Source organism: Pogona vitticeps, chromosome 4 (assembly GCF_051106095.1).
Source record: "Pogona vitticeps strain Pit_001003342236 chromosome 4, PviZW2.1, whole genome shotgun sequence".
Lineage (NCBI taxonomy): Eukaryota > Metazoa > Chordata > Lepidosauria > Squamata > Agamidae > Pogona > Pogona vitticeps.
In genome coordinates this window covers 10,519,764-11,090,326 of record NC_135786.1, presented here as the reverse complement: position 1 = coordinate 11,090,326, position 570,563 = coordinate 10,519,764, and the positions used below count along the sequence as shown (strand labels likewise).

The following is a 570,563-nucleotide window of genomic DNA, read 5'->3' as shown; positions in this document are numbered from 1 at the left end:
ACTGTGATAGCAGCAACAGAAATGACCAAAAGTGTTGATTGGGGTTCATAGATATATAGGTGCATTCTGGTTTTGCAACATGGTCTACTGGTTATTTGTAGAATGCTGGCAAAGATATTGGCATAAAACGTAAAGACCAGAGACCAGCCCACTCTTCCCCTTTCCTGTATTAGCACAGGACTACAAGTAGGTTCCCCCAGTCCAATACTCATCATGAGTGCTCTTCTTTTTCTGATATATTTTGTAGTTGGGAGCATGTATAATGTGTGGCCCAGTGTGGGGTCGGCCCAGCTATGTTAAGAAAGACGAGTGAAACAAAGCTGGTTCTGTGGGAAGTTCAGATACTGTACAGACATTGTTTAAGCCAAAGAAGCTGTATACTGTAGCATTTGAAATATTACGTTAGAACTGCAGAAAAATTAATGAGCGATTGCAGGAGGGCCATGGGCTAGCAATAGTCATGGCCATTTGCTTTTTCATGGCTAGACATATCCCTTTTTCTGAATGCATTGCTTTTGTTAGAACAAAATAAAACTCGAGCCACCTGCCAAAGAAAATGTGTCCATATTATACTGTTACATGTTCATTAACAAGTTATCCAAGTTTGAGGCTTCCTGTGTTCTGGCCAATGAACAAAAAAGCACTTGAATAAAATAATTTCTGTCCATCATCTTATGTCATGCTTGGCCCTTTTTCCCACCATAAAAATTCCAGAAAGGTCTGATGTAACTTGGTGTAACAACCTGAATACAACTCAATCAGATGCAACATTCTTGTTGCACTGCAGTTTAACCTGGAGTGTAGTGCCCCATTGTGATAAGCTTTTATTGGCCTCTTAAAGGTGTTTCATATATATAAATAGGTAGAGAAGCTGAGGTACTTATCTTTGTCCTACAGCCCAAATTATACAGCTATAGTTTATCAGACTGAAACCACAAAATACTTGTACCTCATTCCTTATTATGGAGGCTGACAGTCACAGAAGCAATTTAGGGTGACACATCCTGTTCTCTAGTGTAATCTACAATATGCAACAGGATTACAGCCACTGCTGAATAAGCAATTTTTTTCTGTAACAGAGTTATACAGATAGATATAAATAACTGAGCCATTTTCATTTGTTACTGGTCGTAGTCATTTATATTTATCCTTTCTATAGATCTTAAAAGGGGTATTAATTACTGTACAGACATTTTATCTATGTAAGCCGCCCCGAGTAGACATTGTCTAGAGGGGCGGGGCAAAAATCTAATAAATACATAAATAAATTTGTCACCAAAAAGTATTTGCTGAAGCATTTCAGACGCACAAGTGTACATATTAAGATGTGTGTGTTGTGTTTAGTCGTTTAGTCGTGTCCGACTCTTCGTGACCCCATGGACCAGAGCACGCCAGGCCCTCCTGTCTTCTACTGCCTCCCGGAGTTGTGTCAGGTTCATGTTGGTTGCTTCGCAGACACTGTCCAGCCATCTCATCCTCGGTCGTCCCCTTCTCCTCTTGCCATCACACTTTCCCAACATCAGGGTCTTTTCCAGGGAGTCTTTTCTTCTCATTAGATGGCCAAAGTACTGGAGCCTCAGCTTCAGGATCTGTCCTTCCAGTGAGCACTCAGGGTTGATTTCCTTTAGAACTGATAGGTTTGTTCTCCTTGCAGTCCAGGGGATTCTCAAGAGCCTCCTCCAGCACCACAATTCAAAGGCATCAATTCTTCGGCGGTCTGCTTTCTTTATGGTCCAGCTCTCACTTCCATACATCACAACAGGAAAAACCATAGCTTTGACTATTCGGACTTTTGTTGGCAAGGTGATGTCTCTGCTTTTCAAGATGCTGTCCAGATTTGTCATCGCTTTCCTCCCAAGAAGAAGGCGCCTTTTAATTTCAGGGCTGCTGTCTCCATCTGCAGTGATCATGGAGCCCAGGAAGATAAAATTTGACACTGCCTCCATATCTTCCCCTTCTATTTCCCAGGAGGTGATGGGACCAGTGGCCATGATCTTAGTTTTTTTGATGTTGAGTTTCAGACCGTTTTTTGCACTCTCCTCTTTCACTCTCATTACATATTAAGATACCTTACCTAAATTTCTACCTTTATACTAGAGAAGAGCATAAGCTGAACCACTATGAGATAATCTTTGATCATTATTTTATTGCATTTGATGTTAGAAAGCCAGTTATATAGTTATTGTCAAAATGTTCACTGAGATAGCAGGTTTATATTTAAATTTCATGCCCAGGTACAGCACTTGGGTATTTTATCATCCTGAAATGTGCAGCAAGAATTTGGCAAACACAGCTTTTATGTGGTTAATTAAGGCAGCGAACATGAGCTAAAGTAGGCCAGGGCTTAACCTCAAAACTGAGCAAAACATAACAAAGCAATAGTGGCTGTAAATAAAACTAGAGCAGAGATGTGTAATAAAGGGAGTCTTCTATGTCAACAAGGTGTCAACCAGAAGTAAAGGAAACAGTTTTGCCCATTATACAAGAGTTGCAATATAATCATGTTGCAGTGAACACTGAAGAATGGAGTCGTACAGTAACAAGGTTTTTTTAAAAAACGCAGGCAGTTTATTGTAGGCCTCTTGAAAAGGTGCACAGAACAGGAGAATGGAATGCCTTCATGTCTATACAGAACTCATGACTGATCTAAAAACTCAATCTTGCCAATGAAATTTCATTCATCATGAAGTTGTTTTCTTTTGTTTCTTCTTCTCATTTTCCTCCTTCTCCTTTTCAATTTCAGCAACATACTTTTCAATTTCATCAGGACTCAAGATCTGTAATACACAGGGGCAAACGTTAAAACGGGGCTGCCCACCAGAGTGCCAAGTTCACCCATGGGCTTTTCTATGGCTCTTCTCTTACAGAAAATCCTAACACCCCAATCCTGAAACCCACTCTTAAGGTTGTATTCTTAAACTGTCAAACTCAGTTTTAAAAGAGAGTAATTCATTATCTAGGTTTTATCTTTTGGAACATAGGTGCTCTGAGAAACATGGAACAGCTGACTATGATATATGAATTGTGACTACCTCCTGAACAGATATAATCTGTCAGTGGATCCAAACTGGCAATCTAAACTTTTAGATTACTATCATATGTTGTGTCTGGAGATGCCCTTCTTGACTAGGGTTTAGGTATTGCATCCAGCATCTTGACTGGTTTAGCACATGAAGATCTTAATCTTGCCAGTTATACAGGTTTCCAATTTGCTTCCAAACAAGGCCAATTCAAAGCCTTTTCTTTACCCAGGGCCCAAGTACCTTAAGAATCATATTCTCCTGTATCAACTGTCACATACCCACTACCACAGATTAAGCAGGTGGAAACAACAGAGAAGCTCTCATCTATAATGTTATATTTTATATATTTTTTATTATATATGTTGGAAGCCTCTCAGAGTAGTCAGTTGACTAGATGGGCGGGGTATAAATGCAATAAATAAATAAATAAACCTCAGTCACTCTAATTGTGAAACTCATTCCCCAGAAGATTCACCTGGCATGCATCTTATAATTTCAGTATCACCTTACACCACTTTAATTTTCTCAGCTATTTTAATGGCATGTATTTGAAAACAGCGTAAGGAGGATCATTTAATTTAAAACTGCAGAAAGAATATCAACACATTACCATTTTATTTATTATTTTTAACTGGGTTACTTGCACATTGCTTTGTTATACTGTAAACCAATATGAGATAAATTCTATAAAGGGGCAGCACACTAATAGGAGCTACTCATACTTCTTGCTATCTGCAGAAATGCTTTCTAATCATTCACAGAGCTGCTGAAATCCTGGCCTCGTCCTTCAGCTGGGAAACGTCAAGCCAAATTGTTTTGGGAATAAAGATGGATGTGAATTGCTGGTCTGGTGGTTTGTGCTTTGGACAAAAAGGCGGTTCTCACCCCCACCTCCTCTGGCAAGCGCCCACTCAGAGGCAGCGCAAGGCTTCCCTGCCTTGCCTTCGCTGGCCACTGCCTCTGAGTGGGTACCGACGGAACGCCTGTTTATCCAAAGGATGAATCAGAGATTTATGCCCATTTCCATTTCAGACAGTTTCTCAAAGAGGACAGTGAACTAGAAAGAGGAACAGAACAAAAAGGTGTGTGTGTACATTTCTTACCTGTGCAGGAAGCTAGAAGGAAACTGGTTGAATTAAGCTTCTCTTGTAGACTGTTCATTTTCTATCTGCACTGCCACTAGATTAGGAAGCCACTAGATTTAAATAGTATCCCACTGTAGTTTGTGGGAACAGACCATAGTTACATAAGTACAAGCTCTAACACAGAAAGCAATATTACTAAATGCCCTTTACCTTAAGAGGTTGGTTTCGTCTCATAACTGCCAGCTCAATATTTTTCCCACCGGATTGCACAACCTTATATTCAGGAAAATAAGAAAAAGTGTTAGAAAAAGGCTTATTTAGAAAAAACTCAACTGACATTTTTCCTCATGAAAGAATTTTGACATCTCAGACTGAGCTGCTGCACACCACTCCTATGTGCAAAGGGCTTCTTCAATCTAGAAAAGATTTACTTCATGGGTGGAACTTCTGTAGAATCCAAATATCTCTCAGAACAGCAGGAAAAAGAGAGAAAGGGGGGCAGCCCTTCTCTCATTTCTCCTTTTCTGAATTGTTTTTCCTTTCTTACATCCATCCCACTGAGATCAACATGAATGAAGAGAACTATGCCTGCTGTACACCCAACTGAAAATGGGGACACCAAAGGGTTGCAAGAAAATATCCATGGCCAAATCTTCTTCTGAGGAAGAAATCCAAATAGTCCTGTGGGCTTTTGGGTGGTCTCCTGCACACCTTTGTAGTGCTTGCACACAAAAACTGCATTTTGAACCAATAATTTAAAACTGGATATTTACTATATTTAGTTCTTATTCATTTTGAATGAAGTTAAACTATAACTTAATTTTTTTAAAATCTTACTGACTGAAATTAAAATACCAGATTTCACCTATCAAATCTATTATAGTATCAGTATTTTAGTCTTAGGAAAAACAAAGTGCATATAAATCTATCAATAACCATCGAGGGTGTTAATAGTTAACAGAATCAAGTTTAAGACAGTAAGAACTCAAAATTCTCAGACTTACTTCAAGAAGGGCTTTGATAACAAGTTTAATGGTAAGATCATCTGTCTCAATGGCTTCATCAGTGTAATTTTTTTCCAAAAATTCACGCACTGACTTTGCTCCTCTGCCAATTGCATTAGCCTGAGATTAAAATAAGGTTCATTTGTATTAGTTTATAAGCCAACTGAAAGTTTATGTACGATAAAGGATACATTGCTTATGCACTTTCATTTTCTTTATATACATTATCCTTAAACCAGAGGAACAAGAGACAACATTGAAAGAAAAGATGAAATCAGATAGTAAAAGTCATAGGTAACCAAAGGGTGGCCCTGGGCCAAATGCAGCCTCAGGCCTTAATAAGGCTTTCCCTCAATCTGCCCCCCCCCCACCAAAAAAATGTATTGCCCACAAAAGAAGGGGGGGGGGAAGAAATGCTTTAACACAGCAAAATACCAAGTTCTATAAAACCAGGACGTGGTGGCGCTGTGAGCTAAACCGCAGAAGCCTGTGCTGCAGGGTCAGAAGACCAAGCAGTCGTAAGATCGAATCCACGTGACGGAGTGAGCGCCCATCGCTTGTCCCAGCTCCCGCCAACCTAGCGGTTCGAAAGCCTGTAAATGCGAGTAGATGAATAGGGACCACCTCGGTGGGAAGGTAACAGCGTTCCGTGTCTAAGTCGCACTGGCCATGTGACCACGGAAGATTGTCTTCGGACAAAAACGCTGGCTCTATGGCTTGGAAACGGGGATGAGCACCGCCCCCCTAGAGTCGAACACGACTGGACAAAAATTGTCAAGGGGAACCTTTACCTTTTTGCCTTTATAAAACCAGGACTGGATTTCTGGCCACTTCCAGTTTTATTTCTTATGCATTTGGTAGTCTGTGCAGCCCCACAAATGAGCCCAAGAGAAGAAAACTTGCTTCTGGACTCACCAAAGGTCTCTATTCCTACTGTAAGTGATTAGATGTATCTAAATGAAGTAAATCCAAAATGCAACAATCTTGCTAGGGCAGACAATGCTTCTTCTTCCACACACCTCTTTAAAAAACCTTTCTAGCCACAGAGGTTTGATTATGACATGATACAAAATCACTGCGTTCTATAATGCTTAAAAAAGACAGTATAGTTCCTTCACCTCTCAAAAGGCTGAAGAAAACAGACATAATATAAACAAGTTCCTCCTTCCCCCAGCATCTGGCAGCCGTAGCTTCAGTTAAAGTAATCTGTGAATTCAGTTTAAGTAACCTCAGCGAGGGAAATTACCTTCTTTCAATCATATATCTAAAGAGAGCTATAAAGAAAACCATGTAAACGATCTGAAGACAATACTTTAGCAGAGTTTAAGTCTCCTACCTGACCTAAATCATAATCAAAGTACTTGAAGTTGCAGCCAGTTAATGATAAAAATTGTAATGTTTTAAATAGAATATCAGATTACCACTTGCCATATGTTTAAACAGGCTAACATAGACAATTAACTAGCAGCATGAAGATTACTGCTTCTATTCAAAGTGTTGTTGTGGACATCAGTGTCATCTGAACGATCACAAATGGTCCAGAATGGGAAACAATGAACAGAAGGTGATTAAGAAAGTAAGGATGGATAAGACTACACAGTTACAAGAGAGACTGGTTACATTGCAAACAGGCTATATGTACGCAAGGAAAATGCTCTTACAGTGGTGCCTCGCACAGCGATCACTCTGTATAGCGATGAAATCGCTTAGCGACAGTTTTTGCGATCGCAAAAGCGATCGCTTTGCGATATTCCCTAGGGGGAAATTTCACTTTGTGATGATCACAGGGAAGCGATCATCGCAAAGCCCCCATTTTCGCACAGCTGATCGGCGGTTTCAAAACGGCCGCTGGGAAAAAAACATGGCCGCCTGCTGTGTTTAGGGAGGGATTCCTCGCATTAGAGGCACTGAAAATGGCGGAGCTGTGGAGGATCTTCGCTCAATGGTGAGTTTTAAGCCCACAGGAACGCATTGAAGGGGTTTCAACGCGTTTCTACTGGCTTTTTAATATCGTATAGCGACATTTTCGTTCTCCAGCGATTTTTGCGGAAGGAATTAACGTCGCTAAGTGAGGCACCACTGTATCACCTTTATTCCAGCCAAACAACACCAATCAACTCACCTTCCATGCATGATATGTGCCAGAAGGGTCAGTCTGATACAGTCGTGGAGTTCCATCAAAATCAAATCCCACAATGAGGGCAGAAATACCAAAAGGTCGGCGACCATTACTTTGGGTATAGCGCTGAGGAGAAACAGAGAAGCTTCATATTATAGCAGAACGGTACACGGTTGAAGTAAATATCTCTGATAAAATAATTTCACAGCTGATAACCTGGACACAGGGCAATTTTTTCTGAATTTGTTCTGTGAGAAACATAAGTCACTATCAGTAAATGCCCTGCAGAGTGATTCCCTGGAGCCATTTTTATATCAATAGTGGGAAAACAGAAAGAGCCAATTTATTTATCTGAAGTCATTCCATCCTATAGCTGTGTCTGACTGAGTCATGAATTTTTACTAAGTGAAACAATGGGATTATAGGAACTTGCCCAGGAATAAGTCTCATTTAACTCAGAGGGACTGACCTATTGGTGAGCAGCCTTGTATAGGACTGCCTAGCCCTATCTTATGAAGTCTGCCTTCTTATGAACAGCTATACTGCAAATTGTTCAGAGATACTAGATGTGTCCCAAAAAATTAATAGTTAAATGCATTAATGCAGCCAAGGATCCTACTGAACGTAGCAGCAGCAGAAAGTAAAAATTGAAGGAGAAACTAGAATTTTGACTTTACATACAATAGGTATTACATTTTCTTATAAAATTTTGGAAAATTTGTTTAAAGACATATTTACTGTACAGAGCTAACACTAAGTAACTAAATGAGAGTTAAAGGAGACAAGTATGTTAAGCTACAGAAATCACGAAGACAACTTGGTCTAGCACTCTTCTGTATTGCTTTTCACAGTCTTTCGGAGAAACATACTATTCATCTACAATTTTGGTAAAATAAGTTGCCTTATATTCTACTTCTTTGGAGTTCATTGATGCATGAAAAAGAAGCTACACAACATTAAACTTTAGTTAACTACCTTTTAACAACAAGAACTATCTTATTCTTTTCTTTTTACATACCTGCTTCAGGCTAGCAATATAACGTGTAATATATTCCACAGTAACAGGATCCTCTACTGTAAGTCTGTGGCTTTGACACTCCACACGTGCTCTGTTTATAACTATTCTAGCATCTGCTGTCAGCCCTGAAAATATTTTTAAAAAACAAAAATGCAGCATTTAACATAATGGGCATGGAAGCACAAAAGGTATTTATTATCCTCCTAGTTAAAAATGACAACTTTCAAGAAAATATTGTTCTACAAGCTCTGAAGCATATATTGGCAAAGTTAAAGTTCCCTGAAGTGCAAAGAGTCAAACTAAAATGTGAACAATTATTTTTCCCCACAGAATACTTAGAATGCAATTAGAAAGGTATGTAAGAATTAAGAACTAAATTTTAACTTCCCCATTTAGATATTCCTCTTTGCATCTATACTCAGCTAAGGTTCATAAATGACTACATGTTTTCCCATATAATGCAATACATTGTATCTGCTTCATAACACATATAAAACAAGTGTGCAAGAAAGAAAAGTGCATCAGTCACTTCATAGGGCAAGCTTCAAAAATTCTAACTCAGCAACAGGGAGATGTCCATTTAATTCTTGGATACCCAAAGTACTGCCCCCAGACTGCATACAGCCCTGGGATGGGATAAGAAATTCCGTTCCCAACACTTTGAAGCCTCCAGAAGCAGTTTTCTGCTTCAGAATAGTGCTGGGAGTCCCCAAGACAAAAAATCAGAACCAGAAATGGCTATTTGGTCTTTTCCTTTTTATGCCCCCCTTTTTTCCAGCCATTTCCTAATGTGACTTGTAACTGACTGGGAGAAAAAGTTTGACTTCCAGGTCCACTAAAGTAGTTCACCTCAGCTCTGAAATCTCTTCCTTCAACCCATAAGAGTCTCATTTATTATAACTTTTTAACCATTCAGTCACTAAATAACTGTTAATTAATAATGGAATGTAAAGGCAAAATATGGCATTGCTTATTTTTTTTCAACATTACAGCACTGTTCCAACAAGTAGTACAGTTTTATCCCAATGCCATTTCTGAAATACCACTTTAGCAGTACCTGCAAATGCCATACAGACATTGTCATCAAGGGCACAGATCTTTCGGACAGTTCTTTCATCCTGAAGTTTTGCCACAGATTTCTTCTCTACACCAAGAACCACAATGTCTTTTCCTCGTACGCCAACCTTTAATATTACACAATTTGTTAGAAGACAATTTTGATTCAAATCCACAGTCCATGTAAATTAAACTCATTTATGACTACCAAAGCATATTTGGTACAGTCCAATTTTTTTTTAATTTGCCTCCCCACCCTATTTAGATGAAAGATGAAATGAGGAATTGACAACCAGTGTGTCACAGCAGTTAAAAAGCGTTGGACTGGAAATTTAGGGAAAGTGGGCTTAAATCTCTGCTTTATTATTATTAATTATTAATTATTATTATTGTTGTTGTTGTTATTAAATAACTTGGAACTTAAATCTCTGCTTGACCATAAAACTCACTAGCTAGGTGGATTAAAACTGATGGTTTTTAAACTTAAAAACAGAATTTTGTAAAGTTTAAATCAGATTTACTTTAATGAAATGCTTTTGGAGGAAAAATCCAAAGATAGTTTTCTATATAAGATACATTATAGTTCAAAGGTTATTCATCATGAAATAGAGCTTAGTTATGCAGCATGAGTTAAATATTCATGTAATATTTACATTTTTTGTAAATTACTTAAATTAATCCAAGTTATCCAAGATGAGATTGCATGCACTTTTTCACTGTAAGATTGTATAAAATAAACAAACTTTAGGAAAAGACCTTAATCCCATTGTTGTTCTGCAAATCTATGTACAAATAATGAACATGTTACTGTAAGACCATGGTATACCCAGGGGGTTGGTTTCAAGCCTCCCCACAGATGCTGAAAAATGTGGATGTAGCGAACGCTATACATTGCACTGTCTGTGTATTCCTCTAATGGCCAGTTCTGGTAAATACACCCTGGAAATATTTATAAATATGCATTTCGGGCGGAGGGTATTTAGTATTTTCAGGCAATGAATAAGTGAATCAGTGGATTCTGATCCTGTGGATAGCAGGGTTCCTACTGTACCTTCAATATTAGGTTTGAAGATTACTTGGAAGATAGTTGCTTTTTAAAAAGATATTTTGTTTAACCACTTCAGTTAATAAGCACTGTTAAAATATGTATGCTAGTAATGGTATTGTTTTATTTAAATAAAACAATTTAAGTGGTTCTCCAAATATAACTGATTAACCTATTAAACTAAAATCAGCTCCGATATGTTTTACTAATCTGACATATAATTCTAAATATGAAATCGTCATCTAGCTGGAAATACTAAAGATTATATCTACCAGCAAGATTGAGTCTTTACATTTAAAAATCATGATTATTGATTTAAATCACGATTTAAATCAACTTGATTTAAATCAAATCCACCCTGCTCACTGGATGACCTTGGTGCTGGTTATATATTTCCAGTCTCACCAATCTCACAAAGGATGCTGCAAAAATAAAGGAGATGCCATGTATGCCACCTTGAGCAAACTGGAGGAAAGGCGGGGTATAAATGCAACATACAAGTGTTAGTTTATTTGGCACAGAATTTGGACATGTAAACCTATAAGCAGCATTACTTTCTATGACATTACGGTTAGTAAATCATATATCAATAAACTGCAGAAAATTGCATATATACTGCCTTATATAGTTTTATGGTGATACAGAAATGTTAAGGTAAGTTTTAAACAGCCTCTCATTTTCTTTTATCTGATCTTTTTGTTTTTGTTTTCCTAGAAATCTTGTGTTTTGTAGAATCCATAGGTATAAACTCAACTGCCAATCCCAACTAGAGTGGAACAACTGAATCAACTGCTAAATATGAAGTCACAGCTGATTTAACTGTATACTCTGTTTCAGAGTAGCATAACACTAAAAACGGAGTCCACAGGAGTGAGACTATTTGCACAAAATATCAACACCATGAACAAAAGGCAACGTTGTTCCCAACTCTGGCAATATATGAGAGGGAATAAATTACAAAGCAATTTGTTAATTTTGTCACCTTAACAAAATTCCAAATGTTTATCAACTGCCAACCATCATGTACACATGAGCAGAATTTTTACTGCTGTTCCAAGTTCAAGATGGAAACTTTAATTGCTCTCAAGGCAAACTATCACTATAAATCAACACTTATCTCCTGGATTTCCTTAAAAGATGTGGAAGCAACCTCTAATAAAAGTAAATTAAAGCAAACATGCATATGTATTTAGGGCTGATGAGAATGCTGTACTTTTGAATTAGTAGCAACATGCATAGTTGCCTTGTTTTTTGATACATATTTTTCTGGAGCTACTAGAGTGTGAAATACTGATTTTACACATTTACTGTGACATAGCTGGGTCTAATAATAATAATACCACCCCCGTGGTAGGTGGCTTGGGTGGCTCTCTCACATTTGGGGGGACCACCTTGGCCGCGAAGAGTGGGGTCTGCAGCCTCGGCATATATTTGGACCCGACGCTCACCATGGAAACTCAGGTGGCGTCGGTAGTCCGCACCGCATTTTTCCATCTTTGGCGGATTGCCCGGCTGCGACCCTATCTTGACATGCACTCACTACCTTGGTGCATGCGCTCGTAATCTCAAGATTAGATCACTGTAACGCGCTCTACGTGGGGCTGCCTTTGAGGCTGACACGGAAACTTCAGGTGGTGCAGAATGCAGCGGCCAGGCTCCTTACAGGAGTGAGAAAATATCAACACATCTCTCCAATGCTGGCCGCATTGCATTGGCTGCCCATCTGTTTCCGTGTCAACTTCAAAGTTTTAATGCTTACTTATAAGGCCCTAAACGGTTTAGGACCTCGATATTTGGCGGAACGCCTCCTCCCACCAAGGTCTACCCGGATCACCCGCACGAGTCAGGAGGTGAGGCTGAGGAGCCTGACGCCGAGAGAGGCCCGGAAGGAGAAGACACGAAACCGTGCCTTCTCGGCGGTGGCTCCTCGCCTCTGGAACAATCTCCCTCCGGTGATTCGCGCGGCCCCCATGCTGGGCACCTTTAAAACCCAATTAAAAACATGGCTGTTTATTCAGGCCTTCCCTCCAGCCAACTCTTGATTTTTTCTTACTTTTCCTTTTTATCTTTACTGCTGTTCTTGCTTGATTATTATGTATTTGTCTATGTTTTATTATTTGATTTTATATTTGGAAGCCGCCTAGAGTGGTCCGGTGGGCCAGATAGGCGGGGTATAAATTAAATAAATAAATAAATAAATAATAGAACAGTTCTACAATTCTTCAGATAAATCACAAAAATCAGCAGGCTCAATTCTTATTCTGATACAACTCAATGCAAGTGCATCTGCTCCGTATACTGGTCTAGAATCTGCCACTTCAGGACAGTATTTGACTTCATCTGTGAGGTGTTTCTAATAAGCTTCAAACACCAAGTCTTCAGCTGTCTCAACTATACCAGTCACTTGTGGGTCAATCGCCACTTCCTAATAAGCAAGCATCTAAGGATTTCCTGGAGAACAAAATTGGGTGCCTATACCATTTTAAGATAACTGGAAAGGTCCAAAACATAGTAGATCTAGACATGCTTTATATCATCTCAGTTCAGTAATATATTTACTGCAACTTAGGTCAGTGATTCCCATGCTTCAGATGGAGTGAGTGACAACCCAAGAGGCTTGCCAGTTTATTTTATTTTTTTTACACCACCTTCCTCCTTGAAATGACCCAAGACAGCTTTTCATTAAGTCTACTTTTAGCTAGTATACTACCCCAATTCTTTCATAACCTCCACCATTAGGTAGGTGTCTTATACTCATAAGAGTTTACAACTCTCATGGCGCAGTGGTTAAAACGCTGTACTGCAGCTAAAACTGTGCTCACGACCTGGGGTTCAAATCCCAGGTAGCCAGCTCAAGGTTGACTCAGCCTTCCATCCTTCCGAGGTCGGTAAAATGAGTACCCAGCTTGCTGGGGGGGGGGGGCAATGTGTAGCCTGTATAATTAAAATTGTAAACCGCCCGGAGAGTGCTTGTAGCGCTATGGGGCGGTATATAAGTCCAATAAATAAATAAATAATAAATAAATAAATAAACAACCTGCAAAATGAACCATCACTCTTTTCCTATACTACATTATTTAGAGAAGCCTTCTATAACAATCCTGCCTGATTTTACATCTAATTTTATGCCTCTGTTCTGCCTTATCTGATAACTGACATTAAGCCTCTTGTAGTATGCTTTATAGGCTCTTGGTTTTATTTATAACTCTATAGTTGCCAGGTTATATTTTATTTTGCTGTAAACTGCCCAAGACATTGTGCATCAGTAATGGGATGGTATATAAACCAGCTAAACTCAGTTCAGTTATATATTTACTGCAGCTTAGGTCAGTGATTCCCATGGAGTGAGTGACAAATATTGCCTGTGCAAGTAAGGTGGTGGGGGAAAAGAAAAGGGCTGAAATGTCCTTAGCCCCAAAACAAAAAAATGTGACCTACAAATGCATTCACATTACATTGCTTCAGAGTATGTGGACTTACATAAAATTTTATTTCTGTACCTCTCCTTCCCTCCCAACAAGCTATCCCCATTTTCTATTTAAACAACATGGGCTAAAAGTGTGAGGGAGGATTTGGGTGTGTATGTGTGTTTCCCCTTGGAAGGGACCATAAATCCGCAGCCTGAACTTAACCTCCAACACCTGCCCCTCTTCTTCTGCCCGGTGGTTCCAAGCCAGTCTGAGGAAGTGAATTTCCTCAGGGAAGCTCACCTATGCATCTATATCAATATACTGTAATATGAGCTTTCCTGGGGACGTCCATTTCCTCAGACTGGCTTAGAACTACAGCCCCATATAGGTGATATAGATACAGAGGTGATATATATAAAGGTTTTTTTAAAAAAAGAAACGCGTTTTTGTCTTATTTATTTAGTTTACTTTTTCTATTTTGCTTTTCCCGACACAGCCAGGGCGAACATCCCGAGCGAAAACCTTAGGCCGCCGCCTCGTTACTTCTACTTCTCCTCCCCGCCCCGCCACTTGTTCTTTTGCCTTCCCAACGGCGGAGACAAATTGGGGGAAGATGGGCAAATTGGATTTGGATCTCAATTTATTTTAAGCGGCGAGGTGTAGCCACGCGGGCCGTTCCCGAAAACCGCCTCCTGGTTGGGATGCAGCTCGTTCACGGTACGCAAAACGGGGAGCCCCCTTCCTTACCTCCCTCCCTCCCACCCACCCACCTACTCGCGGCTGCCCTCCAAGGCCCTCCGTCCCTCAGTTTCGTGGCGCAAAGGCCATTTTCTCCCCTTCCCCTCCCCCCCTCCCAAACAGTCGCCTCAGGGGCTCTTTCTTTACCGCGGTGGAGCCTTTTTTCACGGCCTCCTGGGCGTACTCGACTTGGAAGAGGTGCCCGTCTGGGGAGAAAACGGTGATAGCCCGGTCGTAGCTCATGCCGACGGCCTGACGAGAGAACCCCGCAACGACGCGCCCGGCCTGAAGGGAAGAAAGCACCGGCCGCCCGAGGATTTTTTTTTTTACCCCTTCAAAACAGCACCGTCACTTTCGTTCACCGCGCAGGCGCGTCGCGTCACCCCCACGCGCGCGTGCGCGCAGGCTTCTTCGCGCAACGCCCTTGACGTAGAACTCCGCCGCTTTTACTACACAGGGAAGTTGTGAAAACAAACACAGGCAAGGGAAAAAAAATAAGAAGGCTCTACGTCAAGTACGTACCTGCCGCCACAGGCAACTCCGCCTCCCTGTTTTGCATACACTACACAGCGACGGATGGAATTGGTCGGCTGATAAGGGATGTGGAAAGACAAGGTCATAAGGTACTGATGCGGTGGGGAGGGGCTTGTCCCTCCGCCAGTAGCGCAGGTAAGGTCATTAGGTGGCGTTACGCCTGTGACGTTTGCGCAGTTTTGCCTCCCTCGCTCCTCCCACTCTTTCTCTCTGTGTCTCCCCCGCCCGCTTCTCTCTACCTGCCGCGCCCACGCATTTGGCGTAGCGCAGCCGCCTCTTCTTACGTACTTGGCGCATCAAGATGCTCTTGTGAGAGAGAGTTGCTATTCGCTTGCGACAGGAAACCCAGCAGCAGGGATGCACCATGTGCAACGCGAAGGGGAGGAGGGGAAGGTGGATTTGGAGAGGAAGGAGGGGGGGCGACAGCAACGCAGCTCAGGTGGCTTTGCTGGTTCCCCCACCGCCAGACCTCAGCAGCTGGCTCTCCGCCTTGCCTTGGGAGTAGAAGCGTCCAGGTAAAAGGGGTGCATGGAGGTTCTTGGTGCAATGCCCCAGGCTCCTTGCAAGGCGCAGATTGTACCATCTGCTCAGGCTCCCCTCCTTATGCACTGCGGCGAATGCTGTGCCTTTGCACAGGAATAGCAGCCAGATAATAACAATATTATTACACCCTGGGAACCACTGTATTATTGACAGATCTTTTTAAAAAAATAATAATAACCACGCCACCATGTCGGTTGCCTTTGCTTCTGCTCGTCCAAGAGGCAAAGGGGAGGTCACTCAGCAAACTATCCAGAAGGTAATAGAAAAAATAAATAAAATAAAACGGGGAAGGAGGGAGGGAATAACAGCATGGTATACTATATGCCAGCGGTGTATGCATGTATGTACGTGCGTCTGGGTATGAGGTATATAAATGTTGCGTTTTGGGGGCAAAAGTGTGGCCCGGCTGGCAGGGGCAGGGAAGAGAAGCTTAATTCTACAAGATGCCCCTGCTAAATAGTGAATATGCAAAAGATGTTAAAAGGATGGGCAGCCGGAGAAGGAGGGGAAGGACGAGGTGGAACAAAGCAAAGGTGTTCAGATGATGGCAAAGGAGGAGAGAGAGATTGAGGGGTCACAACAGCTCAGGCAGGCTGTGCAAAAAGAAAAAAAGAAACGGAGACATTTGCTTGCAGGTTATTTCCTTTCCTAGAAATGCTTGCAATGTTTGGCTGCATTGCCAAAATTAAAAAAAAAAAATTTAAAAAGCCAAACTGCAAGCAGGTGGTCTATTTTTGAAAGCATGATCAGCGTGGTGTGTATTTTTTTTGGGGGGGGGGGAGGAGGTGGGTCTTCCTCCGTGCATTTTCCGGATCATTTTTGCAAGCGCTGGAACGTTTGTCGCCTTTTTTTTATTATTAAAAAAAGGAGACGCCACAACGTGCGGCATCAGATGCTTCCCCCTCCCGCCCGACTTCTGTCCTGTTTGCCTCCAGCGTTTGTTCCCCCCCCCCGCGCTATTATTTGGAAAGCAGATGCGTTGCATTCATGCCGAGGGTTGGACGTGGGGTGGGACTCCCTGGACGAGTCGCATTTATTGATGTACATTAAAAAGGCACCTCCGGAGGGGACAATCTTGGAAGCGCTGGTGGCAAGAGAGGTTGGGATTTGGGGGGGGGGGGAAGACGGAGGGGGGAGAGTGGATAGTGGCCCGTCGTAACCTTCCTAAGGCAGGTGTGTCTCCTGGGTGCAAGTTTGAAGCACCGTTTTTCTAAACTGGAGTGGAGAGGAAGATCCCTCCTCCCCGGCTCCCTTTTCACCCGAGGAAGGGTCCGTCAATAACGGGAGAGGTGCGGAGGTGTCAATGCTGAGTAATTGATCTGTTCACGCTTAAACAATAACCCGTGATTTCCAGCGCCTGCCTGCCCCCCCCCCCTTCGCCTTTCTCTCTCTCTGGCTTCTCTGGCTGTGACGATTGCCAGGGAGTTTTTATTATTAAAGTCTCGGGAGAAGAGCTTGAGAAGGGCTCTGGTGGCCTTTTCTCCTTGCGATGGAGATGGTCCAAAGATTGAGAGAGAGAGAGGGCAAGACGTTGTGGCAGAAGGCACAGATCCGGTTATTTTTTCTCTCCCCCTTGCAAAGCTCCGACTGTTTGGGTTTAAAACCCATCCCATGTGCCTAGATCTGGATCTGTGTGTATCTTAAGAAGCCCTTCTCTAGGTCTAGGACAGTGATGGTGAACCTTTTTGAGTCTGAATGCCCAAACTGCGACACAAAATCAACTTTATTTCTTTCAAAGTGCCAATACTACAATTCAAACCTGAATGCTGAGGTTTCAGTTTAGAAAAACCAACTGCTTCTGCCCTGCAAGGGTTAAATGCTTGTGTTCCCCCCCCCCCCCCAATGGGCGGTATTAACAAATAAATACTTTACTTACTGGTCCTCCAAACCCCCATTGGGCTAGACCGGTAATGGTTGCCATTGCACCCCTCTGCTGGACCACTGAACCAGCAGAGGGGAGTGCCAAAATCCGGGATCGGAGGATGGGTATTTCTCTATGGCGACTTATGGCTTGTGTGCCCACAGAGAGGGCTCTGTGTGCCAGCTGTGGCACGCGTGCCATAGGTTCACCATCCCTGGTCTAAGAGAACAACCTAGCCAAAGTGAGGCTTACACATAACATAGAGAGGGAAGGAAAATGTCCAGCAAAGAGGCTTATTTCTGAGTGAACTTAGGGGTACAAATCCTGTTGACTTCCATGTGGGGAAAATGATACTGTGCTAACAACGTGTGTGAGGATTTATATGGTACAAGAGGAGCATTCTCGCTCCAAAGTGGTTTCAGTCTCAGAGACCAAAGCCCATATTTAATTCTCCCACAGAAATCACTGAGAATTTGTTGACCATCTGCTGTATCGTGACAGTTTTTCTTAACAATAATAATAACCATGTGCTGTCAAGGCAGTTCTGACTTATGGAGACTCTTTTTCAGAATTTTCCAGGTAGAGAATGCTCAGAAGTGCTTTGCCGTTCCCTTCTTCTGGAGGTGCCCTAGCACTGTGTCACTTGCCCAAGGCCACACAAGCTGGCTGTACTTACAGGAGGCACAGCGGGGAATCAAACTCCTAACGTCTGGCTCCTTAGTTGGCTGTCTTACAACTTGTACTGGATTATCACAGAGTTTAGTTGCAAAGGTTATGTAGTTGATTGGCACAGTTGTTGTTCCTCTGTGCTGTCAAGTTGCTTTTGATGTATGGTGGCCCTGATTATTATTTTTTTGAAGTAGGTGAGGGGCTTACCACTGCCCCCACGCACCCCTGTGAGTTTTCATGGCAGAGCTGAGATTTGCAATCAGATGGGACAGTAATCGGAAGTGAATTTCACCACTTGAGAATTTGTAATAGTTCTGAAAATTTTGTAGTTTCAATAAGGTGTGTGTAAAAAAGTGCACATTCTGTGCTCTTGTCCATTGTGCATGTAAAGCTGAAAAGAATGTAAGGCTGGTTGGCGTATATCCTTAATACGGAATTTATTGAATTGTGCAGAGTTTAAACAGGGCTTTTAGAGAACAGTTGTGTATTGAGCCCTATGAGGAAAAACTGAAAGAACTGGGCATGTTTAACCTTGAGAAAAGAAGACTAAGGGGAGATAGGATAACATTCTTCAAATACTTGAAAGGTAGTCGTAGAGAGGAAGGGAATATTTGGTCTTGATCATCCCGGAATGCAGGACATGTAATAATGGGCTCAAGTTTCAGAAAGCCAGATTGTGGTTGAATATCGGGAAAATCTTCCTCACTGTCAGAGCAGTTCAACAATGGATCCAGTTACCTTGGGAGTTGATGATCGCTCCAATGCTGGAGGCATTCAAGAGAAAATTGGGCAGCCATCTGTCAGATATAATTTGGTTTGGATTCCTGCACCGAGCAGGGAGTTGGACTTGATGTCCTTATAGACTCCTTCCATCTCAATTATTGTACGAGTCTGTGATCAAGAGGTATACCCTCACTGCAGGTGGAGGCTCTGTTGGTATACCAACAGCAGTTGATAGACCTGATTTTGATCCCATGTCTTATACAACTCTTAGTTGAATTCTAACATAACCTTCCTTCCTGGATCCCACTGCACCCTTAAAAACTAATTTGTGTGGTGAATGCGATTGATATGAGCTTGTTCATACAACCAGAAACTGTTATGTTGGCTAGGACTCTACAGCATGTCTTTTGCATCTTCTGTTAAGAAAAATACCAGGTATAAGTGATGAGAAAAATCTCTGTCAGAGACCTTGGAAAACTGCTGACAGTCAGATCAGACGATAGTAACTTATTTTGAATTGAGAAACAGCAGGCTCTTAAGTTCAAGAAGCTCCTCTCTGTATAAAACATACTCCAGTGTCAGTCTTGCTGGCAGTAGCTTTCTGGGATTCAGACAAGATTTTTTTCCTTGTCCTACATGGAAGTCCTCTCATAGAAATACCAACCACTTCTAATCCTCGAAGGCTTTCACGGCCAGGATCTGATGGCTGTTGTGAGTTTTTCGGGCTCTTTGGCCTTGTTCTGAAGGTTGTTCTTCCTAACGTTTCGCCAGTCTCTGTGGCTGGCATCTTCAGAGGACAGCACTCTGTGCTCTGGTGTAGTTGGCTTTGGGAGTGCAGTATTTATGGCTGTGAGATAGGCTTTTGTCTTTTTCTGTAGATGGGTGATTAGTGTGTCTTGTTGTGGGTGTATTGTTGTGCTAAGGAGAAGAGATTATCTGTCACTGTGGTTGGTGGGTATCATTAGCTGGTCTTTTGTGTGTAGTGATCCCTTGTCACCCAGCCACAAGCACATGGTGTTCAATGCCAGTCCGGATTTCATTGGACCAGCTTAACTGAATGGACTGTGGCCACTCAATAACAGAGGAAAGGGAAATGTTGGAGAAGTGACTAATCAACCCTCACCTTCTTTCATTTTCCTGTTCCCCTTTTTCAATACAGTGGACCCTCTACTTACGGAATTAATCCGTATTGGAATGGTGTCTGCAGGTCGAAAAGTCTGTAGGTCGAGTCTCCATTGACCTACCTGTACAATGCATTGAAAACGGATCAATCCCGTAACTGGCCGTTTTTGTTCCATTTTTGTTCCATTTTTGTTTTTTTCTGGTCTGTAAGTCGATTCTCTGGCTGCAAGTCGAACCTAAATTTTGCAGCCAGAGAAGTCTGTAACTCGAAAAGTCTGTAAGTCAAGCCGTCTGTAAGTCAAGGGACCACTGTAAGTATGGTACTTTTAAGAGCATCCATTGATTTTAGATATAGTTATTGCAAGATAAATAGAAACAGATCTCTTGTTTGTTTGTTTTTCCAACTCACTGCTCACTCTATTTTGTCCCTGAAATATCTGAATGCGAAGTGCACATGGGAAGATTACTTGTGCTGAATCAGACGCTGTCTGGGTTCACCATTTAGTTCAGTCTTGTCGGACTCTGGCTGAGGGCGGCTCCCTGAGGTTCGAAAGCATGAGTCTTTCTCAAAGATGGTTGCATTGAATGTGAGACATTCTGTACACATAGCAGATAGTCTTCCGTGGAGCTACAGAATCCCCCTGTGTGAGGTACACATCACATGTATCACAAGCAATCCCTTAAAGGAAGTGCAGGGAGCCTGTTGTTATTGAAAAGACCTCACTTGGGGTATTTATGGAGGATTAAACTCTTGTGGGGCAACTGGGTCAGAAGCGGGCAGGGTAAACTCTGCCAACCATTTCTTTTTTTCTCTCCTTCCATCTCTGATGTTGTTGTTGTTGTCTTTATTAGAGGTGAGCAGATATGTGCTTTTTGGTTACACCTCCCAAAAGTATCCAGGCCCACAAACAGGACATGAATTCAACAACACCCTCCTCTCCTGCTCTTGTTCTCCAATATGTTTTCCCGAAAATAAGACAGGGTCTTATATTAATTTTTGCTCCGAAAAAAGCATTAGGGCTTATTTTCAGGGCGTGTTTTATTTTTTTATGCACAGCAGTCTACATTTATTCAAATACAGCCATGTCATCTTCTTGTTGCTGCACAATGGTAGAGGGTGGGGTTTCACTTAACTGGGGCTTATTTTCAGGGTAGGGCTTATATTACGAGCATCCTGAAAAATCATACTAGGGCTTATTTTCAGGTTAGGTCTTATTTTCCGAGAAACAGGGTATATGGAGGCATTCTGTCTCCAATACTGTGAAGGTAGTGGCCATCCGTCATTCTGGGATGTAACCACTGTAAGTTCTGTCCTCCCCAGGTGGCCTACATTCTGGTATTATGAGAGGAAGAAAAGTTGTCCCTGTCCATTTCCTCTGCTATGTTCTACAACTTTATACACACTTTTCTCATGTGTGGACAATATTTGTGGTGATTGGGTAACAACTTTGAGAATCTCATTGCTAACAGGGCCCACACAGACCACAGAGTTTTGGAATTCTAGCAGTTGTCAAAACAAACACACACACAAAAACCCCAGATGTTTCCCATCTCTCCTCCAGTGTATCAACCCCTTTCCTCCCTCAGTCAAACACCCTTGAGCCTTGTAGGTTTTCCTCATAAAGAGATTGCTTCAGCCACTTCACTGTTTGGGTTGCCCTTATCTGCATATGTTAAAGCTTCACAGCTTCTTGGTGTTTGGAATTCCTGCAGACAGAGCTGGCCTTATCATGAGCCCATAACCTGTGGTGTTTTAGATTCTGGAGACCTCCAGGTCCCCTTTCTGGCCTGGCCAATGATGAGGGAGATTGGGAGTTGATCAACATCTGGAGGCCCATAAACATTTCCAGCCCTGTTTTGGAAAATTTAATCCAGTCATTAGAGGCAGCAGGTGGGCACAAGCTGTAACCTTGGCCTGTCCTGTGGTCCCAAGATTTCCTACACTCAGGAATAGTGGAAGCCACTCAGCCATGGCCAATATTAAAGTAAAATTCAATTCACCATCCATTTTAGCTTCTGAACATGGATTGGGAGAGGGTTCCCTCCCGTTCTTTGCTGCAGGGCAGGCAGCAAAATGTCTTAGGTTGGCACTGGGTTACAATGGACCTGCAGAACTTGTGCTTTACATTGGAGTTTGAACAGTCTCGGGGAGTGCAGCCATGAATTCTGACGTGGCATTTTATGGGTGGCGTTAAGGATGAAAGGGAATCAATTTATTTAATTGTATTTTACATTCACATTTAACTTTAAGTGCCCTTTTAAAAGTAGGACCAAATGAGAAAGGAAGATGAATGGGGGGGGATATTTAGAGGCTTTTAAAATATTTTTTAAGCGGAAGAAAAAACTTGACTACCTCTAGTGAGAACAGAGCAAGGAGCAGTTTATTTAAATTACAAGAGGGCAGTCTGACTCTGACGTTAAGATTTTAATAACCACATAAGGCAGAGGGGAGGAATCCTTGGTTCCTGATTGCCTGCATAACAGATGATGTGATGCTGCTTTTTAGCAATTTTTATGTTGGTTCTTTCCCTACAGTTCTGAGCAGTTTGGGTCCCTATAATAATTGTGTGCTGCTAAATCCATTCTGATGTACTACAGCAACCCTTTTGGGGGGTTTCTGGTTAAAGAGTACCCAGGAGTGGTTTTACCAGTCCCTTTTTCTGGGGGTACATTTTTTAAGCCTCATATTTTTTAAAAAATTGATTGATTATTTATTTATTTGCTGGCTCATTTTATTTTGGCTTCCGTTGCAGTTTTCCTCTTGCACTGCTCCCTGGAAACAGAGACTCTGACTCCAGAATTTGCCCTAAGGCATAGATCAGTCAGTCATTGCTTTTCATTTGCAGCTAAAAGCCATTTCGCTGGTGTATGGCTGCACAAAATCCTTTTTTTCCTTCATCTTCCTCTGAAGAGAAATGTCTCTCAGGAGGGGAAGAAAGCATTGAGGACGTAGTTCTTGTTTTGATCCTAGCTTCCGTCTAGGCAGTGAAGGAGACCGCAACCTGTATTTCTCTGTCCTTAGCCTGCTAAGTACTGTAGTCTAATCACACCCAAAACCGTTCCTCTCCAAGATGGGCTACAAATGGTGATTCTGTTGTTCTTGTTTCTCTCATGGATACATGTGTACATAATGGCAGAGCTAATTCAGGACATTCCCTCTTTGCTGATTCTCACTGAATCTCGGTGCTAGATATACTAAGCGGACAGCAGAGGAGCATTTCTGAAGCTTGCCCCTAACCCAGACCTTTCTGCATAGAAAACTAGATACTGGAGGAAAGGCTTCTGTCTCCTTGATAACTAATTTTGTTAGATAAGGAATCATTTTCTACAGATCTTCAAAAAGTTGGGGATTCTGGACTACAGATCCCAGAAACATCACAGCCAGCGTCTAAGATATCTGGGAGTTGCAGCTCCCTCCACTCAAAAAATGAATTTTCCAAACTCTGGTTTAACATTGAGGTGCCTTTACACATGTGGCATTCCCCACTTGCATTCTGAAATGGTACAGCCCAAACATTTTTGTCCACTTTGGCGAGAAAGACTCAAGATTGGAGGTTCTCAGAGGTCACTGGAAAATGTAGAGGAAAGGCAATACTTAGTGGACGTGGGTGCCTAGCTAAAGCAAGATTACTGAATCTTTATCCATGTTTGTAATGAAATTTAATGAAAATAATTTGCATATTCAGCATCAATAAATTCTACAGTATTTGTAAACATTATTTCTTTAGTTAATTAGTTATTTTATTCCAGCCTGCCATTCTCCTTCTAAAACTAATTCACGTTTTTCTTTTAGAACTGTGGGTCATACTTCCAACTGCCTTGGGAACGCATTAGGGAAACTTAAATGATTCTTGTGAAAATGTCAGGAAGCTGCTACTCTTCATCCACTAGTGATGTGGTTAAAACATTTTTTGACAGTCAGAATAAAGACATTTGTAATAAAGATGTGATTGTCCCCTTGGAGATGGCGGGAAATTGCATTTAATTGGAAGACCACCTAAAAGTGGTCTGTTGGACATTCACGTTAAAAGCATCTGGAGAACTCATACAAGCCGTTGATTCAGCGAAGAGGCTGGCTAGAAGGTGGTTTTGATGTTGCTTTGACATGTTTTTATTCATTTTCTGAATCAAAAAGAATGAGATAAGCAGCCATTTCCTCTTCATCATCTTGGGAAAAGCAGCTTTAAAAGAATATGAATAAATCACATTCATTATGTGGTTTATTTAATGCACACGATGGGCCGCTTTTCAATGTAGTTTCGTAATGAGTAGCCGGATGAGTTATAATACTGTTTGTATATGCTGGTGTCTTCTAATGATTTACAAGGGGATAATTACTAAAGGTACGTACAGTAAATTAAGTGAAAACATATTCGCGAAGGCTTTCACAGCCAGGATCTAATGGTTGTTTTGGGTTTTCCGGGCTCTTTGGCCGTGTTCTGAAGGTTGTTCTTCCTAACGTTTCGCCAGTCTCTGTGGCCGGCATCTTCAGAGGACAGCAACCATACCAGAGCACAGGTTGCTGTCCTCTGAAGATGCTGACCACAGAGACTGGCGAAACGTTAGGAAGAACAACCTTCAGAACACGGCCAAAGAGCCCGAAAAACCCACAACAACCCTAAGTGAAAACAACTTGAAAGCCATCCTTTGTTAAACTCTAATTATTCCATTCCACCTTAACATCATTTCAATAAAGAAAACTTGGGGTGAGCTATGAAAAGATAAATTTGGGAAAGAAATCTGTTTGATTTGCATTTCTGTGATACGTATTCCATGGCTGCCAAGACTGACTATCTTACTTCTGCAACCATATATTTGCAAGGCTTGCAGTGAACTTCAGAGGGAAACAATACACACAAAACGGCATGTACATTTTAAAGATGTGTAGCCAAAGTGACACATTTTGCTTTAGTCAGTGCAAGAACATGTATTTTAGAAAAATGTGAAGAGTTCAAAGAAATGGATGGAAAAAATATACTTAAATGTACATGTGGGGATAAAAATGTTCCCTAACCAGATGCAGAAATGGGGTGGAAGACATATACGGGTGGAAATTGAGTGTTTCAGCAAGAATGAAACTGATGGATTTACACACTGCTGTGCAAAGTAGGGTTTATTCAGTTCTCAGGTGATCCATTGACTTGGGCAAAGCTACTGGGTTGCAATTTTGCTGTCTTGAACTTCCTTACAGAGGGAAAGGTTTGTCTGTTGGCCCATGTATTGAGGGAGGAGGGTAGCTTTAGGCCCACGATATGAAACTGCCTCATGCTGAACCATCAAACCATTGATCCATTAGTGTTGGCTATTCTTTGTGTACAAAGGCAAAGCTTGGAAAAGTTACTTGGTCACACTAGTGGATGCATTCAGGAAGTAATGGTTTCATTTTTTTCTCCCGGGCTCTGCATCAAATCTGTAGGCAGACAATATTCCCATGATTTAATTCTTATTCATCCTTTCCACTGGAGATGACAAGGACCCGATCTGTGACCTTCTGTATGCAAATTGGGTCCTCTAGCACTGACGTATGGCTCTGTTTTACTGGAGACTCTAAGTGCATCCTTTTACAGTTTGCCACGTAACTGTGTGATTGAACTGATTGCTAATGGATTGGAAGTACTGCTGCTAGACTACAAGTTTACAAGTTAATTATGCAGGATACACATTGCCCCCCCCAGCAAGCTGGGTACTCATTTTACTGACCTCGGAAGGATAGAAGGCTGAGTCAACCTTGAGCCAGCTACGTGGAATTGAACCCCAGGTTGTGAGCACAGTTTTGGCTGCAGTACAGCAGTTTAACCACTGTGCCACGAGGCTCTAGCAGTGGTCCCCAACCTTTTCCCAACCGTTGACCAGTTGGGGGGGGGAGTCCGTGTGCACAAGGGCATGGTGCACTCACGCGCATGTGCAGGGCGCATGCTTGTGGGGGAGACAGGATATCTGTGTCCGCGGCCCGCTCCTGCCTAGGTCATGGACCGGTGCCAGGTTGCAGACCAGGGGTTGAGGACTTCTGATGTATAGGGTTCAATATTATCCATGGTTTTCAGCAAAGGTGCCTGGAACTGATTCCCTGCAGATACAGGTGTGCATCATTACAGAATGCCTAGGACCATTATAGGGCTTTCCTGTGAACTTCCCACCCCACTTTATTTCATTTATTATAAAAATCCCTGAATGGTTAATGGCAGTGCAGTGTGAAATATCAATAAATGCAGTAAAAACAAGATAACAGAACAAATAAAGCAATGAAATATTTTGCTATAATCACTAAGGGTGGCTGGCTCTATAAACAGGGCAGTGCAAACATTCTGCATATTTGGAGAGATCTACACTTTCTTTGCATGCAAGAAGTGTCAGGTTCCATTCCTGACACATATTTTTATTTATTTAATTAATTTCTATGCCACCCACTCTACTCAAAGGTCTCTGGGCGGCTTACAACAATTAAAATTCAATTAAAATACAATAAAAGATAAAATGATTAAAATAGAATTAAAATTGCCATCAGAACCCACAGTTGATGTTATTTCAATTAAAAGCCTTCTGGAACAGGAAGGTTTTGACCTGGCGCTGAAATGTCATCAACGTCAGCGCCAGACGAATTTCAGTCGGGAGGGCAAGCTGCCTAGAGTGGTCAATATGACCAGATAGGTGGGGTATAAATGGAATAAATAAATAAATAAATATAAATTCCATAGTCTGGAGGCAGCTGCCGAAAAGGCCCTTTGTCTACAAGCCATCCCTCTTACCTGCTTGAGGGATGGCTCTTTCAAAAAATCCATCTGTAAAGGATCTCTACAGAAACTGGGGAAACCGTGCCCTTAGAGGACAATGCCTCATTAGGGTGGACAGTCCTCAGTACAAGAATACTGTATTTTTCCGTGTATAAGACTATACTTTTGTCTAAAATTTTTAGACTAAAAATTGAGGGTCATCTTATACATGGAAGTAAGCTGAGGAGAGTACAGAAACAAGCAGAGGGGACAGCAGGGATCACATTGTTCCTGCAGGGCTTTGATCCCTGCTTCCCCCTCCACTTGCTAAGCCTTAGCAAAAGGAAAGCAGGGATCAAAGTGCTGCAGAGTCGCTTTGATCTCTGCTTTCCCCTCTGCTTGCTAAGTCCCATGGGGCTTAACAAAAGAAGGGGGGAAAGAATCAAAGCAATCCCGTGGCTGAATAAGGGGGGAAAAGGATCAAAATGATCCTCCAGTTGCGGGATTGCTTTGATCCCTTTCCTCCTCCTTTTGCTAAGCCCTGTGGGGCTTAGCATGAAGGGAGAAAGCAGGGATCAAAGCAGTCTTGCAGCACTTTGATCCCTTTTCACCTACACTTGTTAAGTCCAACTTAGTTTTCTTAATTTGGGGTTAGAAAAGTGGGGGAGCGTCTTATACATGGGGGCGTCTTATACAGGGAAAATACAGTAGCTTGAAAAGTTCACTTGCATAACAATAATTTTAGAATTGCAGAGCTGGAAGGGACCTTGTGGATCATCCAGTCCAGCCCCTCTCAAGGAGGCACAAATGAACTCCCAACCTGTCACCTAAACCATTGAGGTATCCAGCAGTACATGAGGGAAAGGTATTTCTTCAATAGCATAAATAGCTTGCTTATTATTAAAGCATGAAGACTGCAAAAAAAAAAGATGAGCAAAAATAAACATTCCATGCTAATTTTTGCTCAGTAATATTTTGATTTGTTTTTCGCTTTCATTCCAGATGCTGGATGAAAATCATCATCTAATACAGTGTATTATGGACTATCAAAGCAAGGGGAAAACAGCAGAATGTACTCAGTGAGTAGGATATTTATGTGTGGTGAAATATATTACAGTTTCTGAACATCTTCTGCCAAGTGTGACTGCCCATCGGACCAGGTCCTCACAGACCATGCATCTCCTGATATCAACACCTTGAGAGGTTCGGGAAAACAACAACCAGAAGCTGGGCCTTCTCTGCGGTGCCACTTTCCTTGTGGAATGTGTTGCCAGAGGAGTTACACCAGACTCCCTCCCTCCATGCTTTTAAAAAACAACTGAACCCAGAAGACTTTTCAGGAAGCCTTGGGGGAGGTTCTCCTCAGTTGATTAAATGTGTGGAGGAGGAAAGTGGGATCCTCTTTGGCCCTTCACAGTTTCTTTCCACCTGTCTTTTTTTAAAATTGTATTTTAAAAAAGTATTTTTATGATTTATGCTTTACGTTGTTGTACACCACCCAGAGCAGCAATTTAATAGATGAGCGGTATAAAGATTAAATAAAGTAAATACATTTATGTTTCTTTGCTAATTATCAGCAGATGAAAAGAATTCTGTCAGTGTTGAACTGCAAAGAATAACTAAGGCTTTTAAAAATGGCTGAATTTAAAGTTGACCTATTGAATAACTAAAGTAAATACAGTGGGGCCTCGCAAGATGATGTTAATCCGTTCCGTGGAAATCGCTGTCTTGCGAAATCAAATTTCCCATAGGAATGCACTGAAAATTAATTAATGCGTTCCTGGGGGGGGAAATTTTTAAAAAAAGGAACTTAAGGGGTAGGGAGCTGGGGAAGCACCATGAAAGGACTGGCAGAGGGTCCCCTTGCTGCGATTGCCAGCTTTGGAGGTCCCCCACCAGTCCTCTGATGGTGCACGAAAAACCTCCGAAGTGTTCTGAAGCCAGCACGGGTGATCGTAGAGCGAAAAAGCCCCATTGGAACCATCGTTTGGTTCCAATGGGGAACCAAAAACCCATCGTAAAGCGATTTCATCATCAAGCGGGGTAACCATCTAGTGAGGCACCACTGTACTGCAGCTAGAGTCGCCCATAGGATCAGCTGAATTTAGGAAGGCATTGACTCACCAAAGCTGCCCTAATTTGGTGGTGCTACTCTAGTTGTGACTTGCTACGCCAAGCGACAGGGTTCCCGTTATTGTCTCACAATATAGAATTAAAAAGTCTAATGCCTGTTCCATAATATGCCAGGTACAACCTCTCCTAAATTAAAACTGTCATCACACAGGACTTTTCTTCTTTTTTTAAAAAAGAAACTATTTTAATCCATAAAAATAAATCTGATAAAAAATTTAAGAATATAATTTAAACTTTAAAAAATGGTTTAAAAAACATTCATTTTTTATCTTCCCGGATAATGAACTTGACTAGAAACCTAGGTTTAGAAGGATCGCTTGGAAACCTCAAGAGTTGCTCCTGAGAGTGTAGATGTTCCTGAACGGGAGGGCTAAAATTGGGGGAGATTAGGTAAAAGGCAGCCTCTTGTTGTAGCACCATTAAAGGTTGTAGTCTACTTTTGGTCCTTTTTCCAAGAAAGCAGAGAATAAAAAGACAAAAAGATAGACTGGAGCAATTTAATTCAGAATAGGAGAGGCTATTTCTGGACAAACAAGTACAAGAGAGGGAGAACAATATATACTAGTAGGCATCAGGGATGGGGTGTGTTCAGACATGAGTCTGTGTTTGAAGACAGAGATGTGCCAGATGAATTTCTGTTTTCATCTGTGAAATACTCAGAACAGGAGAATGACATTGCAGGAGAAAGACTATACAGTACTACAAATATGTTCATATGAGTGCCATTGTTTCTTGCTATAGAAAAACAGGAGACTGGTAAATCTGGTTCCTGTTTCTCCACAGGGAGCTAGTATGTTATACTGAATAAAGTGATGGACTAGGACACAGGAGACCTGGGTTCAAATCCCCACTCAGCCATGGGAATTCAATTGGTAGGTTGGAGGCACTACTAAAACCATTCTTTAAATATTTCACATATCTTGAAAACCCTGTTAGCATTGCTATTAAGTTAGATGTGACTTGATGGTATGTAACAACAACTTCTGCATGACACATCAAAGGATCTTGTTGAATTTGCGAAGCAAGACATATTAGACTTGATGATTACAGTCACTCCAAAGAACTGAGGAGGGGAGAACCCTACTCTTCTAAAAGGAAAAAAAATACTTCCAACATGGTTTATTTTTGTCACATCCAAATTATATATTTCTTTTGGTTATAGGTATCAACAAATCTTGCACAGAAATCTGGTTTACTTAGCAACGATAGCAGACTCAAACCAAAATATGCAGTCCCTGCTTCCTGCTGTAAGTACTTGCATGAACAACAAAATCTAGTTCATTTAGAATTGACGGCTGAGATTTACAGAAGCTGGTTACTGTAAGTGAAATCTTTTGATGGATTCTTCACACAAGAAAATTAACAATGCTGAGAACAAAACGGCCAATATTGGCTGGCCTGGAGATAATTTTCTATTGCATATCATCTAGGGTCAATAAGACGGGCATAACAAGTAGTTTATTGTCTTCAAAATATATTTGGTAAAATACTTAATAAAATTCGGTACAATACATAAACAATTTCTGTATTGTTTAATATTGTTTAATTCTGTGGTGTTTGAATAATAATAGTATTTTTCCCCTGTACATTTGCGGAATTACTTTACTGCCTACTTCTTGGGAAACTTAATTCTCTCACAGTACAGTTCCCAGAATCTGCATGACATACTGTGTACTGAAGTCCAAAAAGCTGACTTTTCAGAGCAGGTTGAATTTGGCCATGTGAAAATGTTGTATCTATTCCTGTGAAGATACAGGAAAAATCCCATTTTGACTTTATCAGCACACAAAAGCCACGCACACGGTCTAGTAGTCTGACTGATTTGGTATACGGCAGTTTCTTTTTAGGCTTTCCAGCGTATTGCTGTTTCTTTTCATTAGAAGTTATTTGATCAAAAGGATGATACGCTTGAGATCATTAGTTCAGAAGAAGGCAGGATATTTCTGTATAAAAAAGTATAGCAGAGGGACAGGCCCCTCTCTTGGACGCACATCTTAACGTGACAGAGGGTTTAAATGTGTCAGGGAAACCAAGGGTAATATCTTGAGGGGGCTAGACTTTATTACGAGTCTGGACTCCTAGTGGGGTCACCCAGGCCAGAATGGTCAGAGGTAAGACACCAGACTAAAATGGATCCACCCTCTTTAGGATTAACCATCACATCAGTGATGTGAGAATTGTGGTGCTGGAGGAGACTCTTGAGAGTCCCCTGGACTGCAGAGAGAACAAACATATCCATTTTGAGGGAAATCAACCCTAAGTGCTCACTGGAAGGACAGATCCTGAAGCTGAGGCTCCAATACTTTGGCCATCTCATGAGAAGAAAAGACTCCCTGGAAAAGACCCTGATGTTGGGAAAGTGTGAAGCGAAGAGGAGAAGGGGACGACGGAGGGCGAGATGGTTGGACAGGGTCACCAAAGCGACCAACATGAATTTGACCAAATTCTGGGAGGGGGTAGAAGACAGGAGGGACTGGCGTGCTCTGGTCCATGGGGTCACGAAGAGTCGGACACGATTTTAACAACTGAACAACAACAAATCACACATGTGGATGAGAATGGATAGTTCCAATTGTGATGGGATAGAGAAACTTCTGGATGGCAGGTACTTGGCGGCCGCAGTAGTTGAAGGTGACACAGGCAGAGGATCTGTCATAGAAGGTGAAGTTGCACTCAAACTAATTCTTGAAGAAGGTGGCAGTGGTAAAAAAAAAACTTCTGCATATTTCATGCTTTCAAAACCCTATGATGAGACAATCCAAAATGAAACAAGAAATAGTGCTGAAAGATGAAATTACAAGGTCAGGAGACAGTTAATCAAGTCCAGGGAAGAGCTGAGGATAATTGTGCTGGGCCTAATGAAGCAACTGAATAAAGCTGCATGGCCAAGCTCCAACTTTCTTTCTGTTGTTAATATACCAAAAAATGAAGCTGTCGTGCAGTTTCCCTAGAAGCTTTAGTTCTTTGGGAGGCACCCTTTAGAGAGCCTAAAGGGCAGCAACACTGTGACTTCCGGAGTCACCACTACAGCAGCTTCATTAGTGGTACGTCCACAACAGAAAGCAAGGCAGAGCTAGGCCTTGGTCAAGGTGAGCAAAATGTAGATGTCTAGGTGTGGGTTTGTCAGCTGGAAGTTCCAGAATTCTGACTGAGGCATTCTTGAAGATTTCTGGGAGTTGGAGTCTAAAAAATCAGAATGGCACATTCCGAGTAGTTGCTGCTCTGCAGAGGATGATACATTTGGTTTACAAATAGCATCACAGCAGGATGCTGATTTTTCAAGGCAAGGCAAGTTCGTATTAAAATATTTACCTAGTGTATCCCTTTTTTTGCATTTAAAAACCAAATATTATCTAAAGCATTGTTCTGGCGGTGTTCCCATCTACGAGCAGTAATGGTAAGATCAGTGTGTGTGTCTTCTAATTGACTCACTGCTAATTGAAATAAATTCAAAAGAGCAGAGCTGCCATTGTAGAACATGTTACTGTTTCTTCTTTTCTCATTAGTTCATCTTCCCACATGTTAATGTTTCATAACTATGTGTGTCGTTGTAATGCAGAATGTCTAGGTATCTCCTTTGCTTAACAAAATGCAAGTCTGGATTCCTCCTGGGTTGCTTCGATGAATGAGCCAATTATACATAATATTTCCATAGCCATTGATTTGCCTATGATTGCAAATCCTGATTCATGAGATGACTCAGTATTAAATCATAATAATGGCAGGAGTTCTGCTGGGCCAAACAGCCAAAATGATGCCCTCTTAAGAAACCCCTCTCACTGAATCTTTCCTTTCCTTGTTATCTTGTCTTCAGCCACCGACGCAAAATATGTCCCTAGGCCCGGGAGGAATGAATCAGAGTGCATCCAACCAGTCTCTCCATCCACAGAGCAACCTCAGTGATGCAATCGGGACAGGCCTTCCGCCTTCCTCCCTCATGCAGAGTCAGATTAGCAACGGTGAGCTTTCCATGGTTGCCTGGCAACTGCATCGTGTGAATGCCTGGATGTGCTTCCATAGTGGCCTTTTATGGCTGTTTAACTGGCCTCTTGGGCATGTTGAAAGCCTCAGCGCAGGCTTAAATATGCACAAATCACTTTGCATTTCAGAAGGTTGCTGCTCGTACTTTGCCAAAGTGGGCTTCTTGAAGGAAGCGCTGATAATACGAAAACTGAGACTGGTTCTGTTCAGATCATTAGCCCTACTGAGCACTGATTTCAGCAGCTTGCAGAATGCAGACGAGCGCAGGATGCCAGCATGAACATTCTTGCTTTGCAATCTTATAGGGTACAGTTTCCCACCCTGGGGGGTCACGGCCACCCAAGGGGGATGTAAAGTGTTTTTTGGGGGTCATTGTGGCTATTTTTAGTTTCAATTACACAATGCTGTTTTATTTTAATCCTCTTGGCCTGTAGAGGCAACCTAGAGTTCTTAGTTATTTCTGTACCCCTTTAGGTGGATTTCCCCTTTTTTTGCATGCGCCTCATGCCTACCCCCTTCGAAAAAGCCGATCTCTCTGCTGTGCCACATCCTTCTTTGGAGGACTGATGTCAGCCCTTCAGACCCAAGGGTTAACTCAGCTCCAAGAGGCCGGAATAAGGCAAGCACGCAGTGCATGTCAGGGATGCCGATACCCAAAATGGCGGCAGGATTGAGATGTGGTTCCTGGGGATGTGGTTTCACCTGGAATTCCAGGAATCCTTTACCATTAGCCCTGCTGGCTAGGACATCTCGCTCTGCCTTTCACTCCGCCCGGGTGCAGTGATGGTGGCACAGTGAAGGGAATGGGAACCTGGGTGGGGAGATGCCTTTGGGCCACACCAGAGTTTTGGAGGAGGAAGCCAAGAGGGGCAAAAAGGTGAGAGAGGAGAAGAGCAGCACAGAGGCTTCTGCGGTTTAACCCACAGCACCACGACGTCCCCTCGAATAACAAACTTAGATAAGCTGAAAGGCTAAAACCCAGGGACTTAGTCATGGATATGAAAAGCCTGTGTGAAGAGCTGGGTCTTCAACTGGCGGTTGAAGGATAAAAGGGAAGGGGGCTAACTCTGGTTTCCTTCTTTGCTCTCTGCTTAGGACCCAATCATGTATCTATGCAGCAGTCAGGCCAGAACACCATGCCCACCACTTCCCTCAGCATGACGGTCAGTAGCCATGGAACAGGATCCGGCTACAGCCATACAGTGCCTGCATCACAGAATGTGCCCTTGCAAGGCCAGGGAACAATCGGCAACTATGTCTCACGGACAAATATCAACATGCAGTCTAATCCAGGTATGGCTGGCTTGGCCTGGCCTTTTTGTTATTCTTGAGTAAACCCATTCTTGTACGAAGCAGTGGTTCCCAACCCACATGTGGTTTGACCTGGAATTCCAGGAATTCTTTACCGTTAGCCCTACTGGCTAGGACATCTGGTAGATGATGTCCAAGATCGTCTTGGGATCCAGGTTGAGAACCACTGGTATAAAATGTCAGAGCCAGTGTGTGTTGTAGGATGAGGGCTGGGGAGAGAGACTGTAGATTTAGATTCAGAATAGGACTATTGAAGAAATCTTATATAGCTTTGAGGCTTGCTTACGTTTGTCCTATATTACTTATTTAGTTAGCAGAAATGTCTCTTTTCAAACAAGAGAGCCACTCACTGCTCTCGAGAGCTTTACAGTAGTTAAAAAAATAATAATAATAAGGGGAAAGAACATGGGAGAAACACAGCATTTTGAAGATTGATCGCTGTAAGACATGGTGAACTTTTTATTTCTTAGACTTCATTGTGAGGCTTCAGTTTTTCTCAGGGTTTGTCATTCAGAGAATTTGAAGATATCTGTATGTTACAGTCTCCATGATGCACCAGCAAGCAGCAACGTCGCATTACAATTCTGCACAAGCGGGGACTCAGCACTACCAAGGGCAGTCGTCCATTGCCATGATGAGTCAGAGTAACCAAGGCAACAGCATGATGGGGCAACGGCCGATGGGCCCGTACCGGCCTTCCCAGCAAGGTAAATTTTTTTTAATGGTGAGCAGCATTATAGATGTCTCAGTGCCATTGTTATTATGGAGATGTGTGCTTGGATGTTGTCTGTGGGTATTGAGTAGTGGAATTCAGCTTAGCTTCATAGCTTTTAATTCTTTGGCATCTTCTATTCTCTCTCTCTCCTGCCCACTTCTTCCCACGGCAGTCCTGACTTACTATGTTATAGCTCCAAAATACAAAGCAGCAGGCAGGGAGTTACTTGGTAAAAGTAAAGGTTCCCCTTGACATTTAGTCCAGTCGTGTCCGACTCTGAGGCACAGCGCTCATATCCATTTCCAAACTGTAGAGCCAGCGTTTGTCCAAAGACCGTTTCTGTGGTCACGTGGCCAGTGCGACTTAGACACGGAACGCCGTTACCTTCCCACCGAGGTTGTCCCTATTTATCTACTCGCATTTTTACATGCTTTCGAACTGCTAGGTTGGCAGGAGCTGGGACAAGCGACGGGAGCTCACTCCGTTGTGTGGATTCGATCTTACGACTGCTGGTCTTCTGACCTTGCAGCACAGACGCTTCTGTGGTTTAACCCGCAGCGCCATCACGTTCCTCAGGTAGTTACTTAGCAGCTACCAATTTTCCCATCCTGGAATACGCACAGTGACTTGTAGAACAGCCTTTTGTAAATTGTTGTGGTGGAATTATCTGAAAGCAGGACTCTTCTGTGCTTTTTTAAAAAGTAGTTTACACTTGGAATATAATTCTCAGGAGAATCTACTCTTAAATCGAATTCATGCAGCAGTTGGCTAGGAAGTATGAACTGGATGCTTCTTGCCTTAGGCAGAATGATGGTGTTTAAAAAGCTGTTACTGTCCCTACGGATGCCTACCTGCTGTTCTAAATTCAACAGATATGAAGGCATAGTATGTTTACAGTGATCCTTGATCAAAAAGGAAAATAAATTCTTGCAACACAAGAATGTGTCTGGAGTTTCTCACTGCTCATAGTGAAGTGAGGAGAGCTAATTGCAATATGAAGCTGTCTCTCTGTCTGTGTAATACTTCTGGAGTCAGCTGGCAGTCATTCCATAGCCTTGCCTTTTTTCTATTTCACACTATCTTTGATACTACTAGAGGTCATATATATCTGTCATCATATTCAGGAGCCATGAGTAACCTTGTTTTCCCTGTTCATTACATTTTTAAATACACCAAAGTAGTCTGCCATCACTGCTTCTAATGGAAAGCAATTGTATGATTTAATTGAGCACTATGTGAACAAAGGAACATAGGAAGTGGCCATTGGTCTGTCTAGCTCTATACAGTCAAATTTGATTGGCAACAATCGAGGTAAGATCCTTTCCTGGCCCTTCCTAAAGATCCTTGGTATTAACCAGTGATCACCCATCTAAGCAGTAACCAGTCTCAACTCTCCTTAATTTCCAAAATCACAAGTGTTATCAGGGTATAGTGGTGAAGAAAAACAGTACTTCCATTTTGTCTGTCCTGGATTTACACCAAACTTTTCTCAGTATGGAACCAGCACTTGGAAAATTCACCTTTAAAAACTCCATCCTTAGAATCCTCTTCCAGTGGTTACCAACTTTGGGTAACCCAGGTGTTCTTGGACTGCAACTCCCAAAAGCCTCAGCCAACACAGCTGGTGGTGAAGACTTCTGGGAATTGCAGTCTAAGAACACATGGGTTACCCAAGGTTGGGAACCACTGCTCTAGCCAGCATGGTCTGTGTTCTGTGTGTCTACAAGTAGGGAAGATGGCGAATAAGTTGGCTGTAAGAGGCTCTTTCATCTCACTTGGATGTCACTGTAGACTGACTAAGATACTTTTCTTTCTGTTTTGTAGGTTCTTCTCAGCAGTACATGGGCCAGGAAGAATACTACAGTGAACAGTACAGCCATGGGCAAGGGTCATCAGAGCCCATAAACCAGCAATATTATCCTGATGGTAATTCTGCACCACACTTGGGTAACTTGTTTGCACACGCTGTTGAACCGCAGGAAGCTTCTGGCACTTACGACAGAATTAAAAAAGCAAAGGCCCAATCTTTACACACAGATAGTCCTGAAAACCAGACACATTTAGTTCAGTGTGGGTTTCTTTTTAGCACATTGAAAACTCAAGATCACAGTTATCAGGGATCAAGCTGTGGTGATGGTGGGGGACACAGGACACATAGCTGGATGAGGGAGAAGATTTTGTTAAGTTTTTGGTGAGCTGAGGAAGAGAAGTAGCTTTGGCTATGAAGGCACAAAGCAAGTATCCAGAATGGAGCAAGTAAATGATATTCACATAATATCACATAATTTCAAGAAAGAAATGATGGCCATCAATGTGTGTACCTGCTTCAAAGATATGTATATAAAGGAATTATTAGACACCATAATTGGCATTTCAGTGTGACACACCAGTTTAGTCTGAAGTCCAGATCACAGCATTCCATTGTTTCATCAAGATATACCCTTTGTAGATGTTTTTCTGAAAGCATAAATAGAAAGTTGCTTGGATGTAGAGAGCCGGGGTGATCAGGCAGGGAAAAGAGAGGCTTCCAATCCTCTGCTAGGGTCCCAGTCCAAATGCTTCTCCCGCACTTGCCTTTTTGTTTAAACATGCACATGGAAACAATTACGAAATGTGTAAATAATATTAGATGTTTTATGGCCATCACAGTTACTAACCAAACAGAAAGGAGAAGTGAAACAGGCTGATTCAGAGATGAAAGGCTTAGATGGAGAGAAACGCCTGACCAGTGACTTAAAATTTTGCTTTATAAAAGCTGAGCTAGGTCCATGTAAAGAACTCTTGGCTGCCGGTGGAAACAGAAGCTCCACCCTTTCACTGCCGGCATCCGTGCTGTGAGAACAGATCATATGATATCATTACACCGAGCATTTCCCCACCTTTTCCATGTGGCATCCAGTGAAACAAAAAAGAATTAGGGGCAACTCTCACATAAGGGTCCATACATTTTGTGATAGCTAGTGTAACTGAGGGAAGTAGAGGGCCGGCATAGGATTGTGATTTTCACATCAGCCGCACATTGTTTACTTCAGGTCCTTGCTGGATTCAAATGAGCCATGTGTTTCAGGCCAGGCTGGTCAGGAAGTTATTGCTGATAACAGCTCCTTGGCTTGATTCTGCGGATTTCTCATATTATCCATTATCCTAACACCAACGCAGTACCAGTTTCAGGATTCCCCCAGTGTGGTCAGGGCTTCCATTCATGTGGGCAGAATTCCTTGTGATCATTTGGTATGTCTTGCTGCTGAGGGATGGATTAAGGCAAGGCAAGGAGATGAAGCAATGATGGAAGTTAGATAGAAGTCAAATAAATAAGCAAATACATCCTTTATCCAGGGTGTGTGTAAGGGGGAAACTGCTTTTCAACAGTTTGGTAAAAATCTGCAATTCAGAAAAATCGGAGTTTGAAACTAGTACCTTTTCTTTCAGGTACTGAGATAACAATCTTTTTATCAACATGTCCAGTTCATGTTTGGTTTATGTTTGTTATGTTCACCCTGGAGTTTGCATCCAGTGGAGTTACTGTAATAAATTTTTTTATTATTCTTCAAGGGAGGGTTGCAGTTTCATAAAGAAGGGCTAAGGACCTTTAATAGATGTTTTCATACCTCTACACCAGGCTTGTCCAACCTGCGGCCCGAGGGCCGCATGCGGCCCAGTGCAATTCTTTATTTTTAAAGAAATTCCAAAGTTTCAAGTTACACTGCCGGCGCTTGCGGGCAGAATGTGGCCGGGGCATGTCACAACAGTAGAGGGGGAGAGAGGGAAGGAAGGAAGGAGTGGGAGGGGAGGGGACAGGGGGGCTGCGTGACTGCATTGCGCCATCCCCGTCAATAGGTAGACCCCCTCCCGGCCCATAAAGCTGCTGGAGTCGAAGCTGGCAGCCTCTGCTGTCTGAGATCGCAGCTGCCGATAAGCACGCTTGGAGCGAGGCTGTGGAGAATGGCTAGGGCTGCCCCCCCATGCGGCCCAAAACAAATTTATGTGCGGCCCAAAACAAATTTTCATGTTCTAATGTGGTCCAGGGAAGGTGAAAGGTTGGACACCCCTGCTCTACACGATGGTTTCTACTCCCATGTAATTTCACTTTCATTGTTTTAGTTCTCCATTTCTGATGTATCTTTGTCTCCCCTCATCCTTTTGGCTATTTGAGTATAGGTCACAGTGATTACGCCTACCAGCAATCATCTTACTCTGAACAAAGTTATGACAGATCGTTTGAGGATTCCACACAGCACTACTATGAAGGCGGTAAGGAGAAACATTGTGGAAGCTTTGCTTGCAGACTGTATCACACTGGGTGCGTATGTACGCATATGTGACTGTGCATGTACGTGTACACACGCTTCCACTCTTGCATGCAATGTTTTAAGCAGAGTGAATAGTCAAAGAGCCAAGGTCTGAGGAAATGGACTTGTTGATGAAGGCTCACCTTGAAATATAGCAGTTAGTCCTTAAAGTGCCACAATGTTTTTGTTTTCTTTGTTTTATTTTTCTTTGGCTTGGCCCGATAAACATAATTATTTATATTGATATTTTGTCAAATAAATGCAAGCTACATCTGGGAGCCAGAGTCAAATGAGAGTCTAGCAGATCAGGAAAAAGGGCTGAACCATAATAATCGGTGTCGCAGGAAGTGTCACAGGTAATCCACCCCCTCCCATGATCTGAAATATACAGCATACCAAGTGATACATTCTACAAGATTACTCTTGTCTGTTTCAGCTCTTTATTTGTATCCCACAAAAGAGCTTGGGAAAGTATTGTTTGGGGGCTACAACCTCCAGAATGGTGCAGCCAACATGGCCAATAGGCCAAAAAAACTCAAAATATGGGCATGTTTACACATCTTTTTAAAATATTTTTTAATTCTACCCTGAGAAAACATCATAGCATAGTTACCCGACTCCCTATGAAGCACATCATTAGTAGCATGCAGGAAAAAGAATGAAATATAGGCCTCGAAGAATCAAACTATCAACAAAATAAGAATGTGCAGAGCAGAAAATTAAACACTAATTACAGTGGTGCCTCGCTTTACGTTCGCTCCATTTAACGACGAAATTGCATTACGACGAACTTTTTGCGATCATTTTTGCGATCACTTTAAGATGTTTCCTATGGGGGAGTTTCGCTTTGCAATGATCGGTTCCCTGCTTCGGGAACCGATTCTTCGCAAAACAATTTTCGGACAGCTGATTGGCGGTTTCAAAATGGCCGCCGAGTAAACAAAATGCCCCCCCCCCCGCTGTTTTCTGGGACGGATTCCTCGCTGCACAGGCAGCGAAAATGGCCGCTCTATGGAGGATCTTCGCTGGACGGTGAGTTTCCAGCCCATCGGAATGCATTAAACGGGTTTTAATGCATTTCTATGGGCTTTTTAATTTCGCTTTACGACATTTTCGTTCTACAGCAATTTCGCTGGAACGAATTAACATAATGCGAGGCACCACTGTATCTTATTCGTTTGTAACAGCTATTGCAAAATATCTTTTACTGTTGATCCCAAAAGCTCTTGAAAGGCTTGAGAGTTATCTGGCATAGAACAGACCACAGAGTCAGTTCCAAATAGTCCTGTCTGGGAAGGGGGCTGGACAGCTGGGGATACCACCAGTGAATGTAGTAGCTGCTTCCCAAACCTTTATTAGCAGGTGCAACCTGCGCATGAGCTCTGGAGATGGTCTTACAGTTCTGGTAGGTAAATACAGATAAAAGCAGTCCTTCAGGTAGCCTGGTTCCAAGTTGCATAACTTGAAGTCAGCTGTTTCTGTTGGAAACTTACTAGTAAGGGAGCCTAGGTGAAAAAACACTCATATGCGAAGACTAAAACTGCCAGTCCTATTCAAAAGTCATGCTACCCATTGATATTGATTTATTGATTGATTAATTGGATTTGTATATCATCCATTTGGCTACCAATGCCACTCTGGGCAGTTCGCAGCAAAATAGACAACAGTAACGCCTTAAATAATAACCACAAAAACATAATAATACAGAAAATGAAATAGACATATAATTAAGCTAAAAAAGGCAACTTAAATAAACTTTCCTGAAGTTTATTTTCGAAGGCAATTAAAAGCGTCCACGACTTGTAGGAATCTAAACAGGAAGTTACCAAAGCATGGTGTGAACTTGACCCTATGTGGATCTAGGATTCTGGCTAAGCTAGGAAACAAACCTACTGACTTTTCTCTTTTTAGGAAATTCCCAGTATAGCCAGCAGCAGGCGGGATATCAACAAGGAGCTGCACAACAGCAAACATATTCACAGCAGCAATACCCAAATCAACAAAGTTATCCAGGACAACAACAAGGATATGGTGAGGAAATCTGTACGGTTGTCTTGTGTAAAGTATGCATGACTCTGCACACAACCAATTCAAATTGGATCAGCTTGGGGGAGACTTAAAACTCTTCCTTGCTAGTTTTTTTTAATTTCAGAATCCCCATCTTGTCATGCAGAGGGTATTTAAAAAGAGAGGAAAAATTAATACAAGGGTGCATTGCTCTGGAATCCATAGGCAGGAGGGGATTTTGAAACTAAGACCAAGTGGATATGAGGTTTAAACCTTCTCAGGTTCCTTTGTTTGACAATAAAAATACTGTAATGATCTTAAATTGTATGTAAGTATTTAATGTGGTGCCTTATTTAATCCCTTGCACTCCTAGGTTGACATAATGCATATGTTATTTTAAAGGTTGGAGAGAGATTTTAGACCATCAAAGACCTTCAAGCTCCCTTTCTTAAGCCCCTGACCACCCATTGGTTGTTCATTAGAGAGGAGTCCTAAGGATATGATATATTCATCTTTCAAACCTGGACCAAGGATTTTACTGTTCTCTTCCCAGGTCCTGCCCAGGGAGCTTCATCACAATACTCAAGTTACCAACAGGGACAGGGACAACAGTATGGAAGTTACAGAGCTTCACAAACAGGACCATCCGCACAGCAACAGAGGCCTTATGGCTACGAGCAGGTAAATTAAGGAGGGAGAAAGGCCTTCTTTTCAAAAGCTATATTGTGCAGGGTAGTTTCCCCAGTAAATCTCCTCTCGGGCATTGGCTGCATGGCCGCCCCAGGACAACAAGCTTTGCATTTACGAGGTGAGAGTACATTAGTTCCCCCAGCGAGGCAGATCCCTGAGACCTAAATGCCTGAGCGATCAAACTTGCTAGTTAAGCTTGTGTTTAACCCCAAACACCCAACCACGAAACAAAGGACGCTGGGATGGGGAGGAGAGAAAAGCTTGTGGCATGATGAACAGGACCCCTTTTCAAAACTTACAGAAGTCCTGCTTCCAACAGTGTGTTGCCTGTGTTATCTTGTTCCTTCCCCAGGAATGTTGAGGGGTGTGGGTGGAACGGGAACCAGGTTTTTCTTGGTAGTAGAAAAAGGGACCCAAAATCTGGCTTTGGTTCCAGTTACTGCAGATTTGCTTTTATAGTCATGCATGCTCTGCAGGTATCAACTAACCTTACCTGATGTGTCTTCTACAGTAGGTAAGACCAAATCCAAAGGCAAAGTCCAAAGGCAGTCCAGGGTCAAACAGATGAGAGTTCAGTATTAAGGCAAGAGGATCAGGAAGACTGTAACTCAGCACAGACATTGATCCAGCAACTTTGCCTGTCTAAGACCGACGCTTGTAAGCCTGAGCTTCAACCTTTTTGAGCCCGAGTGCCCAAACACAAAATCAACTTATTTATTTCAAAGTGCCAATACTGCAATTAAAACCCGAATGCTGAGGTTTTAGTTTAGAAAAAAACAACCACTCTTGCACTGCAAGGGTTAAGTGCTTATTTGTTTGTTTTTTTCCTATGGACGAGATAAACAAATATTTACCAGTCCTCCAACCTCCATTGGGCTAGACCGGTAATGGTCGCCATTGCACCCCTCCGCTGGACCACTGCACCAGCAGAGGGGAGTACCAAAATCTGGGATCAGAGGGCGGGTAAGTATTTCTCTATGGTGACTTACGGCTCGTGTGCCCACAGAGAGGGCTCTGTGTGCCAGCTGTGGCACGCGTGCCATAGGTTCGCCAACACTGTTCTAGAGCAGGCTTGTCCAACCTTGGCCCTCCAGATGTTCTTAGACTACAGCTCCCAGAAGCATTCACCACCACCTCTGCTGGCCAGGATTTCTGGGAGTTGAAGTCCAAGAACATCTGGAGGGCCAAGGTTGGACACCACTGTTCTAGAGCCTCATTCAGAGGTTTGGTTCTTTAAGAGAGCATTGCTCACATGAATCCTTCTACTCATCAAGAAACCTGCTGTGCAAGCAGGTACTCTTTCTTAGAGCCACTAGCCTAGCCTGTCGAGACACAGTGGGCCCACTTCTCCCTCTGAGTTCTCACCTTTTGTGGAAGAGGGTGGAATTTGGAGCCTTCTCCTCAATGGCCTTTGATCTTCTAGGGCAGTGGTTCTTAACCTTGGGTTGCTCAGGTGTTTTTGAACTGCAACTCCCAGAAACCTCAGCCAGCACAACTAGTGGTGAAGGCTTCTGGGAGTTGCAGTCCAAAAACACCTGAGTAACCCAAGGTTAAGAACCATTGTTCTAGGGCAGTGGTTCTTAACCTTTGTTACTCGGATGCTTTTGAACTGCAACTCCCAGAAACCCCAGTCAGGACAGCTGGTGGTGAAGGCTTCTGGGAGTTGCAGTCCAAAAACACCTGAGTAACCCAAGGTTAAGAACCATTGTTCTAGGGCAATCTGCTGCTCTCTTCGCCACATGTGCTCTGCTCCTTAATTTGGTTCACAAAGCTCTAGATTGTCTTCCGAAATTCCCCCCCCCTCCATATTGGCATGATACACATGGACAATTCTGACAAGAGAATTTTTCACACATTGCCCAATTACAGATGAAAGCTAACTGCTGTTCTAGGTGGGAGATGGTTTGCAACCACACACACTTGCTTTATCCCAAAATACTTGTTTTCAAGGCAAAGAATGTGGATCAACATCACTTCCATTGTATTGACAGCCCAGTCCTACGTTGTTTAGTCTTTTTTGTTCAATAGAAACGATGAAGAATCTTGTCGCAATTTAAAGATTAAAAGGTTTCATTTGGTTTCTCTGGAATTTACTCCCACCTTACCGTTCCTTGCAATCCCTGTGGAGGAAGCAGGACTCTTAAAGCTAGTTTACAGAAACAACCCTGTCATAAAAACATTGCACTCTTACATCTACAGAAATGGCTGCATGACTTTTTCTTTCTCTGTCATTGTTAACAGGGCCAGTATGGAAACTATCAGCAATAAAAGGACAAGCATCTGTGTCAGATTTGTTTTGATATATATGTCCGTCTTCTGACCCTGGATGTGCGGGCAGTTTTTGATTACTTGTAATACGTTGGTTATCCTTTTAGCACAAAAGGAGCATCTGTACGTGAAACAGTATTCATTTCATGCTGGATATGAAGCAGTGCTCTACTGGTAACAAGGCAATGCTTTAATGGTTTGGTATATTTTGGTGCTGTGTATAGTATTGTATGTTGATACAATGCAGAAGTTCTTCCTTCTCCTTCCCCTGTCCCCTTTTGATGTTTTCAACTAGCTTTAGAGGTCATTTCATCAATGGAATTAGATGCGTTCACACACACGTTCCCTATTTTCTTTTCAAAAACTACAATATACGTCAGATGTGCAACTGAGTTGGTCCTTGTTCTTTGGTCATGCTGGTAGTTCAACAATGGTTTCTAATGTAAAATTCTAACCCAAATACATTACAGATTATTTTATATGCTCTGAAATGCATAGATTTTAATTGGACCATGACCAAAATAGGCTCCGTTTTTTAATATATAATTTATTTGTATTCTAAATCACACATGCTTAAAATATATGAATATATATTTGATTTGCTGACTCCAAGATGCAGCAGTAATTTTGTACAGTGAATCTAGGATTTTCTGCGGAATTTACTCCCATGTAAATGTGCTACATACCTTTCTGCCAGTTATTTATTGTTGCGGTTTTTGCTGAATTAACATGGGAATTGACCCTGTTATGGTAAGATTCTCATAATAGGTCAATACCAAAGAAGCATTCAGCCATGGAAACATGGGAACTTCTTCTAAACTGCTGGAGGGTATTCCATTTCAGTTGTCTGGAAATGTGACGAATTCGGTTAGGATGTGAATAAGAAATATTGAAGCTGGTTAACTGGAAATACTAATTCTTTTTTTGTTCTCTGATCAGAAAGTCCTCTTCCCAAGAGCACATATATAGGAATTATATTTTGTATTTTAGGATATGTTTATTCAAATTGTTGTGGGTTTCAGCCATGTACTTTAAAGAAAGAGTATTTGGAGAAGTCGGCCTGACAAGCCCCACTAATATTATATTGGATATTGCAAGTCAGGATCTTTTTTTTCTCAATCAACTTTCTTCCTTCAAGTTGTAAGTAAGATAACACACACACCAGACATCCTGCCCCATTATTAATTTACCACAGAGTAGAGCATTCCTGCATTGCCCACAGCCACAGTAGTTCCAATGTTCGGGAGGGGGGGGGGAAAAGTCATTTTGCTTTAGCATAAAAGAAAGTTATTGCAAATGCAGATATACAGTCTAATGTCCATGCATAAACAATTCCAGATTTATATTTTGAGGCATATGTGCTTAAGACTGCAGTCTTTAAAGACCTACAGTACTGTCTTCCAGTGCAAACATTTATACCATTTATAGCAAAATGAACAGGGGAAATAATTTAAGCCTTCATAATAGAATCCAGCTAAACCAATGTTGTTTGAAATCCCAATGGGTGCATCTGAAGTGTGTGGAATGCATCCTTGAAATCAGCAGGACTGACTTGAAGGACATAACTATAGATAGAACTGCCTCCTCCGTCTGCTGGAATAAAACCTGCTACTTTGGAAACTCTTCATCTGTTTTACCTGGGCTATGGATAAAACAAACACTAGTATTCAGTCTGTCAGAAGTCAGTATCATTTCATATCCCACTCACAAAATCAATATTAGCTGGAATTACAACCTAGTCTGCTACAGAATAATTACAGAGTGCAGACTAATGAATGTGTGAGTTTCCTAACCACCTAATGAGTTGCCTTTTTGTTTTTCAAGATTTTGCAGCAACTAGTACCCTGTTTCCCTGAAAATAAGCCCTAACCTGAAAATAAGCCCCAGTATGGTTTCTCAGGATGCTCATATTATAAGCCCTACTCCAAAAATAAGCCCTAGTTAAAAACCTAGTTGAAGCCCCATCCTCCACCATTGTGCAGCAACCAGAAGATGACATGACTGTAAAATAAAACATCCCCTGAAAATAAGCCCTAATGTGTTTTTTTGGAGCAAAAATTAATATATGACCCTGTCTTATTTTTGGGAATACACGGTATAATTAGAACTAAACAAAAATAGGTTGCAGACCTCTGCTCCGATAGTTTCTTCCTTGCTATTTTGGCTCAGATAGTTCAACAAAATTTCAAAAATTCTAAGACTGTGGACAGTTTGTTACAGTGGCGGCTAAACTTTTTGGGCCCAAGTGCCCAAACTTTAAAAAAGGAGAAAAAAACAGTGGGCAGTGTGCCGCTGTGGTGGCGGAACTGGAAGTGGCAGTGGAGGGGGGGAATCCCGGGTATGGAGATGCCTCGAGACCCCACTCTGGCTCCATTGCCAGTGCCAGCTACTTCGGATCCTGGCCCGCCGCCTGTTGAAGCACCAGCACCCTGACTACAGCCACCTCCTGAAAATTGGCTGTGGGGGATAAGGGAGTAAGCGATCTGGCAACTTATGGCTTGTGTGCCTGCAGAAAGGGCTCTGTGTGCCAGCTGTGGCACGCGTGCCATGGGTCTGCCATCACTGGTTTATTATATACAACAGACTGGACTCCACCTCCAAGAAATCCGTGGAAGGCCAGGAAGTGCAGACATTGTATTTTAGATGCATTGTTGCTATGGGGAGAAAAGCAGCATATATATAATATAAATACGTTAAAAATAAGTAGAAGTGCACTGAGCTTTTGGTGCAGCTTGCCTTCCTGTGTGAATGCACACGGGGACCTTGCCATAGGGACGGAAGGAAGGAAGGAAGTGCCTCTGCTGTCTCCACCTCTCTGCAAGGCCCTTCACAATTCTTTCTTAGCCTTGTTCATCTGTAACCAAGCGGATCCTACACCTCTACTGGAGAGCTGTCTGCATCTGAGCCAATACATGGCTGGTGACTGGGACTGCCACTTTCAGAAGGCCATACAGCTCTGGGAAGTCATTTTACAGTGGTGCCTCGCTTAACGAGCGCCCTGTTTAACAACGAATCCACAAAGCGATGTGGATTTTGCGATTGCAAAAGCGATCGCATTGCGACGTTTTAAATGGCCAAAAATCTCATTGCGATGATCAGTAAGCGTTTCGCTTACCGGTCTTCGCATTGTGATGTTTTAAAAACAGCTGATCGTCGGTTCCAAAATGGCCGCCTGAAAAAATGGCTGCCCGCAGCATTTTCGCGCAGTTTCCTTGCATACCGGGTGGCGAAAATGGCGGCTGTATGGAGGATTTCCGCATAGCGGTGAGTTTTCCCCTCATAGGAATGCATTAAATGTGTTTTAATGCGTTCATATGGGCTTTTTAGTCCCGCATAGCGACGAATCCGGATAGTGACGATTTTTTCAGAACGGATTATCGTCGCTATGCAGGGCACCACTGTATCTCCTATCCTGCCACAGCTAGCACTGATCACTACTGGAGCAATAATGTAGCTTTCCCACAATTTACCGAGCTCATGGGCATTTCCTGCCTTCCGATGCTGGCTTTCCACTCCTGCATATCCTTTCCCTACTGCACGGGGCCCTAGACATCTCTCAGCTCTGAAAGTAAGCACAGCCCAATGCATAGATGATAAATAAAGGAAGCAAATGTCACTTTAATATTTATTTATATTGTATACATACAAAGGATGATAAGATGCCAACAGTTGGTTATTAAAATATAGTAGACCAACCAAGTTTTTTTCTTTTTAGAATGATTACGGTAAATGTATTTGAATATTGTCCAGAGAATGGTAGCAACAGCGGGTACTGTGCCTGTTTATATGCTGCTGTGGCCAAAGGTACACGGTACTACACATAGTGTGGTGTAACAGATGTGGTTTATGTAGGCTTTGCAGCATTATTTTGCTTATCTCTGGTACAGAAATCTTTTGTACCTTGGTATAGTGGACAGTGTGCAGTTTCTGCACCAAGACCAAGTTTGGTTGGTTGGAGTGAAAGAAGAATGTAGTTTATTTATATTACTTAAGAAATATTTTCATGATATGATTGATTGTTCGGAATTCCAAATGCTTTAAATTTTATGCTGAGGTACCAGTTTCCAAAAACTGAACAGAGATGGGAGTCTACAAATCTCAAAGTTAGATGTTTAAAGAAACAATCCAGAGTTGTTGTTGTTTTTTTTAAAAAAAAAACACCAATTACAACCCAGCTATAGATGAAAATATTGACTGCAGGATAATTTATGAGTCCAAAGGATATAAAGCATTTCAATGGCAGTGTGCCATGGGAGATCTCTCATTGAAAATTTTTATTTAGGGTTTTGTTTAATAAATCAAAACATGGTTTTTGTGGGTTTTTCGGGCTCTTTGGCCATGTTCTGAAGGTTGTTCTTCCTGATGTTTCACCAGTCTCTGTGGCCGGCCCGAAAAGCCCACAACAACCATCAGATCCCGGCCATGAAAGCTTTCGAAAATTCAAAACAGTTGAAGAAAATTGTAAAAAAAAATGTAAAAGGGAGCAATAAGAAATTATCCAACATATCTAGCAGCACTAATAGACAGTCATCAGAAAGTAAAAGCAAAAGAGCCTCCCAAAGAAAGTCAATGTATGTTTGTGTACCTGCTCATTAAATGGAATATTTTTTCCTCTCGTCTTTTTCTTTTTCTTTCCTTTTCCAAAATCACATTCCATCAAGTACATTTAGGGCCCTCATGCCAACATTACTGTGCCATTTAGTATTAAGCATCCTTTTATCTCACTTGCTCAGTTCTCCCTGCATGTGAAGACCACACAACTTGTCTATGAACACAGCAATCACCAGATCTCTCTGGTGAGAGTAGTTGCTGCTACTACTAGGAAGGTAACATCTGAATTTTTTGGACTCCCAACTCCCAAAATTCTCCAAGAATTCTCCCAGCAGAATTCTTTCCAGGTGCTGCAGTTCTTCGGGGGGCGCCTTCTATAGAGGCTAAAGGGCAATGAGACTACCACTCTCGGCTTCCATTTTTGTACGTTAACAACAGGAAGTCGGTCCGAAACAGTCGCGCAGGCTGCCAGATAGGCCCGGCTCCAAATAAGTGAAATAAAGGGGTCTGAAGGTGTCCGCAGGTGTAGAAATAAAAAAATTTAAAAACCCTGAATGGCACTTCCCTTGTTGCTGCATCCCATGGCAGGAATCCAGAAACCCGTTGTGTCCTGTTCCTTGCATAATTAGCCATTCCAATGCCTTTAGCCATTGTTGTATGACAGTTACCTTGCAGGATCGTTCTTCCTACCAAACCAAAACTGGCATTTGCCAGAGCTTGACTTCTATGTGCTGATGCAAGGGAGACTGAAAAAGGGAAGTGGATTGTGGATTGCATTTCCGAGCATCAATGAAACATGAAGAACAAATGCAACCACCTTGATGTTGGAACTAGAATCAGGAACCTACACTGCTTCTTACCAGCTTTGACATTTATAATAATATAATAATAATCTTAGAACTGCAGAGCTATAAGGGGCCCTATGGATCATCAGTCTAGCTCCTACCAAGGAAGCACAGTGGGGAATTGAACTCCGAGTCTCTGACTTTGCAACCAGATAACTAAACCACTGAGTTACATAGCCGTTCCTTGCTTCTTGTGTGGTTTTTAGCAATGTTGAAAACTATTTTTGAACGGTCAAGAGCATTTTAATGGGCAGAATGGCAACATCACATCAATTGGAAATGTCTTACATTAAGAATTTCTTGAATGTTGTATATATACTGTATTTGAAAGAGCGCTTTGGAAATAGTTTGTACATTACTTCCCAATTTATACATGATTTTTAGTGTTAATATTTCTAACTGTTAATAACAAAAATATTTAATGTGTTGTCCATTTTTATGTATGTATTGTTGTGGAAACTAAAAGGTGATGCCAGCATTTTAACTTTTTTTCATTACCTGTATTATATTTTCTGTTTTGTAATACAGAATGTTGAAACATGTTTTTAGGTTAAAATCAATTGATTGTGAAGCCAAGTAATGGTACTTTTTCGTATGATGGAAAGACTTTAAAAGGACTGGTGTAATCATATTTGAAGTCTGTTTTTTTTTTAAAAAAACAACAGCCTGCAAGTTCAATGAAAATTATAAATCATTCACACTCCTTTTATAATCTAAAATATTTCAAGTAAAGGTCATTGCATGAAAAAAAGTGTTAATAGCTAACTGGTCCTATAAACAAAGCACAAAATCCTCCTCTGCCTTATCATTCTATGGAAGTCCCCATCGGTTCTTGAAGGCTATATCAGTAGAGTACAAGCTCTGGCAGATTCTACTAGGGTGGTAAGACTCTGAATCTGTCCCTAAGTGACAGTCGTCCATTAGAGAGGACCAGCATAGCTGTTTGTCACCAGAATGCTGGCCACCAGGTGGTGAATTGGTTTCAACAACTGTGAACTGGAGATGGGCATGAGTCAGAAAAATGGTAATTTATTTTGATTCATGATTCATCAAGATTGATGAATCAAAAATAATACACTTACAATTTTTTTCTGATGAATCAACTTGTTTCTAAACATGTGCCCCCCAGCACCTAGAGATACCAAAATCACAGTGATTTTGACTCTCCTCTGCATTCCTTCCATGTTTGGTGGTTTCAGACATCTATGTTACACATCCACAAAGCGGGTCCCCCTAGGAAAGTGCTCTTTATCAGTTGGCTTGGGGAAACCCAATCTTCACCAAACTAGGAGATATTGTAGAGGAGAGTCATGGGAAGCTTCTCAGTGATTTTGGTGTCTCTAGGTGCCTGGGGAGAACTGCAGCCAGATACCTAAACCACTGAGCTATCCAGCCACCTTAATGGATTTAGTGAGCTTATTGTCTGCCTGTTTCAGAAGTGTTCCTAGGTTCAGAGTTCCCAGGGCTTCCCTGGAATTTGTCACTGAAATTCAGAGATAGAAGTAAATGTCAACAGTATATTAATGATAGCTCTGAACAAGATGGAACCTTGAAGTATCCTCCATGCTAAAGTCTGTGGGGTGGAGCAGGATTCCCCCAAGTGCCAGTTTCTAGGTAGGTCCAGAAAGGAGCAGAGGTAATACACCATTGCTAAATTTTATATCATCATGGCAATCCACAAAAATACTGGAGAAGATAGTACTGTACTGTATATAGAAAGCCATTAAGAGATTGAAGAGAACAGGACTGAAGAGTGCTTCAGGCATAATTTCTTGCTTAGAGTTACACTGCAAGTAGAAAATGCTTTGCCAGATGTGTGCTAACCATAATGTCTTGGAGTACACCTGGATGATGACACAGTGTGAAAACCATACTGTTTGTCTTGTAGATTTCAAAAATAGTAAAATGAAATTTCAATTCAACAGTGACTATGAGATAAAAGTTTGGGGTGCTCTTTCCCATGCCCTTTGTTGAAATTTTCAGTTATCTTTCATCTGCCTCTCCTCTAGCTACAGATCTGCCAAATTTTCAGAGGTTTGTTCTGCTTTTAGGTATCTTCTCTTGAGTCCTTCAGTTGACTTTGCTTTTGTTTCCCTGCCGATTGCTGTTCTGAATTAGTAGCTCATCAGTACCTCAATCCCAGGGCATCATCTGAGGGTACATAATGTATTTGCCATGCAATACAAAGCAGCCTCTGACCTAGTTAGTGTTTTGATGGCACTTACTGTTTTGAGGGACTCTCATGTAGATGTAGGCCACTTCGAGCTATGTGGCAGAAGAAAAGTGGGCTATAAATATCCTAAGTAAATAATTTGCCCATCTTCAGATTGACCATTGACTGGTTTTTGCAGTAATCTAGAATATTGGCAGCAATACCCATCACAACCATTTCAGAAGGTGGCGGTGGGCTACGATGATGGACAACAGTAATGGCTGCTTGTGCTTCACTATCATCTTCTTCCACAATTTAAAGCAAGTGATGGTGCAAGGTCGTATCTGCCTAAATTTATAACCAAATGGAAAGGCTCATTAGGTGTGTATGTAGTTTAGATTGGCTGAAATGGAAGGTGCCATTGGTGTGAGGATTCTGGAGAGTATGCAGGGGTACACAATAACAAAAAGGTACCAGAATAGGGGGAAACTGAAGTATGCATATTTGGGTTTTTTGCATACAGTTCTCAGAATTGACAATATGGCCCTTCTGATGGGGGAATTCTGGGAGTTGTAGTCCAAAAAAACAAATATGCAATAATGGGAAGCCGAAAGCTTCCTAGAGTGAAAAAAGCTGGGGGAGGGACAGTTCAGTTTTGTTTTCCTAAATTTTAATTTCAGCAGACTATGAGATTTCCATAGATAGGCAGGCACTTCTACTCTGGTGTGAAGCAGTTGTCTTTGGGTCATTTAGGCATCATCTAACTTTGGACTAGAATACTTGAAAGACTGCACAATCCATAAATTTCCTATTTGATGTGATTTGGTTAGCATGTTGCTTTTTTAAAAAAAAAACAATGCAGAAGTATTGGTAAATAAAGTTAATAAATAGCTCAGCATTGCTTCTGCTATCAGTATATTTACAATAATTATAATCATATAGGACTCATGTAAAATCAAATGGAAAGGCTAGTCTAATCCAGCCTTCTATCTTCAGTGGCCAATTAAGATTCCTATCGGAAACCTATAAGCAGCCATGAGTACAAAAGCTATGTCTGCTTTAATAGATGATGGAAGTTGTTTATTTTTTTTATTGGAATGATGTAAGTTGTTTATTTTTTATTGGAATATGTGAACAACAGAATGGGCTCTTCAAAAATTATCCATCAGTACAAATAAAATTAGTATGTCAGTTTCAATTACATATTAATTCGCATTCATGATTATGGAACAAAACCGGTGTTGTTTCACTTTAAACACTAGCAATTTTATTACAGCACAGGGCTTTCCAGGCCAACAGCCTGTTTTATCCAATGGTTCTGCTTAGTGACACTACAAACCATCTAGTTTTTCTTGTCAAACCCACACAACTGTTAGCTTTTAACAGACCACACCATCCAGGCAGGGCTTGGAAGCATTTATTTTGTACTACCACTCCCAGAATCCCCTAGCCACCTAGCAGCTGAAGTCCCAAAAAAGAAGCCTCAAGCAAACATAGAAAAAAAAAGGAAGGCAGGCAGAAACGTCGTGGCACCTTAAACACTAATTGCTAATATTTCAGTGTGAGCTTTGGAGGACAAGTCCACTTCAGACATAAAAACAGCCAACTCTGTGGAAGTGGACATATCCATAAAAACTCCCGTTAAAATATCGCAATTAGTCTTTAAGGTGCCACAACATTTTTCGTCTTATTTTTAATTTTTTTTTCTTTTGGTTTTGAAAAAAAAGTACAGTCGTTTCCAAACTCTGAGTGCTACACCACTACCGTAATAACCAACACACCTATTCTCCACAAATATTTACCTCAGGAACTGCCGGTCTCTCTTATAGCCGAAGAGCCCTCCCCTCCGGTCCCTCCCGCGGCCGCCTTGGCCAATCCCAAGGCTGCTATTTCCTTTCCTCCAATCCCATTGGACCCATTCTTAAAAGGAATACCCTCCAGCGACAGCTGCCCATGCGCCGTCCCGAGTCACCACCACCACCGCCGCCGCCTCTGGGCTCCCCTAACCAATTTGCCAGAGCTGCGCCTGCGCAACGGGCCAACGCACGAGAGGAAAAAAAGGGGAACGGTCGGAGACCTCGGCTACTACGTAGTCTCTCTCGGCGGGCGGGCGTGACGTCAGGGCGCGTGCTGGTGACGCTTCGAAGTCGCCCCGGCCTGTTAAAAAATGGCCCCTTTAGAAGGAGGTGTGGGGTGGGTGTGAGGTACTGTGTTGTTTGCAATTGCGTTTCTTTTGCCCGGTTTCCTCCTCCTTCTTCTCCTCGCGCTCCGTAACGGCCTTTCGAGCGGCTTCCACGGTGCCGTTGAAAACGTTAAAAGGAAAGCTAGAAAGATCTAATTCGGAGAAGGGGGATTAAACGAGGAAAGGGGAGCTGAAGCGGTCTTTATTAGACGGAGGGCGGCGAGAGGAGCAGCTGTGGGAAAATAAAAATCAATTAAGTAAAGGTAGGAAGTTGCTGGGAGGCTATTCTGAGGCTATCACCGTCCCCAGGCCAGTGGCCGATCAGTGCCGGGGAAGGAAGGAGCCCTGTGGGACTCACGGACTCGTGGAAAAAGGAGAACGGGAGGGAGAGGAATGTAGTAAATAAAGTCACGAAAATACGGGTGGTGGTAAGTGCTGTTTGTTCTTTTAAGAGTCACTTAAATTTTCTACAGGCTGACGTGGCTGCAGGGCAAGGGAAGGATAAGGCGAAACCGTCGTGTCACCTTAAAGCGTAAGGTGCTTTATTAAAAATATTAAAGGCTGTATTTTGTTAGGTGATGTTACTGTGTAGGCATCCTTCAGTCTCGAGAGATTATGGTAACGTGCTCTGAATAGAGGTCTTGGAACAACGTCTAGTGTGGCTGAGAAGGCCAATTCGAGAGTGACGGTCTCGTCCACAAATCCAATCTGTCCCCTGTCCAGCTCCCTGATTTTGCTGCTTTCAGGATTTCCTCTTTGCCTCGGCCTTGTGGACAAGGGTCTCTTCAAATTGGGAGAGGCTGTGATGCACCGCCTGCCTCCAGGCCGAACGCTTAGAAAATGAAGGTTTCCCCATCTGTTGAGGTCCATTCCTAAGGCCCTCAGATCCCACTTGCTATGTTAAGGTGATGTTAAGTTGCTTTTGATTTGTGGCATCCAAAAGTTCCTACTAATTACAACCCTACTTAGGTCTTGCAGACTCAGTGGTGTGGTTTCCTTTATTGAGTCAGTTCATCTCATGTTAGACTTTCTTCTTTTATTTCTGTCTTCCACTTCCCTTAGCATTATCATATTGTGCTGTGTCCACATTATGATAACTCCATTGTAGTCCTTTTGCCTTCTAGCAAGAATTTGCGCTGCATTTGATCAAACCAAGCCACTTATTTGTCTTTCTGGTGATATGTGTAAAGCATTTTTCCCACACCATGTTTAAAATGAGTAGACTTCTCCCCCCATTACCTTTCTTCATTGTAGAACTTTCACATCTGTCTATACTGAAGAATGCTGTGGAATTTACTATCTCAGCCTTTGACCCATCCTCACTCTTAAGGACTTTTTCTAGTTCCTTCATTGCTGCTCCTCCAAAATTCAGTTTTGCCATTTCTTAGCTGCATTTGGACTGGTGATTGAAAGGAAGTATGGGGCGGGGATTAAATATTTTAATTTCTTTATTGTCAACAGGACCATGGCTTTTTTCTTTTTCATTGAACTGTGGAAAATACCCTGAATAGCTGACAAGAGCACCACCTACAACCAAACGTGGACATTTAGCACTGGCCAACCAAGATTACAACCTGATGAGAACATCTTCCTCTGCCCATTAGGTAATACTGTTACTCTGGCTGCTCATCTAGTGGATAAAATAGATTTCATCCCACATCTTCTGATATGGGGTTTCTTCTATTTTTGTGTGCCCCATCCCCAGCCAAGAAATCATTGTGTTTAAATATAGGATATTATGCAGGGAAGGAAAGTTTGTTGAGTGTGTGGCAATTCTGTTTAGCAGGATAGGGGGAAACATTTCAGTCAACACCAGAGGTGAAATCTGAAACTGCATCTATGACTTGAGTTTGCAGTCCCCATTTTGAAACACAATTTTGACAAACGAAGCTAGCCTGTACATCTGGACATGATTTTTGGAACTGCACCATCCACAGCACTGTGGTGCCAGCCTGATGAAGACTTGCACAGGTCAAAAACTAGTATGTGTTTGTGATTTTTTCATGGCCTAATAAAGATATAAAGATATATCACTTGCCCTTGCCTTTGGATTGTATACACACAGGTTTAAAGTAAGATCCAAATGGAAAACATATTCCTGGTAGTGGGAGGAGACAGGAGGGGGCAATGAGGGAGATTTTTGTTTCCTCTTCTCTTAAAGGTCTGGTCAAGAGCCAATTGAGGAAAAACAAACAAAAATCCCCCTCATTTCCCTCTCCTGACTTGTCTCGCTTCCGTGAAGAATTGTCCCAATTGACTTTTTTTAAAGTGATGCAGCACATATGCACTGCCCTAATACATTTAATTTTTCCCCACTTCTTTGGCCTCTCCACAGATCTGTGGAAGTGTTTAATTTACCAATATCCTTAAGCTCTCTTCTTTAACTAGTTTACAATATTGGTAAACTGATAGTGGGCCAAATAGAATCTCTTGAGTTCCCTATGCCAGTTGGAGTTCCCTCCTAGCAACCCTGTTTAGTCCAAGCCAGCCCACCTCAAAATGAGTGTGTGGATAAGACTTTAGTATATTAGTGCATATATTTTGAAAACAGAATAACAACAAAAACAAAATCTTGTGGCACCTTTAATACTATCAGAATTATTTCATTGTGAGATTTGGGGGGGTTATAATCTACTTTTTAAAATACAACATGAGTCTCAGACTGAATACAGAAGTAAATTTGTCAGTCTTAGAAGTGTTACAAACTTGGCTTCTGTTCATTATATTCTTTTATATTCTTAGACCATGCAGTGTTGTTTCACACTTTACTGAATATCTTTAATTCTTAACTGTTACTTCTTCAGATCATTTTTTTCCTAATCTAAAGTGAAAAAGACTTCCTGGCTTTCATTCATTCATTCATTCAATCAATCAATCAATCAATCAATCAATCAATCAATCAATCAATCATATTTATTTATTTATTTATTTATTTATTTATTTATATCCCGCCTATCTAGTCAATAGACCACTCTAGGCGGCTTGTATACAAACTATTGAAATAGGACAGCCCAGACTCACAGACTTGCAATCTAAAATATTACAGCACAAAAGGGAAAAGTTTGAAGGATGGAAGGGGAAGAAAGCAAATGGTCTTTCACAAAGGCTGGCGAAGTAGCCTTGCTTCAAATCTCATCTCCTCTGCTATTGGAATAGCTGCCTATAGCCATAGTGAAAGAAATAGATTTTTGTGGCAAGGGTGGCCATTCCCACGATCCTTCACTATTGGCTATTTTGGCTGGGAGTGTTGATAGCTCCAGTCTAATAATATGCAGAGAGCCATAGTTCCCTACGCCTGTTTTTAGTTCATCAGTAAGAAGCTGTTCTCAATCCCGCCTCTTTGATGAATGTATATTTATTCTAAATTTGCTTGGAAATGTATTCTTGAATTTGTATTTTTTAAGGAGTATAACACATTTAAGATAAATAAATAAATAAAATATTATTACTCAGCCAGAGAGTATAATAGTGAGACACTTCATGCACATCAGGAAATGGAGTAGTTATGGCTCCCTTTGAAGTCCACACATGCTAAGACATCTGTATTTACCTGAGAGAAAATATGGAACAGCTTTTGCACCTCATACATTTTGATGATTAGTCCAGAGTAGTTTTCATTTAAATTCTGCTCAGGTCATAAAAAAATATTTGTTGATGGTTTGTGAATCTCCCAGTTATTTCTCAACACTAAATTGCTTGTGCTAAATAATATTCAGTAATGTATTCTCAAAGGCTTTCACGGACGGGATCTGATGGTTGTTGTGGATTTTTTGGGCTGTTTGGCCTTGTTCTAAAGGTTGTTCTTTCTGAAGATGCCGGCCACAGAGACTGGCAAAACGTTAGGGAGAACAACCTTCAGTGCATGGCCAAAGAGCCCAAAAAACCCACAACAACAATATTTAATAATGCTCATACAATGAGACAATTAATCTATGTTACCCTTTAAATTGTTGTGCCCAAGAGATTGCATTAGATACAGACAAAAATAAATTAAAATTTGTGCAAACAGCTGCTTCTGATGTTTGGGATCTTCAAGAATGGCACACAACATATCATATGAGACTGCAGGTGGTGTGAAATCAGGAAAAATAGGACTTTTCATATGTGTAAATGGAAGGGGACTTGTAGATGCATTTGCTGTCATTAAGCAGTAGAGTTGGTTGTGTGATAAGCAAATGAAACTGGTATAAAGATGGGAAGCTTCTGCAAGACATCAGCAAGGAGTTCTGGCATTTGGAGTTCTGTTCCCTTCCTGAAAATTCAGGACTAACATTTGTGGAAAGTGATTCAGATATGATGGTAGAAGCAAGAGAAATGGGTAAAATCCTTGGGTGATATGTTTCAACATACACGGCTAGATCTGTTTTCTGCTGATATTTTGGCGAATTAGTCATGTGCTTGTTTCGTATTTTACTTATTCCAGAAATAATCACGTAACACCTATAAGACGATAAGAAGTTGTTGTTTTTTCATAAGCTTTTCTGTGTCTGAGGACACTTCTTCGGATGAATGGAAGATTCGTGTCTCTGGTCAAAATATAACACTAAGCTTTCATAGTCTACTGGTTGATCGTAGTTGCACTTACTTACAGCATATTTGATTATTAAGTGATAACACAGTGCATTAAACTGCCACAGTGCAGTCGTACTTAGCATTTCTTCACTCTTGCAAGTACTAAACCTGCCCCTCTCTAGTGGACCCGAGAATTACAGGTCTCATGGCTACTTCTCTATCTTTATTATTCCATCAGAAAACAATTTTCTTGTCCCACTTGGAGTGACAGAATGTTGATAGTCCAACTTCTGTATTATAGGTGAAAAATATTGTATTATAGAAAATAAGGTAACCATGTAGCTGTTTCACCACTTACCAAAGTCTCATAAGCTGAACCCATATGCCAGTTTGATCTTGTAAGTCTTTTCTCAGTAGAATGACAAGGATTAGTGTTTGAGTGTGAGAGTTATCTTTATTTTATACATAGAATACGAAGCCTGATTTGGAGGGGTCCTGCTGTATCAAAAGCATTTATAAGAACATTATTCGGAGGGTACCGTAGTTCATCAGAAGTACATATACTTGATTTTTGTAGACCTTTTGCCACCATTGCAAATTGGAAGTGGGACTAGCTGTGCATAATCCCCCTCCAACAAAATTTAGATCAATTTTGTTATAACACTATATCTTATATTGCTAATAGTATGTTTTCAGTATGGTGTACTTATCTTTCTTCATCATTTTTTCTCCTTTCTAGACAAATGTTACGAATAACTATCAGAGCTTTATTTGAAAGCCCATGGAGACTGGCAAATTCATATGTAGAGAATTCATTATTTCAAAAGCAAGCTAAAAGCTGGCAGAAGAATTTTAGCACAACCTGCACAAGATGTTCAAAATCTCGACAACTGGGGCGTAAACGGATCATTTCAGAAAAGAAGCTGGTAAAGATTTATTTTAATTTCAAATACAAGAATTCTGGGTTGAAATCACAGTGTTTTTCCAGGTAATAACAAGTTGCTGGTTGCATCCTGCTGCCTTTCTAATTAGTCTCAGCTAGCCACTGCAGCCTCTGCAATGGCTCAAAAATTCATAGGATTTTGACCATTGTGTTTAAAATTGTGATTATTGTTCAGACATACAGGAATCATATGTGAATTATTTATTAAAATTTTAACTTTCAGAATGCGTTAATGAGCTATGTTATGCTGGGAGGTGGTGGCTTGCATCCAGTTAGCTGATGGCTGAACATGAAATAGAATCTCTCTCTTAACATACCAAGTGCAGTGCGTGTTCAGTAGAACATTAAAAGAGGCCTATCCCAGTTCTCACAGTGGCCAGCTAGTTGCCTATGAGGGCCCATAAACAGAACATGAACACAGTATGTTGTAGTAAATGAAAACTTATGGGTCAAGGTTTCTTTTAAAAAGGTTTTATGAAACTTTTGTTTAGACAGGTTGGGACAGAGCCTTAATTAAGGAGGTGTTTATCATCTCCCTCAATCATGGCATCAGTACCACTTTGCAGACTTGATGAGCAAGAAGGGCAAAGATTGAGTGAGCAAATGGTAGTCCTCACTATTTCACTCAATCTCTCTACATCCTTGAGATCCTCAGGCTGAAAATCCACAGGATTTCAAAGCACACAGCAAGCCCTCACAGTGAGCATCTGAGTGCTTTCACACTTCTTCTCTAGTAGCCATGTGAAGCCTTTGGAAAAGCGTCACCATTCTGCTATATACGTAGATGCAATTGTAGCATTTGTAGTGCATTGGAATATTTTTTTGGTCATCAAGTTAAAAATAAAATAAGCCCACCATTGTTGGTTTATGTGCCAAAATTCGGTCTCTTGATTTTTTTTCAGATACTTTAATTAGTGGTTGGTTTGTTAGAGTCCTTGGTATGTAACTAATCGTTGTATATCTTTTCTAATCTTGTTTAAACTGATACTTCTGTGTTGTGTGTGAGTGTGTCCTATAGACAGTAATGTTTAAAACATTGGTTCCTGTCGTACCCCAAGCTTATTACATCTCCTACCTCTTCAACTTGTCACTTGAACTATTAGGCCACAACTCATCAGCATAACCACTATTTTAACATTATTTTCTTTCACAATCTTCACCCGTCACTGCCACCAACCTTGAGTTGCTCCTGCGTGTTGGTTACTACCACTCTTACTCTGACATCTCCCACTGTACCATGTAGTCAATCCTTAGGTAATCAACACTCTTCATCATTGGCTTGAACTAAATTATGTCACTTTTATTGCAGAAACACTTCCAGCAAATGTGGTTTTATTCCTAACCCTAATCTAATTCTTATTCATCATCCCACTCTTTTCAGTTCAGTCTTTCTCTCATCTGCCTCCCTCCCTTCCTCCCTCCCTCTTACCCAGCCAATTCCCTGTTTTTCTCACTACCATTTCATGCTAGACATTCATCCCTATCCATCACATACATTTGTTTTTACTTTACTTAAAAATTATAAGAGATATAATGCCAAAAACTTTGGGAAGTTCTGTTTCAGAGTGGAATTAGCCATGCCAATTGCATGTGATGAAAAAGAAATTCTAAATTTGCATGTCCAGTTCATATTTAGAATGCAGAAGTTATATGGTGGAAAGCCATCTGGTGAATTAAACTTTCTGAATAAAGAAACCTTTGGTCGTATTCTCACCCATCCAGAACTCTCAGCTACACTTATCTCGTACTGATTGGCTGACTAGAGGTGATTTGTGAGGCAGAAAAGCAGTCTCTATTTCAGTATTTGCTGAAAGGTAGAAGACATTGTCTCATACAAGAAAATATGGTTGCATTAATCTTGCCCACAACAGGTGTCCTTTGTTGAACTTTCTGGGGTATGTCCTGGAAAGCATGTTGTTGGCATTAGAATACCTTTCGGCAATAGTAAACACAGGGAATCAAGTACCGAATTTCATACACTCCTTGTCAGTAACTTAGGCCGCACTTGCAGTTTTATCCACTTGGTGATGCTGTGTAAATTTGGAAAAGGCTATATTTCTTAAATGCTGTCACAGTTGAATGCCCAGCTGGTCATCTATATTTTGTTCATCCCCCAAGTCTTTGGTTCTTTTCATTGTCCAAAATGTACACTTTCCTCAGCATTTCTTTTAACTGGTAATGTGAAAAGCTATACACATCCAGCTGCTTGCACTTTTAAAAAGCCAGGCTTTCTTGTTATTGTAAGATTAGGCTATTACCATAAATTGTGTATTGATTTAAATATGTTAATTTTTTTAACAGCACAGAGAATGTAGTAATTATTTTTATATACTATTGTTGGCAGAAGATCTGAAATTGAAGCAAAAACAAATTTAAGTATAAATCATAACTGCCCACCAGTAAGAATGTCATTGGAGTTACTTATGAACTTACTTTCTGTCTTTCAAGAGAGAAAGATATTAGATATTTTCCTAAATGTTGACTGCTCTTTTCAGATGAAGCCAATAATCATTTTGAGACCACTGAAAGGATTGCTCAGTGAGTTAGCAGGGCTCAGTAAAGCGACAGAATAGATGTTTGATTTCTAGGGGAAGAACTAGCCTGTATAGCCTTGGGCAAACTGCAGAATCACAGGTGTCACCAAAAAGTAGGCAATGGGAAACCACTTCTGAGTACCCTATGCCTAGAAAACTCTGAAAAGAGTCAGCGTAAGTCAAGAATTGATGTGCAAACACATGAAACAAAATTGACAACTTTCTTTTTTACTTGGTCTTGCTCTCATAGTTCTTATACTACACATACATTTTCAAACTTCCATCTTTGCTGCATGGCTGTCGTGAGTTCCAGTCAAATGCAGAGAATTCAAGAGCTTATATCAAATGCATTCTGAGGTCATGCACACTGTTCACCTGCCCAAGCTTTTTAGGGTGGGCTGTTGCCCTGAAAGAATTCAGAGTGGCACCTCCCACTCCCTTGCGGTGGAGATAAGTGGAGGATGTTGCACAAGTCTCCTTGAAAGGCAGGTTGTCTAGTGGTGGACAAGTGGCCTCTTAAGAGTGATCAACTCCACTGCCACCACCTCTTGAACAAGCTGGAGAGACAGTTCTTGTTGAACAAGTGCTGGCTGCAGAGTCTAATGCTGGTTGGATTCCTTTAATCAGTAGATTTCCACTTGATTCTCCATCACTTGGTGGTTGTAAATGAACATTTGCTGAAGCAAAATAAAATAATTATTTGGATCTCCTGTCTGCTGGCATGTTTATTTAGAATATCTGGCTTGGTAATGGCTGTGTAGACTGTTAACAACCCTGCAAAATTTCAGACGAAAGTGGTTCGCAGCCTTATCTGGAGATGACAGATTAAACATGATGCTTAGGAATGAGTTGAAGCATTTACCCACATATGAGGAACTTTGGGATGTTAGAAAAAATTTAGAAGATTAGGGGGATAACATTTTGTTATTTCACAGTAATAAACAAGTATTGATTTCCCACACTTTTATCCCCACCCCCTTTATCCAAGCCAAGCCCAAGCTATACCATTAATTACACTTTGAAAATGGATTGCAAAACTATCCCTGGATGCAACAGTACATTGTTAGACCACCTTACCCAGTGGTATTATATGGGAATGGGGATGAGTATTTCCTTGTACCCAGAACACTGGAATGTAGAAGCAGAATTCTAAATGAATTTAAATTTATAGAATTATTGAATTCTAATTTTTTAAAATTATTTTTTGGTATTTTTCTACTTTTCTATCTGTTGCAACCAGAGTCATCTATTACAATATATTCAATTCATTTCATCTTGTCTTATACTGTCTAACATAATATTAATCTAATCTATTCTACTTAAATCGGTGTAGATTTCATCCAGATATAAAGAGGTTCCCATTTATTATTATCCAGTCTATCATTTAGTGTATCTGTCAAAATATCCATTTCTGCTCGTTCCAAAATCTTCTGAATAAATTCCTTCTTTGTTGGCACCTTTGTAGTCTTCCACTTACTGACATACACAGTTCTAGCTGGAATTCAGGTGTAAAGTCAGATAAGTCTTTTTTTTTCCCCCAAGTGTAGCTAGTAATATATTCAATAAGAAGATTTCTGGTGTTAAACCAATTTTAACTCCTAAAATTTTCTCTATCATTTCATGAATCATTTTCCAAAAGTCCTTGGCCCTACTGTACATCCACCACATATGAAAGAAGCTCCCAACTTTCTCTTCACATTTCCAACACTTATTAGATACATTTTTATACATTGTTGTTAACTTCTCTAGTGTTATGTACCATCTGTAAAACATTTTCTATATATTTTCTTTTAGATTTATAGATTTAGTCCTTTTAGTATTGTGTTCCCAATTTTGTGACCAGGAACTTAGTTCAATATTATGACCTACATTTTGAGACCCTTTTTCCATACAATCCTTCACAATTTCATCTTCCATTTTTTGCTCCATCAAAGTATTATATAAACCTTTAATCAATTCTTCCTCTGAGTCCAGCAACCCCTTATCCAAAGGTATCTTGTCTTTCTGAAACCTTGTAGCTTTATCTTTTACATTTCTTGATTTAAACAAGTTTATTGACCACCAATCGAAGATAATACCTTGTTGTGCCAATGCATCTTTGTTCTTTAAATTAAAATCACCATCTAATATCTCAATGTATCTCCTGTTTGTCCCTTGAATTGTTCTTGCCGGTTCAGAGAACACTTCTACCCATAATGGTGTCTTTCTATAATGTTGTGCCTTAACTGTCTTCCAAACCCATAACAGAGCTCTCCTGATCAAATGTACAGTGGGGTCTTGACTTAAGAACGGTTCGAGTTAAGAACATTTTGACTTAAGAACCGCTCTCATAGGAAAATATTGACTTGACTTAAGTACTTAGATTTGAGTTAAGAACTGAAAAAACCCACGTGGAAGGCAGGGAAAGTGCAAAATGTGAACTTTCAGTTAACTGTTGGCCAGTGAAAAGGGTGCCTGTCTGCTTCCTCACTCCTCCCAGCGTTTAGAGAGTGGATTGGGAGTCTTCAGACTGCCTGGTACTGCCTGGACTGTATTTTCCCTGCCTTCCCTGAACCTTTCTTGACCTAAGAAAAAAAAGAAACAAAATATCCCCCTCTAGTGGTCGAAGGCAGAATAGCAGCTTCCCATTAGTTTCTATGGACGGAAAAGAGCAGATACGGATCAAATGGTTTTCAATGCATTCCTATGGGAAATGCAGATTTGACTTGAGAACTTTTTGACTTGAGAACTGCCTTCCAATACGGATTAAGTTCTCAAGTCAAGACCCCACTGTAAATTAAATATTCTGCATTGCTTATCATCTTAGTACCATAGGTAGGCATGCCAGGCTGGCTGAATTACAGTAGTACCTCAACTTGAGAACGTCTCTAGATAAGAACGATTCGAGTCAAGAATGGCTCCATTCGCAAAAAGTTGCTTCGACTTGAGAACAGAGTGTCGACTTATTTATTTTATTTATTTATTTATTCCATTTATACCCCGCCTATCTGGTCATTGCGACCACTCTAGGCAGCTTTTTTGTTAAGAACAAAAAAAGTTCTTAAGTTGAGGTACCACTGTATTGAATTCTAAATGAATTCAATTCTCCAGGGCCAGACAAATTACATCCAAGGATATTAAAGCAACTGTCAGAAGTAATTTCAGAACCATTGGCAATAATATTGCAAAACTGTCCCTGGAGTGCTATTCCTGTCCTCTGAAGATGAGGAAAGAGACTGGCGAAACATTAGGAAGAACAACCTTCAGAACAAGGCCAAAGAGCCTGAAAAAACCCACAACAACTACAGTATTTGAGAATTCTTGGAGAATAGGAGAAGTCCCCACAGACTGGAAGATGGCAAATGTTGTCCCTATCTTCAAAAATGAAAAAAAAAAAAAGACCCAAATAATTATCGCCCAGTCAGCCTGACATGAATTCCCGGAAACATTCTAGAGCAGATCATTAAACAGACAGATTGTTATTACAGTGGTGCCTTAACTTACAAATGTCCCGACTTACAACCATTTTGAGTTATGACCAGCTCCGGCTGCAAAATTTTGCTTCTACTTGTGACCGGCGCTTCGAGTTACGACTGGAAAAAAGGTGGGGCAAAAGGTGGGGAATTCAAATGTACTAACCGTTGGTCGGCAAAGAAGCTGCTTCTTTGTAGCACTTTCGCTCCAACGGTTAGAGAGTGTGTGTTGGAGGAAGCTTCAGACTGCCTGGTGCTGCTTTCTTCTTCTGAGTGAGTACATACAGGGTTTTGCAGTGTGGGTTTGGGCTAGGGGGTGTTATGTTTCTGTGCTGTGATTTTTCTGTGTGTGTTTTGGTGTACAGTATTTGTTTTTTCAGCCCCAGCACATTCGAATGGGGCTTGCTGTGTTGTTTATTTTCGGTTACTTTTTTTTCAACCACAGCACGTTTTGATGGGGCTTGCTGTGTTGTTTATGTTTGGTTGTTGTTGTTTTTTGGCCCCATCATGTTCTGATGGGGCTTGCTGTGTTGTTTATTTTTGGTTTGGATTTTGTTTTTTCAGCCCCAGAACATTCCGCCGAGGCTTGCTGTGTTGTTTACTTTTGGTAATTTTTTTCCAGCCCCAGTGCGTTCCGATGGGGCTTGCATTGTTGTTGTTTTGGTGTTTTTCACCCCCGGCTCTGACACGTTCCAATGGGGCTTGCATTGTTTTTTGGGTTGTTTTTTTTTCAGCCCCAATGCTTCCAGTGGGGCTTGCAGTGGTTCCCCCCCCCAGCTGGAACGAATTAATTGCATTCCTATGTGTTCCAATGGGAAATGATGCTTCGACTTACGACCATATTGAGTTATGTCCATCATTCCGGAACGGATTAAGTTTGTAAGTCGAGGCACCACTGTACATAGAAAGCAATGCTGTCATCACTAAAAGTCAACACGGGTGTCTCTTTATTGGTTGATTGCTCAAAACCATAGGTCATTGCAATATATCAATGACAGCATCAAACATATGTTGCACTATCATATCAAAATTACACTTAGAAAGATTTAGGAATTTGCCCACAAGCAGCATACAAAGTTGAGCCAGAGGAGGGCTGTCACACAAAGTTCTAAGTATGCCTGCAAGGTATTTGCTCCTGGAGTGATCATATAAAACAGTGGTCCTCAACTTTTTTCAGTCCACGGACCGGCTGGGGAAGGTGGGGCACCCCCCACCCTTGTGCACATGTGCAAACGGTGGCACGGCGCTTGTCTGTGTGTGCTTGTGCACATGCGCAAATGGCAGCGAAGTGCTCGTATGGACATGCTGGAGCACACGCGCAGGCATAAATGGGCTGTGCAGGGGTGAGTGCATGTGGGGGTTGGGGCTGGAGGTCTGTCTCGGCAGCCTGGTCCAGCTCAGACCACGGACCGGGGGTTGGGGACCTCTGATATAAAGGACATCTTAACAAATAATGAGAAACATCTTCATTATGCAAAGTCTTTAATCAAAAGGAACATTTTCATATATTCCTACTAATATAGCTGTTGGCATACACTGAAAGTGCAGAACTGTAAACGCTTTCCTTATAGGGGCTGAGGTTAAATTAATAAAGTAGTCCTCCAAACAGAATGATGTTTTATACAAAGGGAACCAACAGGAATAGGAGATTTCTGAGATGGCACGGAGATCTGCCTCTTAGAGTAAAGACATATTTTTCTTTAACCAGATGCTTAGCTCTATTTGAAACAAAGGTAGGAAGGGAGGCTGTGTCAATCCCATAGTTCTGCAAAATGGGTCTAACTAAATTCACCCAGAATTTTCGAGATGAATTCTGAAGCTGTTCTGTGTAACACTTCCTAGGAAGGCGAGAATCATTCATACTGGCCAATTTCAGCCAATACATCGCCAGCGCAATATGAAAATGTCTTTCAATTGGAATCAGTTTTACTTTGACCCTTAGATATGCAGAGGGTGTATTGTGAGGGACAGTTAGAAGAGATCAAGTAAAAGAATTTTGGATCACTTCTCAAAAACAAGTCATGCCAGACTAATCTGATCTCTCTCTTTTTTAATAGAGTTACAGGCTTGTTAGATGAAGGGAACGCTGTGGATGTAGCATATCTTGATTTCAGTAAAGCCTTTGGCAAAGTTCCCCATGATATTCTTGCAAGGAAGCTAGTAAAATGTGGGCTAGACAGTGCTACTGTTTGGTGGATTTGTAATTGGTTGACTCACCGAACCCAAAGGGTGCTCACCAATGGCTTTTCTTCATCCTGGAGAGAGGTAACTAGTGGGGTGCCTCAGGGTTCTGTTCTGGGCCCTGTGCTATTCAACCTCTTTATCAATGACTTGGATGAAGGGATAGATAAGATGCTGATTAAATTCACAGATGATACCAAATTGGGAGGGGTTGCTAATTCCCCAGAGGACAGGATTAAAATTCAAAATGACCTTAACAGATTAGAGTCCTGGGCCAAAACTAACAAAATGAATTTCAACAGGGAGAAATGTAAGGTCCTACACCTGGGCATAAAAAATGACCTGCACAGATATAGGATGGAAGACACCTGGCTAGACAACAGTACCTGTGGAAGGGATCTAGGAGTCTTGGTAGACCACAAACTGAGTCAGCAGTGTGGTGCGGCTGCCAAGAAAGCCAATGCAATTCTTGGTTGCATCAATAGGAGTATAGTGTCTAGATCAAGGGAAGTGATAGTACCACTCTAATATCTGGAGTATTGTGTCCAGTTCTGGGCATCTCAGTTCAAGAAGGATGTTGAAAACGTGGAACATGTCCAGAGAAGGGTGACCAAAACGGTCAAAGGTTAAGCCGTGTCCCGTGAGGAGCAGCTTGGGGAGCTGGGAATGTCTAGCCTTACAAAAAGAAGGTTAAGAGGGGACATGATAGCCACGTTTAAATATTTGAAGGGATGTCATGTTGAAGAAGGGACAGGTTTGTTTTCCAGGGCTCCAGACACTAGGACAAGGAACAATGGTTTCAAACTATAGTACAGGAAAAGAGATTCCACCTGAATCTCAGGAGGAACTTCCTAACAGCCAGAGCTGGTCAGCAGTGGAATAGGCTGCCTCGGAGTGTGGTGGAGTCTCCTTCTTTGGAGGTTTTTAAGCAGAGGGTGGATGGCCATCTATCGGGAGTGCTTTGATGGTGTTCCTGCATGGCAGGGGGTTGGACTTGATGGCCCCTGTGGTCTCTTCCAACTCTCTGATTCTATGAACTAATTTCAAGATCTTGGCAAGGGGCCCAAAATAAGAACTAAGCCTCTATAGCACACCTTTCTTTGTGTGTAGCTGTGATGTTGATGTGTACATTTCCCACACAAAATTACATATAGGTTAGTACCCAAGCTGAAATATGCATGTTTATTATTAGATGGAAAATAATTTACAGTATGTTTAGAATTGATGATTTCTGAAAATGTGTTGCTTTTCTTTTCTAAATAGTCATTCTCCCCATTTCAGGCAAAATGCTCCATAGATTATCGAAAGGTATGTGTGGTAGCAGGCAAAGGAGGCGATGGCATATCCTGTTTTCATAGTGAGCCTAGAAAAGTATTTGGAGGCCCTGACGGTGGAGATGGAGGAAATGGTGGACATATTATTTTGAAAGGTAAAAAGAAAATATGTCTCATGTATGTTCTGTTTTTAAAATACAATTTATTTATTTGTGAAATTATCTGAACTCATTGCTTAACCTTTCTTTATGTGTTTAATGCTGAGGAAAAGAACTGATAAGTTTATGTGCCAGCTTGACTTCTTAAAAGTATCTGCTCCCATGTCTCCTTCTTATTCCCTCCCTAGTGTTAACAATATGTCCTTGCACCCCAGCTCAAAAAAGGAGTGTTTAGATACTTGTGGAATCTGTCTGTCTGTCTGTCTGTCTGTCTGTCTGTCTGTATGTATGTATGTATGTATGTATGCATGCATGTATGTATGTATGTATGTATGTCTTCTTAATAAACAGTCTTTATCTCTATAGAGCTGCTCACATGTTAGGTCACTGTATAGTGACACTTAGGAGTTCTCTCTGCTCAGCCGTGGAAATTCACTGAGGGTGTGGAACTGGTAAAACCACTCCTTAAATATCTCACTTACCTTGAAAGCCCTGTTAGGGTTGCTATAAGTCAGTTTTCAAATTTCTGAATCTAAGATAAACTGCAAGTGCGATCCATTTTTAGGATGCATCATTATGCAGAATATAGAATCGATCTAGACAACAGCTAGAATCAAATTGACATAAATTGTTTGCACTTGCTGCTGCCTTAGAGATACTAGGAGATGGTTATATAAGATATCATCTATCTCTTGCCTTGCTTATTTTCATGGAAGTCAGTAATACCTTTCTTCATGAAGGCAAAAGCTAGCATCATTACTTCTTTTATTATACTTCTAGAATGCACTTCCGAATGCTAAAGGTGAGAGTGGCCTAAAATAACATGGACGAACTTAGCCTCTATAGCACACCTTTCTTTGTGTGTAGCTGTAAGACTAAGTAGGATTAAGTATACTCATTGATATTTAATACTGAAATTACTAGGAGGGGGAAATGCCTTTAAGCTGCATATTGGTTGAACATGTGAGGCAGGAATTCTCTGAAGAAAGAGCTCCTAGAGTCATAATTGTTTGGAATAAACATAGGCAAATTAAGCCTATGTTGTTGAAAAACAGCCCTGACAATTGATTTGTGTTTGGATGAGAAGTAGTTAATTAATGGGAAAAGGAGTAAGTTTCTGGGATTTTCCCTTGTGTGGTGTCACTTTGTGAATGGTAGTGAACACAAGAGGATGTCCTGTAGACCAGTGGTCCCCAACCTTGGGCCTCCAGATGTTCTTGGATTTCAACACCCAGAAATCCTGGCCAGCAGAGGTGGTGGTGAAGGCTTCTGGGAGATGTAGTCCAAGAACATCTGGAGGCTCAGGGTTGGGTGCCACTGCGTAGACCAACTTGACTGCTGCCATTTGTGTTGTCAACATTCATGCTGCCCTTTGCTATGTTAAACCTTTTTCTTGCAGGCAACATGGGCCCAATATTGGGCCAATTTCCTGGTGTTTTGAATCATGGATACATGAAACACAATCCTGAAAGTCAGAATCTAGCTGCACTGTGCACGGGAAGAAGTTATCTGTTATTTTTCACTTCTGTCCTGAGTGACTAAGTACTAGGGTTTGTCAATGCTTGCCTCCTTAGAAGAACTTTTTACAGAAATTCATATCCTATATCTAGTTGATCTAAAATGATTGATTAAAGTTCAAAAGCCCAGACAACTATGAATAAACATTAATATATATAGTGTGGAAATTTTTCCAAAGAAGAATGTAGCATCAGAATATTTTTTACTTCCATATCTGTGAGTAAGGCAAAGACTGCTCTTTTCAGACATACTTTTTCTTCAGTAATTGGCTACTTGATTGTTGTTGTTGTTTAGTTGTTAAGTCGTGCGTGGCTCTTCATGACCCCATGGACGAGAGCACGCCAGGCCCTCCTGTCTTCCACTGCCTCCCAGAATTGGTTCAAATTCATGTTGGTCGCTTCGCTGACACTGTCCGACCATCTCGTCCTCTGTCATCCCCTTCTCCTCTTGCCCTCACACTTTCCCAACATCAGGGTCTTCTCCAGGGAATCTTCTCTTCTCATGAGATGGACAAAGCATTGGAGCCTCAGCTTCAGGATCTGCCCTTCCAGTGAGCACTCAGGGTTGATTTCCTTCAGAACGGATTGGTTTGTTCTCCTTGCAGTCCAGGGGACTGTCAAGAGGCTCCTCCAGCACCACAATTCAAAAGCATCAATTCCTTGGTGGTCAGCCTTCTTTATGGTCCAGCTCTCACTTCCATACATCGCTACTGGAAAAACCATTGTTTTGACTATTCGGACTTTTGTTGGCAAGGTGATGTCTCTGCTTTTTAAGATGCTGTCGAGGTTTGTCATCACTTTCCTCCCAAGAAGCAGGCATCTTTTAATTTTGTGGCTGCTCTCACCATCTGCAGTGATCGTGGAGCCCAAGAAAGTAAAATCTGTCACTGCCTCCATATCTTCCCCTTCTATTTGCCAAGTGGTGATGGGACCAGTGGCCATGATCCTATTTTTTTTAATGTTGAGCTTCAGATCATTTTTTGCGCTCTCCTCTTTCACCCTCATTGAGAGGCTCTTTAATTCGTCCTCACTTTGCCATCAGAGTGGTATCATCTGCATATCGGAGGCTGTTGATATTTCTTCCGGCAGTCTTAATTCCAGCTTGGGATTCATCCAGTGCAGCCTTTCACAAAATGTTTTCTGCATATAAGTTAAATAAGCAGGGGGACAATATACAGCCTTGTTGTACTCCTTTCTCAATTTTGAACCAATCAGTTGTTCCTTATCCAGTTCTGTTGCTTCCTGTCCCACATACAGTGGTGCCCCGCATAGCGACGATAATCTGTGCAGCCAAAATCGTCGCTATACGGATTTGTCGCTATGCGAAATAAAAAAGCCCATAGGAATGCATTAAAACCTGTTTAATGCGTTTCTATGGGCAAAAAACTCACCTTTATGTGAAAATCCTCCATACGGCCACCATTTTCGCTGCCTGGTAAGCGAGGAATCCAGGCGAAAACACAGTGGGCAGTCATATTTTTCATTACCCGGCAGCCATTTTGGAACCGCTGATCAGCTGTTGGGAAATCTTCATTATGCGAAAATCGGTAAGCGAAACAGCTTACCGATCATCGCAAACCGTTTTTTTCCCATTAGAAACATTGCAATGCGATTGCAAAAATGATCGCAAAAAATCCGTCGCTATGCGGATTCGTCGTTAAACGGCATGCCCGTTAAGCGAGGCACCACTGTATAGATTTCTCAGGAGATAGTTAAGGTGATCAGGCACTCCCATTTCTTTAAGGACTTGCCATAGTTTGCTGTGATCCACACAGTCAAAGGCTTTTGCATAGTCAATGAAGCAGAGGTAGATGTTTTTCTGGAACTCTCTGGTTTTTTCCATAATCTATTGTATGTTAGCAGTTTGGTCTCTAGTTCCTCTGCCCCTTCGAAATCCAGCTTGTACTTCTGGGAGTCCTCGGTCCACATACTGCTGAAGCCTGCCTTGGAGGATTTTGAACATGAGTCTTCAGTTTCATCCTCTTCAGCATCAGTGGTTGGTGCATAAGCTTGGATTACTGTGATATTGAAAGGTCTGTCTTGGATTCGTATTGAAATCATCCTGTCGTTTTTGAGACTGTATCTCAGCACAGCTTTTCCCACTCTTTTGTTGACTGTGAGGGCTACTCCATTTCTTCTATGGGATTCTTGTCCACAATAGTAGATATGATAATCGTCTGAATTGAATTCGTCCATTCACGTCCATTTTAGTTCACTGACACCCAGGATATCGATGTTTATTCTTGCCATCTCCTGTTTGATCACATCCAACTTACCAGAGTTCATATATCTTACATTTCCAGTTCCTATGCAGTATTTTTCTTTGCAGCATCAGACTTTACTTTCACTTCCAGGCACATCCACAGCTGAGCGTCCTTTCGGCTTTGATCCAACCACTTCATTATCTCTGGAGCTAATTCCTCCATTCTTCCTCACTAGCATGTTGGACACCTTCCGACCTGAGGGGCTCATCTTCCAGTGTCATATGTTTTAGCCTTTTGTTTCTGTTCATGGAATTTTCTTGGCAAAGATACTGGAGTGGCTTGCCAGTTCCTGCTCCAGGTGGACCGGGTTTAGTCAGAACTCTCCACTATGACCTGTCCGTCTTGGGTGTCCCTGCACGGCATAGCCCATAGCTTCTCTGAACTACTCAAGCCCCTTCGCCACGACAAGGTAGTGATCCATGAATGGGGGCTACTTGATAGGGAGTTGTTAAAGATGGGGCAGCCGTTTTTATTTTTATTATTTTAATATGGTTTGATAATACTAAGTTACCCTGAGCCCTCTTAAAGAGAGAGGCAGGTTATAAATATAAATAAGAGGGTAATAGGGACAATTGACTAAGAGAATATTTAATAACTGAAACAAGACAGAATAAGGGAACAGACTGAAGTATAATGACTGAAGTCATTATTTTGCAATTTCTGCTTGTCTTGAGATTATCATAGAATAGTGAATTTAGAAGTGGTCTGTAAGGCTATCAAGTCCAATCTCCTGCTCGATGCAGGAATACAAATAAAAGGATATCTGCCAGGTGGTTGTCTGTTTCTCTTGAATGCCTCCAGGGTTGGAGCATGCACCACCTCTCGAGATAATTGGCTCCACTGTCTTATTGCTCTAACAGTTAGGAAGTTTTTTCTGATAGTCAGTCAAAATCTGGCTTCCTGTAACTTGAGCCCATTGTTGTGTGTCCTGCACTCTGGGATGATTGAAAACAGATCCTGCCCTTCCTCTGTCTGACAGCCTTTCAAGTATTATATAAGTAGTTTGATTGTCGCAGACATTGTTCTCAAATACATTGAAGTATTCTTAGTAACTTAATAACATTTAGTCACGTGAACAATAGCAGGACTAGCTATCTTCCAATGTTCTCTTGTTGTACTAGCTACTAAGTAGACATAACAAATGCTGGCATTTATTGTGTGTCCACATCTGGAATTCACTCATTTTGTTCACATTGATTCTTATTTTACAGTGGATCAGCATGTGAAGTCCTTAGCTTCAGTTCTCCCGTATTATAAAAGTGGCGACGGAAAAAGAGGAGGGAGCAAAAACTGTTATGGATCCAATGGTAGAACCATCTATGTTACGGTTTGTTCTTAGGTTCCTTATTTGTTAATTTTTTTAAGTGCATACAGGTGTGAGTGACTCCATGTATGAGAGCACATCTCAAGCCTCTGTTTGCATCTGAAATCTAGGCTTCTGTTTTACCCAGGCACGAGCACATTACAAAGCATTAACACGCTTGTTCTTGTTTTGTTTCAAATTCTCTTTGCTTTCAAGGTTCCCATTGGTACTGTGGTTACAGAGGATGGTGAAGTTGTGGCTGAGCTCTACCAGCATGGTGAAGAGTATGTTGCAGCATATGGCGGAGCTGGTGGAAAAGGCAATCGTTTCTTTCTATCCAATGAAAATCGAGCACCAACATTAGCTACTGAGGGAGAGCCAGGACAAAGAAAAATTCTCCATTTGGAGCTCAAGACTATGGCCCATGCAGGGATGGTATGGTTTTTTTTTTTTTTTTTGCTAAGAATTGGTGAAGGAAAAAAACTGAGTTTTAAATTAGGAAAAACCTACATAATCTGGGGCATGGAAGGGATGTTTGTGTGAAAGAAAATATTTATAATTTGAAATGGTGGCTGAAATCCTGTTGCTTTGTGTGGTAAGTTGCAACTAGAGTAGGCCCATTGAATCTGGGCATTTGATGAGTCACCTCTAAATTCTATTGATTCAGATGTCCTACTCTTACTGCAACCTACTATGCTAAATAGCAAGATTTCAACCATTATGTACTTGTTGTTGTTATTAAGCAAGTATGCTGCCTATATATTGCCCCATGGTACTTAAAGCACTCTTTGCATGGTTTACAGTTCAATTATGCAGGGTACACATTGCCCCCCCCCGGCAAGCTGTATGCTCAGTTTACCAATCTTGGAAGGCTGAGTCAACCTCAGGGATTAAACCCAGGTTGTGAGCAGAGTTTTGGCTGCAGTATTGCAGTTTAACCACTGCGATGAGGCAGTTTGTTTAGCTTCTTGAGTCTTACTTGAACATATGGGGTGCAGGGGTATGATCGTGATAGCAATAGCTTGGAAATTTAGATTTGCTTTGCCTAACACTGCAGTCCTTGAATATAGCATAGTAACATAAGGCACCACTTCTCTACATATTATTAGACATATGCAGATTTGTAGCTTTTAATTACAGCTCCCAGAATTCTTCAGCAGGATAGTCTAAAAGTTGTGAAAGTTATAGTCCAGACATACAAACTTGCACACCTCTACGTGAACCCACTGTAAAATACAGAATTAAATATGGATATAAAAACATGTGCTTCTTCACAAACCCCATCTATGTAAAATTGTCTGTTAAAGTGTCATGTTAAGGCTTATTGAGAACCGCTAAATAGTTTTGACAGATACATCTTCTTTGCTAGATAATCTAATTTGGCCTCTTTATTCCAGGTAGGGTTCCCTAACGCTGGGAAGTCGTCACTGTTGCGAGCTATCTCTAATGCAAAACCAGCTGTGGCTTCCTATCCATTCACAACTTTAATTCCTCATATTGGCATTGTTCACTATGAAGACTACGAGCAAGTGGCAGGTGCAGTGTTACCGGCATTAATTACATTAATGACATTAATCCTGCTGCCAAATAGTTTTGATTCATCTATATAGTATGGTCTCTTGAAAGAGTAAAACAAAAACAAAAATACCTTGGTAACCTGAGTACTGTTTCTAAACAATTAAAAGCTGTGCTGTCTTTCTTGTCACCTTGTAGCAGCTGGATATTCCTGGACTTAACAAAACATAAAACATAAAAAGAGAATATCCTTTTGCTTGAACTCAGACTGAAGTAAAACACTTTCTATGGTAGATTAAAATATTTTGGCGAGTGCTTTGCTATGAGCCGGCTGCAAAACACCAGGGGCACATCATCCTGGAGCCAGTCCAGCCCAAGGAAGGCATCTTTCATAGCAACTGTTGTCTAAATTACCTCCCAGGAGAATTTCAGTTTGAACAGGTTCTTGCTGGCCATTGCATAGTCAATACCAAGCTGCTTCATGGTTTATTCTAGTTTATGTACTTTGTATGGTGATTTATGGTATAGTGATGGTATGTATTTGACTTACTATTATATTATGGTCCTAATAAGAACACAAAAAGTTATGATAGATTAGACCGAAATCATATCTAGGCCAGCGTTCTGTTCACATAGTGGCCACCTAGGGAAGGCCATTGTCAAGATGTGAATGCAACTATGCCTTCCATCTGACGTATAGATTCACATTGCCTCTAATACCGAACGTCATACATTCTGTCTAGTAGGCACTGTCGTCTCAAACCATCAGAAATTTATTTGAGCTTCTACAGAGCAGTCCAAATTGGCAACCGTCACTACATCCTATGGCAGTGAATTCTGCTGTTTAAGTATGTTCAGTGATGATGATATTTTGATCTGTTGTACAATGTCTAAAGGAGTAGTTTTATAAAGTATTTAATACATACAGGCCAGAATGCCACTGATGTTCATGTAAGGTTTGCATAATTTGCCATGCCTAATTGTGGCTGATTGATGAGATGCCAGAGAGCACCAAAGTCTCCTTCATTCATGGAACTGCTCAGTGAATTCACACAGAAGGACACATCTGTAATACTGTCGTAGAAAATATTTCTTGTTAGTTTATAAACACTATATTCAGAGTTTTAGCAATGAATGGAAAAGGAATTGTATTGCTCTCTTTCATAGCTGACAAGCTTAGGCTAGTCGCCCAACTCTGCCCCTACCAAGATGAGGACTCCCTCAGGACTTTGGTGCAGGCCCTGGTCATCTCTTAGGATTGACTACTGCAATGCACTCTACGTGGGGCTCCCCTTGAACCTGGTCTGGAAACTTCAACGGGTCTAGAATGCAGCAGCCAGACTGGTGGTTGGTGCAAGTAAATTTGACCACATCACTCCGGTTCTGACCCGCCTCCACTGGTTGCCCGTGGCGTCCTGCATCAGGTTCAAGGTTTTGACACTCACATACAAAGCTCTCCACAGTCTGGGTCCATGTTACTTGTAGGAGCGTCTTTCCTTAATGTCATTTTCCAGACACGTAAGATCATCATGATGTTTTATTATATTTTATGATTTTTTGATATTTGTAAGCCACTCTGAGTAGATGCTGTCTGGGGGGTGGGTGGGTAAAAATCAAATAAATAAATAAATCCCAGTTGACCGTGAGAGAGGGCCATAAATCCTCTACAGGAGGTAGGGCCTTCTTCCAACTTTATGGAACCAGCTTCCAGAGGAGCTCTGCCAGCCCCCTCCCTGTGGACTTTTAGGAAGCAATTAAAAACATTGCTTTTCAGGGAAGTTTTCCACACCGGCCCCAGCTGACCACCCCCTGCCTTTCCCCTCCACTTCTTCCTTCCCCTCTTTTCCTCCATCTGTTCTGGGGATTAGTCAGTGCCCCTGGGTTTTTTTTTATTAGCTTGCATATGCGCTGTATCCATGGATCTTACAATGCAACTTACCTAGCCAAAATATGTTTAGGATATAGTGAAAACTATAGTACCTTTTTATTAAAACTCTTGAGTGAGTCATCCAATTGCGGGCACTGCAACTTTTAAACATATGATCTGGTAACATCCAGTCATATGTTTTGTAGGGGAAGGGGGGTTATTGATTAATTTCATATTGGATCTTTCTCTGATTTTTGCTGATGCCTATGGATTTTTCTTTCCTGTTCTCAGTTTATGTATATCATCAGGCCCATTTGCCAACATAGGCTTTTAAATTATTTGCCTGTTTCCTTGAAGTTAATCACTGGTCCTTGAAAATGAATGCACTGTCTCCTTTGCTGTTACCTTTGATATGTGCCATTCAGTTTCTTCTGACTTAGGTGACCCTATGAATTAGTGACTTCCAAAAAATTCTATTTATCAGTCACCCTATTCAGCTCTTGTAAATTCAAGGTGGTGGCTTCCTTTATTGGAAGCCACCAATCCATATCTTATTTGGTCTTCCTCTTCTCCTGTTGTCTTCAGTCCCCCCCCCCCCCCCCAGCATTATTGTTTTTTTCCAATGAGTCTTACTTGCTCATAAAGTCCTCAAAGTATGATAATCTAAGTTTTGCTTCCAAAGGCAGTTCAGGCTTAATTTACAACTCACTTTACTTGCCTTTTTGGCAGTTCATAGTATCTGTATGGACTGGTGGCGCTGTGGGCTAAACCGCAGAAGCCTGTGCTGCAAGGTCAAAAGACCAAGCAGTCGTAAGATCGAATCCACGTGACGGAGTGAGCGCCCGTCGCTTGTCCCAGCTCCCGCCAACCTAGCAGTTCGAAAGCATGCAAATGCGAGTAGATTAATATGGACCACCTCGTGTCTAAGTCGCACTGGCCATGTGACCACGGAAGATTGTCTTCGGACAAAACGCTGGCTCTATGGCTTGGAAACAGGGATGAGCACCGCCCCCTAGAGTTGAACACGACTGGACAAAAATTGTCAAGGGGAACCTTAGTATCTGTAAAGATCTCCTCTTACTGTGGCTAAAAGACTCATATTGATCTGGCAAGATACATTCTGGATTGAGGGCTTTACAGCTTATACCACTGTATGGCATTTGGAAGACAATTTTGTATACATAAAAAACATTTTATTTTTTTATTAACCTCCCCCCCCGAAGAAAACCTCCCAAAAAAGCTGAAGATACGCAGTAAATATAGAAATATAATGATAATAATAAAAACCTATACATAATTTCAATAAAAGGCTTCAAAATATTTATTTAGATATTTTGAAGCCTTTAATCAAAGTTTTATCATGGCCTCTCCCAATTTCAAGAGACCCTTGTCCAGCAGGCCGAGGCAAAGAGGCAGTCCCGAAAGCAGCAAAATCAGGGAGCTGGACAGGGGACAGACTGTATTTGTCTTCAGTGTGGACGGGACTGTCACTCTCAAATAGGCTTTCTCAGCCACACTAGATGCTGTTCCAAGACCTCTGTTCAGCGCACATTACCATAGTCTCTCAAGACTGAAGGATGCCTAAAATTTCTATATTAGTTGCATATCTTCAGCTCTTTTGGGAGGTTTTCTTTTGTGGGTGTTAGTAAAAAATAAAATGTTTTAAGAAGAGTGAGTATAAAAGATAAGTAAAGGCAGTATTTGTTGACCTCTGCATGTAGGATTTCTCCCTGTTCCTGTTTGCTGACTGCTTTTTCTACTAGAAAGGTGCTGCTTATGGAGTATGCTTGCTTTTGAGATAGTCAAAGTTATATGGCTTTGCTAAAAAAAAACAACAAATCCTTACTGGTTGTGGTTTTGTATTTTTGCCTTCTTTTGTAGTTGCGGATATCCCTGGAATAATAAAAGGAGCCCATCGAAACAGAGGGCTTGGTTTTGGCTTCCTAAGGCACATAGAACACTGCAGCTTTCTTCTATATGTCTTGGATCTTTCAGTGTTGGAGCCATGGACTCAGTTGCAGAACTTGAAATATGAACTGGAACAGTACGAAGAAGGTCTGTCAAAGAGACCTCATGCCATCATTGGAAATAAGTTTGATCTACCACAATCTAAGAGCAATTTACCTCTCCTTAGGGAACAGGTGGAAGAGAGAGTCATCCCATTGTCTGCTCTGACTGGAGAAAACCTGGAGGAATTGTTACTGCATCTGAAAGAATTGTATGATGATTATGTAAAAACAGAAGCACAGAATCATAAGCCTATGAAGTGGTAGTAGCTGGAAACAGAGCTCCTTTTTAGCCAAATTACAATAAAGAGTGGTTGTGGGAGGAAATAGGCGTTTTCTGAATGTATGATTGTCTTGAACTGTTGATCATAAGATTTTCAAATAAATGAATAAATACATTTCTTCCTCCCCAAACTGAAAAACCACATACCAGTGACTCTTTCCTCCTTTCTAACTGGTCAGTAAACACAGAAGGATACTAAGGTAGCTCTTAAATTGATTTCTTTGGATGTAGTGGAGGCCAAAGATGTGGAACCTTAGAGCAGGGCAGTTTCTTCCTCCTAATGCATTTTGTTAATTTGTCCAGACCAGAATTTGGGGGGGGGGGGAAGGTTTGGTTTGGGATTTTTTGGGCCTGGTTGAAAGTCCTCTTATACTTGTTGGGGGAATTCTGGGAGTTGTAATAAATAATAATTGTTTATCCATAATTTGCAAATTTCTTCATTACGAATATCAGAAATTTCTTACACTGTCATTACTATTGGAACAACATACTGTCTAGGAATAAACTACTAATTTTTTTCACCTCCTTTTGACATAATGAAAACCCCACAACGTTTTGAAGCTGTGGTCTAGACTATTCTTGGGAGCCCCATGCGATACTAGAAGCTTGCTTTATTGTTATGGCTTTAATGAGAAAAAAAAGAATGCTGGTTGCTATACTGTTAGTAGGGCAGGAATGTGTGTTGTTTGCTAAAGGAGGCTGTAAGACAAGTGATAAATTAACCAAAACACATGACCCAGTATGCAGTAGAGAATTAAGTTATTTCAGTAGGCTTAATCACGCTTAATTCTGTATTGGATTGTGGCCACTCTCCAGCGCAAGGTCTTAAAGTACAAAGGCAGCCAGTTTTTTGTTAAAGGATTGAAGGGAGGGGGAGAGGACATGGAAAGTCACAGATTTGTTTTAACGTATCTTTCAGAAAAGCTGTAATCCTTTCAGCTGTGGTCCTTGGTTACCCAGTGGAAGAATACAAAATGTGGTGCTGGCAAGGAAGGAATAAAAATATGTATTTTTCTAGCCACTGAAGTGCTTTTTCAGCAACTGCTCTTTTATTTAGCAAACAAAATCATCTTTTGTTTGCTCAACTGCATTTCTTAATGTGGGGAGGGGTGAGAGACTGATGAATCTTTGTTAATGTTCATAGCTAATATTGGCCAGCACAGTTGCCAAAGAATCCATCAGATTGCACAAAGACAAGAAGTGTCATTTCCTTGCCTCCTGTGTCAGGTGTTTGCACAACGCTTGCATTTTCTGTTGTCAGGAACTTCCTGTCAGCCAGTTTCTGATTTCTAGCTGTGTTGAAAAGTGATTGGTAGAGATAAACTATCCGAATGTCAACTCAAACTATGGTACCTTTGCTTCCTGCAAGAGATGAAGAGAATGTGACCTATCTGAGGGGACACACACACACACAAATGCCCATGAGCTGTTAATTCCTTCTCCAGTAAGGAAGTATCTTTGTTCTCACCCTGATGTGCTAGTTTACAACGTGTGAGAAGAAGTATTCAAGCAGCCCTTAAGGAAACTTTATCTCCCATGGTTACCATTTAGAATTTGTCCCAATGCCCATCACAACCTGTGTGTGATTTTCATAAACCTGCCCAACTCCATGTTCCCAATATCTACCCAGGATTATCTGTGACTACTTGTTTGAAATGACATGTTAGAAGCCATGTTCGCTACAATAATATATTTAATCTATTGGTCCCATTCAGATGATAGAGTAAGCTACAGAAACTTGGGAATCCTGGTTTGTTGTATATGAGTATGTGGTAACAGGAATGGCTAAATAAACCATGGAACTTTGGTTTCTGATACGTTTGTCACATCATCCAACCATGGGCACCTTGTGTTCTCTTATGTGCTTCTCTCCCAGAAAATCAGACAAAAATGCCCTAGGTTCTTTTTCTCACGTGCACTCCCAAATTGTTGTGTGAATTGGGACAAGCTCTTAATGGCAAATTATTCCTTGTGAAAGAAACAAGGCATAGAAGAAGATGTCCATTCATGGGCAACAGGATAAATCACAGAGCAAAATTCTGTGGCTTATTTCATCACTCCTGCTGCAAATTGGAACAATGAAACAGAGTGGACCAGCACACTAATCATAACCAATAAACTAGATTTGAGTTAGAATCCAAAGCTAGGATCTGTGGTTTGTCTCATCCAGACTTGCCCACTTCGTTTAATCTTGAATCAAGGCAGGTAGCAATGTTCTTGATCTATAAACATTATTTTGGCAGCAGTCCTAATTCTTTTGAAGGTTGCTGCAGGAGACAACGATAATACAGTGCCACAAGGGAACCAATGTGTAGACTAGAAAATATTTGTTTCTTGGAAATAGCTGGAAATGTTCCTGCTTGTGTCACATATAAGCAGTCTGAGTGTCTTTGAGAGGCCAGCTTATTCTTTGCTGTCTGCTTGAACAGCTCCTTAAGAGAATAAGAAGAAATACTGTTGCTGACGTTATCTACTTTCTTAGGTCAAAACATGCAGTTTTGAGTTTGCAGCAGGGGGTATTGGAAGAGGTGGAGAGTGCTGATGATGTTTTCATTTGTGTTATTATTCTGTTGAAACACAACAGTTAAGGTAAAAAAGAGGAAGGGAGGGTTGGTGGGACTAAAATCAGGTCTTACTTTGACCAAGTTACAAGAATGTTGGTGTTTATGAGTGGGTGTGATGGCAGCTCTCTACCTTGTAAGGTTGACACTTGTTCTAAGTGCCTTGTCTTGTGGATTTTTAAAACTCCTTGGAGACCCTGAGTAGAGTTTGGGAATATTATGGCCTGTGTCAGGTTCAATATTCTCCTTTCTAGCTAGCTCTTCCTGGGCTTTGCCGGATGATTCTGTGCAGACACAATCATGAAAGAAAATAATGACTTCTCAACAACTGCCACAGAGCAGGCCTTCCAATGTTCAGTCGGATTCACTCTGAGGTTTCCGCCATTGTCACTGTAGTCTCTGTTCTGCTCATTTCATCACCACCAGCAACCCAGTAAGCCACAGGACTAGTTTGACTCTGCTTCATGGGAGGGGACACTGAGGAGGAATCATATCAATGCCCCTGACTATTTCCTAATTCCAGACATCAACCAGGGCTTTAACAGAATCACTTGTCAAAGTGACAGGAAACTCCCCAAGAACTGGAGGAAGCCATTTGGATCCATCCACCTCCTGGGGTGGACAATCTTAATTGGTCACTGACCTCTGCAGAGGCTCTGAGTCCCTGTGAATCTGAATCACATGACAACAGAACTACAAAGAGTATCTCCATACCCAAATCACCAACATATACCCCGGCATAGAATATCAGATCTAAAGTGTGCCCTACAGCATGGATGGAGCCATATGCTATTTGGGACAGACTCATTATTGTCATGGAGGACATGAAGTCCTTCAGCACAACATGCCTAAGGGACTCCAGCATCACTCCTGAGACCAGAAAACTGGGGGATCTGACACCTGGTGAGGGGGATGAAATCATAATAGACTACTGCAAGTCCATCTCCCCGTTACCTGCTGCTGCACAGAAAACCTTGGTGAACAAAGCTTAGTGAGATTAACACACACCCAGCCTCATCCGACCAAGTCCCTGTAGTGCAAGCCAGTTTGGTATGCTTATGCAGGATCAAGTCCTGATGAGATTATGTCAGACATAGAATCGGAGGCTGTACACATCCATTGAATTGTGTTCCTAGTTATCTGAATGTCAAAGAGTTTGGGGAACCCTACTCATACCTGGACCACCCAATACCAGGATGTTGCGCCAACTTCCTTGGCACCTCAGCCTGGAGCTAGCCGAAGAACCCAAGGACAAAAAGAAGATCAAAGAGGATCAGCAGCTAAAGCTTCTACATTTACCAACTTCTCCCCTGACTTTTGATCACCTGGCTGGCTCATTATTATTTTGTTTTGTCAGCAGTTCATCTTTTAGCGTATCGACGTCTGGTTCTACATCTTCCAATAATGGGACGTGCCATCCTTCTGTCTTCTCAGGACTTGCTAGTGCACGCGATAGAGCTCCATCAGAACTTGGGAGGCAGAGGGTTGTTTTCCAGGAGAGCTGGCCACAGACATTGCCTACCCACTGGAACTGTCCATGGTATTTAGGAAAACATCTTATTATGACTGTCACTTTAAGAAGCTTCAGTCCTTGCCACCAGTTCATACATAAGTTTGCCGATGAAATAGCCTTATATTTATTAAACAATCATGGTCAGAATCACCAAGGTCAGCACGTGTATACCATCTCCAGCTAGTATAATCATTTCCTGGCTGAACAGCTAAAACAAAGCCTTGAGTTTCGACTAGCCCATATTTTCTACTCTAGCCCATTCTGTTGCTAAAGGAATAGCTGCTTTGTCTGAAATCTGTTGCCATGGTTCAATCAGTTGCAGATCTTCTGTCCCACTGTGGGCATTAACATGCAACTCCTCCTGCGACTTCAAGTGTGATGCTGAGGTATGTGCAGAGTTGCTGCCTCTAGCAAGGTATTTGGTTTGCTATACCTGTAGCAGGAAGAGGAGCCACAGAAACAGTCAGGAGTCCGAGTGTTCAAGCTCCTAGCTTTTCTTCTTCTTTTCCCTTTTCAAGAATGGTTCAGTACATTCATTTTCAAATATGTAATAGGCATTCTTGGGGAGAAATAGTTACTCTATGAGAGCTGCTCTACTCTATGCAGAGAACGTCTGTGACTTCAAAAAAAAATGAAGTTCCTTAAAATGCTTTTTAAATTTACTACATATTGAAACACACCATTACACACCCATACTGCTGCACAAAACTTTGAGAAAGAAAGCAAATGTTGCTGTTCTTCATGACCTCTGCAATATTTATTTGTCAAATAACAGACCTCTAGTCTGAAAGAAGGGGAATGTTCAGATGGATCACTCAGACCTTCTTAGCAGCCAGCAGAGCCAGAGTTATGCCCAACGCATCAGAAGCCATTCACAGTTAGGTATACTAACTATTCCAATCATTCCTGACCTTTAATATAGATCTGACGAAGCATATTATATCTTAACAAGTGGCTGTGGAAGCATCATAACAACCCTTGTTCACCTTTATCTTTATCTTGGAGAGATAAAGAATGTGTCAGGCAGCAGAGTTAGATGGTTAATCTTGATGCCTGATTACTCTTAGTCTATAGGGAGATAATGACAGCCTTGTATGTTTCTGGTGTATTCGCCAAGCAGGGATTTCACAGATGCCCTTGCCTTTTATTATCAATCTCTGTAATGCACAAAGTGTTTTTACCAGAGTGGAAAACCATCCTGTCCTTTCTCTCCTCCATTTTGCTACCATTGTAGACAACAAAGGTGGAAAATGGCAATTACAGGGGAGTAAGAGTATTCCTATCCATTTTTAAGGAAATCAACCCTGACTGCTCACTGGAAGGACAGATCCTGAAGTTGAGGCTCCAATACTTTGGCCATCTCATGAGAAGAGAAGACTAAACAACAACCAACAACAAAGATTATTCCTTTTTGCTCAATTGTTCAGCCAAATATGTTGATCAGGTACCTAGTAATGTGGGAAACAAGTCAGCTGGGGATCATCAGAGAAATTATTCAAGGGCCATTTGAGAAAACAGAAAGGACCCTCAGGGCACAGTAGTTAAACTGCAGTAATATAGTGAAGACTCTGCTCATGATCTGAGTTCAATCCTGAGCTCAGGTAGTCAGCTTGAGCTTGACTCAACCTTCCATCCTTCTGGGGTTGATAAAATGAGTACCCAGCTTGCTCTGTGTGTTTCAGGAAGGGCAATGTGTGGCCTTCATAATTAATTGTAAACCACCCAGAGAGAGTTTTAAGCACTATGGGAGGGAGGTATAAGCAGCAGACTTTGCTTTTACTTTGCTTTACAAGTTACAGAGTTCCTGCTTCATAAGAAAAAAATGCAAACTCATCAGCAAAATCTGTTCTTTTTACAAAACGCCTCATGTTGCACTATTTAAAAATGATTAAAAGAAGAACGCACATAATTATAGGCTCATTAGCCTGTTTTCTATCCTAGGGCAGTTGGTATAGGTATTATCAAAGCTAGAATTAAAAATAGCACATGATGTCCTGACCAACCACTTAAAATAATCTTGAATGAGTCAATTTTTTCAATATGGTGTCCTGTGTATTTCAACTTTCAAAAGGAATATGATGACGTGATTAAAGATAAGGAATTGTGTAAATGGATTGTCAAACTGCACATGATTATGCATACCATGCCAATGTATTAAGAGTCTGTTTGAGACTCAGCATGAGAAGAAAATCTCCTTCAAAGTTTAGTTCCTGAACTATACATCATTTTAATGAATTATGACGTGGCATTTATGAATAATGAATTTCTTTGGGGAAAAAATGTTTAAAATGAATTCATGATCTCATTTTCCAAGGTTTTAATAAAATGATTGGGGATAGATATGGGAGAGCAAGTGACGAAAAGAGAAAGAATATCGTCTGTGTCACTGTCATTGAGCTTTGAAGCCAGCTAAGCTTTGACCATTTTCAGTATCGTAGACGATTCCAAGAGGCAGCAGAAAACAACTGCACAGGAGCTCTGCTACATGGATCAAGTGATGTTCTTCAAGATACTCTTTCCATTGATTCATTGTAATTGCTGCTTTCTAATTTCAGGGATACTGTGAATTCACCTAGGGTTTGAGTCTGGCAAGTTATAGGAGCTGTTCAAAGTTCTGAGCCGTATACTCGGAACAGGTTCAGCAGCTTGGAAAATTCCTGTAAAATGTAAAGTAAAGGCCCTAGTGGGTCCACACCACTTCCAAAATGGTGTCACACAATTTATCACAGAGCTGGGTTGATAAATGGCGTGACAAAATATAAGGCAACTCCTTCATTCCTTCTTAAGGTACAGATATTTGAAGTAGCTGAAGAGTCTTGGGGATGGGAGTGAGAAGTTACATTACAAAGTAACTTCATCACTAGCATTACTTTTTAATAGAGACAGGAACAAACTGTGGTTCAGCTCGGTTGAGCGCGGTGCCCATGTAGGCGTTCTATGAGCAGTACACACTTCCCTCCCCCTCCTCCTTGGGCGGATGCCTACTTAGACAAGGAGGTGGGGCAGGGAAGCCAACACTGCCACTGGTGACTGGGTGGTTATCTGAGGAGGCAGAAGGAGATAAGGGCGCTCTGCCTGAGGAGGTCAGGGAGGGAAGCATGAGGCGCCCACAGAACACCTGGGTGGGCACTGTGCTGAATTGAGCTGAGCTGCTGAAGTGTGAGTTGTGTCCAACTTTGCTTTTTAACTTTTAGGGTAAATGTCACTTTTGACTGTGGTACATTTGCTTCTTTTGTGTTATGAACCATGGAGTTGCGTCCGACTTACAGTGTCCCTAATCGAGTTTTCAAAGTAAGTGAGATATTTAAGGAACCATTTTTACCAGTGCTGCTGCCATCATCTCTGTTTCCACAGTGGAAACAGGAGTGTCTCCACAAATGGAGGTTCAAACCAGGGTCCCATGAGTTCTAGTCCATCACTCTGCCCACTAATCCGCCCTGGGTACCACTCATTCCATTTAACTGGTGTCAAGATCTCCTAGATATTACTTGGTGGCCACGTAGCCTTCAGAGATAACTGAAGTCTTTACTGGGTGATCAAAACTCCTGCTTAAATAAGAAAAGTGACAGTTGTGTTTGAGTTTTCGATAAGCGATACCAATAAAGGACCTCCAGTGAATTACAAGAAGAGGTTTTTGTGCTGTCAAACACCAAACATATCAAAATGCACTGTAATTGAAATAAAGATTTCTGTCCTTCAGCCTGAAGGTTTGTTTCTTCTCACTATGTCAACAGAATAAAATCTATTCCCATCACTCAGTAATTACCATGCTCTTGTATATACACAGCTATTTTACTATTGTGTAGTAATTTTATCAATAATCTACCACTCAAACTAAGACCAACAGATTAGCTGCTTCTACAGTCCGTCTATAGGCAGTAATTAAAGTGGGGGAAGGGAGCAGACCAGGATTTCATAATATGGAAAATGTCTCGTTTTGCAGTTTTAATAACATTTCTCTTCCTTGACATCAGCTATTATTTTCAAAGACTGGAGACCCACTCTCTTATACTGAGATGTTGGATGCAATCCAGACAAAGTTAAGTGTATCTGATAACCATTTCACACATTCCATAGCTGGAAGCCTGGGTTTGTCACACTGGCTGTACAAACAATTTAAAAAAAAATCACATCCAGTCTTCTCTGACTCACAGGTGCATCTGTATAAGATATATTTTGCAGATAGATATAGGCCACATCCCCGTGTTAAATGTTAGTTATGCTTTTAAATAATCTTAAATGCATTCCTTTTTAAAAAGGAACAGGTGATGTGCTAATAAATGGAAATGAAATATTTAACAAGACTATTCAGACCTTATATACTAAGGCCCTCTGGTGCAACATAAGCCATGCAACTTGGATACCAACAATTGCCGTTTTGAGGGAATTAAAAACTACTTAGCCATCACCCTCTAGTTCCAGGATCCCTAGGGAGTCCAATTGTCCTGGAAAAACTTTGGGAGCAGAGGAACATGATAAGACACAATTTGAAGACCTTGTTCTACCACTTGTTAAGAGGCCATTTTGAACTGGACAAATGAAGCTACATCTAACCATTCACACAGTGAGTGCTGTCAAGTTTGATGGTAGCAGTCAACTAAATTCTGCCAGCTCCATGCAGTTTCCTTGTTAGGAAAGGAGGATGTAAGTTCTCTCCCTCCCGTCCTCATAGCTGACTGATACCAGCATCACCTGGATGGATAAGAAGGGTCTTCAACCCAAAGCTCCTTGCTCTGCAACATGTAATCAGTGCTTCCAAGCTCAGATACATTTTTTCCCCTTTCAGAACAATATTTGAAGTGTGTGGCTTCCTGAGGAACATCTGTCTTCTGAGTCTGGAACTTAGTAGCCAATCTGGGCCTATGAAAACAGTGCCATTGATGGCAGAGATCTCTTTTGGAGATCACAGCCGGTGGGAATCTCGTGGCTGTAAGGTAAAATAGGCTCATTCGTGGATCTTCAATTATAAAGACAATGAGACCACAGACTAACTTTTTTGTGCCGTCCTGTTAATCCCAGTGAATCTCTGGTCCAGCTGGGCAGTGGGAGATCATGTTTCCTGGATGATTCACATACTCCTCTGTACACGTCGCATCCTTTTGCGGTGTTCATTTGATGGTAAGCGGCGAAGTTCTTCTTATATCCAAAGGTGCCATACCCCAATCATAGAGTGTGAGCTTGGTATGAAGAAACTCACAAACTGATATCCAATAAAGAATCAGACAGTTTGGGGAAAACTTTAGAAGTATTTTATATATTTCCTGAGCTTGAGGAAATTAACCTTTTTGAACTTCAGTTCCTAGAATCCCCGGCTAACATGACTAGCTGGTCTACTAGCCAGAGTCATGCATGGCTTAGAGTGTTGAAGACTTGAGCTCATATCCCAACACAGAAGTAAAATTCACTGGTGGTCTGGGGCAGGTCACATATTCTCATCCTGACCTACTTCACAGGACTATTCTGAAGGTAAATGTGGAGAGGAAAACAGTGATGCACACCACCTTAAGCTTCTTGTTATGTTCTATTATGTTAACATTTGTTTATTATATTCTCTTTCCCCCCTTAAATGAGGGTGTGCCAGGACCTGGGCCCTTTTCCCTAGGAGACTGAGGTGAGGCTGAAGACCAGGTTTGCCTGCATGAACATTTTGCTGAGGAGTTTGTTTTTGCTGGGATTTCTTTTGTCCCCCGCCCCAACCGCATGGCCGAGGAGGTGGGGCTTTCCCTCCTTAAATGAGTGTGTGCCAGGACCCAAATTCTCTGACTCTCTCTCTGACCCTAATATGGTAAATAGGAAAGCCAATTAGCATTGCATACACCTGGGAGGCAGGAAAGTTTTAAGGGTCGGATCATACTTCCGCACTATTAGAGAGCAGACTGGGTAGGTGGGGCTTGTCAGCCATGGAAGGCAGCCCATCTAGGAGAAGGAAAACTCTGATTCCAAACCTCCACTGCCTTGTGGCTATATCCACTCATGGAAAAGGCTTCAGGAGTTAACCTCGAGGCAAAATCCGGAGCTGGAGTCCCGAAGGCAGCATGTGTCATTCTGCCAACTCCTGCGACATTGCTGGAACCAGTTGTATTGGCTCTTGCCTTTCCATTGGATCATTTCAGCAACATGGAGAGGGGGGATCTGCTGCTTGGGTAACAGCCTATCCGCCATACTACTTTACCCAGGCTTCATGCTTTGGAGAGGACACTTCTCGATACAGAACATGTTGCCATAGTCTCTCGAGACTGAGGATGCCTATGATGATGATTATTATAGCAGTATTGATGCTTGATGCCTCAGTTTATTATATATGCTTGACGTTTTTCTTCTTGTTTACTCTCTTATGTTGTAAACTCCCCAGAGTGGCTTCTGGTTACATAGGTGGTATATGAATGAATGAATGAATGAATGAATGAATGAATGAATGAATGAATGAATACAAATAGGAAGCTACAATGATACAATGTCCAATCCATTATATCTCCATCTAATTGGTATTGTCTGTTCTGACTTAGCAGAAGGTTTCTTAATTCCTGACAAATATTTATTGTCTCCTATCTTTAACTGGAGAGGCCAACCTTGGACCTTCTGCGTGCACAACATGTGCTCTACCACTAAGCTATAGTCTGCAAGCTTACAAGAGCCACCCATGGTTTAGAGGCTAGGTATGTACAAAACATCCATCTACCTTTAAGCACTTCACTGCCACATCCTCCCCCCCACCCTGGGGAGCTGTGTCCTGATTTACAGCAATAAAACTGGGACTTCATCCATACAAAAAAAGAAAAGAAAGAAAAAGAAAAGTATAGTGATTTTCATTGTAGCATATTTAAAAGCAGCAGCACAAACTAAACTTCTTCCCCAAAATAAAGTATTTATTATTACAGCTCACTAGGAAAACAGCAGACAAGTATGCTTAAAACATTAGGCAGTAAGTGGGCAAATGCCCAGTTGCCAAACATAGTGTGGTTGGTTGCTTAGCAAAAGCAGAGCGGGCTCCACGTCGCTCCTTTGGGATTGGCCAAATGGTCAGCATGAAAATGCAGCTACATCAAAAGAAGGATCAGGCTTGAGCAGTGGCTTACATCAAATAGCTAGCTACTTGGCGTACTTCAGTGCATTCGTTAGCACGAGAAGAAAATTTTCTTTCTCTCCAATTGTTGAGATCATTCAGGAGATGCTTTAAGAAGTTTGTTCCTTTAAGCATTTTTCAGAGGCACCTCCTGAAATAATGGAGTTAGAAGGGGCCTATAAGGCCATGGAGTCCAACCCTCTGCTCAGTGCAGTATAGTATATCTAAAAGATGTTGTCCAGTTTTCTCTAGAACACCTCCAACACTGAAGTACTCACTACCTCCCGAGGTAATTGGTTCCATTGTTGTACTGCTCTAACAGTTAAGAAGTTTTTCATGATGTTCAACTAATATCTGGCATCTTGGAACTTAAGCTCATTACTATGTGTCCTGTACTCTAGGATGGATAGAGGGGATGTATAAAGTGGATAGAGGGAAGCTCTTTCCCCTCCCACGCAATACCAGAACCAGGGGACATCCACTCCAATTGAGTGTTGGGAGAGTGAGAACAGACAAAAGAAAGTATTTTTTTTACCCAGCATGTTGTTAGTCTGTGGAACTCCTTGCCATAGGATGTGGTGATGTCATCTGGCGTAGAGACCTTTAAAGGGGGACAGGACAGCTTTCTGGAGAAAAAGTCCATCAGAGGTTACAAGCCACGATGGGATGTATAATCTCCAGGCTTAAAGGGAAGGTGCCTCAAAATGCCAGATGCAGGGGAGGGGTATCAGGAGACAGGGATCTCGTTGTCCCATGTGCTCCCAGAGGCATCTGGTGGAGCCACGTGAAATACAGGACTAGATGGCCCTTGGCCAGATCCAGCAGGGCTCTTTTGATGTTCTTATGATCAAGAATAGATCTTGCCCTTCCTATATATGACAGTCTTCCAAGTGCTTGGAAAGTGTTACCATATCTCCCCTCAGTCTTCTTTTCTCAAAGCTAAACATGTCTAGTTCTTTCAGTCTTTCCTCACAGGGCTTAATTTCCACTTCTCTGACCATCCTTGTTGTCCTCCTCTGAACTTGCTTCAGTGGACATCCTTCTTAAAGTGTGGTGGACACAGTACTCTAGGTAAAGGTAAAGGTTCCCCTTGACATTTAGTCCAGTCCGACTCTAGGAGGTGGTGCTCATCCCCGTCTCCAAGCCGTAGAGCCAGCATTTGTCCATAGGCAGTTTCCATGGTCACGTGGCCAGCATGACTAGACACGGAATGCTGTTACCTTCCCAATGGGGCGGTACCTCCATCACATGGATTCGATCTTTTGACTGCTCATCTTCCGACCTTGCAGCACAGGGGCTTCTGCGGTTTAAACTGCAGCACCACCATGTCCCACATCAAGGTTAATTGATCAGAAAAAGGAAATAAAATTAGTTCTTGGCAAATCCATGTTAGCTTCTCATTTTATGGCATTATTTTCAAGGTGGTTGCAGAATAACTGGTTGATAATCTGCTCTAGAATTTTCCTTGGGATTGACGTCAAACTGACTGGTCTATAGTGCCCAGATTCTTCCTTTTTGCCCTTTTTGAGGTTAAGGACAATGTTAGTACTCCTCCAAACATCTGCCACTTCACCCTATTTTCAATGATTTCAAGAAAATAATAGACAATGGTTCTTCAGCCAGTTCTTTCGATATCCTTGGATGCAGTTCATCTGGCCCTGGAGTCTTGAACTCATTCAAAGTAATAAGGAAATCCTTGACTATTTGTTTATCATTCTCAAGCTGAAATCCTGCCCCCTTCCATATGTACAATTACATTTCCATGGAGGTCATGGACTGCCATTTGAGAAAAGACTGAGCTAAAGCAGGTATTGAGCACTTCTGCCTTTGTCATCTGTTAATCATTTTTTCTATCCCTTTTGAGCAGTTGAGCCACTATTTATTCTTTTTGTGTTTTGTTGCACACACATTTTTGTTACTTTTAGCATCTCTTGCTAATTTCAGCTCATTCTCAGCTTTTCCCTCCCTAATGCCATCCCTGCAAATCTTTGCTATTTGTCTGTATTCTTCCTTTGTTCTTTTTTTTGCTGTCTTCCACCTTTTTTTCTTGTTGAAATTGTTAGTAAAATGATAGAAATAAGAAAGATTGTGTATAAGAGGCATTACTTATATCAACAATGATAGTGTTATGTTTGTAGTTATAAATTTTTTTTGTTGGTTGTACTTTTGTATTTTTGTTATAATGGAATTAAAAGGGAAAAGGGGAATTATTAGTAGTTGTGCCTTTAAAATTCCCCTTTTAAAAAAACTTCCACCCATCTTGGACTCCTTTTCCTCTTAGGATTTCCTTTCATGAGACTGTACTTAACATTGTTCTGAGTTTATTGGAAATGGCTTTCCTAAATTCTAGGATACATTTATGGCTACACTCTACTTTGGTTTCCTTTGAAATAAGAAACTCAACTAGAACATGGTCACTTTCCACCTGCATTCCCCTTACTGTCACTTCTTCCACCAAGTCATCTCTGTTTGTTAGAAACAAGATAGCTCTAGTTTTGTTTCCTCCACTTTTTGTGGGGAAAAAAATGTCAGGCACAAAAGGCAGGAATTTCTTGGAAAGTCCATATTTGGCAAATTTTTCTCCCAACAAATATCAGGATAATTGAAGTCTCCCATTAGTACTACATCATGTTTCTTTGTAATACTTGTAATTAGAGATGGGGTATTTGTATATGAATACCCCCACACAACAAATACCCCCCTCTCTACTTGTAATTTATTTTTCGAACGTTTCATCCACACCTTCTCCTTGATTGAGTGATTGGTCGTGGACTCCAACGATATTTCTTTTGTGTTTTTTTGTCCCAATTATATTAATCCAGATGCTCTCAATGGGTCAACCAATATCCTCCTCTTGTATTTCTGTGCAGGGATGTGTGTTTTTCGCATATACTGCGACTCTACCCCCTTCTTTTCCTTCTGTTCTTTTTGAACAATTTATATCATTCAAGTATTGTATTCCAGTCATAGGAATCATCCCACTAAGTTTCAGATATCAAGTTAAATTTACCCACCTGAGCTAGGATTTCCAGTACTACATGTATGTTTCCCATACTCCTGGCATTCATATAAAGACACGATTGTATAATTTGTACTCTCCTCTCTTTTGTACATTTTTATGAAGAGTATCATTGGGTCCCATGACAGCTGCTTGGTTTGTTTCTCTAATTGTACATAGGCCTTCATCTACATCTCAGCTTGCACCCCCCTCCCTCTTCCAATTCATATCAATGCCCTTCTGATGACCTTCTTCAGGCTGCAACCAAGCACACTCTTCCTAGTCCTTGTGAGGTGCAACCCATCACTTGCCAGCATTCCATCTTCCAGGAAGTGTAGCCTCAAAATCCAATTCCCTCATGGTGGCCCTCCCTTCATAGCCAGTCATTACATTCCCTTTCTACTCCTCTTTTGAGTCCTGGTAGGACGGGTGAGAAGACTGTCTGGGCCCAAAGATCCTTGAGGTTCAAAGTCTGCTATGGTTGCCATCTCTCATGAAACCCACAGATGCAAATGAGGCAGACAAATGTGGGTTTTATGAGAGAGATGGCAAACCTTCCGTCACATCCCTAATCTGCCCTCCAAAGAGACAGTATACCTGGCAGGTTCATGAATCTTCCTGTCATATTTCAGTTTCAGTCCCACTCAATGAGGAGTCTCCTACTACTGCAACCATTCTCCCCTCCGTAGGGTGTGAGTTGGATGACCTTCAGCTTCTCTCATGTCCTCTCAAAGGATCTCCTATATGTCTTCCTCTACATGCTGTTTGTAGAGGGACGTGGTGGCGCTGTGGGCTAAACCGCAGAAGCCTGTGCTGCAGGGTCAGAAGACCAAGCAGTCGTAAGATCGAATCCATGTGACGGAGTGAGCGCCCGTCGCTTGTCCCAGCTCCCGCCAACCTAGCGGTTCGAAAGCATGCAAATGCAAGTAGATAACTAGGGACCACCTCGGTGGGAAGGTAACAGTGTTCCGTGTCTAAGTTGCACTGGCCATGTGACCACGGAAGATTGTCTTCGGACAAAAACGCTGGCTCTATGGCTTGGAAACGGGGATGAGTATCGCCCCCTAGAGTCGAACACGACTGGACAAAAATTGTCAAGGGGAACCTTTACCTTTACCTTTACCTTACATGCTGTTTGCTTGACTCTTCTTCAAAATCTGAAATTTGCAGTTCCACTGATGAAAAGCATCTTCTCCTTCCTTTACTCCTAACTTTGACTCTTTTTCATGGTGCTTTCTCCACTCTGTTTTTTTTTTTTTTTTTTTACTCAGCATCCTCCTTTTCTGCTTTCTCATGTTCTTCTTGCATCTCCAATGCCTCCCCTGGCTGCTGTTGCTTGAGAGTTCTGTCTATGTACTCTTCATCTTTTCTTAAGTATGGCCACTCACTGTTCCCATTCTTTCACTTTTTCTTCCAACAGTGCTACTAATTTGCACTTGCTGCATGCATATACGGCATTGTTCTTAGGCACGGAGACAAACATTGCACATACTTTGTAGATCATTGCCTCTTCCCTCCGTAATCCCTGTTACCTTTTTTTTCTTTCTTCTGTTTGTCTGTGAGTGCCCTTTCCTTTATCTTGTCTGCCTTGAAGCATGCTGGGAAAATCTTTTTTACATATAACTCTATCCTGCAACCAATTGTTTTTGTTTTTCATCTCCTCTTATCGCATCCCTCTGGTGTTATCTGATGCTATGATTCTGAAGATGATTTTCTTCTATATAAATTCAGCATCAACAGCATTATAGAATATTCACAAGTACTCCACCACCTTACTTGTGCGGCTGAGACCAAACTTGTTCTTAACCCTTTGCTCGTTTCGCTGCATGAGAACTTCAATGCGTGAAATGGAATGGTTTAAGTTTAGTTATTCCAACAACCAAGTAGCAAAATCTCATTTTTTCCCTGCCCAGTTTTTGTGCTCTTCTTCTGTGTACTTTACCCAGGTGTAGGTGCAGAGGGTTACTAGGAAGCTATTGTGCCACAGGAGGAAAAAGGCTGGTGATTGCTGGCAAGCTACATAATCATAGCTCATTAGATTAGAATCACAAGATCTTCCTAGGGAAGAAGGATGCCTAAGTAGAGAAGATTCTGCTTCCTCTTAAAAGCTGGGATGTGGGGGAAGCATTTTGCTTGAATGGCAATGTTTAACCCAGCTTTGTTTCAACGTTTGATTGCTCTGAACTATCTGCCCACTCCCTTCTCATGTGATGTGGTATACATTCATTTATTTGTTATATTTACACTCATCTTTCCACTGAAATATTATGCTTAAAGCAGCTAACAGTAACTGCAAATGATACAAAATTATACCTAAAACATAATGACCCTTCAGTTAAAAATACATCCATTACAAGGGCTCAGTAAAAAAAGAAAAAGAAAATGAAGAGCACCCAGGGTTAAACTCAGCTCTGCAACAAATCAGCACAAATGACAAAGCCATATCTAAACATAAGTGCCTTTATCTCCTGTCAGACAATAACTCAGGATCAAGCTGTAAGACACACTTTCGTCTGCTTATAGATGCAGCTGTTGTTGCCCACTCTGCTGAAGACCTCCAACGACTCATGAATCGTTTTAGCAACACTTGCCAAGACTTTGGACTAACAATCAGCCTGAAGAAAACAGAAGTCATGGGCCGGGGCGTGGACTCACCTCCCTCTGTTACCATCTCCACACAAGAATTGGAGGTTGTTCTTGACTTTGTGTACATTGGCGCAACAATCTCTGACACCCTCTCCCTAGATGTTGAGCTGGATAAACGCATTGAGAAAGCAGCTACCATGTTCTCTAGACTCACAAAGAGAGTATGGTTCAATAAGAAGCTGACCGCATATACCAAGATCCAGATTTATAGAGCCTGTGTCCTAAGCACACTCCTGTACTGCGGTGAGTCCTGGACACTTTGTGCATGGCAGGAGAGGAGGCTGAATACGTTCCATATGCGTTGTCTCCAACACATTTTTGGTATCACCTGGCAGGACAAAGTTCCAAATAGAGTAGTCCTAGAATGAGCTGGAATTTTTAGCATTACTGAAACAGCGACGTCTATTTTGGCTGGGCATGTCATGAGAATGGCTGATAGTCGGATTCCAAAGGATCTCCTGTATGGAGAATTAGTGCAGGGAAATCGCCCCCGAGGGACACCACAGCTGCGATACAAGGATATCTGCAAGTGGGATGTGAAGGCTTTAGGAATGGACCTCAACAGATGGGAAACCCTGACATCTGAGCATTCAGCCTGGAGGCAGGCAGTGCATCATGGCCTCTCCCAATTTGAAGAGACCCTTGTCCAGCAGGCCAAGGCAAAGAGGCAGACCCAAAATCAACCAAATCAGGGAGCTGGACACAGGACAGATTGTGTTTGTCTTCAGCGAGGAAGGGACTGTCACTCTCAAATTAGCCTTCTCAGCCACACTAGATGTTGTTCCAAGACCTCCATACAGAGCACGTTACCATAGTCTCTTGAGACTGAAGGATGCCTAATCTAAGATGAGGTGCTATCTCAATTGTTGAAATGCCTGCTAGTCATAGAACCAGCCGTTTTGCACCTGCCCATATGGACTTCAGGATGCTTTGATTTGTGATCGCTCATTGGAATGCAAATGTGGGCTTAATTTGCAAGTCTGATTCTTGAGGCATGGATCTCTAAAGAAATCCCATCATAGTAGGAGACACAGGTTAAGCATAGGAAACACACATTCATTTTTCCTTCAACAGCCAGAGCTTTGGAGCTAGGACTGAGAAGGCCCCCCTTGAAGGTTCCTATCTGACATACCATGTTTTCCTGAAAATAAGACAGGGTCTTATATTAATTTTTGCTCCCAAAACTGCATTAGGACTTATTTTCAGGGAATGTTTTATTTTTTTCATGTGCAACACTCTGAATTTATTCAAATACCATCATCTCCTCTTCTTCTGGCTGCTGCACCCGGGTGGAGGATGGGGTTTCACTTAACTAGGGCTTATTTTCAGATTAGGTCTTATTTTCGGGGAATAGTAATAACACTACTGGTAGACAGAGAAGTGGACCTCCTTTGAGAAACTTGAACGTCCAGGCAGGCTTGTTTGGGAGAATGTGGTCTTACACACAGCCTGATTCCAAAGTCATGTGCGCTTTATCATAGCCAGCACATTGAACCAGGCCCACAGACAAATCAGTAGCTAGTTAAGTTGTTGTAACAAGTCTCAAACTGTTGTAACCGGTCCATCAGTAGTCTGGGCACAGCATTTTGGACCATCTGATGTTCTTGGACAAAAATGATGTCATTCCACAAAGAGCACTTCACATCCTAAATGCCATGTAACTACTACTGTTCTGCTTTTTTTTTTTTTAAAGGCAGACCTTTACTCCATTGTGCAAATTTATCAGCTGAGGACTGCATCCTTAAATGACGACCTTCCTGCAAACACCCCGTGACAACCTTCATGTCACAGACCGAATGTCTGGAAAGTACTTTTATGTCACTTCCCATTTGAAGTTCAGCGTTCTGCATGTAAAGTGCCCAATCTCAGCTGTCAGTCATTAAATAGAGAGAAATCAAGTCTAGACGAAATTATACGCATTGTAAATCAGGCCAATTTCAAGATGACAGAAGCACATTAGTTAAGAAGTAAGAAATAAGAATGCAAGAAAAGACATGCTTGATCAGGCAAAACAATTAAGTGATCCAACTTATCATTCAATTGCCAAGCAAGACATCATTCAGGAGCTTCCTGTTCTTATCACCATTAGCCATTAATCGTATTCAAGTGTTAATATTTGGGAACATCCATCATGGGAGCAGAGCTCCTGCCCCGCCCCATCCTTCCTGTCTCCTGTTTTCTTGCCCTGGGGGGGGGGTGCACATGCCTGAACAGAGGAGCTTCTGCTTTCCATGAAGACTCTTCCCAAGACCTGGAACCCTGGAAATTGTTGAGTTCCAATTCATGTGATGAATCTCTAAAGACAATGGAGACTCTGCTGATCTTCCATGCATTTGGGGCAATGGACACGACATAAAGGGAATATGAGATAGAGTGCTGCCCTGGCCTTGCGGTATACCTAGAGACTCATTAATGCTTGGATATCACTAAGGATAGCTTCGTCTTCCATGGATTTTTCTGATTCCCTTTTGAAGCCTTTAACTTGGTGACCAATCTCACATCTTCTGATTAATGAATTTCACAGGTTGATAGAGGTCCTCTTTGGTCCACACTTCCCAGTCCCAGGTTTATTCCAAACTCTTTTTATACAGTGTGGGGATCTAAATTTGTACAACAAAATCTAATTGTTTGTCTCAACCAGAATAGACCCAGTGAACTGATGAGATTCAGGTAAGTGTTGATGCAACATTCAGCAAATGACCCAACAAGCTTATTTTAGCTACAACTAGATTAAAGCTGTGTTTTTGTTTTAGCTGATAGCCCTCTCTTCAAATGTTACCATGTTAACCAAGATCATTACTTGGCATCTTCACCAGGGATACTGAGTTTGGTGTAGTGCATAGAGTAGTCAATTAGGACTCAGGAGACCTGGGTTTGAATCGCTGCTCAACCATAAAAACGCACTGTGGAGGGATATGGAACTGGTAAAATTACAACTGAAAATATCTCATTTTGCCTTGAAAGCACACAACTAAAGAAGTCTGCAACTCTGAGGAATGGAAAGAGGAAAAGGCTGACCCTCCGGGTTGGAGTATAGATAGCCAGCTTCAGCCTAACATCCTTAGACATGTAGGAATACATCTCCCATTATCCCTACACAGCACGGCCAACCATCAATAGCCCACTGACTAGAGATGGTGGTATTTCTAATCCAGCCCATTTAAATATCACGAGGCTGCCTTAGGGCTGTGATGGTGGGGAAGCAGGCAAGTTGGAATCAACAAAATTAATCAGTAAAAACTGAGAAGTAAACTTGCTCCTGTTTCCCAGTGACCTGAACACTCTGAAATCCAAAGACACTTGCATAATTGACTCTGCCTTTGCTTATAGGTGCTCCATCTTTTTTCCCTCTCGACATGCGGAGGTGTGAATACCTTTATTTTCACCCAGGCACTGGAAGAGTCCACTGCTCTTCCCTTCCTGTGAAGGAAATCACTTTTTTTCTGACTCTCCTGGTACTTTATGAAACTCATTTTATGTACGAGTCCTACAAGTTGTGGAAGAGCGCTTTCTCAACTGTATAGGTTGACTACTTCAAATACGAATCTATGCTCTTGCAAAATTGTAATACTGGCAGTGCCAGAATAATGGTAAAAAGGAAAAGGGAAATGCTAACAAGAAGTACACTGTTCCCATCCTAAATATTTTCTTGGTTTGTTCACTTGAATTCTATAGAAAGCGCAGATTCATACATTACATCCCTTTCTAATTGACTGATTAATTAACTAATTGCAACCTTTTAGAGGGCATGGATTAATTAATTGCATTCATACTACACCTGGGTAACAACAAAATGTGAACATTTCACAAAGAAATATTTTTTAAAAAATACTATAGAGTGTGTGTTGGTTTTGCTTCTGCTGAACATCTTGAGATGCCACCAAATTTGTGAGTCACCTCCTCCTGCCAAATGAGTGGTGCTGTCTTGATCACATAAAGAATAACAGGGAGTGAGTTTGCTATTAGTATATACTATGCAATGACAAACCAGTCAAAATGAATCTATGACGAATGTAAAGGACAGGAGAGAATCAGTACAGATACTACCAGAACCGCCATTCCCAAACCAGCACTCTTCAGATATCTCGGATAACAATTTGCAGCAGCCCACAATGTCTGTAAGTGATGGAAGTTACACTCCAACAGATCGGGACAGGAAGCCTCCCATAATTCTACTGTAAACTTAATCCTGAAGTGCTAGCCTGCTATAGACATGGCCATAGTAGTTGACATCATGGAAGTTGTAGAGCATGTCATCAGATGAAGACTTTTAGGTTTAATATTTTCAGGAGTAGGCATGTTAGTCTGTTGTGGCAAAAACAAACAAACAAACAAAAACAGAGTGCCATGGTACCTAAGGGCTACAAGATTATTTGGCCATGAGCTTTCGAAGGCTTTAGTCCACTTGTGTCTTCAGATTCCATCTGCAGAAATGGGCGTACATCCATGAAATCTTAAACCTGCTGGGCTTTTAAGATGCTGCCAGATTCCTTGTTGGTTTTATTATGTAGTAATGATGAATTCGGCTTGGTTTCTTTTCTTTTTAAAATTAAAATGTATTTTAAAGCCAATGCTATGTTGCTCTGTTGCTTCTTAAATGTGTTTTTAATGCACATACTGCCCAGAGAAGTTGTGCTAGCAGGTGGCTTAGTGGTGGGTAATACCAGGAGGGTATTAAGGGAGATTACTTTTCTTTCTAATATGACCTTTTAGTGGGAGAAAGTTGCTGGATTCTACTAGATACGCCAAACTAACAAACCTCTGCATCCTTTTTGTTTTCCTCCTGTGCACCGAGATGCTTCATCGTCACCCTCAGAACTGCTGTTGTGCTCAGAGACCTGGGACTGTAAGAAATGAGTAGAATTCCTAGAGTTTCTTAGAAGTTTGCGCTTAGTGGGTGCAAACTTCTATTTTATTGTTCCTTCCCTGCATACAGATAGAAGTAATTTTCAGTTCTTCCTTGCAGAACTCCCTTTTGCTTTGCCAGTCTCATGCAAGCCCTGGGAAGGATTACTCAGTTTGTGACCGACCCCCTATTGAGATATTAATTCTAGTGCTATTTGGCTATTATTAAATGGAGTATACATTTGTGAAGGGAGCATTCAGTCTGTATTGGGCTTTGTGGACATAATAAACAAAAAAACAACACATCAAATAAAATCACAATACAGTACAGTATAATAACAGGCCAAAAGCCCAATGAACTTAAACTAAAAAAGAGAGAGGGAAACTAAGAAAAAGACAACATGAAAAACATCAGTGAGACAAGGTGGCAGAACAGATAACTTAAGCGCTGACAGCACCTCTGGGCTCTGATGATGTGATATCCGGGAAAGCCTGTCTGGACAGCCACATTTTCAAATATCTCTAGAAAATTCCCAGTGAAGGGGCCAGATGTATTTCGGAATATGGCTAGAGTATTTTCCAAGAAGGCATGGTGAATGTTCTCAAACATTAAGGGCCTTTATGTATTTTGAAATCTTAGCCTGGGTTAAGGAGTGGATTTGCTAAAAACATTTTAGAGCCACAGGGCCAGAACAGACCAAACTGTGTCCTTCACATGTCCTTCTCAGCTTCCTGTTTTGGGAGGGTCATGGAGCAGTCCTTTGATGTTGATCCAGGCTAGAAGCAGGCAAGGTTTCCTCATCCAGATGTGGCTGAAGCGTTACATCATGCCCAATCCAGTATAGCCAATGCTGAGAGATGTTGGGGGTTGCCCCAAAAACATCTGGCAGGCCTCTCTCAACCCGCTTCTGATCAAGGCATTGGGGCAGCTTTACATGGGAAGGACACATTTTTGTGAGGTGTCCTTGCTCCATGTTGTATTTTGTTTTTATGTTGTTTCTAGGCTCTAAAGATTGCCTTGAAGTGAGTTCAGAAAGAAACAGACCACCAGCGAAGCCAGCGTCCGGTTGTGCTTTTATGCTCCAATGAAAGGCTTCCTGTTAACAGCCTTGCTGCTGCGTTTTGAATGAACAGTCATTTCTGAACCACGGCCAAAGACCAATTTATGCACAGGAGTGTCTGATACTCAAAGCTTCGAAACATTGATGTTTTTTTTTAACTACAGCACCCAGAATGGGCCATAGGCCAAGTGGGCTAGAGGGATTCTGGGAGATGTAGTCCAGCCTAAAGAAGCAGTATCTCTCTGAGCTTTTACAACAATAATTGAATATGGATGTGATTACTGTATGAAAGATAGCACTTATATCTGGCCTCTACAGGGTGTGAGGGGGAAACAAAGCCTTTTTATCTTTCCAAGGACATACAAATCCATTCCTACAATCTTTTCTACTTGCTTTGTTAATCAGCTATTGACGGAATTGTGGCTATTTACTGTTTAAATAAGATGAGTCAATCTTCTCCCTAAATGTGAACAACATCTTGTGCAAGCAGAAGCAAGTGTTATTTCGCATAAGATAATATAATTGCTAAAACAGTGTTTGGGGAGGAGACATCTGCAATATTACAGGAAAAACATCCATGTTTTTGATTATCTTATTCAAAAAAATCATACTGTTTTGTGACCATTCATTTCCTCTTGCTTCCTGTATAATATAAATCAAAAAGTTCAGCCTGACTGCTCAGTTCCTTTGTCCAAGCAGGCTGATCATTTATCACATTTCTTTAAAATGAACTACTAAAATGTCATTTTATTAACTACAGCGACCTTTTATTGGTTTAATTCTTTTTATGAAAAAAAAAATCAATGGTATGCTGCACTCTTTTTTTTATCCCAGCACACCATAGACTTTTCAAAAGAACAGGCTATGACTTTTATTTTTAAAATAACAATTTCTAGATGAAATATTAGGATGGCACTGTGCTTTGTTTTTTTTAAGCCCCCCTCCCCCCCCAAAGTAATCAAGAAAGTTAATTCCTTACATAGAGGTCAGAACAGTATTTTACAATCACAAATATTAATGGGAACCTTATTTTATTTTGCAGTTCTTGGTAGCATTACCAAGTGGGACATTATCCTGCTTAATATAATGTGCTGGGGGAGAACATTATTTTCCCCCATCCTGACCCTCTCCAGAGGTACTGAATTACAACACACATCATCCCCAGCTATCATGACAGTTGGACATGGTGGGCAAGGATCATGGAAATTGTATTGCGACACACATGGAGACCCTAGATTGGAAAACCCAGTTTTCTTTTATGTCAGAATGAAGCAATCCAGCAGTGCTTCTGGAGTGGAAGGATTGGGTAACAAAATGCTGTTTGTTGCCCAGGGAATGCCTGAATAAGGTCCTCACATTCTTTAGGGAAGCTCCTCCTACATCTCATGGCCTGGTATAAATGATGCATCTCTTAGCATCCTTTGATATAATTCCCATCTTGTGCTTGTGATTTGTGGATACAGCTGGGTATTTTATTTTGCAACTAGTCAATGGCCCTGGCTTCACCAGGTTAAAACCCCGTGCACTCCCACTCTCAGCCAAGTTCTCTCTCTCTCTCCCTCCATGCACCATTTTCTTTATTTTGCCCTGGTCTCTTCATCTTGGTAGTACTACTTGGTTGGCATGGCTCCCAAATTAAAGAATGGTATAATTCAAAACCAGCACCCAATGTGGCATAGTGGATAAAGGTGACAGACTAGGACTTGGGAAGATCTGCATTCTGCCTTGGAAACTCACTGAAATGGGCGGGTAGCATGGGGAAAACCACTCCTTAGATATCTCATTTACCCTGAGACTAGGATCAGATGCAACTTGACAGCACATAAAACACACACACACAATTCAAAACATGTAAATTTCTGAACTTTACGCATTGAAATATTGAAAATGATGTTCCACTTGTCTTAGTAGGCGAGGAGAAATTAATTGGGTGTTCTAAAGACAGATAATCCCAAACGTACCTTCTAAACACGACGAGTCAATCTTTGGTGCTGGAGGAGACTCTTGAGAGTCCCCTGGACTGCAAGGAGATCAAACCTATCCATTTTGAAAGAAATCAACCCTGAGTGCTCACTGGAAGGACAGATTCTGAAGTGGAGGCTCCAATACTTTGGCCATCTCAAGAGAAGACTCCCTGGAAAAGACCCTGATGTTGGGAAAGTGTGAAGGCAAGAGGAGAAGGGGATGACAGCGGACGAGATGGATGGACAGTGTCATCGAAGCGACCTACATCAATTTGACCCAACTCCGGGATGCGGTGGAAGATAGGAAGGCCTGGCGTGCTCTGGTCCATGGGGCCACGAAGAGTCAAACACGATTTAATGACTAAACAACAACACCTTCTAAATTTGGTGAAAATCTGTCCAACTGTTTTTCCGTGATGCAGTAACAAAATGGACAGAGAGACAGATGGAAACTTATTGTTGTTTATATAGATGCTGGAAGCTGGTGTCAAAGATACAGCCTGATGGTTGATTCAAGAAGATGGGCCAAACTACTCTTCCACAGAACCTGCTAATTTATTGAATTCACAAGCTTTATTAATTGCCTTTGGTAGAGGCTAGTACCCAAAAGGTGGGCCAGAAAGCAAAACACAGGTGGATGAAGCCAAGGGTTAGAGATAGAGCAGGAAGCAAAGGTGATTATTCATATACATGCATGGAGGAAGGCAGGAAGGGAAGCACACTTTCACACTTAACACACAGCTGGAGGGAAACGCCTGTATGAAGGCTACAGGCTGGCTGGCTGGCTGGCTAGGGATACCCTGAGCTTGAGATGTGGCCAGGCCCATTTTCCCTCATGGGCAAATCTCCCTCGTCTGCCAATGATTTAAGTCAGTTTCCAATTTACAATGAGTTTAGGGTCACAGAAAAGGAATGTTCTGTCAGGGCTTGTAAACATTACCTTTTGGAATTTGAATTCAATTGTAAAAGGTAAAAATTACAGGGCACTTGCAATATTTCACAGACATGAATGGAGTTTTCCTCCAACAGTCTTTGTTGAAGATCACGGTGGGAGTAGCTCGCCATGATTTTTGCCTGTCTGGTGTACATCCTTTTAGGGAAGCAAAAGCATCCACATACATTTTTCAGGAGAAGAGGAAAACTTAAATAATGATACATTAGCAGACATTGCACTTATAATATTCAACACAATACGGTGTGACTATATACAATAAATTAGTCAATAAGTGTAGGCTGAGGCATTCTCCTCCCTCTGCCAACCACACAGAGAAGCACTCATTTCTTTGTAAGCTACTGAGTGTTTTCCGAGGTTGGCTTAATTACCTGGAGAGATAAACTCCAGGATTCTCCTTCCTTCATATACAAAGCCTTCCAGCCAATGCAAACATATTTACGGTATCTCATAACTATATCTACGGGGTGTCCGAACCTTGGATTCCCAAGTGATTTGCAAAGACCTAAAAGAGACATGCTGTTTCAGGCAAATTGCCTTTCGAAAGACTCAAGTAAACATGGCAGAGAGGTCTCTTCTTTCGCCAATGTTTGAAACATCTTGAAGTACCTTTGCAAAGCAGCAAATGATTCACAGTGTATAAATTAATACTTTCATTTTAACTTTTGCAATGCTTGAAAGGTATTTGTAGGAGGAAGCTGCATCCTCTTGAATTTATTATACTCTTGAGTTTTTCCCCCCTTCGTAAACAGGTAATTATTTTTGTCTGCAGTTGATTACGCAGCAAATGTTGTGATGCATACAGAAGGATTTAGGATTTATCTAAATTTGCTGCACTTGGCGAGAGCAGCAGCATGACATTTACTCATGACAATAATTTCTTTTATTTTTATGTTGTTTATTTGTATGCCGCATTTCTCCCAACAAAGGGACCCAAGGCGGCTCACGGCAACAAAATTCTCACAGTTAAAACACAAGTTAATGATTAAAAACAAATTAAACAATATAGTATTTAAAATTAAATTAAAAGATTAAAACATGGAAACATGGAAAAGATTAAAATTATCAGCTAAAATAATTGGAACTAGTAATATCAGGAGGCAGATCTCCAGTTGTCTTGTGTGCTCCCAGAAGCATCTGGAGGGGCCACTGTGAGATACAGGAAGCTGGACTGTATGGGCCCCTGGCCCCTGGCCTGATCCTGCAGGGCTGATGTTCTTATCATTTAGTTAAGATCTTTCTTTCTTTCTTTCTTTCTTTCTTTCTTTCTTTCTTTCTTTCTTTCTTCTTTCTCTCTCTCTCTCTCTCTCTCTTTCTCTCTCTCTCTCTCTCTCTCTCTCTCTCTCTCTCTCTCTCTCTCTTTCTTTCTTTCTTTCTTTCTTTCTTTCTTTCTTTCTTTCTTTCTTTCTTCTTTCTCTCTCTCTCTCTCTCTCTCTTTCTCTCTCTCTCTCTCTCTCTCTCTCTCTCTCTCTCTCTCTCTCTCTCTCTCTCTCTCTCTCTTTCTTTCTTTCTTTCTTTCTTTCTTTCTTTCTTTCTTTCTTTCTTTTGGAGTTCCAGATAAAATTCGACCTGGATACTTTAAAACAAGGTCCTCATATTTCCAAATAAATTTTTTGCAGTAGTTTAAGTTCCCATTAAACACTGATCTTAAATACAATTCCCTGACATCCAGACGTGGTGGCGCTGTGGGCTAAACCACAGAAGCCTGTGCTGCAGGGTCAGAAGACCAAGCAGTCGTAAGATCGAATCCATGCGATGGAGTGAGCGCCTGTTGCTTGTCCCAGCTCCCGCCAACCTAGCGGTTCGAAAGCATGCAAATGCAAGTAGATAAATAGGGACCACCTCGGTGGGAAGGTAAACAGCGTTCCGTGTCTAAATCACACTGGCCATGTGACCACGGTAAGATTGTCTTCGGACAAAACGCTGGCTCTATGGCTTGAAAAGCGGGATGAGCGCCGCCCCCTAGAGTCGGACACGACTGGACAAAAATTGTCAAGGGAAACCTTTACCTTTTACCTTAAATACAATTCCCTGACATCCAGACAATGTTCATCTGACCTTGTTTAGCTTTATTTTTAAAAATGGGTTCCTTCCTACAGTATTTTTCTACCCTTTCAAAACTCTTGTTCCTTCTTCTTCTTCTTCTTCTTCTTCTTCTTCTTCTTCTTCTTCTTCTTCTTCTTCTTCTTCTTCTTCTTCTTCTTCTTCTTCTTCTTCTTCTTCTTCTTCTTCTTCTTCTTCTTCTTCTTCTTCTTCTTCTTTTTGGTATTGCTTTATCCAGGGGAAGATGTTTAGTGCTGTGCTGCTTCACAAGCAGCTTGGCTCTAAAGACAGCCCAAAAGACAGGTGGCTCTTGTGCCCCCCAATTAAAAAGAAAAATGAAGGAAAGCGAGAGAGGAATGGGAAAGGCACCTCGCTGTGCACACACTGAGATGGAACTTGCAAGGGCCATTCTGAGTTGCGTGGCTGCTTGCCTGCTTCTTGTCAAGCTACCGACAAGGGCAAAACTGTGCCTTTTGACAGACGTGTGGCTTCTTGGGAGTGGTGTATGGGTAACGGGATGGGCATGGCTCACTACTGCGACTGTTGTCTCCCTCTCTTTGCTTTTTCTTTGCTTAGGAAATGTTGGTTTTGCCTTAATCACAGCACAACTGTGACCAAGCCAGCTGCCCACAATCTTCAAACAGTGCAATGTGTCTGCAAAAAAGGCCAATGTTATTTTAGATTACATTAACAGATGTATAATCTCAAAATCCCCCCTATTCAGCACCGGTTAGGCCTCAGCTAGAGTATTGAGTCCAGTTCTGGAAACCCCACTTTAAGAAGGATGCCAACAAACTGGAGCAAGTTCAGAGGAGAGCAACAAGGATGATCAGAGGGCTGGAAACCAAGCCCTAGGAGGAAAGACTGAAAGAACCGGGCATGTCTAGCTTTGAGAAAAGAAGATGGAGGGGAGACAGGGTAGCATTTTTCAAATACCTGGAAGGTAGTCAGCCAAAGGAAGGTAAGGTCTGTTTTTGATCATTCAGGACACATAATAATGGGTTCAGGGTACAAGAAGTCAGACTTCAGCTGAATATCAGGAAAAAAACTTATTGTTACAGCAGTACAACAATGGAACCAATTACTTTAGGAGGTGGTGAACGCTCCAACGCTGGAGGCATTCAAGAGAAAATTGGACAATCATCTGTCAGATCTGCCTTGACTTGGATTCTTGCACTGATCGGGGGTTGGACTTGATGACCTTACAGGCTCCTTCCATCTCAATGATTCTATGATTCTATAGAAGCAGTTCTAATGGTACACAACAGTTTGGATACACACTTGAACCTCACAAATGCTCCAGGCAGAAGACAGGTGAGTTTCTGTCGTCTCTGTGATAGCAACCTGCTAGCCACTTGATGCATGTTCAAAGGTTCATGTTTTTGCTAACTCATCATTTTCTTTCCCTATTTTTTTTTAAAGTAGTGCCTAATGAAGACTACACCTTTTTACAAAAACAGGCAAATGGAGATCTAAATTAAATAGTCACATCTCTAGGGATAAGTTCCTATTTAAGTTCATGAAACACAGCCACAAATGACAAGAGGGAAAAAGGGTCAGGAGGAAAAAAAAGAGGTAAATGTACATCCTGGTGCACATCTTTGTTTTGATAAACATTTGGAGGCAAGCCATCCGCTCCACCTCGTGTTTTCTCCATAGACACTAACTATTCAACACAGTGAAAACAGTCCAGTCCTATTTTAAGTGACCAGGCTCCATCCAAGTGAATCCTAGGACATGTCATTTGGTGATGCTCTTTCAGATTAGAGATTTCAAGTGCTTTATTTCACAGGAGCACATGAGGGCTTTCTAGCTCAGAAGCCTGAGTGTGGTTGACAATTATGAACAGAGATGGACACGAACGAGAAAAATGATGAATCGGGCTGGTTCATGGTTTGCGGCTTATCACGAACCATGAACCACCACAAACCCCCAGAAAAAAAAAATTCATGGCTCATTTTTTCCACTACATCCCTGGGAGGTGGAGGAACCTACCTGTCCTCTGCCACCTCTGCCACCCAGCCACCTCTTTCCCACTGCCCCTGTTGTCTCCCTACCTGGTCCTGCTGCCACTGCTTCCTCCTCCACTGCCACTGCCACCGGCTGATAGTCTGGCACATGCACAGAGGAGCCAGCCTGCTGCTTCTGTACATGTGCAGCAATAGCAGGACTGGCTCCGGGAAGGGAGGCTGGGCCTGCTGCCCCTGAGAATGTTGGTGATGGTGGTGGCGGCGGAGGCAGTAGTGGCAGGACCAGGTAGGGAGGCAATGGAGACTGCAGGCGGGCGAGGGGAGGTATGTGAGCATCCCCTGTTGCCAAACAAAGTGAAGCACTGAGGGGGGAAAAGGGTGAGCGCTTCATTCTGTTTCAGCAAAACAGAATCCCCGAACAGTTTTGCGAAATGAACTAAGTACCAGATTTGATTTGTTGGTTTTCCTGGTTTGTGGTTCAGTTCATGCTTATCCCTAACTGGGAACTACATGCCCCAGAATTCTGTAGGATGGAGCCATGCGAAGTGAAACTGGCATCGAGCTGCTATAACTATGTACTGTACTCTGTTCCTGTATACCTGGGAAAGAACATTTCCGTCTATGTAGAAACCGAGCAACTACTAACAGATGCTGTGTCAGCCCTGTTTGCAACAGGGCCAGAACTGAATTGAGGCTAGGAATGCAATCCTTAGGGAAGAAATGGGGAAACCTTGGTCTCCAGACAGATTTCAGCCCCTGAAAGTCCCAGGCAACAGGACCAGTTGAAAGAGATTATTGGAATTGTGGTACAAACCATCTTAGTTCTTTTCCATGATGTTTTCTTCTGGTGCCAGACAACTAGTGATGGGAGACAAGACTTTTTTTTTAAAAAAAAGCAGCATTTTACGAACTGAGGAATCCTTTCCACAAAGATGCTTGTCTGGCACCTAATTTCTTAGGGCGCCAGGTAAAGACCAGCTTGTTCTGCCAAGCTGTTCATTAGGAGGTTATTTTGATTGGCTGCTGTGTTTAGATCTTTCCTGTTCTTTTGTTCCTGCTATTACTAGTGTGCTGGCGATGGATGTTTCTGGTGTTATGCCTGTTTTCTTTTATTGTGATAATAATAATCCTAGAACTGCAGATCTGGAAAGGACCCGATGGATCATGGGGTACAGCCCTGTCAAGGAGGCACTGTGGGGAATTCGAATTTCCAACCTCTGGTTCCGCAGTCTAAACCACTAAGCTATCTGGCAGTTCCAATGTCATTGTAATTCTGTTGTTTAGTTATTAACAGATGATTTTAACTTCTCCTTGATGTCTTTAACCTTTGCTGTAAGCTGCACTGTCAACTGTCCATGTACATACACATCTGTATATGTGTGTCTGCATGTACATGTATACATCCAATAAATATAAATTATTTCCTGTTTGGTACACAGATTCTGCTGTTGCAAAATCAGCTTCTCACTGGCTGGAGTTGAAGTGAAGTGAAAGCATGGAGAACTGATAGTTGCAGAAATGCTTCTGCTCACTGGACTATGGGATGATGCCTTATCTGCCAGGACAAATTATATGCCCATTTGTTCCAGTGTAGCTTATTTTGACTGTGAGAGGTGTACAGGTTTTTAGGTAGACAAGTTTCCACCTCAACTGCTACCTGGTCCTTTTCAGTGGGAATGCAGAAAACTGAACCTCTTTCCACAAGAAAGTGTGTGCTGTGCTTTGGAAAAATAGCTGGATATGCCTGTAATGGTAGCCCAGATAATGAGTCGTTGAATTCCAACTTCCTGCATGCAAACCCAGTGCTACAATCAAATCATTGGGCTAAATCTTGTTGTGTAACTACACAGGTAGAATTCAGTATTGCACCTACTGCAGCTACAATAGCCCCAAGGCAGAAGTGTTATCCACAAAGCGCTTCTGCCAGCTCAGTGAACAAGTGGCACTGCCGGGGATGCACAGCTGATTGTGCAAAGTACTTGTTGGTGGGTGCAATGCCTGGCACATTTACACAGGTGTAATTTTACACTACACCTGCATGAACAAGATTTGACCCATTGTTTGTTATCCAGTTGCAACCTGAAGCCATGATTTGGTGTTGGCTTATGAACTCTTACTTGTGTAAACCATGGTTTGTCACTCTGTCTGGACTCAGAACTATGGCTTGTCCCTGGTTGTTTGCCATGAAACATGAGCTAACAAAGGAAAAATGAAAAAAATAAATAAACCAGCAATGGAGGCAACAATCAACGGTTTGTTGGTTGTCTGCAAGGCAATGGCAAAAACAGTAAACCACATCTCATTAAAAAAATGGCTCAGTGTGATGTGCAAATGCATACGAAGTTTCTTCTCTGATTTCATGCAGGTAAGAAACTCCCCTCTTTTTGAGATGCAGCACTTTCCATAAACGTGGCTTCTGTCACATGTAAATACAAAAATTCGATCATTTGTAATTTTCATCCGTTTTGCCAGATTATTCCAAGCATCCTTTCCACACTGCCTGCTTTGGATTTGTTGCCATGATTATGTTGTTTTCTTCAGAGCTTGGCAATGTTACTGTTTTGTAATACAATTCAATTCTTTAAAAGGCCCTCCAATTTATGATTATCGGTTATTATGCTTTTGTATCCATGATTCAAAATGCCAGGAAATGGCCCATTATTGCTGTAAAATATCATGCTCACGTTGCCAGCAGGAAAAAGAATGTCAAGCTTTAGATAGCAAAGGGCAGCCTGAATGTTGACAACACCTATGGCAGCAACCTAGATGGTCTACACAGGATCCTCTTGTGCTCAGTACCATTCACAAAATGACACCAAGCTAGCGAAATCTCAGAAGCTGATACCTTTTTTCATCAGTTAACCATTTCTCACCCAAACACAAGCAATTGTCAGGGCTTTATTTCACAACTATCTATCCTTGGTTTGCTTGCTTGGTTTTCCTGAATGTAAACCCTCATCCATCTGCTGGAAACAATCAGTTCACCCAACCGCCCCCCCCAAAAAAAAACACTTTAGGGTCTCATTGAACACAAGCTGCTACATTATTATGGGGTGTGGAGTTCATTCACACTAGCCTTCCAGAAATAAAGGCCAACATGAAACTTTCTAGAAGGAACATAGTTTTACAATTAGCAACACAATATTTCAAGCCACTGCTTTTCTCTAGTCCATTTCATCTGTGGTGTAACACTGGATATATGCAACAAAAATTAGCACTTCAGAATGGAGCTTGAGACCATGGAAACTATAAGTACATAAACAATGCTGATTACATTTTGTTCATCCCTCATTAATTCTCAAATGCTCTTTGGTTTATATTCAACTTAAAGCTGGAAAATTTAGCATGTAACTCTACCTACTGTTTGTATTTCAGTAAATAGGCTTTCATAGCTCAGTCTGAGACTAAGCTACTGCTTAAATTTAATGACTCTCTGTGTAAAAGTCTGCAGGGTCCTTCAGATAAAGCTATCATGGTATTTAAAATCAATTTCATGCTGTGTTTTATATTCAGGCACACAACCACAACTCCCTCCCAAAATTTTTAGCTGAAATCTATGTTCCAAAGCCAAATGCAATTTGTGTTTTAAAAATGTTGAGTATCCTTTAGAGAGGAAAGCTGCATCTATATGCTTATGAATGGGCATGATCCATTTCATTGCAATAGGAGACCAGCTGTATAGCTCACTGGTTTAGGTCTCTGGCTGCAGAACCAGAGGTTGGAAGTTTGATTCCCCACTGTGTCTCCTTGAGAGGGGCTAGATTCGATGATCCATAGGGTCCCTTCCAGCTCTGCAGTTCTAAGACGTTAGTGAAATTCCTGTCTAATATTATGGCTCTTATCAGTTCCTTTTTGTTAGCCTACTCAACAACTTTTGAGTGGAATGAACATTTATTTGGAATAAAATTATGAACATCGGTAAGGTAAAGTGGCCTGTGTTGAAGCTGGCTACGAGAGAGCAAACTCTTAGATATGTTAATGTATACACTGGTTTGTGCATTTAAATGCACAAAGTAAAGGCTCTTCCTTATCCGCCTCAGTTACTATTGCTGATTTGCATACTGGACAGAGACTTAGGGGGTGAAGTGCACTGTAACTTCAAAAGGTGCTACAGAAAGTGAGCTGCGGAGTTCAAAGGCACTATGGATGTTTGGGGGAAATCTCAAGTAGGTTTTTGCCCTTGATGTTCCTGCACCCAGGAGGTCCTGGGACTTCAAGGCAGGTGTCCTCATATTTACACTCTGATAGCTGTTGGGTGCCGAAACAGCCAAGTGGAGCATCAGAGGTGAATTCTACTGAGAACAGAGGCCACTGATGGGATAAAACCTGCTTTTCTTCTTGTGCCATTGAATTTCAACTGTGGTTGAATGGTCTCATTATATTCTGGTATTGTCATGGCTAAAGGACAAGAATATTGCAAGACACATCCTACTGTCATGCAAAAATTACCTGCTTTCATTCCACTTTCACCTTGCAGATGACCAAACTATAAAAGGAAAGGATCAGTGATTACTGTACAAAAAAGACCAGTTAACAACACCCATCAATCACAGTGACAGATCATCTCTCCTCCCTTATCACAACAATACACCCACAACAAAAACATGCTGATCACCATAATCACCCAGTCTCCTGAAAAGGACAAAAGCTGATCCCACAGCTACAGTATAGATACTCAACTATCCCACAAAACTCCACCAGAGCACAGAAAGAGTTCTGACTCCTGTCTTCTGAAGATGCCGGCCACAGAGATTGGTGAAATGTTAGGAAGAAAAACCTTAAGAACATGGTGAAACAGCTTGGAAAACCCACAACAACCATCAGATCCCGGCCGTGAAAGTCTTCAAGAATATAAAAGGAAAAGCTGACAGAACTATTACTTGCTGAAGTGGAAAGTGAGTAAATAAAGACCTCTACCCTTTTTCTGATATGTCCTGCCTTTAGGACTCTGTGACCCTGGGGCATATTCCTTTCCTAGAATTGATCTGGGCAATTGTTCTTTATCTCAATAGTAGAAATGGGAGCTTTGTATTCATATTAGATATGAAGCACGGCACCACAGGTGGTGCGTATTCCATTCCTCCAACCCAGCGTTGCTGAGATTCTTCTTCAGTGCACCAATCCAGACAGGAGCCCAGCTGGCCTGGCCCGGCCTCCCCTGGCAGTCAACCACTCTGGTGAGTCCACTTCCGAAGAAGGACTCCAGTGATGTGCGGAGCCGGGTTAGTGGCCCAGCTGACCCAGGGGTGGGTGGGGGAAAGGAATGCCCACATCCTTTGGTACCACAAGGCCATATCTACTGTGAATACAGAATGCTTGTGTCTACTCAGTGGCTTAATCAAGATTCAAATAACTCATGTTTATATTGCTGTGATTCGGACTACGGATCTTTGACCCTATATATCTGAAGACAGTTACAAATATAAGAAACTGTAATGTCCTTGTATAGACACCTAATAAGCACATTTGGTTGGTTGGTTTTCCTGTATGGTAATCTTCATCCACTTGCTGGAAACAATCAGTTTCAGCAACACTGCAAAACACTTTGGGACCCCCTTCAACATAAGCTGCTGCATTAGTATTGGGTTTTTCTAATGAGTTCTCTCACCCTAGCCTTCCACAAGTGAAGGCCAACATCTGAATTGGCTGACATCATAATCAAAACTACAACATAATTTTTCTGCACAGCAGGTATTTATGCAGAACATAAGCTTTTGGGGACATGCAAAGCATGCCAAGAAAGATTGCTATCCTTGCAACATGCACAGATCCCCATCAAGAACACAAACAGTTGAAGGAACTAGCAGAACACTGAATAGAGTGAATAGTGAATAAGGTAATTTCAGTTGAAAGGCAGATCAAGGAATAGGGGAGAAACCTGTGCTGGATAGGGTTGCACTCCCTCTGAAAACAGAGGTACACAGCTTGGGGGAGCTCCTTGATTCATCCCTGAGCCTGGACGCCCAGGTTTTGGTGGTGGCCAGGAGTGTGTTTGCACAATTAAAATTAATGCGCCAGTTGCTCCTGTTCCTAGAGGGAGCTGATCTGGCCACAGTGACACGTGCTTTAGTTACATCCCAAGTGGATTACAGTAATGCAGTCTATGTTGGGTTGCCTATGGAAAGTGTCAGGAAACTTCAGCAGGTCAAAAATGCAGCAGCCAGATTGCTGATTGGGGCTGATCGTAGGGACCACGTCAAGAACCATGTCTCCCCTTATGAGCCTGCTTGGGTGTTAAGATTATCAGGAGATGATCTTAACACCCTAGCCTTTCTCTCAGGCCCACCACCTTCACAGGTATGTTTGGTGGGGTACATGGGAGAGAGCCTCCTCTGTTGCTGCTCCCAGACTTTGGAACTCCTTCCCACAGGAGGCCAGCCGGGCCCCATACTTGCTGTCCTTCTCAACCAGGCAAAGACCTCTCTCTTCAGGCAAGCTTTCCCTTAATGACTGCCTGCCTGAGCAGGGGTATCAAATGAAGTGTTGTGCCTTATTGCTTTGAATGTGTTTTTAGTTTCGCTTTTGCTTACCATTTCTTAGAGTGGTATTTGTTTTATCCTTTTTGGTATTTGTATACTTATTGTATTCATGATGGCATTCACGGCTGGGATCTAAGGGTTATTGTGGGTTTTTTGGGCTCTTTGGCCGTGTTCTGAAGGTTGTTCTTCCTATTATTTCACCAGTCACTCCTCCTTATCACAACAATACACCCACAACAAAAACACACGGATCACCATAATCATCCATCTCCTGAAAAGGACAAAGCTGATTCAACAGCTATAAATACTCAGCTCCCAAACAAACTGCACCAGAGCACAGAGTGCTACTCCTGTCCTCTGAAGATGCCAGCCACAGAGACTGGCAAAATGTTAGGAAGAACAACCTTCAGAACATGGCCAAAGAGCCCGAAAAACCACAACAACCATGTATAAAGGTACAGTAAAGGTTCCCCTTGACATTTTCAGTCCAGTCATGTCTGACTTTAGGGGTGGTGCTCATCCTGTTTTCAAGGTGTAGAGCCAGCGCTTGTTCGAAGACAGATTCTATTGTCACGTGGCCAGCGTGACTAGGGAACGCTGTTTTACCTTCCCACTGACGTGGTACCTATTTATCTACTCGCATTTGCATGCTTTCAAACTGCTAGGTTGGCGAGGAGCTGGGACAAAGCAATGGGAGCTCACTCCGTCACATGGATTTGATCTCACGACTGCTGGTCTTCTGACCTTGCAGCACAGGCTTCTGCAGTTTAGCCCACAGCGCCGCCGCGTCCCCTTAACAACCATGTATACTTATTGGTTTTTAGCTTTAAATATTGCCTTTAATCATGTAAGCCACCTTTGTATACTCATTGTTTTTAGCCTTAATACATGATGTAAGCCACCTTGGGTCCTTTTTAAGGAGAAAGGAGAGCTGAAAATATTTTAAATAACTAACTAAATAAATTAGTTGATGTCTCCGGTTGTAACTTGTAATATATAAAGCAGTTTGGTTATGTGGGGGATAAGACATGTTTATCTGTAGCCAAAATTAAACCGAAAATCGGCCAGAATTAGAAATAACAAGGTGGCTACTCAGATTGACTGAACTTCTAGTATATGCCTGGCTTGCTTCATTTAGAAGCAAAGAAGGGAAATGCTCTGTGTGTATCTTGGCAAATGAAAATATAATCATATCTTCTTGATTTCCAAGGTCATCCTGTGCTGTGCACATTCTCATTAATTAGCCGAGGCAGGTGTGTTAAAACAAAAGCACGCTCTGCATTTGGCCCCTCTTCTTTTGCCTCCTGCTTGAAGCTAATGAAGTCTCCATGGTGTGCTAAAAACAATGGAACAATTTAAGTAATAATGGGTTATCAAAGAGAACAAACTAGGAATCAAGAGGAGAGAAGGGTGCTGGAGTACGGAGGCAAATCCATCGCTCGTCTTCTGCATCAAGACATCTCATTATCAATGATTAGAAAGGAAGCATTCCAGTCATTTGAGAACATGCTGATACTTCAGGGCAAGAGGACTCCGGACCTTCTACTGTGAGCCCTTTTCTCCTTTAATATATTTCCTGGTAGTTGAAACTGTGCTAAGTGTGACAAAAGACTCTTGGGATTTCTGATCTGTTGAATATGGCACTTTTCCTTTTGCAGAAGATAGATGAAAGGTATCTGTCTGGTCAGTGCTAGCCAGTAACAGCCAAGCCTTTTGAAATCTAAAAATCTGGAGGACCTCGACAGGATATAGAATCATATATAGGAGCATCAGAGAATCAGACTGGAGGAATGGGCTATCAAAGTAACTTCTTAAGGGAAGATTTTTTAAAATTAGAAGATCACATTCTAGCAAAATGCAATCCGAATATGCAAATCAGTTACAACAGTGGTTCAATTCCAACATTACACTCAAAGGATTAGCTGAAAACCTTTGCATGTTGACTTATAACTTGATAATAAATTGAGATGTTTTCAGATATTAAAAAGCAAAGGAAACTTCAGAATTCGCTGTTTCAGGTGGTGTCTAATTTTTCAGTATAAATCCCCACCCTGCATTACACTTCTCTTAATGTAGAACCAATTTCTTCATTCCATTAACTAGGAATGCTAAGACTTGGTCTTTTGCCCATTGCTTCCCTGCCACCCTTATGATGTCACCATCTTTATCATGTTTGCTTTTCATGTCCTGCTCCAAGTGTGAGAAGAAGGGGAAAACATAATTTGCAAAGTCTGACCTATAGTCTGACTAAAGGGAAGTACTGAAGAAACAAGTAGAAATCCACAATAGTTATGTTAAGAGGGTTAATGGAGTTAATTTGAACTTATAACTATGAATTCGGAGTAATGACTCCATCAGGATGCTAATGGTAAAATTAAACAGGGATGGGGGGGAGTAAGTACTGCATATACTCGAGTATAAGCCAACCTGAATATAAGCCGAGGCATCCAATTTTGCCACAAAAAACTGGAAAAACTTATTGATTCGAGTATAAGCTGAGAGTGGAAAATGCAGCAGCTACTGGTAAATTTCAGAAATAAAAATAGATACCAATAAAATTACATTAATTGAGGCATCAGTAGGTTAAATGTTTTTGAAGATACTGCCCATCTGAGCTGCGAGACACACTTCACTGCCTGCGGAGGGAGGACTCATACCGGATGCTGCACTTATCCACTGCTCTACTGCTGTGTAACAAGATGGAGGGAGATGGAGGATGGAGGAGGAAGGTGGGAGGAGGAAGGTGGGTACATAGAATATGCAGAAGGAGGAGGATGGGAGTGTCTTGGAAGCAGAAATGCAGTGTACTTAACCCAGGTCATCAGACCACCCACAGAGGCTGCAGGCACCCTTAAATGAGCAGGGGAGCCTGGAGAACACCCACACTGCAAGGGAGAACATGTAATTTTGACACTGGCTTGAGTATAAGTCAAGGGGGTGCAACTAGGCTTATACTCGAGTATATACAGTATATTACAGGATAAAAACAGAATAAAACTAGGGCATGAGTACAGAAGCCCCTAGGGCTGGCTTCTGTGTATACAAATGTGCTGAAGGCCAATTGGAAGTCATGGAACAAGCATATTCATGGCTGGCCAGCTACTGCAAGTGATAGGAAATGAAGATTAGTGTATTTCCTTGAAAGGGGGAGCAGACTAGTAGATCAAACAACAATCTACAGGGAGTTACTTAAAGAAAACCAAGAAAGACCAAGATAATCAACTGCTATTTATTGTCTGCCTCCATTTCACAGCAGGTTAAGTCCTCCCTAAGGGACATTTGGAAATGCCAACTTCTACTACCAACGCGCTGTAGCAACTTCTTGCTAATTCAGGAACATCACTACCACACAGAGCTTTGTTGTCAAGGCAAAAGCCTAGGCTATTTTGTTATCCTCCCAGAATATATATAATTCTTGGGCACAGAGTTGCGGATGGGAAGAAACCAAATCGGAAAGAGATACTTATAAGCGAGAAGGAAGACTTTACAATCAATGCAAATGCAAATCCATTTGCGGGGGAGGGGGAATGAAATGAGCTTCAGAATGAAGAAGACAAAGATGAAAACTGGAAGTCATTGAACAAACGCAGAGTGCTCTGCCCACACAGCCATTATGTTCTGCATTTCTAGCAAGATGCTAGCTGAAGACATTTATTTGTCTAGGTAACTTTCAAGTAGCTGAATCAGAACTTGCAAAAGTTCTTTTTTTCTGGATGATAATCCAAAGGAGATCCCAGCCAACCATGCGAGAAACGAAGTTTAAAAAAAATCAGGGATGCTGGCAAGTCTCAAGTACGAAGTCTCAAGTCTGAGTCCGAGTCTTTGGTCCCACATCCCAAGTTCTGAGTTTGAGTCTCAGTCGAAAAAAAAATTTCTTTTTCCCAGAAAAAAAAGAGAAGGGGTGGGTGAGTTCTGAGTTGCAAATCAGGTTCGAGTAGTTGAAGTGGTGTACTGGTGGGACTTAAGCCTGATTTGACAGCAAGCACCTCAATTTGAGTTCCCATCCCTGTCAAACACTAATCTTTTCATGCTTTGAGATAGGTGGGGAGAAAACATAACATAGTGTCACAGCATAGTCATATCAAACTATTGATCCTTGTTTTCTTCTTCATCTGAGAATATGTGGGAGACTTCCGAATGCTTAGTCTCATATTTTTAAAGCATCCCTTTATTAATAAACTAAAATAGCAGAGAATAAAGTATCCTAAGACTGCTTCCTGAAGAACTAGCTTTCCTCATGCAAGAAACTTTTCATGTAAGGGAAACATTAAAAAAATATGACACCTCTTCCTACTATGAGTTTGAAGGGATACACTGTAGAATTTTATTAGTCACCATCTCTGTCACATTTGTAATGCAGAGATAGTAGGTTCTTATTTGTTTGAACAACTGTTGTGTGAACATCGGATGGCTCCACATTTGATATCTCAAGAAGAGGCTGTAATTCGTCATCCTCAGGGTTTTCTATCAGCCTCAAACTTGTCAGGCATGCACAGGGTTTAAATGCTCAGACCATCTGCATGCAGTTTTTGAAAAGGCTAGTGACAAGCCTTTATGAGTCACTAGACTCTTCCAAAGAGACTTCAAAACTCAGATGTCAAGCTCTGAAATATACAATGGTGCCTCGCAAGACAAATGTAATTTGTTCCGCGAGCAGTGCTGTCTTGCAAAATGTTCGTCTTGCGAAAAGCGGTTTCCTATGGGAACCTCGCAAAACGAAAATAATTCATTCGTCTTGCGAGGTATCGGTCTTGCGAAAACATTAGTTTTGCGAAGCATGGCCATAGAAGAAGCCGTCTTGCGAGGCACCACAGTGATCGCAAAAACCATTCGTCTTGCAGTTTTTTGTACCTCAAGGCATTCGTCTTGCGAGACACTACTGTATTTCATCAGAGCAAAAAGACAATACCTGTATAGAACAATCCATCGATGGCAATTTAGTTCAGTTAGAATTTTATATATTGCCCAAAACTCAACACCTCAGTTCTAGCAGTGGTGTGAACAAAAAAGTGCTGCATTTCACGTGTGGCTTACCTATCTATTAACGATAAGTTTTGAAGACATTATGCAAACAAATTCCAAAGAAGGCAATAAGTGGGGGGGGGGGAACTCAGACTACCTGGAATTCTTTGTTTCAGGAGCTATCCACCCAACAGCTCCTTGGTTTGAAAATGATACCTCCACTGCAGCCTGCCTTTTTCCTAACTCATCTCTAAGAAGCAGATTTGGCACAAACGTCTGCCATGAATTTTTGGGATACTCATTTATAATTTTTCTGCATTGTCCATAACATATAGGTGTGTGGCCTGAAGACGTAGACAGGAGTCACAAAAGCTTGCTGACTGTTTGATTATTATTTTTAGTGCCCTTAAAAATGTATCACAAGCAGCTAAACCCGATTTTACATTCTCCATGCAATATAATTCAGTCATGATAATGCCAACTTTCTCCGTAAAGATTTTTCCCCCTTTTATGCTTGTAGCTGTCAGATCAGAAATGGCCAAACCTAGAAATGCATTAAATGCTTAAATATGCCATCCTGGCATTTTCAAAGAATTTGAAAAATGGCATTACTGCAGAAATTGACCTATAACAAATATGCTATAAGTATTGTCAAGAGACTATGAAGATGGGGGAATCATAATTTCTGTTGTTCTTCTGGAAAGCAGGGTTTGTAGTGCATGCTTAAGGCAAGCTGACTAGGAGAAGGGAGAGAAAATGCCCACTGTTAGTTGGAAGGCTGTGCCTGATCTCTGTGATAATGGAAATGTCAAGGCTGGACTGAGCCCAGCACACATGTCCCTCCTAGATTTTAATCTACACCAGGAAATTCAGGGTAGTGTGACTCAGTGATTCTTATGGGCCTCACTGCTGTGGCAAAATCCAGTATAGAATAGCAGGGGATACCCAGTGTGGTGTAGTGCAGTGGTTCTTAACCTTTGTTACTCGGATGCTTTTGAACTGCAACTCCCAGAAACCCCAGTCAGGACAGCTGGTGGTGAAGGCTTCTGGGAGTTGCAGTCCAAAACTCCTGAGTAAGCCAAGGTTAAGAACCAGTGGTGGAGTGGATACCGTAATGGACTGGTTTGAACCCACTCTCAACCATGGAAACTCATTCAGGGTGCGGAACTGGTAAAGCTGCTCCTTAAATATTTCACTTATCTTGAAAACCTTGTTAGGGTTGCTGTAAGTCTATTCTGACTTCAAGGCACATAACAATATAGAATAACAAACAGTTGTAGAAGAAAGCAGACACATTAACTGAACACAGGTACCCTTTTAGATAGTTAGTTAGGCAACCTTCAGTCTCGAAAGACTATGGTGACGTGCTCTGTATGGGGGACTTGGAACAGCGTCTAGTGTGGCTGAGGAGGCCAATTCGAGAGTGACAATCTCTTCCACACTGAAGACAAGTCCAATCTGTTCCCTGTCCAGCTCCCTGGTTTTGCTGCTTTTGTGACTTCCTCTTTGCCTCGGCCTGCTGGACAAGGGTCTCTTCAAATTGGGAGAGGCTGTGATGCAATGCCTGCCTCCAGGCTGAACGCTCAGATGTCAGGGTTTCCCATCTGTTGAGGTCTATTCCTATGGCCTTCAGATCCCGCTTGCAGATATCCTTGTATTGCAGCTGTGGTCTCCCACAGGTACCCTTTTATTATGTTAATCATGACATAATATCCAACCGTTCCCCATATTGAAACAATCCAGCTTTGGAATACTGCATTTTGAGACATTTCTGAGATTAAACAATTTTTAATTAAAGTGACACTGAGAATCGTTAATAGGATCTAGCGGTCGTGGCAGTAGCTCCCCCACACTGTATTATGCTCCCCGGGGAAATATCTTTATTAATTCACTATTTTCTTAGTTTGATCTTTGTTCCTGTCATATTTACAAACATGTTTGTTATGTGTAAATATAGACATAAGTACCATAGCTGTCTCATTGGATTTCATTTGGTGGGGAAGGGTTTTTTTCTTAAGAAACAAGAATATTCAGCTGGTATCCAGCCTCAAGCACTGTCATGAAAAGCAGTTTCTGCCAAGCTTTGCTTTGCAATGGTGGTTTAACAAAGATGTGTAAATGTCATAGAAGGCCAGGCCTCGTATCTGCCATGGTTACCATTACAATTCCATGCAGATCAACCTTCTCACCTGAAGCCAGAGGTAAACTTATTAATTTTTTTACACCTGAGAAACACTAGGCCTTCTGTCCTCAGGCTGAAACTCTTGAGAAAGGGAACGGGTTTGGGAGAGGATTTGACGGTGGATTTTCACTGCTGAAAGAAAATCTTGCTTTAATCTGAAGATATTAAAGCAGTCAAGTCGATGATAGTTTAAACAGTGACTATAAGAAAGCAATGAATAATTATGCATTGTTAAAAATCTGAACGTCCCCGTTCTCCGGGTGGGCGAATTAAGTTCTTTGCTTATTCAGCATGGAACCTCTGAACGCATCTTTTAACAAACCCATCTGTTCTCTTAGAACATTAATTGCCATAAAATCTTAGGTTCTAATAAAATGGCCCTAACAGCATGCCAGAAAATGTGGATTTTGATTTGTGTTCTGCTTCCACTCCCTCACTGGAAGTGTGATAGCTATATCTGTCTGTGGGAAGCGGGAAGCAGAGTTTTGCTGTGGTGATCTTTCAGTTTCATTTTCACTGATGAGATGAATGGGAATTTCAGTGATGGGGGACTCAAGTCGCGGGATGCTCTGTCAAGTTGGACTAAAGTCAAACTGGTTGACTTGACTCAACTTGAGTATTTTTTTTTCTTGGACTCCACTTGCCACTTGGAACCCTCTGATCCCTTTCTCTTTTTTTCTGCGGAAAGAAAGCTTACTTTTAATAGGGACTTGGAGCTTGGGGCTCAGTACTTGGTATCAAAGACTTGCACTCAGACGTGGGACCTTAAACCAGAGACTTGCCAAAATCCCTGTGGAATTCATAGTCATTTAAAGGGGGGGGGGGGGTTGAACATCCAGGACAGATTCTGGAGTCTCAGGATTCAGTGGTGATTTGCATTGCGTTCAGCTCTGATGTATTTTGAATTGATTTATAGTCACATGGTTTTCATATTGCTGTGCATGTTCACTTGAAAATTATTAGGTAAAAGTTCCCCTTGACATTTAGTCCAGTCACGTCCGACTCTAGGGCGCAGTGCTCATCCCTGTCTCCAAGCCGTAGAGCCAGTGTTTTTCCGAAGACAGTTTCTGTTGTCACGTGGCCAGCATGACTAGGGAATGCCGTTTACCTTCCCACTGAGGTGGTACCTATTTATCTACAGTGGGGTCTTGACTTAAGAACGGCTCGAGTTAAGAACATTTTGACTTAAGAACCACTCTCATAGGAAAATATTGACTTGACTTACATACTTAGATTTGAGTTAAGAACTGAAAAAAACCACATGGGAGGCAGGGAAAGTGCAAAATTTGAACTTTCAGTTAACTGTTGGCCAGTGAAAAGGGTGCCTGTCTGCTTCCTCACTCCTCCCAGCATTTAGAGAGTGGATTGGGAGTCAGTCCTCGGACTGCCTGGTACTGTACTGCCTGGACTGTATTTTCCCTGCCTTCCCTGAACCTTTCTTGACCTAAGAAAAAAAGAAACAAAATATCCCCCTCTAGTGGTCGAAGGCAGAATAGCAGCTTCCCATTAGTTTCTATGGACGGAAAAGAGCAGATACGGATCAAATGGTTCTCGATGCATTCCTATGGGAAATGCAGATTTGACTTGAGAACTTTTTGACTTGAGAACCGCCTTCCAATACGGATTAAGTTCTCAAGTCAAGACCCCACTGTACTTGCATTTACATGCTTTTGAACGGCTAGGTTGGCAGGAGATGGGACAAGCGATGGGAGCTCACTCCATTGCGTGGATTCGATCTTATGACTGCAGGTCTTCTGACCTTGCAGCACACAAAGGCTTGTGCGGTTTGATCCACAGCGCCACCACATTCCTTGAAAATTATTAGTCCAATATAAAGTAGGGGCTTAAAACTGCTTTGGGAAACTACATGTGGAGTTTTCAATCATTTCATGAACCAACATGTTTGCAGGCCATGTTTTCAATTTGTGTCGTATTTTTTGGGTTTTCAGGCATCCTTTGGAATGCTTGCATTTCTTTCTTTTTTAAAGAAAATATTTTTAAAGTGGCATATCACTACAGCGATCCAGTGCTAAAGTTAAAAATTGTTTTTTTAAATTATTTTGAACAGGTGGTAGTATCGCTGTTGTCTGAAATCCTCGAGAATTGGTTCCAGAAGCGTGTTAAATTTAAAAACCCCTGCAGGCCTCTTTAAAAAAAAGCTTGTGCAGTCAAAAAGAAGAAGATGTCTCAGTGCACTGTATATCTAGGATTTTTAAATTTGATTTTAATTATGCAAAATCCCATTTCAACAGTGGTTCTTCCTGTCAGTATAACCACGCCCTCAGACAGAACGCCATAGATAAACATATCGTTATAACTGGGGAAGAGTTTGTATGTTTAAATGAGTAGGTGAGACCTCCTGAATAGTGCAGGAATGAACAAACACTCAGAATTAAAATAACTTTTAAAAAAATGAAAATGGAAATGAGGAACTCTTTAGCCTTCCAGGATTTTGAACTGCATGGCCAAACTACGTACATGGTGATTGATAATGCTGTCTGAGAGGGAAAGCTAAATGTTTCCCAGTACTGTTGATACAAAAAGTTCATAGAATGGCATAAAGATCAAGGAAGAGCTTGTATTTTATTTTATGAAAGACAATGCTTGCTTTTAATTCCATGGTCTCTGACTCACAAGTTAAGACATTTTGGTTCAGGCCTAGTCATGATGGTAGAGTCTGGGTCAGCTATCACCCCAGGCTTAGTGATGCTAGTCGTTTGGATCAGCCTCGCCTCCCATTGATGGCTTCCAAACCAGGCTGCTGACTCAGGCATTGGGTTCTAACATTAAGTACGTGGGAAGAAAAGCTTTTCAACATTTTAGGGAAAGCCAAATAAGAATAGTCCTGGAAGCCCTGTGCATAAAGAGACTACTCCAGTCGTACAGATGGAACTCAAGCTGACTTCCTTTTGAACAAGACCTATCCAGCTCATTGAGGATAGGACTAGTGACTGGAACTCCAGTAATTTTGATTAGGGCCCACCATTTTTGTTTAGCCCAACGTTCATGTCCTGGACAAGCCTACATGTTCTCAATCAGCAGAGGAAGACTGGTTTCCTGGTGGTGCCAGAGGAACTGGGAGGTGATATCACGGCCAAAGAACCCTAGGCCAATGCATAGTTGATAACAGAAACCAGCAGCAACAGATACTGCCATAATTACCATATGGAATAGGAGCTTTTCATTTCCACTAGTTTGTGTCCACAGATGAGGATGCTATGGTGTAAGATTATGAGTATAAGGAGAACTCTGCTAATTCAGATGAAGAGCCTCTTAGTCCAGCATTCAGTTCACGAATTGGCCAACCAAATGTCTATTAAATGCCCACAAACAAGCCTAGTAATAAGTGGCTTATAGACTTGAATTCTGCAGGCAATGGCCAAAATCCAATTGCTTAGCATATTAAGTAAAGTTGTACTTACAGTAGAGCCATTTGAATCAATGGGATGTACAAGAGAAGTTGACACACCAAATCTCCATTGATTCAATGGGCCCACTCTAGTGTGATTTATTTATTTATTTGTCATATTTACAAGCCACCTTTCTCCTGATAAGGAACTCAAGGCAGCTCACGGTGTTAAAAAAGTAGCTTACAGCTTACTACACTTTAATACATTAAACAATGGGATTCCGGCCAATATGAAGACCTTAATGCTCCTCTATGAATTTGTTTAATCCCCTTTGAAAACTGTCCACCATGGTGACCATCATTACATCTTGTTGAATGCCAGTTCCATAGTTTATGGACTGTGAGAGGTACTACACCCTCACCACAATCCTGTTTGTGCAAATTTCTGTGGCAGAAGCTAATTGTGTCATCAGCTGGCACCAGTAAAATATAATTTAAATAGATTAAAAGCCTCCTGTCCCTCCATTTTAGATTCCAAGACTCCATGGGGCTCCCTTTTGCCATAGGGAAGCCTTTGGGAGCCTCAGAGCTGTGGAGGAGTTTTAATCGTCAGAAATCATGGCTAGATTGCTGCTAGCAGACCTGATCAAGCAGCAATTTTTGGCAATTAAATGGTCCCCTCCCCCCACCCCATCCTGAGGTTCCTGAAATTTTCCTCAGAGCAAGAAGGCGCTCTAGATGGAAGCCTTGAGCCACATAAGGAAAACAGCCGAGCTAGAAGGCATTCAAGTGCACAAAATCAGCTTGCAAGAATTTCATCTGATGATCCCAAAATGTCAAGGTAGGTTTTATAAAACAATGAAGTTTGTAAGGGGAAGGGGTGCATTTTCTTTGTTGATGAACAAAATTGAGAATCAGTGAGACTTGTTATGTAGAAAGCACTGCCTTCGCTCTTCCCTGCGAAGCTTTTTTCACTAATCCACCCCCGGGTGTAGAAAATGTTCGTGGCTGTATGTTACATCTGTCAAGAGCGCTGTCTGAAATGTCTGGTGCCACAATCATATTAGGCTTTGCTAAGTCTTGTCACGGATGTTTGTTTCTTTTTAGCTGTCACTGGGAAATGCCACCAGCAAACACATAGAAGCCTTTAAGGGGGCACATATGTACACAAGTATACCCCCCTCACCCACACTGGCTTTGGTATTCAGAGGTTTTTTATGGTGAACTGTAAAAGATACAATAAAACTTGTACCTGAGGTAAGAAGGAGTAAGAGTCCAGGAACAAACATTTTCAGGGAAATATGGCACCCTCCAGAACTGCTAGAAAGCTTCAGGCAAGATATTAAGACTCATGTAGTATCATGTAGTATCATGAACACCTTCCATATGCGTCGCCTCTGACGCATTTATGGTATCACCTGGCAGGACAAAGTTCCAAATAGAGTAGTCCTAGAATGAGCTAGAATTGTAAGCATGTAGACAGTGATGTCTATGTTGGTTTGGGCACGTGGTGAGAATGGCTGATGGTCGGATTCCAAAAGATCTCCTGTATGGAGAATTAGTGCAGGGAAATCGCCCCAGAGGGAGACCACAACTGTGATACAAGGACATCTGCAAGCAGGATCTGAAGGCCTTAGGAATGGACCTCAACAGATGGGAAACCTTGACATCGGAGCGTTCAGCCTGGAGGCAGGCATTGCATCATGGCCTCTCCCAATTTGAAGAGACGCTTGTCCAGCAGGCCGAGGCAAAGAGGAAGTCACGAAAGCAACAAAATCGGGAAGCTGGACGGGGGACACATTGCATTTGTCTTCAGTGTGGAAGGGATTGTCACTCTCGAATTGGCCTCCTCAGCCACACTAGACGCTGTTCCAAGTCCTCTAATTCAGAGCACATTACCATACTCTTTCGAGACTGAAGAATGCCTAACTAGTATCTAGGGCAGCATTTTAGCAACCATAGCACCTTACTAATTCAACCACTGTTAGAAGTTGCAAGAGAAGGAATCTACTAGCTGGACTCTCTAGCTACTGGCCCAAACAGCTGAAACAGTAAGCCACCTATTAGTTCTATTAGGCATGTGGTGCTCACTTTCATTTCCATGACCGAAATGACACCTCCCCCAAACTCCTGTACTAAGTTTGAGTTTGCTGATCAAAATTGTGATCAGGGTCAATAATCCTGGATCATTCTTATAACCAATCCAGACAAACAGCCAGTGTCCCCCTTTGCACTCTTGCAATAACTTTGCCCTTTGGAAAGTAAGATTGGGTTGGTTGGTTGGTTGTTGTTTTGTGTGTGTGTGTGAAACATGGCTTTATTCACTTTAGCGATGGCACATACACTATGTGTCATAGCATGGGCCAGCAGCATGCACAGCTACAATATCTTAAGACTGACATCTATACAATTGTAAGAAGGGTTTATAAACCAAGAAGACCTCTTGGTGAAAAAAAGCAATGGCCCGCTGGGTAGAGATGAAAGATGGCAAACTCATGACGCACAGAATAGATCAGGTGGGGGGTGGCTCTACCAAATTTTCATCCATCTTTTTTCACTGCAGGAGGCAACTGGTTATATCAGACAGTCTGGAAACCAGAGCAGAAACAAAGGCTAAGTATGATAATTCTTATTATCCTGTTCATTTCCCCAACATCATCGAAGCAGTATTGAGGTTCAACAATAATATTTTCAGGTCATTTTCCACTGGAAACAATACTTTTATTGTGATTTACTTTTTAAAAAGAGAATCTAAAATAAATAGATTCTCAAGCACTTTTTATACAGGTTTATCGCTTTGGGAATTTTTTTTTCTCTCTCTCTCTCTCTCCAAAAAGCTAAAACAATGTTGGTTTCCTTGGAGACTGACTTCAGAGACACGGAAGTTCAAGCCAAGCTCTTTATCAGATATCTTTTCTGTAGTTAAAAGCAAATAAGATGTTGTCCTGTCATTAACAGCCTGGCTCAACTCTTCTTGCCAAGTCAAGGCTTTGGTTCCTTTATCCAGTCAATCCATCTCATATCTCGTCTTCCTCCTTTTCTTCTGCCTTCCAGTTTGCCTAGCATTATTCTATTTTTCAGAAAGTGTCATATTTTTGTGGTGTGCTTGAAGTACAAGAGCCTCAGTTTCATCATTGTTGCTTCTACAGACAGTTCAGGTTTCATTTGATCTAGGTCCCACTGGTTTGCTTTCTGGAAAGTCCAAGGTATCCAGAAAGCTCTCCTCCAGCACCATATTTCAAATCACTCAATAAATTACCTGCTGGCTTTCTTCACCATGCCGCACCGCCTGCCTCCAGGCTGAACACTCAGATGTCAAGGTTTCCCATCTGTTGAGGTCCATTCCTAAGGCCTTCAGATCCCGCTTGCAGATGTCCTTGTATCGCAGCTGTGGTCTCCCTCTGGGGTGATTCCCCTGCACTAATTCTCCGTACAGGAGATCTTTTGGAATCCGACCATCACTCATTCTCACAACATGCCCAAGCTAATGTAGATGTCACTATTTCAGTAATGTATACATGCTAAAAATTCCAGCTCGTTTTAGGACTACCCTGTTTGGAACTTTGTCCTGCCAGGTGATACAAAAAATGTGTCAGAGACAACGCATATGGATATCCATACACACATTAAAACTGAGTGTAATGAAAACTCAGTGTGGCTATCTAAAAGGAAAAAAGGAAGAAATTTTGAAAAGGTGTTTCTCCCCTAGGACTCCTCAGCTGGAGTTTCCACTAGAAGTTTTGGCTTTCCCTTGGTCTTTAGCTGTCACTCTCTTTCCACTTTGACACTTCCTCTTTTTGCTGAAATACTGGTTTCATTTTCTCATGACTGGCAACTGACACTGTTCTTTCCCTTCCTCTTTTCTTTTCCAAATTCCACCATTTCTAACCCCCCAAATAGCAGAGAAAACTTTCTAGAGGCATGTAAACCAACCTGACAGCAACTGAAGCATTCTTGCAGCTGATCTCCCTGCTCCACCCTGTTTGGAGACCTTTCACTTAAAATCGATGCACATCTGTAAGTTATGAAAACTGAAAACTGAACCTCTGTATGGAAAGGTAGTCTTCTTCTGACTATTTGATTCTGGGCCTAGAGAGGGGGAAGTTGTTGCCTTCAAGTCTTGTCTGTAAGCTTTCTGAATTCATTTAGATGAGCCCAGGGAGCTTGGCTTGAACCCAGCACAGATCAAAGTAATTGGAAAGTGGCCTTCCTTCCCATCGTCTGTATTCATCTTTCTACCCAGTTAGTATTGGTTAAAAAGCTTATCAGAATGCTGATGCAATATTCATGGCAGGCCATTGGAACCAATGAGACAAGAGTGCTTCACTTTGGAACAGGATCAAGTCCAATTTTTTGTTTGACTCTGTGACCTGTGGGGAAAGGGTGGCATTTCCCACTTCCAAGGCCCAGCATTAAACAAATGAGGAATTAATCAATCAGGTTACATCTCATCCCACTTTGTGGGAGAGCCCCATTGCCCTTTTTATATCGTCCAAGCCTGAAAACCTAGCACACCCATGGACGTCTAGCTCTGAGCGTAACTCATCTACAATTTCTATCTGTCATTCCCCGCTGGAGCATGAGGTGGATGAAGCAGCCTTGGGTCCTTTAAGGAATACAGTCGGCATCCAGGAAAGGTAAAGGTAAAGGTTCCCCTTGACATTTAGTCCAGTCGTGTCCAACTCTAGGGCGCGATGCTCATCCCCATTTCCAAGCCATAGAGCCAGCATCTGTCCGAAGTCAGTTTCTGTGGTCACGTGGCCAGCGCTAATAGACACGGAACACCGTTACCTTCCCACCATGGTGGTACCTATTTATTTACTCGCATTTGTATGCTTTCGAACTGCTAGGTTGGCAGGAGCTGGGACAAGCGACGGGAGCTCACTCCGTTGTGTGGATTTGATCTTATGACTGCTGGTCTTCTGACCCTGCAGCATACAAAGGCTTCTGCGGTTTAACCTGCAGAGCTACTCAAAAGACTTTTTTTTTCGCAAGTCCCCCACTGATTTCAGCCTTTTGCTGAGGCAACATCTTTTTCTAACTCCACTTCCTCAGCACAACAGGAGCTATCCATGGTAAGCACTGCTGGTTACCCAAACTGGTCAAGAGACCAAGCCAACAATGCACTGGCTTGCTTTGACCTCTCCTGACCTGCTATGATTTGATGGACACAATTTGATTTACTGAGAGCTGTTTGACCGACATCATCAAGACATTTTTTGACATGAGTTGCCTCTTCCCTCCTGGGCCCCAAGACGGAAAGGAAAGGAAAGGTTTTTACAAATGGTTTTAATATGATGATGACTAGGAACATTTAGGGATCGACAAGGCAGGGCATTTAAATACAAATTCTAACAGTTCATCTTACTCATTTACAAAGGCATGCAATACGTGTGAATCTAAGAAAATATTTTTATTACATGTTTTACAGATTAGTGGTGGTACAAGAGAAGCTTGCAACGGAGACTGGGCAAACCTGCAAGACAGCAGATCTCTTTACACATTACATTGTTCCAAAAAGGCATAACCCATATGCAATTTGTTACTGGACTAAGCCTTTTTTCCAGGGCCACATACTATATGCATAGGACAGAACATTAGACGCCATGCTGCTGGAAATGTCTTTATCTACCCCGGTCTTGGGGGAAAGCTAGTTTATTACAACAGTGCCTGGATTTCTAGTACAGATCAAGAAAGACAGTTATATTTATGATGACCAAATACTGTAGTTGTGTTTTTTTTAAAAAAAACAAGGTTTAAATGTTTAAGAGTGACAAATGTTCCTCTTCACGTATATATACTTTCATTGATCAAATGAAATAACTCTTAATTCCTTTCAGCAGGCTGTTTGGAGCTCTTTAGACCTGAACACAAAGTATACTCAACAATATCTGTAGTAGTGAATGCCCAGTCTTTCCCTCTGCCATTCATTTCCCATCTTACAGACTACAACTCCCATTAGTCCAGATAGAAGGGTCTGTATCCAGGGATAGTGGGAAATGTAGTCCAAGATACATGAAGGGCCCCTAGTCGGGGAACCGTGCACTGTGCCAAAGCCAGCAAGTAAAATCCATCTATTCTGACATAGCTGCAAATATTCGTACAAATTCACGGTTCCAGTGTAAGAGCACTTTCAAGGCGAATTTATTTGGAGGTTCAGGTGCACTTGCATTGTATTAAATTCAGATCCGTCCTTTCTGCTGAAAACATGGCAAAGCAGCTCGCAGTAAGAACAGGAAATAATTCAAATAGAAACAAACACATTCAAACCATGGGGGGGGGCAGAGTCGCTCTGGAGTGGAGGTTGTGAATACATTATATTCTACCCAGCAGGCTGAAAATTAGAGGAAATGTTGGCCATAGTGCATTGTAGTGACAAAAGTAATAGATAAATAATAAATAAAACTGATTTCAGGCCCCTGATCACCTGTGAGGGTACCTAATGTGACGTAGTGGATAGAGTGGCAGATTATGACTCAAGTTAGTGGGTGCTTCGCTGGACAGGTTGGAGGGCCATTTCCCTGCCCTGAATGGGGTTACACTCCCCCTAAGGGACAGGGTCCAGAGCCTGGGGGTGCTCCTGGACCCCAATCTAACTCTGGAAGCCCAGGTGGACTCGGTGGCCAGGGGCGCCTTCCTTCAGCTGCGGAAATTATACCAGCTATGACCCTACCTGGACGAGCAGAGTCTCATGACAGTTACACACACACTGGTAACATCTCGTATAGATCATTGTAATGCGCTCTAGGTGGGGCTGCCTATGAAGATGGACCGGCAACTGCAACTGATCCAGAATCGAGCTGCGCAGCTGGTGAGTGGTGGGGCCACTAGAGAACACATCAAGCCGATTCTGTTTAAGTTACATTGGTTACCAGTTGCTGCCCGGGGCCCAATTCAAAGTGCTTGTTTTGACATATAAAGCCCTAAACGGCTTGGGCCCTGGATACCTGAAGGACCGCCTCCTTCCATATGAGCCTACCCGGCAGTTAAGATCTAGCCTGGTGGCCCTTTTGAAAGAGCTGTCCCTCAAGGAGGTAAGAGGGATGGCTTGTAGACAAAGGGCCTTTTCGGCAGCTGCCCCCAGACTATGGAATGCCCTCCCGACTGAAATTCGTCTGGCACCGATGCTGATGACATTTTGGCGCCAGGTCAAAACCTTCCTGTTTCAGAAGGCTTTTAATTGAAATAACATCAGCTGTGGGTTCTGATGGCAATTTTAATTGTATTTTAATCAATTTATCTTTTATTGTATTTTAATTGAATTTTAATTGTTGTAAGCTGCCCAGAGACCTTTGGGTAGAGTGGGCGGCATATAAGTTAAATAAATAAATAAATAAATAATAAATAAGAGATCCGGGTTCAAATCTCTGCTCAAGTCATGTACATGTGTGGAATTGGTACAATCACCCCTTAAATTTACCTCACTTAAATTTACCTACACTACAGAGTCACAGTCCCCTTCATGGATTGCTGCCTTGTTGTGGCGAGGGGGCTTGAGTAACTCAGAGAAGCTATGGGCTATGCCGTGCAGGGCCACCCAAGACGGACAGGTCATAGTGGAGAGTTCTGACTAAACGCAATCCACCTGGGGTAGGAACCGGCAATTCCACTCCAGTATCTTTGCCAAGAATGCCCCATGATCAGAAACAAAAGGCTAAAAGATATGACACTGGAAGATGGGACCCTCAGGTCAAAAGGCGTCCAACATGCTACTGAGGAAGAGCGGAGGACAAGTACAAGTAGCTCCAGAGCTGATGAAGTGGATGGGCCAAAGCCGAAAGGACGCTCAGCTGTGGACATGCCTGGAAGTGAAAGGAAAGTCCGATGCTGGAAAGAAGGCAAGAGGAGAAGGGGACGACCGAGGATGAGATGGTTGGACAGTGTCATCGAAGCAACCAACAGGAATTTGACACAACTCCGGGAGGCGGTGGAAGATAGGAGGGCCTGGCGTGCTCTGGTCCATGGGGTCACGAGGAGTCGGACACGACTAAACGACTGAACACACACAGAGTCACAGCACTTTGATCCTGCTTTAACTACCATGGCTCCATCCTACAGAAACCTGGACTTTATAGTTTGAGGAGGTGCTTAGAATTTTGTGTTAGTAAACTCTGAACTACAGCTGAAAATTCTGAGCCCTACCAAACTTCAAATCCCAGCATTTCATAAGATGAAGTGTTCCTACATGTACGCAACATGTAATTATGTAGTGTAGATACATTTTCAAACTTTGCATCATTGTAAGGATGGCCTGCTGGCCAAAATCTTGCTGTTCAAGTGTAAGAACATCCGTAACTTTCAGTCCATTTCTACCTAGCAAAGAAAGAGTCCCCACCTTTGTCTCTGCGGAGGTGGGAGTGCACATTCCAGCTTGCTGCATGTAGTCATGACACCTAGAATTGCAACGAAGATCTTTTATTTGCTGGTTAGGAATGGATTGAAATTTAGAAATGTTCATGTGCTAGGCAACAGGATGTCAGCCCTAGTAATGCCATGAGATTGTTTTAGATGCCAATTGTCTTACAATGGGGTTGCTACCTAGAGAGTAGGAGGTATTGCTTCACTTACTTCAAAAGATGCAAATAAAGCCTGTCATTTTATTCATTCTGCTAAATAAGGCCTTGAATTTCTGCCCCCCTCAAACCCTGTTGATGCTGTGTGAGATGGGGCAGGATAGTGGAAGCACAGAGATATAATAACTTGCATAATATAGAAAGGAGGGGATTTGAAATAATGTATTCACAACCTTCTTTCTTTCTTTCTTTCTTTCTTTCTTTCTTTCTTTCTTTCTTTCTATCTATCTATCTATCTATCTATCTATCTATCTATCTATCTATCTATCTATCTATCTATCTATCTATCTATCTATCTATCTATCTATCTATCTATCTATCTATCTATCTATGTTACCGAAAATCTTTTACACAAGAACATGGTTTTCCCATTATTAGAAATGATGGCTTTGTAAAAATGTCTGTTTTATAAGATACCTGTTTCAGGAACAAATTATCCTTGTTTGATCAAAGTGACTTAGCCAGAGCAAAAATACATCCAGAGTTTCGGGAGCACTTATTAATGTTGACAAACGGGAGCTCTTGTTTTCTCTCCCTCCAAAGACTCGGTGTGACAAATCTGAATTTTTGCTTCTTTACCGTAGATACATAATAAGGAGTCTGCACAACAAGAATGTTAGGCTCACATCAAAAAGTAATAACCATCTTGCTCTTTTCATCCTTCAATCATAATGTGCTTTACAAAGGAAATTACTCTCTACACTTCAGAACAGGACCTTAAAACTCACACACTAGTGCAATATAGCTGCTATAAGCTGGAGCCTTATGATTTAGAGGCTGGACAGCTCAGTGGTTTAGGTATCAGGCTGCAGAGCTGGAAGTTTGAATCCTCGCTGTGTCTCCTCTGAGTTGGGCTCAATCTATGTGGCCTTGGACAAGCTACACAATCCCAGGGTACCCCCCCAGAAGGAGGAAAGGGGAAACCAGTTCTGAGTACTTTCTACCTGGAAAACCCTGAAAAGGGTCACTGTAAATCAGAATTGACTTGACAAACAGGATGATGGTGCTTTAGAGCCCCTGGTTTACATTTTGCCTCTGCTCAGCTGTCAACTCATTTGGCAACTAATCAAGTCACTTAGAGCTGGCCCTAGCGTTAGGCAGAGTAAGGGAACCACCACAGATGTATGTGGGGGGGTTTCTGTTGAAACTTCTTATGAATTTCCATTCCTCTCTGTATGCACCACAAAGCCCTAAATTAGCCTGCCCCCATTCTAGAAATCTAGTGCAAAACAGACAAGGAAATAGATCCTTGTTTCTTGAGTATGCTTTTCAAATATAAGTCTGGAATCTTAAATGACTGTCAGGGGAAAGCAGCAACAAAGTGCCTTACGGGGTGAAGCAGCCAACCTGGAAAGAATTTAATCGCCTCTTTCTTGTGGAATTTGTCATATGAAAAATAGCGTTCAAATGTGACACCCTCATGAGCACTCTGAAGTGGTACAGTTTAGAAGTAACAGAACCAAATGATGGCTATGATGCTTGATTTAGCATTAACAAAATGCTCCTGAAGGTCCCTCTACCTTTCAGAGGTGTTTCCGACATGACATTGTAAAGAGGGATGACTCATCTAAGTCAGTCCATATACTGGATATGTGTATATTGCAAGTGTGTGCATATGATTTGACTGAATAAGGAATATATAAGTTCAAGGGGAGGTAGGTCTTGATTTTATTCTGCGTCAACAACCTTTAGAAAGAATTTAGATGAAGGTCAAATATATATATATATGACTTCATTTCAATTCTTTCTAAAGGTTGTTGATGCAGAATAAAATCAAGACCTACCTCCCCTTGAACTTTATCATCCTTTTGTTCAAATAACACCATTTCCCTCATATGGCCTACTTTTTTCCCAATGGCAAATATGGAAGAGGAGCTGTAGAGAGGCCTGTTCCATTGTTTTATACTGATTGGCATGGAATGGACTATAGAATGAGGCAAGGGAAAGAGGAATTTTAACAAGGTGGAAATTATTCAGGCCAAGATCCTGTTGGGCTTCCACTGAATAGAAAGGCCTCCCAGTATAGTAATGGGGATTCCTGCTCATGCAGTTGTGTTGCTGTTCTGCAAATGGAAGAGGTTGAACTCACAGAAATGGCTACTTGCAAAAGGAAGGGCAGGGAACCTGGAGGAGGGGAGCTGCCTCTGAGTGGGCACCTGTCACAGAAGGTGGTACGGGGAAGCGCTGAGCATCTCTTTGGCCAAAGTACAAACCAACACAAACCATTAATTTAGCAGTTCATGCTAATCTCTACTGCTAATAAGAAGGATGGCTATACCACTGTGCGTGTTCTGTGACATCAAGTCGGAACCAATGTACAGTGACCCTAATAGGGCTTTCAAGGTAAGTGGGCTATTTAAGGAGAGGTTTTACCAGCTCCACTCCCCCAGTGAGTTTCCATGGCTGAGCGGGGATTCGAACCCTCGTTTCTGGAGTCCTAGTCCGTCATTCTGTCCTCTACATCACACTGGGAATCACACCACCAGGTGAAGTGAAATAGCTGCTCTCTCCTGCCAGGTATTGAGCTACGACACCAATACCCTTGCCATTTTTCTTCATCACCCTCCCCCCCCCAATGTGTTATCTGGGAGTGATTGTTTTGCCTATTTTCCAGTGGCTCACGTTAGGGCAACGAAAATATTAAAAACAACCCAGAAATACAATTCAGGCAGATCTTTACGAATGAGCCATCACATGTGCAGTTGGAGCCTGTGTTTATCTTGGAAAGGCCAATCACAAAACAAACCAAGCTAATGGGCAAATGACAGGAGATTTGGAAAGCTGCTGCTGTGACAATCAGGCATGCTCAGAACTTAAGGAATTTCCACTTCTAACCATGACCTCTCTGTAAGATAACAGTTTGGCTAATCACTTTCTTTCAATGAACCACGGGCAGTACTGCTGGAAAAGGGTCTGCCCAAATACTGTAAGTGCTAAGAGGCAGCTAGCTCAGAGGACAGAAGCTAGCAGGAATGGCATGTGTATACATTGTCGTAGACACTTCATGCATTAATCTCAGGAAGCAAAATGTTTTGCACCAACTCTGAACATTCTTTTCCTTTCCTTGGGTTGCATCCAGAATTTGTCATTGTTACAGAAGACCAAATGGAATCAATGGAACTTAAGTTATGCAAGACCAACTTTAAGTCCCCTTGATTTCAATGGATCTCTTTTAAGAACAACCAACACTGGATCCAAGCTCTTGGGAAGAGGCAATACCTGCTTACGATCAGTATCCTGTTGCATTCTATGGGTGTAGAATGGGAATCATTAAGCATTTCCCATGCTTCAGCAAGCTTTCCCTTCCAAACCAAGTCTTGCACTGCTTGTGGGACTGATTACACAGCCACTTCCATGACCAGTTGCCTGACTGGGAATCTGTCGGAGAAGGAGAACACTTATGTGATTTCCCTTGTATCCCAAACAGGATTCTAGCCTGGGTCTGTAGCATAATGAAGAGATTTATGCAGCCTACTTGCCCAAATCCAGCTGAATGTGGTTCTTCATCCTGCTTCCACATTCCCAACTCTTGACAGCTCTACTTTCACCCCTTTCAAAATAAACAAATGGGCAAAACAAGGCTAGAGAGACTGTGTTCTCTACTTTGAAACGGATGAAATGAGCTTACTTCCAACATTTCTGGAGAGAATTGTGAGGCTGAATCTTTAATTTCTTGGGGAACAGTAGTTTCACAAAAGCTCTTCTAAAGCTGTAGTGGCAGAGTGGGTAAAGGATAGGGTTGATGGCAGAATTGACCCACAGAAGCCAGAAGGAGGTCTCATACCAATATTCAGGGATGCAGTGGCCATGGCAAGCAGCTCGGATAATCATGAGTAGGGTGTACGGTGCCCAGCAGAGGCCAAAAATACCTACAATAACTGCCAGAGATTTGGCTACTTTCTTGTCCCTAGAAAGCCGGAAACGCTGGGACATGTTCTGGGAGGCTGTTTTCACCCGTTTCTCTAAAGAGGGAGTAGATGCCGAGTCTTTATAGCACTTTTTGCTGGAAGGTTTCAATTTGTTGTCGGGAGACAAACTATTCCCCATATTAGAGTCCTGGGAATATTTCATATTTGCATTATCTTTAGTGTTTTCTTCTTGGACATCCCATTTTGGATCATCCAGGTTTTCTGAAGGCTCTGTCTGCTCCCACTTGCAGCATTTAACAGAGAGCTTGGGTTCTGGATTCATCTCAGTCTCTTCCATGAAGCTCTGGCTGTGAGTCTCATTAAGCACATCCAAGCGAACTTTGGTGCGTTTCTGGATGTTCAGGTAAATGCTCAAGTTGAAAAAGGTCACACTAATGAAAGGGGTGAAGAACTCAATGGTGGAGGCTGTGATGAGAAAGTACCAGTTGTAGAAAAATTCAGCGTAACATTCCCCGTCGGGTATGATGCTCCCACCGGATATGTATTCCCAGCTGATAATTGCAGGTCCGTAGAGGAGAAAGGCCAAGATCCAAACCATTATCATCTTGAACACTGCTTTTTTGGTATCCCCTTGCTGAGCTCTGTATGAGACCTGAAAAGGGAGAACAAGGGAGTAATTTCATTCCATAGCATCAAAGCACACCAACTGGGAGATCCCAAGAGATGGAAAACTCAAAGATAAGATGTTGATTGTTCAGTCAAATCTATGCTTATTGCCTGGACTGTTCTGTAGCTGTTCTTTGCCACAGCCTGAAAAACACCCTCACTTCTAGATATTTCCAGCAGAGACTTCGTCCATTCTTGGAGAGGGCAAGTGGCCAAAGTGTGGACCACAGACTGCATGCAACTCCCAGCCAGGGAACCATTTGTGACCCTCAACATCCCATGCCCTTGGAGGCTGATGGTGACTCTGATTTCATGGGAGTGGTGAATCTGCTCTGGTTTTTACTCTGAACTTTAGAGCAGCTGTTCAAGGTGCTGAACCCTACCCACCCACCCTGAACAAGTTCTGCACCTTAGATAGCTCCTGTAAAGCTTTGACTAAAACATGGAACAACATCATCACTACTGCCAACCTGAAACTGGAGTCACATGCCTTACATACTGTGCACCTCCACCTCATTTGTCTATTTTTCTGTTTAAATAGCCCGGAAGACCTGGCCACATATTGGGTCTGCAGATGTTCTTGGACTTAAATGCTGAGAAATCCTGGCCAACCACAGCTGGTGGTGAAGGCTTCTGGGAATTTTAGTCCAAAAACATCTGTGGACCCAAGGTTGGGAACACTGCTCTAGAGTGTTGGGGCACAACTGGAGGAAAAAGTATCTCCTTTTGTCCTTCTAAAAGAGAAAAGTACACAGCAGTATATCATTAGTTTTTCTAGTGGTGACAGAGCAGGGAATAAAACATGGTTCCCCCCCCCCATGCCATCTGGGTACATCCAGGCTTATGATGGGGATGGGAAGAGGGGACATATACCTGAGGACAGCATGAGCATAGCTGAACCGTTTCTATTGTGTGTTGCAGAAATCCTAGAATTTCTACAGCATGGGGTTTATTTCAAGAACTCATGTCCTCTCTGTAAAAGCAATTATCCATACCATCACTGGCATTACAGCTAAGTTAATTATATCATTGGTATAAAAAGGCTTTTAGTCTCCTTTGAACTTGCCACGCACCATTTATTAACATCTGCCGTTTTGCAGCTCTTTCAGTAGTTTATTAATTCTTTTGCAGAAATGGATAATTTGATATGATTAGATATACATCATTTATAGACCATTTATTAACATTTGCAATTTTGCTGTTCTTTCAGAATATACACACACATGAATATGAATACATTTCTCTCTTCTTGGAAGCACACCTTAATGTGGCGAGGGTGTTTGTGTCAGAGAATCAGAGAACGATGGTGTCAGGAGGGCTAGGTCCTGACAACATCCAAACAGGGTCAACGAAGGTGGAATTTTCACAGCTCAGACACTAGACTAAGACACCTACGTTAATGAAAAATCGATTTGTTCTGGAGCATGTTATCAAAACAGTTCAAAATATACTGAAAATAAGGTTCTTTCTCTGCTCTAGCAAGTTAACAGGCTATAACCAGAGATCACCAGAACCTGTTTACATGAATGATACATTTAAAAGATGGCCAATGAATAGAGAATTGGGATGATAAAAGAAACGTGGAGATTTGGAGAAAGGTATTCATGTATTTAATTTATTTAAGAGATACATGTGGGATTGCCAACATAAGGTGGCTGTTTTTGGGTACTATGTACCCGGAACTAAGTGGGTGGAGAGCACCATTTGCTGTTCCAACACAGGTAGCAACATATCCTGGGCCAGCTCTGGCAACTGAACATTTTTAATGCCCAGGAACAGTCTCTCTCTTAGGGCAACTGAGGGCTTGACCAGACAAACATTAATCCTGCTATATATCCTCACTTCTTATGGAACTGGTAATCTTGAGGCTTTTTCCATCAACTACATGACACAAGTCTAATAGCATGTAAGCCTAGCCTTTTTCCAAGGTTATTTGCTACATTTTGTTTGGTTGGAAGCGTTTGCTTTTTTTCTCTTTTTTTGTAATGTTTCCACATTCATTGTTATGCCTCAGTTTCTGGCTTATCAGATCTCCCATACTGGTCTTTTGGCAGGGTGGCAGGGGTGAGCGGGTACATGTTCCGATCATGTCTTCAGTGGGACAGGCTTTGATAATGCAACACTACTTACTTCATACCCTTGTCACCTCCTAAAAAAAGAATTTTAATTTTTTAAAAAAGTGCAATGTTTAGTGCTATGTCAGTTAAGCGATGCAGCAGTAATGCAGAAATTGGTGTCTTGTCAATTCAGCACTATGTCACTTTGCAAACAGAACAAAAAGGAGGCTGTCAGGGAAGAGGGTAACGATAAAGACGAAAGTAAGTGTGATGTGTTATGAACAGAAATGAACTTAATTTGACCTTGTGTGGATACCTATCACAACACCTTCCTGGATTAATCAAGCATATCCATTTGATTGGCAGCAATGGTTTCAGCTGGTAGAAAATGCCAAAGTGCAGCACAGAAAGCTTCATATCAACCCAGGACAACTTCCTGTCTAGTCACTCCTTGGCAGGATCTTCTTAGGATACACAGTGGGCATAGAACCATCCATTGTGAGTGTTTTTCCTATTGACCTACTGTCTCATAGCTTGTCCCAGGCTTGGTCTTCACAATAACTATTTATCTCACTTTCTACAGGTTTTGGCATCCAAAGTGTGAGAAAAATCTCTGCTCTCTATTCCAAGAGGAAATAGTCTGCTGATAAGTGACTACTGATTTCTTGCGTTCCATTCCATTGTTTCAAAGCTACAGCTGTCTTAAGGACCTGAAGCTCCCAAAAATGACTCAAATGTGAGTCTTAGTAACATGACAAATTGAGATAATGTGTGTTGATTGCACATACATGTAAATGCAGTTGTACAAAGGCATACTTCCTCCACCCACCTCTTCTAGGAAAATCTAGCTTGAGATATAGCATACAGCTACATTTCTTCTGTATTCTTTAATTTTATTCAAAATAGGATGCTGGAGGAGAGCTTTGTAGATACCATGAACTGCCAGGAAAACAAAGAAACGGTTGCTAGATAAAATGAAGCTTGAATTATCACTAGAAGCTGAAATGACTACACTGAGAGAATTGTATCATCAGAAGACAAGATTCACCGGAAAAGTGGCAGGAAAAGTGGTAATATGAAAAGAGGGTAACAAAATGTGAAATGCATTCACTCTATAATGGGCACCACAGCCTTAAGTTTGCAAGGCCATCGCTGAGCAGTTCAGCGATGGCCTTGCCATGATCTTTGGGAGGTTATTAAGTTCTAGCCTTACCATACAGTGGGGTCTCTACTTAAGAACTTAATCCGTATTGGAAGGTGGTTCTCAAGTGGAAAAGTTCTTATGTAGAATCTGCATTTCCCATAGGAATGCATTGAAAACCATTTAATCCGTATCTGCTCTTTTCCGTCCATAGAAACTAATGGGAAGCTGCTATTCCGCCTTCTTCCACTAGAGGGGGATATTTTTTCTTTTTTTCTTAGGTCAGGGAACAGTGTTAAAAGCACTTCTGATGAAGCTAATTTTGAAGCAATGGACTGAAAACCAATTAATCCGTTCTGGCTGTTTTTTTTATGTAGAGGTGCGTTCGTACATTGAAGCATTAGTTCCCATAGGAACTAATGCAAAGATGGTTAATACGTACTCTACCACTAGGGGGAGAACTTTTTTTTAACCTAAGATGACCTAAGGTTAAAAAAAGAGCAGGAAAGTTTTTTTTTCCTGTTCTTATCTGGATTTTTGTTCTCAAGTAGAAGCAAAATTTAGCAAATGGAGCTGTTCTTAAGTGGAATTGTTCTTAAGTAGGGACGTTCTTAAGTAGAGACCCCACTGTAATCTGGAAGTGACCGCACATAACAAGAGTTTCATTTGCTTCCAGGAGGGTTTGGCATCTTTGCTAGGAAGACAATGCTTGAGGTGGGGGTAGGGATGCTTCTCTTTTCCCTTCTTGAAAGGATTGGAACAAGAACGTCCCACCCTGCAATGCAGCTCAAACATGTAGATTAGACAAATGGAACTCCTGGGCTAAGGTGGTCTTATTTACATGAAGAGTTTCCATTGGCACCAGTAAGAATTCTTTCTCTGAATATTCCAGTGATGCGAGGTGCAATGTTTATTCCAGTTTTCCAGGGAGGCAGGGGAAGGATAAGCTGCTTATCTGCACTTCCCCTTTTGCTACATACACTGGTAATAAATTATAGTAAAGAGAAGATAAGCTGCTACCTGTTGCTTAGTAAGGGAGTGAGGGCTGTTAAAGAGCAACACACTGACAACAAGTGAAACCCACACATTGTATGGAGCCACCCAAAAGTAGAGCGGTATTAAAAACATGAAGTTGCCCCAACGTATGTCAACTTTCAGAGGCTCCAAAGTATTATTTTAAAAATTCCAAAATCTTTAGGGAAGGGGATTTTTTTTTGCATGTTTCTACTTTTCATCTCAAGGTCAGTTCCCAATTTCTCCAGATAGGGTTGGAAAAACTCGGAACTGAAATAAGCTATTGCCAATCAATGTCATCTCTGAGCTGGAGCGGCAGGTAGCCCAAGGCTGTGCTTCAAAAGAAGACAGGTTCCAAATCTGCGCTATTAAACCAGGGGTCTCCAAACTATGGCCCGCAGGCCACATCCAGCCCACCTTGCCTTTTTATCTGGCTCCGTGATTGTTGCAGGCACAGGTCCACAAAACTCGGGTCTGTTCCCTTCAGTGTGGGCAAGTGGGCAGGCAGGACTGCGGGTGCACGAGAGTGTGTGTGTGTGTGTTCCTTCGGCCCTTGAAAATGTGGAAAAGATATGATGTGGCCCTCACACTGAAAAGTTTGGAGACACCCCCCCCCCCCGCCTTAAACTGCAGCTTACTTAGCTTGCCCATAAAGCCGGTACTGCATGAAGACAAACAAGATAAGGCCAATATGTAATCAAGAGCTAGGACTGTAAAACTAGAGTTGACCTTAAAGACATGAACAGTCAGAGGCTTTCAAGAGGTATCACCCCTTCTTTTCTTGGTTCTTATTCATGCCTTTCTTGTACACAAGCACAAGAAGCAGAAACAAAGCAGCAGAGTTTTCCACAGGCTGTACCACTTGTAAGATTTTAATAAATAATATTACAATTATAATTATTACATGCCATCAAGTCAGTTGCAATTTATGGCAAACCTTTCCAATGTTTTATAGATACTGAATACTCCAAAATGTTTACCATTCTCTTCTTCTAGGGTCCCTCTTGTGTAGCTTTCCCAAGGCTACACAAGTTGACGATTTCTCCCAGGCAGCACATTGGGGAATCAAACTCTCAACTTCTGGCTCGGTGGCTAGTGCCCAACCCCTTGAATTAGCCAGTCAGGGAAAGAGCACTCCTTGCCTTGTTTATTATACACTTTCCTTATTCTTCCCTAGCTGGACCATCATCCTCATCAGGATCACAGACATACAAGACTGCAGAGGTGAGGAAATTCTCCACAGCCACCAGGAAATCAACATATAACCCTTTTGGCCAGGCGAAGTAACCTGTATATCGATTTTGCCCAGATCTTTTACTACAGTCTGTTATATCAGCACGAGTAGCAAACAAATACTGACTTGGTCACAAGCTGAAGCTAGCAATTTATGCCAAGGTATATAGTCCTCAGGCAGATTTTACTTTCTTGGGCTCCATGATCACTGCAGATGGTGATAGCAACCATGAAATTAAAAGATGCCTGCTTCTTGGAAGGAGAATGATGACAAACCTAGATAACATCTTAAAAAGCAAAGACATCAACTTGCCGACAAAGGTCCGCATAGTCAAAGCTATGGTTTTTCCAGTACCGATGTATGGAAGTGAGAGCTGGACCATAAAGAAGGCTGACACTGAAGAATTGATGCTTCTGAATTGTGGCGCTGGAGGAGGCTCTTGAGAGTCCCTTGGACTGCAAGGAGAACAAACCTATCCATTCTGAAGGAAATCAACCCTGAGTGCTCACTGGAAGGACAGATCCTGAAACTGAGGCTCCAATGCTTTGGCCATCTCATGAGAAGAGAAGACTCCTTGGAAAAGACCTAGATGTTGGGAAAGTGTGAAGGCAGGAGGAGAAGGGGACGACAGAGGATGAGATGGTTGGACAGTGTCATCAAAGCGACCAACATGAATTTGATCCAACTCAGGGAGGCAGTAGAAGACAGGAGGGCCTGGCTTGCTCTGGTCCATGGGGTCATGAAGAGTCGGACATGACTAAACGTCTAAACAATAACACATGAAGCCACCTCTAAGGCTTCCTGGTTCCTCTTGACCTTGGCAGGTTACAAATGCTTCCGGATCAAGACTCACAAGCAATAGTCTTGCTTTACAGTCTATGGAGGATTTTTTTCTTCCCCCTTTATGCTAGTTGGTGCCATTTGTGCAGAATAAATGCAGATCTTATTGGGGTTTCTGTCCAGACATATTCTTAAAAACCCACTTCTTTCATCTTTGTCTACTAGCTTTCAAAAACCTATCTTCAAAAATAGTTCAACAGTATTTCAAAAACCTTGAAGAAATTCTTTAAAAATTATCTTCTCTACTGGATGGTTGGTTTTTGTTGTTCGCATTTAGTACTGTAGCATTAAATTTGAAAGCTCTCAATAGAAACCCTCGCCAGTGGCCATCTGCTGCTAATTTACTTCAGAAATCAGCTACCTTTAAAAACATTGATTTTATTAATGCTGAGGAAGCTCTTTAAAAATGATCTTATCTGTTGGAATTTTACTGTGCTTGTTTATTTTAGTAGATGATCAGTAATCTGAAAGCTTCTGCTGGGAGCCTGTGGCAGTAGGTATCTATTGTGAGCTCATCTTCAAAATTCAGTACCTTTAAAATCAACTTTTCTTAAATCTCGAGAAAATGTTTAAAAAATTAGAAAACTGCATTTCAGTGTTTGTTCATTTTGTTTTATAGTAGATTAGTGCTAAGGTGATATTTTCCAACTAGTAAAGCTCTTGTCACCTCATCTCTGGCTCTGGTAGAATGTGAAACACACACACGCACATGCACACGAGGTTGTATCTTGTCCTTTCCCCCTGCTGGTACTGATTTGTTCTTACCTGTATTGTATCATCTGGATGGTAAGCTTGCTTTATTCTCCCAGATCCCATTTGTATTCTCCTCCTGTCCCTTCATTATATCACATTTTTGTTCTCACAAGATGATTTCTACAAAATCTACCTCTTCAGAAACTTCAATGGATTTTGTTGTTGCTTTAATTGTATTTTCCCCATTGACTAAAGTGTGTTCAAGTGTATTTTTCTTAGCATTCTTAGCTCTCTTTTCTAAAGGGGTTCATGCATAGTCTGAAACAAACCATACACCTACAGATTATGGAGGTAAGGTATGGTTCGTCCTGCCTGAAAGGTCAGGTATGAAGCAGATTCTTTCAAATCTGTCCCCAACCGAATTATTTTCCGTCCCTCTCTGTGTTTCACCTTCCATTCTACTCAGCTTCCCTTTGGTCTTGCTCTGTCAGTGGGTTTGCTTATTGGTTGTTCAAGTCATATCCAACTTGCAAAGGCCCTATGAATGAATGACCTTCGGCTATTGCTTATAATATAGTGCAAAAGACAAAACCTCCTAATCAAAAAACCATTTCAAAATTCACAGAAGACTTTTGGAGACATCGGTGATACCGCAGCTGAAAAGGCAGGATGTAGATTCAATAAGTAATTTGCTGTCAGGCAAAAATAGTTTTGCATAGTTGATACTCACCGCTCTCGTTACGGAGAGGAATCTGTCATAGCTAATCAGCACGATGTTGAAAACCGAAGTGGTGCACAGCAGATAATCAACCACCAACCACAGCTTGCAAAAGCTTCTTCCAAAGGTCCATCTTCCAGTTAGTACATAGGGTACATACAATGGAATACAAAAGGCACCTGCAAAGAGAAAGCTTGGTTTATGCTTTCAAGGGTTTGTTTGCTCCACTTCAGCAGCATAAAAGAGCACATAAAAGAGGACATCTCACGGCGTTTATCTCACACAAGATAACAAAGACTATCAGTCTCCTGCCTGCTATCCATCAAAAGCTTCACAACCCCATAAATTGCTAGAACACTATCAATGTCAAAAGAGAGGGATCAATCAGGGAATGTTCTCAATTGCTGAAACTGCTGGGGCCTGAGTGGAAGTTAATTTGCATAGCAAGGCAGGGGGCCTTTCGTTGGGCGTAAGAAAAGAAGCATCATTTAACTATTGGGAGCAGGAGATCTGGAAGAAGTAAAAGCAAAGGTTTGGTAAGAAATTTGAAATCTAAGGGAAAATATCACACACGGAACAGCTCAACAGTTGGTGAGACTTTTGGTAGTGTTAAAATAGAGCCTCCGAACCCCCCACCCCACCCCACCTCTGCTAGAAACACACACAAAAACCTGCCTGCAGATGTCTAGTTTCATGGAATTATGAGTGGAAGAAATTGTTGCATTGGAAGAAGTCAAAGATGGATGTGCCCAGTGATCGTCCTCACCAGTCTCCAATGGACTCCGCTTAGACTGAGCTATATAATGTGGTCTGCAGCATGTATCTTTTTCTCAGGGTTGCAAACGAATGGGGCATGATGGAGTTCAAAATAAGCTGACAGCATGTAGAAAGGAATACAGAAAACCATCTTTTATGAAATCGACCAACTCCACAGTCTTTCCACTGGCCGACAACTGCTTTCTAGGGATTCAGATGCTAGTCTTCCCTAGTACCATCTGACAATGGAAGGGATTAAAGCTGGGACTTCTGTGCGTGATGTACCAGATGCCTGAGAATAAGGCAAATGTATTTAAGTTAAAAAACAAACAAACAAACCTTGGGCTTTGCTCACAGGCTATATATAACCTTAGTTCAGATGTAGGCAAAGGCACAGACCCTATATGAAGTCCCACATCTCAAAAGATATATGAAGAACCACATCCCACTCAAAGTCTCAAAGATGCATGGCTTTCAATTTCAAGGCGATCCTCACCCACCCACATCATCCTATGTCTTCTTTTCACCCAAAGAGCAGGCATATATATGTGTATATGTGTATATGTGTCTATATGTATATATGTATATATGTATATGTATGTATGTGTGTATATATACAGACAGACAGACAGACAGACAGACAGACAGACAGACAGATAGATAGATAGATAGATAGATAGATAGATAGATAGATAGATAGATAGATAGATAGATAGATAGATAGATAGATAGATAGATAGATAGATAGATAGATAGAAAGAAAGAAAGAAAGAAAGAAAGAAAGAAAGAAAGAAAGAAAGAAAGAAAGAAAGAATCTGGGAAGTTGACAACAAATAAATCAAATGCAATAATAAAAAGATAAGAGTAAATAATAATAAAAAACTATGAACAGAATGATCAATAAAACAGCATGAAACAAGCACCAAGGGCAGCAGGGATAGTTGGCTGACAGGGCAAATGTGGCAAATCCTTAGAGGATGGCACTGAAAACTGAAAAAAAAAATAGAACAGAATAGAATAGAATAGAATGTTAGGGAAAGATTGTTATCTCAAAAAGAGAAAACGGAGAAGGCTGAAGATACACTCATTCTAAGCCATTGATTGCAAATCAATAGATAATAAGCAACAAAGAGTTAGTGGAGCAGCTAAGGGACAGCTGAACAGACTATGAACATTCCAAGTCATATTTATGAAACGATTGGTACACAGCTGATTGCATCAAACAATCAATCATCAATCACATTGTGATCCAATAAGACATGAAGAGCAAAACATTGTTCTTTGAAATATCCCAATCTTTCTGTCCTTTGATGGAGTCAGACAGGGTTGCTCTGGATTTGTTTGGGTTTTTTTTTCCCCTTCTCCCTCCCTCTTTTAAACATGAATCATGTCAGAGGTACTTTTAAATGATTATTCATTTCATTTATTCAAGATATATGATCTCTTGGCAACTCCAAATAATATTCTAGAGGTTTTACGTATTTATTTATTTATTTTATTTATATCCCGCCTATCTAGTCAGCTCAGGACTACTCTAGGCGGCTATCTCAGCAGGCATTAAGCAGGTATCATCCAATATGACCATATCCTTCAGTGAAGGATATCTAAGATTAGGGACTCCACTCCAGGTAAAGTTTGTCCCAAGTATGAGATTTATCTTACACTTGCTTTAATATCTTTTAGTGTGAGGCAACTAATTTTTCATTTTCCAGGCTTTAAAAGGGTATTTTAAATACATCCCTATGTTTTCTAAATTATAAACTCCTTGAAAAGCATGGATGTTATCTGAATCTTTGCATCCTCTTATGGTGTTTTGTTGAGTTTTAGCTCCATGTGGACATGATACTCAGTATTGTATTATTGTACTTTGGCCAAATTGTGTAAAAAAATCATTCCCCCCACCCCCAGTATGATCTGATCTCATCTGGTTGTTTTTATTACAGTTGTGGTGCTGTTTGGTCTGATTTACTTTTCTTTTCCCTGAGATAATTGCTGTTATGACATATGCATTAAAGAAAATGGACATGCAATATGCATACGTTCCATTGATTTCACTAAGATTTACAGTGCAACTTTATGCATGCTCATTCACAAGCCCGTCCTACTGTATTTAAAGGGTTTTGCTCCAGAATAAATTAGCATAGATTTGGGGCTTTCGTCACACAGTTAAGCAGTTGAAATGGTCTGAAGGCTTCCTCAATGTACCTATATACACCGATAAACTTCAGCTTGTAACTCATACTTAAGAACAAAGAATGTAAGTTTTTGGCTCCAATTTTTAAAGAATACTTGAGGCACAGCTAAGGAGCTGCTGTAGGAACAGATCGAGGAATATATGGTTGAGATGATGTAATTTCTAAATGGTATCCCTAGAGATCTCATGACAACAGAAACTGTTTTCACCTGAAGCAGAGGAGTGTGACAGAGGAGGATCAATTATCGAGCAAATGTTTTCAGGCTTTCATTTCATGCAAGAAACTACGTGTTACTGAATATCTGTAGTATTGAAGACTGCTGCTCTTGGTTAATGTGCACCTCAAGAAAGACAGAAGAACTTTAAAACTGGTATAAAATGCATTACTGATGGTATATAACCCCAAAAGACATTTTAAAAATGGACAGAAGTTATTCAGGTCTCTGTTGGAACGTTTGTATTACCACATGGGGTGGACCTGTTAAAAGACAAAGAAATTCTGGGAAGACATACATTCGAAAAAAGCAAAAAAGGCTCTGAAAGCTGAATATGAAATGATACCAGAGACCATGCTCTTGCAATAACACCAAGCAATTTGGAAAAATCTTCACAAGAACTCTTAAATTATATGTTGACAACAGTGAGGGTAGTGATGGCAACGAAGTGGGAAGTGGAGACATGGCCAGTAACAGAAGACTGGAGAGAGAAAACGCCTGAATGTGCCACAATGGCAAAACTCACAAATTATGGAAACAGGAGATCAGCTAGAGAATTCTAAAAAAGAAAAAGGGAAAACTACTTTGATTATGATAAATAATTAGAATGGGAACAGAAGAAATTTAACATGTATTGTATGTTATGTAGGACGAGTAGAGTTCATTTTTTAAAATGTTCACAATAATTAAAATGCGACATTGCTCAGAATAGTAAGTACAGTTTAAACTTTAAAATAAGTAGGCTGTGTAAACTATGTAAATGGATGGTCAGTTGTCCTTGAGATACTGTACATGGAATGTATAAATAATTTTTTCTGTAGTTTTTTTCTTCCATATTTCCATATATTGAAAAATAAATAAAAGAGATGCATAAGAATCATTTTTGTATAACTTTTTGTCCTTCTTTCCTTCAGAAGAGCCCAGCTGGTGGTTCACATGCAGACAACAGCTCTTCTAGTATGTTGCTTGCTTCCAGGAGCAACTAGTTCTGTGCTTCCAAAAAGTCCACAAGCAGATGGACATTGCATCTTAGCATCATCATATGATAAAGCAATGCATCTGGGACATCATTGCTTAGAAAGATCTTTCTTTGCAATTCATTTAAAAGGCATCCAAAAAGGACAGTCCCTATGGTCCTATACCAAAGAAACTCTAAACGGAATGAAGGCTGTAGCAGTTCACGTAAGTGAAAGCATTCCTTAACCAATTGCTGGATCCAAGCTTATTAAGGCAGAAATCTGAAAGCTTCTCCTAGTTGGTGCATTCCTCAAAGGAATGAATGAGTGTTTCCTGGCCCAATTTAAATGCTTTCCACCTGTTTCCTCTGACACCTTTATAGTGATTGTGCCAAAGAAAAAGAAGAGTACACAGTAACAGCCAACTGCAGTGAGCACAGGCAGCCTTCCTGCAGCCTTCCCCAAATGTCTACTACACCCACATTTCATACCACCTGCAGACTCTACCCACAGAAAAACAATATCTGATTCTGCTACAGCAGAACACAAACCCTTCCAATTAGCAGAGAAGATGTGAAACAGATAACAAACTATAGACAACCACTTAAAAAAAATCACTGTCTCTCTTGAGCACAGGTATTATCTTTAGATTCGAGAACACTTGGGCAATAACAGTAAGGAGAATGTCATAAATAAAGCCACCTTATATAACTCAAAACAGACTTACCAAATTCACAGCGGGGAATTCTATATATCCGAAAGCAGCAAGAAATAAGGTAGCCTTCTCTTCCCCTAACCTTTCCCTTCACCCACTCACTGCTCCCAATTCACTGTGATTGATCAAGACCATGACATATGCTTGACAGACACCAAGAGAGGGAGAAAAGACACAGGATGTGGGGAGACAATGAGAAGGAGAAGCTGCCACAGGCTTACCTTTTGGTCACCTTGGGAGATAGAAAGGAATAAAGATACATAACATTCTCTGGCTTTGCATCTGGAAATCTCTGAGTCAGACCATCCACCCATTTCGATGGTACTTGCACTTTGAACTAGTTTGTAGTGAGCCTCCAGGGTCTCCAGGAGGGATTTAATCCATCCCCCCCCCCCCGTTTAAAATCTCCACTCTCTAGAAGGCAGCAAAGATTCAGGGACAGGCAAAACCGTTTTGCTGCCTGAAGCTAAGCAAAATCCAAACGATCCATTCAAGGCGTCTCATATCCAACAGGAAAGATTGAACCATGTCTGGAAATGAAGGAGAAACCAGCCCAGCTCCTATAGGGCTAGAGGTTCCTTAAATTGGACTCTGCCAATATTATGGCTGCTGCATTTTGCACCAGATGAACATTTTGTATGGGAAGTCCAATGTTATGGCTGTGGCAGGTGTAACTGACTGGACCTGTCTTTTTCCAGAGGACCCAACTAGCACATGGTCTGAAGCTGTGCAAGGGCATTTATAACCACAGCTGTGACCTGAGCATCCAGGAACAACTCTAGATAACAAAATTACCACGTGCTACAAATCCGGTCCTTCAAGCCGAGTATAAACCCCTGCAGAATAACCTGCACACTGAATGCCAAATTAACTTTCCTATTAATCAAAAGCAACTTTGCTTAATATGGATTAACTCTCACTGTGTTCACCCACATGCACTCCATTAGATAAACAGCTGCAAAACAACAACAACTGGAAGACTGAAGCCTGTGTCAGCAAAAGACTATATGATGATTAACCTTTTGCAGATTGGAACACTACTCATATGGATTCAGTAACAAGTATTTTTATAAATAGTCTTCCTAAATTGACTGGCTCTGTCAGGATATTTTTTTCAGGCACCTGCCCGTCATCCTGCGGAATCTCAAGTGAGCAGGAGATTTGGAAAGAAAGAGCAATACCCAAGTAACAATTTTCCTACTGAAAACAGAAAATGGGAAAGATGGTGTATGAAATCCTGTTGCTTTTAACTTATGCTGCATAAGACTAGTTAGGCATCCTTCATTCTCGAAAGCCTATGGTAACGTGCTCTGTATGGAGGATCTGGAACAACATTTGGTGTGGCTGAGGAGGCCAATTCGAGAGTGACCATCCCTTCCACATTGAAGACAAATCCAATCTGTCCCCTGTCCAGCTCCCTGATTTTGCTGCTTTTGTGACTGGACAAGGGTCTCTTCAAAAGATGTGATGCAATGCCTGCCTCCAGGCTGAACGCTCAGATGTCAGGGTTTCCCATATGTTGAGATCCATTCCTAAAGCCTTCAGATACCATTTGCAGATGTCCTTGTATCGCAGCTGTGGTCTCCCTCTGAGGCGATTTCCCTGCACTAATTCTCCATACAGGAGATCCTTTGGAATCTGACCATCAGCCATTCTCATGACATGCCCAAGCCAACATAGACATCACTGTTTCAGTAATGTTAAAAATTCCAACTCGTTCTAGGACTACTCTCTTTAGAACTTTGTCCTGCCAGGTGATACCAAAAATGCATCGGAGGCAACGCATATGGAAGATGTTCAGCTTCCTCTCCTGCCATGCACAAAGGGTCCAGGACTCACTGCAGGACAGAGATGTGCTCAAAACACAGGCTCTATAGACCTGGATCTTGGTATATGCCGTCAGCTTCTTATTGAGCCATACTGTCTTTGTGAGTCTAGAGAACATGGTAGCTGCTTTGCCAATGTGTTTATCCAGCTCAACATCTAGGGAGAGAGTGTCAGAGATTGTTGAGCCAAGATACACAAAGTCATGAACAACCTCCAATTCTTGTATGGAGATGGTAATGGAGAGTGGTGAGTCCATGCCCTGGCCCATGACTTGTGTTTTCTTCAGGCTGATTGTTAGTCCAAATTCTTGGCAGGCCTGATGACCTTATGAACTATGGCAGTTGTTCAGAAATTAAAATTCAAAGGCTCAGAGATTCCCTTGGGATTCCCTTCAATATGGGGAAGACTCCAGGGACCATGAAACAAGGACCTCCTTATGGCCTCTGCACAATGAAAGGGATCTCTAGGGAGCCTCGGGACCTTTGGCAGTGGAGGGATCAGAAATTTTTAATTTCCAAAATCTGTTGTGGCTGGATTGCAGTTGCTGTGTCCAAAGGGATATACTGAGTTACAGTGGTGCCTCACTTTATGATTGCCCTGCATTATGACAAAACCGCTTAACAATGATCTTTTTGCGATCGCAATTGTGATGGCAAAACGATGGTCCGAATGGGGGAATTTAGCTTTGCGATGATCGGTTCCTTGCTTCGGGAACCGATTCTTTGCAAAATGACGTTTTTCGAACAGCTGATCGGCAGTTTCAAAATGTCCACCGGGTGATTAAAATGGCCCCCTGCTGTGCTACACGGGCAGTGAAAATGGCCGCCGTATGGAGGATCTTCGCTGGACAGTGAGTTTTTACCCCATTGGAACGCACTGAACGGGTTTCAATGGCGGGTGTTTTTTTTGCTTTATGTTTTTGCTTAACGGCGATTTTCCTGGAATGGATTATCGTCGTTAAGCAAGGCACCACTGTAGATGAAGGTCTTTGAGAATCACATATTGATCAGTCAGAAGCCATAACGTAGACTTGACATTTTTCAATGCAGTGTATAAATGTTTTTTTAAAGGTCATGATTGCTACAGGAGAAGTAGGAAATGACCATCTTTTATGTTTAAGCTTCTTAAATCATAACAAGGTCAAGGAGGGTGAGATAGGTGGTCTACAACTTGAATCTCTAGCCACTCATTGATTAAACATTTCCATTTCGACATTTAAGTAGGGTAATCTATTGAGAAGACATTAAAGCAAAAGTGTGCTGCTTATATATACTGCCCCACAGTGCTTCAAGCACTCTCTGGGCGGTTTACAAGTTAATTATGCGGGCTACACATTACCCCCCAGCAAGCTGGATACTCATTTTACCGACCTTGGAAGGATACAAGGCTGAGTCAACCTTGAGCCGGCTACCTGGGATTGAACCCCAGGTCATGAGCACAGTTTTGGCTGCAGTACAACGGTTTAACCACTGCGCCACGAGGCTCTTAGTAAACTATCCTCACTTTTATTACTCTCCTGTATTGGACATGAAACTAACCTTGGGAATGGTTTTGAAACTTCAGCCAGTTTAGAATTAGATTTTAGTTAATTTAGATTATTGTTTGGAATCAGCAAGTCAGAATATGTCTTTCCAGCATTTTAAATCCACTTTCACTCGGTTTCTGGGAGCACTTTGAAGTGCTGATTCTGGTCTATGAAGATTTACCAGGCTTGAGGATGAGTGAAGGATCACTTGTGCCCATGTAAACCTGCTCATCAATAATAATTCTCATCTGTGACCCTCATCTGTGTGCTCTTGTCACTGGAGATATGTTCACAGATATACAACGATAATCTTTTTCCTTACCGCTACCCTGAATATACAATAATCTCCCAGGGACTCTAGTCTAGCAATAGTACTTATTTGACTTTTGGGCATTAGATGAAGAAAATTTTTGTGTTGTGCTGCTTCACTGGTGTTTTTATTGCTGTTCTATTGTGGGATGTCTTGTTTTATTGTTATTGTACATTTAGTTCAGCGGTTTATTCATTCTTAGCTACCTTGAAAGCTTTTAATTCTTCCTAACTTTTAGTAAGTGATTGTTTTAATTTATGCCTTGCTGTTTCATTGTAGTATTGATGTTCTATGGCTGTCTCATTGCAGTACTGATATTTTAATTACCGTTTCATGCTCTGTTGTGTGTTTAAGCTGACAGTTTCGGCTTTTGAAATTAATGGGACTTATTTTAACATTGAATCCCATGTCCTATTCATGTCATGTTGTTTGGGTAAAAGCTGGATTTAGTCCTATGTGATTTAGTAATGTCCATGGCCAACTGGAATATCCTTGAAACATGTCTGAAATATATGAGCCTCTCACAGTTACACATGGGGAGAAAAAATGATGCTGGTACTATAAAGAGAAATCCTGTTTTTCTTTCTTTTTTCTGCTTCTATTATATCCCTCCGTTGATTTTTGCAAATAACATGGCAAGAAGCTAGTCCATGTCATACCCTTTCAATAAATATATAATCTTCTTTGGCACATCGCTCAGTTTGACATCAGAAGGGATATCTGCACAGACATTGACTTTGCTTTATCTCTTCTCTCCCAGACCGTCTGGCACAACCAACAACCTGGTTCAGAGGTTTTGCATCAGAAAACTCATTCCACACATATGCTTCGCTGCACAGGAAAGCGTGCTAGTAGTCTTGGCCCTCACTAGGTGAAAACTGAGCTTGGGCAACAGAAATGGGCATTACCAGCAGCCCTTAGACAGCAGTTGCAGACAAAACTACTGGATAGCTCAGTGATTTAGGTATCTGGCTTTGGAGCCAAAGGTTGGGAGTTTGATTCCCCACCATGCCTGCTTCACAGAGGCTTAACTTGATGATCTACAGGGTCCCTTCCAGCTCTGCAATTCTAAAATTATAAAAACAAAATAAAACCATGCCTTGAGGTATATTTAAGGCTAATCGATCTATTCAGTGGGAGTTTTTATGGACTACAATCCACTTCAGACACACAAAGAGAGGAAATATCACTGTCTGATGGAAGGGAGATATTAGTCTTTGTCGACAAAAAAGGAAGGAAAAGAGTAATGCCATTCATCTAAATTTGAAAAATCACCCCAGATATGACTCACAGTATTGGGGCAGCTGTGATAGATATCTGCACAATTTCATTCACTTAATTGCTACTATGTTCATTTTCTGTCTGATTATCATGCCAGTACCCACGCCCACCTACCCTCTCTCCCTCTCTCACACATACACACAGAATTTAAAATGCTGCTATGATTGAGTCGCACCACTGTCACAGCTGGTCAACAGCATTCATCAAATGAACCCACAATGCCAAATGGTGCTTCCTAAATGCAAATTTAGGAAAGCAGCATAACCACACTATCTGCTTTCAAAGCTGGGTGGCCACCTATCAGATCTTAAAAGTGGATAAGAGTGAAGAACTTGTAGGCTTGAAGAGAAATAGAACTGGGCTGGATTGGTCTATGCTTTTCACCCTAAAAACACACACACACCATTACCAACAGGAGGCTAATGACACACATGGTTCTTAAGAAGTATGGCAAACAAAAAAACAAACATACTGCAGATTGAAAAAGAAACAGCCACCAATATGGAAACTTTAACACAATAGTTCCTTTCAGCCTCCTCATGGACCAGTTTAGATCCTGATCCCTCCACTGGGAAGGGGCTGGATCTCCCACAGTTATTTATGGACAATTAACTGTCTGCATACTTTTCATAAATACACACATCTGTATGAGAAGCAATGTGAGCTAGTGGATAGAGCATTACAGTAAGCCTCAAGGGACCTGGGTTCAGATCCCCATTTGGTCTTGGAAAATCACTGAACGAGGTTGACACTGAAAAACCACTCCTTGAGGCAACATGTCTCAGACCATGAAAACCCTATTAGGCTGGCCCCAAGTCAGAAACAACTTGATGCCCCATAATAACAGCTGATTTATATAAGCCCATATATTCTTCCAGAAAGTACAACCTGTTAACACAGGAACAGTGAAGGTAAAATTCTAGGACACAAGAAGATCACCCCACATCTCATTTGATAAGGCATCCTTGTGGGGTCAAATGAGGCTTACTTTTGAGTCAACCTATTGGGGGAGCTTTTACTGAAAACAATGTCCCTGCTGGCTTACATCCAATTCAAGCTATTTGGCTCACATTAGTTGTGAAGTGGGTGGCAGGTGACATGTTTTCTATACCATACTTCCATTATGGAAGGAAAGTGTCCCATTATACAAATCCAGTTTGACCACTATGGGAGCTATCTGTCCTGCCTGTCCACTCTCTTTTGTAATACCAGCATTTCCCTTTCTGCTGCTAGTCATGCCTTTAGCCTTCAAAAATGACTCTCTGGCTCTTAAAAAAGCAGCAGCGAAGGCCCTCGTCTTTCTAAAATTTAGAAGCAATTTCATACACCTTGAATTTCTCACCCCAAGGTTTCAGAAGCAGAACAGCGCCAATTCATCCCTTCTTCTTCCTAAGAAGAGGTGTATAGAAGAAGGCAAAACCACTAAATGCCTTCTTCAAGACGTCCTTCTAAAATGATGCCTTCCCCTCGCCATCTGTCCCTTAACACCGTCTCAAAGTGTGTGCCTGCGTCCGCACTTGTGATCAGAGGATAAAGAGAGGTGAAACCGAGGTGGGGTACTTTACCTACTAGGAAATCGGAGATGGCCAGGTTCAAAAGGAAATAATTGTTCTGTGTCCGCAGGCTGGAGTCCACCACGAATGCCAGCATCACTAGGGCATTGCCGGCGACGGTGGCTACTATTAGTATAGCCATGAGGCTGGCCAAGACGACGGTCCACGGGGTAGAGAACCGGCCCCAGAGCGGATCTCCTCCGGCTGCCTCCTCCTGGCGGCCGGAGACGTTCAGGGGCCAGGCGAACGAGGAGCTGTCCATTTCAGCACCACGCGGCTCAGCCTGAGCTCAGACGGGGAGAGCGAGCAGGGTGGTGCGCACCATCGCTCCCGCGGCCGAGAGCCGGGCGCAAGCGGGCTTGCCGGTGGGCAGGATCGAAGTCAACGATCTCGCGGTTGTAAAGGCAGACAGCCACTCAAGTCAGCTGGCGCCAGCCCCCAAAGTCTCAGCCGCCCCCCCCCCCAAGGTGCCTCGATTCCCTCTCTGCATTTTGCTCCCTTACGCGCTGAGCCATCGACGGGGAGGGCCACCCCCCCAAAATAGATGTTGTTTCTTTCTCTCTCCAGCTCGCTCTCCCGATGAAGCTGTGGGTCCCTTCTCTCTTCTTCTTCTTCTTCTTCTTGGTTGGCTTGTTTGTTGGTTTATTTATTTATTTATGGGGGAGGGAAGTGGAAGAACTGAGGAAAGAAAAGGCAACCGGCTGCGTTTTGGAACGGCTCGTCTTCTGTTCAGCGTCGGAAGAAGCCGGCCAGCCTCCTGGCAAAGCGTGAAGGATCGCCTCCAAGCGTCTGAGCCTTAAAAAGCTTCCAAATCGCAGCCAGAAGCGAGTCAGAGCAGGACACGCGGAGAGCGGCAAGAGGTTCCGTGGAAAGGCTCCCAGCCCGAAAAGTGCCCTTGGCTACCAGACTCCAAAAATCTGGAGCCGCGATTCTGACTTCGCGCCTGCTTCCTGGTTTCTGCTTCTTAAAGACATCGCCCTGTAAACTTTAGATAAGGGTTGCAGTGAAAAGGCAGGAGGGCGCGCCTCACCAGAAGGGACTGTTTGCTTTGGGGGTCATGAGCGTGGGTTGAGCCAGGAATAATCAATGGACACAGGTGTGAAGGGAATCGGCTGTGGGGATGTCTGTGTGGGTGTGCCTACAAGGGTGTGTATGTGTGGGTGAGAGATATTCCTGCTGAAACAAGGAGCCTTGTCTGCTACAAGTCGGGGGGTACAGTGACCTACCCGCTTATATTTATATGGCATTGTAATCTCCAAAGTCCACTGCAAGCTTTCTTGTATTTGACCACGCCATGCCCCTCCTGCAAAACTGGAGTGGAAGCTGAGAAGGAGCAGAAAAATTTTCTTGTCAGGAATGGTTTCAGCATTTGGGACTTCTTAGATAGAGTGGGGGTGGAGAATGAGTAAGCAGGAGGAACATGTTTAAAGGTACATGGAATTATACATGATGTGGAGAAAAGTCCATAGGGAGAATTTCCCACCCTCCTTTCATAGTAGTACAGTTTGGGAGGATCATAGAATCATAGAACAATGAAGTTGGAAGAAGCCTATAAGACTATCAAATCTAACCCTCTGCTCAATATAGGAATGCAAATCAAAGCAGATCTGACAGATGGTTGTCGAATTTTCTCTTGATTGCCTCCAGCATTGGGGTGCTCACCACTTCCTGAGGTAAATTGGTTCTTGTTGTACTGCTCTAACAGTTAAGAAGTTTTTCTTATATTCACCCTAAATCTGTCTTCCGATAGCTTGAGCCCATTATTATGTGTCCCGCACTCTGGGATGGTCAAGAACAGATCCTGCCCCTCCTCTGTATGGCTGTCTTTCAATTATTTGAAAAGTGTTATCGTATCTCTCCCCCCCTCCAAGTCTTCTTTTCTCAAGGCTAAACATGCCCAGTTCTTTCATAGATTGCTCCAAGGAAGATTCAGGACAGCTGAAACAAGGTCCCTTTTCCGACAAAATATAAATGATGGAATTTGTTAACACAAGGTCAGTGACCATTTATTCCACTGGGAAATTTTGAACAGGAATCGTATTCATGAAGGATAAAACTATCAAAGTTTATTGGTCATATCCCGCTGGCCGACTTCCCAGATATGTGGATTTGGACCAATCCCTCAGGAATGTTCTAAAATGCCTAATGGTAATAATTATGATGATGTACTGCCAACTCAATTTCAACTCTTGGTAACACTTGTCAGGGTTTTCTAGGTATAGAGGACTCAGAAGTAGTTTACTATTGCCTGCTTCTGATGGTGATGTGAAACTTGCTACAGGATACCTTCTCTTCTGGGAGTGCAATGGGGAATTGAATACCCAGCCTTTGACTCTGCAACCAGATACCTAATTCACTGCTAATCCAGTTGGCTGTGGCAATTTGTTTGTTTGTTTTGTTGCACCTGGAAAGCCACTATTTAAGGACTGAACATCGAACTGTCTGGGCCTGCAGCAATTTGTCTGTGATTCAAAATGGATGCTTTCGTGGTGTGTACCTAATATTCATGTCTTGCCTTGCTTTGTGTGTTTCATCCAAGTCCTGAAAATCCTGCTCTACATTCTTTCTGATTCCTTTCTAGCAATGGTTTTTAGTTGCAAGGTCAGAAATTGGGATCTGTCTTTCGGAGGCTATGTTTAATGAGTAATGTATAAAGCATGGTTCTTACCTGGATCACATAAAAATGTGTGTCCCCGGCCTCTGAGTTTTACATAATTAACTACTGTATATAAAAGTTTCAGATCAAACATCTGCTAGGACTCAGTGGTGTATTTTCACTGGATCGGACCACCTCCACTAGATTTGGTCAGCCCCCCTAAAATCCTTGGGAAGATGCTGAAAAATCTTCAAAGCATTTTGGGGGGCACTACAGAGGGTTCTTGAGAGTCCCCTGGACTGCAAGGAGAACAAACTTATCCATTCTAAAGGAAATCAACCCTCTGTGCTCACTGGAAGGACAGATCCTGAAGCTGAGGCTCCAATACTTTGGACATCTTATGAGAAGAGAAGAATCCTTGGAAAAGACCTTGATGTTAGGAAAGTGTGAAGGCAGGAGGAGAAGGGGACAACAGAGGATGAGGTGGTTGGACAGTGTCATCAAAGCGACCAATATGAATTTGACCCAACTCCGGGAGGCAGTGGAAGACAGGAGGGCCTGGTGTGCTCTGGTCTGTGGGGTCACGAAGAGTTGGACACGACTAAACAACAACAACAGAGGGCTTCAGGAGGAGGAACAGGAGAAGGAAGCCCCAGTTCTACTGATGCTGGATACTGGAAAAAACCAGTGGGTCTTGGCTATCATTAGGAGTGACATTAATGGATTTTCAGCTTTCTTCCTTTCCTCAGAAAACAGGACTCATTGTGACAGTGATGGATGCTTCAGCTTCGTTGATTTCCCCTTGCCATGAAGGGAAACCCATTACTAGAAATGACAAAGATGGATTCCCAGTTGTCCTTTTATTACTCCCCCCTCCATGAAAACTGAACTTTTACATTCTCATTAAGGAAAAACTGACTAGACATTTGTCACAGATACTTCTTAAGCATCTGCCCTGTAAGCAGGGGGACGATGAAATGTTGATTCTCATTATTGACGTAGATTTAGCAACTGCTAGCCTAATGGGAAGGTTTAACTCCTAGTTGAATCTTGTCTTTGGTACCACCTCTTTGTGACACCGCTAGAGAACCAAACGTAAGGCACTCTGACTATCTGATCTCACTAGTGGAGGATTCAAAAAATATGGTAGATTACTTTTAGGGAAAACAACTCTAGCATGCCCCAGAATATAGAAAAGATTGTGAGGGTTCGATGGGATGATCACGTGACTCTTCCTTTTCTCCAATAACTTCACCAGATGCCATTTACAGTGGTGACGATGGAACATTTCTTTTTGAACTAGCAGATAAACCATTGTCTTGAATTGGAACATAGTGTCTTTCACTTTCCTCCAAAGGGATGGGAAGGGGCTTCCAATCTTCTAAAACAAAGGGGCTGCCAAAACTAGAGTTCTACGGTCCTGGTGGCTCGGCTGGCGACCATTCCTTCATCGTCATTCCCGTCTGTATAGGCAGCAGGGGCACGGATGCATCTCCAAGGAAATCCTCCCACTTGGGACACCTCCCAGGTTCCAGCACCTCCCAGGCTCTCTCCAGTCTGCCTTCTTCATCATCTCCCGCACTTGCCATTTACTCTTCTTTCTTGTTCTACTCTTTCCTCTCTTAATTTCTACCTCCACTCCCTAGCTTCTGCTTCTGGGGGGAATCATAGCCCTTCTCCTATGATCATCCTCTTCCCTAGGCACCTTCAGTCTCTCACACTTCTGGGTCCAAGGATATTGCAACCAGATTCATTCCCAACCTGGAGGTAATGCCCCTCCTCCTTCTATTACTTCTCCTTCCCCAGCTTCTATCTCCTCACTCTCTTTCCTTTCCTGTAGCGTTCTCCATTTATTAGATCTATGGTTCTTGTATTATGTAATGGTTTATGAATATTCATGTTGCTGAGAGGCGGAGTCAAGAGAGATGCTATAAGAGGCGGGGTCAGAGAGTCAGAGGGCAGATTAAGTGAGATGGAGTCAGTAAAAGAAATGTAAGAGAGTCAGGCAGGAGAGAAAGGCCAGACGGTGTAATAGAGTGTGTAGTTTGGGGAAATTCTGAGGAATGATTAGCTACTGAAGATATGAATCAATCTATGTAATCAATAAAACAAGTTTTTATTTAAAAGAACTTGAAGTGTGGACCTGAACTTTTCTGAAGTAAATGATGATTTAGAGATCACTTGGTGGCAGCAAGTGTAAAAGAAGAGAGTGTTTGCCTTTGTGTGCTCTGGGGCTTGAAGGTCAAGCAAGGGGCATGAGGGTAGACACCACACTTTCCTTTCCTGCCTTTTTAAACTGCTCTTCCTTTACTCCCATCCCTCTCAAACTCTGGGACAGTTCCTCCTCTTCTGTCCCCTGGAGGGAATCCTCTGGGGTTTTCTCTGGAGGCATCGGGAGTCCATATTCCCCTCCTTTCTCTGTCTCCTTGGTGGGAATGGTCGGCACTCCAGCGTGTGGTGACCCGACTCACCTTCTGGCTCACAAGGATATAAAATGAATGGTAAATACTTTGGGGAGTTCAACCATAGATGGTCCTGCCTATGAAGCATCTTAGTGACAAGATACAGCAAGATGACTCATTGAACACCTGCTAATTTCGCAATCCCTTCAATTAAAATGGTACGAGAAAAAATCAGTAGGTGCAAGTAAAGTTCTGTCTCATCATCTTTCTGAGTTATTGGCGGAAGTTCAACTCATTGTGAATTCACCCACACCATGCCATGAAACAAAGAAGAACAGAGCCCCCAGAAAACTAAAAATGAACAAGTGAATGAACTGGAATCAATGAAACAAAAGGATTTACTTTCTTGATTCTCAACAGCATCAAGCAGTGCTTTGGAAACAGATGATCCAGCCACCCACATGGTACTGATGGGGAAAATGACATGGAATCAACTTGATTAGCAGTTTTATCTATGGCAGCTCACACCTCATTTAGCTTATCTTTGTAGACACACAAATGCTTCACACTTTGAGAACAGAGCTACTGGGTAGACTGGAGACCATGATTGGGGGCCTGTGACTCACTCAGTTTTACCTCGTGGAGGGAATGCAACAAATATTCTTCTAAGTAGCTTAGTCCAAAAGGTAACAAGGATGAGGCATTATATATCAATAGTGCCTACAAAGGCAACAGAGAGCTCTTAGAACTATCCCAGAGGATATTGCTGCCTATTTACAGTGGACAACAGTTTCTTAAACAGCTTTGAACACGATAGGCCAGAGAACCAGCCAAAGCTCTACAGAAGTGTATACTCCTTGCATTCAAATTCAGTCTCTGGCATCTTCGTTTAAACCATTCAGGCAGCAAGATGGGGAAAAGGCATAACATCAATTCACACATTAGAGGGAATGCATATTTTCCTGCTATTATAATATTCTCTCTCAAAGCATGCAGTTTGTGCAAAATGCTTGAGCAATTAGACCTACAAGTGAAGCCCATGTTTTCCTCCCAATGACAAGGCACAAAACAAAAGCAAGCTAATTTGTAATATGCAGAAAGAGACTTGGATAAACAGATGTTGCTCACTTCTTAAGGGAGCTGTTCTAATAACATGGTCTAAGTTGAGCCAGGGTGAATCAGCTGTTATGGTAAGTGCAGCATTACAGCAGATATTCTGTTTAGAAACATACAGGTTGAGTTCCTGGGATCTTCTGTGATGATAATCCTTGGCAGTAAATAAAAAGCAAAAAATACTCTCCCTCTGCTTGTGAGCTGCTTGGGGTGTAAGGGTACATTTGTAAGTGCAAGTGCTCATCATGAGAGTCTCCATAGTTAGACCTTGCTCAATAAGTAGAAGCTCAAAATGTGCACATCCAATTCAGTGCATATCATCAAACAAGGAACAGGTCTTGGCTAACAGCTCTGCACTGGCATTAATGGTTCTGAGTTGCCCAATCAAGGCCAAATCGTCCCCAAACAGTTCTCATTACAACAAAGGTAGCATAATGCTACTGGAAAAGTCACTTCTTTCCAAGTTACCATGTGTATAAGCTAAGAAGGATCAAGGGAACCTGGGGCACGTATGGTGGCAGATGATATCATGGTCCTTGCCACTCAGAAAGTCCCAGAGTTTACAAGCCCTGGTTCCACTACATCATTGAGCCTAGTTTGAGGCTGCAGTTTCTGGCTAGCCAGAGAGTACACCCAGTAAAAGAAATCCAAAAGCTACCTGAGTTGATATATACAGGGGAAGTGATGAGAGTTCAAGAAGTAGGCAAAGAAATGATCACAGGTTAAAGCCAAAATCAATATATAGTCATGATCTATAAGTCATGACCATAGGGGGCTGAAAATAAAACAGGGAAGAGCCAGAGGTCAGTGAACACTCAGTATTAGATTAGCGTGGGAGACCAATTAGGTGCTGAAGATCAAGCAGAAGAGGGGGAAAAGACAGAGGCAGTAAAATCATTGGTTTCAGCAGCTTGACATTTGTGTTCTGTATTCCCTGAACTGCACCTATTCTGTTCTTTGCTAGAGCTCAGCCATGATTGATGGAGATGATTGCTTTGCCTCATCTTGCTCTAGTGTCCTGCTTTTTCAGCTGTTTATCTTCTCTAGGGCTTGGAGGCCTTTTGTTTTTGGAGCCTCCCTGTTACCCACAGAGGATGAGCTCTCTTTGAGGCCTCTGCCCCACTGTGTCACTGGGAGTCCTGTTGAGACTCAAACCTCTTTTCTTCCCTCAGTGCCACCAGCTGAGATGTCATCCTGGCCTTCTTCCTCCGAGGAAAACTCTGTCAGGCGGGGCAGGAGACAGTTTGAGATGGTATAGTGGGAAAGGGTGCTGTATTGTCCCTCACCACAGCAGCCACACCCTGAAGAAGAGTCTCATGAATGAAAAGAGCTAACTGTATTGACCTCCAGAAGGAGAAGACCTTTCAGAAATGTAATGGGTTTTAACTGCCAATTCAAGAACAAGCCATCTCAAACACTTTGTATTATAAGAGATGAAGCTCACAACAATATATTGCTGCTGAGAAAACCCCACTTCCCATCAATTACTGTTAGGATCTCAGCTTATCCAGGAGAGGACAGAGAAGCCTGGAGATGATGTCACTGAATCTGCTAAATCAAAATCTCCTGATTTTTTAATATTGTGAGTCCCTGCTCCACTACTCTACTCACTTGGATCCTGGACAACTTCTGCCATTCAAAACAAGGAGTACAAGACTAGAGATCTGATGTATAAAGTAACTTTGGCATTTGGAATCATTAACATCTCATCTGTGTACATGTACATTCATTAGCATTACCTCCCAGACCATAACCGCAGTTCCCATTTTTTGTTGCAGAGAGTTATGCAAGTAGCACATTACATTGCATTACACTTTTGTAATGTCTAATTTTGCTCATTCTGGAGGGGTGGGGAATGGCCAGTTTGCTTTGCTTTACAGATGACCAAAGGTGGACTTTCCTTTGGGACAGATTAACAAGAGTCCTGCACAAAGCAACACACAGCCCTATTGTTTCTTCTCCACACAAAAGAGCTGTATCTTCTTTTGACGTGGTGCAACCAAGCATTTCCTGTGCTCAGTCATGATAGGTAACTATGCACAGCAGCAATATCTTTATGAAGTGCAAATTTGGTCAATGGTATTGAATAGCATCCATGATCCATATGCTGGATCAGGGCTTCTGGTGCAGCCTTGTTGACATCCCTTGAGAACCACCAGAAATGATTCATTACCTTTGGTAATGAGGTTAACAGGAAAGAAAGCAAGAATCACAAAATATTAGAATAATGGCTTGCTTTGGACATCACTTGGCTATAGCATTATGATCCCTTGCATCTGTGTATGACCCACAGTGGGCAACCAATCATGGTGACAACACACCTTGATCTAAGACCATCTGAAATGTGATACTTGTCAATGGAATTCGCTCATTCAGTCAGCAGCTCATCATGAGGTGTCAAGTAATCAAAAGCTCAGAAATGTTCCTGCATGTGTGGACCGAGCTGCTATTTTTCAAACCCCATGAATGATGCCTGTTCTATTCCCAAAAGGAAAAAGGAAAAAGCATCAGTATTCACCATAGGACAATTTTTCCTTCTGATTTTTGCTTTTCAGTAGCAAAAGAGTCATTCCAACAGAGGTTGGCTAGTGATGAGAAATGTGCAGATAAGTGTTTTTGAGGTACAAAACCAAGAAGCTTGATGGCAAGCTTGATGGCAGAGGCAGGACCAGAGGAAGGAAGGAAGGAAGGAAGGAAGGAAGGAAGGAAGGAAGGAAGGAAGGAAGGAAGGAAGGAAGGAAGGAAGGGGAGCTGTGGGCTCAAATGTGAATTGTATTATGTTGAGCACTGAACCCCCAAACCAATCCGCAGCTCCTGAGTGATCACTGACTGTGAATTTGACCATAATACAGTCTGCAAAACAAATCTCAGCAAAGCCAAATAGAAGCAATTTGGCTTCCAAGTGCAGTTGCAGTCCGAGATATGACCCCACCACAGCTCAATGGAAACAAACAGGAGACGGAGACTGTGCACAAGCAGACACCAATAAACTGGGTGATTATTTCATTCCATAAAGAAAGACACAGCCTTGAGTTTACAGGAGAGGAGCAGGGCTGCTGAATACTAGACATTTTGGAGGTCATTCATTCATAGGATTGTCAAAAGTAGAAGGCAACTTAACGGGACATAACTATATACAGGCTTAATGATTTGTTGCTTTTTAATTGCAAGACAGCTTGTAGCAGCAGCTGGAGTCACTAGAGTTAAATGGATCTGATTATTGCCATTATGATTTGAAAAGAGGAAGAATGGACACCTACCATCTACTGTAACAGCTGTTGCAGCAGTTACTTATGCCAGCATATCAATTTTTCTTATTTGTTTATGTATTTATTGTTGTGAATCTTCTTCCCATCATGTAGTGAGGGACTACACACATTGGCAATAAAATTGTGCTGAGGAAGGCTTCCAGCATTGCTTTTTTGCTTAAAAGCCAGTGCAGAGATGAGCATGTACACTTCCATTTATTTCAATGGGATCAACTTTATTTAATTCTGTATTGGAAAGTAACTCTATTTGCCTTTTTTCTTTTCATTGAACAAGTAAATGGGACTTTGGAAACTTGGGCAAAATGGAAAAAGAGTTAGTTTAGAGTGGGGGAGAGAAGGGGCTGGGAAAATATGAAGGACACAGACTAACACTTCATTGAGAGAGGAAAACAGACATTTCTGTCACTTTGGTCTTTTTCTGCATCATATAAATATAAGATTAATTGACCTTTTTATCCAAGCTTTCTAATTTCTTAAAAATTCTTAACTAACCTCTAGGAACAGAAAACTGTGATTTTGATTAAATAAACCTATGTGAAGTCCACTGGATCTGCAAAGCTATCCTTCCAGGGAAAAAAATGAAGGATTAACAGCATATGAGAAAGATCAACTCTCTTGCAAGTTGTGTTACAAATTGGACAGTTGGTGTCACTGTCTACTTTTACCACAACAGCACATAGGCAGATGAAATAATTAAAATGTCAAGAGGACAGGAAATCGATGTAAATGAACAGGAAAAACAAAGCTTTCCAGAAGTTCATTATTGCTGGTTAATCAAGGCATTTGAGTAGATGTCAGACATCCCCACCAGTGACAGAAAGGGCTTTATTTTATGAGTTGTATGATTCCAGTATTTCTTAGGCACTTCTTTGGTTTCTTGACTATTATTAGGGTACCCGGTGTGTGGTGTAGTGGATAGAGTGATGGACTAAGACCTTGGTGACCAAGAATCAAGTCCCTACTTGGCCATGGACACTCACTGGGGGAGTGGAGCTGGTAAAACCAGTCCTTAAGTACCCCCTACCTTGAAAGCCGTATTAAAGTTTTTATGAGTTGGTTCTTACTCCACGGTCTCCACCAGAGGGAACTGGGAAATATTCCTTTGTAATTTTCAGACCTTTTGGCAAGGATTGCAAAGTGTTAATAAAGTGAAATTCTTTTTTGAAATATAAGGTTCCAAGTGAAGGCTTAACAAAGAGCTATTTTGCATTTCAATGAATCATCCCAAAAAGATTGAATGCCTTAACCCTGTGCCAGTTTGGTGTGGGACAGCTTTTAAAGGAGAAGGATGGGTCATTTTAAGTAGGGACACAAGTGGATGAGGTCTTTTTTTCTATGCCAAAGAGTTCCATCAGGGTGCCACATACCATAACTATATGCCAGTGTGGACAGGCTCTTCCTTTACCAAAACACTGTAAATAACACTTCAAGAGCTTTAGATCCCCACTGAGCTACACAAATTATTTTTAATCCAAAGTGCTGAGTTCCCACTGACTTCCTACCAATTCCATTCCTGTGGGCCCAAATAATATTTCCATGAATAGCTTGATTGAATACCCCATCTTGTGACTCACACAAAATTTATCTGTTATGCCCCCACAAGCTCAGTTCTCACTCCTTAATATGATTTCTTTGCACAAAACAAATTTTGGCCAAAAAAACTCATATCTTTCCTCCTTCTAAAGGTAACCTTAAGAATACAAATATAATTAGTCATTCCTTCTGAATGAAACTGCTCCTACAACATTTTTTTCAAGAAAGAAAAGACAGAAATCTGGTGTTGTTGTTTTAACTTACTTTTTCAAGAAAAAGTTTTACTCCTGTATCTGAAAGAGGAATCAAGATGTTGTGACAAACCCAGACCTACTGGGATCTGCCACACGTTAACTAAGCTGCCACCAACCATTCCCTATAAGAAGTCACACAGACCAGGGATGGATTTTTAAACAAATAAAAGAACAAGGTTTATTTAAATCACACAGGGAAAAATAAAACGATCAGGTGAATAAGATAAAGTAACGTGGCTTATTCTCACTCATACATACACACAGTTTGGTTCACACAGAACCCTTAACTTGAAGCACAGACCCTGAACCTATCAGTTCTGGCTAACCAACAGACACCTGAACCTATCAGGTTGGTACTCTGACACACAGTAGTACCCTGTCTGACACACAGACTCCCACACCAGCTTCTTCTTCCCAGCTGCTGCTTCTTCACATCCCAGCGTCTCCACTTCACCACACAGGCTTCACATTTATATACAGTACAGCCCCTCCTCCTGATGTCCCGCCTTCCACTCCCCATAGGATGGAACTTTCCCTCCAAACCCATGACAGACAGGTAACATCAGTGCTGTATGTAACACCTCCCCTCTTTATAAGTTGTTTTGTAGGGGGAAAGCTAAGGTGCTTTTTCCCAAAAAAACAACCTGGATAAAACACACAACAACAGTTATACATACCATATCATACTTACTTCTACTTACATTCTAAGTTAACCATAGCAATTAGGCATTTAAACATTTACCATATACATTACATCAATTTACCTTTATTCATACAAACCAAGTTCAAAAAACAGGTACATTTAACTTTTTGTCATCAATATATATACATAGTCCATGTTCTTTCGCCGTCTTCATTCTTCAGGTCTTCTTGACAAGGCGTCAGCAACACAGTTCACTGACCCTCTGACCACCTTCACTTCAAAGTCATAGTCTTGCAGATTTAAAGCCCACCTCATAAGTTTGCTATTGTGGGTTTTCATTGTCTTTAACCATTGCAGTGGTGAATGGTCAGTGCACAGAATAAAATGTCTTCCCCAGATGTAAGGCTTGGCCTTCTGGATCGCGTAGACTATGGCCAGACACTCCTTCTCCACAGTTGCCAAATGTCTCTCACCTTTTTGAAGTTTCCTACTCAGGTAGGACACTGGATGCTGGTCACCATTCTCATCCTCCTGGCACAGAACTGCTCCTACCCCGCTGTTAGACGCATCGGTGTAGACGATGAACTCCCGGTCGAAGTCTGGAGCACGCAGCACTGGATAGTTGATTAACGCCTCCTTCAACCTCTGGAACGCCGCCTCACAGTCGCTGGTCCACGGGATGCGGTCATCAGCCTTCTTCCTCGTCAGATCGGTCAGCGGAGCCGCAATCTCGCTAAACCTCGGGATGAACTTTCTGTAGTAGCCCACCAACCCAAGAAATGATTTGACTTTTTTCTTGGTGTTGGGTCTAGGCCAATCACGAACAGCTTCTATTTTGGCCTCCAGGGGTGTTATCACTCCTCCCCCTACCATGTGACCCAAATATTTTATGTCTGGGCTACCCCGCTGCAGTTTGTTCTCCTTGCAGAGCCTAGGCCAAAGCACTCCCTCCCCTGGATTAAAGTGCCCCTCCCTGGCTTCCTGGTCATCCCCAGCTTTCTTTCTGACCTTTTGAGCTGGCAGGGTCTCTGCTGCTAGCTCTAAGTTTCTCTTTAGGTCCTTCCTTAAAGAGTCTATGTACGTCACAACGTCTTGTGGGTCATCCTGGGTGATCTGCTCCCAATTTTGTTTGATCAAATCAAGGGGCCCTTTCACCCTTCTCCCAAATAAAAGTTCAAATGGACTGAACCCGGTACTGGCTTGTGGCACTGATCGATAAGCAAACAAAAGGGATTGCAGCTTCTGGTCCCAATTGTTTGGATTCTCTGCCAAGTAAGCCCTAATCATGCGCATTAGAGTCCCATTGAACTTCTCAGTTAACCCATTACTTTCAGGATGATAGGCAGTGGTTTCCTTGTGCTTAATTCCACAGATTTGCCATAAGCGTTTCATGAGCTTTGATGTGAACGATGCTCCCAAATCTGTGATTATTTCTGAGGCAAATCCCATCCTGGACATATACCCCACCAAGGCATCTGCCACTGTGTTAGTTTCAATGTTAGTCAAGGGAATGGCTTCAGGGTACCTCGTGGCATGGTCCACAATGGTGAGAATGAACCTGTTCCCCCTCTTTGTGGCCTTGGGCAAAGGTCCCACAATATCCACCCCTATGCATTTGAACGGAGTGTCAATCACAGGCAAAGGGCACAACTTTGCTTTGGTCCTGTCGCGGCTATTCCCCTGCCTTTGACACACATCACATTGTTTACAGAACTCCCTGATCTGCTTCCCTATGTCAGGCCAGTAAAAATTCTGTGTGATTCTCTGCTGTGTTTTGTTCACCCCTAAGTGCGCAGCAAACATGTCAGAGTGCCCCCTTTGTAAGATCATGGGGCGATACTTTTCAGGTACCACTAGCTGACTTCTGATCCCATCTCCCCCTTTTGAGATATTCCTCAGGGTCTCTCTATACAAAATCCCCTTTTTCTCCAGAAATCTCACTGGGGTTTCAGGTGTTAGCTGGGCGTCAGTCACCTGTTCAAAACACTTTTGGAGAGTGGCGTCTGCCTTTTGCTCTTGTCCAAATCTGCTGTCTGTGGTTAAGGTTTCCACCACAGCTTCTGAACTCCCCCCACCTGCTTCCGTCTCTGGCTCATCATTACCCCCCTGAACTGTCCCCGTGGTGGCTTGTGAGCGTGTAATCACTAGCACCCGTTTCACATGTTCAGCCAGGTCATTTCCCACGAGCACGGCTGCTGGCAGAGTCGATGAAATCGCTAGCCGCCAAACTCCCCTCCAGCCTTGAAAGTTCACCGGTACCTCCGCTACTGGCAGGGAGATTACCTGCCCCTCAATCCCTGCCACCTTCATGCTCTCATTTGGGATTACATACTCCCTAGGAATAATATCTGGATGGCACAGGGTCACCTGGGAACAAGTGTCCCGCAGCCCCCTATACTGATGGCCAAGTATTCCTACGTCCACCCCTGCTGTTTCAAACAACTGAGAATCTGTTCTCACGAGCAAGCATCGCTTGACCTCCACCAGAGGACCATTTTCCTCAGCCTGATCAGCAGATGTCACTGTTCCAGATTGAGTCGCCATGGCAACAGGCTCCCTCAGTGACAATGAGCCTTGCTCTTTCTGGACACAGAACACAGCTTTTGGCTTGGTCCCACTCGAATCATGAGGCACATTTCCCTTTATCTGCTTCCATTTCTCACACCCTGAGATTAGATGGCCCTTTCCCTGACAGAAATAACATTTTCTGCTGTACTTGGAGTCTTTCTCCTCTTGTTTTGGTTTTCCCTCCAAAATCTGAGGTCTTGGTTTCATGTCTGAGGGCTTCCCTTCACCCTGGGCCCCTCCCCCTTGCTGGCTTTTCCCTTTTATTCTCAAATCCAGCTCCTTTTGCTTGGCCTCAAACTCAGCCCTGATCTGTAAAATTTCTTCCTCAGCCCTAGCTTTTATCTCTTTTACTTTTTCTTCAGTCTTATCTCTGATTTCTTTTAATTTAATGTCTTTTTGCTGAGTATATTTTTCAAGATCTTGATCACTTTGTCTGACCTGAGCCTCATACTTTTCCTTCTTTGACATTTCTTCAACTGATAAATTGTTAATCCACTTATTTAGGAAATCCAATTCCAATTGTACCATTCTAATTTGGTGTTTCAGTTCCATCTGTTTGATCCTCATGTCCATTCCCCTTTTCTTGGCATCTGCCTCTGCCTGACTGATTTCAGCTCTTTCTTTTCTTCTGATTTCCATTTCCCTCACCCTCAGTTCATGCTGTTGGGCTAGGAGCATTTTTCTGAGTTCTGGGTTCTGCTCTCCTGTGCTGTCACCTTGCACTGAGCCAAATTCATCCTCAGAACCTTGGTCAACCTGGGGGTCTTTCACTTCACCCATTTCTGCCATTTGGCTTCGAGTCAAGGGCATAATCCCCCCTCAGAACAGGCTGCTTTAAAAAGTCAAGCCTCAAAATAAAACGACCACTTTTTTTTTTCCTTTTGCCTCAGAACCAGCTTTCTATAGATTGCTGCTGTTCTTCAGCACTTAACTTGCAACAGTAGCGAGTTTGAGTCTACCCCCCTCTGCTGGGCCTCTCAGCAGGCAGGCTAGATCACTGCTACTACACAGTTTTGCCTCAGCTTTTTTCCCGCCAAAACAGGCTGCCTCAGAGCACCCTAATCTAGTCTCCCCAGTTGGCACGTTCTTCCACTAGTGCACCTCCCCGTGAGGTACACCTAGAAGATTACCTACGCGCCTCAGATTGTCCCTGACTAGACCCCCCTTGCTCTGGGCACACTTGCCAAGGCTTTGCTGGACCACTGGACAACTGGACCAGTCGTATCCCACACGCTGGACACCAATCAATGTGACAAACCCAGACCTACTGGGATCTGCCACACGTTAACTAAGCTGCCACCAACCATTCCCTATAAGAAGTCACACAGACCAGGGATGGATTTTTAAACAAATAAAAGAACAAGGTTTATTTAAATCACACAGGGAAAAATAAAACGATCAGGTGAATAAGATAAAGTAACGTGGCTTATTCTCACTCATACATACACACAGTTTGGTTCACACAGAACCCTTAACTTGAAGCACAGACCCTGAACCTATCAGTTCTGGCTAACCAACAGACACCTGAACCTATCAGGTTGGTACTCTGACACACAGTAGTACCCTGTCTGACACACAGACTCCCACACCAGCTTCTTCTTCCCAGCTGCTGCTTCTTCACATCCCAGCGTCTCCACTTCACCACACAGGCTTCACATTTATATACAGTACAGCCCCTCCTCCTGATGTCCCGCCTTCCACTCCCCATAGGATGGAACTTTCCCTCCAAACCCATGACAGACAGGTAACATCAGTGCTGTATGTAACAGATGTAACAAAGAAAAAAATCTCCAGTCAGGTTGACTATTGTGCAGAAGAGGGAATTTTGGAAGACGGGGGTGGGGGAGCTCATGTAAACATTATTTCTTCTACTTTGTAGAAGAAATTATTTATTTAATTTAATTTAATTTAATTTAATTTAATTTAATTTATATCTGCCTATCTGGTCATTGCAACCACTCCAGGCAGCTTCCAGACAAAATAAAGAGTAACATATACATATAGCAAAATAAAAATTATATTGTAAATATTCTGATGCATGTATCACATCAGAATATTTGTCCAACTAGCTCAGGATTGCCCACCATTGTAGACTATGAATACAGTATTTGGAAGACAGCTAGTATCATACAAGATAGAATCAAGATTCAAAAGGATGTTGACAGTGGATCAAAATTAACAAGAAGTATTCATCAAAGAGGGGAACGTGGTAGCGCTGCTGCCTCTGTGCTGCAAGGTTGGAAGACCAGCAGTTGTAAGATCAAATCCACATGAAGGAGTGAGCTCCTGTTGCTTGTCCCAGCTCCTGCCAACCTAGCAGTTTGAAAGCATGTAAAAATGTGAGTATATTAATAAGTACCATGACGGTAGGAAAGTCATGGCGTTCCATGTCTAGTCGCACTGGCCACACGACCACGGAAACTGTCTTCAGACAAACACTGGCTCTATGGCTTGGAAACAGGGATGAGAACCGTGCCCTAGAGTTGGACATGACTGGACTAAATGTCAAGGGGAACCTTTACCTTTACTTTTATTCATCAAAGACAAGTCTTAGTTCTGCTCCTCTGGACACACCTAGCATGTTTGTAACCTTCTTAGGTGAAAGTCCCCACAATTGAGCAGTATCCTTGGTGACAACTCATGAAAGGAGAATTGAGTGGTACCATTACTTCTCTAGACAGTACATTTCTGTCAATACAACTTAGAACTGCATTAGCTTTTTTCTTTTTTCTCTCTCTTTCTTCTTTCTTCTTTTCTTCCTTTGTTTTTGCCTTATGCTGTAAAGTCACCTTTTATTTGTGGTCAACTAAAATCCCTGGATCCTTTTCACATGTGCAATTACCAAGTCATCTGTCACCTTTCCAGCATTTGTATATCTGCTGTTTCCTGCCAAAATGCAGAAACTTTCATTTTTCTCTGTTGAAACTCATTTTGCTTGTTTGGGCTTTTTTCTCCAATACATTCAGATCATTCTGAATTCTAATTCTTTCTTCTGAAGCATTAGCTGCCCCTTCAAGCTTGGTGTCACCTGCAGATTTGATGAGCATTCCCTCTGCTCTTTCATCCAATCCTGGCAAGTCACTTGCCATTTACCTTCAGATAATGAGCCATTAGGTGAGCACTCTCTGAGTATAGTCCTTCAACCAACTAATCAGTAGTATCATCTAGCTCACATTTTACTTAGCTTGATCACAAGAATATCTTACCATGGAGGACCTTGTCAAAAATCTTGCTCAAATCAAGGTACATCGCATCCACAACATTTCCTTCACTTACTGATTGGTCCTACAGTCTTTCCTTAGTGTCAAAATGGCTGGTCAGTAGTTGCCTGAATCATATTTTCCCTGCATTTTGAGGATGGTTGCCTGCCTCTGGTCTTCAGAAACCTTGCCCAGCTCTCCAAGAATTCACAAGCAGAGGGTCTGAAATTATGGCTGACAGTACACTTGGATGCAGTTCATCAGGTCCTGAAGACTTGAATTCAATTAAAGTAGGTGGGGGTTTTGTGCCACCTTTTTATTACTAGCCTCATCAGTGCTTCTTTTATGCTACCTCTGCTTTGCTGCTGAGCACTGTTTTCCTTTGGGGAGAAGATGGAGGCAAAGTAATTGTCAAACAGTTCTGCTTTCTCTCTGTCATCCGTAGGAATGTTTGTATCCTTTCCAAACACCTGGCCTGCTGTTACCTTTTACTGTCCCTTTGCTCTAAGCATCAGTGAACCACCACCACCCCTTGTTATTTGCAACAATTCCTGCAGAACTGAAATCATCCTAAGCTTTAACCCTCCTGGACCTCCAGCTACAAAGACTGGCTATTTATTTGTATAAGAAGTGTTTTGACACTTCTTCCATTCCCTATACAACCCCCTTGGAAATCTCAGCTATTCTGAAAGCTCTTTATGCACCCATTCCTGTTTCTTTACAGACCACACACGTCTTTTCTGTGTAGGGACCATTTGTGATTGTGCCTTGTGTATCTCATGTTTAAGAAACTGCTCCTTTCTTTAGGCGTTTCTGATCACGGGATCTCACTCCATGTTTTCTTAAACTTGTTGAAAATAGCTTTCTGATCCAGAAGCACACTTCAGTTTTCCTGATGAGACAATGTGTAGAAAAAGTGAGTCTGAAACAGCTGCATCTTTTCCTCTGGCATGGCAACCAGCTTGCACTTAATGCAGGTGTATCTTTCTACATTCTCAGGCAGGGAAACAAGCATAGCAGCTGTAAAGATAGCTTGATGAAGACAATGACATTACCACACACACTCCACCATTAAACCTCCCATTTACTCACTCTGTTCACCAGTTTCTGCTCATGTGCTTCAGGGATTCAGTGCAACTGATACTCCTGGGAGCTTCTAGTCTCTCTCCTAAAAAGACAGTGCTCTTAAAGCACTCACTACTTCTCAGTATTAGCTCCTCTGCCAGCGCCATGTGCTTGGAACAAAGCACAGGGATGGAGTTAAACAAAGAGCTGAAACCAATCTAAACACTTTAGGCAAGCACTCATCCTCGAGCCAAAAGACATGCAACCCTTCACAACCTCTATTTAGTCATAGAGCTCCTCCTTTAAGCTCACAAGTGTCTTTAAAGACCTCCCAAATGCTTGTTTGTGATGTCTGCTCTGGCTTTTAATATTCTAACCTATTTGCCCATCTTGACATAGTCATCTTTCAGAAATCTGCCCCACGTCACTAAGAGATCTCACAACAGATCCAGGAGGCTTCACTTCCTACACTCACCACCATTCTGTGGTCCAAGCTGGCAAGGAGGAAGCCCTAATCTTGCTTGGATACAAGCTATTTCTAGTAATCCTTCGGACACTTACAATTATCTCCTGCCTGGGTTTCCTAATTTCTTCTTTAGGACAGGCAACCTGGTTCCTTCCAGATTTTTTTGCATGATGACTCCCTTAATCCACAATCATTGGTCATGCTGGCTATGATATACAGAGGTTACAAAACAGAATATAAGGGGAACACCAGACTGCTGACAGTGCACTGTCCATCTGATGCAGCCTAAGCATTCAATTTCTCCTTGGCATCCATGGACCATAGATACATGCACTGGAGATAGAAAATGGAAGACTGAGGGTACAATCAAACAGCTGCAAAGATACACATATGATAACATGGAACTGGGTTGCTCTAATTGGTGCAATCTCCTTTAAAGTGACCTTTCTATCTGCCAGGGGATCAGCCCAGCCCAGCCCTCAAAGTAGAAGCCTTACACCTGAACCCCAAAAGGTAGACCATTAGTATAGATTAGGGTTGGAGTGGAGTACATTTCCCCATATATTGTGTGAATGCTGAGAAATAGATCACACCAGACCGTTCCACAGGTACTTGAAATTACCTCTATTTCCCTCTGTGATCGCATACTCTTCAGGGAATGACTACATTGACAAATAATGTGGGAAATGCTCTGGCATTTGAACCATTAGATTCATTTGTTTTTCCCCCATTGATTATGTATGTAATATGTGCCATCAAGTCAATTCTGACTTATGGTGACCCTTTTCAGGGTTTTCTAGGTAGAGAGTACTCAGAAGTGGTTGACCCTTCCCTTCTTCTGGGGGCACCCTGGGGCTGTGCAGCTTTCCCAAGGCCACATAGGCTCATTTTTCTCCCTGGAAGTACAGTGGAAATTAAACTCCCAATCTCTGGCTCAGCAGCCAGATACCTAAACCACTGAGCTACCTGGCCAGCTTTCCATATACATGATGGAAAAATCAATGCAAATCAGCTGGGAATTCTGCCCCCTACCGACCCTGTAGTTTTTTCCTAAGACACTGGAGCTTTTACAGTTTTCGTAATTGAATAAATTTGCACTGGGCCAGGTGGTGTGATCACCTGAACCAATAGGGATGAATGTGTAGCCATTGTATTTGAAGCCATTACACATGGCTGCAGCAACAGTGAGGGAGACAAGTCGGGGGGAACTGGCTACCGTTTGAATCCTCTCCTCCCCACAAAGTATGCCTGGGTCTATCTACTTTCATCTTTCCTTTGCTTTCTTTCTGGTGCTTCCTTCCTTCCCTTTCTTTTATATTAAAGGCTTGCTAATCTAGCAGTAGGACAGGTAGCTGACCCAAGGGGGGGGGGGAGGAGAATAATAACTGACAGAGAAAGGAAGACATTTTCCTTCAGCAAATCTGGATGGCTAAAGCAGAGCTACCTTAACAAGCAGGAAACAAGGCTGACTGAATACTTCCTCTTGTCTCTCTGCTGATTTCTCACTTCCTCTCTCTTTCTTTGCTCACCTAATGTCCTAGCACTATTACAGCAAGCCTTTAAAAGAACAATTAAATCAAAGAAATTGAATGGGAAAGGAAGAGGGAAACAAGCAAATTGAAGCACAAGGCATCGGGAGGAGAAGATTCAAATGGTTAACAAGTTGTAAACAAGGCTGATTTTCTCTCCTCTCTCACCTGTGTGGTGGGCTGAAGCAAACTAACACTGGGAAACTCAACTTCCCAGGTGCAAATTCACAGTGGATCCTTTTGCATTTTTCCCAAAGCGTGGTTGCACTCATAGAAAGGAAATGGGATGACGGGCATCTACCATAGCTCTTCATCTACAGTATTTCATAATGTCAGTATTTCATAATGTTCCACCTGTGTCTCCCTCCCGAATCTTTTCCTAGTAATTTGGTCTGCGGGTGCTCTGGAGCAAGGACTCCTCCTGGCTCTACTATTTGTCTGAGGTGTTTCTCTGCCTCACCATTTCTCAAGGCCACCTCCATGCAATCTGATGATAGCAAGCTAATGTGTGAAAAAGTGGGTGCGTGACCATAATTGGTTCAGCCACTTTGCAAGCTAGAGGAAAAACACAAAAGCCGAGCAAAGGTTGAGGCTAGCTCTTGATGCTTGTGATTATTACGATTTTTTCCAGAAAGTGGTGTCATACTGAGAGAGATTATGATTCATTAACAAGATGCCCCACAAAGGGTAGAGTAAGGCTACATCAAATAATCTGAGGTCAATTTTTCCAGTTTGTTTCTGTTGATCATATTCCCCCATCTTCACTGTGAGCTGGTCCTTCTTACAGGCTGGTAGCAAGCTTTTTCAGCCAATTTTCTCCCCTTCATGGAAATAACTTCCTTCTTTTGAATTATGCAGCATCAAAGCGAGGAAAAGAAGCTTTATAATCATAATATTTGGACTATGGGGCATTATTACAAAGCCAAACCAGAGTCAGGGAAATGCTTCCAATTCAGAGCTTGCATAAATTAGTTTTTTAAGACTACAACTCCCAGAATCCTTCAGTCAGCATGGTGACTGGCTGTTACTGCTAATACCCCTTCTGGTACATACAGTTACCTGCTATTTAACTTTTCTTCTTCCTCATTTGGGATATGGAGTTTAATGTGGTAGTCCCCAAAAATTTTTTAGAGGCAATGCTGGCTGGGAGATTCTGAGAGTGACAGCCCAGTAGAATGTAAGTGTTCAATACCTCACTTTGTATTGTTTTGATAATGGCATTACTGTACATAGGCATATCTGTTTGGGAATACTGTGTTATCATCAAGTGAATGCAGTCTTTCTGGCCCCTCATCGGTGTCTGTCCGTGTGTGTGTGTGTGTGTGTGTGTGTGTGTGTGTTTGCATGTGCCAATGTTTTCACGTGCAGATATTTTATGTATGTTATTATGTTCTAGTATTTTTAATATAGTACTGATGCTTTGGTTTACTGTGTAGGCATGATATTTTGGTTATTATTTTCTCTTATGTTTTAAACTGCTCAGAGTGGCCTTTGGTTAGAAATCAATCAATCAATCAATCAATCAATCAATCAATCAATCAACCAACCAACCAACCAACCAACCAACCAAACAAACAAACAAACAAACAAACAAACAAAAAGCCCTGGGCAGCGTATGCACCACTACCATTAAACTGAGCTAACATTGTGCTCCTGTTTTAAAGATAATTGCTTAAAGGATAGTCCCTTTCAGTGGTGAACCTACATTTTAGGGCCCTGAAGCTTGAACTGCCATGGAGGGGCCCTTCATAACCAGCAATGAGGTCTTCTTCAATGGGGTTGTTCTATGACAGATCACCCCTTTAAAAACAAACAAAGCCTGTGGACTAAAGTCCCTTATGAGGCCTCTCTGGGATTAGGGGCCCTGAATCTTAGCTTCATTCGTTTCATAGTAGATCCACCCCAATCCCTTTTCACCCCCTGAAACCTGGACCACGGACAAACACTTAGGGCACGCTACCCTTCTCTCATTAAAATAAATTTTGAACGACTGCCAGATCACTATTTTTCTGTGTCGGTGGCTCTAAAGAGCTCACAAAGGAATTAGGCTTTGAACCGAACGGAACCAGACCTGTAACGTCAGCCTGAGGAGAGAAGCACCGAGAAGAACACTGCTGTTTTTCTGAAGAACTGAAAATGAGGGTACCTAAAACAAAGCGTAATCAATAAACCTGTTTCTGTTTAAAAGTTCAGTACTGAATGGACTTCAGCCTTTCATAGGAAATATAGGTTGATAAAGAGATCATCTGGTGGCAGCGTGTTAAAGGCCGTGTTGGGATACCTTTGTGAGCTCCGTGTTTGGTGAAACAAACAGGGGCCACGGGGTAAACGCCTCAGTGAGGTACGTGGAAGTTTATGCTAGAGAGTTCACTTGGAATGCATTAGCGATCTCTAGCAGAGAAGTGACTTACCAGGGTTCTTCTGAATGGAGCCACAGCTGCTATGGCAGCATCGAACCGCTACAATGGTGTAATAGAGAGATACTATGCTAATAGCAGCAGTGGATTTTGGTGTAAGCCAGACCATTCTTATTTCAGGCTGTTGCCTGCAGAGCTGCCATGAAGTGGTTACCTGGTATCCCTGGACTAGAATGCCCGTTTTGTTTCTTGGGTCACATTCACCGTTATGATTATTAATAGAACGGGGCAGTCTGATTTCAATATACCAAACATCGAGAAGAAAATAGCTGCTGCATTATTTTAAACTCCTTTTGGCTTCGAGGCAGCCTTGACATTTAAAAGCCTATGTTTGTGTTTCAATAAAAGGTATTAAAGTGGTTTGCTATTTATCAGGCTCAAGAGGGAGAGGGATGGGTGCTAGGAGCCTGATAAGGCAAGCTGCATCCACGAAATAAATGTGCAGCAATGACGGATAGCTCAGCATATTTCCATTATTCAGAAATGGGCTTTTAACTGGGAAAAGAATACAGTGGGTCCGATCTAGATGCAGCCGTGTGTGGCTGGCCTGGCGGAAGTGATGTTCCTCTCACCCCTCCTCCCTACAGTAGCCCCTCCAAAACAAAAAAAAAGTTTACTCTCCTAGAGGGTGAAGGGGATCCTGCTTAATGGGGTTGGCAGGGGTGTCTGGTGGAGGGTTTTCAGGCAGAAAAACGCTTTTGTGAAAGGAAGGCCCTTTGCTAGCAGGACAGAGCCTGTGTGAGATGCTCATTGAAATGAGCTATTTCACACCTCCTGAGAGTCATTCCAGAAGAAAGTGCATCTTGTTTGAGATGTTCACACATTTATGGGGCTTGTGGTACATTGTGCACACATGAAATCACAAACACCTTTTTGAAAAAAAGTGAAGGGCTTTAAGCCCCCATGATGAAAAAGGACTGTGCAATGTACTTATTTATTGATATGCATTGACATGCTTCAGTCGATGGGGTGAAAGTGTGGAAAACTGAATATATTAATGAAAGTGCAGAAGCAACTGCATCTATTTGGAATACCAAATTCTGTGCGCGAAGAAAAATCGAAGGCTTGGAACCTGGAGTAAATGAAAGAAAGAACTGTCATGCAGAGAAATTGAAGAGTGCTGCAGCAAAAATGTGAGTAAATGTTTACCACATTCCACATCAAGCCTTTGCAGATGGCTGGTGGCAACCTGTACAATTATGAGAGCCTGAAAAAGGGTCTTCGTAATCGAATCCTGGAAGTGCTATGATTATGAACAGGTACATTTGAATCTCACATTGCTGTTATGGAGGGAAAGCATTTAAACCAACCTTCTTTAATGAAAAGAAAGTCCAGTTCCTTAGATAATCCAGAACTTACAAAAGTTTTAAAAACCAGAACAGACTGAAACTTTATCCAGTTTGTCTCCTGAATGGTTCATAATGAGAGGAAATATAGGAAACATATAGTGTAAAAGGCCACGGTCCAGCCTCCCTCGGGGGTTTCATTACAGCAGGAATGTCAGGATATACAAACCTCCTCGGTGTCCATAAAATATTTAAAGCACTTCCTGAAGAAATTAAGTAAATTATTCTCTTCAGTAACTCATCTATCTCTTCTGCATATCAAATTTTAATTGTGATTAAATTCCTGCTGCCATTCAAAACCACAGGGCCATATTTAGCCTCTATGAAATGCAGGTATCAGAGGGGGATTTTATTTACAGTGGAATAAATTAGAAAATAATCTGATTTGAAGGTTAATTCATTCTCTTCTGGACTGAATAAACATAATTAAGACTGCAATCCTATACTCAAATCTGTTAGTTGAAGGGTTTTAGGATTCAGAAGAAACCTCATTGAACTAGGGATGTGCCAGTGCAGCACTTTTAAGTTCTCTGGGGCTGTTTGTTTATGGATGAACCTTGCAAACACAATTTCACAAAATGAGTCTCTTATTCACATTTCTACAACAGAAAACATGAGCAACAACAACAACAACATGCTACAGTTTGTGCACCGAAGTCCTTGCCAACCGCACCAATACAGAAGTTGTTTGTAGAATTGCAAAGTTCAAGTGGCCTTTTGAATTCAAACTCAGACAGAAATGCATGCACCACATAGCTGATTTTTTTTTTAAAAAAATTGCTATGATAAATATCTTTCAACTGCTACAGAACTCTTCACTATTTTTACACCTATGGCATGATGTTGGAAGCTGACTTTGCCAGCTTACCTAGCTGGTACCAGGACACTAATGTACAGACTGTACTGAGGCATTGCATCGGTTGACTTGAATATAAACTTACCATTACAGGAGACTCACATCTAAGAAAACTGAGAACTACAAACAATGTAATACAAGAACAAACGTTAAATCACCAATTTAATTTAGACTTCCTTCTCCCTTGACCTCCATGTGGCCGCATATCTTTGACTGAGCATCTAACTTTCATGAAGTTCTCGCATTGGGTCAATACCTTAAGATCTTGCATACTTATCAGATGTCAAATAGATCTAATTGTTAGATTTGTGGTCTTTCAGTACTAAGGGAAGTTTGCTACTTTCTGGCTGCTAATCACTGAAACGTCAGCTAATGGAGGCTTAATATATCTTATGAAGAAAGACTTAGTCCTTACTGTCACAAAGCTATTGAAGAACAAAGGAAAATGGGAAACTTAGCTGTCTCTGTCCTAAAGCCTGCTAAGGGATCACTTTTTAAAAAAACGGCAGAATATGATAAGCAGGATGGGGTCTTTTGCAAGGTTGTCTGATTAAGCCACCTCAGATGACAGAATTCTCTGGGCGGCAAATTGGCTCTTCAGATCTCCAGGGTCAGATAAGCTGCATTCCAAGAGTACTAAAGGAACTTGTGGATGTAATGGCAGAGCCTCTATACAGAATCTTCAAGAGAATAGGTGAGGTCCCTCAAGATGTCATCCCCATCTTCCAAGGGAAGAAAGAAGATCCAGACAACTGTTGACCAATTAGTTTTATGGTGTCCGAATCAAAGAAAGTAATAGTACCAGTGTGTTCTTCACTCGTCAGAGCTCATCAGGAACACTCAGTTCCAGGCAAACATCACAGTTTAAGGAGGACACTGAGTAGGTGGAAGGTATCCAGAGGAAAGCATCCAGGTTGATCAATGATTTGGAAACCAGGTCCTATGGGGAACACTCACCATAGTGGGATTTGCTTAGTTGGAGAAGGGAAGGCTAAGAGGTCCTATGATATTTGCCTTCATATATTTGAAGGACTGTTTCAAGGACCACTGCCTTGTGGCACAGTGGTTACACTGCTGTACTGCAGCCAAAACACAGCTCATGACCTGGGGTTCAATCCCAGGTAGCCGGCTCAAGGTTGACTCAGCCTTCTATCCTTCCAAGGTGGGTAAAATGAGTACCCAGCTTGCTGGGGGTGGGTGGGCAATGTGTAGCCTGCATAATTCACTTGTAAACCACCCAGAGAGTGCTGTAAGCACTATGGTATATAAGCAGCACACTTTGCTTTAGCAAGCAGCTCCAGAGAGTAGGCCTGAAAGTAACAGATTCAAATTACAAGGAAGATTTCGACAAACATTTGGAGGAACATCCTGGTGTTAAGAGCTGTTCAACAGCAGAATGAGCGGCCTCAGAAGGTGATGAACTTGCCTTCATTAGAAGTTTCCAAACAGCAATTGGATCTATGAAGGATGTGAGCTTCCTGGACTGGCAGGGAGTTGAGTGAGATGATGTATCTTCCAACTCTACAATTCTAAGACTCTGTGAGGAACATGTTGCATATTTTAATATGTTTTGCACTCTGTTGTGAAGGCTTTTTGCTTAAAATAAATATGAGGATTCGACATGGGTTCCCTTGAGGTGAAGGCCAAGTTAGGGCTTTGGACTCTGTCTTTCTTGGTCTGGACAGATTTGAGCTCCATCCAATTCTGTTTGTAAGGCTCCCACTGACTTGCGCTAGAAAATCAAAACAGCTATAACTTTTCTTGTTTTGTTCCCCCCACAAAACAACAGACATATTCACAACATTATAGAGTCTGAAGAAGGGAGTGACTCTCACAAATTTCAGACAGCTAGGACCAGGTGTTTTGAGTATCAGACACCAGGAAATTTTATTTTAGAAAAAGATCTGGTGTGATTTATGTCTAGATTTGTGTCCCAGACACAAGATGGATTGTAAATTCGTTTCAGTTTGCTCTAGAACTGAGTCTGTCCATTCCACTTTGTTTTGGGCCTCACCCAAATTGGTCCAAATAGGATGATCCCATCTGGAATCTAGGATTTGTCCAGATCCAATGCATAACCCTGATAATATTGGCTTGAAACAGGCTGTGCCAGAACTGGGAAAGACTAAAAATGCATTTCTAAAAGCAAGCCTTAAAATCATGTGTATGTGAGGTACAGCTATGTCCCTTGCTGCAGAAGCAGTGAAGGCTTCTCACTTTGCATCTGCATCTCTTTAATTCAGAGTAAACACTTCCTGCGTGGGGATTTTCCTGTCTCTTGACTTAATGAAGCCCCTTTCAAAAACCTTTCTCTTGCCAGCTAATGACAGCATGGCGCTCAGCTTTAGATCTGTCTATCTAACAAATAAAGGGGGATAATTATTTCATATGGGGCTTCTGTGCCTCTGCTAATGCATGCTTTTCTATTAGCTATTGCTTTGGGTTATGATCTTTGATTCTTCATCTATTCAGGTTCCCCTTTGAAGTCTGGGACCTGCTGGGCTAAGACTGAGAGGGGGGAAGTGGGGGAAGTAAAGCACATCCAGCAACAGAAAGGGGGGGGGTGCAGAATTATAATGAAAGGGAAGTGGCTGACAAGATTCAGAGAGGCATTTTGGAAATGGAAGCTGACTTCAAGCAAAAGCAGACATGCATTTATTTAGAAACAGTTTGCCCATTCTGAAGATCCACTGTTATATAGTTCGACCAGTCCTTCAATTTCTCTTCCATCCACTAGCGGGTGCCATTGTAAACTACACTTCTCCCATGAATTTCATGGCTTTGGTTATACACAAGGTTTTTAAGAGAAATAAATAAATATTTCAATATCTCAGTATTCAATATATACCATATTTTTCCATCTATCAGACTATACTTTTGTCTAAAATCTTTAGACTAAAAATTGAGGGTCGTCTTATATACAGAAGCTGAGGAGAGAACAAAAACAAGTGGAGGGGGAAGCAGGGATCAAAGCTATCCTGCAGTGCTTTGATCCCTTTCCCCCCACCCATGCTAAGCCCCACTTAGATTCTTAATTTTGGATTAGAAAAGTGTGGGGTGTCTTATACATGGGGGCATCTTATACATGGAAAAATGCGGTATTGTGCTGCTGTTTGTCTCCAGAAAGTGATGTGAGAAAGGTGAGTCTTGGACTTACCCCTGTAGTTGGCAGTAAGGCAGCCCATCCGGGCCTGGTCCAATAGCCAGGTTAGCCTCCTCTTCTGGCATGGTAGCTCCATATGGCCACAGGGGAGAGTGATGAGGCATGTTGTAAAGCACAGAGAGCCTTGTGACGCAATGGTTCGACTGCTGTACTGCAGCCAAAACTGTACTCATGAGCCGGGGTTCAATCCCAGGTAGCCGGCTCAAGGTTCACTCAGCCCTCCATCCTTCTGAGGTCAGTAAAATGAGTACCCAGCTTACTGGCAGGAGAGGCAATGTGTATAATTAAAAAGCAAAGTGTGCTGCTTATATACTGCCTCATAGTGCTTCAAGCACTCTCTGGGCGATTTACAAGTTAATTATGCAGGCTACACATCCCCCCCCCCACCCGTGAGCTGGGTATTCATTTTACCAACCTCGGAAGGATAGAAGGCTGAGTCAATCTTGAACCAGCTACCTGGGATTGAACCCCAGGTTGTGAGCACAGTTTTGGCTGCAGTACAGTGGCTTAACCACTGCGCCAAGAGTGGTTTAAACACTATGGGACAGTATATAAGCAGCACACTTTGCTTTTTGCTTTAGTATAGTAAACTCACTGAACCAAAAAAAAAAAAAAAAGACAAATAGGTACAGCTTATCATTCGAGGTAAAATAATAAAGAAAATAAGTGCAGGACAGAAAAGAATGTATGGCCTGAAGAACCAAGGGGAGTGTTTTGGATTCCACCCGACAACTTTGTTTAGCGTTGCCGCCTCCAAAATCACAGTGGCCATAATAATATCTAGGTTTTGTTTTGTTTGTTTAATATTCCACCTCATTACCGCAAACACCACTCTCGGCAGTTTACAGGTGAAAACAAAAACCCCGCATAACAAAATATATTCAACAGTATGGTGATTCACAAGTATAGGTCTAAAATTCATACAAAAAGAGAATTAAAATTAGCTCCAGAGTCCTTCCCCATTAACTATGCTGGTGAGGGCCTGTACTACTCTACATTAGTGCAGGGAAAGCACCCCAGAGGGAGACCACAGCAGCGATACAAAGAGATCTGCAAGCAGGATCTGAAGGCCTTAGGAATGGATCTCAACAGATGGGAAACCCTGATATCTGAGCGTTCAGCCTGGAGGCAGGCAGTGCAGCATGGCCTCTCCCAATTTGAAGAGACCCTGTCCAGCAGGCCGAGGCAAAGAGGCCGTCCCGAAAGCAGCAAAACCAGGGAGCTGGACAGGAGACAGATTGGATTTGTCTTCAGTGTGGAAGGGATGGTCACTCCCGAATTGGCCTTCTCAGCCACACTAGACACTGTTCCAAGACCTCTAATTCAGAGCACGTTACCATAGTCTCTTGAGACCGAAGGATGCCTACTCTAAGGACCTGTGGGAGCTGCAGTTGGGAAACACAGTACTAATGAACCAAGCAGAGAGAGAAGCCTCAGGCATCATTAGCTGTAGTATTTCTTTAGAAGGAGCTCTCCCTCGTGAGAAACTCCCAGTTGTATGTGAAGTTTCCTGGAGTTTGGAGTAGAGTTTGATGAATATTTTATGCATGCTAATAATCTTTCTTTTCCCTTTTCTCTTTCTGTGCACTTTTTTTTGTTGCTGAAATACTAAATACTAATATTAACCCTTCTCCTGAAAAGGCAGGTTTTAAAAAAGTTTCCTGGTGACACTCTCCTATACCTGTGGGTGGAGAGGCTGGACTGAATATATAAATATGCTGTGTGGTATTTGGTGGGTGGTAGAAGCTGCATATTTCTGAATGAGCCTCTTGACAGATTTTACTGACTTTTCTTTAAAAAATGTGCTTCCGCTTTTTAATCTGCATTGTCTTGTATTGCTTTAATTTATGCAGGACTTCTAGAGAGCCACAGAGCAGAAAATCCGTTTATACATAGTTCTAAATAATAAATGGAAACTAAGTGCAGTTTGTCACACGAGCTATGTTGCAAAATGTAACGTGCTGCACTGCAAACCATGCATTTTGAGTTTTATGCAATGAACATGGTCTTGTTGATGTGAAAGCAATCTGGATAGATGTGTTAAAACATTTATGCTGTGATCTTATACCCTAAGTCAGAGGTGGGCAATACCTATCAGTGATTACCAATGCCCATCACCAAGAGGCTGAAATTTATCTCCTCTTTACTATCCCAGATTAAATATTTGGGGTGGGTGAATGCCTTCTGAGGAACATGGGGAGCAGTTTTCCATGGTTTGATGTTCCCTTGCACCCTTGACACCCCACCCCATTTAATTTTTTTTAAATTGGCCACTAGAGAGCGACAATGAGCTTTTTTCATTCTATTAAAAAAGCTTCTTTTGGGGGGAAAAATTTGTAGGCACAGGAGCAGTTGTAGTCTCCCAAGGTCAAGGTGTTAGCATGTGCAGCCCTCAAAACTCTGGAGACTGCTCACTCCTGTCCTACATAAACTAGCGCTAGGGGACGATTTCTATGACATTGCACACTTTCTCTGCTACCTATACTTGAACCCACAAGCAAGTTGAAACATGTTTGAGAGTATTCAGGCGTTTCTCTCTCAGTTACTCATACACATGTCCAAATCCACTTATAAGTACAAACATAGGCTGCAGACATAGGCTACACTCCTGTACTGCAGTGAGTCCTGGACCCTTTGTGTATAGCCGGAGAGGAAGCTGAACACATTCCATATGCGTTGTCTCTGACGTATTTTTGGTATCACCTGGCAGGACAAAGTCCCAAATAGAGTAGTCCTAGATCGAGTTGGAATTTTTAGCATGTATACATTACTGAAACAGCGATGTTTACGTTGGCTTGGGCATGTCATGAGAATGGCTGATGGTCGGATTCCAAAAGATCTCTTGTATGGAGAATTAGTGCAGGGAAGTCGACCCAGAAGGAGACCACAGCCGTGATACAAGGAGATCTGCAAGCGTGATCTGAAGGCCTTAGGAATGGACCTCAACAGATGGGAAACCTTGACATCTGAGCGTTCAGGCTAGAGGCAGACAGTGCATCGTGGCCTCTCCCAATTTGAAGAGACCCTTGTCCAGCAGGGCGAGGCAAAGAGGCAGTCACAAAAGCAACAAAATCAGGGAGCTGGACAGGGGACAGATTGTATTTGTCTTCAGTGTGGAAGGGATTGTCACTCTCGAATTGACCTTATCAGCCACACTAGACGCTGTTCCAAGTCCTCTATTCAGAGCACATTACCATAGTCTCTCAAGACTTAAGAATGCCTAATCAAGGCTGCAGAAAAACCTGACATGTTATAGAAATCCTTCCCCTCCTTATTAGGGAATACAGGAAATCCAGTGGAATATATAATGGGAGTAACGTCCAAGGAAATATGCCTTGAGCCACAATGTAAGGGAAAATCACATGAATTATGTAAGCTGTTTTATAACACAACTTGGGGGAAATTACTTTTTTAGACTACAGTGCCCAGAATTCCCTAGCAAGAAGATGATGGGATTAGTAGCCCAACATATGTTTTTCCCCTAAGCTCTTGCCTCGTTTTCTGTGTTCCACTCTGCAGTGTGGAGGCTCCCTCTCCTGCCGCCACATGGATATCTCAAGCTTATCACTTACTTTTTCAGACCCTTTTAATTAAAGGCGTTGAGAATTGAATCTGGCCTGTTGGGGTGTGGGGAGGGGCAAAGTAAAAGATGTTTTCTATCCCTGTCTGTGGTTCTTCTCTCACCAACAGTGATACCTGCCTCCATTGTTGCCACAAAACCCTGTAGCACAGAACAATCTGGGTTTTTTTTAATCCTATGAAAATATGTCAGTTATGGTTACTATCTACACCAAACCTGGATGTCAAGACAAAGCAGCCTCCTAGCTACAGTGCTGTGTTGGGCTCAGCCGCCAGGAACAAAAGTCTGCAGTCTGGAGTCCACCTAAGACAAAGCATTCTTATTTTTGTCCTTTCCCATAAGTCTTGCTTCAATCAGGACTGCAGAACATTGCCTATTAGATGGGAACTGCTCCGTCAGATATAATTTCCCCCAAGTCTGTGTCTCTCCTGCTCTCCTTTCCCTTCCTGCCTTGGTCACATGGGATGAAGCATGCCTGGAATTAATATCAGAAGGACCCGTAAACTCAGGTGAACAGTATGCCTGACTGGTGCTGCTGCCACGTGAAGGTCATGCAGGCGTCACAGACGGGATATATGCTTTGGGTTAATCATTCACTTGCTGATATGGAATAAAATAACTTGAATTCTTCACCTTGCAACCCGGCAACTCCAGTGAATGAGTCAGCTGAGGGCCACATTAAAAGCAAACTTCTGATTTTTCCATTTTCATCTCGTTCCCTGCTTTTAAACTGGTATATCATGTTCCCTGTGTAAACATCACAACATATAGTCAAAGTTATTAGGAAAATGCAATTTTGGATGACGTTGCCCTGGAATGTAGGAAGAGGTGTGTGTGTGTGTGTGTGTGTGTGTGTGTGTGTGTGTGTGTGCGTGCGTGCGTGCGTGCGTGCGTGCGTGCGTGCGTGCGTGTGTGTGTGTGTGTGTGTGTGTGTGTGTGTGTGTCTATCTGGCTGGCTTGTTTCTGAAGCTTCATAAACACTGTTTAATTTATTCCAGCTAATGATGTTTTTAACATTATTCAGACTTAACCATATTTTAATATTAATAATTGATTGCACTCTTAAACAAGTTATTTTAGCTGTCATATGCCATTAAAGTATATCTGAAAAATGGCAGTCTAACTTTCTCCTAAATGCCTCCAGCACTGGAGCTCATGGTTTTGAGAAATTTTTGGAGGCGAGATGGAGCCTTTCTAGACAAAACGAGGAATGTACAGTACAGTACTTCAGACTTCAAAACAGGTACTTGCCCGACTTGACTGGTGAAATGAACCATAGAACTGCAGACTGGAAGTGTATCATCAGGTCCAGCCTCCTATGGATCATCAGCCAAGTACATTTCACCAGCTACTTTCACTGGCCTCTTCACTGGCTACCTTTAAGAGACTGTTGAAACTTGGTTATTTATACAGACCTTTGAGAATGTTGACATCAACAGGACACAGAGTACTTACCCTTAGTCAGAGATTCGATCATCCTGATGGCTTTTATTAAATGTTGTTCTTTTTGTGTTGCATTTTAAAGTTCATAATGGTTCTAATTTATAATGTTTAGTGTGTGTTTATTCTTTTCTATTACTTTGATGTTACTTTATTTTAAAGTAGCATTGCTGTCTATTATTCTATTTTCTGCTGTGAACTGCCTAGGGTGGCCTTGGTAGCTAGATGGGCGGTAAACCAATCAGATGAATGAATGAATGAATGAATGAATGAATGAATGAATGAATGAATGAATGAATGAATGAATGAATGAATGAATTATACTGTGTCAGGTGGGAACGGCCCTTTCCTGGAACTCTGCTTTCTTTCTATGCTAGGTACAAAGAGAAGCGGAACACTTTGCCATCCTCAGCATCCTTGGGACTTCTGGCGGCTGATGAGTGCTTCAATGAAAGGCTGATCTCTAGGAATTCAAGCAAAGCAAATGGTTATTAAAAACCATACATGTCTATTTCTGTTTCAGATCTGAATTCTTAAGGAGAGGACACTTTTTGAAACCCACATAGCTTTTCCTAAGTCCTGCTAAACCACGGCAAAATTATTTTGTAAAAAAAAGACTGCTCTCTGAATCCCCTAGCCAGCACAGCCCAAAATGCTCCCATGATGTCTGAGTATTATGAAGTTGCTCTCTGAGTTCTGGGCATGTTACCTACAAAACTCTAAATATAATCTGTAAGAAAGCTGTTGGACCCATCACAGAAGGTAGTAGAATACTGTAATAACATCCATCTCTGCCGTATATAATTTGAAATTCTCGCAATGAGCATATTATATCTGCAATAGTGGCTATCCAAATGCCCTTGAGAACTTGGATTTGTAGACCAGAATCGATTTTCTCCTCATTATCTACAACCAAACATCTGGCAAATTAATTATTTAAACATTTACATGCTACCTTTAGAGATGAAGTAGTTGAATACATTCAACTACTACACTTCCTCTGCCCAGAAGGGTATTCTTTTTGGTGGTATTCAATCTCTTTTTGCATGCTTTCATTCCCACCCACCCTGTATTCTTTATATCAGTGTTCCCCAACCTTGGGCCTCCAGATGTTCTTGAACTACAACTCCCAGAAGCCTTCGCCACCACCTCTGCTGGCCCAGGATTTCTGGGAGTTGAAGTCCAAGAACATCTGGAGGCCCAAAGTTGGGCACCACTGCTTTATGTCATAGTTTCGGTTCTTTGTTCTTTCAAGCTACTGATGCACCATGAACGAGTGACACAGATGTGAAAAGACAGGAGGTTTAACTGGAATTTGGATGAATGAATAACTTGCGTGTGGGTTTATTAGCTAGGATTCTTTTTATGTCTTCTTCCAAGACATGGGAGATTGCAGCGCTTGTTGCTCATGTGGCTACTACTTTGCATGCCATAAAAGCTAATCTTTTCAAACAGTTCATTTTCTTGTCTTCTGTTGGAACATTTTGTTTGGACAATAAAACTTTATAACCTAAAGAGGCTTCTCAGCACATCATGCACCTACGTGTGTATGGTGTGAGTCTGTGTTTCCAGGAAGAGGGCTGCTGGCTTTCCTTTCTGGTACCACCACGCAGCTAATGGACTACTGCTCTGGAGAACCATCTGATTTTGAGAGTTGGCTTCTAACAGTAGGTACGGATGAGCGATGCTTTTGATCCTGACCCAGGATTTATCACTATGTATTCTGTAGGCCACTTCATTACTAAATTGTTTGTTCACCTTTACCCATAGCAAAGGTGAAGATTCCTTGTTTCTCCAAATGTCTTGATTACAGCTCCCATAATCCCTTGGCATTGGCCATATAGGACAGGGCTGATGAGCAATGTAGGGCGAAATGTCTGAATTATTTTTGCTTTGCTTTTTGAGAACATTAACGACTAACAAGTTTAATTTGGTGTATGTTATAGGACACAACCCACCTCTTGACAGAGTTGTAGCATGCCAGGTGGCACTAACGAGTAGAATTTCCCAGATTGATGAGGTCACCAAGCAAAGAGACAGCATTGATAGCAGAAAATTATATTAAATCAAGTTTGTTGCAGGGATACATACATACAGCTTTGTCCTTGTTCAGTCCAATGGTCATTCACAGTAATATTAACAGAGTTTAGGCATAAATCAGTTCAAATTCCTTGTAAATCAGTCCAGCAGTCAGAGTGTTCTTCTCCAATATTCTCTTCACAATGTCACACCACCACAAGAGTGTGTGTGCTGAGGCTGCTGACTTTATTCTTGGCTCAGCCAATCCTAGGTTTTCCTTCACAGCTGATACAAGCATCTTGTATCAACACAGCTGTATAAATTGTTACCTTTACATTCATTCTTAGCATGGATCCTGACAAATACTTACAGTATCTTTCTCTTTACAACTGCTTTATACAAAATTGGATTAACAATTCCTTTCAGGTTTACATCAAACCTGTCACCTCTTTAGATGAGTGTTTAGCCTCTACACATTGAATGATTTTAGTATGTGAAAGCTTATTTCAGATAAAACTTATTGTTTTCAAGATACTACTAGAACTTTTCTTGGTTTTTCCCATAGACTAACACAGATGCCCCCTTGGCCAATTTAAAATTATTTTAAAAATTGTATTCATTTATCATAAATGCACTATACACTGGTTTTTAGTTATATCATATGGATTTAGATTCCCTGTTACAAATCCAACCATCTATTCATTTGTTATTGACCTATTTATTATATATGAAGGCCATAAAGAGTGACTGTTGTTGTTCCCTACATTTCTCCTGCAACTGTCTGAGGGAGATGTATGTGTGTGTGTATGTATATATACTGTAATAACATCCCTTTCTGTTATATATACACTATTGAAGTAGCCCGCTTCTAGTAAAACACAGTCTAATTATTTTAACATGTTTCTAATACACTCATAATCTTAATTTGTGCAATGCTAAGAAAGAAAGAAAGAAAGAAAGAAAGAAAGAAAGAAAGAAAGAAAGAAAGAAAGAAAGAAAGAAAGAAAGAAAGAAAGAAAGAAAGAAAGAAAGAGTCATTGAGTTGGAAGAGATCACTGAGGCCATCTAGTCCAACCCCCCGCCATGTGGGAACATCCATCAAAGCACTTCCAACAGATGGCCATCCAGCCTCTGCTTAAAAACCTCCAAAGATGGAGACCCCACCACCCTCCAAGGCAGCCTATTCCACTGCCAGACAGCTCTGACTGTCAGGAAGTTCTTCTTAATGTTCAGATGGAATCTCTTTTCCTGTAGTTCAAAACCATTGCTCCATGTCCTAGTCTGGAAAACAAACCTGTCCCTTCCTTAACACAACATCGTTTCAAATATTTAAAAATGGCTATCATGTCACCTCTCAACCTTCTTTTTCTAAGGCTAAACATTCCCAACTCCCTAAGATGTTCCTCATAGGACATGGCTTCCAGACCTTTGACCATTTTAGTCACCATCCTCTCGACACGTTCTAGGTCATCAACATCCTTTTTGAATTGAGGTGCCCAGAACAATACTTCAGATGAGGTCAGACCAAAACAGACCAAATAAAGAAAGACAAGTTCCAGTCTCCTAAAGAGGTTTGGATTTTTGCCTTGGCCCAAACATCTTAGTTGTTCACAAGCTGTAACTATTCTTGTTTCATTAATGACCAAAATAAATAAATATTTTTTTTTTAAAAAAAGATTTCAGTTCTATTTTTGATGGCAAGCTAGCAACTCTCAAGTCTGTATCTTTGGTGATTTGTTCATTAGATTTTGGAGCATCTTCCAGGTGTTTCCAACTCCCCCCCCATCAAATCTGCTTACCTCCAGCTGAAGGCTGTCATAATTTTATCAGAAACTCATTACAATATTCTCACAGGAAACAGAAAGTTGGGAACCTTGACAAATATCAGATCTTACTCTGGAAAATAGTAATACTATATACCTTTCCGTTCTCCCTATAGCCCAAACATAATTTCATTCCATAATAACATACTTTGGTGTTACACTACCAGATAGCACAAGGGCAAAGGGGGAAGATACATACAGCATCAAAATTATTTGTTTACCCTTTTTTTATGCACTGGTAGAAGCTGTCTTGTCAAATTGAAATTGCAAAGCTGTCATTTTTGAAACAAACATCACCTACACTGTGTTTGATTTCACCTCTGTATCTATAACATCATCTGTGGCTAATGCATCATGCAGGGTGCCTTCCGCAGAACCAATGCCTCATACTGAGGATATCATACACATACTGAGCAACACACACACACACACACACACACACACACACACACACGCAAAAGAAAGACAAACCGAGAGAACTTCAGATATGTAATAATGAGTTGTATGGGGGGGTACTTTCCAGTTTGTAACATTTTAACAATACAACTTTAGCTCTGACAATAGAGAAATTGAAATAATTATGTCTAAATATAATCCCTATTGAAACTGAAATTAGCGCAGGGAAGGACAATCCTTAGCTTGTGCAACTGGAAGCTGGAGGCTGTGCAATAGTGTGGGTAGAAGGTTACCTTATGCCTGTGCTGCAAGAGGCTCATGGTCATAATGATTCTGGAATTGAGATAAGATATCAAAAACCACAGAACTGAAGACAAACATGACCTCTAGCAATCATAGCAGAAGGAGAGGTTTCAAAGCCTCTGAGTAATAATGTTTCTACATCTGTCTTGAAAGGAAACAGGGAACAAGTGGCCTCTGCTACCTGGGGACGTTTGGGAGTTGTAGACTAAAAACACTTTTATCCACAGGGCATTTGAGGGCATTGGCACCACCACCAAGAAGGCCCTGTTCTTACATTTGCCTTCAGGTGGCCATTGTTGATGGTGGCACACCAGTTGACATGGGAGCAGAAAATCTCTTAGGGGATTGCATCCTTCCAACCTGGACTTTCTGAAATCAGCTGCTAAAGGTGGAGCTAAAATCTGCACATGGGCAAAGCATGATGTTCAGCTGAGAGGAAGTATACTTCTAACCAGGCAAAGGTGGGACAGGCTTCTACTACTGTGTTTCCCTGAAAATAAGAAAGGACAGGGTCTTATATTAATTTTTGCTCTCTCCAAAAATTAGGGCTTCTTTTCAGGGGATGTTTTATTTTTTTCATGTACAACAATTTACAATTGCTCAAATGCAGTCATGTCATCTTCTTCTGGTTGCTGCCCAATGGTGGAGGGTGGGATTTCATTTAACTGGGGCTTATTTTTGGGGTAGGGCTTGCTTGCTTGCTTGCTTGCTTGCTTGCTTATTTGTTTGTTTGTTTGTTTGTTTTTCCCCACGCCATCTGGCAACCAGGCCACTCTGGGCGGCTAACAACAATATCAACAGCAATATTAAAACATGATAAAAATAAATCAATACATTAATACATAACCAAATAGGGTAAATCAAAACAGATGGTAATGAAGGTGGTAAAAACGGGGTGATGGAGAGGATGACAAAAAGGGTCGTAAAGGATGGCATTATGAGCATCCTAAAAAATCATACTAGGGCTTATTTGACTTAGGTTGACTCAGCCTTCTATCCTTCTGAGGTCAGTAAAATGAGTACTGAGCTTGCGGGGGGGGGGGGGAATGTGTAGCCTGCGTAATTAACTTGTAAACTACCCAGAGAGTGCTTGAAGCACTATAGGGTGGTACTTGTATAAGCAGCACACTTTGCTTTTTTATTTTATTTTTTATTTTTGCTTTATTTTCAGATTAGGTCTTATTTTCAGGGAAACAGGGTATTCACACCAAACATGCCCACAGCCTAGAAAACCAGTTTCCAGAATCCCTCCAGTTAACATAATCACTCAAATGGCTGTGTTGGCTAAGACAGCTGGGATACTGTAGTCCATAAAGCAACTTTTCCAACCTCTCCCTGCCTGGATGTTATGAAAACACCTGAAAAGGAAGCTGAATCACTTACATCTTCTGTTGCCCTGTAGGTTTGTACAAGTGACATCTTTCTAATTCAGAAGCTAACCTCGGACTATTACCTTGCATCACTGTTGCATGGAAACAAGCTTTGAGACAGCGCTACTAACTAGCCCTTTCTTGCATGTGTTTATCTCACTGCCAAGCTACCCATAATTCTCCCTCTCCTACCACTACAGCCTCAAAACAGTTTGGAGACCCAGCAGCTGCTTCTACATTTTGAAAAAGAAACTAAATGATTTCTCCTATCACAGATCTATATACAGTATCTGATCTAGCCTGTCCCTCCCATGGCCTTCCTGTTTGGCAACAACGGCCAACATCCTGTTGCTTAGCATTACTCTCGTGATTATAATAAGTCCATTGAATACGTGGAGATCAGGTGAATCAACTCCTCAATCAGCTCCTCAATAAGTTTCATTGATTCAAATAGTCCTACTCTAATCTGTGACTTACTATGCTAAAGTAAATCACAGCGAAAGTAGACCCACTTGAATCAGTAGAATTTGAAGAGGTGTTGATTCACCAAATCCCCACTGATTCGATGGGCCTACTCTAGTGCAATTGACTGTTCTAAGCAACAGGATCTCAATGAGTGTACGCAGGAACAAAATAAACAGTATTCAGGTCTGCCAGACATGTATATAGCTTAAACTTCACAGCTAGCGTCTTCATTGGAAAACCGTTCATGACCGCAACCTCAGTTTTCATCACGCTGGTCTACGTCAGCAGGGGGGGAAAAAACATCACAATATTGATTCTCTGGATTTGGCGTGTCATCCCAAAATATCAAAGGTGTTATAAGTCTGTGATTGCCACCTGGCCGTCTTCCTCCACTGTCAGCCAGACTTAACATGTCTGTATCCCTCCGACAACATGCTTGGAAACCTGCCAGCTTCTCAAGGAAGATCGGCAGAGATGATTAAAGGCTGACGGTGTGCCAGAGAACTTGAAACTACGGTGGCTTTGGCATGTTGAAAAGGGAAAGGAATTTTCGTTTGTTTGTTTTTAATGGGAAATTAGCGGCCATACAAGAAATCTGCTAGAGAAAGCCACGTGTCTACATTGCTAGGGCCAAATATATACCCGTGAAATCTGTGTGAATATTGACTGTGCGAATGTGCCATTTCATTCACTCCACCACATTAAAAAATAAGAAATAGCTACTTTCCCTCCACCCAAGGATGTATTGATATACGGAACACCTCATCTCTGAGAAATACAAAAGACATAAAAGACTGTCAGCAGACATGATTGATTCTTTGGAGGAAAATGGATTGTCCCAAGACCGAGTCATTCTTGTCTTGCAGGCCCGCACCGAATTCCCAGGACAATAAACAAGCAGTTACAATAATTCAGAAACCAGCAAAAACCTTGATTCACAAAAATCCCTATGGGTTGGGCATTCTTCACTCCTGCAGGACAGACAAAAGCATGTATTTCCTGCTGCATATGTAATTTCAAATGTGACATCTGGATGAAAGCAAAATAGCAAGGAACTGACAAAAGGAGAATAAAAGCAAAATTCCTTGGGTACCAGCCGCAGGCATGCAGATCTCTGAGCCTCATCTGCTTAAGCAGCCCTTTTCAGATAGTGGACAATGACGCAGCTTATTAGAATGAAACTTACCATTGTATCAGGTCCATAAATGAGATCGTTCCGAATGTGCCTAGAATTATTATAACCCATAATAATGATGACGAGACACCATTTTGTACATCAGGCAGTGGAATATATTGTAGGAGAAGGTTAGGTTTCTAAATTGTGGATCAAGGTACGAAAACCCTAACCCACAACTCCCATAAGAACTTCATATGTCAGGTCAACCTAGGCTTTGAAAAGCCTCAGAGCCGCCTGCATCTGGCTAGTAAGCTGAACAATACTTCTGTGTATCCTTGGCCCTTACAAGGCACTTACCTTTCTGCAATCTCATATAGGAGGAAGTTGTAGTCAAGTACAGAAATTTTACCCAGCCATTTCTAATATTTCATCATCATTATTACGGTTATTATTTTCATTCCAACCCCTAAGTAAACCATGCAATGACTTTGATCTTCTTCAAGCAAAATTTGATATTGCTACTGAATGGGAAATTAGGATCTATTTTTTACTTGCGTATGTCTGTTTTAAATTGTATTATGATTCTCATTTATTTTTCTCTATGACAACCTGCTAACCCCTTCTTTGCTTTTTTATAGCAACAGCCATATAACATCAAAGGGCCTGAAACCTACCATAAGAATGGATGGAAAATTGAATTCAGGGTGGTGCTGATTCCTTCCAGCTGAAGCTAAAACATGTCCCTACGCAAGGTGGCTACCAGGTTGCAGGGTACTGGTGGAAGTTTTGAAGCACCATCAAGTCAATTCTGGCTTTTCAAGGTTTTCTGGGTAGAGAATACTCAGAAGTGGTTCACCATTCACTTCTTCTGGGGGTGTTCTGCAGCTGGGGAGTTTGCCCATGCAAGCTGGCTGTACTTTGCAGCAGGTGTAGTGAGGAATCGAACTCCCAACCAATACCTAAACCACTGAGCAATCCAGAAAGCCGGCAGAAGTCTTAGGGAATTACTATGTTTCTCCAGCTCTTCTGATTGAGGTGGCAATTCACAGGATAAATAGCTAAGCACTGGGCAAGCAATGTTTGGTTTTTGTGAGTGAGGTGGATTTAAAAGCTGAGCAGAGCACCCATTCAATTTCTTCTAGACAGCTCCAGGCCTGCTGGATGAACCCAAGGGTGTTTGTATGCTAGCTCAACATCAGTGCCTCAAAATGGCAGAAGCAAGGGTAAGACACTGGCCAGAAAGCCAGTATACAACCAACAGGTCCCAGAGCTTCTGCAACAAGAAGGCCAGAAAGCCAGCGAATAGATGCACTTTGTGCCTCTTGGGCCATATGGAGCAAAGGAGGGAGGGAGGCAGTGGAGCTCCAGCACTGCAGCTTCTGAGCCTTCTTGTTGCAGAAGTGCTGGTACCTGTTGGTTGTATATGGCCTAGGATTAGGAACTCTCCATGGGATGGTGGTGAGGTTTCCTCAAGCCCTATTTGCCAGACTGTAGGGCAGAGGAAAACATCTGCATGCGTTAGGTGTGTTGCATGGCAAGGTTGTGTCAGATGTGTGTCCTACCAATTTTGATTTGAGATTATAATATTATCTGTTAGTTCTTACCTCGTTTCTGGGCTCATTTATTCCCATCTGCACAGTCAATCTGCCCAAATATATTCCCACCCACCCCTCTCAATGTGTGTCTGTCCTGTCTCAGTGACAAAGGTTCTCCCTCAGTTTTGGCACTGAACTAAACCCTATCCCCATGTTTCCAGGAATGTAGAAAAGGAAAAGAAGGACAGGGGGCTGCTCCGCCCCCCATAATTTAAATGCCAAGTACAAACGTCCACATAGTCAAAGCTATGGTTTTTCCAGTAGCGATGTATGGAAGTGAGAGCTGGACCATAAAGAAGGCTGACTGCCAAAGAATTGATGCTTTTGAATTGTGGTGCTGGAGGAGACTTTTGAGAGTCCCCTGGACTGCAAGGAGAACAAACCTATCCATTTTGAAGGAAATCAACCCTGAGTGCTCACTGGAAGGACAGATCCTGAAGCTAAGGCTCCAGTACTTTGGCCATCTCATGAGAAGAGAAGACTCCCTGGAAAAGACCCTGATGTTGGGAAAGTGTGAGGGCAAGAGGAGAAGGGGATGACACAGGATATAGTTGGACCATGTCATCGAAGCTACCAACATGACTTTGACCCAACTTTGGGAGGCAGTGGAAGACAGGAGGGACTGGCGTGCTCTTAACGACTAAACAACAAAAAGATGGAAAACTTGAGTAAACAAAGCAATCCATAGCAGCAGAGGGATTCTCCATGGAAGCCTTGAGAGCAGGCTTAAAATGAGGAATGAGTAAAGGGCGATTCCGAGTCCTACTTTAGGGAAGATATTCTCCTCTTTCAAGGTGTGCCTGGCTGAGCCTCATTTTATGATTTTAAAAACCCATGAGAAAGAGGAGGAGGTGCTTTGAAGTTGCCCATCAACCCTCAGCCATATGGGTCACTTAGTGGACGTTTCTCCACTATGGTGCAAAATTATTCTATTTCTACCTAAAATGTATTTATTTTTTTCTAAATTTATATCTTTGTGTATTTATTAGAATCTGACTCCCTCGCCTCAATAACTGACTTCTTTCTTCATTTTTAAAAAATGCCCTTTCTCTTTTTGACCACCCACAAGTAGCTATATCAGCTGTTCAGATGATTAGGATATCTCAAGCTGTAAGCAAAACACTGATAAAAAGAGTCTTACTGCTAATAACTGCTCTTAGAAAGGGAGTAACACCCCTAGGATAAGATTACCAAATCAGCAGCATCTTGTTCTCTGAACTTTCTTGGTCAAAATCTGAACCGGGGTGGGGGTAGGGGTGGAGATGCCCTTGTGATGTAACAAACTGGCTGTACGATGGATGTGAGAATATGGAGACACAACGATTAATTGATTTTAAAGGTCAATGAATTAGGGCAATGAAGGCTTTGCCTTTCAAAGTCCAGTGGGAAAAATTTTCAGGGTGAAGGCTACTATACTTAATTAGAAGGTAGTGCAATTTTTTTTTGCCACATGCCATCGGCCCCCCTCCTTTGTGTGGCAACTTTATGGATGAGTGATCTCCAAAATGTTCTTTAATTAAGAGCTCCACCCAGATCTTGCAAACTAAGGCACTGTCTTCTCCAATTGAGTCAATCATGTTAAGTCTTCCTCTTTTCCTACTGCCTTCCACTTTTCCTAGCACTATTGTCTTTTCCAGTGACTCTTGTCTTCTCATGATGTCTCTGATGTATAAAAGCCTCAATTCAATCATTTTTACTTATAGAGAGAATTCAGCATTACTTTGATCTAGCACCCACTTGTTTGTCCTTTTGGCAATCCTTAGGACCTGTAAAGTTCTCCTTCCACACTACATTTCAGATAGATCAGGTTTGTGTGTGAGCGTATCAGTTTTGTAATTTTCTGACTGAATTGTCATATTCCAGTCACTTATCTTACGTACTGTACTTAAATGTTTAAACAGCCCACTTCTTGATTTATTGTTTCATGCTAACCTTGATATTATTCATATTCCATTTTTTGCTTATGTTTGTCATGAAGGCCCAGGCTTTCCTTTTCCTTCTGTGCACATTAACAACTGGGTGGTTAAGCTTTCATCCTGTTGCTTCATTAGCAACAAAGCTATTTATACTTCTCATTTGTCTTTCCCCAGAAGGTGATTTCCTAATCTTGGGATCTTCCAACATTATTCAATGTTGGAAGATCTTGGGATCTTCCAACATTGTTAGCCGCCTAGAGTGGTCCTGACCTGACCAGATAGGCGGTAAATAAATAAATAAATAAATAAATAAATAAATAAATAAATAAATAAATAAATAAATAAATAAATAATCTATTTTTGTTTGTTTTGGGTTGTCTCATCATAGGGTTTTAGATTTGTAAAATATTCAGAAGCAGCTTATTGTTGCCTTTTTTGTGCAATACTAACAGGAATTGCAATCCAAAAACATGTGTGCTACCCAATGATGAGAATCACTGTTCTTGTTTAGTCGTTTAGTCATGTCTGACTCTTCGTGACCCCATGGACCAGAGCACGCCAGGCCCTCCTGTCTTCCCAGACCCTCCTGTCTTCATCAATGTTCTAGAACCACACATATAGCTGCATTTCAGTTTACAAATACTGTTATGAGGAAAGGGCTCTTATGGTAATATAGATCCCTGAAATATTAAGCAGTGTGCCAGTTGTTATTGTCCCAGGTATTTACATTCAAAGAAAACAACACTAACTTTGAGCATGTATGGAGTGCCCCTTACACACACAATAGGCTCTCCCAGCCAAGTCCATGGGAAATCAGGCTTCAGGAGTATCAAATAGCTACTATCCTTGGAATATATGTCAGAGGAGCTTACAGAACAGCTTAGGGTTAGTAGCTCTCGTTATTCAATTAAGCCCTCAACGCAGTTAATTTAACACCATTTCATATCAGAGTGTCCTAGCAGAAAAACATTCAAAGACTGTATTTTAGATTTCAAAAAAACAGGCTGTGCTTAATGCGAAGAAAGTAGTCTAGCATTAACATTGAGTAAAGCTATTGCCAAGTGTCTAAAAACTGTGTCCCAAAAGTAAATGCCCAAATCTGTGGTGATGAGTTTTATTTTTAAAAGGATGGTGCTTAATGCAATGTGAAATACAGTTCTTCCTCACTGACAAAGTTCACAGAACAACTTCCAAGAACGAATAAAACACATCCACAAAACCTAAGAATTCTATGTCTGAATGGATGAGAATTGTTCTGCTTTCTCCAAGTTTATACATTTTCTTTAACACTCTTTCCCTTTTCCTTCTGTCATCGTTTCAACTTTACATGGTGTTCCAGCTCTGGTCATCTTGGACCTGTTTCTCATACGCCAAGAACATGGCCCCTCTCTATCTTTTTATCTTTCTCCAAGAAAGCTTTGTATACCTCTGTTCTTTATTCCTTAAAGCCATCCTTGAAGCGGTAAGTGGAGTGACAGGATATGCAATGTACAGATCTGCCAATGAAGTTTTCTGAACATGTTCCACTCAACCCCTGCATTCAAAGAACTTTTGCCTGAGGAGTTTTTATCTTTGAATGCATCAAACACATTATATCACATGGTTCTGTCCCCTAGTTTTGGTCCTGAAATCTTAGGGTATGGGGTATTGCTAACAGGGGGACCCTAGAAGGGAATGACGCCATTTTGAAGAAGAAGCTATACAAGGAGCATTTGAATCTGTATCTGCTTTTCAAACAGTGGGACAATCCTGTATCTATTCAGCTCCATGTCTCTTTAAAATCAGATCTTGCTCTGTGTGCCACAGTTTTAATAAACAGCAAAGAGCATAGCGTTGCCCTAAACTCTAATAGAGGGATGTGGTGGTGCCATGGGCTAAACTGCGGAAGCCTCTGTGCTGCAGGGTCAGAAGACCAGCCGTCATAAGATCAAATCCACACGAGGGAGGGAGCTCCCGTCGCTTTGTCCCAGCTCCTGCCAACCTAGCAGTTCGAAAGCATGTAAAAGCATGTAGATAAATAGGCACCACCTTGGTGGGAAGGTAAACAGCATTCCCTAGTCATGCTGGCCATGTGACAACAGAAACTGTCTTTGGACAAACGCTGGCTCTATGGCTTGGAAACGGGGATGAGCACCACCCCCTAGAGTCAGACACGACTGGATTGAAAATGTCAAGGGGAACCTTTACCTTTTACCTTTAAACTCTAATAGAGTTTTGTCTTGTTTTGCTGGCATAAGCTTATGCTATATAAAAATTGCTAGCTTTTTAAGGAGCCAATAGATATTTGCATTTTTTATTATATGTATTTTTTGCTGCGATAAACTAACCCTTCTCCCTAACACTAATCAAGTGCCATCAAGCCAGTTCTAACTTATGTGACCTTTTTCAAGGTTTTCCATGTAGAGAATACTCAGAAGCTATTTATCATTCCCTTCTTCTGGCGGTGCCCTGGAGCCGTGCCGTTTGCCGCAAGGCCACACAGGCTGGCTCTTTTCCTGAGAGGCACAGCGGGGAAACAGTCTCCCAAACTCTGACTCCGCAGCTAGATACCTAAACCACTGAATAACTCAAGCTGTATACATCTCTGTGTTGTGCTCGTTCCAATATATAATTCTGCCTCCTGGTGTTTTCCTAGTAATTCTGTGCTTTTATAAACTGAATGTATTATATGTTGTGATGTTTTTGTTTATAAGTCTTGTTTCCTTTCCTTTTTTTTTTGCTTCCTGCCTCTTTTTTTCCTTTCTTCTTTTTTTGACAAAATGAAAGTGGCATATAAAATAAACCCTCTTTAGTTGTGTCACCTTACCAAGGGTTGTTTTTGTGTGTGTAAAGCCCACACACAAGCCAAAAGCTCTCCTCTTCCGAACTGCAAAGGAATGGAAGAGGGTGCACAGCTAACCACTCTGTCTGTGTCGACAGTGCTGGATTTTGGAACAACTGGAGAGAATGTCTTGAGTTCTGGCTCATGCGTAGAACCGACATGCAAGCAAGAATTTTTCGTCTTCATACCTATTCCTGCTCATGTGGTAAAAGGGAGCAGGGAGACCTACCTGCTTCTCCCTGCCTGTGTTGAGAATTCTGGGTGATGGAACAAGGTGGTAATCTTAACAAATAAAATAACTAAGGTATAATGGAAGACAGGATGGTGTTGGCATGGGACAAATGAACTCAGAAAATGAACTAAGAAAATGTCCTAATTCTGTCGGCCACTGCAGGGAAGCAGTGATGTAGCAGTAAATTGAGAAGGGGGACACATTGGTGGAGATGATGGGAAGCAGTTTAATGTATTTGGAGGAAGGGTGCTAAATGGGGAAGGCTGGCAAAATGCAGCAGAAACCTTGAACTGACCGCTTGCTCTTCTTTTTCTACCAAGCTAAATGTCCGGCCAAATGAACCTGTCCATCAAGGTTTCTTTTCCCCTAACTGCCCAAACTTCTTTCTTTCCTCTCCCCTGCTTGTTTTCCTCACTTATTTAGTTCCTGAATTCCTGGAGCACAAAGAATGCAGAAAAGCCAGAATATATGGAGGCTTTTGTTTGGGGAATCATCACACTTCTTCAGCCTGAGGCTGTTTTCAGAAGTATTGCCGGAATATTGTTTTGCATTTCCTCTATCTGTCCACTGGGTACTTCCCTCAGATAGAAGGCAGAATTTTTAGCAATGACTCCTTTGCTATCTATCCCAGATTAGCCGCGTTTATATGCATAACAGAGAGATTCAAAGAGACTATGGGTCTCACATGACAACACTCTGAAACTTATTTATTATGGGAGACAAATATGAATATTCCATCTCTCTTTGGGACACGCTTTGTTGTTTTCTCTCAGGAAGCATAAAGTCTTGGGCCAGCTGATATGGAGAAGGAAGCCCTTATGCAATTTCAGCAAGCTAGATTTTTAAATAAATTTTCCCTTCTCTCCCCCTTAGCACAACAATACACCCACAACAATACACACTAATCACCCATCTACAGGAAAAGACAAAAGCCTATCTCACAGCCATAAATACTGCACTCCCAAGCCAACTTCACCAGAGTACAGGTTGTTATCCTCTGAAGATGCCGGCCACAGAGACTGGCGAAACATCAGGAAGAACAACCTTCAGAACACGGCCAAAGAGCCCGAAAAACCCAGAACAACCATTTTTCCCTTCTTATTTCTTTTTGTAATATTTTTGCACCGGTAGCTAGCCTGCTGTCAACCTGGTGGCTTCAGAATTGAAAACCCAGATACAGAGAAACATAATATCTGTACACTTGTCACAGCAGGTTCTTGCTGTTGGATGGTCAAGCAATCTAGATGTAAATTTCTAAAGGGGAGGACCTTCAGCACACAAACTAACTTGTTTACCTGGTTGTTTACATACTGACCAATTAGAGGGAGTTTGTTTTTGTGGGGCTAGGGTAGCTCCACCTCTGTTTCCGGCCCTCCTGGCCATGAGGTGATTGACCTCCATTGTTGGCCCCCATTCCTGCACACGCTCTTCACCTGGAAAGATGTAAGAACTCCATGCTGGCCCACTGAGCCTGGAGATCCCTCCAGCCACGTGGGGCCAAAGCAGAAGAACATTGTTTTGCTATTCTTCTCTTTCTGTATCTGCCTGAAACCTTCTGAATGCTTATCTAAGTGAGTAGAATATAGATTTCTTTCTTTTATACAAAAAGGCCTCCTGAGTGTTATTTTAAGTGCTAGTGTTTGGTGAAGGGCAGGTATTAAAAGGGGAACTTCTAGCTAATTCTGCCCAAACCGGCTGGCACTTCTTGCTGTGCATTTTACTGGAATTCTCACACGAGTTTTCAGTACAAACAAAACTCTCTATCCAACACTTGCCTGTCCTTCCAGCTTCTATTTCTTGCATGCCTATGTAAATCAAATGCTATGGAAGCTGTCAGTGATACACTGCCTACCACGCTCAACAAACCTTTTCATGCTTAACAAATCACCTTGGAAAGAAGCAAAGATACATTCATTCATTCATTCATGGGGCGGAGGTAGGGTTAGTTTGTTTTCTTTTTATATTTTTATATGGTTTTAATAACATTTTGAAAGCCTCCCAGAGTAGCAGCATGTTCACTAAATGGGTGGGGTGTAAATCTAAATAAATGAACAATAAATAAAATTATGTTTTCAAATATCATCTTTTAAAAATGCAATTGTGTTGTAAACCTAAACACATTAGAGGCGAGCAACATCTGGAGCCTGGGCTCCATGAAAAGGATCATTTGCTTGGTTGGTTGGTTCTGCTTTTAAAAAAGCTTTATTTGCGCTCTTGGAAGTTTCTAAGAGTGGCAGTGTTTGCGCTGTGGACCCTGAGCAGATCCACAAAGACCCTCCAAGACACACACACAAAACTTAAAATGTCTGTGTGACATTCACCATCATAGCCCCTGCTTGTCTCCCCAAACACATAGCTCACGAAGGTAAATCAAAACCTCTCTTCACATGCTGCCACCAGTTGATCTCTTTATCAACGTACTTTACTTAGAAAAGATGAAGGTCCATTCAGTACCGACTTTTTAATAGAACAGGTTTATTGCCTACAGATGGTTTCTAGGATAATTCATAAGCATATTCTTTCAGTTTCACTAAGCATCAATATTAATCTTCTGTATTAAGTATCACAGGTTACTAATCAATACTCAGACTAATCACTCCTCAGATTCCCCAAACTATCTCTCTTTCTCTCTGATTCCAGACTCTGAATCTGACTCTCTGAACTGACTTCAACTCCCCCGCTCAGGCTCTGGCTTTTAACATATCTCTCAGCCCCGCCTCTTAACCACATTAACATATACCATGAATAATTCATAACTTATTACCTAACAAAGGGTGAACGCTACAGTCTATTCTTTTCCTTCCTTCCTTCCTTCCTTCCTTCCTTCCTTCCTTCCTTCCTTCCTTCCAACAGCCATTTGAGGGAATTGGTGGGGTCCACAGTGGAATCTGGAGGCTGAAGTTTGACCCCAACCCAATAAAGTTGCCCATCCCTGCTAAAATTCTACTGTTTAGTGTACTGATTGAATTTACTATGCTAAAGAGCCGGCCCCGTTTGAATGTATGTATATGTGTATACTGTATATGTATACACCTTATATGCATATGTATATGTGTGAGTATATACACACATATACATATACATATACATATACATATACAAAGGGTGTTGTCAGCAACATGTCTTAGGGTGGTTAATGATTATGATCATTTAAAAAAACCCAAAAGCCACTGTTGCAAATGAATATAATTTCTATAATGGGTGATCTTGCGATATATAGCGCACGTTGTAAATATGCTGATCAGCAAAATGGTGCTGGATTCCAGATCAGTCATTGTTGCATCCAGCTTTTTTGGGGGGATCTGAGGGGCAAATTTTGGCAGAGAGGGGAGCAAAAGCAGAGCTCAGAAATTGCCAACAGAGAGGCCTGCTGGTTCCTGTCCAATCACAATGTTTAGAATAACTTAGTAATTTAACATCCCAAACTGAGTGGTCCACCTAAATTTGCTGGAAGGTACAATCTTGTCCTGGATTATTTAAAATTTCCTGAAGTCATAAATGAGTATCGTTTTACCTCTAGTTGCAATCATCACCACCACCACCACCACCATCATGTGCTATCAAATCAATTACAACTTTCCAAGGTTTTCTAGGCATTGAGAGTACTCAGAGGTGGTTTAGCATTCCCTTCTTTTGGGGCTGCCCTGAGATTGTGCAGCTTGCCCACAAGCTGGCCCTAAGGAGAAGGGGCACAGTGTGGAATCGGACTCTCAATCCTGGCTCCATACCTTAACCACTGAGCTATCCATCACAATAGGAACGGCTCTCCTTTTTTGAGCTAATCCAGAAGCAAAGAGTGAAGTGCTTTGGTGCAAGAAACAGCAGTAGATGCGGTCCTGTTTCCCCATGATCTATTCCTGCATGAATGTCTTTGGGTGGAAACCTTAGGGTCTTTTTAAAGGAATTCCTGTTTCTCTTAGTTCCAAATTATGCCTTGGGGCAAAAAAAAAGGGGGGCCTTCCTTCTTTTTGAATTCTTGGTCCAGACACGAGCTTGGAAAAACTACCTCTTTGGAACATGACTTCCAGAATCCTCCACCCTGCATGGCCACTAGCCTGCTTATCCACACCTATTCATGTTGTGACGCTATAGCTTTGAAGGAACTAAAAAAGAAAGAACCCAACTTTATGATGGGTGTTGCCTCCCCACCAGGAGACTTTCGTTCCTTAGCATAAGAGGCAGGGTAAAGGTGTAACAAATGTATCTGCACTTCTTGTGATAACTATGCTGTGATTTCTTGAAAGGTGGGGCAGAAATACCTACCCTTGGTCACTGGAAAAGCCCGTCTAATGAACCATGGGAATGTTGTTCAAAGGGTGCAGCTTCGTCTTAGCCTAGATCTCGGTTGTGACTGTAACAGTTTCTGATTGCCCCACCACCGTAGGTCCAATGGGGGCAACTGCCAAAAGAGATCCATCCTCTCCTAATGCTGTCCCTTTTTAAGTTAAGTGATCAAGTTTCCTTCTTTTCCTGATGAGTTGATTCTCAGTCTTTTAAACTTTCTGATCACCAGATACACTCATGGCAGCTAACCTGGCTCCTAATGGCTTAATTAATGCATCTAAATGTCCCACTCCTTCCTGGAATCCTTTCTTCGCTCTTGACAACCATTCTGCCATCTAATAACTTGTTTCCGCTCACGTTCTAAAAGTAACTCACACAGACAAAAATAAGGCTGAACTTGTGAGACAGCGCTGGGAATAGTAATTAGGGCGCTCCCTGTTCCCTTTTCGTTTGGTCTCCAAACTCCTGTACATTCTGACCAACAAAGTAAAGACAAATCAGGGAATCCGACATGAAAACTAAATGAAGTTTGGAGATAGCTTATGCGCTTTGCCAGACGGGCTACGGCAACTGGAGAAAGAAGAGGTGAGCCTACAGTTCTGGAGGCAAGAACACTAGATGCACAATCTAAACATGCTTAATAATACTGTAATCATTTGCCATCAAGACAGTGACGACTTATGGCAACCCTTTGCAGGATTTTCTAAGTAGAAAGTTCTCCGAAGTGGTTTATCGTTCCCTTCTTCTGGGGGTACCCTGGGACTGTGCAGCTTTCCCAAGGCCACCCAGGCTGGCTGTATTCGCAGGAGACACAGTGGGGAATTGAACCCCTAACCTCTGCCTCCACAGCCAGATACCTAAAGCCCTGAGCTATACAGCTAGCTGTAAACATGCTTAAGGACCTCAAAAGCATAATGAGAAAAATAGGAACATTTCATTCTCACATTATACTTTGGGGATGGCCAAGCTAATGACCAAAACCCTTTTGTGCAATTATACTGGCATTTTAAAAAAATAACTTTTAGAGGTGAATTGCATCAAAAGAAATAGCTGAAGACATTGGATGAAATCCTGTTGTTTGGCGTAATGACTTGCAACTAGAGTAGAACCACTAAAGCAGTGGAACGTATGGAAGAGTTGATTCTTGAAATTCCCACTGATTCAATGAGCCTGCTCTAGTCATGACTTACTAGCACTAAGCAACAGGATTCTAGCCACTGACTGTTACATAATGAATCTTGCAGCTCACACACAACAGGGAATGCCTATGGTGATTTCTCAACTTAAGGCTATTCGCCTCCAAATGTTATGCCAGTTGCCTTAAGCCAGTACAACCAGACATGCAGATTTTTGGCTTTGTCTTTGAAATCCCTCCAGAGCAAAAAGGCATGGTATGAAACATTGCAATAAATCAAATTATTTTATTTATTTATTGGATTTCTATCCCGCCCATCTGGACCAAAGGTCTACTCCGGGCGGGATAGAAATTAATAACAGTGACAACTATCATGAGTGATAGATACATGGAGGCACTATAGTATTGTTGTTGTTAAGTCCTGTCAAATGACCTCTGACTTATGGCAACCCTATGAATGAGCAATCTCCAGAACATCCTGTCCTTAGTAGCCCTGGTCAGCTCTTGTAGACTCAAGCCTGTGGCTTCCTTTAGGGAGTCGGTCCATCTCATATTTGGTTTTCCTCTTTTCCTGCTGCCTTCAACTTTTCCCAGCATTATTGTCTTTTCCAGAGAATCCCGCTTTCTTATGATGTGTTTCGTTTCGTTTCGTTTAGTCGTTTAGTTGTGTCTGACTCTTCGTGACCCCATGGATCAGAGCACGCCAGGCCCTCCTATCTTCTACTGCCTCCCGTAGTTGTGTCAAATTCATGTTGGTTGCTTTGCAGACACTGTCCAGCCATCTCATCCTCGGTCGTCCCCTTCTCCTCTTGCCTTCACACTTTCCCAACATCAGGGTCTTTTCCAGGGAGTCTTCTCTTCTCATGAGATGGCCAAAGGATTGGAGCCTCAGCTTCAGGATCTGTCCTTCCAGTGAGCACTCAGGGTTGATTTCCTTCAGAATGGATAGGTTTTTTCTCCTTGCAGTCCAGGGGACTCTCAAGAGTCTCCTCCAGCACCACTATTCAAAGGCATCAATTCTTTGGCGGTCTGCTTTCTTTATGGTCCAGCTCTCACTTCCATACATCACGACAGGAAAAACCATAGCTTTGACTATTCGGACTTTTGTTGGCAAGGTGATGTCTCTGCTTTTTAAGATGCTGTCCAGATTTGTCATCGCTTTCCTCCCAAGAAGCAGGCGTCTTTTAATTTCGTGGCTGCTGTCTCCATCTGCAATGATCATGGAGCCCAGGCAGCCTTAATTTCAACTTTTTTTTTTTGCCTCCCGAGATTTGCTCTAGGATACACTTTTTCATCTTTCTGGCAGTCCAGAATATTGACAGAGCTCACCTCCAGCACCAAATTTCAAATAAATCTTTTTTTCCCCTATTAGCTTCCTGTGGATGATCTTGGTCTTGGTCTCCAATCACACATCCTTTCACTTGATCTTTTCTAATTCCTTCATTGGAATTAGAAATTCCTTCAGAGGGACTTTTCTGGGGTGGGAGAAATGCCAACATTTCCAGTATTAACCAATCATTCCTTCCCGCCTCTGAATTCAAAGAGTGTTCTGCCCTTCTGCTGAGTGTTCTTTTCCCTCTCTTTAGTCTCTTGGAAACAGCGTTATTTTTGTCTCTACTGTTGACCTGCTCACAACTATAATTAATGAAACATTTTTATTCTTTCTCCTACAAATGGCTCAGAGTAAGTTCTTGAGACTTTAAGTGTCATTTAAAGAGAAAAGGGCGAGCCATTGGGGGAACTTGCAACTATTCTTTTCTTGTCACTCCCACCATCCCAACTCTTATATCAGGATTAACATGTGAAACACACAAAAGTACTTAGTAAGTGGTAAGGTTCTGGATTTAGGACTTGTGTCTGGCCTCTGCAATCTAAAATCACTCCAATACAAGCAAAGATTCTATGAATTTTATTTAAAAAGAAGAAGAAATAAAGAAAAAAACAAAAGAGTACAAAGTAAAATGCAAAATTTTGGGAAAACAACACACAAATATTTTCCAGGCATTGGATTTAAACACGAAATGCCATATACTTAGAAAAATAACAACTCTCAAGCTCTATCCTACCTGGATACCTTACTGTTGAATGCTTCTACCCTAAAATCAAGCCTTTGAGCCTGAATGCTGAAACCTCGGCCCAGAACACTGGAGGCATTCAAGAGAAAACTGACTACCCTGTGTCAGATCGACTTTGATTTGGATTCTAGCACCGAGCAGGGGGTTGGACTCAATGACCTCATAGGCCCTTCCCAACTCAACTATTCTATGATTCTTTCAGCAGGGAGAGTGTGTGAAGCCAGTTCCTTGCTGTCTTGTTCAGCTCAGCTTCCTTTCTCCTTGTCAATTCCTTTCTTTTAGATGGTAAACTGCTTCAGGCTACAAGTTTGCTACTGCCTGAGAGCCTAATCCATTTCCTTCCTTTCTTCTTACAAAGACAGGTAATTAATCATTCTACTGGATACCTTTTCTCCCTCTTTGTTTATGCTGATTACCTTCCCCTCTTTGTTTATGCTGATTACCTCCCCCCCCCCGAAACTGAGGTCTAGTCTGCATATCAAAGATTCCCAGGAAGGTATCTGGGCTCCCAAACCTGAAGGCAAATCCTAATCAAAGTTGGGTTTTCACCTCCCTCTGCCCTTCACTCATGCCAAACACCTTGAGAGTCAAACACCAAATCAATAATCATTCAAAGTTCCTGTTCTCATATCCTAGTTTCTTGACAGTTGCATGTAAACAATATCCAGAAGGCACATACATTCCCCGTTCTTGGTTCAGACTTAACCTTCACCTCTCAGCAACCCTTCAGGTTACAAATCTGGATGTCAGCACACTGGAGAGTTGGTTGCATTGTCTCCAGCCTCAGCCACACCAGATGAGTGTTTCATTCAGCCTAATGGTAGCTGGAAGGATAGAGACCTCCACCTGTAACGGGAGGGGAGTCACCTGACTTCTGCTGCTTCTCATGGGGTGGTCTCAACCTACCCATTGCGTTCTGTCCTGAAACAATTCTGCAAGAGTAAAATCCACACCTTGGCAAGGGTATGCAAGTGCTGATAAGAATAACAACTACAAGAAATACTATTTCATTTTTCTTGAAAGCCTTCTCAGGGGGACACAGAACTGAGGAGAATCATGATGGCTCCATCATCTTGGATTTGAAAGCACTCTGCTTGAAATACTAAAAAGGCAAGCTGAGATTCTACAGATAACACCACTCAACAAAAAGTACAGCAGGAGGCGCAAAGGTTAGAAAACCAAAGTAAAACAAATCCCTCCTCCATCCTTGCCCTTAAATTATTACTAAAGAATCCTCACAGTCTTGCTGTTTTTAAAAGTATGTAACTCTAAGGAATGTATCTGTTTTTTTAGCATGAGAACTTTTTTTTCAGGAGAGAAGAAAGGTGTATATTGTATGGGGAAAGTGCCACTAATGCGAGCTTTCCCATTTGGGCATCTCTCTGCTGTGTTTGACTCCCATTATCCCTTATCAGCAGAGAGAAGTTGGCTGGAAAGCTGGGCTTTGTAGTTCAAAACATCTGAATGGCACCATAATGGGGGTTACTGTTTTAATTGGATTTATCCAGATCCCTATAGATGCAGCACTCTTAAGCAGAAGAATCCACCCCCCCCAGCATTTAATAATCTTAGAATAGCAAAGCAGGAAGGGAACCTATGGATCATCAAGTCTAGCCCAGGTCAAGGAGGCACAGTGGGGAATCGAACGCCTAACCTCTATCTTCGCAGCCAGATGCTTAAACCACTGAGTTATCTGGTGGTTCTATTGACTTCCTACTTCCTTGGCTCCTGTCAAACCATTACAGGGAATCAAAGGTCTCCTGTAAGCCTTTATCCAACCCTCTTCTTTCCACTTCACTAGGTAAGATTAGATTTTTAATTTTTTTTAATGTCTTGATTGAGCCTAGAGGCTAGGTTGGGTCAGAGCATGTACATTCAGCTCTCTCTAAGGCAGCCACTGACACATCACCAAAACGAGGGTAATAATTTGAATGTTTAAAATGTAAGTTAATGTATAGATATGGAAGCAATTCTTTTTTATGATTTAAATTGAATTGTAATACATTTCACCCAAGTTAGAAAGCCTAGTGAACTGTATACCAGCAACAACTGACTCTCTGAGCTAATTGTGAATATGGACAGTTTCAAGGCCCCTAACCTCTCTCTTACCGTTTGTTATCTTTAAGTCAAACTTGGATTGAACAGGCCAGAGGAGATGTTCAAAAAGGGGGTTATTCTCCATCAGCCCTTCAGATGGACAGGTGGATGTCCTAAATCTCTGTTGTTAGCCTGTTTAAAAGGCATAGCAAGATTCACACTTGCTGGCGAGGTCTCCTCAGGCAAGTTCTAGAGTAGACAGGCTTTTGGGCTGAAGCAGTGGTGCTGGAAGACTGGAAGAATGAGTTGTCTTGAGGTTTGCTCCCTCACCACTTTGGATTAGTGAAGCCTTTATCAAGACTTCTTACTCTGGCACTTTGAATGTGCAAGGAATTCATGGGCAGACTCCCTTTCTCCCTCTAGCATCTAATACGGACAGAGTTCCTCTTACTATTGGTTTGGAGGCCTGTCCAGACTGGGAAATTTGGTGTGGTTTGGTGTGAGCTTATTATTATGATGATGAGCAAAATGACATCCTCAGTGTCATTTTGTTGAAAGTACCCATCCGCGAAGGGAACAAGCCAATGAATATTTAGTATAAAACCAGTGTTTCATTCAACATTTCATTCTGTTTCCATGTGTCTGATGAGGTGGATATGTCCACGAAAGCTCGCATTAAAATATAATAGTCCTTAAGGTGCCACATGTTTTTGTCTTTTTCTCTTTTGCTGTATTTTGCCTGATACGTTTGCACAGACTAACACAATTACCTCTTCCAAAAGAACTACAGTGCTGCCTCGCTTAATGACGATAATCCATTCCAGGAAAATCGCCGTTAAGCAAAAACATCGTAAAGTGAAATTAAAAACCCCATTGAAACACACTGAAACCCGTTCAACGTATTCCAATGGGGTAAAAACTCACCGTCCAGTGAAGATCCTCCATACGGCGCTGCCTGTATGGCGAGGAATCCGTCCCTAGGCACAGCTGGGAGCCACTTTAAGCACCCAGTGGTCATTTTGAAAACCCGACAATCAGCTGTTTTTGATAGTCGTAAAGCGAAAATTGGTTCCCGAAGCAGGGAACCAATCATCACTAAGCAAAATTCCCCCATTTAGACCATCGTTTTGCAATCGCAAAAAGATGTCGTAAAGCAGATTCATCATAATGCGGGGCAATCGTTAAGCGAGGCACCACTGTATTTTGCATCTCAATGAATTCTGCCAAAAATACTGCATGCCCTAGTCTTGTGCCAGTTTGGTGTGGGACAGGTCTTAAAGAGGAAAGATGGATGAAACACAAGTGGGCAAGGTCTTTACTTCATGCCAAAGAGTGCCATCAGAGTTTCATATCCCATAACTATATGCCAATGCAGATAGACTCATTATTGTGATTCGATATAAAATTGCAAAGTTTATCATCTTTGCAGTCTTATTGAAAAAAAAATTAGCCCCATAGGGCCAAGAGGATGGACATTACATAAGCAGAGATGGATACAAATCACTGGTTTGGTGATTTGTGGCAGTTGAACAGGTGTCCTGCAGTTCAGCACCCTGTCCGCTCTGGCAGATGCCCACTTAGAGGCAGCGCCCAGAGGAAGCATGGCAGGGAAGCCTGGGTGCTGCTTCCCAGTTGGCACCTCCTGAAAGGGGTGGGGCACTGAATTGTGTAACATCTGTTCAGCCATTGACCAAACTGGCTGTTCATGTTCATCGCTATATATAATCATTCCAGCTGTGGAATATTTTTCTAAACAAGCTCCTCCTGGTGCCTGTTTTACAATCCTTTAGACACCAGGCAAAATGAGATTCTCAGTCATTCAAACATTTTAAATTGATGTTAAAGATTTCACTTACACCTAATTGTTCTTAATTGTATTACAATATTATTGATTATACACTGCCTTGAAATATGATAACAGGTGGTATATACAGTATTATATGGTTTCAACTAGGAACATAAATTTAGTAACCGTAAAGTAAGCTTTAATAAGTATTCTAAAATAGCTTTTCTGGATTATGCGTCAATTCACTAACCCACTTTGAGTTCTGCTTTTAAAAATACAGAAATATGGGGAGCTCTATATTAATTGCTGGGGTTTTCACTGTGTAGTAAATTTCAAGAGATGTCTGTCTGTCACTTTGAATGTGCTTCTAGGAGTCCATTGCTAATTTACTGGGGCGAACCATTAATATTCTCAACCTGAAGTCCAAGGATTCTAATTGACTGCAAATCCGAAACTCTGGCTTCTACATTTGGCGAGAACAACTTGCCAAGGAAAAGCTAATGCCAGGCATTTAAATTCATGCACACAGAGTGATGGAGTAACTAAAGAAAAACAGGCCAAAATTCTTAGGGAAACTGGAAATTAGGGATGTTTCATGCTAGTAACATGAGAAACTAGAAAGCAACATTCTGTCTCAGTTATTCGTTTCTGAATACTTTTCTTGTTCTGTTAAAATAAATTTAAAACACAGTGGGAGGCCTAATGTGTCTCGGAGAGACTACAGGGAGGAAGAATAATGCAAAGACAGGAAGCGCATAAGACAAAGGTATGCATCCACAATATTCACAGACTTTTGCAGACATGGCATAACAATTTCTCTAACACAAATATTTCTAAATGCAGTATATGCTTAAAACTCAGGCATTCAACGGATAAAAATTAATAATCCCATAGTGAGACAGCAATTGCTGGGCTTTGCCTGAGAGTCCCACTTTAAATGCAGAGGCAGGCAGGATACTCAAAACCTCACAAATGCAGTTTATGAACCAGTTTTTCTGTGAATGGTGATACATCCACAGTTTCACAGGAATGTCATAATTCTTTCTCATAGGCAGAAAAAGGGTACTTTAAGCGCATGGCACGACACCTCCAAAAAACACCTATTGAGTGCTTAGAAGCTTCAAGTTGGCCTAAAGAGTCTTGAAAACATCTATATGGAGCACATAATTCTGGCCCATTTTAAAATTCATGTTAATTAAGTGTTCTTTTCTCAGGTCAGTTGAAAGTGCTGAAGGTTTGAAATTACTTACGTTCTTTATCAACAGTATATGCAATGCAAGGAGTATCGGTCAAATCCTTCACTCTAAGGCCAGGAGCCTTGACTTTGTTTGTATATGGTTACTGCACATTCCATAGGCACTTCTGTCTGCATTTTTTTTCCAATATACATATTTGATACATCGTATTCTCCATGCATTTTTAAAAGCAGTTTCCCAAATGTCATGGGCTGGATTCAACTGTTCGCTAGAAAAGGTTCATTGGCCGAAATCCTCTTACCTAGTTATGCTGGCGCAACACAACAGCGTATGTAATTATCAGAGGTTAAGGAACCCAAATTAAGAAATCACCACAGACATTATCAGTTGCATGTGGAGTGGGATAATTCAGTGTGCAACTGATAATATCTATGGAGATTTCTGAACTTGAAGCAGACCGCCTCCAAAAGTTATGCTATTTGCATAGCTGCACAAGACTGTTTTGGCTGCTGCGTCAGTGAAAGTTATATAAGTGCTGACCTTACAAGTCTCATTCAGTTAATGGATCTATTATGATTAGGACTAACAAGGGGATTTAGTCTTGTGTGTTATCTACAAAGTCTTTTTTGGAAGGGATACCTTCCTCTAGCATATATCCTTTTGTACACAATCATTGATTGGAGAAATGCACAGTGAAATTCAGAAAAACACAACTCTCATAGCATAACTGCATTTCAGTTCAATACTGGTTCAGGAAGTGACAGTTGGGCTAATCCAGATTTAAAAGGGATCACAACAGGTTTTGTCTCATGTTGGACCATGACCCTCACCTTCCATTCTCCAAGAAGTGTGAAAGTAGCACCATTCATATTGAAAGATACCATGCCACACGTATGCCATTGTCTGTTATAACTAGTGAACCATAGATGGGCCGCTGGCTTGCTCAGCCATTATTTGAGGCAAATATCTCAGTATGTGAGCAGATGCTGAATGCTGTCAGTTCAACCAGAAAAAGGTCTTTGAAAGCCCTTCATTTTGCAAATGGAGTTGGCTTGGGTTTACAGATAATACCCCCTCCAAACCAGATGGAGTGCATGTGTGTTTCAAAATCCAAACACTGATTCTGGCAGATATCCATCAGATCTGGAACACTGCTAACTGTTTGGGACATGCCAACTTATTATGCGAATAATGAAACTGAAACCATGAGCAGTGTGGAGGTGGAAATACGAGATTCAAAAAGTGATTCCTCCCGTCTGTTCTTCCCCAGATCTTGGAAAAGTTGCCATTTTGGACTACAACTCACAGCATCCAGCTAAGAAAGGGACCCTAAGAACTGTGGTTAAGAAAGGTAACATTCACAAACTCTGATCTTCTACTTGTGCATCCATGTGTACCCAATGGAACGTGCTGTACAGAGCTGAGAATCCTCTGGAGCCAGTTTTCAGGTGGTGGCATGGCCATAACAGAAGACGAGCATCGAAGGAGATTCCACCATGCCAGCAATGCAGTACCAGTGAGGAATCGGCAACGTTGGACTTAGAACAATGGGACAGTCATGAGCTTCGTGCTGACAATTCCTTTTATAATTCTACTAAGAATTTTTTTTGGCAGTGAGAGCATTTTTATCTGCACAGAGTCCAAGCTGAACTTAGTTACCTCTTAAAGTTCCAGCGGGAACTCATTAAATCATTCATAATTTAGAGATGCCAACTGCATTGACCTCAGTTAATTTTTCGAATTTCAAAGTGGCTAGCCTGTTTAACCCTTCTGCACTGAGATAAGCAAACAGCCCTGTGTCAGCTATGGGTTGTTTTCTGACTGCAATAAAAATTACCATAAATTTAAACCCTATATTCAAAGAAGCATTTGTGTGTACATGATCAACTGTACCCCTCCCAAGCACTCAGTCGGAAAACACAGGATAAAATCAAAGAGAAATAAAATGCTATTACGTGTCATTAGTTGCTTTTGTTTTATGGCAACCTTAGGAATTAATTATTTTCAAAAGGTTGTCTATTAACAGCCCTGCTCAGATATTACAAACTGAAGGCCACGGACCTTTATTGAATCAATCCATCTCATGCTAGCTCTTTCTCTTCTCCCACTGTCTTTCACTTTTCCTGGTGTTAGCATCTCTTCATGCAAAGCCCGCCTTATGATATGGTCAAAGTACAATAATCTCAGTTTAGTAATTTTAGCTTCTAGTGAGACCTCAAGGCTTGATCTCATGTAGAATCTAATTAATGTGTCTTTCTGGCAGTCCGTGTTATCAGTCTCCTCTAATACCACACTCCAAATGAATTAATGCACACTCTCTTGACCACAAGCCCCACTGAATTCCATGGGGGTTCTCCTTCGAACAAATATGTACAAATTTGCACAGATGGACTGTAATTTCATGAACACCTTTTTTTTTTAAAAAATGAGTGAACATGGAGAAAGAACTTATATAGGTCTCTTCCGGCACCGCATTTTGAATGAATGTGGGTTTTTTTTTCCATCAGCTTTCTTCATTGACCAGCTTTCACACTTTGTAAGTAGTAACAAGGAATTAATAATACAGTTCACTTCAGCCTTAGGATAACATAACATAAAATGTTGATAGAATGGATTGTGCAACATTTCATGACCTCAATGAATTTGAAAGGCTCCATCAGCATGATATAAATTCTCACTTCCCCAGAAAGAGGCTGGTGTATGATAACCACAGCAGGCCACTTCTGCTTTGTGGTTTGTTGAAAAATGGGATTTGATTTAATTTTTTAAAAATAGAGTACATTGCCTCCCCTCTCAGATGCATACCTTAGTTGAGGGGGCTTCAGCATGTCAGGGAAGCTGAGAGCAATTCTGTCATAAGACTAGACTTGGTTAGGGTTCTAGACTGCTAGTAGGTATGACCAGAGCAGACTGGTAAAAACTGAGACACCAGACTAAGATGTGTCCATCCTCTTCTGGAATTAACAGCAGTATCAGAAATTGATAAGTTTCAGTGCTGGTGATAGCAGAGAAGTCTTTGAAGGACAGCTACTCAGCAGCAGTAGTGGCAGGTGACACTAGTGAATGACTTTTTGTGGGAAATGGCAATGACACTCAAGCTAACTCTTGTTAGTACTGTGCAGAAAAGAGCAATGGTAAACAACTGCTGAATACTTTATAGCCTAAAAACGCTACAATGAAACAGCCCAAAATGAAACAAGAAATGGTGTGGGAGGGAAAAAAGCTAATAATATACTGTATACAAATAGTTCTAGGGATACGTATGAATAGCAATGGAGCAACTAGATTTAAAGTCAAAAGTATGTGCATGGAGGCAGAAGGTATCTTCAGTGCATACAAACGGAACTGGAATGCGAGAAGTTACAAAACTGTAAAACAAGACGTGGATCTTAACACTGTAATACTTGAGATGTAGTATGGACTAGAGTGAACTGAAACAAGATTTCAGGGAGACTAAATCCCATTGTTTAACTATGTGCCATGTAATAACTACTTTCTTTTATTCCTCTGAACCCCACCACCACTCAGTTTCCTTGGATGAGCCCTGCCCAGGTCTGAATACTGTAAGTCGAGTACCATCAAGCTACATCCATACTGGCTCACCTAGTGCCATCACAGAAGGCAAAACGCTTGCCCCCTCCAATCATAAATATTTCATGTCATGTACACACCGTATTTTTCCACTTATAACACGCCCGCATTTATAAGACACCCACACACACACTTTTCTAACGCAAAATTAAGAAAACTTAGCTTTGAGTACTCAGCCTCTGGGCTCAGAACATTGGATATTAGGAGTCCCTGTTGAATTTGAGCCTACAGGCTCCAATGAGGTGTGTTCCAATTAGATTGTTCAGCATCAGACATCAGTTCCATAAGGCTCGTGATTGGAGGAAGCTAAGCCTTGTGACTGAAGGAAGCCTGTTTACAGACAGACAAGGTATGTGCCGTTTTGTTCTATCCTCAGCTATCTCCGCTTACTTCCGTATAAAAGGCACCCCTCAATTTTTAGTGTAACGATTTTAGGAAAATGTAGTGTCTCATACTGTATATGGAAAAACACAGGTTTCAACTCTGCAGGATGAAAAAAGCTCCAATTTGGAATCTTTCTTCACAGGGGCATTGCTTTGAGGCCCCTGATCATTTCACTTGCCCTTTTCTGCACCTTTCCCAGATCTACCATATCCTTTTTGAGGTGTGCTAACCAGAACAGCACACAATGTTCTGAGTTTGCACACAGATATATTTATAAAGGAGGTCATTACAATGTCACCAGTTTTCTTCTGTTGACCTTCACCATGGACTCTTACTGCTTTCACAGTAGTTGAAGCACTGACACTTGGTCAACATTTTCATCTAGCCGCTCACCACAGGCCTGAAATGCGCTGCTTGATCAGTCTCTTTTTTTAATTCCTTACATGCACACACACACACACACACACACACATGACTTCACTTCTTTATTTTACATTTTTCCCCTCTTGAATTTTTCCTGGATCACTACTGCATATTCCTGCAAAAGCTTCAGGAACCTGTTCCTTGGAATAAGCAGCTATATGTCTTGCCTTCTCTGTTTTTAGGCCAAAAACTGCTGAATGTAGAGAACTTCAATTAGAAATCTGGTTGCAGATTAGGGGCAAATATCGTGTTTTATAAAGGACTAACTGTGGCTAATTTTGTATGACTATAATGTCATCTAATACTTTAATGCAAGTTATTCGACTTTGCACTTTTCATTTCATCTACCGCATGCTACTATGTTAGAAATGCATTGATTTCCCTTTGATTTCTTTTATATTGTGCCTTCATTTCATGGACCTGATTCCATTTATCTGCTGTGAATGAAACCAATTAATGGCACCTTTGAACTGCCTCAGAATATCTCTGGTTACACCTTTGGCCCACAGGGGCAAATAAAGGACCTAATTTCCAATGACCAGCTCAGACCTCTGAAGAAGAGGGGTTTTTTTATTTGCCATTCCCAAAACATATAATGACATTTGTTCATACTGAATCATACTAGATTATAATGCCCATTCATCTCATGTTGACATTAAACAGCTTTATGACAGTGCCAGTTAAAGGAAGCAATCCTGCACATGAAATTCTCACTTGGTGTAGTTGCAAAGCAGAAGACCGGGGGTGCTAGTAATAGAAGAGAGTTGATGTGGAGGCACTGGCTTTCCCCTCCCTTGGGAGTAAAGGAAGGCTGCATGAATTAGGCTTGATATTGATTTGTCTGTGTGAGTTGGGCTTACAGCCACCAGGGCATCATCTTTCCTGAAAACTCAGGGGAATGGGATGTTGCTGTGCTTGCAGTCTTATTCAGTGTGGTTACTGCCATTGGTACTGTTTAAAAAGCAATGGAGACATTTGAACAGTGAAACTCTGTGGCTGAGGTATTTACCAGCTTTGTATGCTTTTTTTAAATTACTGTATTTAAATCAAAATTTGGTTCCATCTGAAGTAGACACATTGAAATTAATGGGACTGGTTCACCAACACGCATGCAAATTCCACTGCTTCTCTGTAGCTGGCCTCAGATGGGATACAGGCCTCATGAAATTCATGCTGGTGACCTTGGGCCATTCTATTTCTCAGTTTAGCCTACTCAGCAGGGGTGGTGTGAGAATAAAATGGGGAGACTCACAAAGCCTACCATGACCTCACCGGATAAAAGCCTTGGTATAAACGTTACTAATGCATTACCAATGGTGATGAGTTCAGTAGGGCAAAGAGTTATTTGCTCAGAAGTCCGTTTTGTAGATCTTAATGGTTGTCAGGGGCTGCACATGCTTATTTGCAAACAAACTACAATGAAAATATGACTAACTTCTGAGTAAACATGAATAATAACTGTATGCCATCAAGTCATTTCCAACTTATGACAACCCTTTTCATTGATTTATGGCAATCCTCTTCAGCAGCGACCAGGGAACTTTTTTACCTTTTACCCCCCCCCAAAAAAAATCATATACGCTGACATTACCCCCTTGATTTGAAAGGAAGGAAATCGTACATTATTTGAATTCAAAATCTTATTGAATCTATTCATATTTACTTTGAAAGCTTCAACTTACTTGAAAACTTCAGATTTTGGAGAAATGATGTTGCTTCATCTTGGATATGAGAGCATCAATATTGGGGCTCTGCTCATCCTCATTAACCCCAGGATTTTCATTTTTACCCTATTTGGGGTAATTTACCCGTTCCCTGACCACTGCTCTTCAGGGTCTTCCAGGTAGAGAATACACATAAGTGGTTTATCATTCTCTTCTCCTGGGAGCACCCTTGGATTATGCAGCTTGCCCAAGGCCACCCAGGCTGGCTTTCTTCAGAGGAGGCACAGTGAGGAATTGAATCCCAACCAGATACCTAAACCACTCAGCTATCTGGCCAGCTAACCATAGGTAGGGCATACTAAGTGACACCAACCCATGCAAGATCTGAAACACACAGCTTGCAATGTATATATTGTATGAAGCTGTGTTTTTAATAGACTAATCTACTTATGCATATAGAAATACAGTATTTAAAAAAATCAATGCCACAACTTTTATTCTTGGTGCTGACCTCCAAGGTTAAAATGCAGATAGTTCAGTCATTTCAGTTCGTAGTGAAAGCTCTGGCTTGATCGAGAACCCACCTGTTTGCTTTCTGACAGGTCATGACACCTGTAAAGCTGTCCTCCAAGACCACAATCGTAAGGAATCAGCGCACATATACGTAGATCTAAGCCCACTTCAGTTGTGTAGGGCTCCTCCTTCTCAAGCAAACAAGGGTGCCTTTCCCTAGATGGGCCATGATTTTGATGAAACAAAGTCTTCCAAAGTATATACATCGAGCTATTGAACCATGTTATGATAGGGATTAGTTAAAAAAAACACAACAACACGCAAATTAGTAAGCAGAGTTAGGCGACACCATTCTTGGAAAGAAAGGGGGAAAAAAACACCGCCACCTTCCGAAACCAACAGAATTCTTCATCAAGCTCTTTGTTTTACAACATAAAAAAATAAACTGCCAATGCGGAAAAACTGAAAAGTTTGTGGAATGGGATAAGCCACCACCCCGCCCAAAGGGCTCTTCGAGCAAACAAGGGAGGACACGAGTTATGACACCACATCCCCGGCGCCGCCTCCTCACGACCTCCACCCCACGAACCTCCCACGCGATTCGGATACACCCCAGCAGGCACGCGACCGCCTACTTCAAGAGTTCCATGGCCACGCCCCCCTGGGGACACCCTATTGGTCCAAACCTTTTCGCCCGTATCGGTTCAGTGGGTGGGGCAAGAGAGGTGGGCGTGGCCGGGAGCCAGCGCTCTCCGACGGCCGCTGTCCTGCGGCAACCCATACCCATCATTGCCATGAGGCCACGCCCCTCTGCTCGCGGCCCATTGGTCAGGGGAGAGGAGGAACGAGGCGACCAGGCTGACTGGAAGAGAGCGAGCCCGTCCTGGTGGAAGGAAGGGAGGGGGGTGCCTCTCTTTCGTCACCACGCGCCACGCCTCACGATTGGACGGTTCGGCTTGTCTATCGGAGGAGAGAAGAAGGGGTAGGTGGGTGGGGAGACGACGACGACGACGACGGAGGGGGGTCTCACTTCCGCCTTGGTGTCAGCGGGTCTCGTTCGGGGCTTCGCGGCCGGGACGCGCACGCGCACACGCACCGCGGGAGGGCTGAGGCGAGCCGGCTGACAGGTAACCAACCACAAACGGCGCGTAACCGTCGTCCTTGCTTTTGTCTCTCCCCCCCTCCTCCTTTCCCCTCACCCCACAAACAGCCACCCCTCAGCCGGCGCGCCTGGCACTGAGGGGAAGGGAAACAAACGCAGCCCGGAGCCTAGGGAGGGAGGGAGCAGGCGGGATAACCGCCTCCCGGCCTGCCGCGGAGGGGGAGACCCAGAGTTGCGCCTACTTCCCTCCCCCCCCAACCTAGACCTGAGGGGAATTGGGTAGAGGCGTTGCTCCCCCACCCCACCCCAGAGAGCTTTTCTGAACTGAGGGACGGCGATGGCGACGAGCCCCCCCCCCACAGACAAGTTTCGGTTGTCAGGGCGATGGGGAGCCCCGGGCCGGTTCGGTTCTGCGTTCTTCTCCCTTCAGGCCGTCGCTCCGGCGGATGCCTGTCGTGCAAAATGCCCCCCCCCCTTCTTGGTGTGTGTGTGTGTGTGTGTGTGTGTGTGTGTGTGTGTGTGTCTTTCTCCTCGACAGAGTTCAGACCATTCCCCTTTCCCGCCTGAGGATGGGCTTTAGTCCCTGTAACTCTCGCAGAATGGGGTGGGCTTATAGGGCTGGCAAGGGGGGGGAGAGAGTGTAAGGCAGCTTTCCTATATGCCAGATAGTCTTTCCTTCCCACTGCCTCCCTTTCCCAGAAGTAAATTCCTATGAAAGGACCTTGAGGGGGGGTAGAGCATGGAGGCGAGAAAGTGTAGATCTGTGGTTATATGTAGATATACGGCTGCCTTTTACTTCAGTAGATACGTGGCCTGTCTGTAGGGGGAAAGCATAGGAATAATAATTGCATAGGAATTGCTGGCTCCATCCTGAGCCTCAGTTGTGTGGGTCTCATTTCTACGTTTCCTGTTTCAGTTGTTCTCACATCACACTTGCCTGTGGGTTGGTAGAAACTGTAGAAGGGCCAACTTTGTCAGTTTTGTCTTTTTCTTAGTCTGGAACATGCGCATGTGGCCCTAAAAACAGATTGATCTACCTGCGGACATTATATGGTGGCTTCTGGCATTATCTGTGTATGGTCTCCAATATTGCCTGTGGACAGGTGTGTTTAGTGCTTGGAGGTGCCTCCCTTGCTGTCTTTACATGGCTGATCACTTCTCCAGCGTATGAAAAGGTATAGCTTGAGGTGCCAGTAACAATACAATACCTCCTTCCTTTGACGAGAACTATCTACTTCAGGTATACCTTATAGTACAGCAGGGGAAAATATCCCCAAGACTCCTATAGGGAATAAGGAATAATAGGACCTCCTGCCCTTTTTCCTGGACTTATTCAACTTACAGGAGGAATATGTAACTATCTCTTTCTATGCATCATGATATAGTGTGGAGGGGAGTTCCCTTATCTCATTTGCTTTCATAGAGACTGTAGTTCAAGAGGAGAAACTGTGTTGGTCTTGCTTGGGAATAGAAAGTCACATATAGCTGGTGGTCTTTTGCTTGTGTGTATATCTGATCATCTCTGCAGCAACTGTAGCTCTGACATGATCAAGGCCAGTGGTTCTTAACCTTTGTTACTCGGATGTTTTTGAATTGCAACTCCCAGAAACCCCAGGCAGCACAGTTGGTGGTGAAGGCTTCTGGGAGTTGCAGTCCAAAACTCCTGAGTAACCCAAGGTTAAGAACCAGTGATCAAGGCAACCATTTTTCATCTACACCTCTGGATAACAAGTTTCAAACCAGCATGCCAGCAGCTGAGGGCATTTAAAATATACAAATAATATAATCATGTGCCATCTAGACAACTCTGACTTACAGAAACCCTTTTCAGGGCCTTCCAGTAGAAAATACTCTGAAGTGATTTACCATTCACTTCTTCTGGGGGTGGCCTGGGACTGTGCAGGTTGCCCCAGACAACCTAGGCTGGCTCGACTCACAAGAGATACAGTGGGAAATTGAATTCTTAACCATTGGTTCTGCAGTTAGATACCTAAACTATTCAGCAGTCTGGTCAATGAAGGTATTTACTACCTAATAATAATTGTTGATGGAACATAGATTACTCGACTTGCTGTTTCCTTATTCTAGGAGCAAACTGGGACTGTATAGCTTGCCCAAGGCTATACAGGTTGGCTCTTTTCCTAGGAGACTGAGTAAGGAATAAAACTTCCAATTTCTGGCTCTGCAGTCAAATACCTCACTCACTGAGCTATCCAGCCAGCAATTACTACTTATAACAGTCATAGTTATGTGCTGTCAAATCAACTCTTACTTATGGTAATCCATTCCAGGATTTTCCAGGTATGGAGTACTCAGAAGTGATTTAACATTCCATTCTTCTGGGAGTGCTGTGTGTAGCTTACCCAATCTTGTACAAATCAACTCTTCTTGGGAGACTCAAGACTTATCCATCCTTGGTTACACAGGCCAGGATGGTAAAATCAATGACTTTTTAAAAATCAAGTTGATTTAAATCATGATTTAAATTAAATGATTTTTAAAATTTAAATTATCAAAACAATCCAATTTTTAGTATTTAAATTCTGCTACAGGTACATACCGTATTGCTGCAGTGAAATGGGCTATGATGCCTCATGCTCCCTTCTCGACCCCAAATTGTGGGTAAAACTCTGCAGATAAGGTATGAAGAAGTATTACTTCCTCAGGTCTCTTTCACTCCTGAGGGTGGATCTGACACTGCTTCCTCTTTTCCCTGCCCCCCCCCCCCCAGCAAGGCAGCCTTTATATCTGCCATATGCCAAGGGCAAAGTAACTCCTCCCACTCTCTTACAAGTCACCCTCCAGTCCTTGAGATGACCACATAGGCCTCCATTTGTATTCTGCTTTCTGGGGAGTGACATGTGGAGTGTCCTTCCTCTGCTTCTTGCATAGGAGACTCTGGTAGGCTCATTGGGAGGCTGTGTGGTTTCCGTGAATTGTGGGTTGGAGCATGACAGACTGCCAGTAGGGGCATCCATTTCCCTGTCCTCCTCCTACTGGATCACTGCTGTTGCAAAGTGTGAATGGACCTCCTAGCCTTCGTGGTGCAGTGAAGAGACATGGATTCCATAGCAAGTAACTATTCTGCACCTTATTTCTGCTGCTTCTGTACAGAGAATTGGTCTAAAGTTATACCTGTACATATAACTACATGTTATAGACTTCTTTTATGTGTGTGATGAGAGTACCTGAGAAAAAAGGTTACCATGTAGGGTTCAAATCACAGATTGGCCATCGCTCTGCATCGGTACTTCTGTACAAATAGTGTCTTGAGCATAGTAATGACTACCACATCATGACCTGACTTTTAATGCTAAACAAATGGTTTAGCACTATTCAAATGTGCTTTGAGCCCATTTGTTTTCCCCCCTCCTCCTCTGGATTATTTTATCACTTAATCATAGTTCAGATTTATGCTTGAACCCTAAACTGTAGTTAACTATGGTTTATTGAAATTTTATTTATTTATTTATTTTATTTATATCCCGCCTATCTAGTCAATAGACCACTCTAGGCGGCTCACAACAGGGGTACAACAGTGACTAAAAACAAATTTACAAAGAAGAAAACTTTCAACCATAAAATTATAAACTAAGAAAAAGAAAAAAGGAAAATCAGGATTAGCTAAGGGGGGGGGGTGGGGGGAAGGCCTGCCGAAACATCATTGTCTTTAATTGCTTTTTAAAAATACCCAGCGAGGGGGCCGCGCGAATGTCCGGGGGAAGGTTGTTCCAGAGGCGAGGAGCCACCGCCGAGAAGGCCCGATTTCTTGTCTTCTCCTTCCGGGCCTCCCTCGGCGTTAGGCTCCTCAACCTCACCTCCTGGCTTGCGCGAGTGACACGGGTAGAACTTGGTGGTAGAAGGCGTTCCGCCAAATATCGAGGCCCTAAACCGTTTAGGGCTTTGTACGTGAGCATCAACACCTTGAAGTCGATGCGGAATCGGATGGGCAGCCAGTGCAATGCGGCCAGAGTGGGTGAGATATGTTGGAATTTTTTCACCCCACTAAGGAGTCTGGCCGCCGCGTTCTGCACCACCTGAAGTTTCCGCAGCAGCCTCAAAGGTAGCCCCACGTAGAGCGCATTACAGTAGTCTAATCTTGAGATTACGAGCGCGTGCACCAAAGTGGTGAGCGCCCCAACATCAAGATAGGGCCGCAGCTGGGCCACCCGCCTGAGATGGTAAAAGGCGGTTCGGACCACCGACGTCACCTGGAATTCCATAGTGAGCGCCGGGTCAAGATGGATTCCCAAGCTGCGGACCCCATCCTTAGCGGGAAGGGTCACCCCCCCAAAAGAGAGGGAGTTTCCCAAGTTCCCGACTGTGGGGGCACCCACCCTTAGTACCTCCGTCTTGTCCGGGTTCAGCCTCAGCCCGTTCTCCTGCATCCATTGCAGTACGGTCCCCAGGCAGCGCTGAAGGGACAGAACGGCTTCTCCTGCGGTAGGTGGAAAGGAGATGTAGAGCTGAGTATCATCGGCATACTGATGACACCGGGCTCCACACCCCCTGATGACCCCACCCAGCGGCCTCATATAGATGTTAAACAGCATTGGGGAGATGATCGACCCCTGTGGGACCCCACAATTGAGATTCCACGGGGCCGAGACGCTCTCCCCAAGCTGCACTCTCTGGGGGCGGTCCTCCAAGAAGGAACGGAGCCAAGCCAATGCGAGGCCACCAATTCCCAACTCGGAGAGCCTCCCCAGGAGGATACCGTGGTCAATGGTATCAAAGGCCGCTGAGATGTCGAGGAGGACCAGCAGGGACACTTTGCCCCTGTCAGCCTCCCTCAGTAGGTCATCACACAGGGCGACCAATGCCGTTTCTGTGCCATGGCGCGGCCTGAAGCCCGACTGAAATGGATCCAGGGCATCTGTTTCATCCAGGTGCGCTTGAAGCTGAAAGAATTTTTCATACAGTATAATTAATTTCGCTTTTTTCATCAAAGTAAAGGTAAAGTAAAGGTTCCCCTTAACATTTAGTCCTGTCATATCCGACTCTAGGGGGGAGTGCTCATCCCTGTTTCCAAGCAGTAGAGCCGGCATTTGTCCTTGGACAGTTTCCGTGGTCACATGTCTTGATGGTGTCTACTCGCATTTACATGCTTTTGAACTGCTAGGTTGGCAGGAGCTGGGACAAGCGATGGAAGCTCACTCCATCACATGTATTCAATCTTACGATTACTGGTCTTCCAACCTTGCTGCACAGAGGCTTCTGCGGTTTAACCCACAGCTCCACCACATCCCTTTTTTCATCAAACAGTGACTTAGTAATGGTTTGCCGAGGCAGGATGCTAAATTATTGTTTAAACAAACTGAATGGAAAACTGGTGGTCTTGCATCTTTAGCTGGGGCTTGTTAAAAACAACATTTTTTTTTTTACAAAATCACATACATACATACAAAAACAATGTTATGTTTGAATAGCTCTGTTCACGTGTCACCATAAATTTTGGTTTAGCACAATTAAGAATGAGCTACAAGCTTAGTGCTTCCATGCTTCCCTCATTCCTCCTTTTGTTTGGCCAGGAAGAGGAAGTCAGAAGTGTTTGTTTTTATTAACCAGAGTTTAACTTTTTTGCAATATGGATCTATGAATAGTATTAATTATGGTTCATTTAAATAAACTTTAGGAATCATGGTTTGAAATTGCACAATGAGTGGAAAAATTGCAAATCTAAGGCTTTCAATTGTCTGCTCTTACTATACTGTAGTTGTAATGTTGGTCAGTGAGTGTATGTGGATGAATGAGTCTAAAACATAAATGAGAAGCTTAGGAAAAGAGACAGTACAATTGGTTAATCCTATAGGAAATGGAAAATATTGGATTTTACGATTCAGTGTGAATTATAAAACTCATTAACCTAACTGAGAGTGCTTAAGTCCTGTCTGAAAGTTAATATGCCCCAGTTGCCTCTTAATTCTATAAAAAAGTTTCTATGGCAGTACAGTAATATGAAATTCTCATGTACCTGGATAGTTGAACATGTATAACATTTTAATAGCTCATTTGGGGCTTGGTGTATGATGAAAGGAAGCTTGTGTACAAATAGTGTATTAGTTTTCACTGCTAAATCTTTCTTCCCAAAGGGAAGGAGGTTTGTGGGTTTTTTGGCAAGTGCACTCAGTTATTTCTTTGTAAACTCATCCTCTGTATCAAGAAGCCTGCTGCTTTAGACATGCAAAAACTAAACAGAAGAATGTCGCACAACCTTGAGGAAGGTGTGTGTAATTTTGCATGTCTACATATTGTGTATGTGGTTGTGTTGTTAAGCTGCTTCCACCTTTTAAGACCCTATGATTTAAAGATCTCCAAAAAGTCCTTATGACAAACAGCTCACCTTTTGCAAACTTAAGGCCATGGTTTTCTTTATTGAGTCACCTCATCTCTTATTTGGTCTTTCAGTTTTTCTGCTGACTTCAACCTTTCCCAGCATTATTGCCTTTTCCAGTGAGTCTTCTCTTCTTATGATGTGCCCAAAGTACAATAGCTTCAGTTTATTCATTTTGGTTTATAGTGGCTTGATTTGGTTTAGAACATATATATATCTTTTTTGACAGTCCATGATATTTACAAAATCTCCTCCAAAACCATATTTCCTTCATAAATCTCCTCCAACACCATATGAATCAGTTTTTTCCCTACCAGCTTTCTTTACTACCCAGCTTTCACATCAGCACATAAATTAAGAATGCCATATTGTATGTAATCTTCTCCTTCTTCTCAAATGACACTTCTTTGTGCTTGAGGATTTTTTCTAATTTCTTCAAAGATGCTCATCCAAGCTTCCTTCTGATTTCTTGGTTGTAATAGCCATTTGGGATGATGATTGAATCAAGGTACAGAAAATATTTAACAATTAATTTTTTCACTGTCAACATTATAAAGTTATGTTCTTCTGTAGTTGTATTTTTCTCTTCTTAGTATTCACCTGTAGCCCTGCTTTTATACTTTCTTTATTCATGTTCACCAGAAATTATTTCAAGTCATTGGTGCTGTCTGCCTGTAATGTTGTGTTAGTTGCATATGTTGATTGTCTTCTAATATTTTTCACTCCTCCTTCCTTTGAATCTAGTCCAGATTTCCATATGATATGTACTACATACAGATTGAACAGCTAAGAAAATAAAATATATTTTTGTCTAACTTCTTTCTTTATGGGAAACCATTCATTTTCTCTGTATTTTGTTCTAACATAAGCTCCTTGTCCCGAGTACGCATTGGGACAAGCAAATGTCAAGATACGCCAATTTCTTTTACAACAAATCAGAACTTTTTAAAGATCTGTATAGTCAGAACCTTTGATGTAATCTATAAAGCACAGAGTTACTTTCTTTTTAAATTCTTTAGTATGTTTCGGTAACCCATGCATATTTGCCATATGGGCCAGAAACCTGCTTAAACAGCTGTCAAGACCAATAACATCATCAGCCATGGATTTTAATGTTTTAATTTTAAAGTTTAAAAGCTTCCTATCTCCTCCCACCCAGGTTCTGAGAGGCTTTGTAGGGATCCCTTTCGACGTGGGGAAACCTTTGGAATTCTTGGGAAGGTGGGAGCTTAGGTAGCTGTCTCAGGGACTGGGATCGACTTTGCACTGATTATTGTAGCAGTTCTCTTTGTATCCAAGTGTCAGTATCTGAAAGGTTTCATTTAGGATTCTGGCCTTATTCTATCAACTGCTTCTTGATTATCTTTAAAAAATATAAAGAGTTTCATCAGTCATGCATCTAGGCTTTCCTTTTCTTCTGAGTGTAAGAATTGTCTTTCAGCATTCTTCCTTGATAATACAGTATATCTAGTTTCATTACACACTTAATTAATTTTTCTGGTTCACAGTCAGTTGATTTTAGTAACGCAGATCTGTTCTTTGTGTGGACTTTATAAGAAAGTCCACACAAAGAAGTGTTTTTTAAATGATATTTTAGCACTATGATTCTTCTTTTGTTCTTATTTAGCTTTAGCTTGATTTTTAAATATTAATTCATGCTCAGTGCCGCAATCAGCTTCTGTCTTGTTTTGGCAGAGTGAGTACAGCTTTTGCATCTGCTGCTTCCAATTATGTAGTCTGTTTGATTTCTGTTTTGACCATCTAGTGATGTCTGTGAGTACCTGCTTCTGTTCAGTTTCCTGAGGCATGTATTTGCAATAAATAGATTGGCCGCTTCACAGACTTTTATGAGTTGTTCTCCAGCTTTGTTTTGGATTCTTAGGTAAGACTGTCCAACAATGTTTGTTTCTCCTTTATTTCCTGCTTTTGTGTTCCAGTTGTTTGTGATTATTAGGACATCCTATTTTGGATGAGACACCATTGGGCATAGTATATAAAAGTGTTCAACTAGAGATATTATCAAGGAAGTTTTCAGGATTTTTAGTCCAATATACTGTAATTTGGTGGGGATTGAATTGGCAAAGGTTGTTCTAAACCAGAAGTGAATGGCCTGTCAAAGCTTATAGCGTGACGTCTGCCATTCTTTAAATGCAAGATATGAGACGAGTATATGTGTATGTTCTCTGAAAGTGCGTAGATAAATGAAATTTCAGGAACTGGATTTTAAGTTGAGTCAGAAAAAAAAGATGCTCAGTGTTTTCTCAGACTAGCAAGTGGGCTGAAGGGAGGTGGGATGCCTTGTGTGCCTGGACCTTAGCCAGGCTTTAGACATGTAACTCATAGTCTTTTTTGTCATTGCTTAGAGGGAAGTGTAATTCGTGAGTATAATTTTTATGAGCCCAGTGACTTCATCTGAAGTGTCTAGGAAGTTGAAGAGGAAATGCAGAGATTATAAGAAGCATAGTATATTTAGCAGGCTAAAAAATTGCTATGATTCTTTTTCTTGATCCTTCTCTCCCAGAGGCTGTATGTTATCATGGCTATTCTAATTTGAGCAGCAGCTCTAAATACAGTGGACCCTCTACTTACGGAATTAATCCGTATTGGAACGGTGGCTGCAGGTCGAAAAGTCTGTAGGTCGAGTCTCCATTGGCCTACAATGCATTGAAAACCGATTAATCCCGTAACCAGCCGTTTTTGTTCCATTTTTGTTCCATTTTGGTTTTTTCCTAGTCTGTAGGTCGATTCTCTGGCTGTAAGTCAAACCTAAATTTTGCGTCCAGAGAAGTCTGTAACTCGAAAAGTAAGTTGAGTCGTCTGTAAGTCGAGGGTCCACTGTAGTTATATTGTGTTGCACTTAAACCAGTTTCTAATCTTTTGAAAATGTGTTTGATTTCTTGGTCTTTATTCCCTTGCCTTGGTATTTCTTTATCATTCACCCTTTTAATTCAGATTCTTAATATCTTATGATAAATCAACATTTCAGATACTTCGATCTTTTTAACAGTATCCTGTGTCAAAGTCCATGATTCCATGCCATATGTTAAAACAAAGGATTCCCAGAATGTGATTAAGTTCGATAAACTAGGTACAAGTTGTTAAATATATTTTAATTGTACTTTAATTGTTTTATCTTTTTACTAGTATTTTAATTGTTGTAAGCATCCCAGATTATTTATTTAATTTATATGCCGCCCACACTACCTTTGGGTAGTGTGGGTGACATATACGTTAAATAAATAAATAAATAAAATAGAGTGATGGACCAGTTTATCCACGAAGCTGTTTCTTATCAGACACTTCCTAGTTAAAACAAGCCAGCTGCATAAGGTAGTGTAATACAGTACAGTAGAGTCCACTTCTATTATGTGCATAGTGTTGAATGATTACTACTTCTTTAACCTACACTTAACCTTTACAGCACTTATTTTCAAGCCCTGAGGCAAACTAGTAGGTGCCAGATTAGGTTTAAGCTTTCCAGTTGCAGGCAGATTAATATTTACTCAGGGTCTCTCTTTACAGGCAAATCATGTGGGCAAAGGCTGTAATTTATGGCAATCTGCCCAACATTCCAGTTACATAAAAATAAATTTAAAAAAACCCTTGTTAATGGACCCTATTCTACACTATTAACATGAGAAGATCATCTGAGGGCCCTGGAAATAAATTAATTTGCTAGGCGTTGAATATAGTTCAGGCTAAGTGTGACTCCTCTTACATTCTCTTTGCATAATGGTTTTTAAATATGTATAGTATTTATTTGCTGGAATTAATCTTATTTAGGCATTTCTTGCTCTTTCATAAACTGTTTTGAGGGCTGCTATGAATTTCTTAAATGAATTTGAACAGCAAAGTTCTCTTTATGGTACATACACATGCTGACAAATTTTAGTGAAACATCTGTCCATAGCATGATGATGTTAGGTTTATAAATACCTGGACTATCATTGAGAATTGAGAGTCCCCTGGACTGCAAGGAGAACAAACCTATCAATTCTAAAGAAAATCAACCCTGAGTGCTCACTGGAAGGACAGATCCTGAAGCTGAGGCTCCAGTACTTTGGCCATCTCATGAGAAGAGAAGACTCCCTGGAAAAGGCCCTGATGTTAGGAAAGTGTGAAGGCAGGAGGAGAAGGGGACGACAGAGGATGAGATGGTTGGACAGTGTCATCAAAGCTACCAACATGAATTTGACCCAACTCTGGGAGGCAGTGGAAGACAGGAGGGCCTGGCGTGCTCTGGTCCATGGGGTCATGAAGAGTCGGACACGACTAAACGACTAAACGATGACGGACTATCATTATATTATCTGAAGTTGTACATACTGCAGTGTAAGTTTTTAATGGCCGTTCTGTTTAGTCTTTTTCAGATTAAAAACATATTCAGGGAATTCTGTAGTGTAATTTTTAAACTATGAAACTTATCATAGCAGAAATAGAAATAGCAGGTATCATAAAATGACTAGCTCATTCTTGGATAGCATTTTAAAAGATAAATAATAATTAATTGTATTAAAACACCAAACAATAAGAGTATATTGGGCTTCGTGTCAGATTTATGTGCATAATTTAAAATATGACCTGAACCAGTCACATAGAAATTTTTTCTTTCTTTTTAGATTTTCTTTGTTCGGTAAAGCAGAATGGGCAGAGTGACATAATTACAACATTTAAAATATTAAGCTACTCTGGATCAAGTATGCATACTGGTGAAGTTCCAAACCCTTTGTCATCTTACCCTTTTCCTAAAATTGTGCAGATCGAATGAAAAAGGGGGAGGAACTGAAGGCATGACAATTCTCTGAATAATTAGAGTTCCATAACCAAGAAAGCGAACCATGGAAGCTTAAGTGACAGTGATGAATGGTGGTGCTCATTGTGACCAGTAGGGTATAATAATAATGATGGTGATGAATAGTAGTAGTAGTGGTGGTGGTGGTGCACTGGTCATTATGCATAAAATATAACTTGCTAGCCTCCAAAAACCCATGGGAACATCAGTTATGACTTATGGAGATAAAAGCTTGAATGTCTGATGGGAAAATGCAATCCTTCCCAGCCAAAACAGAGCTTTCTGAGGTGGCCTTCCACTACTGGGACAGAAGTCTGATCTTGGAAAGGTATTGAAAGAGAATGGCAAACACTGAGAGGGGGTTAGGACAAAGTTTCCTTCCAGCTGTGCCTCAACTCAGATAGGAATGTAGCACAGCTAGTCAAGTAAATTCCTTCTAATCCCTTAGAAAAGCAGGAATTTTTTTTGCAAGCCTACAGTGGGGTGGGGAAAGATGTGGCCTTCCAGATGTTGCTGAATTATAGCTCCCATTGTATCTCACCATTGCCTCTATTGTTTATGGGCCAATAGGGCAGCCAAACAACTTCTGGAGAGCCATGTACACTTGTTGCAAATATTTGAAAAGGTCTGCAGGAATGAAGAAGGCAATAAATAACTCTGTTTTTACTTCTAGCATATAAGTAAAAGCCTAGCAGTGTTTCATTGAAGACTCTTGTGTAAGAGTATTCCCTTATGCAGCCCTCATCTCTTTAGAAAGAGTTCTAGATGTCTGTTATCGCGACACAAATATAAGCCAGACTCCTCTGGTTCAGACAAAACAGGGAAATCCCTCTTAATGCAAACCAGGATTTTTGCACAGAAAGTGGTATGTAAATGGAAAGGATAAGAACTATCCTGCCACAATACATTCTTGGCAACATGAAGCCTAGCTTATAAAGCTTAAAATGTTTATCTTAGCCAGGTCAGTAACAACATCTCATCTATAGGGGGATATATGAGTGGCCCATAACAAAAAGCAACTTTAAGCACAGTTTTTAATTGTTGATTTATTGTTCATCCCACTAATTTAAGTGATGGAAAGGTAAGCACAAATTCAACTTCCCCCAAAGTGAAGGAGACTTACATGCTTAACTTTGGCTGGAAAGTGTCCATTCTGTCTGAACCCAATAAAATTTAAGATTTCCATTTGTAGTTTAACAGGCTTCCAGGGACAAAGGGTAGTAAATTTACTCACTCAGTGTATTTTCAACAGCTACTTGACAAGCTTCATTCTATTCGAGTTAGTTGCAGCTATGTGGCAGATTATGTTTCCACTGACAAATTAATGCCACAGATACAGGCTTTAATCTCTCCTACTTTATGTGTGGGTTTTTTTCCTCTCTGAGACCTGTTGTGAGCCTTCACGAAGTAAATCAGTAGATTAGCATGTGTGCTGAGTTTGTAAACACTACCCTAACATTCTTCAGGGTCTTAAAAAAACCAGATGGTGCGTTGATGGTCCAGTGTTGTTTGGTATTATCTGATATGTGATTTTGTCTAAATAATGTATTTTTATCTTCCTGGCAATTGACTGTTTTACTAGTTTGTTGTTTGTTATTGCCTGTACAGTGGTGCTCCGCATAGCGACGATAATCCGTTCCAGAAAAATTGTCGCTATCCGAATTCGTCACTATGCGAAATAAAAAAGCCCATAGGAATGCATTAAAACCCATTTAATGTGTTCCTATGGGCAAAAACTCATCTTTAAGCGAAAATCCTCCATACGGCCATTTTCGTTGCCCGGTAAGCAAGGGATGGGCGTGAAAACACAGCGGGCGGCCATTTTTTTCCGGCGGCTATTTTGGAACTGCCGATCAGCTGTTTTTAAAACATTGCTATGCGAAAATTGGTAAGCGAAATAGCTTACCGATCGTCGCAAAGCGATTTTTTGCCATTAAATTGCTATGCAGGTTCATCGTTAAATGGGGCACTCGTTAAGCGAGGCACCACTGTATTCTTGCAGCTCTTACGGTATTTGTTTTTGTTTTTTTCATTTAACCTCTTCATCTTCAAGGAGTTTATCAAAATTCTAACTGTGAAGGAAGAACTTTATTACAGCAACCAGCATATATTACTTTAGTGGAATCAAAATGTTGCATTCTTGTTAATAATATCCACACTGTTTGAATAGATGTGGAAGACCTCTTAAGTCACTGGTTTGCTGAGTGATCTACGTACAGAGTGCATCTCACCTTCTGTTCCATTGTTGTAAAAAGTTTGCGTAAAGTCTGTATCCTCTTCTCAAAAACAGCCAAAATGGTTCAATTATTTTTAAACAAAGAATAAACCATAAAATATTAAAAACTATTTCTGTATCATGAAGACAGACAGCACAATGCCTGTGGAAGGCCTGTATTTTTTTTTTATTTTTTTATTTTTTTTATTTTTTTGCTATCATTTCTGTCAAGAATTCTGTAGTTCCAGAGATGTTGAATAGAATTCGGTGTCTTGCATTTTATGGCTCCCAGTGGACAAAATATCTGAAACAAGGATGTAACAAAAGGGGGAGATTTGTATTGGCAGAAATTCCTTAGCATCAGTGTAGCCATCAGTTATTGTTCATGATTATGTGCTGTCAATGTGCTTCCAATTTAAGATAATCCTAATAGAGGTTTTTAGATATGTGAAATTTTCAAGGGGTAGTTACTACATGTCATCAAGTCACCTCCGATTTGTGGCAGCCCTATGAATGAGTGATCTCCAAAATATCCTGTCTTCAACAGCTCTGCTCAGCTTTTGCAAACTCAAGGCGGTGTCATTCTTTATGGAGCCAGTCTATTTTTTATTTTGTCTTCCTCTCTTCCTACTATCTTCAACTTTTTCCAGCAGCCTTCTTGTCTTAAGTCATTACCAAGTGAGAAATCTTTCCATAGTTTGCCACTTCAGTCAATTACACTATTTAGACTGATAACTGAAATTATTCACAGCCTGATAGCCTACTATGTTACTAACAAACCATTGTCACTGAGTCCATTATATCTATACCCATAGTCATGGGGATACCTGTATAAATGTGACAGTCATACAGTCTCACTCTTATGTCTGAGGAAGTGGATATGAGCCACAAAAGTTCACATTGAAATACTGCAGTTAGTCTTTAAGGCACCAGTGTTTTTGTTTCTTTTGTTGTTGTTTTTCTGTTGTCATTTTGCTTGTTATGCTTCCACAGACAAATGTAACTACTTTGAAAACTACAAGAAGCGGGGATTAGAATCCTGTTGCCCTGAATCTTAGTCTTATGTGCTGTCCACTACCAAACAATGTTTTCATTTGATGTTTAGAACTGGAAAATCAATAAGGAACAGATTTAACAGTTTTTGCATGATTTAGCAATCTCTAACTAGGTCTTACAATTTTTGCAAATCTAATACTGCACTTAATCCCTGTAAATATACACTTGCTGCTTTGGAATGTACTGAATAATAAAACAAATAGTTGATTGCTAGGCTCATATTTGTTTTTAAAGGTGGGGAAAGAGGTTTGCAAAAAATAAGGATCATGTACAACATGTAGAGCAAGAATTAGAATCTGGAAGATGGAAATTGTAAGAACTGTACTTAAAACTGTACTTAAAAAAAGAACACTACAGAATGGTGGGAAAAACCCCCAATTACTGTGTGTTTCCTTATCTGAGCATAGCAACATATATCAAGTATGAAAAGAAATGCAGATAGCTCAGTAGTCCAAAAAATTACCTGATGGCTTGAGCAAACTAGTCAACCTGAAACCTAACCAAAGGGCTTTTGAATGATACCCATTGGGAGTATGTGACAAGAAACCCACAGAAGGAAAGGCTCCAGTGGGTAACAGTAATCTTTCCTTTTTTGCTGCAGCAGTTCCTCTTTTTCTTCACACAAGTCATCTTGCGAGATTTTTAAGGGCAAATGCAAGGGCATAAACAGATGTTCTCTGTCCCAGTGCCACAACTCTTGGGAAATATTAATGATGAGTGTACTTTCTGTTGAGTTGGTTAAGTGTGAGGTGTTTTGCCATAGCAAAGTATCTGGAATTTTGTCCAAAGCTCCTAGCTTTAATATGTGAAAAGTACAATGGTGCCTCGCTTAGCGACGTTAATTCGTTTCGCAAAAATCGCTGCAGAACGAAAACGTCACTATGCGATATTAAAAAGCCCATAGAAACGCATTGAAACCCCTTCAGTGCGTTACTATGGGCTTAAAACTCACAGTTCAGCGAAGATCCTCCATGGCGCCGCCATTTTCGGTGCCTCTAAAGTGAGGAACCCGTCTCTAAACACAGCGGGCGGCCATGTTTTTTCCCGGTGGCCATTTTGAAACCGCCGATCAGCTGTGTGAAAATGGGGGCTTTGCGATGATCGCTTCCCTGTGATCATCACAAAGCGAAAATACCCCATAGAGAACATTGCTTAGCAATCGCTTTTGCGATCGCAAAAACAGCGTCGCTTAGCGATTTCGTCGCTAAACGGAGCGATCACTAAGCGAGGTACCACTGTAATTGAATTCAGTGTTACTTTAGTCTATTTTAGGTGGATGTTCTTAAGGTCGTAAGCAATCTAATGAGTACTCTCTGTCTTATTATTTATTTCAGTATCACTTGAACCCAAAAGCATTTGAAATGTCACTTTGAGGCCTGTTCTTTAGTTTTTATCTCTTTGTCATAAGTCTAACGACAGCTTCTCACACCTTCAAATTGTCTTTGACAATCTCTTGACTAAGACTCTTTTACCTTCATATTGGAAAGTAAAGTTTGTCCCCTGACATATCTGTCCTTAAGTCCAGGCACTATTGTATTTGAATGACACAGTTTTGTTGCAGTTGTCTTTAGTATATGTACACAGCTGTACACATCAACTTCAATTTAAATATTTTCATTACCTTCTTGTAGCAAATGTAGGAATTTGTATTTTGAAATGGGTTATTTGTATTGTTCAGACGTCTAGGACATCTTGCTATTTATAACATAAATAAACTGCTTCAGCTTTATTACACCCATGGAGTATTCTTTAGGGATTATAAAAGCAGAAAGGAAAATATTTTTAATGAATTTAAAGGCTTTATAAGCCTTGTTTTTGTCCAAGCCCTAAAATTCATGGACAAGAAAAATTGTATGCTGTTCTCCCCCTATCCGATTGGTTCAGATCGTTGATCAGGATGTTTCTCCACTGTTAAAGTTTAGTTATTAATTGTTTTATATTGCTGATTTTTTTTGGCAATTACTATCTGGTTTTGTTAAAGTTTCTTTTTGTTAAAGTTTGTTAAAGTTTCTTTTTGTCCTGTTGCACGAGAAGCAGCTAAAATAAGTGCCCTTATAGCTTACTTTAAAATCTTACCTTACACACAAGGGTGGGTGGCAATATACTGTATCTCCTGAACAGTATTTTGCTGAGCCTATTGCCATCTTCTTTGCATAAGCTGCGGAATTGTTTTCCATTTTTATACAAGGCTTAGATCATAGTCTTCTTTCAGTAATAGGTTCAGTTCTGGGGGTGGAAAGACTATTAACCACCAATGTGGCTTTCAGTAGGATTAGTGACCAAAGTCCCATTATGCAACTGCACACATGCAACCTGACGTTGTGTGTGTAGTAATTATGCTAGAATTGAAGGCAGAAGTGCTATCCCTGAAGCACTTCTGCCAGTGTATATGCAGTCAGTCATGCTGAGTGAGGACGCAACAGATTGCACAGTTCCATAGCACAGTTCCTTGACACTGGGTATAGTTCCTGGCACATATATGCTGACCTAACTTTATATTATTTTACTTGAGCATGTTGGGGGGGGCATGAACAGGATGCTGGGCAATATTTCTATGGTGTGCTTACTGGCATTTACATCTGTCTTTGTCAGCTGTTCTATCAGTGACCCTGCATTCATTATGAAATAACAGGTGAGCCAGGACCATCAGTTCAACAACTAGACAAAGGACAGATTTTTGCTCATTGTATGACACAGCTGACTCCTAAAGTGATTTATAGGAAGAATGCCTATGTAGACACCCAGTTTTATTTTTAATCTCTTCATCTGATGGCAGCTTAAAATGAAACAGCATCTACTTAGCATGTGTGCTGTTTTCACCCAAATAGTGGCTAGCATCCTGTTCTTGGTAGAGTGTAGTGCCTTAGTGGACAGATACTGTAAAACACTCTAAATGCTGCTGATCTCTAGCTTGAAGTTATGCAAGTCAGAAGTCACCCAATTGCTTTAAAAATGCAAGCGGTTGTTGGACCATCACTCCCCACACCTCTGTGTAAACAAGGAAGGAGGAACTGCATGCAAAACTATTCTACAAACCATTTACAATCAACAGGATAATAGCAACTGTTTCAGCAACTCATGTGCAAAACTGCTGTTTCAGAAGCAGAGATGATTAGAAAACTCTTTGGGACTTGCATGAAGACAGGTGGGAGGAAACTCAAAAAAATTGGGAAGATAAAGATGTGTGCAAGCAGTGCAGCTGTGTAGTTTGCATTGGTTATAAGCACTGGTGATAATTTCTGTCTTGTTCAGAAGCACTTTATGTTTTTTTCTGTGCTTATGCTGGACTGTCTGATCCTGCATTTCACATTTGGTTGCCTGTAAATGCAGAAGCACAGTGGGGTGCCTGATTTTTGGTTTGAACAGCTACAGTGCAGTTGTGCACTTTGTGTTTAAGGAAACTTAACAGATTTGGAAAACATTGGGATGAAGTTTCCTTAGTCATCACTGAAACACTTCTTGAGGAGATAACTGTAGTTTAAAATGAAGGATCTTTCTTTTTCAGTGGTTATAGTGGAAGAACAGGGAGAGGTGTATCTTGTATACTGAGAACACTTTATGGGAATGTTAGGTCAGGGTTTTAAAAGGAATAGTTGAAGGACATTTCTTTACTTTGGCAGGTCCACTAAGTAAGGAGTCTGTTGAAGCCTAATGTCAAACTGGAAGATTTTGTATAAAGAAGAGCTCAGTATGTTCCAGGCTTCCATTCAAAAAGGGTGTGAAACTCTTGGTACTGTTTCAAATAATCATGCTCTGAAAAGAAGGAACACAGTTCTGAAGCATGTTACTTTAAGGATATTAATTGACCTATAAGATTGCTATAAAATCTTCTAATTAGAATTCCTGGTTCTGCATTTATTCTGTCTGCAAACATTAGCGCCATTATGTCTAGTAGCAAAATTATGGCTGATATTTATGCTTGATTCTTAAGTTCTTGTGTTCCAGTTATCTCACCAACATCTAGTTTAATTGAAACTTGAAAACTATTCTGTGTTGTGAAAATCATAGTATATCTGCAAATAAAGGATCAGAAATTACAATGGATAGAGCACAATTTCTTCCTCGTGGATGTTAGCAATGGTTGTTTTCTATGTTCCAGGCAAATACTCTTGGTTTGGACAAAAACAGCAACAGTTTTTGTAGCCCTTCCAAGGACTAACAAATTGAGGACGGTGTTAGCTTTCATGAACCAGCATCCATTTCATCAGATACAACAGCTATTTATCCTAAGTTGACTATTATGAATATATGTGATCCTATGTGTGGGCGGAGAACTGTGTGATAGTGAAATGCAAGAAGTACACTGATAATTACACTGAAACTTAGGTGTGTGTAAACTTTTTAGTGGCCATTGGCAAACAATGCTGGTAGAAACATTAACATTGTACTATCCAAAAGAGGGGAGTCTTGAGCTGTTTTAAAAATCAGCAACTTATTTAGCATAATGTTTTGTGGGTGTTGCTAATGGGAGTAGTTGATAAATGGTATATCACATTGGCATAAATCAGAAAGACCTGTGGGGTCCCTCAGGATTCTGTTTTGTCTCCTGTGTTATTTAACTTTTACATGAAACTTCTGGGAGAAATTATCCAGAATTTTGAGATTCAGTGTCACCATTATGAGGATGACACCGAACTCTACCTCTCCTTGCCACCTAAATCCAAGGAAGCTGTTTCAGTTCCTTATCGGTGTTTAGTATCAATAGTAGACTGAATGAGGGTGAATATACTGAAAATTAATCCAGACAACACAGAGATGCTTCTGGTCAGTCGAAAGGCCGATCAAAGAATAGAGATGCAGCCTGTACTGAATGGGGTTATACTCCTGAAAAAAACAGGTGCACAGCTTGGGGGTGCTCCTGGATTCCTCCCTGAGCCTGGATGCCAAAGTCTCAGCGGTGGCCCAGAGTGCATTTGCACAATTAAAACTACTATCTGTTTCTGGAAATATCTGATTTGGCCACTGTCATACACGCCCTAGTTATTTTCTGGCTGAATTACTGTAACACACTCTATGTGGGGCTGCTGATGGAAAGTGTCATGAAACCAACAGGTCCAAAATGCAGCAGCCAGATTGTTGACTGGGGCTGCTTACAGGGATCACATAGCCCCCCTATTATAGCAGCTCTTCTAGCTGCTGATCAGTTTTCAGACACAGTTCAAAGTGCTGATTTTAACCTTAAAAGCTGTAAATGACCTTGGTCCAACCTATCTCAAACCTCTTATCTCCCATTATGAGCCGGCTTGTGTGTTAAGATAATCAAGACAGGCCTTTCTCTAGGTCCCACCACCTTTACAGGTGATGCCGATGGGGACACAGGGCCTTCTCTGTTTCTTCTCCCGGGCTCTGGAACTCCCTCTCACAGGAAACCAGATGGGACCCATCTATAGTGTCCTTTCTCAAGAAGCAAAGAGCTTTCTCTTCAGGCATGCCTTCCCTCATAGCTACCTATGAGTGATATCTAGATAGATTGTTACGCCTTACTGCTTCGAGTGGGTACTACTTTTGTTTTCCATTTTTGTGTTTTTCATTTCTCATAGTGCCATTTGTGTATGTGTTTTCTTTTTATTATTTGTATACTTATTATTTGTATACTTAGTTTTAATATTGCCTTTTAATTATATAAGCTGTCTCTTTATACTCATTGTTTTTATCTTAAAAATTTGTTCTTCAATTCTGTAAGCTGCCTTGGGTCCTTTTCAAGGAGAAAGGTGGGGTAAAATATTTTAAATATATAAAAATAAATAAATTATAAACTGAGTAATTATTATATCATAGTATATTATTAAAGTGAGCTAGATATTTTTTTTAAATTGCTTAATGTTGTTTTTGTAATCGTTTGACAGAAATGAAATATTTCACTTTGAATTATCCCAGATACATAGAAGCTTAACTACCCATTTTTCTGTCTGCCCAAACAGATTATCTGGAAGGATTTTGCTTCTTATGAAAAATGTCTATAACATCAAGAGCAGCTATGCATTAGAGAAAAGAAACCTCCTGCTATATAAAATAAATTACAGTTTGAAGGATGAATAGTGAAGAGGAATTTTATGATGCCGTAACAGGTGAGTAGGCATGGTGTACCTTATGTTGAATTCCTAAGCTGTTTTTCACAGGGCTGCTTCAAACATTATTAATTTTTATCAAGGAGTCACATAACACATTGAATCAAGCATATGGTGATGGTGCAACTTGCCTGTCTAAGTGTAGATATGTTTACCAAGACTTTTAGTATGTTACTAAATAAAAGAGACTGGATATTGTACTTTTGATACCCAGTGTGTTGTAATGGATAGAGTAATAGATGAGGATTCAGGAGGCTTGAGTTCAAATCCCCTCTTGGCGATAGACAATGACAGACATGGTGTGTGCAACGAGTTAAAATCACACCTTAAATATTCTGCTTACCTTGAAAGCCCTGTTAGGGTCACTGTAAGTCAGTTCCGATTTGATGGCATATAAAAACATAATTATACACTATTCCTTTAATAAAGAAGAATGAGAGAAAGGTATTACTATGCTTAGGAAAAAAAAGTTTATATTGCGTATGTGTTTACTTCTAGAAAAATAGAAGTTGTTAAGTATTGGAAGGGTTTTGGTGCTGTTAGGATGATATAATCTCTGATAGTCACAAATAGTTTCAACCTGTGCTATACACTTTTGAAATATGAATTTTACACCCTGTGACAGTGCTAGGTAATGCCTGCCCTAAGTGGTAGTGTTTGGGTCTGTCTTGCCTCACTACTGCTGCATTTCTTTCCTCCAAACCACGGTGATCATTCCTCTGTAAGAATATGTCTGTAAATAAGAGTATAATTTTTTTAGGTGTCTTGTATTTGTATCTGTTCAGGACTATTCAGGGTATTTCTGAAAATACCCAGTATGGTACAATGGTTTTTTTTAATGCACTAGGGCTCAGGAGCACTGACTTCAAATCCCCACTGTGCCATAGAAACGCATGGGGATTAATGCAGAACTAGCAAAACCTATCTTTAAATATTTGCTTTGAAAGACATATTGGGGTCACTGTAATTCTATTCTGACTTAATGGCACACAACAAAGTATTGTTATTATACTTAAAGAAAGTATAATTACTCGATAAACAGAGGGAGTGCTGTAGACATAGTATATCTTGACTTCAGCAAACCTTTTGACAAAGTTCCCCATGATATTCTTATTAGCAAGTTAACTAGGTATGGGTTGGATAGAGCAACTGTTGGGTAGATACACAGTTGGCTACAGACTCATACTCACAGGGTGATGATTAATGGCTCCTTCTCAATCCGAGAGGAGGTAGCAAGTGGAGTATCCAAGGGCTCAGTCCTGGGCTCAGTGCTATTCACTATTTTTATTAATGACCTGGATCAGGGGATACAGGAAATGCTAATCAAAATTTTGGATGACAGAAAATTGGGTGGAATAGCTAACACCCTGGAAAACAGAAACAAAATGCAAAATGATCTACCTAAGATTGAGCCCTGGGTGAAAAACAACAGAAAGGAATTCAACAGGGATAAGTGCAAAGTACTACACCTAGGAAAAAGAAACCAAACACACAGTTACAAGATGGGGGATACCTGTCTCAACAATACTATGAGCATGAAGGATCTTGGAGTCATCATAGATCACAAGTTGAAAATGTGCCAACAAGATGGTGATTACAAAAAAAGGCAAATGCTATTTTATGCTGCATTAACAACAGTATAGCCTCCAACTTCCTTGACACACTAGTCCTCTATTCAGCATTGGTTAGGCCTCACCTTGAGTATTGTGTCCAGTTCTGAGGAGAGCAGCAAGGATGATCAGGGGACTGGAAACCAAGACTTATGAGAAAAGACTGAAAGAACTGTTCACTTTTAGCCTTGAGAAAAGAAAACTGAGGGGAGATGTAACACTTTAAAACAGGGGTTTTAAACTCAATTTACTTGGGGGCCACTAGAGGCTGAGTCTGGCTGAGGCTGGGCCACATCAGATTTTCCGCCAAGCGGAGCAAGAGCCCGAGGAAGCCGCCCAGGAGTTTCCTTAGCCGACAGACAGGTGGGCCGTCTGGCAGGCTGCAGTTCTGGATGGAGGGTGCAAGGGGTGCTGTCTTGGGAGAGAGCCGGCAAGCGAGGCAAGGCTTTTTTTTTTTACTCTTGACAGCAGAGGACATGTGGGCCCTTCGGGGGGCAGGCAAGGCGAGGGCCACAAACTATCATCTGGGGGGCCGCAAATGGCCGCCGGGCCGCATGTTTAAGACCCCTGCTTTAAAATGCTTGAAAGGCTGTTGTACAGAAGATGGGCAGGATCTGTTCTTGATCATCCCAGAGTGCAGGGCACGCAACAGTGGGCTCAAGTTACAGGAAACCAAATTTTGGTTGAATATCAGGAAAAAACGACCTGGTTGTAGAGCAGTACAGCAGTACAACCAATTACCTTGAGAGGTGGTGAGTGCTCCAACAGTGGAGGTGTTCAAGAGAAATTTAGACAGTCACTTGGCAGGTATCCTTTGATTTGGATTCCTTCAGTGAGTAGGGGTTGGACATCATGGCCTTATAGGCCCTTCTAACTTCATGATTCTATGAAATTCATACTATCTGTAGACTTAAAAAACAAACAAAAACAACAAAATAAAAATCCAGTTAATAAAAAAGTGTAATGTTTAATAACCCCAGAAATCAGAATGTTGGCAGTCAGTCTGGAAAACTGGTCCTTCTCATATAGATGATGCCTAAGTATGTTTTAATGTCTGATGTTTAGCTGAAAGACTTTAACCATTGTGGAACAGCCCTTACCTGCCCCATTACACAAGGATTTCTTTCTGCCAGTGATAATCAGTTCTATACTTGAGCCATAGGGGCACTGCAACTTACTGGTGCTGGTTACTTCAATCTTTTTTTTTACCCTTACAACACTCCTTCAGAGTTTCTCACTTTAAAGAGGCAATAGTGATTAATTTGAGAAATAGAAAAAACTCCACCACATCTTTTTTTTAAATTCATTTTTCATTGGGTAAGGAAAGATCATCCCCTTAACGGATTGCTGCCTTGTTGTTGCGGAGGGGCTTGAGTAATTCAGAGAAGCTACGGCTATGTCGTGCAGGGACACCCAAGACAGAAAGTAATAGTGGAGAGTTCTGACTCAACGCGATCCACCTGGAGCAGGAACTGGCAAGCCACTCCAGGATCTTTGCCAAGAAAACTCCATGGACAGAAACAAAAGGCTAAAAGATATGACACTGGAAGATGGGCCCCTCAGGTCAGAAGGCGTCCAACATGTTACTGAGGAAGACCGGAAGACAAGTACAAGTAGCTCCAGAGCTAATGAAGTGGTTGGGCCAAAGCTGAAAGGACGCTCAGCAGCGGATATGCCTGGAAATGAAAGGAAAGTCTGATGCTGCAAAAAAAAAAAAAAAAATACTGCATAGGAATCTGGAATGTAAGATCTATGACCAGCTACAAAGACCAGCTAACGACACCCATCAATCACAGTGACAGATAATCTCTCCTCCTTATCACAGCAGTACACCCACAACAAAGACACACTGATCACCATAATCACCCATCTCCTGAAAAGGACAAAAGCTGATCCAACAGCTATGAATACTTAACTCCCAAACAAACTACACCAGAGCACAGAGTGCTACTCCTATCCTCTGAAGATGCAGGCCACAGAGACTGGCGAATCGTTAGGAAGAACAACCTTCAGAACATGGCCAAAGAGCCTGATAAACCCTCAAGAACCAGTAGAAGGTCATTTCAGTAATCACTTGCCCTTTAAAGGGTGTCCTAGTCTGTTCCATCTTTTGTCTTTTTGGTGCCATACAAACCCTTTAAAAAGATATTTAGGCCTGTTAAATGTATGTTGTGGATCAGAGTATTGTTCCATTTGTGGCTTTTTTTATCTGTTTCCTCCGTTTAAGTTATCTGAATTGATATGTGTTTTAGTTGCATTTTTTGCAATATGATTTACGGTGTGAGAAATTTATTTTATGGAGTGGTATGTATCATGCAGTAGCTGGATGTGTGTTGCATTGCAAGCAACACATTGCAGATAGAAAGGATAAAAAGCATATACACTTAGCTGTACATTTCAGTGCATACCAGTTGGAGGTCTTTGACTAAGTCATAAGCTCTATGGACACCTGCCTCTCTTCACATATTTTCTTCTTTGGATTAGGGAGTATGGGATGCTGTGCCACAGCTTGCAAACAAAATGTGGTAGGGAACACTGGTCTATCTGTTCCTGAAATAGGGGAACTGTGCTCTTTATTTCATGTTGAGTGAGAGTTTGAGTGTGAAATTATGCTCTGAAGACATATATTAATTTTTCCTGAGTCTTCAAGGTTGGTTCCTTTTTTCTGTCTTTTATGAAAATTAGTATTTAAGTTTATATTTCAATATGGAGCGTAGGATTGTGCTCTGAAAGTGTACCATCTATCATTCCTGTTAGTCAAGTAAGCAACAAGGTTATAAAATGAAGAGCCCTGCAGAATAAGGCCAAGGGCCCATCTAGTCCAGCTTCCTGTATCTTACAGTGGCCCACCAGATGCCTCTGGGAGCACATGAGACAACTAAATACCTATATCCTGATATCCCTGTCCTGCATCTGGCCTTTTGAGGTCCCTTCCTTTTAAGACTAGAGATTATACATCCCCATCATGCCTTGTAACCTGCAATGGACTTTTTCTCCAGAAATCTGTCCAATCCCCTTTTGAAGGCATCTAGGCCAGGTGCCATCACCACATCCTGTGGTAAAGAGTTCCACAGACTATCAACATGCTGGAGAAAGAAATATTTTCTTTTGTCTGTTCTCACTCTCCCAACACTCCATTGGGGTGGATGTCCCCTGGTTCTGGTATTGCATGAGAGGGAAAAGAGCTGCCCTCCATCCACTTTATCCATCCCCTGCATCATTTTATATGTCTCATTCATGTTCCCCCTCAGGTGCCTTTACTCTAGACTAAAGAGTCCCAAACACTATAGCCTTTCCTCGCATAAGGGAGGTACCCCAGCCCAGTCATCATTTTAGTCACTCTCTTCCGCACCTCTTCCAGTTTTACAATGTCTTTTTTGAGGTGCGGCGACCAGAACTGTACACAATACTCCAGGTATGGCCTTACCAGCATTTTGTACGATGGCATTATAATGTTGGCTGTTGTTTTTCTCCAATCCCCCTTTTTAATGATCCCTAGCCTGGAACTGGCCTTCTTCACTGCCGCTGCACACTAGGCTGACACTTCCATCGAGCTGTCCACCAGCACATCAAGATATCTTTCCTTATCCACCATGGACAGCTCAGAACCCATTAGCTGATAACTAAAGTTTTGATTTTTTTGCTCCAGTGTGCATTACCTTACATTTTCTTCAAACACATTTTCCATTTTGCCACACATTCTCCCAGTTTGGAGAGAGCCTTCTGGAGCTTTTCACAATCCCTTCTGGTCTTCACCACCCAGTGAAAGCTGAAGGTCCAAGTAGGCCACTAGTTGCTTTGTGTGCTAAAAGAAATAGGAAGTGATAATAAACATTTAATGCCTTTACATTTAAGTTCTTGTTCATCTACCTCATGTGATTGAAAAGGCGTAATACACAAGTGTGACACAGAAAATGAATTCAGCTTCCAGTGAGGAAGGTTGGTGTGGCAACAATGAAGCAGTTCTGTAGCACTTTAAACAATGAGGGCTGAAATGAATTGTTAGATGTAACTAGAGTAGAACCATTTAATTAATGGGACTTATATGAGAGTTGACTTAACAAGTACCAGTCATTCAGGGGCATCTAGAATTAGCTGTATAAATTTATTATGTCATAAAAATTTCTTGAGTATTATCCACCTCATCAGATGGATAAAGTATTTTTGTCAGTTGGGCAGATGCAAGTCCACATTTATAGTCACATTAAAACATTGAAAACATAATTGTATTGTAAAGAGGCACAGAGTTCTAAAATCTGTAGAAACATGCCTCAGTCATTGGAAACATATACAGAAATGCACACATTTGGGGCAAAAAAAAATATGTAGTTTAGTGTAGTAAGGAAAAAAAATCTTGTACAGAATGACAATGGGGCAAGCTTTGATGTAGAAGTCAAATAATATCAGCAAGCTTGAGTTTTACAGATTGCAACATTTCTTTACAAAATTTCCTTGGCAATGCCTATATGGGGATGGCATTTACCTGTCACACGAACAAAAGCTTCTGTATCAGGGCGGTGTACATCCAGGCAGGGAGGCACCCAGAAGTGCTAATATATGGAACAAATGCCATGCTTGAGTTTCTAGGTGGAGAGCAGTTCCTCCTGTTCAGATTATTGACCTGATAATATATATCCCCTAGCTAACCGGTTGGAGATAACGCTCAGGAATCTGAAAGTAATCTTCTAACTCACTAAACATTTCAGGTCAGGAGTCTCCCTCTTGTGTGCTTGTTACATGAAACAACCATGCTAACATCTTTCATTTTCATCTGTAAACTTCAACAGTTTTTTTCCTGGCTTATTAACAAGCCATGGATATAAAACTAAAAATGACTTTTGTAGATTTTTTGTGTTTTGTAGAGTGATACAGTGCCAAGAAGCTTTTAGAAATACTTAAATGTCTTCATTTTTTTCTTATTTACTTAATTTAATTATTTCAGTACTTCCTTGCTTTTGCGTATGCTTAGTTCATATCTTTCTTTCTGCCTGCTAGTTGAACCATCTTAGCTGATGCCAGGCTCTGCTTTGAGAATTCTTATATAAACTCCTCAGGTGTTCATGAAGTGTCTGTGGTGATGGTCCTCATGCAATTTATAGTTTGCAGTCAAAAGATAAATATGTATTTGTTTATATCCATCAGCTAATCCTATTCTTTCAAACTATCAGGTCATTCCCCCCCCCCTCCATATATAAGACATGCACTTTCAGAAGAACATTTCAGTATATAACAGATGCAATTTTAAAAAAATGTTGCTTTATGTAAAAAGTAGCTGATAAGCATGTGTAAAGTAGACTGAGTGGGCTATGATCATCTAGAACGTGAAACCATGTTTTAAGCATAGTCATTTCTCTCTCCCTCCCTGGCCAAACATACTCCCTTCAGAGTCCACTGTAACTCTACATTTTCACCATAGTTTCCAAGGTGAAGGGAATAATTCTAGATGATGGAGACCCTTTTTTTTGAGAAGTCATAGGAAGGTGACAGTATTTTTTTGCAATGATGGCAAATGATAAACAGTACATTTTTATATGCTGTATATGTTTGCCTGCATGGTGCCAAAATATTTTGTCTTCATACTCTTTTTTAATGATGTCCTTTATTCCGTATAAATTTTTGTTGTACCTCTGAGGATTTCCCTCCCAGTGCTTGTAGGCTTTAAAATGCATTGGATGTGATACCGAGGCTCAAACACTCATACGTAAATTGCCCAAGTGTTTTGTGGTGGTGTGTGCTGTGCATGCATATTATGTTTAGAAACCACTAAAATGTTTTATCCAATGGAAAAAATTGTGCGGTCTTTATGCATCCATACTAGTGGATCTGTCCCTGTGCATAGCTATCCCTCTTGGATCCTTGAATTCGAGAGCTTTTGACTGGCTTCTTTAGAGAGTATGCTCCAGCATCTTTTCCATCCTCTTATGGGTTTCAGATTGCACCATTCTCATTTTACTGCAACTACTCAAAAGGGGAGGATGGTGGGTTGTGTGTATAGTAATCTATTATGCTTGATTTGAGAGAATTGAGAGTTTTCACACGTGTAAAAAGGTGGTTGAACCTCTCTATGAAAGCTCCTTGGTATTAAATTATTTACACAACTGTCCATAGTGTGAGTACAACAACAGAATGGGAGTTCACCTATTGTTTTCTAACAGTATACATATAACTGGTACCCTAAAGGTGTTTTGTCATTGTTTTCTACAATTTTTTTTAAATCTTGGCTTACCGTTAAGAATAGAACAGCACTAAAAGAGGCAAAAATATATGTCTCAATGGGAGTGAACATAAAAAGTATCCATTTGTAATATAAAAATGGGTTATTTAATACTATTGATTGGGCTTTTGTAGCATTGTAGTAAATAAGCTGAAAGAATCAGCTATGTGCTTTAACTCTTGAATGCAGTTTTTTGCAAACTACATTCAAGATCAATGCAGTTTCATATTGCAATCCTACATGTAGTAGAGGTATGTACTGTACTTGAGGTTTTAAGGTCACTCTTGAGGGCCCAGTTACAAGAGGAATTATGACATTTTGGAAAAGTATTCTGAATTATAGGAACAGCTTAGGGGTGGCATTTGGAAAGCAAGAGTGATATGAAGAAGCCAAACAAATGGGATCATTTTGGCTTACAGAAATTAGTGGGCTACTTAGATTGTCTTGCATCTTAATTTGAATTGGTGCTAGAGAACTGTTGACTCTTAACCAATAAAAGAAATACAGTAGTTTGATTGGGAAACTGATCTAGATGGTGTATTAAAAATAAAATGTCATGAGAGCTGGAGTGCCACAGTTGCTTTGGAAATTTATGAAAGCTTCCTCATGACAATTTTTGTTAAAATAGAAATGGAGACAGTGTTTTCAAATTGTAAAATTCAGAAGGTATATTTATTTATTTTATATATCTATAATATTTTTATCCTGCCTTTCTTCTTGGAAAGGACCTAAGGCAACTTACAAAAATGAAAGAGAGTATTTAAAGTTGAAAACAAGGAGTATATAACATAATTAAAGGACAATATTTAAAACTATGAACAATGAAAAAGGAGGCATCTTACATCATTAACAAGAAATATTAAAGCAAAGATCAATAAGTGTGTGTGTGATTCTGAGTAATGGAAAACACAGGTAGTACTAAAATCCACTCAAAGCAGTAATGCATAACAAATGATCTAAAAATCACAGGTGGTTACTGAGGGAATGCCTTACCTGTAGAAAAAGGTTTTCACCTGCTTGTGGAAGGACAGCAAAGATGGGGGCAGTCTGGCCTCCTGTGGGAGGGAGTTCCAAAGTCCAGCTGCCGCAACAGAGAAGCCTCTCTCTTATGTTCCCATCAGATGCAGCTGTGAAGATAGTGGGACTGAGAGAAAGGCCTCTCCTCATGATCTTAACACTCAAGCTAGCTCATAATGGGAGATATTATCTTTGAGATAGATTAGACCTAGGCCATTTACGGCTTTATAGGTTAAAACCAGCACTTTGAAACTGATCAGCAGCCAGAGGCTGCTGTAGCGGGGTGCTAGTGCTGGTTATGTGATCCCTGTAAGCAACCTCAGTCAGCAATCTGACTGCTCCATTTTGAACCCATTGAAGTTTCCTAACACTTTTCATCAGCAGCCTCCCATAGAGTATGTTACAGTAATGCAGCCAAGAAGTAACTAGGGCATGTATGACAGTGGCCAGATCAGATCTCTCAAGAAACTGATGTAGCTGGTGCACTAGTTTTAATTCTGCAAATGCATTCTTGGCCCGTGCTGAGACTTGGGCATCCAGGTTCAAGGAGGAATCCAGGAGCACCCCCAAACTGCATGCCTGTTTTTTCAGGGGGAGTGTAATCCCATCCAGTACCGGCTGCATCCCTATTCCTTGATCTGCCTTTTGACTGACCAGGAGCACCTCTGTCTTGTCTGTCTTAAGTTTCATTTTTTCACTCTTATCCATTATAGATACCAAGCACTGATTTAGACCTGAAGTAGATTCCTTGGATTTAGGTGGCAAGGAGAGGTAGAGTTGGATGTCATTGGTATAGTGGTGACACCAAACCCCCAAAACTCCAGATGATCTCTCCCAGTGGTTTCATGTAGATGTCAAATAACATAGGAGACAAAACAGAACCCAGGAATACTCTACAAGTCAGTGGCTAGGATTTTGAAGTTCTGTCCTCCAGAAAGGACTGGAGCCTGACCATTTGAAAAAGCTCAGCTAGGCAATTCCGTGCAGATGCAATAATGGCAGAGAGGAATGACTGCTGCTACCACTGCCATGGAATAGGCCCTCCAATGGGCCCTACCTCCTCTTTGATCAGATTCACTATGAGTTTTCTGCTATTGTCACTCAAATCTACGGCCGACTTGTTTCATCTCCATCAGCTCCCTGGTCAACCAGGGGGCCAGTTTTGCTCTACTTTGAAGGAGGAGATGTTTAGGATTAATCATGTTGATGGCTTTTGTCATTTCCGCATTCCGGAGATTAACCAGGGATTTAACAGAGTCACCTGTCAATGTGGCAGGAAACTCATCAAGGGCAACCACAAAACCATCTGGATCCATCAACCTTCTGAAGCAGATGTTCTTAGTCCGACACCTGCTTCTGCAATGACTATCTGTTCCAGTAAGTCCAAAATGCACCAGATAGTGGTATGCCCATGGCAATGGAATTACAGGAAGTTGTACTGAAGACCAGGTCTGAAGTGTGGCCTGCGACATGGGTAGGGGCAGATACCATTTGGGATAGCCCATGGTCGTTATGGAGGTCATTAAGTCTTGGAACACCCCTGACAGAGCTGCCTCAATGTGGATGTTAAAGTCCCCCAGCATGACAAGCCGAGGGGACTCCAACACTACCCCTGATACCAGCTTAGTTAGCACTGGAAGAGAGGGGTTTTTTTCTTTACCAAGGAGTAGGCAGTGAACCAAGAAAATACCTATTTTGTCCCATGCTCCTGCTTTCAGAAGCATACATTCAAACCCAGGGAACTGAGGAATGTGACATCAGGTGAGAGGGATGGAATCACAATACACCACAGCTACTCTACCTCCTCACCCCCCTGGTCTTCCCTGCTGTTGCACAGAGACCCCTGGTGAACATAGTAAAGGTAAAGGTTCCCCTTGACCTTTGGTCCAGTCATGTCCGACTCTAGGGCGCAGTGTTCATCTCCGTTTCCAAGCCGTAGAGCCTGTGTTTTGGCCGTAGACAGTTTGCGTGGTCACGTGGCCATTTTTAGAATCTCTTAGTACATATTGTCAAAACCTTTTAAGTAAAGAGTTAAAACCAGTGAGTTATCAATTACCAGGATAAAATGATGAAGAGAGCAATGTATGCTGACTTGAGTTTGTGGAAAGAAGGTTGGGATATAAATATAAAAAATATGCAAAATTTGTTTGGTAAAGAAGGCAAAATGAGGTAATATTTCAAAAGTAATGCAAAAAACTGAGAATAAAGTTTTATACCATTCTCTTACCACTTCCAAGTTCCTTCCTCCTGAGAACAATGCAGTGAGTAACTGAGTTCAGTCAGGGTACTTTTAAAATATTATATCAAGCAATAACAGTAAATTATTTTTCAAATATTACTATGAATAACAAGAGAGATATGTGTTATAAACAACTCTCCAAGGTGTGGTATTGGCCTCTTTATATGCAAGAAGAGACAGTTTGTCTCAACCCTGTTTTTGACTGACACTCTGTTTACTTTTAATTATTTGCATTTTTCCTCATATGATGGGAAGGAAGACTCCTTGGCTTACTCATTCTGCATTCTACCTGTTTTACATTTTAATTAGCTGTCTGCTTGTTTGCAAAACATGTAATCTTTTGTCTGTGGAAAATTGTTAGCATCTACTGGTAAGTGACCTGAGGAAAACACAGTTTGTGAAGGGATTCATCTCTCAATTCTGGTAGTTTTATATGGTTTTCTCCTCACTTCCCATGCTCTAAACTTTCTTGATTAGTTTTCAGTGATGTAGTGTTCTTTCCCATTGATTATTACCTGGCATGTAAAAACAAATGACTAATATGTAAAGGGGCGGTTTCATACCTTTTATACTCTGACACAGACTGTACTTGCTCTCTTCAATTTCAAAGAGGTGAAGCTTACTCAATGAGGTTTGGTTTTACTTAGCAGGATGTGGAAGAAGAAGAAGGCTTCTAAAAACAAGCTTGCTAGTAAGTTTTGGTTATGGTAAAGTCTATATTACTTATGTTTTGTTGGTGGTAAAGTCTGTATTTTCTTAAAAGCAATTATATTCTTTTGGATTATGACTTTGGCTAAGATTACAATTGTCTACTTGTTTACATTGGTCCTAGGAGGAAGCCTCATTAAACTCAGTGGTACATATTTCCATGCATGTGTATTAAAATTGGTTTGCAAAGTATTCAGGAGTTAAAGGTACTGTAGTATTGTTTTAGGGATGGGTGGTAAGACTTCTCAAGAAACAAAACTTCCTCTAGTTCCCCACCCATAATGAAACAAGCAAACAAAATATGCTTCATTGTTGTTTTGTTGTTGTTCTCTTGAATACAGTTGGATCTCTAGGGTAATGTTTTTTCTATGTCTTACATACTTATACCTCCCTCCACAGCGTATCCTAATCTTTCCTACCTAGGCCCAGCCCTGCATTTAGAATTGTGAACACTGATCAGCATTTTCAAAATTATGTATTCAGATTGTCCAAACTGGCATCAGGAAACCTTAAAAAAAAGGAAACAATATGGAAAAGTGGAATCTCTAATCATGAATGTCATATAATTTAACTAGTTGTGTCTCTTTGGGACTGAAGTGTGTCTATGTGCCCATATTCATATGCCCACAAAGGGGGATAAATGGATTCTTCTCTGAATAATGTTATTTCCAGCACCTACGTTTTAGCTATATGAGATTACCCAGTCTTTCTCGTTACACTCTTATTTAATTTAATTTCATGTTTAACAATTCAGAATAATTCGTTTAAGAACTAGAAGCTGCAGCAAAGTACAAAATTCTTTGAAAATTTGTGGCTTGCCAGATTAACTTTGGTTAAAAAATGACTGTTTTGGCTGAAATACTTATTGGTATCTGGAGTCTGGTGTGATTGGAAAGAAGACCCCACAATGTGAACTTTAAGTGAAAAAAAGAGTATTCTTATGATTTCTGTAATACTGTACTTTAGTTCTTAGTTTTTTTCCTTTTTGAATTGATTGTTGAAGATTTGCTACTCTTGTTTACAGCATGATGGCTACATTGTACACTGCCTCTCACATTGACATATACTAAAAGTAGCTCTTCTGTTTAATCACCTAGGCTTCCCATGAATGCAAGCTATGAATGTTGCCAAATTAGGTGTTGTGACACCATGGGATCTGATTATCATAGGGTAATTACACTTACGGGAATGTTCTGGTGCAGCAGTGTGGATTAGTGAGTGGCATCATCCTTTTTGCTTTCCTGAAGAAGAAATTAAAAAAAAAACAGGACCACACTGCTTGTTACATCTAGTTTGGAAAATGACGTATAGGATATATGTTTTATTCTCTTGATTATTGTTTTAAGCTTTCTCTCCAGACAGTAATGATATCTTTATGAAGATTTCTGGGGGAGCATAATGAGGCTTGTGTGTGTATTAAGTGCTGTCAAGTCAGAACTGATTTACAGTGACCCTTATAGGGATTTGAAGGAAAGTGAGATGTTTCAGGAGATGTTCCACCCCTTTGCTGAAATGATTTCTATGGGTGATAGGGGATTTGAACCCAGGTCTAGTCTGTCAGTCAGTTCACTACACACTACAGGGGTGCTTAGCATGCTGTACAGTAGGGTCCCCATATTCACAGAGCATTGGTTCAACAATCTCTCACAGATGCCTGAAACTGCAGATACAGAGTAGCTCTATATACAACATACAAGGGGGTGGAATCAAAGCTGCGGGGGAGCGCCCTTGCGTGTTGCAGATAGCAGTGGTCCCCAACCTTTCCTGAGTCGCGAATGGGTTGGGCTTGGGGACCTGCACGGAGGGGCGGTTCCCTGGTGCTCGTGGATGTGTGCACTCACGAAGAGGTGGAGCATACTTCTGGAGGGGAGGGGTACACTTACAGGTGGGAGGGGCACCCGTGCGGGTGGCGGGCCATGCGGGTGGGTGGGTGGAAGATCTGTCTCTGCAGCCCAGTCCTGCCATGGCCATGGACTGGCACTGGGCCACGGACTGGGGGTTGGGGACCCCAGTATATAGGGCTGCAATAAACCATAGATAAGCAAAACTGTGGATACTGATCCTGTGGATATGAGGGTCTTACTGTAACAGATAGTGAGTTGGATTTGAATCAGACAGACTGAACTTCATGTTCTAATTTTATACATAAATGACGAGGAAGTGGAGAGAGTTGGTAGTTTTAAATTTCTGGGCACTTATATCTCAGAGGACCTCTCATGGAATATAAATGCCAACATGCTAGTGAAGAAGGCACAGAAGGGGCTGTATTTCCTGAGAAATTTTATGTGTGTGCATGTGTCTGGTCTCTGGGTGTCTGTGAATTTCATTGTATGGGTATACTGTGTATATACTTACAATGTCAATGAATGAATGAATGAATGAATGAATGAATGAATGAATGAATGAATGAATAAATAAATAAATAAATAAATAAATAAATAAATAAATAAATAAATAAGTCACAAAAGGCATTAGCCTATAAATGGCACTCAGCCCCTGTTACCTCACAGTTTACAGTGGGATGAGGACAATTCTTAAGGGGTGTGTGTTCTGTGACTTTTGGAGAAAAGCTTGGTTGAAACTATAACATTGACTCTTGTGATTTCAAAATAGATTTTTCTTGTCAGTGATTACAGCTTTGTTGGTTTAAATCCATGGATCATTTAACTCAGTGATCTTGTCTGGTTTTATCTTCTTTTTCTAAAGAGTTTAGCCATGCGTGGGCATGAGAGTTGTCCCATTTACCTTCACCGTAATGTTGTGAGGTAGTTCAGTGAGCAGGCACATGCATGCATGATGCACTGTGAGAGAGAGGGAAAGAGAGGGAGTAGTTAAAGGAACCCAGCTGACATCATTGCTTGAGCCAGCATTTGAACCCAAGTTCTGTCCAACACTCTGTCCACTATTGTATATTGGCTTCTGTGTTTTATATCCTGGTCCTTTAAGGGTCCAGACAGCACCAGTTGTTAGAAAGGATATGCAAGTAGCTATTTGAGTGGTTTACTTTTTAAATTGTATTTTTATTGAAGGGTAGGATACAGAAATGTGGCAATATGTGATGTCAGTATCTGAATTACAGTGGTGCATCACATAACAATTTTAATTGGTTCCCAAAAAAAAGTTATGTGAAACATCGTTATGCGAAACACCATTTTCCATAGGAATGCATTGGAAACTAGTTAATCCATTCCAATAGGCACGGATTGCCGTCCTTAAGCGAAAAAACCCATAGGAAACATCGTTAAACGATACAATGTTTCCTCCATTGGAATGTATTGAAGCTGACTCAATACATTTCAATGGCTTTGCGAAGTCAAATTTTGCAAATTTAAGTGTGTCATAAAAGGGTCAAAAATGGTTTTAAATGCTTGGATTAGCTTCTGCACCCTCTAAAACGGATGCAAAAGTTAATTTGGCTTTGATCTGACTTTTCGTTAATTAATGGTGAATTTTTCCCCCCAACTTTTGACAGCTGTCAAAATCTGACAGCTCCATTATTTCCTATGGGGGAAGAAAAAGTTCACAAAAAATTAATGAAGACTCAGCAACTGTTCTAAATGCTTGGATTCGTTAGAGGACCCCCTAAGTCGTGTGCAAACCTGATTTGGCTTTGATCTGAACTTTCGTTAATTTATGGTGAATTGTTTTCTCCCCCATAGGAAAGCATGGAGCTGTCAGATTTTGACAGGTCCATTGGTTCCTATGGGCCGAAAAAAAAATTCACCATAAATTAACGAAAAGTCAGATCAAAGCCAAATCAGGTTTGCACATGACTTAGGGGGTCCTCTAACAAATCCAAGCATTTAGAACCGTTTTTGACCCTTCTAAGACACTTTTTTAATTGAAAAAAGAAACATCGTTAAGTGAAGCAGGGGACCTAAAATCGCATTCGTTATGCGAAGCATGGTCCCAAACTTCGCTAAGCGAAAATCACCCATAGGAAACATCGTTATACGGTGCATATTATTTTCTAAAAAAACACATCATTATGCGAATTCATCACTAAACGAGGCAATCGTTAAGCGAGGCACCACTGTATTTGATACTTGTTTTAACTAATGTTCTCGTATGGCTATTTTCTCTTGTCAGTGCTATCCTTCCTTAACTTTGGAGCATGTATAACATGCACTGGACTAAGTCCAGAATCCCATGGGTTGTTTATGCTTAATCCCACAATTTTCATGCAAATTGACAATGCCTGCTGCTACTTCCTGTACACCATAAAAACCATTGGAGAAATCTTGGGAGTGGGTGTTTTTGGCACCATGCATGGCCAGAGGGGAAGAACATTCCTGTTCTGTTGGCCTTGTGTACTGAAGTAGTCTAGTAGCTCTTCATCTTATTTTCCTTCTTCAGTCTATAACGATATAAAAATGAATATACAAGGAAACATTGCAAATGTCTTTTGTGGCACAGGTGATCTTTATATGATGGAGGGTGCTGGCCATGTACTTGTGAGGAATACAATCTGTCTCCCAAAAACCTGATTTTGCTGGTTTTGGATCTGCCTCTTTGCCTGAGCCTGCTGGACAAGGGTCTCTTCAAATTGGGAGAGGCCATGCTGCACTGCCTGCCTCCAGGCTGAACACTCAGATGTCAAGGTTTCCCATCTGTTGAAGTCCATTCCTAAGGCCTTCAGATCCCGCTTGCAAATATCCTTGTATCACAGCTGTGGTCTCCCTCTGGTGTGCTTTCCTTGCACTAATTCTCCATACAGGAGACCTTTTGGAATCCGACCACTAGCCATTCTCATGACATGCCCAAGCCAATGTAAAAGTTGCTGTTTCAGTAATGTGTACATGCTAAAAATTCCAGTTCATTCTAGGACTACTCTATTTGGAACTTTGTCCTGCCAGGTGATACCAAAAATGTGTCAGAGCCAATACATATGGAACATGTTCATCTTCCTCTCCTGCCATGCACAAAAGGTCCAGGACTCACTGCAGTACAGAAGTGTGCTCAGGACACAGGCTCTATAGACCTGGATCTTGGTATATGCTATTACTGTATTTTTTGCACCATAAGACTCACTTTTTTCCCACAAAACAGGGGGGTGGAAAGTCTGTGCGTCTTATGGAGTGAAGAAAACAGATTATATTTTCCTGTTTTCTTCTCCTAAAAAATCGGTGCGTCTTATGGAAAGGTGCGTCTTATGGAGCGAAAAATACGGTAGTTTCTTATTAGTCCATACTCTCTTTGTGAGTCTAAAGAACATGGTAGCTGCTTTGCCAATGTGTTTATCCAGCTTGATATCTAGAGAGACGGTGTCAGAGATGGTAGAGCCAAGGTACACAAAGTCATGAACAACCTCGAATTCTTGTGTGGAGATGGTAATAGAGGGAGGTGAGTCCACACCCTGGCCCATGACTTGTGTTTTCTTCAGGCTGATTGTTAGTCCAAAGTCTTGGAAGGCCTTGCTTTTTTATATACCGAGGATGACATAGGGACATGGTGAAGAAACAGTGGGGAAAATCTTGTTTGGGTAATTTTGCAGTACTTGACCCAGGTTTAATTAAAAGGTTCTGATCTCCTCCTCCTTTTTAGGTTTTGCTGTAAGGAACCCTTTGGGAGCCTTGAGATGAAGGAAGGAAACATTTAATAGAAAAAAGTCATGGACAGATCATTGATGATCCTGCCAGCAGTGATCCCGCTGCATTTTTTTTTTAGTTTTAAAGACTCTCCACCCTCTAGTCCTGAGGCTCCCAGAGGGTTCCCCAAAGCAAATTGGCACCTTATGGAACCTTAGCACAGATTTTGCTGTATATTTACTACATTTCTGAGAAAGTATCTGTCTTACATTACAGTATTTACTTTCTTTTGAAAGTAATATATGAGTTAGTGAAATATCTTTCCTGTTTACTAAATGGTGCCCTTATTGGGCAGATGTAGTAGAGCACATGAAGTTAGAATTGGGCCCAAATCAATCAGACATAGCATAAATGTGGATGTGTTTTCCTTTGTGCTTCTGGAGAATGAGAAGTACTTTTAGAGAAACAGACTATTAATACTTACCAGCTGCTTTTCTCTCTTCTTCCCTCTTAAAACTGTGAGCATTATACAAACATTCATCATCTATTAAACCCAAACAAATGACCTATTATTGTGTTTATTGCAATCAAACAGGTATTGTCGGCTCCTCCCGCTTGATCCTGCTTAAATGGCTACTGGCCATTTCATTTGCAGAGTCTTTTTGCCTTTGGAAGTTGCTGATATTTTTAATGGATAGCTCTTAGGTTTGGGTGGGCATTTAGCTGACAGTAAATAATGACCTCAATCATTTCTTCATGGCAGTTTCCCACTGTGTTTCTCAAGAAAATGTTAATCTTCTGAGTGTATTTTTGCTGCCTTAATGGCTGTTGTTGGTGGGGTAAAAAGCAGGGCTAACTCCCTTTAAGTAGGCTCCATAATTATAGAGCATATTATAGTAATGTAGCCTGGACATAACAAGTGTTGCTATGGCTGGCTCACAGATGCTAAACCAGCAAAGTATTTATGGCAGTCAACACACTTTTGCTCCATATAACTCTATGTAGCCTAGGAACATTCTTGAGAATGTGTGCCTAACTGGAGAGGAGGAATCTGTTCCTATCAAGAGAGCTAATCTGGGAGGTGGAATGGGGCAACATTGTGCTTTGTGTGTAGTGTGTACTTCGGCAACACACCTGTGTATTTTGTCTACATACACACATACCTTGAGCCTCAGCAGCATATTTTGTGACATTTTAAAGTCAACAGACTATGTGTGGGGGAAAATCTTTACAAACTGGAATGTGACACTATTGACACAAAACACAAGAGGCATCATGAACTTCAGCAAACGCTTATGTCGCTTGAGGGCTACTAAGGATAGAAGTGTAAAAACAGGTAAAGAATGTGGGGGTGGGAGGGATGAAGATATAAAGAGGGGTGTGTGACAAGATGGATCAAATAACATGGGGGCACAATAAAAAAGTAGTCTCCAGACAGGCAGCTTGAAAATACTATGCTGGTCGTTTTCGCTCTTGTCTCCACATTGTCTTTTATAAAATTTGGTTCCCCATGGTGGTGGCTTTCAGTGGGGAAAGAGCAGGCAGTAGCTGTGTTGTACATGCTGTGCGCTCTCTTGTGGATACATCATGATTGGTGATGCACAGGCAGGAAGAAAGAGATCGGGCAAAATATTTGTAGCCAGAGCTTCTACTTCCAGTTGCCTCTCAACAGTCACCACCATTTTTCTTCAAGCTCCTTGTCTGGAGATCCACTGATGCCACTGCTGCAGATAAATGAGACTTGCTGGCCTGGTTTGGCAAGGAGAAGGAACCACTCATGTGTCAGAAAGGAGTCATCAAGTAGAGGAGTGCGGTCGCAGCAGGAAGGGGTGCTGCTGCTGCTGCTGCTGCTTAAAGCAAGGATTTGTTTATTTATTTTATTATATTAGATTTATACCCTGTCCATCTAGACTGGGTCTACTCTGGATGGACATGGCGCGGCAAGTGGCCACATGAACATGAATAAGGACTGTATTGCGAAGGCTTTCATGGCCGGGATCTAATGGTTGTTGTGGGTTTTTCGGGCTCTTTGGCTGTGTTCTGAAGGTTGTTCTTCCTGACGTTTCGCCAGTCTCTGTGGCCAGCATCTTCAGAGGACTAGTGGCAGGAATCTGCAAAAGCAAGAAAATGGAGAAGTGAGGAAGAGGGCTGAGCGAGTGAAGGGGCATTTTATCCTTGTGTCTGCTACTTCAGGTGCTATACCTACTCTTGCTTGAAAGGAGTAAACAGTAAGGGAAGTAGAAGGTAAGAAAGTGTTTTGGGGCCAGAGGGGAGGCCTTTTGTAAATAGAAAGGCTCCCAGTGATAGGAGAGTGGCTGTGACTGGCATTGATTTTGATTAAATTTAGAGAAAAGACCCTTTTGGCCCTAGTGTCTCTACTGTATTGAGATAACACTGATCTCTCTTTTGGCTTTTATAACATTACCAAGGTAACACAGATAAACTACTTGGAGTGCTCTAAAATATGGGGCATTATTGCAAGAAAATTTTAGGCTAGCCTCTGCAGTGTTGCACATACCTGTAATCACATAAAAAGACTTCTGTATCAACCATACTATATTCAGAATAAATTATATTTTCATTGATTTTTTTGAGAGAAGAAAAACTATTTCTTCTTTAAAATAAATGTTAATAGGTTTTCATGTTTTTCATTTTAAATTGCAAATTTAAAAATGAAGGATTGAAATTAATGGTAAAGACTAAGTGGATGGACATGAGGGAAGCCTGGTACTACAGGGTTTGGGAACTGGTGTCCTAGAATGTGCTCAGAAATTTTATTGGGTCCAGAACACTGCAGTCAGATGGTTAATTGGGGCTGGTTACAAGGATCACATAATCCCCCTATTACAGCAGCTTCATTAAAATTCAACGTACTGGTTTTAACCTGTAAAGCCCTACCCTTGGGTCCAAGCTATGAAAGCAGTGAAAAATGGCTATATCCATCTCAGCCTCATCAGCTTTTCAAACTCCAGAACTCCAGGTTCTGTAAGATAATGGACATTTCCACAATGAAAATTGAAGTATTTCCTATTCTAATATATTGGTTTACTTATGCAAGGAGAGGATCTCTTTAAGAACAGGAAGTAGTCCAGCAGAACATTTGAGTTTGTCCTTAGTGCTAGATAGTGAAATAGAGTAGTGAATCTACAATTGGTGGATTAATTTTACTCACTCTCACACACATGCATACATACCCTGTTTCCCTGAAAATAAGACAGGATCTTATATTAATTTTTGCTCCAAAAATGCATTAGGGGATTATTTTCATGGGATGTTTTATTTTTGTCATGTACAACCATCTACATTTATTCAGATACAGTCATGTCATTTTCTGGTTGCTGCCCAATTGTGGAGGGCAGGGTTTCACTTAACTAGGACTTATTTTTGGAGTAGGATTTATATTACGAGCATCCTGAAAAATCATACTTGGGCTTATTTTCAGGTTAGGTCTTATTTTAGAGGAAACAGGGTACTTCTTCCAGTATTAATCAGTTACAAAAGATAACTTGTTTGCTTGTTTTGTTACTCTACAGGCTTTGATTCTGATAATTCTTCAGGGGAATTTTCAGAAGCAGTTCACAAAGTTGATGTTGATGCCCACCATAGTCACACGACAGGAAGACATGAAGGAGATGGGCCAGTGCAACAGAATGGAATCAAGAAACACAGGTATTCTCCAGAACACACTGGATGGCAATGCTTGGTCTTGAACACTGTTATGCTATTATACTTCAATTAACGGAATTGCAGCTAAGGATTGTGATACATGGTGAAGGTGTATGTTATCTTGTTTCTAGCCAAAGAAAACCAATTGTTGTTTTAGGATGCTAACTGAGACAACTGAGTAGGTACTGCGTACAAAATATAAACTTTGCGAAAAGAACTCAAAGCAGAATACTCTGACCAAAAAAAAAAAAGGAGAGAGAGAGAGAGAGAGAGTGTCAAGCAGACAGTGTTCATTTTAAAGTTTATGTAAGAGGACTAGGAAGAGGCGGACACTATGGATAAGTGGTAGTAGGATATCATCTAATGGTTTGAAAAGGCAAAATGGAAGCTTGGATGGTTAATAGAACTGACGCACCTGCCTGTAAACAGTTGTTACTTCCTGTAAGCAGTGAAATGATTGCCTGATTTCAAAATTGACAAGTCAAAAGTTTCCTTAGTTAGATAATTGCTTCTTAGCTTCAGTTCAAGAAGGAGAAATAATAGCAGTTTTGCAATAGGTAGTTTTTATATTTGTATTTGATCTTTATCTGCATGAGTCAAGAAATTTTGTTTTGGGATGGGCAGTGACCATTGCAGATGAATGCCTTCACAGACAGGTCAAAACATGTAGTAGTTCCCTGTTTCCCCCAAAATGAAACCTAACCTGAAAATAAGCCCTAGTATGATTTTTCAGGATGCTCGTAATATAAGCCCTACCCCCAAAATAAGCCCCAGTGAAGTGAAACCCCACCCTCCACCACTGTGTAGGATTGTGCAGCAACCAGAAGATGACATGACTGTGTTTGATTAAATGTAGATTGTTGTACATGAAAAAAATAAATAAAACATCCCCTGAAAATAAGCTCTAATGCATTTTTTGGAGCAAAAATTAATATAAGACCCTGTTTTATTTTCGGGGAAACACGGTAGTAGTATTAATCTGTTGATTTGTCCTTCCTACAGAACGTCATTACCTGCCCCAATGTTTAGTAGAAGTGATTTCAGTGTCTGGAGTATCTTAAAAAAATGTATTGGACTGGTAAGTTACTGTCACATACATACAGCTGTGGATTGCTGTAAAACTTTGTTATTTGTAATTCTTTCCCAATGCCATGTTGCATTGTGAAGTGGGAAAAATCTGGTTTGCAGCTGAAAATTATAAATGTAAGAATATTATTAAGGTCCAAATTAACTCTGCAAATTTTGAAGCTGCTAATCCTGGTTTAATAAGCTGGACTAACAAACTGTTCAGTATTTGTGTGAATGATATCCAGTATTATATCAGAACTATCTATATTGACACAGCTGCTCCCTGTCATTCCATTTTTATTTCAGTTAAAATAAGACACATCTGTAATGTGTTCCAGGTCTGTTGGAGTTAACAGAAATTTTTAGCGAATAATGCACTTCTGCTGCAGAATGCATCTTTACACAAATTGAACCTGTTATTTGGCAGTTTGTTATTTCCTTTATTCTTAATGTTGCAGATGGTCATACAGTACTTTCAGCGGGCCCTTCACTTTAGAATTTTGTTAATCAATCCATACTGAGGTGTGTTAGATGACTAGTGCTGATCTTTTTCCTCCTCTTGTTCACATTCCTTTTGAAAAGTTGTTGCTTTAATCCTTTCCTACAGTGATTTGTTGGTGTGGTGTTACCTGTTAAATAAAGAGCAGAAATCCTTATTTGATCTGAGCTTGCACATTCTATTATTTTATATGGTTCTAGTTATAATTTCATTCCTTAAACATTCCAGTCTCTCAATTTGGATCAATTGCCATGAATTGTAGGATATGTGAATCTATATCACAGCATAGAAACCTGGGGCAGGGGGCAAGCTAAAAAGTTCACTTTTGGGCTATAAAATAATGTTGCTGCCACTTTCCGGGTGAAATCACATTTGTATACTCTTGCCATTACTGCACATGATAAGAACCTTCAGCTCTTACCTAATACAGGAAGGAGTCTTCACATTTCAGTTCTCTTAGGTTGTTCAAGAATAATCCTGCATGCAGTGTGGTAAGATGGGGGTGATCTGTGGTTGAGTCTTTACTGCTGTTGAGTCCTGCTGACTCACATCAGAGGGAATACAGTACATCTGTGGAGGGAAGAGAGGTGATTTCTTTCTCATTTAACAAAACTGCCCCTCCCATTGAAACCAGGGAAGGAGAATGAACTACCTTAGGATTTTAGAGCTGGTTAGGTTTTGGACTTAACTAGCCAGTATTTTTGGTAATGAAGGGCTTTGAACCTTTGTGGACGCACTTGTCTCCCTTAACAAACAACTGTAAAATTTTATTATCTTCATTTTTTAGGAATGAATCTCGTTTGGAAAATATGGGTTTCTTGTGACAATGCAGAGCTGTTAAATAATTTTTACTCCACCTTTACAGCACCTTTAAGACTTAGCACTATGATGGACTCAGGCTGTCAGACATATCTAATAAATGGGATTGCAAACAAAGCACATTTATGCCAGATAAATTTATTAGTCTTTAAGGTTCCAAGATAATTTTTACATGGTTATACTGATGCAGTTATCCTGCTGGAAATCATTTTTGTTTATTTGTTTTTCTTTCTGGTATTTCAGAGTCCATCATATTATGGCATGCCCACTGAAATAAAAAAACCCTTAAGTCTCTACTTGGCTTATATAGATAAATTTATTTTGGGATCTTGGTCAATAGCATACGAAAAAATGCAATATTACTTCAAAATGCTTTTCTTCCAGTCTACCTTCCCAAACTCTAATGAAGGCAACTTTATCTTATAGGTCATGTCCCATGTTCAGGGTAACCATTTTGTCTTCATTAGAGAAAAATATTTTTTATGATTATTAGAAATGCATATTCATGCTACTGATAATCAGTGCAGAATTAATTCTAGATCTGCTGCCACTAGCCCTTTTACATAGCAGAATTGCACTTTTCATGGATCAGAGTATAACCCGTCACATTTCATCTAAGACAGAAATCCATAACTTTTTTTATATGATAACTGTGCACACCTAGTAGCCTGCATCTCTGGAAATTATCTGTAGCTCTTGGGTAGATTTTATTTGATTTGTGGAGTCATATACCATGCATATTATACAGTAAATTATAGTAGACATGATTTTACTTATCTTCCCTGTTTCTCTGATGGTTAGGTGGGATGATTTTTATCCTGTCATTTAATTCCATCATCTGCTATTTGTGTACATTCTTGTAGTTGGGTAAGCCTTGCTTTTTCATTCAGTCTTTTTTTTTTCTGTTTAGGAGCTGTCAAAGATTACTATGCCCATTGCCTTCAATGAACCCCTGAGCTTCCTTCAGCGGATAACAGAATATATGGAACACACATACCTCATTAATAAAGCATGCTGTCATTCAGATCCTTTAGAAAGAATGCAGGTAATTTTTTTCCATTTTCTTCCCTGTGGTTTGATGTTAATTGTAGTAATATGGCTACTTGGCTACATAAAAATGTGTGAATGTATATGACGTTAAGAATGCTCTGAAATGTATACCTCCTACTTGTTTATTCATCACTAGTGTTTAGAAATCAGTACAAGACACTGGTGTAATGGACATGCAACAATGGACTCAAGTTATAGGAAGCCAGATTTCGGTTGAATATCAGGAAAAACATCCTAACTATTAGAGCAGTACAGCAGTGGAATCAATTACCTTGAGAGGTGGTGAGTGCTCCAGCACTGGAGGCATTCAAGACAAATTTAGACAACCTGGCAGATGTCCTTTAATTTGGATTCCTGGACAGAGCAGGGGGGTGGAACTGATGGGCTTATAGACCCCTTCCAACTTCATTATTCTATGATTAAAAGGAGGTATTACATCTATGCCCTTCTTTCTACGCGCACTTTAACATGGTGAAGAAGTTTAAGTGTGTCAGTGAAGCTGAAAGCCTAAGTCATGAGGAGGACTAAGATGTGTCCATCATCTTCAAGGGTAATGGATGCATCAGCAGAAGAGAATGGAGTGTTCCAATAGTGGTGGGGGGTGACAGCTACTAGGTAACAACTGTAACTGAAAGTGGCACTGGTGGAGGAGGCAACAGTAATGACACTCAAGCTAACTTTTGTTAGTACAGTGCAGAATGTGACAATGTAAACTATTACGAAGTTTTCCTTACTATGAAAGCTATGATTAAACAGTCCAAAATGAATCAAGAGATAGTGCTGGAAGAGAATGACAAAAGATGAAAAACAAGATCTCTCTTCCCAAAGGAACAAAGAATCAAAAGGGAAATTTAGGCCTAGATTAGGAATGCTGAAAGTAGTGAAGCACGCTCATCTGACCAGGAAAAAAAATAAAGAGAAGGTGGAAATAGTATACTGAAGACTTGTGCAGAAGAGATAGAAGGAATACAGGCTCCTTTTATGATGAAGAACTTGCAGTTGTAGAAAGTGAAGTGCAAGCTGCTCTGAAAGCACTGGATAAACCACCAAGAGTAGATGGGATGCTGATAGAATTATTTCAAGCCTTAGAAATGGTATCTATTAGAATCCTAATGAGTATATGCCAACAAATATGGAAAGCAAAACAATGGCCCACTGACTAGAGAAGTTCCCAAGAAAAGGGATGCCAAGGAGTGCAGATATTTTAGGACCTTTGCTCTAAATTCCCATACAAACAAAATGATGCTCAAGGTGTTGCAACAAAGACTTTTACCTTATATGGAGCAAGTAATTCCTGATGTCAAGGCTGGATTCTAAAATGAGGCACTTGAAGTCATTTTGCAAATACCTGCTCTTTAATGGAGCACAGCAAAGAATTTTAGAAAAAGATTAGGCATGGTAAATATTAAATGGTAGCTGAGCTGTAACTCTGCTACACAGAGCAATCTAACTTTCCAAGTCAAGCCTGAACTATCTCTGTAGGTAAAAATGACAAAACAGGCTGTCATACTTTAGGTACCTCATGAGAAGGCAAGACTTCTGGAAAAGACAATGTTGGGAAAAGTTGAAGATAGCAGGAAAAGAGGAAGACCAAATACAAGACGAATTGACTAACTAAAGGAAGCCACAGGCTTGAATTTACAAGAGCTGAGTAGTGCTGTTGAGGACTGGCCATTTTGGAGATAGCTCATTCATAGGGTAGCCATAATTGGAGGTGACTTTACAGTGTGTAACAGCAAGAAGAAATTTCATCTAGGTGATTCTACAGAGAATAAGCAAGTAGAACAGCTTTTCAATATCTATCCATTCTTGCTATGTTTGTCCTGAAACACCTTTTTTCTGTTTAATTAAATGACAATATAATGGGATCCAGAGATAACTTTCGTAAATTTAAAATCCCTGGAGGAATGTACTACCTTAAAACTGTGTTAGATTATTTAATGTGAAGTCATAAATGGTTACAGCCATGAGATTCACATAAATACAGGATTCATAGGGAGTTCGGGAAAAAAGGCGTTCCCATTAGCAACTTGTAAAATGGGCTTAGGAAATCTTTCCTCATGCTTTCAGAATTGTGGCCTAAATTGAGACTGATTACAACATATGAAAATAAGCAGCAAAGTAATTGCCATTTGGAGAGTCTCAATTTTTCAGGAAGACCCCCTACTCCTATTTATCTTACAGGCTGTTGCTGCTTTTGCCGTTTCTGCTGTAGCCTCTCAATGGGAGAGAACTGGCAAACCATTTAACCCTCTCCTTGGAGAAACATATGAATTAATCAGGTGAGAACAGCCATTATGGGAGCAGGGTTTTTTTTTTTTTTTTTGCTTTGTTCTGTTTTCATTTTGGTGTGCACTCAGTCCCACTGACTGGATAGAATGTGTTTGTCAAGTACCTACATTATTTGCTAATCTATTCTACTTCAATTATTAGTCAGATTGCTCTGTGATCAGTAGCTGAAATCCAGTAGTAAGTTGCAACTGTCCTAGGGCCATTGAATCAGAGGAACCTATGAAGGAGTTGATTCACCAAATCCCCATTGATTCAATGGGTCCGCTCTAGTTGTAACTCACTACCGGATTTCAGCATGTATGTAATATGTTGACAAGCCATGAGTCTGCTCATAACATTTGAATCTTAAAGGATGTTCATAAATGGACTGTCAGGGATATACCATAATCATTCTCTTTGCTTTCTTTTAGTGCATTTCTGTATAGGCTTTGGGCATGAGGGATTTTGCAGCCCAACGCCCTGTAGGCCACATGTGTGCACTCAGCTTTAACACTGGTGTGACTGGATGTAGTGAAACAGTAAAAAAATTCCTTACAAAATGAATAGTTGTTATGTTCTTTGTGTGTGTGTGTGTGTGTGTGTGTGTGTGTGTGTGTGTGTGTTAGCATCTTGGTGTTTGGATTTTACAAACCATAATGTCTGAATTGCTGAGTGTAAGTTATCCTCTGGACATGCTTATAGTCATGTCAGTGACACCATATAAATTGGTGGTCAAGTAATTAACAACAATGCTTAAGTACTCTTTTAAATTGATCTTGCATTCACAGTGCTCAAAGAGGCCCAGTGATATGGGGTGGGGACATTTCTTTTCAACTGTTGCAAGGTGGGAGGGCATTTGGGAAGATACATCAGTATATATCGCAGCTGCTTTTTGTCTCTGTGTGACTCTCATTTATCCTATTCATAATGTTTCTTATTTCTAGGGAGGATTTAGGTTTTAGGTTTATTTCTGAACAGGTCAGTCACCATCCACCTGTCAGTGCATTTTATTCAGAAGGCTTAAACCAGGATTTTATTTTTCACGGATCAATTTATCCTAAACTGAAGTTCTGGGGGAAGAGTGTGGAAGCAGAGCCTCGGGGAACAATAACGTTGGAACTCTTAAAGTAAGTGTACTTTTATTTTCTTAGTTATATTTTGTGTTAAAGCTGTTTCAAAAAACAAGGCATTGTGATTCTATTTATCTGGATTGTGTGTGACTATGAACAGTTGATCTTGCATAACTCAGACTTTTTTAGGTGGAGGAAGAGATTAGATATCAAGCATATGCACACAAATGATAGCATATGAATATTTCTTGGTATTTGGAAGTTTGCCATGATCATGTGTCTATAATATTTGAGCCTCCTCTCCTGCCTTAGGCATTTGACATTCACTGGTTCATAAAGTGAATTATTGTGTCTGTTGAGATGTTTTGGGGTATGTGTGTTTATGTTTATAAATCTCTGAAATACTTTGGGCAACATGCAGTTTTTCCAATCTTGGATTTGCATCATTGGCATAGGTTTTGCAAAGCTGTTCTAGCTGCTTATTCTTTCTAGAACTACCTAGGTATAATTTGTTGATGGTGGTATACACTGAAAAGTTGCAATATGTGGCAGATTACTGGTAGGTAAAAAGTTCCTTTTCTGTTCTAGGATGCATGTGATTTGCAAGCAGTGATATAAAATTGTGCATATCCTGAAATCAAAAAAGTAACCGTTTAATTAATGGCACTCTGCTGCAGTTGGTGATTTCACTCTTATTGCCAGGCAGAGCTATACAGTAGTTTGATTTCTTACATACCAGTAATAAAAGGTATAAACAATTAAGTTGGGAGGTTTTTAGGCTACAGAAAAATAATAAACATCTGGGGTACTTGATAAAAATAGAAAGCAGAATTCAGGAATGATATTTCGTAAAATAACTAGGCCAAAATAGATAATATAAATTAGCAAGAGCATGACATAAAAACACCTGAATCAGTTCTTTGGTACAATGTAATTTAAATAACCTTTGTGCAAATCTAAGAACATAAGCCTGTGGGGAAGACTGAAATTACGAAGGATGGCTAATGGGATCATGTGGTATCAATGAGAGTATTTTACAGAATCATGAAAGGATTGAAAAATGTTCTCCTTGGAACACAGAGAGAACATTTTCTCCTTGAAAATGTGGAGTCATTCAGTGAGAGGAGTAGACAGCAGCAGCAGAAATAGAGAACCAGTGCGGTGGAGTGGGTGACTGGGAATCAGGAGCCCTGGTTTCAAATTCCCACTTGGACATTAAGTTGCTGGGAGGTGGCAATTGTAAACCACTCCTTAAACATCTCATGTGACTTGATAGTACATAACAGGAACAGATAGAAAAGATAGGACTATTCCACACAACACACAATTATCTGAAGATTTTTCTTCTTTTCAAGTTCTGGGTGGCTTTAAAAGGTCAACTACATGCAGTGGTCGTATTCAGAAGCAGCATAGGAATGCTGTTGCTATCTTGCCTTGTATGTATTTCCAGAAGCCTCTGGTTCACAAGGTATAAGATACTAAGCCAGTGGGACTCTCTTTATGTTCCAAATCTGAACTTCAGATATGATTATCCTTTGTACCACACAGTTTCTGACATGCAAAATCCTACTTGAAATAATCAATCCTGTACCTGAACCACTGCAAGCCTGTACACATTTTTTCCGAAATGGGTCCTGTTGAATTCAGTATGTCTAACTTCCAGCTAAGTCTGTATAGCGTTAAAAAAACAACAGCCTGAAAAGGCTTTGAAGGCCATATTCCAACATCAAAAGTGACTGAATCTCTTAAAAGGGCAATGTATAGTATATAATGTATTTCTTATTTTTCTTGAGGATTGGTGAACATCTACTACAAAAAAGCCAGATCTTCCACATAGCAGCTTTCTATGCCATTGAAACAAGTTGTGTTTTGTGTACCTTCTATTGTTCTCTGTAGCAGCTTTTGTTAGAAAGATTTGTGGTAGTAGTGCCAGTCAGTAGGTGTAAAATTCTAGATGCAAGCATAAAGATTATGTTCCCTTTTGAGTAAAAGAGAAAAGTTTTGTTTTGATACTGCAGCATGATAGGTAATTAATGCTCTATCTTCCATTCCATCCATTTGTGTCTGCATACATGCCTGTGTTTATGTGTGTATACATGCTCAGAATCATAATTTGTAATTTAAAAAATAACAATTCCCTCTTTTATGTGTGTTTTGCATATGGTATTTGTTTAAATATAAGCATGTGTTTAAATCTGAGTGTGTTTAATATAAGCATGCTGACAAACGATATTGGTCTAAATCAGTGAAAACAGGAGTCAAGTTGTTAGCAGCTTGACCGTTTTAGAAGCATTTTCCTTTGTCAATAAGAATGCACACTACCTACAAAAGCATATAAGAGTAGTGTACTCACCCATCAAGATCATAACAATCTACTTCTATTTAGGACAGTTGGGGCCAAAGCATGGAAACATGGATAAAAAGCGGTGTTTACCAGGATCCAAAGATCTAGGTTCTCCCATCCCAGGTTTCAACTCCTCCTCCCAGTGTTGATAAAATATAAACTGAATTGTAGATCCGGCCTGCTTATTTTTATGGAAACTATAGTAACTTCCCTGTATTAACTTACTAAGACTTGGAGGGTTTGGATATATAGTCAAGAGGCAGGGACAGCTAAGAGACAAATTACTGTGATAAACAAAGATGTTTTGTAGTATTCTCTTCAGGCTGGGTGTTTTGAGGTGTTATTAATATTATTTATTAAAATATTTTTATTCTGTTCTACATCCAAAGATCTCAAGGTTGACCTCAGCTTAGTTGAGAAAAACAACATCAAAAGAATGCCAAAATAATTCAAACTATGTAATGCAACATAAACTATTTAAAACTTAATCAAAACTTGCAACCCCAACAAGCAAGAACCAAGCCATGATTGCTGGCCTCCAGAAGAGAACAGCCTTAATTGTGTTCTGGGACAGTGTATTGAGTTCAGAATGGTAATATAAAACCTTTGCTTGAATGTGTGGGAGGTGATCAATGTTATAATTTTGTGGTCAGGCCCAAATTAACTTGTTTACACCATAGTAACTATGGTACACAGTAACTATGTCACTGACTATGCTTTGACTACACATTGTCTCAAATGCTACTTGTTTTGTGGAGTTTTTCCTGTACAGTGGTGCTTCGCTTAGTGATCGCTCCGTTTAGCAACAAAATCGCTTAGCAACGCTGTTTTAGCGATCGCAAAAGCAATTGCTTTGCGATGTTCTCTATGGGGTATTTTCGCTTTGCGATGATCGCAGGGAAGCGATCATCGCAAAGCCCCCATTTTCGCACAGCTGATCGGCGGATTCAAAATGGCCGTCGGGAAAAAACATGGCCGCCTGCTGTGTTTAGGGATGGATTCCTCGCTTTAGAAGCACCGAAAATGGCGGCGCTATGGAGGATCTTAGCTCAACTGTGAATTTTAAGCCCATAGGAACGCATTGAAGGGGTTTCAGTGCATTTCTATGGGCTTTTTAATATCGCATAGCGACATTTTCATTCTGCAGCGATTTTTGCGGAATGAATTAACGTCGCTAAGCGAGGCACCACTGTACGTGCATTTCAAATCTTGGTTATGAAAATCAAGTGGCTTGAGATTTTAAATGGGGGAATAGTGAATGAGGAAAGGGTTAAGCATCATCCTCTCTGCCACATATTCTCTCTTGATCAATCCCACTTAAAATCCTTTTCTGTTGACTTAATGGCTTTCTTACATGAATTCGTTATGTGTATTTGAATGGGTTCTGGTTCAGTTTGTTGCTAGATCACCACTATTTGGATGGAAAACTTTGTAGGTCTTCAATTAAAGGATTGCATTTTTAGATGTGGATTACAATTAAAATATTTCAGCCACTTTTGTGGTGATGTGTTGGCAGGAATGTAGGTCTATGGAGATGCTTTTAAATATTCAGTAGAAGCACAGACATCTGTTCATTTAATCCAGCCATCTTTTGGTGTGAGCAGTTACCAGTTACTTCATTTTTACATTAATACATAACTTCAGGTCTACCTCCTTTCTTTTACTCAATTCACTGTTAGGCTCTCATCTGTTCAAAATATTTGTTGTTGTTTAGTCATTAAGCCGTGTCCAACTCTTTGTGACCTCATGGACCAGAGCACGCCAGGCCCTCCTGTCTTCCAATGCCTCCCGGAGTTGAGTCAAATTCATGTTGGTTGCTTTCATGACACTGTCCAACCATGTCATCCTCTGTCGTCCCCTTCTCCTCTTGTCTTCACACTTTCCCAACATCAGGGTCTTTTCCAGGGAGTCTTCTCTTCTCATGAAGATAGTGGATCCTCAGCTTCAGGATCTGTCCTTTCAGTGAGCAATATTCAGAATATTACATAATAACTAAGGGTGAATACTGCTGAGCATTCCGTGAATGTGGAATGTGGAAGATGGCCTTAGAAAAATTAGACTTCAGTTAATTTCAGAATTTTTATTTAGCTTCAATTTTATTTCCCCTGGCATCTGATTAGATTTCTCTTTTTCCTCCCAACAGGCATAATGAAGCTTACACATGGACTAATCCTACTTGCTGTGTACATAATATAATTATTGGAAAACTATGGATAGAACAATACGGAACAGTAGAAATTATAAACCACAGGTAACTTCAGTTTAAGTTATTCTGTGTTTTCTAAAAATTGGAAGTGGAAAGTGTTCCTTTTTGATAATGCAAGAGACCATGTAATCACTGTAGTGTCAGGTATTTTTGTGTTCAATGTTTTGTAATTAGCGAATGACTTGGGTAGATGCTAGTTTCTCTGTGCTTTACTGGAAATTTTCTTGACAGTTTTCCCCTTGCAAGATGCAGAGTTTTCTCTGTCACATATATGGATTTTGAGCCTGTTTAAAAAGTTAATTTCAAAACCTGAAGAGCAGTCAAGTGGAAGCAGCTCTTGCACCCCAGTGCACACTCTCCCACTGTTCTCAGTCAGCTTCTTTTCATGTGCTGCACTCATGATACTGCTTATAAACCTTTGTGCTTTCCCTTCAGAGAAACTTGCTGAACATTGTTTCCTTATCTTTTATCCCAGGTTGGGGTTTTTTCTTGTGTGTGTGGGGGGGGGTGGGGTTTGCTTTTTTGATGATGGTGGTTTGGGGGGGGTGTATTTTTTGCTTGGGGGGGTAACATTACTTCTGGCCCTTCAGTGGTTTCGTTTTTGGCCTACTTATTTTGTCTCAGAGCATATGACACTTGGTGGCTCTATTCTGCAAAATAATAATAATAATAATAATAATAATAATAATAATAATAATAATAATAATAATAATAATAATAATAATAATAATAATAATAATAATAATAATAATAATAATAATAATAATAATAATAATAATAATAATAATAATAATAAAAAGGGTACCAAGCTACAGTATTCCCTTCTGAGGGACTTTCCTGTCCCCTCTTGTGTTTGGAAGAAGCACACAAAGTTGAAACAGACAGATGTTGCTAAATGTTTACTAAGTGGGCAGAGGATGTTGCCTGGATGGTCATCTGTGCTTTTAGACAATCAACCCTCCACCCCCACTGTGGTACTAACTCTCCTTGACAGATGCTTAGCTGGATCTTGTTCTGGCTACTTCTGAGGGACCGGTGTGGCTTAAAAGGAACTGAGCAAGAATTACAGGAACACACTCTAGGAGCATGTTCCCACCTTGATTACTCAGTGCTAGAAGGTTCCAAATGATACCTTGAGGTCTTCATGCAGATGCAGACCCTATATGTATGAATGCACAGATGGCCACTCAAAGAACCAGGGTTGTAATAAGTAAACTGTCTTTTTTTGCTTCCAAAAGACTTGTGCAGATTTGACACACAAACTTTACAAGGACATCTGCACATAGGTCTGTCTCTCAATTTAGCATCTTTTGTAACAAACCTTCTAACTCAGTGGTCCTCAACGTTGGGCCTCCAGATGTTCTTGGACTTCAACTCCCAGAGATCCTGACCAGCAGAAATGGTGAAGGCTTCTGGGAGTTGTAGTCCAAGAACATCGGGAGGCCCAAGGTTGGGGACCACTGTTCTAACTGCTTTTTGAGTTTGGAATTGAAATACTGTATCTGTCCATATGAAGTGATTTATCCATATGAAGTGCCCCCTTTTAAAATACTGTAGCCATAATTTGGAAAACATTTCTAGCTGCGTGGACAGTGGATACACATGTATATTTTCACCCTGTCGTTTTTATTTTTCTAAAGCAGTACAATATATCTCAGACGATTACTGAATGACTGTGATGATCACAGCACTAGAAATAACACATTTGTTTGTATCTAAATCTAGCACCGGGGTACTGGCTTTTCTAATGTGTTGACCTGACTTTTTCTTCTGCAGTACTGGAGATAAATGTATCCTTAATTTTAAACCATGTGGGCTTTTTGGTAAAGAGCTTCACAGAATAGAAGGCTACATTCAGGACAAAAAGTAAGTCATGCGTATATACTTTTTCAATAGTTATGCTCCACTATGCTTCTTTCATTTGAGGAGCCATTAACAGCTCATGTATACAGATATACCTATCTATCATGTTTTCCCTGTTGTGTAGCAAGCTTTCTTTCTTTCTCTCCACCTTTATCTCTTTTTCTGTAATAACACAGATGCAGCACTGATGAAAAGTAGAATCGTAATTTTCTTTTTCTTTTTGAAACAAAGGACTCTCAGGAGCAAGACATTGGGACATTGGTTAAAATCCTGTTGTGTAAATTGATACTGGCAAAACTCAAACTGAGTGTTGGAAATACTTAATTAAAATTAATGGAAAACTTCCTATTCCCACCCCAAATTTTCAGTTTCCAGAGCTCCCTAGTGCTCCTTTTTGCCATGGAGAAAGCCTTTGAGAGCAGTGGTACGTGGATTGGGGAGCACTTAATTGTAATAACAAAATTAACATCTAGATTACCACTATGGAGATGATGGACTGCTGCAAGCAATCCAGTGGTGATTTATTGTGTTTAGGCTGCCTCCCCACCCCCATCCCAGAGCTCCCCCCCCCCGGGCAAAAAGGAGCCCTCGGGAGCCTCAGAACCTGAAAGGGGGTGATAGGAAGCTTTCTGTTAGTTTAAATCAAATGTTTCTGGAGCCAAGTGTAGGTTGTACCAGTATAAATTTATGCCAGTCAGATTTTGCCCATTGTGTTTGAAGATGAATAATCAATTCACTTTTCTTTTTCAAAAGCCTGCCCATTATTTTTCTGTTTGAAACTTTGCTGCAGGTTGGGGATGGGCATTGACATTGTGACTCATTGGCTCCTAGTGGAAATGAAGAAGAATAGCTGCTTGCTTCTAAGCTTGATTTCTGTGGGGAGCTTGGACCTCTGACCCAAAAGGGGTCAGTATGTACCCACGCATGACCCCCACACAGATCATGTGCAGCTCCTGCGTTTTAGCTGGCATTGTGGCAGGCTTTTCATCCCTTCAGATTTTGTTATGGGACTATAAAACAGATCATTCACATCACTACCTTAAGTGAATATTTTATATTTGTTGCTAAAATTCTGGGTGTAAAATAAATACAAGATTATATTAGAAAGCTGCATTGCTCCTTTTTTTTCTGTTCTGAAATACCAGAAGTTACCAGGCCTAAGTCAACACAGAACCCTTATTTTCCAGGCCTTTATTTTTTAGTCATATTCATGGTGGAAAATGGAAAGTAGAGTAGCAAACATTTTTGAAGAGACATTTCCTGCTTTTTCACTTTAAGCACTTATGTTCTGACAATTAGTTCGTTTGTTGTTCTAAATGCAAGAACTGAACCTTTCTAACGGGACTGCAAACTAATCTTAAAGGGAAACAACGTTTTGAACTCTGTTACTTTATAGAGTTTATTTTACTTCCTGTGTGACCCACATACAGACATTTACCATGTCCTGATGTTAAATGTTTTCCCCACTCCTTGTCCGTGTTATCTAATGGTAGGAAAGCAAAAAATGTGCCATGTGATGTTGTTGGTACAGAACGTGAGTGATCTTTTTTGTCATAGGGTGAATTCAAGATAGTGTCATTTTCTCTGGCAGTCTTTGTTGAGAATAAAATAACGTTTGCTTCTGAGTGAACTAAATTCAGTCTAGGTTTTGGTTAAACTTAGATATGTACAGAGCCAGAATTTTTTTACTGTCGATTCTTTAAAAAAAACAGTAAGAAGAAACTTGCCGTGATCTATGGCAAATGGACAGAATGTCTGTGGTGCATTGATCCCTCCACTTATGAAAATTACAAGAAGAATGAGCGGAGAGGCGGTGACCAGAAGAAACCAAAGCCGGTAATCTTTATGTTGAACTAGCAGGAGGAAAAGCTGTGGCCTTCCATGTAAAGCAAGATGCTTCTCTGTAAATGAAACATCAGCAAGAACCAAATTCTTGCAGTGCAACCTGGAAATGTGTTTGATTGCCTTTTTGACAAGGATCAAAACTATCAAACTTTTGTGCTCAGTGAACCTCTAGGGTGGTGTCCAATACTGTTTTTCCATATATGGAAGGCAATTTGAGTGAGCAGAAGCTTTCTATTAGTAGATGAGCAACGAAAAGCATTTTTGTTGATTTTGCTCCTTCCTTCTGCAACCCCCCTGTGCCACTACTTCCAGTTTTCCCTAGATACCTGGGAGGATCTTCATAGCAGTATTGGGGGAGGCAAGAGAAGGGGGGATTTGCAAAAACAAAAGTCACATTCTTCTTTGCATTCAAGAAAGAGTCTTCTGACTCAAAGATGCTTCCATGGGGGGGGGGGGAGAAGCAGCATTGGATAGAACCCCACTGACTTCAGTGGGAGGTGTAGAAATTCAATATTTTCTGAAATGAGCACTGGGCAAAAGCTAATATTCAAGATTGATTCGCATCTTGTCTTCAGATATATAAGGTGGGGTAAGATGTGCTGGGTATATTTTTTACCAGTAAACCTGTAAATTGAGCCTGTGCTGTTAAGCGCATACGTTTCCTGTTCAAACTTTTAATAGAGCCTTTAATGGAGTCCCCCTGTGAAGAATCGAAATATCTCATTTTCCTCCCACTTGTTCTGTTCTCTGCTGATCACAAATCTCCAAGCACCAAGATATCATTTTTTAATGTTCCAAAAAAATCAAATCGTCTTTCTTTCTTAATGAGTTTGTGTTTTGGGAGATGTCAGCTTAATCCGATATTTCCTGAGAATGTATTTTCTTCTTACCAGATTGGTTTTTTTAAAAAAACTTGGTTTAAGTTGCTCTCCATGGTATTATGGCAGAAAATGGAGAAAATATTTTAAATAAATATTTAAACATTATTTAACCATCAAAGCTCAATAATAAAAGTTTTAAAACTTTGTCACTCAAAATATAAAGTAGTAAGCAGTTGCAACTTCATCTGCCACATGCATCCTACTTACTAGTGTTGATTGTTTCACTAATTAGGAGCATCTGATGTATCATTAGCCCACTGCCCTCCTACTTCTTGCCTGAAAATAGATTTTATACCAGTGTAGACTCCCAGCCAGTGTTATTAGCAATAGTATAATGAGAATGTAAGTCCAGAGGACAGGAACTAGCAGTGAAAATACTGCAGATGCCACAAGGGTACACTGGTGAGCAGGGAGCGGGAATTCTTAACTCTTTATGTGAATTCTTTGCAGGGACATTGTATTGATATTTTGAATGCAGTGAAATAAAGCGTAAAAGAGAAATAGATTATGAATGAAGAAAAAATAACTGGCAGGATTGTTTGTGAAAACGAGACATGAAAGTAATGAGACAACTGCCAACAAACCATGATTTGTTGTAATGTAGATGAGTTCAGGTGTTTCAAACTGCAGGATAGCTCAGTGATTTAGGCATGGGAATTTGATTCCTCACTATGCCTCCTTGATAAGGTCTGGACTCGATGATCCCAAGAGTCCCTTCCGGCTCTGCAGTTCTAAGATTAAGATTCTAAAATCAAGATTTCCCCCCTGCCCTTCTTCCTCTTGCATGGCCAGCTCCAGAGAACCCTGCTTCTTCTTCATGGTCTCTGTGAATTCACACTAATGGGTTAATCTGCGCTTGCGTGGAGCAACCTCAGAACTTTCTAGCTTGAGCACATGGTACTGGGACCTCCCCACACATTGGCTATAACTTTTACCCCCCCCCCCCCGGCACTGAGTGCCTCAGTTCTTTTTCGACTGCTGCTGTTGCAGCTTCATTTGGAATTTCGTGTGCTCAATCAATCAGTCAGTCTTACGTTTCCCTCTCTTCCTTGGACCTCCCTGGCTTGATTCCAGACTGTTGACCTTGCTTTGCAGCTGAGTTACCTGCAAAAAGAGAAAGAAATTGATTAATTGTCGTGTTGCTTACTTTGAGTTTATGGCCTCGCCGGGCCTCTTCAAGAGGTGCGAAGTCTGCTCAGACTAAATTTCCCTCCCCTATGGACATTCCCATTGTTTATTTTGCCTTGGGGAAGAACATCAGGCAGCCGTGTGCACCTTTTAGAAAAACTTTACAAAGCCGGCTATGAAGTTGAGGTTCCAATGCCTTAAATCATTTCTTTGGGAGAAATCCCTTTCACCACCTCAAACTGCCTCTATGGATTCCCCAAAATCTTTGCAACCGTCTCTGGCAGCTTCACCTGAGGTTGCAGCCCAGAAGGCATTGAAAATGGCGGCCAAACCAAAATCGTCCTCGAGGTTGACAGCCGCAGCGTCAACACTGTTGCAATCTTTGACATCAAGTTTGAAGAAGAAGAAAGCCCCTAAGCCTGCTGAAGCTGTAGAAGTCTCAATACCGAGGCCGGAGATATCCCAGCGACATTGGGCAAGCCCCAGTGTACCCTCGGGGGAAGAGGATGTATCCTTGCAGCTGCTGCTGCCATCCCCTTCTGTCAGTGATATTCCTGACTGGCATAACACCTCTTTGGAGGTTGTTGAATTGGCACAGGCCAGCCCGCGTTCTTTGTTGGGCTCATTGACACAGCAGCCTGCAGCCTCGCCTCCGCCACCGGCTCTGACTGAGGTTCCTCATAAGAGAACCCATAAATCCCGACACCTGGAGCCTCCTGAGCAACCGGACCCATATAGCCGGCAGTCGGATCCGAGGGGGTACCCTGCTCGTTGAGGCCAATGGCATTACCTTGACTACCCGCCAGCGTACAGAGTGGAGGACTTTGAATGGGACCTGCCTTTTCATCCAGGACCCTGTCGATATGACCCTTACCCTTGGTATCGACACCTCGAACCCTATGCTCAGCCCTTCTTCGTGGCTCTGCCTCAGTGGTGCGAAATTGCACCCGAGGCTTAAGAAGGCTATATTCCTCCGCCTCCTCCTCCTCAACCTCACAGGCACCTGCTGCTGACCTCTGCTACCATTGGAGGTGCCAAGCATTCTCAGCTGGCGTCTGACCCAAAGGTGGGCCATGCAGCCGGACCCGAGGCAAGCTTGGCTCGAGCCCGAGCTGGAGAAGACATGTCCCCAGCTCCACTAGAGGAGGCACCTTATTCCCCTTCTAACGATCGGGACTCTGATTCACAGGTGTCAGAGGGAGAGGAGGACTCACTAGCTAATATTCCTACTCCTGTGTCGGACATGGCAGACAACCATCCTCCGTTGCCATTAGAGGATTACTCCTCCTACTCCCACCTCATACACTGAATAGCAAAGGTCCTCGAGCTTGATGTTGAGGTACCTGCAGTTAAGAAAACAGATAAGGTTTATGAAGACATGACTCAGGAACAGACTCCTCCAGTATGCCTCGGATTCATCCTGTCCCTCTCTGAACTCATGAGAGAGTCATGGCTTAAACCTTCCACTTCCTATCAGATTCCGAGGAGGATCAAGGATCTGTATAAAGTGTATGGGGCTGATACGGATTGCCTCTTAAAGCACCCTCTTCCGAATTCCTTTGTTGTTGACAGCACACAAAACAGGGCTGGAATTGTTCTGCTACTTCTCCTTCTGACAAAGAAGGATGCAAATTGAATGTCCTAGGCTGCAGGATGTACTCTCTAACCTCTTTTGTCCTCAGGGTGGCCAACTATTCTGCTGCCATGGGCGCTTACCACCGCCATTTGTGGAATTTGGCACTGCCTATTCTGGAAGCGGCTCCTGAGGATGTTAGAGCCCAGGACCTGTTATATCATCAGGAGGCCATGGGACTCGCAAGACATGAGCACATTGCCACCTGCCACACTTTAGAAGCAGCTTCCAAGCAGTTGGCCACTGCCATCTCTCTACGCTGTCATGCTTGGCTGAACTCTGCTGGCATTTCAGAAGATGCCAGGGCATGGATAGAGGACCTGCCATTTGATGGAGCAAGACTTTTCAATGAAAAGACCTATGAAATACTTGACAACCTTCTCAAGCTCCGGAAGACGGCACAGTCGTACTTCGGGCAGCAGCCTGGTCCAAGAGGCGTCTGGAGGCATTCTTACCAACCTAGGGGGTATCAAGATCGTCAGAGGCCTCCAACCTGCACCTCCTAGGCAAGTGGGCAGGCAGCGCCCCCGCAAGCAAAACCACCGACAAGACTGCAAAAACAAGCAGCCTCTTTAATGCTTACAACTTCTCTATTGTTGGCCCCTCAGTCCGTTTGGCCCCTTTCTTGCACTCCTGGTATTCCATCACATCTGATCCTTGGGTGTTATTTATCATAGCCACTGGCTATGCTATAGAATTTGATACTCTCCCCATCACAGGCTATTTCAAGTCCACCCACCCCCCCCCCCCCCCCCCGTTTTGGAAGATGAAATTCAGGCCCTGCTGGAGAAAGATGCTATTATTCCTGATGTTTCTGTAGGTTTCTGTTCAGGGTATTTTACCATCCCCAAGAAGGATGGAGGCCTCCATCCGATTCTTGATCTTCGCAGCCTGAACTCTTTCATTACTCCTCGTAGATTTCGTATGGTTTCCCTGGATTCTGTTATCCACATGTTAACGTCACGGGGATTAGTTCATGGTGAGTGGCCTCAAGGATGCTTAATTCCGCATTAGCATCAGGTCAGAACATCGGCGTTTTCTGAGGTTCTCAGTAGGAGGTAGAACCTATGAGTTTAAAGCCCTCCCCTTTGGTTTGTCCACTACATCCAGGGTATTCACTAAGTGTCTAGCTCCGGTGGTGGATCACTTACATCTCTTGGGAGTCACAATTTACTCATATTTGGATGAGTGGCTCCTAATAGCTGAGTCCCAGTCACAAGCTCGTAGACACATGAACTTAACACTTTCCCTCTTGTCAACATTAGGACTGAGAATCAACATAGAGAAGTCCACTTTGCACCCTACCCAATGTTTGAATTATATAGAAGCTACTTTGAATGCTTCCTTGGTTTGAGCCTTTCTCCCCAAAAATAGAATTTTGAAGATGCAGTCTGTATTATGCTCCTTCTCCTCAGGTGCATGGATCCCTGCCCTCAAGATCCAGCGACTCTTGGGGTTGATGGCATCCACCACAGCTGTGGTGCAACATGCACGGCTGAAGATGCGGTCTCTTCAGGCCTGGTTCCTCTCACTCTTCTCAATGACTCACAACCACCAACTGCTGCAGGTTACGCCAGAGCTTGCTGCGCAGCTCGATTGGTGGAGACTCCTTTCCAATTTGCTGGTATGAAGACCTTTTGGCCTCTTGACTCCTATGGTCCAGGTCACTGCGGATGCCAGCTCGACAGGCTGGGGCACTCATCTCAGCTGCCACACAGTTCGCGGCCACTGGTCTTCAATGGAGGTTGGCCTTCGTATCAACGAACTGGAGCTCCTGGTGATTGCCAAGGCATTTTGAGCCTTTGAGCCCTTGCTCTATAGTCGTGTAATCCAAGTGGCGTCAGACAATACCACAGCAGTTTGTTTTATAAACAAACAGGGTGGCACTCACTCATTACACCTTCTGTTTCACATCATCGACCTCTGGGAATGGTGCTTTGTCTTGTCCGGCACATATACCCAGTGGCTGTGCATGTAGCAGGCAAAGGGAATTCCTTTGCAGACCATCTGAGCAGGCTACAATCCTGCTCCTACGAATGGGCTCTAGATGATGCAACCTTTTGCCACCTCTGCTGCCAATGGGGAACTCCAGAAGTAGATGTTTTTGCATCCCAAGCCAAAAGAAATGTACCAGGTATTGCTCACGAGCCGGCGTCGGCCACCGGTCCTTAAGGGAAGCATTTCTGATGCAATGGTCATCTGGCCTCCTTTACATGTTTCTACCCATTCCTCTTAGCAGTAACCTCAGCGTGGAGGGCTGGAGAACTAGCTGTGTTGAGGGCAGACTCTCCATTCCTGCAGTTTCACCCAGACAAGGTGACTCTGCATCCAGACCTTACCTTTCTCCCCAGGGTTTCATGATCTTTCCACTTGAATCAACCAATTGTCCTTTCTACTTTCTTTTCCTCACCATTCGAAAGGGTTCTGCACTCCCTTGATGTCAAACGAGCTCTCTCATATTATATTCACTGCACAGCCACTTTCCATACAGCACAACAACTCCTTGTCACCTTTGCTGGCCCTCTATAGGAGCACCAGCTTCCTATCGAGATGATTGTCCAGACCATCTGCTTTGCCTATGATTTAGCTAAGATTCCTCTTCCAGGCCCAGTCAGAACTCTACAAGAGCTGTATCGTCCTCAATGGCCTTTCTCTGCGGGGTAGGCATTGCAGGCATCTGCCGAGCTGCCACAAGGGCCACTCCATCTACCTTTGTCTCCTGTTACCACCTAGATATCTGGGCCAAGGCTGACACTGCAGTGGGTTGAGCTGTCCTGGCTTCTGCACTTTTGTGATGTCCCTCCTCCGGGTAAGTGTGTTTGCTAGTCACCCATTAGTGTGCATTCACAGAGACCATGAAGAAGAAAAAGAGGTTACCTACCTGTAACTCTGGTTCTTTGAATGGTCATCTGTGAATTCACACTCCCCTCCCTTCCTTCCCACTGTCTGTCACATGTGCCATTGCATGCTGGCCAGCAGCGGTCGGTTCCATGGAACTGAGGCACTCTGTACCGGAGGCTGAGTTATAGCTAGCATGGGGGAAGTCCCGGCACCATGTGCTCAAGCTAGAAAGTTCCAAGGCTGCTCCACACAAGGGCAGATTAACCCATTAGCGTGAACTCACAGATGACCACTCAAAGAACTAGACTTACAGGTAGGTAACCTTTTTTTCTTCAAGCCAAGAAATCATGATGTTATTTTGGCTTGCAATGCTGGTTAGCAGTGATTGTTTCTTTGCTCGGATTTCACTGGCAATTTTGGTTAAGAATTTATGGTATAAGTCTTATCTGCTTGGAGTGCAAAAACTAGAAGAAAACAGGGAGAGAATGGACCTTTTGCATTCACAATTTGTTTACACTGCAGCAAAGAGTGACTTATTATAGTGACCCTACTAAATCTGATCTGTATGGAATCCTGATAGGTGTTGATTGGGGTTGGAAAAGTTGAACCTGACATTCTTCTTATTTATCATAAGCAATAATGTCTTTGTTTTAAGAATGATGATGCTGAAAATGATGAAGCTGATGATATGCCAGAGATTCAAGAGACAGTGCAAGTTGTACCTGGCAGTAAGCTACTGTGGAGGATAAGTGCCAGACCACCAAATTCATCTCAGGTAAATTGCTCAGGACTTGGTATGTTAGGGACAGGGTTGCATTAATGGAACAGGATTTAAAAGATACAGTGGGGTCTTGACTTGAGAACTTAATCCGTATTGGAAGGTGGTTCTCAAGTCAAAAAGTCTGTAGATCAAGTCTCCATTGACCTACAGTGCATTGAAAACCGATTAATCCCGTAACAGGCCGTTTTTGTTCCATTTTGGTTTTTTTCTGGTCTGTAAGTCAAATCTCAGTCTGCAAGTCAAACCTAAATTTTGCGGCCAAAGAAGTCTGTAACTCAAAAAGTCTGTAAGTCAAGCCGTCTGTAAGTCAAGGGTCCACTGTACACAAATATGAAGAGACATTAGAAAATAACTGTGATGCTGTTTTAAAATGAAGTGTGTGGGTTAGGGTTTAACTTCTCTTGACTCTGCAACATTTTAAATTGATGAAGAGCCGGAGGACATGCAATCCATTAGGAGAGCCACAGAGGCCCATTCTTGCCCTAAGGAGCTGGGAATCACTGAGCAAAAGGAGACTCACCTTCAAACTGCAATTAATAGATTTGCCCTATAATTTTCTCCACATATCTCTACTGTTTTAATTTAAAATAATCAAAACTCAAAACATCATGATAAACAACTGACAGTCTTGTTGATCAATCATGCCTCTGTAAATTGCAGTGGCTTGTGATAAATGTATCTTGCTATTGCTAGCTGAGGTGAACTGTTTTTAGTAGCTATCAGCAAAGATGGACTGTAAAGACATGTGGATCAATCCATCTGAATATTCTGTTTAGCCGTCTGCATTGTCTCCTCAGTTGCCTGATTGTAATAAGGGTTAGTAATAGCATCGCTGAAGTTACAGAAATAATATAAATTCTGCTGTTGTCAATTTGGTTATTAGTCATCAGGTTTTGTGAAGTGTCATTGTGAAAAGCTTCTTCATTTACACAACAATGCTGTGGCTGTAGCAGACAGGCAAAGAATGTATCAGAGTATGTATCAAGAATACTTAATAGCAACAAGTGGTGTTGATTTCTATACTTAAGAGTGTCTCTTAGTTTCTTCTCAAATCTTTCATGTGAGGCAGTGGTTATTAAAGATTCATTGTACAACAGACTTTTTTTCCTGCAGTACAGAGACTGGTCATTTATGTTGTTCCCATTATTGGGCCATCCTACTGTCTGCTTTTGAAATGATTTTTATATCTTTGTATAAATATCATATTTCTTTTCTCAATGTAGCTTGATAGTGTAGTCTCTGGTAAGAGAGCCATATTAAGTTCTGTTGGCTGTATTTAGCAAAATACTTCCTAGTGATGGCTTCAAGATTCCTCAAGCTGTTAGAATACACTGGTGCCCATGTTAAGATTTCTTCAAGTTGTCTGGGTCACATGGAGTTGTGGAAGCTTCAGTGTAACTCTTCACTATCTACTCTTAAGTTATCGGCACAATCTGAGTTGTGGGATTTTGTGGTAAGGTATTATCCTTAGATAATAGGTTTGAATCTCATTCTTATCAGATGATGTTGATAGGTGGGAAGAAACATCAATAATGTAAGATATGCAGATGATACTGTAGTCCTGGCAGAAAGCAGTCAAATTGCTTACAATTTATGGCAATCCTATGAGTTAGTGACCTAGAAAAGGTCCTGTCATTAACTTTTCTGCTCAGGTCTTGCAAATTCATGTCTGTAGCTTCTCTATTGAGTCAGTCCATCTCATATTCAGCCTTCCTCTGTTCCTGCTCCCTTAAATCTTCTCTAGCATTATTGTCTATTCTGTGATGTGCTCAAAGTATGATAGCCACAGGTATAGTCCTTGATTTTATCTAGCATACATTCACTTGTCTTTCAGGTGTCTATAAAGATCTCCTTTAACACCACATTTTGAATGAACTGGATTTTTTCCCCCTGTCAGCTTTCTTCATTGTCCAGCTTTCACATCCACAAGTAGTTTTTTGGAATAATACCATTATATAACATTGGCCTTGGTCTCTAGGGATGTATCCTGACTCATAAGGATTTCTTCTGGCTCTTTCATAGCTGCTCTTCCAAGGCTCAGTCTTCTTCTGTTTCTTTTGCTCTCATTGGATTGATGATTGAACTGAGGTGTAGCAAATCTTGTGTAATTAGTTCAATGTCTTCTTTGTCAGCATTAAAGTTGAACGACTTTTCTGTACATAAACCAAGGAAGAAAATCTTAAGAATGCTGATGATTAGTTTCCTCCCTCCCTTTTTATTATTATTTCATGGAGCACAATGTCTTTTCACCAGTCCTACTTTAAGAGCCTTAGGGCCTAAAAATAAATGTCATGCCACATTAAAATCCTAAATTTATTTTAGTTTTTTTCATAAACAATACATAATAATCCAAAAACATAATACTTACCAACTCACCAAAATACAAACCCTGAGGAACAAAAGAGAGTTGAAGGCCACACTTTGAGAAGAGATGCTACTGCTACTATCATAAACAAGAGCTTCAGGAAGTGTCTATAACGGAAGGTCCCCCCATTCTTGAAATCTCAAAAAACAGACCCAGAGAGTATCTCCAAAGTAAAATTCAGTGTTAGGTGTTTACAGTTCATTAAAGAACAGGAAGGAATTAAGCAAACTCTTTCTGCCCTTTCAGAGCTGAAGTTTTTCACCTAAAAATCTGGTCCACTTCTTTTTTCAGAAAGACTCTGTTTTTGCTATTATATCCTGTTTGCCTGAAAAAAGACCTAACCTGTAAATAAGCCCTAGTATGATTTTTCAGGATGCTCATAATATAAGCTCTACCCCCAAAATAAGCCCCAGTGAAGTAAAAACCCACCCTCCACCCTTGTGTAGCAACCAGAAGATGGCATTACTGTATTTGAATAAATCTAGATTGTTATACATGACAAAAAGAAAACATCCCCTGAAAATAAGCCCTTATGCTTTTTTGGAGCAAAAAATAATATAAGATCCTGTCTTATTTTCGGGGAAACATGGTATACCCACCATTACTGTTTATGCACTTTTGGAAACACTTGCTATTTCGTTTTGTTATGTTTGTTTTGGTCTTAACTATAATCCTGTTTTTGTACTTTCTTTTTTGGCCTTTCTCAGTAGCTTAAATTCATTGCTGTTTTCTGCCATACCTCTTTCAGATAAGATTTTGAAATTCCACAGGTTGATCAGTATAACCACAATAGTACTCCAAGGAAAATGGGCTTCCAATTCAGTACTCACTAATGGCATCAACAGTATACTACAACCGCCAAATGCCCTATTCTTTAATACGTTTGCATTGAACTCTTGTTGCTGGACAAACACTTGTAATGTTTTGGGGCAGTCCGCATCTTCAGCTTGCAGGCTGAAAGAGCATCTCCTTTTGCTGTAGTCTGTTTCTTGAATGATGGACATGTCCTTCTAGCTGAAAAGTAATTTGTGAAACTGAGGAGCCATTTCATTTTGCTCCTGTCCTGCCTCTGCAGGTCATGGTCTGTGTTTTGCTAGTGTCTTATTGCCTTGTCATTTCTGTATAGACTTGTGCTTAAATTCTATCTCAAAGGTGTTCTTTTATTTATTGGCAAATTCAGTGTTCAGCCAGTTCATACAGGTCTGAAACAAATGACTCAGTGATTTCTGCAGGCAGCGTAGCTCTTTCATAAAAACAGGCTCTTTTCAAAATGGAATGCATTTTTCTGAATTTAGTATATCAGCTTTGGCGAAATTGTTTCAGTCATGTTTTCAGCACGGAGAAATGATGCATGAATGTTGATGGTTTCTTTGCCTACAGTATATACTAGTGAACTTGAACAATTGATTTCTCCCCTTTATACACCTTTATGACTATGTGAAAGCAAGTTAACTTCCTTATGTTCAGACTGAAGCACAATGTTATTAATACTGAAGACTTCTGATACTGGAAATGCTGCCTTTTTTTGTCTGTATATTTCATTTAGAGATAGATAGATAGATAGATAGATAGATAGATAGATAGATAGATAGATAGATAGATTGATTGATTGATTGATTGATTGATTGATTGATTGATTGATTGATTGATTGATTGATTGATTGATTGATTGATTGATTGATTGATTTCAAAGTGAAATTGGTTATGGTGAGCTTAAGATTTGACTGGATACTTTCCCTTTGAATTTCTTTCCATGAAGCAGAACGGCATGGCGGTGGACATGGCGTGAAAAGTTTCTAGAACAAAAGGGTATATAATGCCCTTTCCCTTGGCACCACTTTTTGTAATTCAACTGTTGTAAGCTGCTTTGGGTCTGTTGAGGAGTAACATGGGGTAAAAATTAATTAACTAAGTAAGTAATTAATTAAAGAAGTAATTAATGAATTGCTTCTTTAATTAATTAATTTTTAGCAGCCCCACAATCTGCTTTAAGGATTACACAATCAGCTTTAATTAATTACATTAATTCTGCTCCTTAAAGCAGCTGTGTGGGGCTGCTAAGGAATAGAAAAGCACGCTCTGGTTAGTCAGTGTGTATATCTACACTGTTATTAAAATCTTTACAGTCAACCTGAGATACCTCTTACACAAAAGGCAAGGAAACTGCACTCTCTAAGCCTTGTACAAATGGGTAATGCCACAGTAATTGTTACCGTAAACTAACCATGTCGTCGTATTTTTGTTTTTACCTAAGATGTACAATTTCACTAGTTTTGCTGTCACTCTCAACGAACTAGAAAAGGGCATGGAAGAAGGGTTGGCTCCCACGGACTGTCGGCTGCGACCAGACATCCGACACATGGAAAATGGGGAGATAGGTACGTACGTGTGAGTGGGTAGAAATATGCAGGTGTCTCTGCGGGGTAGAAATCTTCAGCAATTTTATTCTGCATTTTGTTAATTTAATTTCTTCTCAGGACAGAGTCTGATCCCTTAGGCTTAGGACATGAAAAAGAGGTTTTTTGAAGGATGGAGGATAGAATGGCTTTTTGAAGAAATATCTCCCCCATAGGCTATTTTCCCCATAACATACCTGTTTTTCATATTTTAAATATTAAATAACCACTGTAGTATTAAATATTAGAATAAATAAGCACTTCAATGATATGTTGGCTTAATGTCAGTTGGTTTCAACTGGCTCTGTCTAGGGATTGGTGTGGTTGTTTCTCTCTGATTAGCTCTCCTAGACCTGTCTTTGTAATTTGGAGGCTATGCTGCCATCTTCCATTTTGGTGCAGTTGCTTTGAATGGGCAACTATCAGTGGACCATAGGGATGTCCCTCATCAAGGTTTGTATAGGCAGATTCCCCATAATGATTGAGTTTGCTTCCCTGGATAAATTGCTAGAATCTGAGCCTGATTATCTTTCAGTGGCCAAAGTTAATATGGAAGTTTGAAAGGATGGAGATTTATTTAGGATTGTAATCTCACTATCTGTTATTTTTAGATCTATGTTTGCCTTTATTCTTTTGATTCTGAAGTGTTTAGAACTGACTAAACATCTGGGGGGAAAAGTTGTGCATTATGAATATGTGTTAAGCTTGTTCTGAAAATGATCTGGACTTTGTTTCTCTACCTTCTGTTCCTTTTGTACTTATTCTCCTTATTTTGTGAAGTAATCAATCCCTATTGAAATGTCTGTTAGATCTGGCTAGCAAAGAAAAAGAAAGACTAGAAGAGAAGCAGAGAGCTGCCCGTAAGGAACGAGCAAAAGATGAAACTGAATGGAAGACAAGGTAACTAACAGGAGTGGGGCATAAGATTGACTGTGTTCACAAGGTGAATGGAGTAGTAGCCAAGTAGCAGGTCAACGTCTGTTCTTACTTGGGTTTTTTAATTGCCATGTTTTGATACTTTCACACAGACATTTGTGCCTTTTAATTAACAGTAGGAAGGAGAGAGCAAATTAGTGTACGTTAAAACGGTCTGAAGCTCAACATCAAACAGACTAAGATCATGGCCACTGATCCCATCACCTCCTGGGAAATAGAAGGGGAAGATATGGAGGCAGTGACAGATTTTACTTTCTTGGGCTCCATGATCACTGCAGATGGAGACAGCAGCCATGAAATTAAAAGACGCTTGCTTCTTGGGAGGAAAGCAATGACAAACGTTGACAGCATCCTAAAAAGCAGAGACATCACCTTGCCAACGAAAGTCCGCATAGTCAAAGCTATAGTTTTTCCTGTAGTGATGTATTGAAGTGAGAGCTGGACTATAAAGAAAGCTGACCGCCGAAGAATTGGTGCTTTTGAATTGTGGTGTTGGAGGAGGCTCTTGAGAGTCCCCTGGACTGCAAGGAGAACTAACCTATCAATTCTAAAGGAAATCAACCCTGAGTGCTCACTGGAAGGACAGATCCTGAAGCTGAGGCTCCAATACTTTGGCCATTTCATGAGAAGAGAAGACTCCTTGGAAAAGACCTTGATGTTAGGAAAGGGTGAAGGCAAGAGGAGAAGGGGACAACAGAGGATGAGATGGTTGGACAATGTCATCGAAGCTACCAGAATGAATTTGACAGAACTCTGGGAGGCAGTGGAAGATAGGAGGGCCTGGCGTGCTCTGGTCCATGGGGTCACGAAGAGTTGGACACGACTAAACGACGACAAGCAATAATTTAGTAAATGAATGTTTAATTAAACTACTGTGGACAGTGCTAGTTGCCCTGTTGACATAGTGGGCTGTGTTGTACAGGAGGGTGTGGGTCCTCTAGAGCACTGGTTCTTAATCTTGGGTTACTCAGGAGTTTTGGACTGCAACTCCCAGAAGCCTTCACCACCAACCGTGCTGGCTGGGGTTTCTGGGAGTTGCAGTTCAAAAACATCCGAGTAACAAAGGTTAAGAACCACTGCTCTAGAGTTAAGGGAGTGCAATGTCTCAGCGGTAGAACGCATGCTTCTTTGCAAAATATTCCAGGTCTATTCTCCAACATTTATAGGTAAAAATGGGATACACCCATATGATCTCTGGAGTTACTGCCCGTTTGCGCTGAGTGAAAGAGACCACTAGTCTAATTTTATATCAGGCAGCTTCCTGTGTTTTGATAATATCAAAGTACTTCATGTGCAGGGCCAGTAGTGGTAGCACAGCTGTCATACATAGTGATAGAGCTTATCATTTTATCACATAATCCAAACCATGTATCCCTGGACTGCTTCAAGCCCAAAAGATCCATTAAGAAGTCTCTGAAAAAAATTCTGGATTAGTGGTATGGGGCTATAGCACAAGATTCCACGTTCTTTAATTCCCCTTTCAATGTATATCACTATCAGAATTCATTTCTCCAAACCTTTGAAGATTAGTACTGTTCTTCTTTACTGCTGTGTCTAACAGCATTTCTTCTTTCCTTTTTCACAGATGGTTTTATCAGGGCACTAATCCATATACTGGGACTGCTGACTGGTTGTATTCTGGAGGATACTTTGATAGAAACTTCTTTGACTGTCCAGATATATACTGAAATCTTGAACCCAGCTGCGTCTTCATCCAGGATCCAGCGATACTCGGCCGTTATCATGACTTGAGAGCACCCCTTTCTTAAGAAATGTTTCAGTGAAAATTGTCAGCCACTGATTAAGGATTTGTCATTTAATTTTGATTGCCAAAATATTTAAGTGCTGCTGTTTGTTTACCTGAAGGAAGAAATGGAGAGTATCATGTTTCAGAGGAAAAGCAGCTTGCATGATTCTATTTGCTGCCCCTGTTTGTCATTCTACATTTTATCTTTGGGCCAGAATTAACATGCTGTGGCCAGTGGGGAGGCAGATCCTTTATAAAATGTGAGATAAGAACCAAATCATTTCTTATATTTCAGTGGTAAAGGATACAATTTATGTATTCTGCGCTTGGAATAAGAATGATGGATCGGTACGACAGAAGCTGGTAGCTATTGGAGAGGTATCTAATGAGAGGCGTAGTGACAGGCATTCTTGTGAGCCTTCTAAATAGTCTATAATTTTAAAAGATTCACAACTGTAGCAGGTAGCATTCGGCTTAACTTTCAAAAGCTTTTACTGTATTTTGGCTCAATCTTTGGCCACTGTGATTATCAGTTAAATGAAGTACTTGTGATACTTTTAAAAAACAGTTATGTTGAGTGTTGGGCATAGCTTCCAGATGTTGATAACTAAACCCCATCTGTATGAAGTTTTCAGAATGTTTTGTTTTTTACACAGAGGAGGCTTTGGAGATACTAGTAGCATCCTGGGTTTTGTGAGTGTATCATGTTAGAAACCATGCATTTTTTATTATGGTCAGACACATCTTTGTCTCTAGTACTGCTTTTGGCAGGCTGACTTTATTAAGGATTTCCAGGCTTATTCACAAACATGCACACTCTTCTTTTTTTAGATTTAATATATCTGCAAAAGGTTTATGTTTATTTTAGATTTTTTATTGCATGTTCTGAAGCATTCACCGCATCACAATGGACAGTACATCCTTAAAAAGCAGTTTTCCCCAGTACCCTTTTGTTAAAGCTGAGCAATATAATGGAAATTTTCATTGAATTTCTAGCAGCTATATTTTTCTTCAGAGTTGATTTGTTTTGTTTTTTAATTTAAAAATGTGAAAGCTCTATGCTCCTTGAGTTGAAAGTGTTTTCCTTTTTTATTTCACATTTCTAGAAGAAAAGTGAATATTACTTACATACGATATGTATGGGCTTTAAAACGTTGGGCTGGTAATTTTGACTTTTTTTAAAAAAAATGTTTCCAGAAATGATTACATTTGTATTTTAGTTTACTTAATTTACTCTGCCACTAAATTTATAGTAATTTGAAGAGGACACTTAAGTAGTTGTGTATTTGATTATAATCTCTTTATTGTGCGGAGTTATACCAGTGTGAGCATTCTTCATTTATTGCATTATATTTAAAGGAGGAGTAGGGAGAACATACTGTTAGACTTAGATTTGCATCACCCCTCACTGTTAGCCTTGAAGGCTAGGGTTGATGGAAGTTGTAGTCCAACAGAAGTTTGTCACCATGTTTTAAAGTACTCAGTTTCTTTGATATTCACATTGCTTTTGAAGTTTTTTATTTGCAGACATTAATCTGAGGCTTGGATGCCTAAAATCTCTCTAAAGAGGAAAAGCATCATAGATGTGAATTTCAAAAAATAACTGTTCGCTTATATAGGGATTTAAGAAGAGCATCTGCGAGGCAGAAAAATTGAACTAGCATATTTAATCACATTTCATTAAGCTGTCCAACACAGAGGTTACCCTGAAAACATTCAAGGCAATAAAGTACATTACTACTTCTGACTAGTTTACCTTGTTTTTAGCACTTAACTTCATGTTGTTTTTTGGGTATAATCTGCCAATTATGACAAACTTCTTCGTTTATTTTAATGGATTTTCAGAGCGCCTGGTGAATGGCTTCTCTTCAGGCCAGCTGATCGTATAGCTGCTCACTGTTTTGTATCTAATGCCTGAAATTCTGTTTGTAGAGCTACACTGGGGGAAGTTGATGATGTCATTAGCTGTGGTGATTTTTCAGAAATAATTTTTTTTTTTATCCCACTGCCTGAAAGTTCCATCGGATCACTTCTGTTGTGGGAAAGCTATTAGGAACTGCGAGAAGGGGAGGCACTTTTAGTTTCTCAAAATCAACACTGTCAGTAAAATCCTTCCATCTGCAGCATGCAGCTTAAGTTATGGAACAGAATTTAAATATTAGACTCTTTCCTCTTGTAGCATATCAATATCCAGATTCCTAATATTGTCAGCCAGTGTGTATGAAGAATTAATATATTTTTCATATATTAAAATATGTTTTATCAAGCACTTAATTTGCTTCACAGAGCAGTACATTTTATGTTCTGTCTCTCTTTTCCCTGTTCAAGAGTTTGTGGGCAGTCGGTGGCCCACAATGAATTGGGCTCCACCTTCTGCATCAGTAAAAAGACTTCTAGATCCATCCTGTCCCAAGTGTTATGTTGTTATACCTGCAGGTCTCAGAATCAAAATATCGATGATTAAAGATAAGCCCTAACTTGTGTAGAATAGACTTCAAATCCCAACTACAGAAACCTGTGTGTAGAGACTTGTTTGTGTCTTGACATTTACTTCACCTGTCAGATGGAGGCACCTATATCCCTCTGTCAGTAGGCGCATGGTACAGCAAGATTCTGAGCCAAAATCTGTATTGAAAATCTCACTTATCCTCTTTGGCTATACAACTAAATGGAGACATTTTCCACGAATACTTAGAATGAATTGAAGATTTTGAATTTCAGAATAAGCATAGTTGGCCTGACCATTAAAAAAAGTTTACAGGGATATCTCATCCTAATTGCACCATGAGATCAAAATGGCATCTACTACTCTCTGAAGTGTTACATTATTTAAAGTCTGTGCTTTACTTTTATTTATGGTGTATTTAGTTTGGTTTCAAAGGAATATTGTTTTCCATCATGTTTTTTTCTGTGTGGTCTGTCCACGTTCTGTCAGTCATGCCTACACGTTCAGTTATCCCTCTTTCCCAGACATGTACCTTGTTAATGTCTTGGTTGCCAGATGATTCTTATATAAGTCTGTTGAAAACATGACATGCAGTAAAGCCACTGGAGTTGTCACCAAGCCTGAGGGAAATTGTGGGAGGTGTAGTTTAGGTACTGCTTCTCTGTAAATGATGAACTGTCCTAAAAATATTATTTAAAAAGTACAACTTACTCTCCCATATTTAGATCTTTAATTTCTAATCAGTCTCACTGATACATCCGAATAGATTAATGTCGAAATGTACACTAATAATCACTGAAGCCCTTAAAACCTTTTATCTACAATGCTTTTTTAATTTGAAACATTTTTACCTGTTTGGTTTATATTATGCCTCCACTTGTTATTCATGCTACCTTCATAATTAAAACACTGCCTTACAAAGTTGATAATTTAACACCTCCCTGTGGGGGGGGGGGGAAAGCACTTTTAAAATTAATCATGTTACATATAAAGGTAACTTAACTGAATATATTTTTAAAACATGGAGAATAGTTACTTGTTTTCTTGGCTGTTTATGTTCGTTTCTGCCTACTTTGATTGGTTGATTTCAATTAAGACTTGCACACACGAGTCCCAAGCGAGGGGGGTTGCTGGGTAAGTACTCAAAGATTGTCATCTGCATATGGTAGTCTGTTGAAAAGTAGGTATCCCCCGTCCTGCTTTAGTGTTGGGGAGAACTGCACACATACGTTCCTGCTACCTGTGAGGAGCTGATTGTGACATTGAAATAAACATGGGAGCTGTCTTGTAGCCATAAGTGTTGATGTGAACATAAGGCCGAGCTTTGGTTGGGGGTGTTGGTGTTTTCTGTGCCAGTGGGTAACAGCCTTCAGGACAGATGAAACATTATCTCTAAGCAGTGGCTAGAAGTAGGCCAGACAAGCAACACTAGAGTAGACCAGATCTGACTTAGCATGATTGCAACAAGCAATTAACCTGCAATAAATCCAGCAGTGAATTCTGTAAAAATGTAATGTGTACATACAACTTTGATAATCTTCACTCAATCACTTTTTTTCTTTTTCAACATGCAATAGAACTGACTACTGTGTTGATCTTTTATTGATTCTGCCAGTGTGGCGGATTTACGGAACACTACTGTTACACAGAATCCTCTGGCAGGATGACAGCATCTGTTTAAACAAGAGAAAAAGTGAAATGTTAATTACAGTATTTGCTTTATCTTTATTGCTCCTGAAAATTAAATGGAAAACCATGAAAAGTGCATCTTCCTGTTGAACTGAGTTGGGCAAAACTTTACTTGCTGCAATGTATGTAAATACAATTTGGGTTGTCATGCACCTTGCCTGCAATTTGGAATGGATTATTCAGCACAGAGCTGTCTTGACTTGCAGTGTATTTGCTGATCTTTTGTTCAGAGACTAGAATGCAAATTTTGGTTAAGTTAAAATCTCCCCATAATTACAACCTAGATATACTTTAAATTTGGTAATTATAAATTAATGAATAAAATATATGATACTGCAGACATTTTTCATTAGATTTCCAGTATATATATTTTGCTCCCCAAAATTCATTCACAGTTTTAGAAAGGGTGGTCACATCATTAACTGTAACATTCATGTAGCTTGTGGTTTTGACTTTTTTTATTTTTTAGTGTTATAATCATCCAAACAGTCCAGGTGCCTGGTGTGATCTTTAATCTTGTTCACTGTACTCTGTAATTTAATGTTGCAAATAAAACAATGTTCCTGATTATGTAGTGTTTTAATTCTTATGTTAATTTGATAATGTACTGTAATATTGCCTCTCAAAATTAAGTATGTGGTTTGGGGTTAACTGTAAAATAAAGCAATATTTAAATTTATGTAAAAGTAATGATTTAACACAGAAATTGATTTTTAGTATGATTTTTATAGCATGGAAAAGAGTAAACTATATATATATATATATATACACACACACACAGACACACACACCAGTCTCCAGTTTTCCAGTCTACTCTCTGCTGCTAGCGACTATTGCTATTCTGTTTTGCCTTACTTATGTTGCCATACCCCTGTTAATAATTTACGTACACTGCACAATCCATCTGGAATTTTTTTGGTCCAAAACTTATTTAGAATGAACAGGGGGTTGCATGACAGCATCATACTGATCTGGTTGTGCAATCTGTATGCGTGTGAATCTCCAGCTTACTTGAATGAGGCTTGTACTGGATGGTAATACCTGGCAGGCGGTACCCACTGTGGTTTTTGCCTTACCCATGTTGCATGAGAATGTTGGAGGATAATAATAATAATGAAAATAAAAAGGCTTTAGTGAAATGGATTTATTTTTATAATATTTAATAACAGTCAATACCCATCTATATTAACTATTCAAAATCATATTACCTTTTTAGAGGAGTCTGTACAGGTTTGTGGACTTAAAATGTTAAAACTATAAAAGTGAATAAAGGATGTTTTGGAGAAGACATGTGGTTTGTTCCCTTGCTTGCTCATCTGAATTGTTTTTCAGTAAACCACATTCAACAAATACGACTGTCCTCTGGAGACTTTCTGTAAAATTCCAGCTGATAGAGATACCTTTAGCCAAACTGAAAGACTGCCCATTACCGAGTGATTCTGTTGTTTAGTCATTAAGTTAGGTTCGACTCTTCGTGACCCCATGGAACCAGAGCATACCAAGCCCTCCTGTCTTCAACTGCCTCTCAGAGTTGGGTCAAATTCATGTTGGTCGCTTCAGTGACACTGTCCATCCATCTCGTCCTTTGTCGTCCCCTTCTCCTCTTGCCTTCACACTTCCCCAACATCAGGGTCTTTTCCAGGGAGTGAGCACTCAGGATTGATTTCCTTCAGAATGGATAGGTTTGTTCTTGCAGTCCGGGGGGACTCGCAAGAGTCTCCTCCAGCACCACAATTCAAAAGCATCAATTCTTCAACAGTCAGCCTTCTTTATAGTCCAGCTCTCACTTCCATACATCAATACAGGAAAAACCATAGCTTTGACTATGCAGACTTTTGTTGGCAAGGTGATGTCTCTGCTTTTTAAGATGTCTAGGTTTGTCATCGCTTTCCTCCAAAGAAGTAGGCGTCTTTTAATTCCATGGCTGCTGTCACCATCTGCAATGATCATGGAGCCCAAGAAAGTAAAATCTGTCACTGCCTCCATACCTTCCCTTTCTATTTGCCAAGAGGTGATGGGACCAGTGGTCATGATCTTAGTTTTTTTGATGTTGACCTTCAGACCATTTTTGGCACTCCTGTATTTCACCCTCATAAAGAGGTTCTTTAATTCCTCTTCACTTTCTGCCGTCAGAGTGTTATCATCTGCATATTGGAGGTTGTTGATATTTCTTCCGGCAATCTTAATTCTGGCTTGGGATTCATCCAGTCCGGCCTTTCGCGTGATGTATTCTGCATATAAGTTAAATAGGGAGACAATATACAGCCTTGTCGTACTCCTTTCCCAATGTTGAACCAATCAGTTGTTCCATATCCAGTTCTAACTGTTGCTTCCCGTCCCACATATAGATTTCTCAGGAGATGGATAAGGTGGTCAGACACTCCCATTTCTTTAAGAGCTTGCCATAGTTTGCTGTGGTCCACACAGTCAAAGGCTTTTGCATAGTCAATGAAGCAGAAGCAGATGTTTTTCTGGAACTCTTTGGCTTTCTCCATAATCCAGCACATGTTAGCAATTTGGTCTCTAGTTCCTCTGCCCCTTTGAAATCCAGCTTGTACTTCTGGGAGTTCTCGGTCCACATACTGCTGAAGCCTACCTTGGAGGATTTTGAGCATAACCTTGCTAGCTTGTGAAATGAGTGCAATGTGAAGCCAAATGGACCAAGCACCCCTCTGGGCCTGCTCGGGCCAACCTTTCGAAAAGCACATACAGTATCCGAACACCGTTTCTGCCTTCATTTCTTCCTCAATCCTAGTTGTGCCTCTTGTGGCAGAGAGTCCAGGTCCAGCTTCTCCTTCTAAAATGAAGAAATTGCCAAAGAGGTAGCCCTCTTGCAACCGTCTTCTGGCACCTTGAAAGACAAGCTAAAGAGCACCAGCTTTTTGTGAAATGGAGCTCACTTTTTAAAAGACGGGCTGCAGTAAAAAAAACAAAGACAAAACCCCATTGCGCCAAAGCTAGCTTGTTAACCTTGGAGATGCCACAAGGCTGAAATGGTAACACTGTGTCTTGGCCTGAGATGGTGGTGATAAGGATCCCTTTCCCTAAGTGTACAGTGGGGTCTCTACTTAAGAACGTCCCTACTTAAGAACAATTCTACTTAAGAACAGCTCCGTTTGCTAAATTTTGCTTCTACTTGAGAACAGAAATCCTAGATAAGAACAGGAAAAAAAACCTTTCCTGCTCTTTTTTTAACCTTAGGTCATCTTAGGTTAAAAAAAATTCTCCCCCTAGTGGTAGAGTACGTATTAACCAGCTTTGCATTAGTTCCTATGGGAACTAATGCTTCAATGTACGAACGCACCTCTACATAACAAAAAAACAGCCAGAACGGATTAATTGGTTTTCAGTCCATTGCTTCAAAATTAGCTTCGTCAGAAGTGCTTTTAACACTGTTCCCTGACCTAAGAAAAAAAGAAAAAATATCCCCCTCTAGTGGAAGAAGGCGGAATAGCAGCTTCCCATTAGTTTCTATGGACGGAAAAGAGCAGATACGGATTAAATGGTTTTCAATGCATTCCTATGGGAAATGCAGATTCGACCTGAGAACTTTTCCACTTGAGAACCGCCTTCCAATACGGATTAAGTTCTTAAGTAGAGACCCCACTGTAAAAGCTCGCTGCAAAGTTAGTGGAGGGATTTGCGTGTGGCTGTCCTCTGGAGTAGAGTTCTGTTGGGGGGGGCAACCACTTCAAGATGCTGCCATGGACCTGAAGATAACCATCTGAGGTGGTTGTGGAAATAAAATTTAGAAGGGAAGATAAGAGATTATTGATACCATCTGATATGGAGCAGGGGGAGGAGGGGGGAATAAATACATAAGCCACCGGAAAACTGCCCTGTACAAGAAATGGCATTTATTTAATTTATATGCCACCTTCCTCCCTCCCTGAATGGGGATCCACGAGGTTTACAAGGCCATTTAAAATAGAAGCTTAAAAGACACTTAAATGATAAACATCAAAATAGAATATCCAGACACAAGTCTCCCCCCCAAAAAAATAGGGGCACTTCAAAGACTGCTATATTTCAAGAGAAGCTTTCGTGATAAATCCACTTCGTCAACTATTAAAAATAAAATCATCAGTCCAACGCTCATCACTTAGCTACAAGCGACTACTGCAATTCCCATGATCCTTCACCACCAGGTGTGAAAGTCAGGGTTTCTGGGAGTTGTAGTCCAAGAGCAGCCGGGTGACCCAAGATTGGCAACCACGGCACTAGATGGAGGAGGAGAGAGGCACCCCAGGAAGCAGCTGTCTTAACTGCCAGCTCGTTTCTCGGGTTTCATAAAATAGCGCGTAAGTTTCCCGACTGCGCAGAACGCTGCCTCTCTCGCTGCGAGAATGACTGAGCCGCGCTCTCTTTTTTTCTGCTCAACTCCCATGGGCCGCCGCTAGAGGTCGCGCCTTCCCCGCCCGGCCTCTTCCCCCCGGCGGCCGACATGACACAGCACTATAGGCGGGGCGGAAGCGCCTCGCTGGGCCGCGCGGTGCACCCTGGGCGCTCTGTGAGAGGCGCTGCCGACCAATCCAGGCCCAGGAGGAGGCACCCCCTCAACCAATAGGAAAGAGCAGCTCGGTCGACGAGGGCGGGTTTCCGCTCGGACCAGGAGAGGCCCTCCGAGGGAAGCGGAAGGAAGCGCCGTCGCCTTTGGAGGGTTTGGGGGGGAAGCCGAGTCGGGGGCGACGCGGGGCCGACTCAGGTGGGGCAGGTAATGGTAGGGTTGGCTGGGGAGGGGGGGTTAACCTGTGGCGGTGGTAACGGGGGTGGGGGCTTTCCTGAGGTGAACGAGGGGGCTCGGAGCGCAAGCTCGCAGCGGGGGGGGGGGGCGTCGGCGTGTCTCCAGAGGAGGCGGGGGAGGCCCCTGGGCCACGGCTGGAGGAGGAGAAGCGGCGGCTACCTGGGGGTGAGGGTGAGGGTAGGAGTGGGAGGGAGGGAGGGAGGGAGGGGGGGTTGCCGTCGTTTCTGAAGCCTCTTCTCCCTCTTCCCCCTTCCCTTCCGCCCCCCCCCGCCCGCCATAAAATGGGATTTCGTAAAGCGTCCACCAGGAGAAAAGAGGGTTGAACGGAACATGCCCTGCGGGGCTGGCTTTCTGCTTGCAAGGGATTAGTTCCTCTGTGAATGCCTTTCCTCCCCCCCCCCCAAAAAAAAGATGGGAGTTGGGATGAAAGTGTTTCCTATCCAGAATTCTGTTGTTTCTGTGACTCAGGAAGGGCTCTGCAAGAGCGCCCTTTTTGTTCTTGGGGGCGAGACCGCCCTGTCCTTTATTTATTTATTTATTCTATTTGTACACCGCCTATTTGGCCAATACGGCCACTCTAGGCGGCTTCCAGACAGGTAAAAATACAATGACATATACATAAAACAAAAAAATAAAAATATACAGGAATAGACATTAAACAATGAACAATAAGCAATAAACAATATTTCCCTCCTGTTAACCCCCCCCTTCTCCGGCCGCCTTCTCTCCAGCGGCTGAGGATGCTCAGTCCTCCTTGGGTGGATGGTTGGGTTCTCTTAGAACCCTTCTGGGGTGGGATGCTGAGTTCTCCGTATCTTGCTTTGCTCCCTCAAGCCTGTTGGTGCATTTGTCTATTTCGCTTTTGCTTAATGAAGGCCTGAGGATTGGTGGAGGCCGATGCTTCATACAAAGGAGTCATAGAAAAAAAACCCAGTTTTCTTATAACCTGTGATTGGAAAGGGTGCGTTTAACTTTCCACCTCAGTCTGCTGCCTGGGTGAATCAAACTACATCTGTGTTGCTTTTGGAGTAGCTTCCTTTCTGTCTTTGTATTTCAGTCATCTGTACCCTATTCCATGTGGTGGACAGAACCTGTTGCTAAGAGGAAGTCAAAGGCTTGCTCTGAGTATTTGATGTCCATTTTGTGTCGTGATAATCTCAGTGGGTTAGGAGAGGAGTGCCTTTCATATAGTCACCCTGGGGAGTTCATAGAGAGATAACATTTGAGCAGGGGGCTTCCTAATAACTCTAGTTCTGGCTGAGTAACACATTTGGGAGGCATCATCATATAGTAGCAAAACTGTTGGCCTTGAATGGACATTTGAATCCTTCCCCCCCCCCCCCCCCGTTGAAAAATATGCATGATGAAATTGGGAACACTGTTTTTTCCCATTTCTCAAGTCAGGCATAAATAAAGCTCTAGATGCATAAACATTGATCATGAACCATTATCTCTTTCCAGGATGTCTTCTGGTGCTTTATTTCCAAGCCTGGTGCCAGGCTCTCGGGGCTCATCTAGCAAATACTTGGTAGAATTCCGTGCAGGAAAGATGTCTTTGAAAGGCAGCACGGTGACACCAGACAAAAGGAAAGGTCTTGTATACATCCAGCAAACAGATGATTCCCTCATCCATTTCTGTTGGAAAGACAGGACTTCTGGGAATGTGGAGGATGTAAGTGGAATGCACCTGTTTTTTTAAACTGTATATCTGTAGATTTAAAACTGCCTTGCACAAAATCTTGTGTGAATTTGTGTCGAGGAGAGTTCTGGACTGGTAAAGAGTCATTCCTTTCTCTTCCTGTCTACTCCCGACAAGGCGTCATATTGGTGTGGAATTTGCACATCTTGCCAAAGGGAAATGTTTTAATATGCTTGAAACATGTATGTACCTTGCAAACCCCCTTCTAGGAGCCTCTGAGATACTTAACTATAGTTTGTTTGAGAAGGAGGCTATTGATCACTATTCATTAAAATCTAAACAGTATTTCTACTTCTTTTAGCCAAACATTGTAATTTTGCCTGCATTTCAGGACTTAATTATTTTTCCTGATGACTGTGAATTTAAGAGGGTGCCTCAGTGTACTACTGGCCGTGTATATGTGCTGAAGTTCAAGGCGGGATCCAAGAGACTCTTCTTCTGGATGCAGGTTTGTAATGACAGCAGTCTCAATGGCCTACTCATTTCTCTTCTGTTAGCATAGGATTGGGCAGCTTTGGTGTGCCTGGGAGCCAAATGTTTACCTCCCCCCCCCAAGTACTCTTGATGGGCTGCACCAAACTCAGAAATAGCAGGATATTAAATTAAAAATAAAATATGGAAGTAGCTGGATAGAAACCTCTTGATTTGGGTTTGTGGAGAAGAGAGAGTAGGGTTTGGGGGGGTAGTTGTTTGAATGTGGAATTGGAGCAGAATTGCCCCTTGATTTGCTGTATAATACAAGGAGTTTGCGTGGAACACTTGAGGTGCTATGGATTAGACTGCAGTAGTTTATTCTTTTAGGAACCCAAGACTGAGAAAGATGAAGAGCACTGTCGTAAGGTGAATGAGTACCTTAACAATCCACCAATGCCTGGAGCTCTCGGTGGTAGTGGAAGTGGAGGTCATGAACTCTCTGCCCTCGGAGGTATGCAAGTTTTCCAGAATTCCCTACTGCATAAATTTTAGAGCACATTGAGCCAATTCTGGTTTTGATTTATGTATCCCCTTTTTGTGTACAAAATCTTTGGAGGTGGATAATTAGAAAAGATGGCAAGAGCAAAAGAAGATCAAGCATGATATGGATTGAATGAATAAAGGAGGCTACAGTTGTGATGTGGTGGTGCTGTGGGTTAAACCGCAGGAGCCTCTGTGCTGCAAGGTCAGAAGACCAGCAGTCGTAAGATCGAATCAACGTGATGGAGTGAGCCCCCGTCGCTTGGCCCAGCTCCTGCCAACCTAGCGATTCGAAAGCATGCAGATGCGAGTAGATAAATGGGTACCACCACAGTGAGAAGGTTCCGTGTCTAGTCACGCTGGCCACGTGACCATGGAAACTGTCTAGGGACAAATGCTGCCTCTATGGTTTGGAGACGGAGGAGCATCGCCCCCTAGAGTTGGACACAACTGGACTTAATATCAAGGGGAACCTTTACCTTACAGTTGTGAAATTGCAAGAAATGAGCAGAGTTTGTTACTAACCAGACCTGTTTGAGGTTACTAATTCTTAAGGTTGTGTTAAGTCAGAAGTGATTTTATGGCACATCACCAACAAGAGCCACAAGACGCCTCACAGAATCAGTTTAAATGGCATGGTTTTCTTTTCTTACTTGGAGTGCTGTTAAGAATTGTGAATACTACTTTTTTGTTTCTTTTTTAGGTGAAGGTGGCTTGCAGAGCCTTCTAGGAAATATGAGCCACAATCAGCTCATGCAGTTGATTGGACCAACTGGCTTAGGAGGACTTGGTAAATAACTTTCACAACTTTATGCCAAAATAGTATTTGTCTTGATTAGGACCTCTAACCTCAGCCACAGGCTGGCTTGGGTCTTAGAAGGTGACATAACTGTTGCTTTACTGGTGGTAAATAATGCATTCACCTTCCTGGCCTGCTCTCTAAGAATCCTCTGTTGGTGTTTTGCTGGCAGAGCTGAAAAACAAGAGCATGTTGGGGACCTGTGTAGTGATGCAGCATCCTAAACCATTTGGCTTACCTAGCATGCTATGATGATTGATTGATTTGAAATATTTTTACCCCACCTTTCTCCTTGAAAAGGACCCAAGGCAGCTTACAACAAGGGAAGACAATATTTAAAGTTGAAACCAATGAATATAAAAAGGTGAACAAGGAGTACAGAGACATCTTACATCATTAACAAACAATGTTAAGGCAAAGATATACAAATATATATTGCCACTCTGAAAAATGGAGAAGACAAAAATGGAAAACACAAGTAGTACTAAAAATCCACTAGCAGTAATATGTAGTAATCTATCTAAAACACACAGACAGGTAGCTGGTTACTGAGGGAAGACTTCCTTCAAGAGAAAGGTCTTTGCCTGCTTGTGGAAGGATAGCAAAGACGGGGCCAATCTGGCCTCTTGTGGGAGGGAGTTCCAAAGTCTGGGAACAGCCACAGAGAAGGCCCTCTCAAACATGCCTGCGAAGGTAGTGAAACCAAGAGAAAGGCCTCTCCTTAATACCTGAGCTGGTTCATAAAGGGAGATACATTCTTTGAGATAGCTTAGATTCAGGCCTTTTAGGGCTTTGTAGGCTAAAACCAGCCCTTGCAAAGGCTCAGAAAGGCTCAGGACCTCTTGACATGGTGTTTTGTTTGTTTGTTTATGCATAAGAGATTTTACTTTAAGTACAAGAGAGGGAGGACACAGAAAGAGTGGTGTTAAGGAAAGATGTATGGGAGGAAAGTGATCCGGGGGAAGAAAAGATGTTTAGAGTGCTGGAAAAACAGCAGCTAAAACCTCCTGCCTGGGTCCTCAAAGCTCCATCCCCCTTGCCTTTTTCAACGCAGCCGCGAGGCCACAAAGAAAAGTGTTCCGGGGGAAAGAAAAGGTGTTTAGAGTGCTGGAAAAGGAGGGGAAATCACGCTGCTGCCTGAGTTCCCCCCCCCCGCTCCTCCACGCGTACACCCTTTTACCCTTGATGGCGCCTCAAATGCAAGGTGTGTCTTATAGTCAAGTGTGTCTTATGGAGTGAAAAATACGGTAACAAAATCATGAAGTGATTGAGCTGGGCATCTCACTCTCCAGGATTTGAGGAAGGACTATAAACCCAAAGTAGCTTAAATGAGCCTTTGGGAAAAAAAACCCCAATCTCTGAACAGATGCTACTCTTTTTCCATGTGTGTGAAAGGTGGGCTTGGTGCCCTGACAGGTCCAGGTCTGGCGAGTCTGCTTGGAAGTGGAGGGCCGGCAACAAGTAGCTCTTCGTCAAGGTAAGAGGATTCTTGGATCACAACAGTCTTTTTCTTCAGTACATAAAATGGGTGTACTTTCAGAACATGCCTCTACCCCTACTGAAATATTTCATCGCTACCTGTTGCTTCTTGTTATATATTGATTGTAATGTTTTAATGTTCTTTTGCCACTTGAATAAGAGACCTCTTGGCTACACAATTGGTGATTTTTATCTGCGCTTGATCTCAGTTTTCTCTTCTTGTGATGCCTTAAATACTACTGTAGGTCTCTGGAATGGACTCACTGGAGAGCAACTGCAGGAGTAGCAAAGCCATAGGCATAATACTTTGGCTTATTTGAAGTGATCTAAATGCTCCACGCTGTTATTTCAACAGTCCCTGTAGCTGTAAACGAAGCCAGTATTATCCTCATATTGTTGATTGAGAGTATGTGTGTCAAGGATGAAAATAGCCTGGATATCTCCCATAGAAGAAGGTAGTCTGACTTTATGTCGTATAGTAGGTTTAGGATTGGAGTGAAAATAGGATCCAAACTGGGGCAGAGTATGTTGTTATGACTTTTCTGGGCAGTAGCATTGTTTAACTTGTATGCAACTGTCTGTTTAATACTTTGCTCTCTTTTTTCTCTCTCGAGGAAGAACTAAAATTGTACCTTATATTTGATGTATTATCAGTTGTAATGCTTGTGACTGCAATAAAACTGCCTATTTCCACATTTGCATTACAAACTGAGGAAGGAAGGACCCTGTTCCATTTAGAAGAATGAGTTGAATTGCCCAGAACTTCTCTGGTGCTCATGGGAAAAGACTTAGCCAGTGCTCTAGACTGGATTTTATTTGGTTGTTTAAGCTGATACCCCTCCTTCCCCCCCCAGCTCCAAACCAAACATCATGTTTGCAGGTGTTAATGGTGTGATTTTTTCCCCCTAGCTCCCGCAGCCAGTCTGCAGCCGTGACACCGTCTTCCAGTACTTCCTCCACACGGGTAACGCCGGCGGCTCCTACGGCTCCCGCAGCTGCCTCTGCCACCAGTCCGAGTCCCGCTCCAAGCTCAGGAAACGGGACCAGCACAGCAACAAGCCCTACCCAGCCCATCCAACTGAGTGACCTCCAAACGATCTTAGCAACTATGAACGTGCCAGCCGGAGCAGGAGGGCAGCAAGGTAAAAGGCTGGCTGGCAGAGAGATGGTCCCCTCCCGCCACAATGCACGTTGCCTGTTGTTTCTGTATCACTGCCGTCGTGTAGCGTCAGAATAAATGAGATCACTGTGGGTAGGGGGCGAGTACAGGAATCTAGGGTTTAATTAATGATATATAAGACACAGTAAGAGATAATTATTATGGTGCCAGTGTGTGTAGTGGATAATGATGATCCTAGGTGGGACGCAGGGAGACCTCTATTCAAATCCCTGCTTGCCCATGGAAACTCAGGGTGGAACTGGTAAAGCCACTCCTTAAAAATGTCACATACCTTGGAAAAACCCCACCGTATGTTGGATGGGACTTGACAGCACACAACATACACATACACTTAATGACATACACTGATCAAAAAATTAAGGTCTGCTTAAGGTCTGGCTGTAAAATCTCAGATTTTTAATCTCGGTGTAGATTTTTAGGTGCAGCTTGATTATGCCTGGGTGACACCTGAGAGCTGCTAAGGGCCACCTGTAGCAACTTTTATTGCTTCTGCTTTGGGAGGATAATCGTATTGTATTTTTTCTCAGTTGACTTATCCAGCGTACTGACCCCTGAAATTATGGCACCTATTCTGGCAAATACAGAGGTTCAAGAGCGTCTGCTGCCTTACCTCCCTTCAGGGGAATCTCTACCACAGACAGCAGAGGAGATCCAGAACACACTGACCTCTCCACAGTTCCAGCAGGTAACCACTCTGAACATTGCGGGGGAGACACCTGATCAGACCAGGATGAGCTCTTTGGTTGACTAACGGTAGAGGAAATTGGCCAAAGCATAGCCAGGAGAGATCTTAAAACTTTGGCAAACTTGGGCGGGCATGGGGCTGCCAGTGGAGAAAGCTGTATGAAACAGCCTCAAGGGCCAGCTGCCTGTTTTTCCATGTCTTGCATATTGAGTTAAAAAATGGAAGTGAAGGAGCTACTGAAGTCTGATCTGTGGCTTACCCTTTACTCCTTAGAGAGTGTCAAAGCCAATGGTTATTGATGAATCTGTCTTAGAAAAACTAAATTGTGATTAGTTGTGAGGCCACAATGTTGCCTCAATGACCAGCCCAATTTATTTGAGTCTGGTAGTTTTCATTTTGCCAGTTGACTGTCAGTAGAGACAGCTGAGTGATTGAATGTAGAATGTGAACATGTAAGCAGGGGGGAGGTCAGAAGTCAACTAGATTGGGACCCTACTCTGTACCATAAGATAGTTCGAGTGAGGAAAACAGTGGATCTCATTGAATTGTATGCCTAATTTATAGCTTGATGGGAGTTGCAGTTTGTCATTCAGAAGGCCTGCTTTAGATCATCTTCACTAGATTTTCTAAGGAACAGTATTCCAACAGCTCGGCCAGAAAGGATCAACTGCAATCTGATGCTTCTCTGAATTAAAAAGGAACCCTACGAGAATATAAACTGGCTCTTCTTTGTGTCTCTAGGCCCTGAGCATGTTCAGCGCTGCCTTGGCCTCTGGGCAATTGGGGCCTTTAATGAGTCAGTTTGGCTTACCAGCTGAGGCAGTGGATGCAGCAAACAAAGGTGGTAAGTTGCTTTGTTTTCCTTTGTGGAACTCCATCTGGTGGGAGGCACGAAGTAGCCACTTAGTTTAGCAATGGTATTTGATATTTTGTGGATTTTTGGGGAACCCATGTCTCCTTAATTTGAAGGCTGATCTGATGACAGGGATCAAGGTTAAAGTTGGCTACTACAGTCTAACACCTTTTGTCTCAGCAAAGACTGAATGACTGAATAATCCCAATGGTGTCTAGTGAAGGCAGTGGGGTCTTCTGCAGCTTGAGTATGTACAGATCTCTGGATTGTTTTGCCCGTTCACATTTGCTAGAGTGGTACAGTGGGGTCTTGACTTGAGAACTCAATCCGTATTGGAAGGCGGTTCTCAAGTCAAAAAGTCTGTAAGTCAAGTCTCCATTGACCTACAGTGCATTGAAAACCGATTAATCACGTAACAGACTGTTTTTGTTCCATTTTGGTTTTTTTCTGGTCTGTAAGTCAAATCTCAGTCTGCAAGTCAAACCTAAATTTTGCGGCCAGAGAAGTCTATAACTCAAAAAGTCTGTAAATCAAGCCGTCTGTAAGTCAAGGGTCCACTGTACTTGGTTGTTCAGTATCTTTAGTTTGCTTCTTAAGTGGTAGCCACACTGAAACCTAAATATTTGTTCAACAGCCCATCCTCTTACTGCACGCTCTTTTCCATTGCCAAAGTACTAACTTAATGTCTCCTTGGTTTCAGATGTAGAGGCCTTTGCTAAAGCAATGCAAAACAATGTCAAATCTGACCAAAAGGAAGGAGACTCAAAGGACAAGAAGGATGAAGAGGAAGACATGAGCCTAGATTAGGTTTCTTAACTCTTGTCTTATGGATACTCCTAGATATTAAACTTTAAGATAAGCAGGATTATTAGCTAACTTCATGTTTTGAATCTACAAGTAAAGGATCTCGCTGCCAAACATTTGGGTATACTGCGTCCCCCCCCCCCCCACTTACTGCAGTGTCAAGCACATGTTTGTCCTCAGCCTTAAAAGATACTTCTCTTTGGAAATGGTGGGCTTACCTTACTAAAGCCGTAGCAACTACAATTGCACTGCTATCCTTACAGTTAATTCACAACCATTACTATATTGTGGTCCTCCAAGATATTTGTTGACCGATAATGAACATTGGCCCTAGGTAGTGTAGCAAATTGGGGATTATGTAGCTGCAGGGAAAATGTTTTGGAATTGCCCCCTTATGTTGTTGGGCTATTCAGGGTCTTTTGTTTTTTCTTAGAAAACATGTTAACAAAAAAGACAGATGAAACAACCTATGTCGAGAACTATTTGGAATGAAATACTTGTGGTGTCCAAAGTCTTAGCTGTATATGAAGAGACATGCAGTTTATTTCTGCCACACAGACACCTCCATTACGTTTTGTAATAATTTCATTAATGGTAAACACTAAAGAGATTTATTAATTGGTTACATGTTTAGGGGAGAAAAGTGAACCTGCAATTACTTTTTTGGGAGGAGAAAAAACACCGCCACCTTGCTTTGATTCTTAGATTCTGAGTAGTATCTCTAAGAACTTAGTTTGATTTAGCCTTCATAATCTTTCTGCCCTGTATAATGTGTATTAATGATGGATGTCTATCAACAGTCAGCAATCTTTTCATGTTGAGATAGGAAACTCTCCATAAAATATTATGGAGGTGGGTATGCATATGGTGGAGGGGTAATGTATTTCTCAGGCATGAAACAAAAAAAAAAACTGCTCTGTACATGTTTTACAAAGTATAGACCATAAAAATTTATTTGAATTAAAAGTATGTACCAGTGATTTACAGAGATCATGCCTTAAGAGTACAGCTTCAAAACAGTTAATTACATTTGCAGAAATAGAAACCAAGACTTGTTAAACCCATTTTACAATATGTACCCCAGCATTAAAACAACCAATATACTGATAAGTTATAAAGTCTGTTTCAGAACCAGTATCTTGTCCCAAGTGAAGATATATATATATATTTATATATATATATACACACACAAAAAAAATATAAGGACATCTCTTAAGTGCACAAGTTGCCCATATACTGCTCCCTGTTCATGGGTAATTAATAAGCACCTTGGAAGTTTAAAGGGGAATGTAGTAAATTCTATAAGTTGGGAAAAAAAGGTTTCATTGGACTTCAGACATTAAGGCTGCCATCGTAGTGCATAAGGTGGTGAGACAGGAAGGACATCAGCATTTTATTTATGCATCTTTTCTCCATAATGAAGTTGAAAGCAGCTCTTACTAAGCTGATGGTGAAGGGGAGTTTTTATTTGGAACCACCACACATTTACAGAAGACCTCGTTTCTACAGGATCTACATGCTTTGAAACATTGGTGGCCCATTTTTTTCATAATTTCAGCATACAAAACACTACCCTGGCCTCCCTGTTCTGCTTCAAGCTGTTTGGAAATAACACACTGATAGGGTTGAATACTTTGTTCCTCTCCCTTGATCGTTTCAGTTTGGCGATGCAGTTCTTTTAAGACAGACTGATGACTACTCGTTATAATCTCATTTGTGAGAGAGCACCTTATACTTTGGCCCTTTTGATAAATACTCATATATTATGCACATCCCTTTCCCTATTGAAGATGCCGTCTGATATGGGGGGGGGGAGGAATATGCACATATATTACAGATCAGTTAAAAATCTGAAGATGACAGAGCCTTACCCCATCCCCTTGGCCGCACTGACTGCTGGTACTGAGCACTGACTGTGTTTCCAGGCAGCAAGGAAAAGACAGAAATCCGCTTTTCACTTGTGAAGAGCAACGCCTCTTTCTGTAGTCCTGGCTTATCCAAACTGCCTACAGAAATGGGCAGCCATGGAGCCCCACTGAGCCCCTGACAGTCCCAGCTTGCCTCAGGTAGACCGGAGTCCGGTTTATAACCAGGTTCTTCATACAGCCAGTATAAGAGGAGAAATGAGCCATATGCTGTGGTGCTGCAAGGCCAAAGCTGGTGAATTCTGCAGAATAGAAGGAGGGGGGAGAGAAGGTACACCATGGTGACTTTTTTGCTACCCCATTCTCTGTATCATAGCAGTTGCCTTCAATTCCAGGCAAGGGTTCAGGTTCTGAGGAAATCAAAGTTCAATCCTACCCTGTACATGATTCAACCTGCGTCCAGCCAAGCCTTCACTGGTCCTCTTTGTGCCAAAGCCTGGCTTCTACCAGTGAAAGTGGGTGCAAGCAGCAGAGGCAACACAGGAATAAAAGTCAGGAGAGGTGTTCCCTTTGGCTCTCCACATGCCATGTCCTACAGCCCCATCAGGCTCAGCCAGGATGGCTTGGGTTCTGGGAGTTGGTAGTTCAAAACATCTAGACCCCAGAGCTAGTATCCGGTTGCTTAAATGCAGGGGCAGAAGGGAAACTGTGGTCTCCCTGCTCCAGCAGGCTCCCTGTTGTGTGATTGTTCCTGCCCTGGTTGCAGAGTCACAGAAGGGAGAGAGTGCTGGAGCAGAGGGAGCTGCTTAAAGGATTTTCCTTCTCCATTTTTAGGCAACAGGATACCCGGACTATGCTTAGTAAAAACATGGTTCACATTAATCTGTGGAAGTGGCACAACAGCCCAGTTAAGTGGACATTTAATAAAGTTTGCCACAATATGATTGGCAGCCAGGATCCATCCCCCTCCAAATGTTCCTGATGCCAATTTACTCACCTGGCATTCCACCGAGGTAGAAGTTTTCTGTGATGGCAGCATTGTTGTTGGCTTGGTTGGGTCCCACAGTGTAATTCCCCTCTGTGTCCACATCCAACTGGATCACATTGCCACCTTTCATAACTTGGAAAGAAAGCAGAAGTGTTGATCTCAACACCAGGCATGCTGAGAAGCCATCCGTTCGGCAGTGTCTGCTGAGTAATTTGTTGAGTGGCTGAACAGGTGTTTCATGCTTCAGAGCCTGGTCTCCACCAGCAGATGCCCACTCAGGCACTGCGTGGGCACCAGTCAAGCAGAGGCAGGACTCTGAAGCACCACACATCTGTTTGGCAACTAAACAAACCAGCATAAACTCCTGAACTGGCAGTTCATGCCTATCCCTACTTCTCAAGACATAAACCTCTGCAACTGCTAGTAAACCCTTGCTAAGATGAGAATAAACTACCTTTTAAACAATATTGGCTATGCATCATATAATCCTTGCTGTGTTTAGCCAAAATGCAAAGTGCCTGTTGAAACAGGTGTTCCAGCCACTTAAGACAACCATTGCATGCATGTTAGTCCAACTCAACATGCCTCAATGCTCTGCCCAGAAATCGAATCCATCTACCTGTTGTAGACATTGCTGTTGTGAAGGAGCAAGGGTGGCTGTGTTCATTTTATTGTGAAAGAAATGTGGTTCGTCTCTACCAAGCAGCTGCATTATCATCCTTACATTTTTACTGACAAAAGACCTTTCGGAACCATTTACCATCTCCCCGCACTTGTGAAAGCAAAGCCCTGGAAGAGTTCCGGCAGTCCGTTTTCATTTAATGCCCACAGCTATTTGATGATGAGAAGAAAGGTTTGATAGCAAAGGCAGCACCCGTTGGAACTCAAAATGAGGTTTCTCGCCCGCTTAAGTGGATGCATTTTGTAACAAAGTCTATGATCAGGTATCTTGTTAGGTGATGGGCATATGTGGAAAGAACATAAAGAGCTGAGAATATTGCTTTGGGAAGGCCTTACAACAATATGTATTCCAGAAAAGGGCAGCAAAAATGAACAGCCTCTGAAGAGTAGCTTACCTGCTATTGTGTGCCACTGGCCATCACAGAGTGAAGGTTGGGCCACGGAGGTGAAGAACTCCCCAGCACCAGTGTTTGCAATCACAGTGACCTAATACAGCAGTAGGAAAATTAAGAGAACTTCCATCATGATGGCAAGAGAAAAGGGCAGTGCTGAAAATTCCTGAGACAGGGCTTAGCTAAACGGGCACTTTCCATACCTGGAGACTCCTAAGAGGCCTCGGTGACAAGGCTGGTAGTCGTGAATAAGTTCTAAGAAAAGGTGGGATGTGTACCATTGCTGATCTGCTCTCTGCAGTGTACTGCAGGAGAGGGCAAAGGGCTACATCCAAGCCCAAGAAGCCGAACTCGGGAAGGAAGGGAAGGCTCCCCATCACACGAAATGAAAGGGGACGTTTCAACGTAACACTTTGCTTTTCCTCTCCAGTCTCTGAGGAATGCTGGGAGGGGGGAGAGAGGGAAGCCTTTCTACCTCCCAGCCATGTCCACCCAAACCGCCATTTCATCACCATTACCCCTTGCCAAAGAATGGTGTCTGTACCCTGAAACCTCATGTGGGTTGTGGGAGAAAAGCATTGGGATCTCTCCAGCTGGGGGCCTTGGGACTGCATACATATGTCCTTACTGTTGGGTCAGTCAAGGGAATGAACAAGAGTGAATTTTCATTTTCTCTTCGCTTTCTCAGAGATTGGACTTAGTTACCTGCATGGGTTACTAGAAAGCACTACCTGATGTGCCATATACATATATTTACGGTTTACCTTTGTGCTGTCTGAATACAGCCTGAGGTATTTTGTTCGTTTTGTGCCGATGTGAAATATCAGGCCAGAGGCGCTCCGCGGACGGATTTCCAGCGTCAGCTCAAAGTCTTCTCCGACAGCCACATACCTGTCTAGAAGTGGAAAAAGCAAGGCTGTCAGAGCAGAAAGGAAAGCGTGATCATTCCTGCCTTGCAGAGAAAGTGTGTGAGAAAGAGGCCGGCGAAGCAAGGGTTTTCCTGAGAAGACAAAGACGACCCAGATCGTACCTAGAGTCACATATCCTCCTTCAGCTGAGAAAAAGACACCACTTTCCAAAGGATCTGTGTAACACGGAGTGACGCCAAACACGCGGGCTGGAGATACCAGAGGCTTCCTGTCAAGTTTCAAGTGCCTGAGGCAGCCCTTAAAGCTAGCAGCAGACGCATCCTGTAGAAAATAAAAACAGAGTTTTTGAAGGGGGCCTCAGCCCTGGAGAACCTGAACATTCTCGCTGCTTCAACCACGGCCTGGCCCCATGGAAGTCTGGATGTCATCCCTCAGGGCTTGTCACCGCCTCGCAAAACAGCTGCTTATAAGACCCCGAGACAGCATACTTTCCATGCATTATTTCAGACACTCCCCTGAAGTAAAATGACTTTTATGAGTGAATATGTGCCTTCTCGCCACCTACATATGACCTGTGCATTGGTCCCAATTTCCACAAGGCTTCTACTCTTATTTGAAGTGGACAGGATCACGAGAACCGAACTGACAGATGTAAAACGGCGGGACGTGTATTACATATGGGTGGTGGAGAACGCATGCACGGATCCATCGGCTGCACGAAGAAGTCCAATTCCGAAGAGCCTCAGTGAGCTCTCTAACAGAGCAAGGAGCGACAGCCCCTGGATTCGCAGAATACCGCTGTGTCCTGTGTTACCTAGTCTCACTGACAAAACAGCTTAATCTTTTAGAAGGCAAATTCTTGGGCCGTGTACGCGGGATGCTTACTGGTATATGAGCTTTGGCCTTCTCCATAGGGGCTCCGCCCACATAAAAGACGCTGGGGATCCAAAAGTCTCCAGCTGTTAGCAGTGACTTCTCCTGAGCTTTCAGTCCATCAGTGACAAGCTGAACTCTGCTTCTGTCCCTGCTGAAGAAGATCTATGAATTGCAAGAGATAAGTATCAGAATCACATGGTTCATACCATCATAACCTCTTAGACATAGAATTCATCTGCTGAATGCCTTCTTTTCCAGCTTGGTACCCTCCTGTTGTGCAGACTAGCATATTGATCATTTCCTGCCAGCACAACAGCCCTTGGCAATGCTGGCTGAAGGGATGACTAGTGTCGTAGTCCAACACAGCCGGAGGAATGCCAGGTGGTGCAGCATGGTTTAATATTTTGCTTTCTTGCAGACTAAAAAGAACAAATAGATTGACAGCCTCTGTCACAGGCCTGCTAGCCAGCCCCCCCCCTTCTGCTTCCCCATCCTTACTGTGTGCCACTTTCCATCGTGGTACTTGTCTTTGGTCCTCAGTCTCAGTTTCTGTCCACTGGTGTCAGCCAAAAGCACCAAGCGGCCATTGGAGATAAAAAGAGAGAAGAAGGAACCCAGGGCGTCATCAGCCATATAGAACAAGAGGCCACTGGAGGAGTTCAGTTTGATATCCATTGAGAAATGGAAGCTGGAAAAGAAGAAAGTCGGATGTCATCAATACATTCAGAAATGCAGAACAGAACTGACGATAAGAGTTTTGGCTATGGATAAAATGTGTGCTCCAGGGATCCATACAGCACTCGGGGGGGGGGGGGGAAGAAAGTCAAAGTGAAATCAATGATTTCACTAAGCTGCTGATTTCTCCAATTCTTTTATATCAAACAGGGTTGCAGTTAGTTGCAGTTTTTGCATTGTTAAAAGGGCTTTTTATTGTTAAGCTCATGAGGCTCTTGGTTAACAAAACAAAAATGTAGTTTTTTTGTTTTTTGTTTTTACATTTCAGCACCTCATCAATTCAGTAGGTTTACTACAGCCAAACACTGATGTTTGCAATCTCGAGACATGGGAGTCTTTATCAGGACTAACCCACCCACCCCAGCAGTTGCATCTGTGAAGCCAGATGTCTCTGAAATGTCCCAGTTTCGTATTCTGAAATGTATAGTAAAGCAATGAAGAGTTTCTCAACCAGCAGCAAGCAGGAATATCACGCCTGCATTTTACCTTTCTTGGAACGTTACTGGAATGTCATCAAATTCTAAGTGGCTTATTGTGGATCCGCCAAACTGGAAGGCATCCTTAATGGCTTTGGGGTATTTGGTTAGGTGGCAATTCGCATCCTTCAGCATTTTCCTGCTTGGCATCTGTGAGGAGAAAATGAGAAATATCTCTCCCATATCTGATTTGGTTTCAGACTCAAGAAAACAGCCCTGGCTTCCATAAACTGACCCTTAACAGCTGTAGAATCCTGACCAGACGTTGGGTTCAAGATTCAGAAAGAAAATACTGCAAGTAGGGGACATCACAAATAGCTGGAAACAAGCTCCCCAGCGTGAACAGAAGCAGGTTGGGACTGGAGATGTCACTGTTGTGCATCTCCCAGCCTATGACAGTGGCACTCTGTTCCAGAGGTCACTGCAGTTTTCAGAAAAAGTCTGTACTACTTTCTAGAATCCTAAACATCAAGACAGATCTAGAACTAAGACTGTCAAAGAACTCTCTCATGCATGAACACAGTGCATGCTTAGCAGCCAGAAAACAGTTCTTTGCCCAGTACACATATCTGTATTGGCCCCATCTTTGAATGAAAGAGAGAACAGTCAAGGAAGGATCCATAGATTAGCATTGCTTGTGCAACAGGCCCATTAAACAGAGAGGGAAACCTCCTCTGAATTTCTAGCGTATGTCTGTGTAATAGCTCAACACAAGAAACAGCGACACACTGGACTGCTACCTTCACTGAAACCGCTATGCCTACACTCTAATTTCCTCATGAAGCCAAAGGCAAAATCCTTCAAGGGGACAAACAATGGCTGGGATGAATTTCATTACCTTGGGTTTCCACCTGCCCTTCTCTGATGCCCTCATCTGCCGCGGCTGCTGGTCTCTGGGACAGTTCATGGTCACATTGAAACTCTCTGCGCTCTGCTGCAGGTCTACAACCATCTGTGGCTCGGATTTCCTGTCGCAGAAAAGGAAAAATACTCAACAGCTGTTCAGCCAGGATCACTGCCAGGTGGCAGCTGTTAGGAAGCCAGCAGAAACCTTTTGAATATAGTAGCCAAACTAGAGACACAGTAACTCTCAAATCCTCACGGGTCATTTGTCCTTGTAATGGCTCAACAACAACCACATTCTACTTATTATTGCATTAAACCTCCCACCTTCTAATGATCTTTAAAAAGGACACTGAAGGCCCTGTTTACTGATAAAATTACTCCTGTTCGGTGCTGCCAACTGAGATGTTACAATTTACAAACCAGTGGGCTATTGCCCACATGGATACTCAGTTAATTCCCAGTACAGCCCCTTTTTGCACCCTGAACCTCAATGTTAATTTGAACAATAATGAAAGCTATGTAGAAGAGCCAAGATTTTGGATCTAGGGCCACATGTGTGTGAGGGATTGGCTGACAACAAGAACGGTTATCATCTTTGCAAGACCATTAATCCCCAAAAGCTACTGTGCATAAGATGTTGAGCTGGTTGAAACGCAGAGATCATGCTGTCTGCTTGGCTACAAAAACAAAGAACTGCATTAAAAGAACTGAATGCCAAAAAATACACCCCAATGTGCATTAAGTTCCACCTAAAACATTTATGCAGTAGCTGAATGCAGGGCACAAATGTCTAAGGCTCCTAGTGGCAAATGGGTGGCAGAGGGAGAAAGAACTGCTTCTGTGTCACTAATTCATTAACAAGAATGAATTTAGGCAAGCTGCCCTTTGAAACCATAACTAAACCAAGAACACAGTGGAACATATTCTAAATGGGCAGACAAGATGGGCAGGACGAAGATGGAGAGAAAAGAAGACATGTTCTTAGTCCTCTTGATTAGAAGAGGTAAGATCCAAGAGGGGAGACACACCTCCTGACGAAGACATTCCCGATGCATCCTGTGAGGTTGCCGACGGTATGGGCCGCAGGCAGGCCACCCAAATGGAAGACGGCCGCCTCATCTTGTCGCTTCTGCCTCCTCTGGCGATCAGAACCTGGTCTCGTTTCCTGAAGCTGGTCGTCTATGTAAAGCCGAACCCTGCAAAGGAAATCCGTTTCGTTTCAAGGCGACAGACCCCTTTGTGCCACTGCCTTCTATAGCATGCTGGGCAAGGAAAGGGAACCTGCTACTAAACAGGCATCACAAGAGATGGCTCCAAAACATACCCTGTGGAATCGCTGTAGAGGGCAACATAGTGGCTGGAATCATCTGCATACGTGTTCTTTGTGGTGATTTCCGTCGAGAAGACATTAACAGCCACTTTCCCATTCTGCAAAGAAACTTGGCAGGTCCCTTCCTAGGTAGAGAGAGAGAGAGAGGGTAGATTCTGCCATAAATGGGAACGTGGCTACTGTAGATAAAAACTGAGCAATTCATTAAGAGGATTCCAGGTGGGGGTCGTAGAAGTGACTGTCTTTACCCTTTGGAGGATAAAACAACACAAGGGCAGAGAAAACAGACTTCGTAGCCAATAGGGCCTCAGAAAGGGCCAGTCAAGCCACCTGAAATTGCATCATGTCCAAAAGGTAACAGAAAACCTTTTGGAAGAGAGTCAATATGGAGGAAGGAGAAGGTGGGAATCTTCAGCAACATCTGAGGCTCTTTTAACCCTACTGGTTTTGCCTGTGGGAGGGAGGAACTGCTAGGAATTGTCCCTCACATTTATGTCCGCGAGTCATTCGGGAGAGCTGGTGGACCGTATGCTAATTCTGCACGAGCGGCATACCTCTGTAGCATGGTGGTACATCAAGCCACGGGTCTGGCTTGTGCGGAAGCTGAAACCAGTGTAAAAATCTTGCAGAGATGGCACATTCCTCAATGACAGAGTCAAGTATCCATGCCCATGAAGCTTAACTGAGCGAGCCACCTGCCAAGAGACAGAGGGAGACTTATACTACAGAAGTGCCTTGCTGCTAGAATGACAGAAGTGGGAGGTTAAAGAAGAAATGGCACATTATCTGGCAATCACATGGCTCTTGTGGGATATTACTATAAGGTATAAGATAATGGGGATGGTTGTCCTCTTGGCAGCATCCTTGAAGCAAAAAAAGAGGAGAAACCACAGAATCCAGAGTGAATGTAAGACATGGAAAAAGGCTAGACAATCTTTAAGAGTGTGCATCGCACTACGCGCTATAGGAAAAACATATAGACCCATTTGATCCTAAATGCTAGCACTAACAGTGAGCCACTATTGATGGCAAAAACATCACCACCTAGTTTTGTACTGGTAAATCTGGAAGTACAGGTGCTAATATCCTAATCATCTCCACAGTCAGTGCCCCTTGCACAAGGAGAGTCCAAAAACCCAAGCAGCGAGATTGGTCCATGTCAAAAGTCAGAGTACGTGTGTGTTTTTAAGTTAATGGCTCTTAACTGTTCATTCAAAGCTAATCTACCCTCAAATGCTTTCCCATTGCAACAGGGACAAACGTGCAATACACTGTTCCTAGGAAAATCCATTCCTCTGCAAGGTGCAGCTAATCTCAGAGGCAGTAGGGAAGGGTGAGAAGGTGTGGTGGATAATTTCATCGTTCCTGCTTTGCAGGAGGTTCTGGGGCTTCGACCCTGCATGTCCTTGCTATAGGCACACCACTGCTCACCATTACTGCTACATTCCCTTTGATAACTAAATACACCACCTCAGACATGCCTCCTTGGAAGAACAAATTCCTGCAGTGATACACCACCAGCAGCAATTGTTTGCTTATTTCTTTAACATGGCAAGGAATTTTCCAGCTGAACGCCCATGCCCCTTCGCTGCCGTACTTCCATATGTCTGTTCCATCAACACACATAATCTGCACAGCTGTAACCTGTGAGATTATGTTCTTTATAATCTCAATCCCCCAGAAAGTTCCCTTGTGGAAGCTGCTGTGTTTCGAGGAACTCTCATTTGCCTTAGAGGGGACTCTGACGGAAGTATGTTCAAGACTCCTGATCTATCAACAGCAGTACATTTCTTCCTCTCTTGCAGTGGGGCAGCTCTGTCTCTTGCACCATCCAGCGGTTGGGGGGGTCCCTTGAAGACTGAGGATTGGTGTATGGATATGGACTGGACAGGACAATCTTTTCTAATGTAAAATTTCCAGATCAGAGCTCACACACCTTTCCAATACACCTGACACTCAAGGACTCATCCTCCACCCGCTGCCACCCTTAGATAACCTTAAATGGAGGGCAAAATACTGAATTTAGTTCTCTTCTCTCCATACGGACATTATCAGATGTATCACTACCTCCTGCCATTCCCTTCCTCCTGCCATAGCAGTGCAGTGTCCCAAGCGCAATATCCCAAAAAGCATAGATCAACCAGATCATAAAAAAGGAGGGTGTCATGTCCATCACAAATTCCCCTAGCACATCTAGCTGAGTGTGGCTGGATGTTTAGGATGATCAAGCAAGGTAGTTCTTATGTGTTCTATAAATGGCCTCAAAGGTACTTACCAGGAGGTCCAAAGTACACCCGTAACTCACTCCTGTCGTATTCATACGTTTTAAGTCAACGTATTTGCCAAGAGCCTTCAACCCCTTCATGCAGCCCCGGATAGACCCACCTTTGGGGAATATTTTCTTCAAGCTGAAAAACACATAGGATTGAAAATGTGGGCTAGGCAGAGAAGGGAAGTCTGGTTTCTTGAAAGGGAATCTGTAGGACGGCTGCTTTGAGTGAAGATGTGGGGAAGAAGGAAAATGATATAATGGTGTAAGCTGCCTTGGGTCCTTTTAATGTAAATATTTAATGTAAATATTTTACATAAATAAAATAATAATAAGGGGGGGGGAGCTCCTGAAGGTGACACACATTTACACAGCTCTTACAACTGTGAACATTGAATTGCAGAATACTCTATAATATTATATAGGTTAAAATCCCAACCAGATCATGTGTTTAAAGACCCATATACTCCTGCTTCATTAGAATAATTTTTTAAAATTACTAAATTGCCAGTTCTGGTCCTAACTCTTCAAGGCCTGCTTAGGCATGTTTTGCAGTGTGGGCCATCCGCATCCATCACAATGGGTCGTTACAAGAACTCCATAATAGTACACATTGGTGTCTAATTTTTCCTGTTTTACATTTCCTTTCTATTTCTTCTCTGCCCATCCTGCCCCTTTGGGTGCAGCGTCTTTTAAAAATAGTATATCTGAAGATAGGGATTGCCGAAGTTTCCTCCACTGTAAGTTCTTCCACTCGGTCACCAAACACTGGCCAAATTTCTGCCACGGTCAATCAATGAACTGGCTTTACTGCCCAGTTAAGGCCATAAGAAATAAATGCAGTTGCTCAGAGAAGAGGGTCTAACCTTAGGGGTCTGAGACATGCCTCGTCGCCAGAAATGGGAAAGGCATCTGTTCTTAGACTAAGGCTCCCACAGTCCCACAGGCAGTCCCACATGACGGCTGCATTGGCCGTGGACTTTTGGAAGCTGTAACCCAAAATTAGCAACACTTCCCATCTGGCCCTCACCACCTCTCCTGCAAGTCCTCTCGAATTAAAAAAGATCCCACTCCCTGTTAGGCAGATGAGAGAGCACCTCAATGTTCCAAGAAAACAATCCGGCCTGCTTTCGTATGCCTGTGAATCTAGGGAACAAGCTGAAGCACGACTTTATGTTAAATAAGTGAACTAGACCAGTGGTTCTTAACCTTGGGTTACTCAGGTGTTTTTGAACTGCAGCTCCCAGAAACCCTAGGCAGCACAGCTGGTGGTGAAGGCTTCTGGGAGTTGCAGTCCAAAAACACCTGAGTAACCCAAGGTTAAGAACCACTGAACTAGACCACATTTTGAAAGAAACAAATGCATCATAGGAATGAATACTAAAAGAGGCACAGTTCCTTGATACTTCTGCAGTGGGGCACATCATGAAAGCCGTCTGGATTTTAAAAATATCTCTACTGAACATGCGCAGCAAACGGTGTGTCAGCGTCAGTGCATCCATGTCTGAGGCTAGCAGTATTTAGAGAGGTTTAGTATTCCTAAGGAAGCGCAGTAGAAACCAAAGGAAATGGAATTCTGCCCTGGACAAAGAGGCTTACCTTTCAGGGAGAAGAGACACCGGCACCCCGCCAAGGTAATACGAGGCAGCGTTTTGTAAGCTATTTTCCTGCTCTACCATGAAGATGGTTGATTGTTCGAGACGCACCAAAACACGATCCTTGGAACCCATTTTGAGGAGAAATATTTGGATCTAGAATCAGATCAAAATGAGAACCATGGATACGGTCCTTGGAATCAAGAGGCATTTGCTCCCAAAGGAGAGATAAAATTCAAGAGTCATGTAGAATTTACAAGGCACCATCCTCAAGAAAGCCTCCCAAGCCATGTGCCGCACACTCCTTTCTCCTACAGTCCCATCAGAAGTGGGGGGCTGGGGAGGGAGAGAGAAATTTCTGCAATCCAAGCTCGGAGAACACAGCTGTATGTCAAGGGGTGGTGGGGAAATCATTCACAGTCACTCCAGGAGAATGCATAGGAAGCGGGGAGAGATCCCTCCTCTCTGCATGAAGGGCAAATGGGAAGCATATCACTAGCCCTTTACTTGTGTTGCAACATCACAGACCCTAGGCAGATCTTGCCCTCCTTCCCAGCCCAGCCAACCCAGTGCAGGGGTCTGTTTTCTGTCATTACCGCTTTATTTGTAGTGCTGCTGACTATCAGTGTAGCAGGATCCTTAGAGGGTTGTGCAGCCTTAAGGCCTCCATCGAAGTCATAGTACAGCACCAACTTTCCTTCTTGGACAGCTAAACACAGCAGCTGCTTCTGTGGGCGAAAGAGGACAAGATCCTTTTTAGTCTACCAACCCTGAATACGAGACGTCCTTTGCCTCCATTCTCACCTTCTAAGAAGTGGAAGCTTTAGATGGTTGGAAGAGAAAAAGAGAAAACAATGAGGAAGAATATGCAAAGTTCACCCAAGCAAGCAGTGATGTCCGGATTAACCAATGCATTGAGTTACAGAGTAAGGTTCCATGTAAACAGGGGCTCCGTCCTGCCATTATTCCAGACATTTCCAACATACTGTAAAGAAGAGGATCATACCTGTTGCTATGCCAGTTGCTTCCTCTGATCTATATATCACATAGCCTTTTCAGGAGCCATATCCACTTCCGTTCTCATGTACTTTTAACAGCACTCACAACAAGGACAAGATTTATAGCTACAGTGTGCCAGAAGCAAAGTAAGCACCAATTCTGAGCGACACTTGCCTGATACTTTAGGAAGAAAATAATTCCATTGTACGACACCAATCGCATTTCTTGTTCAAAGCGCTTGATTGAGCCAATCTGGCTCTCAAGTGTAATTTCGGCATATCCAGTCCCATCAAAATAGGAGCCATCTGTCAGCCAAGGATCACCTGTCGATTTTGACCTAACAGAAAAGTGAAGTTAAGAAGCTGGCAATGAGCATGCAGAGTCTAGTCAGCTGAACTCTTGAAATGTAGAAATCAGGCTTTCCAGAAATTCTTGCCCTAATTATTGAATGAAGAAATTCCCCTCCCCCCAAAAAAGAAAAGATTAGATTAGAAAAGAAAGATTAGCCCATTTGCCTGATCAGCCTCCCAGACCCTACATGATTTGTAGAGAAGCAGATATTTGGAAATCAGTACAACAGTTCCTCACAATGTTTTGGCAGGAACAAGGCAGGATATGATTACATTAGCTACGACTTCCAACAGGGAAGAAATTCATGTAAGGAGCATTTGAGGAGGGTCGGGATACACTATGACAGAAATAAATGATGAAAAATCTCCACATTTCTACGGTATCATGCAAATGATAACTTTGTAATGTATTTCATAATGTTTCTACAGCTCAACAACTTAAAGAAAAAATGGAAAAGGTATTACTGCTACAGGCTTTTAAAGAATGTTTCTGTGGTGCAATCAAAAAAGCTTGAGCGCAAGCTCAGTAAATTCTCACTACATTCCTAGAATAAATAGAGAGGTTACTTACCTGTAACGATGGTTCTTCAAGTGGTACTCTGTGAATCCACACAAATGGGTTAAACTACACCTGTGCAGGACTCTTCGGAATATTCTAGAGTTTAAATAACTGATCAATAGAACGTTTCCCCATGTTGCGCATGCCCCGCCCGCCTGTGGTACCTCCGTTCCAAACATCTGCCGCTGTCATAACTCTGAAAGTACAAAGCTCTAGACAACCCGTGATGGACAGCGGGGAGGCCGGGCGGGATGTGTGGATTCACAGAGTACCACTTGAAGAACCATGGTTACAGGTAAGTAACCTCTCTTTCTTCTTTGTGGTCTCTGCAACTCCCAGAAACCTTCACCACCAACTGTGCTGGCTGGGGTTTCTGGGAGCTGCAGTTCAAAAACATCCGAGTAACAAAGGTTAAGAACCACTGGTGTAGACTAAGTAGCTGATGGACAAATTTCAGAGACTTCAATGCCACGAAGCCAGGCAGTAGAGATAGCCACAGATCTAGTGGAACGAGCCATCAATATATCTGGTGGAGCATTGCCAACCAGCTCATAGGCTAAAGCTATGGCAGAAACTATCCATCTAGAAACTGTCTGAGAAGAGACTGGATAACCTTTTTGAGGACCGTGGGAGCAAACAGTGTAGGAGATTTGCAGAAGTCCTTAGCTCTAGAAATGTAAACGGCCAAAGCCAACAAACATCAAGGGAATGGAGCATGCGCTCAACATTGGAAGACGGGTTAGGAAACAACACTGCGAGGATGTTTGACATGAAAACTGGAAATCACCTTTGGGAGAAATGACACATCAGGATATAAGACAACCTTGTTGGGGTGAAATTGTATATATGGTGTATCAGACAGCAGTGAGTCAACTCACTTGCTCTCCGAGCAGACACAACTGCCACAAGAAACAAAGTCTTAAGAGAAAGAAGTTTTAGAGGAGTAGAAGCCATAGGTTTGAACGGTGGGCATGTAAGAACCTGCAAAACAGTCTGAAGAGACCACTGAGGGTATGGAGGCCGTACTGGTGGACGAATGTTATGCAGACCCTGAAGAAACCTCTTCACAGTTGGGTGCGAGAATAAGCGGGAAGCGCCTGAACCCACTGGCTGATAAGAAACAATGGCTGATATATAAACCTTCAGTGTAGAATGCACCAGCCCTCGATCAAACAAATAACACAGGAAAGCGAGAAGAGCATCTAACAAAGCTGGAACAGCCAAAAAAAAAAAAAAAAAACCCAACTCTGGACGCAGCAAACTTGGTAGAAACAGGCCACTTATAAGAATATAACAGTTTGGTTGAAGGCTTCCTAGTCCTGTTCAACACTTCTTTTATACTGTGAGATGGAGCGACTCGATGTCAGGGTGACAGACGTTGCCCCCGTCCTGAGTTAGGCAGAATGGTTGAGGAGGCAATCTCAGGAAATCGGATGCGATGGTCTTGAGGGTGGTAAACCATGGCTGCTGAGGACACAATGGAGCCATCAGGAATGGCATTGGCTCTCAACTGGCGGATCCTGAAAATCGTCCGTAGAACGAGCGGAATGTTATTTAAGCCCTAGAAGATTCTGAAGAGTCCTGTGCAGGTGCATTTTTAACCCATTTGTGTGCATTCACAGAGACCACAATGAAGAACTAGTTGCATGTTTTCAGGTGCCTGATCCAGATATTTCTGCCTCTGCCTTTTCACGTCTAGAAGCCCCTGCCACTTATTCTACCTATCTCATTTCACTGTAATCCAGTAAGGTTTCTAAGCCAACATCTGGCAAAATGAAAAAGGATTAGCAGCTGGAGGAGCCACTGTCACTCAGCTCACCTTGTACAAGGCCTCTCCGCAGCAGTGTCCAGGTGGAAAGTGCTCTGGAAATTATACAGACTCACCACCTCTTCATTAAGCGAATCCATCTCTATGCATCCCCGGTAGTTAGGATAGCGCAGGGGTGTAGGAGGCTGTTAAAAGAAAATAATAGGGCATCTTAGTTCCATGACTGGAAGGGGCAGTCACTGTGTACAGTGATGCCTCACAAGACGAATGCCTCACACAATGAAAAACTCGCAAGATGAAAGCATTTTGCGATTTTTTTTGGTGACTCGCAAGACCAATTTTTCTATGGCCATGCTTCACAAGATGAAATTTTTTGCAATACGACACGACTCGCAGAACGAATTAATTTCATCTTGCGAGGCATCACTGTATTTCAACTTTCTAGATTAGCCTTCCTTCTTAGCCTGGCAGAAAGTAGCTGCGACTCAGCTGCATGAACTTTATAAGGAGTTGCTTCCTACTCCTGTGACTTAACCTTGCCTGATGCTCCAACCCCACCCCATTTTTCCGTCCAGCCTTGTCCATCCGCTTGGAGCACTGCTCTCTGGTTACAGTTCTCCACACCAGGCTTCCTGAAATATGAATTTCTCTGGAAGCCCACCACACAAAGGGGGGGCGGGCAGCTTACTTGCTTCCTTATGCCATACAGATTAGAGCCATGCTATGCGTTATGTTAGGCGATACGGATCTTTGCATATAAGTAAACAGAAACTGACAGCCTCCAGTAGAATCCCCCCCCAGGAGGCTCACTTTCTAAACAAGGATTTCAAAACACAACTATTGAAATGTTCAGTAGAGACAGCCTAGGCTCATGTTAAAATTGTTATGTACCTATGAAGCATTCCTCGTTTGTGATTTTAAAAGGTTATATTGGGGGGTGGGGGATCTGGCCTGCCTAACCCCAACCACAATCCTGCTGCATCCAGGTGTCGTTCCCAAGTCATCTGCAATCAGCGTGCCCAAGGCCATCTCACCGTGAAGCCAGAGGGGTAGCCGCCCACATAGAAGACCACGTTGTGAGGCTTAAAATTGAAAAGCCCATGCTCTCCTGTAGCAACACTATCTCCTTTTGTTTCATGCAAGGTTTGCTTTTCCACGGTGACGGACATGTGTCCATATTGCAAGATCCTACAGGCAACAAAGAGAAAGGATGGATTACACCCTATAAAGAAGGGAGGCCCAGTCGTTTCACGATTACAGTCAGACAGAGGCCAAATTCAACCTGCAACTTGACCCGAATACAGTCGTGGCGAGAATCCAACAAGCAACTTCACACCCTTTAAGGAATAGTAATTTTGAAGGTGCTCCCCTCTTTTTTTCTTTCTTTCCATACCTGTTAATGCTGATTGCTGCAAACTGTTCTCCAATCTCTTCATCAACAGTTAAATATGTTGGCTCCTCAGGCCCTAGTTTATAGATCCACTGCACTTTGCGGTCTTTCAAAACAATGCCCATGTAGTCGCCGGCAGCCTGCGTAGATACACCGAACACAAGTACACATTGATGGGGAGTTTCAAACATCTTTCCCGAGGCCATAATTTTTTATTCTGAAGACAGCTATGGAATTCTGTGCTAAGTAGAGCATGCTATCTGCCTTAGGGATGTCTACATAATAGGACCACCACAATAACATTTCCAGGGTAGCTCTGTGCTGCTATTGCCTGTTTTTGTTTTTAGCATTTATTATGGCACAATATTTTTCTAATAATAATCTTCCACAGAACACTGGCAGAACACCATTACCAAGGCTATACTGAATAGCGCAACATTAGCGTGATAAAACAATGTGGTAAGACTACATTCCCTCACCGTGATGGTTTTACAGATGGCAACTGTAGACTAGAAGGTGAGGGAAAGGGGGTTGGACTTGGTGGCCTTTATAGGCCCTTTCCAACTTCACTATCTTATGATTCTATGAAAGCTGTGGTATGCTTTCCCCAGCACCTACAATATTCCTCCCATAAGAAGATAGGTACGTACGTCTTTGTGTCCCAGATACAAGACAAAGCGCCCCATGTCATCTCCATTTTGACGTTTCTGTCTTACTCTGGGCTCCGGGTTCTGGATATAGAATTTGAGGGAGGTGTAGGCAGCCAGATCTTTGAGATTGCTGGGAGTCCGGACTTGCACACCTGAAGTCCCATTGAACTTCACAGGAACTTTTATCTAGGGGTCAAGAAACCAAACCAAGAGAGACTGACATATCACCCGTGGCTCTTTAAAATCCATCCCCAATACAACACAACCTTGCCTTTGGAAAAGGAGTAGCGAAAGGCAGACTCCAACATAAAGGCAAGAGTCATCCTTATTCTCTCTTTATCCAGCCTCCCTATAAACACCTTCACGGAACACCTCCTCAGATACATGTTCCCAATGTGCCATTTTGAAAGGTATGAAGCTTCCTCTAGTAGGTCAGTGCTCAGGGAGTCTGCTGTAACCTAACCTTTATTGGTTTTTTAAATTATTAGCAAGCTCAAACATGTTTATGAGTAATCTGGCCTTGCTCACCAGATTTTTTCTAATCATGTTCAAACCCACCCATAAGCGAAAACATACGTTACAGGGAAAAAAATAACCTGTCATGGAAATCCTACCCCTTACTCATAACTTTCTGTATGGTTGCTTTGAAGTACTCAAGTACTGGGTAAAAGGTGAAAAGCTGCTGCTCAGACTAGGTGGTTTCTGATCCAACAGTGGATCTGTGCACAAGCAAACATACGTTGCAGGAAAAAAAATAATCTGTCATGGAAATCCTACCCCCTTACTCATAACTTTCTGTATGGTTGCTTTCAAGTACTCAAGTACTGGGTAAAAGGTGAGAAGCTGCTGCTCAGACTAGGTGGTTTCTGATCCAACAGTGGATCTGGGCACAATCAAATTTCTCCTCCTGAAGATTCATATGGTTGACATGGAACATGATGAAAAGGCTTGCTTTTGAGTCCTTCACTAACTAGCTGAGCCCCATACTGGTCAGTTGCTGCTCTTTACTCTCTGCATTCATACCTTACTGACAGCACTGCGGGCCAACGATATTAGCTGGCGCACCCGCAGAATATTGTCCGAAACAGTGGCGTTGTGACTCCTCCTGTTCTCCAGACTGCTGAGCTTTCCCAGAAGCAGTGGGAGGGTGCTTTCAAGGTTTGATACTGGAGGGCAGAAATTCATCATGGGAGAGGAGAAGAAAAAAGACAAGTTACCAGAAAGGTACATTGTTAACTATAGAAAAGACAAGTAGAGATCAAAGGAGGAGATGAATTCCAGGAAAAACATCAACAGCCAAAAGGTATGAATATCATGCTGCCAGGTGTCTTTCAAATGCCCTCGCTCACCAGGCAGTGTGAACTGGCTGCCTCAGGCTGGGTAAGGCAAGGGGTTGAAATCTGCTCCACTGTCTTTCCAACATCAGCCTCTGAAAGCGTTTCATACCTCAGAAGAGGGTTTTTATAACAACACAAGGATCATATTCGAAGAAATCCCAAGGGGGTGGCATGTAGCAATAACCCCTTTGCTCTTCTGCGCATCTCGAGTTTCTCATACTGGCCCTCCTTGACAAAGAAGCGCAGAGCCGCAGAAACAGGTTAAAAGGGACTTCTATTGGAGCTTACCTGTTCGCAAAGGTTATGACTTTCCCCCTGAGAAATGCTTTATACACCTGACCATGGGAGCAACGTACTGTACCTGTGTTCTTGGCATCTTGAACAGCTTGATTCACATCTTCACTTTCGAGATCTCCGTATTGTTTTTTCCACTCATCCAGATTTTTTTTCATGTCGCTCAGTCGTCCTTCCATCCTGACCACGGTCGCGTTGGCCTCTGCAGCTGCATCTTTGGCTTTTTGGATTGCCTCTGCTGTACCATCTCACAAAAGTAAGGAAGCACGTGGTAAACAGAAACATAGAAGACAACAAAAGCAAAGACAACAAAAGCAAGGCACTGTGAAATGCATGGCCATGACCTATTCCCCGCCCCCCCCGCAAATCCACAGACTTTAGGAATTAAATTCAACTAAGAAGAGCAAATATATGAATTGAGAAATATCCTACGGAAATTTAGAAGAAAATGTTGCTCCAGAAGAGAATGCATGAAGTCGTCCCTGTAATGCAAACTTGCACGGGCGCTACAATCATCATTCAACTATCACCCTGGAAGAATTTCATGCATTACCAAACTTGTGTCAAAAGGACACAGACAAAGGGTCTTGACTCAAAGCAGTGTTTATGCACGTGGTAGTGAAGCTTACATGGAGTTCTTGCAAATGATTCATTACTTTCAGTCTACAACCCTCTCATATTTCCCCACGACTCCTTCATGAGAGATCAGTTAAGTGAGGAAAGATGCAACAGCTGCTAGGATGCTTCTGTCTGGAGGCATCCATGGATTGGCTGACATGGACGTAACAATCGGTGTTAACAATGAAAGAGGCCACAGTGGGCTAGATGATCCAGAATGTCAGGGCAACATTCCAGAGAGGTGTTCCTTTCTAGAATGTGCAAAGGAAGTGTAATTTGGACATACCTTGGACCTTGTCCAATGTGCTCTTCACCGACTGTAGTTGGTTTACAAGCCGGTCTTTCTTTTGTTGGATGCCAGCCAGTCGGTTCTTGGCTGCCTGCAGTGCTGCCTTGATTTCTTGGGAGTGAAATACGCAAGATACAGGGTTACATATGGATAAAACCGGATTACCAGAATAAAATCTCCATCATCATATTGTGGAAGAGGTCTGGTGCTGGGAATATTCAATAATGGACTAAGAGACACAGAGATCCTGTCCTACAACCCCTTATGAAGATGTGCCAATCTCACCCCACTTCTCTCCCACATTTCTCCTTAGCCACGAGGGAAAGCAAAGCAAAGTGTGCCCCTGTGTCTATACACAGGCCACCCCCAAGGCTGTTTTTGTGGCCCTCGTCTCCTGAAATCCTCCCCTGGCAAAAACCAGCCTGTGATCTCCTGGGATCCTCCAGGAGCTGTGATTCACTTTTTAGATAAGTTATGGAAGCCAGCACCTCACCCACACCAATTCTGACATTTTTTAAAAAATGGCTGTTTTTGAAAAATGGAAGTGGAAGTGGACAGTGTTATTGTTTTGGGGTTTTGCTGGTTTTGGCCATCCGTCCTCTTCCCAGGGGATCCCATAGGGAGAAAAGTGGCCCTCAAACTTATTAAAGTTTGCCACGGAAACAGGTTGAAAGGGACTTCCATTAGAGCTGACATGTTCACAAAGAGGAATGTCCTTTCAGAGCAGAGAAAATGGGAGTCTATTGACGTAGCATCGTTCCTGGGGGTGTGTGGAAGTGGAAACTGAAGAACTTGATAATGCAGAAAGTGTGTGAACAGGATTGTGTGAGTCCCCTCAGGGAATTTCCTTTGCAAGGTTTATGTTGGTCAGTAGAGAGTGCTGTTGGTCTCTTTCTTACCTCCGCTGAGCTTCTTCTGTTCCTTCTTCACAGCTTCTTCTAAGGCAATGCTCTTGTTCTTCATCTCTTCTGACCTGGTTCCAAGATCATCCAGGATGACATTCTGAAAACACAGAAGAGACCTTGCCCACTAAGTGTCCCATCTTGAATCCCATATGGCTTACATCTGGGTTCCAAACTTTGAGAGTCATCTCCTGACTTCTCTCTCTTCCTATCTCCACCTTCTCTATTTCCACACCCATTTCGCAGAGCGGCCAGGGTCCCCACCTTCTAGAGCTACATTCGCGTAAATAAACTCTAGCCAATGTTGCTAAACCTTAACTGAATCCAAGTGTGCCAAATGTAAAGGATCGGCTGGACCAAATTTGAAGGGGCAAATGCAATTTCCTTCACAGTCAATCCATCCTGGTTGGGTCAGGTGTATTCAAAGGGTTCCAAGTAGGTGGGAGGGCAGATGAAGCCAGGCGTGTGATAGCGGCTACCATCGCCACATTAGCAAGGGACTATCACCTGTTGTGTCCTTTCTCTTTTTATCTTCCAGGCTAGTTCTTGTAATGAGAACGACCTGTCTGCAAGACAACTGGGGGGAAGTAGGCAAAGCACATGGATAGGAAGCCAGTTTTCCCTGACTGCCACAACAAATATGTGATAAACGTTCAACCATGGTTAAGCATTAAAACTGGGATAGAGAAGTCAATATCCAGAGATGAGAAATATTACTTTTTGGGACCACAGCTTCCAGAAATCTTAAACCAGCCATGACGAATAATCTCCCCCTTGCTCTGGCAGCACGGCACTCCCAGAATGGCAGCTATAGTAGCTCCAGCCCCAGTTTTAAATGACTGCTATGGGGGGAAAGGACTGATACCATCAAAGCTTCGCTGGCAGCACGATGAGCTTCATTGGCTGCGCTTTCTGCACTCTTGACCGCCTCGATTATGCTGGCATAGGCGTTGGAGGCATTGATGGCTCGCTGAATAAATCCATCTTGATTCGTGCCATGGATGATGCTGTTTTCAGAAGACAGAGAGATAAACAGAAGAGACGTTTGCCAGGAGCCCCGCTGCGGCCCAGCTGCCAAGTGAAAGCTGAAGAGAATTCATGAGGCACGGTGTCTTGGGAGCCTTTCACCGGTTTTAACCAGAGGGCAGCTTGTTGAAGAGCCTGTCAGGTTTCTCACACCAGGAAGCCATCATCAAAATGGCAAGCTGAGGAGGTTCCTACGTATCATTACCAATCTCTTAGCTTGCTGTGCCTTTGGAGAATGAACAGCTTGGACGCTGGGAATGGATACAGAAGGAGGTTCTGAAATCTCCCATGGAGATGTTTTCAGATCTTCTAAGTTGGCACCTCAACAAAGATTGCAAAAGAACATAGCCCTGAAATACAGAACCTAGAAACTACTATGATCATCTGTTTCATCTCTCTGTGGCTTTTATTATTATTATCCAGCTTTTTAAGAAGAAAAAAATACCCTTATCTTTCCAGAGTGCTCAGATGATTTATTCCAAACATCCACAGAGGTTCACTGATTCACAGAAGCCACGAAGAAGAACAGGGACTGGTAAACCAGTTCTGAATACTTTATATCTAGAAAACCCTGGAAAGGGTCACTATAGGTCAGAATTGTTTTGACAGCACATAATTACAGTCCCCATCCCTACCGCATGGGGTAGCTACAGAAGCAGTCAGAGTTGCACCTCCCAATGCAAATTAGAATTAGAAACATCTAGGCCAACCCTATAGCTGGGCATGGATCCTCTGGCTCAGACTTGCAGTTCATGACTGAGATGTCACAACTCTTGGCCTGTGCAGTGCTTTCTTATAAGAAAAAAAAGGACTCTGTACACTGAAAAATGAGGGTGCAGCATTGAGTCCAAGAAGCTGAGCATCTACTGGATACAGAAATGCAAGATTCTCGCACTAACAATTCTATTTTTCCCTATCACTTTTAATGTTTACATGAAACTGGATTCACAAGAGCAACTGAATGCATACGTCCTGTACCCACCCCTTTGTCTTCCACATCAAAAACTGTTCCAAGAGATCCAGGAAAATGCAAACTCAGTTATTTTCTGGATTGCCTTTTGTTTTTAAAGACTATGCGCATAAAGCCAAACTGTTTTTAGACAAGGGCATGATGCTGTATTCTCATAAAATGCAATGGAAATCTTGATAATCCGAACAAGGTTCTGCAAGCTCTGTATTACCAACAGAATCCCGGGACTCAAGCCCCAGCCTTGGCCAGCAGAAAGAGAGCTCAAGGCACAGGAACAAAACAGGGATAATCACCTGGACAGATTTCTTGCCAGTTCATCTAGGAGCCTGGCGTGCTCTTCAGCCTCCTCCACGACGGGGATCTTGCTGCTGGCCAGAGCATACTCCTTTGCCTTCTCTGACAGAGGGTATCTGGCTCCGTCCAGCTGGGCTGCTAACTTCTCTGATTCCTGCAAGACACAGCAGGGAATATTGGGCAGCATTCACCAGCCCTGCTTCTTTGGTCCCCCACCCCCTGGCTGCAGATAATAATCTCAGCAAGACGGGTAAGGGGGGAAAGTATCCAAACACCTGAGGTCTTAATACAATAATCACAACCATCATTCAAACCGATGTACTGTTGTAGTCATCACGAGGGCATTGTCAGAAAATAATTCTGTATCTATGTTTTCTTGTTCCCTCCTGTCCCCCAAAGCATTGTTTTATCTTTTGAAAAGTGTTCTCCGTGTAACATCTAACAACCAATTGAAGATACACATTGCACACACTTACTGTCTGTTTGATATCTAGAAAGCTCAGATGCAAACACAAAAAACACTTTACTGAACTTTAAGCAGCATGCTTTGCTTTGAACTCTGTTTGAACTGAAGGATTGCTTAAGAAGGCGTAAGGTTGCACAGGATTTTACTACCTGTGTATTAAGTCACACTCCAAGGGGGGAGGAATGCAGTAGTTAAGAACAGTTGGCTCAGATTGCCAAGATGAACAACATCACTAGAGATGGGGGTATTCGTATACGAATATCCTCGCACAGGTAGAAATAACAATTTCAACACTGCCGCCAGCTCTACAGAGCCCTCCTACTGCGCTGTTCTCCCCAATGGATTAGCCACTCTCCATCCTAGCAGAGAGGCTTGTCATCCTGCCTCCTGCCAGGACTGGGTAATAGATTGTGGACAATGGCGCCAATGGCAGTGGTGAAACTGTGAGTGGAAACCCTCGTTATGTCCACCTATATGGGGATATTTGTATTCGTATACGAATACCCCCATCTCTAAACATCACCTTGGAGCTAGAAGTCTGCTTTTCGGCCAGGTCACATTTTTACCCAGCCTCTCTTTCTTTACACACTGTTCATGTGATAATTGCTGCTAAACCCTGGTTCCCACCATACAAGTGGCACCTCCTAGACTTACATGCGTCACCACCCCTCCATCACCAAACACCTGGATCCTTCCGAAATCATGGGAAACTTTAGTTTTATATCACTTACCTCTTTGGCATTTTCTATTATCTGCAAAAAATCTGAGACTTGGGCTAGAGAGTCCTCCGCCATTTGCAAGGTGTTCTGGATCACTTCGTATTGTTCCTGCAGCTCCTTCCTTTTTTGCTGTTAGATATCAAATAGCCATAACATGAACTTAGGCAGCACAACCTAACAATCTATCATCTTGCACTTCTCAACATTCATCATCATTTCCATCAAGTAATCACCCTGTGGTTTCTGGCTGCAGGACCAGACCAGCCTTCAGATATATTTTATTAATCCTGTATTTTAAACTGACATGTGATCTAGGTCACCTTTCCTCGAATGTGACACTCTGCCACAGCACCCGTAAGGCTCTCGCTGTGCCCCAATCCACAGGTGTTCCTCTGGACTTCCTCACCCAAGTAAGCAGTGATCCTTCTGTATGAGAGGCACTTGGCTTGCATCCAGAGCAAGGTGGTGGTCACCTTAGATCTCCAAGCTGCACTGCCCAAAGCCATCAGACTGTTCACTACTTGATCCTGGAGAGTTTAGCCAGGGGAGCAGGTCTATGCCCTGTTCCTCTTCTAAGCCATAGGAACAGCAGGGAGATGTGTTGTGAAAAAAAAGGTATCTGCTTGAATGCAAGAGGAAAAAAGATCATAGACTGCATTATTGGCGATGATGGAGCTGTGTGCTGCTTATATACCATCCCATAGTGCTTAAAAGTACTCTCTGGGTGGTTTACAATTTAAATATGCAGGCTGCACATTGCCCGCCCACTCAACAAGATGGGTACTCAATTTACCAAACCTGGAAGGATGGAAGGCTGAGTGAACCTCGAGCTGGCTACCTGGGATTGAACCCTGGGTCATGAGCAGAATTTTGGGTGCAGTACTGCAGTTTAACCACTGTGCTTAACCCATCTGCATTTGAAGCTGCAGCACTGATTGGAAGATGTTGGATTGATGGGTAGATCTGGCCTGAGGGCTGCTAGACAGCCACCAAACATGAGGCAGTGAGAACAGGCATGGCAACATGTCTTGAATATAGTCTACATGCCAGACATGCTGTGCCTACAGTCAAAACATGAGAACAGTTTAGCTGCTGAATGACACAGAATTCCCTCTAGCACAGCAGCGCAAGCTCTCCTCTTGTACCTGGGTTTCTTCCAGGTGATTACGATTTAGGCTGTTGAGGTCCTCTGCCTGACGGGTCTTATTCACAGCTTCGTTCATGGCATCCCTCAGGTCCATCAGCTCCGAACTGTACTGATCCAACTGATCGTTGATCTGATTCACAAGCTCTTGATTGGACTCCAATTTGCTGTAAAGTTCCATCTTCACACGGTCCAGCACTAGCAGAATGACAGTACAGTACAGGATATTTACTGATCAGAGGCACAAGTAATCTGTGCCGGTGTGTTCAGGATCTGCAACTCTTATGCTACTGGAAGCCGAGCGAACGACAGAGTAGGCACCTGACACTGACCTTTTGGAATGAGAAACCCACCCATCTTGAACCAGAGGCTACCTTCTGTTTCACTTACGCAGCAGGGGAAAAAGAAAGACATAACCAGGCCAGTTGCTGTGTAATTTCTAGTCATAGCAAAAACAAGGAAGTGTATTGTGGCACCTTAAAAATTAACAAGTTTTATCTGGCATAATCTTCCAGCCCACTTCTTCAGACAAGGAACACACAGTTTTTGAAATGTGATTTAAGAACACGGTTAATTCATTATTACTTCTCCTCTTCCTTTCATTATAGGAAAGTGGGTCATGGTTTAGTGGGGAATGCACCAGTGTTCTCATTAGGACATTTTTCTCTGCTTCCAACATCAACCTAATTAAGCTAAAATGTGTCAAAAGCCTCAGCAACATGAGTGCTGCACCTTGAATACCTCCAAACAGTAAGAATGCATATATGTATTAACAAGATCGAAGACTTGCCCCAATATTGGGCATGCCCACAAGAAATCAGAATGCTGGTGCCGTAGTTTTTTGTTGATATTGATAAAGATTGGCGGCCATAAATTTGAAGGAAAAACTGTAATTGCAAAGTGGGAACTGTAATCTGAGAAAATTATAACCAGTTCTGAGTCATTCTCGGCCAGTGTTTAAACATTTTATTTTTCTGGACTACATCTCCAAGAATCGTCACCCACCCATATGTGGGGCAAAAGAAACAAACCTTTGATCTTGGCATAGACAAGATAGAAATCTTAACAGATAAGGGGACTACAGGTGGTTCTGCCTCACTCCAGAACACCAGGTTGCGCGAAGCCTAGTGGCCAAAATCTGTTGAAGAAAAACGTCCTTGGCAAGGTACACTTCCACTTCTCTGCCCATTTACTCCTCGTCTCCTACCTCTCTTTTACTCACATTTCTGAGCTTCATTGTGCTCTTCAACAGCCGTTGCTCTTTGGAAACTGAAATCCATGGCCTTCATATGCCTTAGCATTGCATCTACCTCGGCCATCTTCTGCCGGAACTCCTCTGTGGAGGTGGCACTAGCATTTGCAGCAACAAAGGTGTCCATCTGGCACACAAGATCTATACAAAAAGACACACAATTTTTCTTTTCTCATATCCCTGTGCTCAACCGTTTCCCCAGTGCTGTTTAACATCTATGGAAGGCCACTGGGAGAGGCCATTGGGGGATTTGAAGCTTTGGGTCATCCATATGTAGATGATACCCAGTGCTCTCTCTCTCTCTCTCTCTCTCTCTCTTTGGCTACTGGTCTGCTTCTTTGCTAGGTTCAAGTTTCTGGTTCTAACATATAAAGACATAAACGCTTTGCAACCTCATTAATTGTTTGAACATCTTCCATCTAGTTCAGCTGCCCGTCTGACCTGGTCCTCGCAGACCTCACGCCTGCAGGTGTTGACACTTTTGAGAAGCCCAGAAAATGTCAACTAGAAACTAGGCTTTCCTAGCAGTAGTGCCCCACTTGCAGAAATGCTCTCCTGCAGGAGTTAAGAGCAGGTGCCCTCCCTCTGCTTCTTTAAAAAACTTCTAAAAACTGAGCTGTTAAGGGAAGCTTTTGTGGAGATTCTCCCCAATTAATTGGGACAGCAGAAGAAGGAGGAGAGGAATATTGCATTGTATGCTCTGAAATCTTTATTTTGCCACCATCTTGCCTATTTGTGGGATAGTCTAGCACTTTAGAGGGATTTCATAATTATTTTTCTTTGCTTTGCTGTATACCGCCCAGAGTAGCAATTTGCTGGATGGGAAGTATATAAACTGAATAAGAAATAAAATAAACAATAAATTCTAGTCTTTGGTGTTTTCTTCCCAAGGGAAGACGACTTCAAAGCCACAGATTGAGATCTCACCATTAATTTTGTTCCAAATTTTAGTGATTTCCTGAACAAGATTCTCAGCGTGCTGGTAGCTCTCTTCTGTGCTATTAGTTATATGGTCAGCTTTTCTGTGGGTCATTGTTGCCTAAAATACACAAAAGATTGTTATTTTAGTGGACATGTAAAGAGACCCAAGGCGTTGGGTAGTTTTCAAGGAGACCAGGGAGCTAACTGCAGGTCTTAGTATCCTCCGCTAAAAAGCAATGGACATTTATAAGTTTGAGACGCTTCTTTTCTGAATGACACAACTGAACTGGCTCAAGGAAGAGCATGGAGAAACGCTACCTTGTGCTGAAGGGCATTCAAATCCTGAATAAAGTCTGTGTTCTCTTCTTCTAGCTCGCCAGCCTGTTCCCTGGCCCTATTTATGGATCTCTGATATTCACGCATGTGGTTCTGAAAAAAAGGAAAAAAAAGTGAGATGCAATGCCTAGATGCCCAATATTCTAGAGCAGTGGTTCTTAACATGGGCGATAATGCCCCCCAGGGGGCGATTTCATTCTTCAGGGGGGCAGTAGAACGAAAAGGGGCGGTGTGGGGGCGCTGGAGCAGAAGGGGGGCAGTAGGGGGGCGCTGGAGCAAGCCAAACCTGTTAAGATGGCTGCAGCCTTTTTACAGTGTGGATGAATATATATTTTCCTCCTATCTTAATTTAGTTTCAGAGTTTTTGTCTTGAAATTTTTAGTTCCTGCATTGCGGTTTGTTTTTATGCCCTTTTTATATTTCTTTTTGCATCTTAAAATTCGCTTTCAACTAAATCATTAAATGTTACTTTTTGGGAGCATTTCATTTTCTTGGAATTGAATTTTGTTTTCAGCGGTCATTGGATTTAAGTGTCTTAAATAAATAAATAAATAAATAAATAAATAAATAAATAAATAAATAAATAAATAAATAAATAAATAAATAAATAAATAAATAAATAAACAAACAAACAAACAAACAAATAAATAAATAAGATATCATCACCATGGGGAGGGGGGCGATCATAATTTCTTCAATGGCTCAAGGGGGCGTTTCTTTCAAAAAGGTTAAGAACCACTGTTCTAGAGAAAAGCTAGAAGAATGTGTTGGACAGTTCCACGTACTGTGATGGCTTGCATAGAACCATTGATGCTATGAAGACGGGCCCATGCTATGGAAGTGGCATTGAGACTTGTCAACTGGTGCCTGAGTGCAGGAAAGGAGCTTTCAATCTTCTGAAGATCTTCCAGCAGAAGCAAGACACAGCTGTCACAAGCTGTTTGTGAGATACAAAAGTGAGTCCTTAAGTAACATCTATAAAGAAGCCACCAGTCTATTCTAGACTGAAGTCAGGGAGAATTATAACCAAAAGAGAATTCTATTTCAGCTACCCCAAATAGTCAAGGAGGACCATAATATAATTATACCATGAAAGCTAACCTTGACCTACATATATTTCCCAATCATTTTATCTCAAGGGTCAAACAAGAATCTAGGTTATTCAGAACAGTGGAAACATACAGTGATCAATAATAATCATGGGCTTAACCAAACATACAGTTCAAGACATTGGTCCAGCATGATGATGAGGACGAGGATGATGCTATTGATGTGTATGATTCAAGCAGATTTGCAACTGTCAATAATCATAGCAAGGTACCAGCATTTCTACTATTTGTTAGATATTGCCCAAAATCTGGTTGGGTGGGTTCTGCCAGCACAACAGGAATTATGTCATTGTCAAGCAACAGACTGCCACCAATTAAAAACATCCTTTTTCAGTTTCATGAGTCATGTGACTTTATTTCATTAGATGCAAGACGGGTGCACCACAAAGCTGAAAACAAAGTCTTTAATCAGCAACAACCTGCCACTTACTATGATTTCATCTTGCTGTGCAGGTGAAGCTGAGGTACAACAAGGTTTTAGCCATTATTAAAATGATCTCTACTTTCCTGCTCGAAAAACTATCCCAAAGAAAAATCTGACCAAAGCTAAATTTAGATGAATATCAATCAATCAATCAATCAATCAATCAATCAATCAATCAATCAATCAATCAATCAATCAGTGAATCAGTCAATCTATCTATCTATCTATCTATCTATCTATCTATCTATCTATCTATCTATCTATCTATCTATCTATCTATCTATCTATCTATCTATCTATCTATCTATCTATCTATCTATCTATCTATTATGGTGGGAGGCAATGAAGAGATGGGACTATTACAAGAGCAGTAAAATCTTCATTGGATGTGTGAATGTGGCAAGAGATGAGAGGAAGGAATTTGGAATAGGGGACGGAAGGGACTAAAGAAAAAGACTAACTAACCTTCACATCTCATGTTGTCCGGGCCATCAACCACGGGGATCTCATGCTTCTTTATACAGGTGTCACACTGCTTCCCCGTCAGGCCATTAGAGCAAGCACATTCTCCAGTCCGCGGGTTACAGGAACCTCCTTTGCACTGACATTCTGTCAAAGAAACAGTGCTGAAATCCTGTTGCACGGCTCAGCATCCATAACTTGAAGTCACACAAGCAACAGGGAAAATTGCACTGAAGCAGAAGCGATACTCACAAAGGAGTTCCACAGGCTTGTTGTATGACTGCCATGCCATCAATTGTGCAATCAATCATTTCTCAGCAGCCTCAACAAATTGCCGAATCAATCTCTATTGGTTCGCCTTCTGACAAGGACGGAATCCCCTCTCATCATCCCTGCTCCCAATCACCAGAATGGGATGACAGAGTCGATCAATTAACATATTCTCCTCCCAGTCCTCCACACTCTGTTCTTTCGAGCAACCCTTTGTAGTTAAGCAACAGTGAAGTTACTGTCATCTCATTCCGGTGACTGGGAGCAGGACTGATGAAAGGGAATTCCGTCGTTGTCAGAAGGTGAACCAACAGAGACTGATTTGGCAGTTTGTTGAGGCTGCTGAGAAATGACTGCAGCTCTAGAACCGAAGAGGCTTCTGTGGACATTTGACGTTTAGTGGAGGGCTTTGATATCAAGGATATTGGTATTGAGTGCTTCGATTTATGGGATTTTGAAGTTTTAGATGAAGTGGATGGAGCGTCGGAGTGGGATGGTGTGGCCGATGGATGTTGTTCGGAGGCTTCAGAAAGAACCTTTTCCATTGCTTTGGTTTGTGAGGTGGCCTTACAAGGAGGTCGGGCCATTTTGGTTGGTTGAAGGGATTGTTCCCAAAGATGGAGTTTTAATGTGGATAAACGAGAATGGAGGAATCCACACTTGAAGTTCTTACAATGCTGGCAGGACGACGTCTGACGCGCCTCTCCCAAGCAAAAAAGACACCTGGCGTGGCCATCGGAGAGTGGTATTTTGTTATCACAGACCACGCAGTGTTTAAAGGGGCCCAAAGGGGCCATGAATAGGAGAAAATAATTTGAGGAGAAAAAACGATGATTGGGGGTGGGGTGCTGTGGCTGGAGGTCGAGCAAAATAGAAAAGAAAAAAATCTCTGATGATAATGAATTTGATCTAAAAGTTTAAAGCAAAAAAGATTGATAACAGGAAGGAATTAAGAATAAATTCATTTTCTCTTTTACTGACAGAAGCAGAACTATGAGGCTCTCAACACGGCAGTTGAAAGAAACTGAAAGGGGAGCCTTGGCGCCAAGGTACTTATACGGGTGGGGAGGGGACTTATTCTAATGTGTGTTTTGCTATCACAAAACTTTCCGATGAGGCTCCACGCGGGCATGGATCACCCAGGGTGTGATTCACAGAGGCCACGAAGAAGAACCAGGACAGTCCTATTCCACTCTAAAGTTACTCTAAAGATCCACATGCACTCTTGAATTCTTAGACAGCGAAGTTATTATCATGAGTGGACTATTTATCTTTATGTGAAAAAAAGAATCTCTTGATTTTGGTTCACAGGGTCATTCCAGGAATACAGAACCGTGGTCACATGGCCGGCATGACTAGACACAGAATGCCACCACCTTCGCACCGAGATGGTAGCTATTTATCTATTTGCATTTTTACATGCTTTCGAACTGCTAGGTTGGCAGGAGCTGGGCCAAGCGACAGGAGCTCACTCCGTTGTGTGGATTCAATCTTACAATGGCTGGTCTTCCAACCTTGCAGTGCAGGCGCTGTGGTTTAACCCACAGAACGTCCCATTCTGGACTGAAAAAAGGAGAACTCTTTCCCTCCCCCATTCAGATTTTTCCTTCTGACCTCAGAAACAAGGGGCTCACTTTTCCACTAGTGGGGGATTAAGAGCACTTCAAAAGAACTCACTTGAGCAGCCATTGGTACTGAGCCCCCAATAGCCGGGGCTGCATTGCTGGCAACGAGAGCCACCCACGCCGGGACTGCAATTACAGTGGCCATTCTGAGCATGGCAATCTCGGCTCACAGCTCCAACATCACAGTCACATCTCTGGCAACCTGAGCATGTTTCATAGCCATAGTGCCCTTCCTGAAAGGGGAAAAGACGCACAGTTAGCTGCCATTTCATAAGTGGAAGGCACAGCAGTATTTGCTTCTTCAGAATTTGCTTTTGTCATGATCTTTGGTTGCAACGGGTTTTGGCGGTAGTCTGAACAAAACGGGTATGTTCACGAGAATGAACATTACCACAGAGATGTTCTGATAATCTTAGTTCAAGGACCCCTATGAGCTTATCCTGTGGCAGCCAGATATCCCAAGTCGTTCCTATTTTTACCACTAACCACATATAAACATTTAATAGTTAGATTCAATGGGTACATACACACACAACCTTCAACAAGCATTCACTACACATCCATCCACTGACAGTTGTATTACATTTCCCTGAGAACAAATGGGACTGCTAAAGTGTTGTGGGGGAGAAGGACAAGTACACCAAGAACAAGATGCTGAGTGCTGCCATTAACACTCAGAAGCAGAAGCAAACTCTGCTCATATATAAACTTCCTCCACCATGATCTATAAAGAGCTAGAAAGCAATTTGCTGGCTAGCTGTGACTGTTGAACAACTGAACATTGCCTCTTGATACCCCTGAATTTCTATTCATCCTGTGAATGTGGTTAGAAATGACCTCTATGTTTACTAGCCTATACTTCTGCAGGCACACAAGCAGTGTAGATGTGCAGACGACAGCTACATGTCTTAACACTCGTATGACTGCCTCAATCTCGAGCAAGCACTCCCCCCCCCCTCAAAAAAACATGATGTTTGTCACAGAGGGAGCTTCCGCGGCTTAGGGAGAGTCCAGCTCATTTTACCTCACAGCGGTCACAATGCCGACCTGTCACTCCAGGTTTACAGTGACACTGGCCAGTCCTGGGATCGCATGACTCAGTCCCACAGGACAGACAGCTGCATTCTACAATTCAAAAAAAAGGAATAAGTATAAGAAGTGACAAGATTAAAATGTTGGAGATTATTCTCGTAGACAGAAGCTCTGAAAAGGAGCATGTCTGGCCTCTAAGAATGTCTTGCATTTCATCCTTAAAGCAAAGATGTATATTTCACATGGACTTCATCAACACCCAATCTACAAGGTTGGAGGTGTAGGGAGGGATGGAGGACAGGAAGGCTTTTGCCCTCTTCCAGCTACGACACAGCAGAAGCCAAGTCATAAAGGCTCTAGGAACAATTTTTTTAAATCTCAGCTGGCCATGATTACAGCTTTAAGAGTGCCTGAGCTTGCTTTTCGCTTACACCTTCTCCATCTTTTTTCCCCTTGCTTACTGTGTATTTCGGCTCTCAGTGTGTGCTCAGACAGTACAATACTACTTATCTTTACGAGTCCTCCTGGGAGGTTTTGTTGTTTTTTTTTTTTTTGTCAAAAAAGCAGGCCAAATAAGTTGCAGAAAGGCAAATCACTTGGGACCCTTTGGTCACATGGAGAGAGACAACAAATACGGATTGTTGCACCGATCAGTCAGTGAAACAAAAGAAAAAAAAATAAGAATTTATGGGAGACTGATTGGCATATAGTATAGCATCCCTGTGTAGAGCTGTCGTATCCAAAACAAGACCCAAGTGTCCACTCTCCAGTAGAAAATGAACAGAAAGAAGAAAAAGAATAACAACAATGGTGTCTTGTTATGAGATGTGGGTTTAGAAGTTATCCCCATTTTCCATGCTTCTATATGTGGAAGTACTTTCGTCTACAATTTATCTCTGGAATTCATGTACAGTGGTGCCTCGCTTAACGATTAGCTCATTAAACCACAAATCCACTTTATGATGAGGTTTTTTCGATCGCAATAGCGATCACAAAACGATCTTTGGTAAGGGAAATTTCGCTTGATGATTATTCTAAAACAGCTGATCTGTGGCTCTAAAATGGCCGCCCGCTGTGCAAAATGGCTCCCCGCCGTGCTTTAGGACGGATTCCTCGCTTTACAGGCACCGAAAAGGGTCGCCCCTATGGAGGATCTTCACTGGACGCTGAGGTATTTAGCCCATTGGAACACATTGAACCGGTTTTCAATGCATTTCAATGGGCTTTTTCATTTCGCTTAATGAGGATTTCGCTTAACAGCGATTTCAATGGAACGAATTATCCTCGTCAAGCGGGGTACTACTGTATGTCTCCTGCCCTGTAGCTAGTTTCTCAACCTAGGGCACACTTACCAGTGCAGTTCTTTGCCACCACTGCATCACCATAAAACCCGGGAGCACACAATTCACACCGGGGCCCTGCTGTATTGTACATGCATCCTGTGCAGAATCCTGTCAGCGAGTCACAGTCACTGAAGAGCATATTAGGATCAGCATTTCCACTGCAGTCACAAGGCCGGCAGAAACTACCAATCACGAGCGGATTTCCATAATATCCCGGAGCACACCTTTGGAAGAAAAATGTACCATTTTGGAAAGCTATAGCAGAGTCATCTGCCCTCCCAATTCTTCCCTCCCTCGATGACTCCCAACAGGTAGTTAGGGATGACTGGATCAGTTAATGGGGAAATGATAGCCCCCTCCTCATCCTGTTCTCCTGTCTTTCTTGCACGATACTGACTAAATTGTTTCAGCCAAAGAAAGCTAGAGGCCCAGTTGTTATTTACCGTTCACATGAAATTCCAGCATAACCGGGTTTGCAGAGGCATTGAACTGTTGAGCCTTTATGGACACATCCCATGGCAAAGCTGAGGAGAAAATGGCAGGAAGAAAAGGAAAAAAAATTAATGGTTGTTGTGGGTTTTTCGGGCTCTTTGGCCATGTTCTGAAGGTTATTCTTCCTAACGTTTCGCCCGTCTCTGTGGCTGGCATCTTCAGAGGACAGCACTCTGTGCTCTGGTGTAGTTGGCTTGGCAGTTCTACATAAAAACTACCTTCAGAACACGGTCAAAGAGCCCGAAAAAACCCACAACAACCATTAGATCCTGGCTGTGAAAGCCTTCGTGAATACAAAAACTTTTTAATGTTTCTTGAGAAGAAATTAATATGAATCATGCACTGTCAAGTCAATTCTGAATTAAGCCAACTCCTTCCAGGGTTCCTAAAGGTAAAGGTAAAGGTTCCCCTTGACAATTTTTGGTCCAGTCGTGTTTGACTCTAGAGGGCGGTGCTTATCCCCGTTTCCAAGCCATAGAGCCAGGGTTTGTCCGAAGACAATCTTCCGTGGTCACATGGCCAGTGCGACTTAGACACGGAATGCTGTTACCTTCCCACCGAAGTGGTCCCTATTGATCTACTTGCATTTACATGCTTTCAAACCGCTAGGTTGGCGGGAGCTGGAACAAGCGATGGGAGCTCACTCCGTCATGTGGATTCGATCTTACGACTGCTTGGTCTTCTGACCCTGCAGCACAGAGGCTTCTGCAGTTTAGCCCGCAGCACCACCATGTCCCTTCCAGGGTTCCTAGGTACGGAATACTCAGAAGCAATTTGCCATTCCCTTTTTCTAGGGGTGCCCTGAAACTGTGCAGGTTGCCTCTTCTGCTGAGACACACAGTGGGAAACAGAACTAGGGCACACTGGTTCCACAGCCAGATAGCTAATTTACTGAGCTATCCAGTCAGCACAGGAAAACGTTAGCAAGATAATCGCTATAATACTAATGGGATCAACAAAGAGACTGGATCTGTATCCCTGTGGATCCCTTTCAAACAATAAATTAAGTGGCATAACTATGAACCGCCAATATAGCCTTCCCAGCACACAGAAGCAGTTGGCTCACTTTGAAGGAAAAACCCAACAACAACTTCACAGAAGAGGCTCACTTGTTTGATGCAACTGAAAGAGGACACGGACATCCCACGCACTGCCGATGTCCTTCGAACGAGGAGTTCCCCACAAAACCACCCTTACATTTCTCACAGTGGTCCCCTTCTGTGTTGTGCTGGCAGTTCTACATGAAAAAAGAAAGAAAACTCGCTTAGCACTTTCAGCAGCTGTTTCCATCATGACCTTTATGAGAACATCTGGCTGTACCTTTAGAGTTCAACTAGACCCTGGGTCCTCAGGGTTCAAGAAGCTTTTTCAACATTGACATGAAGCTGTAGAGTCAATAAAGCCTATGCAGAAAATGTCTGGCAATGGACAGAGAGGCTTGCTTTTCTTTTTTGAAGACAGGAAAGATGGGAGGATGTCAACCATATGGAAAGGTGGAAGAAGTTCGAGTCTACATTATTTCAAAAGCCCCAAGTCATGCAGCAATCCAGTAAGAAAACAGCATCCATGGAAGCATCCATTCTGTCCAGTCGAACCAAAGCTTCCCGCCCAATGAGTTCAACCTCCTCCTCCATCAGCATTACTAAGGAGGCTTATTTTTTGAGCAAGTCTTGAAGATCTAATGATTTTCTGAAGCTCCTCTATGCTATTTAGTCTTTCAGTTATTCTTCATTATCTTGGCATTAGTAAATAAATGCACATGCAGTGCTCAGTAACAAAAAGCACCTATGTAGATTACGTAGATTACTGTATGTGCCTCGTGAATGAATGCACATAAACAAAGAGAACCAGCAGTCCCTTTCCCTCCCTCCAATTCTTTTCCTGTGTCTTTCCTGAACTTGTGGAGTCCAACTCTAAAACTGACTCAAAGTAATAAGCAAAGATGTACAGATAAATTCCCAACATTGGAATTTGTTTGCTAACTAAAGGATTGCTGATTCTTTAATGGTAAAAGTGGAAATGAAGTCTGCAGTGTACTTCAGCATCCAAGCAAATTTAGGACTATGAAGGAACTGGAAGAGGAACATTTTATGCAACTGGAGTATGAGAAGCATACTTGTTTACTTACAATGCATATTCCGGACCCTGGGAGGCACTGATCCGAGTGACCATTGCAATTACATGGAACACATTTTCCTAGGAACAGACCTTTGGTGTCCCTGTAATAGCCTGGAGCACATTCCTAATTGCAAAGAAAAAAAATTAGTCACTGGACGAATATTTGTGGCAAAGATACTAGTGAATCCCTTAAGGGTTTTCCGTTGAACTCCCCAACTCAGTGACTGCCTGAAATCTTTTGAAAAAGTTTTCTTGTTTGGCTCACTGTGAAGAGTAGCTGCCATTTTTCCTTGACTGTGTCACTGGAAAAAAAAACTTGGAATGTTTGCTATGATAATTGTAAATGACAAGTTTTTCCTTTTAAAAGCAAACCACATACAGTAATATGTGCAAAGGTATACTGGTGCAAAAGATTGCAACCACCCATAGTCCTTAGCAGGGCAACAATTTATTTATTTATTTATTTGATTTTTACCCCGCCTATCTGGACTATTCGTCCACTCTAGGCAGCTAAGGTGAAGTCCTATAAATCTGTTTGGTTCACACCAAACTGAGTCTTTCCACTAAACATATACAGAATTGGACCATAAATATTTGCATAGTTAGCACTTGGTTCACTGTATGCTTAATATATTTTGAAGCTCATTAGGAAGCTGCAAATTATGGGAAGAGAGACAGGATCTTATCATATTGTTCTTAACAATACTGTTTTCAGCCCTGTTCCTAACAATCCCTAACATGGAGTTCGCTTTTTTCAAAATGCCTCACACAGAGTTGATGCATTCATAAGAGTACTATCTGTACACATGACCCAATTATGAAAGCCAGCACAGTGGTGAGAGTGCTGGACTAGGACTCAGGAGTTGTTGTTGTATAGTCGTTAAGTCGTGTCCGACTCTTTGTGACCCCACGGACCAGAGCACGCCAGGCCCTCCTGTCTTCCACTGCCTCCCGGAATTGGGTCAAATTCATGTTGGTCGCTTTGATGACACCGTCCAACCAACCACCTTTTTAGCACTCTGTGCAATCCGTGAAGGGCCTCCCTCAGGAGACCTGAGTACAAATTCCCACTTGGATAGGAAAGCTGACTTGGGGACCTCAGCCCACGTTGGCCCCCCAGAATTGTTGTGAAGATTAAAGTGGGGAAGAAGTGACTCATGTGCATCACCTCAGATGACAGACAGGATATGAATGTAGACACATAGATACATGTAACAAATGACTATGTGAAAACGACGACATTTGGATGACATCCTGCAGCTCAGAGCTTGGAAAAGCTATCTCTTCTACTTTTTCAGACTACCACTCCGAGATTCCCAGCAGCCATGGTGGCCGGGGGGATTCAGTCAAAAACGTGACATCTCTGGCCTCTTGTCCACCTGTGCAGCATTAGCAAAGTGTGACTGCTTTGTGGATATCCAGGTAGAGTCAATTTTCTCACCTGGCAGGAATCTCCCTTATAATTGGCTGGACACATGCAGAGCTCCACATTACTGGCCCGAAGGCCTCCACCCATTTCAGTTGCTCTCTCCAGTGTCGCTCGATGAAGGGACACAGATGAAGAAATCTGGGAGAAGAGAGCACGGATCTGCAGCTGCTCCAAATTAGCCAGAACCATCATAAGCTCTTCCCTGGAGACAGGGTTGTGTGTTTCAGTGTGCCTGAAGTTATCCTAGGGGGAAAAAAGAGAGCTGCGTTGCAACATGAACAGACCTGTGGAACTATGAACTTGATTACACCAAGAAAATTTTGCATTGAAGCCTTAGGTTACAACTGAGCTATATAACACTAGATAACAATCTGTTTAAGGCATGTCCCTATCATACTTTACCTTGCATTTAATAGAAATTCTAGTTCAAAAATAGTGTCACCTAAGCTTATAAACATATGGGCTTCATTATGAGCTGCAATTAACACAGGAACCATAGCTGCCATGTCTCAAACCAACATTGAGAAAGCAGTTTTACCAATTTCGGTTCAACAGCAACTGTGCAAAGTCTAAATCAGGATTCCCCATCCATGCACCTTCCAGACATTTCAGATTCCGAATCTGATCAACCTCAGATGGCAGTGCCAAATGTTAAAGCAGTGGTTCTTAACCTTTGTTACTTGGATGTTTTTGAACTGCAACTCCCAGAAACCCCAGCCAGCACAGTTGGTGGTGAAGGCTTCTGGGAGTTGCAGTCCAAAACTCCTGTGTAACCCAAGGTTAAGAACCAGTGTATTAGAGCACTATAGTCCAAAACATTTGAAAGATACTAGGTTGTAGAAGGCAGGTCAAAATGCCCAGTGCTGCTGAAGGGTGAAGCGGAGAGGTCCTCCCTGTCTGAGAGCTGTTTTCACCATACATCAGCTTGAGCAGAACATGGCCTTACATGCCATAGCTGGCATCACTTGTAAGACAAAACAGGTAACGGTGACCCATGAAGATAGTTCAAGATAGTAAGTCCTTCATAAATGCCAGGATACATACTTTGCTTTTATGAGGAACAATAACTACTTATTGCTGCTGCTGAAACACAAGCAATTCCTTGAAGAAAAGGGTCTAGATAGGTCCACAGACTCTCTCCTTCTGGTAAACAGTTCATAAAACTCTTTTCATGCAACGTCATTTGGATGGCTAATACTGATTAGGCACACAATCCGTGCTGACGCAGACATTTGCTTCCAAAACCGTTGATCAGTCTAGGACAATGTGTTTGTTGCTCAGTTCTTCATGACCAACCATTTAGGGACATGCAAACCCTTCAAAATACTGAGTTTGCTTATGATTCAAAGCTTAACACTTCCCTGCAGACACGGGAAATGTCGCAGAAAATGGCCTTTGAAAACACTTAGCTGGTTTCCTGTCATGGATTTTCTGATAGCAACTAGCCCAGGGGGTCACTTTCTGACGTCTCCAACAAGCCTCTCCTGAAAAACTGTTATCCAATAAAATATTAATATTCTACATTAAAATACCAAAGTTAGTCTTTAAGGCACTATGTGTTTTTGTCTTCCGTTTCGTTTCTTTGAATTTTGCCTGATATGGACTGCAAATGTTTGTCTAAAAAGGGCCATCATCCTACTCCTGGGGCTGCAATACACCTTCAGGTTAAACTCAAACATGTTTCCGGATTCAAAAGCAAATACCCCATAAACAAAATTCCCAGCTGCAATCATCCACCAACCCACAACAACCAAAGATGTTTTTCAGGAGACTTCGATGTTCTAGAGGCCTAACCACCTCCGTGGTGTTGTCAATCAAAACTGACCTCCAAAAGTTGGAGCTGCCCTTCATGGACTTCCCCAGGTACAGGATAGGAGCCCTCCAGAAACATAATGCTCATTTGGTTTCCCTAGGAAAGAGCAGATGACAGAGACGGGACTGAATGGAAGCACAGTGTGATGAAATTCCATTTAGCCTTAAATAAAGAAGGGCAATTTGAACAGTACCTTAAGAATGACATCAGGTCGGGATTCCAAGGGTATGAACACATCACCCCTTCGGGTGTCCGAGTGCAATCCATAGCGCAAGAAGCCACCATAGGTAGAAACCTACAATTGGAACCAGACCATGACCGTTTATACTTAGGAAGTTGAATATGTATCCCCAACAACCCAGAATCAAGTCTCCAGACCAAAATTAATTTCAATTTAGAATTATCTCTACAAAACATTGCAATTCCTAAAAAGTGGATTATTCAGGATGGCTTAAATGGTTTAGTTTATATCTGCTGTTCTTCAGATTTCAGTGTGGTTAAACTCAAAGTCAAAAAGAATTACAGGTAGCTAAACAAACTGTCTCCACTTCCCAGGTACATTTTCAAAACTAAGATGAAAAGAACATTCCTCAGATTGGTTCTTATTTTTCATCCTTCCAAAAACAACAACAAATGTTTGGGGCACAGTGCATATATCTCCCAGTTCTGCTCCTATCATGTGTTTCTGCTGTCAAAGGGTCTAACTCTTAATAGGACACAGAATAGAACTCCATCTGAAGCACTCTTCGAAGTGCCCCACTGAATTTCAGCAGTAGGTTGCACTATTACAAGGGGTGGAGGCAAATTAAACATGTGATTTCCTGGTTGCAACAGAACATAACAGAACAAAACATTTTCTTTAACAGCTTGTACTCCTTTACTGCCAGGATTCAGCAGCAAAAAAATTTTAAATGGTTTTCGTGATTTGCCACCTACGTTTGGCAGCAAACTTCTACAATGCATTTGGAGCAAGTAAAATGCTTGCTTTAACTTCCCTCTACACATACATTGTTGCAGAATTTTGCTATGTGTCTGCAGCAGCTGCTAGGGAGATAAAACTCAGCATCTAACTGGCCAGAGTTGTCCATTTCTGGATGGACAGGTGGGGAAGAGTTATATGTTTTGCTTTTGTTTTTCTGTTTAATATGAACATACTATTTTTATGATGGAACAATTAGTAGGAAAACAAAGTTTGTGAATGCATACCCAGTTGTTTCTAAAAACTCCAAGTTTTGTGTGTGTATATCTTTGAGAGAGAGAGAATCTGTTAAATCATCAATTCTCTCAGATTTGGATGTAGTTTACAATCTGCTCTAAATTTCTGAAAACTCCAAAAGACTTCAGAGTAATGCCCACTCATATGGACTCTCCTATATGTAAAGCTCTCTGAAAATCTACTGAAACACAGTAGTGTTCTGAAACATACATGCTTCAGAACTAAATATTCTGGAGTTTCCAGTGTTTTGTATCAGCAATTTGTAGACAACACACAGAAGTGTCAGGTATCTCCCCAGACTGTCTGCAAAATGGCTGGAGTTTATAATCACATGTCAAATATGGAACAGCAAACCCCCCAAAACTAGAACAGTTAAAATATATGATACTAAGCATTCTAAATCAGGTCTCAGAAATGTATAAGGATCCTACTGGCTCCAACCAATTTCATTGTCACTTACCTGGTCTCCAAGGTATGAGCTGGGAGCATGCCAGTAGAGTTCCTGGAAAGCCTCGGGAAAATTCCGGAGATCAGCACGAACAAGCTCATCTTCCAAGCTGACGAAGATGGGAGTTTCCTGGCGCTCTCCACTCAGCAAAGTCCACCCACCCATGTCTATGAACTAGAACACAAATTAAGAAATGCCTCTGAAATCTTGCAGATGCAAATATAGACATGTAAGACTAGCCAGATTTCTTGAAAGCCTTTTAGGAAGCTATGGTAAATCATGGCTATAAGGCTCATCTCTCTGCCAATATTAATACTGGGCCCAGTTATTTACAATACGTGCAATGGGATGGCATATGTCTCTAATAGAGCATAACAGGCTGGTGTTAAGGAGTTGGCAAAATATACGAAGTGAGTAGATTGTTCAGTAAAATATGCAAGATCCCAGTCACCAGGTTTAGTCCATTCAGATTATGCTTTTCTTGCTCTATGACTGAGGTGGTTTAATCCTTGTGGATAAACTGGGATTCAAAAGCATTTCTATGGAAATAGGTCCATCTGAAAACCATGGTATTTAGTATGGCATAAAGCACGATGGACATCTGGGCTGTAGGAGTACCTGCCATGCTCAGTCCCATCTCATATAGCACATGGCACCCTTGCGGAAGTGATCCTCTCAGGCTTCCTTAAGAGTGATCTGTCCCTTCCCCACCATTCAATATTGCACTAAATGAGAAGGAAGATATTACCTGAGAGGGAATGCAGCTTACAGCAGAAAAAAAGTAATCTGCAACAGTATTAAAGTGGACAGGAACTGTATCTCTGGTTAGATCTTTGATATTTCAATTCTCTTTTAGATCCACAGTTGTGGCATATTCCACAGAGGATGCACTCCAACTTTTGCAAATAGTACGCCACTAAATACCAGCGGCTGAGAGGCAAGAGAAGTGCTGCCTCTTGGGTCCTGCTGATCAGCCTCCCTAAAGGATCTCGTCCAGTGATGGAAACAAGATGCTAGATTAGCCACTGATTAAATGGCAAATTGTTGGCGTCCAGTGGGTAGAGACAAGGTCACCATCCCACTACCCACCCCCTGGAAGTAATTTGCATCCTCTGCCACCGCCACTATACCTCTCTGAACAAAGCCCATTATATTTATTTAGGAAGCTAAGCGGGCTTTGGCTTGGCCGGTAAATGAATAGGAGAACATCAGGGACTTCCAGAAAGGGCAAGGAAGGAATTTTGTTTTAGATGCCTGAGAGCTATTGCCGGAGTTTACATACAAGGCCGAGCTAGATGGAACAATGGTCTGACTCAGCAAAAGGCAACTTCTTAAATTCCTGCTACAACTGCCATTCCCAAAGCCTCAACTCATGCATTCACCTCCACACGGTACTTCTCAGCGCTGTGACAGCGATCTGTCGCTCCAAAGCAGAAACATTTAGTGCAGCCTTTTGGATTGCTGGCATCCAGAGAGAAGGTCCCCAGGTGGCACTGGTCACATCTTGGACCTTCCACATTTTCCTATAATTTAAAACAGATAAAAAGAAGTGTTCATCTTTCTTCACTTGCCTACTGAGTGGAAGAGAAAAGAGGGGAAAAAACAGATGGTGAAATTTGTTGGGTGTTTTTATACCAAGGAGTTCAAGATGGTCATTTTGGATGGCCTCAAGTATATATGGGTAAAAACTGTACTATGCTGCAGTGTATTGTTACTGAGAAGCTTAACAATGAAAGCTTTTAGGTATGTATTTTGTTGGCTTTACTCGGGCACCTTCTCCAATACATTTTAATATTCCAGAAGAACTGTATGAGTAAAGGACATACAGCAGTTGAGGTCAAAATGATTCTACCAGTGCTATGCAAACTGCTAGTATCTGATATATTGATGTTTCACAACCTGTGTATCCATAATATACTGAAATATACTTAAAATTAATAGGAATAACACTAACAAGTATGCAAACATGGGGCTCTAAATATAAGCATCTTTCTGACTCTCAAGACATCATTCCTTGCCAAGCAAGCCATAAGCGTAACTTAAATTGATAAACTGAAAGTCGGAAGTGTTCGGAACTCCAAACAGATCAGCGGATTAAAGAGCTACCAACTATCCTTTGTGGTTTCTTTGATTCCAGCAACCTCTACAAACCTCTACCTCTTCGGCATATGTAATACTTAATTAGCTAACCAAAGTTCAATCAAGATAGATAGGGAAGATGTCTGCCTGCCTCTGAAGCTAGGTCACTGAAACATTCTTCTTTTATAGGGTAGAGGAACGGGATACAAATGAGAACATGGATAAATCCAAATTCATTGTCTCCTTTGTATCCCATGCCTGCACTCTATAAAGATCCTCAAATTCAATCCCTCTATGAGGAAAATGATCCATGGGGAAGGATCCACACAAAAGCAGTTTGATTCAGGCAGGTTTTCTGCATATTAGTTCATGTGCTGCTGAAGAGATTAACCCAGTGTGCTCTGGCTAGATCTTTTATTGTTGTACTTTCCATTATGCATTTAAGTGGTGCCTCGCTTAACGAGCGCACCGTTTAACGACGAACCCGCATAGTGACGTGTTTTTTGCGATCGCTAATGCGATCGCATTGCAATGTTTAGATAGGCTAAACATCGCATTGCAATGATCGGTAAGTGTTTCGCTTAGCGATCTTCGCATTGCGATGTTTAGAAAACAGCTGATCGGCGTTTCCAAAATGGCCACCAGGTGCAGAAAATGGCTGCCCGCAGCATTTTCGCGCCCTGCCCTCGCTTACTGGGCAGCGAAAATGGCGGCTGGATGGGGGAATCTTCGCTTACCGGTGAGTTTTTCCCCAATAGGAACGCATTAAACTCCGTCCCTATGAGTTCCCCCCCTGCGCATAGCGACGAATCCGGATAGCGACGTTAATCCTGGAACGGATTAACGTCGCTATGTGGGGCACCACTGTATTTGCTTTCCCATCATGGTTTAATCACGATTTCGTTCTTAATGTATACTTTGCAATAGTTAGCTGCCATTAATACCATTTTTGGTAGAAAAGAAGAAAGTAGATTTAATGAAGGTATTTGTGCTTCTTTGACAGGGACTGGACTTACTGATCCATAGGCTCCCATCCAGGTCTACAGTTCTAAGATTAAGATTGATTGATTGATTAAGCACAGTGCATGAAAGAAAGAAAGAAAGAAAGAAAGAAAGAAAGAAAGAAAGAAAGAAAGAAAGAAAGACATCCTTTCATGTTTATAATCAGCATTTTTTTTCTTTTTCCCCCCAGTGGAAAAGTCTTCTTCTTTATCATAGGGAGATGGAATTAGGAGATGCTATGAACAGAACGTGGAATTTTTCTTGCTGTATGAATCAGGTACAATCAATCCACATTGCCCTGAAATGTTTCTTTGCTTTCTAAGGTCTTTCCTGCTCTGCAGAATTTTACAAGTCAAGTTTGCACAGCATTGTCTTAGAAGGCTTTTACTACCATTATATCAGATGGTGTCACCATTGAGTTGCTGTTGAACTAAAGTCAAAACCAAGGTTCAGAGTGATACCTTATCTGAAAATAAAAAGACTGAAGGTTTGTTTTTCCAATGCTGCTCTCAAGCACAGGTCAGTGTGGATTTACCTGTTTGCAAAGCTTCCCTGCAAACATGACCCAGCCTTCAGTTGTGTCTTGGGCTTGAATTTCCATCCTCACAATAACTGTTATAATTTTGCCCAAGATTCTGGGATCAAGGCAAATCACATTCCATGACCAAGAATTTTACTTCAATACTTTTTTTTGTTACTTTGCTATGCAGAGAGAGCCATTTTCTAGCATTAAGTCCTTCAGTGGAGTTCCACTATTCAATTTCAGTTCATTGCTACCAGTCAGTAAAACACGAGACATGCTGCCTAATGGACTACCCCATTATCTCAGAGAATAACCAAGTAGTGACATGACATCACAACTGCAAATAATTTTATGCCTTTTGATACTACAGTAGGGTCTTGACTTGAGAACTTAATCCATATTGGAAGGTAGTTCTCAAGTCAAAAAGTCTGTAAGTCAAGTCTCCATTGACCTACAGTGCATTGAAAACCGATTAATCCCGTAACAGGCCGTTTTTGTTCCATTTTGGTTTTTTTCTGGTCTGTAAGTCAATTCTCAGGCTGCAAGTCAAACCTAAATTTTGCGGCCAGAGAAGTCTGTAACTCAAAAAGTCTGTAAGTCAAGCCGTGTAAGTCAAGGGTCCACTGTTCTGGGTATTGAAAACATCACAATTCTTTAATAAATTCCTAAGCAGACTGACCTTACAGTGGCACTGTCCAGTAACCGGATCACAGACACTCGGCTTGGTCCCTGCCTGGTGGCAGTCACACTTCCTGCAGTCTGGGTATCCGTAATAGCCTGGTGCGCAAAGATCACACTGACGTCCTATTATGTTGGGCTTGCACCTGGAAGAGACAAGTTTCATGGGTTTCCTTCCATGTCAGCTTCTAACTCATGTTGAATTAACACAACTGAATGGAAGTGCCGTATTTGGCAGCTTTACGAAACTCATAATAAAGCAATGATGATGACATCTCCAACAGACAAAATAAAAAGCAACTTTGACACTTAAGAGCCACACCTCAAAATTCCTGAATCTGAACAAGAAGTAGCAATATTAAAAATGTATCCAAACGAAACTAAACTAGATGCAGACAAGACGGAGCTGCTGCTGGTGAGCAGAAAGTCAGATTCGGGAACTGGGATTCAACCTGTTCTAGAAGGGGTTGAACTCCACCTGAAAGATCAAGTTTGCAGTCTGGGAGAGATACTTGACTCAGTACTGTTGCTGGAACCCAAAAGGTAGCAGTGGCAAGGTGTACCTTTGCACAGCATCTTTCCTGAGTTGACCTCAGCGTCTGCTACTGACAGGTATAATGCATCAAAAACTGGATGCTCCATGCAGCTACTATAAATAAGCTGCCCTTGCAAATATACAACAATGAAGAATACAAGTCCTTTACATATAGAATAGAAAGGTTTTCATTTTAATGCATGCCTAGTGTGTCCTATTAGTGCCCTGTTTAAGGTAATGCATTGCAAACTATATTATTTTTTTTAAACCTTCAATATTTGTATTATTTGTATTATTTTATCCCTACTAAAACAGCTAGTAGAGATAAAATAAAACAAAGTGTATCCAGAATTTGGTGAAGTTCTAGGGGAAGCACAGAACCTTGGTAAGGTTTTGCATCTCTAGAAGCAACCACAGGTTTATTTGCTCTCTAAAAAGATGACAAGGGTTCTCAATTAAAAAAAAAATAAGGAAAGAAGTGCAGCAGCCAGTAAGTACAAGCAGATGCAGAACACACACATTTGAAATGAAGAACTATGCTGAATGAGGAGGCAACACACTATTTTTCAGATGAACAGAATCAAGGGACAGCCAAGTAGGTAAGGAAATCTACTTTTTGCAAAATAAAATATACAAATTATGCTCAGAGCTCAGCCAACTAGGGTGCTCAGAGGCATCAGAACATAACTACTATGTTCTGTGGTTAATACTATATGAATCATTGACAATCATACTGTTGTTTTTGGTTGGCAAAAGAATTACAGTCTTGGTACAGCCCAGCGCACCATCAATGATATATAAACTCATGTTCTTTAAAAACTAGGACAATCTGTTGCAGAATTACGCAGAGAAAGGAGAGAACAACATGTGGTCTTGCTCAGAGTCTACACTCTCATTTAACATTTACTTTGGTGGTGATTACTGGAGTTCCCCAACCACTGGGTTTCACTTGACAAAGCGTAATACCACGAAGAGGTACAGAGATGCTGCTTATCTGGTTGCCATGGCCAGTATTACCCACCTGCACTGTCCACTGTCTGCATTACAACCTGGCTCCAGCTGATCTTGGATCCCAGGACTGGAACAATTGCAGTCCTCACAGCCGACCAGCGGGTGGCAGCCAAAGGTCTGGGGCTCACAGACTGTACACTCCGGTTTAATGGTGCGCGGTGGACAGATGCACTGCCCGGTCAGTTCATCACACAGGCGTATTCCACAGCCACAGGCTGCAAGGAAAACAAGGGAGTGTGAAGCACTAGGAGAAGACAGAGTGACCAGCACACAAGCAAGGTGCATGGACTCTTGTGTGTGCGTGTGAGCTCCAACCAGTAAATTTAAGTTTCAAAAAAAAAAGGTTAAGGAAATAATAGCTGCTCTGCTGAATTCCTCTTCTCGCTGTACAAAAGTCAGTGAAGAAAAGATTAGCGGAGTATTCCTTCATTTGGGACTTCTAAATGTAAGAAGCATCTTGCTCCTCAGACTGTCTAAAAATGAGGTGGGGTGTCAGTTCTGGTACGAGCAACTAGAAAAAAACAGCCTGGTATACTGCCGATTAAAGGAAGGAATGTGGCGAGACTACATTCTTACATAGGTAGACCACTGACAGCTGATTTATGAGTTGTTCTTGTTCCAAAATCTGTAATGTTCACAAATGCAATGCACAAAAGCGGCAATTGAATCACTGTACATTTTGGGGGGGAAATCAGGATAAGACCATATGGTCCTCAGCACAATAGAAATGAAGGAACAGGTGATACCTTTATTGGACCATTATGAAAATAAAACAAAAAAAGCACATTTTTTGGTGATAATTCATTTTTCTCAGGCTGTGCAGCAAGTTCTCGTGGGTTGTTCAAAAATTATATGCTTTTATCGAATTCCCAAAGTCTCATGGCCAATGTAGAGGCCAGGTGTAACTTCTTAGATGGAAACACTTGCACTGTGTGTGTAGGTTTCAAACTCCTCCTTAGCCAGTATTTTTGAATTTATCACCCATTTCTTAAACAAAGAGAAACCAAACACGCTGAACCCCCCTCATTTCCTCCTTCTACCTTCTTTTGAAACACAAAGACTTTCTATTTGGCTAGGGAAACAAGGTGACCCAGACACATGGCAAGCCTCCATTAGAGTTGGGATTAAAACTCTTTTTAAAAAAACTTAAACCATTAGGAACAGCCACTTATAGCCAAACTGAAGCCAAATCAATAGTTTTACTTGGTGGATGCTTTTCTTAGCATGCAGTATATGGCCTCTACATTGCTCATGATGCTTTGGGGCTTTAATAAAAACATGTAATTTTGGAACTACCTACAAGAACTAGGTGCACCGCCTGAGGATGATGAATTATCAAAAGCTCACTTTATTTTTTTTTTGTTTTATTTTCTTACTGGTACAAAAAAGGTATCACCTGTTCCTGTGTTTGTATTGCAAATTTTGGGATAATGTTTTCATTCCATATGAGAGGTTTACAATGAATTCTCCTGTATGAAGAATCATTTAAGAAAGTGTGGTGGAATTCACATGCCATGTAAGTATGCACAGACAGCATACTGTTTTAGCTACATTTTTTCCCTTGAGAAGTTCACATTAATCTGTACTATCTTCCATGAATATAATTCTAAACATTACGGTGCTGGAAAAAGTATCATCTTCAAAATCAGTTTTTAGAATGCTTCTGAAAAAGTATGTCAACAAAAATCATAACTCAGTATAATGCTTTCTTCTCATTTCAGCAATCGTACAAATCCAAAGATATGTGAGGAGGGAAATCTAAAAAAATCCCCTAATGAGGCATGCAAATCCCATTGTGTTAGACCATGCAGATCAGCCTTGACTGACATAGCTTCCCTCCCACCCCACAGAAATAAAGACTCACGTCTACAGTTGGGGAAACCCCAGTATCCAGTGGCACAACGGGAGCAGTCTCGCCCAATGACATTTGATTTGCAAGCACACTGGCCACCAAACGGCTCACACTGGCTTCGGATGGCACCTGCCTCGTGGCAGTGGCAAGGTTTGGCTCCATTGTTGTAAAAAAGAGAGATCGAGATGGCAGAGTCCTGGCAGAACTTGGACGATGTTACAGGGCTGCAGAGAGATGGGCAAAGATTTGCATGGGGTCTCACGGGAGTAGACTGTAGATTTCATTGATAAATTAAAATACACAGTCTATCCGACTTTGCAATTTCTTTGCACAGTTAGAAAGCTAGAAGCAGGGAGAAATGAAGTCTGAGAGTCTGAGAGCAATAAGAAGTTAGTTTACCCTGATTACGCAACAATAGTCATAATTTTCATCTAGGCAGCCAAGTTCTACACCTAGAGAATACACAGAATTGCCGAAACAAAGGATGGCTGAAAAAACTGGAAATTAAGGACAGGCATTACTTAAGAAAGTAAAGGAACTTTATAAAGGAGTTTTAAAATGCAACTGCATTGAACATGCTAGACAATTTAGTTTCAGATCAACACTCAGAACTGCTACTAATATTTTGGTTAAATAAAATTCCAGATGTATCAAACTCCACAGAGAACAAGAAAGATATTAGGTTCCCTTGTTTAAGGGATTGCATTTTGAATCTCACTTGATATAGAAGCCATTGACTCCACAGGTGCTGATGAAATCATAAGATTTGTCCAAGGGCTCCTCTGAAAGGTAGCTAGAGCCGTAACTGTCTTCAGGAACGACAAGGACATAATCCTGCAATTAGGCAAACAAATTCAAACGGTAAATAAATGCTCCCTTACAACTTTGCCACCTGGGTAAAAGCAATAACGATTTCCAATAAAAAAATTTCTGACTGTATCTAGAGATTAGCAATTTACTGCACTGTTTACAATTGGAGGGAAAGGTAAGCATCTGACAAAAATGTAAGCATAGGGAGGCATCAGACACATACATGCAACACGCCACATTGGATACCAGCAACAGAGGTACTGGGCACCACACATCAAAGGGCAGCAACAAGTAGTAGTGTCGTTTGCAGCACCACCTCAGAACAGATGAGGACAACATGGATTTTCCTCCATAGATTCAAACTTGTTTGGCTGGGTGAGCACTTAAAATATTTTTCAAATGAGTTCAGTAAAGTAATAATATTCAGTAATAGTAATAATTCTTTTAGACCAGATGGACAGGGTATAAATCAAACAAACAAACAAACAAACAAATAAAATGTTTAAAGGCCAAGAAACGTATTTTTTACTTTCATTTATTTTTACTTTTAAGAACTTTGGTATTAGAGTTTTATTCTCTGCCTTTTGATTGTGCCTTTTAAGGCTATAAGATCCTATATTTGTGGACTGAATATGATTTAAGTTCTTGTCTGTAACTGTGATAGCTAAAGGGTTTTTTTTCTTAAATTCTGCCTGCAGCTTTTCACAACTTGCAAGAATGGATTCCTGTTCTAAGTATTTACACCTACAGTTTTTCACAGCTGTAAGACTAATTTCTATCTAGCTGAACTGGACCTGTAACTTTTCTTAAAGTTACCGGTTTTCAACAACATTGCTTGGAATTATTCCAGCACTGAAACTCAAATGAACTTTTATTTGATTGGAAGTTGTTACCTGTTTTCCTACTAGAATGAACCCTTTCAGGGATAAATGGCAGCTACTATGAACACATGCTTCTGATTTTTCCTAGAGGTCTCTAAAGATCTATAGGGCTCTTAGGAGAGGCATCAGACTTTCTGACTTGACACCGGGATTATTCAATTTTCCATTTATGAGCCCCACTAACTGTCCATGCCAGTATGGTTTTTGTATGTAACGAAGAAGCTTGTGCTCCCCATTTCTTTCAATTATTCATACCATGCTATTCTGTGTCTTGCAAAGTACAATGATTAGATGGAACCAAGACTTGGTCTAGGGATGAGCAATCAGCAACACTTTAGCCATATATGGCCCCCAGGCTGTTCTCCTGAAAAATAGGTTAGGCATATGCCAGAGTGATGTGTCTCCCAGGATCCCACTCATTGTAGAGGAACAGGGATTAGGACAAAAGGAAGGCAGAGGAAGAGGAAGAGAAAGAGGGTGTTGTCATGCTTCTTTATACATCTTGTCCTATCCACTTGCTAGCTTCAACTTTCCCCCGTGAGCACATGAAAAATGCCCCTCATCAATATACGTAGAAAGGTTGAACAGCCATGCTTGCCTGCCTTCCATTTGCAAGGCAATTCCAACTTCACCTACAAAACAGAATGCTGCAAAGTGTCCTGAAGTTTTGTTAGAAGAGGAAAGGGCTTAATAACTCCCTGAATGGTTGTCAGAAAGATTTACATTCTACTTAGCATACAAACTGCGGAGAATATATTTGAATTTTTTTTATTATTAGTCGCTACAGTTAATCCTCAAATATGTAACAAGAGATTTTTAAGACAGGAACATACCAACCAAAGATGTCGGTCCTCTGGTACACGAATGATCACACTCAGATCATTGTCTGTAACATCCAGGACAATCTGGTTCTCTGCAACCACGAGACTCCGGCAGCCATATCCGTGTGGGCAGAAAGTAGCATTAGCTTGTCCTAAAAATCCAGAAGGTACAGGCCAACTTTTAAGCTTATATTGTTTCACTTTCATATATTATCCACATTTCCCTATGGCAGCAGTCACTTCTTGCAATCTTTATATTCAACAGGAAACTTAACAAAAACCAGCAGAACTAATGTCATCTATCTATGCAGCTGTCTCCAAGCCACTAAGGCTTATGCCACACTAAACCCGATCCATCTTTAAGATTCCAACCAAAACTTTGTTCAGTCCTCAAGACTCTTTTGTGTATGCTTTCTGTGCTGCAGACAGTGTAGGAAATGTTCCTCTTCTGTCGGGCTATTTCAAGATACAGTGGGGTCTCGACTTACGAACTTAATCCGTATTGGAAGGCGGTTCGTGGGTCGAAAAGTTCGTAGGACGACTCTGCATTTCCCATAGGAATGCATTGAAAACCATTTAATCCGTATCTGCTCTTTTCCGTCCATAGAAACTAATGGGAAACTAATGGGAAACGCCTTCTGCCACTAGATGGGGATTTTTTTTTTTCCTTAGGTCAAGAAAAGTTCAGGAAAGGATGGGGGAGGCAGGGAACAGTTTTAAAAGCACTTTTGAAATCTTTTTTTTTTCAACGAAGCCAATTTTAAAGCATGTTTTAAAACATGTTGTGCTGATTTTTTCAGCACAAAGACACACAGGCAAGCTTTTTAGGTGCTGAGCAAGCCTCCCCAAGCCTCTTCAAAGCCAGCCGATCAGCTGTTAGGCGGGGAGAGGAGGGGGCAGGAGCAGAGAAAAGCACAGAATGGCTGCCAGGCTCCCTGCTGGGTGTCGGCTTTTAGCTGTTTGCTGCTCTTTTTCCTGCAGTTTGGGGGCTACCAAGGCCTGGTAAGTGACTCTTTTATTTATTTCTAAGTTTCTGACCCTTTTTCCCCCTCCAGAAGCCTCTAAGGGGAAGGAGGGGGCACTTTTTCCCTGTTCGTAACTCGAGGGAAGTTCGTATGTCGAGTCCTTCTTTCCCTATCGGGCAGGTTCGTAAGTCGAAAAGTTCGTATGTAGAACTGTTTGTAAGTCAAGACCCCGCTGTACAATTCAGTTCATTCTTAAAAACTATTTAACCACCCGATAAAAGAGCTCTGTCACAAATCTGATGTCCACTTACCTTGCCAAATCCGTCCACCATTGATCAACACTTCCACAGGGAATGTTGGGTGACTGGGCTGGTAGCAGTGCAGAATAAAGGCATAGCGTCCTAGACTCTGGATGTACCCATTTAATATAATGGCAGTCTAAAAACAAAACACAAGGGGCATAATCCAAATATTACTCTTTATTTTGTTATTTGGGCCAGCACCTTCTGTTCCTCTGGCTCAGGATGGGGTCTGGAGCTTCCCAGACTGGGAATACCTACCTGGGGTGCTTTTAGCAGAGTAAGCTCTGCAGAAGAATCTAACAAAGTTGGAGGCCGTAGTGATGATGGGTGCGGGATCCCTGCTGGGGGGACACTAAAGGCATGAATCAGGGGGAAGCCTGGAGCGAGTGGCAGGATTTGCCCTTCTTCAAGGACAATTGACTGTGAAACCTTCTGATACCTTGACGGGACACAGGAACTACTGTTGGGAAAAAAATGCTAAGTTTATTTCCTTTTAATGTTATTATATTAAAACATAAACCAAACCAAAACCATTTGTACATTGCATCACAATAATTAATTCTCTTAAAAATATTACTTCGCCCGTGCAACCTTTACCCTTGGGCTAGGGTCACTTTTGATATTCTTACATTTCATTCCACCCCATTTTTCTCCAGAAACATATTGATTCTTCTCTTGGCATATACCCTTCCCTTTCTTAAACACATATTCCAGAAATAAATTCCATATATATTTTTAAAAGCCATTGCTTTTTGATAAGCCTCTTCTTAATTTCATTTCACAAGTCAGTTTATCATTCATTGCCATAGCCCACATTTCTCTGTACCATTCCTCAATATTAATTTTGTTCTCATTCTTCTTATTCTTTGCAAATAATAACTTTGCTGCTGTAAACATTATAAGAATTGTTGTTGTGGGGTTTTTTGGGGGCTCTTTGGCCATGTTCTGAAGGTTATTCATGGGAAAGAATTCATCTTTGAATTGATTGCATTGATTTTATTAGAGCTGCATCTGCCAGCTCTTTAGCATCCATTAATAATCAGAATGTCTCCTATCTCCCATTGTCGGAATCCTTCTTCTTCTATGCAACAGTACAACATTTCAGCTCTCATAGCCCGGGGAAAATTCTGGGGAGAAGACCGATAGTCGTGTGAAAAAGAAAATACACCCTCTTTGAAGTTCTATGGTTTTACCTATTGGGACATAAGAAAAACCACCTGGTCCTTAGTAGGTCTGAAAATGAGGTAAACACAACCTCAGATGAACAACAACACATGACATACTACACCGTGTCAAAATGGAGAAGTCATGTGTGGGAAAACTGAGTATACTTTGTGAGTTAATAGCTTGTAGAATCACATTTAGCAGCAACAACTTAATCATTTTCTTTATGACTTTATCAGTCTCTGACAATAGTGTTGGAGGAATTTCGGCCCACTCCATATACATTGACTGCATATGGAAGAGCAGGAGTTTATAAAGGCAAGAAAATGATCTGAAACTTTGAACCATTTCTCTGTGAGGAAAGGTTTCAACACTTGGGACTTCTTAGATTGGGTGGGGGTGGGGAGTGCATAAAGCAGGAGGAACATGTCTAAATATACAGTCTATGAAATTTATGCATGATGTGAAGAAATGTCCACAGGGAGAATTTTACCACCCTCCTTTCACAGTAATAGAATTTGGGCGGATCATAGAATCATAGCATAATGGAGCTGGAAGGGGCTTGTAAGGCCATCAAGGCCAACCTCCTGCTCAGTGCAGGAATCCAAATCAAAGCAGATCTGACAGATGATTGTCCAGTTTTCCCTTTAATGCCTCCAGTGTTGGAGAACTCATCACCTCCCAAAGTAACTGGTTCCATTGTTGTACTGCTCTAACAGTTAAGATGTTTTCCCTGATATTCCCAAAATCTAGCTTCCTGTAACTTGAGCCCATTGTTACATCTTCTGCCCTCTAGGATGATAAATAATAGGATCCTCCCCCTCCCCTGAATGACTACTTCCAAGTATTTGAAAAGTGCTAACATATCCCCCCACAGTCTTCTTTTTTCAAGGCTAAAAATGTCCAGTTCTTTCAGTGTTTTCAATGGATTTACCTGTTCGGTGAGAATATTCCATGGGTGCTAATGCAATGTACCTTTGGCTCCACAAATTCCATAGTGAACTGTTCATAAGGGATTAGATATACTTTGTACTAAAAGTAAAGAGGAAGGAAAGAAGTGAAAATCACTGTTGTTTTTCCCTAGTAGGAAAATCTAAACCAGTACAAATATTTTTTGTAAAACTTTTTTAAAAATGTGCTTTGCTGATCTGTTGATCACAATAAAGATCTCTCTCCTTTTAAATCCTTTAGACCAGATTATAACTCTCATTTGAAATTTATGCTCTAAACGTCAGAGGCGCGGACAAAAGCTACACTGTATCCCTGCAATAGGTGTTAAAGTGCTTATACAAAAATGATACTTGCATTAGCAATTGGTCAATATTAGCTTGCCCCTGTGGATATTAGTGGCAAATATTAGCAAGCTTCAGAGACCTTTGCCTTTATTTTCAATTAATCAGACACAGGCCAACTAAGAAGCCAGGTTTGCCTTTTCATAATATATGTATTTCTAATGAACGTTCTAGTAAAGGATTAATTGCCAATGAGGTGTTGTTGTTTTTTAATTAAATTCAGCATTTAGTTGTTTCCTTGAAACTAAAGCTACATAAATTTGATGCAAACTAGAATATGAGCTAAACTATAGTATAGTGTTTCCCAAGATGGGGGTCGTGACCTCCCAAGGGGTCACAAAGTGTTTTCTCAGGGGTTACAAGTGACTTTATATATGTGTCCTAGCCCTTGTTAAACCATTTCTTCCTTGACCCTTCACAGCAGGATATTAAAGTTAGTGTGTATGTGTATGTATAAGAAACATGCCCTTTGGAGAGGAGAGAGAAGCCTCTACTTTCTGAGAAGGGATTACTTTACACCAATTAAAAATGCCTTATGCAAATGTGGGGGAGGGTGTTGGAGGTTACTTGAATATTATAAAAGGGGGTCGTGACCTGAAAAAGGTTGGGAACCACTGCTGTAGTAGAAGAGAGAAACCAACTCCCTTCTAAGTAAGGAAAGTGTGGGAAGAATAAGTGGAAGTAGGAGCAATGGGAAAGAACGTTTCAAGTATGTTGATTTCTCCAGTGCAGAAGTCATTTTTCACGGTGACTGCTTTCAGGGAGCAAAGGAAAACTTTTTCTACTATTGGACTTAGGTTGGAAGTCAAGAATCCATTTCACATCTCATCTTAGTTCCTTGCATCAAATTCGGGGTCCAAAGTTCTGTCTCTAAACATAGCTCTCCCTCTACCATGGAATATTTACGCTCCTTGGACACACTCTGCTTCAAAGGCTTACCAGGAAGAAATGGGCCCGATCGGCAGTGAATCGAATCGTAGCATCTGTGCCCAATTCAAAAGCTGCCAAGCGATTTACTGAGTCTAAGGCTATCCCACGACAAAGGAAACTGCAAGACAAAAGCGTTGGTCAAGCTCAAGGATGTCGTTAATTCTGCCAAATAAGTTTTTTTCCCTTCCCTTTGTGGCTCTAATATGGTGCCCTTATAACCTTTTGAATCACGTTTGTGAGTAATGGCAGGGGATGCTTCCTAAGGATATCCCGGGGACTCGTTTCCTATTGTTAAGGTCAGAGTCTGAACACAAGATTTGCAGAAAGACGTTCCCAGACAATGTCATCCATCTGTCACTTATAAACACTGTCTGGCTGTTTAAGTTGGGCACCAGAACTCAGGATGTTCACACTATTTTCATCTCAGCCATGCCCTGTTCTGAGGATGCAGTCTCTTGGCCTGAATTTCTGGCACTGACATGTACTGTACTGAGAATCCAAATAGTTCCTGCCCGTCACCCGACTGCAGTAAATCCTAACACAGTCTTACCCACTGAGTGGAAAAAGTGCATTAAACACATACGAATTCACCGCTTCTCCGGGCCAACAAAAGTGATACCATATAGAGACCTTCTAGTCTGATTGCTGAGATCACTGTCGTGCTGAGAATTACTAAGATTTCTAAGATTTATTTCCCCCCACAGAGCCTCCAGCAGAAACCATAAGAAGAATGCTGTGGCCCTAATCTCTCCCACTCTTTTGATATGCCTGTTTTGAAGCAGAAAATAGGTCAGTAATGCCCGACAGATCCTATTTTTAGTTGTACCGTAACTGAGAAAGTTTAAGCAGTTATTCTCAGTTTAGGAAGGGCTACTACAAATTCATAAACTTACACCTAAAATATAAAGAGAAAAAGGAAATGGCAGAAAGGATGTTTTCACAGACTGTGCAATATATAAAGAATGGGATACATTCCACTTTTAGGTACCCATTTTCTCATTTCTTATACCTGGAAACATACCTGTACTTGCAAGTGTATAAACCAAGAGTGCCCTGCTGAACCGCAAGCTGTGGTGAGTTCACTGCTACATGGATTGTCTGCGGAGCATCTTCATTGGCATATCCCACCAGAACTATGTATCTCCCTGGCTGAGATACAGCAACCCGCAGCTGTACTTCGATCTACACACAGGAAAATGCAGGGTTAACAATATAAACACCACTAAACTGGTCTCAGAATTTGTCTTATTTTAAAAAACAGCAGATGTAAAGGGGATTGTACCAGCAACTCCTCCCTTCATTCTCCATCATTGAGTGACTTGTTTTCTCGATCAGGAGAGATAGGAAAGCTCAACAGACAGCCAACTGCACAGGTACAGTAGATGTGCTTGCACATAGCACCTTTAATCTGTGTGTCTGCAGAAGGACTATGCCCAGGTCTAGATGTCTAGACATTTTCTTTGAAACACAATCTATAGGAGGTCATACACCAGTTACTTCTTTACATGGTATCTTCCTCCAGGTACTGTACATCTTTTTCAAAGACTTTTGGTGGGGGAAGAGCCACAGAAGACATGAAAATTTAACTGAAATGCATGTAACTTTTGCATCAAAAATAATGTCCAGAAGCAGAATGGACATTAATTTCCAGCTCAAAAATGTTTGCTGACTTTGAATCCAGGGCAATGTGAATGTTTCCATGTAATCCACTCCAAAGATACTGATGTGGAAGGTAAAGATGTGTCTGAATCAGTGGAACGGTAGAATCCTATATTTATTTATTTATTTATTTATTTATTTGATTTATATGCCGCCCACTCTACCCAAAGGTCTCTGGGCGGCTCACAACAACCAAAATTCAATGCAGTAAAACAAAATGATTAAAATACAGTTAAAATACAATTAAAATACAATTAAAAAATACAATTAAAATTGCCATCATTAAGACCCACAGTTAATGTTATTTCAATTAAAAGCCTTCTGGAACAGGAAGGTTTTGACCTGGCGCCGAAATATCATCAGTGTCGGCGCCAGGCGAATTTCAGTTGGGAGGGCGTTCCATAGTCTGGGGGCAGCTGCCGAGAAGGCCCTTTGTCTACAAGCCATCCCTCTTACCTCCTTGAGGGATGGCTCTTTCAAAAGGGCCCCCTGTATAGATCTTAACTGCCGGGTAGGCTCATATGGAAGGAGGCGGTCCTTCAAGTATCCAGGGCCCAAGCCGTTTAGGGCTTTATATGTCAAAACAAGCACTTTGAATTGGGCCCGGACAGCAACTGGTAACCAGTGTAAATTATACAGAATCGGCTTGATGTGCTCTCTGGCGGCCCCACCACTCACCAGCCGCGCAGCTCGATTCTGGACCAGTTGCAGTCGCCGGACCGTCTTCAAAGGCAGCCCCACGTAGAGCGCATTGCAATAATCAATACGAGATGTTACCAGTGCATGTGTAACTGTCATGAGACTCCGCTCGTCCAGGTAGGGCCGTAGCTGGTATAATTTCCGCAGCTGGATGAAGGCGCCCCTGGCCACCGAGTCCACCTGGGCTTCCAGTGTTAGACTGGGGTCCAGGAGCACCCCCAAGCTGCGGACCCTGTCCCTTAGGGGGAGTGTAACCCCATTCAGGACAGGGAAGTGGCCCTCCAACCTGTCCGGCGAAGCACCCACTAACAGCACTTCCGTCTTGTCTGGATTGAGTTTCAATTTATTAACCCTCATCCAGTCCATTATCAGGTCCAGACACGAGTTCAGCACAGAAACCGCCTCACCTGGATTGGTGGAAAACGAGAGGTAGAGCTGAGTGTCGTCAGCATATTGCTGACTCCTCAGCCCAAACCTCCTGATGACCTCTCCCAGCGGTTTCATGTAGATGTTAAACAGCATGGGGGACAGTATCGAGCCCTGAGGAACCCCATGACATAAATGCCATGGGGCAGAGCAACTGTCCCCCAGCACCACCCTCTGGATACGGTCAGCTAGGAAGGAGCGGAACCACCGTAAAACAGTGCCCCCAACTCCTAACCCAGCCAGCCTATCCAGAAGGACACCATGGTCGATGGTGTCGAAAGCCGCTGAGAGGTCCAGGAGTATCTACAGGGTCACACTCCCCCTGTCTCTCTCCCGGCAAAGGTCATCATACAGGGCGACCAAGGCTGTCTCTGTACCAAAACCCGGCCTGAAACCCGATTGAAATGGATCCAGAAAATCCGTTTCATCCAGCAGCGCCTGGAGTTGCCCGGCCACAACCCGCTCCAACACCTTGCCCAAATAAGGGAGGTTCGCCACTGGTCGGTAGTTGACCACCAGCCTTGGGTCCAGGTTAGGCTTTTTAAGGAGTGGTCGAATTACCGCCTCTTTCAAGGCGGTAGGGACCACTCCCTCTCTCAGAGAGGCGTTCACGGCCTCCTGGACCCAAGTGCGAACCCCCCTGGCAGATCTTCCAATTAGCCAAGATGGGCAAGGGTCGAGCGGCGTGGTAGTAGAACGGACAGATCCAAGCACCCTGTCCACATCCTCGGGTCTCAACAATTGAAACTCATCCATTAAAGTTTGACCTAAGCACGGCACACTGGACACATCTTCCGATTTTGCAGTAACAGTGGAGTCCAGCCCACTGCGAATCTGAGTGATTTTTTCCTCAAAATGAATAGCAAACTCATCACAGCGAGCTGATGAGCAGTCCGGGACCTCCACCGGGTTTCCTGGTTGAAGAAGATCCCGGACCACCCGAAACAGCTCTGCTGGACGACATTCTGAGGAAGCAATACGGCTGGAGAAATATTGCCGTTTCGCCAGCCGTATTGCCACGAAATAGGCCCGATAATGGGCTCTAAGTCGTGTTCGATCGGATTCCCAGCGGGACTTCCTCCACCTGCGCTCTAGCCGTCTCCCCTCTTGCTTCATCGCCCGCAGTTCAGAAGTATACCAGGGAGCTGTCTGGGCTCGGCGAGCAGGGAGAGGGCGCTTAGGCGCAATCGTGTCAACCGCCCGGGTCATCTCTCTATTCCATAGGGTGACCTGAGCTTCGACAGGAGCGCCAACCATATCAGACGGATACTCCCCCAGAGCATTCAGGAAACCATCCGGATCCATTAGTCTCTGGGGGCGGATCATCTTAATCGATCCCCCACCCTTGCAGAGGGAAGAAGAAGCTAATAGACTGAATTTGACCAGGAAGTGGTCTGACCATGACAATGGGGTCACGACCAGCCCCTCCACATCCAAACCACCACCTTCCAGTCCCGTTGTGAAAACCAGGTCCAAGGTGTGGCCCTTCTCATGTGTCGGGCCGATGACACATTGAGACAGCCCCATGGTTGTCATGGCGGCCATGAAGTCCTGAGCTGCCCCAGTCAAGGCAGCCTCAGCATGGATGTTGAGGTCCCCCAGCACCAGCAGCCTGGGAGTCCTCAACACCAGGTCCGAGACTGCCTCCGTCAGCTCAGGTAGGGAGACTGTTGGTACGCAGCAGGGTGGGCGGTACACCAACAGAATCCCTAACCTGTCTCGCGAGCCCAACACACAATACAGGCCCTCGAGACCTCCTCTCAAAGGGACAGGAAGCCTGGTCAAGGAGATAGAACTCCTACAGACTATAGCAACTCCCCCTCCCCGACCCTCCGAGCGACCCTGGTGCTGGACTGAGTACCCAGGCGGACACAGCTGGGAGAGGGGGACACCACCTTCCTCTCCCACCCAGGTCTCAGTAATGCACACCAGGTCAGCCCCCTCATCCAGAATTACATCATGGATGAGGGCAGTTTTGTTTTGTACTGACCTGGCGTTCATCAACAGCACCGTGTGGCTCGAGGGTTTGCTGATATGGTTGCCTGATACCATCTGGTTGGAGGTAGGACTAGAAGAGGGGATAGATGTAAGATATCTAACCTCTCTTCTCCTACGCGGGCATGTTCTACCCCCACCGCCATTCCTTCCCCTACCCATCACCACCTCAATGGCTGCCCCCTCCAACGCCCTCCCCCCTTCCTGTTCCATCAGGTCCACTGTGGGTCTCTATGCAACTCAATGATAGTTAAAAACAAACAAAACAAACCCACACACCCTTCTAATGCCCCTTCTCCCCTCCCAGCCAGATGGCTGGTGTTGCAGAAGGGGTGGGGTAGCCCAAAGCAGCAGCAGCAGCAGGGTCCCGGTCCTGAAGGGTAGGGGAGTGCAGGCCAGAAATACTCCCAGGCACTGTCTCTCACCCAGTGCCTGGGGACGGCAGATGTTACCAGCAACTCCCCCAACGACAGGAACGTTGCTCTCAGAGGGCCCTGGCACCGGCTTCTTGCTTTTATAGCTTCCCTCCCCTCCCAGCCAGGTGGCTGGTGTTGAGGAAGGGGTGGGGTTGCCCAAAGCAGCACCAGCAGCAGCAGCAGCAGCAGGGTCCCGGTCCTGAAGGGTAGGGGAGTGCAGGCCAGAAATACTCCCAGGCACTGTCTCTCACCCAGTGCCTGGGGACGGCAGATGTTACCAGCAGCTCCCCCAACGACAGGAACGTTGCTCTCAGAGGGCCCTGGCACCGGCTTCTTACTTTTATAGCTTCCCTCCCCTCCCAGCCAGGTGGCTGGTGTTGAGGAAGGGGTGGGGTTGCCCAAAGCAGCACCAGCAGCAGCAGCAGCAGCAGCAGGGTCCCGGTCCTGAAGGGTAGGGGAGTGCAGGCCAGAAATACTCCCAGGCACTGTCTCTCACCCAGTGCCTGGGGACGGCAGATGTTACCAGCAGCTCCCCCAACGACAGGAACGTTGCTCTCATTCAGAAGTTAAGTCCCACTGAGTTCTACAGGGCTTATGTCACAGAAAGTGTACAGGGCTGGAGCCCATCTCCCTATGCCTCTGGCCTCAACCTACAATCCAAAAAAATACAGCATTTGGGCTTATGTGCCAACTGTTTCCTTGTTTCCTGAACAAGACTCAGGGGAGACTATGATGCTGAAGACAAAGGCATCACTGCCCTCTGCTCAGTCTCAGGGGATAAGATGAGCCCTTCTGGATCACAGCAAATTGGATTCATCTAGTCCAGTATCCTTTTTCCCACAATAACCAACAAGATACCTCCAGAAACCCAACCAGCAGGATATGAACAGGGCATGGAGAGAACACAGTTGGGAGCCTAGTCACTGACTATTCAGGGCCATAAAACAGATGAATTTGGTCATCACATCTGGCCAAGATGGCTAACAGCCTTTGATAGACCTGTCCAATTAAGACACCTTCCCGAACAGATCGCTGCTTAGACCAATGGGAAGGGATCATGAGAGGAAAAGGAATTTGTCCCACATCGGGAAAGAGTGTGCTGTCACATTGTGAGACTACTATAGCTAAAACCTTCAGCTGAGACTTGGAAGGAACTGAAACTACTTACGTCACTGCCACTACACAACACCATCTCAGGATATGAAAGGGAAATCTGCTCCTTAGCACAGGGTCTTGGTAAGCTGTTGTCCAGCTTGCACAAAGCATCTTTTCCTGATCCAGAAGGGAATTGATCCACAGGCACGTATGCATACAGGAGGCAGCTAAAAAGGAGAGGAACAACTTTTTTCTCCCTCCACAAGTATACTTGGTAGAAATAAAGAACTGCATTCTCTCTGAAAGCCTTTACACACTAGAATGGGATGGGGGATTTGGCAGGGAAGGGGGTTGAGGACAACACCTCATTGGGGCTAATTTCTTGGGTGTCACGTTGAAGCGGTGTAAGGGGCTGCCACCAGCAGTGAGCATGCTAAGAATCAAGAGAGGATGAAGCCACTCCTGTTTCTTACTGTCTGCCACTTCTTCTCTCTCTTCTTCCAATACCCTTTCCCACCCTCTGATAATTTGGAGGGGAAGTGGCTAAATACAACACATTTTCTGATTAAGTAAAGGGGTGGACATTAAAAACCAGAACAGGGGGGCAGCCAAAGAGATACACTGGCGAGACCCTCTTTTATCCTTTCCCAAAGCCAATAAGAGATGGTTTGGTACAGCAGATAAGAGTGATGGGCTAGTATTCAAGAAACCTGGGTTCAAATCTGTACTTGGCTATGGAAACTCACTAGGGGGTGGCAATAGTAAAGCACTCTTTGAACATCTCACATACCTCAAAAACCCTATTAGGGTTAACATAGTTTGGAGGTGACTTGAAAGCACATAACAATGACAAAAATCTCAGAGCTACTAGGGAAATTGTGAGTGCCTCCACTTGACATACAACAAAAAGGTTGTAATCCTGCACATGGTTAAGCTTCTTGAATCCCACTAAAATCACAGTATTCAAGTAATCATGGATTGGAGCCATTATGTGTACTATATTGACCCCACAAAAGCTCATAGTCTGCAGAGAAGTTGTGGGGTCAGTTTAATTCCAGATATTCTCCGTTTATCCTTTGGACAACCCCATGTTGCTCTACCCACCCATTATTTGGTGCTGTCAATCAAAATCATGAATTTCCTGTTTCCAACACACTCTTGATTCTGTATGAATTATCTTGCCAAGAAGCACAAATCAACTGTCACTGCCCATTTTACAGCGATCCAGACAGGCGGCATTACTACTTCTAGCTGTCCTCGATCACAGAGATGAAGCAGCTAGGACAGGTTCCCAATGTTGGATAACCCAGGTGTTCTTGGACTGCAACTCCCAGAAACCCCAGTCGGCACAGCTGGTGGTGAAGGCTTCTGGGAATTGCAGTCTGAGAACACTTCAGTTACTCAAAGTTAGGAACAATTGAGCTAGAAAGCTCTGCAATTCATTATTTCTGAAATTCAATAGTGGAAGCCACAATGATGACCAACAGAAGCTGGTACGCTACACCCCTCATATTTTAGGTCGGCATGCTTTATCATTTAAGTACAAGGGCAGTACTTCTATGGTAAAGATGTGAATGTAAACCTTACTTTTGATTGGCTTGTTCAGCAGTTGGACTATAGGTACAAGGATCTGAGACTTTTAGCTGCAATATAGGAGCCTCATAGTATGAGCTGGGCAGCAGAACGAGGTAATCCTGGAATGAAGAAAGGGGGGGGGGAGAGATTAGCTTATCTCAGTTTTATTCTGAGTAAAGCCAGGGAAAGTGCAGCAACCATCCTTACCAGAAGAACATCCTCAGCTTCAATTATGAATGACCACATATGAGGGCTCAGCACAAATGGCTCACCAAACCTATTCTGAGGAACAGTCACAAAAGCTGGCTCTTTTGTTGGCGCAAATACAATTTGCTTAGTCTGTTCTGTGCCTAAAAGACAAAGAAAAGAAAAAGAAAGAAAATCAGCTTTCAGGCTGAAGTTTTGAAGTTGTGCTGGATTTCAAGCTTGTATATCTGACAGGAAGTCACAAAAGCCAAATGGAGGGCCAGATCCAATGCAATTCTCTATGGTTATAGCCACACAAAGCAGAAACATGTGTGTGGTATGCCGCATCATCAGTTTTGGAGCATTCACTGTTGGCTTTCAGAATCTGTCTCGCTCTCTGTTGACTTCTCCCATTTTTCACATCCTTGGGATTCCACCAGCAAATCACAGCCCCAATATGTGATAGCCAAGTGGACTCAGCCAGCTTCACAAACACAACAAACCTTTGCCAAACAAAGCATGGGTATTTCCTTTTATGATATGAATAAATCATCACCAAATCAAATCCTTGTAACCAGTCTTTTCTATACACCAACAAACAGATTAGTTTAGGCATCCTTCAGTCTCGAGAGACTATGGTATCGTGCTCTGTGTGGAGGTCTTGGAACAGCGTCTAGTGTGGCTGAGAAGGCCAATTTGAGAGTGACCATCCCTTCCACACTGAGTACTCTTGTGCCTCAACATTTTGGTGGTCCATGAGGGACACTGATGGAGCAAGCATCCCAGCTTCACTGGCTCTATGCACCTCAATAAGCAGTTTCAGTAACTGATTAACCATGATCAATCTGAACTACAGAATGAACAATAGGTCCCACAATTTGGCACTCCAATGCTGGATTTTAGCACTGCTGCTGACAAAAGCTGCATACTCCCCCCCCCCCCGCATCTACAGTTTAGAGCAGGGGTGTCCAACCTTTCACCTTCCGTGGGCCACATTAGAAGACAAAAATTTAGTTTGGGCCGCACATACATTTGGTTTGGGCCGCATGGGGGGGCAGCCTTAGCCGTCCTCCGCAGCCCCGCTCCATGCGCGCTTACCGGCAGCTGCGATCTCAGACAGCAGAGGCTGCCAGCTTGACTCCAGCGGCTTTATGGGGCCAGGAGGGGGTCCACCTATTGATGGGGATGGCACAATGCAGTCACGCAGCCCCCCTGTCCCCTCCCCTCCCCTCCCACTCCTTCCTTCCTTCCCTCTCTCCACCTCTACTGTTGTGACATGCCCCGGCCACATTCCGGCCGCAAGCGCTGGCAGTGTAACTTGAAACTTTGGAATTTCTTTAAAAATAAAAAATTGCACTGGGCCGCATTACGAGCTGACCTGGGCCGCATGCGGCCCTCGGGCCGCAGGTTGGACAAGCCTGGTTTAGAGGAACCGCTGTGTAAATTTTCCAGACACCATACCAGCTTCCATTCTGAATCAACAAAGCTGCAAATCTGCACCAGTGGAGAAAGCAATTACACTGCCAACAAAGGAACGTGCAATTCATAAGAGAAAAGGACATTTCTTCCTGGAGGAAAGGTTTCTACTGCCAAAGATTAAAGCTCAAAGGGTATTTGCATTTTGTTCTGGTGTCAGTATGAATCCATATCCTTAAGTGAGCTGATGAAACAGATGTGTCATATTTTATGCAAGACACAATTCTGGCCTATTTTCATGTATTGTCCATTTGCAAATAAACAATTGTTTGTGGCTAAAACTACGTAGGACTAAAACTATACAACACTTTTACCAGCTATGGAAGGAAGAAAGAAATTCCTTCCTAACTTCTCTGGAAAGAAAAGCACAGGATTAAAACAATGTGCTCCTTGCATTTCAGGCATCCACTTGCATCAGATAGTATTTGCAATGTTGCTTTTTAAAATATCTTATTCAAAGATATTAGAGACATAGAACATTATAATGACACACCACCTCTTGAAAATGCACTTCCAAGAAATAACTAGAAATAGTTTCAAGAAAAATGTAATTTTGTCTTGTAAAATTACAACATAACTCAAAATCAAAAAGTAACAAGATAAAACTACACAGAAACAACATAACTTTCACATCTTTTGGCCAAAACATCCCATGGAAGTGGCATCATCCCCATTACAACCGCCACATCACTCCAAATCCATTTCTAAATAACTTCCCATATACAGTTGTGCCTCGCTTAGCGATTGCCTCGTTTAACAATGTATTCGCTTAGCGATGAGGTTTTTGGAGCGACTTTGCACTCCGTTTAGCGATGTTCCCTATGGGGAAATTTCGCATAGCAATGTTCGGGACCTTGCCTCGCTTAGCGATGACAGTTTAGGTCCCCTGTTTCGCTTAGCGATGTTCCATTTTCGCTAATTTAAAAATGTCTTAAAATGTTCAAAAACTGTTTTAAATGCTTGGGACTGTTAGTGCACCTTGTAAAACCAGCTGTCAAACCTACAGTTCAATGCATTCCAATGGGGGAGAAAAAAATTCACCAAAAATTAACGAAGAGTCAAAACAAAGCCAAATTAAGTTTGCAAATGTTTTACAAGGTGCACTAACGGTCCCAAGCATTTAAAACAGTTTTTGAACATTTTAAGACACTTTAAAAATAGCAAAAACGGACATCGCAAAACCATTGGAATGCACTGAATAGGCTTCAATGCATTCCAATGGGGGAAACATTGTTTTGCTTAGCAATGTTTCCTATGCGATTTTGCTTAAGGACAGTAATCTGTTCCCATTGGAACGGATTAACCAGTTTTCAATGCATTCCTATGGGAAGTGGTGTTTCGCTTAGCAATGTTTTCCCATAGCGATGTTTTTTGGGGAACCAATTAACATTGTTAAGCGAGGCACCACTGTATACCAGTAGAGCCTTAACTGGAAGCTTTTCCACCCACCCCATCTCCTAGCAAACAGAAGTAAAAAATATATATTCTACATATACATACAATAAATGCTTGCTGAAATAAGTAGAAATGGTTTGCGGAGGATTAAACATTCAAGTGATTTGCAGAGACTTACCGTATTTTTCACTCCATAAGACACACTTCCCCCCCCAAAAAAAAAGTGTGGGGGGGAAGTGTTTGCGTCTTATGGGGCCAATACTGTTAAAAATGGTGCAATATGTGGACATATGCGGCTGGGCTCTATATTCATTAGTAGTGCTGGCACTACAGGGCATCCGTAGCAGCCCTATAGGACCAGCGCCGCATACTGGACAGCCGGATCACATGACCAACCAGACACCGGGGGAAGCAGAGAGAGAGAGGAGAGCGCCGTGGAGGAAGGGAGAAGACTCGTCCAGGTACCATAAGTAACAGATAACATAATACAGAGGAATTCCTGGCTGGTGACATTAAGGGGCAAATATTTATTTATTTATTTATTTATTTATTTATTTATTTATTTATTTATTTATTTATTTATTTATTTATTTATTTATTTATTTATTTATTTATTTATCTATTTATTTATTTATATGCCGCCCACACTACCCGAAGGTCTCTGGGCGGCTTACAACATTTAAAATATAATAAAAAGGCAAAATAAAAGGGCAAAATAATTAAAATGCAATTAAAAATATATATTCTAAAAATTGCCATGAGACCCACAGCTGATATTATTTCAATTAAAAGCCTTTTGGAACAGGAAGGTTTTGACCTGGCACTGAAATGTCATCAGCGTCGGCGCCAGACAAATCTCAGTCGGGAGGGCATTCCATAGTCTGACATATGGATGGCAGTATCAATTAAGAGGCACAATATGGATGACAATATGTGCATCTTATGGTCAGGTGCGTCTTATAGAGCGTAAAATATGGTAATTAGCAGGAAAGGGAAGAATAGAAAGAAATCAGAGCATTAACTAGTCTTTCTGATACGCCCATAAAAGCTAAAGACCATTTTCTTACAGTACAATTCTATCCACATTCATCCAGAATCTCCTTGATTTTAATGAAGCTTTCTCCTTATCATTGTCACAGGACTGTCTGCATTGCACCTGAATTGCATTACAGAGCAGCCTAAGCTGTAGAACAAAATACAACCAGTTGTCTTCAGGGAACAGTTCAATGGTGGAAGGGATGGGAATACTGAGCTTCTTACCTCTCCTCCGTGGCTGAGAAGCTGTGATTTTGCCATATGCAGTTGCATCTCCTGAATTAATATATCTGATGATGACATGGAAGAGATAAAGTTCCTCTTCTCTCACAGGCACTGTGACTTTGACTTTGTTCTGCAAAAGGGGAAAAAAAAACACATTGGGTGCCTATCACTGCAGGGAAGAAGGCTCTAAGCCTGTTACCTGCCCTGCCTTTCTATCTATCTGTCAGCCTATCTAGACATCTTCCCCTTTGCAACTGCCAGTGTTCTCCAGGGCAAACTTTTGGAGGAGATATAACATCTATTTTACATGGGTGGCAGTGGCTTTTGGAGAGGGAGAAGGAAATGCTCTCTTGCAGAAAAGCGAAGTCTGGGGCCTTTATGGATTGATTTTGGAAGGGGGTTAGTCTAGAAGTGAAAAATGCACTTACAGTTGCCACAAACATTAAACTTTCCTTCCTCAAGGACTGAGACCCTCCCTTCCACATTTGCAGGCCCCCGGCTGATGTAGCGGAAGACGAGGCGGAACAGGTCAGGGGAGGTCACACTGAGGGTCACCACTACCTTGGGCTGGTGGGAGAGAAAGGGGAGAGAAGCAGAGCACACCTTAAATAACCTCCACCATCACCTGCCACCAGCCACCAGCTCAAGCACAGCACCCCCAGATTCCTGCTTCCCAAAAGCAGCATGCCAAAAGCAGACAAGGAATCAAGCCAGCCCCATCATCCTGGTACAGAACGGCTGAGGAGCTTGGAAGGGTACCTTAGAAATACTGTACCTTCACCTAGGTCATCTAAGCTAGCCTCACCAAAAAGCCGCCATATGCAGTCAAGTTCCACAGGGAAAGGAAATAAAGATGCCAAGAGAAGGAAGTGATGCAGAACCTGGCTAAAATCCTGTATTTTGCTCTGGGTACCAGCCACATTTTGTATAAAATAAGTTTGTCAGTCTCTACTGTTGAGGATTATAGGGGACCACCAGGTTCAAAGACAGTATGCTTCTCCATACCAACTGTCAGACAGCTGTTGCTTCTTACCCTGCTTGCAGGCTTCCCAGAGTTATCTGGATAAAAATGTGGGGGAAAGAGCAAAATGGGCTAGGTCTGGTCCATCAGGGCTCTTCTTACTCCTAGTAAAGGTTGCTTTCAAAATTGCAAGTTAGAATCAGAGGTGGAAAAGTTTGCTGTTGTAGATTAAAGATCTCATAACCCCACAGTCAGCATGGCCTGTGGCCATAATGACTTCAGAATTCCTGAAGCTGGAATCCACAGATAACTTTTCCAAGTTCTGATTGGAACTGAGGATGTGCTGGAGGAGTATGTGTTATGATATCAGTGAGTGAAATATCTTAAACAAAAAAACTGCTTCAAGATAGATTTGGAAAGGATTCATTTCTAAAGGAAGCTCTACTTTTTCTGGAAGCACATAGACACAGAATTCCTTCAACCTCAATGATTATCAACACAGAAGAGACCTCTGGAACCACACTTTTCTTAACATTCTTGAACGTAGTTCTGCTTTGAAAAGAGCCAGACCACTCAGTGATATTTAATCGTAGATAAATATTCAAACAACAGGAACAAATAAAGGTTGATCATTAGAAATTATGGGCACCTATGAATCCAAAATTTAGTTTGCTTTAAAATACACAAACATTTCTACTTATTTCTTGATTTTAAAAATGGTATGCTTTGGGGATTAATCAGTCGCCTAAGCTGATTAGAAAATGCAGGTGCATGGAATGGAATTTGTCCATACCGATGTACTGGCATTCAAAATCTATGCAAATCAAGTTACCACAGGGAAACAAAATAGAGACTAATCATTGTGTTCCAGTTCAAGCTACATTCATAAATCATCTCCTCCTGAAAGCAGGCAAAGACCTTTCTCTACAGGTGAACTTTCTTCCAGGATTGCCCACATGAGTGACTGGCCACATGACTGGCTACGTGAGTAACTTTTAGATGGATTGCTATGCATTGCTGCTCTGACCAGGTCTTTAGTGCTGTTTGTATTTACCATCTCTCACGAGTGGTACTTGTTGGTTCCTTTTTAGTTTTTGCATTGATGTAGCTTCAATACTGCCTTTTAATGAAGTAAGCTGCCACTTTAAACTCACTGTACTTAGCTTTAAATATTGTCTTTCAAGGGTGTAAGCCACCTTCGGTCTTTTTTAAGGAGAAAGGCGCGGTAAAAATTTTATAAATAAATGAATAAATAACCTCCCTGCCTCTTAGAAAGTTGCTGGTTTCACCAACAGAGAAACAGAAAGGCCCTGCCTTCTGAAGTTCATTTGTATCTTTAAAACTGGAATGGACACTTGTTTTGGGTCTCCAGATATTAAGCATTAAGAGTTGAAAAACAGTAGCAGCTCAGAGAGCTTAAAAGAATTCTGCTAACCATAACCCCTCCAAATCTACAGAGAATAAGGACAGTTAGGGTCTTAGACACTCTTGCAACCACTGCACTGGCCAACAATAACCAAGCAAAGAAAACCTTTACTTTAAGAAACCTTTCATGCTGAACAAAAGCCATACAGCAGAACTCCCACAGAACTGCACGGACCACACACACACATACTTTCTCTCTCTCTCTAGTCTCTTCAGACTTCGGAGAGGAAATCTATCTACAGGGAATAAGCACAGCAGATGCTACAAGCTCAGTCCACTTATTCAGCCACATGAGGTCATGCTCAAAATAAGCTAGCCCCTTCAAACAGACAAAAGAGCAACTAATGGCACATGCTGCACAGAAAAGTTTGAGCCTTTTCCCCCCTCTTCTTTTTGAGGATCAGGGAGATGTTATGTAGAGTTGCAAGAGGGAGAGAGGAAGTAGGTGAATATCCGCTTAGGAGACCTGTTTGCATTGTTTTCATTTCTTTTAAAAATAACCCTGACAATTTATTACCTAGCTCCTGCCTAGCTACTCTTTCTTAGATGAATGCGGTGTACAATAAAGAAGAGATTCCAGGTCTGGTACCTTATCTCTCACTCAGCTGTTCTTTTCCTCACCCTAGAGAACACATTCGCACAAAGAGGTGGCTGCTGTAGACAAATATATACCCAACTGTAGTAGAGGCACTGTTTGGCTTTTTTTACTTTGGGAAAGCTTCTTATGGTGAAAATGCGTAGGAGAGCCTTCACTTTCAAAGCCACTTCACTGTTAAATGTTTTCAACACAAAGAGTACGTCAATGTGGATGAAAACACAAAAATGCATCTAGTACATATGAGGAAGTGCTGCAGCGGACTGTAGTACCAGCCTCAGCACTTGCAGCAATATAATAATGTTACGATTGTTACGTGTAATAATCTATACATGAGGTTTATTGTTTTTGATAAATGGAAGTGTTGTGCTAGTAAGAAATTCGTAGAAAGACCTACCTGAATGGAAGACATCTGTGCATATCCTCTCCAGCTGAAATTCTCAAATTCCAAAGGATTGTAGCCAAAGCGAACAGGTCTCCCATCCAGCGTAGTACCCTCTTCCAGCTCATACTTTAAGTGATGAAGGTCAGGGATATAATGATCTCTTGCTGGCCTACAGACAAAAAAGTGAAACACACATGTATCAGCTTTTGTGCACACTGCAAACAAGTGTAGTAGCAAAGTTAGCTTGATCATATTTATGCTCAGCTACGTAAAAGGAACCTCTTTCTAGCAGGTATTCCAAATACTCATCATCATGATCTGTTTACCTTCCTGCTAAGAAAACTTCTGTTCCCTATCCAGAACAATTAAACAAATGATAAAGAGCGCTGCAAGCTTTACTTCAAATGTCTACTTTTCAGGCAAAATTTGAAAAATCTTGAAAGGACCAGTGAAGGGAAAAGAACTTGATAGAGATAGCTTCCTATTCTTGTTTGTCCTGAGTACAGTATCTAAGTTAGAGAGGCAAATTTACAGCTGAACAGAAATGTCCTTCCCAAATCAGCTCACTCAATGAATGAGGGATATATTAACAATGACCTCTCTTAAAAAAATAATCAAGAAGTTCAGGGGCCTTATCATCTTTGTTCCCTCAGAATGTTTCAGAAGTGTGCTACAACGTGCTAAAGGGGGAGGAGAACAGGATAAGCAGGCAGAGGAAATCTGTTGCCTCATAAAATACTGCTGAAATACTAGAACATGGGGGGAAACATCAAAATCACTGAAATGCTAGTGGCCCTATAAGAAAACCACCACCCACCCACCCTTTGTGAAGACACTATCTCAATAATTTGGTCACTTTTTGAGGAGTTCATCCCTTCTAAATTCTCTTTAGAGAATATTCATTTAAATACGCTACACAGCCCCTATTATCGAGGCTATTAAATCTTTTTAGCTGCAATAATGAAGCCATTTTTCATGACTGCATTTAATCATTTTTTTAAAAAAATCTATAGCAGATTTTGCCACACATTATACCTATTTTCAATGCTAATCTGGGCTCACTTTTAATGAAGAGTGGAAACTGGAGGTTGAGTCTTATTTTAAATCCTCTTTAATAATGATCCTTAGCTAAAATTAATCATAGTTAAAGCAGACTATCAAGACAATTACTGTATAATTAGAGCCAGATATGGAAAGCAGGGAAGATTTATAAACCAGGGAGGAAACAATCTCATGGTATCCTTACTTTTAAGAGAGGAAACAATCCCAACACATTCTTACTTTGAACAGGATAAACAGATGGGAAGTGTGTCCTTCATTAAGTTAGTTAGTTAGTTAGTTAGTTAGTTAGTTAGTTAGTTAGTTAGTTAGTTAGTTAGTTAGTTAGTTAGGCATCCTTCAGTCTCGAAAGACTATGGTGTCGTGCTCTGTATGGAGGACTTGGAACAGCATCTAGTGTGGCTGAAGAGGCCAATTCGAGAGTGGCAATCTCTTCCATATATATATATATATATATATATATATATATATATATATATATATATATATATATATATATATGGAAGAGATTGCTACTCTCGAATATATATATATATTCCTTCATGGATTGCTGCCTTGTCGTGGCGAAGGGGCTTGAGTAACTCAGAGGAGCTATGGGCTATGCCGTGCAGGGACACCCAAGACGGACAGGACATAGTGGAGAGTTCCGACTAAACGCAATCCACCTGGAGTAAGAAATGGCAAGCCACTCCATTATCTTTGCCAAGAACGCCCCATGATCAGAAACAAAAGCTAAAAGATATGACGCTGGAAGATGGGCCCCTCAGGTCGGAAGGCGTCCAACATGCTACTGAGGAAGAGTGGAGGACAAGTACAAGTAGCTCCAGAGCTAATGAAGTGGTTGGGCCAAAGCCGAAAGGACGCTCAACTGTGGACGTGCCTGGAAGTGAAAGAAAAGTCCAATGCTGTAAAGAAAAATACTGCATAGGAACCTGGAATGTAAGATCTATGAACCTTGGGAAGCTGGAGGTGGTCAAACAGGAGATGGCAAAAATAAACATCGACATCCTGGGCATCAGTGAACTAAAATGGACAGGAATGGGCGAATTCAGCTTAGATGATTATCATATCTACTACTGTGGGCAAGAATCCCGTAGAAGGAATGGAGTAGCCCTCATAGTCAACAAAAGAGTGGGAAAAGCTGTAATGGGATACAATCTCAAAAATGATAGAATGATGTCAATACGAATCCAAGGCAGACCATTCAACATCACAATAATCCAAGTTTATGCACCAACCAGCATTGCTGAGGAGACTGAAATTGAACAATTCTATGAAGATTTACAACACCTTCTACAACTGACACCAAAGAAAGATGTTCTTCTCATTCTAGGGGACTGGAATGCTAAAGCAGGGAGCCAAGAGATAAAAGGAACAACAGGGAAGTTTGGCCTTGGAGTTCAGAACGAAGCAGGACGAGAGGCTAATAGAGTTTTGTCAAGAGAATAAGATGGTCATCACAAACACTCTTTTCCAACAACACAAGAGGTGACTCTATACATGGAAATCACCAGATGGGCAATATCGAAATCAGATTGATTATATTCTCTGCAGCCAAAGATGGAGAAGCTCTATACAGTCAGCAAAAACAAGACCTGGAGCTGACTGCGGTTCTGATCATCAGCTTCTCATAGCAAAATTCAAGCGTAGACTGAAGAGAGTAGGAAAAACCACTGGGCCACTCAGGTATAATCTAAACCAAATCCCTTATGAATACACAGTGGAAGTAAAGAACAGATTTAAGGAACTAGACTTGGTGGACAGAGTGCCTGAACAACTTTGGATAGAGGCTTGTAACATTGTACAGGAGGCAGCAACGAAAACCATCCCAAAGAAAAGGAAATGCAAGAAAGCAAAGTGGCTGTCCAACGAGGCCTTAGAAATAGCAGAGAGGAGAAGGGAAGCAAAATGCAAGGGAGATAGGGAAAGTTACAGAAAATTGAATGCAGACTTCCAAAGAATAGCAAGGAGAGACAAGAGGGCCTTCTTAAATGAACAATGCAAAGAAATAGAGGAAAATAACAGAAAAGGAAAGACCAGAGATCTGTTCAGGAAAATTGGAGATATTAGAGGAACATTTTGCGCAAAGATGAACATGATAAAAGACAAAAATGGGAGGGACCTAACAGAAGCAGAAGACGTCAAGAAGAGGTGGCAAGAATACACAGAGGAATTATATCAGAAAGATTTGGATCTCCCGGACAACCCAGGCAATGTAGTTGCTGACCTTGAGCCAGACATCCTGGAGAGTGAAGTCAAGTGGGCCTTAGAAAGCCTGGCTAACAACAAGGCCAGTGGAGGTGCTGGCATTCCAGTTGAACTATTTAAAATCTTAAAAGATGATGCTGTTAAGGTGCTACATTCAATATGCCAGCAAGTTTGGAAAACTCAACAGTGGCCAGAGGATTGGAAAAGATCAGTCTACATCCCAATCCCAAAGAAAGGCAGTGCCAAAGAATGCTCCAACTACCGTACAATTGCACTCATTTCAGATGATACCACTCTGATGGCAGAAAGTGAGGAGGAATTAAAGAACCTTGTAATGAGAGTGAAAGAGGAGAGTGCAAAAAACGGTCTGAAACTCAACATCAAAAAAACTAAGATCATGGCCACTGGTCCCATCACCTCCTGGGAAATAGAAGGGGAAGATATGGAGGCAGTGTCAAATTTTATCTTCCTGGGCTCCATGATCACTGCAGATGGAGACAGCAGCCCTGAAATTAAAAGACACCTTCTTCTTGGGAGGAAAGCAATGACAAATCTTGACAGCATCTTGAAAAGCAGAGACATCACCTTGCCAACAAAAGTCCGAATAGTCAAAGCTATGGTTTTTCCTGTCGTGATGTATGGAAGTGAGAGCTGGACCATAAAGAAAGCAGACCGCCGAAGAATTGATGCCTTTGAATTGTGGTGCTGGAGGAGGCTCTTGAGAATCCCCTGGACTGCAAGGAGAACAAACCTATCAGTTCTAAAGGAAATCAACCCTGAGTGCTCACTGGAAGGACAGATCCTGAAGCTGAGGCTCCAGTACTTTGGCCATCTCATGAGAAGAAAAGAGTCCTTGGAAAAAATCTTGATGTTAGGAAGGTGTGATGGCAAGAGGAGAAGGGGACGACCAAGGATGAGATGGCTGGACAGTGTCTGCGAAGCAACCAACATGAACCTGACACAACTCCGGGAGGCAGTAGAAGACAGGACGACCTGGCGTGCTCTGGTCCATGGGGTCACGAAGAGTCGGACACGACTAAAGGACTAAACACACACACACACACACACACACACACACACACACACACACACACACCTATATATATATATATATATAGTTAGTTAGGCATCCTTCAGTCTCGAAAGACTATGGTGTCGTGCTCTGTATCGAGGACTTGGAACAGCATCTAGTGTGGCTGAAGAGGCCAATTCGAGAGTGGCAATCTCTTCCACACTAAAGACAAATCCAATCTGTCCCCTGTCCAGCTCCCTGGTTTTGCTTCTTTTGTGACTTCCTCTTTGCCTCGGCCTGCTGGACAAGGGTCTCTTCAAATTGGGAGAGGCCGTGAAGCACTGCCTGCCTCCAGGCTGAATGGTCAGATGTCAGGGTTTCCCATCTGTTGAGGTCTATTCCTAAGGCCTTCAGATCCCGCTTGCAGATATCCTTGTATCGCAGCTGTGGTCTCCTTCTGTGGCGATTTCCCTGCACTAATTCTCCATACAGGAGATCCTTTGGAATCCGACCATCAGCCATTCTCACGACGTGCCCAAGCCAACGTAGACGTCACTGTTTCAGTAATGTATACATGCTGAATATTCCAGCTCATTCTAGGACTACTCTGTTTGGAACTTTGTCCTGCCAGGTGATGCCAAAAATCCGTCGGAGGCAACGCATATGGAAGGTGTTCAGCTTCCTCTCCTGACGTGCACAAAGGGTCCAGGACTCACTGCAGTACAGGAGTGTGCTCAGGACACAGGCTCTATAGACCTGGATCTTGGTATGTGTCGTCAGCTTCTTATTGAGCCATACTCTCTTTGTGAGTCTAGAGAACATGGTAGCTGCTTTGCCAATGCGTTTATCCAGCTTGACATCCAGGGAGAGGGTGTCAGAGATGGTTGAGCCAAGGTACACAAAGTCATGAACAACCTCCAATTCTTGTGTGGAGATAGTAATAGAAGGAGTTGAGTCCACGCCCTGGCCCATGACTTGTGTTTTCTTCAGGCTGATTGTTTGTCCAAAGTCCTGACAGGCCTTACTGAAACGATTCATGAGTTGTTGGAGGTCTTCAGCAGAGTGAGCAACAATGGCTGCATCATCTGCAGAGAGGAAGTCCCGCATGCATTTCAGTTGGACTTTGGTCTTTGCTCTCAATCTAGAGAGATTAAAGAGCTTTCCGTCTGATCTAGTCCGGAGATAGACACCTTCTGTTGCAGTTCCAAAGGCATGCCTCATAGATAGATAGATAGATAGATAGATAGATAGATAGATAGATAGATAGATAGATAGATAGATAGATAGATAGATAGATAGATAGATAGATAGATAGATAGATATAGATATATAGATATAGATATAGATATATGGAGTCCAGCTATTCCTCATGATATGGGTGCCATGAAGTGTTTGTAAGGATGTGAGGGTCCTCTTTGCACAAACGCAGAGTGTACCCTATTTCCCCGAAAATAAGACCTAACCTGAAAATAAGCCCTAGTATTATTTTTCAGGATGCTCGTAATATAAGCCCTACTCCAAAACAAAAATAAGCCCCAGTGAAGTGAAACCCTGCCCTCCATCATTGTGCAGCAACCAGAAGAAGATGACATGACTGTATTTGAATAAATGTAGATTGTTGTACATGAAATAAAATTAAAACATCCCCTGAATATAAGCCCTAATGTGCTTTTGGAGCAAAAATCTATATAGGACCCTGTCTTATTTTCGGGGAAACACGATATGCAGGGTAGACGTTGGTCTAGATGGGCGGGGCTTAAATTTAATAAATAAATAAATAAATAAATAAATAAATAAATAAATAAATAAATAAATAAATAAATAAACAAAACAAAACAAAACATGCATTCTCAGGAGTGAAGGGGGCTTTTCCACAACCCCTTATTTTACCTATCCCCAATGAAAGCACTACCCATTTATCTGGAAGAAAGTCAAAAGGTGGTCTCAGCCACTGAATGAAGGTAGCTTCTGCCTGCATATCTCCATTATAAGTTCATTTTCTTCCTTCCACTGGTGAACTGCAGAAAATTGACAACTTCTTTTATTGGAATTATCATTCTGTTAAAGAAATACGTTCTTTGGTTTGACATGAATCTACTGCTAATCAAGCCCCAATCTGTACCATTGAGACATGAGGATAAAGTGAGTCGGGAATTTTGTCTTAACTGTTCTCTGTATGTTGTTCACAATTTTGCAACCTGTAACATGACATATTTTTTTAAAAAAACTAAATCTCCATACATGCAGAATTACATACACAAGTAAATAACAAATCTACAGCATTCAAAATCTTCCCCCTCAGACTTTTGTCAAGGTTGTTCCCCAAACACCCCCTTCACATTCTCCATCCAACTTTTTGTACACTGAAAGTCAGAGTCAGATTTGGTATGTTTACATCCCTGAATGTAACATGGCGTCACGGCTGTTGCCTGCTACTTACTGAGTGCAGGTGAGGCCTTGCGTGTTCAGTCTGCAGTGACAGGATCCTGTCTTCTCTTCACACACAGGCCCAATCGACCCACCGATGTCACAGTGGCATCCTGCAGGCAGGAAGCACATGTTTACATTCCAGAGTTGAAAACGGGCCCCAAATAGCATTCATCAAAGCCTGGCACTGAAGGGATTGGCAGTAGCTTGGCATCCTATTTTTATTCTGTTGTATTTGCTTTCATATAGGGTTGCGGCCCTGCCCAAATCCGTTTCCATCATCTTCCAGTTCTATTCCAGAAACCGTGCCTGCTGTTTCCCACTTGCTACTAAACAAAGACCTGTGCAAACAGCCCAAAGGATACAGCCTTGTATAGTTAATAAAAATAGGCAGCAGTGGATGTTCTTGGTCTTTTGCGTACCACAAACATACAGATGAAGGACAACAATCCACTGAAGGCTATATCTAGCCAATTTTAGTACACTTTGTTCTGTACCCTCCTACCGTGCTCTTCTGTGATCTGAACTCTTTGTCCAGAATGAAGTTCCTCATTAAGCAGCTACCATGTTCAATGCAATGTCTCTTAGCAAGGACATAAGGATCAACACATCTTACATAGTTACTTATCTGGACTTTCCCTTTTATCTCATCCCTTTCACCTTTTTCTAAAATTGCTTTTTAAAACCTCCACTTATTCGTACATCAGACTTATCACTGAATCATAGAATAATGGAGCTGATAAGGCCACTGTGTCCAACACCTTGCTCAATGCAGGAATCAAACAAGTCTTCTTAAACAGAGATTTGATTTCCATGTTTATTTCTTTGATCTGACAAGGCATTTGACTTCTTTACTTCATCGTTCTTTAAAAAGTACTCTCCAAGACCACCCTCCTAATTCAAATTCTGCATAAGCTAAGGTGGTTTCAAAAGAGGGGGGATAGAATTACATAATTTCAGTGCACAAATCTAGCAATGATTGGAAGGGAAAGGAAAAAAGTATGTCTAAGCTCAACCGAAATGTAAAGAATCATCTGGTTTTCCTGGGCAGAAGTCAGATAGTCAGATAAAGTAACCCTTAGTGTCCCTTCTAGTTCCTCAATTTTATGAATCTATAATGCAAAAAACAACAACAATGATTTCAGCTTTGCTACATTTGAAATCATAAGTGAAATCATTAAGAATCCTTACAGAGCCTTATGTACGTCTCTTTTTCTACTCTATATGGGGAAACAATCCCACAGCTCTCATCATAAAAATTCCAAAGTCCTCATATTTGCAACTGAACTTGCACTAACAAAGGGTTATTATTCCCCAGCTCTGACTAACAGCAATGATGATTTACATTCCCCACCTAATAACTGGCACTATCACCTCGTAGAGAACAAAAATTGGACGTACCTTGACAGCCAAAATAATTCCCACTCTCCATGTTATAGTATCCTTCTTTGCATGTTGAACAAAACTGGCCACAGGTGTTTGCCTTGCAGAAACAGTGCCCATCGTCCTACGAGATACCAACCGTGCAGTTAACTGGTGGAATCTGGTCAGTAATAACCAAGCCAACTGCCATGACTGGATTCATTTACTGATTTATTTATGCACATAAAGCACAAGAAGAAGACACAGACTATAAACTACAGAGGAAGTTGGTTTATCCTATAAAAATATGTCAAGCACTGAAATCTCTGTTCATGCATCCAAAGGGGTTATCTGAAATTTCTGTTCTACCCCTGATCTTGACAGATGCATCTGAAAACATAAGGTTACTTACTCAAATCCCAAAACGTCCATGGAGAAATAAAACGGTGCCAGAATAATATTAATGCATCCAAAATGTTGCTTCTTATTTGATGTCTTTTTCCGAAACACGCTTGGCAAAGTATCAGGAAGCAACAGGGACATGTTACACCTGATTTTAAACAGACTACTCCAGCTGGGAGGGTGCTACTCAAGGTAAACAGGTATGAAGGTCCAGGCAGAAGATGACAGTAGATTTCTCACATCAGGAAACTTACCTGCTGGCATTCAGCGACACCTGCAATGGTTCCCATGGTGTCACACTGGCAGCCTGAGGGAAACAGAACGCACCAGTCAATGGCTCAGTCTGATCAGCTAATAACTTAAATGTCTAGGTTAGCCTGCTGCCTAGATTAAGTTTCTGGAAGGATGGGTGAAGGTGACAGGCACAAAGAGAAGCCATAGTCAAGGGTGTAAATTCCTCCTCTTCTCTGCAGGTACGAATAGGACATTCTACTGCATTTTGTCTGCACTGCACGGGTATTAAAAGGAACTCAGAAAAAAAAATACTTTCTTGGACTACAAGTTCTAAAGCTCCTCAGCCAAAGAAGTAACTTTATCAAGCTCTGGTTTCAAGACACAGGGAGCTGGTCTACACTGTAAAATGTCATTTTTAGCTATGGAACTGAATACAGTTGGTAGCCCCTGGAAACATAGAAACAGATCAATTTCATCCCTGCTCCTTAAGATAGAAACTGGGGTGTCTTACATCCAGAGCATATACCCCTTAATGAGATGATTCAGTTTTTGGTTCTGTTTAATTTTAAAGCTCTCTAAGGAAACAACCATGCTGTTTGTCCGTGACCAATACCAAACCCCTATGGGGTTGTTCTTTTTCTGCAATTTATCATATTTTTCCGTGTATAAGACACCACCATGTATAAGACATCCCCACTTTTCTAATCCAAAATTAAGAAATCTAAGTAGGGCTTCGCAAGTGTAGGGGGAAAGGGATCAAAGCGCTGCAGGATCGGTTTGATCTCTGTTTTCCTCTCCAATTATTTTTGTTCTTTCCTCAGCTTACTTCCATGTTTAAGACAGCCCTCAATTTTTTGTCTAAAGATTTTAGACAAAAGTATAGTCTTATACACGGAAAGATTTAGATGGATGAAGAGAAGAAATGGATGCCACTTTCTCCTTAGTTATTAGGAGAATGCTCAGGGGTAAAGGTATTTTGTGGCTTCTGGAAGAATTACAGGGAACCTTTCTTACTCATGCATCCAAAGGGGTTATCTGGAGTCATATTCCAGTAGAGTGGTTTGCATCGATCACAAGCTTCACCTTCTACATATGCCCGACATTCGCAGGAACCCTAAGAAGAAGAAAAATGCAGCCAGGAGAAGGAGCCATAAGTGTATGTACCAAAGAAGCCAAGAAACTAAAAGGTCAAGCAGAATCGAAGGCAACTGGAACACATGAAGCTGCCTTAAATCAGATCAGATTTATTCTTACTGTCTGTTGCTTCAATGATCAACAGTTATCTAAGGTCTCAGGCACAGGCATGCGTGGACTACCCATAGTGTGATTCACAGAGGCCACAAAGAAGAGCAATGTAGAACACTTACGCAAAAGAGGGGTGTGTTCTAGCCCTAGCCCCCCAGTCATCACTTCTATTGTCCTGCTGCACATGCAGGGTGACAAGACAGATGATGAACAGCCTCTGCTACCAGCAGGGGCTCCTTCTGTGAGCCAGCAACCTGGAAAATCAGGACCCCATTCATATGGAGAATATCCACTGATTTTCTCTCTCTTTCTCTCTCTCTCTCCAGTTCTGTAACCCTAAATGTGTAAGAGTGTAATAATTCCAGGGATCAAGGGGCCACAGTGAGAGTGTTTCCCTGTCCGTGAGAGTGTTCAATACAGTTTCTAACACCTGAACACCACTGTTCTGCGATAGGCAAGAATCAAGAAAAAAAGTCAACAGCTCTAGAACATACTCACCATTGACAGAGAAGGATCTTCACTTGCAAGTCCGGCAGGGTTACAAGAACCCACTGGAAAAGAAAGGTACATATAAGCGCGTGTGCGCACTCTGCAACATACATGCACAAAAAATAGGTGTTTTAACTTCTACTATATGTTTACTAAAATGGTTAATATATTATAAAAACTGGACTATAATAAAAACACTCCAAAGCAGTACCTAAAATAGAGAAGCAAAATCTGCTGCTGTTGTTTTCTTATTTATTCGTTAAGTCATGTCCGACTCTTCGTGACCCCATGGACCAGAGCACGCCAGGCCCTCCTGTCTTCCACTGCGTCCCGGAGTTGGGTCAAAGTCATATTAGTCGCTTCGATGACACTGTCCAACCATCTCATCCTCTGTCATCCCCTTCTCCTTTTGCCCTCATACTTTCTCAGCATTAAAGTCTTTTCCAGGGAGTCCTCTCTTCTCATAAGATGGCCAAAGTATTGGAGCCTCAGCTTCAGGATCTGTCCTTCCAGTGAGCACTCAGGGTTGATTTCTTTCAAAATGGATAGGTTTGTTCTCTTTGCAGTCCAGGGGATTCTCAAAGAGTCGCCTTCAGCACCACAATTCAAAAGCATCAGTTCTTTGATGGTCAGCCCTCTTTATGATCCAGCTCTCACTTCCATACATAGCTACTGGAAAAACCATAGCTTTGACTATGCATAGCTTTGTTACTAAGGTGATGTCTCTGCTTTTTAAGATGCTGTCTAGGTTTGTCATAGCTTTCCTCCCGAGAAGCAGGCGTCTTTTAATCTTGTGGCTGCTGTCACCATCTGCAGTGATCATGGAGCCCAGGAAAGTAAAATCTGTTACTGCCTCCATATCTTCCCCTTCTATTTCCCAGGAGGTGATGGGACCAGTGGCCATGATCTTAGTTTTTTTTATGTTGAGCTAGACCATTTTTTGCGCTCTGCTCTTTCACCCTCATTAAGAGGTTCTTTAATTCCTCCTCACTTTCTGTCATCAGAGTTGTATCATCTGCATATCGGAGGTTGTTGATATTTCTTCCAGCAATGTTAATTACGGCTTGGGATTCCTCCAGTCCTGCCTTTCTCATGATATATTCTGCGAATAAGTTAAATAAGTAGGGAGACCTTGTCGTTCTCCTTTTCCAATTTTGAACCAATCAGTTGTTCCATATCCAGTTCTAACTGTTGCTTCCTGTCCCACATATAGATTTCTCAGGAGATGGATAAGGTGGTCAGACACTCCCATTTCTTTAAGGACCTGCCATAGTTTGCTGTGGTCCACACAGTCAAAGGCTTCTGCATAGTCAATGAAGCAGGAGTAGATGTTTTTCTGCAACTTTCTGGCTTTCTCCATAATCCAGCACATGTTAGCAACTTGGTCTCTTGTTCCTCTGCCCCTTTGAAATCCAGCTTGTACTTCTGAGAGTTCTCGGTCCACATACTGCTGAAGCCTACCTTGGCGGATTTTGAGCATAACCTTGCTAGCGTGGGAAATGAGTGCAATTGTACGGTAGTTAGAGCATTCTTTGGCACTGCCCTTCTTTGGGCTTGGGATGTAGACTGATCTTTTCCAGTCCTCTGGCCACTGCTGAGTTTTCCAAACTTGCTGGCATATCGAGTGTAGTACCTTAACAGCATCATCTTTTAAGATTTTAAATAGTTCAACTGGAATGTCATCACCTGCACTGGCCTTGTTGTTAGCCATGCTTTCTAAGGCCCACTTGACTTCACTCTTCTGGTATAATTCCTCTGTGTATTCTTGCCACCTCTTCTTGATGTCTTCTGCTTCTGTGAGGTCCCTACCATTTTTGTCCTTTATCATGTCCATCTTTGCACAAATGTTCCTTTAACAGCTCCAATTTCTTGAACAGATCTCTGGTTTCCCCCTTTCTTTTCTTTTCCTCTATTTCTTTGCACTGTTCATTTAAGAAGGCCCTCCTGTCTCTCCTCACTATTCTTCAGATGTCTGCATTCAGTTTTCTGTAACTTTCCCTATCTCCCTTGCATTTTGCTTCCCTTCTCCTCTCTGCTATTTCTAAGGCCTCATTGGACAGCCACTTTGCTTTCTTGCATTTCCTTTTCTTTGGGATGGTTTTTGTTGCTGCCTCCTGTACAATGTTACGAGCCTCCCTCCATAGTTCTTCAGGCACTCTGCCCACCAAATCTAGTTCCTTAAATTTGTTCTTCACTTCCACTGTGTATTCATAATGGATTTGGTTTAGATTATACCTGAGTGGCCCAGTGGTTTTTCCTACTTTCTTCAGTTTAAGCTCGAGTTTTGCTGTAAGAAGCTGATGATCAGAGAGACAATCAGCTCCAGGTCTTGTTTTTGCAGACTGTATACAGCTTCTCCATGTTTGGCTGCAGAGAACATAATCAATCTGATTTTGGTATTGCCCATCTGGTGATGTCCACGTGTATAGTTGCCTCTTGTGTTATTGGAAAAGTGTTTGTGATCACAGCTTGTTCTCTTGACAAAACTCTATTAGCCTTTGTACTGCTTTGTTTTGAACTCCAAGGCCACAACCTGTTGTTCCTTTTATCTCTTGTCTCCCTACTTTCCCCTCTAATGAGAAGAACACCTTTCTTTGGTGTCAGTTCTAGAAGGTGTTGTGAGTCAATTTCAGCTTCTTCAGCATTGGTGGTTGGTGCATAAACTTGGATTACCGTGATGTTGAAAGGTATGCCTAGGATTCGTATTGAAATCATTCTATCATTTTCGAGATTGTATTCCCACTTTTTTGTTGACTATGAGGGTTAATCCATTTCTTCTACAGGATTCTTGCCCATAATAGTAAATATGATAATTGTCTGAATTGAATTCACCCATTCCCGTCCATTTTAGTTCACTGGCGCCCAGGATGTTAATGTTGATTCTTGCCATCTCCTGTTTGACCACATCCAGATTCCCAAGGTTCACAGATCTTACATTCCAGGTTCCTATGCAGTATTTTTCTTTGCAGCATTGGACTTTCCTTTCACTTCCAGGCATGTCCACAGCTGAGCGTCCTTTCCGCTTTGGCCCAACCACTTCATTAGCTCTGGAGCTACCTGTCCTTGTTCTCCGCTCTTCCTCAGGAGCATGTTGGACACCTTCTGACCTGAGGGGCTCATCTTCCAGCATCATATATTTTAGCTTTTTGTTTCTGTCCATGGGGTTTTCTTGGAGTGGCTTGCAAGTTCCAGCTCCAGGTGAATTACGTTTAGTCAGAACTCTCCACTATGACCTGTGCATCTTGGGTGTCCCTGCATGGCATAGCCCATAGCTTCTCTGAATTACTCAAGCCCCTTCGCCACAACAAGGCAGCAATCCATGAAGGAGAAAATCTGCTCTACTCTAAGTCGTTTGGTGATGAACTCTATTAAATGTCAGTGTTATTTTGTGATATTTCATTTCTATACTATTCACTGCTATCTAATGACTTAAAACCAGCCACTCGTATTCCTCATCATGCATCAATTCAAGCAACTGGTCCAGGACAAAGATCACAACTGGCAATTCCTTAACTACTGATGATTTGCCGCTGTGATTTATATTGTTCCATTTATGCCAGAACATGTAAGCAATAGGATTCTTGCCATTACTAGCATACTTAAAAAAAAATCAATGGTGCTCCCTGATGTACTGGGCAATGAGATTGACTGACCAGTAGATCTAGAGTTCAGACTTGTATGATGCAGTATGCTGTACACATGGAATACGCTGAGCTACCTTCACACTGTGGGAACCCATAAGCCCCAGGAACACAGGTATCACAACGCAGTCCCATTATTCTGGGATGACAGGTGCACTGTCCAGTCTCTTGATCACAGGTGGCATGCAAAGAGCCTTCCATGGAACAGTGACAAGCTGAAGACAATATAAAAAGACAAGCCAGGCAGTATTATTATACAACTTAAGATACCTGAGCAGGAACATAGCAAAAACTATAGTTAGTAGGCATCATCATAGAATAGCCTGCTCTTCACGACACAAGGAAAACTCACTTATAAGATGGCGCCTGCTGCAACACCAATATACATTATCTAAAAATAAGAGACGTGTGCCTTTTTCTTTTCAAGAAAAAAACATTTTATGCATACAAAACCATTCAGTTAAGAATCCAATTGAAATTGGAAAAAGTAGAAGATTTTCATTGGTGATCCCTGAATACTAAAAACCTAGAAAATGCACACCTAAAGCAGCCGTTTTGTCCAGCTTGGTGCTGGTTTTTAATTCCATTGACTGCTTTTATTCCTGATCTTCTATATGCTATTACATGCACATCTCAATCTGTTTCAGATAAGTATTAAGTTTTTATTAGCTCCCATGGGTGCTTGCTGAAGGGGAATGCACAGGTCAGGTTAATTATATTAAACAAATAGAAAGGGAACCAACAAGGTATATGACCCAAAATCTCCTGGAGAGAGATTTAAAATGTCATTTAAAAGCAAAGAAATAAAGCACAGGCTGAAATCCCATTAGGTGGAGTCCGCCTATGCAAAACAAATGACATGATTGGCAGAGGAAGATTGCCGTTGATTAAAAACTCCCATTTATGATTTTACTTTGTTGCATGATGTATGAACAGAGTCTAGTCTGAAGTTGCAGTGAGCCTATAATCAGTAGAATGCTGTTGTCAATAACGGTATTCATGCTGCGCAGGTGTAGCTACACAACAGCATTTCAGTCACGAATCCATTTCTGCCCCTCTAGTTTTTCTTTTGCCATGTCACAGAAAGAACTGTTCATAATTTCTTGGCAGAACAAATCGATTCTGAATAAACCAGCAAACTAAGCATTCCATTTTTCTTTTGCATGCATTACTGGGGTGGGAAACCCACAAACCTTTCTCAACCCCACTTGGACCTTCTGTTCATTCAGAAAAAAAATAAACTGTCCAGGTAAAGCAAACTGCATCTAACAACAGCTATCCTTCTTTTAAAACAAAGCACAAGAAGTACTGTAAAACAAAAAGTAAACTTTTGTTCCATTTCGATTTGGAAATGGTGTCACTCATGATAAGTCCTAGGGAGTCAAAGAGTCTTCCATGGATTTCCAGAGTTTGAAGTCTAAAGGAGATATGTAAGGATTTTATCTTTTCAAGTTTTTCATGATTTCTATTATGCAGTCATCTGTGTAATAGATAGCCTGAACCCAATGAGCCGATATAACAATAGGTATTGTGTGCATATTCATGCTTTGCTAAGCACGCTGGCAAGCTAACAATGGTTTTAAACTAGCAACAATTTCATTCTAATGCCATTGCAACTGAAAAGGAAATGTTTGATTGTTTTATTACTCTCGACTAAATTTATTACCTTTAAAACCCTCTTACGATTATACTATTATCTCAGTACATGCATCTATTATGCCCCACATTCCCCCCCACCCCCGGATGTTCATTAATGAGGAAGAAGAAAATGGCATTGCAACTTTCTACCACCTGGCTAGTTTGATCTAACTTCCAACCTTTTCAAAAACAGCACAAAACAAGATCAAGCCAATATCACTAGAAGCTGATGCTAAGCCAGTTGGCCACAGCCCAGATCTTCCACATGAAGCAATTTTTAGAAAGAATAAAGAGCAAGTGTTGGAAGGCATCCTTTAAGTGAGTCCAGAGACACCACATCCTGCCTATATTTTCTGAACAATGAATGACAATATCTAACCAGGAAACATTAGTGAATGCCAGTGTTTTTGAGTTGTATGCCATCTTGAAGGCAGCGAAGATGACTGATAATGTTTTTAGAACTGAACCTTAGATTCATAATGGCATAACCATCACTCCTCTATTATACACTTAATGAATGACAACTGCATTTTGGATTGTTTTGGAAATATCATTAAACAACGGCTTGCTTAACTCACACCGCTGAACTGCTGGTACAGCTTGTTAAGACAAATGGTGAATTTTTAACATACGCTCCTGCTGAATTACATAAAACCAAAGGCCAATGCTCCTCAATAGTCAGATGCATCAAATAAATATTTACAACTCTAAAACAATAGAGTGAGAATCCTGTTTGGGATTGTGGAGTGTAACATTATGCCAGTGTAGTGCTTGGTGCAACCTCTGACTTGCCATTACACAAGCTGGTGATCACCCTATTAGAATGAAAAAGGTTTTATGCTTGTACAAGAAGGTAGCTGATACTGAGCCCTCGTCATTGCTTTTCCTATGTGACTCCTCAAGAAGCTCAAACAAGGAAGCAGATACTTACAACTCAGAATTCTGGAGGGGCCAGAACAATAAGAAGCAAATGAACTCAATGATTCTCATTTCACAAAGTAACAATGTGCAAAACTTTGAAATCTAAAACAAATGCCTTCTCTAACACTAGAATACAAGCAGCATTTGAAAGATGTCTCACCTGTGCAGGTAGGAAATCCATAGAAACCTAAGGCACACTGGTTGCATGTACGGCCCATGTAGTTCGGGTGGCAACGGCACTGACCAACAGGACTACAGTCGTTGTCCAAAGAACCCCGGGGATCACAAGAACAAGCTGCCAGGAGAGCCACACAAAGAAGGTGTGAGAAGAAGCAGATAACAAGGTCACAAAGATTTGAGTCTAGAAAAGTGCATCTTTCATTGCAGATGAACACTGTGAAAATTACAGTCACAAACTCCTAATTGTTAGCTGAATATTTCCTCCTGGGGAAATGATTCCACCTTCTGGAACAGATCTCTACAGCCATGTTCACATACACAGCTGGCCAGCATTCATAAACATGTGTACCTTTTAGTGCTAGACAACAGTTGGCATTAAGTCCTAGGGAAGAAAAGCTTTTAGAGAATTCAACGGGTCATACTAGCCCTTTGCATTCTTAAATGGCAAGCAATACGCTGACAGAATGCCCTCAGAAATTCTCGGCTAGCTTTCCTGGAGCTGAAGAGAAAAACACGTGCGGGAAGTGTATTACCCAGGATGGATGATCACCAGAAGGCACAGAGGAAGAAGAACTATGTTGTAACTCTAATAGGTCCAGTGGATTCATTTCTAAGTTTTTCTCCATCTCCATCTACTTTCTCAATGGCAACAATTTGACTACACATTTTATTAGTTTATTGCACTACCTGTAATAAACAGCACAAATGAGGGTGAAAGAATAATCTCATGTCTTTGGCCCAGATCTTTCCCGGATAGAACAAAGGCAGGAAGAATCTTTGCCTTAGGCCTTTATTTGGAAAGAGACACCTTTTCCTCAGAACTATCAATCCGGATCTGTGAAATTAATGGCAGAAGTTGCTTCTTCCCTACTAGACCATTCATAAACTGGCATACCTTGGCAATGAGGGTAGGAATGATATCCAAAGCTGCACTGGTCACAATGAAGCCCATTATATTCAGGCCTGCAGTAGCATCTCCCGGAGGCATCGCAACCTTCTGGCAATGTCCCAATGGCACTGCAGCCACAAACTACAAAGGAAAGGACATGCCAGCTTCAGAACACTGAGAAAGAAAAGATGGGATTCAGTGTGCCTATGATGGTTGTCCGAAGAAGCGACTTGGATGAGCAGCAAAACGTTTCAACTTAATAAGAAAGAAGTCCAGCTGCCTTGACTCAGCTTCCAGATACTGAGGAATATGAGACAGGAGCACTGTAGAAAAAAGATGGGGAATCGCAAAAGCAAAGCAAAACGTGCTGCTTATATACTGCCCCATAGCGCTTCAAGCACTCTGGGTGGTTTACAAGTTAATTATGCAGGCTACACATTGCCCGCCCCCCCGCCCAGCAAGCTGGGTACTCATTTTACCAACCTCAGAAGGATAGAAGGCTGAGTCAACCTTGAGCCGGCTACCTGGGATTGAACCCCAGGTCGCGAGCACAGTTTTGGCTGCAGTACAGCGGTTTAACCACTGCGCCATGAGGCTCTTCCACTGTCCACCCCTCTCCACATTTCCCTCTGTAATGATGATCTCCAGAAATGTGAGAGAGTTCAGAAAACAGGGAGTCATAAAACACAGATGTACGAATGCCACAGCACTCATTCTCCTACATCTGAGAACTCACGCTGGCATAGTGGGTAATTGAAGTAGCCAGGGGCACACCGATCACACACAAAGCCTTCAAATCCGGCACGACAAAGACATTGGCCCGTCTCACTGTCACAAGTGCCTTCATAGAAACCGGGGCCTGAACACTGGCAAGCTGCAGTGAGAAGGAAAGGAGTCACATCGTTACTTCACTACATTGTGCTGTTCGTGCCCCTGTAACAGTATAAAGATCTGTCCCATGCATCATTAGACATATCTAATTCGAGATTAAGACTGCAGTTCTATACCCTCTAAAATGCTGGAAAGCCCCAGTGAACTCAGAAGAACTTGTTTCTCATTACACAAACACAGGCTTCCTCTAGGAGGTTAGCTCAGTTATTTTCTTGACCAGCTAGAGCATGTTTGAGGGAAACTTTATTATGAGATTCTCATGGATTCCTCTGTGGGCCTTGATGACACACTGAGCTGGAATCTGGCCCACAGGCAAGCAATTTCCCATCCTTGTCTCATGGGAGTGCTTCAGGATGCTTGATAAAGGGCATCTTGGCTTGGCGCACCCCGTTCAAATTACATGAACCTACATGTGGTTCATCAATGGAACTATGTAATGGTTTTCCAGCTCCACCTGCTCCTTACAAGTCACACTAACATGCCTTCATCCAGCATCAGAAATGAGATCTGTTGAACTGAAAGATGACCTATAGCAGTATTTTCAGAACCTTCTATCTGTGGGGAACCTTATTCGCATGAGTGCATCTCGCAAGGATGTGGGAGCTAGGAAGTGTACATGCTTAGAGGATTTTAATGTACCTTCTACTGTGCCCAGGCCAGTCACATATAAACTAAGCATGCTCAGGAACTGACTTTCCTGGAGTTGTATGTCACTGGTCATGACCAACAGTGGCGGATGTACCTTTTGTCCACCCGTACTGTCCTCTCATTGGATAACCCACACATGAATCTTAGCACGCAGTGAGAAAGCCTCCTTTTACTGAATTTGAAAATCATAATTAAGCAACATTCATTTCTTTCTGATAGACCTGTACATATATATGCAGTAGCCAGAATCGCTTATAGTAGCACAGTATATTCAGAGCACAGGGCACAGAGCCCTGAATATACCGTGGGGAATACTGCCTATGGCTCATAGCATAAGAAAACAATTTCCAATTACAGACACAGAGAGCTACAACCACAGACACCTGGAAATATAAGGATGACTTGAGGTATTCATTATTTATGGGGAACTCCCATCAGAGGTAATCAGGGTATTTATTTTGTCTTTACTTGTTCATATAAATGTACCAGGGTATGATAAAACAGAGACACAATCAGGGGGAAGAAGGATTTAAAAGAAAATGTATGCTGGTATCCTGTATCTCCCTCAGCACCCATTATGCCTGGAATTCCATTTAAACATGCACACTAGGCCACTTTTCCATCTTCTTCCTATTATACCTCAAAACCCAGTTTTTCTTAACCCAACCTTATTGTCTCAGCTGCCCAGAGCGAGGCTGTAAGTTTTGTGGTTTAGCTTCATTTACTCACGCTGGCAATTTGGCCCATAGTATCCCGGCACACACTGATCACACTGGGGGCCTTGGAAGTTCGGATGACACAAACACATCCCAGTCTGAGCATCTTTCCGGCACGCATTCCCTCTTGTCCCAGCAACATAGCAGTCACAGTCTGAAAAATTGAGAAACAGAAAAGAGAGCAAGGAGGGTTCAAGTTGACAGGGCAGAGGTCAAGGAACCCAGCCGTCCAGTTAGGTACAACTGCAATTATTATAAATAGTTGACCATAAAGACAAAAGCATCACAATTTCAATATAAAGTCAAAAGCTTACTTATTATTTGCCCAGCAGGAAGGATTTGTGCTCCAGTATCATTATCCGAGAACTCTGGTACTGCTAGAATGATGGGAAAAGACAATACAAGCATTAATTTTATGGCCAGAAGAAAAGCGTTAACCTGAAACTAAACAGACCCTGCTGGATTCCAATACATATTTTTTGTTTCGATTCAAAAATCAAGCCTCTAAAGTCCATCTTTATTCCAAACTCATTTTTAAAACATGAATTGAAAGATGTGGAGATGTAGATTGCAAGCACACAAATACTTCAAATAATCCACAAGAAAGGGGAGAAGCGAGGCACTCAAATATGTTTCACCGCCAACACTAGGGTGGCTGAAATTAAGGCATGTGGGAACTAACATTGCTTGGCTCTCACATGCCCCTGTTGACCGACTCATGCCGATGTCAGCAATACGTACGGTAGCAATGTGGGAAGTCCACGTAGCCATCTGCACAAGCATCACAGTGCTCCCCTGTGTATTTTGGCTTGCAGTAACAGCGGCCAGTGAAGTCCTCGCAGGTGCCATCGGTGAAATCCGACTCACAATTGCAACCTAGAAGGAAGGAGATCATTATAAGCCTCAGGCCTCAGCCCATGTCCAAGGAAAGCAACTTTGGGAGCACAGCATACTTTTCTGGTCGAACTGCCAAGTCAACAGCTGCTTCTCATTTCATTTTTCAAAAACTCACAATCATTACAATATAAACTGATAGACTCAATTGGATCAGAATACAATACGGAAGTTTCAGATGAGAAATGGAGAAGTTATCTCAACACACATAAGAAGCATGCGGTGGCTGTTTTAATTCTTTCAGGAATAGCCATCGTGCTCATGGGACCTTCAGCTATTGAAGATTAGGTAATCTGCGTGGCTGCCCCTTGAAGAGGAAGCTGAAATGCCCTCAAGAGCACAGAAAAACCATACAAAATACAAAATGCATGAGACAGCATACTCACGATAGCAAATGTATGGTGAATCTAATGGATGATCTGGAGACTTATAATATCCCGGACTGCATCTCTCGCAGTTGACGCCTGCTGTATGATGCTGCAAAACAATCAATCTATTAGCTACTCTATTAATTTGAGGGACTGTAATTTTACATGAACAAGAAATTAAAGGGAAGCAGTACATACAAGATGTAATCCTACACCTATTTACCTGGATATAAGTACAACTGTACCCAAGGGGTCTTACCCATTGTGCTGTAATTTTATGCTGCAATTTTGAAACAGCTGTACCAAAGCCTAATTTAGAAGATATTTATTTCATAAGCAGATAGATCCTGCTCTTTTTTAAAAACTTATTTCATAGTTAAAAAAATAAACTGGAGATATAAATTACTTTGTCACTCTACACTACCTGGCTTAATTTAACCAGAGAATGCAACAAAACACTTAATGACAGTGCTCTTCTGTTCTTTAGAGTTATTTTGAACATTAACCAGGATTAACAGGAACATACCTTATGCCAAATATAGCAAGCAAGTGGCCTTCAACTGGCCCAAGTTTAGTACTGTGAACATGAGTAGCAGTGAATTGTCCAGTGTTTCGGACAGAGGACTGTCCAGCTGTACTTGGAAATGCCGCAGACTGAACCTTTGATCTTCTGCATATAAAATATGCAGAAGATCCCATACTTCTGTTCTTCACAGAGAGTTAAAACCATCACAGTTGAATATTAAAAATATGTACAGTGGTGCCTCGCTTAACGTTTGCTTCGTTTAACGTTTTTTTCGCTTAACGTTTATTTTTTCAGAGGCAGATTGTGCTTCGTATAACGTTTTTCCCTATGGGCGATTTTCGCATAGCGTTTTTGGGACCATGCTTCGCTTAACGTTTTTTGTTTTAGGTCCCCTGCTTCGCTTAACTTTTTTTTGTTTTCAGTTTAAAAAGTGTCTTAGAAGGGTCCAAAACGGTTCTAAATGCTTGGATTCGTTAGAGGACCCCTTAAGTCATGTGCAAACCTGATTTGGCTTTGATCTGATGTTTCGTTAATTTTTTGTGAATTTTTGTTTTTTGGCCCATAGGAACCAATGGACCTGTCAAAATCTGACAGCTCCATGCTTTCCTATGGGGGAGAAAACAATTTACAAAAAATTAACGAAAGTTCAGATCAAAGCCAAATCAGGTTTGCACACAACTTAGGGGGTCCTCTAACGAACCCAAGAATTTAGAACAGTTGCTGAGTCTTCATTAATTTTTTGTGAATTTTTTCTTCCCCCATAGGAATTAATGGAGCTGTCAGATTTTGACAGCTGTCAAAAGTTGGGGGGAAAAAATTCACCATTAATTAACGAAAAGTCAAATCAAAGCCAAATTAACTTTTGCATCCATTTTAGAGGGTGCAGAAGCTAATCCAAGCATTTAAAACCATTTTTGACCCTTTTATGACACACTTAATTTTGCAAAAATTGACTTCGCAAAGCCATTGAAACGTATTGAGTCAGCTGCAATACATTCCAATGGAGGATACATTGTATCGTTTAACGATGTTTCCTATGGGTTTTTTCACTTAAGGACGGCAATCCGTGCCTATTGGAACGGATTAACCGGTTTCCAATGCATCTCTATGGGAAATGGTGTTTCGCATAAAGTTTTTTTCGCATAAGGTTTTTTTTTTTTTGGAACCAATTAAAAACGTTATGCGAGACACCACTGTATTATATATAATGGGAACCCCAAGACAACTGTGGCTTCCTGAAGTGTATTAACACAGTGCTGGAGTCACCATGACAGGACATATTGCTTACTTGGCAATATATCCCAATGAGTTCAACGGGCTTACTTCTATGTAACTACGCACAAGATTTCAGTTGAACATTCAACATTGGGTGAATGCAGGAAGAGCATGTTGTCAGGCATGCTGAAAAGCATGATAGAAAATGAATGAATGAATGAATGAATGAATGAATGAATGAATGAATGAATGAATGAATGAATGAATGATTGAATGAATAGACAACTCTCATTATCCCTGATCATTTTGGTTGGTGCTGGTGGGAGCTAAACTGCAGAGGTTCAGGTTGGAGAAAGCCACCTTAGGATATGATCTGGTGATGTATGATAAGAGTTCAAACACTGTTTTTTAAAGGGACTTAATTTTTTCACTCCAGAATTTACACTGGCCGTGCGTGTGACAAAGCAAGAGACAACATTTTGGTTTTGCCATACTCCTTGCCACAGTCTTACCTGACAGTCAATGCACACACCTCCTCCTTCGAACTGGCCATTAGTATTTTTGCTGGCTTTGTGGCGGTCAACCTCTGGGTCATAATAGCAATCATAGGCATGACCATTGCAATTACAAGCTGAAAATGCAAAAAGAAAAAAAGGATGAGCTAGAACTGGTGAAATGTCAGATTTATACATACTCCCTACTGCAATAGCAGAAATAATTCTTGGGTTATAATGACACTTTGTCTATCTATGGAAGATCTGTGGTATAACTGTATATTGGAAAAGTCCATATGCAGACTAATGACACAATGCTGATTAATTGCTCAAATTTTCCAGTACTGTATTGCCATCTTCCGAATAAGACTAAATATGGGGCATTTTGTTGGCCATCCGACTTAATCCAGAAACAGCAAATACAGTTGTGCCTCGCTTTACAATTGCCCCGCATTACGACAAAACTGCATTACGATGACCTAAATGGGTTTTTTTCGCTTTGCGATGATCGGTTCCCAGCTGATCGGTGGTTTCAAAATGACCGCTGGGTAAACAAAATGGCTCCCCGCTGTTTTCTGGGACTGATTCCTCGCAAGACAGGCAGCGAAAACGGCTGCCCTATGGAGGATCTTCTCTGGACGGTGAGTTTTTAGCCCATTGGAACGCATTGAAGATGTTTCAATGCGTTTCAATGGGTTTATCCCCGCTTTATGATGTTTTCACTTAACGACGATTTTCCTGGAACGGATTATTGCCGTTAAGCGAGGCACCACTGTAATAGGAATCAGAAACCTCTAGACTGTGTGAGATACAAGTAGCACTGAGCCTAACTGCAAAAACTGAAGGAATCTCACCACTTGGCTCTCCCTATTTTAAAATTGTTCATTTAACAAGTAACAATAATTAAGATATCCTTTCACTTTACCGCACAATTATTTAATAGCCCAGCACAGAATGAAAAACTGCATCTGCTGGCTGTATCAGATATATCACTAGCTCGAAGACAGCAGGTTATGCTTAAATTCATATCTGGAAGCTTCTCCATTTCCAGCAAAAGTTAATGAAGCTTGACAGTGTCAGATTTCTGCGCCCTCTGAACCCTAAACAGGAGCAAAACACAGATCAGCACCAGCAATCAGGTAAATCAAGTGCTTTCATTTCTGGTTTTGCTGTTCTCTGGTTTATATGTAAATAACTGAAAAAAGGGAAGCAAGGGTAGGGGAAGCAGGGGTCAAGGAATCAACCAGGTCCATTTTTCTGTTATAAAACGTACGTTCACATTCGTTGGCGCTGTCAGTAGTGGCTGGTTTCCATGGTACTTGGTTGAAACCTGGGCAACAATGATCACATGACCCTCCACAGGTGTTGTGTTGACAGTCACACTGTAGTCTGGTAAGTAAAAGAGAAGCAAAATAACTTGACCCAGGAGTAGATCACCAAAATGGTCAAACAATGGGTAGAAAGATAGGTAAACAACTTGAGATTCCACTGGTGAGAAACCCTTTCCAGCCATATCTTATGACTTGCCACTGCCCTAATACTTTGGATTAAGCGAGCATATCGTACTGGATTAAATCCTGCTCCTTAGTTTAGTAATCTGCAATTTAAATAGGTCCACTGAATCAGTGAGGATTTGATGAGTCAGCCACTCCTTAAGTCCCTACTGATTCAATGGGCCTACTCTAATTGCAACTTACTATGCTAAGAAACAGGATTTCAGCCACAATGCTTGAAAATATATGAGATAGCTCCCTATAGCAACAAGCCTACAGCTCCATGTTGACCAGGAAGGCATCAAAATGAAGTCACCCAGGGACTGCATAAGGATTTTGAGCATTTCCAGACATTGCTCAAGCAGGCGGGGAAATGTGTGGAAAAGTAGGGCAAAATGAGCAGACAGGAAGGCCAGCCAGGCTGGCAGACCAATCCATCCATCCAACATTTGCCCAGCTGCAAAGACTTCTCACAACATGATGAACAACGTTCAGTGCAATACATTAGAAAAGGTTATAAGCCCTTGCAGTGGAGTTACAACTCTGAAATAGTTGGGGAAGTGTAATGTCTGCTGTGTCAAATCAGCATCCATCTATCCCGGAAAGCACTCAACGTCAAGGCTAGCAAAGCAACCTGTTAAGCAAGGCAACTTGTACAACTTCTATGGAGGCTGCTCTTGTTAGCTGCCACCACCACCACCGGTTTGCCTTCCCCATCAACTGTTTAGAAAGAGAAGTGAAATTAATGTTTCTAGTCTTAATTATGGTGGCATCCCAACTTGCCAACTATTAATTTTGAGAATAATCATCACAAATGTATTTTATAAATGACAAGCAAGAAATATAAGTCTTTAAATTGTAATTGCATTTCCCTCTGCTAGCTGTAAAGTACTATATATCAAAGAATCCTGCTGTAATTACAATAACTGCAGAAGAAGAGAATGACTTTTTTCCCAATATAGGCATGTATAGAAAAGTTTTAATGGGATTTACACTGAAACGACTGGAGAGGGCTAGTAAATGAATCGTCTTCTATGGAAGCATAACTTTCTAGACTTTTGGATGGCAGCTGTGAGGAAGCAAGCTTACAAGGTAATAAACTATGTACACATAATTAAGGTATGATTTCTGTAGGGTTCCACTCCCCCCAGAGAAAAGATGAAGAGTACTGGTATATATATTTGTGAAGGCTTTCACAGCTGGGATCTAATGATTGTTGTGGGTTTTTTAGGCTCTTTGGTCATGTTCTGAAGGTTGTTCTTCCTAACGTTTTGCCATTGTTATCCTCTAAGATGCCGGCCACAGAGACTGGTGAAACGTCAGGAAGAACAACCTTCAGAACATAGCCAAAGAGCCCGAAAACCCCACAACAACCAGTACTGGTATACTTTTACATCAAAATGTTGATAAAAGTAAGGCATGTTTGCAGAACAGCTCTAGAGAATCCATTTTCCCCCACTTCTGCTTGTCATTCTGCAGTTGTCTGCTCTTAAAAAAGAAGCTATTCTAAATGTAACTCTGTTCTTCTTCACCGAACAGTGTCTGACAATACCAGGCACAACTCATCAGATTTTTCTCCCATACAAGTCCCGCTGAAATAAATGGAAGCTGCACAAAAGGGCTATATCACTGCATAAATCCCATTAATTTCACAGGAAAGCTGCAGGAGAAATTCAGTGTTGGATACACCCTATCCCTCTGATTTTCATTCGATGAGGCATGTACAGACTGCAGAACAAGTTCTGGAGATGCCAGACAAGAATCAGAATCCTGTCCTGCCCGATGCTTTTTTCAAAAAAAATGACATCATGCCAAAAACTTCCATTCCACTATTCCACCATACCCACCCAGTGCTTGTTAGGTCAGGCTGACAGATAATATTATTATGTTTCTAGGTTTTATCTGTGCAATTACTCATTTTCCTCTCCAGGCGAGCCTCACCCTCCTATGCCACACACCCACAGTGTTCTCTCATTCAAAACACAGGGCTTAAAAATAGATACATTCGCTAAAAGCCATCACAAACAGTCAAGGAGTTGTGGCGTGCAGTCTGCTTTAGATCCACACCCGTTCTCTCTGCAATGAGCACCTAGGTTTGCATGCAAAACCAGCCGCTAGGCTACTGGGACAGACAAGAGATAGTTTAATGCTTAGAATCATTTCCTAGCCATCATCAGTGGCAACTGCCAGTGATAAGAGTTCAGCTCATCGCTGGGCCTCAAGAGCGACCAGATCTCTTCCTCCTGCCCTACTAGTGCAAGAAGCTAGTCCTCAACCTTGTTTTGCTCAGAGCCTGATTCTGAAAACGAGACTCTACTCATCAAGCAGAGATTCCAAAGATCCTAGCAATTACCAGCCATAGGTTGCTACCAGGTAGCAGCGAAAGGGGTGGCAGACTAACATTGGCAAAGCTCTCCTCCCCAGTGTATAGAGGGTCTGCTGCTCAGTCCACACTTGCCGTTCACTCACTTAGTCGTGTCCGACTCTTCGTGACCCCATGAACCAGAGCACGCCAGGCCTTCCTATCCTCCACTGCCTCCCGTAGTTGTGTCAAATTCATGTTGGTCGCTTTGGTGACACTGTCGAGCCATCTCAACCTCTGTCGTCCCCTTCTCCTCTTGCCTTCACACTTTCCCAACATCAGGGTCTTTTCCAGGGAGTCTTCTCTTCTCATGAGATGGCCAAAAGATTGGAGCCTCAGCTTCAGGATCTGTCCTTCCAGTGAGCACTCGGGGTTGATTTCCTTTAGAATGGATAGGTTTGTTCTCCTTGCAGTGCAGGGGATTCTCCAGAGTCTCCTCCAGCACCACAATTCAAAGGCATCAATTCTTCGGCAGTCTGCTTTCTTTATGGTCCAGCTCTCACTTCCATACATCACTACAGGAAAAACCATAGCTTTGACTATGTGGACCTTTGCCAGCAAGGTGATATCTCTGCTTTTTAAGATGCTGTCTAGGTTTGTCATCGCTTTCCTCCCAAGAAGCAGGCGTCTTTTAATCTTGTGGCTGCTGTCACCATCTGCAGTGATCATGGAGCCCAAGAAAGTAAAATCTGTCACTACCTCCATATCTTCCCCTTCTGTTCGCCAGGAGGGGATGGGACCAGTAGCCATGAACTTCATTTTTGTTGTTGTTGTTGTTTTGTTCCTTGCAGATACTGCAGTACTGAACAGAAAAGCTGTGGGAGTGGGAAAGGGGTTATATCCCTGGGTGCAGTCCTCAGAATACTATATGTCTGTATGTTGTTTTGTCAAAATTTAGCAACTGGAACAGAGGGAATGGCCAAGATTTTTACAGCAAGAGGAACTAAAAAAAACCACAGAAAGCAACACAGAACAAAACAGAGAGCTACAATACCACCCTCTGTTCCCCCTTTCCACTGCAGACTCACACCAAACCATTTCTAACATCCTGTACTAGACCCTTGAGATATATTTTGACCGGCACATCCCATTGTAGCCAAAAAGTGGAATATAAATATAATACACAAACATAAACAGGTCGAGACAACAATCATGGCTAAATGAATCTTCTTGGTACCACTCAGAACCAATTAGTTATTTAGCTGGCCTATACACTTGCATATAATTATTCAATAAAGAGACTATAGAATATCTGTGGATACCAATTGTTCCCAAGAGGTCAGACAAAAGAACGTGTTGAGCCTTAAACTGCAAAGGAAATAGACCAATGAAAAATACACTTGAGCCTAATAAGACAGAAAACAGAAGATCATATGGACTGCCTTGCCAAATCAGACTGGACAAGAACAGCATTCTGTTTCAAACATCAGCAGCCCAGATGCTTCTGAATCTTCCACACAGGATGCAAAAGTCACATTATAACGGCTTTCCATCACAGCTAATGGAACATGAAAAAATGATTGGAGTTTCCCTGTACTGAAAAAAAAGGAAAAAGAAAAAGAAAAAAGGTATGTATTCCGGTTTTGAATGCCTAGCGTAGAAGGTAACAAATGCACTTTGTGAAATTGTATTGTATAATGGAGACACACACTATATATGTTGCTCTTGCAAAATATGAAAAAAAATTCTTACACAGAATCACTTTCCTGGACACACAGTCCTCATTTAGATACCATTTACACAACATTTTTCAGGGGGAACAGTCAGAATAAAATGGAACAAGGGGCCCTTCCGCTCTCAGCTGTAGCACAGGGGAGGAGTAAACAGGGGAACACAGCCCTGGGACCTTTGTCTCAGAATAGGAGCGACAATGTCCTCCACCAACGTTAGCTGACAGACACTGATTACTCTGACAGCATGAAAGGACCGTGAGGCTTTGAAGCGTTGCTACTGTTTATAATAATTTCAAAGAATTAGGAAAACAGATGGTAAAAAGGCTACATCCTTCTTCCTTTTCTTTTTTTGAAGGCACTTCAGGTTGTTGTTCCATACTGTCAAGTTGCTTTCGACATATAGAGACCCTATGAATGAAGGATCTCCAGAACATCCTGTCCTCAACAGCCCTGCTCAGCTCTTATAAGCTCAAGGCGGTGGCTTCCTCCTTTACAGAGTCAACCCGTCTAATGCTTTTCTTATTTTCCTGCTGGTTTCATCTTTTCCCACTGGCTTTTCCAGTGGATCTTGTCTTCTCATGATGTAGTCAAAGCACAAGAGCCTCAGTTGCTTTCTTTTCTTTTCTCTCCAGAAAGAGTTCAGGCTTGATTGGATCTAGGACCACCTATTCATTTTTCTGGTGGTCCACAGTATACGCAAAGTTCTCCTCCAGCACTGTATTTCCAATGAATTGATCTCCCCCTGTTGGCTTCTTTCACTCTCTACATAGTAATCAGGAACACAATACTGTGGATGTTTGGTCTCCAGTGACACATCCTTGGTTTCCAGGGACACAAGCTAGTACTTGGTAATCTTTTCCAGTTCCTTCTTAGCTGCCCCTTCCAAAATTCAGTCTCCTGATTTCTGACTGCAGTCTCCACTTGGATTGATGACTGAACCAAGATATACAAAATCTTTCACCATTTCACTTTCAGTTTCTTCTCAACTTCCAAGCTATGCACTTCTTTGGTAGTCATGATTTTTATCTTCTCAATGTTCAACTGCAGTCCTACTTTTGTGCCTTCTTTTTTCACCTTTATCAGAAGCCACTTCAGGTCGTTGCTGCCTTCTGCCAGCAATGGGGTGTCATCTGCATATCTTAAATTACTGATGTTTTTTTCCACCTACTTCATAACAGCAGCTTAAATGGTAGCTCTTCTTTGCAAGATTTTTTAGAACATCTAGTGAAAACCAAAAGGTTGAATTTCATCAAGGCTCAGTGTGTCTTATAAAGTGAACCATTTTTTTGCCAATAGTTCAATAGATCTTACAACCAGATTCATCTCTGAGTCTGGATACCCAGGTTTCAATGGTGGCCAGGAGTGCATTTGCACAATCAAAACATATGTGCCATCTGCACCCATTCCTGGAGAGGTCTGATCTGGCAACAGTAACACGACTTAGTCACATCCTGGCAGGATTACAGTAATGCTCTCTATGTGCAGCTGCCTATGGAAAGTGTTTGGAAACTTTAGTGGGTCCAAAACACAGCAACCAGATTGCTGACTGGGGCTGGTTACAGGAATCACATAATGCCTGATGAAATCTGTTACACTTAAGAAGGCATGCCAAGACTCCCTAGTATTGACAGAGTGAAGTTTCACTGGAGAACAGTGAACAGAAACTTACTGGCTTCCCCTATATTATCAATTACCTTTACAAGCTTGCTTAGAATAAAAGGACCAGGGTCCAGCAGCAGTGCATGTCTTTCAAGAATACAAAACCAGGTTTAATCATTGTTGTGTATAGCTAAAAGCACCAGATGAGTGGCAGGTACCATAAAGAAGGCTGACCGCCAAATAATTGATGCTTTTGAATTGTGGTGCTGGAGGAAGTATGGTAAGTCAGAGCTGACCCGAAGTCAGTGAGATGCAGCCTTCAAGATGTTGCAACTCCTGGCATTCCACACCACTGACTGACATGGTATAAGGCAGCTTTTAACATACCTACAACCCACCCACATGTCTGTATTGTCTTTCTTTAGCACAAAAACCTGAAGTCTGGAAGCTCAGATAACTGTTCAGTTTACTGCACTGGCGTAAACGGCCAAAACATTCCACCCATTACTGCAGCTGTACAATACCTAATATGTCCAGTGTTCCATATAACAAATCACCAATGTCCTTCTCAACAATGTTTACATAGTCCATTGATAAAATATATACACCGTACTGGGCAAAAGCAGACACTCAAGTTTGCATCATTCCACTCAGGAGAGCTCTGCGTTGCAGCTGCTACTAACAGAAATGATTCAAAAGGTTCAGTTCCATAATCCTTTCAGAAAGTCTGACAAATAGACCTAGAACGGCTACAAAGCACTCTGAGGATCCAGATGGTCCTGAGACGAGAGCCTTCTGCGGGCTTTATATATTGATTTCCACAAACACTTAATCTCTTCTCCTATTTTGCCTAGAAATGTTTTAGAACTCAGTCCCAGTTCAGGACGTGGGCAGGCTATTGGAGCATGAATTAGTTCTTCTGGATTTCATTTAATGACTTTGGAGAAAGAAACGTAAGGACAGCAAGTTCACTACACTTCGCCTAAGTGAAATTAACAGTGCAACCCTAATTTAAAGATGTACTGGGCTACTAAAGATTAGGAATAGGCAGCTGAAGTCTCTTCAACTGGCAGAAATACTCTCATGCTGACAGAACCCTCTTCTGCTGGCCAATGTTAAAGATGTGCCACCATAGAGATCTGCCAGCAGAATTATTTTTGTCAGGAGGCAAACCTCGGGGTGTCTTTCCAGTTCTACAATTCTACAATGCTATTATCTTTGCCAGATAGTATTTCACTCTTAACCTTGTCTCAATACAGTACGAAAAATGTCTGGTCCAAGACTTGTTCCAGTTAAAATCTTTTCCTCAAAAGAAAAACAAACAAATAACTAAAAACACCATGCCTTGACTGTCTGATATTCACTAAATCACTAAAACAAGCTCAGTTGACAACCAGCACTTGTGGCATCCAGGAGAGAAAGTAAAAAAAAAAAAACCACACACACATACTGGAATGCTGTTACGTATTCTGCCCAAGCAAAGATAAGGAAATATAATGAAGGAAGCTGTCTAGAGGAAATGGTTTATGCAACTAGGTCATAACAGACAATCTACATGGGACTTTCCAAACCTCCTAATCTTCATTCTAAATAAACAGTTGCCTTTCTAATCCAATCTATCCCTTATGACGAGAAATTCCTTTCTTGGATTCTTGATCAGGCCAAATAAGTGGGAGACTAATATCAAAACCTGTGGAGAAAGGCATAAGGCAATCTGTGTGTTCTTTGGTTCTGAGATGCCTATTTATACATCCATGGATCATTTTATTAACTATAGACACAGTGCCCCCTAACTGGAAAAATAAAACAAGGACAGATATTTATAAATAGAATGAAACATACAGAGAGTGTTAGATCATGCACTATGGCATTAAGAGAAGGGAAATGTGTACAGATTAGTGACAAATCTCCTTGTGTTAATTGTATTTTTCAGATATAGCGGAAGTATAAATGATTAACTATTCTTTGGATAGCATCCTGACTCCTGTATTCTTTAATGAAGAAATATCAAACTCAGTGGTGCAGTAGACTGCCTCAGAGGGTCACCCTTCCTTGGAGATTTTTAAAGAGAAGTTATATGGCATGCTTCAGGAGTGGATTTCATGATTTGGTAGGAGGAGAAGTTAATAACACAGGGAATCCCTTCCAGTTCTATGAATGAATGAATTTGCTTATTTGCTTGCTTGCTTACAAAACTCAATGGCTAGAATCTTGCTGGTTGCTGTGTACCAATTTCTATTTCAAAACTTACCTGAGTTTTAAACAGGCAGTCCACAGCCTCATTCAGAGACATAGAATCATAACTAGAGATGGGTGTATTCGTATATAAATATGAATACCTTCCACAGGTGGAAACAACGAGGGTCTGGCCCCTTGGGTCAGAAAGTCCCCTCACCATTCCGCCCCACCCTGTGGGGGGGATATTGGTACATATACAAATACAAATACCCCCAACTCTAGTCTTAGCTGCTGATGTTAAATTGGGAGCACACAGAGACATGTCTAACATAGTGAAGTTGCTGTGCTGCCAGTTTATATGCCTATCTCTTAAACGAGATGGCTAGAACTCAACGGTACCCTGGTCCAGCTGCAAGAAGAGGTTCCAACTTTTACCAGATAAATTGCTGGTACACCGCCATGGCAAATGAGCAATCATAGAAATACCCAAAGTAGCAAAAGAAGTAAAGTGATGCACAACCAAGTGTAACCTATCACCCACCACGCCGACAGATAAACAGCATGCATTCCCTTTGGCTTTAGTTTCAATCACTTCCACAATGATGATGTTTGCAACGGAATGATGAAACTGAAACTCTACATTATCCTCTTGCACTCTGTCTAAGTCTTCTGTTTCGACAGAATTGAGAGCCATAGTGGATGGCTTAAGCTATGACTATTTAACTTGATGAGATATAGCTGGCAATAAAGGCTGCTAAACTGCATCAAGGACATGGTCTGCACCCTATGAAAAACAGGGTCCAGAACTGGTGGTGGCAGCTTTTCAACATGAAGTTGAAAATAATTTTACATTCATATAACTTGATCATTGTAGGATCTAATATAATCTGAAGGAAATTTAAAGTGGGCAGTCAGAATCTATGTAGGAGAAGAAAGGAGCTAGGAAAGAGAAACATGCAATCCCATTATCAGCTCCATCTTAAGAAAGTGGAGACATTGCAGCTGTGTTTTCTTTCAGGTTTAGTAAAGGAAAGAATCTACGATGCCCAATTTTACACAAATATCCAGAAGACACAGAGACGCAAAGCCTCATCTTGAATTTAGAGGCTTACCCTGGGAATACCAGACTCTAAAAGCAAAAGCATTTTTTAAAGGTGGCTTTTAATCAAAATCTGACCTATGACAACATTCTTTCCCAAAAAAAGAGAAACCACCAATGAATGTCTCAAACTCTCCTATTCCAAATGATGTTTAGTCTGATATAAACCAAATAAATGGCTTTGCAACTCCTCTGACTAAACATCTTGAGATCTGAAGGATTAGGACTTCATGGAAGGAACTGCTGTGCTCTTCACTGTACAGGCACAAAAAGTAACAACTGAGCAGATGCCCAGTAGCAGAAAGGAGAGCAAAACTGGTGTTTCTGGGGAAAGAATAAGGGGATAGGATACCAACAACAGCTAAAAATGCAGATGAGTACCGAAAAAAAAAATCAGCCCCTACCCTACAGTCTCCAAAGACAAGCAATACAGCAATTTTTCCCATTCTTGTTATCTCCCTACAAATTTTAGGGATCAGAGAGATGAGTGGTCTCTTACGGAAGGGCCTAAAAAAAAAACAGACATGACAAATCCAGGGACTGAAATCAAGATGATCTCCTCAAGAAGAAAGTACTGGCTCTGATTCAGCTTAATCACAAGCTTAAAAGTTTTGTGAGATGAGGTTATTATGAGAGTTAAAAATATCTAAGGAAAACATTCTCTAGTGCTCTTAGGCAATGTGTTTTATGTTCTACCTACGTACCAGCACCGTACAAGTCTATGCAAACATTGCAACAGTTGGAGACATCAACAGCACAATCCTAGACATGTCAGCTCAGAGATCTCAGTACTTCCAGGTTAATGTGTTTGGGACTGAAGCCCTAAGGCTGACATGTCTGAAACAACATTTGAAAATAAGCAGGCATCTCATCGTTTTTTTCTATTTTACAAAGAAATTAGATGCTGATAGAAGGTCATAGCAATGAAAGAGGACAAAGATATAAGAGCTAATGGTGTATAATACACTAGTTATAGTAATATGACACTGAGTCAATGTAGATGTTTGCCAAGGAATGCTGTTTAACACAGAGAAATATTTAATCTTCAAATGCCAATCAACCACAAGCTCTGGTGAATATACGTCTAGCAACATTTAACATAGTGTTCATGTAACCAATAACTACTTTTGCTTTGAATGTTCAACTTGACCACCTAAACTTCATTTAGCCTCAGAATCATGGTTTTCATACATCAGAAAGAATCACCTCTGAACTGTAGCAGGATTCTTGTTTTATGAGCCACTGAAAGGCTGACAGTATTTTTATATTTATATATAGTAGCTCAAAACTGGCTTTAACGTGGCCATAGGAACCTAACTGATCACTATTCTAAGTGCCTTCTGTATAGTACGTGACTTGGCCATTATAATTCACTTCCTTTGGTTTAAATCTTAATTGAGTGCCAGATGAGTCCCTGTATTTAGTCCAACTTTTTGTGGCAGACTACAGTCTGGGTCAAATATTCCCAAACTGGTGCATAAACAGTAGCCATTATTTCTAAAACCAGTCTATCTAGATAACATTAATCTTACCTGTAAGGGTCTGATGGGTCCTTGGAATCACAAACGTCAGCATGACCATGGCATACACATCGTCCTCCAATGCTGATATCTTTGATGCTGTAGTAATACTAGAAGATCACAAAATGGCTTGTTTTCATCCATTGGCACCACAAAAAGACAACATATTTTCCCCTTACAAAGGAATAAGTGCAGGGCACAAACATTCAACTTCGTTCAAAGAAATGGCTTCACCATTACATGCAACAGGATCCTTCTGATTTGTCCTGAATGAAAGCCTTCCCCAGCTGGTTGCCTTCCAGATGTTTTGCATTTTGTTTCCATGTGCCCTTCAATATTTGCCATTTTCAGTAGGACTGAGGAACCTGCAGTCTAAAACATCTAGAGGGAATCAGGTTGGGAAAGGCGGTTCTATAAAAATTATCTTTCAGAAGGAATACTATGCCCTTAAGAATAGATCATTGTCAGCAACTGCCAAGACCAGCGGTGATACAGGATGCATGAAGATCCAGAAGATTACAGCGATATATTAACTGTCATCATAATGCTCAGCTGAATCAATGGAACTTACAGATGAATTGAAACTCCAAATCCCCATTGATTCAATGGGCCTACTGTAATGCAGTTTCATGCATGAATCAACAGGATTTCAGCTCCTGAATCCTGAGAAGTCTTACACAGACTATAAAACACCAACTATTCAAAACTCTCCATCTTTCCCCACAAATACCACTTCAAAAGCCCATATTTCAACTCAACATTTTTATGGAAATTTCCAGTAACTAACTAGGAACAGAAAACTGTCATTACAAGATACAGTAATTCTCTTTTTCTCTATCATTCCTCTCCAAGAGTTTTCAAAATCAGTTTCTCCCTCCTCACTCTGATCAGATTCACTGTTATTCAAGATATTATTATTATTTATTAAATTTGTAGCCCGCCCATTTAGTCAACTGACTACTCTGGGCGGCTAACAACATATAAAATAAACCATTTAAAATATAGATGAAGCATAGATATTGGTAGACAGCTCTCCAGAATAATGTTTTTTGATTTGAATGGAAGATTGATGCCAAAGTCCAACACAGATCTCTCCAGAGAGATGGAGGGAGGTCATCAGTTTGTGTCCGACGTGGGGGGGGGGAAGTGAAACATTATTTTAATGCCCACCCGTGAAAGGTGGGTCCCACCTCAGAATTATCAGACAGTGGTGGGCTACTGAGGGAAACTACACCGGCCTTTAGTCTCATCCAGCAGGCCTCTTCTTATGCCATGGGAGGCAACAAGAACAATTCAGGGCTGTCGGTTTGCATTAAGGAAACAAAGCTCTCCTAATGGCCATAGACTTCGATAAAAACTGAGTGGGAGATACCACATATGCATAGAAACAGGCAAGAGTTTTAATCTGAGAAACACATTTCTGATAACATGAACACGCACTAAACCATGAAAATCCTACATTAGTCTCCAGAACAGGCAAATCTGGAAGTATATCACTTCCAGATGCATACAGAATCTAATGTGCAGCTCTTAACTCTGTATTTTACTCCATATGTCTGAAGAAGTCGACTTGTCCATGAATATTTACATTAAAATATAACAATCTTTAAGATGCCACAACGTTTTTTTCTCTCCCCCCCCCACCTTTGGGTCTTAAGACCTTTTAAGCAATCTTAGCTGCTCTTTTTTTTTTACCCCCCCCCCCGTTTACAGCTTTTGATCTGTCAAGTATTACCAGAAGAGGAATTTGATGTTTTGTTGTTGTTTTTACTAAAGTGCTTTAAGCGCTATAGGGCGGTATATAACCAGCACGCTTTTATATTTAGTGTTGTAAATTGAGGGGGAGGACATAATGTCAAAAAGAATTATATTCTTCTTTTCTATGACCTGGAGTGTTGCACAGAATTAATCTGCACAAACCATTAAAAACATAGGAGAAAAAGAAACACTTGCATATTAATTTCACACCAGAGCCAAAACTTCTTGGTGATCCGACAAATGTTTGCAATACAGTCTTGTCATGTCAAAGTGACCAGATACGGGGGCGGGGGCGGGGATCTCATCAACAGCCAAATTTACGTATTTATTCATCTCTCAAGTGTTTCCAGAAGCTGTTGCTTCCATGCAAGGGGTTAGACAGTAGGTCAAGAGAAGTATAGAAGCATCTCACCCTTCTGGTTACAGTAGGATCTCGTAATGCCTTTCCCATCAGATGCCCCAGCAAGGTGTTGGTCCGCAGGAATCTCAATCGAATGTTGGTCGCTTTGGTGAAATTCCTCAGGAGAGGAGAGTAAGAGAAATTCATAGCCCCTGGACGTCCGTTCACCAAAGAGACAACTATCTGCATGGGGTGTGTGTGTGTGGAAGGAAACAAACAAAAATTTAGATCCACATTTCTTTTTCTGGAGAGATGGCTCTCTGTAACACTGCATCAATTAAATTCTCACCTCCCTATTTGAACTTCTTTCTGTTTCTATATTCATGGCACCGATAAATTTTTTTGTCATTTCATCTTGCCACAAATTAGGTCACAACTGTTCCTGTTTTACAGATTAGGGATTCAGAGTGAAATTCCTATTTGCAAGACCTCAATTGTTCCCTGTAAATCGTGCTTTCATATACAGTACCATCAATTCTCATTCTGGTTTTTCCACACAAATACGAAATAATAATGTAAAAAATTACCAGTAACAGCTTCACATTAATGAATGAATGGAGGTAATATTTACAATAGGCTGCATGTAAATGAAATAAGTTAAAATCTATTTTTTTAACTTTTAATCTTTATTGTGTTTAAAAAAGAAATTATAAAAATAAGAAAATAATTATCACAATATTAGCACATAACTAAAATAACTTTATATTATCTCTTTTGCAAAACAGTAAGTCTTTAACATTTTTACTTTCTTATTTTCCACCAAATATTTATTTTCTTTGCAACCTTAATAATAGCTTTCTTAATTCTTATTTTATATCCATATTAACAATATGCTTTACTTTGTTTTTACTTCTGTTGAGAGCAGTTCTGCTTGCTTCTAATTTAAGCCTAAATCACTTGGTACAGGTTTGGAATCTTTCTTCCATTTCTCTTTAAGAATTCCCCCCATTGAGATTTGTGCTCCGTCCTACTCTTTCCTTTCAATGTTAGTTTGTCCATCAATATCAGTTCCTCTAATTTTATTAAACAATCCTCCACCTAAGGTTCCTCCTTGTCTTTCCATTGTTTTGCCACTTGAATTCTGGCTGTGCCTAATATGTATAAACAAATTTTTGTCTCTTGTCTTGAGTTTAGCTTTACCATATTGAACAAATCGGTTAAAATCTTAATGAAATCAATTGAAGAAATTGGTCCTGATGTATACGTCCAATTATTTTAACAGGAACTAAATTTAACTAACTTACTCTGGATCCATCCCAACATGTCTCCCAAAACTCACAAATTAATTTCCACATCAAGTTTCAGTGCTGAAAGTTTAATGTAAATAATGCTCAATGTACAATATTCAGCTTCTTCATGTACAGATTGTTCTGTTTTCAGAAGCAGAAGGAAAAAGACACATGGGTGTTCCTCAGGTGCTATTTTTAAACTCATTTTCTGTTTTGTACAAGCAAAAGGCCTGTTTGTTTGTTTGTTTACCTCCCATCTGCCAGCCAAGGCCACTTAGGGCAGTTTACAACAACCAAACAGAAACAATAAAATAATAACTTAAAACACTGTTTTATGAATGCCAAACTAGAAATGATTATTTGAAACATCTGGGAGTTAAAAGTAATGTTTCAACATATCATTTCTTTTTACCATATTACAGTTCTCCTCACACAACAATTGCAAAGTAGAGCAAATGAAAAAAAAAACCCAACGAAAAGAGGTGTGGCTGAACAGAAGAAATAAATTAATTTTTTTTATTTATTTCCTTACATTCACAGACGTTGCTTTGCTCCATAAAGTTTCTGCCTACACCAAACATCTGCTTTGAGAACAAGCATGCCTATGATTAAATAAACTCTTTAACACCCCATAACAAACTTTTAACAATCCCAGCAGAGTTCACAAGCTGGAACCGCAGCACTATCTGCACAGCTGGAACTATTCTGCAACCATGACACAAGACTACAGCAGTATTTAGCAACAGCACACACCAGAGTGTCCAGGCACAGCATATTATCAGCTCTGGATAGCTTTGTTTAAAAGGTAAAGTTTAGTGGGCTTGAAAAGGACAAGAACTCACTTATCTCCTTTGAGAAAAGATTTCACTGGAGACTCTGCTTTCTGTTTCCATGATTCTACTGTACAAGAATGGAATCTGATATATAAAATTAGGAATCCAAAGAACATCCGAAGATGTTCAAATTTAAAAGCAGTCCCTGATATTTATGGATATACACTACTGTTTGAAAAGACTTGGCCAAAGTTTGAAAAAAGGCTTAGAAACCAAAGGCTGGTTAGAGCAACATTTACAGATGCACTGTACACTTCCAACACTGAATGTACCATATTATTCCGTGTATAAGATGTCCCCCACTTTTCTAACCCAAAATTAAGAAATCTAAGTGGGGCTTAGCAAGTGGAGGGGAAAGCAGGCATCAAAGCCCTGCAGGATCACTTTAATCCCTGCATTCCCCTCCACTTATTTTTGTTCTCTCCTTAGCTTACTTCTGTGTATAAGACAACCCTCAATTTTTAGTCTTAAGATTTTAGACAAAAGTATAGTCTTATACATGGAAAAATATGGTACCATCCAAGACTTCATGACTTTTGCCCTACTCACCTTCTGTCTCTCTTCACTCTCCACTGCCTTTTAGTCTTTACTCCAGTAATTCTCCTAATAACCCTGGAAGACCATTCATTTTTATTCTTATTGCATAACTCCCATTTTATAGATGCAGAATGGCTTTCCAAGATTGCCAAGTTACCCCATAGAATTGGAATCTGCACATTCACAACGTATCCTCAGAAACAAAATTAGTATGAAATGTATGTGAAAATCCCAGTGGAATTCTTCATATCTAAAGACATCATAATGCAAACCGGTGTCAGCTACATAGATAATTTTAGATACACAACCATGTGAATTTCGTTGTATGGTATACTGTGTATATGCTTACAATGACAATAAATTATATTATATTAAATTATATTATATGATCAGGCCAATAAACAAATAAATCAGCTCACCTCTCCGTTTTCCAAGGGCACAATACGGGAGTATTCAGTGGTGCAAATGGCATCATCATCTTTGGTAATCCGTTCCACAGTCTTTAAGCCAAATTTCTCTATGCAATCTCTCTTGGATGCTACCGAATACAGAAAGTAAGAGATGTAAAAGATCCACATTGCAGAAGTGTAGGTATTGTCCCAAACCTAATGATAAAATGGCTGGAATCCTGTTTTTCTAGGTGTAATACAATGTTGCATAAATGTGCTGGCTATAATTTCTCCCAGAAGTTACAGAATTTGATTCTGTGACTGGCTACACAATTCCCATTGAGACTGTTTGTACAATGAATCTGCAGAAGCACTACTATCTTCAAGGCTGAAACTAAGAAAGAGGGCCTTCTTGAAGTCAAATAATGAGTTCATGGGGCAGAAAAGGAGGGATCAATGAAATTTCCTCATTTTGAGCTCAGAAATGATGTCTAAAATAAATGACAGAAACAAGATTAGAACACACAGACTCAAAGCATACATATAAAACATCTGGACCTTATATAGATACAGGATTCTGATGTGTGTTTTTTAAAAAATGGTAATTCATAGGAATTAGATGTGACAATGCCTACTTATGAAATAGCCGTTACTTGGAACTCTGAAAAAAATGTGCACCTGCACTGCTCAAGCAGGGGAAGCTTCAAGCTCTGTACAGCTTGAAGAATGCAGACCTCACACAGATCTGACACTGGAAACCTAACCCATTCTTCACAGGCCTGAGTCTAGAAGCAGCTGCAGGCAGAACTTAACTTTGACTCCTGCCAAGAATAAATGGCCATGGCAGAGAACAAAACAGTGGCTGAAATCCTGTTGGTTAGTGTAACAAGTCACGCTAGAGAAGGCCTGCTGAATCAGGCCATGGAAGATACATCTGCAACTTAGACTATCCTTACAGAACAGCTTAGGAGAACCCCCAATGGAAGCAGCTGGCATACCTTCACAATGGAAGCCGTATGCAGACACTATACAACCTAGCCATATGAAGCTACTAAGAGGGAAGCACCTAGCCCCACATCCTCTGTCATTACATTCTTCATCATTTCAGTGCTGGGTCCAAAGAAGTTTCTACATGTGATCAAGAACCCTAGAACATCTGGGTCTTTGCTTGCCTATAGAGCCTACATGCAAGGAGGATCCTTCTCATCAAACTCTGGGCAGGAACCATGGAGAATGGATGCAATGATAGAGAGGTAAGGGATAGGTGATCCTTTCTAATAGAGATCGGCATGAACTGGTTCATCCCAGTTTGTAAAGGTGGCAGCACAGATGCTGCTGCTCTCATCCCTGCCTCCTCTAGCTCAAACCATCACTCACCAGACCCAATTTGCTTGTTTCTTTCCACTTCCTCAGCTACTCTCCCAGTCCCGAGCAAGAGCATAGACTTCTCTGCCCAGTCCTTTTGTCTGAGTGGAAGATCAGCCAAGAGGGTGAGACAGAGAAGCCTGAGCTGCTGCCAGAACTGGAAGATCAGTTGAGATGATGATGGAAGCTAGCATGCTGGGCCTAAGTGGCTGTTTGAGCCTGAAGAGGCAGGGAGGGCAGCAGCAACACCTGTGCTGCCATCTTTACAAACTGGGACGAACAGGGACAAACCGGTTTGTGCCCATCTCTATGTGTATAATCATGTTTACACTAGTACCCTGTTTCCTCGAAAATAAGACCTAACATGAAAATAAGCCCTAGTATGATTTTTCAGGATGCTCGTAATATAAGCCCTACCCCAAAAATAAGCCCTAGTTAAGTGAAACCCCGCCATCCACCACTGTGCAGCAACCATAAGATGACATGACTATATTTGAATCAATGTAGATGGTTGTACATGAAAAAAATAAAACATCCCCTAAAAATAAGCCCTACTGCATTTTCTGGAGCAAAAATGAATATAAGACCCTAAGTATACTGATGAGGGATGCTGAGATATCGGACATTTCCACAGACATGCACTAATGTTACTAAGTGTGGCATTAATTGTGCGTAAACAATTAAAGTATATTTTAAAACATATATTTTGGCTAGACAGTAGGGCTGTTAATTGTGATCTCTGAAGCCATCGCCTCAGGCAAACAGGATATATATGTAAATATCAATTCCTGAAGCTGCTGTTAGTCCTGTGAAAGAAACTTCCATGGGGAGTGGGCCTGCGCTGAGCCTACAACTGGGAAAATGATCAGACCCATGTTTTGCTGACCCAGTCTTGCACTACCACTGCTAGATACTGAAGTGCCTCTTCAATGTCACTCTTAAACAAGTTAACAGTGTGCCCTGCTGAATGCTGGGGTCTCCACAGAGTGGGTGCCATGGTGGGTAAGACTGATGGGCTGAACAGAGGGACTCCTCCCCTGCATCCTCTCCCCTTAGCCACTGGGATATGCACCCAAACCTCTGTCCAGGGACTCTGTATATACGTCCAGGGTGACACAAAAGATACGAGTCAAGCTATTTTTTTGCCTCACCCCACTCCTTGCTGTCTGGGGTGGGGGGCAAGAATGGACAGCCTGCTGAAGACACAAGAAGCAACTCTCTCACAAAGGTACATCTCTTTTATGTGGAACTAAGTCCTTCAACTGTGCCAGTGTCCTGGAGTAGTATACATTTTTTTCTGCCTCTTGCCAAAACCTTCTCATGTATGCTATATTGAAGGCTCCCACATTTCATACTGAAGGAAGTTCTCATAACTGAAAAGAAGCAGGAATAGCTTCACTCATCATCAGCAGAATGATGGGTGGCGAGGAAGTCCTCCTCTGCATTCAGAGAGCTCATGAAAAAAGGAAACCAATCTGGGGCAGGTGATAGGTGTCTTTGCTCAACCCAAACTTCTACCCAATTATTTTCAATATTTCCTTTTTGGTTTTTTAAACTCCTTATGTGTTCTAAAATAAAAAGGCATTTTTCACTGGATGAATGTTTGCCAGATATACAGATGAATGTTTGCCAGATATACATCTTTGGTATACTGCAATTTATGTTTTTGAGTTTATATATCATAACGTCAAAGGGTTTGGAGGCCAGACTTTGCACCTAATTGTCCAGTGGCTCACATTCATAATTTTAGCACAAAAAAACCTACTAAGCCAGTTTTTACTCCTGAATGTGAAATGAAGCTGCCAATTGCAGAACAATTAGATAGCTAGAATGTATAAATGTCTCTATAGTTCTGACAAATAGTTCCGTTCCTAGCATGATTTTGATTTCAAGCTTCAACAAAGAATCCAGACTACAGCTCCAGACTGTGAACCATTGTACTGAACTCCCTTCCCACAAATTGCTGCCAGCCAAACATCTACTCTCCACCTGCTTTCCTCCTGCTTTAAACCTAGCTAGCTCTTTGATAATTAACATGTGCATCAACATAAAAGCCCTGATGTTATTGGAATAATTTACATGCAACGTGGGGGCAGAGACATGATACAGACCTCCTAAGAACCTAACAAGTCACTGTCCTTTAAAACCTCCAATTTAAGAAGTAATGCAAAAAGATGTGTATATGTGTGTTTAGAAATAATTTCTAAAATACACATTTTGAAATTACAAAATGTACATCCTGCGTACCTTCAAACTCCAACTATGTATCCTGCACTGGTAAACGGTAGCATTGACAGTGGCTAACAATATGAAGCTATAAATCAGGAAAACAGATTCAGATCTGTTTTATGGACATTTAGTATTTCAAGAGATATGAAAAATACCAGCAGCCCTAATTATTTTTTTATTTATTTATTTATTTATTTATTTATTTATTTATTTATTTATTCATTCATTCATTCATTCATTCATTCATACATACATACATACATACATACATACATACATACATACATACATACATACATACATACATACATACATACATACATACCCCGCCCATCTGGCCTAAGAGACACACACCATATACTTTACATTTCACGAGGAGAAGCCTCTTGTGCCATATGCAACAACTCTCCAAACACAAAGGACCACCAGCAAACTGATCATGAGTGACACCAAAATGCAAAATTGGCAGAAAAGTACAAGCTGGGAAGGTTTGATGCATAAATCAAAAGTATGTTTCTCTTAGTGCTGCTACTGAGAGTTGGGGGGTGCCACTTTAGAGAGGTGCACTAGATTCTGGGAGGGTAATTCGCTACAAAAATACATTGCTGTAAACTCCAGATCTTTCTGAATAATCCTTGGCACAGGTTCAGAATCCCAATGTGTGTTGCATAGAAAGCGCAAGTACAGTGGGGTCTCTACTTAAGAACATCCCTACTTAAGAACAATCCAACTTAAGAACAGCTCCATTTGCTAAATTTTGCTTCTACTTGAGAACAGAAATCCAAGATAAGAACAGGAAAAAAACCTTTCCTGCTCTTTTTTTAACCTTAGGTGATCTTAGGTTAAAAAAAAATTCTCCCCCTAGTGGTAGAGTACATATTAACCAGCTTTGCATTAGTTCCTATGGGAACTAATGCTTCAATGTACGAACGCACCTCTACATAACAAAAAAACAGCCAGAACGGATTAATTGGTTTTCAGTCCATTCCTATGGGAAATTTTGCTTCAACTTAAGAACGTTTCAACTTAAGAACACCATTCCAAAACGGATTAAGTTCTTAAGTAGAGGTTCCACTGTAGTTTCTATGGACGGAAAAGAGCAGATACGGATTAAATGGTTTTCAATGCATTCCTATGGGAAATGCAGATTCAACATAAGAACTTTTCAACTTGAGAACCACCTTCCAATACGGATTAAGTTCTTAAGTAGAGACCCCACTGTACTTCAGATACATTTAAGGCCGATCTTGACTATTCTTGTCAACCTTACACTCAGTACTTCTCATTTTTCAATGGGAAAAACACCTGAATTTTTTTTTTAATCTGTTATTATTTGAAGAGGGAAAAAAATCTTCCAAGAGGAAGAGGCTTCCCATTCTTCCCTATATGAAAGTAATCATAGTGCCAACAGATACACTTTGTCAAAGAAATGAGGGTTGGTAGCACACCCAAGGGGAAAAATTCATGGTATAGTCTTTCCAGAAACTCTTTTGCCATGTTTTTCTGTTTAAAAGATCATCAAAAAAACTTAAGCCACATCTTCTACCAATTACTGATCTTGCTCCCCAGAGAAGGCAAAGCTTAAAATGTCTGGAATAACTTTGGTTTATCTCTACATGCTTTGTATGATTGATCTGTAGAACAAGCTGGTGCTTCTTGGTAGTGAAAGGAGCAGACTTTTCTATAGAATCCAGCAGGCAACTTCGAATTGAGAAATAAATTCTCTTGTCAAATTCTGTTCATTTTCCATTTCCAGGAAACTAGAACAAGAGACAGACCTAAATGTCTTGTCCGCAGCTCCTAATCGCTAGGCTGCAGGAAATAGCAACTTGCATCCTGTCACAAGGCAAGAGGGCTCCACAAACAATGACAAAATGAGACTTCACAGAATGTTCACATCTTCTTCCCATGTTCTGGAATATATTGATCTAGTAAGGTTCTCGCCAAAATGGCTGTGGGACTGCCAAGAAATAATTCAACTCAGCTCAGTGCCACAGTGGCCAAAGACGAGGGAATTCCGAAACCAGCAGTTCTTTCGGCATGAGGTTAGTAAAGGGGAAAAATTAGAATAGACAAAAAGGCTGAGTAAAGTTACCTTTTTGGACTACAGTCCTCAGAATTCCCTTGCTGCCATGGCCTCAGCCATCATAGCCCCTGAACCAGCAAACAATTGAGCATGCTATGCTAAATAAGAAAGCCCCTTCTTGTTCAAAAGGTGGTTCAAAACCCACCACCCAACTGCAAAAAGTGCTTTTTAACATGTTAGCTGTTTCTGCAGTGTGACTAATGCGTCTATAATCTTTAGACACAAGGGTGTATATGACACACAGGGCTATTAATCTCTCCTTCAGACCCAAGTCCCACAAACAACTTTGAAGCCTTGTTTTCATCAGAGTAAGAATTGACATTAATGTGGTTTCTGCTTGCCCTGGGAAATCATGCTTGCAACAAGCTAAGCGAGAGACAAAGACTGGAGCACAGACACTGCCAAATCCACAAGGGCTCACAAAGACAGCCATAGTGCTTGCCATCACGAGTATTCTTCCCTGACAAATCTGGAGCAGTGGCAGGAGAGGACTTCATACCACACTTCTAAGCACCTTTAAAGCACAGTACAACTTTGGGGGGTTATTTCCATCCTTCCTCCTGAGCTCAGTTCAGTGAAAGAGGATAGGCAATTGGCTCTCTACTGGCCCAGTGATTAGAGGTGTTCCTGAAGTTCCCTGGATGTGGGTCAGAGTCATAGCAGTCACAAATGCTGCCTTGCAATCGAGGATAGCCAAAAAGTGCACAATGCTTCCTTTGCAATCGGGTACAGAGTTACTGCAAAGCACTGGACACGGGACAAATATTGATCCATTTTAGATGTAATCAGACTTTCTGTCTAGAAATTCCCTCAAACTTCACTCTACAAAGTTTCTGGGTAAATGAAACTTTCCAATAAACATTTAGAATGACGCATGAGAAAAGTAAGACAGGACGGAGACAACAGGACTCCAACTGCAAAGACATCTGAGAGGACAGACTGCAAATTGCTCTGATCTTTTACCATAAATGTACGGGAAAATTCCTGGGTGCTTATCATTTTAGAACTAACCAATAAAGTAACTTGCTAAAGCAAATACATAAAACCCCTCACATTCAGATCATGGCAATTTAAATAAATAGGTGAGCAATTAAATGCACTGGAATGTTAAGGGTGAAAATGTAACTGCCTCTAGGTACATGAGGTTACACACATTCCAGCCAGGACATAAACATAAGAGACCTTCTGGCTTATAGTCATGATTCACCCAGAGGTGCTTCTTCTTACTATCAACAGCCACCCATTATGACTAGAAATGAACCCAAGATGGAAATCAATAAGGTTTACCAACATCCCAGAATACTCAGGGTTGTTCACTCTAGCAATATGACAGGGATTGGTCTTTGGATATGTATGTTCTGATGTCAAGTCCCTTCCACTTTTCTCTCATACTTACAGGCAAAGTACTGCCATGGCTGATATGTCAATCCAAAATCTGTTGACCGTTCAAGCACCCACAGATCTGGACGAGGAGAATTCGCAAACTTGATCCAAACGTACGCTACATGGAACAACTGTAAGAAAAACAAAAACGAAACGAATCAATGAGGCAACAGCAGAATATTGTCAAGCAAAAGCCTCTTCTGCAAAAATGGATGTTTTATACACATAGGCAGCTCTCTGGATATGTGAAGACACTCTGCTCATGGCAGCGGTCCAGTAATAGTAAGAAATAGAGATGGAGATATTTGTATTCATAAAGAAATACGAATACCCCTATCCCAGCTGCAACTAATGCACGTCTGGTGTCCTGGCACCACCAGTGTCCGGCTCTTCCTGCCAATTGCAGAAGTAGCTCCTCTGTCTTGCTGATCTGCTGGCCACGCAGCGGCCATGTGGGGAGACTTGTGCTCCTGCCCCCCCTGCCTGGAGTAGCCAGCTGAGCTAGGAGACGGATGAGCTACTTCCGCAATTGGTGGGAGGAGTGGGACGCCAGCGGTGTTGGGATGCGTGAGCGGATGGACTGGTTCTGAGGGCCAGACCCACATTAGCAGCAGCTGGGATGGGGATATTTGTATTTGTTTACGAATACGAATATCCCCATCTCTAGTAAGGAATCAAAAGTTATATTGTATAAATCCTTGTTCTATCTTCTTTTCCCATACCCTGTAGAATACGAATATCCCCACCTCTAGTAAGGAATCAAAAGTTATATTGTATAAATCCTTGTTCTATCTTCTTTTCCCATACCCTGTAGAATACGAATATCCCCACCTCTAGTAAGGAATCAAAAGTTATATTGTATAAATCCTTGTTCTATCTTCTTTTCCCATACCCTGTATCCCAAACATTTTGCTAGATTTGATTGCTATAAATTTGCTGTTCTTGCTCTAACTGTTAGAGCAGTATGACAGTGGAACCAGTTACCTCGGGGTTTGGTTAGTGCTCCAACACTGTAGGCATTCAAGAGAAAACTTAGATAATCACCTGGCAGATACGCTTTGATTGTATTCCTGCATCGAGCAGGGGGTTGGACTTGTAGGCCCCTCCCAACTTCACTTTTCTATGATTCTATGATTGCCTTTACACACAATTCTACTTGCTGCCTTAAATAAGCAATCCTTATGCACAACTAAACTGGCTACTGGAAAAGGTAGGTCAGGAACATATAGGGACCAAAGGTTGGGAACCACTGCTCTGGAACACTGGAGAATTTTAGTAGATGATTCTTTGCTTTCAGATACACATCCAAATTTATATGAAGCTATATTCCTTTTCCGGTTTCACTGAAAATTTGTGGTCTAACAGCTACTCCTGAAACAAACCATTGCTCACGCAGTTAATTCTGTAATAAGCCTGTCCCATGGAAAGGAAGGAGTCTATTCCATAAAATATACACTCATCCAGTTTCATAGATGATAGTAACAAGTAGCTTCTGATAAGACCTCTTGAGCATTCAGCTTGAGCTGCTCCCAATTAGTTCAAATACTGATTTATGCAACCATGTTCTGGCAAGCCCGAAATAAATGTACAGCTTGAAAATGTCAGCACTAGGGGAAAAACAAACTCAGCAACAGAATTTCCCTTCATGACCAGGCATCAGCTCTTTCCAAAAATGATCACTTTATCATCCTGCCAAAAAGTGATATTTAAAGGGAGAAAAAAATATTTTAGCGGTAAGAAAGCTTGAAGATCAACATTCACAGGAAATTTGGTGCTTAACAAGAGTGTCTGTTTACAAGCATTCAAATCAAGGAACTAGGCTATCCATAACATGCTTGGCTAGACATGCTTGAGGACTGTGACCCCAGAGGAAGAGAAATGACCAAATTTGTATTTTATTTTTGATTTATAGTTTTACTTGTTCCTGGGGTGAACGAAGTAAACTATGATCTATGCAGATCTCAATTTCCTGACTACAATTAAAAAACTACAATTCTTCCCCAAACTCAGTTTGTCCCCACCTTCTTTCCTCCTCATGCAAATTGTTCCCACCTTCTTCCCTCCTCATCCATACTTCTAAATTGTGCAACGCTCTGATACGAATAACGAAAGAAAGCACACAGATGGTGATTTGCAGAATGTGCATGACCTCTACATAAATAAAGAAAAATGAGAACTATAAATTTGCTGTTCTTTCCAAACAAAGCAGTACAGCTTCTTTGGTCCTTTCAAACAACTGCTAGCCCTAGCATACATATCTAGGATGATGTGGTGGTGGTCACTGCCAGGTATTCTATCAAAAGATGCACCAACAAAAAGTTAAATCTTTCTCTCGGCCTCCTGTTGAAACATTTCTTCAGCAAATCAGCCACAAAGGTCTAAAGTGTTAGTCTAGTTCCAGTCTCCAACTCAGCGTGTTGGTGTTGTTTTGTACATCATCAAACTTCTTCCTTCTTTTGACAACAAGACTAATATAAACTATCGCCTTATGAAAACAAAGGAGGGAGACAACAGTATTGATTAGCCTCATTTACGTTATTATTAGATGAAAATTACAGACTACATTCTACTGTCAGCTGTTTTCCCACAGGATTTAGTTCTCTCTGGTTTACACTTGCTTCTTGGCAACAAAATGGTTGGTAAATACCAGCCTACTAAATTATGCATTCTCTTGCTTTATAAATTCTTCCACGAAATAGATTTACTCTTTGGGGAATAACTTAATATCCCTGCTAGAATGCTGCATGGCTTCTGGAGTGATGGGGTTCACCAGCAATTTTTTTGGATTCCCACAAAATTCACTGACCTAAGAGGACATTATGTACAACTTGGCATGCAATAGTATCCAAGGCTTTGTACAGGGTGGTCTTTCTTGGTAACAATTACACAGCAATACCATGCCAAAAGACAAAGGCATTTCCTCAAGGTCATTTTATACGGATTAGTTATCGCTCAACATGCATTAACCACTTCTTAGTTGATACAACCAGAGCATTGGAAAGAGTGATAGAAAGTTGGTTTTCTCCCCCACTACTTTCCCAACACTGTTCAAAGGCTTGAATGGTGATTCTAATTAGAAATGCAAGAACGGTCCAGAATATAAGCAGAATTCTTATTGTTAGAATAATAGAAAAGTGAAGTTGGAATGGGCCTACGAGGCTATCTAGTCCAACCCCGTGTTCAAAGCAGGAATACAATCGAAGCAGATCTGTCAGGTGATTATCTAAGTTTTTCTTGAATGCCTCCAGTGTTGGAGCACTCAACAACTCTCAAGATCACTGGCTCCACTATCCTATCTCCCCTCAATCTTATTTCTGAAGGATAAACATGACAAGTTCTTTGAGTCTCTCCTCACAAGGTTTGGCTTCCAGCCCCCTGATCATCCTTGTCACCCTCCTCTGAACCTGTTCCAATTTGTTAGCATCCTTCTTGACGTGTGGTGACTAGAACTGGACACAGTACTCGAGGCGAGGCCTAAACAGTGCTGAATAGCACCCTACGGGATTTGGAAACTATGCTTCTATTAATGCAGCCTAAAACAGCATAAGGATGTGGTGGCGCTGCGGGCTAAACCGCAGAAGCCTGTGCTGCAGGGTCAGAAGACCAAGCAGTCGTAAGATCGAATCCACACGACGGAGTGAGCGCCTGTCGCTTGTCCCAGCTCCCGCCAACCTAGCAGTTCGAAAGCATGCAAATGCAAGTAGATAAATAGGGACCACCTCGGTGGGAAGGTAACAGCGTTCCGTGTCTAAGTCGCACTGGCCATGTGACCACGGAAGATTGTCTTCGGACAAATGCTGGCTCTATGGCTTGGAAACGGGGATGAGCACCGCCCCCTCATATTTAGCTTGTGATCTATGACAATTCCAAGATCCTTCTTGCTCGTAGTTTTGCTGAGGCAAGTATCGCCCATCTTGTAACTCTGCATTTGGTTTCTTTTTCCGAGGTGCAGTCTTTTGTACTTATCCCTGTTGAATTTCATTCTGTTGCTTTTGGCCCAGTGCTCCATCCTATCAAGGTCATTTTGAATTTTGTTTCTGTCTTCTAGGTATTAGCTATTCTGCCCAATTTGGTATCATCTGCAAATCTGACAAGCATTCCCTGCACTCCCTCATCCAAGTCATTAATAAAAATATTGAAGAGCACCAGGCCCAGGTTAGAGAAGGACCCGTTAATCATCACTCTCTGAGTACGATTCTGTAGCCAATTACGTATCCACCTGACACTTGATTTATCCATCCCACACCTAAATTTGCTAATCAGGATCACGTGGGGCACTTTGTCAAAAGCTTTGCTGAAGTCAAGATATACTACATCTACAGCATTCCCTCTGTCTATCAGGGAGGTGACCTGATCATAAAATGAGATCAAATTAGTTTGGCAGGATTTGTTCTTGACAAATCTGTGTTGGCTTCTAGTTATTACTGCATTGTTTCTAGATGCATGCACAATGACTGCTTTATGATCTGGTCTAGAATTTTGCCTGGGATCAACGTCAGGCTAACTGGCCTGTATTTCCCAGGTTCCTCTTTTTTGCCCTTTTTGAAGATAGGGACAACATTGGCCGTCCTCCAGTTCTCTGGCACCTCACCCATTTCCCATGATTTAAAAAAAAAATGAATAGTGGCTCTGAGTTCTTCAGCCAGCTCCTTCAGTACTCTCAGATAGAGTTCATCCGGCCCTGCAGACTTGAACTCGTTCAAGGTGGTAAGGTATTCCTTGATTATTTTTTATTTATCTCCAGCTGCAATCCTGCCCCCTCCACTTACATTTCCAATTTGTTTGGAAGTTCACAGTCTATTTTATGGGAAAAGACTGAACTAAAATAGGAATTGACCACCTCTGCCTTTTCTTTGTCTTCTGTTATCATTTTTCCATCTCCATTGTGGAGCTGTGCCACTATGTCTTTTGTTTGTCTTTTGCTACTCACATACCTGAATAATGCTTTTTTATTGCTTTTAGTGTCCCTAGATAACCTCAGCACATTCTCAGCTTTTGCCCTCCTAATGCCATTCCTACATTTCCTTGCTACTTGTCTATACTTGTCCTTGGTGGCCTGGCCATCTTTCCACTTCCTGTACTTTTGTTTTGTTTTGTTTTTAGGTCCGCCCTGAGCTTTTTGTAAAACCACACTGGCGTTTATTGCCACCTCCCCTCTTTCTTTCTTGCTGGAATTGTTTGTAGTTGTGTCTTTAGAATCCCTTTCTTTTAGAAGCTCCCACCCTTCTTGGACTCCTTTTCTTGTTAGGATCTCCTGCCATGGGACCTTACTTATCCTTGTTCTGAGATTATTAAAATTGGCTTTTTAAAAAATCCATCAGAAGTGAGTGGCTACACTCTGCTTTCGTTTCCTTTGAAATAAAGAATTCTAGAAGGCCATGGTCACTCTCGCCTATAGTTCCCCTTGCTGCCACTTCCCCCACTTAGTAATCTCTATTGGTCAGAATCAAGTCAAGTATAGCAAATCCTCTAGTTTCTTTCTTCACTTCTTGTAGGAGAAAATTATCAGCCACACAAGCCAGGAATTTCTTGAAAAGGCCATAATTCGCAGAATTTGCCTCCCAACATATATCTGGATAACTGAAATCTCTCATCACTACTATGTAGTGTATCTTTGAAACCCCTGAAATTTGTTTTTGAGTGGAAATTAAGCACATACAGGCTGCAATATAAGCAACACTAACCTTGTTATCAGTTCTAAATGTACATAAAATGCAGTATACAGTAGTGCCTCGCTAGACAGTTACCCCGCATGACAGTTTTTTCCCTAGACATTGGCTTTTTGCTATCGTTATAGCGACTCACAAAACAGTGATTCCTATGGGGGAATTTCGCTGGACAATGTTTGGTCCCTGCTTCACAAACCGATTTTCGCTAGACGACAATTTTGACAGCTCCCTCCGCGCTCGCAAACAGGTGTTTTCAGGACCTAAGCTTCGCAAGACAACGATTTAAACAGCTGATTGGCAGTTTGCAAAGCGGCTTTCCTATGGCCGATCTTCGCTAGACAACGACGATTCTTCCCCATTGGAATGCATTAAACAGGTTTCAATGCATTCCAATGGGGAAATGATTTTCGCTAGACAATGATTTCGCTAAACAGTGATTTCAGTGGAACGGATTATCATCATCTAGCGAGGCACCACTGTATATAAATTACATAAAACACAGTATTTACAACCCTTTTGCCATGTCCATGTGTACATTTCCTTATGTTCAATAAAACTGGAAGCACGAAATGCCTTAGGTTTTGTTAGAGCAAGATGGGGAAGCTGACAGACGCTAGTAGTATCTCAGTGCCAGAGAATGTGATTTGCATGCACAAGGTCTCAGGCACGTTCTATTTCTTGCACGTATACTTAATAGTATTAGTTAATGAAACACTGGTCAGCCAGAGACGCTGTCCACCTACTGCCAGTCTAGACTTCGGTTAGATGAACCCATGGACTGACTCAGTACCTAGATCCTCTTTTTCATCATTTCACTTCATCCTCATCAACCTAACCTTCTTCTGCTTGCTTCACATGGGTCGTTCTGTCACTATCTGCATTTCTTTTTTTTCAAAAAAAGTAGCCCCTTTATTGTTTTTTTTCCCCAATCTGATGGGCACTCTGCTGCAGCTGATAGCAGCAAGAGGACAATAGAGAGAGAAGATTACGTTACGTGAAATAAATTCTGAATCCTTCATGTCCTGCAGAAGGCACAGGGAAGGCGAACAAACCCAGGATGCCTGCTATCAAGTGAGCAGATGCTGAGAAAATTCACAGGGTTACGGAGTCTTTGTACAGTCAGTCTAAAAATAAAAAGCATTGGCAAAAAATGAGTTCTTACATGCCAGATTTAGGCTATTCCTGTTTTCTGTCCAACCACTAATATAGTAAGTAAGAAACTGCTGTTTTGTTTTGCTTTCTCCCCTCTCCTGAAAACTTTATTTAGCTCATGTTTTCATTCAAATAAATGCAATTTTCTATATCCCTAGAGATTCAGCTAAATATTTTCTCAACAAGGGAGGAAAAGGGGCAAGATAGCTGATCCTCTGTACAGAATATATCAAAACCGAACATCAAATTCAGCTAGAATCCAAAATGGAGCCATACAAACATCTAACTGTTTCGGTTCTGGTTCTGGTCAGTTTCCCATTCCAAATTACTCTTTCCTGAGATATTTTCCCAGCTAGAGGACAAAAGAAGGCAAAAGGCTACATTGAGCCGGGGGGGGGGGGAGCTTGAGAAAGGGTTAAGAAGTCTCTACTACAGCATTCCTCAATTCTTGACTGTTGTTTCGGGTGGCTTCATTTCTTCAAAACAGCAATGGTACTGAACAACATGAATCTCACAGAGATGGGATGGTACTGTGTCACCAAAATACTGATGAGAAGTTGAGCTTCACCTTCTCATCACCATTTTGGTGACACAGCAGCATCCCATCGTACAGAATTTCTGAAAGGGATACTGAAGTAATTCACATGAAGGATGTGGACATTCCAAACTGCAAACACCGCTATCATCATCATCACCATCTTGATAGTATTGATGACAACAATATATGGAAATGTGCATTGGCAGATTATCCTATAGAAAAATAGATAAGACACCACTCCATCTTATAGAGTGCACAAAGTTACAGAGAGTCTTCTTTTAAATGCATCTGCAGGAAAACACATCTTTTGCCATAAAAGAGAACTTTGTTTCCTCTCATGTGCTGCCTTGCAGTCATATTTTCTCAGATAACAAATCCATGGTGGCCAGGAGGGTATTCTGGGGCTGCAGATATTTCAGACCTCCCTTTAAATGGGTCAAGAGGGAGGACTCTAGATCAGGGGTCCCCAACCCCTGGTCTGCGGCCCGGTGCTGGTCCATGAGCTTCCTTGAACTGGGCCGTGGATATGGGTCTCCGCCCCCCCCCCCCCGCACGCATGCACGATGGGCATGTCACGCTTGCGGGTCCATGAGTCACTCTTGCAGGCATGCACACAAGCGTGACATACCCCTCTGCAAGTGTGACACGGCCACCCTGTGAGAGCAACACGCCCACTTGTGAGTGTGACATGCCCACCTGTGACTGCGAGGGTGCCCCGCCCAACCGCCCGCCCGCCCATAGAGCCCGCACTCCCCCAACTGGTCCGCGGTCCGAAAAGGCTGGGGACCGCTGTTCTAGATGGAGAAGGCAGATTGTTGGTGAGGACCTCCTCTTTGTTTGCAGCAGTAGAAACTCCCACCACCATCACCCCACAGCCACCAGTGCTATCATGACAGTCAAGAGAAAGAAGCGGCAGGCTGGAGCACTTTGTTCAAGTGAAGTTGGAAGGTCCCTGGGGCTTAAAGCCATTTCGTTGTCCTGGCACATGCAAGGGCATGAAACCATCTTTGGAAGTGGTACAGTAAATCTAAATTTCCATTCCAAAGAAGGTGACTACAGACAAAATTTTAATAAAAACATACAAGAAAAAGCGGTGGGGGGGGAAGCAATTTCTTCCAGTCAATCTGACAGGATATAACAAGTGGAGGGGTCCTCTGACATGAATCCCTCCTTTCAGCAACTTATGATTGTCCTTTATTTCTTGGGAAGGTTATTTCGATTTTACAGCTATCACTACTTTCTTGTATTTTCTTTTGCATTTGCAGTTTCTTCTAAAAAATCCTTTTCTAGATAGATATCTATGATGTGTTGATTTCATTATCATTGCCTTTCAGATTATATATATAAAAAATAACTTTGAAACATCTTAGAAACCAATTCCTGCCAAAAACGCTTCCAGACTACTGTTACATGGCTCGGCACAAATAATGTACTAGATTCAGATTTTCCATAATCTAATCCATTCAAACGTCTTATAAAATAACCAACAAATAAATGACAAATAAACAAAGTGTCAAAAACCTTCATAGCACGAGAGTAATAGACTTAAAAGAAAGAAATCACAAAAGATATGACAGCAAAGAAGACAGAATGGTCCCTTTTGGCATGTCAGTTACCACTCTATGAAAAAGAATTATTTGAAAAGATTTTCTTCCAGGCCCTTATTTAGTTGACATCAACAATGGAGTATTTGTACATGTAGTGCTGCTGGTGATAAATTTTATAGGGTTCATGCTTCCACTTTGGACAGCGAAACACTAAAACAAAGCTTCATCAATCAAAACATTTTGTTATTAGAAACAATGTTCAGTAGTAGCTTTCTTGTGTATAGACAAAAGTTTCTATCCCTGACATTAGAATTAATGCCTTGCCGGAAGAAAGATCAATTCCGGGGTAAACGTTGAACAACTTTGTTAGCTCATCTCAGAATCCCCGACCTCTGCCTTGCTTCGGACTGTTTTTCTTTTACTCCGTTTCTGGAATAATGATCATATTAAAACCTACTTACTGTTTCTCAATAAATGTGGCATTTTAAGAGTATGTGGCTACAATTAAGGCATCATATCTATTAGTCAATTACAGCCCTTCCTAGAGAGAAAAAAGCCACTGCAAGTCAATTCACTAAAAAGCAATTATCCCTATACTTTAAAACTCTTTAGCTTTCCACTCTGCTAAAAGAAAATTTACAGTCACTCTGTAAATGAACTTCTGTAAAACCTGTATGCAGAAAACCTCAGAACGCTAAGATTTAATGTAGAAGTAATCCACCACACAGAATACCTTTCTCGGTGCCTCATTTCTCCCACTGGCACATGCAGACACACCCCACCAGTACCAGGCCTACATTCCTGAGAAGGTGAACTAGTTCGTATCTTTCTGCAGTAGGTTAATTATGGAGGAATCTTGCTCCCTAGACCCCAATATGTCCAAAAATTCAGGGATAAAGCAAAAATGAGTCAGGATTTTAAAAACTGGAGGCAGTCTGATGATTGAGAACCATGCAACAAAACATTTCGTTTAACAGAAAGCAAAACACAACTATTCGCCCATATTTACACATGCACAACGCTGTAATGAATGCCAACATCTGTATAAGAGAGACATCTTCTTCAGTTTTCCTGAACTGATTATACCCTCCATACTGATATAAAACAACAATGTCCTAGGTGTCCAAACACCTAGACTCCGTGCAGGAGTAGCTAAAAGAATTTTACAAGAGTGGGCAATGGGAACATTGTCTCCTGGTTACTGATCCTACAGGGATGCAACCAGTAGTTGCATCTGGCAGATAAACGATGACAGTGGGAGAAAATATTAATTGGTGAGGCATATATGTAAGGAAGGGTCAATTTTTAAAAGGATAAAGAATCAAGACTAAATCAAAAGAGGGGAGAAATTGCTATAGGAAATAATGTGCAACACAATTTTCCTAAACAACATGTAATGGAATTTTCACTATAATCTGATGTTGGTTTTAGAAAAGAGTTACAAGCTGATTTGAGCGATAAAAAATGCAAACAGAAATTAAAATAAAACAGCCAGGAGGCAGGAAAATACAGCATACTGTATCCAGAAAAATCACATCCCAAGGACGGTGGGCATCATCAGTTCACACATAGGCTCTAAACAGCAGCAAATAACTGCATCCAGCAAAAAACTCTTGTCGTTCTTATGTGCCATCAAATCCTGCCCAGCTCTTGTATACTCAAGGCTGTAGTTCTTGATATCTTACAATTTTGGAAAGGAGGTTCGTAATAAAAACATTGTTCAATGGGGTCCCGTGGGTATGGGGTACACAGTAGAATTTAGTGTATTATAAGCACTATTATTTATATTATTTGTATTATTGTATTTTTTGTTTTTGCAATTTTTTTGTTTTTAAAATTTTAAAAAAAACCCTCAAGGCTGTAGTTCCTTTAGAGACTCAGTACATCTCGTATTTGGTTTTCTTATATTCCTGTTGTCTTTCTTCTTTTTCTCGTTCGTTACTGTTGTTTGCAGCAAATCCTGGCTTCTTATGATGTTCCCCAAGTATGACAGCCTCAGTTTCACCATTTTTGAATCCAGAGATAGTTTCTTGACTGTCTAGGTTCCAAATCAACACCATCCCACTATTTAGCATGCAACTCAGCAGGGGCAGATTGGTGTCATCCATGCTCAGCTGGCAGAGCCTGGATGGCCATTCAGTGATTCTATGCAAATAGGAATGTATCCTAGGTAACATTAGGAGAGTGTTTGATATTCAACTACTCTATCAGCTGACTGTTGAACAGAGGGAGGTGTTGTGCATCAAGCAGCCTGTGGCAAGGCAGCCTTCATTCAGGACTCTGTTCCCAGGTGAAAAATCCTTGCAGCAAAGACAGAAGTGTATTTTCGAAGGCTTTCACAGCCCGGATCTAATGGTTGTTGTGGGTTTTTCGGACTCTTTGGCCGTGTTCTGAACTTTGTTCTTCCTAACGTTTCGCCAGTCTCTGTGGCCGGCATCTTCAGAGGACTGGAGTAGTAACTCAGAGTAGGAACTCAGACTGGAGTAGGAACTCAGTCCACAGAGCATGGACAGAGTTCCTACTCCAGCCCTCTGAAGATGCCGGCCACAGAGACTGGCGAAACGTCAGGAAGAACAACCTTCAGAACACAGCCAAAGAGCCCAAAAAACCCACAACAACCAAAGACAGAAGTCTTGCCACTACAACAACAGAACAAAGCTACCGTTTCAATATTTAGTTTTCCAGAGACTGACTGAAATTACACTACTACGCACTTCCTAGATCAGTATATAATTCGATTAGGAAGAGAATCCACATTACAGTTCCAGAAGATGGGCATGAATGGCCAGTAAGCATCTCATGAAGCTAAAGAGTACATCTGATAACACACTTTAAAGACGTGGATGGGCCAATTTGTTTTTAAATTAATGGGTGGCCATTTTATTTTACAAATCGAATTTTGTGCTTTTGTTATTTCAAATGTCCTGCACTGCTGTTTCAGTTAACTGTATTTTACTTTAGTTTTAAAAAATGTACATGTCAACTAATTTTTTGGAAGCTTTGCCTTTAAAGGTAGTATAAAATAATTTAAATCATGCAATAAAACATAGCAATGAATACCTACAAGGGAAAATAGTAGAATTACCATCTAAGCTGCTCTAACCTTTCCAAAAAGTCAAGTGTGGGTTTTTATATTAAAAGTAAATAAATTCATTTCAACATCTTTCTAGTCTTTTACACAGCAGATTTCATCTTACAAGTTGAACATTACAGTTCTTAACTTTGTCCTGCAACAGCCACACAAGGGAGAACATACTTCTTCTTCATTTTAAAGGCCAGGGAACTCACTGCGGTGGATCCACAGCTAAATGCAACTAAAAGGTTTTCAAAATGCATGCACTTCTGACACCTTCTTGCATTTCAACCTGCCTCTGCCATGAATCATACATTTTGTTGTGACCCCTTGGACTAACAACTTATTTCCCTGATGTCCTACAACCTGACATGGACCAATGTCTACAAGCAAAGGCCAAACAGAGTTTTTTTTCCCCACTGAACAGCAGTCACACAAAACAAATGGGAAGTTTTACCACCTTTCTATCAATGTAATTATCTTTTGCAAGAAATAAGAATTTGTGTGGCCAGTATGACAAAATCCCTCAGGCTTTCTCCACAAAAGACTAAATTTTTTTATAAAACAGAACCCTCTGTGAAGGGAAGGGGAGAAATGGACATGTTCCTTGCATAATTACATTGCAAACTACCCAAAGAGTACTATGGCACTCTGAGGCAGTCCATAAGTTGAAACAATAATACTGTAATATATTGAAAATACTGCTGAGACATCAAAATGAAATGTCAAGGCACCAGAACAGAGTAACAGCTATATTCCACACCCCTGTGTCATAAAGCAGAAGTGGGTGGACATTATTTATTTATTTAACTTATATGCCGCCCACTCTACCCAAAGGTTTCTGGGCAGCTTACAACATTAATGTGTCACAACCCTTCTATTTGAAGCTAACACCGGACATCTGATGTGGTAGGTGCCTATCTTCCCAGAAATTAGCTAATGGTTTCTTCAGCATGCTACAACAAGTGACCTATTAGCATGTTTTACTGATGAAATAACTCTCTGGGCTGAGGAGCAAAGCTGTATTAATACAGATTTTACAGCCTGAGTGAGTATAGAATTTGGCACCTTGAGCATCTCAGTTGTCACTTAAAATTGCAAAACTGCAAAGCAAAACAGATCCCAATATTTAGTCTTCCAAAGCAAAGGATGACATAAACAGTCCTTTCCCTGGCCCAGGACAGAACTCCAGCTCTTCACAGTACTCTAAAAATTGACACACAAACCTCTACCTATCTACAGTACTACTAATAGGCATCCTTCAGTCTCGAGAGACTATGGTAACGTGCTCTGAACAGAGGTCTTGGAACAATGTTTAGTGTGGCTGAGAAGGCCAATTTGACAGTGATGTTCCCTTCCACACTGAAGACAAATACAATCTGTTCCCTGTCCAGCTCCCTGGTTTTACTCATTTCGGGACTGCCTCTTTGCCTCGTCCTGCTGAACAAGGTCTTCCTCTGGGGCCTTTCCCTGCACTAATTCTCCATACAGGAGAACTTTTGGAATCCGACCATCAGCCATTCTCATGACATGCCCAAGCTAATGTAAACGTCACTGTTTCAGTAATGTGTACATGCTAAAAATTCCAGTTCATTCTAGGACTACTCTATTTGGAACTTTGTCCTGCCAGGTGCTACCAAAAATGCATTGGAGGCAACGCATATGAAATATGTTCAGCTTCCTCTCCTGCCATGCACAAAGGGCCCAGGACTCACTGCAGGACAGGAGTGTGCTCAGGACACAGGCTCTATAGACCTGGATCTTGGTATATGCCATTAGCGTCTTATTAAGCCATACTCTCTTTGTGAGTCTAGCTGCTGTGCCAATGCATTTATCCAGCTCAATATCTAGGGAGAGAGTGTCGGAGATTGTTTAGTCAAGGTACACGAAATCATGAACAACCTCCAATTCTTGTGTAGAGATGGTAATAGAGGGAGGTGAGTCCATGCCCTGGCCCATGACTTGTGTTTTCTTCAGGCTGATTGATAATCCAGTCTTGGCAGGCCTTACTAAAATGATTCATAAGTTATAAGAGGTCTTCTTCTACTATAGCTGAAAATATATAATTACATATGCCAAAGAAAAAATGGAGGTGATATTAACATATGAGAACTGCGAACAAATATTCTACAGGTATCACTTTTGTGGCAAAGAGGTGCAGTGACAAGAGATGAAGCAGTCACTTTTCTGCCTGCCAGGCAGTATCAGAGATCAAACAGCTTGCCCTGAATCCAAAAATTTTTTTCTTGCACTGGTGAGCCATTTTGTCGATCTTTAATGACATACAAATTAATTGCAGCTTCCAATAAAGACAGTCAACTACACATCAGTGAAGACTAAGTTAGAATTATTATCCCTGAGGGTAGATAACAGTGGTCTTAAGAATACAGTACTCAGTTATCCATAAAATCTAACAGCAGGAGACTTTTTACAGCCAAAGTTTGTAACTGTGTAAAAGAATCAGTCTAAACATCTGTGGTTTTACTCACTCCAAATAACAGAAATGTTAAAATTGCTTCCCTTTTGTTCACACAGTTCTGTTCATGCAGCCTTTATAAAAAACAAAAGCCTTTGTACAGAAGGGAAGGGGAGAAATGGACATGTCCCTTGCATAACTGACTCTAAACATTACTATATTTTCACATTTGTATTATGCTGGAATTGTCTACCAAGCTCCGTCATACTTTGTAGACCCCTTGGTTATATGTGATCATGGGCACGATCTGTAGAAGCTTGTGGTAGCTGGGAGGATTAGGAAAAGGGGTGGGGGTGGAGGAACTACTGGCAAGGTTGCTTCTTACATTATGACACCCAGAGCAGGACGACTCACAAAGGCATAATTCAATTGTTGTTGCTGTTTAGTCGTGTCCGACTCTTCGTGACCCCATGGACCAGAGCACACCAGGCCCCTCTGTCTTCCACTGCCTCCCGGAGTTGGGTGAAATTCATGTTGGTTGCTTCAATGACCCTGTCTAGCCGTCTCACTCTCTGTCGCCCCCTTCTCTTGCCTTCACACTTTCCCCACATCAGGGTCTTTTCCAGGGAGTCTTCTCTTCTCATGAGATGGCCAAAGTATTGGAGCCTCAGCTTCAGGATCTGTCCTTCTAGTGAGCCCTCAGGGTTGATTTCCTTCAGAATGGATAGATTTGTTCTCCTTGCAGTCCAGGGGACTCTCAAGAGCCTCCTCCAGCACCAGAATTCAAAAGCGTCAATTCTACCAATTGTTTGTGTATCTGAACAGGAAAATGAGTTCAGTTTAAAAATCTAAGGAGGCAGTTATGGCAACTCTCTACTCGATAGATTTCTGTTTGGAGAAGCCTTCCGTACAAAAAGTACTTTTTGGTTGCTAATGGCCATCTTTAAGGTGCCTTCAGCCTTACTGGGAGTGCACAGCCCTACCTCTTTTCCTTTCCTTACATCCCCTTCACAGACACTTAACAGCTGCCTTACGCCTGTTGCAATCATCTTTTAGGTTCAAAACAGCAGCTGTAGCAACAGTTTCTTGCCCAGAATATAATTAAATGCCAAAGATAATGACTCGCTGTGATAACTGTGCTGCAGTTCTGCATGAGGAATTTCAACCTCTGACCTTTCACTGAGAGATGTCATATTGCTTCAACCCTTAAAAAAAACTATTCCAAGGAATCAAGAGGTCTGTTTGCAGTTAACATATCCCAGAATACTTTCTTGCAGAAAATTCTGCCGTCGGCAGCATCTTTTTTGGTCATCTCTGGAATGTGCTTGGGAAAGAATGAAACTTAGCAGAGAAGGAATTACGCTTTGACATGTCTATGCCTACAGTACATACTGGCAGGCAGAATCCACAGCTATGACTCCTCCTGACTCTAGAACTGACCCAAAGAGGAGCAGGGAAATATCCACATGCTTTGCTTTGACAGTTCGTATAGTAATTAAGGAGCAGAAAGAATAGAGGGAAAGAGATGCTCAATTTTATCATGAAGGAAGAAAGTAAAATAGATGTAAACTACCCATCAGCACCTCTCTGCTGGCAATATTCTCGCCAGCGTGTTTGGAGAGCCACCAAAGGAAACGCTGTGAGCATTCAGGCAGGCAAATTAGAGAGCTGAACTAGGTATCTGGTCTTGGGCTTACTACAGGTAAGGGAAGAAATAAATAGCAAACAAACATAAATAAATCTGCATTTAAAGCCAACAAAGAGGATATGCACTGCTTTAACCGTCAATATTCCATAGTTGCATTCAGAGTAAGCCCTGGAGTTCTGTGAGTTTTCCCTAAAGATCTTCCCCAGTTGGAAGTGAGTATTGTCAATGCAGAATACTTTGCAAAGCATGATGTGTGATTGTTTCTTTTACAAATTTACCATAGGATAGGCCGGGGTCAACATGTGACCTACCCAAGGGCATTCCTGGCTCCCTCTGCCGAAAAAATAACCTCTATGAAGTTTAGGGAGCAGTTCTGCCAGGTTTAGAGAGTTGTTCTGCACCTATGGCAGAAAAACTGTGAGGTTCCCCTTGCTTTTCCTTCCTTCCTTCTTTTTTTATTTTTTATGTCATTAGATGGTGCAAGGGGACTTCTTCACTTAATACCTTTTTTGTAAGACAAAATCAGGGCTAGGGGCACAGGAGCTTGTATAGCTCACCAAGGTCCAAGGATGAGCATGTTTGACTCCCAAAACTCTGAAGATGGTTTATCCCAACATAGCCCAGCTCTGCAACCTCATGGAAAATATGCATCACTTGGCATATTGAGCCAAAGCACATGGACAGGACTGCAGCATTCCCACAGTGAAATGAAAAAGAGGGCAATGGGAGTTTCGTATTTATTCCTTCATCGTGCGGTCAAATGCTGTAAGCAACAAACATATAAATATACAGAAGTGCCTCATTCTAAGTAAGACCATGAGGCCATCTGACTCCATTGGGTCTATTCTCAACCAGAAGCCTTTCCAGGCTACTACTAAACGTCAATGATCCTACACCACAGGTCCTCCTGTCATGCATACCACCATGCACTAAGGTTCTCCACAAGGCTGAAATAGTTCCAAAATGAAGGAAATGGGTGAGAAAAGAGGCCTATAACCCAAATTAAACATTGAGGCTTTCTGTACATCAATCGTACAAAGGCAGCAGATCTTTAGTGCACACCTGACCACCAGTATTACCACCTTTTCTGAACAAAAGCTGCAGCTTTAAAACTTGTATACATGCTACTTTTGATACAACACTGCACAGCTCTTGCATTCATTAATGAAGATTAGCTCATCTTGCCTTTCTTTCCCTGTATTTCAGAAACAAATTTCAATTCAGTACAAAACAATTCATAACCAGAAAAGTTTTTTTTAAATATCCCCAAGCTACACAAACAATTTTTACGGTCAGCAGCCCTTGTGAATTTGCATGAAGAGCTGTGCCTTTGCATAATATCAAGTGTTATCAGCTTATTACTTCTATAAATAAACACAAAGGGAAACAAAGCAATGAAAATAACATTGTAAACAGAGAGAGAGAGAGAGAGAGAGCTCTTCTCGTTCAAACAAAAAACATATGCTTGCCTATTGCTATTTAAGCATTCTACCCAACCATAACTGAACTGGAAGCTGGAATAATGTATTGTTTCCGACTATTTTCCAACATACTTCACCTTTGCAGCTATCAGAGATTGACTACGCCAGCTTGCATCTGGAACTTTCCACATTTACTAGTTCATCAGGCAATATATCTGACTTCCATTAGATGACACATCAAAATATTTTTTCCTAAATTTTCAACAATGTTTAGATCAATTTGCAACTTCTACAGAAGATTAAGTGTATCCAATAACTGCTATTTTCTTTGTCACCAAAGCCTTCTAAATGTAATAATACATAAAACATACGTTAAAAAGGCTTAGAAGACCTGATGTTCAAAGAAAAAGAATGTGGAGGGTGGCCCCATGGGTATCACATAGGTATGCCTAATATTATTCTCTGGATCTTAGCCTGGATGGAAGACACTCCATCTTGAGACTCACTTATTTTGCAAGTGATAATCAGTTCTTGTCCTAAAAAAGACTCTGGCTAGAACAGCTGATGAAAATATAGAGCGCAAAGATAGAAAAACCATGTTTGGCTTGGAATTTTATTATTAATTATCACTGTGTAAGAGTCCAGTGAGGTTATTACACTGGCAGAGCAAATCAACATTCTACAAGACAATTCTAAAATGGGGCACCCCAAACAAAAGAATTATCATTTTGAAATTGGACTTTGGATCAGTACCAAATCTCACACAACTGTAGCAGACAGTCTGCTTTTGCTCTGTGCCAACTTCGGAGATGTTTGGGCAAAGGTTATTGAGTTACAATTTCTAAAAATTAAAACTGTTTTCTTCCCCCATGCAAAAACAATCAATCTTTAAACATCCCCAGGTTTAAAGCAGATAAAAAAAATGAAAATATCAATCTGGTTTATTCGGAAAGAAAATGATTGGTCCCACCCCTTTTTTATTTGGAAGGAATTCAGGCTGTAGAGGCTGAAATACTGATCCTCAAAAAAGGCATTTCAAAAGGGAAAAATGATCATTTTGTAAGTATGGAAGAGGTTTACTAGCAAGAGCATTGCAAAGTAGATACATTGTTACAGTGTTATGCTGGCAATGAAAGCCATGGAGGCAAATTAAAAGACAAATTTTCTTTAAAGAGTAACAACAACAACAACAAAAACCCAGCTGGCTTACTTTAAAGAGAGCAACAGAAGGACAGCCTTCCAGAAAGTGAGACATTTTGCCATATATCTCCAAGGAATTAGCACACTATTTTGTTAGGCATATTAAAAGTATTTCTGCATTACAAAAGGACAGAGCAGTTGTGTTTTTACCAGCCCTGAATGCTTTCAGTAAATATTCTCTCAGGATTTCTGAGACCAAGCTTCTGACACAAGTCTTCAGAAGGGAAATCAGCAGCAAGTCTGGGGCAATCTGAATTTTTGATCCTGACAGTCAGGACCCAATGAGCTGACTCGCAGGAGAACATTTAAACCCCTTCCTGGTCAAACTGGCATTACAAAAGGATTCTGTGTCTGGCTGTAAAAATATTTTAGAATATATAAATAAGAACAGAGAACCAATATTCACATTTGTTGAAAAACAGCTCTGACAATTGGTTAAATGATTTTTTTTAAAAAATTAGCTTTTGGGATTTTCCCTTATGTGATGTTACTTTCTAAATGGTCGTGAGCAAAGGAGGATATCCTATAGACCATCTTGACCACTAGCATTCAGTCAGTGTGCTAACATTCAGACTGCTCTTTGCTCTGTAAAAGGTGACATCCTTTTTCCTGCAGGCAATGCAAACACGACATTGTGTAATATTGGGATATTTTCTGGTGTCTGAACAGCGGACACAGATGCACAATATCCCACATTCACAAACAAGAGGTTTTTTTTTTTTTAAGATATGAATTTAACATTTGCACTAGTTAGCCTGGGCCTACCTAATCTTTGGAGCAAGCTTCTGTGGTTTTGAGCTCAAACCACAAGAAACACATTTGCAGAAAAATCAAATGCTGTGTTTGGCTAGGAAATACACACAGAGCGACCTCCCACTCTAGTACAAGAAACACTAAAAAAAAAAAAAAACCACATTTGATTTCCCCTTGGAAACTCTGCACACCAAGGTTCATAACAGTTGCTGTTTTCCTCCTGTCTTACATTCCAGAGCCCTTCATTGGCTCTCATGCAGCCAAAGGTTAGAAATTTTACTTTTTTGGACTACAACTACCAACATTCTAGGAACTACAAATCAAAAAGGTAAACTCTCCAAGTGTCAGGTGCAACTATGGATGGGAGTGCAAGCATTGCTTGAATAGTAAAACCATCTTATTCCACCCTTATTATGCGAAGTTTGGGCCTAGTTATTATAAAAAGACTTCACAAGTGTTATTCAATTCTCGAAAGAGCCATATAAGATAAAACAGCATTATTATTCACTTGCCTTAGACTTCCTAGAAATGGTTGTTGTGGGTTTTTCGGGCTTCTTGGCCGTGTTCTGAAGGTGGTTTTTCCTAACGTTTCACCAGTCTCTGTGGCCGGCATCTTCAAAGGACAGCAAACTGTGCTCTGGTGTAGTTTGGCTAGGGCGTGGAATATTTATGGCTTTGAGATGGGATGATTAGTGTGTATTATTGTGGGTGTATTGTTTTCTGTGGATGGGTGATTAGTGTGTTTTGTTGTGGGTGTATTGTTGTGATAAGGAGATTATCTGTCACTGTGGTTGATGGTAGTGATCCCCTTGACCTTGTGGTTGGGTAGAGTTTGTGACCTTTTGCATGCTGTATTTTTGAGAGCTGGGAGCCAAGTTTTGTTGAGTTTCAAACTTTCCTCTTTTTTGTTGTTTTTCCTGGAGCTTGTGGATTTCAATGGCTTCCCTGTGCAGTCTGACATAATGATTGCTGGTGTTGTCCAGTATTTCAGTATTTTGAAATAGAATTTCATGTCCAGTTTGTTTTAGGGCATGTTCAGCTACTGCAGATTTTTCTGGTTGTTTTAGTCTGCAGTGTCTCTCATGTTCTTTGATTCTGGTATGGATGCTTCGTTTTGTGGTTCCAATGTATACCTGGCCACAACTGCAAGGTATCCGGTATACTCCTGCAGTGGAGTATACCGGATAACTTTCCTAGAAAGTTAATGACAAAGTGGTATTCAAATCAGGGAACCACCTGATCAGTAACTCAGTTTTACAGCCACTATGTCGTACAACTGTAATCCTATACAGTACTAATTTTAGATAGGCTTAAGTCTAACTGTGGATATCTAACATGGTGCAGTGGGTAGAGTAATGGACCAAAACTCAGGAGAACTAGATGTGAATATTTACAGAGCCATAGAAACTCACAGGAGAATGGCACTAGTAACACCCCTCCATAAACATCTCACTAATCTTGAAAACCCTATTAGAGTTGCTATACACGGTTCTAACTTGACAGCACATGACAGACATACACACACAGGTTCATCTATATTCTGTAAGACTAACTTCTGAGGATCTGCCCACACAAGGTTGTGTAATACACTGTTGGGCTACAAACGTTCCAGCACTACCAGGTTTGTTGACATCAGACAAGAGGAATTTGAGGGTTAAATAGAGAGCAAGCAAGGTCAGTGTGTTAGACAATTGTGAGATTACTTTTGAAAAATGCACTGAGCAGAATCTCAATTTCGGTTTAATCAATATATATTACCTAGAAATTGGCAAGTTACAGCCAGTCACTGGACATGAACACTCATTTCCCAGGTTAAGAATCCTCTTTCAGGATGTAAAACCTGTCTTAACAAATTAAGGTAAAGTTAAACTGAAGTGCACGGCGGAAGATGGATGGCTCCTTTTTCTTTGAAGAAAAGGACGTTAGACATCACAAGACAGATTAGCAGGATGGGAATGCAGAAGCAAAAGAGGCTTAAAAGAGAGGCCTTGTGACTAACAGAAAAGGTTAGAGGAAAAATACAGAGGGATTCAATTACGCACACTGATGTTCAGAAAGAAAAAATAAAAAGTCTCCTAGCTCTTCAAAGGTAAAGGTAAAGGTTCCCCTTGACAATTTTTGTCCAGTCGTGTCCGACTTTAGGGGGCGGTGCTCATCCCGCTCTTCAAGCCATAGAGCCAGCGTTTGTCCGAAGACAATCTTTCCGTGATCACATGGACAGTGTGATTTAGACACGGAATGCTGTTTACCTTCCCACCGAAGTGGTCCCTAGTTATCTACTCGCATTTGCATGCTTTTGAACCGCTAGGCTGGCGGGAGCTGGGACAGGCGACGGGCGCTCACTCCATCGCGTGGATACGATCTTACGACTGCTTGGTCTTCTGACCCTGCAGCACAGGCTTCTGCGGTTTAGCCCACAGCGCCACCACGTCCCTTAGCTCTTCAAAGTGGCATCCCCATTGTTTCAGGTTTTGAAGGGACAAAACAAAACAAAATGCGAGTTAAATCAGAGATCTTTTGCGGTTAGCTCTTCAAAGTCAACCACAAAAGATCTCTGATTTAACTCGCATTTTTGGTTTGTTTTGTCCCTTTAAAACCTGAAACAATGGGGATGCCACCATACTAGGTCAATTCTCAGCTGTTCTTAACAATGTGAAAAGTCTCTAACAAAAAAACAGCTTCACACATCACACACTGCTTTCAGTCCACACTCCTGGCAGTCCCGGGTACACTGAGAGAAGCTAGAAAGGTAACAAAGAGGATTTGGGCTCTCTCAGGAATAGCCCTCACTTTGTCGGACAAACTGCTAGTTGAGCTGCTCCAGCCAGCTCCGTCGATCCCAATATTCAAGAAATTACTCAAGACAGATTTATATAAGGCAGCCTTTAAGAACATCATGCCCTCAAATTATGCTAATTTTAACATTTGAACTTTAGGTTTTTGGAAGATTACCACACTCGGGACAGTTATAGTGCCCTTTGATTATGCACTTATGTAATTATGGGGATGAAGTGGGTGGTGTTTGTGGGGTTTTGCTTGTTTGTATATTGCCCAGAGTAGTGTGAACTCACTAATCAGGCAGTATATAAATAACATAAATAAATAAATACATTACAAAATTCTTTCTGGTATCACTCCCGGTTCTACTTCCTTGTAACTGGGACCCCTTAAAGATACACCATCAGGAACTCCTTCTCCATGAGCCTCATAATAGGCCAGACAGACTTCCCTCTTAACTGGTCCAATCATCCTCCTAACAGTAGGTTCTTGGTCTTATCTGGATTCAGTTTATTGGCCCTCATCCAGTCCATTATCATAGAACTTAGAATCATCTTATAACTACAAAGCTGGAAGGGAACCTATGGATCATCATGTCCTGGCCCTGTTATGGAGGCATAATGGGAAATCAAACTCCCAACCTCTGGCTCTACGGTCAGATACCTAAACCACTGAGCTACCCAACAGTTAGGCAGCGCTCAAGGACCTGTACAACATCCCCTGCAGATAAAGCAAGGGAGAGAGAGAGAGAGAGAACTGTGGTCATCAGTATACTGATGACAGTGAACCCCAAATTGCCATATGACATCTCCCTGCAGCTTTAGGCAGATGTTAAAAAGCATTAGAGAGATGGCCGACCCCAATAGGACCCCATAGCAGAGGTTCCAACAAGTAGGGACAGCATTTCCAAGCTGTACCATCTGGGACTGGCCATAAAAGAATGACCAGAATCAGCGGAGGATGGAGCCCCCAATCTCTAAATGGCATAGGCTTCCCAGAATTGTCCCATGATTACAGTCCCATGATTGACTGTATCAAAGGCTGCAGAAAGATCCAGGGGGACCAATAGGGTTACACTCCCCATCTGTCTATCTTAGACCATCTTACAAGGTGACCAGTGCTATTTCAGTACCATGCCACAGCCTAAACCATGACTGAAGTGGATCCAGGTGAAGCTGACATCGGTTCCTAACACTTGGAAAGCACACACTTCATGTGTAAAAAGACTCCAGATTCAAACTCTGGAATCTCTAAGCAAAAACATCAGGTGACACTGGATGGGAAAAAGCTTCTAGATCAGCCTTCCCTAGCCCAGCACCCTCCACATACAGTGGTGCCTCGCTTAACGACAATAATCCGCTCCAGGAAAATCACAGTTAAGCGAAAACATCATAAAGCGAAACTGAAAACCCCACTGAAACGCACTGAAACCCGTTCAATGCGTTCCAATGGGGTAAAAAAACGTCCAGCGAAGATCCTCCATATGGTGACCATTTTCGCTGCCTGTATAGCGAGGAATCCATCCCTAAACAAAGCGGGGAGCCATTTTAATTACCCAGTGGCCATTTTGAAACCGCCGATCAGCTGTTAGAAAAACATCGTTTTGCGAAGAATCGGTTCCCGAAGCAGGGAACTGATAATCACAAAGTGAAATTCCCCCATTTAGACCATCATTTTGCGATCACAGTTGCAAGCGCAAAAAGATCGTCGTGAAGCGGATTCGTCGTAATGCAGGCTAATCGTAAAGTGAGGCACCACTGTATTGTAACCTAAAACCCCATGAAACGGAAGCACCATAATTATGGTCAAGACTGATGGACACTGTAGTTAAAAACATCTGGAGAAAACAGAGCTGGTGAAGATGGGCTAGTTTGAGTTAACCTAATGGAATTTTCAAATATTTCAGTTTAACAAACAACAAAAAAAAGATCTTGTGGCATATTTATTTAGTATTAGCTTTCTCAGAATGTCTCCCCTGCTAGTATGGAGCAACTTTCTGCCTCATGAAAACTTCCTACATTCTGGAACTTCTTCCATTTGATTCTTTCTTATAATGTTGTAAGTACAATACCCCACAGGATTCTTTCTTCAACCTGAGTGCAATTAACAGAGCAGTACAATTAGCTGTTGGGTTCTGTAAACAATGAAATCAAAAAGATACTAAACCTGACCCCTTCTCTGCAAACAAAATTGCACTACAAGCACTGCCTTAAATCTGCAAAACCCAGCTTAAAAACGTGGATTTTAAAAGGAAGTTAGTGTAACGGGGATTTTAAAAGGAAGTCCGTGTTATCAGTACAAGCTGGAACTCTCCTTGAACTCTGAAAGCTGGCAGCTTGTATACTTCAGAAAACATGGCCTACCGCAACCTGTGTAGCTCCCACAACTTCATAGTATCCACTGATACATCCCTCTTATCTTTAGAGCCTTCCTGTCTCAAACACTGCACAGGGCTACTCAACCACTTCTGAACAATGTTTATGTGTATAAAACCTCCACTGTTCATAAAGGAGGCAAGACCAAGTTCTCCTAAAGATTTAGAAGGAAATATTGAGTTTAGGAGCAATCTCTACCCAAACTCCCTAGTGAGACAGTTAAGATCCTGCTAGTCCTCATGCATATTTGTGCTTAAGGAACCAATTTATCGTCTGTAGGGGGTGATGATTAATATCCCACAAAAAAAAGAAACACTGGGTCACAGCAGTTACTTCCAACATTTGTTAGATAACGATGGCTTCCGCAGAGCACAAATTGGACACAGAGAGCAGAGGGAGGAAGAACAGAAGAAGCCATGCAGCTCCTTTGGCTACTGTGGTTATATCTGTCTTCTCTATTGAAAGCACCCAGAAGGGAAAGAAAATTTTATTTATCATTACATTTATACTGTTTTTCCCCCCTAACAAGCTCAAGATGGCACAGACAGTGTTTCCCCATTATTTTCTCACCACCGCAAACTGTGAGGTAGATTAGCCTGAGAGATAGTAACTGGCTCGCAGTCATCTTATGGCTTGAGGGACTTGAATTTCTGTGGTGCATTCTAACCATTGACACTAAACTAGCATAAAAGGACAAACACCCCCTTAGAGCACAAGCCACCCAGGCTGTAAAAAAACAACAACACTTGACACAATGAGAAGAGGGAAGGTCTATCCCCTTCACTCATGGTGGGGAAAAAAGAATCAGACCTTGAGAGTATATTCCTCCAGAAACCCATACCCTCATCCCAAACACACTGTTGACAGCAAGGATGTGGGCTGAGTCCAGCCTGGCCATTAAAAAGGCACCACGAGATAGTTTTTGAGAACCCACAAAACACCAGAAAACAAACCTCCAACCCCCATTGTCATCCCAATTTCCATCCTCACTTTTTCACTACCAAAAGAATAACTACCAAGAGATATGAACCCTTGAGAGTTTGCTTCCTCCCTTCTTTTCTTTCTTGAACTCCAAATAGAGAGAGGATCCAGACATTTACAATTCTAGTAGCTATAAAAGCAGTTTTCAGATTAATGAGGAAGGATCTTTGAATGCTTCAGAGTTCTGGGCATACCATGGTATTTTCTCTTCCCAGCAACACTCATGATCCGTGGAGAATCTAAGTTTTATTTGCCTCCCCCCCCTCCTCCCACAACTACTTATTTCATTTTCTTCATTAATATTTACACCCCACCTCTCTTCCAAGCAGCTCAGATCTTTTCCCATTTTTATGCTCATGCCAACACCGTACGATAGGCTGGAAGACTGTGACTCCTCCCAATGATTCACAGAGTGGACCTTTGGTCTAGATGGGCGGGATAGAAATCCAATAAATAAATAAATAAACTACTGAGCTGACTAGAGATTTGAATCTGAGTCTCACCACACTAAAACATACCATGTGAACCCACTTATGCACAAAACAGTACAGGGCGCAGATCTTGGTAAATGATTTGAACCAAAAATTGGGGGATGTGGGGAAGCATGAACTGTTCGCTAGTTGCCTAAGAATAAGAAAAAAAATCAGTTCCTTGGTTCCTTTCCCTCAGCCATTACATAACATGTCACAAAACATGGACACTTTCCTGCCTCTGTTTTAAAATTAAACTTTCTTACATATGAACAGAGGAGAGGACTATCCAACTGTTAATTCAGAATCCCTATCATGTTAAAAGACAATAATGTTGGGAAAAGTTGAAGGCAGCAGGAAAAGAGGAAGACCAAATAAGAGATGTATTGATGCTCTAAAGCAGTGGTTCTTAACCTTGGGTTACTCAGGTGTTTTTGAACTGCAACTCCCAGAAACCCCAGACAGCACAGCTGGTGGTGAAGGCTCCTGGGAGTTGCAGTCCAAAAACACCTGAATAACCCAAGGTTAAGAACCACTGCTCGAAAGGAACCACAGGGTTGAGTTTGCAAGAGCTGAGCAGGACTGTTGAGGACAGGACATTGTAGTGATCGCTCATTCATGGAGATGACTTGACAGTACAGAAGAAGAAGAAGAAGAAGAAGAAGAAGAAGAAGAAGAAGAAGAAGAAGAAGAAGAAGAAGAAGAAGAAGAAGAAGAAGAAGAAGAAGAAGAAGAAGAAGAAGAAGAAGAAGAAGAAGAAGAAGAAGAAAAAGAAAAAGAAAAAGAAAAAGAAAAAGAAAAAGAAAAAGAAGAAGAAGAAGAAGAAGAAGAAGAAGAAGAAGAACAACAACAACAACAACAACAACAACAACAACAACAATATGCTAAGAGAAGATGCTGTAGAAGAAACTCTGGACAACAGAAGCCACCTGGACCATGCCCCAGACATAGATGCTCCCTCATCTCACATGCTCAAATTCCTCCCTTGACCTCATGGCTAGCACAATATCCAAACCAGGCAACTCACAGCTACCAAAATTCAGCATTGTCTAGCAAAATTACAAGCTATAATTTGAATTGCATTTCCAGATTTGATTTGACAAAAAATGATACTGTATAACATAGGTTTTATAGGAACCATTGTTAACCTAATGTCACGGTATTATTGTTCATAATTTTGAAATCTCATCTTTTAATTATGCTAACCACTGTTGTATACTCATTGTTTTCAACTTTAGATATTGCCTTTCATTGTTGTAAGTCACCTTGGGTCCTTTTCAAGGAGAAAGGCAGAGTATAAATGAATGAATGAATGAATGAACGAACGAACGGTAAACCGATGCCACAGCATAAACAGGGAATTGAGAAAACTGTTGCATACCGGAGTAAGTGGAAAGCAGAAGAAGAGAACGTGCAAGCTGCAATGTATAGCCCTGGCATGTGAATCCCGACATAAGAAAAGGGCATGGAAACACAAGCAGCAAGGAAAGCCCACAAAGTAGGAGCTAAGTCCTTGGAATTCAAAGGCTGATTCAGGACTATTGTATGCGGCTTCCTTATTAATATTCAACTCTGTGCAAATGACACTACACAGGGGAATGTGTCCAGCTTTTCCTGGGGTCTTTGACTCTATCCTAGAGACATAGGCAATCCGTAAATGATGAGTCACAGCTGGTGATTCACTCTCCAGCAATGAGCCTATCTCCAGAGATCTCTGGTATGACAGGAAGGGAAAACATATGCGACACGGCAGATTCTAGAGCAAAGCGAAGTTGATGAACTTTAAGGATACTGCAAACTATGGTGAAAAAAAACAACCATCTGCATTGTTTCAAACATCCTTCTCTGCAAAACTCTCCTACGTTGGCCTGGTTCTCTTCTCTTGAGATCCTTTACGTCAGAAGGTTTCAGGGAAGAGACCAGAAATAAATCACCTCTTAGGGCATCCAGCCAAACACAACTCAGTAAAGAAAATTCAAGAATTTGTTCTGGATATAAGCTTTCCCTGAGACCAAATTAATAAGTCCCGTTAGAATTCTAAAATTTCTGAAGAGCTACTGTGCTCTACAACTGTTTACTCATTACAGAAAGAAGTACACAGAAGGAAAAGAAAGGATTAAGTGGAACTGTAGCCAAACATAATGTTAAGGAAAGCCAGTAACTAATTAGTCATCTCCAAAAGATTTCAATCTGAGGACTGGGGATCAGAAACACAGTGTGGGCTATTCAAGTACCTTGGTTCCTTTACAACAGCATTCAAAGCAACTCTAAGGTCACCATGGCCACTGGACATTTTTCTAGAGATTGTAGGAGTTCCAACTGCTGAATGGCCATCAAGGAAGACTTTACAAGACAAAATCCTGTTCCCACAGTACTCAAGAGAAAATAATTCTCCACACCAACGGATTATAATGATCCCAGTGCAGCGTCTAAAAATCTCATATTCTTGGTTGAGCATCACCCTTTTAAGCAAATAGTAATATTTTTTTCCCAAAAGGAATAATGAAGGGGGAAAAAAACAACCACACTCTTTTCTGAACTGTGCTAACCAAAGTGGTTGAAAGATATATCAGGAGTTGTAAGTGTGCTTCCACCCCCACCCTCAGGCCTCCTGGGAGAGAGGCAAGCAAAGATCATACATAGTATGTGGTGTGGCTATATAGTCCGAGGATGCTACCTGGAGGAGAAACTGGTAAATCACGTTTGAGGTCTTTATCACTGGAAACCCATGGGACGTTGGCCATAAATTACAACAGACTTAATGGCACATAATATAATGGTATAACTCCCTGATACACGTACTTCTAGATATCATGAACAAAGTGATGTGGACAGAGATTCTTTTTCTTCTATTCTTGAAAAGGACTTTTTTTCTCTACAAATCCCAATGGCATTGTTTATAGGAATCAGAACTATTCTTGGAGAAAAAGGAAGGCAGCTGATGTTTTGATGGCCTGAAAGGATATTTTGGGGATACAGGATAAGATGAGGCCCTAAAACCGTGTGCAGGAGAATGGGAACGCAGGGAGATAGGTGCTGGCTTTCTCAAGACAGGTTTAGTTTGGCACTGTAATTGTGTCAATCGGGTAATTAGTTTTTTGGGGTCTGCAACCCAGGTTTTCACCAAGTGGTTGAGAGTCTCAGAACTGAAAAGTCCATCCACGTGAAAAGGAAGATCCTCAGACTGGGAATATGGGTCCTCTGTAGATGTAGGCATCCTTCAGTCTCGAGAGACTATGGTATCATGCCCTGTATGGAGGACTTGGAACAGTGTCTAGTGTGGCTGAGAAGGCCAATTCGAGAGTGACAATCCCTTCCACACTGAAGACAAATACAGTCTGTTCCCTGTCCAGCTCCCTGATTTTGCTGCTTTCGTGACTTACTCTTTGCCTCAGCCTGCTGGACAAGGATCTCTTCAAATTGGGAGAGGCCATGATGCAACACTTGCCTCCAGGCTGAACACTCAGATGTCAGAGTTTCCCATCTGTTGAGGTCTATTCCTAAGGCCTTCAGATCCCGCTTGCAGATATCCTTGTATCGCAGCTGGGGTCTCCCTCTGGGGCGATTTCGCTGCACTAATTCTCCATACAGGAGATCCTTTGGAATCCGACCATCAGCCATTCTCACGATGTGCCCAAGCCAACGTAGACGTTGCTGTTTCAGTAATGTATGCATGCTGAAAATTCCAGCTCATTCTAGGACTACTCTATTTGGAACTTTGTCCTGCCAGGTGATACCAAAAATCCTGTATATAACCACACATCCCAGTGGAGAGCTACAGCTCCGAACATAACTTTGGAGGCACAATACGCCATGTGCCTTCGCAGAATTATCTGATACCCTGCCAGGTGGTAGGATTCTGTTTGGAACAGAATGATAATATTCTTGTGGTCTTTGGGTAAGTATGGAAGAAACACTTGATTTTGCCCCTATAAAAATTGCCACAGACACCTAGTAATTGCTGGTATACACACAGTTAATTTGAATAAATAAAAGTTTCTGTTCAAACTAGATAATTTCTGGCCTTCCTTGTTGATGTGGGAGAAATGAGAATGCAATGCCTCACAAGAGACAGAGGGCTGGGAAGAACAAGAGAGATGCTTCTAGGAATGGATGGCAAAGGCAGACACTGGAGTCTTCTTACATATCTCGCCCTCCGATATTGATCCAACATGTAACGACATCTTCCAATGCTAACAGTAGAGGATCTTGTGACACGGAAATTAACAGCAGCCAAAAAGCATCTGATCCTAAAAGTGTGCTTACACCAATGTCAAAGCTAATGAAAGGACTTGAAGCAGGTCCGTTCCAGTGGTAATAAGGTACAGTGGGACCACCATATCCGTGGCTTTAGTTATTTGCTGTCTGAAAATATCAAATTAAAAAAAACACCCACAGAAACATGTTTCCAAAGTGTATTATCAGAACTGGCCACTAAATGGAACTAAATAGTATATATTGTTGTTGTTGAATATACTGTATAGGGTTTGCATCACCACTGTTTTTGACATCCATGGCAGGTGGGGCTTGGAACCAATCCTGCACAGAGACTACAGTCCTACTATATCTAGAGGTGCAGAGATCACTTAAGGTGTAAGAGAGGGTTTTGGCACTTATGCCCCTTCTTTGCCTTTTTCTTCTTAATGCAATGCCCCCCTTGTCCGCTGTTGGAGCAAAAAGTTTAGAGAAAGATTTCTTAGGCTTGGGCAAATTCAATGCACTAACAGGGGAAGAAGGGAAAAAAAACATTGTCTCCTGGAATGCAGGACTTAGTTGAGGTCAAAAACTGGGTCTTGGGATGAATGAGATTTTAGCTAAGTCTGTCTTGACAGAGCCATCAGATAGGAGGACACTAAGGAATCAATGGCACTGAAAAAGGAGGTAGGATGGTATCTGGATTAACAGTTGACAAAATGGAAGAACCTGTATTGAGATCCCGAGAAACTGTACGTTCTTCTTCAGTGGATTTGATTTAAATCAAATTTATTTTTTGTTTAAAAATATCTGATTTTTCACAATTTAAATTTTCAAAATCAATTTTTAAAGTTACATTGTGATTTAAATCATGATTTCATTTCTTTAGAAACTATTTATTTTATCCACTCTGTGTCTTTGCAGATTCCCAGTGGCAATATGTAACAGCTGGTTCAATGCAGCCTCAACAGCAGCTTTCTTTTTCCCCAAAGAAAAAGGACCACTGTAGAGAGTTTGAGCCCTTGCTCGGTGAACCTCTTTCAGATCAAAGAAGATAGACAAAGGTTGATTTTGCCTAAGCAAAAATGGTACCAAAATGGTACCCACTCAGAGGAATTTCTGGAGTGCTTTAGAACAGTGGTCCCCAACCTTGGGCCTCCAGATGTTCTTGGACTTCAACTCCCAGAAATCCTAGCCAGCAGAGGTGGTGGTGAAGGCTTCTGGGAGTTGTACTCCAAGAACATCTGGAGGCCCAACGTTGAGGACCACTGCTCTAAGGGATCTATCTCCCCCTGCCTGCATATGATACATCTGCCATGTTTCGGCTAAAGCCTGTGGCACAAGGAATAATACATCTGCAAAAAACAAAACAAAAAAAAATTATCTGTATGATACACAAATTATAAACCAACCAACCTAACACTGTATTAGCAAAAGAAGCTTCATGAAGTGCATTCCAGGACATGTCACTCTGGCAGCAAACAAAATGGAACTGAGGCGTTGGTGCTGAAGCATGCTTAGGCATGCATGCATGCACGCATGCATACTAGGCGTGTGGTGACAAGGTTCTAGCCAAGGGTTACTTGATTCTAGAGCAGTGATTCCCAATCTTGGGCCTCCAGATGTTCTTAGACTACAACTCCCAGAAGCATTCACCACCACCTCTGCTGGCCAGGATTTCTAGGAGTAGAAGTCCAAGAACATCTGGAGGCCCAAGGTTGGGGACCACTGTTCTAAAGCACTCCAGAAATTCCTCTGAGTGGGTACAAACCCCATGCATGAGGCATGGTGACCACAAAGATGAACAAAACTATTGCCTCTATAAAAGAGAAAGCCAAGATTCTATCGATGCTACATATCGCACTCCACACTGGGTTTTGAACTTGCATGCGGGTGCAGTCACAGAATCATGTAATACACCCAACTCTGGTTAAGACTTGCAAAATGTCTGTCAAAACTGCAAAGAGTCTCCCCAACCCATAAAATATGTTCGTCACAGCACAATACTTTTAGGGGGATAATAAATGACACATTATCTACTTATCTACATTTAAATTATTGCTGAAGAACCCTACAATATTTATGACAACCTCATCTGACTGGCAAAATGTATCTGTGGTGGATGTAAGAAAAGCCACATTTTACATGATAAACAGATAGATGTTGACTGCAAACTTTGGCCAAAGGAAACATCACTCAATAAGAAGGTACAAACCTCTGGGGAAACCTATTAGGGGCAAACAGGGGAGACGAGACAGATAGTGTTATGTTCTATTGCAAGGAACAAGCAAAACTGAAGATCACACCAATGGCGCTATTTCCATTTGATTCTGGCAGATCAACTCTAGAAGAAATGAAAAGGCTGCTTGATACAATAAAACTCACAGCTCTTACACTTTGGATATTTCATACGATTTCTGACAACTCTTGTTGTTGTTTAGTCGTTAAGTCGTGTCGGACTCTTCGTGACCCCATGGACCAGAGCACGCCAGGCCCTCCTGTCTTCCACTGCCTGCCGGAGTTGGGTCAAATTCGTTTATGTGACAACTCTTAAGAGTCACATAAATAATTAATCGTATGTGCCGTACAGTCAGTGCTGACTTACAGGGTTCTCTAGGCACAGAATACTCAGAAGTGATGATATCACCCGTAGCAATATCTACCCTCCATCCTGCTTGGTCATAGAGACATCCAGGGCTCTTCCCTGTGCATTCCAGCCTTTCTGGTTACTTCTCCCCTTGCTCCTGATAAAAGCTCTCCACAGAATCTCCCTCTCCCACACAGGTCACTGACAGTCATGAGAGCGGTATGCATTCTTCATGATTCTGTGCTCAAGTGCAGCCGAGGAGCCTTAAGGAGAAGTGAAGCCTTTAAATTTACGTTCTCTTCCCTGTAAGCCCTCATGGGGGGGGGGGGGCAGGGGTGATCAGCAGAGAGTGATGAATGAGGTAACTCAGATGCAGCTTTTCTGCTCTAAGACTCAAGGGATACCGGGCAGATTGGCCCTCTCTGGGAGGGAGAATGCCCAGCCTTACAAACTAATACAATATTTCTGTCCTCACTGTAAAAGCATTGCAAAAGGTCCTCGAAACAATTTTCTAACCTGCAGCCTCCTGTCTAGTTATGTATTTTTATTGCATGCTAGTTTATCCAAATGGCCTAGGATAGCAGAAAAGTTATAAACCTTTGGGAGGTGAGCACACATTTGTGTAAAAAGAACATACACATTTGAAATGAATTGTTCCAGCATCCTCTGTCATCCAGGCAAATACCAGAACATACTTAACAATTGCTGTGCTTTTACCGGAGTGTCATGGTATAGATTAAGCTTTTCAGGAGGGAAACATCATGCGAACATGAAGAAACTGAATAACTTTAAAAGAACTATTCTGAGTGCATGCATATACTGAGGGGTGGTGCTGTTGATCATGTTTTTTGCAACTTGAGGTTAGCTCCTTTACGAGACAGAAAAAAAGAGCTGGTGTTAGGAAGGAAGATTCACAGCCTGTTCTTTTCTCAAAAGAGCTGGTGATTGCAAAAGAAAAGATCCTGGACACTTGAACAATGAAAACTAGGAAGTTGATATCATCCACTCCTCTTGCTCACAGAGTTGTGCATTTATGCTAATATCTGCTTCTATACCTAGACACAAATCCTCTTAGGTCACACTCTGAAGTGGTGAATGTACTATTCCTGAGATGGGGGGAAAGTTAGAAAAGGTAGACGGATCAGAACAGCTGCTTTGATTTGGTTTTTCTCCTTTAACCATGCCATTGTTCAGTGTGCAAAGCACTGGACACTAAACTGCTGCTAGTGTTGTGATTTAAGCTCCCCAAGAGTTCAGCAAGTTCTTTAGACAAGCAATTTTGGCTCCCATCCCATCTTTCATACTGAATAGGGAATAGGAAGTTGGTTTCCGATTATGGAGCATGAGCTACCAGGCCTAACAATAACCTTCCCATGGCCACCTCTCAAAGGAACATATGCTGCTGCAAGATCACTTACAGCTCTTTCGACCCAATCTACTCCAAGGGTTACTGTGAGGACAAAAGACATACACTGTGATACACCCCAAATCCTTGGGAAGCAGTAATAAAGCATTAATTTCCCAACTTTTTGATTTCTTTATATCTACTGAATAAAGTTAGTTTTCCATTTGTTTGTTTAATTTTTATACTGCCCATATGGCCAAGAGCCTCTCAGCCCTTAGTACAATCTACAGGGCTTGAAAAATGCACCCGTCCACTCGTCTGTGATGAGTGAAAAATGCTGCTAGACGAGTCACAGCTCCCTCCCTGCCTGCCTCCTTCCCCTCCACCTCTCTCTCTCTCTCTCTCTCTCTCTAATCCTGTAGTCCTTCCCTCCCCCTCCCATTGCAAAAGGAAAACTGCCCTCTTCTTGTGAGAAGAGAGTTTGAGCAGCCCATAGAGATATAGCTCTGCAGGAGAAGGTAGAGTAGTCCCATGCTGGAGAATATGGAGATTCCCTGCTCCCAATTTCAACTGAACCAGTACACATCCTGGGGTGGAAGGGAACCGTGGCTCCTTAAGAGGCCGGGCACTTTTGCTTTCAGTTTTATTTTTGCCGGAGACATTCAAAAGAAAGGCATTCAAAATACAAGCTTCATGACCCCACAGGCACGCAGGTAATAAAGCAACCCAAGTCTGAGGGTATAAATCAGTGATTCCCAATCCCAATAAATTGCAAGGCTACAGTCCGGTCATGGTGACTGGTGAAATTTTTGACTGACTGGTGAGAAATTCTTAATTTATTCAAGCCCTGACAATCTTGTAATTTCACACACAAATTATATTGCTAGGTTCCAGTTATAAACACTTCAGCTGTTTGTATGTTTTCGAAAATATGTGAACATATGAAACTGTGTTGTTTCACTCTGCTTAGTTCGATATTCAGACTAGCAGGAACTCTTCAAAGGTTTCTGACAAGTCCCTTCTCCAGCCCTATCTGGCTATGTAAGGGACTGAACTGAGAACCTCTACATGCAAAGCATGATCTTCTGCAGTCAGTGTGGTGCAGCGGATAGAGTGATATACTACAACTCAAGAAACCTGAGTTCAAATCCCTACTTGGCCATAGAAATTCACTATGGGGGTAGCACTGCTTAAACCTCTCCTTAAATATCTCATACAGTATATTGAAAATTCTGCTTGGAATGCCATAAGCAACTAGCTGGTACATAATGGCTGAAATCCAGTCATAAGTCAAAGCTAAAGTATGCCCACTGATTCAGTGAGGGTTTGGTGAATCAACTCCTCTGTCCCTTCCAGTGATTCAAATGGGCCTACTCTAATTGTGACTCATGACTGGATTTCAGCCAACACAAAGTAAAGAACTGCAATAGAATTTTCCATAATTTTCCTTTTTTAAACTCTAATAACACTATCATTCCTGAATCTACTGAATGGATACAGAAAGAGAATGCTACACCCTATCCTTCTAGAAGATAATAAATACTACATATGGATACATTTCTCAGCTGAGAAACAATGTGATATAATGGGTAGAATGGTGAACTTAAGACTCTGGAGACCAAACTTGAAAATCTCTCTTGGTCATAGAAACCCATTTGAGAATGATAAGGGTAAGCCGTTCCTTGAACCTTTCCCTGAAAACCATATTAGGGTCACCATAACCCAGAAGCAACTTGACAACACATAACAACAACAAAAACGCAGCACCTTTTGAAGCAAAAGTATTCACAACATTCTCATCAACATCTCTGAGGAAGAAATCAAATGAGCATGAAATCCATGGCTGGGTTCAAACAAAGTCATGCATATTAAACCTTTTTGGTTCTCTAGGTGTAGCTCATAAACATTCTCTACCTCAGCAATTCTAATTCTGCACCAAGATCTCAACTCTGCAGTCTCTATAAATTCTCCAAAAGTAACTTGATTTCTTGATCACCTATCCTTCCAGTAGCATAAAGTTACACAGCGTTAGCTGCAGCAGTTTTTCAGGAATTAAAAGCTTCTGATTCTCCTCCATCAAAATTTCTGAGGTTCTATTAGGATTCTTTTTGTCCTGGGGAAACTGCCAAAGGCTGAAGAAAAGGTGAGTCTGTACAGTGGTACCTCAACTTATGAACTTAATCCGAACTGGAACAGCATTCATAAGTCGAAATGTTCGTAAGTCGAAGCACCATTTCCCCTCGAAATGCATGGGAACGGGATTAATCCGTTCCAGCATTTCAAAAAAAAGAGCAAAAAATAAAAATGCAAATAAAAATAAACAGAGCAAGTCCCATGCTGGGACTGCAAACCCCCCCCAAAAAAAACCTCCAAAACAAAACACAGAAACATAACCCTCACAGTCCAAACCCACCCTCCAAAACTCACACAGAACAGTTTTTTAAAAAGGACTTAATAGTCCGAAGCCTCCTGGAGCTCTGCTGCTTCCGCCGCAGCCGGGAGTGAGCAGCCAAGCGCCCGGCCAACTCAAGCCTCCTGGCACTGGGTGACTGCTGCCTCCGATCACGGCGGCGTGGGACCCCCCAGGAGGTCTCCGAAGGCAGCGAGGAAGCACTCAGGACTTCCCCACCACCGTCGGAGACCTCATGGCAGCAGAAAAGGGCAGAAAATTTAAAACTGCTCCTTTGCCACCGCAATCGGACCTCCAGGAGGTCTCCGATGGCGGTAGGGAAATCCTGGGAGCTTCCCCGCCACCATCAGAGACTTCCTGGGGGTCCCTTTTCCTAACCACTGCCTCTTCACCACCAACAGTTTGAATTGAATGAAAAAAAGGCAGGGGAAATTTGAATTTCCTGCCCTTTTCCCCTGCCTTTTTTGTTGTTCGAAGATTGAGGCTCCGCTCACAAGTCGAAGTAGATTTTTGCGAACGCAGCCATTCGTAAGTCGAATTGTTTGCAAGTAGGGACGTTCGTAAGTCTAGGTCCCACTGTAACTCCCAAAGGTAGCTCCCACTGAGATGATTTTATTATCTATGACAATTTTCAAAAATTAAAAACTCCCAACTCTCCCCATTCCATGGTCCCAACAGTTTTCCCAAGATGAAAAGGATCCCAAGTGAACCTCAGAACCTTCAAATGGTAAACTGGAAACATTCAATTCCCAAAAATAAACCAGCCATGGCTGATGATATCATCAGCTTTATACAATGTAAATTTACAATATTAGATTTCATCCATTATCTGCAAGAATATCAAAGTGGAAAGAACAAGTGAAGTTTGGACTCTGAACCTAGATATTAATGTGACAACATATTCTGAGTAGATGGGATCTATCCAGAAATCTTTACAGCCTTGAGCAGAATATATTGCACCCTTAACATGCACTTCCTGATGTCTAACTGCTTATGGATTTTCTGCTATCTAAATGTGCGTCTTTAGTGCCCTTTATAGCAGTCCACCAGCAGCTGAAGTTATTACAGTGGTGCCTCGCTTGACGACAATAATCACTGTTAAGCGATATCATTGTGAAGCGGAAAAAAACCCATTGAAATGCATTGAAAACCGGTACAATGTGTTCCAATGGGGGAAATACCTGCTTGTTTTGCGAAGATCCTCCATAGGGCAGCCATTTTGCGATGCCTGTAAAGCGAAGAATCGGTCCTGAAAACAGCGGGGAGCCATTTTGCGACCCACCGATCAGCTGTTTTCAATAATCGTCCAGTGAAAAAACGGTTCCCGAAGCAGGGAACCAATTGTCATAAAACGAAAAAACCTCATTGAATCATCATTTTGCCAAAAAAGGCATCGTTAAGCAATTTCAGTGTCAAGTGGGGTAATTGTCAAGCAGGGCACCACTGTATTTTCTCTTCCAAAACCATACACTCTGTTCTGTTAGACATAAGATGCCTCAAGATCTAAGTAATTTTTCACTCCTATTCAGGTTTTTGCAATCCAAAATTACATCAGCCCTTTTTGCAAGAGCATGACATCACTGGCACGTTTAGGATATAAGAATCCTGAAGGAATACCAGATCACTACACAATGGACCAAGTCCATTTCAGCAGGAAGACATTATGCGACAATAACAAATTTGGTTTAATTTACATTATATGTGTGTTTTGTGCAGCTATATATTTTGAAGCAATTATTTAGCTTTGCAGAACTTTACGTGCAAGTTTATTTGCTAGAGACAACTTTTTCTGACTGAGGAAGGATGGCTGGGTCATATGGAGAGACAGGGATCACTTTATGCAGCTAATATACAGTTTCCAAATGCATGACAGTCAACTCAGTTCAACAGTATATTTAGTAGCTAAGAGCATGAGCTGGGGGAAAAACCTTAGCTCCAATATCTGGCTCAATCATGAAGTCATGAGGTGGCCTCAGGCAATTTGTTCTCTGTGGATCACCACCCATGAAAAATATGAAGGTACAGCTAGCATCAACATGATTTTCTTTATGGCATCAGGTCAAAACCTGCTTGGATACCCAGCCATTTTAAAATAATTTATTTTAATGATTTATTTCCATTTTGGTAGAATGGGTCTATTTTGTGGGTGGGGGATTGTGGGAGTGAGTGAAAGTTCAAAAAGTAATTTTTCTAAGCTCTGAGTTTCTGAATGTCAGGCCAAATTAGTTTATGCAATATAGTAACCCCCATCAACCATCCATTTTCTATTGCCTAATATTTTACAAAGGCTTTTTACACTTCCCATAAGAAATTATCCCCATCCTCATTTGATCAATGTGTAGAAAGGCAGCCAACTGGTTCAGAGATGCTCACAATGACTATTTATAAACACAGGACTTGGCCAGGCTAGAAATCCCTCATCTTACAGTACCAGAAATACTTCTGCTTTAATATATATATTAAAGGGCCAAATCATTTTTTTATATATGTTCTTAAATTAAGTGACAGCTTTGTACTCATTACAGAGAGAATTAGCCACAGTTTGCTTTTTACGGCGCTGTATGTTATTTCAGCTAATTACAGGAAATATCTAAGCAAGAGGCCAAGCAGAGTGCAGGATCTGCAAGGAAGACTGCCGACAGCTCTTAGCCCAACCCTGACTTTAGTCCTACACTGTGAAAAAAATAGATTATTTTCATAAGGCAATTAAGTGTGTCAACTGAAGTCTTCCCTTCACCGTGAGTAATTAGTGTGAGGCACTCTGAACTCATAAGGGACCGTGGGGAGTGGAAAGGGTTAAGCCTTCTTCTCCCCAAACCACACAAAAAATTATTTGGCCCAGGCCTAGGTCTGCTCATTATTTTTTTTTTAATAAATAAATTAGCCAGGCAGTGTCAACCCAAACAATATGACACAAGTTACGCATAGTTTGAATCTAAAAAGTTCTTTTCCAGTGGCTACCCAAAAACGTACACAGTAATGTGGATAAGGGGCTAGGGAGGCTGTTGCAACAGAGAAGAGAGAAGTAGATCTTGATTCCTCTGGAGATGAACTTGTTTGTTTGCAGTTACTTTGATCCCATGATGCTCAACAGCTTGGCAGACAAGAGATAGGAGATGGTGAAAAATGCACTGGGAACCATTAATTGTATAGCACTGTTAAGACTAAGAAGATACCAACTTCATCAATGAGTAGAGGGAAGACTACCAAGAGGCTCATATAAATTATTCTGAATTTTCAAAATGAACAGCCAAAATCATGATCATCTAATGCACTGGTTCTTAACCTTTGTTACTCGGATGCTTTTGAACTGCAACTCCCAGAAACCCCAGCCAGCACAGTTGGTGGTGAAGGCTTCTGGGAGTTGCAGTCCAAAACTCCTGAATAACTCAAGGTTAAGAACCAGTGATCTAATTCACCAACAAATATGACCCAGGATTTTTCAAAAACCTTAGAAAGTATTAAACATATGACTGAAACAAAACAAAAAACAAAAAATAATCTGTCAAAGTAGAATCTGCTTTGGAAATGAGGGGGGAGACACAAGAGGCACAACAAATCATTTTCTATAATATATGATAAAACATGTTTTTAATACTCCAACCTATACAGAGAGATCTATGAAATTCCCAGATTCAGGCCTAAATCCCTTGTTGGCGTACCAGCGCCACAAAAAATCCTCCCCTTTCTCTCCCTCCAGAAGGTCTTGGAGCTGCCTCCCAAATGACTCCAGTCCTATGGAGCAGTTTAGGAACACATAAGAAGTTGTCACAACAACGCCACAGGACTCTCTCAAGTCTGCCAGGATCCCACGGCTTCATCTGAATAAATCCTGCACTACCTCCTGTTCTCTCCGTGACGATGATCAGGTTGTGCGTGATTGAAAAGATGCCTGCCTAAGGCCTCCAAGAGTTCTGCCAATCAAGGACTGCCACTACTAGATTAGACGGGTAACTTTTCTGCCCTGGCAAAAGGTATTTGGTTATGTCTATTGGTGTTCCTTTGTTACTCCAGGGCTTGCTATTCTCCTTCTTATCTCTAACACAAGCAGAGATACGAGCGACAGCAAGATTCACCGCTATATTCTCAACCCAACTTCTTCACAACTGTGACAAGTCGTGACTATAAAATTCAACGTCCCATTCTAATTATCCCCCCACAATAAGTATATATAAGGTGGTGTTAGGCAAATACCCCCTGCTCCCCCCCCCCAAAAAAAACACTAATTAAGGCAAAACATGCTGGTTTTCAGGTTGTGCATCTGACCTACTTTTAAACTGAGAGAGTTCCTTTTCCAGACACATTCTAATCCCAAACGCACGGAGATGGGACTGTCTATACCATCATTCCTGTGCAGCTGTCATCCCTTGTCTGTAACTTTATACGCATGTTCTTCTGCTCATATCCTGTCCAGCCGCACAGGCTGTACTGAACAGCACAGATACACTACAGCATGTACACGGGGAAATCTGAATCACTGAGTGTAGGACTGAGGAGAGGGGGCAAGTCTTTAACAAAAGAAGGCAAGAAAGAGCATTTAAACTTTTCTTGCCATTTGCAGTAGCAAACCATTCCTGGGAGACTTACCTTTTAGAATACAAGTCCCCCACCCACCCCCCAACCAGCAAAGCCGGCTTGTGAATTCTGGAAATTATAGTAAAATAACCACTCTTCCTGGTAGGGATGTAGTTAACGTTCAAGCTGATCAAGCTGATCCAGAATGCCCTAAAACCTGACCTGCTCCTCTCTCAGGGGAATGTATTACCTTTCTAGATAAGGGGGGGGGGGGGAGACTGCCGTCCTAGGGTCTGTTATGGATATATAGTGTGTGCTTTGTGGATTAGTAAAGGCACCAACAGCTGGCTTGCACCCACAACAGAGAAACCTGCGACCACCGACCACCCCGGTACTGCAATTCACACCTCACCCTATGACCTGCCTTGGCAAGCCCAACTGCCAGGCATTCCAGAGAGTTAACTCTATCATTAAAGTAGGCTGGAGAGACCACTTCACAGCTTAAACTGGGCTAGCCTGGGAATCTGTGCAGAAACAAGCACGAGATATTTCTTTGGGTCAGTACTGTTTCACATGTTCAGTGCAGAAGGAAGGACTGCACCATACTGTGTTTCCCATAATATAAGACAGCGTCTTATATTAATATTTGCTCAAAAACAACAACAACAACAAAAACAACAACAAAAATGCATTGGGGTTTATTTTCAGGGGATTTTTTTTTTCATGTACAACCATCTAGATTTATTCAAATACAGTCATGTCATCTTTTTCTAGTTGCTGCACAAGGGTGGAGGCTGGAGTTTCCCTTAGGTAAAGGTAAAAGTTCCCCTAGACATTTAGTCCGGTCATGTCCGACTCTAGGGGGTGGTGCTCATTTCTGTTTCCAAGCCGTGGAGCTGGCGTTTGTCCATAGACCATTTCTGTGGTCACGTGGCCAGTGTGACTAGACACAGAATGCCGTGACCTTCCCACCGAAGTGGTACCTATTTATCTACTTGCATTTTTGCATGCTTTCAAACAGCTAGGTTGGCAGGAGCTGGGACAAGCGACGGGAGCCCACTCCGCCGTGTGGATTCAATCTCACAATGGCTGGTCTTCTGACCTTGCAGCCCAGAGGCTTCTGCGGTTTAACCCGCAGCGCCACCACGTCCCTGGGGTTCCCCTTAACTGGGGCTTATTTTTGGGCTAGGGCTTATATGACGAGCATCCTGAAAAATCCTATTAGATGTTTTTTTTTCTGGTTAGGTCTTATTTTCAGGGAAACAGGGTACATACATACCTCTCTCTACATTTTAAACATTGGTAAGTAAATAAATAATATAACAGCAAAACAAGTCCTGGAGCATCCTAAAAGACTGACAAGGTTTGTCTGGCATAAATATTCAGGGACTTTGGCCCAGATGCAATCGGACTTCTTGTTCTTTAATGTACTACAAGATTATTTGCCAATTTGGCCACAATAGATTAACACAGATACATGCCTAGAAATTATCTGCTCGTGCCCCCTTTTGTACAAAAAGTGTTCTCAATGAGGTTGAGCCTGCCAGTGCACTGTGCCACAGGTGTTCAGGACCCTCCACTGCTTCCTTGGATGATTTAATGCTCTGCTACTATCTGGTCTCTTGCAGATGGGCAACGGACAACAAGAAGATGGCACTAGAATATATGGATAGTTCTGATGCTCTTTTTTTTCCGGGATGGTTGCAATTTTTTAATAGGATGCAACACCTGAGGCAAGAATTTGAGTGGAAGAATGGTGTGGAGAGTAGAAAAGGCTTCTGAGACATTTCCTTTGCATTCTTTTCTGCTATCAGTCATTTATGGCCCCAGTACAACTTTTATCCTTTGTGGGGATAAAATCTACAGGTGTCTGAACCTTTTTCTAGTGAGGATAAAAGCACGTGGGGAGCTGTTTTTATCAGAAGGGTGAAAGGCTACAAAGCCCTTCCCCAACCCTGCTCACAATTTCTTATTCTATCTGCACCCCTTACAACAAAATACTTTCCGGAAGAAAGAGTCCCTGATTTAAAAAAAAAAAAAAAGAACTACATACGGGGCATAATTCTAGCCTAAGAAGAGTGACGTGTTAGGTTCCATTTTTTTCTCTCATCCATTCAGTCTGTTGCAACAGAACAGGCCACCTCAACAAACAATCTTTAAGGGCAGAGATTCCTTGCCTCCAGTGGGACAATGAGTGTTTTTCTGCCCTGAAAGTTGCTTCTACAACTTTCACACAAAAATTTCAGTGCCAGACTACAGTTTCTTTTCTCACACACAGGAAAACGAGTAGAAAGAGAAATCGGTTTCGCCATTTGTGCTGCAGTTCTCCCTGTTAATGTGACTATATGACATAAACCTACTCATGAACAAACTCAATCACATTCCATGAGCATTTGGTACATTTTATGTGACCAGCAGAGCTGAGGTGTTTTTTGCTCCCACTGTTGCATTCCTGATTGCCTATATTGGTAGTTTAAACCAGGGGTCCCCAACCCCTGGTCTGTGACCCGGTGCCAGTCCGTGGCTTGAGCTGGACCGGGCCGCCGAGACAGACCTCCTGCTCCCACCCCCCGCATGCACTCAGCTGGTCTGCGGATTGAAAAAGTCTGGGAACCGTTGCTTTAAACCAGTCATTCGCAATCTTGGGTAAACCAGGTATTCCTGAACTCCAGTTCCCAGAAGCCTTCACCACCAGCTGTGTGGGGCATGGTTTCTGGGGTTTGCAGTCCAAGAACACCTGGGTTACCCAAAGTTGGGAACCACTGCTTTAGACAAATGGGAGAGGGGTATGACCTACCTGCCGTGAGGCTGACATATTCAGTGAGGCAGGCTGTGATGGTGCAGTATTATTTCCTTGAATTTCATACCACTAGGGTTGATAGTCCTTACGTATTTAAAGAAGAATTTTTAAAACATGTAACACAAATTTCCTAGTTTAGCACACGAGATTATCGGCCAGGGCTGCTCAAAGGATGTTCAATGGCACGGCACGGCCTTTTGGGCTCCAGATCTTCTTCCTTCAATATTGGCTCTGACTATGACAAAAATATTTAAGGCATGAAAAAAAGGAAAAGGAAATTCTTCGGAGTGAAGACAGAGGATGGTGGTTTTGTTTCCTCTCTCAGTCTGTTAGGAAGATGTGACAGTCTCAGAAAGTGATTCTCTTGCCAACAATAAGCCATAAAACTCACTGGGAAGCAGCAATAGTAGGGGGCAAGAAGGGGATGGAGAAGTTCATCAGGAGAGGGGGGGTGCACAGTGGTGGAGGTAGGATGATTTCACAGAAGGAGTCTTAAAATACATTTCTTGTGGATGGAGAAATGGCTAGAGGCAACCACCAGACATTTTGTTGGTTTTTACAAGACAGCACCTGGTCAGACATAGTAAGCCAGAGAAAATATCTAGGTGATAAACTGAAACAATTCCTTCACGGCTCATGGAAATCGGCTGAGAGGAGCAGCAATTCCATGTTGCCCATGCTAGGTGGAGGAGGAGTTCTGTCAACCAGGACATTTATAGCAAATATATTGATGCACAATGAAGAGAAATAATGCCATAGTAATTCAGAAAGTCCATGCCATGTCCTGTCATTCCAGTGCCATGCCACTTTGTAAACTAAACAAAAAAGTGGAAGGCTGATGGGGAACAAGGCAGGGATAATGGAAGAAAAGACAACATTAACTACAGGGAGAAATGTACAAGTTTCAGGCTGCAGTATACAAAACTTCACATCACCCTACAACAGCCTCCTATCTACTCACTCCCACATAATAGGATCCCATTTGGAGATATCCTTGTATCGCAGCTGAGGTCTTCCTCTGGGGCGATTCCCCTGCACTAATTCTCCATATAGGAGATCTTTTGGAATCCAACCGTCAGCCATTCTCACGACATGCCCGACCCAAAGTAGACATCACTGTTTCAGTAACGTATTCATGCTAAAAAATTCCAGCTCGTTCCAGGACTCTATTTGGAACTTTGTCCTGCCAGGTGATACCAAAAATGCGTCAGAGAAAGCGCATATGGAACATATTCATGCACAAAGGGTCCAGGACTCACTATAGTACAGGGGTGTGCTCAGGACACAGGCTCTATAGACCTGGATCTTGGTATGTGCCATCAACTTTGTATTAAGCCATACTCTCTTATACCATATGTATTTATACATAACCCTTTGGTGGTGTGGGTCATGACATTGAAACAAATATGTGTATCCTTTAAGGTGCCATAATATCATCGTTGTTGTTGTTGTTATCTTCTTAGAACTCCAGAGCTAGAAGGGACCCTATGGATCATCAACTCCAGCCCCTATTAAGGAGGCACAGTAGGGAATCCAACTCCCAACCTCTGGCTCCACAGTCGGATATCTAAGCCACTGAGCTATTTTGTCTTCTCCCCTCTTCCCTCCAATTATGCCTAATCTTTCTAGGTAGACAATTAATATTCCTTTTTTATATATAGACTGTGAGTTAAGGCTGAACTATGAGCAACTTGCTGGCAGGTTCTTTGCACCTTTACCCTCAGCGGCTAAGATAGAATTGATTCAGATTCAAATAAAAAATCACTACCCCTTTTCAAACATTTTATTTTTGACGGTACTAGCCGTATGTTCATATTGTTTTTACTACTGTCATTAGCTGCCTGGGATCAATCTGAAATATTTGGAAATGTTTGTGTTTTTGTGTGTGTGTGTGTGTGTGTGTGTGTGTGTGTGTGTGTGTGTGTGTGCGCGCGCGTGCGTGCGTGTGTGCGTGCGTGCGTGCGTGCGTGCGTGATTTCACTACAAAACTCCTTTACCAGACTGTAGCTCAGCTCTACATGTAGACACCTGCAAGGGATAGGGGATAATCTGTTAAGCAGGTGTATTCTATGAGACCGAGAGCAGCTCCTACATTCCTTTTGTCCAAGCAGGTGAAACTTCCCAGAAATTTGTCAAGAACAGCTCCCTAACTATGGCATCCAAAGTCCTCCTCCTTCATTCCCAACAAATGAGTTTACATTCCCACTGCCAGTCTTAAGAAATCTAGTTGTAAAAATTATAGCATCTCTTTGCCCCTGCTGCCAAAGGAGCAGAACTCAAGTTCTGTTGTGCTATGAACCAAAGAAGGCAGAGAACAGCTTCAGAATTGCCTTACCACCATAGCATAGGCATCCTTCAGTCTCAAGAGACTATGGTAACATGCTCTGAATCGAGGAGTGTCCTCTCCAGAGCATGAAGCCCGGGTAAGGTAATATGGAGGATAGGCTGTTACCCAAGCAGCAGATCCCCCCTCTCCACATTGCTGAAATGATCCAATGGAAAGGCAAGAGCCAATACAACTGGTTCCAGCGATGTCGCAGGAGTTGGCAGAACGACACATGCTGCCTTAGGGACTCCAGCTCCGGATTTTGCCTCGAGGTTAACTCCTGAAGCCTTTTCCATGAATGGATATAGCCACAAGGCAGTGGAGGTTTGAAATCGGAGTTTTCCTTCTCCTAGATGGGCTGCCTTCCATGGCTGACGAGCCCCACCTACCCGGCCTGCTCTTTAATAGTGTAAAAGTATGATCTGATCCTTAAAACTTTCCTAACTCCCCGGCTTATGCAAATCTAATTGGCTTTCCTATTTACCATATTAAGGCCAGATACAAAATTTGAGAATTTCACGCGCCGTTAGGTGCGTGGTCCTGGGAAACGCTCTTATAAAGCAGGAAGTCCCACCCCTAGGCCCCACCCCCAGGCCATGTGCTGAGGAGACAAAAGGAAATCCCAGGAAAAAAAATCAATATGATATAGGGTAACAGCATTGTTCTCCTTGGCTCTTTGAAGAAATGCCTCTGTAGTTAGGCACTGGGTGGTCCTTAGTTGACTTTTAATTGGTTTGCTGAAAGATGCAGCAAAAGGAAAGTGAAACACCTTCATAAATTGAGTAAATGTGATACTGTTCAAGGGCTACCTGCCTGTCAATGGCACACAACACAGCTTTTGGTATGATGTAATGGGTCTCATCTTCTGTTCTCCTGTTAAATTCTATCCAGAGAAACACCCGATAAGCAAGTTAGTGCACATCTATTTGAGATTATTATAGAACTTTGCAAGGCCTGGATGCTGTCCAATCTCCAGTAGGAGAGGAAGGAAAAGACAGGTCATAGCGCTCGTCCTTTTTGGCCAAAAAGAATGGAAAAGAGTTTGGACTTCCAGCAGAAGCAAGAGTCTGGGGAGTGAGAGTGATTATAGCCATATCCATTTCAACAACAGCCCCTCCAGAATACTGATACATGCTACTACTCAATTGTTAATCCAGACTGGACAACATGTGCGCAAATGTGGAGAACTGGTTGTAAGATAGTTTCTCAATCCATAACCAAACTAATGTTGACAAGAAAACTAAGCTGAACTTCCCCATGCAATTCTGCTCCATGCCAGAGTCCTCTTCTGCGGCTAGCCAATATGCTCCAAAGATAACAACGAATAGAATTTTTGAGTGGTCCTTATGTCTGTTGAGAAAGGTGGACTGTTCTGCACAACAGCAGGCCTAGGGTATTCTAATGAACAGGAACTGAATCGTGGGGCCTCGGAACAAACAGGACTCCCATACCAGACACTCAAAAACATTCTGTTTAAAATATGCAAAAGATAAGGCGGGCATGGCAGTTCTACGTAGCACAATGCAGGCACGAAGAGCATGAGAAAGCAAGGTGGACACACTCAGCTGGCCTTCTATTTAAGATGTCAAAAATATGCTCTTTGAACATTCACACCTTCTGAAGGGGAATTATTATAGCCTAATAATTTGCTCCACCATCACCCTGAAAATATGGGTTCAAGTTGAAGCTATTTCTCATCTAACTGCTGTCTTCCAAGAGACATAAAGCAAAAGTCTTTTGTCAACCCATAATTAGCAGACCAAGCAAGCGGTCACCATGGTCATATAAATAAAAGGATGGACTTGGTGCTTAACCCTGATGCACAAGCACTTGCTTCTGGAGAGATCGGGATCCAAATGTACAGTCGTTTTCTCTCCTTTTTCAAGGGCTGGGGAAAGGCAGGCTGGCACCGTCCTAGTCAATGACTGCTTGACAAGCCACAAAATCACAGCAGAAACTGTGACTGAAATTTTTTAAAAATCATCTGCACAATATGTATGGCTTTAAAGAGCACTTAATAAACCCTTTGACTTTTTTTGCCCATATGAACACATTAATTAGATTTCAATGCATTCCTATGGGAAAATGCATTTCACAAGACGAATTTTTCGCAAGACAACATTAACTGCGGAACGAATTAAATTCGTCTTGCGAGGCACCACTGTAAATGAATTATAATGTGCTATAATTAAATTATAAACCTCTCACAGAGTGTTTTAAGCACTATGGAGTGTATATAAGCAGCACACTTTGCTTTTTCGTGACAAGCAATGGAAGAAGATTCTAGCCTTGAACTGGGAATCAGGAGATCAAGACTTTAGACCCACTGGAGACAGAATTCATGCAGTTACCTTGGGTGATTGAACCTATTTCACAGGGTTGCTGCAAAAATAAAGCAGCGATATAAATGTAACAAAAAATGTCCACAACATCTCACACTCCACAAAGTGCATCTAGCAGGTAGAATACATTCACCCACAGATTTGCCCTTCTCCTGAACATCTTCTGTGCAGTTACCAGTAATATTTGCTGTTCACATCTACAGTACAACTGAAACTTACACCAAGCTAACAGAATGGCTCTTGGGCTCCAGCCCCTAGGATTAAACCAGATAAGGGAGATTCCTTCAGGAAGAACAAAGCCGGGGCCTGAAGGAAAGGTGTGGCATCTAGAAGGAGGAAGGGGAGGGAAATGTGTCATTTAATGGAGAGTGGATGGGGGAAGCAATGGCTGAGTTCACTTCCTTATCAACCCTCTAATCTGGTAAACTAGGTGGTGATCGGAATTTCAAAAGCTGCTTGCTGAACAAATAATGGAAGTGCCTCTTTGTGAGCTGATTAGCTCCAGGGAAGCGGGTGGGGAGATGGTCTACATTTCACATGTGAGAGTGTATGTGTTTGTGGAAAAGTTCCAACATCTGAACTATTGATGCAAAGATGATGGCAGTTCAAGAATGTATGACTGGAAGTGAGATACTTGCATAATATTACCCAGAGAATTTGTCCATGTTCCCTTTGGTGCTGCTGTTAGAGATGGTATATTTTTTAAAATGCAACTATTTGCAGGCAGATCTTGCATTTTAGTTTTATGTCTGAAGTTTGCCCATGAAGATTGCTATGTTAAAGACCGCCAGGATGCAAATCCACTTGCAGTAATCATCTTCACCTTCCCAAGGTGACTAGCAACTTAAGTCTGAATCGGTCTGTTTCTCCTGGCAAAAAATAATTTTCACACAGATTTCTCCAAACGGACAGCTGTGTTGGTCTCCAGGCTGTCACAACAATAAGAACAGAGCCTTGTAGCATGTTAAAGACCACAACGTGTTATCTGGCGTAAGCTTTCATGGATTATAAATCACTTTCTACAAATGCATGGTGGTTGTAAATGCATTTAAAGACATGGCCTACAGTCTGCAAAAGATCACGCCAAATGAAACTTTTAAGTCTTCATGATATTACAAAATTTTACATTTTGAAGTTCATTTTCGCAATGCCTCTCATCCAATATGAACATAAAAAGAATTTCTTCCTACAATGCTTTTCCACTGTTAAAACAATACTTCACATGCTTGCCCAATCCACCCTTCCTGCTTGATCACACCCCAAATTTATACACATACCTTCGTAGATGAGTTCAACTCACACCCAACTTGTAGATATTGCTGCAAGGAAGCTATTCATGTGCCTGCATCCCAATGCGCAAGCACAGAATTGGCATGTGGGGAGGCCAAAATCCAACCATGACTTATTTAAAATCAATTAAGGAAATCTATGTGAATATTTGTTGCTGTTGAACGAATTTTCTGTGACCCAAATGGAAAAGGTTTTGCTAAAGGAGACATCAATCACTGGCATTGCATGTAACAAATGAGAAGAATTTGTAATTAGGCATTTTCGTTGCTATTCTTGACAGAATGTGATGCCAGTAATTGTAGAATTAACTGTGCCCTTAAAGGTCTCTATGCTTTTCAACACTATTCATGTCCTTCACTACTGCAAGCAAGCAAATCACGTGTGTATTTTGGATTGTTTCTATGGTGAGCTGAAGCAAACGTCTTGCTCAAATTTTAACAAAAGCTCTGAAAAAGGCTCCTTGTTCCATTGCCAGGATCCCTGGGTGTGCATGTACACTTTATAGAAGTTCATTAAAGTACATTTATTTCTGAGCAGAACAGTAGTTGTTAGAGAAGGAATCACTACCTATCTTAGCCTGCCTTGAGAAGCGTTCAGGTAAAAGCACCATCACTATACAACGAATAATAAAGATGTCCATGCTAGCTGAGGGATTCTGTTAGGTGTAGTTGAAAAATAACTTTTCCAGACTCTGAACTGGCTTACAATATATTTTGAATAATGCTGTTTCCAGTCTAAGAGCAGGTTTCCAGATGTAGATAGTCTATATGGCCCAAATAAATGATTCCCTTTTATTAAATGTTATGTCTGCTCTTTAGCAAAGGTTCCCTAAATTGTGGCCTCAGAAAAAAAATTTACACATTGTACCATCATACAACATCTTTTAACAAAAAAGATGACAACCCAACAACATAGTTTACCATTAAAAACAAACACAGAAAAATATATAAAATATTTTAAACCAGAAACACAGACAGTTCTTCTTCTCACCAGAAGCGAATAAAAATGTGTCTACTGCAGAAATGAGATGCTTTGGCGGACATTCTGTTTGTACTGTAGCATAAGTCAAATTGGAAATTTCTGTCAATTCCTCCCTGGTAAGCAAAGCACTCATTGCCACAATTCTTGGGAGTGTGCATGCACCAAAGCCACAATGCCCAGCACTCCCACGAATCACTGCAAGGACACTTTGTCTACCGGGGAGGGACAGGTGGAAAGTTACACTTTGGCTTATGCTATGAGCAGGATTTCAGCCACTGCTGAGTTGTTTTTCTTTATGAAAATCTCATGGAATTTTACCAGGAGGATAAATACCATTTTCTCTTACTTGTAACCCTCTCATGTTTTTCTAGTACTTCTTTTATCTTTTTCTTATCAGAAAAAAAATCAGTTGAAGTGGGACAGACAGCAATGAAAATTCTCACCTCATGGATCAATTTTGTTCTCCATTTATCGGAGTCTTGTTGTCTTTTGAAAAATGGTTTGTTTGCTTGCTTGTTGAGAATTTTGTCCTTCCCTCTGAGATTTTTTCTTTGCTTCCCACCCCATAGAAATGTTCTTGCACATGCACACGTGCGCACACATGCGCACGCACACAAACACACATGCAAAATTGCTACTATTGCAAACTTGTTAGGGCAGAACTACATGAAATTAGAATTCTCATAGCTCTACCACAGAGCAGCTTAAACTCTTTACAGAGATCCTGCTCTACTTTCTTCCTGCTCCTGCCTTGAAGAATAACGACTGAGTTATTCTCACAGATCAAAAGCAGCAAAAAATGAAATAAAAAATAAAGTAATGTTGACACCATCTATTATACCAGGCTGCTCCTCAAGATTTGAAAAGCACCTGAGCCATAACTCATAATTAAGTCTATTGCTCCGACTAGTACACCGAGTTTGAAGCAGGGACAAAAGCAAACAAATGTTCGCAGTATGTTTTGAGAAGAATTTCAAACCCAGGTTGGCTAGCAATGCACCCAGTTACACAAAAGCCTGAGAGGCCAAACTGGAGCCGGGCCAGGGCCTGACTTCCCACTGAGCCTGGGTGGGTGCAGCTTTTGTGAGGGACTGAAGGAGGATTTAGCTGCAGCTTCAGCAAACAGTTTGTAACAACAACAGTGAAGCAATGAGGAGGCCGGAGCAGCAGTCTGTGTTTGCAGTGCTCGAGTCTGCGTTTACAATTGCAGAAAATATGCAAAGTCTTTGAAAGAGCAAGATCTTTCTCTTTATGAAGAAAACTCAATATTGTTACATGGTCAGCTGAAACCTCTGGCACAAGGCTAACCGTATTGGCAGCATTGAAGAAAACTCTGTGCCAGCAAACAAACCACACTGTGTACCTAAGAAATCCCAATTTCATACGTTGAATAATTATAGAATATGCATATTTCTGACTATATTTAAGGAAACACCTTGGGCTTTTAGTTCTGTACAGAGCACCTCCTTCTCATTACTCATAACAATCTCTGTAGTTTGTTGTCTGGCCACTTTGTGGCACACCAAACGTCACCAGTCTAAATAGTTAGGGGAAAAACATTAGAAAGTGATCATCACTGTGGATGTAACATATTGCAACTCTCTTTCACCAAAATACTGAGCCCATGCTTTACCAGGTGACTCTGTCCCATGGCAAATCTGAACAATATGTGATCCATGAAACTTAAAATAATGGCTTGGTTATGTACTGTGGCCTACAACATCTTGGTTCTGAGTTCCTATGAAGGTAGCAAGGAGCACATTTCTGGTGGGTTGCCATACAAGGAACCATTCTATTGTATCCAGCCTGAAGCTGAGCAGACCTATATTGCACTTGTCTAAACACCTCATTGTTGTTGTTTAGTCGTTAGGTCATTTCCGACTCTTCGTGACCCCATGGGCCTTCCTGTCTTCCACTGCCTCCCGGAGTTGAGTCAAATTCATGTTGGTTGCCTTGATGACCCTGTCCGACCACCTCGTCCTCTGTCATCCCCTCCTTCTCTTGCCTTCACTCTTTCCCAACATCAGGGTCTTTTCCAGGGAGTCTTCTCTTCTCATGAGATGGCCAACGTATTGGATCTTAAACACCTCATAACGGAGTATTAAAGAACTATGTTTCGGGACGGATACGTTTGATACAACTAGCTCAGAGTTATGGGATTTTTTCAAAAATTACATTTTCAGCTTTCCTTTAGACTAGAACATAGGTTCTTAACCGGGGGACCCCAAACCCCAGAGGGGCCACAATGTCCTCACGGGGGGGGGTGTCCATGAAGGCTCTGAGCAATATGTGATCCACAAAACTTAAAATAATGGCTCGGTTATGTACCAAGTAGACTTTGTCTAAAAGGGTGGGATAGAAATCTAATCTAATCAATCAATCAATCAATCAATCAATCAAACAAACAAACAAACAAACAAACAAATAAATAAATACTGTGGCCTACAACATCTTGATTCTGAGTTCCTATGAAGGTAGCAAGGAGCACATTTCTGGTGGGTTGCCATACAAGGAACCATTCTGTTGTATCCAGCCTGAAGCTGAGCAGACCTATCTTGCACTTGTCTAAACACCTCATTGTTGTTGTTTAGTTGTTAAGTCGTGTCTGACTCTTCGTGACCCCATGGACCAGAGCACGCCAGGCCCTCCTGTCTTCCACTGCCTCCCAGAGTTGGGTCAAATTCATGTTGGTCGCTTCAATGATACTGCCCAACCATCTCGTCCTCTGTCATCCCCTTCTCCTCCTGCCTTCACACTTTCCCAACATCAAGGTCTTTTCCAGGGAGTCTTCTCTTCTCATGAGATTGCCAAAGTATTGGAGCTTAAACACCTCATAACGGAGTATTAAAGAATTATGTTTCAGAACGGATACGTTTGATACAACTAGCTCAGAGTTACAGGGACTTTTCAAAAATTACATTTTCAGCTTTCCTTTAGAGCATAGGTTCTTAACCGGGGGACCCCAAACCCCAAAGGGGCCACAATGTCCTCACAGGGGGGTCCATGAAGGCTCTGTCCCTGAGACTGTTTCATAAGAAACTTTAAATAAATATTTGATGCGCTTTAGAGTTTAAAATCTTGAGTTAAATCTTGGTGATCTGTGGTAACAAAAGATATTTAAAGGCGGTCTATGGTAAAGAAAAGGTTAAGAACTGCTGCTTCAGAGTTTTAAAATCCAGAAAAGGGCAGAAGGGAAAAGAACAGCCTTACCCTCTCAGGATTCTGTGGCTGAATGTTGAGGAGTAAATACTTGAACTATGTTTCAGAATTGATAAGTTTGATATAACTAGCTCAGAGTTACAGGGTCTTTTCAAAAATTAAATTATTAATTATGCCTCAGTATTAAATTGCTATTTGATCTTAAGCATAGCCAACTGGCTCATTAAAAGCCTTGGTTTACGATGTAGAGTCTAAAGCTCTACATTAGTAAACAGGCTTTTCCAGTTTGTTTTACATACATCTATATTTTGAAGGGGGAAGGAGCCCCATCGAGACCTGGAGGCATGAGGAACCCAATCTCCTCTTTGCTGCTGAAGACGGTTCAAAAGACAAGGGTAGTTGAGCTTGGAAAAGGATGGGTATTTTGACTGAATTGTGAAGGTACAAAATTAGGGATATCCTGGGAGTCATGTGGAAAGTTGCCTGAGGAAAGACCTCCAAGGGGAACAGCAGTGTTTCCAACATTAGAAGAGAAAAAGAGCAGGAGACGGAGAAAAGAACAGTATAGAAAGATAGCAATTTGCATTCTAATTAGGCAGAACATGCTATCTGTAAAAATCCTTTGGAATAAACTCCCTCCTGAGATCCGTATGGCCCCTTCGCTGGGCATTTTCAAAAGCCAGTTGAAAAGCTGGCTGTTTAAGCAGACCTTCCCTCCAGCCACTATTTGATTTTTTTTCTAAAAATTTTTTTCCATCTTGAACAATTGATTACCAATGCTGTATATTGTTGTTATATTTTAAATTGTTTTATTTTTATGTGTTGTTAGCCGCCCAGAGTGGTCAATTGACTAGGTGGGCGGGATATAAATAAATAAATAAATAAATAAATAAATAAATAAATAAATAAATAAATAAATAAATAAACAAACAAACAAACAAACAAACAAACAAACAAACAAACAAACAAACAAACAAATAGTAGATGGTACATTCACAAGCATCTTGCAAAAGCCTACTCTTCCCAGATAGAAGAATTTCATAATAATTCATATGGCATGTTTGCCCCACACTCCGTACTCTTTCCGGCTTCAGTGTGCAGTATAACACATGCCATGTAGAATTACGAGAATTCAGAAACTGGAAACCGTTTCATCCTGGGACCCCCATTTTCTCTTTCAAAAGAAGGGAGCAGTACAGTCCTTGCCACTGACAACTAATCCTAAAAAGAGGAGCCAAAATCCAAGTTAACAGATTATGCCACAATGGTTTCTGTGGAAAAGCTCTTCTTGAACTGTCTCAACTGTGGGTGGCTATTAGGAAACTAAATAGGCGCTGTAAGGAGCAAGACAAATGATTCTTTTCTATAGAGAACACGGGTTTATTGCAATCACTAAGGGAAACGACATTAAACTGAACCCTGGAGGGGAAAAAAACGAGCTTCTTTTTTCTTCTTCTGAAAGTTGCTGACAAACACCACCTTTATTTCATCTAAATTGCACTACTTCTGTCTGTGTTCGAGATGTTGCATCTGTCTCTTTAGTATGAGAAAAGAGAGATACCTAAACAGTAACTGAAGTCATCTAAAACAGAAATAAGACCACAACAGAAGGCTACATTTATTCTGGGATTTTTTTAAAATCTCAGTTGTACAGCATGTATAAATAATTACATATTGCCTATTTTTATTATTTTGGATAATGTATTGTTCCTACTATTCTGCACAATTTATTCTGGTTTTATTCATCATGGAGGTGCTATTATGGGGCAGAGCTAAGCAAAAACACTGAAATGTCACACCTGGCCATTTATTCAACTTCTGTTTCTTCTGGCATTTTAGCTAAAAGTGTGTTGTTTCTATTCCACCCCATAGTGCTTAAAGCACTCTCTGGGCAGTTTAGTTATGCAGGCTACGCATTGCCTCTCCATGGCTTTCAGAAGGATGGAAGGCTGACTGAACCTCAGCTGGCTACCAGGTCATGAGCAGAGTTTTACCTGCAGTACGGCAGTTTAACCATAAGGGGCAATATGCATAGCTGCACGACCATAAGGACTAAATAATATCTTCAGTTTTATACTGAAAACTAAAATCAATATTTAGCGCCTCCCTCAGTGGACCTTCATTCTGTTTTTCTACAGAATAACAGCACACACAGAGAGCTTTCACTATTTTCCCCTTTGAATGACAAAGTATTTGAAACCATTTGGTGCCTCAGATCTTTTATTATTATTTTTATTACTTGGCTGTTGGCAACCTACTCAAGATATAATGTACTGCCAGAATCATGCTCCCAGTCTATGCATGGACTATCAAATGACTGCATCTCCAGGATAATCCACACCCAGCAATCCCTCCCCTCCCATCTGTGCCTTCCCCATTAATACTGCTTAACTGCAAGCAAGCTCTAGCATGAACACCCTTTTGTAGTCTCTTTCCAAGACCCCCAAGCGTTTCTTTTCATGCAGCTTACCATGTAATGCTGACATCACAAAAACAGTTCTGTGGTGGTTTGGCCTGGATTCACCTTCACATGAGACAATGTCAGAGGGCTGGAAAAGAGCCAGCTGTTGGATATTCCTTAGAACACACCTACCTCTGTGCTAAAAGAGTATCATAGTTCTCTGACTGTGGTGTATTTCCTCATATTATTATCTTCCAGCAAGATTATTTGGCTTAATTCTGATATAATTTCCCTTGTCTCTTTATTTTATGTTTTTATTATTCTATTATTACACTGTTCCATTCTGTCCTGTTCTATGATTGTATTCCATTTTGTTTGTTCTGTTGCATTTTACATTGTAAACTGCTCAGAACAGTGCTGTGGCACTACTGGGACAGTATATAAATGAAACGAGCAAGGGAGCAAGCGAGCAATTTCTTAGGATTCGGCAGTCGTATTAATCTTTCTCTCATTTCCTTCTGTGAAACAACAGATAAAGGTTCGCCTTGCCATTTAGTCCAGTCGTGCCCAACTCTAGGGCGTGGTGCTCATCCCCGTTTCCAAGCCATAGAGCCAGCGTTTGTCTGAAGACAGTTTCCGTTGTCATGTGGCTAGTGCGGCTATACACGGAACGCTGTTTACCTTCCCACCGAGGTGGTCCCTATTTATCTACTCGCATTTACATGCTTTCAAACTGCTAGGTTGGCAGGAGCTGGGACAAGTGATGGGAGCTCGCTCCATCGTGTGGATTCGATCTTACGACTGCTGGTCTTCTGACCCTGCAGCACAGAGGCTTTTGCGGTTTAACCCACAGTGCCACCACATCCCTATGTGAAACAACAACACAAGAAACTAATGTTCTTCAGGAAGAAACCCACACTGGCACACGTGTCCCCTAAGAAGGAGCAAAACAACTTTTTATCTGCCCACCAGCTACATGGCATATGGTGGCATGAAGTCCAACCTGCTAGAAAACAACACCCTGAAATGTATGTGCCAAGAGAAGAATAACAGCTCTGAAGAAGCTTCATCATACCTTGCTGAAATCCTTCCCTTTCAAGTTAAATAATAAACAACAAATGTATATTAAAAGACAAAATAACCTTATGCTACCCACGTGTGGAACTCCAGTTACCTCTAATCTTTGTCTCATTTGGTGCACCATAATGAAAAGTTAGAAACACATGAAAAGTCTTCTGCAGCCACACCTTCCTCTTCCACAGTACAGCATTCTGCTGCTCACGACTGGGCTACAAATATCACATTCTCCCTCTCCAGCTGGATCACAGCCATTGTTTCATTGCCTTCTGATAAGTGAGCAGCTTGCTACTGCAAAGTATGTTCACTGGAGGATTTCCAGAATTATGTCACAAGAACCCAAATTATCATAAGGCCCAATTTGTTTCTTGCTTAGTAAAAGGGTTAATAGTGACCTGTGAACATGACTGCAAAAGATGAATCAGTTATTTTATTCTAAACTGAGTTTTTGGATCCTTGCAAGGATTTAAAATCTTTTGACACAGAGGAAGGGACAGCTGGCCACCAGGAAAGGATGCATAGTCCTCTTGGACACAAAAGCTTACCATCTCTAGAGACGTTGTCCAACATCTGTTATTCTGAAGCTTTCAATCTGATTTTTTTTTAATTAAGAAAAGATTCTGTGGCAACCCTGTGTAGAACTACTGAAAATAGACCCAACTAAATATATGCAACATAAAGAAGCCCATTCAACTTGTGCCAAAATTAAATGTTTAATATCTATTTAAAATGAAGTTATGAAGAGATATATCAGGAAAAAAAATTGTTAGGATACCCAATTGATAGTTTCTCAACTATTTTTCTCTGTTTTTACCAGTATTGCCAAACACCAGGCTACTGTATCTTCCAGGTCATAACATGACCTCTCTCTCATTGCTTCCTCCACATGAACAGCTTTCGAATCAGAACAGTCCTATTTAGTTGTTACCCATCCAACTTTTATCAGTGTAATTAGAGAGAAGCAACTCCTCCTTCCGTCTCTGTTGCCATTTTCTTTACATGGAAAGCAACTTGCCTGAAGACTTGACGAAGAGAAACTCCTGCTCATGTGAAATCCCTACAGACAACTAAGAATCTTGGACAATCAGATTTCATGTTGGCATGTAGAGCCAACATGAGAGCAGGAGTCTCTACTCTTGACACCTCACTCTGATGTTTTAGGATGTATTAATAGAAGTATAGTTTCCAAATCCTGCAAGGTGCTATTCAGCATTGGTTAGGCCTCACCTTGAGTACTGTGTCCACTTCTGGACACCACACATCAAGAAGGATGCTAACAAATTGGAACAAGTTCAGAGGAGGGTGACAAGGATGATCAGGGGGCTGGAAGCCAAACCTTGTGAGGAGAGACTCAAAGAATTTGTCATGTTTATCCTTGAGAAAAGAAGATTGAGGGGAGATAGGAGAGCACTTTTCAAATATTTGAAAGGCTGTCATACAGAGGAGGGGCAAGATCTGTTCTCGATCACCCCAGAGTGCAGGAAGCCGAATTTCAGTTGAATATCAGGAAAAATTTCCTAACTGTTAAGGGTCGTACAACAGTGGAACCAGTGACCTTGAGAGTTGATGAGTGCTCCAACACTGGAGGCATTCAAGAAAAACTAAGATAATCACCTGGCGGATCTGCTTTGATTGTATTCCTGCCTTGAGCAGGGGGTTGGACTAGATGGCCTTGTAGGCCCCTTCCAACTTTACTTTTCTATGATTCTATGCTTTCGGAGATAATACACAAAGGGATGCAGCTAAGCTAGAACAATTACAACATCCTCCCTACTCAAGATAATCTCACACAGCACCTTCCCATTCAATTATACTGCTTCTTGACCTCCTCTGCCAGACAACTGTAAACTTCCAGCCATCACAGCCATTTGATACATGATTTAAGTCTATTATATAAATTACTCAACCTGGGTGGCCAGACCCTTTAGATTTCTTTATTTACCCCCACACACACACCTCTGTTTTCCTTTTTTCAAGGTTGTCATTCATTTATCAGGAATTTCAATACTTTTTTTTTTTTGCTTCTTTATTTGTGGGTTTTAATGCTACTCAAGACAGATGGGCCGGCAATAGCAAAGGGCATGAATAAAAGGGACAGCTTGTTAAATGGGAATAATAGCAGCCTCATTCACTGACTGGCTGTGAGGGTGAACGACACAAGGGTTCCCAAGCAGTCCGCACATTGAAAACTGTTATGGAAAGATTTAATAATAATTTTAAATTTGACAACAGGATAATTCTGCAGGAAAAAAACCTCCGCAAAACTGAAGGGGAAATCTAAAGCCAGGATAGGTGACACCAGAATCCTGATGGAGTTACAGGGTAAAGGAGGGCAATTAAACCAGCACCATGTGTTTTACAGACCGCTTGTTGTGCATAAAATGCAAAGATGGCTGGGGTAACTGCCCTTCCACAGTAAACGCCAACACAGTTCCGGCCTTCATTTGTTTCCATTGGTCCCAACATAAAAAGTGCGAAGGACCACACCTATCCATTTGCTCTGGACTCTAGACCAGTAGTTCTTAACCTTTGTTACTCGGATGTTTTTGAACTGCAACTCCCAGAAACCCCAGCCAGCACAGTTGGTGGTGAAGGCTTCTGGGAGTTGCAGTCCAAAACTCCTGAGTAACCCAAGGTTAAGAACCAGTGCTCTAGACCATAAGAAATATTAATAAGTATTGTGATGACAAGTGGTGACAACCGTGATAAGTTGTCACCGTGATTGGTTACACTGGCAGGTAACTAACCAAACTAGGATGTAATCTTCTATAATTCTTCCAAGCACTGATATTATTAATAAATGTCTTCCAGCTCCTTCTCCAACATGACCTCCGGCTCCTTGCAATGAACATATTGTTTCAAGAGTTCCAGAAGACAAGACCAGTTCTAGTGTGAAGGGAAAAAAAACAGACCATATGAACGTAGCGCTATTTCACTCATTACCTATTTGTCTCTACATTCAAATCAAAATTCTGATTTGAATGTTCTATATTTGAAAAACTTAGGGTGTGACATTGGTTAGGGAGCAGACTATCTGAAGGACTTCCACTGCTTTCTATACAAATCTGCTTGATCGATGCCTGGAGCTCTGATGACTGGCTCTGCCCCTAATCATGTGAAATGGAGCACACAGGAATATGGAACCGGGCTTCTTTTAAACTACCATAGTTCAGCCATGGGACACACCTTCTAGAATGGCTTCTCTGTCCATCTAGTTGCTGGTCTTCTTTTGGCAAGCAGCAGACACAGTGCTTTCAAGAAAAGGTGGGGGGAAATAACTGATTTGCTGCTTTTAAATGCCTTGAGACTTGTCTGATAGACAGGTGGAGTGAAATACAGTAATACACACAACTAAATGTATCAAATAATGGTTGGAATTATCTTCCACAATTCTGTGAATGTAGCAGCAATGATATCATCAGTGTCCACAAATCACCAACAATTAAAGGCTTTCCTTGGTTACTTCGAGCTGCATGAGATTCCACTGGATTATGTATGCACCACAAATTGCTTTTAATTAGCGGTAATTTGCCATTGGTGTTGACATAACCCTTGCTACCTACGAGGACGTGAGCAACAGGATTTTGGCCAATCTATCTCATTATAGGGAAAGATAGAGGTTGTCATAGGTGTAGTAGAACTCAAATAATGGAAAAACGACAGACCTTGTCAATTAGCTACAACAAATTTATGCAAATCGTATATAAATACCAACAGGATTCTACCCATTGTTTCAGAAGCACTGCCCTTCCCAAGTACTCCAACAATTTTAAAAGACTATGTCCTATCAAAGAAGATTTTGTATGTTCTTTTTTTCTTTCATCATAGTACTCATGTATGGCCTCTTATAACCTAATTTCAACTGATATTCCTTTAAGCTGCAAAAGTACAGTAATTCCTTTCCACCAGAAGAGCTTGACCCAAAGTGAAGAATTATCTGGGGGTCTCCCTCCCTTCCACAAGATTTAACCCAAAATGAAGAAATCAATTAACTGGGTTATTCTTGAAATACTAGAGGATAGGATTAGTGACTGACACTCCTACAGCATTCAGTCTTTTTCCAGAGAATTTGGTGTGCAAATCTTATAAGCAAAAAACACACTCTGCAGTCATTCAAAATTTCAATACCTAGTCTGCATTGCAAGCAGAATTCTAACACATCAGTTTTACTGGAGAAAAAGAACATAAGGAGGCTACCATGCCTCTAGCCACAGACTAAGTTTTGATATATACATTATATATATAGCATTTAACAATTGCTATAAACTGTTGTTGTTGTTGTTGTTGTTGTTGTTGTTGTATACCAACTTGTGGAATTCAATGAATGAATGACCTCCAAAATGTCCTATCATTAACAGCCCTGCTCAGTAATTGTAAATTCAGACAAGTTGCCTTTATGGAATCAATCCATTACATATTTGGTCTTCTTCTTTTTCTGCTGCCTTCAAGTCTTTCTAGCATTATAATCTTTTCCAGCAAGTCTTATCTTCTCAGGGTGCTCCCAAAGTATGAGAGCCACCATTTCACATGGTTTCATCATCCTAGAGCTCAGGCTTGATTTTATCTAGGATCTAACTATTTGTCTCTCTGCTTGTCCATGGTATCTGCAAAGCTCTTCTTCAGCGCTATACTTCAAATGATTCAATTTGGGGTTTTTTTGTCTGCTTTCTTTACTGTCTAGCTTTAACATCCATACGTAGTAATCAGAAATACAATACTGAGGATGATCTTGACTTTGGCTTCCATAACACATTTGTCAATTATAGAAAGCTATACTGTAACTCAGAACTTGGGTCTTCTACTCTTTTTTGTTTATTTTTATCTCTACAATTCCATATCTGGTTAAGAGAGCTGGCTGGGGAATTCTGAGAGCTGTAATTCAGAAGACAACTTTTCCCATGCTCGGCTGGAACGTATCAGAAACCGATCGGAATGATATAGCAAGTTTATAGCCAAGCCTTCTGGGATACAATAACACTTTAAATGCTGCACTGTCATGATCATACTTTTGAGATGAATGTCCAACGCTCTGCATTCCAAAGAGAGAAACTGCTTACATTGCATACTGCCTCCTCTGCTTGTTCTATTCAACAAGAGACTGGAAGCCCCAGTTCCCACTAGCAGTTTTGCTTGCCAGATTCAATGTACATTTCAGGCATAGAACAGCTCTCTCCCATCTTCAGGTCCCCATTTAAGAAAGCTGCCCTTCTCCCCTCATAGACTAGAGCCTTGTTTAAATATTTAACTAAGGAGTTTTGAAATGAAGCTGCCTGCTTCAAAATGAAAAGGGAATTCCTAAGCAAGCTATATTCCTAAATTTCAGATTGGACTCAAACACCTACAATGACAGATCACAGAACTGTGAAAAGCACCTTAAAATCATCCCTTTTAATATGCTGCTCACTTTCAAGAAGAAAACGCTATCCAGTCTTCTCTCTTGGGAGAACCTTTTTCAGATAGAAGGATTCTCAACAGAACAAGCCCTAAACTGGCCAAGCACACAGGAATGTTGTAATGTGGTGATCAGTTGTAACGTTTACAGGTTAAATATGAATGTGTAAGCATCTTCACCTGGTGTGTAGAAATATTGGACAAAACTCTGTTGCGAGGTGCTATCTGCAAAGCACTTCCACCAACACTTTGTGCAATCGTTCATACTAGGGATGTACAACTAATTGAACAGCACAATTCCTTGTTGCCAAGCATAATGCTCGGCACATTTTCTCCAGTGTAACTTTATGTTATGTTAGCATGAATAAGATTTTGCCCAATTTCCTTCTCTTTTCTTAAATAATTAGCTACCTTTTGTGCTGCAGCAAACATGATGAAACGGCTTTTAATACCCTGAAAGGCTAACACATTTTATTTAGTATTTCCCGTCCCCCTGCAAATACACTTGTGGGGCAGGTTTACCTACACTACAGTGGCCAGAATTTTCTCTAGTTCACTGGTTCCCAACCTTTTCCAAACCATGGACCAGCTGGGGGGGCGGGGGTCCATGGAGGGGCAGGGCACCCCCACACTTGTGAGTGGGTGGAGCGCACTCGCAGATGGGCAGGGTGCACACTCGCGCATGCATGGGTGGGCGGGGTGTGCTTATGGTTGAGGGGGAGCACGTTCGTGTATGCGTGGGTGGCCAGGGTGTGTTTGCGGGTGGACAGGGCACACTTGTGTGCATGCGTGGATGGGCAGGGCACACTCGTGAGTGGGCAGGCTGCATGCTCACATGCACGGGTGGGCAGGGCGTGCATGCGGGTGAATCGTGGGTGCATGTGGGCGGACTGCGTGCAGGGGGGAGGAGATCTGTCTCCATGGACCAGTCTTGCCAAGGCCACAGCCCGGTACCGGGCTCTAGTTTACACTGGCAGAAGTACAATGGTGCATGTAGGAGCAAATTGCCACTAGTTAACAAGTCACTGCTTGTATCCCTTGCCATGTACCAGTCACATGAGCTGGTGTACAAAGAAGGGTCCAAATAGCAACTTATTAACTAGGGCCAATTTGCTGCTGCAAATTACACCACTAAACTTATGCCAGTGTTAAGTTAACAAACAGATTCTGACCAGAGTAATTTATATATTTTCTGGTTGTTCTGGGTTTTTCGGGCTCTTCGGCCGTATATTTTCTATTTGACGTATATATACATTATATATCAGAGATACCATTTTAACCTAAAAATTAAAAATCATAATCAGCCCAGCAGGTTACGTGAAACATAAGGTAATTTTTATAGCTGTTGTACATTTATTTGGTAGTTTCATGCTGTGTTGTTTTGTTGTTCTTGATTTGCAGTTTTATGTACCATTGCACAATATAAATCCTTTGTCTAAATCCAATAGTTATACTCAACATACCTGCTGATCACTCTGTTTAATTTACTGATTTAAATATTGATTTTAAAAATATTTTCTTGGCAATGATTTCACAATTCACTCTATGTTATACTTAAAACACCAAGCAAACTTCAAATGAAGAATAAGACCGTGCTCTACTAACCTGCATTATACAATAGGTTTGAATGAACCACTGTCAATTCACTCTGCACCATAGCCACATTATCAAAATGAAGAAATGTTAACGGACACCAAATACTTTTCACATTAAAATGATTTCACTTGGACTTCACAAGCCATCACAAACTCTGGTCCCTGAAAGTTTGAGTTAACATTCAACCACAGGATATCAGCAATTCTCTTAAAAACCCTTGAAATGACTATTCAAACTGAAGTTATTTGCTTTCTTTTGTATTTGAGTGGAGTGTCACCTTTCAGATTCTTCAGTCTGTCTGTACAAAAGATCCTGAAAGCTCAAATGTATGGCAGCCTCACCAACAAAAGCAGGACCAATATTGACTTTGTGTCTTCAACTCTTTGAGATCGTATCAACAGCAAGGCTCCAAACCCAGCCTATCGGGTAATTCACTAGCCATTAAATACTGATGAATGTCAGTTAAATACACGGAACATGTTTTGATAGCCCTCTAGGAATAGTACCCTTGGGGCCAGCTTATACAAATAGGTTGATCAAGGAGAAAAAGCTTGATTTAGACCATATATTGCTTCCTATTGCAAGGAGAATGCTCCCATCACAATCCGTCTCCCCAATTTACAATTTTTCTAAAAGCATGCATTTTTTTCTGATGCCGAGGAAGTAAAACATGCCGCTTGTCCTCCCCCCCCAAGTGACACAATGCAGTGATATCATAGAATATAGTTCGATTTATATAGATTTTGGCAGGCAGTGCATCACGGCCTCTCCCAATTTGAAGAGACCCTTGACCAGCAGGCCGAGGCAAATAGGCAGTCCCGGAAGCAGCAAAATCAGGGAGCTGGACAGGGGACAGATTGTATTTGTCTTCAGTGTGGAAGGGATTGTCACTCTCGAATTGGCCTTTTCAGCCACACTAGACGCTATTCCAAGTCCTCGATACAGAGCATGTTATCATAGTCTCTCGAGTCTGAAGGATGCCTAAGAATATAGATTTTTGACTGGTTGAATAGTTCAGTGGTTTAGGTTACTGGCTGCCGAGCCAGAGACTGGGAGTTTGATTCCCCACTGTGCCTTCTGTGAGTAGAGCCAGCCTCTGTGGCCTTGGGCAAACAACACAGTCTCAAGGCACCCCCAAAAGAAGGGAATGGTCAGGAGTCTCTACCTGGAAAGGGATGCCATAATTGACATGGTAGCACATGAGGATGATACAGACTTTCATTGTTCAGCACATTACAGGGCAACATACAGTGAGTGTGCAGTAATACCAGTTCATGCTCACAATACATTCCTAGAACATAGTGTGGCAACCGAAACGGTGGTAAACAGAATCTTTCTAACATTATACTTCATTGGATAGGTGAAAATACAAATGAAAAACTGAGTGGATTTCAAGTATGTAACGTCAGAGAAGGAGGAGGAAGAAGAAGAGCAGGAGGGAAAACGTGAAAGGAGGAATGTTGAGTTATATGTAACATTAAAAAGTAGGCAAAAATGAAAGAGAGAGAAAAGGAACTGCAGCTGTCCTATGTACCCAATGCCTCTGCCACCTTAACGGAATGGGAAGGGGCCAGTAAGTGAGGAGAGGTTGCAGAAGAATTCTCCACCAACCAACCAATTGCTTGCATACATGTGTGGATAGCATATGTGTTTCTGTCTGGAACAATGCATGTGAAACAGAGCTGGGGTGGGGAAAATAGAGGGAGAGAAGAGAATGGAGAAAAAGAGATGGGCAGTTTACCCCAACCAAAGAATTGGCTGATTGCCTCTTGAGAGGATGGAGAAAAATGTACCCTGACGAAACACTGCTAAACATGGCAGCGTTAAGCAGGGTATTACTGCATGTAGCAAAAGACAGGTAAAGGTTTTCCACTGTGTCTTCTAATTTACTAAAAACTGAATGACCACAGAAGCACTCTCTTGTTTCTTAGCACCTGTCAAAAGAAAAACCAAGGAATAATTATATAAACCCAAGCACACTGTCTACAGTTACCTGCCCAAGATCTAAAGTAACGTTGACTTCGTTGAATTCCAGCCTACGAGAAAGAGGGGGACTCTGCCACCAGCGCTCAGTGCCATCTATAGCATTGGTGATGGGATGGGCTTTGTTGCTGATTGCTGATGAACAAATGTCACAGTATTGTCCCTGTAGAGAAGAACATATAAAGAAAAGGTTAGAAACAAGAGATGACCACACTTATTTATTCATGAATAAAACCAATTCACTCCCAGGCTCTCCAGCAAACTATCCCTTACAGCCCAAAATCCTCATATTAAAGAACAACATGCTGCTTGTATGCATCATCAACCATTGATCACACAATAACAGCTTTCTCTCCAACTCTTTTCATGGGGTCTTGTCCCAAAATAACTCCTCCCACACTCACACAGAGGCCCTCAAATGTCTAGACCTCTTTTTGGTTCAGCAATTGCAAATAACACAAATATTGCTCCTTATCGAGTTCCATATCTAGAAATGAAGAAAGGCGACATTCCTTCTTCCGGCTGCAGTGCCATTATCGCTCTGAGGAAAAAAAATCTAAGACAAACTAATTGCCTACAACTGGAATAAAGGAGCCAAATCAAGACAGTGATTAAGTTTTTTCTGGGGCATTTTAGTTAATGGCTCAGCACAACCATATATATATGAATATAAAAGAAATATTACAGAATGGGCTGTATTAAATATCATGCTATCAACGTTCAGGTTTATATATAAGGAGCCAAAGCAAGACAGTGATTAAGTTTCTTCTGGGGCATTTTAGTTAATGGCTCAGCACAACCATATATATGTGAATATAAAAGAGATATTACAGAATGGGCTGTATTAAATATCCTGCTATCAATACCAAGCCAAACATATTTTATTTAACAATGAAAGGGACATGAACATTGCAATTAGCTTGTGCTATATTTATTTGTGTATTTTACATGTTTTTAGAAAGGAAAACACTAGGTCACAAGTACTATCTCAGCAGGAGTATAATGTGCTAACAGGGCTGTTGGCCTTCTGCTCCAGCCATAGACTGGATCAGTGCCTCCATTTTGACCTGCTGTTAGTTGCTATGGCAACCACACCACTAGAGAGCAGGCCAAACTGCCAATGTTTGAAGGCCCCCTTGGCACTTTGGTAAATGAAACGAAACCAAGTGTTAAATGGAAACAAAAACAAAAACACAAAAAAACATTCACAGACTACCCAAAGTTATCTCTGCTCCAATAATGCCATCTTAAACCCCTCTCTCTCTCTCTCTCTCTCTCTCACTCTCACTCACTCACACACACACACACACACACACACACACACACCTTTCTATCCCAAAGAACTCCCAACATCCTATTTTCAAATTTGTCTCCGGACCAATGAATAAAATATATAGTTTCTTAAGACTGCACACACCCCAATGTGGTTCATATTACAAAGATTACAATTTTTTTGTTTTCAAACTACATGTATGTTATATGGGAAATGATGGGAGTTGTAGTGCAAAAACACAAATGTGCACACTTTTAGTTTATATCGTCTTAACAGAAGAAGAAACCTTTTTCTACTTCCTTAAAGTACAGTCTTCAGAAAGAGAACCACCTGAGACAGCAGCCACTGACACCAACATCTGCATCTATTTAGGTGGACCAAATTCGTTGCCCACCTGAAAAGAAACAGAGAACCCCCTATGATCTTCTGCGGAGCCTTGGAGAAGGAAGACATGGCATCCAATTTTGCAATGTTAGATGTCTGGAACATATCTCCCTTTTAATTAACTTGCCCAGAGACAGGGTATGTCAGTCAGAGGAGTATACGGTGAAGGGCTAGAACCAGCTGGAATATTTCCTGGCTATGTCATCAGGGGTGAGAGATTGTTACTCTGGATGAATTTTATCTGGGTGCCACCACTGCCCACCTCTCACAGAAGAAGAAGAAGAAGAAGAAGAAGAAGAAGAAGAAGAAGAAGAAGAAGAAGAAGAAGAAGAAGAAGAAGAAGAAGAAGAAGAAGAAGAAGAAGAAGAAGAAGAAGAAGAAGAAGAAGAAGAAGAAGAAGAAGAAGAAGAAGAAGAAGAAGAAGAAGAAGAAGAAGAAGAAGAAGAAGAAGAAGAAGAAGAAGAAGAAGAAGAAGAAGAAGAAGAAGAAGAAGAAGAAGAAGAAGAAGAAGAAGAAGAAGAAGAAGAAGAAGAAGAAGAAGAAGAAGAAACAGAATCAGCTGCAAAACTTCCATTTACATATTTTCTCATAATGGGATGCTCTGGGCTTCACGGGCTTTGAGAACAAGCACCCATTTTTGGGACTCTGCTGCCCATCGGATGGCTCAGGCGAGGGGGAATCAATGAGGTTCATTCCAAAAAAGAACTGGACAAATCAGAACCAACCCTTTCAGAAGAAATCTACCACTTAATACTAACTGCTGTCAAGTGTGATTAGCCACACTGGGAAACAAGACATTGGCTTAAAACCCAATTGCTCCCAATGTTTTTATTGGGGCAAGGGAGACTTCCTAGGCTTGTAACAACTATAGTGGAGTACGGCAAAATTATCCCCATTGACCCTAACGGGTGTTAAGGACCTTTTCGAGTGAATACATAGGCATTTTTTTCTGCACCATCCACAAATGGTGGCTGAAAGCTTGCATTTGTTTGCTGTTTTTTATGGTCTAGTGGAGGTATTGGGGTACCCAGTATGGACAGAGTAATGGAATAGAACTCAGAGGGTTCTATTCGCCAATTCTGCCATGGAAACTCACTGGGAGGTAAGTGGAACTAGTAAAACCACTCCTTAAATACTCTGAAAAACCTACTTGTGTCACTGTAAATAAGTTCTGACTTGACACCATATAGCAATGCTTCTTTTTTTGTTGTTTATTTATGTATTTATATTATTTTATATGCTGCCTTTCTCCCCACAGGAGACCCAAGGCAGTTCACTACAATTAAAATACAAGTTTGAAATACTATACAAAACTATATATTTAAAAAAATAAATAAACATTGGTCAAGATTAAATAGAGGTATCACCTAACCCTGCCTTTGGAGTACAAATTCAATGGCACATAACAATCGCAACCACATTGGTGTTGTTGTTTAGTCGTTAAGTCGTGTCTGGCTCTTTGAGACCCCCTGGACCAGAGCATGCCACGTCTTCCTGTCTTCCACTGCCTCCCAGAGTTGGGTCAAAGTCATATTGGTTGCTTCGATGACAATGTCCAACCATCTCATCTTCTGTTGTCCCCTTCTCCTCTTGCCTTCATATTTTCCTAACATCAGGGTCTTTTCCAGGGGGTCTCCTCTTCTCATGAGATGGCTAAAGTATTGGAGCCTCAGCTTCAAGATCTGTCCTTCCAGTGAGCACTCAGGCTTGATTTCCTTCAGAATGGATAGGTTTGATCTCCTTGCAATCCAGGGGACTCTCCAGAGTCTCCTCCAGCACCACAATTCAAAAGCATCAATTCTTCAACAGTCAGTCTTCGTTATGGTCCAGCTCCCACTTCCATACATCATTACTGGAAAAACCATAACTTTGACTATGCGGACCTTTGTCGGCAAGATGCTGTCTCTGCTTTTAAAGGTTTGTCATCACTTTCCTCCCAAGAAGCAGGCGTCTTTTAATTTCGTGGCCGCTGTCACCATCTGCAGTGATCATGGAGCCCACAAAAGTAAACTCTGTCACTGCCTCCATATCTTCCCCTTCTATTTGACAGGAGGTGATGGGACCAGCATTAGAAAATGTTACTTCTACTAGTTTTCTCCCAACAATGAGCATTTTAGGATACAAAGAGCATTTTAGGATACAGTAGTAATGTATAGTCTTGAATAAGGAAAATAAAGTTCAACAATCTGGTAGACAAATAGCTAAATCTTGTTTACAGAACGCCTGAAAAGACAAACCCCTCAACCCTGTAGATCTAAGGAAACTGAAATAAAAAACTGAGGAGGGGAGAGATTGAATTACAACAACAAGATTTTCTCAGGAAAGAGATGGGGGACTATTGAAATGGTAATGGAAGACAAAGAAGATACAAAAAGGTTTAAAGAATTTAATACCTCTGCTATCAGCACAAACAGAGATAAGCAAGCATGTTTGAATGGGAGACCTTCCTTTCAAGGAATTACAAATCTAATCCTTTCTCTCATTTGAATCAAAGGGACTCTTAGAAGTCTTTGAAGAGTGCAACATAAACCTGTGAAGAAGCAAGAGACAGATGCAAGGAAACTGGCAAAGAAAATGCCAGCATTTTTTGCTTTACCAGGAGAGTCCATTACACCCAAATTCCCCTAGTCATACAACTCTATTTTATACAAGAGATCACGGAGTAGCAATAACTGAAGACATTCCAAAAGAATTATTCAAGTCCTTGCAATGAGGCAAATATTATTTAGAAGCAATTTTCCAAATCACAATTGATAACAGCTAAGAGACAGCAGTATAGAATAAAAATGACTGATTTCCCATCTCACAAAGGGTAGACATTAGGAAATCCTAATTCAAAACAAAACTTCATTATGTTATCCAGTAGCATAGTGATAGCAGTGATATTATGCTATCACTATGCTATCCAAAGAGAACAACTCTATCCATTTTGAAGGAAATCAACCATGAGTGCTCACTGGAAGGACATATCCTGAAGCTGAGGCTCCGATACTTTGGCCATCTTATGAGAACAGAAGACTCCCTGGAAAAGACCCTGATGTTAGGAAAGTGTGAAGGCAGGAGGAGAAGGGGTCAACAGAGGACGAGATGGTTGGACAGTGTCATTGAAGCAACCAACATGAATTTGACCCAACTCCGGGAGGCAGTAGACATCTATCTATGTAAGCCACCCCGAGTAGACAGTGTCTAGAGGGGTGGGGTAAAAATCTAATAAATAAATAAAATAAACTCCAGGAGGCAGTAGAAGACAGGGCAGCCTGGCGTGCTCTTAAAGAGTCCACTTAACATGACTTAATGACTAAACAACAACAACAATGCTATCCAGTACCATTCTGCACTTTGCATAGCATACAAAGTTCTTCCAGTTACTAGCTTTCTCTAGTCTTATGCTTTCACGTGTGATCGGCTTATTGTGACAAGAACAAGCTAACTTCCCCATCAGCCACTGCAATTGTGCTGATCACTGGTGCCTCAGAAATTAAAGCAGGAACTTTGAAGGCATCACAACATGAGAAAAACAAGACTATACCAAAATGAGGGCCAACAGTTTGCACTGAATGTTTTTTAAAGTATTGCTAAAGCAAGGTGCTTTTGAAAATGCAGGCAGTAAATCACTAATGGATGGATGGATGGATGGATGGATGGATGGATGGATGGATGGATGGATGGATGGATGGATGGATGGATGGATGGATGGATGGATGGATGGATGGATGGATGGATGGATGGATGGATGGATGGATGGATGGATGCATCTCTATGTCATTGCACTTCCCATGATCAGCTACACATTTGCTACTACATCTTCAGCATAAAGTTACAATATTTCTTACCAAAATCCATTTTGAACTTAAAAAGTATTATTGTACGTTATCTCCTTCTGATGCTCAGTATGGTGCACTGGACAGAGTGACAGGCTAGTACTCAAGAAATCTGGGTTCATATCCCTGCTCAGCTCTGGAAATTCATGGGTAGGTATGTGTGGCAGCAGTGGTGAAACTACTCCTTAAATATCTAACTCTATTAAGGTTGCTATAACTCCAATGTGACTTCACAGCATGTGGAACACAGACATACAACCTCCTTCTAACACATTCTGGAAATCATGCTTAATTCTTCCCCTGAAATTCAAGAGAAACACTTTCTTGAACTGGGCCCTCAGTTTTTCTCTGAGCAATCAATAGACAAGATATAGCCAAACCAAAAATAAATCAACACAAAAATAATTTGCCACCTTTTTCAGGATCCACTTCCTCAGACATTGTGACAGTATAATATCTCCAGATCTTTGAAATACTAAATTTTTGGACTACAACTCCCAGAATCCCCCGGCCATCTAGGGACTTCTGGGAGATGTAGTACAAAAAGGAACATTCCCAAGTATTGGTAGTTCTGCATGGGCCTCTATTGGTAGACAGCCCTAGATACACCCCCATAAAGTTCCCCTTGACATTTTCAGTTCAGTCGTGTCTGACTCTAGGGGCGGTGCTCATCCCATTTTTTCAAGCCATAGAGCCAGCGTTTGTCCGAAGACAGTTTCCATTGTCACTTGGCCAGCGTGACTAGGAAAATCGTTTTACGTTCCCACCGTGGTGGTACCTATTTTTCTACTCACATTTGCATGCTTTGGAACTGCTAGGTTGGCGAGGAGCTGGGACAAAGCGACGGGAGCTCACTCTGTCACGTGGATTTGATCTTACAACTGCTGGTCTTCTGACCCTGCAGCACAGGCTTCTGCAGTTTAGCCCGCAGCACCACCACATCCCTGCATATATCCTCAATTTACCCCCATATATCTCCCCAATTTAACACTGAAAGTCATGATTACAAGTATGGGAAGCCAGAAAAGGCAGTGATCAGGAGAAAAGTAAAACAGGGGATGGAGGAGAGGAGATGCTTCTGGAAAGTAGTCTATCTATAAGTACATTCTCCAAACAAAAAGTGCCTAGCAATTTAGAGTTTTTTACCTGATGGCGCCAACTAATTCAAAAGGATTGCTTAACCTTGCACTTAAATCGTTATCAAAACTTGTATTAAGGCAAATCCTTTTATTAAGCCAATTTAAAGATTGCAAAATACTGTGCAAGCTCTAATTGTACTAAAAATAAAGTAAATATTCAGGGGGTTACTGAAAAGTACCAAGTATACAAAAATGAAGCAAATAAGCTTTTCATCTCAACCTCTCAAAGTGTGAAGAGCTTCAGTGCTGCATCTCTAAAAAGGTCTGTGCTGCATCTCTTGCTGTAATTCAAAGAGAAAATTTGCAGGCTTACAATCAATATGAAACTGACTGGCTGATTGCCATTTTCAAACTCATGTAAAAACAGCTATCTCAGCCTGTAATTTTAGGTAGAGACTAACTCTTGTAGGGCCCCATCTACAAAGTCTTGTGGTCTTTGGCTGTGTTTTGTTAGAGAATAATATATGAACTGGCGAAAAATTAGAGCAAACTCAATTCGTAAAACATGAAGAGCTCTAAAACAAAGTTCACTACTGGTATTTCAGATTACTGAAACTGAACATTTCTCTTTTTCTTTTGCTCAGTACCCTGACTCTCCAAAAATAAGACCTAACCTGAAAATAAGCCCTAGTATGATTTTTCAGGATGCTCGTAATATAAGGTAAAGGTTAAAGGTAAAGGTTCCCCTTGACAATTTTTGTCAAGTCGTGTTCGACTCTAGGGGGCGGTGCTCATCCCCATTTCCAAGCCATAGAGCCAGCGTTTTGTCCGAAGACAATCTTCCGTGGTCACATGGCCAGTGCGACTTAGACACGGAACGCTGTTACCTTCCCACCGAGGTGGTCCCTATTTATCTACTTGCATTTGCATGCTTTCGAACCGCTAGGTTGGCGGGAGCTGGGACAAGCGATGGGCGCTCACTCCGTCGCGTGGATTCGATCTTACGACTGCTTGGTCTTCTGGCCCTGCAGCATAGGTTTCTGCGGTTTAGCCCACAGCGCTACCACGTCCCTGCTCGTAATATAAGCCCTACCCCAAAAATAAGCCCCAGCTAAGTGAAACCCCGCCCTTCTGCAGCAACCAAAAAAATGACATGACTGTATTTGAATAATGTAGATTGTTATGCATGAAAAAATAAAACATCAGCTGAAAATAAGCTCTAGCATGTTTTGGAGCAGCAAAAAATTAATATAAGACTTTATCTTATTTTCGGGGAAAATACGGTACCTCCAGGACCAATGGTGTTGAAATCCCTAAAGAAAATGAGCTTAGAACAGTGATCTTTCAAGAATATGTCTCTCCTCTTGCTTAGCCCCCTCCCCCTTTCAGGTACTACTTCCTGTTATGGGAAAGTACCAGATACTGAAGGGTTTAAGCAGAGACAAACCAGCCAACAAAGTAAGTTTCAGATCAAAGAGGCATCAGTATCAAAGCCATACAGAAGATCGGAAAGTAGGAAAACAGCGTCAAACTACAGTCTATAAAGCCAAAGTTCTTTCACTGGATGTCACTAATAGGTTCCCAAAAAAGTTGACATAAAACAAGACATGGCTGTGAAACAGACCTCATGAGAGAGGTATAAAAAGTTTTTAAGCAAATGTGACTCCTTTCCTTAAGCCTCTTGAGCAACACCGATGTGGCCAACTATAAACTGGATAATCTGACAAGGCAGCATCACTTCAAAAACAGATTGGTGGCATAACATGTACAGCATAACTTTTGGCAGAAAATTGTTTCAAGTTACAAAGTCAGAGTAAACAGTACTTGTTACCCATTGACTTGCATAACTCAGTACACAACAGATAATGTCTACACTGACTTTGTAACCTCTAAAGTCTGTGCTATTTGAGTTAAATTTGTTGGCATAACTAGTAGGATTTGGGCCACAGGTAAACATCTGTTGTGTTACAGAGACCACGTTCAAATGCAAATATAATAATGATCTGTTAAATAGTGCTGAGGCAATGTATTAGTGTAAGCTGCTTGACTACTTTTGCTGAAAATAGATGCATCTAAATGAATCACACACCTTCCTCCCACAGTTTGCTTATCTGTATATCTGGGTGAGAAAAGTCACTTTGCTGGGTTCAAACTTCATAATAAACACGCCATGGACAGAAAACATATCCACCAAAATTCGAGTAGGGATTTGTTAATCACCCGAAAGAACAGACTGTAAATTATGCCGTTTGCCTTCTGCAGGCATAACAACACAACAGGATTTTGACCACTGACAGCCAATTCAAAAACTATGATTGCATTGACACATAGCTTGGGAAGGTGGGTCCATTCACACAGCCCATTCAGTGACAGATATACTCTTCTGTACACGAAAAAGTTGGGCTGCCCTTTGTTGGTCACCAACAAGACCAGGTAACATTTCAAATCCATGGCATACCGGTAATTGGTGTTTTAATCTCCAATTCAAAATATGTTATATTCAGTGTGTAACACTGCTGATGAAGAGCAAAGGGAAATCTTTCCTTGTTTTTGTCCACCTCTCCCTCATTATGTTAATTGAGGAGGACTGGCAATAAAGCAACAGACATCTCACAAAACAGAACTGCAGCATTGAGGTTGGACATTAATCTGCTACAAATCAAACCATGCAGCAAAAATGGAAGAACTGGGCAGTCAGCAAGCTCCTGTCACTGTGCCACAGTCACTCACTGTGAGCAGGCTTAGTGTCTCATACCAGAGCATGAGGTACATACAATATTGCTCTTAATTGTGCAAGATTTTATCAGTAGGTGAAGGCTGCTGTACAAAAGGCATACACCAACGCAGTCTATCCAAACTCCAAAACTGAGGGATTGGCAGAAGAGAAGCCACTTAAAACAACTACCAATGTAGACCTGAAGCTTTGACTATGTCCTCCAACCACCACTGCCCAACTATTCATTCATTCATTCATTCATTCATTCATTCATTCATTCATTCATTCATTCATTCATTCATTCATTCATAGTTACAACTTAACATTTACTACAGTGTGGGCACCCACTGGGAAGGACATTTTACTGTCTGATGCAAGAGATGGAGAGCAAAAAGCTTGTCTACTTAGCAGTGAGTCAATAGGACCTAGTCTAGTTAATTGGATATAGCTGGCTGGACAGCTGGAGTTAGGTATCTGGCTGCTGAGCCAGAGGTTGGGAATTTGATTCCCACTGTGCCTGCAGGGAGAAAAATGAGCCTGTGTGGCCTTGGGCAAACTGTACAGCCCTAGAGCACCTCCAGAAGAAGGGAAGGGTCAACCACTTCTGAGTACTCTCTACCTAGAAAACCCTGAAAAGGATTGTCATGTCAGAATTGACTTGATGGCTTATGATGATGAATTGTATATAAGACTGCAGCCTTCCGCAGCAAATATTCTAAAAGGCAAATGCACGTTGCAACAGCTGAACATAGTACTGTAATCCTAATAATCTGGAATGGGCAGAAAAGGGTTCAGAAGACAAGGCAGTATTGAGATTCTCTTTCATTCTCCATGGGGAGGAACAAACATATTACGCTAAAAAGTGTAATATGTTCATTGGTCCTCAGGATCCGCATTCTGAACCAACAGTTCATACAAATATGATTTTAGATAACCTTGCTGTTTCAAACAGGGGGCATATTCTACATTAGCCTCTGAAGCAACACGGGTATGAAGCAACTATTAAATGAGGATTCGAAGCCAATAATCCCATGGCAAAACAAATAACAATTCCCCCCAATTAAATATGCCACACTTAACTTTTTATTTGTGGCTTCCAAGTGCATTTGAGTGTGAATGTACAGAAAAGGATACAGCGCTCTGTAACGTTCCCCACAGAAAGGCCTCCAGGTGAACTGGCATTTTAAGTTCTTCCTAACCCAGCAGAAACCACGGTGGTTCCTGCTGCTTTGGTTTGTCTTAGGCTTTCATCTCACACTGGGGGAGGTTTCCGATCCCATTTGTTTCCCAGCTACTCTGGTTTGCCTTCCCAGGATTTACAAAGGGCCTGGGATTCAGGGAAATGAAAGCTCATTCGGTCTTCTCAGTCCCGTTCCCACCCACCCCCTTCGCAAATCCTTTCTTGCAACAGGTTCCCCCTCCATCCCAGATGTCCACAGTTGTTAAGCACTTTGCCAAGCAGAAGTCACTCCAAACAGCAGTACGCTTTTACCATCCACATTCCTAGGAAATTCTTGGCCTCGGGTACTTGTGGCGTCTCAGCCAGGCTCCAGTTTAAGCAGGCAACATTTACTTTGACATAAGCCTGTAATAATTGTTTATCCTTAACACACCCTTCTCTCCCACCCACATTCCTTCAAATAATTTAAGGACACCTTCATCCCTATATTCTCCACATTCAACACATTCCCCTTGGGGTTGGAAGATAAAAACACTTTTTCCTCAAGTACTGAACACGGTGTGTCAGACGTCCCGCATGGTGTGCATGCTTAGCTTGCCTATTGCCTCCATTCAAGGGTTTAGCTAGTTTTTGTTCAGTTTTTTTTTAAATCACCAGATTTGCTTGTTTAATTGTGGCAAATGAAAGTAACATATACATATGCTACAAGGCAGGATTATTATCTTCAGGTTTCTTAGCAATATTTACTGTCTATCTCTTAAATAATAATAACCAGGTGCCATTATGTCAATTATGACTTATGGCAACCCATAAGTCCCCAATGGGGAATTGAACCCCCAACCTCTGGCTCCACAACTAAGTACCTAAACCACTGGGATAGCCAGCCAGCCTGTTACATGTTATTTACTTGTTCACAGCCCATTCCTCTAATGAGCTTAAGACAGCCTACACAGCCCTCCTCTTCTCAGCAGATGGGGGAGGGAGATCCTTGACTAGCTGAAGATCATTCAGTGAATTTTATGGCCAAATGAGGGTTTGAACACAACGTTCCTGAGTCCTAATACAACACTCTAACCACTACTATGTCACACCAGCTCACATATTTTAGACTGAGTTTGAAATGCTTTAGAAGTATACTCAATCTAAAGCTTGCGGTATATATGCTTGGAGGCCCTGTCTGTCTGATTTTAAACTATCCAACCCTTGCACTGGGCAAATCCTGCCATGTTCTTCAAGCATCCATGTACAGCTTACATTGTAAGCAATGCAATCCAAACATTACAAATATGAACCTGGATATCTGCAGCTTCCTTTATATCAAGCACAAACTTATTACACAGCCTGAAGCCAAGCCACTGTGCCTTAGTCACCATGGATAATACAGACATAAGCACACCACTCTGTCCTACAGAGTTACTGTAAGAAAGCCAATACGAAACACTCCAAGCACTTAGAGAAAGCAGTATATAAATGCTAAATATTAAGCAATAGTTGGCTGGATAGCTCAGTGGTTTAGGTATCGGGCTGTGGGTCCAGAGGTTGAGATTCAATTCCCCACCATTTCTCTTGCAAGTACAGCCAACCTGTGTGGCCTTGGGCAAGCTGCACAGTCCCAGGATGCCCCCCAAAGAAGGGAACAGTAAACCACTTCGGAGTATTCTGTACTTGGAAAACTCTGAAAAGGATTGCCATAAGTTAGAATTGACTTGGCAGCACACAATTATTATTATTATTATTATTATTATTATTATTATTATTATTATTATTATTATTATTATTATTATTATTATTATTATTATTATTATTATTATCATTATCATTATCATTATCATTATCATTATCATTATTATTATTATTATTATTATTATTATTATTATTAAAGAAGTACTTTGAATGGGCCAATTTGGGTTTTTTCCCAACCCAACATCTCTTCTTTTATGTCCCAAAAACATACGTAATGGGATTATTTCGCAGACCTAACAAACGAGACAATCACTTGAGCAAAGTTAAATATCAGTTCCACAACTTTAAAGCAGAGAAGTTAAGCACATGTTTACATAGGGTTTTTTTTTCCTCCCTGAAATCAATGGAGACAATACTGTCTTGTATTCTTGAGAAATATTTCACTTTGGCTGGGTAGCAACCTTTATTTTTGGCAGATAGACATAAACTCGGTTTGATAAGAGAAAATCCAACCTGCACTTGTTAAAGTAGCAGTGCGAGTACACACACCGCAGTCAAACACATTTAGCGCAGCAGCGCCAGTTTTGCTTTCAAGTCTGTGTCTGCTGTAGTGAACAATGAAGGCAGTCAACTCTTCACTCACCACAAATGACTGCCTAAGCCAGTTTTTTTTTTGTACAATCCCGCCAAATTCCAAATGAATAGCTAATCTTTTCATTCCCTTTATTGCTCTAGATTTATAATCCGGTATGCAAGCAAGGTGGGTTCTCCTCACCCACCCACCACCCCACCCCCATCTGGCAGTGAAGTTCAGACAGCAGGTTTCACAATAGCCTTGTCTGTACTCATCCAATGTGTATTGAGAGACAGATAACCATGTCTCTCTTCTTAAAACAGGAGGGTGACACTGCCATTTGACACCAGTTATTTTATTTTTTTAAAAAAAAAACAGCCTGGAGAACATTACTTTTGGAGGATGATGAATTCCAAGATGGCTGGGGATTCTGGGAACTGCAGTCCCAAAAGGTAACATGTTCAGATGGGGGGGGGGGGATCAGCTAAATTCATTGGTCAAAAGGGAAGCAATGGGGCATTGCGCTCAGGAGACGCACACGCCTGGGTGGGCAAAAAAGGTGTGACCACAGATGTGCTCACTTCCCTCTCAAGAGATCTAGTGTGTCTGTTGCACAAACAGAAAATGAAATTTGAAGATAACTGGAGAATGGGGTTATAAAGGGGGGAGGTGGAGAATTCAGCCCATCTAGGAACTCACACTGGTGAAGAAGAAAAAGATCTCAGATCTAGAGCAATTGCTTTTGATTCAAGATAACACCTCCCCCCGCCCAATGTTGTAACACACCAGTTGTATGTCTGTGTTAACTCTGAAGCTGGTCCCCCTATGATCGACAGATAATTGACCAGATAGGCGGGATATAAATAAATAAATAAATAAATAAATAAATAAATAAATAAATAAATAAATAAATAAATAAATAAATAAATAATTTGGTTTACCCCCACAAAAAATGCACATGATTACAGTATAGCAAATGCAAAACTCACATATCACTCTGACCTATGAATTATTTGCAGAAACAACGTTCTGAGTCGAAGACCGCTTTTATCGAATCGTGGTTTTTTTTGGGGGGGGGGAGGATCACACAAATAAGGCAAACGTTCGCACTCTCCGAAAACTCTTCACCAGGCTGAGAAGTTATAAAAGTTGGGGTTCGAGCAGAAAGTCCGAATGTTGGGCGACCCGGATTACAGCCTCCCTCTTAGCAAGCCCGACGTGAACCTGCGCGCTCTGGGAGGGGGGGGGGGTGTCAGCCTGGCATGTTTTCTCTGGCAAACAAACACGCGGATGATGAGGAATAAAAGGAGAGCCTCCAGAGACGGGGATCGGGTGCGCGATCGCCTTTCCCCCCCCCCCAGAACTTCAGAGGGCAAAGATACCTGGATGGTCTGGTTGGGCTCGCCTCCTGCCACCGGCCCCCCCACCAGCTTGCAATACAAATCCTCCACCGGCCTGGGGTTCCGGGATCCCGGCTCTTCCTCGCCGCAGGTCGCCGTGGCCGAGATCCGGGTGCCTTCGGCCAGGTTGAAGTAAGGCGGGTGCAAGCTGTGGCCGTTCACGTCCGCGTGGAAAGAGACGGGTCGCCCTTCCGAGCCAGAGGGCACGGCGGCCGCCACCGCCACCGCCACCGCCGCCAGCAGCAGCGCCAGCAGCGCCCGGCCCCAAGGGTGGCCGCTCGCCATGGCCAAGAAGGATGCTTTCGCCAAGAAGGGAAATTAAGAAGAAAAAAGATGGGGGGGGGGCAGAGAAAGTCCAAGATGGGAGGAAAGGAAACAAGGATCGATGGGTCCAGGGGGGGTTGCTAGGGCTTCCCCCGTGCATTCATGGCCGAGGAGTCAAAAGCAGGAGGGGGAAAAAAAGTTAAAAAGCGGGGCTCCCCACCGAGGAGAAAGCGCCAAGGCGCACCAGAAAGTTTCGCCCGGGCGAGGAGCAAAAACCAGGCGCTCTAATCAAGTGATGAGAGATCAACCTGCGCCGGGTGGATCGCCGCCTCTTTCCCCCCCACTCACAACCCCACCTCCGCCCCCCGTCGCCGCCCCCGCCGATCCCGCGTGCGGCCGCTTGGCAAGTTTGGAAAAAGTTTTTTTTTCCTCTCTCTCTCTCTCTTCTGCAGCGGCGGCCCCCAAGGAGGGCGGGCGATGGGGAGCGGTTGCAAAGGGGGGGAGGGAGGAGTGGCCGCGGCGGGGATTATTCATGCTCTGATGCTGGCCATTGTGTCGGCCGCCCTTCGTGCCGGGCTCGCGTCCCGGGTTAACCCGTTCGCACACCGCCGCCGGTGAGAAGGGGCGGAGCGTCGTGGGAAACCGCTGCGTCGGGGGAGAGGAAAAGAAAGGCGGGGGGGGGAAGGAAGGAAGGAAGGAAACACACACACACACACACACACACACACACACACACACACACACACACGGCGCAAAGGCGTGCACAGAACCATACACACACACAGGCGCAAAAGCGCGCACAAAGCCACACACACACACACACTGGCGCAAAGGTGCGCACAGAACCACACATACACAAAAACACACATACACACAAACGGCGCAAAAACGCGCACAGAGCCACACACACACACACACTGGCGCAAAGGTGCGCGCAGAGCCGGCCTTCTGGAGTGGATAAGAAGAAAAAAAACGTGTGTGCAGTTTTGCGACCGCGAAAAAAAAAGTGTATTAAAATTGCCCCGTTCCACCTTTCTGCCGCGATCCTGCGCGCGTGTAAAAAAGAGGGAGCTCCGCTAAAGTCTGTGGGACGCAGCGCCAGGCTTAGGATCGGGTTGAGGCGCGCTGCCTGGGAAGTAAAGTGTTCCCTTGCCTAGCAAGCATCTTAAGCACTAGTCCTAATTAGAGTTGATCTATGGATGCAGCGGGGTGTACACACGCGTTGATTTAGCACGGAGGAATTGGTTCAATGGGCCAACGCTTCCTTGCGGGTAGCAATAGGATACTAGGCTTCGAAGCCTTTAAAAACTCCCTTACTTTTCTAGGCGGTGAGCATAGGACAGGGTTGTAAGGCTGTCTAAAGTTTTGTAACATGCCGGTAATTGGGAGAGTAAACTCCATTCAATTCAATGGATTGATCTTTGAGGAAAGGGTCCGGATGTAGCGCTTCTTGTGCGTCTCTGAATGTTCTGTGAGAAATAAAAAACAGAGAGTTGCCTTTGAAACAAAGGAACAGGTAATCCAGCCAAAATACACAAAAAGTAACGCAAGTATCATCCATGTGTCTAAAAAAGATTCTTAGAGCTTAATCCTATCCAAGTTTATTTGGAAGGAAGTCCCTTTTTATTCTGAATTTCTTTCCAAATATGGCTTTCATAAGAACACCTTAGAGACTTGCTACCCCACTAAATTCAAAGGAACTGCTTTCTAGATAAACATACATAGCCCTTGAGAATGCTGGTTTTTTTTTTCAAACACAACCACTGGAATTCCCCTGCCACTGGTCATGCTGAGAGGGGATTTAGAAATTGTAGCTCAAAGAAATACTAGTATTTCCAGGATCTGAGCATGCATACAATTGTGATGTCTGTGTGTATGTTTTATCTCGAGAAACAGACAGAAACTGCTCATCACCAGCAGAATTTCTTTGCAATCAAGGTTGCTATTCAGACATTATGGCTAAGTCATAGCAGGAATTCAGAGCACAGCCCTTTATGGTGCCAAAGACACTGGAGTCATCGAGAATGGAAGGCCATCTTCACATCTCAATCACATCTTTATTTATTTATTTATTTATTTATGAGAGAAATGACCATAACCAAGCTGATCTACAGACATGCCAAAAGCTAGACCACTGATTGTAGTCTGAAGATGTGTGCATGGCTAGTTACATGTCATACAGTTATTCCCAAATGCTTCCCTGCACTTAATTCCTTCTTCAGGCATTCAGAACTAGGTAGGATACTCACAGGCAGCATTCTAGTCCCATCCTTACCATTGTCACCTTATGCTGATGGAGGGAGAGGGCTCTGAAGATGCCAAGTCACTGCTATCCATGCAGATTCTCTGTGGGAATCAGTACCTGAGGTAGGAGGGTGGCAGCAGTGATGAGAGAGGAGATGGGGCTGATATAGCCCCCTCTGCTTATGCTCATTCTACCTGGTTTAGAACACCTGAATAAAGTTTCTTTCAATGACTGAAATCCAGTAGTTGCAACAAGAGGGGGCTTATTGAGTCAGTAGGGGTTTGGTGAATCAACTCTTCTATAGGTTCCAGTGATTCAATGGGCCTACTCTATTCAAGACTCACTCCTGGATTTCAGACATTGTACGTAAAGAAACAAATTTGGGATAACCAGCACTTATTTGCAGGAGACTGCTTTTATGATTTTTGCTCTCATTGTAGTAAATTATCAGTGCAATAGCAGTAAACAGTTCTAGCAGTTCGATATCACTGAAATTGGTGTAGCTGCATGTGGGATTTTCAGTTTGGTAGGGCACTTTGAATTTGCTCCTGAGGTTTATGGGCCACATATTCATAAACATAAAATAATGATTAGAGGGGATGGTATAAATCCTCTTTCAATACTCATTAACTGGCAGAACAAACAAGGTTGCTGCTTGTCATCCTATTTGCTCAGACCATTAACTACTTTACTGAGAGAAGACAAATCCAGTACAGTAGTTCAGGTTAATGGACAAAGATGCGTACTAAAATTATTTACAGATGACATGGCAGTCTCAATTTCTAATCCTAGGACTTTAAAGAACCTCATTGACTATGAGGCAGCAATAGGTCTAACAATTAAGTTCTACAAGAGTCAAAACAAAACACGACCACCTGACAACTAAAACTTGATATTTTGTTTACAACACACTGTGTTTTGTACTTCGACAATGAAAATGCTTTTAAAAGTACAGCCTGAACCTAGTTGTTTTCAAATCAATCTACCATTTCTCAAGCTCTGGCAGAATAAGATCAATGAATTATAAACAATCTTGACATATGAATTAATGTCTTGCTTGGGATCTGTAAATGTAAAGCTCAAAATTATCAAAAGTAACAGATGAATGGAAGCAAAAAGAGGTATTGTAACCTTATAGTGCTATCTTTTGGGAAATATAAATCCATTTATGTAGGTTTTTATATTATTACTAGACTAGCAGATATGTCTGGTAGGAATTTCCTAAGATAGCAAGAATAGTCAAAATATAAATGTTTATCAACCTTTTCCCCCTTAACCCAGGAAAATAAGTGGATGCGAAATCTATGGGGTTTTATATTATGGCTGCACATTCACTAGCTTTCTATCATCATAAAACCTGCATGAACAAATAAGGAATGTTTACAGTAAGAAGAAAAGGAAAATTCTTAAAAGTTATAAATATGTGGAGATAACACACACACACACACACACACACACACACACACACACAAGCAACAAGGCATTCAACACATCATCACAACTCCACACCGCTTTGAGCATCAGACATCTAAGAACAACAATTAACATGAATTTTCCTCCATAGATTTTAACTGGTTTGGCTGGATGAGAATATTAGTTAATCATTTTTCTGTGTGATCGTCAAAGAAGAAGAAGAAATAAGAGCAGGTTTCTTCATATGCTACTTAGCAGATGATATAAGAAACACTGGGTATTTCACCAGATAATCTGGTGTATTGCTTCACCAAACTTGAAGCCTGCTTGAAAAGTCTCTATACTACTGAAATATCCTGCCTTGAAGGACATCAAGAGCTTTATGAAACTGTCACAGCCTCCAGCCTCCAGCTATTCCTCTGCTGACCCCAAGCTGCTTGAGATTGTATTGACATGACATCCTGACTTTCAAGTGGAGTTTTTCATGAACTTCAGGATAGCTCAGCAAGAACCCCTGGTTTCATATGGCAAAGAAGCATTCAACCACAGCGACGGAGCCCATTCAATTAGGAGTGACTTCCTGGAGTGCTTTCAAAACTTCATTTAACTTCTGCCACTTTGGAGAGTGTTTTCTTTTCAAGCTTAGAATGAAATCATAAAAGCAAGTTTTGTATTCAGAGGCAGCGGTTCTTAATTCAAGGCCAAAACCCTTTCAACCACATTAAATGTGGACAGTTCTGTTTAAGTCCAAGTTAGAAGATAAAGGCAGGAAGTTCTCAAAATGTGACAGAGCCAGCTGCCTGAAGACAAGATGTTGAGTTTTCTGTAATGTAATAGATATACTTCCGGTCTCATGCCCTCCAACTGTACTTATTTAATAGGCAGAACCCCTCCCCCCACCCCCCAGGTATTTTATTTCTGGCATGTACTGAAATTTAAAACAGGAATATATCTCTAAATAGTTCTTACTGACTGATCACAATTGGAAGTATTTTATTTGACAAAGCCAACACTGGCATATACTAAACTCTGACATTCTAGAACTCTCAACAACATTTTAAAAGCTATGAATATGTGTGCATGTTGTTATTTTTTGAAGACTGCTGTTATTACATTTAAGCACAAAAAAAGCTCCTAGGAAATGTATATCCTAAAACAAAAATGTTGAACATAAAACAAGTGTAGCTATTTTATTCTCTCAGAAGAAGTAGAAGTTATGTAATGCCAGTGAATGTTTTTGTAATTTTGATTCAGTGTGTCTGGTATTTTTTAATAAGAATAATAATATCTCGCTTATGGATGAAACATACTTCATCAACATCACGGCTTTGTGAACAAGATCAAGACATTTCACACAGTATTATAAGCAGTTACAAATTCCAGAAATAACATCAACAGAGGTATAAAAATTGCAGTATTAGGAACAGGATCTATACTATGGTGATATTATTTAACATATAACAACACCAACAAATCTAAAAATTTAACATATACTTTGGTTTTTTGTTAAAACTTGTATCTATTGTATAATACCAATCAGCGCTTTTATAATTTTGATGTACTGTGCCTGGTATTATTGAATAATTATTGCCGTCAAGTCAATTCTGACTTATAGCAACCCTTCCCAGTGTTTTCTAGGTGGAGACTAGAAAGAAGTGGTTTACCATTTCCTTCTTTCGAGGGGCATCCTTAGACTGTGTAGCTTGTTCAAGGCCACAAAGGCTAGCTTTTCTTCCTAGAGGAACAGAGAGGAATCAAAGTCTCAGCCTCTGACTCTGCAGCCACATACCTAAACCACTGAGCTATCCAGCCAACCACATGATATATAGCCAGGGATATACAAATTCTCATGCAGTGTGCAAGGCAGTTTGGCATTAAATTCAGTGTTATTCAGTGAAGAACCTATATCTGACAGCTACATGACTAGCATTCTTGTATCTTCTCCTTTTTTTTCCTCAAATGAACCATCAGGAGATAGAGAAACCTAATTTTAAAAAATTATTACATTCATTAGTTTTCAGTGTCTTTAAGGCAAGTTTCTAGATCTCATGATGCCTTGAAAACAAACAGGAATACGGGCCAAAATTATGTTGCTAATCCTTTGATTAGACTCATTGACTCAGTGGGATTTGTATATTACCAGTCAACAGCTTATCCAGTAGTCTAGATGAGCATCAGGATACAGGCTCTTGGCCATATATGTAATGTGAGAAATGTAATAATCAGATACCGGGTTCTTCAGTATTTCTAGCTCATCTTTCCCACATGGGTAGAAGATGCTGAATATGTTTATCAGGCAAATGAACTGCCCTTTGGCTATATCATGTACTTGAATCAATGGTGATGTCCCATTTTTAGGGCTACAAACTTACACAGGGCAGTCTTGGGCCTGTGCCACCAGCCCTCCTCACAGCTGTGCATGTCAGTTTTGAATGACTGCATCCAGCTGTACCTATACTAGGAGGAAATGCTCCCTTGAACTCAGCAGACACACTGCACCTTTGGTAATATGTGCACCATCTACTGAGTGACAACTGTCACAACTCAGAGCAATTGTTGCACTCTCTATTTGCACCAATATTTGCAGAGAGTCCAGAGAACTAGATGATTCTGAGCTATGCTGTTCTTGTATACGGGATATTTTAATGTAAACCTTCTGGTCTGTTAGCCCTGTTTGCTGTTTCCTATGGACTTACAAAACCCCATTCAATTGTCCCCTGATTGCCAAATTAGACATGATGACTAAGGATGTCACGTCTTTTTTCCACAAATAAGAAGCACTCAGAGGGGGGCTGGCGGGTTAGACTACAAGTCTGAGAATCTCCCAACCAGTCTCAGAAGGCTGGCTGAGGAATTCTTCTTCTAGTAAAAATAAAATAAAATAAACCAAAACCAAACCGATACACAACCCAACAAAGCAAACCAAAAACCTACCATTCCCATCTCTTTTAAAATTCTCCAACTTAAAACAAAAAGCAAAGCGTAACAGGCTGGATCTAAAGAAAGCAAGCCCGGGAAGGCTGCTTAACTCTTTAGCCCCTTCCTGTCCTTTTCTTCCGCTCAACTTCTCCATCTCAAAGCAATTTTTTCCTTCTGTGGCAGGGGAACATAATGGGAGCCTTCACTCTTCTCAGCAGGTGGGAAAACAGCTTAGAGGTAGTTGCAGACCTCAGTTCAGAAATGATAGGGAAGGAAAAAGTTCAAGAGCCTATCTCCCTCTCTTCTTGCCTACACCTCTCATTTCCCCTCATGCCTGACTGAGATCTCAAATATATCCTTCTCTGTTCAACAAAAACTCTTCCCTGTTCAACAACAAAAATCGAACACACCTACCGTGTTTCCCCCAAAATAAGACAGGGTATTATATTAATTTTTGCTCCAGAAAATGCAGTAGGGATTATTTCCAGGGGATGTTTTGTTTTTTTCATGTACAACAATCTACATTTATTCAAATACAGTCACACCTTCTTCTTCTGGTTGCTGCACAAGGGTTGAGGGTGGGGTTTCACTTAACTGGGGCTTATTTTGGGGGTAGGGCTTATATTACGAGCCTCTTGAAAAATCATACTAGGGCTTATTTTCAGGTTAGGCCTTATTTTGGGGAAAACGGTAGTTTGTATTCGGGAGGCAGAGAACAAGGAGGCACAGGGCTTCATCTGACTCTTAGAATTTGCAACATATAGTTTCTGGCTATACATCGAGCACAAACAGTGAGTGGTGGGTATTGCACGTTTGCTTTGTTACCTTTTGTTTTCGTTTCGGGATCCACAAAGCATGAAGCAGTGCTTCAAACATAAGTTCGAATGCTACCTTGTGTGTGTAGCTCTTGTACATCTCCATCTAGATCAGTGGTTCTTAACCTTTGTTACTCGGATGCTTTTGAACTGCAACTCCCAGAAACCCCAGTCAGGATAGCTGGTGGTGAAGGCTTCTGGGAGTTGCAGTCCAAAACTCCTGAGTAACCCAAGGTTAAGAACCAGTGATCTAGATGATCTCCAAAGGCTCAGCATGACAGCTCTATGAATTGCTGGCCATTCTCTGTCCTAGCTAGGATGGATAGAAATCAAGGTCTGAACATCTGGAGGGCACCAAATTTTTTTTGGAGGCGGGAGGCTAGCTTCACTGGGGAGGGGAGAATTAGATCTTTTTTAAACAGGGCAGGGCAACTGAAGCTTTGCCCAGGGGCACCAAAATGTAGAGGGTACCAAAATCTAGAGTGTTTTTTTTTTAAAAACAACTTTTTAGTTTTATTATTACACATTTAACATTAAAAAACCAAAATTAAATTGAACTTACGAAATAAAAAAGAAAAATCAGAGCAAAAAAAAAGGATAAATGCAGGAATATACTCACTATAAACCAGCATTATAAAATTACAAATATAGTTTCACTGCATAGATCTTATATTACGCATGTAAACCAGTACAGGACTTCCAGAAGTCCAGGTAAGCGTCCTTGTGAAATTATATGATTCTCGTTCAAATTAAACTAGTGCTCACAAGTCCTCCAACCATTGTGTAGGGCAGTGGTTCCCAACCTTGGGTAACCGAGGTGTTCTTGGACTGCAACACCCAGAAACCCTGACCAGCATGGCTGGTGGTGAAGGTTTCTGGGAAATGCAGTCCAAGAACACCTGGATTAACCAAGGTTGGGAACAACTGGTGTAGTGGAGGAGGGATGTTTATCCCTCCAGACTTGGAATATGAATCAATATCTAGAGTTGAATCTACTGGTGAATGTTAGGAAAAATAAATGGCAGTACTTCCCAGTTCTGTTCACCCGCCCGCATTCTTTTTTGAAGGCATAAACTTTCCGCTGATTTTTGTTTTTGTTTTGTTTTCTGGATGCGGGATTATCACATTCTACTTTTTCTTGCTGGAGGCTCAGACCTTTTGCTCAGAATAGAATAGGTAGAAGGCAGTACTCCTTACCCCAGGTGTCAAAATAGCTAATTACACCTCCGATTTTAGTGGGCATTGTTGCCCTTTGCTTGTCACATCTCTGTTGTATCAGGTTAATGCACAGCAGAGAGGGACTAAAATATAATAATTAACACGCTCCCTCAGATTGTATTTGGTTCAAGCAAGAAAGCAATGACATTTAAACATAAAATTAGCAACAAAACAGGAAATGGATTAGTTAAAAACTTCCAAAGGAAGAATACAAAAAACTGAGTCCTTAAGATTGTTTTAATTCCCCCTGGTCATAACCTAGTGACACATAATTAATGTTCTCTCCAAAATCTAGAATTTTTTTGTAAACTATTTAAATCTGAAGTAAGCACTAAAATCAAACAAGCTTATAAAACTTATAGGAGCAAATGAGCCAAAGAAATACATACGATACATTCTAGTCCTGCCAATGGCCTGTATCTGACTTATAATTGCTTCAGAAATGAAAGGTATGGTTGCAAAAAGTTCATACGAAAGCGGAACTTAGTTTTAACGTGTTCTATCAAAAATGTGAGAACCTGCCTTGATAGGGCTGTCCGTTTAGTCCCAGCATAATGTATTCTGATTCGCCACGCCTCTCTGGGGTCTCCCACAGGGTTTCCTCCCCATCACCACCTGTCTCAAGGGTTGGCAACTTCAGAATGTCAAGAGAGCTAATTTTCAAATCACAGGATCTACTAGGGGCCTTGGCAGCCCCCGCCCCGGGAACAAAAAGTATAGAAAATCAAAACCAAATGTTGTCAGGAGTCTATCTCCGGTTTTATTTTTCTGGCTGAGGGGATTCAGGGGGCCTGGACCTCATTTTATTTCAAAGCTACTCTCCTTTTGGGGGGGGGGGTCTTAAGGGGTGGAAACGTGCAATTTACTTGCAGATTTTTTTTAAAATGGAGGGGACTTCCAGGAGCTACAGAAAGATCCTGGATCTCACACTTCACCTTCTTCTAATCTAACCGATCCTTTCAACTGCAGATTCTAGAGTTCCAGTGAAAGAGCTTTTTCATACAAAACATACACTCTACCCCAGGAGTGCATCAAGTGTAGGATTACAAGTCCATTCCCCACCATTGGGTATGTTATCTAGAGCGGATGACGAATCCTAAATGTTTAAGAAATATCTATGAAGATCAAAGTTTCACGTGATACCAAGGAAACCAAATATTTTTTTTCCAGTGAAGTCGAAGAAAATTGCAGTGTTTTCAGTACAGAAATTCAAACTTTTTTTTTTGACATTAGCAAATAGGCTATTGATTTCCATGAGAGAATGTTCCTTGCCATCTTGCAACTTGTAGGCTCAGTCTTGGAACATCGATAGTAACTAAGGACAGTAGTAAACAAGATCGTAAGGATTGGTAAACAATAATGCATTTTTTTTTACATTCAACATGGATAGTCTTTTGATATCCCTCATGTAGACATATGGAAAATATCCAGCCATGCTTAAAGTGTTTAACTTTTTTTTAAAAGAAAATATGAATAGTAGTCTGCTCGATACAGGACATCTTTCACAATGAGTCCAACAATTCTTTGCTTTGAGCACTTGAACAATCTTGGTTGATTGAAGGAAGACATGCCTCCACTTCTGCCACTTGACAATCTATATGCACCTCTATCCCTATAAGTTGCTCAAAATTACTAAAAGTAAATTTGTTAAAAAGGGTCCATCTATACATATAGAAAACAACGTATGCTCACACCTTCAGTGGGATCTGAATATCTTTGCTGGGTTGTCTAGATCCAGAATTAGACATCCTTAGAGTAAGTCCACTGAAATCAGTAGAAGTTATTCATGATTCACTAAATTTTTAAGCAGCAGCTCCAAGCTGCTATTGACTCTAGTTCAGCTGAACGTCATATGAAGATAACTTTTATATTGGACAAAATCCTGTTGTGCAGTTGCACAAATAATGTAACTTTTAGACGTGGCCTGCCATAAGTTAAAAAAAATTATATACACGTTATCTATTGCATGATTCAGTATCCAACAGATAAGGCGATTGGAGATTACTTAGGTCAATATGCATCTCAATGTTACACTGTTTGTATAACTGGGCAACAGGATTTCAGCCACTGAGTGGAAACATTGCTCTGTTCTGCCCAGTATTTTTTTTTTCATTTGATGCTCTGTGCCTGTCTGAAGTTTCAAGCAAGGGTCGTTCCGCAAATTATTTCAAACTGGGATACTTAAGGACGAACATGGGATCTTGTGTGTACAAAGAATCAACTCAGATACGGTACGGAACTTTGGCCACCCACAGTGAACTTAAGTGCATAGTTGACATGGAGTTGCTTTATGTTCTTTTGATTATTTTCCAGCCTATACTATTTAAGTCTCACCAAATCTTTTGATCAAGAACCTCTCTGTATACCGCTCATGTTTCCGCAGTGCACATGTATTTGACAGCACCACCTGGCTGCCTTCACACAGCATTTGCTACTATCTGGCTTTAGCCATCTCACCATTAGTTTAAAACATTTCCCTCCACGAGTTAATTTAATAGCCACACATGGGCTGTTAAATCACCAGGATTTGTTTCTGCTAAAGGAAACGAATGAAAGTCTTGGAAGAGAAATCATTAACTCACTTTGGCAGGTCCAAGTTGTTTTTCAAGACCTGACAAGAATGAAAGGGGGGAGGATGTAATGGGTAATATACAGAGAATGCCCCCAAGTCTTAAAGAAACAGAACAGGTAGCTTTAAATTTTATGAAATGATCTTTTGTTGCTGTTGGTGAATATCTCCCATCTTCAAATTTTACTTTCCCTGTGTGTTTAGTCGTTTAGTCGTGTCCGACTCTTCGTGACCCCATGGACCAGAGCACGCCAGGCCCTCCTGTCTTCTACTGCCTCCCGGAGTTGGGTCAGGTTCATGTTGGTTGCTTCGCAGACACTGTCCAGCCATCTCATCCTCGGTCGTCCCCTTCTCCTCTTGCCATCACACCTTCCTAACATCAAGGTTTTTGCCAAGGACTCTTTTCTTCTCATGAGATGGCCAAAGTACTGGAGCCTCAGCTTCAGGATCTGTCCTTCCAGTGAGCACTCAGGGTTGATTTCCTTTAGAATTGATAGGTTTGTTCTCTTTGCAGTCCAGGGGATTCTCAAGAGCCTCCTCCAGCACCACAATTCAAAGGCATCAATTCTTCGGCGGTCTGCTTTCTTTATGGTCCAGCTCTCACTTCCATACATCACGACAGGAAAAACCATAGCTTTGACTATTCGGACTTTTGTTGGCAAGGTGATGTCTCTGCTTTTCAAGATGCTGTCAAGATTTGTCATCGCTTTCCTCCCAAGAAGAAGGCGCCTTTTAATTTCAGGGCTGCTGTCTCCATCTGCAGTGATCATGGAGCCCAGGAAGATAAAATTTGACACTGCCTCCATATCTTCCCCTTCTATTTCCCAGGAGGTGATGGGACCAGTGGCCATGATCTTAGTTTTTTTGATGTTGAGTTTCAGACCATTTTTTGCACTCTCCTCTTTCACTCTCATTACAAGGTTCTTTAATTCCTCCTCACTTTCTGCCATCAGAGTGGTATCATCTGCATATCGGAGGTTGTTGATATTTCTTCCGGCAATCTTAATTCCGGCTTGGGTTTCTTCCAGTCCAGCCTTCCGCATGATGTATTCTGCATATAAGTTAAATAAGCTGGGGGACAATATACAGCCTTGCCGTACTCCTTTCCCAATTTTGAACCACTCAGTTGTTCCATGACCAGTCCTAACTGTTGCTTCCTGTCCCACATATAGGTTTCTCAGGAGACAGATAAAGTGGTCAGGCACTCCCATTTCTTTAAGAACTTGCCATAGTTTGTTGTGGTCCACACAGTCAAAGGCTTTCGCATAGTCAATGAAGCAGAAGTAGATATTTTTCTGGAACTCTCTGGCTTTCTCCATAATCCAGCGCAAGTTAGCAATTTGGTCTCGAGTTCCTCTGCCTCTTCGGAATCCAGCTTGTACTTCTGGGAGTTCTCGGTCCACATACTGCTGAAGCCTACCTTGCAGGATTTTGAGCATAACCTTGCTAGCGTGCGAAATGAGTGCAATTGTTCGGTAGTTGGAGCATTCTTTGGCACTGCCTTTCTTTGGGATTGGGATGTAGACTGATCTTTTCCAATCCTCTGGCCACTGTTGGGTTTTCCAAACTTGCTGGCATATTGAATGTAGCACCTTAACAGCATCATCTTTCAAGATTTTAAATAGTTCAACTGGGATGCCATCACCTCCACTGGCCTTGTTGTTAGCCAGGCTTTCTAAGGCCCACTTGACTTCGCTCTCCAGGATGTCTGGCTCAAGGTCAGCAACTACATTGTCTGGGTTGTCCGGGATATCCAAATCTTTCTGATATAATTCCTCTGTGTATTCTTGCCACCTCTTCTTGACGTCTTCTGCTTCTGTTAGGTCCCTCCCATTTTTGTCTTTTATCATGTTCATCTTTGCGCAAAATGTTCCTCTAATATCTCCAATTTTCCTGAACAGCTCTCTGGTCTTTCCTTTTCTGTTATCTTCCTCTATTTCTTTGCATTGTTCATTTAAGAAGGCCCTCTTGTCTCTCCTTGCTATTCTTTGGAAGTCTGCATTCAATTTTCTGTAACTTTCCCTATCTCCCTTGCATTTTGTTTCCCTTCTCCTCTCTGCTATTTCTAAGGCCTCGTTGGACAGCCACTTGGCTTCCTTGCATTTCCTTTTCTTTGGGATGGTTTTCGTTGCTGCCTCCTGGACAATGTTACGAGCCTCTATCCAAAGTTCTTCAGGCACTCTGTCCACCAAATCTAGTTCCTTAAATCTGTTCTTTACTTCCACTGTGTATTCATAAGGGATTTGGTTTAGATTATACCTGAGTGGCCCAGTGGTTTTTCCTACTCTCTTCAGTCTAAGCTTGAATTTTGCTATGAGAAGCTGATGATGAAGCTTTCCCTCATTTCGTAGAATTAATCACAGTTTAGACAGTACCTTGATACTATATTTTATAACCCTAACAATGGCTTTCTGTTAAATGAGAATTTAAGGCCAAGGTTTGAAATAAGTTCCCAAACAATGGGAAGAGAACAGAACAGAACTTGAAAACTTTCATTACCTGGAAACCCCTAGCAGGCTGGAGGATTCAGGGAGCTGTGATGCAATCAGTCCATCAGTTTCCAAGGGAGGACAGTGAGCATTAACTAGAAGTGTCTCAGTTTCTATATTTGGTCTACAACTACCATAACAATGCTTTCTGGGAAATTCTGGGAGTTAAAGATGAAAAACACAGATCTTAACACCACTTGTGTTAATTGCAAAAGTCTCAGAACCTTTGTGGTACAATGGTTAGTGTTTCAGCCTACCACTCTGGTGACCCGGGTTCAAATCCCCATTTGACCATGAAATTCACTGATTGACCTGGGGCCATTCATGGTCGCTCAACCTCATCTAACCTGACAAGGTTCTGATGAAGATAAAGTGGGAAGTCATGAACCTTTCCTTGAGCCCACTTCAGTAAAGGTGAAATACACATGCAATAAACAAACAAACAAACAAACAAACAAACAAACAAATAAATAATCTATATAGACACAAGGATTACCTCCCTTTCACATTACACATTGTGCATCCAGACTGCTGTGTATATGTCAGAGCCGCTATACATACATGCTTATTTTATTTGCAATCCACCCTTCTTTCAATGCATTTGGACAGACTTAGTTCAGAGTCTAGATTTACTCTTTTCCTCATTGTAACAACTCTGAGATAGGCTGAATGAATTAGCACAGGTATAGGATTCCAATAACTTACCTTCTGTTTATAGGTCACCTTGCTTCCCAAATTGGGAAAAGGAAGCTGCCTTCGAAACTGGTGTGAAAAGCTGCCATTGGGAGCACTCGATTGTGAGTTTTTCATAAATAAAAACAGGCTTTTATCAGTTTAAAGCTAATTTGTGTGATAGATATTGGTTTTAGAATTTAGTTTCTCCCCCCACCCCCGAAAACTTAATTGCACTTATTTCTAATTTAAACTTTTTACAAATTCAATTTTTAGGTAAAAGGGGGCTGTAGGAGGGTAAAAGAGATGTAAGAAGGCACAAACATTTCTCAAAAATTGAAAAAGGACCTGATGCTGAAAGGTTTGGGGAACCCACTAATCTAGAAGAAAACCTAGAAAGATATCATTGTTTAATTCAGCTGTGACATCTTCAACTTCCTGATGGGTGTGCCGATTGAAGAATTTAAGAAGTCAACTTTTATTCATTCACAAACTTTGCCACTTTGAAAGTCTGGTCCTCTTTTATGATTTTTAAACCTAAACTTCATTTCCAAAATCCCAATCAAATGGGAAGTCCCCATTATGCCTCCTTAGAAAATTCAATTAACTTTTAATGTTACACCGTACCTTTCTGTGTAATCAAATTACTTCAAGGTCCACACAAAGCCAGAACAGGTGTTTCTTTCATTCATGTTGTCTGTCTACCTGGCAAAAGCCCAAATAGGGTTATTTTAAGCTTATGCTGTACACAACACATGGACATGTATCTTGAGGCAGTCCTGAAGCTGGTTCATTACAAAGCTGAACACAATTTTACTTTATTTTCCTTGTATCTGATGCAAACAGCTGCTTTCTAACTCTTAACTAAGTCACTGTCTGCATTTATGCCATATAGGTTATGACAAGTGCTAGTAATAAACCTAATGCAAAGCATATGAGCATTTCAGTAGAGCAGACATTATACAGAAAGCTTAGAAAGATACAAATTTACCTGTAGCTTCTGTCACCTCTAAATTGAACCAGCTGTAGCGAATACCCTGGAAGACAGAAACAAAATTCAAAATGATCTAGATATGCTTGAGCACTGGGCTGAAAACAACAGAATGAGATCCAACAAGGATAAATGCAAAATACTGCAAAGAAACCGAATGCAATGTCACAAGATGGGGGATCCCTGACTCAGCATTACTACAAGCGAGAAGGATCTTGGAATTGTTGTAGATCACAAGCTGAATATGAGCCAACAGGGTGATGTGGCTACAAAAAAGGCAAATGCTATGTTAGGCTGCATTAATAGAAGTATAGTCTTCAAATCCAGCAAGGTCCTAGTTCCCTCTATTCGGAACCAGTTCGGATACACACTAATGGGTGACTGGCAAGCTGACTAACCACGAGGAGGGACATCATGAAAATGTAGAAGCCAGGACAGCTCGACCTATTGCAGTCTGAGCCTTGGGCTGGACATCCAGGCGGTAAAGCGAGGTGAGGATAGAGTGGTGCATGTGGCAGTGTGGCAGACATCTGTGATGTCCATTCCACAGAGAAAGGCTGTTGAGGATGCAGTGAGGTCTCACTGATTTTGGAAGAGGAGTCTGTGCCAAATCATAGGGAAGACGGATGGTCCGGACTATCCATCTAGAGATGGTCTGAGAGGAAGCTGGTGCTCTGAAGGCGGAGCCAACAAAGGTGCCAAAAAGATGTTGTGAGGCACAAAAAGTGGTCATGCGATGCACATGATATGACAGAGCACGCTTCACGTCTAGAGCGTGCAGAGCTCTCTCAAGCAGTGAAGATGGTGTGGGAAAGAAAACAGGAAGGACAGCTGGCTGGTTCAAATGGAAGGCAGAAAATACCTTAGGCAAGAAGGTAAGGTCTGGCCGCAACGTTACCTTGCAGAAAGGAGGATCCGCTCTTAGTGTAGCCAGTCCTCCAGCCCTGCAAGCTAGGGTTACCGCCAGGAGAAAGGCAGTTTTGAGGTTTAGCAAGTGGAGCGATCCTCAGTCGAGCATGCTGTCCCACAGCTGTGGTAGATGCCATCAGCCCTAGGAGTCGCTGGACTTATAGGACAGGGAACCACACGCCTGAAGAAAAGGAGAATAACAAATCATGCATTTTCACAGACTTGTTGTCAGGGAAAAGAAAGCCTGCTTGAAGAAAGCATCCAAGGTCACATTGATACAATTAAGTAAATATTACACATTCGAATCTAGTAATTAGAACAAATGGCACACCATGAATACAAACATAGTAATAGTAAGTACTCGGTTTCCCCAAAAGTAAGACCTAACCTGAAAATAAGCCCTAGTATGTTTTTTCAGGATGCTCGTAATATAAGCCCTACCCCCAAAATAAGCCCCAGTTAAGTGAAACCCCACCCTCAACCCTTGTGCAGCAACCAGAAGAAGGTGACATGACTGTATTTGAAAAAATGTAGACTGTTATACATGAAAAAAAAATAGAACAGCCCCTGAAAATAAGCCCTAATGCTTTTTCTGGAGCAAAAATCTATAAGACCCTGTCTTATTTTTGGGGAAACATGGTATTAATATTAATACTAATCCACAAACACCAGCAGAGCTTCAACCACAAAAAAAAGTCTAAAACTCTACAAAGCCTGGCTCCCAGCACTGAAAACTACAGCCTGAAAAAGGTCAATGAGCTCTACGCAACCACAAGGACCAGTGCACACAAAAGACCAGCTATCGACACCCATCAATCACAGTGACAGATCATCTCTCCCCTCCTTATCACAACAATACACCCATAACAAAAATACCCTGATCACCATAATCACCCAGTCTCCTGAAAAGGACAAAAAAACCCTTATCCCTCAACTACAAACACTCAACTATCCCACACACTACACAAGAACACAGACAGAGTTCTAACTCCTGTCCTCTGAAGATGCCAGCCACAGAGACAGGTGAAACGTTAGGAAGAAAAGCCTTCAGAACACAGCCAAATAGCCCGAAAAACCTACAACAACCAATTAATACCAATACTTCTAACATTAAATGGCAGGTGTTATGACCTTATTTCTCATAAAAGTACAGGCAGTTTTATTGCTTGTAATAAGTTGCATCCAAGCTCCATAATGTAAAGATGCTAATAAAAAAACAAATTAATAACCAGTCTTGTGAAAACAAAACAAAACAAAAAATTACAGCCATAATTTTGTTCAAGCAGTTCTTAATGTCAAGCATTGTTTGCTTTTATAAACCAAGCCTGGAAATAAATTAAGATAAATGGTGTTCTGTAAATGAAAGGGGGGGGGGAGCTTGGATTACATGCTGCTTTTTCTCCACCTGCTTTTCTCTCCCCTGAATATGTTTTCTCAGATAAAATGGAGCAATTACATGTCTGAAGTATGACAGCTGTTGAAAGAATTTCCTCGACACAATGTGTTTTTCTTAAAATATTTGAAATGAACATTTTTTCCCCATTCAGCTCAACATTTATTGTTTTATTAAACAAGGGGCCAGCAAGTAAGACATCACAATGGCAAAACAGTGCAATGAATTATGGTTCAACAATGCTTTCTATCATCACAGTTGTGTTAAATACTTGGCTAAGCCAAAATTCAGATTCAGGAGAATGTGGTTTACATGGTAAAATGTGTCTGAAGATCTGGATTGCAGCTGATGAAAACTCACACTGAAATATATTTGTTTGTATCAAAGGTGACACAATAATTCTGTTTTTATGTCTCTTATTGCACAAACACAGCTCACTCTCTACTAGAAGAAATCATGGCATATTTGTTTATATTTATTTATTAGATTTATATACCGTCCATCTAGAACGTGTCTAGTCTGGGCAGTTTACATATAATAGAAAAATAAACTAAGATAAAATTCAAATTAGTCCAAGGTGGGAAAGGAAGAAAAGAAGAAAAAGAAGAGAGAGAGAAAGAGAGAGAGAAAAGAAAAAGGAGATATAGGCTAGGTAATGGCTGTAGGGAAGGCCTGCCTGTATAGCCATGTCTTCAGGTTAGTCTTGAAGGCTCTCAGCGAGGGAGCCAGGTGGATCTCTACAGGTAAGTTGTTCCAGAGGCGAGGGGCCACTGCCGAGAAGACCCGATTTCTAGTTTTTCCCCACTGGGCCTCTCTTGGCATTAGGCCCCTCAGCTGCCCAGCCTGACTGGAGCGGGTAATATGTGTAGAACTGGGCAGAAGAAGGTGCTCTGCCAGGTATCGAGGTCCTAAACTGTTACAGGCTTTATATGTAATAGTTAGCACTTGAAATCAATGCGGAAGCGAATAGGTAGCCAGCATAAGGCGGCCAAGGTGGGGGAGATATGATGAAATCTTTTCACCCCTGTTAATAGCCTGGCCGTCGTGTTTTGGACCATCTGTAGCTTCTGCAGCAATCTCAAAGGAAGCCCCATGTAGAGAGCGTTACAGCAGTCTATTCTTGAGACTAAGAATGCATGGACCAGTGTGGGGACTGCCCCCGTGTCCAGATAGGGATGCAGCTGGGCGGTCCGCCAAATGTGTAAGTGGGCAGACCGAACCACGGATGCTACCTGGGTCTCCATGGTAAGTGCCGGGTCAAGATGGACCCCCAGACTGTGAACAGAATTCTTTGTGGTGAAAGTTGCCCCCCCAAATAGAAAGAGGTCCCCAAACCACTGACATAGGAGCCACCCACCCGCAGGACCTCTGTCTTGTCAGAGTTCAACCTTAGTCCATTGGACTGCATCCATTGCAGGATGGCCTCCAGGCAGCGCCCTAGAGACAAAACAGCATCCGCTGTTGTTGGAAAAAAGGAGTTGTAGAGCTGAGTATCATCAGCATATGAAGTTCCACATCCCTGGATGACCCCCCCCCTCCTCGTATAGATGTTAAACAGCATTGGGGAGATGATCAAACCCTGCGGGATCCCACAACTGAGGGACCACGGGGCCGATACATTCTCCCCAAGCTGAACTCCCTGGGGACGGCCCTCCAAAAAGGACCAGAGCCAAGCGAGAGCAAGGCCACTGATCCCCAACTCAGAGAGCCTCCCCAGGAGGATACCGTGGTCGATGGTATCAAAGGCGGCTGAGATATCAAGGAGGACGAGCAAGGCCATTTTGCCCCCGTCAGCCTCCCCAAGTAGGTCATCCAGCAAGGCAACCAATTTCATTTCTGTGCCGTGGAGCAGCCTGAAGCCCAAGTGAAATGGATCCAGGACATTGGTTTCATCCAAGAGAGCCTGAATGAAGCTGAGGAGGCATATCGAAGTATTTATAGATCTCAGATGGAATTTAATCCAAACATGTTACTTAGGGAGGGCTTACACCTATACTTGTTCTCTCTAGGCTTACGTATACGGTTATACCTGGCTGTTCAGAAGCTCCATGGAATTATCTTCGGAATCATAGAATGTTTGATTTGGAAGGGGCCTATGAGGCCTTCAAGTCCAACCTCCTGCTCAAGGCAGGAATCCAAATCAAAGCAGATCTGAAAGATCAAAGTTTCTCTTGACTGCTTTCAGTGTTGTTCACCACCTCCCAAGGTACAGTAATTGGTTAAATTATTGTACTGCTCTAACAGTTAGGAAGTTTTTCTTGATATTCAGCCTAAATCTGGCTGGAGCTCATTATAATGTACACAGGTAGACCAGAGGTCCCTCTTCTCCTGCACTACAGGCCCCTTCAGGCACATTTCGTGTTTAGGTCTAAGAAAGGACACCCTGTGGACCTCTGTGGAGGGACTCCAGCAAATCCCAGGAGAGACCCATTTGTACTGCACACCAAAAAGGGTGAACACCAGCAACTTGTAAGGTTTTGAGGCACACAGATTGACCTCAAGCACATATGTTCAAATGAATTATGATGAGAGCAGTGCAGAGCTGTGCAAAGACCACACAAGGAAAATCAGATAAATGGAGCTTTGGTAAACAAAGTTAGGAAGAATTGGGTGGAGGTTGGGGAGGAGGCTGCATTCCATAGTAATTCCATAAAATGCAAAGAAAACATCAACAGGATAACACAGAGCATTAACGCTATGATGTTGATCCTCCCCATATTAACATCCCAGCCAGCTTATTTTTCTCCTTGCTTCAGAATGTTGTAATTTGCTTAAAACCTCTGGAAATGGGCAGGGTAAGTTGATAACCCATTAATTAAGTAATTTAGTACCATAGACAGCTGAAGGGGAAATATTTGCTGCCAGCTATGTGATGGCAGTATCTTATCACCTCTCATCAGCTCCATGGCTCAAAGCTGGTCTCCGATAGCATCTCCAGCCAGCTTGAAAATACACATTTCATACTTTTATGTTCATTAGGAAACCAGGATCGAAAGGCAGCTCTTTGTCAATCGTATAAGCAACAGTAAACCCAGGTTTGCTGTGTAATGTGTAAATTGTTCTGATTAGGTTGGGAGTTCGATTTTGCACTGTGCCTCCTCGAGAGGTACTGGACTTGATGACCTGCTATAGGGTCCCTTCCAACTCTGCAGTTCTAAGATTACATCTAGTCTAGTATTTGATATCATGAGCATAATGAACCCTAGTCAGTCATAAAGAATGTTATGAATTGCAGTTGGACAACATCTGGAGGGCTGCACTTTCGTTCAAAATACTGGAATAAGGTGGGCTATATAAGTGTGAAAATAAGTGGAAGGACTGTTGGCTGGGAAGTATCTGCACTCACACTTTCCTCTATGAGGTGAGGTGAGTCACTACCACCTCAGCTTTTTATCTGTAAAATGGGAAAAAAATAAGGACTTACCTTTGAACAGTGGGGACATGGTGGCATTGCGGGTTAAACCGCAGAAGCCTCTGTGCTGCAAGGCCAGAAGACCAGCAGTCGTAAGATTGAATCCATGCGATGGAGTGAGTTCCCGTCGCTTGTCCCAGCTCCTGCTAACCTAGCCATTCGAAAGCATGTAAAAATGCAAGTAGATAAATAGGTACCACCTTGGTGGGAAGGGTTCCGTGTCTAGTCACGCTGGCCACGTGACCACGGAAACTGCCTGCACACATCCACCTCTGGAGAGCAGAAAATGGAGGAGAGAGAAAACACAGCTAACAATGGAAGCAGCAGAGAGGAGGAGGGGGTCTCAAAGACTATAAGGTATGGGGGAAATCCCTCTATGTTTAGTGGCAGATGCAGAGCATGATCCCCACAGACATCTGGTGTCAAGGAAAAACTGTGCAAGACTGTATTTCTTTCAACCAAGGAAATTGTTAGGTTAGGCATCCTTCAGTCTCGAAAGACTATGGTAGCATGCTCTGTATGAAGGACTTAGAACAGCGTCTAGTGTGGCTGAGGAGGCCAATTCGAGAGTGACAATCCCTTCCACACTGGAGACAAATCCAATCTGTCCCCTGTCCAGCTCCCTGGTTTTGCTGCTTTTGTGACTTCCTCTTTGCCTCGGCCTGCTGGGCAAGGGTCGCTTCAAATTGGGAGAGGCCGCGATGCAGTGCCTGCCTCCAGGCTGAACGCTCAGATGTCAGGGTTTCCCATCTGTTGAGGTCTATTCCTAAGGACTTCAGATCTCGCTTGCAGACGTCCTTGTATCGCAGCTGTGGTCTCCCTCTGGGGTGATTTCCCTGCACTAATTCTCCATACAGGAGGTCCTTTGGAATCCGACCATCAGCCATTCTCACGACGTGCCCAAGCCAACGTAGACGTCGCTGTTTCAGTAATGTATTCATGCTGAAAATTCCAGCTCGTTCTAGGACTACTCTGTTTGGGACTTTGTCCTGCCAGGTGATACCAAAAATCCGTCAGCGGCAACGCATATGGAATGTGTTCAGCTTCCTCTCCTGCCGTGCACAAAGGGTCCAGGACTCGCTGCAGTACAGGAGTGTGCTTAGGACACAGGCTCTATAGACTTGGATCTTTGTATGTGTCATCAGCTTCTTATTGAGCCATACTCTCTTTGTGAGTCTAGAGAACATGGTGGCTGCTTTGCCAAAGCGTTTATCCAGCTCGACATCCAGAGAGAGGGTGTCAGAGATGGTTGAGCCAAGGTACACAAAGTCATGAACAACCTCCAATTCTTGTGTAGAGATGGTAATGGAAGGCGGTGAGTCCACGCCCTGGCCCATGACTTGTGTTTTCTTCAGGCTGATTGTTAGTCCAAAGTCTTGGCAGGCCTTGCTGAAACGATTCATGAGTTGTTGGAGGTCTTCAGCAGAGTGGGCAACGATGGCTGCATCATCTGCGAAGAGGAAGTCCCGCATGCATTTCAGTTGGACTTTGGTCTTCGCTCTCAATCTAGAGAGATTAAAGAGCTTTCCGTCTGATCTAGTCCGGAGATAGACACCCTCGGTTGCAGTTCCAAAGGCATGCTTCAGCATGACAGCAAAAAAGATCCCAAAAAGTGTTGGTGTGAGGACACAGCCCTGTTTCACTCCGCTTCAGATGTCAAAGGGGTCTGATGTTGAGCCGTCAAAAACTACAGTGCCTTTCATTCCCTCATGGAAAGATCTGATGATGTTAAGGAGACGAGGTGGACATCCAATCTTGGGAAGTATTTTAAAAAGGCCATCCCTGCTAACCAGATCAAATGCTTTTGTAAGGTCTATGAAGGCCACTAAGAGTGGCTGTTGTTGTTCCCTGCATTTCTCCTGCAGCTGTCGGAGGGAGAATACCATGTCAGTGGTGGATCTATTAGCTCGAAATCCGCACTGTGATTCTGAATAGACTCTGTCTGCAAGCACCTGGAGCCTCTTCAGAACAACACGGGCAAGCAGCTTCCCTACAACGCTAAGAAGAGAGATGCCACGGTAGTTATTGCAGTCACCCCTGTCTCCTTTGTTCTTGTACAATGTGACAATGTTTGCATCCTTCATGTCCTGTGGTACTCCACCTTCCCTCCAGCAGAGACAAAAGACTTCATACAGTTCGGTGGTGATGATCTCCTTACAGCATTTCAGCACTTCAGCAGGGATGTTATCCCTGCTGAAATTGTTAACACTTCCAATATAGAAGCAATTTTTGTTTGTTTGTTTCTTAAAAATCCCTGATATATTACAGCGAACAAAATCCTGTTGTTTTGCTAAAGCCGAATTTTCAGTTTGTTCCTCCCTGGAAAACAAAGCATTGCCATCTGATTCTTGGGGTATATGTCTGTGCATGCATCACGTCAGAGCGGATATGTGCCTCCAAGAATCATGGCAGGGGTGATTTGTTTACTAGAGAAGAATGGACTAAAAGTTACAATTTAGCTTGTGCTAGAACAGGATTTTGGCCACTGAAATCTCTGTAAAATATTGAATAACCAATATTATTCTTAAAACCAAAATGCCAACGTTTTCTGCTAAAGACTGTAGAGTTTGATTAATATCTTCCTGGGTTAGAGTAAAACTACTCCAGATGTAGTTGCATGTATGAACAAGACAGCACAACGTTATAAATAATCTAAATGCCTCACAGGTTTTCCAAATGGAGAATATTTCTACTACTTTTACCCTACTGTGTCTCAGCGATTCAGGCCAATATTTGCCAGTCTGAATTTCCAGACTGTCACATGAATCAAGGAATAGGGAAGAAAGAGGGCCAAAGCAGCTTCTAAAAGATAAAGAACAGCCATCTGGAAAAATGCAGTTACAGTGACAGGTGGAGGAAGTTATGGGTCCTTTCGTTTAAAACATGACATCCTTTGTAGCTTGGCCTCAACTTCTTACTCCCTACTGACCAAACAAAAAAACAAAGAACCAAGGCAGAATTTTCAAGCAATGCAGATTGGTTAATATACTACAACACTGCCCAGAGATCAAAGTGCTAGAATTATAACACACACAAAAAAATTGCTTGGTGAAATTAGCACCCATTAAAACTTCATGGGGACGTGGTGGCGCTGTGGGCTAAACCGCAGAAGCCTGTGCTGAAGGGTCGGAAGACCAGCAGTCGTAAGATCGAATCCACGCGATGGAGTGAGCGCCCGTCGCTTGTTCCAGCTCCCGCCAACCTAGCGGTTTGAAAACATGCAAATGCAAGTAGATCAATAGGGACCACCTCGGTGGGAAGGTAACAGCGTTCCGTGTCTAAGTCGCACTGGCCATGTGACCACGGAAGATTGTCTTCTGACAAAACGCTGGCTCTATGGCTTGGAAACGGGGATGAGCACCGCCCCCTAGAGTCAAACACGACTGGACAAAAATTGTCAAGGGGAACCTTTACCTTTACCTTTACCTAAAACTTCATTAGATGTACAGTACCATGTCATCCTGGCATAGCCCCCACCCCACCCCATTTAGAACAGTGGGGCAACTTGCTTCAGGAGACACTTTGAGAAGGGAATAAAATGAAGGCAGAATGAAATTAGAAGCAACACCCAAGAAGTAAAGGATGCCTATTACCTTCTGAAGATCTGTCACAACTTTGCACGGTGTAAATGAGCTTACTTTTGTCAGCAGGAATTAACTGACAGGCTGTGCTGTACTGGAGTTTTTGCAACTTTGCATGCTGCTTTTAGCAAGTTTCACCAGGAGAGACTTTTCTGGGCTGGGGTGACTGTCAATCTATCCAACACTAGCCAATTATTCCTTCTCTGTCTCTGAATTCAAAGAGAGTCCTGCCTCTCTTCTCAGTGATTTCCCTCTCTCTAGAGTCTGTTGAAGTCTGTTGCTGAAAACAGTCATGTTTGTCAGTTTGCTGTTCAGTTGTAAGTAACGAATCTTTTTATTCTTTCTCTTACCAATGTCTCAGTAAGTTATTGAGATTCTAAGTCACAGATAATGGCAAAGGAGTGGACTACCTGGGGAACCTGAAGCTATTCTACTTCCGTGAATTTCTGCACTTCTGCTGAGCAACTAGAGGAATTTAACCAAAAATTCAAAACTCTGCAACAGTTCACATGTTGCAACATGCTGTACAAGTAGTAATGTTTTATCATTTTCTACTATGCTGCCTATTTATGCTGCGAGGACTGTAGCAAGGCTTAATCAGCAGCTCGTTTAATAGGTCAGGGTGCAGCATAGGACTCTTCTTCAGGCAGCAAATATGACTTGGGCTGGCCCTGCTTTGGTGTTTGTTCCTGTGATTGGTGGGGTGTCCCAATATATTTTGTTGCCTGAAGCAGAACAGCGTTTGACACCGCACTGCAGTCAAGATGCATGCATAGTATCCAAGTCTAGTCATGCCACTTTGGCACCTGAAGCAACACACACATCAAATAAGAATAATGAAAATGACAATGAAAAACCTCAAAAGCTATTAATAGAAAAACTGCTTAAATTTTATATTGAGTTGCTCTTCCTGTCGACTTGGTAAAGCTCAGTTTTTGAACCATTATTGTAAATGTAGCTCTTGTTATATGTGTATGTGTAGGCATCCTTCAGTCTTGAGAGACTATGGTCACGTGCTCTGAATAAAGGTCTTGGAACAACGTCTAGTGTGGCTGAGAAGGCCAATTCAAGAATGACAATCCATGCCTCGCTGAAGACAAATACAGTCTGTCCCCTGTCCAGCTCCCTGATTTTGCTGGTTTCGGGACAGCCTCTTTGCCTTGGCCTGCTGGACAAGGGTCTCTTCAAATTGGGAGAGGCCATGATGCAATGCCTGCCTCCAGGCTGAACACTCAGATGTCAAGGTTTCCCATCTATTGATGTCCATTCCTAAGGCCTTCATATCCCGCTTGCAGATCTCCTTGTATCGCAGCTGTGGTCTCCCTCTGGAGCTCTCTTGTTATGTACCCAAATTATATTTCCATACATCCTGTTTTTAAGAAAGATTCAAAAGCTATTAATACAAACCAGGCTTAAATTGCAGATTTCGTAGTGAGCTATCCTGACTGTAGAATTTATACAGCTTAATTTTTAAATCACTGTTGTAGCCATAGTTTCTGTTCACGTACCTGAATGGTATTTCCGCACACAGTGTTTTTTTTTTGGGGGGGGGGGGAATAGGAAAACTATTTCCATGTTTACAAAAAGGTTGAGCAGATGAACCATCACCTGGTCCACAGTTTTATTTTATTATTTTTAAAAGGCTGCCTAAAACAGAAAAGCATTACACGCCTATATGGAGAATGGTCAATTAAGGGTATCATCTGCTCTTGCATTTGTATTGTTTCCATAACCGTGTTTTCCTGATTTTTTTTAAAAAATGAATACAAATATAGCTAATAATCCCAAAGCACAATTACATCAGGTGAAATACAAGCTTGTTGGTAAAAATGCCATTCTTGTGCTACTTTCCACCCTTCTCCCCACCAAAGTAGAGCTGTAGTATGTACACAGTTTAAGAGAAAAGAGTAGAGAATCTTATAAACTCTCCTCAGTCTCAAGAAACCTTGAAAATGATGAAATAGCATAAAACATGGAAAGGGCTACTCACAGTGCCTTTTAAAAAATACCTCAAAATGCCCCTACAAAAAGTAACCGAAAATATTTGCTCTTCTTGTTACGTCAAATTTGAAATATAACTCTGTTATGTTCATAGTAAAGAGAGAAAGAGAGAGAACAGTACCACATTAAAAGTAGCTACATTATTTGTAATTAATTGCTTTCAAACTCTGGTTTCTGCAACTATTCATTATAGGAGAGACATGGGGAAAATGGAGATAACCTTATGTCTAGCTGCACCTGAAATAACTTTGTGCCAGGTTAATGGACATCGGGGCATAACATTTGAGTGTCCTAGAAACGACCGGTACTGTGTTATGTCTAGAACCTGAAAGACATAAAGACGAGGCCATTGCGGCTAGCATGTTCTTGCAACAAGTAGCTCCTCGTTTCAAGACGGGTTTGCAAACTGCATAGGGTCTTAAACTCTTGTTGCTGTCAACTAAGCATCATCTGGGGAAAAGGGGACTACAGGGTGGGGAAGGCCATTCTGCACCAGAGGGCCCTTAATCAGTGGATTCTCCCTCCCTTAAAGGTGGCTCCCAGAAAATTTGGCTGATACACTGCAAAAAAACACTACTAGCCCCAACCCAAACCACATCCCATTCAATCCATATAAAATGACAATGTTCACCTACTTAGCTGCACCTATACCCTTGACAGTACTCCCTGGAAGGACAGATCCTGAAGCTGAGGCTCCAATACTTTGGCCGTCTCATGAGAAGAGAAGACTCCCTGGAAAAGACCCTGATGTTGGGAAGGTGTGAAGGCAAGAGGAGAAGGGGACGATAGCGGACGAGATGGATGGACAGTGTCATCAAAGCGACCAACATGAATTTGACCAAACTCCGGGAGGCAGTGGAAGAGAGGAGGGCCTGGCGTGCTCTGGTCCATGGGGACACGACTTAACGACTAAACAACAACCATACCCTTGACAGTATTATCACACCTTCCAGAAACATCTAAAATGTTTCTGGAGCTTAACAGGCACCTCATATAATCTGGCAAAAAGCAGCAGTAGATTTTTCATCTCATTTGAACCACTGATATCTCCAGGATGCTATGAACCCATGTTTCCTGTCACAATGCCACAACAAGAACATCAGAAGGCCAAGGGCCCGTCTAGTCCAACTTCCCGCATCTCACCGTGGGCCCACCAGATGCCTCTGGGAGCACAGTCCCCCTTTCCCATCATCAGATCTTTTTGGATATGCTCACCTGGAGAAATAGAAACTTTTTTTTTTGGCCTACAACTCCCAGAATACTGTACCCCCAACTAGTATGACCACTGCCCTTTCTAGCTGGGGTGATTCTGGGATACATAAAGGACTGGTGGGTCTTAGGCTTTGGCAATGAGACTCAGGTTGGAAGGTTGGTTCTTGGGATTATTTCAGGATTCAGCCCTGAAATCTTAAGGAATGGGATCCTACTTACCGAGCAACCCTGACCTTGTTTTGGATCTGTTCCCCAGTCTACCATTCCCCAAGTTCATCTACCAATACATGCAAAACTTATTCTTTTCTTAATTTGGTCGAGAAAACTTTCCTTGCTTCACACTCTTTTATTTATTTATTTATTTATTTATTTATTTATTTATTTATTTATTTATTTATTTATTTATTTATTTATTTATCTATCTATCTATCTATCTATCTATCTATCTATCTATCTATCTATCTATCTATCTATCTATCTATCTATCTATCTATCTATCTATCTATCTATCTATCTATCTAGAACAGGTCTACTGTGGGCGGTTATATCTTCCATCCACTAATCTACTTCATTGGCCTTTACATTCACCTTTATGTCTCTACATTATCAATTTCTCTCTCTCTCTCTCTCTCTCTCTCTCTCACACACACACACACACACACACACACACACACAGAGAGAGAGAGAGAGAGAGAGAGAGAGAGAGAGAGAGAGAGAGAGGCATACTTTTGCAATTGCTGTTGAAGGCTCTGCCCCATGGCATTGGTAGGGCATGCCCTAGCTCTCAGGTTGCAGCCCTTGCATCTCAATGAGATGCCAATGAGGTGGTGACTCCATTCTCACCCGCAGCCCATCACTGCCTCTGTGCTTTTCTTGAATTCTTAAGATGGAGCAAGCCGCCTACCCTTATAACCCAACATGACCCCAAGCAGGGAGAAGACTGTCCGGCTATCATGTTACACCAGTGCCCGAAAGGCAAACACTTAAATCAGAATGACATTTCCTCCCAGCCTACACTCCTTATCCAAAAGCCAATCTAAGGGGAAGTGTATTTTGGAGAGATCTCTTGCCCTCCTCTCCAGTTACAGGTTTCATCTGAGGAATGCCCGGATGAGTTTCCTGAGAAGATGGGGGCAATCCTCACCTCCTACCATTCCCTGCTTTCTCATTCCCTTAGCTCAGGAATGTGATGCTTCATTTGCAAGGCTATCTGTAAATGCTCTCTGAATAGTAAGTGTACTTTGGGCCTCTACTCATTTACATGGTAAGCAATAATTAGTGGTGTATGAAATGCGTGTGTGCCAGAGAGAAAAAGGGCGAAGTCCTGTTGCTTAGCACACTAAGTCACACTACAGTTGGCCCCTTGAATCAGTGGGGATTTGGTCTGTCAACTTCTCCATGAGGTCCATTGATTCAAATGGGTCTACTCTAATTGCAACCTACTTTAGTGTAGCAAGTCACAACTAGAGCAGGCCCATTTAAATGAATGGAACTCATAGAGGAGTTACCTTACCAAATCCCCACTGATTCAATGGGCCTACTGTAGTGTGAGGGACGTGGTGGCACTGTAGGTCAAACTGCAGAAGCCTCTGTGCTGCAAGGTCGGAAGACCAGCAGTTGTAAGATCAAATCCACATGATGGAGTGAGCTCCCATTGCTTGTCCCAGTTCCTGCCAACCTAGCCATCAAAAGCATGTAAAAATGCCAGTAGATAAATAGGCACCACCTTGGTGGGAAGGTCACGTCGTTCCATTTCTAGTCGCACTGGCCACGTGACCACGGAAACTGTCTATGGACAAATGCTGGCTCTATGGCTTGGAGATCGGGATGAGCAATGCCCCCTAGAGTCAGACATGACTGGACTAAATGTCAAGGGGAACCTTTACCTTTACCTTACTGTAGAATGACTTATTCTACCAAGTAAGAGGATTTCAGCCACAGAAGGATGGAAGTCCTTGTGACTATCATATAGCAGCATCTACTTTAACAGCTTACATTGAGATAAAAATAGAAATTTTTTTAATTTTTTTTTTTGCCTCAGGAATAGTGCAGGAGTGGGGTGGGGAAAAAACTGAACTTGTTTACAGACAATCCGAAAATGGGTTTCTATGCATGTATAAGTACTTCCTTCTAATGAAAGAAAAATCACCACCAACAACACATTTATGACTTCCAAGAAGAAAAGGAATTATAGTAATGTATTGTTTTTGTTACAAGCCATTAAATCACCTCCAACTTGCAGTGACCCTATAAATGTCTTCTGAAATGTGTTGCCCTCAACAGCTCAGCTTGTAAACTCAAGGCTGTGGCTTCCTTTATGGAGCCAATTCATCTCTTGTTTGGTCTTCCTTTTCCCCTGCTGTCTTCAACATTTGCCTCATGTTATTGTCTTTTCTAGCGATTCTTGCCTTCTTATGCAATTTACATATCACAAAATTGTCACTTGGGGAAAAGAGACCGAAAAGCAAAGATGATGATGATGATGATTTACATGCCACATTTCTCCCAGCAAGGGACCCAAAGCGGCTCTCAACATTAACATTCACAAAATATAAAAACACAAAAAGTTAAATATTAAAAGATGAATTAAACAATACACAATTTAAAATAGAATTAAAAGATTAAAACATAAAAAAGATTTAAAATTATCTACTAAAATAGGGCTAGCATTCCATACCCAGCACGACTCAGGGAGCTTTTAAGAAAAACTCCCCTCTCATGCAGGTCAAAGAGAAGCCCTCCTTTACTTCTGTTTTTTGTTTGCAATTATGAAGAAGAACAGGGTTCTTCCTGTTGAACTTACTCCCTGAGGAGATGCACCTTAGTTCAAGGTTACTTGCTATCTTGGTTGCTGTTGTTGTTGTTGTTGTTGTTGTTGTTTAGAATTCCCAATACAGGACTAAGTTAGTCTCTAGTGCAGTAGCTGCACCCCAGTAGGACAGCAGTCCAAACCCTTCTCTTCCCAGCATAAATGGACCGTGGAATTGCTCTACCCATCCATCCATCCATCCATCATTTAGCGAGCCAAGACAGTATGTACTTACTTTCAGTACAAGGAGTGTTCCAGGACATCACAAGGAATGATTAAGACCACGAACTGAGTGGAGTGTGTTATATTTATTTACTGAAAAGATGGAGATACTTTTCCCATACTCAGAATGATACCCATAAACAGAATAAAACATTTTAACAGGGCAATCAAACAGAAAACATCAAAAACGAAAAGCCCATAAAAACTCAGCAGCCATCAAATAAACCGAAGACTCCGCCGAGCTGTACGGCGGTTAAAATCTTCCCAAATAAGTAGATGTTATCACTCTTACTAAAAAGCAAAGAAAAAATAGACGGAGAGAGAAGAAAGAATTTGTTCCGTCCCCCAGCCCCATCGGTTGGATTGTCATTCCAAAGTTTTGAGGCTCTGTATCACAAAGTTTATTTTATTTTATTTTCTGTTCCAAAAACTTTAGACACATGGCCAATCCCATCTTATCAGGCCACCAAAAGATCATTTAAAAGACAGACAAGCTTTTGAGTCCTTCAGAAATCTTCCTCAGGCTTGGCAATCCCAAGCTTGGCATCATAGCCAGGTGTTAGGGGCCAAAAGCGATGGCAGTTATTGAAGTCCTCAGATTTGAGACTCAAGACTGGAAGAGTCAAACAGAGGTGTGGTGTGATGCACTGTATGTATGTATGTATGTATGTATGTATGTATGTATGTATGTATGTATGTATGTATGTATGTATGTTTACACACACACACACACACACACACACACACACACACATACACACACACACACGCATGTATGTATGTATACAGTATAGCACAATGGGGGTGTGGAACAGGTAAAACCACTCCTTAAGCAGAGTTTTGATTGTAGTACTGCAGTCTGATCACTGCTTTTAAAGGTATTTTTGAGGCATTTTGATGGGATTTTGTTGAAGTAACAGCCAATAACAAAAAATAACAATCAGTGTAAGAAGCAATTTGACACAACAACTACGGGAGGCAGTGGAAGATAGGAGGGTCTGGCGTGCTCTGGTCCATGGGGTCACGAAGAGTCGGACACGACTAAATGAACAAACAAACGTAAGAAGCAAGATACAGCACATTATTGTTTCAACGGTGTAACAAATAACAGCAGCTGTTCAAAAAATTGCAAACAATTATAGGACCACATTGCAACATTTGCAAAAGCCTTGAGTGTCATTAGATATATACTTAAAAGTCCTGGTGTCTCTCTGTTGGGCATTTATTTCCCCCTTAACAAGCTGAAGATATGACCTGTTGGCAGTGAAGAAGTCGTGAGTGGGAGTTTAAGCAACCCGTATCTGTGCCTGGATGTTCAGTGTGAGACTGAAATAGACATAATGAAATTTAATCCAGTCCAGCTTACTAAATCCTTTGGACCCAAAGTCCTGCCATTTGTCAAATAAGGCCTCAGAGATATCATCTTTCCCTGAATCTGATCCTATACACTGGTAAACAGACTCACCCTCTCACCCATCACAATCTGCATGATTTTTAAGCTTGGTTATCCACAATGGAAACCTGCATATTGTTAATTTACAGAACTTCCCATTTCATCAGCAGAGTTCAGAACAGCAAATAACTATATTTGCTTTCTTTGAGCAAATATAGTTATTCTGATCAGTTTTGTAACACTCCTTGGTCAGAATTCTCTTCCTTACTTATACAGTACTTCTAGGGCTCTCTAACAGGAAAGCTCCCATAGCAATCTGATGAGGTGCTGATCCTGTGAAAACAGTTACAGGACCTGCACCAGATTTGCTTTCTTGCATTTCCTTTTCTTTGGGATGGATTTTGTTGCTGCCTCCTGTACAATGTTACAGGCCTACATCCATAGTTCTTCCAGCACTCTGTCCATCAAATAAAGTTCCTTAAATCTGTTCTTCACTTCCACTGTGTATTCATAAGGGATTTGGTTTAAGTTATACCTGACAAGCCCAGTGATTTTTCCTACTTTCTTCAGTTTAAGCTTAAGTTTTGCTATAAGAAGCTGATGATCAAAGCCACAATCAGCTCCAAGTCTTGTTTTTGCTGACTGTATAGAGCTTCTCCATCTTTGGCTGCAGAGAATATAATCAATTTGATTTCTGTATTGCCCATCTGGTGATGTCCATGTGTAGAGTTGCATCTTGTGTTGTTGGAAAAGAGTGTTTGTGATGTTCTCTTGACAAAACTCTATTAGTCTTTGTCCTGCTTCATTTTCAACTCCAAGGCCAAACTTCCCTGTTGTTCCTTTTATCTCTTGACTCCCTACTTTAGCATTCCAATCCCCTATAATGAGAAGAACATCTTTCTTTGATGTCAGTTCTAGAAGGTGTTGTAAGTCTTCATAGAATTGGTCAATTTCAGCCTCTTCAGCATCGGTGGTTGGTGCATAAAGTTGGATTACTGTGATGTTGAAAGGTCTGCCTTGGATTTGTATTGAAATAATTATATCATTTTTAAGATGGTATCCCAGGACAGCTTTTCCCATTCCTTTGTTGATTATGAGGGCTATTCCATTTCTTCTATGGGATTCTTGCCCACAACAGTTGATATGATAATCGTCTGAATTGAATTTGCCCATTCCTGTCCATTTCAGTTCACTGATGCCCAGGATGTCAATGTTTATTCTTGCCATCTCCTGTTTGACCACATCCAGCTTACCAAGGTTCATAGGTCTTACATTCCAAGTTCCTACGCAGTTTTTTTCTTTGCAGCATCAGACTTTCCTTTCACTTCCAGACACGTCTGCAGCTGAGTGTCCTTTTGGCTTTGGCCCAACCACTTCATTAGCTCTGGAACTACTTGTACTTGTCCTCTGCTCTTCCTCGGTAGCAATTTGGATGCCTTCTGGACTGAGGGAATCATCTTCCAGCATCATATGTTTTAGCCTTTTTTTCTGTCCATGGAGTTTTTTTTTTGACAAAGACACTGGAGTGGCTTGCCAGTTCCTGCTCCAGGTGGATCGCATTTAGTCAGAACTCTCCACTATGACTTGTCCGTCTTGGGTGTCCCTGCACAGCATAGCCCATAGCTTCTCTGAATTACTCAAGCCCCTTTGCCATGACAAGGCAGCAATCCGTGAAGGGGAACCTGCTCAGTGTTTTGTTGTTTTGTTTAGTCGTTTAGTCGTGTCCGACTCTTCGTGACCCCATGGACCAGAGCACGCCAGGCCCTCCTGTCTTCTACTGCCTCCCGGAGTTGTGTCAGGTTCATGTTGGTTGCTTCGCAGACACTGTCCAGCCATCTCATCCTCGGTCGTCCCCTTCTCCTCTTGCCATCACACTTTCCCAACATCAGGGTCTTTTCCAGGGAGTCTTTTCTTCTCATTAGATGGCCAAAGTACTGGAGCCTCAGCTCCAGTACTTTGCTCCAGTACCTGCTCAGTACAGGAATCCAAATCAAAGCAGATCTGACAATTGGTTGTTCAATTTTCTCTTGAATGCCTCCAGTGTTGGAACACTCACCACCTCCCAAGGTAATCAGTTCCATTGTTGTACTGCTCTAACAGTTAGGAACTTTTTCCTGATATTCAGCCTCAATCTGGCTTCCTGTAGCTTGACCCCATTATTGTGTGTCTTGCACTCTGGATGGTTGAGAACAGATTCTTCTCCTCCTCTGGATGACCACATTTCAAGTATTTGAAAAACGTCATTTTTATACCAGCCAAAGAAAATTACTAAAACTATAGCTAGTTTTGTGCCCTTTATAAGTTGAAAAGTTAAGCCATGAATTTTGTCAGTTGTAAATCCATCAAAATGACAATTCTAAGGCCTGGTTGGTAGCTGCCTCCAACCTAGAACTTGGGGAAAAATTATTAAGAAATTGCTCTCCCAGCTTGAAATACACTTGTCTGTTTTTCCTTTGATAAATGAATATCCAGCTCTGGTTTCTGCCTGATTCTAAGTAACCCTTGACTACTCTCCCATTTTCAACAGGAATTTACACAGAATCCATCATGGGTTAGCATTCTGTTTAGATAAAAACTCAGAATTTTGGGGTAACAATCTTTACTATCTTATCCGTTCAGTCTGACACTAAATCTCAGCAGAAAACACCAATATCAGAAAATAATAGGATTTCTGTTAGTCCAATACATTTCTATTTTGCTAGTTATCTCCATGTTCCTCAAGGTGACGGTGCTGTGTTTTTCCATAATGCTAAGGAATTTGCTAAACCCGCACTTCCCCCAGCCCAATGATAAACAAAATGTGCAAAAGGAGAATGAGCTGGAATTTACACAGAAGTTTGAGATTCTCTTCACACGCCATTGCCTTTTAAAGAAGTGGTTTTGACAGGATTTAGGCCGTAGAGTTTACATTCTTGGGGGGTGTTCGGGTGGGAACAGAAGGGTCTTGGGTGGTCTGCTGATAAGATTACGGGAAGTGCAGCATCGATGGCATACTGAGGGAGCAGTGAGGCTGAGTAGGTACTGCCTCTTGAAACCATATTGGCATTGCAACATGACTAATGTTATGCTTCTTCCTGAAAGAAACCCTGATTCAGACTTGTCTCTGCATTCAGCCGCTGTGCCTAGTTTGAAAGAACGACCAGAATCAGTAAGCTGGGTCACAAAGACTTTTTAAGTTTGCTTCACTGGAAGTTCCAAGAATCTAGGTCACTGGACTCCATACCAACCCAAATGTATTTGAGTTTGTCTGATTTCAAAAGCTAAGCTGGTTCAGCCTTGGGTAGTACTTGAATGGGAAGCTACCAAGGAATACGAAAGACTTTGAGGTAGCCCTGGGAAAGAAAACTGTCCAAAGCCCTATCACAGCAGGCAGCGGCAGGCCAGACAGGAGCTTCCTATATTCTGTGCTCTGCAGCTGGTTAAATCAGAATGCTGAAAACAACTACTTTTAAAGAATGACTGGAAATTTCCAATAGTGCAGTAGGACCTGCCATATAGGCTGCTAACTAGTAAACTGGTAGTTTCAAGATCATATTGCATCAGTGTTCAAAGTCCTGTGCCAATTACTGATTATTTTCCAGTGAGGGCTTGGTTATCTAAAGCCAGTGTGGTTATGCACATTTTGAAATACTGAGATATGTAGATGAGGCCGTCCTGAGGATGATGTTGCCTGTAAGGTCCTTTAGGCATTGCTTTCTCTTGTGTCATTCTGAAAATTGTGCAATTGGACTAGGATTGCCCTCCATTCTCTTAGCATTCAAAAGGTGTTAAGATGCTTCTCTTTAAACTACCCTTAAAAGTATGTTTACGACACTAGTGTTTTAATGATACCCAGTGTGATGTAGTGGATAGAATGATAGACCAGGACTCTTGGAGACCAGGGTTCAAATCCCTGCTTACTGGGAGTGTAGAACTGGTAAAACCACTACTCCTTAAAGATCTCACTTACTTGAATGCCCTATTAGGATTGCCATAAGTCGGTTTCAACTTGACAGCACATAACAAGTGTGTTAATGGTTGGAGTGGTTGAGGTAGCAAAAAGGGCAGGATAGACATATGAATGATAAATAAAATTATCTTTATTCAAACAATGGGAGAGCATGAGGACTGCAGAAGTCTACCTTCTGTTATTGCATTCAGATCAAGAAAAGTGTTTGCTTATTATGAACCTATATAACATTGCCAACAGGATTCAAGCACAGGCAAACAGTCAACAAGAAGCATTTTGAGTTTGTCCTGATCAAGCTTAAATTTATGAGAAAGCAGAAACCCAAATTGATGCACTGCTTCATTTATGGCCAGAATTCCATTAGGTTTTCACAGCCTAAATCTAAAATGGTGTCCCTGTTGTATGCGTAATAGTTCTTGGCAGCTGTTGCTCAGACATACCCAGGCCATGTAATGGCCTGCATGCCCTGGTGTGTGACAGAGGACCAGAATAACTGCTTGCAAAATGAAAACAAGGAAAGGGCCAGTGTGGTCCTGAAGATTACACAAATGAAGGAGTAGGACCACTGTAAAATTAAATACATAGCAAACTTTCATGGATGAAATCCACTTCCTCAGGCTCTAAGCACACCCCCTTCATGGATGGTGCAGAAAAAAAATGTCCAGAAATTGATGTTACATATCTGTAACATATCATATTTGTTTAAATTTTAAGTGGTCCAGTAAAAGGTATCACTTACTCTTGCTTACACAATTTCTATAATGTGTGTGGTATTTCTCAATAGAATTCTGGCTAGATATTATAGGGTAGAGTAGAATAAGAAAGAAAGAAAGAAAGAAAGAAAGAAAGAAAGAAAGAAAGAAAGAAAGAAAGAAAGAAAGAAAGAAAGAAAGAAAGAAAGAAAGAAAGAAAGAAAGAAAAGCCACACATAATTGACATTCAGAATGTGTTCCCTTCACATTTATTCATCTCCCAATAAACATCTTTATAAAAAATGCAGTCCAGAACAGAAACTCTAAAGCTATTTTCTGGGTTTAGTTTTTGACTGCCAACAGAACTGTTCATCTCCCAAACTGAAACCTAGACTATGTCTACAATATGTCTACAAATCTCCGCCAGACAAATTTTTCCTGCACAATTTCATTGGAGTACTGATATCCATCATGAGCTGAGTTTCATTATGATGTGTTGCATTGTAACGCTCTGTGAATTCACGATTATGAGATTTCAGTTGTCAGGCTCATGCAAGAGCAACTTGGCCATTTTGCCATGTTCTCCCTGTGCTCTGGTTTGAAGAAAAGATATAAGAAAAGTTCTTGGTTTGGAGTTTCTTTTAAATATTGAGTGAAAGGTGAACTAGTTTTAGGTTAAAGGTAAAGGTAAAGGTTCCCCTCGACAATTTTTGTCCAGTCGTGTTCAACTCTAGGGGGCGGTGCTCATCCCCGTTTCCAAGCCATAGAGCCAGCGTTTGTCCGAAGACAATCTTCCGTGGTCACATGGCCAGTGCGACTTAGACACGGAACGCTGTTACCTTCCCACCGAGGTGGTCCCTATTTATCTACTCGCATTTGCATGCTTTCGAATCGCTAGGATGGCAGGAGCAGGGACAAGCGACGGGCGCTCACTCCGTCACGTGGATTCGATCTTACGACTGCTGGTCTTCTTACCCTTCAGCACAGGCTTCTGCGGTTTAGCCCACAGTGCCACCACGTCCCTTTAGTTTTAGGTTACAAGGACGCACCTTTCCATAAGACGCACCAATTTTTTAGGAGAAGAAAACAGGAAAATATAATCTGTTTTCTTCACTCCATAAGAAGCACAGACTTTCCACCCCCCTGTTTTGTGGGGAAAAAGTGCGTCTTATGGTGCAAAAAATACGGTACTTTAATGGTCTTTGTGCCTCACAACACAGCCATCTGCACATCTGCTCAGAAGCTCCGCTAAACACCATGGGGCTTAATCCCAGCTAAGTACATATAGAATAGCAGGCTCAGTACATGAGTAACCAGTAGACTGGTGAAAGGGAGAATGAATGCCATCCGTTTACCCATGAAAGTCAACTCCCTGCATTGTTACACTGGGCAGTGTGGATGAGAAAGGACATTTTCATATACAAGTAGTTGGTCTTTTAAACCTTGAGCTTTTCTTATTGTTGTTATGTGTTGTCTGGTTGCTTCCAACTTATGGAGACCCTATGAAGGAGTGATTTCCAAAATATCCTGTTCTCAGCAGTTCTGCTCGGCTTTTGTAAACTCAAGGCTGTGGCTCCTTTAGGCAGTCAATCCATCTCATATTTGGTCTTCTCCTTTTCCTTCTGTCTCAACCTTTCCTGCCGTTATTGTCTTTCCTGGCAAATCTTGACTTCTTATGATGTGCCCAATGTAGGACAGCCAGAGATTGTTCAGGCTTGGTTTGAACTAGGACTCGCCTGTTCATCTTTTGGGCAGTCCCGGGTTTTAGACAGTTTAGAGGCTTTAAATTATTAAAACTACCCTTTTAAATTGGGACTGGGAGCCCACTAGGGATAATGAAGGAAGAAAAAGCTGTGGAATTTTCCTTAGGAATGGAAAAAAAAAGTGCTTTGGAGTTGGGTCCATATTTTTCCACTCTCTTTGGCTCTTGCTAATCTTTATGGAATTTACATTCCATTCATCATATTTATAACTAGGCTTAAGGATAGTGGATTAGAACCAAGAGTATTGTGGGTTGCTCACGCAAAGTCTCTGCTTATCTTCATGAACAGGAACAGCTCTTCGTAGATTCACATAACTTCATTATCACTGTTTCATACGCATTCAAGGAACAAATCCTGATCTCAGGCTTCTTTTATTCAAGAGGCAAAGGATCGGCAGTGTAGCTGATGGCAGCTGTTGTGATTGTGAATGTTAATGTTAGGGCATCTATAATAAAATAAACAATGACAGTAGGAGGGAAGATATTTCTGTGACGGAAAAAAAATAAACAATTGAAAGATCAGCTCTGTTCTTGTTCACTTCCGTTAGGGGATCACTTTGAAGATGATAACACTTTGGCAATTACTTTAACAGATTGGCAACTGAAATCGAGCATGATGAACCACTGAAGTTATGAATCATTGCCCAGCTTGTAACTATTGTTCAAGGGCTTTTTTCCCGTTCTTGAAATAGTAACCATTTCGTACTGCTTCTTTTTTTTAGGGGGACACTTATTGTAAGTATATTGTTGTCCTGAAATAAAGATACTGCGAAAAGAACAAAGACTCTTGTAACACTTAAAACTAATAAGTCTAGCATAGGGCTTGATTGACTAGAGTCGACAGCATCTTATGAAGTGGTCACCCCAAAATCCTATGCTAAATAAAACTTGTTATTCTTTATGATCTCACAAGATTTCTTGGTATTCTTTGCTATCAGAAAAATATATTAGCTGTTAGAGCACTATGACAATGGAACCGATTACTTTGGGAGGTGATGAGTGCTTCAGCGCTAGAGGCGCTCAAAAGAAAAGTGGACAGCCATCCGTGAGATCTGCTTTGATCTGGATTCCTGCACTTAGCCGGGGGTTGGACTTGACAGCCTTATAGGCTCCTTCCGACTCAACTGTTCTATGATTTTTGATAGCTAGGTCAATGATACCCAGCCCCAGATGTTATTGGGTTACAAATCCCAGAAACCCAGACCATTCATTGTGATTCTTTGCTATCATTATTCATTATATTTGATTTGCTATCATTATTCATATCAATATTCATGAAGATTCTTGCTAAAGATTCTGGAAGATGTAATTCAAAAACACTTGGGAATCACTGAGTTGGATAATGCATGTCTGCTCCTATTAATGCATCCCTTTCAGTGATTCTGTTAAAACAGAGCCACAAATTCAAAAATAAACTTAATTGTAAAGTTTGATTTTTTAAAAAAAAGTGTTTTATTCTGGGAATTTTGGCCATCGTAGTCCAAAAAAGTTAGTTTTTCAAACTTCCCCTTTCTGCCACCTTTAAGTTACAGCTGGAATGTCAGTGAAACCTGTTGAGGAGAATGAACTGAGGAATGACAAACTTCCTTAGGGATGCTACATTCTTTGCCTTAAAGGCAAAAAGGGAGGTTCCAGCACATATTTCTGCTCTGAAATCACCTCTTCCTTATGCTTGCCATTTCTACCTCTCCTTAAAACTCTCTCCTCAATGTAGCGCTTGAAATATTCGAGATAAGACAACAGAGCAAACTCAGAATACCCTGGAATTCCTTGCTTTCACTTGCTCACCCCACTGGCAGTTTTCATGGTTCTTTTACCAGAGGGCAAGGCCGGACAAAGAAGAGGCTGACGATTGCTGTAGAGGAGAACTGGAATCCATCGCTGCTGGGCCTTCTGGTGAAACTTCTGTAAGCCTAAGGAGATGTGAGCAAAGTGCATTTGCTCTTTAATTAAAATGGGTGGTGTAAAGTATTACACACAGGCAGGTAGACAGCCACAAGGTAGTCTTTTGCCCACCTAAGGCCTTCTCTGCTTGGTGCGCCCTTCAGGAAAGAGTGAAAAATGCCACTTTTCCAACTATTTTTACTTTTATAGGATCTGCCTTGTGAGACCCAGTGACCAGCACCCTGTTTGTCCTCTTGTAACATAAAGTTAAAGGTAAAAGGTAAAGGTTCCCCTTGACAATTTTGTCCCGTCTTGTCCGACTCTAGGCGGCGGTGCTCATCTCCGTTTCCAACCCATAGAGCTAGCAGACAATCCTTCGTGGTCACATGGCCAGCATGACTAGACACGGAATGGCGTCACCTTCCCACCAAGGTGGTACCTATTTATCTACTTGCATTTTTGCACTTTTACATGCTTTCGAACTGCTAGGTTGGCAGGAGCTGGGACAAGCGACGGGGCTCACTCCATTGTGTGGATTCGATCTTACGACAGCAGGTCTTCTGACCTTGCAGCACAGAGGCTTCAGCGGTTTAATCCACAGCGCCATCACGTAAAGTTACTCTTGCATTAATTCGCTAGGCATTACACTCTAACAGCATGAATTGCACAGGTTTGTTGCTGAATCGGTCACCTGGTTCCCCATCATGACCAACTGCATCATGGGCTTGTGGAAATGCTTCGTGGAGAGCATGTCCACCTTGAAGCAATTAGGTCTTCCACTCAGGGATGTATGGATGTGCGTGTAACTTATAGTGTGTCCCCATTCTTGCCACACATACAACTTCAATTGGATTTAGGCTGTAAGGCCTTGACAGGGTGACATTTAAATTAGATACAGACAACATTGCTCTCCTAATGCTTGGGAGTTCAAGTCTTGTGGTCTCTCACCACTGGCTTGGGTGGGTGAAGATGACAGCATCGAAGATGCTGCGGTTCAAAGCATCCCAAAGTTCGAGGTTCACCAAGATATACAGATAGCATTGCTTGAGTACTTAACAAAGCTGCAGATAATCAGAATGATTAATCTCAAGCTTTCCCCCCCTCCCTTTTACCTTATTTATTCTGCCGCGTGCCACCCTCACCTTCTGGACTCTGTGTTCTCTATATCTGCTAACATTTTTTTCATAGCAAGCCGGCTTCTTGTAGACATTCTTCTTTACATGCCTCCTTTTGCTCTGGCTTCTTCTTTCTTCCTTCCATCTTATACCCTTTCCCAGACAAATACTTTTTGTACTCCGGCCCTCGGCTTCATTTCCGTATCAGGGCAACTTTCTTTTTTCCCTGCCTCTAATCTCTGCTGCTGATTCTGTCTGTGCCCTTGGCAGACATCACCCATATGATGCCTTTGATTGTTTCTGTAGCTACAAAGGGCCAGCCCTATTCTTAGGCACAGTGGGGCAACTGCCTCAAATGGCAGACACTGAGGGGCAGCAGGGATCATCTCCCTGCTGATCCTTCTGAGCCAAACTGCCATTCTCCTCTCCTGGAGGACAGGCCTATATGTACATAGGCTGCCCCTTTGAAAAAGAAGACAGGGCCTCTGACACTTTAGTAGTTGTGCAGAATAGGTATCTGCCAGTATGGCTAGTTGTGCTTACTCAAGTTGCTGAAACCACCTCTTCTGCCCGGTTCTCATGGAGCACCTGTAACTCTACATCCTGTTCTCTTCTACCAGTACTGGTGCAGATTTTTCTTGCTTTGGTCCTTTGCCTCAGCCAGCAAATTATCTTGTGACAGCCTTCCTACTCAGTCAGAACCTCCACTCTCTGATAACGAAATTCAGATGTCTGTTAAAATATAGAAATAGTAAGAGAATTGAACGGTTTTGAGGTATGATGAAATAAAAAATGACAAGAGCCCAAGAACCAGCTAGATCTGTGAATGTAGGTGTTCCCTTCCAGACCTGAGAAGGAAGTATTTTAGGCTTCCTCTGAGCAGATGTGCTTTAATCCACTTAACAGCTAGTCTGGTTAGTTGCCTTGGGGGTATGTTTGAAGATCCGGCTATGTGCATTTTTAAGGATAGGTAATGATTAGGCAGAAAGCTGTCATGGCTGATTCAACTCAGCCAGCTGGCACAAAAGAGGGGAAAAAAAGAATATTGATCATTAAAGACTGTCTATATTGCACACAATTGTATATCACAGTGGTTCTCAAACTTGGCTTCTCAGATGTTCTTGGACTGCAACTCCCAGAAATTCTGGCCAGCACAACAAGTGGTGAAGGCTTCTGGGAATTGCAGTCCAAGAATATCGAAAGACCTGAGTTTGAGAACCACTGATATAGCTGACAAACCAAAAATGAATGGATCCTGAATCAATTAAACTTCAGCACCCTTGTGTTGCTATTATATAGCATGGCTTCCTTCAAATAATGCTTTCCAGTTGTGTCATATCACAGCTCCTACCATCCATAGCCAGAATATCAGTAAATGCACTACATTTACCAGAAACCAGATTCAGGATTGCTGTTGTGTCAAATGCATCACTATAACCATTCAGAGTTTGAAATGAGAAAGGGGAGATACTTTACAGAAGTACTTCGTTCTTGTTACTCATTACATTTGAAAAGTAATCTGTTTTGTTGTTTTTGTTGTTTAGCTGTTAAGTCGTATCTGACTCTTCGTGACCCCATGGACCAGAGCACGCCAGGCCCTCCTGTCTCCCACTGCCTCCTGGAGTTGGGTCAAATTCATGTTGGTAGCTTCCATGACACTGTCCTAACGTCTCATCCTATATCGTCCCCTTCTCCTCTTGCCTTCACACTTTCCCAACATCAGGGTCAACATCAGGTACAAGTAATCTGTACCTGTTCTTAATTGTAGTGTTGAAGAAAGCTCTTGTTAATTGCTCACCGCATTGGTCATTACTTTCTCTTACTTTAAAAAAAGGAAATTAAAAAGAAAATGTATTAAACTTTAAAAGTTCAAAATGCTGCCAAAACACAATTCAAACTCTTCTAAGTACCGGTAACTAGAAAATGCTACTATTGGTTAGTCAAAAAGGAACTTATATGTATTTTGACATTTCATTTTCATAACCATCTTAGTATGGGAAACTAACAGAGAGCAACCCTGGAAAGCATAATGCGTGGGCTGGGTGCAGGCATGGAAATTTTGGAGCAAAAAGGGTGACGGAATCGAGATCATTAACCAGTAGCTCTTCCTTTCCTTCTTTTTATGCCTCTCCTCTGAATCAGACCCAAGGAACAACAGAGATGGCTGGATATACAGCTAAAATAATATTATTGGCAGTCTCAAGTTCTTATGTCTGTGATTATATGCCAGTTCAGGCCAAACACAGAAGCTATCTCAATGGGAATATAGTGGGTGGGATTATTACTTTATCTGCCCCTGAATGGGTCAACAGTTCATGCCGTTTAAGATTACAGCGATTTTTTGGTACTGTCCCAAATCACTCTTAATCCTGGCTGCAACATGAATAACCACGGTCACACAGAGTAAAGTTGCTCTTTTGGGTAACAGCTCCCAGAATCCCACATCATCATAGTTTGTGGCCATGCTAGTTGAGCTAACCTGAGAGCTGAAGGTGGGAAACATAGTTTTTCCAAGCATCATGCGGGCGGGTAGAGATGGAGAACCTCAACAGCAAATGAGAAACAACCCTCGATATTCAAAGTATGCTGTAAATTTGGGGATTAGCTTGAAGCCGAAAGTAGCAATAAAAATTGCTTTGGATTATAAATATCTAGAACAGCAGTTCCCAGCCTTGGGTTGCCAGGTGTTCTTGGACTAAAACTCCCAGAAGCCTTCACCACAAGCTAGGCTGGCCAGGATTTCTGGGAGTTGTAGCCCAAGAACATCTGGGAACTCACATTTTGGAACCACTGCTCTAGAGTTTCTCCCACTGCTTAAGAACCAATGATGTTAGCATTATCAGTGGGCTCGATTTTCAACAACCCCCTTTAACAAAGAACTTCCTCAATGTGAGATGGAAGTAAGCTCACAAAAGCACAATAGAATAGGGTCACTTCCCGGGTAGGTGGGGCTCGTCAGCCTGGGAAGGCAGCCCATCTAGGAGAAGAAAAACTCCAATTTCAAACCTCCACTGCCTTGTGGCTATATTCATTGATGGAAAAGGCTTCAGGGGTAAACCTCGAGGCAAAATCTGGAGCCGGAGTCCTTGAGGCAGTTTGCGTCATTCTGGCAACTCCTGCGACATCGCTGGAACCAGTTGTATTGGCTCTTGCCTTTCCATTGGATTATTTCAGCGATATGGAGAGGGGGGATTTGCTGCTTGGGTAACAGCCTATGCTACATATTATTCCACCCAGGCTTCGTGCTCTGGAGAGGACACTCCAGCTTTGCATACAGCGTTGAAGTCTTCCATACAGAGCACGCTACCATAGTCTCTCGAGACTAAAGGATGCCTATGATGATGTAGGGCCACTTAAATGGTCACAACAGGGCAATAGAGTTGAGGAGTTACAAACTAAGAGTGGCGGTGAGGTGGAAGAAATGGCTGAGGCATACCCACAGTGAAGAGAGGATAGTGTGAAGGAACACACTGGGTGTCCGATTCAGTGGTAGCAAGGTCAGATCCAAGGGGAACCGTCCCAGGATCCTAGTATAAAGTGTCACGTCAGGGGAGGGAAGCTTGGGAGTGTCACAGCTTCCCTATTTTGAAGTCAATGTAGTACCTATTACCTTCTAAAGCGCTTCCCTGAATAAGACCATTACATCCTGAGTCTAAAATTACCTAACTGCACAGCTGCCAAAGATAAGAATGGTAGATTTATATGATGCAGAGAGGAGGGCCGGCAATTGATGAAAGCAATCAATCTTCTGAAGGAGAAGATCTAAACCTTCTTTCTTTAAAATTGGCGGAGTGCCTCCCATTCACTGTGGTATATTTAGGTACAACCCTTCCAACTTAACTGGCATAGCTTCGCTGTGTTAAATGCAGCAGAAACAACTCAGAAAGAACCAAGCGCCTGCGTCCTACATTTATTACAGAGAAACCTGTTCATCCCAGCACCCTTCAAAAGAAGAAGCCCTGTCACTCTCTTTCGGCATGTGCACAAGAACAACAAACCACCAATGCAACAGGACGACAACAAAAAGGAAATCCAGGTGAGTTCCAACAGGAACTCTCATGGACTTCAGTTTTGTATCCACAGAAGTCCATGTTAAAATAAAACTGCTATTTTCAACGGTGTTGGAAGACTTTGGCTTTGTTTCGTTTCTGATACATTTGCTGATCATTTGAATACACAAAGACTGTTTGTGATCAGCTTTCAAAGCACATGCAGGGGAATTCCCATAGGTTTGCCAAATCTAATAGTTGCAGTGGCTGCATGGAACCTCCAGATTCGGAGTCACTGGTAGAAACCAGTGATTTTGATTGTTCTTATGTTTACTGTCTTCTATTGATGTTTATCTGTTTTTTTTAGTTGTAAACCGCCCAGAGTGGCCCTGGCCACCAGATGGGCAGTATAAAAGTCAAACAAACAAACAGGGAAACAAATATTGTGCAGCTCCGCGTGTGCATCAAAGAGGACATCATCCTCAAACTGCGGCTGAACAAAGGTACATTGCTGCTGCTGAAAGATATTTTCAGGGTGCATGCAATGCACACACAGGGCAATCAAGTTCCATGTACCCCCAAATTCCCAAAGGAAGACTTTAATCAGTAGGCTTAGTGCATGCATGAATGTGCCCCAAGAATAGGACACATTGATGCTTTTGAATGGTGGTGCTGGAGGAAACTCTTGAGAGTCCCCTGGACTGCAAGGAGAACAAACCTATCCATTCTGAAGGAAATCAACCCTGAGTGCTCACTGGAAGGACAGATCCTGAAGCTGAGGCTCCAGTACTTTGGCCATCTCATGAGAAGAGAAGACTCCTTGGAAAAGACCCTGATGTTCGGAAAGTGCAACAGCAAGAGGAGAAGGGGATGACAGAGGACGAGATGGCTGGACAGTATTGTCGAAGCTACCAACATGAATTTGACTCAACTCCGGGAGGCAGTGGAAGATAGGAGGGCCTGGCATGCTCTGGTCCATGGGGTCACGAAGAATCGGACACGACTAAACGACTAACAACAAAAACCAAGGAAGAGAAGACCAAAAGGTTTCATTTGTCTTATTCTTATCAACAGCATTTTGGCCGCAATGTTCTTTCTTTAAAACACACCATTTAGATCTGTGACATTCAGAAACAGCTTGAAGGGAAACTGGTGTGATCTGGATACACATAACCTGGAAACAACTTTTGTCAGTTAACATTTCTCTCTTGCTCAAATTTGCTACACCATGTTGTGTTCATAAATGTATGGCCTTCAGAAGGTCGTCTTTGTGCATCTTAGGAAACAGGCTGCTGATCAAAAAAGCTTAGTCTCAAGGAAAACCTTTTGGTCTTTAAGGTCCCATAAAACTGGTTTCATCCCCTCTTTTCTTTCTTGAAACATGCTTAGGGCTCTTCAAGGTAGAGAATTTGTCACATTTTTTATGCACTGGTGATGGATGCTGGTTCCCGTTAAACATGTCCAAAAAAAAAACAAAACCCCACATTGCACAAAAATCCAGTGGGAGGTTATTCCCAGGGTTTCTTGTAGATTTTTGGTTTAAAAAAAAAAGAACAAAAATGAAAAATTTTTTTAAAGAAGACAAAAATGTTGTGGGACCTTAAAGACTAGACTGCTAAATTTCCACGTGAACTTTTGTGGACAAGTCAGTTTCTTCATATATTTTCTAGATTTTTAAGACAGTGGTTTTAGAAGGCAGCTGATTTCTGAGGTGGGTTAGCAGTGATTATCTGCTTCTGTTGGAATCTGTCAATGTAGCACGAATTGATTGAAGCAAAAGAAAAAAAAAGCATCCAACAGATAGATAATTTTAATCAGATTTCAAGGTTTCTCCTCCCTGAAGCGTGTTAATAACATGCTGGTCACAGTCCTGAGTAGTTCTGTGTGACTGCATGTCAACACAGGAACACAACCAGCACCTTGTTAATGAGCAGCAATTTCCCTCTGTGACTTTTGCGATTTTCCTTTTGTAGCTGTACAATTCCGGCCATTTTACTTGATAAGTTGTCAGCCCTTTGGGGTACCACAGATGGAAAAAGGGGTGGTTGGGTACAAATAAATATATAAGAGCAATGATCATGATTTCCAGGTTGCAACCTGACAGCATCCTTGATGTTCCAGACTTTGACACTTGGCGTACATATTTTTCTGGCTTCTTCGGCAGCATCTGAGACATGAGCACGATTCACTGGGCCTCTATACAATTCTCTATGAATAACTTTTTGTTCCTGAACAGACCAAGTGCAGCAGCCGGCTGCTCTCTCAACAAGTTAAATGCAGGTTCATTCAGATTTTGCTAGAGGCTCCTTGGCTGCCGGCCAGAATGCAAAACACAAGAGTTTTCTAGCCCTCCCCCACTCCTTCCGTCTCCTTTATTCTTTTCTCCCCTGCCTGTGGCTTTCTTTATTAATCCGGGGTTTTCACTGATTAAAGGGGTGTCTTTCCAGTTGATACATTTGCTCTATCTGTGCTCTAAAGGTTAGGAAGGGAGAAATATATTCTGGCAGAGACCCAACGTGTGGGCAGTAAAATGGCAAAGTCATATTTAAGTCGAATTGCCTTATGGGGTTCAGGCAGGATTGAGAGTAATTGGAGGGGGGATGTGCAGTTTTAGAAGCAGGATTCACTTTTCCATGTGAACAACAGAAGGAAGCCTTTATTTTTATTGATTTATTTGAAATATTTTTATCCTACCTTTCTCCTTAAAAAGGACCAAAGGCAGCCCATGTGACGAAGCTAAAATGGCCCATGTTGGTTCGGACCAAAACCCTATCTTGTCTAACGTACATTCTCTTTACACAGCGCCAATCAAATGCCTGTGGGCAACCCACCAACTAGGACATGGATGCAACTGTACCACCTGCCTTGTTTTTCCCAGGACAAATGCCGCCTCTGATACTGGACATTCTGAACAGTAACTACCGATGGCCTTGACTTCCATGGATTTCTCTAATTCCCCTTTTAAAGCAGTAAAAAGGTAAAGGTAAAGGTTCCCCTTGACAATTTGTCCCGTCATGTCCAACTCTAGGTGGTGGTGCTCATCTCCATTTCCAACCCACAGAGCTAGCATTTGTCCGCAGACATGGTCACATGGCCAGCATGACTAGACACGGAATGCCGTTTACCTTCCCACTGAGGTGGTACCTATTTATCTACTCGCATTTTTGCATTTTGCATGCTTTCAAACCGCTAGGTTGTTTCTGTTTTACCTGTGAGTGAAGAAGGAGCTGGTTCTTTTGCCCAAAGACTGGAACATCATGTTTCAAAATGAACTGTTTACTTTTTGGCACCTGCTCCTCTTTAGCATTCACTATCTTTCTTATGATTATGAAAATCATTTGCTGTGTTTTCCATTATCAATACGTTGCTGTCACTGGGAAGTTAGAAAATACTCTCTGGCTCTCTAGAGTGATTAGTTCTGATATCACAGCATGGAACTATTTATAACAATGCAAAAGACAAAGACCAGCTTCCTTTGCTGTTTGGATAGGTAAGAAAATACCATAAAGCCTAAAAATAGTCTGTAAACATGTCCTTTAACAAGTAACTTTGGAAAGCAACCATGTTACCATTATACCTAGTTACTTAGGTTATACCTAACCTAGGTTATACCTAAGTATACCTAAGTAACCAGTTCTATGTAACTGTTTATGGATAATAATGTGATGAGTAGTATGTAACTACTCATCACATTATTATCCAAAAACAACTAGTTACATAGAACTAGGTTATTTGCCTCGTGGCACAGTGGTTAAACCACTGTCCTGCAGCCAAAACTGTGCTCACGACCTGGGGTTCAATCCCAGGTAGCTGGCTCAAGGTTGACTCAGCCTTCTATCCTTCCGAGGTCGGTAAAATGAGTACCCAGCTCGCTGGGGGGTAATGTGTAGCCCGCATAATTAACTTGTAAACCACCCAGAGAGTGCTTGAAGCGCTGTGGGGCGGTATATAAGCAGCATGTTTTGCTTTGCTTTGCACTTTTATCTGTCCTTAGTTTCCCACCACTGCACAGTTATATCTGCTAGCTTTATGAGATAGGAAGAAAAATGTCTCCACATTTATTTTCTCCATGTCATGCATAAATTTACTCTTCTCTATTGTTCACCTGTTTTTCTAAGTTAAACAGCCCAAAATATCATAATCTTTCCTCCAAAAGAATATCTCTTCTCATACAACACCATCAATGCCCTAAAAACAAAACCTGTTCTTGTGCCCCTCATACTTTGTGAAACAGCCTTCCAGAGAAGACTCACTGAAAAAATCTGATGTCTTTGGAATGTCAGGTTACATCTTTTTTTAAAATATATGCTTTTTCAACAACATCCTTTAAAAAAAAAATCAGTTTCTATAGGTGTCGGATTCTGTCTGATTCCAAAAGATCTGTATGGAGAATTAATGCAGGGAAAGCTCCCCAGAAGGAGACCACAGCTGCGATACAAGGACATCTGCAAGCGGGATCTGAAGGCCTTGGGAATGGACCTCAACAGATGGGAAACCCTGACATCTGAGCGTTCAGCCTGGAGGCAGGCGGTGCATCGTGGCCTCTCCCAGTTTGAAGACAGCCTTGTCCAGCAGGCCCAGGCAAAGAGGCAGTCCCGAAACCAGCAAAACCAGGGAGCTGGACAGGGGACAGACTGTATTTGCCTTCAGTATGGAAGGGATTGTCACTCTCGAATTGGCCTTCTCAGCCACACTAGATGCTGTTCCAAGACCTCTATTCAGAGCATGTTACCATAGTCTCCCGAGACTGAAGATTGCGTACAATGTAGGTGATAGTTACTGCCTCAATTTTTACTTTCAGTTGACTGGTTTTTATTCTTTTATTAACTTACTGATTGTTGCCCTTTTATCTTGAAGTCTTAACATACCCTGTTGTATTTTTGTTGCCTAAAGATGCCATTGGGTGGCACTTTGGGAAGAGACTAGTTTGCTCCATTTTCCAGCAATCAAACAATGTCTGAACTATTCAGAATCCATGCCCACCCCCACCTTTTTGGGTCTCTGAAAGAGCTACTGTTTTTGTGGGTTCTTTGTTTTTTTAATGCAGGCAGGAGCATTCTGTTTTGGATTGGTTCTTGGCATGTGTGATTGCTGGTATTGAACCAAAGCAGATTGCTTAGCCCTTACTTTGCTTAAGTCACTGCAGGATCTAATCCCTTCTTAATAAAATGAAAGCTTCTTCTTGCTCTCCCCATGAGAGAAGACAGAATAGGATGTGGTGGTTTGTTTGTTTTTTTAATCCTTATTTTTAAAAATTTCAGATTTCCCCCAGAGAGGACGAAACAAGAAAGGACATGGAAGATAATCTTTTCTGGGTTACTTTTTTGCTTTCTCTTTAAAGAGGGAGGAATGGGCTAAAGAGCATCACTTGAAGTGCAGTATAGTTTCTTGCCCCAAATCTATCCAATCCTTGCATGTGAAGATACCCCAAAATGTCATGGGGCACCTCAAAGCAACCCCGTTTGGCCAGATCCAGCCCACAACGATTTGGCTGTCCCAGGCACACCCTTGATTTATTTTTATATTTGATCTTGTACATCTCTGGCAGAAGTGCATTTTCAATAGTGAGCATAAATAAAATAAAAACTTATGAGGGGAAATATGCTTATTATCTATTGGCTGAAGATATATTTTCTTTCCTAGCCTTACAGACTTATATGCTGGAATGAATCCCGAGGGTGATATAATCTAGTCCCCTGCCAATGCAGGAATTCAGCGAAAGCAAGCAAGGCTGGCTCATCGCCATCCAATGTGTGTTTGAAAATCTATTTTCCACAAAGGAGGAAAGGCTTCGTGGGCAATCCACTTGCAAATGTGGTTTCAGTTCCAGTCCGTTCTCTCCCTTGCTCTCCATCTCTTTCTCTTGCCAAATTCTCTTTTGATTCGGGGCGGAGCTTTAGTTAAAATTAGACGAAACCAGGACACAGCCTGGGAGACGGAAATGGGATTTTGATGCGAGATGTTAACAGTTGCTTGGCCTCTTTCAGGAGTCTCCTTGTTTATTTGTTGTAACGTTTTAGAGATACACTGCAGGTCTCTGATTACAGCTCTTGAACACACCAGACGGGGAGGGGGGGTGTTAGCTGCTCTCCAGCTTTCCAGGGGCTTTGGGGTTTGTACAAGATGGACGCTGGCCTTATCTAGCAAGGAAGTGGTGACATTTTGTCCTGTAAACATTCCCAACAGGGCTTAGCACGAACTGGGGCTGGGGCATGTCACCAAGTGCTAATTTTTTTAAAAAAAGAAAAAGAAAAAAAAATCAGTGTGTGAGAAACTATTAGCTAAGTTACCTCACTAAACAATCCAGGAAATGCTATCTTCACGGATGCAGCTGCAGTTGTCTCCTGGGTTCGGCCACTAAATCAGATACAGGTCTTGGATGGATGCTGCTGTGTGACATTTTGTTTAAACCTCGTGCAGATGAATGGGGAAACTTCTGATAAACATTTTATCTCCAATCAGTTATTACCCTCTGGGAGGCAATGAATTCCCTTTGGTTTATTCATGCCAGTTCCCAGGATGTTTGCTTCTGGAGGGCTTCAATACAGGGGAAAAAATATCATCTGCCTGGTTCCCTCTTTCCACCTTCCCACCGAAAAGCTGAGTGAAGGCAGAAATCTTGAAAGGTTTCTCTGCTATCGTCTCCATTTGCATTTCAGAGCCTTACTACATTGGAGAGGAGCCAGAGTTGTGCCTTATCCTCTTTTCACACAAGATTGGCATCAGCAGCTCTCTTTTTCTGTAACTCAAATGTGACACTGAAGACTATGTAAAAGGATTTTGTTAAATTCCAGGAATAGGTATACACATGCCAGGAGGAAATCTGTTAGTGTAGCTGGATGCCCTCTTTTCGAATGGGTGCCAGGGATCAACCCTTCTTCGAAGATTTCCTCTGTTCCCTCCCTGCAGGATTTAAAGATAAAGAACCTCAAGGAGGATGATCAGGAGACCTACTGGATGCCCATATGAATTTATCAGCCCCTGGACAGTGGAGGCACATCTGTCACTGTTTTGTTGTAAAAATCATGTCAGACTTTGCATCTGTCCGTGTAACTATGCAATGACAAACCTCCTGAACATATATCTCTGTCTCTTAATTTAATAACTCTAAATGCCTTTGCTTTATGGGCATATTTAAGTTCTAAGTATATCTAAGATGTATCTTAGATCTTTATCAATGGTCCACCAATTACGATGCGCTGTCATTCCTATTTTACACTTGCGGAAGGAAGGAAGGGAGAGAATGACTGATGGCCCAGCACCACCAAGTGGATTCAGCCTGTGCCAGGAAATTGAGGGAAGGAAGGATTTGAAGCTCTGCTCTTAACCATTAAAATTTCTGCTGGCTACTTCATTACCAATGCAATGGAAGTGATTCTCTGCTACCTGTGCCACACAGTAGGTACAATTATGCTGTGTTTCTGCAACACTTGTCTGTTTTCCAGGGCATCCACTGGAAATCTTTGCCACTGTAGGCATCTCCTCTCTTGGGTCTTCCTCCAGATTTCGCCAGGATGTTGCACTAAATGCGAGTGGAAATAATACTTGGGAACAATTAGGGTCACTATAAGTTCTGACTTGGTGGCACAAAACACACACAGGTAGATGAGAAGGAGGAGGACAATCACAATCTAAGGAGCAGAGGAGAGTGGTGACGACAACTTGTATTTAATCTAGACATGATTTTGCCTTTGTTCTTGGGCTGGCCATAGTTACAGTCTAGTTAGGTGGGTTTGGTAGGGCAGGAGGAGAGATGAAATGCTACCATGTAACCCCAGAAGCCTCACCTGTTTTACAGGTGGCATAAAGACAAGTCTCTGGAACCACACAGTGGCCAAGAGAAGTAATGCAGAGCTGAGTTCACTGAGCTGCAGTTTGAAATGCAATTTTTCTGGGGCTATAACGCCCACAACCCCCCTTTTAGAATTGCAGTTGTAATAAGTAACTTTTATCTACTTTGCTGAGCCCAAGACTGCACTCGAGGCTCAGTTGCATCTCTTTAGCATGAAACAAAATCCCTAATGAACACGCGGTACCTTCATTAGGACCAATTGTACTTTTTGTAAACAAATACGAATACGAAGCCCCCATCTCTAGTAGCAGTATGTGTGTGATGTCGTTTCTGACTCTTGGTGACCCCGGTACAATTTCCAAGGTTTGTGACGTAATGAGTGGTTTTATGTCAGTTTCCATAGCCAATTGGGGAATTCACTCTGGGACCTCAACTAGCACACTGTACACTACACAACATTGGCTGAAATGCTGTTGCTGAGCATAGTACATCACAAATAGAGTAAGTCCACTGAATTAGTGGGGATTTGGTGGGTCAATTCCCTGGTAAGTTCCATTGATGAAAATGCACCTACAATTTACTACACTAAGCAACAAGATTTCAGCTGTTGGCTCTTGATGTAGAATTAGGCAGAGAACATTTTCACCCAGCAAAATGCATTATTCAGAATATTCAGAGGTAGCTGTTGCAGTAGATTATGCCTAATCTACCCCATATCTTTATATGATTAGGAATAACCATCAGCGATCCCTCCGCCCTTACCTTCCAGATGGTAGGGATTTGGGAAAAAGGCTGTGGTTCAGGTGGATTAGGCCTCTGGACTGGG

The 570,563-nt window shown here is 41.8% G+C and overlaps 7 protein-coding genes across 22 annotated transcripts; 4 read left to right on the top strand and 3 right to left on the bottom strand.

Moving 5' to 3' along the window:
* Nucleotides 1-2,545: 2,545 nt before the first annotated feature.
* PSMA7 (proteasome 20S subunit alpha 7) lies at nucleotides 2,546-14,895 on the bottom strand. The gene is made up of 7 exons (XM_020808122.3): nucleotides 14,646-14,895; nucleotides 9,307-9,433; nucleotides 8,250-8,374; nucleotides 7,235-7,357; nucleotides 5,113-5,232; nucleotides 4,319-4,381; nucleotides 2,546-2,777 (listed from the first exon to the last, which is right to left on the bottom strand). The coding sequence occupies exons 1-7, from the start codon at nucleotides 14,739-14,741 to the stop codon at nucleotides 2,682-2,684; spliced, it is 750 nt and encodes a 249-aa protein (XP_020663781.1). The 5' UTR covers nucleotides 14,742-14,895; the 3' UTR covers nucleotides 2,546-2,681.
* A 16-nt stretch (nucleotides 14,896-14,911) lies between these two features.
* SS18L1 (SS18L1 subunit of BAF chromatin remodeling complex) lies at nucleotides 14,912-46,084 on the top strand. Of its 2 annotated transcripts, none has more exons than XM_020808118.3 (11): nucleotides 14,912-15,167; nucleotides 27,663-27,739; nucleotides 29,956-30,040; nucleotides 32,608-32,752; nucleotides 33,870-34,067; nucleotides 34,628-34,792; nucleotides 36,625-36,726; nucleotides 38,959-39,051; nucleotides 41,001-41,120; nucleotides 41,650-41,777; nucleotides 44,028-46,084. In XM_020808118.3, exons 2-11 carry the CDS (start codon nucleotides 27,663-27,665, stop codon nucleotides 44,052-44,054), a joined length of 1,140 nt encoding a protein of 379 aa, XP_020663777.1. In that variant the 5' UTR covers nucleotides 14,912-15,167; the 3' UTR covers nucleotides 44,055-46,084. The 2 variants fall into 2 exon arrangements, with proteins under 2 accessions (XP_020663777.1, XP_020663774.1); XM_020808115.3 differs by lacking the exon at nucleotides 14,912-15,167 and adding an exon at nucleotides 15,299-15,831.
* A 7,526-nt stretch (nucleotides 46,085-53,610) lies between these two features.
* Nucleotides 53,611-80,017, top strand: MTG2 (mitochondrial ribosome associated GTPase 2). 10 transcript variants are annotated; one of them, XM_078392118.1, is made up of 9 exons: nucleotides 53,611-53,806; nucleotides 55,246-55,388; nucleotides 58,208-58,301; nucleotides 59,037-59,222; nucleotides 68,688-68,835; nucleotides 73,831-73,946; nucleotides 74,139-74,357; nucleotides 75,320-75,458; nucleotides 79,186-80,017. In XM_078392118.1, exons 3-9 carry the CDS (start codon nucleotides 58,290-58,292, stop codon nucleotides 79,575-79,577), a joined length of 1,212 nt encoding a protein of 403 aa, XP_078248244.1. In that variant the 5' UTR covers nucleotides 53,611-53,806; nucleotides 55,246-55,388; nucleotides 58,208-58,289; the 3' UTR covers nucleotides 79,578-80,017. The 10 variants fall into 10 exon arrangements, with proteins under 10 accessions (XP_078248244.1, XP_078248247.1, XP_072852877.2 ...); XM_078392116.1 differs by having other exon boundaries at nucleotides 53,704-54,212; XM_078392117.1 differs by having other exon boundaries at nucleotides 53,745-54,047.
* Nucleotides 80,018-136,145: 56,128 nt separating this feature from the next.
* On the bottom strand, nucleotides 136,146-158,627 carry HRH3 (histamine receptor H3). Its single transcript, XM_020808129.3, has 3 exons — nucleotides 158,331-158,627; nucleotides 146,999-147,165; nucleotides 136,146-139,275 (listed from the first exon to the last, which is right to left on the bottom strand). Exons 1-3 carry the CDS (start codon nucleotides 158,578-158,580, stop codon nucleotides 138,379-138,381), a joined length of 1,314 nt encoding a protein of 437 aa, XP_020663788.3. The 5' UTR covers nucleotides 158,581-158,627; the 3' UTR covers nucleotides 136,146-138,378.
* Nucleotides 158,628-225,891: 67,264 nt separating this feature from the next.
* OSBPL2 (oxysterol binding protein like 2) lies at nucleotides 225,892-302,618 on the top strand. Of its 2 annotated transcripts, XM_020808113.3 has the most exons (14): nucleotides 225,892-226,030; nucleotides 246,324-246,470; nucleotides 267,320-267,455; nucleotides 268,455-268,530; nucleotides 270,749-270,883; nucleotides 273,073-273,170; nucleotides 274,104-274,286; nucleotides 278,717-278,824; nucleotides 280,556-280,645; nucleotides 282,355-282,478; nucleotides 289,626-289,745; nucleotides 294,371-294,494; nucleotides 295,322-295,412; nucleotides 297,034-302,618. In XM_020808113.3, exons 2-14 carry the CDS (start codon nucleotides 246,434-246,436, stop codon nucleotides 297,134-297,136), a joined length of 1,425 nt encoding a protein of 474 aa, XP_020663772.1. In that variant the 5' UTR covers nucleotides 225,892-226,030; nucleotides 246,324-246,433; the 3' UTR covers nucleotides 297,137-302,618. The 2 variants fall into 2 exon arrangements, with proteins under 2 accessions (XP_020663772.1, XP_078248241.1); XM_078392115.1 differs by lacking the exons at nucleotides 267,320-267,455; nucleotides 268,455-268,530 and having other exon boundaries at nucleotides 225,992-226,030.
* A 3,305-nt stretch (nucleotides 302,619-305,923) lies between these two features.
* ADRM1 (ADRM1 26S proteasome ubiquitin receptor) lies at nucleotides 305,924-315,493 on the top strand. Of its 2 annotated transcripts, none has more exons than XM_072996769.2 (10): nucleotides 305,924-306,035; nucleotides 307,536-307,746; nucleotides 308,105-308,221; nucleotides 308,575-308,698; nucleotides 309,431-309,517; nucleotides 310,922-311,003; nucleotides 311,915-312,147; nucleotides 312,713-312,870; nucleotides 313,612-313,714; nucleotides 314,424-315,493. In XM_072996769.2, the coding sequence occupies exons 2-10, from the start codon at nucleotides 307,537-307,539 to the stop codon at nucleotides 314,528-314,530; spliced, it is 1,221 nt and encodes a 406-aa protein (XP_072852870.1). In that variant the 5' UTR covers nucleotides 305,924-306,035; nucleotide 307,536; the 3' UTR covers nucleotides 314,531-315,493. The 2 variants fall into 2 exon arrangements, with proteins under 2 accessions (XP_072852870.1, XP_072852869.1); XM_072996768.2 differs by having other exon boundaries at nucleotides 305,924-306,044.
* On the bottom strand, nucleotides 315,453-516,401 carry LAMA5 (laminin subunit alpha 5). 4 transcript variants are annotated; one of them, XM_072996767.2, is made up of 80 exons: nucleotides 516,010-516,401; nucleotides 501,928-502,080; nucleotides 435,513-435,630; nucleotides 428,467-428,585; nucleotides 425,461-425,631; nucleotides 423,303-423,400; nucleotides 412,640-412,755; nucleotides 411,385-411,503; nucleotides 409,150-409,240; nucleotides 408,611-408,745; nucleotides 408,184-408,246; nucleotides 407,883-408,023; nucleotides 406,351-406,488; nucleotides 405,621-405,755; nucleotides 404,706-404,840; nucleotides 402,064-402,201; nucleotides 398,355-398,407; nucleotides 397,626-397,725; nucleotides 396,632-396,684; nucleotides 396,015-396,120; nucleotides 394,627-394,726; nucleotides 387,920-388,076; nucleotides 384,970-385,108; nucleotides 380,432-380,574; nucleotides 380,237-380,343; nucleotides 378,723-378,876; nucleotides 373,381-373,541; nucleotides 372,369-372,477; nucleotides 371,072-371,169; nucleotides 369,232-369,433; nucleotides 368,983-369,109; nucleotides 367,719-367,858; nucleotides 365,913-366,028; nucleotides 365,207-365,418; nucleotides 363,353-363,557; nucleotides 361,798-361,942; nucleotides 358,897-359,037; nucleotides 357,527-357,688; nucleotides 356,044-356,145; nucleotides 355,863-355,946; nucleotides 354,050-354,280; nucleotides 352,619-352,732; nucleotides 351,600-351,727; nucleotides 350,442-350,522; nucleotides 350,008-350,222; nucleotides 348,648-348,748; nucleotides 347,676-347,856; nucleotides 345,732-345,875; nucleotides 344,519-344,670; nucleotides 343,716-343,826; nucleotides 343,404-343,515; nucleotides 342,447-342,617; nucleotides 341,226-341,422; nucleotides 340,093-340,209; nucleotides 338,895-339,049; nucleotides 337,471-337,612; nucleotides 336,603-336,705; nucleotides 335,701-335,814; nucleotides 334,864-335,043; nucleotides 334,189-334,331; nucleotides 333,166-333,351; nucleotides 332,519-332,655; nucleotides 332,160-332,313; nucleotides 331,177-331,310; nucleotides 328,623-328,785; nucleotides 328,046-328,177; nucleotides 327,454-327,605; nucleotides 325,861-325,993; nucleotides 324,140-324,280; nucleotides 323,580-323,710; nucleotides 323,284-323,451; nucleotides 322,248-322,377; nucleotides 321,420-321,559; nucleotides 320,697-320,886; nucleotides 320,208-320,360; nucleotides 319,484-319,643; nucleotides 319,218-319,348; nucleotides 318,457-318,547; nucleotides 317,390-317,512; nucleotides 315,453-316,694 (listed from the first exon to the last, which is right to left on the bottom strand). In XM_072996767.2, exons 1-80 carry the CDS (start codon nucleotides 516,310-516,312, stop codon nucleotides 316,534-316,536), a joined length of 11,091 nt encoding a protein of 3,696 aa, XP_072852868.2. In that variant the 5' UTR covers nucleotides 516,313-516,401; the 3' UTR covers nucleotides 315,453-316,533. The 4 variants fall into 4 exon arrangements, with proteins under 4 accessions (XP_072852868.2, XP_072852864.2, XP_072852866.2 ...); XM_072996763.2 differs by lacking the exon at nucleotides 384,970-385,108 and adding an exon at nucleotides 384,542-384,671 and having other exon boundaries at nucleotides 516,010-516,398; XM_072996765.2 differs by lacking the exon at nucleotides 384,970-385,108 and adding an exon at nucleotides 384,542-384,671 and having other exon boundaries at nucleotides 369,232-369,430; nucleotides 516,010-516,398.
* Between the last annotated feature and the right edge of the window lie 54,162 nt (nucleotides 516,402-570,563).

What these genes read in the sequence shown, in the direction of transcription:
- OSBPL2 (XM_020808113.3), top strand. Translation starts at nt 246,434, where the DNA reads ATGAATAGTGAAGAGGAATTTTATGATGCCGTAACAG. An exon ending in GAAACATATGAATTAATCAG is followed by an intron (nt 273,171 to 274,103) that starts GTGAGAACAGCC and finishes TCTTATTTCTAG; the next exon opens with GGAGGATTTAGGTTTTAGGT. An exon ending in GAAACTGAATGGAAGACAAG is followed by an intron (nt 295,413 to 297,033) that starts GTAACTAACAGG and finishes CCTTTTTCACAG; the next exon opens with ATGGTTTTATCAGGGCACTA.
- PSMA7 (XM_020808122.3), bottom strand. Translation starts at nt 14,741, where the DNA reads ATGAGCTACGACCGGGCTATCACCGTTTTCTCCCCAGACGGGCACCTC. An exon ending in TGTCTGTATGGCATTTGCAG is followed by an intron (nt 8,375 to 9,306) that starts GTACTGCTAAAG and finishes AAATATTTTCAG; the next exon opens with GGCTGACAGCAGATGCTAGA. An exon ending in GCACATATCATGCATGGAAG is followed by an intron (nt 5,233 to 7,234) that starts GTGAGTTGATTG and finishes TTTTAATCTCAG; the next exon opens with GCTAATGCAATTGGCAGAGG.
- ADRM1 (XM_072996769.2), top strand. Translation starts at nt 307,537, where the DNA reads ATGTCTTCTGGTGCTTTATTTCCAAGCCTGGTGCCAGGCTCTCGGGGC. An exon ending in ACAAGTAGCTCTTCGTCAAG is followed by an intron (nt 311,004 to 311,914) that starts GTAAGAGGATTC and finishes TTTTCCCCCTAG; the next exon opens with CTCCCGCAGCCAGTCTGCAG. An exon ending in GGATGCAGCAAACAAAGGTG is followed by an intron (nt 313,715 to 314,423) that starts GTAAGTTGCTTT and finishes CCTTGGTTTCAG; the next exon opens with ATGTAGAGGCCTTTGCTAAA.
- SS18L1 (XM_020808115.3), top strand. Translation starts at nt 15,763, where the DNA reads ATGTCGGTTGCCTTTGCTTCTGCTCGTCCAAGAGGCAAAGGGGAGGTC. An exon ending in CTCAGCAAACTATCCAGAAG is followed by an intron (nt 15,832 to 27,662) that starts GTAATAGAAAAA and finishes CTTTCATTCCAG; the next exon opens with ATGCTGGATGAAAATCATCA. An exon ending in AAAACAGCAGAATGTACTCA is followed by an intron (nt 27,740 to 29,955) that starts GTGAGTAGGATA and finishes TTTTGGTTATAG; the next exon opens with GTATCAACAAATCTTGCACA.
- LAMA5 (XM_072996767.2), bottom strand. Translation starts at nt 516,312, where the DNA reads ATGGCGAGCGGCCACCCTTGGGGCCGGGCGCTGCTGGCGCTGCTGCTG. An exon ending in CTCTGCTAAAAGCACCCCAG is followed by an intron (nt 369,110 to 369,231) that starts GTAGGTATTCCC and finishes TTTTGTTTTTAG; the next exon opens with ACTGCCATTATATTAAATGG. An exon ending in GTTCTATGCAAGCCATCACA is followed by an intron (nt 343,827 to 344,518) that starts GTACGTGGAACT and finishes CCTTTTTTTCAG; the next exon opens with AACCACATGCGTGAATATCA.
- HRH3 (XM_020808129.3), bottom strand. Translation starts at nt 158,580, where the DNA reads ATGGACAGCTCCTCGTTCGCCTGGCCCCTGAACGTCTCCGGCCGCCAG. An exon ending in CATCTCCGATTTCCTAGTAG is followed by an intron (nt 147,166 to 158,330) that starts GTAAAGTACCCC and finishes TTCTCTTTGCAG; the next exon opens with GTGCCTTTTGTATTCCATTG. An exon ending in TCCTCTCCGTAACGAGAGCG is followed by an intron (nt 139,276 to 146,998) that starts GTGAGTATCAAC and finishes CTCCCTTTTCAG; the next exon opens with GTCTCATACAGAGCTCAGCA.
- MTG2 (XM_078392118.1), top strand. An exon ending in GTAGAACCATCTATGTTACG is followed by an intron (nt 73,947 to 74,138) that starts GTTTGTTCTTAG and finishes TTTGCTTTCAAG; the next exon opens with GTTCCCATTGGTACTGTGGT. An exon ending in AGACTACGAGCAAGTGGCAG is followed by an intron (nt 75,459 to 79,185) that starts GTGCAGTGTTAC and finishes CTTCTTTTGTAG; the next exon opens with TTGCGGATATCCCTGGAATA.